Below are 410,254 nucleotides of genomic sequence, written 5' to 3'. Positions count from 1 at the left end.
GTTTATTGCACTCAAAGGTGGTTGGGAGCAACAGCAAGCAAAGTTTATTTTCTTTAGCCAACCCCAGTCCTCATCTGCACACATCCGACGCATGGAAAAAGGCTTAGATTGAACGAAGATTCTAAACAACACAACTCAGTGGCACTTTTTCCCATGCCATGTGGACATATCAACAGATCTTGACGAATTGGAATTTTTTTATCAGTGTCTCACGTATATTCCTTGAGCAGCTGTCACTGTTCTTCTTCTCCCCAATGTTAACTGAGACTCAGTCACAATGGACAAGGTGTTTTTGAAACCATGTTGGGTGGCTGTGTCTCGAGTCAAGGCCTTGTGGTGACCCTCTCCACATAAGTCTGGTGCCCCACAAATTATTGGTTCTCACGCTCTTGCTCTTCTTCACAAGAATGGGAAACGATTCTGTCCAATGTATAACTTTGTCCATGTGTATTCTGTCTTCCAACCTATCACCTACAGTCCTTCCCCATAGCTGTTCTTCAATGTGACTGTACTGTAACATTAAATATTGTTCCATGCCACCCCAGTCTGCACAGCAGTGTGAGATTCCAGTGGTCTAGGCATTTGCCAAGGTTCCTGTTTCCTTTGGAAATGAGGCACTTCAGAGACTGTGGTTTATTTCATAGACTCATAGAGTTGTAGAGTTGGAAGGGACCCCCTAGATTAATCTAGTCCAACGCCCTGCAATGCAGGAATCTCAGCTAAAGCATCCGTTTACATTTAACCACTTCCAGTGTCTTTCTTTATTAAGGCTTTGACTAGGTTTCCTGTTCATTAAATGTCTCCCAATACCCTTTCCCACCTGTCTTCAAAACCATTCAAGATTAATCCCAGTTGCCCTGTCTAGCCGATTCTCTTTTCAGGCATACGGTGACCACCATAGAGCCCATAACAATTTATTCTTTTCCGTGTTCTGGAAAGGACATTCACTACATACAGTCCCTAAAAGCAGCTAGTTCTGTACTGTAAAAGGCAGGTAGAGACCTTTTCAGTTTACCTAGGCCATAAACCAAAAAGTAAATGGAATAATCAAAATGAAATTATTTTCTCCATATATATATATATATATATATATATATATATATATATATATATGCTTTCGTAGATTTTCACGGGTACAGGAATGCAGGTTTTGGTGTCCTCGGGTGTCTTCCCGTGTAAAAGTTGGGGTGTCTAGGCGACGTTTCGACGAGGTCTCACTCGTCATCTTCAGGCTGGTGCTTTCGGCTTCTTGTTACTGGAACACCTCCGGATGCTGCACCCCCCTGCAATCCCTACACAGATCTGGCTGACACAGGCCACAAAACCACAGCTCGCCCCTATACACGAAGCCAAGCCAGAGCACAACTAAGTGCAGTACAGCCATCTTCTCAGAAAAACTCTTCACAAAGTTCAAGAGGTCAAGACACAAAGACTTTAGCAACTAATCCACACCTAATGACCCACCTAAGTGGTACTCAGGATATCACTCAAGAAATCACTCAAGATATCCCTCAAGTAATTAAGGAACAAAAGAAGAAAAGGCACACTAGCCTGGGAACTTCCTCTCTGCCCAGAACATTGGAGGCTATACACCACACCCCCTCAACAGTATTTATAGGAACTCAAACACTGAGATCCTGCTCTGTTCCAGTAACAAGAAGCCGAAAGCACCAGCCTGAAGATGACGAGTGAGACCTCGTCGAAACGTCGCCTAGACACCCCAACTTTTACACGGGAAGACACCCGAGGACACCAAAACCTGCATTCCTGTACCCGTGAAAATCTACGAAAGCATATATATATATATATACACACACACACCCACACACCCACGCACACCCCTGACCAGAAAACCCGAACCAATTGCAGTGTGGGATGTATTTACACTGATGAAAGGAAATCTCTCCCTTTCTGGGAAAGGCTCTGACTGGGGAGAAACCTTGACCAGCTGTGAACTTGCGGTGTACTAGGTTATAAAGTCCTCAAGCCCTCCTTGTCTCTCCCAAGGATCCTCTGAAGACCATGAAATCCCCAGAGACTCCTGACAAACCCTGCTCTGAGAGCGAGTTGGCGTTCTTGTCAGGATAGGATCACTTCTTCCCTGAAATTCCTCTCTGCCTCTTTACCTTCACTGTTCCCTTTTGGACTCCTGCTTAAAATATGCTTTTCAGGCAAGCATTTCTGGACGCATAGATGTTGATGTGTTTTAGTCTTGTACTGTTAATGTTTTTACTGTTTTTGATTTTTATTTAGCTGTTTAATTTAAATGATTTGTTTTTAACTGTTTGTAATAGATAATTTTAACATTTCCAGTAAACCGCTGAGATGTTTTTATTACCATCAAGTAGCATATACATTTTATTAAATAAAAATAAATTAATCTCACCCACCATGTTCTTACTATCATGGCTTTCTGCAAAGAAATGGGGCTCGTGACATATATACGGTAATCATGTTGGGCCAGAAAAACCCCCAATTCTCCATCACATTGTGGTTGCTGCCTAGACGCGGAGGTGCTTTCTATTTATTTCTTTAAAAAAAATGGAGGTAGGGGCACACTTCAGAATGGGATGGGGCTGCTACAACCTGGATCACATCAGGTGAGTCCACTTATGTAGGGGTACAACTATCCAGAGTGTGGGGGTCAGGTGGGATTGCTATAAGGAATTATGAAATCTGGAGCAAGCCATTGCGTCTGCGATGAAAGCATTGCATTGACTGGGTTTGATTCATTGACAATAATTTCTGATCGAATCCCACAAGCCTCTGCACCTCTGCCATTTGCTTTCTCTATGCCTGACAGGCACATATAAGCATTCTAAACACAGGCCAGTTGCTTCACCAGGCATCCTCAGTACATAAAGATAGTAAGTTACTTTGATGTAGTTTGTTAATCTTTAGATAGATCTTAAGGGCCAGGAAGAGAGTTCACAAGGAGATGGTATATACTGCCATCCTTCCTTTCCTGTTTATGACCTCTGGGGTTTTGCTGAATGCATTCCTCTGGTCCTGTTTTATTTACTCTCAGATATGTATGCATGCTCAAGTAGAAAATAGTTTCTTTGTAGTTTTACTTTGTCCCCACGTGGTTTTTTTTGAAATGCTCAAAGGAAATCTGATTGGTTCTTACGAACACTGTGTAAAAAGTTATTTTGTGAATAAAACGACCTGGGCCGAGGAGTGGAGAGGGATTATTATTGGCACCTCCTCCCAGAGTCTTGCTGGTCAAGCCTTGTGTGTATTTTATTAATCAGAGTCCAATCCTTCCTTGCTTTGGGAACTCTACACACTTCTGAAGGTGAGTTATGTGGATTCCTCCCCCAGCCCTATCCTGGAGTGCTGGAAGCCACAGGAGGAGAGAGGCCTCTTGTGCTCGAATCCTGCTTGCTGGTTTCCTGAAATGGACGTGCTTGGCCACTGTGAGAATGGTCCTGGCCTGATCCAGCAGGGTCGTCTCATGTTCTGATGCTGCTGGACAGTTTAGAGAATAGAGGGAAAGATGGAGCAAAGGTTTTGCTTTGTCCTAGGAAGTGTCATAAGTTCGTATGTCTCCGCCATACCCCCCGCCACCCAAAGACACCTCAGAGACCGCTTTTAAAGAACAGATTAACTTTTATTTGAAGGATGTTTCATTAGTGTAAACGGAGAAAGCAAAGCTGAGATATCCAGGGCTTCCTTTGAAGGTACTATGGGCACAAGCAGTAGCAGGATAGCATTTCTGCAAGTGCAGTTATATCAAGGGCTAAGATGATACTACAGTATTTGTTGCATTCTTATTTATTTAAATAAGTTTATATCTCTTTTTTTCAGCATGGCTATTGATAAGAAAATGATCAGAAAGAATAAAGCGAGTGAAAACAGCAGAATATAGCAATAAAACCCTGTCTCAGGATAGATCAAATATGGCAGATGAAATACACAGCTAGGGCACAATACGTCTTTGGGATTATGCACATTTTGACCTGCAATTTCTAGGCACAGGCCCATGCTTTTCCTGGGCGGCTGTTTGTTTCAATTCAGCAGCAAAGCGGGTTTTCATGGGGAAAGTAGCGGAGCAAAACAAAGAAAAAGAGTTTAGACACGGACCTGGAGAGCCCAGGCCTGTGCCTAGAAGTGAAGAGCAAAGGTGAGTATCATCTTGCAGGTGAGTAGCAGAGAATGGGCTGGAGCAGCCTTTCTGGGGGGTTGCAATCTTGCCTCTGATTCTGGCGGAACGCAGAGGGGAGCCTCCCCAGTTCATAAGCCCTTGAAGGTTATAACCTTCCAAGGTTATAACCTTCACTTATAATTAGACTTGGAAATGAATGTGGAGCCAATGCAGCAGTTGCAGCAAAGGGGTCGCATATATCCCAGCTAAGTAGCTCCAGTCAACAGTTAGGCTGGGATGTTCTGGATCAGCTGAAGTTTCAAAGGGGAAAAAAATATTAAAAAATTGAAGGCACATATAGAGAACAACTTCCAACCACCATCCTATGCTGGGGTGGGTACAAAGGACCCTCCTGCAGTATATGAGGCCCTGTTCACATTCCTTGTGTGATGTTCTCTTCTCCCTCCCCAGAATAGAACACCACACACCCCTATAACCCAGTCACCATTGCCAATTGGGACTGATGGGAATGGAAGTGTCAAAAGGAATACCTTTTAAGAGTTTTGTTCCAGGAAAATGTAAGACGGAGGGAGATGAGATGCTGGGTAGTCAAAAGTAAGGGTGTAGTTTGGGAGTAACTCCCCTTATTATTTTATTTTATTTTAATTTTGGATAATAGGGCGCTTGGGCATGATGGAAAGCACATCACCAGGGTGTTCCCCAGGCCAACCATCATCTCAATTTGCTCACAGACCCAGATTTTCACCTCTACATATAAATCACCATATGGCAATTGTATACAAGTTGTGTCAGTAGCCCAAGCGCAAAGCATTTTAAGTACCTACCTAAAAGCCCCTGGTCACCTGCCAGGTGACAGACCTCAAAGCCAGGTGAGGAAATAGTGCAAATTTAGCTAAAGCAGCAAACATTACTGCTGCAGTTTTCCTGGGGGAGAAGCAGCCGGACAAGAAGCAGCGTGAATAATCTGGCAGCACCCCCTCCACACACATATCCCAACTCTGGTCTAATTAACAGCCCTATAACTTGAAATCACTGCTGATAGCCAAAAGCAATCAGAGGGTGTGTGCACCAATTTAGAAAATACTCCCTTATTTAAAACACTTGATAACAGCTGTCAGATGCCCGGGTGCAGATGGGCATCAGAAACAAAAAAACTTCCTAAATCTGGCCCGCAGGGAGGACTTTTCTTGTTCACTTGGGTCGTACAGATCTTGATCCAATAGCAGAGGGCACTCATTGTTTACAACAGATTCCCTCACTTCCTTTAGCAGCTGGATTCTCTCCTGGTATCCAGGCTTTAGATCCTGCTCTTCTGAAATGATGAGCAGGTCAATGTATTCTTGAGTGGAGAGCGGGTTGGGCTTCAACCCAATTTGATGCAAGCGCTGGAGGCTTTGAGATGATTTGTGGATGAGGTCTTCTAAGGCTTGCTTAGCCTCTTTGTATTCCTGGCTGAGATTTCCAAGCACCTTCTCTGGGGTCATCGCCTCTCCAGAGGCGTCTTCATACTTTCGCTTCAACTCATCATAGGACTTAATCTCTTTTGTTACTTTATATTCAAACAGGTATTTCTGATTGAAGTGCATGTTCCACACGCAGCGGCCAGGACAGACATTGCATTTTCCCGTGTTTGCATTGATAGCTACACAACGGCGCTTGCCCTCATCTCTCCGGATCGGGCAAGGATAATGGCAGGTGTAGTGACAGTTCATGCAATTGGTTGTGAATCTTCCAGAGGCAGAGATGTCTTCCTTCCCTGGCACAGATTTTTCTACTTCAAACTCAAAGTTTATGTTGACTGCTATATCAAAAATGTGTTCCTCCAGAGCTTGTCTCGTCTTCCTCAACTCTTCCAGCTTTCCAAGGGCAGCTCTGATTTGGGGCTGCAACCCTTCTGTGATGGCTTCTAGCTCCTTCCGTTCCCTGAGCACTTCCTTCGTCAGAGTTAAGCTTTCACTGTCAAGTAAGCTTAACGTGTCAAAAAATGTCTTCATGCTTGCAGTGCTCGTTTTCCAGAACTTGTCATTAGGATTTAGGTTCCCTTCATTCTCTTCAGAATTGCTGGCAAACAGAGCTGAATTGTTGAATTTGAAGTGAACTGGGCTACCCCTGGAATCTTTAATGCATGGCACATCCTCCTTCTTCATGGCTTCCAAAACAGGAAGAGAATGTCCGTCTGCAAAGGTGATCAGGATCTGGATGTTGTTCCTTATATCTGTCCCAAAAATGGAGAGCACAGAGTCAAAGGCGTATTTCTGGGCACGAGTTAAGGCAGCACTGGAGGCCTGAAGTACAATACAGATGACATCGACATGATCCGTTCCTCCCGGGGTGGAGAAAAACTCCCGGATCTGCTTTGTTATCTGTTTGTACTGCTTCCTACCTCCCATGTCTCCAAATCCTGGAGTGTCAATGAAAGTGAGAGAATAAGGGACTTCAAAACCCTTCTGGTGGTGCACTACGTAGGCGGTCACTTCTGAGAACTGACTTTCAGCCTGAGTGAGTTTGAATCGGAAATCATCTTCCCATTGCACACCCAGGATATGATTGATCATGGCATTGATGAGAGTGGTTTTCCCTGACCCCGTTTCCCCCATCATCACAATAACTTTGTTGGGGACCTGCATGTTCTCTTTTCCTAGCTGGTATGTTTGGACGGGGGCCGATCGATCTGAGGTGGCCTCCAGGGGAAGTACATACACGGATGGTTGCCCATCTTCCACCAGGGTGCTTTCCTGAAGGTATTTTCGAGCTAGTATATTTGCCCCGTCTTCTTCTTCTTCCATTGCTGTGGAAATCTCAGTCTCTTCACTGGGCTCACTCTCAGCCCCATCAAAACATACAGCTGAGACTCTGAGTCTGTAGGTTCTGTGAGGCTTCAGCCCATCCAGCTGGCAGGACTCTGTTCTTGCCCCTGTTCTTTTTTCTTTCCATCTGTCCTTATCGCCCACCAGCCCCCTGTACTCCACTTTGTACTCCTTTATATCAGCTCCAATGACCTTTGGTCTCTCCCAGACAAGACTGATTTGGGAAGACTCTACAGTTCTCTCTCTCGGTTTCCCAGGAGGGCTGGTAGGAAGTGTCTTTAAAGATCTACTCAAATCACTAGTCTCACTAAGTCCTGGTTTGCTCCTAGCAGTGTATCGGAATTGGTATTCTGTGTTTGCGCCCAACCCTCTCACTTGGAATGTCTCCTGACTGTCCTCAGTATTCACAATCTTCCAATTTTCTTCTCCTGCAATCTTGTACTCTACTTGATAGCTAGAGATTGAAGCCCTCCCATACTCAGCTGGTTGAAATGTCAGCTGCACACTCTCATGTCCAATTCGGCCAATCAGTGGAGGGAGAGGTTTTGAGGGCAGCTCAAAGTTGCTGTTGACCATCTCACCATCTTCATAGAGATAAATGGTAGCTCCTGGGTTGTCCTGATCTGGGACAGAAGCCACAAGGAACCGGGTCTTCCCATTGGATTCATTGACTTGGGCAAAATCAACAATGGATTTGGCAGCTTTCCGAGCTTTTCTCTGTATGTCTTTTCGCTCAAACCAAGCATTCCACTCCTCAGGTGCATTCTGGACTCCTGTAGGATCTGCTGATCGTTTCTGAAGAAAGTGTTGTAAGCTGGTTAAAAATGGTTCCTTATCATGCAAAGAGGTGAATGTAAATGAGACAACAAATTCATTCTGGTGGTTAAGCACTACCTCTTCCAGTTTATTCTGGGAGGAGATGGTTTCTAACTCACTCAGGATATCAAGGTAAGACTTGACCATATTTATCTCTCGTTCCTTGGTGTCCAAAAATTCATTGAGTCTTTGGCCATTGAAGGGTGATTGATTTATGGATGTTAAGATGTCTACCAGAACTCTTTCCTCTTTCCCCCCTCCCCGGATCAAAGGCAAGATTCCTGCCAGATCTTGCTGGAAAGTCTGCCTGTGTTGCTTGCAGAAATCCTGGAATCTCTTGATTTTCAACTTTATTTCTGGGAAGATGCTAGCAATGGGATTAGCAGCCAGATCATTGCATCTCATATCGATTTCGCTCAGTTGCTCCATGACGCTTTGGGCATCATAGATGAGTGCTAAGCTGATCTCACGCACCATCTTAGCTGCTTTGGAATCCAGCTTGGTCAGTGGGTACAGCCAAACTCTGACAGGCACAGCCTTGTCCCCATTGGTACCCAGCATTTTGGGCAGAGCAGTGTAGACTTTCATGGCATCTTGAAAAGTCACTGGATTGCTCTCCAGAGAAAAATCTCCATAGAACTTGCAGTTGAACTGACTGGCATGGTTTCTTTCCTGGTCGTTCATGTGGAGGGCTGCCTCGCCTTCAATAGTGACCATCTTCTGTATCATAACTTTGAGGCTTCCTTGTATGTCTTGCACGGACTCGGAAGAAGAGACATTTCGGTCAAACACAAAGAAAGCCTGGGCTCCATACAAGATGGCAGTGACAACGTGGGTGGCTGTGCCATGGTCGAAAACTGCTGGGTAAGAGACATTTTGGATTCCCAAATGGCTCATGGTCAGCTGTGAATACTTGGTGGTAGCTTTGTACTGCAGAGTGACTCTGGCCTGTTGCTTGGACTGCTTGGTGTCTTGAAGGTACTTGGCTGACCCTTCCACTTTAACCAATCCCCCCAAAAAGCTGGCCTTGAGCGATGCTGAGACATTGAGGGCAGAGGCCTTATCATCGATGGAGTCGGAAGCAATGATCTCAGATTCCGTCTTGGGCTGGGGTTTGATATCCAGGTCCTTCTGAAGGGAGTCTTGGTCCCAAAGGGTGATTCCTGGAATCAAACAGAGAAACAACCACACAGGGTTTTAGTGATGTTCAGATAAATATCGATCCCCTCTATCCAAAATGCTTAAGCCTGCATAGGGAAATAATTGAGTTAACAGTGGCCCCATAGAGCCATCGTTGCCCAGGATGGGACACACATTTCTTTTCTCCCATTATCATCCCCGGTCGAGCAGTTTTGTGCAGCTTTGTAAAGGTTTCCAAAATGACTCCTACGCTGTTTGACCAGAGATGAGTCAGGGTCTCGCCCACACTTTCCCTTGACCTTTATTTTGATTGTATCGTGTGTCAATTAATTCCACCAGGATCCGAGAGCTTTTCTCGTTGCTCCATTGCTGTGATTGCAAAAACCCGATCTTAGCCACTGAATCAGATCTTATTAGATATATGGATAATCCTAAGAGAGATTGTGCTGAACTGAACTTCAGTTAGTGGCTGAGATGGGCTTTTGCAAGTCACAGCTGCCAAAGAACAAGGAAAGCTCTCGGACCCTGGGATCTGTGCACAAAATACAGGTCAAGTGAAAGTATGGATGAGCCCTGATTTGCCACCTTCAACGCTCTCAGAAGATGGTTTGTTTCTCTTCATAGCTGAGCATAGGGAACCTCTCTCCTGTTCCCCGTTCTGATCTTCTATTTCATTTTTTTTAATATAAATTTTTATTGGATTTTCACATTTTATAAAGACATCACACACACAAAAAAAGACAAAGATCTTCTATTTCAACCAAGAATACCTTTTTGATAAGCACCACTGCTGTCTGAGAACTTTAAAATCAGAGGTTTAACAAAGCCTGAGCAGAAAATTTTCCCAAGCCCTTGAAAATATCTAAAGCCCTTTTAGTGATGGTTCTCTTCTGTTTAGGAAGTGAGCAATATAAGATGAAAAATACTATACAAACCACACATGGAGGGCAGCGAGGAGCTGCTTTCTCTCTAGCATATGCTTCTGATGATGATGATGATGATAAATAATAATTTATTTATACCCCCGCCCATCTGCCTGGGTTTCCTCAGCCACTCTGGGTGGCTCCCAACAGAATATTAAAAACACGATAAAACATCAAACATTAAAAACTTCCCTAAATAGGGCTGAGGAGCTCATCTCAATAGGGCTGAGGGGCCCATAAAGAAGGCTGATCGCCAAAGAATTGATGCTTTTGAATTCTGGTGCTGGAGGAGACTCTTGAGAGTCCCATGGACTGCAAGAAGATCAAACCTCTCCATTCTGAAGGAAATCAGCCCTGAGTGCTCACTGGAAGGACAGATCCTGATGCTGAGACTCCAATACTTTGGTCACCTCATGAGAAGAGAAGACTTCCTGGAAAAGACCCTGATGCTGGGAAAGATTGAGGGCACAAGGAGAAGGGGACGCCAGAGGACGAGATGGTTAGACAGTGTTCTCGAAGCTACAAACATCAGTCTGACCAAACTGCGGAAGGCAGTGGAGGATAGAAGTGCCTGGCATGCTCTGGTCCATGGGGTCACGAAGAGTCGGACACGACTAAACAACAACAACAACAACAAATAGGGCTGCCTTCAGATGTCTTCTCCTTGACCTGATGGGAGGGTGTTCCACAGGACGGGTGTTACTATGGAGAAGGCCCTCTGCCTGGTTCCCTGTAAGGTTTTGTTCACACCTGAGCAAAAGGTGACCACCCTGTGAAGTTTTTGCAGGTAAAAGAGGATTCCTGAGGTTTGCATCCACAGGTGTAGTGGGACCCAGGAAGCTAGAAGAACCCTATGCTGCTCTTAGCCCCTTAGAAACCTAATGGAAGAGCAGGCTGTTCTGGGAGCCTTAATGCTGCTCAGCTTGCACAGAGCACATTCAAAGCACACGGCTTACCTCAAAGAATCCTGGGAACTGGTGAGGCCACCAATTGTTGGGAGGACTTTGCAGGGAAAGGCACCTCAGATGGAGGCCTGGACCAGCAGCAGGCCCAACCTCTTGCGCCCCTCGAGCGAGGCAAAGGCTGAGGCCCACTGAGGTGCTCCCTCTGCCACCAGAGGCAAGTTTAGGGGAGCATGGCCAGTTAGAATGGAGCACAAGAGAGGGGCCACCAAATTCTGGTGTCGCACAGGGTGCCGCTGAAATTTGAGACCCCAAGGCCTGCCATTGCTGCCACCTGCCTGCCTGCTGAGCTGGGTGCCCAAACAAGGGTGGGAAAGGCAGCGTCAACAGCAGGAAGCCACCAAACACAGCTAACCCACAAGGAAGCAAGTGGATCCCAGGATCTCAAGGCCGCCTCTTCCCAAATGAACCAACCCAGACCCTGAGATCATCATGTGAGACCCTTCTTTGTGCGTCCCCTCTGCAAGAGGTCCAGAGGGTGGCAACACCAGAACGGGGCCTTTTCTGCAGTAGCTCCATTTGTGGGATTCTCTCCCCAGGGATGCTCGCCTGGCACCACCATTACATATCTTTAGGTTCCAGGCAGAATCTTTATAACCAGGTCTTTGGCCTCAAACTATCTGTGGCCTTTTAAAAGGGGGTGTTTAAACTGTATCTTTCCCTATTGTTTTTCGTGTATCTTTGTGGAGTTTGGGCAGGGCTGTCTTGAGCTTTATCCGATGCCGTGGTGCAAAGCTCCCTCCGCCCCTCCTCCCCCATTTCCCAGAGTTTTTTAGGGAGGACAGCACTGCTGGTGGGGCTGGAGGAGGCGGGCAGCGGCTGGAGGGTGGCTCCTCCAGTGGGGAAGAAGCGGAGGCTGGACGCAGCAGCTGGCCGCTTTGTGCCGCGGTGGCCATGGCAGACGGAGGCTCCGGGCATGGCGCTGCTTCGGCGCGGCATGGTGAGGGCGGCGAGCTGATGCCGGGGGGCACCGCGTCCAGCCTCCGCCTCTTCACTGGCGCCCTCCAGAACTTGGCGCCCCGGCGCCCCGTGCCACTAGCCTCTATGGGTAAGACGCCCCTGGGTTTGGGCTTCTTTTGGTTGGTTGCAAATTGCTTGGAGTTGCCTTGGGCTACATAAAGTGACTAACAAATTTAATAAACGATCATCATCATAAGTGATGCATCTTGCCACTAACACTGGTTTGTTGGAATAATCTGTATCCCCTCCAACATTTTTCCAATGAAAATAGGGACATACTACCATACCCTCCCATATCGCTCTCATGAAAATAGAGGTTTTTGACCTTTTTGAGCCCACGACTCCCTCGACCATCTACATGTTTAGCTGGTGATATATCACGATGTTGAAAACCAGACATCGCTCAGCCCAAACTAGGCATGGTTAAGAGCTCCATTCATTTCAATGAGTCTAACTGTAGTTGCAGTTGTTATATTTCATTTATTCCTAAGATCGCTGAACAGGTCACAAAGCTGTTGACAGAACTATCAAAAAAACCATTCCATCAGTCCTATAACATGATATATAAAACAATAAAAACCACACATTAAAGGACTGTAAAAGCCAAAAACTCTTTTGGATCATAATTCAATTTTAATGAAGTTAGAGGGACAGACAATTCATTGTTTAGGTGGAGAGTGAACGAAGGACTGTTGGAAAATCAGAAAATTATCAAGAAAGCACAAAAGACCCTAAAATATTATTTTGAATTAAATCTGAAAAGAGAAAAGGAGATAGACATAGTATGCCCTCTTCCTAAATGGACAAATAATTGAGCAAGTGAGACATATATACAGTGGTATCTTGGTACTCAAATGCCTTGGTTCCCAAATGCCAAAAATCCAGAAGTAAGTGTTCCAGTTTGCAAACGTTTCTTGGAAGCCGAACGCCCGATGCGTCTCTCAGCTATTGTTTCTGGGGCACCTGCACTAATCAGAAGCTGCGTCTTGGTTTCCGAACATTTCAGAAGTCAAGTGGACTTCTGGAATGGATTAAGATTGGCACTTTTGTTTTTGCTATTTATTTTGCATTTTTGTTTTTAATAAAAGCCCCCCATTCAAACAATGACTATCATCAGTGCAGATAAGAAAAATGTATTATTATTATTGTTGTTGTTGTTGTTATCATCTACAATACTGTCTTATTTATTTTATAGTACAGCACATTGATTATTGCTTTCATTTTATGGACCAATAGTCTTGTTGGATACTAAAATTCATGCTAAACTGCTGTTTTAGGGGTTGTTTTTTAAAGTCTGGATCGGATTAATCCGTTCTGCATTACTTTCTATGGGAAAGTGCGCATTGGTTTTGGAACGCCTTGGTTTTGGAACGGACTTCCGGAACAGATGAAGTTTGAGAACCCAGGTACCACTGTGCAATACATTTAAATCAAGCCCCCTAGTCCTGGGAACTTCATTTTGTTACGGGTGCTGAAATTGTAGCTCTGTGAGGGTAGAAAACAGTTCCCAGGATCCTTTTTGGAGGGTGGGGGCGTTTATGCACCCGAAGTCTCTCCGTATTTCATATGCCACATGAAATATCATTTTCTGCCCCAGACGTCCCACCCAAAGTGATCTCCCCACCTCTCTGTCAGCTTTACCTGGGATCAGGGAGTCTTTGCGGCAGTCGTACAGCATTCCCAGCTGGAACGGGCGGCCCAGGGCCGGGATGTCAATGGTGTTGTCTGTTCCCGCCATGGCTCAGGTCACGCTGCTCTCCCGCTTTCACTTCCCTGCAAGGAACAGGAGCTGTGAAGGAGCCAGGGCAGACTTTGGAGCACAAGGAGGACTAGCGACACCATCAAAAGAGGGGCACTAGCAAGGCTGGAACAAAAAAAGAGGGGGGATTGTTGCATCGTGAAATGAGATGCTTATTTCAGCGGGTGGAGCTGTGGGTTAAACCACAGAGCCTAGGGCTTGCCGATCAGAAGGTCAGCAGTTCGAATCCCCACGATGGGGTGAGCTCCCGTTGTTCAGTCCCTGCTCCTGCCAACCTAGCAGTTCGAAAACACATCAAGTACAAGTAGATAAATAGGTACCGCTCCAGCGGGAAGGTAAACGGCGTTTCCATGCGCTGCTCTGGTTCGCCAGAAGCGGCTTAGTCATGCTGGCCACATGACCCGGAAGCTGTACACCGGCTCCCTCGGCCAGTAAAGCGAGATGAGCGCCGCAACCCCAGAGTCGGTCACAACTAGACCTAATGGTCAGGGGTCCCTTTACCTTTACCGAAGAAGATGCCAGGTGGAGCTAGCTTGTTTTCTGCTGCTCCAGAGGGCAGGACTGAACCAGAGGATTCAAATGGCTAAACATTATAAAGTAACTTTGTGAGGGCGAGAACGGTTTGACAGTTCCCTTGGAACCAATTCCCTTGGAAGACTAGATTTTCTTTCATCTGGGTCAAAGGCTCAGTTTGACACCCCCCTCCCCATGTTTGCACACACATGCACACCTCAACACCTTTGTGTTGTGTTTGATGAACCTAAAACATGGCCAGTTTTGAGAAAGGAGAAAAGAAAAAGTGTGCTAATGCCTGTGGTTTGAAAGAAGAGTTTTGGATTTGATATCCCGCTTTATCACTACCCGAAGGAGTCTCAAAGCGGCTCACAGTCTCCTTTCCCTTCCTCTGTGAGCTGAGTGGGCCTGAGAGACTTCAGAGAAGTGTGACTGGCCCAAGGTCACCCAGCAGATGCATGTGGAGGAGGAGCGGGGAAGCGAACCCAGTTCCCCAGATTACGAGACTACTACTCTTAACCGCTACACCACACTGGCTCTGGAGACGCTGGAGAAAAGATAGTCTATCTAAATAGTAAAACGTGTGTGTGTGTGTGTGTGTGTGTGTGTGTGTGTGTCTGGCTTTCATTCAGCCTTAAGTAGATCTCCTAACAGGGTCATGGGTTCAAGCCCCACATTGGGCAAAAGGGGGTTGGACTAGATGACCCTCGGGGTTTCTTCCAACTGTATGATTCTGTGATTCTCTTTTACTAAAGCCGGGGAGCAACCTGGATCAGGGCCCTGGCGTTGGCATGATGAAGCTGGCGTACGAAGCCCTTCCTATAAGGTTGAAGGAAAAGGTCACCGCTTTGCATTCTGCAATTGCAACGCTTCAGCAGCCAGGCATGTTCTTGGGAAACGCAGGGAGTGTTGGTTCCTTTATTGTAAATGGATCCTGACACTGTCTACTCAGTGGAGCTTACTCCCAGGTAACAGGGTCAAGAATGGGCAGCCTTACAACTGAATCCAAAGCATTTAGACTCCAAACTAAGTCCCACTGAGTTCAATAGGATTTACTCTCTGCTATGTTCTAGATCATGATCAGCGTTTCTATATCATCATCATCATCATCATCATCAGGGCTTTTCCCCCCAGCCAGAACTCACCTGCACTTCTCAGGTGGGCACCATTGCCATTATAAGAGAACAAGGAAGGTGTTCACCTCTTTTTTTCAGGAAAAGAGCAATTATTATTATTATTATTATTATTATTATTATTATTATTATTATTATTATTGGTGCTTTTTTCTTAAAAAAAAGTTTAGGGGTATTCTCATTTTGACTCAAGAAAATCACCATTTTATACTTCAAGTCAGGGGAAATAAAAACAGTAAATGGACAAAAGTACAAAGATTCACAAAATGTTTAGGGGTATATGTACCCCTGCATACCCCCAGAAAAAACCACTGATGATGATGATGTTTACTCACCTTTTCCCTGACAGGGACTCAAGGCATCTTACAGCTAACATCATATTTCATTCCATTTATCTGTTGAAAGTGTTGTACACAACCCTTTCCCCTGTACATTTTTTCCTTACAACAATCCTGTGAGGTAGGTTTGGCGGAGAGGTTGTAATTGTCTCAAGGTGTCTCTATTTTCACCTGAGAAACATGGAGGGTATGAAAGGAGGGCCTGCAATCTGATCTGATCTGAGTTCCCCAGCAGGCGCAGTCCAAAGAGGGTCAGGGAGATACTTGTTCCTCAGTCATTTAGGGCTTTGAAGGTCAAAGCCAACACCTTGAATGGAGCTGGAAGCAAAGTGGTGACCACTCATCGTAATTTGGGAAACCTGCAGACAGGATTGGAGCGCAAGAGCCCTCTCTCCTCCTGGTGGCCATCACAGCCCCTTGTGGCAGGGAGTTCCATAGTTCTAGCTACGCGCTGCCCTGAAAAAAGTGCCCAATAGAGCAATATTCTGCCCGGCTGGCTTCTCAGCAAGACCAGAGTTCCTGCAAACATACATTGCAGGAAAATGCTGCTGCTGCAGGGAGGGCTGGGGGATATATCAATATATCGTCCAAAATGGGTTTGAAGTCCCTATTGTGATATCAGTTTCATAATTTCTGACCTGGCAATCATGAGACGCATGTGTGTAATGCAAAAATCACAATGTGGGGAAAACCGTGAAGCCAGCCAATGCCTTTACATAGGTCGCTCCACCCTTATTTCAGACATTGTGATATATTGGTATATGGCAATATTTAGCTGGTGGTGTATGTGGGAAACCAGATATCTCTCAGCCCTAGCTGCAGCTGCAGTCATTAAAATGCAAGTTTATTTTTAAAAATTTTTTAATGAGTTTTTGAAAAAAATTATACATATAAAACAAAACGATTTCCAACATTGCAATACAGAGTTCTTTCAAACCCTTAGACATCCTTCCCTCCCTCCCTGGATTCCATCTTTAAGATTACATTCACTGCGTCTTTTACCCTTATCTATCTATTATATAACAATAATTACCCCCCAAAAATCCACACATGTCTTTACATCCCTGCCAAAGTATTTTAAATAAAATACAAATTTACTCCTGTCTTTAGAAAATAAAATGCTCCACCGTCGCTCCTCCAAGGAGCAGGAGGGGAAATGCCAGAGGGCAGCAGTGGGGTTAGGAAGGCACCCTGGACTGAGACGGACTCTTGGTCCACCTTAGCCCTCCCCAAAGCCTGGCACAGATGGGCACATTTGCTCCAAGTGGGGCCCAAATCAGGGTGATTTGTTGACTTAAAAAAAAAAATCCATGAAAAAAATTAGCTGGTCAGAGCAACAGCTATTTATTTACTTAGATATGTATTCTGTAGTTGACCTCCTTTGTAATGTTTTATTCTGAAATCCTTAAGATAATATTTTAGTTTTCTGTTAATTGTGTTGGTTTGACTGTATGCTATATTTGACTTTCTTCAGATTGTTTTATTGATGTTTTAATATTCTGTAAACCGCTTTGAGATTTTTCTCAAAAATATAAAGCGGTATAGAAATGAAATAAATAATAATAATTTAACCTTTTTTCCTCCAAGGAGCTCAAGGCGGTCTGCATGCTTCTCCTATCTCCCCTTTATCCTCACAACAACCCTGCGAGGAAAGTTAGGCTTCATGGCTCAGTGGGGATTCTAGTCCAGCACTCTAACCATTGCCCCACACTGTTGGTGTCCTCTTTCAGTATCCCAGATTGAATGGATAACAGCCATCACACAAGAGGAACTGCTGCAGACGCTGAGCATTTCTAAGCAATACTTTCCCTCCGCCTTTCAGCTACTTACCAAGGCTGTGGAAATCAGAGGAATCTCCTGTTAGCCTCAAGATTTTTTCGCGTCGTCTTGAGGAAACCTACAAAAGATGTGCGTCTCCTCTTTGGCCCAAGTCTGTTTCAAGGCACACAGACCACTTCTCCTTTTATCTGGTTGATAATGAAAGTTTACGTGTAGGCAAAAAACATGCCTTGCATGAGAGGGAAGCGGAGAGATTGTGGGAACTAGTTGCAGTGCTCAGCATTCTGGCCTCAAAAGCCTCTAGCAGTGATCTCCCCACAAGGCTGGGCCCTGCACTAGGGAGTACATGCATTCGTGGGGTGCTGTTTCCATGTGGCATCCATGCGCTTTGGGTTCCATTGACCCTAAGGAAAGGATGCAACCTCCCTTTCTCCATTGAAGGCATGTTTGTAGTACAGTGGTACCTCGGGTTACAGATGCTTCAGGTTACAGACTTCACTAACCCAGAAACAGTACCTCAGGTTAAGAACTTTGCTTCAGGATGAGAACAGAAATCACGCAGCGGCAGCGGGAGGCCCCATTAGCTAAAGTGGTACCTCAGGTACAGCTTTTATCTGGTTCTACGGGAGGCAGAGATGGCAGCCAACCTAGATGGCTGGAGTCCTGTGAGTGCTGGAGTCATGTTACATGGGATCAATTCCAATCCGTTACCCCCGAGGATGTGGACAGGCTGCTTGGACGCGTGAAACCAACCACCTGTCTCCTTGATCCTTGCCCATCCTGGCTGATAAAAGCGAGCCGGGAAGGGCTGGGCAACGGGCTCTGCGGGGTGGTGAATGCTTCCCTCTGTGAGGGAACATTCCCAGATCCGCTGAAAGAGGCGGTCATTAAACCACTTCTTAAAAAAACATCTTTAGACCCGGCCAGTATGGCCAACTATCGCCCAGTCTCAAATCTTCCATTCTTGGGCAAGGTGATTGAGCGGGTGGTAGCTGAACAACTCCAGGCACGCCTGGAGAATGCGGACCATTTGGATCCTTTCCAATCGGGATTCAGGCCTCATCATGGGACTGAAACTGCCTTGGTTGTGCTGGCCAATGATCTCCGGCGGACTAGGGACAAAGGTGAGAGCTGCTTCCTAGTTCTGCTGGATCTCTCAGCAGCCTTTGACACCATCAACCATAACATCCTTCTGGACCGTCTAGAGGGGCTGGGAGCTGGGGGCACTGTTATACAGTGGTTCCGCTCCTTTCTCCTGGGCCGTGTTCAGAAAGTGGTGTTGGGGGATGAGTGTTCAGACCCCTGGGCTCTCACTTGTGGGGGGCCTCCCCCATGCTTTTCAACATCTACATGCATCCACTAGGAGAGATCATCAGGGGGTTTGGGCTGGGTGTTCATCAATATGCAGATGATACCCAGCTCTACCTCTCTTTCAAATCAGAACCAGTGAAGGCAGTGAAGGTCCTGTGTGAGTGCCTGGAGGCGGTTGGAGGATGGATGGCAGCTAATGGATTGAGGTTGAATCCTGACAAGACTGAAGTGCTGTTCTTGGGGGACAGGGGGAGGGCGGGTGTGGGGGACCCCTGGTCCTGATGGGGTAACTGTGCCCCTGAAGGACCAGGTGCGCAGCCTGGGAGTCATTTTGGACTCACAGTTGTCCATGGAGGCACAGGTTAATTCTGCGTCAAGGCAGCTGTTTACCAGCTCCACCTGGTACACAGGCTGAGACCCTCCCTGCCTGCGGACTGTCTCATCAGAGTGGTGCATGCTCTAGTTATCTCCCGCTTGGACTACTGCAATGCGCTCTATGTGGGGCTACCTTTGAAGGTGACCCGGAAACTGCAATTAATCCAGAATGTGGCAGCTAGACTGGTGACTGGGAGTGGCTGCCGGGACCACATAACACTGGTTCTGAGAGATCTGCATTGGCTCTCAGTACGTTTCCAAGCACAATTCAAAGTGTTGGTGCTGACCTTTAAAGCCCTAAATAGCCTCAATCCTGTATACCTGAAGGAGCATCTCCAACCCCATTGTTCAGCCTGGAAACTGAGGTCCAGCTCTGTGGGCCTTCTGGCGGTTCCCTCCCTGCGAGAAGTGAGCTTACAGGGAACCAGACAGATGGCCTTCTTGGTAGTGGCACCTGCCCTGTGGAACGCCCTCCCACTAGATGTCAAGGAAATAAGCAGCTATCCTATTTTTAAGAGACATCTGGAGGCAGCCCTGTTTAGGGAAGCTTTTAATATTTAATGCTGTATTATTTTTAACACTTGATTGAGAGCCGTCCAGAGTGGCTGGGGAAACTCAGCCAGATGGGTGGGGTATAAATAATATATTATAATTATAATTATTATTATTATTATTAAAAAGAGGATTGTACAAGAGTTTCCTATGTTCTTTTCTGCGTTCTTATGAGACTTGGGGGGGGGGTGTCCCTTCCAACTCAGGAGGAAGAGACTGATTTCCGCGAAGTGCTGCTGACCTGGAGGAACCTCTCAACTTCCTTCCTCAGTTGAGCAGATTTTGCTGAGGTATTTATTTTCATTATTGTATGAGATTTTTGAAAGGACTTGAGGCCTCTGCGGCAGTGTTATTCTGAAACCAGTTCCAAAAGGGGCGATGATTGTTGCAGATGTTCAAAGGGTCCTCCATGACATTCCAGTCACCAGTCTGGTGCAGGACATAAGCAGCAGAGCATATTGTGGTTCAAAAAGATAATAATAATAATAATAATAATAATAATAATAATAATAATAATAATAATAATATATTATTTATACCCTGCCCATCTGGTTGGGCTTCCCCAGCCGCTCTGGGCGGTTTCCAACACAATATTAAAATACAGTAATGCATCAAACATTAAAAGCTTCCCTAAACAGGGAATTAGCTAACTCCTTCCTTTCTAACAGGGAGCAAGGGCCTGAAAGAGAGAGTTGTGCTTCGTGGAAATTGCTATGGGAACAATTTTTCATGGTTAGGATGACCTTCCCTAGTCTGGTGCTACTGAAACAGACTTGGTCACTCTGATAGCAGACTGCAACATTAATATTAACAGTACAAGACTAAAACACATCAACATTTATGCGTCCAGAAATGCTTGCCTGACAAGCATATTTTGAGCAGGAGCCCAAAAGGGAACAGTGAAGGTCAAGAGGCAGAGAGGAATTTCAGGGAAGAAGTGATCTTATCCTGACAAAGAAGTGATCTTATCCTGACAAGAACGCCAACTCACTCTGAGAGCAGGGTTTGCCAGCAGTCTTCGGGGATTTCATGGTCTTCGAAGGATCCTGGGAGAGACAAGGAGGGCTTGAGGACTTCAGAACCTAGTACGCTGCAACAGTAAATGCAGCGCTTTCTCTCTAGAAAAAAGGTGCCAGAACTGCCCCCTCAGTGCCCCCACGCCCTGCGAGTTCTTCCACGGCAGGCTGTTGCTGCGCTCGTAGCAATAGGGACAAATGTAAAGTTCTGTACTTAGGCAGGAAAAACCAGACGCACAAATATAGGATGGGGCTTACTAGCAGTACATGTGAAAAGGATCCAGGTGTCTTAGTGGACCACAAGTTTAACATGACTCCACAGTGAGATGCAGCAGTAAAAAACAAAAAAACAAAAACACCTTAATGCAGTTCTAGGCTGCATCAACAGAAGTCTAGCGTCCAGATGAAGGGAAGTCATAGTCCCACTCTCTTCTGCCTTGGTCAGACCTCACCTGGAATACTGTGTCCAGTTCTGGGCACCACAATTTAAGAAGGAGGTTAACAAGCTGGAAGGTGGTTAGGATGACCTTCCCTGGTGGAATTCACAGGCATCTCTGTGGTGAGATGAACAGCTGGGTGCTGGAGGCACCTAATGCCCCATCAGGTGTGGTCTCGGTCTCCTTGAATGTGGGGGTAAGGAGACTCCTCTGAAGGAAGACCTCCTTGGATGCAAAGACAGCTCCAACTCTCAGGCTCTTGTGAAGTCATCTCTGTGAGGGAAAACACATGAGTGGGTTGGGGCTGTTCAACTCCAGATATTCTTGGATGACACTGGGCTATCCATTTGTCTGGTGCTACTGAAACAGACTTGGTCACCCTGATAGAGGACTGCAACATTATCACAGTCCAAGTACATATTCCGGCAAGGCAAAAAGCCCTCGGGATGGGAGGCATGGAGCAGGGCCAGTGAGGGGGACAGCCTGAGGCCAGGCCAGACTGGGTCCTGCTGCTGCAGGGCTAGAGTTGCTGCCCTGTGCTGAGGTTCACCAGCCCTGGTGGACACTGGCATCATGTGTACGTTTTCTCACATTTAAAAAACACATTTATCTAAATTACTACAAAAAGGGAAAGGAATAGGAGCAAATGTTAGCAGCCTTGTCTTGTAAGTTGGGCCCTGCTCTTCTCCCTTTTGGCAGCTTCGAGATTTGGCTGCATCTAATGGGGAGAGAGCATGGAATTCAGACTGGGCTCTGCCAAGTGAAATGAAAGCGGAAGAGACGAAGGCACAGGAAGCTCAAGTTCACAGCCGGTCAAGGCCAGTTGTAAGGAAGGTTTCTCCGCAGTCAGAGCATTTCCCAGAAAGGGAGAGATTTCACCAGTGTAAATACATCCCAGCCTACATCTGGTTAGGGTTTTCTGGTCAGGGGTGTGTCTGTGTGTGTGTTGGAGAAAATAATAATTTCTCTTCCAGCAAAGCCATCTTGCTGGGGAGCAGGAAAAGGGGGCTAAAGAAATAGGGAGAGGAAAGGTTTTTATTGCAATTCACCTTCTGAAGTCTGAAGCTGAAACCCAAAGTCCTGCTCCATGCAGAAAAGCACGGGCAGAGAGCTACCTAAGGAGGACAGCTCCCAGCGTCACCAGTGTCCCCAGATCCCAAAAGCCCTCAGGGACCTAACTCTGACACCCACAGGATCTGGTGTGAGCATCCTTAGCCCCCCAGAGCTGGAGTGCAGAGTGGGCTTTGCCCAGCAAGCAAGGCAGGGAGCTTAAAAGCTCTTTCTGCGCCAGGTCCACCTGGGTTATTGGGTACAAAAGGAGCGTTTAAGCTCTCCTCTCCGCCTTGCTTGCTGGGCTGGGCCTGCTCAGCATGCGGTCTCTGGGAGTACTGAAGGTTCCCTCTCTCTTCCCCTCGGCTGTTAGCAACAGGAGGGATCCAAGGGTTTGGTAAAGGTGGGTAAACGATCCCTAGATGGTTAAGTCCAGTCAAAAGTGAATATGGGGTTGTGGCGCTCATCTCGCTTTCAGGCCAAGGGAGTCGGCGTTTGTCCACAGACAGCTTTCCAGATCATGTGGCCAGCATGACTAAATTGCTTCTGGTGCAACAGGACACAGTGACGGAAACAAGAGAGCACGGAAACACCGTTTACCTTCCCGCCACAGCAGTACCTATTTATCTACTTGCACTGTTGTGCTTTTGAACTGCTAGGTTGGCAGGAGCTGGGACCAAGCAACGGGAGGTCACCCCATGGCAGAGATTCGAACTATTGACCTTCTGATCGGCAAGGCCTAGGCTCTGGGGTTTAACCCACAGCGCCACCTGCCGCTTCTGCCTTTCCCTGGTATCTGAAGAAGTGTGCATGCGCACGAAAGCTTATACCCAGATCAAACTTAGTTGGTCTCTAAGGAGCTACTGAACAATTCCCACCCCACCCCCACGTCAGACCAACATGGCTACCTACCTGAATCTGCCTTTCCCTGTTATGAGATGGGAGGTCGGTGCCATTTAAATCCCAGGGACTCAAAGCCTCCCTTACATTTGCCACCCAATTTATGCCCCTGAAATCTGTTTGTCTCCTGTCAAAATGCACATCAGGAACGTGACCCATCTCCTTCATGGGCCAGAGCTAAAAACATCCCCCACATCCAGACTAAAATACCAGCCATTCATACATTCAATTATATCTCACCTATGCTATTCACTGAAAACATGCCTTTTGGCTTTCACAAAAGTCTGCATAAAAAATGTGTGAGGCACACTCAACATATAAAAGCAATTTGAAATTAAACGATAAGCGTTGACAGGATTCAATGGGAGAAGAAACCGACAACCCCAAGCAGCAAAACAGCAAACTGCAACTACAAAAAATGATTTACCCCTATATATAAAAAATCCAGTAAATTTTATTTTATTTTGTTTCACAAAAAGTCTCCAACGATCCATTATATTAAGCCGCCGCCGCGTTCGGGGAACGGTTGCACGTTAAGGGATTGAAAAGGCATCACGGATTTCTGCAAAGTCCGCGGCATTTTGGAGCGAGATGAGGCCACCAGCGAGGTCCCCCGGGGATTTCTGGAAGCCCCGGACGCGGAGAGACAGAGACGCGTCACTGAGACCGGCTGCAAATTCCTCGGCTGGGCACGAGGGGAAGACTGGGCAATGCTCCGCCCGGGCAACGGAGACGCGGCACTTTCACTTTCACTTTCACCTTCCGCAGCGAAGTTCATCTCGTGCTTCTTTGAAGTGCAGGAAACAATTCGAACGTGTTCAAGGCTGTCCGGGAACAGTAGCAGCCGTGGCTGAGTCCAGCAGACAATCTAGAAAAGAAAGGATTTGGCAGACTTCGTCGCCCTCTGCTCTTATAAGCAGGGATGAGAACCCAGAAGTGCCTTAAAATGAAAGTCACAGGCAGGGGTCAGCAACCTTTTTCAGCTGTCCGCCGCCCTTCAGACCATGGGGGGCGGCGGACTATATTTTTTTGGGGGGGGGAGGGGAATGAACGAGTTCCTCTGCCCCACCAATAACCCAGAGATGCATTTTAAATAAAAGGACACATTCTACTCATGTAAAAACACGCTGATTCCCGGACCGTCCGTGGGCCAGATTTAGAAGGCGACTGGGCCGCATCTGGCCCCCGGGGCCTTAGGTTGCCTACCCCTGGTCACAGGGATGTGTGGGGCTTCTTGGCTCTGAAAGGGGAAAGACCCCAATCTCCTTCCCCTGTGCCAGCTAAGAAAGCAGTGGGTGCTCTGAGGTTGGGGGGGGCAGCGGCGGATAGGGTGGGAGGGTCTTATGGCGTGTACCAACACCCCCCCCCCCCGCCACAAAGTTCACTGGGTGACTTGGGCTCCGTCACTCTTTTCTTAAAAAACATTTTTATTCAATTTTCTCTTATCATCACAAATAAATCATAATCATGTATACATAGGATTCTCTGAATCCCTGGACTCCCCCCCCCTCTGGTTTCCATCGTTATGCTGGGATTTTTTTGCCTACGTGCTGTTTGATGCAGCTTCCCACAAAAGCAATTAAGAAGTTGGCTGAAGGCCAAGAAGACGGAGCAGAGGGAGTTATTCTGCTTAGAGATATGGGGCCTCTGCTATTGGTCAAGGTCTCCACATAGGCATGATGGCTCACGACCTTCCTTGTTCGTTAGGTTGTTGGTCAGTGGTGTTCTGAGAGTCGTTTGGAGTTTGTTAAGAGAGAGAGTTAAAATCAGTATCTGTATCTTGTATAGAGTAACTTGTAAAAGGTAAAGGACCCCTGACAATTAAGCCCAGTTGCGGACGACTCTGGGGTTGCAGCGCTCACCTCGCTTTATTGGCCGAGGAAGCCGGCGTACAGCTTCTGGGTCATGTGGCCAGCAGGACTAAGCCGCTTCTGGCGAACCAGAGCAGCGCACAGAAACGCTGTTTACCTTCCCGCCGGAGCGGTACCTATTTATCTACTTGCACTTTGATGTGCTTTCGAACTGCTAGGTTGGCAGGAGCTGGGACCGAGCAACGGGAGCTCACCCCGTCGCGGGGATTTGAACCGTTGACCTTCTGATCGGCAAGTCTAGGCTCTGTGGTTTAACCCACAGCGCCACCCGCGTCCCCTATTAGTAACTTGTAGAGTCTGCTGCAAATAATAAACACCTCTAAGTAATCAAGTTACTGGTAGCAGCGTCTTGTTCCTGCTTCATCCTTGCTGCCAGCAACTGATTGCTTCTGGAAGTCTGCGTATGCTCTGCTATATTCCACTGGGTCTGGCTAAGATCCTGCAACAGGTTAAAGTTGCGAAACATCGATATGCTATTCTTTTCCAACTGCATCTTATAACATTCTCCATATTTTCTCAATACGCTCGAGGTACCACTGTACTCAGTTTTCACCACAGTTCTGGCTACATTGCAAGTGTTTGTTTGTTTTATAGAATCCTGCCAATGTTTTTAATTGTTGACAATATTTTTTTAAGTAATTTATAAATTACCCAAGTTCTTTATTAAATTTATTATCTTCTTGATCTCTGATCTTCCCAGTCATTTTCGCCATTTCAGCACAGTCCATCTTTATCAGCCATTCCCATCACTCTCTCTCAGCCTAATCTACCTCGCAGGGTTGCATATTCCCCAATATTCCTACAATGAAATTAGGGATCTCCTCCTCCTCTTCTTCCTGTCCATCCAGCCACAACATATATAAAAACATAATAAGACAATGGACATTTAAAGAATACTGGGCTGCCTTCAGATGTCTTCTAATGTTGTATAGTTCCTTATCTCCTTGGTTCCGGGGTCACATAACTCCAGACCCTCCAACGTTTCTCCAAAGAAAATAGGGACGTCCTAAGGAAAAGCAGGACATTCCAGGAATCAGAATCATAGAATCATAGAATCATAGAGTTGGAAGAGACCACAAGGGCCATCGAGTCCAACCCCCTGCCAAGCAGGAAACACCATCAGAGCACTCCTGACATATGGTTGTCAAGCCTCTGCTTAAAGACCTCCAAAGAAGGAGACTCCACCACACTCCTTGGCAGCAAATTCCACTGTCAAACAGCTCTTACTGTCAGGAAGTTCTTCCTAATGTTTAGGTGGAATCTTCTTTCTTGTAGTTTGGATCCATTGCTCCCTGTCTGCTTCTCTGGAGCAGCAGAAAACAACCTTTCTCCCTCCTCTATGTGACATCCTTTTATATATTTGAACATGGCTATCATATCACCCCTTAACCTCCTCTTCTCCAGGCTAAACATGCCCAGCTCCCTTAGCCGTTCCTCATAAGGCATCGTTTCCAGGCCTTTGACCATTTTGGTTGCCCTCCTCTGGACACGTTCCAGTTTGTCAGTGTCCTTCTTGAACTGTGGTGCCCAGAACTGGACACAGTACTCCAGGTGAGGTCTGACCAGAGCAGAATACAGTGGCACTATTACTTCCCTTGATCTAGATGCTATACTCCTATTGATGCAGCCCAGAATTGCATTGGCTTTTTTAGCTGCCGCTGGGATGGGTTCTGTAAATCCAGGACCGTCCCTGGAAAATAGGGTTGTCTGGGTCTGGGGTTGTTTATATTTTGATTATGTATTTTATGGTTTTATATTTTGATTTTATTCTGTGAGACCTCCAGGTTTAGGGCGGTATATAAATAATAAAATAATAATAACCATGCATGGTGTCTTGAGCTCTGTGGAGGAAAGGTGGATTATTAATAGTAGAAAAAGAATAATAAAATAAAGTCCTGCTACCCATTTCAGCTCTTCTGTTTCCCTGCCCCTCTCATTCTGGTAGTCTTCTAATATGCTTCTTAAGAAGCAGAGAATGGTAGAGTTGAAAGGGGCCATGAGGGTAATCTAGTCTAACCCCCTGACATCATGGGCATAGCCAATTTTTTTTGGGGGGGGCAGGATTTTGTTAGGGGGGCAGAACAGATGTGATAAGATTACTACTACTACTAATTTATTTATACCCTGCCCATCTGGGTGGGTTTCCCCAGCCACTCTGGTAGCTCCCAACAGAATTAAAAGCACAATAGAACTTCAAACACTAAAAACTTCCCTAAACAGGGCTGCCTTCAGGCGTCTTCTAAAGGTTATATAGTTACTCATCTCCTTGTCATCTGATGGGAGGGTGTTCCACAGGGCAGGCGCCACCACCGAGAAGGCCCTCTGCCTGGTTCCTTGTAACCTGGCTTCTCGCAGTGAGGGAACCGCTAGGAGGCCCTTGGAGCTGGACCTCAGTGTCTGGGCAGAATGATAGGGGTGGAGATGCTCCTTCAGGTCTACTGGGCCGAGGCTGTTTAGGGCTTTAAAGGTCAGCACCAACACTTTGAACTAAGAGGGGGTGCTCCAGCCCCAATATCAGTCTTTTACCTGTGGCTGTGCTCTCCCCCACCTCATTTAACTTCTGCTCTGTTTTCACTCTGTGGTCTCCCTGCTCCCATCTGAAATTCAGGTTTCAACCTGCTTTGTAGGAAAATGAGCCACGCTGCTCCAGTTAAACTCTCCACACTCAACCAGCTATATAAAAAACAAACAAACCCACACACTGCCATCCAACTTTTTATTTGAATAGCTTCTTGAAATAGGTGTGTTTCCAGGAAGGTGACCAAGGAAGCGGGTTCTGAAAGGGAGTGGTGACAAGTGGTTGGAGGTAAACACAGATAAGTGTTTGGGAGTGTGGACACGCACACACTTTTGGAAGAGCAAATGGTTGGAGGAAACACACCTCCCTCCATATTTGGCTGTTTGCCCCCCACCCCAGAGCCAATCAGGGTGCTTAGAAATACGGTAAGTTGTTTTAAAAAACTTGTGAATTTTTGTTGTCCCTTTCTCATCCCCGACACAGGGACTTTTCAGTGACTCATAGCCAGTGCACACACAGAAAATAATGCTTTTAGTTTCACCCAGGCCAGAAGGGCAGCCAGTATTTGTGCTGGGGGGGGGGCAGAAACCCACCTGTCATTATCCTCTGTCTGGCTCTGTCTAGCAGATTCAGAATGAAATGTCTCAACAGCAGTTGTTTTTAAATTGCTTTTTCTTTTCTTTTTACCCCAAGTGCTTAGAACAACCTGCCCAAATCTTTCTACAATTTATTGTTGTTGTTGTTGTTTAGTCGTTTAGTCGTGTCCGACTCTTTGTGACCCCCTGGACCAGAGCACGCCAGGCACCTCTGTCCTCCACTACCTCCCGCAGTTTGGTCAAACTCATGCTGGTAACCTCGAAAACACTATCCAACCATCTCGTCCTCTGTCGTCCCCTTCTCCTTGTGCCCTCCATCTTTCCCAGCATCAGTGTCTTCTCCAGGGAGTCTTCTCTTCTCATGAGGTGGCCAAAGTACTGGAGCCTCAGCTTCACGATCTGTCCTTCCAGTGAGCGCTCAGGGCTGATTTCCTTAAGAATGGATGCGTTTCCTTTTAGTTAAATATTTTCATTCTTTTACTTGATTTTTTTTGGGGGGGGCAGCTGCCTCACCCCAACCCCTGGCTACATTCATGGAGGAGAATGCATTTGGAAGATGAAAAGGAATGAGTGGGTATGTTTCACCTGAAAAAGAGAAGACTCAGAGGTGATGGGACAGTCATGTTTGACTAGCTGGTGCGCTGCCACTTAGACGACAGGAGGGAATAGAAGCTTGGCAGTTTTTTTGGTTTTTTGTTTATAATTTTTATTAAATCTTCTGTTTTACAATTTAGAATATTCATTTAAACAACCTTAAAATACTGATGACTTCCCTTCTTCTCTTCCCATGGTTTGCATAACATAAATCCCCACATATCTTATATAAATTAAACCATTCAGTATTCCATTATTACATCCATCAAAACTTATTTATATTGTTGAATTTATCTTAATGCTGCCAGCGTTTTCAAGTGTACACAATTCCCCCAAATACCTTCCAGTCTTCTTTAAATGTAGTCATACCTCGAGCTGCATTTGCTTCACGTTGCGTTTTTTCTGGTTATGAATGCGGCAAACCCGGAAGTGTTTACTTCCAGGTTCACCGCTTCGCACATGTGCAGGAGCGCTATATCGTGCCACGCGCATGTGCAGCGCTCTACTTACGGACTTTTTGGGGTGCGAACAGCACCCTGGAATGGATTGCGTCTGTAAGTAGAGGCACCACTATATGTTCTTCTTGTTCTCTTATTCTATATGTTAGGTCTGCAAGCTGCACATATTCCATCAGCTTAAGTTGACATTCTTCTTTGGTTGGGACCTTGCTCGTTTTCCATTTTGGGGCTAATGAAACATGGGCCGCAGTAGTGACATACAGAAATAACCTTTTTTGACATCTGGGAATTTCTGTCTGAATTATCCCCAACAAACAGGACTCTGGCTTTTTTGGAAAAGTGCTTTTAAACTTTTTTAAAATTCATTATAAATGATTTCCCAATACTCTTTTACCCTTGTACAGGTCCACCACATATGAAAGAACGTCCCCTCGACCTCATTGCATCTCCAGCACTGATCTGATTCAGTCTTATACATCTTAGCAAGCCTACTTGGAGTCAGATAACACCTGTAAATCATTTTAGATAATTCTCCCTCAGGGAATAACATGCTGTAAACTTCAGATCGCTCTTTCCGGAAAAAGTTCGTTTCTTGCTGCACCCAAGCCAATGGTTTCAAATTACCAGAAAGGTGATTCTTACTAGAAATGAGGGAGAACTTCCTGGTGATAAGAGCTGGTCTCACCTTCATTGGAGGTTATTAAACTGAGGCTGGATTGCTTAGCTGCGATTCCTGCATGACATTGCAGGAGTTGGGTACCTTTCAACTCTTCAGTTCTGTGATTCCATGACAGGGGAGGTGGGATCAGGGACGAAGGAAGGGGGGGGTGGCTCGCCCCAGGTGTCATCACTGAGGGGGGTGACATTTGGCGTGCCACCTGCCCACCTGAGACTCCCAAGCCCATCCAGAGCCATTGAGGGAAGAAGCAGAGCTGCGCTGCCTTACCGGCAGCCTTCCCCCCCTTCCCCCTTCATTTTGACAGCTCAGAGGAGGTTTGGGAGTCGCGGGTGGGTGGCGTGCCGTTGCCCCCCGCTCCCGGGCTGCTTCCTTGGGGAGGAAAGTCTCCTCCAAGCTGTCAAAAGGAAGAGGGAAGGGAGGAAGGCTGCTGGCCAAGCGGTGCAGCTCCCTCTCCACTGCCGCCCAGGAAGCAGCCTGCCATGGGCAGCTCGCTCCACCCCCCCCATGGGTGGCTTGCTCAGCCCCCAGGGGCATCTCGCCCCCTGGGGCGCTTGCCTTGCCCCCATGGCCCCGCCCCTGGGTGCCAGAGCAGCTAGCTCCGCCTCTGGGTGGGATGCATGATTCTGCAGACAGCCACCCATAATAACCAGGGCAATGAGGACTCTGGAGGAACTGGGTGGGGTGTGCAGTGGGAAGGGTATTTAAGTAGGCCAGGAGAAGCAAACAGCAGGAGCCAGGAACCACAAAGAGCAGAGGAGAGCGCGATTTCTCCTCTCAGATTTCACCAGGACCCTGGAAATCTGGAAAAGAGAGAAAAGGTGAGATTGGAGCTGCTGCAGGGTGGTTGCGTGGGAACGGGATGTTGGCATCTGTCTGTCTCAAGAGACAATGGAGGAGTGGGGAAGATGGTTGTGCTGCTTTTTTTATATATTGCTCTTTGTTAGAAAATCTGGTAACAATTTGCCAGGTTTGTTTCCTTTTCCAAAGAAACACTGTCTTACAAACCTCAGCTTTTTTCTGTTTGAGCACAGTTTATGAGATCATGTTGTTTTCTTAATACCTCTAATTTTCTATAATGTTTTTGTAGAGCAACCCCCACAGCTGCTCAGTTTGGACCATAAGTTGCCTTCTCCCTTTGCTTATTTTAATGATGCCTTTTGAATTATTTGACCTCTCATTATTGCTTTTGAAGCCTCCCATACAGTAGTTTTTACCAGCTTTACAGAAAGATTAACATGGAAATGTTAGTTAAATATAAATTAAAAGGAAAAACAAAATGCAACCACGAAAACTGCAATTTTTACTGCAATACCAGCACAGAGAGGGCTCTCTCTCTCTCTCTGTTAGTTGCCACTGAAGTCCCTCCAAAAACTTTGAAAATAAGCCCAAGAGTCCCAAATCCCAGCAGCAAGTGAAAATCCTTGTGGATTTGTGACTCAGTTAAGAAACAAGCAAAGACAGACAGGAGGATAAGAGACTGTAGCCCACATGGTCTATTCAGGGGCAGAGGAATGGGGTGCGGTGGGGGTGGATCGCCCCGGGTGTCTTCGCTAAATGTCTGCCATCGGTGGCTCATTCCACCCCTGTGGGCAGCTTGCTTCGCCCCCGGCTGCACGGCACATTTACTGCTCCGTGCACCTGAGCAGCTATCCCGCACCTGGGAGGGCACCAGTGTGGTGTAGTGCTTAAGAGCGGTGGACTCGTAATCTGGTGAACCGGGTTTGCGTCTCCACTCCTCCACATGCAGCTGCTGGGTGAGCTTGGGCCAGTCACACTTCTCTGAAGTCTCTCAGCCCCACTCACCTCACAGAGTGTTTGTTGTGGGGCAGGAAAGGAAAGGAGAATGTTAGCCGCTTTGAGACTCCCTCAGGTAGTGATAAATCAGGGTATCAAATCCAAACTCAGCACAAGATATTATGGGCTGTCCCGTAAATCCACTGGATGAAATAGCAGCAGAACGTTGCCTCAGTAAAGTGAGGAAAATTCTCAGTAAAGTGAGGAAAGTGCCTGGCCGGCACTTTCTTGATCTCCTGCCCTCGGGCAGAAGATATAGAAGCATGATTAGTCGCACCAACAGGGTAAAGAACAGCTCAGGCAGAAATAACTGGCAGAATCCAAGACCTGGGAGAAGAAGCGGTGGAAGAGGACTGGAAGAAGTTTAAAGATTATCCACAGAAACACTGTAAAGTTTATGAGTGCTACAACGATGTTGGATTTAAAAATAATACGGCATTAGTGATATAGGTTTAAAAGTTATGTAAAAATGTAATTGAAAAAAGGTGAAAGACTAAAGTTATATTATGTCAAAAGTAAATAATATGTTAAAGGTGTTTAAACATAAGGAGGAAGGATTGGAGACATAATAGAAAGATTTTAATAATCAGAAATGAGCTTTGAAAGTGGGTAAGGATTTGCTGTATCTGATTGAGTAAAGAGGAACACAAAAAAGGGAGTCAGGAGGAAGTCAGGAAAGAAAGTTTTGCAAATATCAATTTAAAAGCTGGAATTTCTATTTTTAATTTTTTCTTTTTGTTTTTTTTCTTGATGTTTTTTATCTTCTGTAAAAGCAAATAAATATATTAAAAAAAAAAAGAACAGCTTCTGTCCGTGGGCTGCTGGGCTGCTGAATGAAGAGAACAACAGGGCAACTGACTTTCGGGTTTGGTGGGTGTGGGTCAGTAAACAAGGGGAATTAAGACCAAGAGAGCTGAGTGGGGGGTGCTTGTGTAATCACACTGTATACAAGTTGTACAAGTGACAATAAAGTATTTCAATTTCAATTTCTTCTCCACCGCTGGGTCTATTCTGCTGCTGCCAACTTGCTGCATGAGCATGGGATTGCTTCTCTCTGCCTCTCACTCCCGGCATGTCTCCCTCTGTCTGAAAGTAAACTCTGAAACACACACCCCTCCCAAGACACACAGAAGAATGTTTTCAAGTTTCCGACATTCAATATTTCTACATGAGTTGGATAGCTGGGGAGAGGGACTCTGTAAACAGAGGAAGAGAGCAGGAAGCAAAGGGCAAATTGTCCATATCTTTAGACGACTGAGATTAGGAAGGCCAACTCCCATCACTGCCCTTGGAGAAGACAAGGAAATGATTTTTAAGAGGTGACCTGAGCACCTGGCAAAGTGTATTTGGAAACAGAAAGAAGAGGGTGATTGGTGTCAGGGTGTAGATGTCTTTTGATGCAAGAATAAATGTTTGGTTATTTGTTTTTTGCAAAGCAAGGGTGCACACCTACACACTCTGGCCAAAGAACAACAGCCCAGGATCCAAAAACCTCTTTGCTAATAGTTAACATTTTAAATTCCGGGTGTCAACCATAGCATCTCAGCTGGCTGCAAGCCAGAGGGCCTGGTTGAGAGCCCGGCTCTCACTGCGAATGAGCCCTGTGGTCATGTTGGGCCTAACCCTTGTCACCTCACAAGTAGACTAGTGGATGCTTGGTGAGACCAGAAGCCTTCTTGGGAAGGGTGGCTTCCATATGGATAGGGTTCAGAATGCAACATGGTGGCTAAGACATAACATGGCAGTGGGGGGTAGATTTCACCTCTGCCCTTGGTTACCCCCAAGTGATGGGAATCAAGTCTGTTTCGTTCTGAACAATTTGGTTCCTTCAGCACCACAGCAGAGACTTTGGGGCGGGGGATGTGTGAGTTATGTTACTTTGGGGTGAGTGGAATGATGGCATTTGGGTCTCCCATATGCTCCAAATCATAGTCATAGAATTGCAGAGTTGCAAGGGGCCCAATTCTCTGCATTACTGGAATCACACCTGAATGTTCCAACTTGGGACAGTCCTGATTTTGTTTGTTTGTTTCTTTGATAACTGAGAAATTCTTAACAAAAAAAATTCCTTCCAGTAGCACCTTAAAGACCAACTAAGTTAGTTCTTGGTATGAGCTTTCGTGTGCATGCACACTTCTTCAGATACACTGTATCTGAAGAAGTGTGCATGCACACGAAAGCTCATACCAAGAACTAACTTAGTTGGTCTTTAAGGTGCTACTGGAAGGAATTTTTTTTGTTTTGACTATGGCAGACCAACACGGCTACCTATCTGTAACTGAGAAATTCTTACCCAAGATATGCACCCAGGTTCTAACTGGTAACTCAGAGCAGGGCTTTTAGTGTGGCTGCCTCTGATCTGTGGAACAGCATTTCTGTCAAGATAGGACAGGCACCCAGAAAAAAATAGAAAACATTTTTCTGTTCCAACAAGTTTATGCCTTGATAGTCTGCTTGGCACTGGGTTTTTTTATTTTGTAAGTTGCCACTATTTGTTTTAGAATATTTTTGAACTGTTTTTATTACATTCTGTACTTTTTCCTGAGACGTGTGTCGAAAGCAATAAAATCATAATGATAGGAAGAATACATTTATTATTCTAATGCATGTGTTTATCTTTTAATTGTGACAGCAAGTTTGTTAAAAAGAAGATGGCGTCTTCCAGAACACAGGAAAGAAGTAAAATCAAACCACCTCAGAAATATCTCAAAGAAAGTATCCTTGTAGAAAGGGGTGAACCTTCTGTTTATGCATTAAAACTGAAAAAGGTGTCTGAAACGTCTCCAAAGTACCATCTAGGAAAAGAGAACTTGCAGATCGCCAACAAAGTGATCATGATGATGGGAGCGTCTGGATCCGGGAAAACCACTCTCATCAATGGGATGATCAACTACATCCTGGGCGTGCAATGGGGAGATGAATTCCGGTTCAAACTTATTGATGAAATGACAGGCAGAAACCAAGCAGAAAGCCAGACATCCGAAGTGATGGCTTATGTGGTGAACTATCAAGAGGGTCTCAAGATCCCTTGCTCCCTCACTTTTGTTGACACTCCAGGATTTGGAGACACAAGAGGAATAGAACAGGATAAAAAGTTAGTGGAGAAGATCCGGGAGTTTTTCTCCATCCCAGGAGGCATTGACCACATCGATTGTGTCTGCTTTGTGGTCAAGGCTTCCACAAACCGCTTAACAGCAGCCGAGAAATACGTCTTCGATTCCGTGCTCTCCATCTTTGGGAAAGATATCAAGGAGAACATCCAGTTCCTGATCACCTTTGCAGATTCACAGACTCCCCTGGTCCTTGAGGCCATTAAGACGGCCAACGTTCCATGCGCCAAAGATGGCAAGGGGAACCCCGTGCATTTCAAATTCAACAATTCCGCCCTGTTTGCCAACAATGTCGTGGGGGACGGGGAGAGCCCTAACTTTGACGAAATGTTTTGGAAAATGGGTATGATCAGCATGAAGACCTACTTTGACTCACTAAGCAAAATGAACGCGAAGAGTTTGTCTTTGACGAAGGAAGTTCTCAGGGAGCGGAAAGAGTTGGAGACGGTTGTGCAGGGCCTGCTGCCCCAGATCAAAACCGGGCTGGTCAAACTGGAAGAACTGAAGGAAACGGAACAAGTCCTTGACCAGCACAAAGCTGACATGGCGGCCAACAGAGATTTTGAGTATGAGTTCCCAGTCACCGTCAAAGTGAAGCAAGATCTCTCTGGAGCTCATCAATATGCAACCAACTGCAAGAACTGCGAGGTCACCTGCCACTATCCTTGCTGGCATACCTGGGACCAGCTGAACCGCTTTTGCTCCGCTATCAGTTTCTTCTCAGGAAAATGCAACGTTTGTCCTGGCAAGTGCTCAGCCAGTGACCACTGCAACCAGGATTACCAATTTAAGGACAAAATAAGGAAAGAGAAGAAGACATATGCGGAGCTGAAGAAAAAGTACGAGTACGCCTGCCATGGGGTTATGACAGCGGAGGAGCTGATTTGTCACCTCAGCCAGGAGTACATCGAGGTAAGAGAAAATTTGTTCGAAAACATTGAGAGAGCGTCTCAAAGCCTGCGGCGCCTGCAGGAAATTGCCCTGAAGCCCAACCCGCTCTCCACTCCAGAATACATCGACATGCTCATTGCGTCCGAAGAGGAGGAACGCAAGCTTGGATATCAGAAAAGGATTCAGTTGCTGAAGGAGGTGAAGAAAGAAGCAGAGATCATACAGAAGATTGCGAATAAGGAGGCTCTGCTGCCAGAGGAGGAGGAGATGATGAGCGAACGGGGGGACAAAAGCAAATTCCGCTTGATAGCCAGATATTGGAAGAGAAGGGCGATGAATATTCTCCCTAAATGAAGGGGCAACACAACAGCTCCTGTTCAGCCTTAGATCTCTGTATAAGCGCCCCCCCCCCCAATATCCTCTTCGCTAAGAGCAGGGACTCTGAGGCTGGATCTACACTGACCTGTTTAATGTTATTAGAACGATATCAGATATATTGTTCTAAAACGTCACAGGGCAGACTTGGAAAAATAAAGTGTTTCTTACCTCCATCAAAGCACTGTCTCCCTACTGCTACTCTTCCTCTCTGTAGGCGGAGAAGAGATGTAGAATCTCTTCCTCCCCCCTCCAGATTGCACATTTAATTAGGGGTTAGCTCTGCCCCTGAACTGATCTGGGGCTGGATCTGGGGTGCTTGACCCCTGGCCTGACTGATCCAGGGGAGATCAAGGTCACTCTGCACAGCCCTAATGGTTAAACAGCTCTAGGATAATTCACTATATATCTGGAAAAGCTTTTAACTAGTTGGAATCAGTGGAAGTTTTTTTGGGGGGGTGGGGACAATAAAAGTAGAATTACATAATAATTAAATAATATTAGTTTTGCATGTTGTGATTATGCTCTGCCCCCCCAGCTGGAGTCAGCAGTTCTTCTGAATAGCATGTGCTGGAAGCTGCAGGAGGGGAGAGCACTGGTCTTGCGTTCGAGTCCTGCCAGGGGGCCAAACCTTCAGGAGAATAGGATGCTGAGCTAGATGGGCGGTGCGCATGCATGCTCTCTCTCTCTCTGCAATGACAATATTTTATTGAAAGAATTTCAGCTATAAAAAAATTAAGTGATACAGAGAAAAATGGGGGAAGGGGGGATAACAAAGATGTGTAAGAAAAAAGAACAATATACAAAAATGCAATGCAATATACTCTCAAACATTATTATATAAATTGATACAGGGTCGTTATTATAATACACATGTAGATGTTAATAGCCATAAACTCATTCCAGATGTTGTCATGTTTATCCAAACAATGTCTAGCAGTGAAAAATGGATTGCAGAGATGGAATATAACATCAAATGGACGTGTGTGTAAAGTAAAAATAAAAAAGGGAGGAAAGGGAGAGAAGCTCTATTCTACAAAAGGTTTCTGATGAAAACTTAGAGCGGGCTCTTCCCTAGTCTTTCTCATCCTCAGACTAAACTGAATTTAATTTAATTGGAAGTGAAGCTGTGAGCCTGCCAAAGAAGGTTCATTACTGAGTTATTTTAAGTTCGACAGCTTGCTCTACTCCCTGGGCTGAGAGAAAAATGGCGAAAACAGGATATTTTTAGGGACACTATGATTTTTGCAGCTGCTGCTAATGTTGCAAAACACTGAAGCTCCGGACAGAGCAGTGGAGAACTTCTGAAACAGCAGCGGGACACTAGCTCTGCCCAAGGCATGATGGAGAACAGCAACTGACAAAGGATAGACATAATATATTACAAGGACAGGAAGAAACACCATGGACAGAATAAGAAAAAGAACAAAGAGAGAGTTTAAATGCTTCACCTGTAGGACTATAAATCACCGAATGTCTTAATGCGAATGGAAGGCGTTAAAATTGCATTTGGGGTATAAGGGTTTGTTTTTCTGACTGGAGTTTGGTGGAAATCTCTAAGATTTTGGAACGCAGAAATAAAGTAAATCAAACCATCAATTCCAGCACGTGGGGGGGCACCTAAATTGTACACTTTGGCTTTTGAATGATTCATATTATTAATGGTATTATAATTTGGCATGGTTATAATGAGGCTTTTATTGGAATATTGTATTTGAAAACTAATACAAATGATTTTCCAAACCATGTCTTCGTCTGTAAGCAGCCCGTTCCTAAGTGGCGAGTGCTGTCATAATGTCAAGGCATTTCTTACAGGGTCCCGGGTCTGGATTCTTCCCCTTGGTCCCTCTCTCTCTCCGGCCAGGCGTCTCTTTGCTCTGTGCGCCTCCTGGAGGGGGGGGGCTCTGCTCCCAGAGCATCTTCCTGGCCTCTCCCCCCCCCCGAAGAATAATTCTGGGGGTGCAGCAGCAACAGCCCCCGCCTCCCCCTGCTGAGTCTCTCGGGCAGACCTGGGGGGGGGGGGGAGCCTGAGGAGGACCAGAGCGGCTTGCAACTCGCATCCCGGGCCAAGCGCAGCCCAAGCAGCACCGCCAGCCTCTTCTGGGGTTTTAGAAAAACATGAACTTGGGTGGGAACCACTGAGAACGTAGATATGGCCGCTGACTCGCGCGAGGGCGGCGGGTGTACACGGGACTGGCTTAAGTTCCCACGTGCGCGTGTCTGCGCACGTGCAGGGGTTGAAGTGCAGCGAAATCTCCGCTTCCTGTCCTCTTTAGGAATCCAGCTCGGCTCCTTTTAACCCTTGGCAAACCGAGGGCACCGAGCCCACCTCTCCCTGCCCGCAGATTTCCTGCTTCCGCCCCTGCGCTCAAGGGGCTGCCCCCTTTCCTCCCTCTGTGCCAAGGCCTCTGCCCCAAGGAGCCCACATCGAAGCAGACTAACACCAAGGGAGACGGGGGTGGCCATGGGGGGGGGGGTTACCTTGGCTCTCCCCCCAAAGAGAGGCTCCAGGATCCCAAGGAAGGGCTGGGATGCAGAAGAGGCGGAAGTCTGCGCAGTGGCAGGAGGTGTCTTGGGCTCAGAAATGGCTCCATCAAGACACCCCCCGGGGAAAACCCTCCAGCTCAACGAGCGGGGGGGGGGGAGGATGGAGGAGGCGCCTCCCAGACAGTAGATCCCCCCTCCCGAAAATGATCTCTCCCCCCGCCAAGCGAATTTTCCTGCTTCTGCAGCCGCTTTTCATCCCAGGAAAATAGAGGAAAAAGTGTCCCATGCAAGGAATGAAACGCACATGCGATCCTTTGGGTGGGGGAGACTCAAGGGGGGGACATGTGGAAGCCCCCTCCCTAAGAGAAAAGAAATGACCATGCCTGCCTGCATGAGAGAGTAGGACTTACTTCTGAGTAAGCATGCATCGGATGGGGCTGCACAGCAGTGCTTCCAAAAGTGATGGGATCAGTGTGCGGATCTCACGAAATTAATGCCGTGCTCTTATAAACGCACAGGGATAATAAGTGCATTCACACATACAAGTGTGAGAAGTTACTTACGTGGACTTACAATGAGACAAGGAGACACCGAGATAAGGTCTATTACTTCCCTTTTATTATAACGCGTTTGCAAAGGCGGGCTCCCCGTCCCAGGGTGGTACGAAGAGCCCCGAACAATGGACGGGCAAGTGTATTTATCCCTATTGCTGCCGCCCTTCATTCGAAGCTTGGCTTACAATCTGTCTAATCATCAAAGACATGGTACTAATACATCATCCATTCTACACTCTCTAAACCTAACCTTATTTAGAGACTCTTTCTACTTCCTTATCTTGTTGACCTGGCTCCCCTGCAGCCGAACCCACGCTGGAATTTACAACAGCCCAACTCTGGAATTTACAACTGAGTTCGAGGCACACCTTTTTACTCCTTCTCACAATCCCCCCTCTTTTTGTATCTTGTCTCGAACTCACATAATAATTCTTGGGCTGTTATTTCTGCTTCCTCATCGGATGTGGGTACTGAGGCATATTGCATCTTCATGAAATAAGTGGATACCTTCCGTTCCGCTAGGAGGGACAAAGAATTATTGATGGTTCTAACAAAGATTGGCAGAACGCATGGAAGTAGTACGCATCCTGCCGCAATTAACCCAATTAGGGCCACTATGGCCTGCAGACCAGGTAATTTAGGGAACCATGAACCAAACATATCCTTAAGGTTGCCAATACACATGAGCCGACCCAATTTAAAGGTAACCTATTGTAAGCATAGCTCTCACAAGCCCAGTAAAACCCATCGGGGGTTGTCCATTCTAGCATTCTGTTCTCCGGGTCTAGGAGAAAGCTCATATTGGTAATATTTCCGAGGGGAGAGGGCCAAGTTTTATTATTATTCCCTTGACTCCACCACTGTTTGTCCTCCCATTGTCCTATACAAGGGAGTGTCCCCACATGCGTTCCATTTATTCGGCTGGTGTTCCTGGTGAAGCATTCTGTCCCAACTAGGTGATTAGAGATTTGCCATACCTCGTTACCCAAATGCTTATAAGTGTAATTGTTTTGTGTTTTATATACCTCCGTATAGTTTACTTCATGAGCCACCCATGGCCACTGATCCCCCATATTTGTTCCTCCACATACAAAACAATTTTTCACCGTTAATTCCTTGGCTATAGTCTCAGCTAAACTTAGGAACATATTATGGGCTTTAGGGGGTAGGGGAAGGGTATTTAAATGCTGTACTTCTTCCTCAAAATCTTCGAATACTGATATGGGTTGTCTCGTTACCTTAGTTGTGTGTATTTGTATGATGAGATATCCATAAGGATCTTTTCCAGTCCCATCAATGCCTATACCTATGTGCACAAATTTAGGCGAAGTAGAAGGTCTCTCGCTCGCCCATAGACATACTGGGTTGCATTTTCCTGTGGAGCAGTCGGTGGAGGCAGCTCCCCTAGTGAGATTTATTCCCTCAGGGCCTCTATAGGTGGGCTGTTTATTAACTCCCTCTGTGTACCAATAATTATATACCCCGGCCCCAGCCCCCACGTTACTTCCTTTTATTCTCTGGAAAAGGTACTTTCTTTCCTGTAAATATGATTGTTCCCAACCACGATTTCCACACCAGACCCCTGCCCCTCCATTTGGGCCCTGTCCTTTATCTATTGCGATACAAGCATCAAAACAGACCATAATCCTGCCCTCTCCCCTTGTTGTATTATGTGCTATATAACCCTGTCGGTTTTGGGCCAAGGAAAACATACTTCTCCCCTCACCAGCTTGATTAGCGGTTCCGCCCTTATATCCGTAAACATATATACTGGAAGTTATGGGTCCCACCGCCAGGGGTTCATAGCATTCCGTCTTGTTTCCTTTTACCCTACATCTATAATATTGAGTTTGGTTGTGAACACAAGGATCTAACTGTTGAACACATTCTGGCGCTATATTATAATACATTAGGGTCTGTGTGATTTTATTGCCTGTTCGGGTTGTCTGGATGCACTCGGTGCACTGGGGTTCCGATTGGGTTGCCCATGAAGTGGCCCATCCTATTAATACTATTCCTAATACTTGCCAGTTACCTTTCATGTGTGGGGTTCAAATAGATTAAAGCTTGCCTCACCGTTGGGGTTTCTGCTAATTGGCACGTTACCTCCCCTCCTAATTTCACTTCACAATATTGGAGTATAACGTCCTCTATAAAGATGATGCTGCACCTTTCAGTACAATGCACACACTGCACACACCCTTCACAATGTTGACAGCAACAGCACTCGAAAAAACACACACAGGTACAAAACAAACACATCACAGTCTAGGTGCGCCCTTCTGGATCCCGGTTCCTGATTTGGTAAGCGTAACTTTCAGCGGATTATTTGGACTAGTCACTGCTGTCCAATTTTCAGGTGGAGCTCTTTTCACCCGGTGGTAATGGGTCCATCCATGCTCTCTGGTCCGTACTGCTGATTCGGTTGTGAGCAGGACCTGGTATGGGCCTTCCCAACTCGGGCTGAGTTTCTCCGTCCGCCAAGCCTTTATCAGGACCAGGTCTCCGGGCTGAAAGGTGTGCTGTTGCTCCAGGAGCGGGGGCCGCTGTGCTAGTATGCCTTGTCTGTGGAAAGATAACAGAGACTGGGACAGTGACTGCAAATATTTCCTGATAAACTGATCCCTGAACTCGATTTGAGGGTTTCCTAATACTACCAAATATGGGTGACCCATCATCATCTCAAAAGGGGACAGACCAGTGTCTTTTCGGGGAGCTACCCTCATCCTTAATAGTGCCAAAGGGAGATTTTTCGTCCAAGGCAGCCCATTTTCAAGATATAACTTAGTCAAATGTTTTTTTATTTCCCCATTCGCCCGTTCCACCTTTCCGCTGCTCTCAGGGTGCCAGGACGTGTGGAAACTCCACATAATCCCCACAGTACCTCCTGCATTGCTTTTTTGGTGAAATGAGTTCCCCTATCAGAGTCTATGACTTCTATTATTCCATACCGAGGAAGAATGTGTTCCAGAATGGCTTTGCTAACCACCTGAGCTGTGGCCCTACGGCTAGGGAAGGCCTCAATCCAACCTGTCAAATGATCTTTAAATATCAACAAATACTTCTGCCCCCCCCCTTTCTGGCAGTTCGGTAAAATCTACTTGTACTCTCTGGAAGGGCCATACCGCTAGAGGCCGCCCACCCCTTTCAGTTTTCCTTGCCCGGGCTTTGTTAACCTTTTGACATATCAGACACTTCCATGCGATGGCGTGCGCCATCGGCCACATGTCTCTACTCCAATACACTGACTTCACCAAATTCACCATTCCCTCCGTGCCTAAATGACTTCCTTCATGTATTTTCTCCAATATATTTAACATAGTTGATTTTGGAAGGACCATTTGCTTTTCCGGAGTCTCCCAACTTTCTCCTTTTCTTTCCCATCCCTCCTTTTCCATCTATTCTTTCTCCTTTTGAGTGAACACTAAATCTTTTACATCCTGCGGGTCAATCACAGGTACTTGCAGGACACATTGTTTAAATATTTCCTTCCTTGGTTCCCCCTCCGCCGCTTCTCGCGCTCGGAGATCAGCCCATGCATTTCCCTGTTCCTCCGAACTGTATCCTTTGGTGTGGGCGAGGATGTGCACAATGCCTATCTTCCGAGGTCCCATCAGGGATTCTAGTAGCCGCTCGAGTAAAGCAACGTGTTCAATTTGTTTCCCATCCGCCTTTATGAAGCCCCTTTCTCTCCAGGTCCGACCGAAAGTATGCACCACTCCCCATGCATATCTTGAGTCAGTCCAGATTGTCACATCTAACCCGGTTGCCAATTCCAGGGCTCGGGTTAGCGCCATTACTTCACATTTCTGGGCTGACCACGTGCTAGGGAGGGCCCCACTCTCTATCGTCTCCCCGTCTTCCTTGACCACTGCGTATCCCGACCTTCTTTTTCCTTCCCTCACATAACTAGATCCATCTACGAACCATCTTTCCCCTTCCGTTAGAGGTACCTCGCTTAGATCTTCCCTAACTTTGGCCATTAATTCTATATCCTTAAGGCAATCATGCTCCTCGAGTTCCCATTCTTGCCGCTCCCCTCTTAGGAATTCCGCTGGATTCAAATTTCTATCTGTCCCTATGGTTATATCATTTCCAGTTCTGAGTATCCCTTCATATTGCACTAGGCGCCTGTCCGTCATCCAGGTGGGTGCAGCACCTGTCAGTACTGCGCCTATCTGATGAGGGCTGTGCACTATCAGTGCTCCCCCAAAGGTCAATTTCCTGCTTTCCAATACTAATTCGGCTGCTGCAGCCACCGCTTGAATGCACGCCGGCCATCCTCTAACCACTGGTTCTAAGGTTGCGCTTAGATAAGCTACTGGCTGATATCGCCCCCCTCTTTTCTGAGCCAGGACTCCTACTGCCGTCTGAGCAGCCGCTGTCACATACAAGTGGAACGGCTGCTGTAGATTTGGCAGGGCCAGAGCCGGACTAGTTATTAAAGTTTTCTTAATTTCTTCCCACCTGGCCTTATCTTCCTCGTCCCATTGCACCTCCTCTTGTTTTCCTGTCAGTTTCCTATTCAAAAACTGAGTCAACTTTGAATACTGATCTATCCACAATCTGCAATATCCCAATAATCCTAACATTCTTCTTACATCAGTTTTATCTTTAGGTGGTCGTAGTTCCATGATCCCTTTTACTCTATCTGGGTCTAATTGCCTTATCATCCCAAGCCAACAAAACCTGTCCCAAAGGACTATTTGGATCTATGGGGTCTTTGGTCCCATTACTGGGGCCCCTTTTACATGTACTCTGACTCTTTCCCATACTCTATTATGTCTCTTTTTCGTTCACTCACACAATCACGCGGAATCGCCTGGCCGTTTCCCTCGCGGGAGAACGGAACCGCAAGCTAATCCTCCCGCCGGGGTCCCAGGCCCCCCGGTCCACACTCACGCGTCCGTTTGGAACCTCTCTTTCATACAGAGACCACACACCAACAACACCCAATATTCCCCTTCCCAGGGATATATTACCAAGATACTCACCCCCTTCAGTCTAGTGCCTCCTTCTCGGTGGCTGGTAAACTGGCAGGCGTCCCTGCAGGGCGAGGCAGTCCCTGACTGCGGCGGTCCCAGACCACCAGTCTTTCAGAATATCTTAAGTCGGTTCTCCGTCCTTCCAGCTCCCGGAACCTGTCACCGCGGGCCCTGAGCAACAGATCTCTCCGAAAGTCGGAGTGCTGGCTGATCCGTTCCCCAGCCCCCGCCGAGCAGGTCGTCGAGAGCCCCACGTCGTTGGGCGCCAAAAATTGTGAGAAGTTACTTACGTGGACTTACAATGAGACAAGGAGACACCGAGATAAGGTCTATTACTTCCCTTTTATTATAACGCGTTTGCAAAGGCGGGCTCCCCGTCCCAGGGTGGTACGAAGAGCCCCGAACAATGGACGGGCAAGTGTATTTATCCCTATTGCTGCCGCCCTTCATTCGAAGCTTGGCTTACAATCTGTCTAATCATCAAAGACATGGTACTAATACATCATCCATTCTACACTCTCTAAACCTAACCTTATTTAGAGACTCTTTCTACTTCCTTATCTTGTTGACCTGGCTCCCCTGCAGCCGAACCCACGCTGGAATTTACAACAGCCCAACTCTGGAATTTACAACTGAGTTCGAGGCACACCTTTTTACTCCTTCTCACACAAGGGTTCACAAACCCCTGCGTGTAACTGCAGGGGATGCAATAGGAACCCTTTTGCTGGGAGTTTCCTGAAGGGATCTGCTTCACTTGGAAAGCCAAGAAAGAAAGAAAGGTGTGTGTGGATTCTGAAGGTAGCTGTCAACGTTTCCCTTTTTTAAGGGAAATTCCCTTGTTCCGAATAGGATTCCTCGCAAGAAAAGGGAAAAGTTGACAGTTATGATTCTGAAAGCGGAGGAATTCTGGAGGAAGAATTAGAAGGAGCTGGGAGATCCTGCACAGGTGGAATCTCATGAAGAAGAGCAAGTCAGAATTATTGGGGCTGGACTTGTGTTGTTTTCTTTGCGAAGGAATGAGATTTAATAAGCTTGCAGGAGACCCACGTAAAAAGGACCCATGGAAAATGGTTAATCAGTAAAGCTTGAGGCCAATAATTTATACCTTCAGATAAATCGAAAAAAGACATTGCGAAGAACGAATAAAAGTCCTGGTGTTAGGATTATGCGCAGCAAATGAAAAGAAATTGGACTTTTAAATGCTGTGAGGGATGCAGGCAGTGGTGAAGGGATTGTTTATACAGCCTTTCTAGAGAGAGAGAAGCTTGAAAAGCAAGAGATATGAAGAGAAATGAGGGCGAATTAGAAGAAATCCCCCGATAAACGAGGGAGCCCTGGGATACGGCAGCCTGGCCTGCCAGGAACCGGCCTCCTTGGCGCCTAAAACTGAGGCGAGGCTCAGATTTTGAAAGGCGGGCGGTTGGGAAAAGGCGAGAAAAGTCGTTTCCCTCAGAGCCGCTGAGGGGAGGAAGCAGCGGGGGGAGGGGCTCCTCCTCTCTTGCCCCTCAGAGACAGGCAGAGACACAACGGGGACCCTCTTGTGAGGGGAGCAGAAAGGAGGGCTCTCAGACAAAGGGGCGGCAGGGGGGTCTCTTGTCTCTCTCCCCCCCTCACAACCCCATTGCGTTCCTCTCATGGTGGAAGGCGGTGGAGAAAAGAAGCGACCATGCCTGCCTTCGAAGACTGAGGTTCTGTTTCAACCTCTGCTTGCAAAAGGTTTCAACCGACACCCAAGAGAAGGGGGTCCCTTCGGGGAATGGTTGATCTTGACAACCTGAGTTGCTGGAGACACTAGGGATGAGACAAAGCAGAAGTTGGACACGACAAGTGGGAATAGTCCCTCAGAGGCGCCTTTCCTTGCTGGTGTTACAACTAAGTGAAGAACGTGTCAGAAGTCGGTGGTTTGCCTTGAAAGAGGGACAGATTTACAGTTGAGAGGTGACTCGACATAACAAGGAGAAAAAGCAGGTGGTAGCTGAAGAATGAGTGCACATGCTCAAACGCTTCATGAATAGTATAGAACACACCTCTGTGGGAGAAATGGCTAATTTGAATGATCAAGTAATGTATGTAACAGGTGGGAGAACATATTAAGGAGCAGAAATGAAGAAGGCCTTTCGGGAAGCCTGTAAAGTGCATTTTCTTAACCAATAGGAACTGGAGGAGGGATATTCGGACGGTCTTAGGTTAAAAATTATCTATCATGTGAACTGGAATGCGCACTCCCTCTTTCCAGCATGAGCTGGGGGGGGGTCTTTGCCCGTGCAGTACTGTGACTCCTTCTTTCACAGAGACATCTGAATCCCTCTGGGAAAGATCCCCTGGACAGTTTTTGTCTAACAGCCCCCCCCCCAATAAATGTCCCACAGGCAGGAATGGGGAAGCCCAGGAAGGTGGGGAGAGGGAGGGGTGCATGTTGCTCAGGGGGCAGCCCCTCACCATGGGACTCTCCCAACGCCAGTTAAAAACAAGAGGGACACCTGCCATCCTTTCCCTGTGTTTCCAGCCAGAAAACCAGTTTATACTGGGCTCCCAGAACCATCTGACCCCATTTCCCACCCGAGAGCGGGGCTGGACCAATCAGAAGCCTCTGCACTGGACAGCTGGCCAATCTGCTTTCTTCACCCACTTTCCTGAGGGAGTTTTCCTGTTGAGTCTTGGCTGCTCCCCCTCCCAGCTTCTTCTCCATTTCTCCTTCATTCTCTTCCTGTTCCTCTTTCCCCCTTTGTTTGGGGGTCAGCTGGGTTCACCCCCCCCCATGGCCAGGAGGAGCCCACAGGGGCAGCAGTGCTAGGAGATGGCATATCCCGCCCTTTTCTGAAATAGGCAGGAACACCATGTTGTATCTTCTGGAGGCCCCAACCGCTCCCAGAGATGCCAGGGCTCCCCCGTGGGCCACATGGGTCCCACGCTCTTGGGGTTTCTCCTCCTGGCTGAAGGAGGGTGGCACCTTTGGGTGCCAGCACTCGCGGGGTCTCCTCAGCCGCCTTCCTGCCATGATGGCTTTGCCTCCGCAGGGCAGCCTCTTTCCTCGCCATGTTTGCCCAACAGAAGAGGCCTCTCCATTGGAAGAGCCAGGCAAGCGGCCTCAGAAGAGGAAGCCATTTTGGAGAAGAAACAAGCTTGGCTGTTGTCTGCTGAGGGTCTCCTGCATTTCTTCCAAGGCTTCCTGGGGGCTGCAATGGCCAGAGGAAGAGACAGCCCACCCCCCCAGCCTGAATCCCCTGCGGGGCCCTGGGCAGCAACCAGAGCCTGCATCAGTTTCCTTTCCCAAGGCCTTGGAGGAACCTTGGGGTGCGGAAGGAGGAACCCCAAATGGAGATCAGGCTCCTGACAAATGGGGAAAGGAACTTTATATGGCCTCTGTGAAAGAAAACTCTGGGTTGAGAGACTACTCAGCAGCCCAGCTCGTTGGGGTACAAGTCCCCCCCTGGTCCATGTGATCAGTAAAAGAAGGGAATTCCAGCCAAGTAATTTGGAGCAAAACAGCAGTCAGTAGACTTAGGTCCTTTATTGTTGCGCAACAGGTTCAAATAGCAGTATGAACTCTGAGCATGGGGCGACATTAACTTTTAAAACTTTCGCACCATATCCCAGAATATCCACCCTCCCTACCCCACAGGTGGGCGGAGTTTGCGGCACCGAGCGGGGCTCACCTGGGCGGGTGCCACCTACCTGCTTGATCCGGCCTTTGACCTGCCCTTGGCCAGGGAGGACAATGGACGGCTGGCCGGGGGTGGGCCTAAGGCCAAAAGAAAAGAGGATGACTCCGTTGCTCAAGCCTCTTTTGCTGTTCTTCCTTCCAGGATCAGGATCAATATCAGGAGTGTGTTCTACCCGGCCTTCTTTGCTTTGCCTGGATGGGGGGCGGGGGAGAGATTTGGCCCCTCCGCCAGGCTAGGCCGCATTTTTGGCGTGCTCGGTTGGGTATGTTGCGGCCTTTTCGGCTTTTTGTCTGCAGCGTGGGAGGGAGCTTGACTGCTCTGCCACTGGCTGCTGGCCTGAGCCCCAGCGGGGCTTCTAGTGCGGCCTGTTCGCCTTTTGCGGCGGCGGGGGAGGCATCGCTCACCGCCGGCCCGGGACCCCTGCTGACCCGGGAGGACATCGCGGGCCCGGCTAGGCCGCAAACACGGCCTGATTGCCTTTTGCGGCGGGAGGGGGGATCATCAATACATTGCACAGAATCATCAATACATCATTGCTACACCCAAGTATAAGATTATGTAAGATACTGTGTATCTGAAGAAGTGTGCATGCACACGAAAGCTCATACCAAGAACTAACTTAGTTGGTCTTTAAGGTGCTACTGGAAGGAATTTTTTTTGTTCTGATCCTAAGAGATATTCATAATTCTCCTTGGAAAACCACAATTAATCTCAAATTCCGCTCTCTTCTGAATTTGAACCGCAAAACTGTTTTTAACTTGGAGTGTTTTAACCCGGCGGCCCTACCCCTAATCAAAAAGAAGCTACAGCAACTTGACTTCTCTAACACAGCCTCTCATGCAAGAGGGCCGTGTTCAGGTTTAGCCCTAGCTATTCCACCCCCTGAAGGGATCCCTCTATACTGCTTCACAATTCCTTCGGAGGCTAAGCGAAGGGCTTTTACCTGTGCCCGTCTCAACTGTTTTCCTACAGCAGTTCCGTCGGGTCGTTATTCCAGAGTTCCCATAGGAAATAGAACATGCACCTGCAATGACACGGCTCTGGAGACTTTGGAACATGTAATGCTCTTCTGTACCAACTGGGCAGATGAAAGATCTCGGTTTCTAACTCCTCTCGTGAACAAGCTTCATCTCCCAATCCAGCCTTGGATAGTGCCCCTTCTTCTGCAGGATTCTGATAGCTGGATTACCGAGATGACAGCTAACTTCCTGCTTAGTGTGACGAAGACGAAAGCGGCACCAACTTCTTTTTTAATACCACAGCTGTAGTCGATATGCCGCACAATCGAACCTGTTTTGTTTTCGCTGTCACTCGATGTTCTAAATCCCCTGTTATTTTTGTTATCCCTATTTCTTTCAAAGTGCTCGTCCAGGACAACATCTACTTTTACCTCCCCACCCCCATTTTATGTTGTTATTTCTATGTATATTATGCTATGGCCACACGGCTAATGCAATAAAATTGATTGATTGATATATGTGAGCTGTAGAGATGGGATCACATGCAGACATCCCCAAATTTCATAAGGATCCTGTGAAAAAGATGGATTCTGCTTTGGAATATTGCCCCCCCCCAACCACCTGTAAAATGAACTTCACAGTATGAAAAAAATACGTTTTAAAAATTGACACTGATTTATTTTTTGAATGTTTTTTTTAAATGATATTTATTAAAGCTTCCATTTATACACATTTCAGTCCTTTTTTTCTTAAACCTTATTTCCTCGACCTCCTCACACCTCCCCCTTCTGTATTATAATTTCATTATTATCCGCTCAACAAGTTCTCATCTTATTTCTCAACCTTAATAGTTTGATTAGATCATGCTATTATTTTCCTTTTCTTCTTTTTTCCATTCCTCAATTTATTTTTAGAACCTTATATCTATTTAATTTAAAAGACCCAATTTTAACTTCATCTTAAACCTTTTTCCTAAAGTCGACCCAAATTTCCCTTCCACGATTTTCCCACATTCCATAAAAATTGCAAAAAATATACATATAAAAAAGAACTTAACAGATTATGTTTTAACACCCTTTGGATTCCCAAATCCCACCCTCCCTTTCCCGGTTTTGATCCCCAAACCAATGTCCATCAGTCCATCTATTCTCAACCTGGATCCCAAACTTCTGAGGCTTTTAAACCTCTCTCAATTTCTCTCTGCCTATTTTTTGAATGTTTTAAAGAGTTGTTCTTACCAAAAATTTTAGTTTTTATAATTATAAATCATTTTCATATTTATTCATATTTTGTATAAATCATTTTCATATTTATTTTTTTAATTGAGTCATGTGTATGTAGGAGAAATTCAAAAAGAGAATCCTAGACTGGAGGTTACCCGCAGAAAACCAAAAGAAAAGGAGGAAGTCTCCAAGTGGAAAGATAGGCCTTTATTGAATACAAATGTGCCTGCAAAGAACCACATCCCAAAAAGTGTTGCCACAGAAACTAGGGGGCTAAAGATGCTCTTCTGGCAGAGGGGTAAAATGTCATGGCTCAAGTCTTGAGGACAGAAACCGGAAAATACTGGGAAATACATTCAAAGCAGTGATACGGTTTCTGACCTGTATGAGTTCTTGGATGGGAAGTGAGACTATCCTTTCGATTGAACCTCATCCCACATTCCAAACACTGATAGGGTTTCTTCCCGGTATGAATTCTTTGATGGGAAGTGAGACTGGAACAGTGACAAAAGCTCTTTCCACACTCATGGCATTGAAAAGGTTTCTCCCCTGTATGAATTCTTTGATGGCTAGTGAGCTTAGCCCCCACCCGGAAGCTTCATTCAGTCTCCATCTTCTCTGTGTTAATTGTTCCCTTTGACATATAACTAATACTGAATAGTGGTCTTAGATTGTTCTCAGTTGTATTTCCACTTTCCAACCAAAGAGCCAGTTCTTTTGTTGCCCACACCGCATCTCTTCTGCTTGTTGAGTTTTAAGCATTATAATAAAATGTATATTCCCTGTCTAATGGATGTTTGTCTCCATAAGTCCACTAATTTGTTGTCATATACAAAAACGAATTAGGCATTTCCCCCTCCTTTTGTGTCCAATTTCTATATTATCCTGTCCTAACCTAATGAAATGGCCCCATTTAGATCTCCCATTAACATTATATTCCCTTTATGAAGTTTATATCCCCCCTTTATAAAGTTCAGGTGTCCTCTCATTGGGAGCATATATTCCCAAAATTATCCATCGCTGCCTTCTGACGAAGAAATGACCAGTCCATAATCTTAACGGTAGGTTTATTGTAGCTGTGAGAGACAAAATAACAACAGGAAATAACAACAGGAAAAAACCCAGAAGACAAAAGTCAGAGATTGATGTGCATTATAATGAATGAAATAAGTACTTGATCCCCTATCAACCAGCCAGATGTCAAATCTACCTGGTATCTTCACTGTATGTAATAAACTGAGATTAGAAGCACCTGGTGTAAGGCAGAAGTCTTACCTGTTATCCCAGGTCATTACAGTACCTGTGCAAAAGACACCTGTTGACAGAAGCAATCAATCTTTCCAGGGCATTGAAAATGGGTCGAGGATAGGTATTCCAGCATGAAAATGACCCAAAACACACGGCCAAGGCAACAAAGGAATGGCTCAAGAAGAAGCACATTCAGGTCCTGGAGTGGCCTAGCCAGTCTCCAGACCTTAATCCCATCAAAAATCTGTGAAGAGAGCTGAAGGTTCGAGTAGCTACACATCAGCCTTGAAATCTTACTGAGTTCAATAGGATCTGCAAAGAGGAGTGGGACGAAATACCTCCTGAGATGTGTGCAAACCTGGTGGCCACCTACAAGAAACGTCTGACCTCTGTAATTGCCAACAAGGGTTTTGCCACGAAGTACGAAGTCATCTTTTGCAAAGGGATCAAATACTTATTTCACTCATAATGCACAGCACATCAATCTCTGACTTTTGTCTTCTGGGTTTCTGGGGGTTTTCTTTTTGTTATTCTGTCTCTCACAGCTACAAATAAACATACCATTAAAATTAAAGATGGCTTATTTCTTTGTCAGAGGGCAAACAGGCAAATTTAGCAGGGGGTCAAATACTCACCCCCCTCCCTCACTGTAACTCCTGACCACTTTTGTCCTTTATTATGGTAATTTTTGCCCGAAATGTTCCTATCATATCTCCAATTTTCTTGAACAGATCTTTGGTCTTTCCCATTTTCTTGTTATATGATACAAATGTGATAAAGGGTATTTTTAGTTATTCTCCCCCGTCCCTTTCTCTTTCCCATTCAACTGTGTTTGGTACGGGTTGTTTAATAATTTTTGCTTTATTACTTTTCTTTTTTGGTCTTCCCTCTGCATGAATTCTTTGATGGGAAGTGAGACCATCCTTCCGATTGAAACTCTTTCCACATTCGAAGCACTGATAGGGTTTCTCCCCTGTATGAATTCTTTGATGGGAAGTGAGATGTGCACTTTGACTGAAGCTCTTTCCACATTCCAAGCACTGATATGGTTTCTCCCCTGTATGAATTATTTGGTGCAAAGTGAGATTGTTCGTGTGACTGAAGCTCTTCCCACATTCCAGTCATTGATATGGTTTCTCCCCTGTATGAATTCTTTGATGGGAAATGAGATTGTTCGTGTGACTGAAGCTCTTCCCACATTCCAGGCATGGATATGGTTTCTCCCCTGTATGAATTCTTTGATGTGAAGTGAGATTGTGACTGAGACTGAAGCTTTTCCCACATTCCAGGCATTGAAAGGGTTTCTCCCCTGTATGAATTCTTTGATGGGAAGTGAGATCACCTCTCTGACGAAAGCTCTTTCCACATTCCAAGCACTGATATGGTTTCTGCCCTGTATGAATTCTTTGATGGGAAGTGAGATTGGAACTCTGAGAAAAGCTCTTTTCACACTCGTGGCATTGAAAAGGTTTCTCCCCTGTATGAATTCTTTGATGGGAAGTGAGACTATCCTTCCGATTGAACCTCTTCCCACATTCCAAGCACTGATAGGGTTTCTTCCCAGTATGAATTCTAAGATGGGAAGTGAGACTGGAACTGTGACGAAAGCTCTTTTTACATTCATGGCATTGAAAAGGTTTCTCCCCTGTATGAATTCTTTGATGGGAAGAGAGCTCTGACCTATCCCTGAAGCTCTTTCCACATTCCAGGCACTGATAGGGTTTCTCACCTGTATGAATTCTTTGATGGGAAGTAAGACTATGGCTGAGACTGAAGCTCTTTCCACATTCGAAGCACTGGTAGGGTTTTTCCCCTGTATGAATTCTTTGATGGGAAGTGAGATGTGCACTTTGACTAAAGCTCTTTCCACATTCTAAGCACTGATAGGGTTTTTCCCCTGTATGAATTCTTTGGTGGAATGTGAGACTCAGCCGGATACGAAAGCTCTTTCCACACTCATGGCATTGAAAAGGTTTCTCCCCTCTATGAATTATTTGATGGCTTGTGAGCTTAATCTCCGTCCGGAAGCTCTTTCCACATTCCAAACACTGATATGTTTTCTCCCCTGTATGAATCCTTTGATGTGAAGTGAGACTACCCTTCTGGCTGAAGCTTTTTGCACATTCTGTGCACTTATAAGGTTTCTCCCCCGTATGAATTCTTTGATGGGAAGAGAGCGTTGCCCCCTCCTTGAAGCTCTTTCCACATTCGAAGCACTGATAGGGTTTCTCCCCTGTATGAATTCTTTGATGAGAACTGAGATGGGAACTTTTTCTGAAGCTCTTTCCACATTCGAAGCACTGATAGGGTTTCTCCCCCGTATGAATTATTTGATGGGAAGTGAGATGATCCTTCCGACTGAAGCTCTTTCCACACTGCAAGCAATGATAGGGTTTCTCCCCTGTATGAATTCTTTGATGGGAAGTGAGTTGGTGGCTGTAACTAAAGCTCTTTCCACATTCCATGCAGTTATAGGGTTTCTCTCCTGTATGAATTCTATGATGGGAAGTGAGACTGCCCTTCCGAGTGAAACTCTTTCCACATTCTCTGCACTGATACAATTTCTCCCTACTCTTTGTTCTTTCATGTGAAGTGAAGCTATCCATCCTAACGAAGCTCTTTCTTTGATGGGAGGTGGACTGGGAGCTCTGACGTATGTTCTCTCCACACTCTGAATATTTATATGACCTCTCTGCTATGTGGATTCTGTTCTGGTCCCCCTTGTTCTTCCCTTCCAGTTCTTCACCATCTGCAATGAAGAGAGAAGCTAATTAGAGGCTCGGAAAGAAATGGCGCTCCAGATTATTGAACAAAGTCCCCCCCACTGCGAGACTTGAGTGCGCTCTGTTTCAGCCTCAAGCACACATCCCTGGAGTCTAACTTAATGTCACTGTCGATGTGTGGCCTCTTTGCCGCCCCCCCCCCAGCATTTATGCATTCCGGCGGGGCACCTGACTCTCTTGAAACTGGTGGGACCACACTGCCAGCATACTGTGACAGGGGCGTATATGACACAGAAGTATCAAATCCTGACCCCCTCCCCCAGCAATGCACTGCCATGTTAGTGTAAGTCATGCAAACTCTGCATCGCTGTCCTGGACCCAAACCCCACTCAGAGCGAAGGCGACATGGTTCACATCCGTTATTGAACAAAGTTAATAAATGCTTGTGACAGAGGAAGAACTGGAGAGAGTTAGGTGTGAGGCCTTACTATAGTTTTCACTGCCTTTGTTTATTGGTATTAACTGACATATTGCTTGGCTTTAATCTGGGATATATTTTGTTTGGCTCAATCCTGGAATCCACTCCATCTCCAAGGTCAGTCAAATGCAGACAGAAGCCAAAACAACAGACCTCACAGAAGTTATTTCAACTTCCCTAAAAGCTCTGAAGCCAATATTGAAGAAGGCCTGGAGGTTCAGACAAGTCTGGTCCTTGTTTAAAAAGGCATGACTAGGTGGAGAACATTCACAGAGGAAAGAGTTGATATCCCTCCATTCAGGGTTCACAGTGGGGATGTTAGAATCCCAGACGCTGTTGGTCTCCCTCCAAACAGTGGAGGTTCAGGCAGGCAGGTGGAGGAGCCTGAAAAGGTGCTCCCCTTCTCCATCTGCATCCGCCTGCCTGCCTCCCCCCACCCCCAAGCTGAGCAAGCTCCAATACCTCTCGAGCTCCATCCGTCCACGTCACCAGATCTCTCAGAGGTCCCTGGGAGGGAACGCTCAGAGGTTGTGGGGAGGGATGCGGGAGACAACCTGACCAGGTCAACCGTCCATCTTCCCCCTTCCATCCTCGCTAGCTTTGCAGGATCCATGTCTTTCATCCTTCCTGATGAGTCGAGGAGCCTGGTAGAGGAAGAAGCAAAGGGAACCTCAGAGGCCCTCCAGGGATTCTCCTGCCCCTGGAGAAGCACAAATGGGGCAGCCCCTTCCCAACAGAAGCCCTTTTTCTAAACATCTGCAGTGGTTCCAATTTCACCTGTTTGCTCCTCCACTTCCTAAGGCTGGCATGGCCTGCACAGTAGTGACCAGAGAGTAGATCCCATTGAACTCAGTGGGGCTTATGGACAGAACTTGGTGCCAAAACCAGTCACCACCCTGTCCCCAATCCTGAAAACTGCAACCCCAGAGCATGGGCAGAAAGTAGACAAGTAGCTATTACATGTAGGTACCCCCATGCTAGGTGCTTTGTATGGAGAGCCCAGTTCACACTCTTTGAGCTCTCACTGCAAGCCAGGCAGATGTTGTGGCCCTATCTGCCTCTGTCAGGGGTTGCCTGGGGACCAAATCTGTATGTGGAAGCAGAGGAGCTGGTGATGCCACGTTTCTGAAATATCATGAGATGAATACACTCCTCCTCCTTAGGTATTGTCTGTGTTTATACACGATCTTCGCAAGTCTCCAGTCTCAAAATGTGGCCCCCACCCTGGCATGGAAGCCATCAAAGTATAGATCTTCCACATGTCCTAAATCTGTAGTGTTCTTAAGAATACCAGGCATGTGTACCCTTTATAAACTCCGGAGGTGAGCTTTACACTCCTCTTGTGACAAGATTCCCAAAGGCTGAGGGTAGCTTGAAAGAACTCACCTATTTTGAGACTGCACCAATTTCCATTTCTTTTTTATCAAAACCCACAGCCGGTGCGGAAAATTTCCTGTCCTCCCCCCCCCCACCATTGATTTTGTTTTGACTTTATTTCATATTTTCTTACAAAGGAACGTGGATTCTGGGCCTCTGATAACAAGTGGGCCACTGGGGACAGATACTTAAATCTACAGGATGGGTTGTGTTTTGGCTTCTGTTATTTTATTTATATTTATTGTTTATTTAATAAAGTTTATTTTTAGAAACCTGCAAAACTGTTTACCAAAACAAAACAACAACAACACAGCAGTAAAATCAAGAAAAATTAACAACCCTACTTTAAAACATACAAAAGCTAAACTATTAAAACAGATTCAAATTACTTCAGCTTCCCAATCATCTGAGTAAGCTTCCCTAAACAAGACTGCTTTTAGCAGGTGCCTGAAAAGAGTCTAGCAAAGGCACTATTTATTGGGATTTCACCATGCTCTGTACTATCTGAAAAGGAAAACATTTATTTAAAAAGCAGGACTGCACAGCCTGGGAGTCTCATCATGATCAGCGGGATTTATTCCTGAGCCAACGGTGCATAAGATGGGCTAGAATCCTATGCACCCCCTGCATCCAACTTGTACCTAAAAATCTTCAGAAACCTGCGCCAGAGAGTTGTAGAGTAGGGAGGGACCCCTGAGGGTCATCTAGCCAACCCCCTGGGGCAATGCAGCAGTCTCAACTAGACCAGTGTTTCCCAACCTTTTTTGGGCAAAGGCACACTTGTTTCATGAAAAAAATCTTGAGGCACACCACCATTAGAAAATGTTAAAAAAATTAACTCTGTGCCTATATTGACTATATATAAAGTAACTTTCTTTAATAGGCATCAAATAAACACAAAGAAAGTATTTTATAATTACTTTATTATGAAATAGTAAGTACCGTATTTTTAGGACGCTCGGTCCCATAGGACGCACCTACTTTTTTGGGGGGGGAATAACGGAAATTTTTTTTTCCTTTATTCCCCCCCCCAAAACCAGGTCGGGGAACAGTGGGGTGGCGGTGCTGCGCCTCCCCGCTGTCCCCTGAGCTTGTGGGGCTGGCCCATGTCTGCCTGGTGCGAGGGGCGCTCTGCTTCAGGGCGCCCCGCGCGTCGGGCGGCAGGCTACAGTCCGCAGCATGGGGAACCCTCTGTTTCAGGGCGCCCCACGCGCCCCCCGGGTGCGCAAGGCTTGCCAACACGAGCGCGGAGCACGGGGCGTCCTCCGAAGGGCGCCCCGTGCTCCACGCTGCCAGCTGCCGCCAGCAAGCCTTGCGCTCCCGGGGGGAGATCCCCCGGGTGCGCAAGGCTGGCCAACACCAGCGCGGAGCACGGGGCGTCCTCCGAAGGGCGCCCCGTGCTGCCAGCTGCCGCCCGCAAGCCTTGCGCTCCCGGGGGGAGATCCCCCGGTGCGCAAGACTTGCCAACACCAGCGCGGAGCACGGAATGGCCTCCGAAGGGCGCCCCGTGCTCCGCGCTGCCACTCGCAAGCATTGCGCTCTCGGGGGGGAGATCCCCCGGGTGCGCAAGGCTTGCCGTCACCAGCGCGGAGCACGGGGCGGCCTCCAAAGGGCGCCCTGTGCTCCCGGCTTCCGCCCGCCAGCCTTGCGCTCTCGGGGGGAGATCCCCCGGGTGCGCAAGGCTGGCCAACACCAGCACCGAGCACGGGGCGTCCTCTAAAGGGCGCGCAAGGCTTGCTGACACCAGCGCGGAGCACGGGGCGGCCGGCCGAAGCGAGCGGCGATGCGATGTGGGAGGGAGGGAGCTCGCCCCCCCGCGTGTGCTCGCTGCCGCCGCCCCGCCTCTCGCCGCCAGACTCGCCCGCCTCCCTCCCACGGCACACCAGGCAACGTCTCGCGGCACACTAGTGTGCCGCGGAACACCGGTTGGGAAACACTGAACTAGACCATCCCTGACTGATGGCCATCCAGCCTCTTCTTTGTGTGCCTTCTCCATGAGAGGTCTGGGTGGTGGCAACACACAAATGAACCTTTTCTGCAGTGGCTCCCCATTTGGGAGAAGGTCTCCCAAGGCTCGCCTGGCACCTTCCTGACATCTTGAGGTGCCAGGAGGCAAAAACCTTTTTCTATAACTGGGCCTTTGGCTGGTTAGCATTCTATGGCCTTTTCAATATGTTTGTGGGAGGAGAGATCATTGGTTTGCCTTTGTCTTTGTTTCATTATGCGTTTGGTGTTCTAATTTTGCATGTTTCTGTTGTGAATCGCCCTGTAAACTTTGGATGAAGGGCAGGATACAAATTTAACAACAACAACAACAATAATAATAGCAGCAGTGAACAGCTACAGTCAATCAGGGGTGCCAACTTGAATAAAATATTAGGAGGGAGCAGGCATCGGGCATAGCCAGGATTTATGTTAAGGGGCAGAATCTCAGTAAATTAAGGATTTAATTCTCCCCATTGGACGCCCATGGACCCAAGTAAGCCCCACCCTGCAAAACTGATCACAAGATGCAGCGTGCACACACCAGTTGAATGGCAATGCTCATTAACGAGAGGGGGGGGCTCAAATATTTCATGGGGGAACCAAAGGGACCTCGGTGCCCTGGGGTTATGCCAATCTATGAGGAAGAGAAGCAGGCTTTGTTGCTCGCTCTCCCTCCCACCCTTTTTTGCTGGGTTTCTACATCATTCTGGCAGGCAGAAATCCAGCAGGTAAGGAGGATTTCCTGTCAATATTGTTGCTGGAATGTTTGCAGTGACTGTGAGCTTCCATTGGATCATTGTAATGGGTTGCATTACATTGCATTTGAATTATGGTGCAGAGTCTCATGGACTACAACAGGGGTGTCAAACTAAAATTCATCGGGGGCCGCATCAGCAGTTTAGTCACCCTCAAAGGGCCGGTTGTATCTGTAGGACTATGTGTCCACTTTATTATCATAAATTATTGTCACTGCATTCAATTATTACTGTTTTTTGTAATAATGTAAGTAATAACTAGCTCTGGTTACTGGGAGCGGCCGCAGAGACCACATAACACCGGTCTTGAAGGACCTAAATTGGCTCCCAGTACGTTTCCGAGCACAATTCAAAGTGTTGGTGCTGACCTTTAAAGCCCTAAACGGCCCTGGTCCAGTATATCTGAAGGAGCGTCTCCACCCCCATCGTCCATCCCGGACACTGAGGTCCAGCACAGAGGGCCTTCTGGCGGTTCCCTCACTGCGAGAAGCAAAGCTACAGGGAACCAGGCAGAGGGCCTTCTCGGTAGTGGCACCCGCCCTGTGGAACGCCCTCCCACCAGATGTCAAAGAGAAGAACAACTACCAGGCTTTTAGAAGACATCTGAAGGCAGCCCTGTTTAGGGAAGCTTTTAATGTTTGATGTATTTTAATATTCTTTTGGAAGCTGCCCAGAGTGGCTGGGGAAGCCCAGCCAGATGGGCGGGGTATAAATAAATTATTATTATTATTATTATTATTATTATTATTATTATTATTATTATTATTATTAATCCCGTGAGTCCTGTATCTAGCAGTATTTTGCTTTTGTCTTCCCAGTACCCACATGCATCAGGCCAATTTTATTCCAGGCAATAAGTACTGGTACCTTACTCAAGACTGGTTAACGTGCTGTAACTACCAAAGCCTGATTCCCAATACGTGCTTTCGCGTGTGTGGGTGGCATTTTAATCCGCATTAGTGACTGACAAGGTGAAACTGGAGCAGGGTAGTGATTCCAAATCACCGCCACATTCAGAATAAAGGTTTGCCATCGACTGGTGTATTTGCCTCATCAGTATTGTAACAATTCGATTCGGACCATTGGTCCATGTAGCCCTGCACTGCCAGGCACTGACTAGCAGCGGCTCTGCAAGGGTTAAGGCAAGAGTCTTTCCTGCGCTAAACAGCCTCTCCCCAGTGAGGGGTTGCTCGCAGAGCACAAATGGTCAAGTTCAGACCAATCCACAAACTCCTTACTTGCCTGATGTGGATCGGTAGCCTGCAAATAGTTTAAACTGCCACTTCTTGAACAATAGACCCTGCGACAGGAGTAACCACTCTATTATGTCGACAAGCAAGGTCGAAGTTCCACTGGGATTTATTTAAGTGTTTGCTCCGGAGGAAGCGGTTTGCGGATCGTGGCCCTAATGCAATTCCCAGCTAGTTTCCCCATCCCAATTTAATTATCCTTATGGGATTTTTATGATTACCAGGAGCTTTCCTCGCCTTGCAACTGCCTCTCTGCAAAAAGTGAACACGTGCCTTGGGAGGAACGAGACTTCTTTAGAAACCAGCGCGCTTTTTCGCGTGGTTGCCGCTGGTGCCAACCGGGGAGGCGCGAACCGCGACAACTGCTTTTCGGAGAAAGCTCTGCAGAGCGAGCCGCTAAGCAGATGTGAATCCGGTGCTCTGATCCCCCGAGCTCGGCTGGCGCGCCAAAACGCCGCCGCCCGAAAAGGAAAAGTCCTCTGTCGCCTCGCCATTGGCTAGCAGGAATGGTCGTGGCTTGCTATTGGGCAGCGTGGAGGAGAGAGCCCTCCTTTAGGAACGTACTATGGCTTGTCTGGCATTTTTCTCTGGGGGGGGGGAGAGAAAGGGGGTGGGACGGCGCGTGCCTCCTTTCCCGCTTTGCTGCTCGGAGCCGGACTCCCGTGCGCTTCACCTTCTGCGCGCTAAAGCGAAGAGGCGGCACTGCGGCAGCCAGATTTCGTGCGGAGGGAAAGCCCAGCCTTGTTTGCACAACCTCGAGCCAGTCAGTCACGTAAAAGCATCAGCCCGCCCTCGGGGCCGGCCTCCTTTTCTCTGAATGTGCGGTGCTGCCAGCCCCTCCCCCCGCTCCGGTCTTTCCCTCAATACACACAAGCTTTCTCCTTAAAAAAAAAAAGCGAGAATTAAAAAAAGCGCTGGCGGCCGGCGGCGGCTACACGGGCCGCATGAGGAGGTCTGCCGGGCCGGATTTGGCCCGCGGGCCTTGAGTCTGACACCCGTGGACTGCAAGAAGATCCAACCTCTCCATTCTGAAGGAAATCAGCCCTGAGGGCTCACTGGAAGGACAGATCCTGAAGCTGAGGCGCCAAGACTTTGGCCCCCTCAGGAGAAGAGAAGACTCCCTGGAAAAGACCCTGATGTTGGGAAAGATGGAGGGCACAAGGAGAAGGGGACGCCAGAGGACGAGATGGTGGGACAGTGTTCTTGAAGCTACCAGCATGAGGGAGGCAGTGGAAGACAGGAGGGCCTGGCGTGCTCTGGTCCAGGGGGTCACGAAGAGGCGGACACCACTAAACAACAACGGATTGCTTTGAAGGGATTTCTGCACCAGGTCAAGGGATCTGTTGCCCCCCAATTACACCCCCCCACCTGTATTTTGCCCCCCCAAAGGTGCAACTCTACCTGAAGCCCAGGAAGGAAGCAGCAAAAGGTACTTGATGAGCTCCCGGCTAGGCCTCCACCCCGGGCGCCCCCCTTCCTTCCCCGGCTTCTTTTGGCCCTTCTCCCCCTTTTCTCCTCCTCTCCGCCCCCCTCGCCCCAACTCCTTTGCCTTCTGCCATGGCTCTCCGCTCTCTGAGAACTTGGGGGTCTCCCCCCACCGCGCATGAACTGAGCAGGGACCCCCATGCCCCCCGGGACCCCCTTCTCCCCACGGCCCCTCCGGGGGAAGAGAGAGGAGACTCACCCAGGAAGCTTCTGCAAAGGGAGAGAAGAAAGCGGCCTCCTCTCGGCTTGCAGGAAGAGAATTGGGCCAGGGAGGACCTTCACTTCCTGTCCTCTCTAGGAATCCAGCTCGGCCCCTTTTAACCCGTGCGAAGCCGAGGGCACCAAATCCTCCCCTCCCTCTCCCTGGATGCAGTTTTTCCTGCTTCTGCGCCTCAGCTCTAGGGGCTGCCCCTGCTTCCCTCCCTCTTTCTCCCTCTGTGCCAAGGACTCTGCCCCAAGGAGCCCACCTCGAAGGGATACGGGGGTGGCCATGGGGGGCTAGGCTGGGATGGAGAAGAGGCGGAAGTCTGCGCAGTGGCAGGAGGTGTCTTGGGCTCAGAAATGGCTCCATCGAGACACACACCCCGGGGGGAAACCCTCCAGCTCAGCGAGTGGGGGGGGGGAAGGATGGAGGGGGCGGCTTCCCAGACAGGAGATCCCCCCTCTTTTCATCCCAGGAAAAGAGAGGAGGAAGTGTCCCATGCAAGGAATGAAACGCCCACGCGACCAAGGGGTGGCAGATGTGGAAGCCCCCCCCCCCGCCAGTGTAAAATCCCCACAGGCAAGAAAGGGGAAGCCCAGGATGGGGGAGGGAGGGGGCTCATGTTGCTCAGTGCACTCCCTCTTGTGGCAAGGCCACCTGGAAGAGTGGCAGATGTGGAAGCCCCCCCCCAGTGTAAAATCCCCACACCCAGGAAAGGGAAGCCAAGGAGGGAGGGGGCACATGTTGCTCAGGGCGCAGCCCCTCACCATGGGACTCTCCCTCCAGACTCCCTAAGCCAGTTCAAAGCAAGAGGGACCCCTGTCATCCTCTCCCTGTCTTTCCGGCCAGAAAACCAGTTTATACTGGGCTCCCAGAAGCATCTGACCCCATTTCCCACCCCAGAGCGGGGCTGGACCAATCAGAAGCCTCTCCATTGGACAGCTGGCCAATCCCCTTTCAGATTCCCCTGGGCCTGGTCTTCTCATTCGCCTGGTTTCCTGAGGGAGTTTTCCCCCTGAGTTTCCCTCTTGGCTGCTCCCCCTCCCAGCTTCTCCTTCATTCTCTTCCTGTTCCTCTTTCCCACCATTGTTTTGGGAGTCAGCTGGGCTTCCCCCCCCCCCATGGCCAGGCAGGCCCAGGAGGAGCACACAGAGGCGGCAGGGCCAGGATATGGCGTTTCCCGCCCTTTTCCAAAAAAGGCCGGAATGCCATGTTGTTTCTTCTGGAAGCCCCAGCCATTCCCAGAGACGCCATGGCTTCCCTGTGGGCCTCACGAGTCCCACGCTCTCGGCTCTCTCCTCCCAGCTGAAGGAGGGCGGCGCCTTCGGGTGCCAGCGCTCACGGGGCATCCTCAGCCGCCTTCCTGCCATGATGGCTTTGCCTCCGCAGGGCAGCCTCTCTCCTCGCCATGTTGTCCCAATGGAGGAGGCCTCTCCATTGGGAGAGGCCAGGCAAGCTGACTTGGGGGATCTGCCAGGTTCTCAGCCAGAACAGGAGGAGGGAAATCCCCTCTCTGTCTCTGAGGCCAAAGAAGATGAAGGGCTTTATCCCCTCAGAGGTGCATGGTTCCCTCAGGGGAGTTTGACCCCTGGACCAGCTTCCTAGGGGAAAGCGGGGCTCTTCCCAGACAAGGCTGCAGAATCCCCTTCTGGCCCCTCGGGGTCCCAGGAGCCCTTTCTGGATGGCCCTCACTTGCCCCCCAGATGGGCCAAGACATCTGTGCCTCTCCCTCAGGCAGCAGTTCAACAGACGTTGCCCCCACTCCTGATCCCTACGGGTCTCAGGGGGCCACTGGAGCCCAGTGGGGGCACTCTGGGGAACTGGTTGAACTGGGCTCCTCGAAGAGGAAGCCATTGTGGAAAGAACCGAGCTTGGCTGTTCTCTGCTGAAGGTCTCCTGCCGTTCCTCCACAGCTTCCTGGGGGCTGCAATGGCCAGAGGAAGAGACAGGCCCCCCCAGCCTGAATCCCCTGCAAACCAAACTGCTTGCATACTTACAGTTCAGGGCCGTGTTCAGAAAGTGGTGGGGGAGATGAGTGTTCAGACCCCTGGGCTCTCATTTGTGGGGTGCCTCAGGGTTCTGTCCTCTCCCCCATGCTTTTCAACATCTACATGCAGCCACTGGGTGTTCATCAGTATGCGGGATGATACCCATCTCTACCTCTCTTTCAAATCGGAACCAGTGAAAGCGGTGAAGGTCCTGTGTGAGTGTCTGGAGGATGTTGGAGGATGGATGGCGGCTAACAGATTGAGGTTGAATCCTGACAAGACAGAAGTACTGTTTTGGGGGGACAGGAGGCGGGCAGGTGTAGGGGACACCCTGGTCCTGAATGGGGTAACTGTGCCCCTGAAGGACCAGCTGCGCAGCCTGGGAGTCATTCTGGATGCACAGCTGTCAATGGAGGAGCAGGTCAATTCTGTGTCCAGGGCAGCTGTTTATCAGTACGCAGTACTTTATCTAGTACGCAGGATGATACCCTCCCTGCCTGCAGACTGTCTCGCCAGAGTGGTGCATGCTCTGGTTATCTCTTGCTTGGACTACTGCAATGTGCTCTATGTGGGGCTACCTTTGAAGGTGACCCGGAAATTGCAACTAATCCAGAATGCGGCAGCTAGACTGGTGACTGGGAGTGGCTGCCAAGACCATATAACACCGGTCTTGAAAGACCTACACTGGCTCCCAGTACATTTCTGAGCACAATTCAAAGTGTTGGTGCTGACCTTTAAAGCCCTAAACGGCCTCGGCCCAGTATACCTGTAGGAGCATCTCCACCTCCATCGTTCTGCCCGGACACTGAGGTCCAGCGCCGAGGGTCTTCTGGCGGTTCCCTCACTGCGAGAAGCCAGGTTACAGGGAACCAGGCAGAGCGGCTTCTTGGTAGTGGCAAAATAACTACCAAACCTTTAGAAGACATCTAAAGGCAGCCCTGTTTAGGGAAGCTTTTAATGTTTAATAGGTTATTGTATTTTAGTGTTTTCTTGGAAGCCGCCCAGAGTGGCTGGGGAAACCCAGCCAGATGGGCGGGGTAAAAATAATTTATTATTATTATTATTAGCAGCAAGGATAACCAGATTAGTAAGCGGAAATACGATACAAGATGTTAATAAAGAATGGAAAGTAATCAAAGAATATCTTAAAGATTACTGTGATAACAAAAGCTTTATGGCAGATAATGATGATGATGATAATAATAATTATTATTTATTTATATCCTGCCCTCCCCAGCCAAAGCCGGGCTCAGAGCAGCTAACAACAGTATATCGAATTCTTGTAATGTAAGGAAATATTGGAGAGAACTAGAACCCAAAAGGAGAATGTGAGTGTGTGTGTGTGTGTGTGTGTGTGTGTGTGTGTGGAATTTAGGGAACTAAAAAAATTAAGTTCAAAATAGTACAAAGGGTATAGTTGGAAGGCTTTTCTTTATCGTAAATAACATCATTTGCTAATCACTTCTTTTCTCTTTTCTTTCATTTATACTTTTTGTGTATTCATAATCTGTAATGTTTGAATGTAATGTTTTATATTGTATGCATTTTTAAGATTTCAGTATAATAAAGGTTTAAAAATTATATAAAACAGGAAGAGGGGGGAGGGGCCTGCAAGGAATGCAGTGAAGGATCTCTCAGGGTGGGAGATGAGGAAAAGAGGGGGGCACCCAGGGGAGAGCTGGGGGAGCCTGCCTTTCTATGGGTTGATAAATGATATGATATATATGATACAAAGGTGATAAAGGGTATTTTTAGTTATTCTCCCGCCTTCTCTTTTTTATACACTTGTGCTTTGTAAGGGTTGTTCAATATTTTTGTTTGTTTGTTTTTTGGTTTTCCCTGTATGAATTCTTTGATGGCTCATGAGTTTGTGCCTGAGACTGAAGCTCTTCCCACATTCGAAGCACTGATAGGGTTTCTCCCCTGTATGAATTCGCTGATGGTAAGTGAGACTGGAGCTCTGACTGAAGCTCTTTCCACATTCAAAACACTGATAGGGTTTCTCCCCTGTATGAACTCTCTGATGGGAAGTGAGACTTTGCCTGAAACTGAAGCTCTTTCCACACTCCTGACATTGAAAAGGTTTCTCCCTGGTATGAATTCTTTGGTGGATACTGAGCTTAGTCCCCTCCCGGAAGCTCTTTCCACATTCAAAGCACTGATAGGGTTTCTCCCCTGTATGAATCCTTTGATGGGAAGTGAGACTGCACCTGAAACTGAAGCTTTTTCCACATTCCAGGCATGGATATGGTTTCTCCCCGGTATGAATTCTTTGGTGGATAGTGAGCTTAGACCCGTCCTGGAAGCCCTTTCCACATTCAAAGCACTGATAGGGTTTTTCCCCTGTATGAATTCTGTGATGGGAAGTGAGATTGCACCTGAAACTGAAGCTCTTTCCACATTCAAAGCACTGATAGGGTTTCTCCCCCGTATGAATTCTTTGATGGGAAGTGAGATGATCCTTCCGACTGAAGCTCTTTCCACACTGCAAGCAATGATAGGGTTTCTCCCCTGTATGAATTCTTTGATGGGAAGTGAGTTGGTGGCTGTAACTAAAGCTCTTTCCACATTCCATGCAGTTATAGGGTTTCTCTCCTGTATGGATTCTATGATGGGAAGCGAGACTGTTCTTCCGAGTGAAACTCTTTCCACATTCTCTGCACTGATACAATTTCTCCCTACTCTTTGTTCTTTCGTGTGAAGTGAAGCTATCCCTCCTAACGAAGCTCTTTCTTTGATGGGAGGTGGACTGGGAGCTCTGACGGATGTTCTCTCCACACTCTGAATATTTATATGATTTCTCTGCTATGTGGATTCTGTTTTGGTCCCCCTTGTTCTCTTCCAATTCTTCACCATCTGCAATGAAGAGAGAAGCTAATTAGAGGCTCGGAAAGAAATCGCGCTCCAGATTATTGAACAAAGTCCCCCCCCCACTGCGAGACTTGAGAGTGCTCTGTTTCAGCCTAAAGCAGACATCCCTGGAGTCTAACTTAATGTCATTGTCTATGTGTGTCATGTTTGACCCCCCCCCCAGCATTTCTGCATGCCTGCGGGGCACCTGACTCTCTTGAAACCGGTGGGACCACAGTGCCAGCATATTGTGACAGGGGCGCATATGACACAGAAGTATCAAATCCTGACCCCCTCCCCCAGCAATGCACTGCCATGTTAGTGTAAGTCATGCAAACTCTGCATCGCTGTCCTGGACCCAAACCCCACTCAGAGCGAAGGCGACATGGTTCACATCCGTTATTGAACAAAGTTAATAAATGCTTGTGACAGAGGAAGAACTAGAGAGAGTTAGGTGTCAGGCCTTACTATAGTTTTCACTGTCTTTGTTTATTGGTATTAACTGACATTGCTTGGCTTTAATCTGGGATAGATTTTGTTTGGCTCAATCCTGGAATCCACTCCATCTCCGAGGTCTGTCAAATGCAGACAGAAGCCAAAACAACAGACCTCACAGAAGTTATTTCAACTTCCCTAAAAGCTCTGAAGCCAATATTGAAGAAGGCCTGGAGGTTCAGCCAAGTCTGGTCCTTGTTTAAAAAGGCATGACTAGGTGGAGAACATTCACAGAAGAAAGAGTTGATATCCCTCCATTCAGGGTTCACAGTGGGGATGTTAGAATCCCAGACGCTGTTGGTCTCCCTCCAAACAGCGGAGGTTCAGGCAGGCAGGTGATGGAGCCTGAAAAGGTGCTCCCCTTCTCCATCTGCATCCGCCTGCCTGCCTCCCCTCACCCCCAAGCTGAGCAAGCTCCAATACCTCTCGAGCTCCATCCATCCACGTCACCAGATCTCTCAGAGGTCCCTGGGAGGGAACACTCAGAGGTTGTGGGGAGGGATGCGGGAGACAACCTGACCAGGTCAACCGTCCACCTTCCCCCTTCCATCCTCGCTAGCTTTGCAGGATCCATGTCTTTCATCCTTCCTGATCAGTCGAGGAGCCTGGGAGAGAGGAAGAAGCAAAGGGAACCTCAGAGGCCCTGCAGCGATTCTCCTGCCCTAGATATTCTCCTGCCCCTGCAGAAACACAAATGGGGCAGCCCCTTCCCACAGAAGCCCTTTTTCTAAAGATCTCCAGTGGTTCCAATTTCACCTGGTTGCTCCTCACCCCACTTCCTAAGGCTGGCATGGCCTGCAGAGTAGTGACCAGAGAGTAGATCCCATTCATCTCAGTGGGGCTTATGGACAGAACTTGGTGCCAAAACCAGTCACCATCCTGTCCCCAATCCTAAAAACTGCAACCCCAGAGCATGGGCAGAAATTGACGAGTAGCTATTACATGTGGGTGCCCCCATGCTAGGTGCTTCGTATGGAGAGCCCAGTTCACACTCTGAGCTCTCTCACTGCAAGCCAGGCAGATGTTGTGGCCCTATCTGCCTCTGTCAGGGGTTGCCTGGGGACCAAATCTGTATGTGGAAGCAGAGGAGCTGGTGATGCCACGTTTCTGAAATATCATGAGATGAATACACTCCTCCTCCTCCTTAGGTATTGTCTGTGTTTATACACGATCTTCGCAAGTCTCCAGTCTCAAAATGTGGCCCCCACCCTGGCATGGAAGCCATCAAAGTCTGATCTTCCACATGTCCTAAATCTGTGGTGTTCTTAAGAACAGCAGGCATGTGTACCCTTTATAAACTCCGGAGGTGAGCTTTACACTCCTCTTGTGACAAGATTTCCAAAGGCTTAGGGTAGCTTGAAAGAACTCACCTATTTTGAGACTGCACCAATTTCCATTTCTTGTTGATCAAAACCCACAGACGCTTTGCTAGATTTTTTTCTAGGTTTTACAAGTACCTATCAGGATGGTTAGAATTTTATTACAGTCAGCCAAAAAGGATTTTATGTCTTCCATGTCCTCTGTTAATAGTGCAAGCCACCCAATGACTGATAATCCCTCCTCATTTGTCCCATAAGGTTGGGAGAAGGAGTATTTTATCCTTGTTTAGCATTTCCTGAGGATAGAGGATTTGCTTTCACATTAGTTTGTCTACTTGTTTAGCCTGAATAGGGGAGAGACATGTGTTGTTGCATCTGGGACACAGGAAGTGGTCCGGTTGTGCTGCTGCAGATGCAGAAGGGCTTTTCTTCTCCCTGTGCTCCCCCCACGTGGGAATGTTCCCCTCTGGCTGCAGCCTCTGTTAACAAATGTGACATCCCCCAATCTGAGGGGGGTTTCTTTGCATGCCCAGTTTTCCTTGATTCAAAGCCCCTTCCCCAAAAGGAAGGCAGCGCCTGGATCCAAAGGAAGAAGAGAGCTGCAGGCCTCATGCAAACTCGCCCCCTTCCTGGCTTGGCAGAGAAGACAAGGGGGGACCCTCTGCTTCCTGACTTGGAGGTCTCCCCTCATCAGGCATGATGTGGACCTCCATGCACCCTCCCTGCACCCCTGGGACCCCCTTCTTCCCAGGACAGTCTAAGGGGGACAAGAGAGGAGATTCACCAGATTCCAGGAGGGACACCGAGGAAGCTTTTGGAAAGGAGAAGAAAGCAATCTCCTCTCTGCCTGTAAGAAGGGATATGGGAGGGAGGGAATTTAGCCATGGATGAGTTTGCCTTCTCCTGCCCTCCACTTCTGTCACCAAACTGTGGCAACTTTGTTGTTTTGAAATCGGGAGAGACAAGTGATATTCCGCATGCTATAGGACTTTCAGTGAGACAAAGTTACCACGGTTTGGTGACCTAAATGGCGTCATGAACAGGATGGAGACAGTAACTCAAATGTCAGCAGACGCTTATTACTCAGTCTTGGATTTGGCGAACTGTTTTTTTGCAATACCTTTGACCAAAGAGGGTAGAGCTAGATTTGCTTTTACTTTGGGAGGGGAACAATATACGTTCACCCGATTGCCCCAGGGATTTCACAATGCCCCAGCAATAGCACATTCTTATGTAACAAAGATGTTAGATGATCTGGGGCCTGAAGATAGGCCCCATGAGACTTCTTATGTAGATGACATCCTGGTGGTGGCTAAAACAATGGAAGAGATAGAAGAAAGAACCAAGAGAGTGCTGGAATTAATAAGAGACACTGGGTTTAAAGTAAACCTGGAAAAGGCTCAGATTGCAAAACAACAGGTAAAACATTTGGGAATTTGCCTAGAAAGTGGAGGCAGAGTAACTGAGGAAAATACAATAAAAAGCTTATGTAATATAGGTGATCCCAAAAATCTAAAGGAATTAAGGATGTTGCTTTGAGCTTTTGGATTTGTGTGATCCCATGTTTCCTGCTTGGCAGGGGGTTGGACTCAATGGCCCTTGTGGTCTCTTCCAACTCTATGATTCTATGATTCCAGCTTATGCAGAGTTAACTAAACCGATGTACCGGGTGCTGAAAAAGTGAGTGGAATGGAAATGGGATGGGCAATGTCAAATTTTTTTTGGAAGAATTAAAATTGTGGGTAAAAAGAAGCATAAAACTTTGGCAGCCTTTGGAGGCTCGTGGTATGAAGCAGGAATGAGACAAACAGCTTGGCATGGTTTAATCCCATATGGCACAAAGAGAAAATGGGATTAGTGGAAAATTCGTTTGGAGCACAAGAGGCTGAGGTTCAGGCTATCTTAGAAGTTTTGATTTTCTTAAAAAAAACATCAAGAAGGTGAGGGTGAGACATATATAGTAATGGGCAGTGAATATGTACATAGAGGAGTAACAGAATATTTGAATTTGGGGGCAAAAGGTGAATTTAAAAACACTGATAGAAATGAATCGAAAACCCAAAGTGCAGTGGAAACAGACATGGGAATTGTTAAAAGAAAATGAGAAGAAATTTTTTTTGCTTGGATAACAGCAAACCCCAAAGTAACAAATTGGTTACAGGAAGGGAACCAATATGCAGAGCAGCTAGTGAAGAAAACAAAACAAGAAGTAAAAACACGGACTTCCGGGTTAGCGCCATCGGCAATGGCGGAGTTCCTCTGACTGAGAGGAACCCGCTCCGTGAAATTCGGGTCTTGCCGCCGCGGTGAAGACGGAGACCCCTCAAAAATCCCAGGCGGAGGAAGCCTGGGAACGTGGGATTCGGCTGACACCAGGAGCGCGCCCCCTACTCGCAGGGAAACCCCTTTTTGGGGGATCCGAAGCGACGTGGGGCGAGCGGCGTGGTGTTTTGAATCGACCGCTATTTTGACGGAGTGAAGCCGCACAGCCGTTGCTGGAGAGCGCTGGCTTTTTCTTGTGGACAATTAGATTTCAAACAACAACCCGTGAGTAGAATGGGAAATTGGACTTTTAAAATAATTTAATTTGGCATTGAACGGGGAAGGTCTAAACAGGAAGTCCACCTCCCCTTTCTGTAAATAGACTGAAGCAAAGAACTTGTTAACTAAGGTCTTGGAAAGTCCTACGTAAAGGATTAAAACTCCACTGATTGAAACTATTATTAATACCTCCTTTGGAAGCAGGGGAAGCCTGCAGGAGAAGGTGAAAATTTAGGAATTGAAGCGCCACGTCTCTAAACCTGGGAGCGGTCTGCGAGGAGCCCATCAACGGTGAATAGACAAATTTGACAGCTAGCTGTCAAGATACAAAAGAAAGACTTTGTTTCCATTGTCCGCTTCTGCGTTTAAAAAGAAGGAAAGGTAATTGGAATTGTTACTAATTTACTTTTGGGACTTTTGGGACTGTGCTGGAAGGATTGATAAATGGAGACTGTTTCCCTTTAGAGGGAGTTTTGGGACATTGTTACAAGAATGCAGCTGGGAAATTGGTTCTAAAAATAAAGGCCCTGAGAAACCAGCTTTGACCTTGAACATTTCAAGGATGTCGGTTGAGAAGGAAGTAGTGTCTGTACTGAATAGGACATTTTATCTGTTGGAAAAGCTGCATGAACAGATAGATGCCATGGCTACCAGTGTTGATATTTTGGGAACAAAAGTGGGCATCAGCAAAGAAGTTGATAAGAATCCGGCACAGGAATCTTTTTCAATGGAACAAATTGAAGAACCAGAGAAGGAGAAAGTTGTTGTGAAAGTGATGCAAGGGGGAGCCTTAACCCTACAGAAGCAAATGGAGGATTTGACAAAAAGTTAGGGTTCCAGGTGGAGAAATCGAAGTTGGAAACAGAATTGTTAGAACCAAAGACTAAGGTACTTTCAAGAATGTATAACTTGCTGTTGAAATGGAATACACAAGACGAAATGGTTAAATCGGCTATGATAAAGTGGGCACAAGACATTGGGCATAATAATATGTTTGAGGACTGGGAAAGGTTGTGGACCACTGGGCTGAACTTCACTGCATGTAATGCTCTTAAGGAAAATGTAATGAAAATGATATATAGATGGTACATGACTCCAGTCAAACTTGCCAAAATATACCATTCGTCTGATAACAAATGTTGGAAATGTAAGGAAGATGAAGGAACATTCTTTCACCTCTGGTGGACTTGCCCTAGGGTGAAGGCCTTCTGGGAAATGATATATAATGAGCTGAAAAAGGTATTTAAGTATACCTTCACTAAGAAACCAGAGGCCTTCCTCCTGGGCATTGTCGGCCAGAAGGTGCTAAAGAAGGACCGAACTTTTTTTATGTATGCAACAACAGCAGCAAGGATACTTCTAGCCAAGAACTGGAAAACTCTAGATCTACCCACACTGGAAGAATGGCAGATGCAGCTGATGGACTATATGCAACTGGCCGAGATGACTGGCAGAATCCGAGACCTGGGAGAAGAGAGGGTTGAAGAAGACTGGAAGAAATTTAAGATTTATTTACAAAAACATTGTAATTTGGTTGAACTTTAAGAAGGAGGTTAGATTAAAAATAACAGCCTATCACTAAATTAGATTTGAATTTGACGATAAGTGAGACTAAAGGAAACATAAATTTTTTGAAGAATTGTGAGATTATAGATAAATGAGTGATTATAAAAGTGAAAATAAGATGATAATTTGTTTGGAAAATTTTTATAAAGATGCAAGTGGGAGCGGGGGATGTGAGGGAGTCCAAATAAGTGATGAAATTATGTTATGGATTATGCAATGTTATTCATTTATGCATTTGTATTTTAAAAACTTTAATAAATATTTTTTTTAAAAAAAAACAGAAGCATGGAGGATTATAAGTTGAGGCCTTATATGACTGTAATTAGGAGAAGCCAGTTTTTGGAGATGGGAGCCTGGCTTGATTTGGAAAATGAAAGGTGGAGAGATCACCTTATGTGGGGATCAAATGACTTTTGGGATATGAATTTGAGCCAGGAGATCGGAGTCTTTGGGGCCATTGGACTTGGAAGAAGTGTGAAACAAGATTTGGAATACTTTATGGGCCCTACCCTTAACTATGGAAATCTGGCAGACCTGTTAAGAAGGAATATGAACATCGTTGGAGCCCCCCCGAGAACTGCTTTTTAATACCAAAGATTATCAAGAAGATCGGCAGATGGCACATGAAGAAGAGTTAAGAGCCTCGGATTTAAGATCTCCAGGTTGATGGACTGTTGGAGGCTGATGGAACTGTTGGTAGGGGCCGAGACTGGGGAGGGGAGATGGTGGAAGAAAATTGGGAATTCAAAGTGTATATAACGAGATTTTTTAAAAAAATTAATGAAAGATGGGGAAATCGTGGAATGAATTTTTTATGAACCTAGGGGAAACGTCTTAAGAGAATAAGTTCAAATATATCAGTTTTAATGAGAAATAAGATTAAATAGAGTAAAAATGGATGGTTAATTGGTGAAAGAGTGAATGAAAAAACACAATATATAAAGATAAATTATTAGGATAAAAATAAATTAATAGGATAAAAAGATGAAGGATTTGCCGAAATATCTATCTGAACTAGAATACAAAGAGGGGAGGTGTGAGGAGGTCAAGGAAATAAGTCAAAGAAAGAAAATTATGTAAAGGTTGGATTTGTTCTTATTTCTTTTTGATTGTATGTATTTTTAATTACTTTCCCCCCCTTTTTATATGTTTTTGTTTTTTTACCTTTTCTTGGATGTGACTTGCTTTTATGTACTGATTTATTTTCTTTTTTGTTTCTTTTTGTAATTTTTAAAATTTGAATAAATATTATTTTTTAAAAAAACAAAACAAGAAGTAAAAACACAAAGAAAGGCAAGATCATACTGATCAGTACCAGCTTTTAAAAGATATACATGAGGTAGGACATGAAGGAATGGAAAAGGTGTTCCAACGGTCCCACGAATTTGTAGAATGGAAAGGGAAAAGGATAAGGATAAGTGACATAGGGACCCCTGACCATTAGGTCCAGTCGTGACCGACTCTGGGGTTGTGGTGCACATCTCGCTTTACTGGCCGAGGGAGCCAGCGTACAGCTTCCGGGTCATGTGGCCAGCATGACTAAGCCGCTTCTGGCGAACCAGAGCAGCGCACAGAAATGCCGTTTACCTTCCCGCCGGAGCGGTACCTATTTATCTACTTGCACCTTTGATGTGCTTTCGAACTGCTAGGTTGGCAGGAATAAGGGACATAGTGGATTCCTGTATACCATGCAATTTAGTGAAAAGGGAGTACGAAAAACAGGAAGAAATATTATTACCAGTGAAGGAAGAAAGGCCTTGAGGAATAATATATATTGATTATATTGATAAGTTGCCAAAAACAAAGGAAGGATATCAGTATTTATTAACCGCAACTGATCATTACAGTGGGTGGGCAGAGGCATTTCCTACGAAAAATAACGGAGCTAACGTAACAGTAAGAAAATTGTTTTCTGAAATGTTTGCAAGGGTAGGAGTACCTAGTGTGATCAGTTCAGACCGAGGTTCAGCTTTCATTAGTAAAGAGATGGAAGAGATGGCGAAGGCCTTAGGAATAAAAAGGAAATTACCGTAAGTATTTCTTACAGGCCACAGAGTTCAGGAAAAATTGAAAGGGTTAAATGAACGATTAAAAACATGCTAAGACAAATGGTTAAAGCAACAGGCAAAGATTGGGCAGAAAAATTGCCTCTGGTGTTAATGGCTATAAGAAGCAGTCCAGTGGGAAAATATGGGTACAGTCCATATGAGATTCTGCATGGAAACGAATGAATCTAGGATTTCCTCATGAATTTGAAGAAAGTAGTGAGGAACAGTGGATGGAAATCCTGAAACAAAGGAAAATGTATAGAGAACTTATAAAAGAAATGTTACAGGTGGAGGAACAGATTAAACCACAACTCAGTAATGAAATGATACCCATTGGAAGTGAAGTATTTACATTTGGGACCAAAAGAGCATGCCTTGAGACCAAAGTGGAAAGGTCCATTTGTGGTCATGGATTCTATTTACCCTGTAAGTTATTTGATCAACATGGGAGAAAAACAGAAATGGGTACACAGATAAAATTGTGGAAAGCCGCACAAGCGTAACGGTGCTTTATCTTTACAGGAATGGAGTGGCTGATATATGCATTTGGAATTCTGTTATTTTTATTGATCCTTGGACTACTATATCAGTGTGAAGGAGACAAGTATGGAATACTTATACCCTACGCTGGAGCCGCAACCCCAGAGTCAGCCACGACTGGGTCCCTTTACTTTTACCTTTACGCTGGACAAACAACAGGAAGAAATTGAGTTAAAACAAATTTTGAACAAGAAAATGTTATGGGCGGGCCCACACGCGTAGAACCTTTAGGGTTCCTCCCCCCCCCTTTTTCTAAGCAGCTAAGCTGTCAATGGGCTTGCTTTGCAAGATGAAAAAACCGCAAGACGAAGAGACTCGCGGAACGGATTCTTTTCGTCTTGCGAGGCACCACTGTACTGGTAAATGCATGGTTAAATTTAATTGTAGCATACATATACAAATGATCCTGATGCAAGGAATGTTGAAAAATAACATGGAAGGAAAATGTAAAGATCCCAATACTAACAAAGCACGAAAATTAGGGTATGCAGTGTTTCAGATAGCCAATGTAAGGGCATTCGGGGAAAAACCCCATCAATTATGAAACTATGGCATAAACCAGAGGAAGCCATAGTTAACCCAAAACTGCACAAGTGGAACGTTAAATTAAATTTAACATATTTCAATGTGTTCAACTATAAACCAAATTGTGTAAAATATACCAACCCCTTGTTAAAACTTATGAAAGGAAAAAGTGAAATTTGGAAAAGAAGTAAGAGAGATCCGATGGATACAATATTGGGGTGGGGACTGGAACTGGGGTGCGTGTGGCAAACTCTTGGGACATAGAGAAGAATGCCAACAAATTAGGAGGATTACAATGGAAAGTGTTAAAGATGACGGGGAATGATTTTGAATCTAGCTATTGGTTGCATATGTTGTCAGCAACTTTGGCAGAACAAGTCTCTGAACATTTGAATAAAACATTGTGGGCTATAACAGATTCCCAAAACCAAACTTTAGAAGAATGACACGGTGTCATCTTTAACAATACAGGTGCTGCTACAAAGATGGAAGACCAGACTGGCGTTTCTCCTTCGGGAAGGGATGGGCGGCCTGGTGACTCCCAAGGCTATGGGCTTGTTTTCTAGTAGCAGCAGCAGAGGGAGAGGGCTCTGGGTGGCAGGTCTGCAAACTTTTCCCTCTCGGATCCCCTCGCGGATTCCCCATCCTGAACATCCTTGAAAGCTCGCTCTGGGATCCGAGAGGGAAAAGTTTGCAGACCTGTGTGGCGTTCGCACGGAGCCCCCGGTCGTCTCACGGACTATTGACCCGTACACCACTAATCTGCTGCCACCAACGAGGTCCTCCCTGGTAAAATCACTTCAATCTCAGTCAGCTTTTCAATTAATAAAGAAGAGTGTATTTTATTTCAGACACAAACAATCTTTTACGGCTTTCCAAACATTGTTACTCTTTACTTTCTTAGTCTTATTTCCCCCTCCCTATCTCTTCTACCTCCCCACACTCAAGAACCCACTGCCCTAACTGTCTCTCTATTACGAAAACCCACCAACAACTCCCAACCAACTCCTCCTAGAACTGGTTTTATAAACCCACTGACTCCACCCCCTGGGTCCTGTCTGTGCAACTTATTTAACTATTTCCCCTCCAGCACTCTCTCATATAGGTTAAGGTCACAACCTGCCACCCAGAGCCCTCTCCCTCTCCCCCTTGCATTGCCTCAACCCCTTCGGGACAAGACCTTGGAGTCCTTCAAGCCGCTTGGCATCCTCTCCTCTTCTCCAGGAGATGCACCTGCCCAGAGAGACCTGAGCTGATCTGCCAGGAGCAAAGGAGGGCCTGGCAGGGGCTCCCCCATTGCAAGGGGGATTCTGGGCATGCCCTCCCCCCCCAGACCCCTCCCTCCCTCCCAAAGAGGAAGCAGCGCCTGGATGCAAAGGAAGAGCAGAGCTGCAGACCTCGCCCCCTCCCTGGGAGCAGGACCCTCTTCTCCCAGACTTGGGGGGGGGTCTCCCCCTGCAATTCAGAAGCAGAGCACACACCCCTGCAGCCCTGGGACTCCCCCAGGCACCCCAAGGGGGGGGGGAGAGAGGAGACTCACCGGATTATTCCCAGAAGGGAAACCGAGGCAGCTCCTGGAGGAGACCAGAGATGCCGGAAGGGACTGGGCATGGGGGCGGGGAATCTGCTTGGAGGACCTGCTGTCTCTACTTCCTGTCCTCTCTAGGACCCCAGCTCTCTGCTCTCCCTCCCTCCCCCGAATCGGATGGTCCAGGGCATGTGCAGAGTTCTCTGTGACTCTCGGCTCAGAGGCCATCGAGACAGCAGCCTCGCGCCTGCCCCCAAATGGGTGGGGTATAAATAATAAACTAAAATTCTTCTTCTTCTTCACCACCTGTTCACTAGCAGACTGAAAGTCTGTTGCAATATTAGGAGGGTACTTGAGAGAGACACCTGTCCCTTTGGAGCAAATGGCTCCGTTGGTAAAGCGGGAGACTCTGGATCCCAGGGTCGTGGGTTCGAGCCCCACGTGAGGCAGAAGATTCCTGCCTTGCAGGGGGTTGGACTGGATGACCCTTGGGGTCCCTTCCAACTCGACAATTGGAGGAGGCGGCGGGGAGATCGCCCCCTTTGTCGTATTTACTCCCCTTGCAACACTGGGGGGAAGGCAGAAACTCAGCCGGTGCAGCTCCTTTCCTTGCAGGCAGTGGCGTAGCGTGGGTTATCAGCACCCGGGGCAAGGCAAGTAATTTGCGCCCCCTAACCTGTGGATTTGCGCCCCCTAACCCGTGGATTTGCCCTAACCCCCAGATGTTGCGCCCGGTGCGGCCGGCCCCCCCCCTGCACCCCCCATGCTACGCCACTGCTTGCAGGGAGAGGAAGGGGCTGGTGGGGGAAACTTCTCCGGTGGGATTTTTGCCTGTCGCAAAGCCAGGGGGAGAGTTGCTGGGTAGCTAAGATTCCTGCATTGCAGGGGGTAGGACTAGATGTCCTTCAGGATCCAACCTACAGTTGTTTACTATTATTATTTTCAAACTATTTTTTCTTTTTTAAAAAGATCAGTGTAATTGAACAGCACTAAGTAGTAGTAGTAGTAGTAGTAGTAGTAGTAGTAGTAGTAGTAATAATAATAATAATAATAATAATAATAATAATAATAACAACTACTATATCATTATAAGAGTTAACAATTCCAATTCCATATATACTTATCTAATGTCTAGGTGATATTATTATCCCAAAACATAGATGTTGTTCCTTCACCCACTTTATTTGGTATAAATGCATTCCAACCCTACAACTCTTTCTGATCATTTTATAATGGCCCTCTAAGCAGATCCCACCGCAAGCCTTCGGTTAATAAAGTCGCATTATGTTCCTGCTAACGGCCCCCAATTAAATATAGTGGATCCACCTCATGGTTTGCCCATTAAATGAATTTCTGCCATTGACCACAGCCTCTCTTGTATGAGAGAAAACTTGGTGATTTAGAGTCTTGGGCCGAAGCTGAACGAGGAAGAAATGTTTCATTTCCCAAGAAAAGGCTGGTGTCAGGAGACGGGTTCTTTCAGGCAGAAGTCAACTTAATGCTTCAACTTTGAGGAAGTCACGGCATTAAACGCAGAAGTCCATGCGCAGCTTTTCTCATGAGACGGGGCCCTGCGGGATCTGATTTCTTTCCGCTGGGCCTGTTAAAACCGAGTTGTTCCACCTGGCCTTTGGCTTGGAGCCAATTTGATTCCCTCCCCATCTTTCCTTTTTTCCTTCTCCTCCTGTGAAAATCTTAATCTTTTAAATTGTATTTTAATCAACTTGTTTTTATTATTGGTTGTTAGCCGCCCTGGCTGGGGAGGGCGGGGTATAAATAAAAAAATATTATGATTAATAGTATTATTCTCCAGCTCCATTTGCCAAAAAGCCGTTGCTCCACTTCAGGCAGATGTTCTGCTTTCCAGACATGGTGGTCCAATGTTTTAACTCCATTTCTGCCCCTTCTTCCCTCTGGTTCCTTGACTGAGGTGTGACAGGTGTCACTCACCATTCAGGGCTCTGGACACAGCCCCCACTTCCCTGGCAGAATCCCACTTGGGGGGTTCCTGAGCGAGGGGCCCTTTCCCTCCGCTCCCCTCTCTCTCAGCCCCTCTGGAGGGATTCCCTGTCACAGACCCAGGGGGTCCCGTGATTCTGGGCTTGGGGGGGGTCTTCTCCTCAAATAGCTCTCCCCCCCCCAGACTGGAAGGAGACCCCACTTTCACCTGCCTCCCCACAACTTCTCCCCTTGACCTCCCGCCTGACTCCTCTCCCCAGGCCCTCCTCTTCCTCTGGCCAGAGAGATTCTTCTCCCCACCTTCCCCTCCAAGGTCCCCCCTCAGACCATCCCTCTCCCCCTTTCTCCCTCCCTCAGAAAAGACGCCTTTCATTTTCCCTCCAAAAGTGCTGGCTCCGCCCCCAGCTGGCTTGGGAGCCAATCAGAGCAAGGCTCCAGCAGCCTCCTGGTGGGATTTCTGAGGTACTAAATGTGCTGACTGGCCTGGCTCTGCTGTCCATCACAGGCCCCAACAAGGGGGGCATCTGGCAGCTTCCCGATACTGATATTTATATATCATCAGCGTCTGTCAATTACCTATCTATTTTAAGCTCTTAGGGTTTAGGATAATTTAAAATGACTGTGGAGGGTGCCAGAGCCCCTCAATAATAATAATAATAATTTATTATTTATACCCCGCCCATCTGGCTGGGCTTCCCCAGCCACTCTGGGCGGCTTCCAACAAAATATTAATTTGCAGTAATCTGTCAAACATTCAAAGCTTCCCTAAACAGGGCTGCCTTCAGATGTCTCCTAAAAGTCTGGTAGTTGTTTCCTAGCCACTACCCTCTGCCTGGTTCCCTGTAACTTGGCGTCTCGCACTGAGGGAGCCCCCAGCGGACTTTTACTTGGAGGAGAGGCCCACGGATATGAATAAAGCAAAGTTATAATGAGGGCCAACCACACACCCAAAATCTTAATGGTACAGTGGTACCTCGCAAGACGAATGCCTCGCAAGACGAAAAACGCGCAAGACGAAAGAGTTTTCCGTTTTTTGAGTCGTTCCACAAGACGAAACGTCTTGCTAGTTCTTGCGAGTTTGTTTCCTTTTTCTTAAAGCCGCTGAGCCGTTAATAACCGCTAAGCTGTTAATAGCCGCTAAGCTGTTAATAGCCGCTAAGCCGCTAATAGCTGCTAATAGCCACTAATAGCCGTGCTTCGCAAGATGAAAAAAACCGCAGGAGGAAGAGACTCGCGGAACGGATTAATTTCGTCTTGCGAGGCACCACTGTACAGTCATTTTGACTCGGTGGAGTGGTGCCATCAATGGGTAATTTAAAATGACTGTGCAGGGTGCCAGAGCCACTCAACAACAACAATAATAATTTATTATTTATACCCCGATCACTGGGGATCTCTCCCGCTCACCTCGCCCTCCTTGCGCAGCGGTGCTGTTGGTCTTCACGAGGACGCCATGCCTGGAGTCCTGCCTCGGGCGCCCGGCGGTCCTGCATTGTGGCTTCTCAGCGTCGGCCTCAGCCTTCTCGGTGGAATGGTCCCATCAGTTCCGGGGGGCCAGGAAGGTGGTGCTGACCTACGACGGAGCCTCGCGGGGGTCTCCGTGGCAGAGCTACTGCTGGACGCCAAGGGCACCAGCGCCTCCCTGCGCCTGCAGAGGGTATCATTTGCCACGAGGGCACCTACATCTGCACCATCTACCTGCCCCACCTGCATGCCCAGCAGGTGCTCAAGTTCAAGGTGGTGGGTGACTGAGTGACCGGGGGTCTCCCTCGCAGGGAGGATGGAGGGGAAGGGGAAAAGGGGGATCAGCTGCCCCCATTGAGCCAGCATCCTTTATTCTCACAGGGTCCAAATGCCGTCAAGGACCTAAGGATCCAGATAGACTGCTCCTGTGCCTGGAGGCTCCAAAACAACATAGGGAGAGTGCTTAAACCTTGCAGTGGCCAAATAGCCCTGAGATACCTGCCTTGCAGATGACCCTTAGGTGCCTTCCTATTCTATAGTTCTATGATTATTAGACTACCTCTGCTCCTGGAAGTTCCATGGGAACAGACAAAGAGCCTGAGGCATCCAGTCCGGCCTCCTTTCCTTGCAGCGGCCAAATGCCCGTAGGTAGTGCTTCCTGCCTCCTAAGGGGTTGGGCTGGATGACCCCTGGGGGTCCTTCCACCTCTACCATTCAAGCAATCCAGGGAGACTGCCCCTGGACTGGGAGGCTCCATAAGAAGAGCCAGCTGCTGGATCAAGCCCTGTCCTGTCCCTGCAGCGGCTGACCAGATGTCCTTCCCCCAGCCAGGATTTGAACCCAAGACCCACCCTCTCCCCTCCCAGCAGCTGGGAGTCTGAAGCCTTGGCTGCCTGCAGCTCTCCTGGTTGTCAGCGGCTGGCACTGCGCTCAATCCCTCTCCCCCCTCTCCACATGTAGAGCCCCCCCCAGTGAAGCTGTGCCTATGACGTTCTCAGTGCCCCCCCGGCGCCTGTCCCCAGCCGGCCTGCGAGGTCTCCAGCTTCTACCCTCTGGGTGCCTTGGTTAGCTGGAAGCGGAGGAGGTCCGGCACCCCCCAGGACACCTTCCTGGACATTGGGACTCGGGGCACCGCCATGCCCCCAACAGCACCTTCAACTTCACCATCTTCACCTGCCTGTTGCCCATCCTGACCGAGGACCACGGGATCTCCTATGTCTGCCACATGGGCCACCCCGGGGTGGGTGAGGCGTCAAGGCAATGGATGTGCTTCATGTGGCAGGTGGGTGGGCCTCCGTGTGCATGTCTGTGCTTGTGGGTCTATGTGGGGGTCCCCTGGAGGCTGGGCAGCAGGGCCCAGAAGACCAGCTGCGGGTGCGATTCCTGACTCTCCTGACTTTGATGTGGAAGTTGGGTGGCCAGCTGTCCTGCAGGGACCGGTGGCTTTTTTGCCAGGAATCATGACAATGGAAATCAAGAAGACAAACAGACCATTTATTTATGTACACCACAACTGCTGCCAGGATTCTAACTGCAAAAAAATCGGAAAAGAGAAACCATCGCCTCAAAACTCAAATGGCAAACCAAATTGCTAGAATACATACAGTTAGCAAGGATAACCGGAGTAGTAAGAGGAAATACGATACAATATGTTAATAAAGAATGGACAGTAATAAAAGAATACCTTAAAGTTTACGGTGATAACAAAAGCTTTGTGGCAGATATCAAATGAGTCTTGTAATATAAGGAAATATGGGAGAAAACTAGAACCAAAAAGGAGAATGTGAGGGGGGGGGGGAGAGAGATTTAGGAAACTGTAAAAAATTTAGTTCAAAATAGTACAATGAGTATAGTCAGAAGGCTTTTCTTTATTGTAAATAACATCATTTCCTATTCTTTTTCTACTTCTTTTTTCTTCTTTCTCTTTTCTTTTTTTCCGTTCATTTATACTTTTTGTATATTCATAATCTGTAATGTTTGAATGTAATGTTTTGTATGTCTTTTTAAGATTTCGGTATAATAAAGGTTTTAAAATAATAAAACAGGAAGAGGACAGTTGGAGGGGGGGCCTGCAAGGAATGCAGTGAAGGATCTCTCAGGGTGGGAGACGGGGAAAAGAGGGGGGCACCCAGGGGAGAGCTGGGGGAGCCTGCTTTCCTATGGGTTAATAAATGATATGATATATATGATACAAATGTGATAAAGGGTATTTTTAGTTATTCTGCCCCTTCTCTTTTTTATACACTTGTGTTTTGTAAGGGTTGTTTAATAATTTTTCCTTTTGTCTTTTTCCTTTTTGGTTTTCCCTCTGTATGAATTCTTTGATGGGTTGTGAGATTGTCGCTTCGACTGAACCTCTTTCCACACTCATGACATTGAAAAGCTTTCTCCCCTGTATGAATTGTGTGATGGGAAGAGAGCTTAGACCCGTCCCTGAAGCTCTTCCCACATTCGAAGCACTGATAGTGTTTCTCCCCTGTATGAACTTTTTGATGGGAAGTGAGACTGTGCCTGAGACTGAAGCTCTTTCCACATTCCAGGCATTGATATGGTTTCTCCTTTGTATGAATTCTTTGATGGGAAATGAGATGATCCTTCCGGCTGAAGCTCTTTCCACATTCCAAGCACTGATAGGGTTTCTCCCCTGTATGAATTCTTTGATGGGAAGTGAGATGTGCCCTTTTACTTAAGCTCTTTCCACATTCCAAGCACTGATATGGTTTCTGCCCTGTATGAATTCTTTGATGGGAAGTGAGACTGGAACTGTGACGAAAGCTCTTTCCACATTCATGGCATTGAAAAAGTTTCTCCCCTGTATGAATTCTTTGATGTGAAGTGAGGTTGTGACTGAGACTGAAGTTTTTCCCACATTCCAGGCACTGAAAGGGTTTCTCCCCTGTATGAATTCTTTGATGGGAAGTGAGATCACCTCTCTGACGAAAGCTCTTTCCACATTCCAAGCAATGATATGGTTTCTCCTTTGTATGAATTCTTTGATGGGAAATGAGATGATCCTTCCGGCTGAAGCTCTTTCCACATTCCAAGCACTGATAGGGTTTCTCCCCTGTATGAATTCTTTGATGGGAAGTGAGATGTGCCCTTTTACTTAAGCTCTTTCCACATTCCAAGCACTGATATGGTTTCTGCCCTGTATGAATTCTTTGATGGGAAGTGAGACTGGAAATCTGACGAAAGCTCTTTCCACACTCGTGGCATTGAAAAGGTTTCTCCCCTGTATGAATTATTTGATGTGAAGTGAGACTATCCTTCCGATTGAACCTCATCCCACATTCCAAGCACTGATAGGGTTTCTTCCCAGTATGAATTCTTTGATGGGAAGTGAGACTGGAACCCTGACGAAAGCTCTTTTCACACTCGTGGCATTGAAAAGGTTTCTCCCCTGTATGAATTCTTTGATGGGAAGTGAGACTATCCTTCCGATTGAACCTCATCCCACATTCCAAGCACTGATAGGGTTTCTTCCCAGTATGAATTCTAAGATGGGAAGTGAGACTGGAACTGTGCCGAAAGCTCTTTTCACACTCATGGCATTGAAAAGGTTTCTCCCCTGTATGAATTCTAAGATGGGAAGTGAGGTTGTGACTGAGACTGAAGCTCTTTCCACATTCGAAGCACTGATAGGGTTTCTCCCCTGTATGAATTCTTTGATGGGAAGTGAAATGGTGGCTGTAACTAAAGCTCTTTCCACATTCCATGCAGTTATAGGGTTTCTCTCCTGTATGAATTCTGTGATGGGAAGTGAGGTGATCCTTCCGAGTGAAACTCTTTCCACATTCTCTGCACTGATACAATTTCTCCCTACTCTTTGTTCTTTCAGGTGAAGTGAAGCTATCCCTCCTAACAAAGCTCTTTCTTTGATGGGAGGTGGACTGGGAGCTCTGACGGATGTTCTCTCCACACTCTGAATATTTATACGACTTCTCTGCTATGTGGATTCTGTTCTGGTCCCCCTTGTTCTTCCCTTCCAATTCTTCACCATCTGCAATGAAAAGAGAAGCTAATTAGACCGTCAGGAAGAAATGGAGCTCCAGATTATTGAACAATGTTAATGAATGCTTGTGATAGAGGAAGAACTGAAGAAAGTTAGATGTAAGGCTTTACTATAGTTTTCACTCCCTTTGTTGGCTGGTATTAACTGACATTCTTAAGGAAACCTCTCCATTCTTAAGGTAATTAGCTCTGAGTGCTCACTCGAAGGACAAATCCTGAAGCAGAGACTCAACAACAATTAACTGACTTATTGCTTGGTTTTTACAGTAGTACCTCAGGTTACATACGCTTCAGGTTACATATGGTTCAGGTTACAGACTCTGCTAACTCAGAAATAGTACGTCAGGTTAAGAACTTTGCTTCAGGATGAGAACAAAACTCGTGCTCTGGCGGCCCGGCAGCAGCAGGAGGCCCCATTAGCTGAAGTGGTACCTCAGGTTAAGAACAGTTTCAGGTTAAGAACGGACCTCCGGAATGAATCAAGTACTTAACCCGAGCTACCACTGTATCTGGGATAGATTTTGTTTGGCTCAATCGTGTAATCCACTCCATCTCCGAAGTCAGTCAGCTCTTTGGTCAACCAAATACAGGCAGAAGCAAAAGCAAAAATTAAAACAACAAACCTGACAGAAGTTACATCAACTTCCCTAAAAACTCTGAAGCCGACATTTAAGAAGGCCTTAGCAGTTCAGACAAGCCTGGTCATTGTTTAAAAAGGCATGAATAGACAAAGAACATTCACAGAGAAGACTATTGATATCCCTCCATTCAGGGATCATGGTGGGGATGTTAGAATCCCAGATGCTATTGGTCTCCATCCATATGTGGGATGAATGAATGAATGAATTTATTAATACGGTCACAGACCAGCGTCTGCTGGGACACAGATAGCAGTATCTGTGTCCTGATTGGGCTTTTTAATGAAATGATGAAAGAATGCCAAATGTACATAAATAAAGAATTAAGACCAATCAGGAACTCTTTTATGGAATGTGTGGGATTGCTAGTAAGCCTGACAGAGCTTATCAGGAGGGGAGCGATCTCACACACCCCTGCTCCAGCGGCCGAAATTCCAACAGAGCCCAGTATCTCAGAGAAGGTCCCAAAGAGAGCCACTCCCATGTCTACCAACAGTCGAGTCACACACTCCTCACCCAAAAAGAAGCATCGCCACCAAGGAATACACCTACTTCATAAGAAGAAGTCAAAAAACATAAAAGTGGGAAGGCGGACTAAGAGTTATACACGAACTAAGAAATTGAATTTTTCTAAGTTATTCAAGCTCCTGGAGAATCCTACAATAAAGGAATCAAATATAAAGAATACTAAACCTGTGACCCCAAAACAGAGCATTACCCAGCAACCTAAAGTGACAAGCGTATCACAACCCCCTAATCCTCAATTAACGAAAGATCGGAATGAAAAATTAGATAAAGACTGGCAAACCCCCTCTACGGTGGAGACTATCGCCCCCATTCGCAATAAGATAATTCGGAACAATCAAACGCTGATCCTTAACAGAAGCAGACTGGTTATTTGCCCTACGTACAACCGCGCAGAATTACATATGTGGGATGTAATCCACTGGGAGCAGTCAAGTACAGCATTCCTTGTTTTGCTAGAGTGGACTTGCAAGGGAATGTTTGGTTCAGCCAGTCGAAACTTCCTGTTCCTCCTGGCCTGGAGCATCCTTCCTTGCATGTGACTAGTGGGTGGCCGTGACCTTTCCAGACCTGGTAAAAGGACAAGTCACCCTGCTGCCTTCCCCCTTTTTGTCCTGCCTGCTTCCTGCCTCTATGAACTGGACTGCTGGCTGCCACAGCAGTTCCCCAGGTCATCTCCCATATGGGGTAAACCTGTTTGTATGTAACTTTAAGCCTTAAGCCTGCCTTCAGGATCACACTGCGCTCGGCCTGATCTTAAGTAAAACTGCTTTTCGTTACTTATGAATAAGACTGTGGTGTCTTTATTCTTTTAGGAGGGATTCAAAAGGGTCTTACCAGGAATATTAGAACATATCTCAATCTAGACAAGCCAGATTGAATTGCTAGTTGTCTTAAGAAACTCACACGAATTTGCAACTAGTTTTCTCCTGTGTAAAGGGGAATGCACTCTGCTAAGTGAAGAAACTTGCTAGCGCAAGTTAGGAAGGATATTAATTAACAATATATTCTCTCCTGCCTCCCTGAACATTCACACACCAAATAGTGGAGGTTCATCAGGTATGTATGGAATCTCAAAATTGATCTTATGATCCAACAGGGAGCTTTACCAAGAGGGTCCATGATCCCATGATTCTCCTCCATGACTTCCTTATGCAGAGCTCTCTGGTCAAGATCCTGCAACGCCCATGCCTCATCTATGAAACAAACAGCAACATCTTCACCTGCACATTCCCCATCAGCAATTACCTCAATCTGGTCGGTCTAAATTTAAATTTATATGTAGATCACTTTCTTCACTTTGAACCCCCCCTCCCATGTTCACGAGGAGACCAACTCTGTATTGTTTCATTGGTGATACAAGAGGAAAAATAACTATGACACACACTTAATCTAAGCACAACGGCCACAAGAGCTCCTGACTAGGCATTTGGCTATGTGATGTTGAATGTTCTCTGTTCTCTCCTGTTTGCCCCTTTTTTGTTTCAATTTAAACCAAATCATGAACTCAATAATGATGAGCCATATGTTATATACATCAGTGGTCAGCAAACTTTTTCAGAAGGGGGTCAGTCCACTGTCACTCAGACCTTGTGGGGCGCCGGACTATATTTTTTTTGGAGGGGGGAATGAATGAATTCCTATGCCCCACAAATAACCCAGAGATGCATTTTAAATAAAAGGACACATTCTACTCATGTAAAAACACACTAATTCCTGGACCGTCCGCGGGCCGAATTGAGAAGGCGATTGGGGTGGATCCAGCCCCTAGGCCTTAGGTTGCCTACCCATATTATCGATATTCCTGCAAATGTACTCTGCTATTTTGAGATGTACAAATGACATGAGAAGACTCAGTCGACATATTTGTATCATTTATTAGTCCTATGATCCTTGTTCTTAAAAGCAAATACAAGTTACACAAAAAGGCAACACACGGAGACCTCATCTGTGTTCAATCTGCAAAGCGGGATCAGGTTACTTTAAAGAGTCGTGGCTTCTAGTGCTGCGCGATGGATTGGTAAGTTGTCTGACATTGGTAGGGCATTCAGATCACAGCACTGGTTTTAGACATTGTGAGCTGCCAATATATCGCGGTGGCCAGGGAGCTGTGATGTATTCCTAGCTCAAATTGCCTGCAGATGACAAAGGCGCAGGCAGGCAGGCAGGCAGGCAGGCAGGCAGGCAGGCAGGCAGGCAAGTGGGTGGAGGAGCCCGGAAAGGTGCTCTCCTTCTCCATCTCTATCCGCCTGCCTGACTCCCACCCCCAAACTGAGCAAGTCCCAGTACCTCTCTGGCTCCATCCATCCATGTCCCCATCTCCCCTCCCCTGGGACTCACCAGATCTCTCGGAGGTCCCTGGGAGGGAACGCTCAGAGGTTGTGGGGAGGGATGCAGGAGACAACCTGACCAGGTCAACCGTCCATCTTCCCCCTTCCATCCTCGCTAGCTTTGCAGGATCCGTCTCTTTCATCCTTCCTGAGGAGTCGAGGAGCCAAAAGAAGCTTCAGGGTCCTGGAAGAGAGGAAAAAGTCCCTGCAAGGATTTTCATACAACTTAATTCCCCACTTAAAGGAAATTGGCAGGATAACAAAGCTGGGAAATGGCTGGCATGTAAACTGTGTAATAGATCAGTTCTTATGTACGTTAGGGACGCAGGTGGCGCTGTGGGTTAAAGCCTCAGTGCCTAGGACTTGCCGATCGAAAGGTCGGCGGTTCGAATCCCTGCTGCGGGGTGCGCTCCCGCTGCTCGGTCCCAGCGCCTGCCAACCTAGCAGTTCGAAAGCACCTCCGGGTGCAAGTAGATAAATAGGGACCGCTTACCATCGGGAAGGTAAACGGCGTTTCCGTGTGCGGCTCTGGCTCGCCAGATGCAGCTTTGTCACGCTGGCCACGTGACCCGGAAGTGTCTGCGGACAGCGCTGGCCCCTGGCCTCTTAAGTGAGATGGGCGCACAACCCCAGAGTCTGTCAAGACTGGCCCGTACGGGCAGGGGTACCTTTACCTTACCTTATGTACGTTATGTCTAAATAGAAGCCGTTTGTGTTCCACGCATGTACAAATAAATCTCATGTATCTCATGTAAATATGTACTGCAAGTAAAGGAGTTTTCTAACAAAGAAGGCTTTAAATTTGCTTTACAGTCGATTGCTACATGTGCAACTTCACGAGTAATCTATGTGATTAAGTGTCCTTGTGGGTTACTATGTGTAGGTCACACCATTAGTAGATCTAAGCCCATCAAAGTTAGAATATCAGAACACCATTCCAGAATCAGAAACAGTGTTGTTGACGTGTCTTTAGTGCAACATTTTATTCAAGCGTCACATTCAGATGAATATTTAACTTTCTTTGTGATCTGGGCATATCAAAGACCTGTAGAACAAGCCAAAAAGATTCTTATGCAGAAAGAAACAAGATTTATTTTCCTACTCTATTCTTTGCATCTCTCAGATTTAAATACAGAAATAGAATATAGTTGTTTTCTATGAGCTATTCTTAATATCTTGATACACCAGTGATAACCTTAAAAATCTACGTTGAATATGGTGGTTTCAAGGGGGTCACTTTAAGAGAAAAAAAAACTTTGCTGTAGATTGCTGCCACCTGTAACAGGAAACAGCAGCTGTATACAACAACTATACTTTGCAAAGGCAGATGTGGAACATTACAAAGAAAAGTTCATCTTTTGCAAGTGTTGCTCCTTAAAGTTGTTGCATTTGACATTTCTATTTGCAAAGACATACGTGGAACACAAAAAGGTTCTATTTGGACATTATGTTTTAAAAAACTAAATCATTTGTAAATACGTGGAACACAAAAACTTCTATTTGGATATTACGTATATAAGAACTGATCTATTTGTATTTCCTGTTCTAAATGTTGGTCTTTAATTGCTTCACCTCCAGGCTTGATTATTGAAACTCACTCTACCCGGGGCTGCCCTTGAAGCTGTCCCAGAAACTCCAGTGGGTGCAGAATGCTGCGGCAAGACTCCTTACGGGGTCCTCGCCCCGGGATCACATTCACCCAGTGCTTTTCCAGCTGCACTGGCTCCCAGTGGAGTACAGGGTCAGGTTTAAGGTGCTGGTTTGGACCTTTAAAGCCCTATGCGGCCTAGGACCCTCGTACCTATGGGACCGCCTCTCCTGGTATGCCCCACAGAGGACCTTAAGGTCCACAAATAACCACGCTTTGGAGGTCCCAAGTATGCAAGGTGGTTAGATTGGTCTCAACTAGGGCCAGGACCTTTTCAGTGCTGGCCCCGACTTGGTGGGATGCTCTGTCACAAGAGACTAGGGCCCTGTGGGACTTGACATCTTTCCGCGGGGCCTGCAAGTCAGAGCTGTTCTGCCTGGCCTTTGGTTTGGACCCAGTCTGACCCTTATGTTTCCATCCCCTTATGGTTTTGATCTATGGGCTACTTTTAAAATGAGGCTGCATTTTAAATTGCATTTTAACCTGTATTTCAAATTGGTCTGTCCCCCCCTATTATGTTTTTACTGTAATTTTACTGGTGTTAGCCACCCTGAGCCCGGCTCTGGCTGGGGAGGGCGGGGTATAAATAAAATTTATTATTTTTTTATTATTCTACTCAATTAGATAATGTGAAAAGAGTTATGTTTATATGATGTATAAAGAATTCATATAGTTAAACACAGCCACTTACATTGTGGTCATCTGTTGCCAGCCTGACAAGTTAAGATTTATATTCAATCATTTGCGTATGGCATATATATATTTATCACAAATAGCTATCAGGGGCAGGATCCTCTGTTTCCTGTCTTGGAGATCTCCTCCTCCCCCATTCATTTCATTTTCACTTTTAATTTGTATACTGCTTTTCTATGTTACTATGCACAAGGCAGTTTACAAGCTGAAGAAACAGCAAAATAGCCAGCAAAGATCACACCCCTAATAACAATCTGATCCAATACCAAAAAGTTAATAAAACCATAACTTTTAAAAAAGCAACTTATATAAAATAAAGCAATCTTCAATAATCCATTAGAATATAACAGCAAACTGTATAACTAAGTATCAGAAGATATTAAACAGTTTACACTTAACCATTACAATAAAGAATTACTAAACTATAATCATTAAAAATAAAAGCAAATACACTAGAGCCCTGCCTCCTATTCCTGTGAATGACATTTGTTGCAACTCTTTTTAATATGGCATTTTAAAATGGTTATAACCCACCCTGGGTAATAAATGTAAGAATAAGACAACCAGAACACCTATAACATTAAGCCTCAAGGGTGGAAAAACACAAAGCCTCAAGAAACACACAAAGCCTTGTTGTTGTTGTTGTTGTTGTTTTGGCACAACTAACAACACACACATCACAGCATCTTAAGGAAAAAACAGCCTTCAGAAAACTCACCCACTGCATCTCTATTTGGCTCAATCTGGTTGCTCTAAATTTAAATTGAAACAGAATTTATTACCTCGGCTTTGAACACCCCTTGAAAGTTAATCAAATAGACCAAGACTTAATAGGGCTTCATTGGTAACGGAAGAGGGAAAATGACTCACACCTACAGGAAGCAGAACCAGAAGGGCAGCGTTTGGCTCTGGGATGCTGACTGTTGTCTGTTAACAAATTCTACCGTGTTTCCCCCTTTTCTGTTTCAACCAATTAATTAACCAGGAATTGCTACACTGACGGCTAATAGGTTGTAAATATTCCTGGAAATTTATTCTGCTCTTTTTTGTGATATACAAATGACATGAGAAAAGACTGTCCATTTATTTGTCTCCATGATCCTTATCTATAAATCCCCATAAAAGTGATTCAAAAAAAGGAAAGGAATAAACCCAGGCTCCACCTGTGCTGCATCTGCCAAGCAGGTTCAGACACCTGGAGAGCTCTGGAAGAAAGCACACCAAGAACTCAGGCCAATATAAGTTTCAATAGTGGGAGTGGCCCCTACTCACAAATCAATAGTTAATTGTAACAAAAACTAATCTATTCAAAAGTATGTATTCTGACAAGGATTACAAACTCAAGCAGAGATTACAAACTCAAACTCATAAGGATGTTACAGAAATAAAAGGGGGGCCCCCACATCTTTAAAGTTGTTAAATGTTACAAGTATTATGCCTGAATGTATCCATTCAACTTGACAGCTCAGGGAAGTTACCTAGCTTTAAAAATCATATACTGTAAAATCAACTCCTTTGCCAGTTTCCTCCATTCCAACACTATTTTGCCCTTGTAAAATAGGGACTCCAGGAAGTGCCCAGAGGTGACAATTGCTGAGCTGATTGTTGGCCAAGGAAAGCCTAACCCCATCCCCAGACTTGCCAAGGATTCCAGACATGAAAAGGATTTTTATTGTACTTTGGGTGGTGAGACTTCAGGTATCCTTATTAGCCTATGCTCATCTTAGACCTGGGTCTTGCCCTGTCATGTCTGCTTATGCTAATTTGTACCAAGGACTTGTCTGGACATGTCTGCCAAGGTTAAACTAGTGTAACCCCTGTCTACCCCTCCCCTTTGGTGACATGTCAGGGATGTAAAGATGACGTATTGATGCTGCTGTGCGAACTGTATTCTGGAATATGGTGGGAAGATTTAAAAGTCAATATCACCCCTGCTCTGGGTTCACTTGCTGCTGTTGAACCTGTTGCGCAACAATAAAGGACCTAAGTCTACTGGCCGCTGTTTTGCTCCAAATTGCTTGGCTGGAATTTCCTTCTTTTACTGACCGCAGGGACCCTGGGGGACTGGTACCCCGGCGAGCTGGGCTGCTGAGTAGTCTCTCAACCCAGAATTTTCTTTAACGTACAACTTCCCTAGGGAGAGCATCCTGCAGACACAAACCAGCAGTCATCCAGATGGGCAGGGTATAAATATACAAGATAAATATACCATCTTGTATAAATATACAAGATGGGTGACACCTGGCTTGAGAGCAGTACATGTGAAAAGGATCTAGGAGTATTGGTTGACCACAAACTTGACATGAGCCAACAGTGTGACGCGGCAGCTAAAAAGGCCAATGCAATTCTGGGCTGCATCAATAGGAGTATAGCATCTAGATCAAGGGAAGTAATAGTGCCACTGTATTCTGCTCTGGTCAGACCTCACCTGGAGTACTGTGTCCAGTTCTGGGCACCACAGTTCAAGAAGGACACTGACAAACTGGAACGCGTCCAGAGGAGGGCAACCAAAATAGTCAAAGGCCTGGAAACGATGCCTTATGAGGAACGGCTAAGGGAACTGGGCATGTTTAGCCTGGAGAAGAGGAGGTTAAGGGGTGATATGATAGCCATGTTCAAATATATAAAAGGATGTCACATAGAGGAGGGAGAAAGGTTGTTTTCTGCTGCTCCAGAGAAGTGGACACGGAGCAATGGATCCAAACTACAAGAAATAAGATTCCACCTAAACATCAGGAAGAACTTCCTGACAGTAAGAGCTGTTCGACAGTGGAATTTGCTGCCAAGGAGTGTGGTGGAGTCTCCTTCTTTGGAGGTCTTTAAGCAGAGGCTTGAGAACCATATGTCAGGAGTGCTCTGATGGTGTTTCCTGCTTGGCAGGGGGTTGGACTCAATGGCCCTTGTGGTCTCTTCTAACTCTATGAGTCTATGATTCTATGATTCTAAAGCTAATCTCCCTTTGCGCTCTTCCTCAGGTGGAGGCACACTTTGTCTAATGGGGTTGATGGTGTGAAACCAGGGCCTGGATGTCCAAACTGGCTCAGTCTGGGTGTCTAGGGCAGGTCCTGGGGTTGCCTGTTGCCTATTTGCAGATTAGTTGCGTTGCAGAAGGCATGCTGGGGAGACCACACATTACAAGGAACGCAAAAATAACTTTTGCTAGGTTTTAATAACAAAAACTCCCTTTATACTAAATTACAATATATTAATAAGCGTGACCCATCCACCAGGGTACTGAGAGAGCTACATGGTCTCTTTAATATACCACACACAACAGCTTAATTACCACAACTTAACAGCACCTGCTATACTGCTTCACAGCTGTAAAACTAGGTCACGTTATTTGCTCTGGCCTTTAAAGAAATACACATCTTGTGGAGCAATAATGAACCTTCAGATTTAAAGAGACCATTTAACACTGCCCACTCACCCTTGCCCTTTCTGTGCTCCCTCTTCTGGGGCTCAGATGGGTGGCCTCATTGTGCAGGAGAGGAAAAGAGGGGGCGCTGGTGTGTGGAAGAGAGGGGAGAGGGCAGTAATTGCACACACACAGCTCAGTAAATAAGAACTGCTGTATTACAAATATAGGGGGTGAGTGGGGAGACCTGGCTTGCTAGTAGCAGGGGTCTTTGTAGACCATAAGCTGAACATGCGTCAAGCAGAGAAAGTGAATGCTGTGTCCAGTTCTGGGCACTGCAAGATGAATATTGACCAACTGGAAAATGTCCAGAGGAGGGCCACCAAGATGCTCAAGGGTCTGGTAACCAAGCATCTTGAGGAATGGTTGAGGGACCTGGGTATGGATAGCCTGGAGAAGAGGAGACCAAGAGCAGATATAAGAGCCATCTTTTGAAATATCTAAAGCAGGCATGGGCAAACTCGGCCCTCCAGATGTTTTGGGACTACAGCTCCCATGATCCCTAGCTAACAGGACCAGTGGTCAAGAATGATAGGAATTGTAGTCCCAAAACATCTGGAGGGCTGAGTTTGCCCATGCCTGATCTAAAGGGACCACCTGTAAAAGAATCAGTACATCTCCCAGTTGGAGAACTGGCCCCCAACTAAGAAAGTGAAATTCAATAGGGACCAATGTCAGGTTCTGCACTTAGGCAGGAAGAACCAGATGCATAAATATCAGATGGGGAACATCTGGATTGCCAGTGGCATATGGGGAAAGGCTCAAGGGGTCCTAGCAGACTATTAGCTTAACATGAGTCAACACTAAATACAACAGCATGAAGCAAGTCTGTGTGGGGCAAGAAGCACAAAGAGGCCGTTGGTCCCTCTTAGCGGAACCCCCTGGAGGGGCTGGTTCCAGAGCAGAACACACAAGCCCCGCCCACCAGATCCCAAACATTCTACGGATCCAATTAGGCCTCAGTGATTTTGATACATTCAAAACTTGGCCAATGACTTCCACCTTGCAGATCTGGATTCATAGTATGAAGAAATATTGGGCACCAGGCTTGCACCCCATGGCTCTGAGAGGCGAGACTGACTTCTCTGCTGGGGCTACGAAGCACAAGAACCACCGTTGCAATCCTCACCCAAATACTAATTAAAGTCTCTTAAAATTTAATTACTACATAGCAACTGGTTTTTTAAAAAAGCATTTTTTATTAAATTTCCAAAAGTATTTCACAACATTATATCATTTTTTTACGCCATGAATTTTCTTCTTGACGTCCCACCTCCCTTTCCTGATGTTTTGCTCCATTTTATTAGTTGTTTCACAGCACATAAGTTTTTACTTTCTAAACTCTAGGATTGTTAATTCTTTCACCTATCCATTAATATTTCAAATCCTGCTAACAGCTTCATGTCTGGGTGATACTTTAATAGATAATCCATCAATGGTCTCCAATCCTCCTTGAAACTTCATTATATCCTCTTAATTTGGCAGTTAATTTCATCATTTCAGCATAATCCCTCTGTTTCAGAAGCCATTCCTCCTTTGTTGGTAATCCCTCCTCTTTCCACCTCTGTGCACATAAAGTTCTAGCTGTTGTTGTTGCTACATAAATAAATGGGTGAGTTTTCTCACAACCTCCGTCCCCATTGCTCCTAGCAGAAACACCTCAGGTTTTTAAGGAACTGTCAGCTTAAACATCCTTTTCAGTTAATTATATATCATTCCCCCCAAACACTTTGCCTTTTCACAGGACCACCACATATTATAAAATGACCCTTCCTCCTGTTGACATTTCTGGCATGTACATTTTTATACATCTTTGCTAGTTTATATGGTGTTATACATGATTTTCACATAGTTTTCTCTCAAGGTATAATATGCAGTAAATTTCAAATCTATCCTCCAGTCTCTCCCAAGCAGTCATCACTACACAGCAATTGCTATGGCTTCTCCACACTGTGAGTTATTTGATGGGAAATTGGACGGGAGCTCTGACCGAAGCTCTTCCCAAAGCACTGATGGGGTTTCTTGCCTGTATGAATTCTTTGATGGCAAGTGAGGTTTTTCTTCACAGTGAAACTCTTTCCACATTCCAAGCACTGATAGGGATTTTCACCTGTATGAATTCTTTGATGGCAAGTGAAGCTGTCCTTCCACCTGAAACTTTTTCCACATTCCAAACATTGATAAGGATTCTCCCCTGTATGAATTCTTTGATGGGAAGCCAGACTACTCTTCCACTTGAACCCCTTTCCACATTCCGAGCACTGATGTGGTTTCTCCTCACGGTGAATACTTTTATGTCGATAGTAGTTTGGCCTTGTATTAAAGTTCTTTCCGCATTCCAAACACTGATACGGCTTCTCTCCTGTATGAATTCTTTGATGGGTTGTGAGATGGGCCCTCTGACTGAAGCTCTTTCCACACTCTAAGCACCGATATGGATTCTCCCCTGTGTGAATTATTTGATGGGAAGTCAGACTGACCTTCCATCTGAACCTTTTTCCACATTCCAAGCACTGATAGTCTTCATCCTCATAGTGAATTCTCTGATGTCGATGGAAGCTTGTGCTTGTAGTGAATCTCTTTCCACAGTCCAAGCACTGATAGGGTTTCTCCCCTGTATGAATTCTTTGATGGGCCGTGAGGCGGGAGTTCCGAGTGAAGCCCCTTCCACATTCCAGGCACTGATAGTGTTTCTTCCCAATGGGATTTATTTGATGGGAAGTGGAAAGGGAGCTCAGACTGAAGCTCTCGCCACACTCCATATATTGATATGGATTCTCCGCTGTGTAGATTTTGTCATGGTCCTCCTCCTCCTTCCTTTCCAATTCATCCCCTCCTACAATGAAGAGAGAAACTAATTAGAGCCTCAGGAAGAAATGGAGCCCCAAATGATCAAACAATGCTAATGAACGCTTGTGACAGGGGAAAAGACGGAGGGAATTCGATGTGAGGTTCTGCTACAGGGTTCACTGCCTTTATTGACTGGAATTAATTGACATATTTATGGGAACCTGAGATTTGAAAATCCTGACTCTTTTCTGGGATGTGTTTCATTTGGGCCAATCATGGAATCCACTCCATTTCCAACATCAGTCGTCCCTTTGGTCAACCAAAAACAGACAGAAGCAAAAACGAAAGCATAAATCCCGACAGAAATTACTTCTCTTACCATTGCAAAGCCTACATTTAAAAATGCTGGGGCAGTTCAGACCAGCTTCATCATTGTTTTTTAAAAGGAATGGAGGGAGGTGTGAGGAAGTCAGGGAAATAGGCAGATGAAAGAAAGGATATGGAAAGACTCATTTGTTTTTAACTATTTTTATTTTTTTGTATTTTGTATTTTTTTGTCTCCTTTTTCTCCCCCCTTTTTTTTACATTCTTGTATTTCCTTTGAAATTTGAATAAATATTATTATATATATATATATAAAGGAATGGAGGAAGAATATTTGCAGACAAACTAGGAGATGCGCCTCCATTCAAGGTGAGCTGTAGGGGTGTTGGAATCAGAGGTGCTGGAGGTGGCACTGCTGAGCACCACCATTTATTTATTTTAATGCATTTTTACAAGTCATATGTGCATCATATCGTATTCATCATTATCTCTTATCCTCGGACTTTCCAGTCCATCTCTCCATGGCATTCTAGGGCGTCTTGTCAGGAAAACCCAGGACACATTATCAAAAGCCATGATATGACCACTCCTCTGGTCTCTTTCTCTCAGACCACTGCTTCTATCCTCCCCTCCCTTTCAGTTTTCAAAAACAAAACAAAACAAAACAAAACATCACCCTTAAATATAATTCTGGACATCAAGAAATGGGAAGCAGGGAAAGAATAAACTAACCCCCGCCCAACAAAACTGATAAAAAGTTTCTTTCTTCCTTCTCCCTTCAGTCTTAAGCCATCTGCTTTTCTTATTCCCTCTGTCCTCCTCTCTCCTTGCCTGTAGCCTTGTCTCCTTTGCATTCTATAGTCTTCTTTTGGCTTATTCTTTCCTTGGGAGAGTTCTAATGTTACCTGCCCCCTTGAAGGTTTGAATCAAGCCAAAGTCCACTCAAGTTCCACAATCCACATTTGTCCAATAGTCCATTCAGGTCTTGCTGTATTCAACATCCACACTATTTTTTCAGTCTCTCTAAGAGGTTCCCCCCATGCATTCACTCTTGTCTGGAGTCTGTTTTATACTCTAATTTTAGCCTCAGATTTCTTTTTTTTATATATATAAATATTTATTAGGGTTTTTGAATAAAAGAATACAGTAATAAACATTATTGCTTTGTTTTGACAAAGTTTCATGATATCCCTGAACTTCCTCACGTTTCCCGCTCCCACTTACATCATTCATAAATTTTTGTCCAGCAAATTATCATCTTATTTCCAAATCTGTAACCACTTACTTAAGTACAATAAAATAATTCTCCTGCAGATTTGTTTCTCTTAATCTCTCTTATCACCAATTCCTGATCTATTTTAGTGATGGCCAATTATTTATAACCAAGCATCCTTCTTAACATTCCACTAAATCACAATATTTCTGTAAATAAATCTTGAATTTCTTCCAATCTTCTTCAATCCTTTCTTCTCCCAGGTCTCGGATTCTGCCAGTCATCTCCGCCAATTGCATATAGTCCATCAGTTGCATCTGCTATTCTAATTTTAGCCTCAGATTTCTTGAGTGGAAATCTTTGTTTTCTGGGGTGGTCTTTTTCAGAGAGAGAAAGGGGCTGCTTCACAGATGTTCCCCTTCTTTCCCCCTTAGCGCTATTTTCCACCAGCGAGACAGTCACTCAAACACACACCGTCTTTTTACCCCCCCCCTCCACTCACGCCTTTCCAATCCTCTCTTCCACCTCTTATCCTTTCCATTTTCTAGTTGTTTGGGCTTTAGTAGTTCACCTCTCTCTTTCTCATCCCTCTTCCTTCTTGCTCCCCCTTCCACTTCCCTCATACTCACAAACAGGCCTGTTCTTCTCAACAGTAACCACAGTCAGTTTCCCCCCAGTCACCGTAGTGCCCTTTCGAGATGGGCTTCCTTTTTCTTAAGTACTTTTGGGGGTCCTGTGGCTCTTTCTCCCAGACCCAACTCTTCCTTCTGGGGTGCTAGCACTCGGTTAGGTCCACATCAGGGGCTTTCTGTCCTGGAGGGAGCATAGCTCCCCTTTGCCATCTTAACCGGCTCCCCGATCCTTCCTGGAGCTTTCTCAGCCCCGTTCAAGATCCTCTGCACTGTGGGGTGTCCTTGGAGGCTCCAGATTCCCCTGGAGGTTTTTTTTGAGGGGGGGGGTCACAGAGCCCTCACTTTCTCCCCTTCTCCTCCAAGACAGCCAGCTCTCGCTCAGTGAGTGCAACCAGCTCCATCAAAATATTGCAGATTTCCCCTATAGATATATGTATGGAATTTCAAAACAAATACAGTGGTACCTCGGTTTACAAACTTAATCCGTTCCTGAAGTCCCTTCTTAAACCAAAACTGTTCTTAAACCGAGGCGCGCTTTCCCTAATGAGGCCTCCTGCCGCAGGTGCCCTTCCACCGTTCGGAATCCGTTCTTAGGCCAAGGTAAAGTTTGCAAACCGGGACACTATTTCCGGTTTTGCGGAGTTCTTAAACAGAATTGTTCGTAAACAGGACTGTTCTTAAACTGAGGTACCACCGTATTGTGATCCAACAGGGAGCCTTACTGAGAGAGGCCACGATCCCACGATTCTCCTCCATGACTTCCTTATGCAGAGCTCTCTGGTCAGGATCCAGCAACGCCCACTCCTCGTCTGCGAAATGAACAGCAACATCTTCAAATGACAAAGGGTCCTAAAAGGAAAAGGGAAATTTTCTCCTCTTAGACAGTGTAAATATTATCTATTACACATTGCTCTGGTATTTTATGGCTGTCTTGTTTGGGTGGGATTGTTTTGCTGCACATTTTAAGTACGGATGCTGATTTTGAGGTCTCTGTGGAAATTTCTTTTCGCGTATTTTAATGATGGGTATTAATCATTGTTTAAATGGGTGGAACTTCACATTGTGTTCTTCATGTCATTTTGTTAGCACAAACATTCCCATTTGCCACATGGAAAGATCCTCTCTCTCATCTCGCTGTTACGTGGAAGGGTACCTTCCCAATGTCCTATAACTAACTTTAAGGAGTGCATGGCAGCCGAGGCGTGGGAAGGAGAGCAGGGAGGCCCCATTGTGCAACTCATGGAGCCAGGTAGGTGAATCCTGACCACTCTTACTAGTCTGCCTACTGCTTAGAAACCTGTTTTAGCATTCATTGTTAAGCATATGAAGAAAATGGCAACAAATGGCAATCAATTATACTAACTTTACCAACTGCTTTACCAGCTGCAATGGCTCCCTGTGGAGTACAGGGTTAGGTTTAAGGTGCTGGTTTTGACCTTTAAAGCCCTATGCAGCCTAGGACCCTCGTACCTACGGGACCGCCTCTCCTGGTGTGCTCCACGGAGAACCTTAAGGTCCACAAATGACAACAGGTCCCAGGTCGCAAGGAGGTTAGATTGGTCTCAACTAGGGCCAGGGCCTTTTCAGTACTGGCCCCAACTTGGTGGAACGCTCCGTCACAAGAGACTAAGACCCTGCAGGACTTGACATCTTTCCGCAGGGCCTGCAAGACACAGCTGTTCCGCCTGGCCTTTGGTTTGGACTCAGTCTGACCCTTATGTTTCCCTCCCCTTATGGTTTTGATCTATGGGCTACTTTTAAAATGAGGATGCATTTTAAATTGCATTTTAACCTGTATTTTAAATTGTTTTCCCCCCCTATTATGATTTTACCATAATTTTACTGGTGTTACCCACCCTGAGCATGGCTCTGGCCAGGGTATAAATAAAATGTATTATTACTATTTATCATTAATGTCATTTCAGCCTTTGCTAAGGGCAGCTTTGACAGAACAAGAGGAGGAAAAAAATGTTTGGGTTCAGAGGCACCTGGCTGCCCCACCCCTTGGCCTCTCCCCACAAGGCTCCTTCCTCTGACCTGATCTGGTTCCACAGCTGCTGCTTCTGTTCCACCACCAAGAAAAGAAGGATGAGGAGGTCTTGTCGGCATCCTTCTGTCACCTGCAAGACACAAAGGTAAGTGGGAAGACATTCCTGCAGGCTTCTCTCGGAGGTTCAGATGTGCATCTCTAAGACAGGCATTAGAAAAAGTCTTACGTGATGAGTACATTTGGACATTTGGTCCCATTTCATATTTTATTTGTGTAAAAATACATCTCCCCTCCTCTTGGCCTCAACTGTCTCCACCCACCCCAAAGTTGAAAACCCAAAGACTGGTTTCCATATTAATAGAATGAGACCAAAAAGAGAAAACACTCCTTCCTCCTTACCCAGCAGCCTCATTCTGGTGTCCAACGGAGTCCTCTCTGTCTGAGGCATTTCTGCTAACAGAAACTTTCCCTGAAGGAGCAACAAGGATTCAAAAAAGGGAATGAAAATAAGGATTACAATAGGAATGGCAGAAGCAAACACTTCAGGGCTATCAGATCTCATTCCTAGCTTTCCAAAAAAAGAAAGGATGAGCCATTAGGAAAGAATTTCGGTATACAGTGGTACCTCTGGTTAAGAACATATTTCGTTCCAGAGGTCCGTTCTTAACCTGAAACGGTTCTTAACCTGAAGCACCACTTAAGCTAATGGGGCCTCCTGCTGCTGCCGTGCCGCCAGAGCACGATTTCTGTTCTCATTCTGAAGCAACTGTACTGTCCCTCCTGTTTGGAGCCCCTTAGGATTATCCAGAGGAAAGTCTCTCTCACCTGCTGCTCTGCCTGCTTCCTCTCCTCTGCCTGACTCAGGAGGAATCCTTCGGCCAGGGCCACCGCCTGGGAACTGGTCTCCGCTCCACATTCCCTCACCCAGCTCTCCATCTCCGGTGGAAGGACAGCCAGGAACTGCTCCAAGATCACCAGGTCCAGCATCTCGGCTTTCGTGTGCTTTTCTGGCTTCAGCCACTGATAGTAAAGGTGGTAGAGTCGGCTGCAAATCTCTCGGGGTCCTTTGGCCTCCTGGTAGCAGAACTGCCTGAGCTGCTGGCTCTGCACAACTGAGCGGAGAACGTCCTCCTCTCCCAGGATCTTCTGCACAGAGTTTTCCCAGAATCCCTCACTGCTCCCAGTTTGGATGTCATGGCCTCTTCCCACTTCAGGGCCAGCTGAGTCTTGCTCATCCATCTGGGCTGTCAGGAAGCTTCCAAGAGATCAGAACGAATCTCCCTGGTCTTCTGCCCTGTTCCGTCTGTTCTAAGTAGAGGTGCTAGGAAATCCTACAAAGCAAATGCATTGTCGTGATCAGCAGAAGAAAAAGGTTCATTGAGCAAGATTAGATGAGTCGTGCTAGAAACAAGGGCTGGTCTGCACCACAGCCCAGACACTGAATTTTCTTTTATTTAAAAAAGGGAAGTCAGCCTCTAGCCCATGTAGAAGGACACTTCCCATGCAAAATGTGAAGGCAACTGAAGGGATTTCTGTGATATGAATCAGCCTGGCTGCTCCTGCCTTTCAGTGCTTGCAGTAAGGAATGAAGTCAAACCGTGATGGACAAGTGAGGAACTTGTACCAGGGTCTAGACACCTCCAGCGTCAGGGACGCCAAGTGCCACCCAGTCCATTCCCTTGCAGTGCAGGGAGCCAAGGTTCTCGACAGGGCTTCCTGTTCAATCTCAAAAGATCCTCTGAGCATGTAGGGCCTGCAGGTCTGAATAGGTGCACATGTGCCAGTCAGGAGTCTGGATTAGACCCCTGTCCTATCTGAGGATGGGGGAGGGGGAGCTTTGATTGTAAGGGAAGTGCAAAGGAGGCTCCGCTTGCATCTGCAGGAACTCAGCATCAGAAGAGGAGAGGAGCCCTCCAGGATCAGGCCAGCCCCCCCCCCCCGATATTGAGACTGGGCTCATCCATCTGAATGGGGTTTCCTGGCATGCCGCTTCCCCCCCCCCCGACCCCTCCAAAGGGGCATGGATAGAGTTGCAGACCCCCTGCCCTCCTCGTCCTCTCTCTGTCTTTGGGGGCAGTAGGACTTTCTGCTCCCTGACTTGGGGGTCCCCCTCTTCCTGAGCTGAGCAGGACCCGCCCCCCATGCATCCTTCCCCTGCAGCCCTGCCCCCCCTTTCCCCATTGCACCCACAGGGGGGAGAGAGACGAGGCTCACTGGATCCCAGGAGGGGCACCGAGGAAGCTCTGGGAAAGGAGAAAGACAAAAGCGAGCCCCCTCTCCTCTCTCTGGAAGAGGCTGGGAGGGGGGGCTCTGGAGGACCTGCTCGCCCTTTCTTTCCCGGCCTCTCTAGGAATCCAGCCCAGTTTCTTTTAACCCTCAAAATGCCAGCGCAGGTTGCCCTGCAAGAGCCGAATGCGCGAGAAGCGCAGGTCGCCAAGCGCAGGTGCCCCGCCAGAGCACAGGGTCGGGGGCTTCGTCTGCCTCCAAGCCCCATAATCATAATGATAATAATTTATTATTCACACTTCTTCTCTGGCGATCCCTCGTAGCCGAGTAAGATTGTCTTCCCTAAACACTGGTTACAGATAGGTAGCCGTGTTGGTCTGCCATAGTCAAAACAAAACAAAATTCCTTCCAGTAGGACCTTAAAGACCAACTAAGTTAGTTCTTGGTATGAGCTTTCGTGTGCATCTGAAGAAGTGTGCATGCACACGAAAGCTCATACCAAGAACTAACTTAGTTGGTCTTTAAGGTGCTACTGGAAGGAATTTTTTTTGTTTTTCCCTAAGCACTGTTTTAACAGTGAGTCCATAAGTGACTGTGAAGGCCAATTATGGACCCACACCTCCTTCCACACTGGGGACATTGGATTCCGGGTTGGAGTTGATCCTGGTGAGGGTTTGCCAAGCATGCCTTCCTATTAGCACGTTTCTCCCTTGCATCCTGAGTTCGAGTGTCTTCAAAGCCCAGGACACCTTTGGTCAAGGCTGTTCTCCAACTGGAGCTCTCACAGACCACTGTTTCCCAATTGTTGGTGCTTATACTACATTTTAAAGATTTGCCTTAAGTCTTTAAACCATTTTTGTTGACCACCAGTATTACGCTTTCCATTTTTAAGTTCGCAACCCCAGAGTCGGACACGACTGGACCTAATGGTCAAGAGTCCCTTTACCTTTACACTGCTTTGAAGGACACAAGATTCGTATAAGTAAACCTTTTTATGCTCATTTGAAAGACTGCTCTGGCTATCGGTAAAAGGAGCAGAGGTAGCAAATCCCAAGTGCCCAGAATGGATACCTAATACAGGCTGTGCTGCCTTATACATCCTGTAAAAAAGTAAAGGGACCCCTGACCATTAGGTCCAGTCGCGGCCGACTCTGGGGTTGTGGCGCTCATCTCGCTTTATTGGCCGAGGGAGCCTCCAGGTCATGTGGCCAGCATGACTAAGCCACTTCTTGCAAAACCAGAGCAGCGCACGGAAACGCCGTTTACCTTCCCGCCGGAGCAGTACCTATTTATCTACTTGCACTTCGTGCTTTCGAACTGCTAGGTTGGCAGGAGCAGGGACCGAGCAATGGGAGCTCAGCCCATCGCAGGGATTCGAACCGTTTTTAGCCCTTCATTTCCAGAGGTTGCTGCTCAAGACACCAGTTGATTAAATAACTACAGCAGCAACCACTTTTTGCGCAAAACGAAGTCCAAGTTACGAAGATGCTGCAGTTCTGTATCTTTTCTCTCGTGCTCCATCTGCAGCTCTGTTCCATCAGGCGGGGCGGGAGGAAGGGGGGGGGAATAGCGCCCGAAGTAAACCCACAGATCAGACCGTCTATGCTAGTCTACCACTACAAATCTATGGGAGAAGCGCTTGTGGTTCTTCCCTTGTAGCTTTGGAACACCTGCCCACGCCTCCTCCTCCTCTCTCTGAACTGCTTTCTCTGTGGTTGCCCTCGCTCTCCTCTCAAGGCTCCTCAGCTATGCATAGGGCACGCCAGGCTGCCCATCTCATCCGGGTCCTTTGGCGGCGCAGCCACAGTACGGCCTAGCAGGAGTGGTGGCGGCAACGACAGGCAGAGACGCTGTTTGGCGGCTGCAAGGATGATAGCGGCAGAAGGGCCCGAGGCTCCTGCCAGTCCCGGCGGGGAGGGGCTCCCGGGGGCCGAGGCTGGTGAGAGGAGGCTGGAGGGGGGCAGGCTGGGCAGCCAAGCAACACAGTTGGAGCCTCCCTCCTCCCTGGCCGGCAGGGAGGGAGGGAGAGGAGCTGCTTCCTTTGAAACCTGGGAAATTTAAGGGACATCATCCATAAGGGACAGCAGCGGGACATGGCGCTGGGATAAGGGAGTTTCCCGCCAAATAAGGGACGATTGACAGCTATGCTGATAGATGGCAACCTCATCAGTGGGGCCAAATCGTGCTTGAACCTCCGCCGGGCATGGCATGAAGAAGGTCATTGGCTAATGTAGTAACAGTAGTGTGAAGAAGTGTTGGGCCCTGGGTGTGTACTCCATAGTCCTTTTTTATTTTTTTAAATAACTTTATTGATAACCATAACAAAGCATACAGACAAAAATAAACACACCAATCAGCAAACAAACCCATACTACTGTACATCCTATATTATTTTAATCTTTAATATTTCTTCTCCCTCCTCCTCCTCCCTCACCTATATGGAATCTTGTTCTTATATTATTCTGCTGTTCTATTTAAATTCCTTTAATAAACTAATTTTTCTTATTTTTATTCATTTACCTTGTGATATAGTTACTATTTTTTACTAATAATATTTATTTGCTAATAATTAGCTGACCTTTCCAACCCTTTCCATACATGTTTCAACACATTCCCATTCTTTATTGACCTTCTGAGTGAAGCCTCCTCTCCCTGACACTGTTAATTTTGCCATGCTCATGAATTCACAAATTTTGGATCTCCATTCTGATAACTCGGGTACTATTGTTTTCCAGTTTTTTGCAACCAATAATCTTGCTGCCGCTGTTCCATATAAGAATATATTCTTCTTGTTTTTAGGAATACCATCTGTTAGTAGTCCCAGTAAATATGCTTCTGATTTTTTATGAATTGTAATCTTAACCCCCAATTCTTCATGAATCCTTATCCAAAATTGTTTTATTAGCCTACACCCCCACATGTGAATTAGGGTTCCCACTTCTGCATTGCATCTCCAACATTTGTTTGAATAATTTTTATATATTTTGGCCAGTTTCACTGGTGTATCATACCATCGGTGGCACATTTTCATATTTTCTCTTATCAGGTAGCAAGCAGAAAAGGTTATATCTTGGGTCCATAATCTTTCCCAGTTTTCTAGGTATATTATTTTGCCCAGGTCATGCGCCCATTTTATTGTCGATTCCTTTATGATTTCATCTTTTAGATCCCACTCCCATAATAAATTGTACATTTTTGATATTATCTTTTGATCCAATTGTAATAATTCTTTTTGTTAACTTTGAGATTCCCTGTTCAAAACCCTGTTTTTTATCCTCTTTAAACAAATTTGCTATCTGATGATAATGGAGCCAACTACTGCAATGCTCTTTAATTTCTTCATATGCTCTTAATTTTAAAATACACTTTTCTTTTGTTACTTGGTAGGTTGGCCAGATCTTTCCCATGTTCAATTTTTAAATTCCTATCACCTCTGATGGTGAAACCCACCAGGGTGTTTTCGGTTCAAGTAACCAATGATGACTTTCCCAAACTTTATATACAGGCCTTCTTATTATATAATTTAAGAAATCTTTATTATTTAACACTTTACCATATGCCAAATATACTGTATTTTTTGCCCCATAGGATGCAATTTCCCCCCCCTTCTTTGGAATCTGTTAATATTTTATACTTTATCCTTGGCTTCTTTCCTTGCCAAACAAACTGTGTAATATCCTTCCTCCATCCTTCAAATATCTGGTAATTACTGGTTATTGGGAGCATTTGAAATAAAAATAACAATTTTGGTAATACAATCATTTTTATCGTAGAAATCCTGCCTCAAAGTGATAATTTCAATCTTTGCCAAATGTCCAATTGCTTTTTGACTCCATTCCAATTTTTCTTGTAATTCTCTTCAAATAATTCAATATTTTTCATTGTTATTTGAATTCCAAGATACTTTGCTTTTTTTACAATTTGAAGACCATTCCTCTCTTGTATTAATTTTCCCCTCTGTTCATCCAAATTTTTAACCATGACCTTAGTTTTTTATTTGTTTACTTTAAGCCCCGCCACTCTCCCAAAATTTTCCATCCTTGCCATTAATTCTTGTATACTATCTACTGGTTCCTCTTCCATTATCAGCATGTCATCAACGAAGGCTCTAAGTTTATATAAGTTTCTTCCTAATTTTATTCTATCCCTCCTTATTACCTCATTCAGAACCTCCAAGGTAAGTATAAAGAATGAAGGGGAGAAATGAAGGGGAGAGAGGGCATCCCTGCCTAGTCCCCCTTTGGATTGGAAAATATTCAGTCAACTCATTATTTATAATCAAATTTGCCGTCTGATTGTTATAAATTGCTTTTATTGCCCTTATTATTGGCATACCCATACTCCATGCTCCTTAAAGACACGGTCGACTTCTGTGCTGGGTCCCCAAAGGTCAAAAACACGGTTGCAATCCTCATCTACCTATGAAGTAAATTCCCCTAAAATTTAGTTCTGTACACAGCCATGGTTATGGCTTCTCCTGATTGTGAGTTCACTGGTGGGCAGTGAGATTGCGGAATTCTTTCTGTATTTGAAGATCTGATAAGGTTCCCCCCCGGTGTAAATTATTTCATGGGAAGTGAGAGAGGAGCTCTGACTGAAGCTCAGTACATATTCCAATCATTGTTAGTTTTTCCCACAATGACTTCTTTGATGGGTAATGAGAGTGGAGTTCTGACTGAAGCTCTTTCCACATTCCAAGCACTGATACGGTTTCTCCCCTGTATGAATTCTTTGATGGGCAGTGAGGCTGCCCTTCCGATTGAACCTCATCCCACATTCCAAGCACTGATAGGGTTTCTCCCCAGTATGAGTTCTTTGATGGGAAGTGAGACCGGACTTCTGACTGAAGCTCTTTCCACATTCCAAGCACTGATAGGATTTCTCTCCAGTATGAGTTTTTTGATGGCAAGTGAGAGTGAAGCTGTGACTGAAGCACTTTCCACATTCCAAGCACTGATAGGATTTCTCCCCAGTATGAGTTCTTCGGTGTACCACAAGACTGTTCCTCTGACTGAAACACTTCCCACAGTCCTGGCAGTGATAGGGTTTCTCCCCAGTATGAAGTCTTCGATGTGCCACGAGATTGGCCCTCTGATTGAAACCCTTTCCACAGTCCCAGCACCGATAAGGTTTCTGCCCTGTATGAATTCTTTGATGGGCAATGAGAGTGCTTCTGTGACTATAGGTATTTCCGCATTCCAAGCACTGATAGGGTTTGCGCCCAGTGTGGATTCTTTGATGGGACATGAGTTGGGATTCCTGACTGAATCTCCTTCCACATTCCAAACACCGATATAGTTTCTCCCCGGTTTCTCCCTTGTTTTTCATTTCTAATTGATCACCACCTGCAACAAAGAGAAAAACAGATCAGAGCCTCAGGAGGAAATTTAGCCCTCAATGCTTGAACAATGCTAATGAGTGTGGATTGATGCCAGGATTTGTCCACGTCTGGAACCCGCTATGCACCCCGACTAGGCTACGCAGGAAGACAGGAACACCTTCAGCATAATCCGGAAACGTGGACTCACAACTGTGTGTTATGAGCACCACCTTCAGAGGTTCAAGAAACAAAGATGGGGCTGCAAGAGTTTTGAAGCAGTTCTTGATTTCTACAAGCTACAGAATTATTTAAAGAAAATACAGACTGTGTGGTATAGCTTCTTACTCACACATCTTATCTACAGCAGAGATGAAATCACACTCCCTAAACACGAGGCTCAGAGTCAGGAAAAGGAAGATTAAAGACGCAGTTCCCTCCCCCTTCTCTCTGACCACCAGATCATACAATTCTCCCAGAAGGGAGGGGTGACATGCTAACAGCGAGGGCTTTTCATAAGGGAAGAACTGAAGGGAGTTATCTGTGAGGTCTTACTAAAGGGTTCATTAGCTTTGTTGACTGGCATTAAGGATGATATTTATGAGATCCTGAAATTAGAAAACCTGGCTTTTTTCTCATATAAGATTATACTTGGCCCTATCATCGAATCCGCTTCATCTCCAAGGTCAGTAGCCTCATTGGTCCACAAAAAATGGACAGATGCAAGATCAAAAGAGCCTAGGAGAAACTACTGGAGAAACTAACGAGTCTAAAGCCTACGTTTGGAAAGGCCTTGGCAGTTCAGACTAGGCTGACTTTCTGATGTACTGTTTTATTCTGGATTGTTTTATTTGACTTTTAACATAGTTTGTAAGCTGCTTTGAGGCCTTTTTAAATCTGAAATAAATAGAATAATAACAATAGTAATAATAATACCTGGAGGAAGAATAGTTACAGGTAGGTAGCCGTGTTGGTCTGCCGTAGGCGAAACAAAATAAAAAACTCCTTCCAGTGGCACCTTAGGAAGGATTTTTCTTTTACCTGGAGAAAGAATAGTCACAGATGAAACAGTAGATAGCTCCCTATTCAAAATGTTCTGTACGGGTGTTAAGAGTCACAGATGTTGTAGGTATCACTGTTGAGCTCCATAAAAATATTAGAGGTTTGTCACATACAGATATACATATTACATTTCAGAACAGATACAGTGGAACCCCATGTTATGTATGCGATCCGTTCCGGATCATGCTACGTAACACGGGTGTGCGTAACGCAAACACACGAAAACAAAAACAAAAAACCCAGAAGAAGCGTGATTTGGGCGCTTCTGCGCATGTGCAGAAGTGTTCCGCGCATCTGGGTCACGCACACTCTGGAAACACTTCTGGGCGGTGGGCGTGCTTATCCCAAACGTACGCAACACGAGGTATGACTGTATTATGATTCAACAGGGAGCTTTACCGAGAAAGTCCTGTTGGAAGATCGCCCGCCCGGGAGCATTGCCAGCATCCCAAAGCACTCCGGGGTGATTAGTCCGGTGGTCACTCTCTGGCTACCATTCAGGAATCCTCCTTTAGTCCAGAGAGACCAATAATTAGGCGACTTGTCTCTTATGAGAAAAGCACACCAATTTCTCCTGAGCAAACATCAGAAGAAAAGGCAGTTCGTAGACTTCATCTACTTTATTAAAACTGCATAAAAAATACACACACGACTGCACGTCCTGAGTAGTCCAGCCTAGAGTTCTCCGACTCAACACTGCTCCAGTCCAGGAGCGGAAGAAAGAAGTGTAACTCCGCCCCGGTTACACTGAGGACAGTCTGAGAACTGGCTCAGACTTCCTTTCCCCCGGTCAGCTACACCTGATGTAAACAACAACCTTTTAGCTTTTGCTGCTTCCTGGCAGCTCGTGCAGCTCGTAGGGACCGAAATCCCGACAAGTCCATCATCTCACGATTCTGCTCCATGACTTCCTTATGCAGTGCTTTCTGTTCAGGATCCAGCAACACCCACTCCTCGTCTGTGAAAGGAACAGTGATATCTTCAAAGCGCACTGAACCCTAAAAGAAAAAGGGAAATGTCCTCATATAGCGTAAAGATGATCGACTAGACATTGATCTGGTGTTTTCTGCCTGTTAATGGCTGTGTTGTTTTAAAGGAATTGATTTGCTGCACATTTTAGTTATGGATTATTATTTTTATATTTTAAATGACTTTTTCTATTGTGTCTTTCAATGGTGAGTATTAATTTTGTTGTAAATGGGTGGAACTGAACATGGTGTTCCTCAAATAATTCTCTTGACACAAGGTTTCCAATTTGCCAGGGGGGGGGTCCCCTCTGTACTCTCTCTGTGTGCTGTTCTTCAGGGGGCAAATGGGAAGCAAAAGGAGACCTAGGAAAGCCCTGAAGGTGAATCTTGGCTACTGTTTTTATGGTTTCTCAACTGCTTAGAAGCCTATTATAGTATTCAACAACAAATAAAGAAAATGGTGACCGAGAAATAATGCAAGCAACTGTAAGGCTAGTTGAGGCAAGGCGGCTGTTCCTTATTTTCAGCACCATGACCTTCTAGAAAGGCCTATCTGGTCTTTGTTCAGGGCAGCTTGGCCAGAAACAAAGTGGAGGAAGAGTGAGATTTGCTTGGGCCCAGAGGCACCCTGACTACCCCGCCCATCAGCCTCTTTTCACAATATGCTCATTCCTGCTACCTGATCTGGTTCCACAGTGGCCGCTTCCCCTCCTCCCCCATGAAGAGATGAATGAGGAGGTCTTGCCAACACCCTTCCATCACCTGCAAGAGACAAAGGTAAGTGTGAAGCCAGGTGTGCATGCTTCTCTCAGAGGTGAAGCAATGAAGCTCTAACGACAGATGGGCCTTAGAAAAAGCCTCACCCGCAGAGTGCATTTGGACGTTTGTACCCGTTTCGTATTTTAGCGTCTTCCCTTCCTTGGGGCTTTCCCCCAAAAAGGAACCCCTGGATGAGTTTCAGGATTCACAGAACGTGACCAAACAGAAAAACAACTCAGTCCTGCATACCCTGTGGCCTCTCTTTGATGTCCAACGGAGTTCTCTCTGCCTCAGAGGAATACCAGCCCATTTCTGCAAACAGATCCTTTCCCTGAAATAAAAGAATCATAGAATGTTAGAGTTGGAAGGGATTTCAAGGGTCATCTTGTCCAACCCCCTGCAAAGCAGGAACCTCAACAAGGATTCCAAACAGAGAATGAGGAGAAGGGTTAGAAAAGGAAAGGCAGAAGCAAACAATTTAGGGGTATCAGATATTCCTTGAACACTTTCCAAAAAAGAAGAGCCCTTAGCTGAGAATTTTGGAATACTCTCCCTCATATTCGGAGCTCTCTGGGAGTATCCAGAGGAAAGTCTCTCTCACCTGCTGCTCTGTCTGCTTCCTCTCCTCTGCCTGACTCAGGAGGAATCCTTCGGCGAGGGCCACCGCCTGGGAACTGGTCTCCGCTCCACATTCCCTCACCCAGCTCTCCATCTCTGGTGGAAGGACAGCCAGGAACTGCTCCAAGATCACCAGGTCCAGCATCTCGGCTTTCGTACGCTGTTCTGGCTTCAACCACTGACGGAAAAGGCAGTAGAGTCGGCTGCAAACCTCTCGGGGTCCTTCGGCCTCCTGGTAGCAGAACTGCTTGAGCTGCTGGCTCTGCACATCTGAGCGGAGAATGTCCTCCTCTCCCAGGATCTTCTTCACAGAGTTTTCCCAGAATCCCCCACTGCTCTCGGTTTTGATGGCATGGCCTCTTATTGCTTCAGGGCCAGCTGAGTATTGCTCATCCATCTGGGCTCTTAGGAAGCTTCCAAGAGATCAGAAGGAACCCTTGGTCTTCTGCCAAGTTCTGTCTGGCCTCATGAGAGGTGCTAGAAAATACTACAAAACAAATACATTGTTGTAAGATTGACACACTGTCAGGAGAAGAAAAATGTTCCTTGGGCAGACGTGGATGAGTCTTGGTTTAATTCTTATTAATACTGAATTTTAATCTGCCTTGCGTAATCAGTGTAGTAGTAGTTGGATTCTGCACCGAAAAGGTTGGACTAGACTAAGGCTACCAGATTTTTTTCGATGAATCCAGGGACACTTTTCAACTTCCTACTAAATAGATGGATTTTGTCAGGGGACTGATTTGTAAATCTGGGGACTGTCCCTGGGAAACGGGGATGTCTGGTAACCTTAGATTAGACAGCCCTTGGCATCCCTTCCAACTCTACAATTCTACGATTGGATAATTCTAATAATATTAATAATAACAACAGCAGCAGCAATAACATAAATAATCAAGTGTGGGGAAAATAAAGCCCTTGAGATTTTGGTGTAGGTAAGCACAAACACCCCATCAGCATTTTGCTTCACCTGGTTGATCTAAATTTAAATGTCAAATTGAAGAATTAACAATGGAGTGCACCTCTGGGGGGTGAAGTCAATTTGCTTTGTGAGCAGCACCAAAGTGACTGCAGAAGGTGCTGGAAGGAGGCGTACAAAGTGTCACCCAACCACCTTAGGGAATCCACTATGGGTTTGTGGAAGGTTTACTCCTCAGCCTTTTCTTCTCCTGAAGGGGGTTCAGGATCAGAGTTTTCCTTCTCCTAGCTGGGTTCCCTTTCTGGGTCGAGGAGCCCCATCTGCCCCCCACTTGACCTTTGGACCCCCTCTCGGTCTTGTCCACTCAGCATGCTGAACCCCATCTTTGCATCACTGTAGACTTGAGACCCATCAGCTCCCCCATCGTTCAGCCTGGACACTGAGGTCCAGCGCCAAGGGCCTTCTGATGGTTCCCTCACTGAGAGAAGCCAAGTTACAAGGAACCAGGCAGAGGGCCTTCTCGGTGGTGGTGCCCGCCCTGAGGAACGCTCTCCCTTCAGATGTGAAGGAAATAATAATAATAATAATAATAATAATAATAATAATAATAATTTATTATTTATACCCCGCCCTCCCCAGCCAAGGCCGGGCTCAGAGCAGCTTACAAGCAATAATAAAAACAAGATGAATGATTACAAACTTAAAAACAAAAATAAAATACAGCATTAAAATAATGGAACTTTAAAATATTAAAATGTAGCCTCATCGCAGGAGAAGGAAAAGAAGGGGGGAAAGAAAGAAAAAGGGGAAAAAAAGAGAGAGAAAAAAAAGAGAGAGGGAGGGAGGGAATCAAATTGGCTCCAAGCCAAAGGCCAGGCGGAACAACTCTGTCTTACAGGCCCTGCGGAAAGAAATCAGATCCTGCAGGGCCCTGGTCTCATGAGGCAGAGCGTTCCACCAGGCCGGAGCCAGAGTTGAAAAGGCCCTGGCTCTGGTCGAAGCCAATCTAACTTCTTTAGGGCCCGGGACCTCTAGGGTGTTGCTGTTTATGGACCTTGAGGCTCTCCGTGGGGCATACCAGGAGAGGCGGTCCCGTAGGTACGAGGGTCCTAGGCCGTGAAGGGCTTTAAAGGTCAAAAGCAGCACCTTAAATCTGACCCTGTACTCCACCGGGAGCCAGTGCAGCTTGAAAAGCACTGGGTGAATATGCTCCCATGGCAGAGACCCCGTGAGGAGCCTCGCTGCAGCATTCTGCACTCGCTGGAGTTTGTGGATCAGTTTCAAGGGCAGCCCCGCGTAGAGCGAATTACAGTAGTCAAGCCTGGAGATGACCGTCGCATGGATCACTGTGGCCAAGTCAGGGCGGGAAAGGTAAGGGACCAACTGCTTGATGCGTCGAAGGTGGAAAAATGTCGCCTTGGCTGTTGCTGTAACCTGCGCCTCCATGGAAAAGGAGGCGTCAAGGATTACACCCAAACTCTTAACGGAAGGCAATGGCACTAATTGGGCTCCCGCAAGAGAAGGGATTTGGTCCCTCATCCCCATGCCATCCCGACCTAGCCATAGGACCTCTGTCTTCGAAGGATTTAGTTTCAATCGGCTCCCACGAAACCATCCAGCCACAGCTTCCAAGCATCTGGTCAGTGTGTTCGGGGTCGAGTCGGTGTGGCCATCCATCAGCAGATAGAGCTGAGTGTCATAAGCATATTGGTGACAGCCCAGCCCAAAGCTCCGGATAATCTGGGCAAGGGGGCGCATAAAGATGTTAAAAAGCATCGGGGAGAGAATTGCGCCCTGCGGCACTCCACACACCAAGGAGTGGCGCGACGACATTTCCCTCCCTAGTGCCACCCTCTGTCCCCGACCAGAGATAAAAGAGCACAACCAGTTACGGGCTATGCCCTGTATCCCCACGTCTGCAAGGCGGTGGTCCAGAAGATCATGATCGACCATGTCAAAGGCTGCTGACAAATCTAAAAGGATCAGCAGTCCTGACCCACCTCGATCCAGTTGTCTACGGAGATCATCTGTTAGGGCAACCAGAGCCGTCTCCGTCCCAAAACCAGGACGGAAACCGGACTGAAATGGATCTAATGCCGATGTTTCCTCCAGAAACCTACCAAGCTGTTCAGCAACCGCTCTCTCAATTACCTTACCCAGGTATGGAAGATCTGAAACTGGGCGGTAATTGGATAGGTCTAAGGGATCTAATGAAGTTTTTTTTTAAGAGTGGACACACCACTGCTTCCTGGGAATGTTCCCCTGGGAATGTCCCCGTGTCAAGGGACAAATTGATAATTTCAACCAGGGGGGTCAGCGCAACATCTGGACACTCCCTAATCAGCCAAGATGGGCACGGATCAAGGAGGCAATCAAGGATCCTATCTTTAAAAGACATCTGAAGGCAGCCCTGTTTAAAGGTAAAGGGACCCCTGACCATTAGGTCCAGTCATGTCCGACTCTGAAGTTGCAGGGCTCATCTCACTTTATTGGCCGAGGGAGCCGGCGTCCAGCTTCTGGGTCATGTGGCCAGCAGGACTAACCTGCTTCTGGCGAACCAGAGCAGCGCACAGAAACGCCGTTTACCTTCCCGCTGGAGTGGTACCTATTGATCTACTTGCATTTGACGTGCTTTCGAACTGCTAGGTTGGCAGGAGCAGGGACCGAGCAATGGGAGCTCACTCCGTTGTGGGGATTCGAACCGCCGACAAATCCTAGGCTCTGTGGTTTAACCCACAGGGAAGTTTTTAATATTTATTGCTGTATTGTTTTTAACACTCGATTGGGAGCCGCCCAGAGTGGCTGGGGAAACTCAGCCAGATGGGCGGGGTATAAATAAGGAATTATTTATCATTATTAATATTATTATTATTAAGCCCCCCAGCCCAAGCCTTTCCTGCGATTGCAGCTGCTGCAGTCCGCTGACAGCTCCGAGGAGCCACAGAAAGGAGCAGAGGGCAGGGTGGGGACCCAGGGTGGCCCCCAGGACGCATCCCCACCCGAGAGGTGGGTCCCCCCCGCCCCCTGGGACCCTGAATTCTCCCCACTTTGCCCTATGGCAGAAGAGACTAACCAGGTCCCAGAAGGCGCCGTCGAGAGAGAGAAAGACAGATTCCCCGGCGCCTTCCCTCTCAGGGCAGGAAGTGACCGGCAGGAAGGACTTTTGCACGCCCCGCCCTTCCGTTGCGTTATTTCCGGTCCTCGAGGCGGTGGGGGATGCGGAGGTGCGCGCCAAAACACCAAAGGCGCCATTTTGGAACAGGGCGGAAGGGAGAGGGCAGGTATCAAAGGCGCCATCTTAGGAGAGGCACTGAGGATAGAACGTGACGCAAGAAGCGGGCGGAGGAGGAGCCACGCCATCTTGGACAAGGGCAAGTAGAGGACTGGGAGGAAATCTCCTCAGGAATCGAGGTCGAGTCCCCATTAAGCCTAGACTTCAGTTAGACTGCCTCTGCAGGGCCTAGTACAGACTTCCTCAACCTTGCCCCTCCTGATGTTTTTGGCCTACAACTCCCATGATCCCTAGCTAGCAGGACCAGTGGTCAGGGATGATGGGAATTGTAGTCTCAGAACATTGAGGAAGCCTAGCCTGGTAGGTGTTTACGAAGGCTGTGGTTCTTCAGGGAGAGGGCTGGGTTTGCTCGGCTTGCTAAGAGTTAAAAGGCACTGAGCTGCATTCCTAGAGAGGAGAGGAAACCGGAAGGGGAGGGAGAGTCCTCCAGAGCCGAAGCCCCCCCTGCTGGGCGGGGGAGGAGTCGCCATCCTCTCTTCACAATGCGGTCCTACCTTGGAAGTCGGAATCCCTTATGGAACTGCATCTGTTTTGAAATTCAGTACATATTTCTGTGTGACAAACCTCCAATATTTTACGTACAGGTGGGTAGCCGTGTTGGTCTGCCGTAGTCGAAACAAAACAGAATAAATAAATAAAAAATTCTTTCCAGTAGCACCTTAGAGACCAACTAAATTAGTTATTGGTATGAGCTTTATTCTATTTATTATTTTTATTTATTTTGATGCTGCCCAATATTTTGATGCTGCTCAATAGCACCACCTACAACATCAAACCTTGGCAAGGTTTGGCAAGACATCACCTTGCCGACAAAGGTCCGTATAGTAAAAGCTCTGGTTTTCCCAGTAGTGATGTATGGAAGTGAGAGCTGGACAATAAAGAAGGCTGATCGCAGAAGAATGGATGCTTTTGAATTCTGGTGCCGGAGGAGACTCTGGAGAGTCCCATGGACTGCAAGAAGATCCAACCTCTCCATTCTGAAGGAAATCAGCCCAGAGTGCTCACTGGAAGGACAGATCCTGAAGCTGAGGCTCCAAGACTTTGGCCACCTTATTAGAAGAGAAGACTCCCTGGAAAAGACCCTGATGTTGGGAAAGATGGAGGGCACAAGGAGAAGGGGGCGACAGAGGACGAGATGGTGGGACGGTGTTCTGGAAGCTACCAGCATGAGGGAGGCAGTGGAAGACAGGAGTGCCTGGCGTGCTCTGGTCCAGGGGGTCACGAAGGATCGGACACGACTAAACAACTCAACAACAACATCTGGGATCCTAACACCCCCACAGCCTTGTGAATGGGGCGGAAGGGAGGGGAGAGCGTTGCGCCCCCTCGCGTCTCCAAAGCAGGGGATGCATGAGGGTCCCAGCCTGACGGAGGGGAGGCAGTGACGGAGCCCAAGTCACCCGGTGAACTTCTTGGCTGAGTGGGGAGTGGGTGCACGCCCTTAGACATTCTCTACCCAACCCCCCCCGCCCCACCTCGGAGCCCCACTGATTTCTCAGCCAGCGCAGAGGAGGGGATTATTGGGTTCTTCCCCGCTTCAGAGCCAAGAATTTCCGCACATCCCTGTGACTTGAATTTTAAGGCACTTTTGCGTCCTCATTCCTGGTATAAGAGCAGGCGGGAATGAAGTCCGCCAAATCCACTGCTTTAGTGAGCCACTTCTGCTAACTAATGCTGCTGAACCTTCAACAGCCACCCAGTTGAAGGCCATTCCTAGATTCACTGTTGTTCTGAAAACCAAGCTGGAAGCTACTAGCCCTGTTCTTCCCAGCAGTTTGGGTGCCCGTTGGACCCAAAAGTGCAGGGTTCACTGGCTAGGAGATTTATTTATTTTTTAAAGTAATTGCTTTGGTGCTCCCCAGGTCCCTCTGCATCTGAGCTGAAAGCAGCAACCGCCGGACAATAAGACCCACGGGCAGCACTGCAGGGCTGTTGTGTTGCAGCTGGGCAAGGAAGGGGGTGGGAAATCCTCTCTCAGCCCACCCCCTCCATCACTCATGCAAAATCATGCTGCCAGTCCGCTACCTGATTTCCACCTCTAGAGGTGCAAACCTTTCCAGAAATCACGTTCAGCCTATTCACCATGCATGGGGAGCATTCAGTATTTTGGGCAGATAGGTAGCCGTGTTGGTCTGCCATAGTCAAAACAAAAAAATTCCTTCCAGTAGCACCTTAAAGACCAACTAAGTTAGTTCTTGGTGTGAGCTTTCGTGTGCATGCACACTTCTTCAGATACCACTTCTGAAGAAGTGTGCATGCACACGAAAGCTCATACCAAGAACTAACTTAGTTGGTCTTTAAGGTGCTACTGGAAGGAATTTTTTTGTTTTGAGTATTTTGGGCAGTGTGATTCAAAGACTATTAACTGAAATATTCTTTCGTGCATCCCCGTCTCTGAGAGGGAAGAGACTCCAGGAAGTGGGTAGAGGATGAGGGACTTCATCTCAGGGTTGTGGGTTCAAGACCCAGGTTGGGCAAGACGATTCCTGCATTGTAGGGGGTTGGACTAGATGGCCCTTGGGGTCCCTTCTCACTCTTTGATTCTATTCCTTTTTCCTCAGTGAGAGGATCCATAACAAATGACAGTGCACTTCAGTCTCCCAGAAAGGCAGCTTGACTCATGGATACAAATACAGTGGTGCCCCGCAAGATGAACGCCTTGCAAGATGGAAAACCGCTAGACGAAAGGGTTTTCCGTTTTGGAGGCGCTTCGCAAAACGAATTTCCCTATGGGGTTGCTTCGCAAGACGAAAAAATCTTGCGAGTCCCCACGGGTTTTTTTCCGCTCCCCCCCCCTTTTCCTAAGCCGCTAAGTCGCTTAACAGCTGAACCGCTGATAAGCCACTTAACAGCTGATCGCTAGAAGCCGCTAGACAGCTGTAGCGCTAATCCGCTAAGCTGTCAATGGGCTTGCTTCGCAAGACGAAAAAACTGCTAGACGAAGAGAATCGCGGAACAGATTCTTTTCGTCTTGCGAGGCACCACTGTATCAGCTTCCAGGAATTGGCTGTGCTTTGGAGGGCAATGGTCAGGCCCAGCAGAGGAGCTAATGGGAGGCAAGGAAAGGGTTAACCCCCTCCCTGTGCGCCACAGCCTCCTTCCTGATTCCACCCCCATCCACAGCTGTTAGATACAAGGATATAAGCAGCATGAAATCAAATGTCTGGCAGGAAATGAAGTCTGGTCCAAGCCTCCTGCTTCCACATAAGGCAGCAAGGGGTGAACCGGAGGACAGATCTGGGGCACTTGGAAGACAAAAACCGAGACAGCAAAGATGCCTTGCACATTTCCTTTTTTTAATTTGCACATAAATTGTTTGGCACGCACCCCTACCATGTAGGAAATGCATGTGGCACAGAGGTTCATTCTAATTTGGGCCGGCCTGAGACATTTTGTTGCCCGAGGCGAGCCAGAAAAGGGTGTGCGCCTGCCATGAATGGTACTTTGTGAATGGTGCTAGGCTAGAGCATTGAGAAAGACTATCAGGCTCAGGGACTAAATGCAGCCCTCCATGCCTCTGTGTCAGGGCTCAGGCCACCTCCCATCCTCCTTTGCACCTTCCTTGGTTTTGTTATTGTTTTAAAACTGACTGCAATGTGTCTTTGGATGGAGAGAAGCTACTGTGGTGGGAGGAGAGCACTTGTCTCATCCCCTTCCGATGACGAAGAAGAAGAAGAAGAAGAAGAAGAAGAAGAAGAAGAAGAAGAAGAAGAAGAAGAAGAAGAAGAGGAGTTTGGACACCTTTCACTCCCCAGGAGTGCCCAAACTTTTTTCAAAGAGGGCCAGATTTGATGAAGTGGACATGCGTGAGGGCTGACCAAAGTTATTGAGCTTTTTTAGGATTTCAGCCCAGGAAATAAACTGCCAATAAATAAGCGGCTAACCATCTCTGGGCGGTTTCCAACAAAAGATTAAAAATACATTAAAACACCAGTCATTTAAAACTTCCCTGAATTTCTTCCCATTTTTTATAGTAATTATCATTAAATAAGTTTATATATTTTGGTGTGATGATGAAGAAGAAGAGGAGGAGGAGTTTGGATTTGATATCCCGCTTTATCACTACCCTAAGGAGTCTCAAAGCGGCTAACAATCTCCTTTTCCCTTCCTCCCCCACAACAAACACTCTGTGAGGTGAGTAAGGCTGAGAGATTTCAGAGAAGTGTGACTAGCGCAAGGTCACCCAGCAGCTGCATGTGGAGGAGCGGGGAATCGAACCCGGTTCCCCAGATTACGAGTCCACTGCTCTTAACCACTACACCACGCTGGCTCTCCCCATTCCACCGACTGACCCCTCTTTCACCTTTGTACAATGGCTTACTGGCTAGAGACTGCAGCTGCTCTCCTGCAAAGCTGGGAGTGGATTTGATTATCTAATTTCCTATACCACTTAATATATTAAAATCAACCACAGACAACTTAAACAAAATATTACAAAAATGCAACATCCCATATTGCTGCACGCCACCCCTGTCTCCGAGCCGAGTGAGATCCCAGGGCTTCCAGGCGCTTCAGAACCCTGAATGCTATAAGTAGGCATGTCGTTATGTTTTTATGTATGGGAATGGTCCCATTTCTTGGGGTAGTTATAAACACAATTGTGCAGCTCTTTCTTCCACAGATTCCAAATGTGCAGTTGCTACAGAGGTGTGCATAGTGGTTGCCTGGCTTGACCAGATGACTGAGGGCTTTGATGCGAGAGAAGCCCATGCAACTGACCTCTTGGTGACTTTTCATACCATCAACCACTGTGCTTCTGGTTCTCCTTGGATGGTTGTCTTCCGTGGGTGAGGCTTGGGGAGTGTTTTTTGGCAACGTGGGCCCTCAATGTGGGCTTCCTCAGGACTCATGATATTAATATTGCACAGCCTGAAGCAATTGGATATATGAAAACTGGCTCCTTTTGGAATAAAAATAGTCCAGACTCATAATTTTTCTTCAAAGCTTTACTAACCAAAACATGTTCAAAAACAGGTAGAAAACAATCACAATCAATGATACATCCAGAAAGTTGTATAAACTTGCTGTTGAAATGGAATACGCAGGATGAAACGGTTAAGTCAGTTATGATTAAGTGGGCACAAGATATTGGTCATAACATTATGTTTGCTGACTGGGAAAGGTTGTGGACCACCGGTATGAAATTTACGGCATGTAATGCCTTGAGAGAGAATATTATGAAAATGATTTATAGGTGGTACATGACCCCAGTCAAGCTGGCAAAAATTTACCACTTACCAGATAATAAATGTTGGAAATGTAAAGAAAATGAAGGTACATTCTTTCACCTTTGGTGGACGTGCCCAAGGATTAAGGATTTCTGGGAGATGGTATATAATGAAATGAAAAAGGTATTTAGGTATACCTTCCTGAAGAAACCAGAGGCTTTTCTCCTGGGTATGGTCGGCCAAGTGGTGCCAAAGAAGGACAGAACATTCTTTATGTATGCTACAACAGCAGCAAGAATACTTATCGCAAAGTATTGGAAGACACAAGATCTACCCACCTTGGAAGAATGGCAGATGAAGATGATAGACTACATGGGACTGGCAGAGATGACTGGCAGAATCCGGGACCAGGGAAGAGAGACGGTGGAAGAAGATTGGAAGAAATTTAAGGACTATCTTAGGAAACATTGCAAAATTAATGAATGTTAGAATGACGTGGGTTTAGAAGTTAAGTGGTTTTCAGCGGTAGTGATTAAGTAAAAAGAAAAGAAAGGTCAAGAATCAAATGGAGAATAAGGGAGAGGATTTGCTGAACTGATAACTAGAAATTGGAATACAGAAAGGGGAGGTATGAGGAGGTCGAGGAAGTAAGGTATAAGAAAATAAGGGATTGAAATTATACTTGTTTTTGTTTGTTTTTGTTTATATGGTTGTTTGTTTCTGTGTAATATTTGAAAATTTAATAAATATCTTTAAAAAAAACAGAAAGTTGTATAAAGCACATGCATATTCAAGCATAGGTTTTTCTTAAAAATATAATTATGATCAGAGCAAGAAATTCAAGCTCTGTCTCTCCCATAGTTTGCATTAGCCTGCACCAAGAGAAGGCAGAGGGCCTTCTTGGTAGTGCCATCTGCCCTGTAGCACATCCTCCCGTCAGGTGTCAAGGAAATAAACAACTATCCTTTTAGAAGACATCTGAAGGCAGCCCTGTTTAGGGAAGTTTTTAATGTTTGGTGTTTTATTGTGCTTTTAATATTCTGCTGGGAGCTGCCCAGAGTGGCTGGGAAGGCCCAGCCAGATGGGCAGGGTATAAGTAAAAAAATATTTTTATTTATTATGGTATTTGTTGTGACGTGGGGTTTGTGATTTCAGCTCTCTTGACATAATATGCTGGAGACAGTTCTCTAGTAACACTTCTTTATTAAAGCAAACAAGACTAAGACTTGAGGAGGGGAGAGCTACATTTATAGGGACAGGGAACAAGCTAGAAAAGATACATTTTGGAGGGAACAATATCAGGCGATCACAGTCCTGCCTTTTGGAGGAAACCAATAAGACAGAGGATCCAAATACAGCAGCTTAAAATGAACCAATAGTAGCTGTACCCTCTGGAACCAAAAGGCAGTTACTTTACCCTAATGCAATACAGACAATAATAATACAGATATAAAATCCTTTGACTCAATACACAACAATAACCATCCAGGGGTCCTTTACCTTTTACTCAGGTGGCGCTGTGGGATCTCATGTGAGCATCCCAGTGTCTGGGCTCTGAGCAGGCCTTGCCTCCCCAGCAATGCAGAGAGCTCAAAAGCTCGTGATGTGCCGGCTGACCCCAAGAGGACCTGGCGCAAAAAGAGCTTTTAAATTCCCCAAGTTGCTTGGATTTAACGTGCGCACTTTCAGCCAGCCTGTTTCAGGGCTGCTTCAGCTACAGGTGAGCACAGAGACTCGGAGACAAGCAGTAAAGCTGATTCTTTATTCAAGGAAGCAGAGCACAAACAGAGGAAGATACAGGCAAAACTTGCCCTGGTCAAAAAGTTGCCAGAAGTGATGCTCTGTGACTCCCAATTCACCATGACCCAGTGAAGCATAGGGCTGATTCCTGAGACCCCTGATCCAAAAGGGGCGCCTTGTTGAGAGATACTCAAACAACTGAAAATCTGGGCTTTAAGTGCTATTCTGAGCCAACTTATCCTTATGGGGAAAGGGTGGTGAATCCCGGATGAGTGAATATTACAGTGCCTTTATTCACAGAATCACAGAATTATAGAGTTGGAAGGTCACTTTCTATATCTGTTTATCTGAAACAAAAGGGCTTAATTATCCCTTGTATTGTTTTCAAGGCACCCTCTGAAGCATCGTCAGGTGGCATTCAGAAATGAAACTGATCTGTAAAAAATGTTACTTGGAGAGAGAGAGAGAGAGAGAGAGAGAGAGAGAGAGAGAGAGAGAGATTGCACATACTTTTGTAAACCAAGAAAATATTTAATAAAAATACATCAAAAAGAAAGAGAGTATATGAGCCCAAAGAGGGTCTTTGCATGCACAAGTGTTCCAGGGAGTCTCTGCCCACCATCATATGGGGCTCACACCACGAGCCTGTTCCAATTTCCACCGTGAATGTGTGAATGGCCAGTTATGCAGTCATTTGGGCCAGGTTTCCCAATCATTCTCCGAAAGGGTAGCCATGCTAGTGATATTGAGGCACCGTCTGTTGCTGTTCTCTCCCTGCTCCCCCTTAGCCCAAACGCAGCAGGCTGGCTCCTGTATGATATAACATCACAGAAAGCAGTCAAATACAACATTTCCTGTTTGCCCAGAGTGGACACACAGGGGAGTGTTGCTCCAGTCAGGAGGACTTCCTGTCACACCTGGTCTGGAGCATTCTCCCCCTGCATGTGACCAGGTAGGTGGGCGTGACCCTGGCAGACCCTAGAATCATAGAATCATAGACTCATAGAGTTGGAAGAGACCACAAGGGCCATGGAGTCCAACCCCCTGCCAAGCAGGAAACACCATCAGAGCACTCCTGACATATGGTTGTCAAGCCTCTGCTTAAAGACCTCCAAAGAAGGAGACTCCACCACACTCCTTGGCAGCAAATTCCACTGTTGAACAGCTCTTACTGTCAGGAAGTTCTTCCTAATGTTTAGGTGGAATCTTCTTTCTTGTAGTTTGGAACCATTGCTCCGTGTCCGCTTCTCTGGAGCAGCAGAAAACAACCTTTCTCCCTCCTCTATGTGACATCCTTTTATATATTTGAACGTGGCTATCATATCACCCCTTAACCTCTTCTCCAGGCTAAACATGCCCAGCTCCCTTAGCCGTTCCTCATAAGGCATCGTTTCCAGGCCTTTGACCATTTTGGTTGCCCTCCTCTGGACACGTTCCAGTTTGTCAGTGTCCTTCTTGAACTGTGGTGCCCAGAACTGGACACAGTACTCCAGGTGAGGAATGTGCTCTGCTACTAGCTCACTAGTGTGAGTGAGGAAGGATAATATTTAATCAATATATCCTCTCCTACTGTTACGGAAGGGGGGGCATGTCTTCTTCACTACAAATCACTGTCAAATCACTCTGCCAAACCTTTCCAATGCCAGGTGGCAGACTACCATTGTCTTCTCATCACTAGTACTCAGGATGTGCTTATCTGCGCATATCTCCAGCTCTGCATATTCCCCCCTCCCTCCTCCTTATGTTAATCCGGTGTAGCTCTGCATATTCCCCCCTCCCTCCTCCTTATGTTAATCCGGTGTAACCCAACCTCTCCTTAATGTATTCATGATGTAATCTGTGTAACCCAACCTTTCCTTAATGTATTCATGATGTAACTGGGATGTATTTTGCACTGTATTCTGGGACATGGAGGGAGTTTCAAAAGTTCATGTCACCCCTTTCTCACTGTTCAATCTCGTCTTGAACCTGTTGCGCATTTTGCTCCTGTCGGGCTGAGCTCATTTTCTTCCGCAGGGACCCGCGGACACTTAGTCCGACGAGCTGGGTGGCAGTGTAGCCCCGCACCCAGATTTTAGCCGTAACACTACTATCCACATTCCCACAGCCCCTTCCTCCTTCTCCCCCTCCTTGCCCCCTCTCCGTCCCAGAGCCCTTGCAATGCAGCCTCCCTTAGGGCTCTCAAGTGGCCTGCAGATGGCAGTGTGTCCCTTCCAGTGTGGGAGAAGCGCCTCCTGCAACAGCCATGCCACCTTCGAGTGCCAGAGTGCCAGGCTGGTCCTGGAGGTCTTAGTTTGCTTGTGAGGTTAAGACAGGGGGGATGCTAGAACGGTTTCTTCAGGGGGTGAAGATGCTACACAGAAGTGGCTTGTGGGGAGATGGGGAGCGCATGGAAGCAGCTGGCGCCAACAAGGGCAAACATGCCTGAATGATGAACTGCTGGTGCTGGTGCAAAAAGGAGGCACTGGCTCAGGATCACACCCTATATTAAAAGCACGTATCCCCCCCCCCCCCCAGAATCCTGGGGACTGCAGTTCATTACAGACGCTAGGAATGGCAGCTCTGTGAGAGGCAAGCTGTAGTTACCAGGATTCTCTTACGGTAGACAAACACTTCAAAACTGTGTGGGGTGTTGCAGGTAGTTTGTTGCTTTCTCCCACAAGAGAGTGCCACATCCATTTTTATTGTGCAGCTTAAATTTGCTGGCCTACAATTAGACCACCCCTGCAAAATAGTCACATTCTGGGAGGGGCCCACAGCCAACCCATAAAGGCCTTGGGACTTGGGGTGTCTGCACACAGCAAAGCACCCCAAGGTGCCCTTCAGCTTCTCTTGCGATGCACCGTGTGGGATGGTTTTAAGGTATGCAGGATGCCCAGGGGAAGAGAGATCCAATTAATCTGTGTTCTGTTCTCCGCATTCACATTTCCAGCTGTTTTAGGTAAACAGTGATTTAAGGCTCGTTCTTAGGACGTCCTTTAATGTGCAATTCTCTTTCTGTTTAAGGGGGGCCTGCCCAGGATGTAAACAGAGGCTCCCTCCTTAGAGTCCTTCTTCCTTGCTTGTGGGACGGCGAGGGAGGGGGGGCTAAGCGCACAGCAGCTGTAGCCACATGGAAAATGTACTGTCATGGACGCAGAGGCGTGGTGGGGGCACCAGCTAGGAGCCCCCAAGGGAAGAAGGCTCAGAGCCTGGGGACAGTGAGCGAGGGAGAAGTCTGGGAGGAGGAGGTGCGTGGGGGGCAATTCAGGAAGTGAGGCTGAGCCCCCCCCCCAGATTCTGGCGTTTCTGCTGCACTGAGGACTATGTGTCATTTTTAGGGCTCTAGGCAGGTCCCAGCCACCCCCATCCTGCCCCTGCTCCCCCCAAAGTGGGGGCAGGACCCCCCTGCAGACCCCCCAAAGTGGGGGCAGACCCCCCTCTGGTTTTGCCACGCCTTGGCATTCCGAGGTCACTGTGCCCGCAGAAGGCGGTTTTCCCGTCTCTCTTTTTTAAGCTTAAGCGAATGCAAGCAGGAGGCCGTCCCCTTGAGAGTCCTCCAAAAAGGATTTCCATGCTGCTTGGATTATTCTTGAAATCCTTCAAGATTTCTAAAGTGCAGCAATTATTTCCAACGGCTGAACCGTTTCTTTCTTGGAAGTCAAAAGGAAAGCTCTTTACCTGCCCCCATGCTGAGGTTGGGTCCAGAGCATCACAGGAGTCAATTAAACCGCCCTGGCAGGGGTGGCTAAAGAGGGGCAGGGCAGTTGAGGGTGTGGGGCATGGTGGGGATCCTCAGCCCCATACTGCACAATCCACACAAGACAGGAAAGAGTGTGTCTGTTAGGATCTGCTCTTTGCTGTGATCAGTCCCTGTTTGTGAGCAGGTCACAGACTCATGGAATCAGAGGATTGTAAAGGGACGTGGGTGGCGCTGTGGGTTAAACCACAGAGCCTAGGGCTTGCCGATGAGAAGGTCAGTGGTTCGAATCCCCACGACGGGATGAGCTCCCGTTTCTTGGTCCCTGCTCCTGCCAACCTAGCAGTTCGAAAGCATGTCAAAGTGCAAGTAGATAAATAGGTACCACTCCGGCAGGAAGGTAAACGGCGTTTTTGTGCACTGCTCTGGTTTCGCCAGAAGCGGCTTAGTCATGCTGGCCACATGACCCGGAAGCTGTACGCTGGCTCCCTCGGCCAGTAAAGCGAGATGAGCGCCGCAACCCCAGAGTCAGCCACGACTGGACCTAATGATCAGGGGTCCTTTTACCTTTACCTTTAAAGGGAACCCCGAGGGTCATCCAGTCCAGTCCCCTGCAATGCAGGAATCTCAACTCAAGCATCCATGATGGATGGCCATCCAGCCTCTGCTTAAAAGCCTCCAAGGAAGGAGAGTCCACCAGTTCCCGAGGGAGTCTCTTCCACTTCTCAGCTTTCAAAACTATTTTACAATGCAGCTTAAAATATAAGAACAGAACACAACAGCTAACCGCAAGCAATAAAACAACAAAATGCAACAAGCCAGACCTTCGTCAGCAGCAGTTTCAGTAGCTACCCTGCTGCGTTGAGTTCTTACTGTTAATTAGTTTATTTTGCACTGAATATAGTTTGATATGCTATTATCCTGCCTTTTTTGTATGTGGATATGTAGGTATAGATATATACAAACATAAACATTCTACACTGGGGGATTTGCTCCTGTTCAATTTCCACCACCACCTTTCTCCCCTTGCTAAAATCCCACAGCTTCTCCCACCCCAGCTGCTTCCAGTTGCTGTGGTTGAGTTTAACCCACCCAGGGGGTTGCTAAGCCCCTGGGCAAAGGGTCTCCTCAGCCCTCCATTAAACTTCATGGAGGGTGCATTGAATGGAGGGGGCAGGTGCATCGCTCCTCTCCCTCTTTTGAGCAGCAGTGCATGGGCTGGGCTGGCATTCCTTGTGCTGCTGTTGGTGTGGCCTCACCACCTGCAGAGTGTGACAAAGTTTTACATTCTTAAGTACATAGGGAGATGCAAACCCCCAATCCTGGACAAAACTGAGTCATCTTCATCTCCTTCCGCAAGGCAGCAAGATGGGGGGGGGGACATTCTACATTGGTCATTGCCTGGATAGCTCAGCTGGTTAGAGCATGGTGCTGATAAATGTGGGATGTGAAACAAGTAGCAGTCAAGAACAACATTCCTAGAGTGGACATGCAAGGGGATGCTTGGTCCAGCCAGTAGAAAACTTCCTGTTTCCTCCTGGGCTGGGACAAACTTCCTCTGCATGTGACTAGAAATGGGCGTGACTTTACCTCTCCAGGTGAAAAAAGGACCAGGAACAAAGCCAAAGGGACCATCTCCTTGTGGGATAGTTCCACATATATACCTAAGTCTGTAACCTAAGTCTGCCTTCAGGGATCCATCTGTGAACTGAGTGTATGTGAGTAAACTTCTTTTATACTTTTTACACAAGATTGCGTTGTTTCTGTTCTTTTTAAGGGGGAGTAAAGGGGATTACCAGGAATCCTATATTGAGAGGCTAAAACTAGCCTGCAACAAGGTAACTGATGTGTATTTAAAAAGGGGAATGTTAAAACTCTGCTAAGTTGTAGAACTTGCAAGCGCAAGTTAGGAAGGATATTATTAAACAATATATCCTTTCCTGCCTCCCTGAACACTCCCCCAATAATGCCAAGGTTGCAGGTTCAATCCCTGTATGGGACATCTGCATTGCACAGGGTTGGCCATATGACCCTCAGGGTCCCTTCCAACTTTACAGTCCTATGATTCTGTGACCTCAACTGGATATTCCTTCCTTCCTTCCTTCCTTCCTTCCTTCCTTCCTTCCTTCCTTCCTTCCTTCCTTCCTTCCTTCCTTCCTTCCTTCCTTCCCTGCCCATCTGACTGGGTTTCCCCAGCCAATCTGGGCTGCTTCCAGCATGTATAAAAACAAAGCAAAACCTTAAACCCCAAAAAGCTTCCCTATACTGGGCTGCCCTCAGATGCTTCCTAAATGTTATATAATTACTCATCTCCTTAACATCTGGTGGGAGGGCGTTCCACAGGGTGGGTGCCACTACTGAGAAGGCCCTCTGCCTGGGGGCCTCCCCACCTACCTTCCCCTCTCTGGGTTACTTTAAATGGGGCTGTGGAGTGTCTTCCAGGTTAGCTGGGGAGAGTTTGTATTGGGGTGGCATTGTCCCAGTCATCCGATGAGCAAAGGCATCTTGCTGGAGCTCTCTCCCTCCCACCCCCCGTGATGCCTTCATTAGCCTGACCTCGATTCCACACAGCCTCTTCTCCTGGACATGCATTTTGTGCTGATTGCTTGAGCAGTCCTTAGACTGATAATAAACTGCGCTCCCATAATAAACATGCCTTGCACCTCCAGGGCTGGCGCAGGAGAGAGGAGAGGCCTCAGAGGACCCTCGGCTGCTCTTTCAAGGCTCCCACTGCGCCAGGCAGAAGTGTCCTTGGATTTTTTTATTTATTGTATGACTATGACTCTTTTCATTCAAATGAATCTCAAAGCGGCTTACAACCAATAAATAACCATAACATAAAAACAACAACAACAGAATAGGGCATCGCGAATACAGCATACATCATACAAAATAATTAACAAATTATCAATGAAACAGTTGCAATAGTAATAAAAAACTTAACAAAACAGCACCCAAAAATAAGCTAAACCTCACAATTACGGCAAGTCATGTGATTAACAAATCAATGCAGCCTTTAGAATCTATAAGGGTAAAGGGACCCCTGACCATGAGGTCCAGTCGTGGCCGACTCTGGGGTTGCGACACTCATCTCGCTTTAATGGACGAGGGAGCCAGCGTACAGCTTCCGGGTCATGTGGCCAGCATAACTAAGTCGCTTCTGGCGAACCAGAGCAGTGCACGGAAACGCCGTTTACCTTCCCGCCAGAGCAGTACCTATTTATCTACTTGCACTTTGACATGCTTTTGAACTGCTAGGTTGGCAGGAGCTGGGACCGAGCAACGGGAGCTCACCCCATCGCAAGGATTCAAACCACTGACCTTCTGATTGGCAAGTCCTAGGCTCTGTGGTTTAACCCACAGTGCCACCCGCGTCCCTTTCTTAGAATCTATAAAACAATATTAGAAATATTAACAAAATAGCAACTAAAAATATAAGCTAAGCATTAAGTTCATTCACACAATCTCTGCACCCCCACGACTCACACTCTCTCCCCTTTAAAACGAAATAAAACTGTCCTGCCTCCTTACCCACCCCCCCAGGAAAGGGAGGGGGCTTCTGGTGACCTGCCCAGCCAGATGGTGCTCAGTCTCCTTATTGCAGCCACACAGACCCCACTCCAAACCCCAACTGGGAGGCTGGGGAAGGGAGGTGCAGAGGCCCCACATCAGGAGCTTACCCTGGGGTTTTTTGGAAGATAATAATAATAATAACAATAATAATAAGAAGAAGATACCAGAAGCTTTTTTATTAGGAATTACAGGTACCGACATACCAAAGGAGAAGAAAAGACTCTTTATGTATGGAACGGCAGCCGCCCAAATGCTTCTAGCCCAGAGATGGAAAGAAGATAAAGTCCTGACCAGAGAAGAATGGCAAACCAAGCTGATGAACTATGCCGAGATGGCAAAGCTGACTGGGAAACTCAGGAACCAAGAGGATAAAAACTTTACAAAAGAATGGGGGTGGGATATAAGCTACACAGGAGCCCACTGTAAGCAGATGGAAACAAGAGCAGGATTTTTACTCACTTGTAGTGTAAAAAATACTATGGATATTGTGGTTTGATACAAAAACTGGAGTATGGATGAATAAGCAGTTGTAGATGATTAAAATGAGGTTCCATGGAGGGGGTAGGGGGAAATTTTCAGATTCAGAGAATCTCTTTACATAGATATGTTTTCTTATTTTTTGTTTATCTGTATTTTGTATTTGTAAAACCAATAAAAATGGATTTCAACAGAAAGAGAAAAAGATCTGTCCCGGGGTGACCAGGTCTGGTTGAGATCCTGCTCTGGAGTCCAGTCAATAGCTGTCAACCTTTCCTTTTTCTTGCTAGGAATCCTATTCTGAATAAGGGAATTTCCCTTTTAAAAAGGGAAACGTTGACAGCTGTGGTCCAGCCTTCCTGACACTACCTGAGAGTTTAGGAAACCACTTAAGCGCTGGCCCTCACCTTCCTGGTTGCATCTGAGTCACTACTGTGGATTTTTCATAGGAAGGAGGGAAGGAGACGGGGTTTCCTGGCTTCCTCTTGGGAACGACTCTGACGGCATGTCGGATTGTCGGAGCCATCCATCTCCCTAATAAACCGTCCTGGATGGCTGCTGGCAGCTGCAAGAAAGAGGCAATTAATAAGGATCTTTCTGACCTAGATCCAGGTGGGTTTGTGGCTCTCGGATGAGATGCCACATTCATTCCTCACGACATCCTCCCTGCTGAACGCTAACCTCTTTTCCAGCAGCGGTGGAAAAATGGCTTTGGCTGGGGGCGGGGAGATCGCAGAATGAAGTCGCCCCTTAAGCAAGGAGTGGGGAGATGAAAGGATCAAGATGGCATCCTTTTTGATAGTGTTATCGTCATTTCTGCCCGGGGCCCCAAGCAAATCATTAAAACAATATCATTCAAAACATTTCTTAAAAGCAGTTTGAAACATTTGCTACCACAGTGGTACCTTAGTTCTCAAACTTAATCCATTCCGGAGGTCTGTTCCCAAACCAAGGTGTTCTATAACCAAGGCACGCTCTCCCATAGAAAGTAATGCAAAATGGATTAATCCATTCTAGACTTTTAAAAACAACACCTAAAACAGCAATTTAACATGAATTTCACCAGTGCTTATTTCTGGGGTACGCAGGGGTACGCATACCTCTAAACATTTTGTGAATCTAAGTTTGGTCTCATTGAGGGGCAGTATTTCAATATGAGTAGGAAAATGAGAGTACCCCTAAACATTTTTTTTAGAAAAAAAGCACTGAATTTTACTATCTAATGAGACCATTGATCCATAAAAAATGAAAGCATTAATCAATGTACTGTACTATAAAATAAATAAGACAGTATTGTAGATGATAGGGACGCAGGTGGCGCTGTGGGTTAAAGCCTCAGCGCCTAGGACTTGCCGATCGAAAGGTCGGCGAATCCCTGCGGCGGGGTGCGCTCCCGCTGCTCGGTCCCAGCGCCTGCCAACCTAGCAGTTCGAAAGCACCTCTGGGTGCAAGTAGATAAATAGGGACCGCTTACCAGCGGGAAGGTAAACGGCGTTTCCGTGTGCGGCTCTGGCTCGCCAGAGCAACGATGTCACGCTGGCCACGTGACCCGGAAGTGTCTCCGGACAGCGCTGGCCCCTGGCCTCTTGAGTGAGATGGGCGCACAACCCTAGAGTCTCTCAAGACTGGCCCGTACGGGCAGGGGTACCTTTACCTTTACCTATTGTAGATGATAAAAATAAAAATTAACTTTCCCCCTTACCTGCCCTGATGATAGTCATTGTTCGGGTGGGGGGCTTTTGTCCATTTCCACAGTCACACAATCAATCAATCAATCAATCAATCACTAGTTGAACTGGGTTCCACACAGTCACAAAAACAAATGAAGCAAAAAAGCCTCAAGAACAAAAACTCGAAATAAATAGCAAAAACAAAAGCGCCAAACTTAATCCGTTCCAGAAGTCCGTTTCACTTCTGAAATGTTCGAAAACCAAGGCGCAGCTTCTGATTGGTGCAGGCTCCCCAGAAACAATCACTGACACCCACATTGGAAGTTTGCTTTCCAAAAAACGTTCGAAAACTGGAACACTCACTTTTGGGTTTTCGGTGTTTGGGAACCAAGGCACCACTGTATTGATCTCAGGGTTGCCAGGAACAGTATCCTTCAGCCAACAAGTGCCTGGCCAAGCAGGGATGCATTCAAAGCCCTATTAAAAGTCAGCAGTGAGGGAGACAGACACACCACCCTGGGGAGGGCATTCCACGAGTGGAGAACCACCACTGAAAGGTCGTGTCCACACCAACAAGGCCTCACCACAAGTATCTGAGGTAGATAAGGGCAGTGGCTGCCTCCAGGTCACCTCTGTCAGCATTGCGGCTGAGAGTGGGATTTGAACCCAGAACCACTACACTGCCATGGCTGTTCTTGCTCACAATCTCTCCTGCTTCTCCCACCTGCTTTCGCTGCCCTTTTCACCTTCATTCTGACTTCTCAGCCCTTCCTTCCTTCCTTCCTTCGTCCCTGCATGTCCTGTTCCCACGCATTGTTGACCAAGTATATAATTGCTCCTTCGTTGTATAAACTGCTGCTCTCCGGGTATTGTAGAACGGGGATTTGACATTGTAAATTGATAGATATTGTGCGCTCTGCTTCATCTAGGAGTTTTCTTTCATCGTGTGCTGAGGCAGTAATTCCCTAGAGACGCAGTTCAGTCGAGCTCCTTTGACACCCTGGGACTTTGATGCAAGGTTGAAGTTCTTCTGTCGCCGCCACTACAGGAGTATCCGAATCCAGAACGCACCATCTGCATATAGATTTGTTTTATCCTCTGTAGGGTGGTTTGCTTTCTCTTTGTTATTCTTTAAACCTTTTCTTAATCCCACAAATCTGCATATCCATTAATGTTCTTAAACATGGTATAAATACATTTCTTTTCCTTTTTGGAACTGGTCTAAATTAAGGAGAGTGGCTAGCTCACCCTGCTCATTCAAATTTTCTCATTGATCCCGCACACCCACACTGGTTTGGCAAGATTTGATCTTGATTGCATCCTTAGAGGCTCTTTGAGAATGAAAGTGGACCTTGCTCACTCAACAGGGATGCCCACCTCTTATCCAGGCCAAACCTCACGCAAAAGGCAGATCTCTTGGGCTGTTTTCCTCACCTGTGGGAGTACAAAGGGAAAGCAGGGTCCTGCCCCCTCTCTCAGGAAGTAAGGGATCAACCTGCTTCTGCCTTTCAGCGCTCTGCTCAGCAAGGGCAAAGGCCCCGGGCTGGCTGACACGCGCCAGGCATTGTTTGTTGCGCTTACCAAAAGGATTTAACAGCAAAACTTTAAGCAGCTTTTAGTTTCACGTTGAGAATGCATTTAGCCGTTTGCCCTATTTGCAAATGCACCTCCCCGTTCCAGGATGCCCTCAGCTGCCCCTTATACTTCTGGCCCCCTTCCCCTCACACGCAGAGACACCGCACCCCTCCGCCCTCCACTTTCCTGGCCCTGCAGCTTAAAGCCCGTGGGCAGGCTGGCAACCAGAAAGGGCGCTTCTGCCGCTGAATGTTCCCAAAGCAAGTTCCTCACTGGGGTGTAAGTAATGCCTAGGAAAGACAGGGAGGGAGGGAGAGAGAGAAAGAGAGAGAGAGAGAGCAGGAAGCACTCAAAGACACTTCTCACCTGGGAAGCGAATTTCCTTGTGAATTCCTCAAAGCGTGTTTGTTAATGCTACTAAGTGCATAAATTGCTTTAGCCAACTCCCTCCGGGCATTTGTGTCCCGTTCATTCATATTCTAGGATTTAAAGATCATGCAAATTGACGCCGCTCAGGCTGCCTTGGGTGGTCATTCGTCAGCCAGGGCAGAGGCTTCACTGCCCGGTTGGCACCCAAAGCAGGCTGCCGGGCACCAAGTGATTTACTTCCAGGGGAAAAAGGTGCCAGGACACACCGTGAAGTTTTTACACATTTTTAACCGGTGCTTTTCTTCAGAAAAAAGAAAGGTGCGTAGCCTTGAGAACCCCCAGGGGGGAAAAGCATGGCTTGGTGTTGATATCCGAGCTCTCTGCCAACGTCACCCCTCTTCCCGCTGGAATGCTGAGTCCCTGTCGTGTTGTACAAAGCTCACTGGCCACTACCAGGACTTGAGAATAGTAACCCAGGACAAAAGGCTAATCTTGGATAACTGTGTGTGTAATAAAAAATAATAAAAAATAATAATAAAATAAAATAAAATAAAATAAAATAAGGGAAATGACATCAAATCAGATGTAGAAAGAGCAGAAAAGTAGCACATGGAATATGCCAAACAAGGACAATACATTTCAGAGTTCTTTGTCATCCTGGAAAAAAAGTGAGAAGTTGGGTGCCACAGGGTTCTGTCCTGGGCCCACTGCTGTTCAGCATCTTTATAAATGACTTGGATGAAGGAATTGAGGGGATGCTCATCCAATTTGTAGGTGACACCAAACTGGGATGGGTAGCTAATGCCACAGAAGACAGAATGAGAATTCAAAATGACCTTAACAGATTGGAGAACTAGGCACAAGCTAACAAAATGAATTTCAATTCATTGAGGGAGAATCTGTTGAACTGGCCAAACCAGTCTCTTTGTAAGATACAGGTAGGTAGCCCACCTGTATCTAAGTTTGTTATGAGTATGAGCTTTTGTGCGCATGCACACGAAAGCTCATACCAATAACAAACTTAGTTGGTCTCTAAGGTGCTACTGGAAGGAATTTTTTAATCTTTGTAAGATAATGGCCTGAGCTGGGCGGTAAAGTGCTCTCATCAGCATCTTAGAGAGCGAGCCATGTTGCCATAGTGACAACTGAGTGATGCTGCTCTCCAGAGAAGAGGGGCACAGCCTTTTCCCACCTCACATGGATGTCACATGATCCATGAAGGAGATCAAGAGGCTAAATGGGCAAATTCTGGCATGGGAGTTTTGGGCCAGGCTGGGAGCTGGTCAGAAAGAATAGACTTTTCTGTGGAATGAATCCAGAGCTGTGAATTTGTGGGGTTTCTTCAGGAACCCTAGTGGGGATCAAATTTAGCTGGGGTGTTAATGCTGTGAGTCCCTCTACCCAGGTCCCTATGCTCAGATTGTATGTATATTTGTCAATGAAACCATGTAGCCTGCAGACACCACAGACTCCGCTGACCTTCAGTCTCAAGGAAACTGAACAGGTGCCCCAGAGTCTCTCACCACCTGGAGAATGAGGTGTACAAAACAACATTATTATTTCTGGTGCTTTCAGTTTAGAAGGTTTTACCTGCTGCTTTTGCAATGTTTCCTTAATTCATGTGACATTTTTGCTTTTTTTTTTTAGCATCCTCTGGTGTTTTGCAAGACATGGAAAAGTAGGATACAGACTTGGAAAAAATATATATCAAAAAATAAAATGAATAGTTGTGAACAACTCAGCAGACACGTTTCAGGGGGGGATGCCTCTGCAATGGAAGCTAGGCTGGACATTAGTCAAAATGCCCACACTTTGGCTAAGAGCGGTCAAGAGTATGCACAATCAAATATGTGACTTTAGATATCTGAAGATGGCTCTTGTCTCTCCTCTTGGTCTCCTCTTTTCCAGGCTAAACATACCCAGCTCCTCACAAGGCTTCGTTTCCAGATCCTTGATCATCTTAGTTCCCCTCCTCTGCACACCTTCCAGCTTGTAAATATCCCTTTCCCTCTCTGTAATTCCACATTCTGCTGAGTGAGTTCCCTGGCTGATGGCACCGCCAGGAGGAGCCCCTCTCGGACGCCTTGTGATTCTGAGACAGGGAGCCCCACGGGACAGCAGTTCCTTGCCTTGCATCACCTGCCATCTTTTAGTTAAAGGCAAAGGACCCCTGGATGGTTAAGTCCAATCAAAGGCGACTATGGGGTTGCGAGGCTCATCTTGCTTTTCAGGCCGAGGGAGCCGGCGTTTGTCCACAGACAGCTTTCTGGGTCATGTGGCCAGCAGAACGAAACCACTTCTGGTGCAACGGAACACCATGATGTGCATGGAAACACCAGAGTGCATGGAAACGCCATTTAGCTTCCCGCCACAGCGGTACCTATTTATCTACTCGCACTGGTGTGCTTTCGAACTGCTAGGTTGGTAGGAGCTGGTACAGAGCAACGGGAGCTCACCCCGTTGTGGGGATTTGAATCACTGCCCTTCCAGTCAGCAAGCCCAAGAGGCTCAGTGGTTTAGACCACAGCGCCACCTGCATCCCTGCGCCACCTATTAGCAGTCTTGTGCTCCCCTGGAAGAGGCCCTCTTTCCTCTGCATTTCGGAAATGAAGAGCGAAGCACAGGCCCAGCTGGGGAGAAAAAGCAAGTCTGCAGAATCAGCCCTGCAGAGGCGATGCTGTGGAGCTCGGTCGCTCTGCCGTTCCCGCCCACTGGGGCCATGCGCTTCTCCTTCCCTTCCACACAGCCATTAAGAGAGATCAAATCACTGAGTTAAGAAGGAGCATGGGGAGGATGCAGGAGCCCAATTAAGCCCAGGCACAATCCTCTGCGGCCGAGCCTCGCACTCCCCATCTTCCAGCCGCAGAACCAGCTCCCGGCTAATTGGGCCCGGCAGTCTGTCACACAGGTTCCTGTCAGCCTTCTCCTTGATCCTATGGGACAGGAAGCTATCACACAGGCTCCCCCCCCCGACTCCTGTGTAGTTCTGGGCCCCCTGCCCCCAGCAGCAGCAGCAGACAACAGAGAGAGATGCAAAGGGCTGCAGGTGAGTGTAGAATAACGTTGCCATATACCCCCCCAAAATGAAAATCCTGACGAAGGATTTTTGCTTCCACACTAGGGCTGCCATACGTTTGGGTCTTCCTGGACATTTTGCTGATTCAGCAGAAATCCGCCTGGATGCTGTTTTGCAGCCCAATTCCCGGATGTGTCCAGGACGTAGGAAAGCCCTAGTGTAGAAGTACGTGTTTCACATGCAGAAGATCCCAGGTTCAATCCTGGCATCTCCAGGTGGGGTTGGGAATGTCTTCTGCACTCAGACTCTAGAGAGTGACAGCTGCCAGTCACTGAACAGCACCTGGAGCTAGTTGGGTCCAACGGTTTGACTAAGTGTAAGGCAGTTTCCAATCTTCCCATGCGTCTAAAGTAAGATGACAACAATGAGGATATAAATGCTTGTTTGGTGTTAGGTGTGGGAATGTCCAGGGATGCAGGAGAGGATATATTGTTTGATTATAGCCTTTCCAACTTGTGTTAACAGGTTCACAATTTAGTAGAGTAACATTCCCCCTTTTAAACTCACAGCGGATGTGTTTGCTCAGGCTGCTAAACCCTCTATAGTAACTGTTCTGGTATTTTCCCATTATTTCCTCATAAAAGATAAGACACGGCACAGTCTTCTATAAAAGTATAAAAAGAGTTTACTCACTCACATTCTGTTCACAATCGGACCCCAGAAGGCAGACTTAGCTTAGAAAAGTAACATAAACCTGGAAACTATCCCATAAAGAGACAGTCCCTTTGTCCTCTCTTGGCTGGAAGCCAAGAGAGCATCTTTGGCTAATCAGATATTGCTTCTTCAACTAAAGTAGTCACAGAGAGAGAGATGGGGGCCAGTCCTATGCTTTTGTTACCTGCACAGGTGAGGCCACGCCCACCTCTAGTCACATGCAGAGGAAGTCTGTCCCAGCCCAGAAGGAAACAGGAAGTTTTCCTGCTGGCTGGACATTCCTCCCCATGTGTAAACATGTCCACTCTAGGAATGTTGTACTTGACTGCTCTTGTGTTTCACATGCCACATTAGGCACCAAAGGATGTACTCCACAGGGAGCTGGCTTCTGGCACCAGACCAATTGGCAGACCAACTCTGCCTCACAAAGATGTCTGCAAACATAAAATGAAGGTTGGCAACATCAACTCTGCCATACGGGAATCCCTTGCAGATGACCGCAGTGCCTGGAGACAGACAGTCAGGCTGTGCATCCATAGCAGTGGCCAGAGAAGGAATGACTGCTGGAAGGAGAAACCCTCTGGTGCAAATGCAGCAGCACAACTGGACACCTCCATCTGCCCCAGCTGCAACAAAACATGTCTCTCCCACATCAGTCCCTGCAGCCACAGCAGGTGCTGCTACCTCCCAACAGCTTGACCTCACCCCCAAAGGTGCTCTCCTCCATTGTCTCATGAGACAGAGGAGTTAGGCAGCCTGCCTCCATCATAAGTGCATAATGGAATCTTGGACCACATCCTAAGTCCTGCCATAGTTAGAGGCAGCAATGACTCTGAATATCAGTAGCTAAAAACCACAGGAGGGGAGAATGTTGTTGAGGTCAGGTCTTTCAGTTGCAGTAGTTGGGGATGTCTCAGTTCTGTTGGTTCAAGGAAAAAATAGGTATAAAAAGGAGAATTCCTGGGATGCCAAGACCCAAGTTAGAGGCTAGTACTCTTGGGCGAGAGAACCCCAGCAGAGCTTTAAAATCACAAAACGCACAGCAAAGTAAAGTGTGGCTGTTAGACCTTTAAAATATGCCCTTCCAAGTTCCTTCCAAAGTTCCCCTCTTCCTTTGACATAGAAAAAGACCACCATGTTTGGAAAGTTTAAAATGGTTTACTTACAAACTCTTCGAAGGTCAGATTCCTGTGCTTTCCCATACAAGTCAGAAAAGTTGCACAGGCAGAAAAACCTGGCTTAGTTGACCTGTAGTGAAAGTTCCCAAATTATTGGTTAGCAACTCAAAAGAGGCTTGTAAGAGCCATGCAGCCTGAGCTGCAGCAACCAGCTCAGAACCTCTTCGCTTGCTGAAGTTCACCTGTAGACTGGAAGCTGAACTAAGTAAGGGGAAGTGACCTCGCTAGGCCTAGCAGGGCAGCTTACTCTATGGTGTCAACCCCTTCATGCATTAATCAAAATTAAGCATCTTGGTTATAGGATGCTGGTTATTCTACAGATCCCACCATGTCAGAAAATGCCTCCTACTTTTAGGTAGTCTGGGCCCTATCTTTGCCATGTAAGCTGTCAGCTGCACTTGACCCGGCCAGCATCAGCTTCTCTTAAATCTGATCCGCTACACACAGCAACCAAGTCAGCTCAGAGCTCCCTCCACAAGCAACCCACTGTCAGCTCCTGTCTTCCCCGGGGGCTGCCCTTTAATATCTCGCTACTCAGAAACCGAGGGCGGATTCATATGGGGGATGTAACGTGAGAGCCAGGCCATAATATTGAAGAGACAGCCAAGAGAAAGCAGTTGCCAGAAGCCGTTATCCTCAGTGAGATCTGGCCAAGGGAGGCCTGCGGCAGGCTGGTGCAATCTCTGCTTCCTAAAAGTTTAATACGGCAAGAGTGGAGTGTGTTACGAAGGCCCAGGAGATGCCTTGTTCTAAGCCACAAATGTTTGCTCAGTCCTGCTCTGCGGGGGATAAAGAGGAGCAAAGAAGCTCTCTCTCTCTCTCTCTCTCTCTCTCTCTCTCTCTCTCTCTCTCTCTCTCTCTCTCTCTCTCTCTCTCTCTCTCTGTGTGTGTGTGTGTGTCTTGGGGAACAGCTCTCCTGGTCAGACTAATGGAGCCTCAACTTTTCCCTAAGCTGGGAATGTGGAGTTTGTTTTTCTGATCACGAAACCAGCACCATGTTCTGGGTCTGGGGAGAGAGGATGTTGCAGGTATTAAATATAGCGCAGTCTGAAGTAACTGGGCACATTTCCTTTGGAAATGAAGACCCATGAAAACATTATTTAAACTTTTACTGGCAGAACTTTCTTCCAGACAGAATTTAAACATCAAAAATACCTATACAATATCTTGTGCTGTCCAGCACAGGCTCAGCATCTTACAAAATACAATATAATCCAATCAGAACTAAAAGCAGAGGTCTCTCTTTGCGTTCAGAGAAAGACTCGTGGCCACCACCCTTCCTAGGTGACAAATTTGCAACTCAAGACCTTCATCACATGATCAAAGGTTCACTCTCAGTACATAGGAGAGAAACAATCAACAGGTAAGCATAAACTAGTGACAGCTCAGAGTCCTTTAGAAAAATTCTTGTGAAAAACCCCAGTGTTAGCAACCCTTCAGCAATACACATTTAACAGTTTTCCATTTTAAACCTCCATTAATACACGCACACTTTTCATTTCTGCGTGAATTAAACCATTATAATTAACAGAGGAGGAACAGATGTCCAGGTTGTGTTGCATCCTTTTTGGAAAAACCTGTTGATTAATACCATCAGATCCAGCTGGGACCTTGCTCTGTAGGGTACTTTTTAGTCAAACAAACAATGCAGGACTGCCCAGAGGACATTCCTTGTCCACCTGGCATGGTTCCTTCTGAGTATTATCATCATCATCATCATCATCATTGCTATTATATCAAGATGGGATGGCAGGTGTCTGTCCACATCTGCATAAGGACAGGAGAGCCACAATTTCCTAAAGAGCAGCTGAATGGCAAGGAGAGGGAAGATGGGTATTGGCTGTGCAGGAAGATCCACGTTGCTGTGAGAGGCTGGCTTGGCCTGACCCAGAAATGCCTCCCCAGAACTATTATCCGCGAGTCTTTGGACGCAGTGACTCAGGGAAGCTGCTCTGCTGGGGGCTCTGCTCTTCTCCTCCTCCATTCATTCCAGATCAAATGGTTTCCGCTTAATGAAAGCCACAGGGATGCTTCCCTCCTCTGCACTTTCAGTCCTGCAACCTGTTGTTCTTCGGTATTTTTTTTGTTAAAGTATAAAAGGAGAAACCTCTAGACGCCTAGTTGCAGGTTTGGGGCAACTGCTCTTTGGCAAGAGAGCCCCTGCAGAGATTTAACATCACAAAACATGCAGCAAAATTGTTGTCTGCCTCTGTCTGTCTCAGGAGACAACAAAAGAGTACACCTTAGAGGGCGAAGCAATACAGAAACCACATATCGCAGAGACAGCACAGTCTTTGCTCTTGCCCAAAGGCCCAAAGAGCCCAAAGGAAACATGGACCCTGGATCCCCTCAAAACTGCTCAGAGATTGGGGTGGTGTACAACAATGTATGAGGAGCACCTACCTCCAGCCATGGCCTGTTCACCAGCCTTTCCTGGACTGCGATAGCATTGCAGCAGTGGCACGTGCTCCAGGAAACTCCTGCGTAGGCTACTGCAATGTGCTGTATGTGAGACTGCCCTTGAAGATGGCCCAGCTGGTGCCAAGTGCAGCCACCCAGATCTCAGGTGGTGGAGTCAGGTGGGACCATATTGCGCCCCCTTTTCCAAGAACTGCATTGGCTGCCAAATTGCTATCTTGGGTCCAGGGACTTCACATGCAGCTTGAGGACCAGGCACTTGAAGGAGCAACTCTCCTGTTATTTGCCAAACTCCGCCTTAAGAGATGGTGTGTGTGTGGTTCTGCTGATGGAATCATAGAGTTGTAGAGTTGGAGGGGACCCCGAGGGTCATCTAGTCCAGCCCCCTGCAATGCAGGAATCTCAACTAAAGCAACCATGGCAGGTGGCCATCCAACCTCTGCTTCAAAATCTCCAAAGAAGCAGAGTCCATCACCTCCTGAGGGAATCCCTTCCACTGTGGAGCAATTCTTCGTGACAGAAAGTTATTCCTGATGTTTAGTGGGAATCTCCTTTCTTGTAGCTCGAAGCCATTGGTCTGGGTCCTACCCTCCAGAGCAGGAGAAGACAAACCTGCCTCTGTCAATAACTGCAGCCCATTGTGCAATGTCTCACAGCAGGGTCTTCCTGGGTCTGGCTGGCTTCCTGCTCTGCCATCTCCCACTGAATTAATTCTTTTAATATGGAAAGCCAAGGGAGGAGAGGACAGGGTGGAAAGCAAAGATGGAGGAGGCTAATCACCCTCTTCCTCCCCCTCTCCTCCTCTGCTTGCCTCCAGTGCTCCATAGCATCCCACCTCAGTGGACCACCTTCTTCCTTCCATGAGCTTCTATACTGCCTGTCTGTTGCCCACAACCAGCTGCTGGAAATGCTTTTTGGGGTTGGAGGTGATCAGGGATGGAGGGTGCAAAAAGCCTACTCAGCCACCCAGTAAATTTGCAGTACCACTAGTTCATGACCACACCACCTACCATGTCATGACATTCTTGACAATTTTATATTTTAGTTAGGTACCGTGTAGGTTGTATCCAACACAGGATAACTTGGATGGTTAAAGTGTGGTGCTGATAATGCCAGGGTCGCAGGTTCGATCCCCTTAAGGGACCACTGCATATTCTTGCATTGCAGGGGGTTGGACTAGATGCCCCTTGATGCCCCCTTCCTACTCTACAATTCTTCGATTCTATGATTCTATGCTCATGGGCAAAACCAACCACCAGAAGCATTTTCTCTTCCCAGCTCCTCTCCTTCTCCTCCTCCTCCTCCTCCTCCTCCTCCTCCTCCTCCTCCTCCTCCTCCTTCTCTCTCTCTCTCTCTCTCTCTCTCTCTCTCTCTCTGTAGAGGGGCTACTCATCACCATGGCAACCACTCCGCCTTTGGGCTCCCACAACTGCACGGTAACTTCACTGCTGCTCCTGCCTCTGCAGTTTGCAGAGCCGGATAAATTAACAGGAAGGGAGAGAGTTGGGGGGGGAAGGAGAGGATGGTCTGGGGCCTCAAAATGTGGAAAAGGTTCAGAGGAGTCGCCCCAGGAGGAAGCCAAAAGGAGGGCTCAGCCTCCAGGCCCATCCATCATGCAGCTCCTCCGCATTACGTAACTGGGCTCGCCTGCCCCAGGCACAGAAGATGATGAAAGTCCTTTGCATCCGTTCAGGCACTCTGAGAGTGGCTTGAGGTGCAGTGAGCCCAGGCAGAGCAGGACCCGAGGACTCTCTGCCACCCTGTGTGTTCTGGAAGGTTACTCTCATGCTGCACGGACAGAAGTCTAGTGTCCAGGTCAAGGGAAGTCATAGTCCCGCTCTATTCTGCCTTGCTCACACCACACCTGGAGTCCTGGGTCCAGTTCTGGGCTCACAATTGAAGAAGGATGTTGACAAGCTGGAAGGCGTGCAGAGGAGGGTGACCAAGATGATCAAGGGTCTGGAAACTAAGCCTTATGAAGAACGGTTGAAGGAGCTGGGGATGTTTAGACTGGAAAAGAGGAGACTGAGAGGAAATATCTGAAGGGCTTTCATATGGAAGAGGGAGCAAGCTTGTTTTCTCCTACTCTGGATGGTAGGACTCGAACCAGTGGCTTCAAGTTACGAGAAAGGAGACTCCAACTAAACACTGGGAAGAGCTTTCTGAGAGTAAGAGCTGTTAGACAGTGGAACAGACTCCCTTGGGAGGTTGTGGACTCTCCTTCCTTGGAGGTTTTTAAGCAGGGGTTGGATAGTCATACGTCAGGGATGCTTGGGGTGAGATTCCAGCATTGCAAGGGGGTTGGGCTAGATGACCCTTGGGGTGTCTCTTCCAACTCTGCAATTCTATGACTCCATGAAATGCCACTCCCAGTCGAGGGAGAGGCCCCCTGAACCCCCCCCGGGTGATTCTTCCAGCTCAGCTGCCTTGCTTGGAGGAGCAAATCCCTCCTTTCACTAGACACCCTCTTGGGCATGGGGCTGCCCAGCCCACATGGAGCCACAGGCTGTGGAGATTGAAGGGCAGAGCTGAAAAATCAGCCTGGGGTGCTGTCCAAGTCCTGAAAGTGCAGGGACTGTCAGGAGTTCAGCCTACACTCAAGTAGGACTCTGGCAGAGACACGTGCCTGACTGGCATGTTCTCTCCCTCCTGGTCGATCATTCGGGAGCTTCATAAGCTTTCTTCAGCCCAAACATCACAGCGACTGATGCCAAATGACACCGGCACACTTAGGGATCCACAGAGTCTGTGTAGTTCGCGTAACAGAGCTCAGCAACTCAGCATTTTGGCTAATCTACTTTATTTACATATAAACACACACCGAGCACTGCAACATGGTTCCCTCCCTCTCTAGCATCAGACAGCGAAGAGGAAAAGAACAAAGGACAATAGTTCCACTTCACGGAACACAGGAACACAAACATCCTGTCTCCATCACTTCCCGCTTTGTGGAGTCAAAACATACACCGTCATGTGTGAGACAACAGTCCCATGACTGGAGTCACGGAGCAGGAATTCTAACAGGGACACCCCCCTCAACTCACTTGGCTGCCATGGCCGGCCACCTGCCATGGCCTCTTTATTGAGATTCCTGCATTGCTAGGGGTTGGGCTAGATGGCCCTTGAGGTCCCTTCCAGCTTGACAGTTCCATGATTCCCCAGCCCAGCCTTCTTTGCCTCTGGCTCACTGGAGCCTGCAAGCCAGCACCCACCTAAGCAGTCTGAGCCTGGGTATTTTTAGCCTTGGAGAATAGCCAGTAGGTGGGGGCGGGGGGGGGGAGGCGAGGGATTACTGCCTGCTCTCACCTTCTCCTCTCCTCTCCTCTCTGGGGACCCTGGTGTCATCACGTTGCTCAGGAGCCGTGAAGCCATGTGGGGATGGGGGCATCCCAGGCCCAGGAGGAAGAGGGAAGAGGCGCATGGATTTAACTCCTCTCGTCCATGAGAATGGAGCAGGAGTCCCATGACAAGAGGGGGAGTGTGTGCCTGGTGGCTGCATGGCCGAGAGGCAGGTGCGCTGGGCAGTGCCACTGGCTTTGCCACCTTCCCCCCCAGGTGCTGCCAGGTGTTCGAGAGACGCCAGGCAGGTATTATGATTCCTCTGGGCACTGACTTATTTATTAGTGCTGTAGACGTGGATTATTTATGCTCGTCACACATTATCCTCAGCCCAGAGTTGCGCACCAGAGGAGCCAGAGACCGGCTCAGTCCCCGCAAGCTGGAGAGATGCGCGAGCGGCTGGAGGAACCCAGCGTCCCGGCGCGAAAGGGAGGGAGCTGAGAGCAAAACTGCTTCAAGTGCTGCTTTTTCTACAACATTAATTTCACACCCAGCAGACTTTCTGAAAATATCTCTGTGTACCAGGAAGGCTCTCTCCCCACTGCCTAGGGATTCCCTTGCAAGAGGTGAAAAAAGGGATGTCAGGACTCAGGAGCTGTGATTAGGGATCGGGGCCCTCCCACACCTGGCCTGCTCCCAGCCCCACAGCTACATTATCATGTCCCAGAGAAAACCCTGAGGGGTGTCAAAACATTAGCCAAGGGTCCCTTTCACTTTCATTTTTATTTTTGCAGTGTTTTCTTCCTGATGTGTGTGTGTGTGTGTGTGTGTGTGTGTGTGTGTGTGTGTGTCAGACTGCTGCTGTGTTGGTAAAACAGCTCTCAAATCCTGTTGGGATGTGAATAGATGCTAGGAGAGGCTATATTTAACAGATATTCTTCTTCTTTCCTCATATTTGTGAGTTCAGCAGAGTGTCATCCCTATTTAAGAGAAGCTTAAATAGGCTGGTTCTAGCCTTTTAAGGAAATCAGCCCTGAGTGCTCACTGGAAGGACAGATCCTGAAGCTGAGGTTCCAATACTTTGGCCACCTCATGAGAAGAGAAGACTCCCTGGAAAAGACCCTGATGTTGGGAAAGATGGAGGGCACAAGGAGAAGGGGACAACAGAGGACGAGATGGTGGGACAGTGTTCTCGAAGCTACTAGCATGAGTTTGACCAAACTGCGGGAGGCAGTGGAAGACAGGAGGGCCTGGCATGCTCTGGTCCAGGCAGTCACGAAGAGGCGGACATGACTAAACAACTAAACAGAGCCTTTTAGTTTAACTAACCCAGGATGCTTTAAGGCAGACCGGATTCTCCTGGTATTTCCCCTTTAAAACAACAATCACACACAATACAGTATAGTCTTGTAAAAGGTGAAAATAACATATACTCACTCAAAATACTTGATGAAGAGTAACTGATACAGCAACGTTGTTCAGGCAGGCTTAAAATGGTAATTCAGATACCAAGACATGCTTTTGTTGTTGTTGTTTGGTCGTTTAGTCGTGTCCGCCTCTTCGTGACCCCCTGGACCAGAGCACGCCAGGCACTCCTGTCTTCCACTGCCTCCTGCAGTTTGGTCAGAAAGACATGCTTAAGTCTAGCTTAAGACGGAGCCTGAGCGTTCGAGCTCAGATTTAGCAGATGTTCTCACATTTCTGGTTGGTGATGAAAAGGTTTATTTTGTGTGGCTTTAGTATTCAGTGTTTCTGCAGGCTGTTGCTGTTTAACTGTGGTGTTTTTTGTTTTGTTCGTATTGTATATTGCCTTGAGAGAATTGTATAGAAAGCGACTAATGACTCAATGACAATAACAATCACAAATCCCACCAGCTAATGCCCCCCCCCCTCAGTCCCAGTGAGTGGCATTTAATCCAGGTTAATTAATTTGGAGCAACAGAACCCGCTTGGCCTATACAAGGATTTGCAAACCGTTTAATAAATTTATAAGTGGTTTTTAAACACCAGGCTACACCTCCTGCTGCACTTGTAGGCTGACGCTGAAGAAATAGCTCCTCTTTCCTCTGGTGTAAACCGGGCTTCCTCCAGCCTGGGGGCTGAGCAGAATCCTGCCCTGGAGCTATAAGCAGATCACCGTATCCATGGCAGCGGGATCCTTAGCTGAAAGATCCTTGACACTCTTCACTTTTTCCGTCTTTCTTTCCTCTGTATTAAATGGCTATTCTGCAAACCCTCCAAGTCTCATTAGACTTCCACCTCCACTGCCTGATGTCCAGGGATGATGGGAATTGCAGTCCCTCCACATCTGGAGGAGCAAAGAATTGTCTCTCTTGTGTTGTCAAGCAGCCAGTGGCTGAAATTGCACAGCTTTTGGAAACTGGAGCTTGCTTTGCTCAGATATGTGATGTAATTTGGGATGTTTCCTAGAAATATATCCATGGGCAGAGGTGGAAAGAAAACTGTAGCATATTATCAAACTTTCATGCATCTGATGGAATTGGGCTGTGGCCCACACATGCTTTCCCCCCTGCCACAATAAATGTGCCAGGTGCTACAATGCCTGATGAGGAATGGTCGAAGGAGCTGGGTATGTTTAGCCTGGAAAAGAGGAGACTGAGATAGGAGAGCCATCTTCAAAGACCTCAAGGGCTGTCACAGGGAAGAGGGAGCAAGCTTGTTATCTCCTGCTCTGCAGGGTAGGAGGCGAACCAACGGCTTCAAGTTAAAAGAAAGGAGATTTTGACTAAACATCAGGAAGAACTTTCTGACAGTGAGAGCTGTTCGACAGTGGAAGGGACTCTCATGAGAGGTGGTGGACTCTCCTTCCTTGGAGGTTTTTAAGCAGCGGTTGGATGGTCATCTGCCATGGATGCTTTAGCAGAGATGACTCTTGGGGTCTCCTTTCAACTCCACAGTTCTATCATTCTGTGATGCTACTATGACTTTTTTCTTCCTAGGTTTTTGCTGTTCTTATTTTTACCTGTGAGCTGCCTTGATATTTGGTCTTTCTGGGGTGAGTGGGGGGGGGGACTATTGATGCATGGTACCATGGCTGCCCAAATGATATCTTCCCAAAACTGGAAAGAGGAACTGGCTCCAGAAAGAGACAACTGGCAATTAAAAGGCAATTGACAATTAAAACTGATGGAATACGCAGAGATGGCAAAACTTACTGGAAGATTAAGAGATCAAGATGATGATTTTTTTGTAACAGAATGGGGGAAATTTATTGAATACATGAAAAAGAAATTGTAAACTATTAAATACATTAGCAGCATTGATATAAACACAAGCAGTAAGAAATTTAAAGGAATTATAAATTTGTAAGAAGGGTAAATTTGGATTTGCAGTGATAAAATAATAGAAAAATAAGAAACCGCAGAAGGGGAGGGAAGTCACAGAAAACATTATTTGATTTGTGTAGATTTTTATTCATTGTTGAATGCTGTAAAATGGAAAAAATAAAATATTTAATGTAAGCAGCCTTTAGCCCCTGTCAGGGAAAAAGGCAGGGTATAAACAACAACAACAACAACAACAACAACAACAACAACAACACATTCAGAGTCCTTTCTCAGCAGTCATGGCTGCAAGGATTAAGGTGTCAGCAGCAGACCCTACCCAGGTGTCAGGGGTTCAGGAGCAGAGGCACAGGAAAGGGAGGAAACGGAGAGCGAGGGGGAGGAATCCGAAGGAAACGTAAGCGATGACAGTGGTCCGAGGTCTCTGAGTCTTTCCAGCGAATCGGAAGACTCACAGAAAGGGGCTCCCAGGGTCAGAGCAAGGGGGACACCCCAGGAAGAAGGGGCCAGAGGAGACTCAGAGAGCAGCAGCTGGAAATCGGGACCAGCTTCCCCACCAAAGAGCAGTAGGGGGGAGGAGTCCCAGGTATCGGGATCAGGCTGCTCACCGCCAGCGGGAGGAGATGAGTCAGGATTGGCCACGCCTCCATCGGAGAGCGAGGAAACGGTCAAGAGGAAGGTTGGAAGCTGGGCGCGCGCGCCAAGTTCAAATGTACAGGCGAGCGGCACAGTGGGTAGCCCGGATAGGGAGCCAGGTCCTAAAGCCCGCCGAAAGGAGGGGCAGGAGTCAGGGGGGTCAGCATCAGAAGAGTCCAGGAAGGAGGAGACACCGGGGGGCAGAAGGACCCGGAGGAGAAAGGAGCAACGGAAAAGGTGGAGTAAGGCTAGGGTCTTAAACTGGTGTACAGGGAGCGGAGACTCAGACAGGGCTTCGCCGATCTAGTGTCTAGACGTAGGGCTGCACGCTGTGGCTTGTAAATGGAAACTGAACCTCAATAAAGACTTTTGTACATTACTACCGGCTAGCGTTGGTCCTCTGTGAGCTGGGACCTGGAGGCAGCTCTGACACCAGGCAAAGCACTGTAAAATACTACTACTACTACTACTACTTTTTATTTATTTATTTATTTATTTATTTATTTATTTATTTATTTATTCATTCTCTGCCCATCTGGCTGGGTTTCCCCAGCCACTCTGGGCAGCTCCAAACAGAAAATTAAAAACATGATAAAAGGTCAAACATTAAAAACTTCTGTCAGGGGTTCAGGAGCAGAGGCACAGGGAAGAGAGGAGATGGAGAGCGAAGGGGAAGAATCTGAGGGCAGCGTAGGAGAAGATGGTAGTGGCCCGAGAGATTCCATGAGCCTCTCCAGCGAATCAGAAGATTCACAGAAGGGGGCGCCGATGGCCAGGGCAAGGGGGGCCCCAAGGGGGAGACTCCAGGAGCAAGGGGCCAGTGGGGACTCCCAGAGCAGCAGTTGGAGATCAGGACCAGCTTCCCCACCAGAGCGTAGTGGGGGGGGAAGAGTCCCAGGTATCGGGGCGAGCGTCTCCCCCAGCAGGGAGAGAAAATGAGTCAGGGCTGACCACGCCTCCATCGAAGAGTCAGGGAAAGGAGGGGAAATCAGGTCCAGATAGCCTCCCGGAAGAGGGAAGCAGTGACAGAAGCAGTGTAACGGTCAGGAGGAAGGTCACTGGCTGGGCGCGAGCGCCAAGTTCAAATGTAAAGTCGCGCGGGACAGCAGAGAACCCAGATTGGGAACCAGGTCCTAAAGCCCGCCGGAGGCAGGGGGAGGAGTCAGGGGACTCAGCGTCAGAAGAGTCCAGAAAGGGGAATGCACCAGCAGACAGGAGGACCCAGAGGAGGAGAGAACAGAGGAAGAGGTGGAGCAGGGCTAGAATCTTAAACTGGTGTCAGAGGGGAGGAGATTCAGACGGAGCTTCGATGGTCTAGGGTTGAGACGTAGAGCTGCGCGCCGCGGCTTGGAAATCGAAACTGAACCTTAATAAAGACTTTTGTATATAACAAGAACTGGCGTTGGTCCTCTGTGAGCTGGGACTCTGGGCAGCTCTGACAACTTCCCTAAACAGGGCTGCCTTTAGTATCTTCTAAAAGTCAGATAGTTGATTATTTCCTTGACATCTGATGCGAGGGTGTTGCACATGGTGGACACCACTACAGAGAAGGCCTTCTGCCTGGTTCCCTGTAACCTTACTTCTTGCAGGGAGGGAACCGCCAGAAGGCCCTTGGAACTGGACCTCAGTGTCTGGGCTGAACGATGGGGGTGGAGAAGCTGCTTCAGGTATATAGGACCAAGGCCATTCACTGCTTTAAAGGTCAGCACCAACCCTTGGAATTGTGCTCGGAAACGTACTAGGAGCCAATGCTGGTCTTTCAGGACCGGTGTTATATGGTCCTGGCAGCCACTCCCAGTCACCAGTCTAGCAGCCACCTTCTGGATTAGTTGTAGTTTCCAGGTCACCTTCAAAGGTAGCCCCACGTAGAGCGCATTGCAGTAGTCCAAGCGGGAGATAACCAGAGCATGCCCCACTCTGGCAAGACAGTTTGCGGGCAGGTAGGGTCTCATCCTGCATAGCAGATGGAGCTGGGAGACAGCTGCCCTGGACACAGAACTGACCTGCGCCTCCATGGACAGCTGGGAGTCCAGAATGACTCCCAGTTTGCGCATCTGGGGATTCAGGACCAGGGAGTCCTCCACATCTGCCACCCCCTGTCCCCCCCAAAACCCTGTCCAATCCAGATGCAATGTAAAGTTGAGGGCAGAGCCAGGATGCCCCTCCCCCCAGACAACAACGGGAGAGGAGGGACATTGCAGGGCATGCTACTCTGTGGAGAGTTGCTGCTCTTGCACTCAGCTGCTGTTTGTGGGCTTCCTATAATGGGCACCTGGTTGGCCCCTGTGAGAGCAGGATCCTGGACTGGATTGGGACCCCTTGGGCCTGATCCAGCAGCTTGTCTTGTCTTAGGCTCTTAAAGTTTTCCAGGAAGCCGTCGGTTCCCCAGGGGTTGGGGTTGGGGTTGGGGCAGTGGGATGGGAAAGATTCACCAAAAATGTTTGTAAATATATATATAGAAGGTGTCAGATGGTTGGTGGAAGAACCCTGAGTGAGAGGCTAGGAAGGGAAGATCTCCCAGGGTGGGAGACTAGGAGAGGAAAGGAAATGAGTGAATTTGAAGTATTTGGACCTGAAAGTATTGCTTAGCAGAAGGCAGAACAGCTGGATGTCATCTGAGAGTGAATATTTTTTTGGGGGAAATTGTATGTAACTGACAGATGGAAACTCAGAAGTGCTTTTGATCTCTTGTTCTCTCCTCTATTCCGGTTCTCTTCTTTATTATTTCTTTCTCTTTGGTTTCCCTTGGTGTCCTCTGCTCTGGGACTTTATTTGGATTAAGGTGGTGGGTGGTGGGTGGTGGGAAGGACCCTGAGTGAGAGGCAGAGAAAGGAAAATCTCCCAGGGTGGGAGACGGGGAGAAGAACACAGAGGCGAAAGCTGGGAGGGTCCGCTCCTTTCTGTGTGAGGCAAGAGTTAAGATTTACCTGCGAGAGAGGCCTTTGCATTCTTCCTCCTTTCTCTTTCTCTGTTTTTACTTTTGTCTAGATTAGTTTCTTTTATCTTATTGTGTGTGCATGTGTAAATAAACACACACACACAGCTCCCAAATAAGTAGCTTAGATAACTATTTGGTCCCTAAAGTTCTTGAAGTTCAGGAGCCGCCTTCAAGAAAATGGAGGTTTAAACATCTTTCCTCCCATTTTACAGTTTTTTATTAGCCACTTTTCCCCTGCTGGGATAAAAATGTTTAAATCCCAATATGCTAGGTGGTGTGGGGAGGGAGGGAGGCTCAAAACCTTTGTCTGCTTTTATTTTGCCTTTGATCTACCACTTGATAAATCCAAGACCGGCTGCTTTGTGTGTGTGTGTCAGATCTGGGGTGTGTGTGTGTGTTCCTGAATAACTCCTTGTGTCAACAAGGCTTTCAGAAGCCCTTCTCCCCTCAGCTGCTTGAAGTGACGTGGAAACATGCAGTGATTTTGAATCGCTATGAGCTTTCGCAGCGGATGTGCCATGTGTCTATATTTAAACCAGGCTGATAAATTTTGCATCAGACACAGTTTAAAGGCAATGAACAATTAAACTCCCCAAAAAGATGGGCTTTCTGAAAGGTGCCTAAAAGCGGGCGGTAGCTGCAATGCATTTGGACCTGTTAACAAATGTGTTTGTCTTTCTTAATTGAGGGGGGCATTTCTTTGTCCCACAAAGAGAGTGAGGCTAAAGGAGCGCCCATTCCAGGGGTCAAAAAGAACATCTGCTTCCTATGACAGGCCATTTGCACAGCTGTTGCTGCTGAGGAGGTCTCTAAATCTGCAGCACCTATGACCTTAGGTGGACTCTCCTTCCTAGGAGATTTTAAAGCAGAGGCTGGATGGTCAAATGTCTGGGATGCTGTAGCTGAGATTCCTGCACCCCTGGGGTCCCTTCCAACTCCATAATTTTGCGATTCCTTGGTGTGGAGCAGGCTTCCTCAAACTCAACCCTCCAGATGTTTTTGGCCTACAAAAATCCCATGATCCCTAGCTAGCAGGACCAGTGGTCAGGGATGATGGGAATTGTAGTCTCAAAACATATGGAGGGCCGAGTTTGCCTATGCCTGTTTCAGGCTATAACTCTTATCAGCCCCCGCTAGCATGGCTATTGAGTGTGGCTGAAGAGTGTTGTAGTACAGAACATCTGGAGGGCAAAAGGTTGGCCCAGGCTTCCTCAAACTTGGCCCTCCAGATGTTTTTGGCCTACAACTCCCATGATCCCTAGCTAGCAGGACCAGTGGTCAGGGATGATGGGAATTGTAGTCTCAAAAACATATGGAGGGCCGAGTTTGAGGAAGCCTGGTGTGGAGGAAACAAGACACATTCTGTCACCTGCCTGGAGTCCTCCAGACCTTTCCCTGCCATATCTCTAAAACAAGAAGCTCATATTTCTGCTCCTGTCGCCAATAAGTACCATCCCTTTTTAACCTAAGTCATTCACAACACCATGTAGGGCAGAGATCATGAGCCCCACTGGGCTGTGAGCATCAGGTGCCTCCATAGCCAGTGCTCAAGGAATGGGGTCTGTGCTGGAGCCTGGCCTTGTTGGTGTGGGGTGTGGGGTGCATGAGCACATCTTCACCACAGCTGGAAACCAACAATGGCTGCAGCAGGATTTGGTTGCAGTTCAAGTCCACCTCCCTTGTGAACAGACCCTTAGGCCGCTGTCATATTGTGGGCCTGGGGAGCACACTGAGGGTGGAGCTCAGCTGCTGTGGCTGCTTTTCAGCACTTGGACAGCGCACAGCTAGCAAGAGGGATTTCTTCATTTTATTCTACTCATTCATTACATTTCTAGACTGCCCTTCATCCAAAGATCGCAGGGCGGTTGACAATATAAAAACACGAAACAGTCAAGTCGTCTGCCCACAGCAGTGACCAGAGGAGGAGTGACCGCTGGGAGAAGAAGTGCCCTGGTGCATCTGCAGCAGCACAACGGGATGCCTTCATGTGCCTCGGCTGCAACAAAACATGTCTCTCCCACATCTGCAGCCAAAGAAGGTGCTGGGACCTTCCAACAGTTTGACTTCACCCCCAAAGGCACACTTCTCCATTGTCTCCTGAGAGAGTTGGATGTCTATGAGCACAGCATAATAACAAACAAAAACAATTCCCTCCAGTAAAGAGCTTTTTATTCAAAGTGTCTCTCATGAAACAGCTGCCAAACTTGCAGGCAGGTTTCAACAGCTGCACCCAGAAAGAGGCAGGTGAACATGTAAGAAGTGGCCTGCAATGGACAAGCCTGGCTTTGTGCTGACCTCACACAAGAGAGCCTGCGTATGCTGGGAAGTACTTCTTGGCCTAACCTTCTTCTCCCCCACTCCCAGGGCCAGGCTGCAGCTGAGGCAAGGACCCTAAAGGTAAAACTGTGTGCGCATGGGCACAGAGCACTGGGTCTTGCTCATCGGCACCCTCACCTTGAGCAGGAGTTGCCAAGCGGAGAAGCCTCTTCTGTGTCCAAGGCCCAGGTGACAGATGACTTTTCTGCTGCCATCGGCTAATTTTAGCCTTGCGCTGGGAACAAACAGCTCTTGCAATCTTTTTTGGGAGTTAAGGTGAAGGGGCTGCCATATGTTCGCCTGGGATAGTAGAGTTGGAAGCGATCTTGAGGGTCATCTCAACCCTTTGCGACACAGGACATGAACACAAGTGCCCTCTCTTTTCCTGTGGTTTTTGGCAACTGGTCCTTTTCTGAACAAGCCCTGCTGAGGCCCATCAGCACGAGGTTGCTGGGATCTCAGGGTGCGAGAGTTCCCCTAAACATTTGTGGGTCAGAACTGGAAGGACTCCTCCAGCAGCCAAACAGCCGCCAGGCAGAGGAGATCCCCTTTTTTCCAATGGGTCAGTGGACATCTCTTCCTGCTGTGCTGCTCCTCTGTCCTTGAGACCTCCCTCCCTCCTTCCCTTTCCCTTGGATGTGTCTTCTGCTCCTTAGCCTAGACTCCTCCTCTTCTAATCTTTCCTCTGCACCACAGCCACATATAACTGGGCCCCTGACAATATCACTTTACGAAACTGACAGCCTTCCTCAACAATTCTTCACCCTCCCAACTCTTCACAGCAATTTCCCAAGTTTGCTCAGCCAGTCATGGCTCAGGATGGGCTGAGGGGCATTTCTTCCCACCCATCATGTTATGGGCTGGTTGGATGCAGAGGAATGGTGGGATGAACCGGCTGGGGAACCCTCAAGGAAAGAAGGCTCAGAGCCTGGGGATTGGTGGTGGGATGACAATGAGCGGTCCAAGAGAGTAGACCGGGAGGCGGAGGTGGCAGAAGCTGGTGAGGCAACAGGGTTTAGTGAGCAGGGAGAGTCTGTGTCAGAGAGCAGTCCAGAATTAGAAGCAGAAGCTGAAGCAGGAGGGTGGGAAGAGAGAGGCCAAGAGGCAGAGATGAGTCAGGCTGGTGTAGAGTCACGGCTGTCTCCCCCTCCTGCTGCAACAAACTTCCCTTCCCCCCTGTCTCCCAGAACCAGATGAGGCATGAAAAGGGTGGAGGGGAGGTTTGCTGCACACAGATGTAGTCTCTGACTGCTTGGGGAAAGCCCTGGAGAGGAGGGGACGTAGACAGCCGTGGGGGACTTTCAATCTCAGCAACTGATCTTCATAGAGTAAGACCACTGGGAATGAACTTTTCTGTGAACTGCCCTGAGACCTCTGGGAGCAGGGAGAGTCTGTGTCAGAGAGCAGTCCAGAATTAGAAGCAGAAGCTGAAGCAGGAGGGTGGGAAGAGAGAGGCCAAGAGGCAGAGATGAGTCAGGCTGGTGTAGAGTCACGGCTGTCTCCCCCTCCTGCTGCAACAAACTTCCCTTCCCCCCTGTCTCCCAGAACCAGATGAGGCATGAAAAGGGTGGAGGGGAGGTTTGCTGCACACAGATGTAGTCTCTGACTGCTTGGGGAAAGCCCCGGAGAGGAGGGGACGTAGACAGCCGTGGGGGACTTTCAATCTCAGCAACTGATCTTCATAGAGTAAGACCACTGGGAATGAACTTTTCTGTGAACTGCCCTGAGACCTCTGGGTATGGGTGAGATATAAATTCAATAAACAACAACAACAGCAACTGCTCTGCTCATTAGGCCTGACACTCAACGAAGTCCATGGAGATTGTGTTTTTGCTAATAAAGAGTTAACTCCAATTTTAAACTGTGTGATTACTGACCAGCAGTCTCCTGTGACATCAGATCTCTCTCTCTCTCTGTGTGTGTGTGTGTGTGTGTGCAAGTGCGCTCATTGGAGCCCCCAACCTCTCTTTCCCCAACCTCCTCCCTCCACTCTCTTCACTTCCTCTCCAACCCGCTTCAAGGAATTAATAATTTGTGTGTGTGGTAAGATCATAGAAGAGCTTGCTGAATCAGGCCAGTGGGCCTTCGAGTCCAGCATCCTGTTCTCACACCCTGCTCTAAAAAATTGGCAAATGGATCTTCTCAATTTTGCACCTCCTTGGCTTGGTTCTCAGTGCAGGGAAACAGCCTGAACCAGCCTAAATGCAACCCTGGGGACACCTGGTTGGCCACTGTGAGATCAGAGTGTGGGACTGGGTGAGTCATTGGCCTCATCCAGCCACAGGACTCTTCTTACATTCTTAGGGCCAAACTGGAATTTGTCTTTTCTCTGTAGCTGAGAATTCTGTGTCGTTCCAGCCTTCCTGATGAAGAGTCGGGTGTAACATGGAAGTGTTCAGATTCCATCAGAGCTAATCTTTGGTGAACAAGTCTGAGGGCTCACCCACACTTCTTTGTTCGATGCTTTCGAGACTCAGTTTCAGGCTTTCCAGGTCTGTGCCAAAGGGTGGTGGCGGTTGTTTTATTGACCCGGCACTTTCCCCAGGAAAACCTGTGATTTATGAGATTCTGAAGGTCATGGGTTCAAGCCCCTCCTCGGGCGAAAGATTCCTAAATTGCAGGGGGTTGGACAAGATGAGCCTCGTGGTCCCTTCCTATGATTTAATCAAAGCAAACAGCAACCCACAGAAAACCCGATTTGCTCCAATTCAGCGCTAAAATGCAGAATCGATCACATAGCATGGCATGCACACACCATTTGAATGCAAAACACCACTAAACCTTAGGTTACGTAAATACAATCTTGGTAACAACACACACAACGTAACAGGATGTTTTTGACTATGTAACTTCTATTTCAAACACAATTCAACATATAATATATCACAAAAAGTAATTCCATAGACCAGCACATCATGCAAATGAAACATATCCTGAGAAATTAAAGTCCAGTGGATGGCCAATTTAGTAACTGAATGGACTTTATCTCCTGACCATCGATTGGACCTTAATTTCTCAGGATATGTTTCATTTGCATGATGTGCTGGTCTATGGAATTACACTTTGTGATATATTATATGTTGATTTGTGTTTGAAATAGAAGTTACATAGTCAAAAAACAGCCTGTTACAGTGTGTGTGTTGTTACCACACCACGACAACGCCCAACAATCTTTTTTGGGGGGGCAGCCCCCTCAAATATTTTATTGGGGTGGCCGAAAGGAGCTCAGCCCCGAGGAGTTGGCTCCTAGGAGCAAAAGATTCCTTCACTGAAGTGGGTTGGACTCGATGACCCTCGGGACCCCTCCCAACTCTACAATTCTGTGAAGTAAAAGCCCTCTGGTTTCTCGCAGGCTGCTGGGCTGCTGCAGGATGGCGTGTGTGTGGCAGGCGGTCTGTCCAGCCCAACTGGCAGAAGTGGACGGTCCTTAGTGAAGCCCTTAAGAGCATCGGAAGAGTCTGGCCACAGGTTGACCAGGCCAGATCTCGACTTAGCTGCCTCTTGGGGACGCAGGAGTCCGGCTGGAGTCGGCTCTCCATGGGGGTTCACTTCTGGGGAGAACTTCGCGAAGGCGGGGGGGCGGGTCGAGTGTCCGGTGAGCAAAGCCCTTGGGCGCCAGCAACCTCACAGAACAGAAAGGGAAGAGCTGAACTGGGGGCGAGGGAGAGAAGCAATCCGACGTCGCGGACAGGGGAAGGGTCGGGAAGCCCACCTTTGATCTCCCCTGCGAGGATTTGTGGCATCCAGAACCAGCCGCGCTGCGCTGCCACCACAGTTTCTGGCGAGCAGAGAGTAACCCTTCAGACAGGAGAAGCGCTCCGACGGCGCAGACCTTTCTCTCCGTAGGCGCGCACTCTGCACAAGCTCTGCGGCTCCTTTTTTGCGCGCCCGAGAAGGTTAAGCTTGGAGAGAAAAAGGCGGCGGCGGCGGCGGCGGCGGATCTGGTTTCGGGGAGCTGCAGCGGAGCGCCGCGCCGTCGGGGCTGTCCTTGCGTGGGTTGGACAGCGCCCTCCCCGCTGGAGGGCGGGCCGAAGCGAGCGGGAGCGTCTCTGCCAGGCTCAGGGCTACGGGCGGAGGAAGCCAGCGGCGGGCAGGACTGAGGCGCTGGCCGTCGCTCGGCCGTCGAGGCGCCTCCATGCGGCGCTGCTGCTGCCGCCGCTGCCACTGCCGCTGCCGGACGGAGCCGCGGAGCAGCGGCGGGACATGCGCGCGCGCCTCCTCGGGCTGGGGCGCCGCCGCCACCGCCAGCCTCGCCGCCCGCCCGCCTTCCCCGCCGCCGGCGGGGGACGCCGCGCGGCCGAGGGATGCGAGGGCCCGTCGTCTCCCACCTCCTGCTCGGCTTGCTGCTCAGGTGAGACGGGGCGGGGGCGGGGAGCATCTCCGGTCGGGGCCGCAGCTGCAGGGAAGGGGCACTTTGCACGTGCTCAGAGGCGCGCTGGTATTTTCCAGGTGGCGGCGCGTCCTCGGCGCCGGGGCTGAGAGCTGGCGCTCGAAACCGGTTCGGGGGCTCAAATCAAGTGCCAGGCAACCCCGCCCCCCCCGCCTCACTTTCCCTCTTCGCCTTCGTTCCCGCAGCTGCCTCCCACCCGCCTCCCTCTGCTCCTTCCCCTTCTTTGCCTAAGCCCTGCAAAGAAATCACGAGAGGGTCTCTCTCCCTCTCCTTCACCACCAGCTTAGCCGGCAGATCTCCACAGTCCCAGCCCCCACCTCTCTTCCAGATCTGCTTGGATCTTGTCGGGGGAGGGGGGGCTTCTTGCTTGCACTCGGACTGCGGGGGCGGCGGGTTGTGAAGCCCGGCAGGGAGGGAACGAGCGAGGCTGGTCCTATCCCGACCCAGCGAGGCCTCTTGGTCCTTCTCGGGGGAGAATTTTAGCACCAGCCGCTTTTCACTGCCAGGGGGAGAAAGAATGCCCTTTGCTGGGCAAGAAGGCTCTGGGGACCGGATCCCCCTGAGAGACTGGCGCTGGCAATCTGGGCGCAGATGCGGCGGGGGGAGGGGCGCTTAGCTCTCAGGCAAGGCTCGGGGAGGGGTCTGAAGGAGAAGGAAGTCCTTTCACCTGAGCTACTAGGCCTGGTTCTCTCCAGGGTCCGAGCAAGCAACACTTCTCCGGGCACAGGGCAGGAGGGGGACCAGAGAGGCCACTCCAGCAAGGAAGCGCCCCAGGGTGGCACGGGCATTGGGGAGGAGTACTGTATGTTCTGGCACGGTGAGCGCTCCTAAGAGGAACTGACAGGCTTCTTGGGTTTAGGGGAACGCAGGGGTGCCAGCAGCAGCAGCAGCAGCAGCAAGGTCCTTGGGGTGGGATGTGGGGCTTGCAAGAAGATCCATGTTCCTCATCCATTTTGCGCTGGGAGGTTCCAGCATCGCCCCACAGACATTCGAGCTGGGGGAGAGCAGCGCTGGGGGAAACTCCTAAGTGTTCTGTAGTATAAGAGCCTCGTAGATGTTTTCAGGACTCCAGCACCCCGTGAATATTTCAGATCCCCTCATGTCAGCCTCGGGTTTCCAGGTAAGCGCTTGGGAAGCTGAGCCTAAAAGCCTGCAGGGAGGTCAGGCGCAATTCCCCCACCCCCGCCCCACCCGCAGTCTGGGCTTGTTCCGCTCTGCAAATTCGCCAGCTGTCTCTAACATAGCAACCATTTCTACACACGCGCACGGACAGTGCAGTTGTGAAGTGTGGGAATAGCCGAGGAGGTTATTTTTGATCGGGAGCAACCTCTGTCCGTTGTCTGGACTTAAAGCTCGAGGTTTGGGGGAGAGGCCGGCCTGCCAGCGACACTGAGATCTGGGGGTTCAGACTTCAAGAGTGAAACACACAGAGAGAACCCAGCTAAGCCGCCCCACCACCTTCATGGAGGGGTGCACTGAAGATAACCCAAATCTTTCCCAAGCTATGGTGCTGTTCTTGCATTCCAATGAGCGTGGGGCTACCCTCAGGAAGGCCCCGCGGCTACTTCAGGGGTGAGAACAGCCAGCCAGATTTTCCGGCTCTGTGGGACTGCCTGATATGGGGCTTGGCTCTTGCCTCGGGATCCTCTTCCAGGTGGGTTTGGAGTGAAGGGCAGGGAACATCTTGCTTGTACAAAGGTACATCGATCTGGGTGGGCACAGGCAGCGGGAGTTCTCTAGCTCTTCCAGGAATCCCCACTTCCTCTGCCCCTCGGCTCCGCAGCGCAGCATCTCCTGCCTGCTGTGTCCACTGGGAGTGATATCAGGTTTTTCTGAAAGCACTGAAGCTAAATCAGGTGAAGGTAGCTGATGGGTCTCCATCCCTCAGTGAGTCAGGGACTTCCCCTGCATGCAAAGACAGACTCCGCCGATTGAGCGGACAAGACCAAGAGTGGGTCCAATGGTCAAGAAGGCGGTTTCTGCAGGTGGTCTAGGGGGAAATGAGGGGCAGGTGGGGCTCGGCCACCTGGAAAGGGAGCCTATCTGGGAGAAGGAAAACTCTGATCATAAACATCCGCTGCCTTGCGGGATATCTTTGGGAAAAGAAAAGGCCAAGGAGTAAACCCTACACAAAACAAGAGTGGAGTCCCTCAGGCGGTTGGGTGGTGCCTAGTACGCTTCCTTCCAGTCCCTCCCGCAGCCCAGCTGGTGCGCTCCTTTGGACCCCATCAGTGAGGCCCAGAGAGGGGTCTTGTTACAGGGGCAGCCCAGGACCTCCAAACACTGGTCAAGGCTTGCGTCCTGGGGAAGTCCCTTCGGTGCTGCTAACACACTAGTTCGACTTTACCCCTGGAGATGCACGGATGCCAAGAACTGAAGCTCTTAGCCCCTTGCGTGTTTCTCAACTGGACTGGCGGCAGACGCTCCTGTTTTCAGACTGGGTCAAAAGGGAAAGGCATGGACGGAAATGGGACCCCCACTTCTGGGGATCCTCGAGGGCTTGAGAGAGACCCCAGGCACTGCGCAGCCAGGCGGCAAATGGTCCACACTTCCTGTCGCTGTTTTCTGATCCCTCCTGCTCAGCCCAGAATGGTACAGCTCTCCCCCACCCAGGCATGCAGGGGTCCTGGCCTACAAGGGCTCACCCACCCAACTTCTGCCGGGGGGGGGGCACCAGCCTTTCCAGGCACCACTGGCCCAGTAACGGAGCAGGGTCACTGGAGACGCATCCAGCTCAGATAGTTTTGCTTGTTGCGTTTATTTAGATGTCATTTCTTGATGCAGAAAGAGAGAGGAGAATGTATATTCTACATGCTGCCGAAGCCTCAATTGCCTTGTAAGTTACTCCAGATCTTTCAGCCCCCCAGAGGGAGGGGAAGGGAGCTGTTCTCGCCACAGACCAAAACCTCCAGGGGGCCCTGTTCCACTCCGGATTCTGCAGGGGCCTTGGCCAGCGAATGATGAGTCGGATGCAAGCGCTGCTGACCTCCCGCAGCGTTTGCTTTGCTGACCTTGCAGAGGAGCTGCTGGGCTTGTTAAAATTATTTGGCCTCCCAGGATCTGCGGAGCCTCTTTTGCGTCTTTTAACAAGGTAGCGTCTTGCAATGTGCTTTTCCAGTCTAGCCAGCGACTCCTTTCCTGGGAGCTTCCTTCCTTTTAATGGACGAGCATTTTCACGCGGGGAATCGACAGCAAACCCTCGGGCAGCTCTCGGGGAAGGGGGCATTTGGGAGAAGTGTTGATGGCTCGATTGGTTGGAGCGCGGCGATGATAACGCCAAGGTTGCATCTCTGATCCTCGTTTGGGACGGCTGCATATTTATTCTTGCATTGCAGGGGGTTGGACTCGATGATCCTCAGGGTCCCTTCTAACTCTATGATTGGCAGGGCGGGGGGACTGAGAGGCTGGCCTTAGGGACAGAGGCCGAGCTAGCTGCTCCAGCGCCCGGAGCGGTGCACATGCCATAGGGATGGGGTGAGTGTCCCAGGGGGAGAGATGCCCATGGGGGGGTGGAGCGAGCTGTCCGTGGTGGGCTGCTTCCTGGGGGGGGGGGGGGAGCCATGCCGCTTTGCCAGCGCCCTTCCTCCCTTCCCTCTTCCTTTTAACAGCTATGGGGAGGCTCCCCCCCCCAGCAGGCCGGGAGCGAGGGGCAATGGCGCGCCACCAGCCCACAACTCCAAAGCCTTCCCCAACTGTCAAAACAGAGCGGGAAGGTGGGGAAGGCCGCTGGCAAGGCGGTGCATCTCCACCCCTTCCCCTGACGGCTCGGGGTAGGCCTGGGAGTCACGGGCAGGCGGTGCGCCGAATGTCACCCCCCCCAAGTGATGACACCTGGGGTGGACCGCCCCCACCGCCCCTTTCCTCTGCCCCTGCTTAGGGACAGGCAGAGCCTGGGCTCCTCGGAGTTGACAAATGGAGGGGTGTACATGGAGGGACCAGCAGCTGGCCAAAGAGGGGAAATATTATTGACTTATTCACAGAATCTATAGCCCTCTCTACAGCTGAATTCTCCCCACTCCCAAGAGTGGGGAGCAAAGTAATGAAAACAAATAATAATAATAATAATAATAATAATAATAATAATAATAATAACAACAATAATAATTTATTTATGCCCCGCCTATCTGGCTGGGTTTCCCCAGCCACTCTGGGCAGCTTCCAACAGAATGTTAAAGTACAATAGCCTATTAAACATTAAAAGCTTCCCTAAACAAGGCTGCCTTCAGATGTCTTCTAAAAGTCTGGTAGTTGTTCTTCTCTTTGACATCTGGTGGGAGGGTGTTCCACAGGGCGGGCGCCACCACCGAGAAGGCCCTCTGCCTGGTTCCCTGTAACTTGGCTTCTCGCAGGGAGGGAACCGCCAGAAGGCCCTCGGCGCTGGACCTCGGTGTTCGGGCATAACGATGGGGGTGGAGACGCTCCTTCAGGAAGAACAATTTACAAAATCTTTAGTTCATTGAAAAACTAAACAACGTCCTATTTGTCTGGGGGGGGTGGGGGGCAGTGCCTGCCTGCCCCTTTCAAGCACAGCTGGGAAGAGGCCTCTGCAGGCTGGGCACACTCAGAGGAAAGTGGGCGGGTGACAGAGAGAGAGTGCAGTGCCCCCAGTGCCCTCTTGCCTAGGGAGGGACAGGGAGCGGGCAGAGAGCAGCACCCCCCCAGGAGTGACAGCAAACTCCCTTGGGTGGTGGAAAGGTCTGCTCTTGCCCTGGCAGCTGCACAAAGACTGGAACTGCAGGAGGAGGAAGATGGCATCTCCCTGTAAAGGTTGCCAAGGCTTATGTCCAGTTTTTGCAGTGCTGGTTTCCTTAATTTGCTTAATGACCATCCTAATTCTGAGCAGAGCTCTGGGGAAGCACCCCTTGTTCCATGGGGAGAGCCTTGCAGGCAAGATGCATGCTGGGCCCAGACTGGCAGCAAAGGGGAATCCTTTGGCCCTCTGGATAACTCTCTCTGCCCTGCTGTTGGGATGTGAAGAGATGCTAGGATCTAATTATTAGGTATTATCCTTCCTTCCTCAGCAGAGTGCCATCCCTTTGCAGCTTAAAAAGGGAAGCTTAGATAGTTTAGTTTTAGCCTTTTAGTTTAAGCAATCCAGAATGCTTAAGACAAACTGGGTTCTCCTGGTATATTTCCCCCTTTTCTCCCCCTTAAAACAACAATCACACAGTCTTGTAAAAGGGGGGAAAATAACATTTCCTCCCTCGGAATACTTCTTGAAGAGTAACAGATGCAGGAGCTTTGTTCAGGCAGGCTTAAGATGGTAATTCAGATACCAAGACTTGCTTAAGTCTAGCTTAAGATGGAGTCTGAGTTTGGAGCTCAGATTTAGCAGATGTTCTCACATTTCTGGCTTGGGGGAAAGTGCTGAAAAAGAGAAGATTTGCCCAGGGAGGTAAGTTAATATATATGGCTCTGCCATCCCCCTGTCATGGCACCGCGGGGGTCCCGTCTCTCACAGAGGGGACAGAAGGAGTAGCTTGAGTGGCACCAAGAGGTTAGACTATTTATTTTATGCATCAGAATCATGTTCCACCTTTTCAAGGAGCTGAAGGTGGCATACAAAGCTCTCTTTGTCCTCATTGAGCCATCACAACAACCCTACAAGGTAGGATGAGAGGCAGTGACTGGCCATACCTTGTGAGCTTCATGGCTGAGTGGGGTTTCGAACTCTCTCTCAGGTCCTAATCTGATGCGCTACCCACTGTACTACACTGCTGCCTTCTACCTCTGCGTGTTGAGGCACCTAAACCCAGCAGGGCTCAATGGCGACAGGCAGCCCAGATGATGCCAGCTCCTATTTCCAGCAGTGGGGTGTGTGTGTGTGTGTGTGTGTGTGTAGAAAAGTGGGGTTCAGCCTGCTGACTGTGGAATGTAAAACACAGGAGCAGTCAATGACAACATTCCTAGAGTGTACATGTTAGAACATGGGAAGGGATGTCTGTCCAGCAAGCAGGTAAACTTCCTGGAACAGACTTCCTCCGCATGTGGCCAGAGGTGGGTGTGGCCTCACCTGTGCAGGTAATGATAAAAGCACAGGGCAGGCAGCCATCTCTCTCTCTCTGCCATCTTCCTTCGAGGAAGCAACATCTAAGAATGCCCTCTTGGCTCTCAGCCAAGAGAGGAGGAAAGGACTATTTTCCTATAAGATAGATTCTGAATGTATTTTACCTTTTTAAGCCTGTCTGCCTTCTGGGATCATATTGTGATACAGAACATGAGTAAACTCTTTTATATCTTTATGAAGACTGTGTCGTGTCTTGTATTTTAAGAGGGAACAAAGGGGAAATTACCAGTGTACCGTATTTTTCGCTCTATAAGACGCACCAGACCACAAGACGCACCTAGTTTTTGGAGGAGGAAAACAAGGAAAAAAATATTCTGAATCCCAGCAGCCAGAACAGCAAGAGGGATCGCTGCGCAGCGAAAGCATCTGGCTTTTGGCTTCTGGGATAGCTGCGCAGCCTGCATTCGCTCCATAAGACGCACACACATTTCCCCTTACTTTTTAGGAGGGAAAAAGTGAGTCTTATAGAGCAAAAAATACGGTAATTATTATAGAGGTTCTAGCGAACCTGTGCAGACGTTACCGTTGTGAACTTAAAGGGGAATGCCATAAACTCTGCTGATATTTTGGGAACTTGTTAGCACAAATTGGATTAGGATATAATCTCACAATATATCCTCTCCTGCACCCCAGAACATTCCCACACTGACATCCCCCTCTCTTCCTCCCAGGCTGGTGTCAGGAAAAGGAGAAGCAAAATCTGCCTCCCGGAGCCTCCCGCAACCAATGTCTCCCTCTGATTTCCTGGACAAGCTCATGGGCCGGACGTCGGGGTACGATGCCCGCATCAGACCCAATTTCAAAGGTAAAGGAGGACTTTGCTCACATGCTTCCCATCCTTTCGCAGCGTTTCCCCATCAGGACTGCCAAATCCAGGACATCATACACATCCCTCCAGTGCTGAAGGTCACTCTGTGTGCAAGAATATTGGAGGCTGGAAGTTTGAAAGATAGCCAGGGATGCAAAGCCCCTCCCCACACAAAAAGAGAGAGACTACAAAACAAGAGAGCCCTTTCCTGGATGGAAATGGGGGAGTGTCCTCCCTGGGAATTATATTGCAAGACTCCTGGTGTTGGATAGATTCAGATGAGTAGGAGAGGATATTTTATTTAGTCATTATCCTTTCTCTTTCTCACTTCTGTGAGAATGTAAATACCTATTTTTTTAGCAGAGTTAAAATCACCATCTGTGCACAGCTTATCTCTAGAAGCTGTTAGGATAAGGTTGCACGACCTTCTAGAGCAATTATGATATCCAAAGATGCTCTAGGCAGACTTGGATTATCTGCTCCTGTTCACTCTTAGGCTATTTAGTAAAAATCACTCTTAGGCTATTTAGTAAAACAAGAAAATATAAGGTTTACTCACATCAAAAGTCTTGCCAGGATTCAACAAGTATGGTGATGAAAATCAGACAGGCAGTGTAATGGGAATTGGGGTTGCTCGTGCGTAAGTTGCTGCTACTCTTGGCAAAGTTGCCTGGTTAAACCTTTCCCTGGCTGCACAGCCCTTACTCCGCAGCTGTGTCAGTCACTGGCAGAATCCGTCAGTGGGCATTTCCTGAACTTCTTCCAGCATAAAAGTTCTTTGACGCCAAGTCTCCGCCTAGCCTCCCTCCGCGGAAGTCTTCTGCGCAGGGTGGGCATGGCCAGCGGAGGACCTGTGCTCTCCCCGCTGGTCTCTGTAGAAGAGTCCTGGAGCCATCTCTCCGAAGCCCTCCCCTGATCCCCTTTCTTCCTGGTGTCACGCTGATTTCCTTCCTCAGTAGATGAGTTCCCTCTCTCCCTGCTGGGTCCTTCTCCGGCATCGCTGGGGAGCCTTCCCTCCACTCCTGGCTCCGATGGCAGTCCCCTGACAGGCAGTAATCCTTAAATATTACAAACACCCATAGTCTAGTTCAAAATGGAGTGTGCTTTCTGGAGGAGAGTTTACAGACAACCTTCCCCATTGCAGGCAGGAGAAAAGTGTGCAGAGACAGGAAGAAGTAAATATTAAGTTTCTATTATTCTCCTTCCTGCCACAAAAGTTTAGAGGCTATGACATCATCATGTCCCCAGTTTGTGACGATCTAGGAATCATGCATTTGTGATCTGGCTGCACATCCTCTCACACCTGTCCTGGGATCATTGGAAAACAAGTGACCTGTATAAGGCAGGTGTCTCCTCCAGGTGGACCAATGCTTTGACTTGGTCGAAGGCGGCTTTGAGTTGCCCCCTAGAACCTTGTCAACTCACCTATGCTTTCCCATTGGCTTACAGGCCCGCCCGTCAACGTGACATGCAACATCTTCATCAACAGTTTTGGTTCGGTCACCGAAACAACCATGGTGAGACTCTGACTGCTTGCCTCGCCCCAAGCGCAAGGGTCCTCCTCTGCCCTGGGGCTGGCTGGGCAGCGATCCCTGGGGGTTGTGCTTGCCTCTGAGTGGCTGCTGTTCCCTTGGAGGTTGAGGGGGGCAGGGAGAGGAAAGTGGTGGGAAAGGTGGAGGTTCAGGTGATGAGGACAATTGGGAAGAAGGCAGAGAAGAGCCTTGTGGCTTGTGCATAAGAACACACAAATAACCCTGTAGCTGGATCAAGCCCATGGCCCTCCTAGTCCGGCACCCTTATTTATATGGGTCTTAGTCTATCATAGAATTACAGAGTCGGAAGGGACCATGAGGGTCATCTAGTCCAACCTTCTGCAGTGCATGAATCTTTTGCCCAGTGCGGGTCTTGAACCCACAACCCCCAGGCCCCTCCCAACTCTACAGCATTGATTCTCCCCTCCTGTGGTTTCCAGCAACTGGTATCCAAAGTCATTAGCAGGATTGTGTCCAGTTAGCACTGTGAACAAGGAAGTGATGTTTCACTTGGTATTAATTATTATTATTATTATTATTATTATTATTATTATTATTATTATTATTATTATTATTTCTGCCCCCAACTATGCAGGGAGAGCGTAGTCAATAGCCATTGATGTGCAGGAGTTCCAGAGCCTTTCTCCAAATCTCTTCCCAGCTTGCTTGCTCGCTTGCTTCCTTATTCCCACCTCCCACCTGCCTTGCTCACTCCCGGGCCAGGATACCAGAGGACCTGAACCAACACTGCACATGGATACATGTGTGTGTGTGTGTGTGCAGGTGCATGCCTGCGTCTTGTGGCTTGCACCCGCGTGTGACGGCTCCTCTCTGCTCTCAAGGACTACCGCGTCAACGTCTTCCTGAGGCAGCAGTGGAACGACCCCCGCCTGGCCTACCGGGAATACCCTGACGACTCCCTGGACCTCGACCCATCCATGCTGGACTCCATCTGGAAGCCGGATTTGTTCTTTGCCAACGAGAAGGGCGCCAACTTCCATGAGGTCACCACCGACAACAAGCTCCTGCGCATCTTCAAGAATGGCAATGTGCTCTACAGCATCAGGTGGGCCCAGCGGCATCTGGCATGGGCTCTCCCTGCTGCCACTCGGAAGCAGGGCAGGGCCTGACACAGACCCCTTTCCCCCCTGACCCCCTCCTTTCTCTCCCCTTCCCTCCTAGGCTGACACTAATCCTGTCCTGCCCCATGGACCTCAAGAACTTCCCGATGGACATCCAGACCTGTACGATGCAACTGGAGAGTTGTGAGTACCAGGGCAAAACCTTTTTGTGGTGCCAGGTGCAGGACAGTTGCCGCACCTGCAATCTATGTTTGGAGGCAAGGAGGAAGAATGCTGCCCCAAATTGTTGCCAGTGAGCTGCACGGAGTGGCCAGCAGATGGGCAGTGGAAGGACTGCTAGCTGAGTCCAGGGTGGCTCCCCAAAGTCATTGCTGAGGTTCTGGAAGACCCAGCAGACTCTGGCAGTGGAAGAGTCCATTTCAAAGCAGCTCTGGTGCTTCTCAGAAAGCAATGATGCCCTGAGTGGCGGAGTTGGAGGAGCAGGTGAAGGGGAAAGGCAATAGCCCCTGGGGCAGGGAAGATGTCTCCCAACCAGCAAGGGAGGACAGTGGTGTGGGAATGTTCAGGGATGCAGGAGAGGATATATTGTCTGTTCACAATTTAGCAGAATAACATTCCCCCTTTTTAAAACTCGCAGCGGATGCGTTTGCTCAGGCTTGCTAAAGCCTCTATAATAACTGTTCTGGTATTTTCCCCTTATTCCCTCATAAAAGATAAGACATGTCACAGTCTTCTATAAAAGTATAAAAAGCTTTACTCACACATCATTCTGTTCACAATAGGATCCCAGAAGGCAGACTTTGCTTAGAAAAGTAACATACACCTGGAAACTATCTCATAAGGAGACAGTTCCTTTGTCCTCCAGCCAAGAGAGCATCTTTGGCTAAGCAGATATTGTTTCTTTGATGCATGTAGTCAAAAAGAGAAAGATGTCTGCCCTGCCCTGTGCTTTTTTCGTTACCTGCACAGGTGAGGCCACACCCACCTCTAGTCACATGCAGAGGAAGTCTGTCCCAACCCAGAAGGAAACAGGAAGTTTACCTGCTGGCTGGACAAACATTCCTCCCCATGTGTAAACATGTTCACTCTAGGAATGTTGTACTTGACTGCTCTTGTATTTCACATCCCACAAGTGGAACTTGTAGTTGAGCATGATCTGGTCTGCGTTCCCTTTGCTATGGGGTGGGAAGGTGACTGGTGCTGAGCAGAGGAAGAGGCAGTGAGCAAAGGCTGTCCCATGGAAGATGGAGCAAGCTTGTTTCCTCCTGCTCTGGAAGGTAGGACTTGAACCAGTGGCTTCAAGTTACAAGAAAGGAGATTCCAACTAAAGACACCAGGAAGAGCTTTCTGAGAGTGAGAGTTGTTTGACAGTGGAATGGACTCTCTCAGAAGGTGGTGGACTTTGGTTCATTGGAGATTTCTAAGCAGAGGTTGGGTACAGTGTTAGAAACGGAGACATGGAAGCTAGGAGCTCAAGGGCACCTTCAACCGAGGTTGTGGAAGCAACAACAGAATGTCTAGGTGCACTTTTTTAATAACAAGAATACAGTACAAAGCTGAAAACGAATGAACTGCAACTAAAATATTATCTTCATTTTTCACATGGTCTAGCCCTTCCCCTGCCCACCCCCCTAATATTCTTAAGAGGGTCTCTTCTTCAGAGAGTAGCTGGAAGTGGGGAGGCAGAAAAAGGTCCTCCTTTCCTTCCGCTCTGCAGTTTTAATCTGAAATCAGGACTTGCTGCACCCAGAGCTCAGAAACTGCTGGCGCCAATGAAATTCCATGGCTCAAAATGCTCCTAGAACGGGAGTTTTGAACAATGGTTAGGTAGTCACTTGTCATGGATGCTTTAGATGAGATTCCTGCATAGCAGGGGGTTGGACTAGATCAGAGGTTCCCAAGCTTATTTGGCTAGTGCCCTCTTTTCAGAAAAAAAAAATACTCAGTTGTCCCCTGGAAATCTCCCTTTGTGAAGTGCACACACAGAAGGATGCCATGACAAATTTGTATTCTTTTTATGTATCTATATTTCTAGCTACGTCCTAAGCAGATAATCACTCTGACTTAAACTCTATTTTACATTGATAAGCATCATTATACAACAAATGAAACATGTACAAATGGTTTTTCAAAATTTTATTCTCTTCTCGTCTTTCTTCATGCTTTATTCAACGCCCACCCCCTTGCACCCGAGGCTACTACCTGCTCCCTGGATTGTTCCAGCGCCTCCCAGGGGGTGGTATCACCCACTTTGGGAAACACTAAGCTAGATGACAAGGGACGCGGGTGGCGCTGTGGGTTAAACCACAGAGCCTAGGGCTTGCCGATCAGAAGATTGGCAGTTCGAATCCCCACGACGGGGTGAGTTCCCGTTCCTGGGTCCCTGCTCCTGCCAACCTAGCAGTTCGAAAGCATGTCAAAGTGCAAGTAGATAAATAGGTACCTCTCCGGCAGGAAGGTAAATCATGTTTCCGTGCGTTGCTCTGGTTTGCCAGAAGCGGCTTAGTCCTGCTGGCCACATGAACCGGAAGCTGTACACCGGCTCCCTCAGCCAGTAGAGCGAGATGAGCGCCGCAACCCCAGAGTCGTCCACGACTGGACCTAATGGTCAGGGGTCCCTTTTACCCCTTTACCATTGCACACGTTGCACCCAGGGAGCCAGGGGTCCCTCCCAACTCTACCATTCTATGATTCTATGAAGGCCTTGTGGTTTGGGGGAGGGGGGAGGATGCCCGACAGCACTTGTGGCTTTGTGCAGATGGCTGGAAGACTCTGGGATGCTCTCCCCTCTCACCCTTCCTTCCTCACCCGCTGCCTTTGCCTTCTAGTTGGCTACACCATGAACGACCTGATCTTTGAGTGGGTGAAGGAGCAGGAAGCTGTGCAGGTGGCCGAAGGCTTGACGCTCCCTCAGTTCATTTTGCGGGATGAGAAGGACCTGGGCTATTGCACAAAGTCTTACAACACAGGTAACCAGCTTCCCTCCGTCAGATGCTTCCATCGTCCCGGCACAGAATGAGCATCTTCCCACCCGCAATGCTGCCCACTCCTTTGCCACTTGTGCCAATGGGGGGCATCTCACCTCCCAGATGTTTCCTCCTCTTTCTTCTTGATCTCCTGACTCTGCTTTCGCCCCCTTCTTTTAATTTTAAGGATACCAATCTTGTACAGAGTCTTTTTAACTGATGGTATCACATCTGCATATTTGACTGGTTTTTGCAAACCATCCAGGGGAACTTGTCCATGGGCATTCTAGGAATGGCACAAATAAATGAAGTAAAGAGGGGAACAACCTCTTTATGAGGAGGAGACATGGAGGCCCCCCCCCAAACAACCTTTGTAACCTCAGCATTGTCTTATTGGTTCTCTATCTATCTATCTATCTATCTATCTATCTATCTATCTATCTCTATATATATTCAGTTTTTCATCATTAACATCATTCAAACTTAAATTCAGCAATATTTATACCTTTGTGGGATTCTCTAACCCCTGGGCTTCCCTCCTCCCCCTTCTGGTTTTCCTCAAATATATTTTTTAAATTTTGACTGCATCTAATTGCATATATCCAACTTTAATTAAATTTAATTAAGTGCTACATCAATCTTGCTAATGTCTTTAATTTTTTACATGGTTCCTTAATATACTCTATAAATTTATGCCATTCTTTTTTAAATTTACTGTCATCTTGGTGCCTGATCTTCCCATTTCTGCGTAGTCCATCATTTTCTCCATCTACTCTTTCTTGGTTGGCGTTTCCTCTTACTTCCATCTTTGGGCAAAAAGCATTCTTGCAGCTGTCTTTGCATACATAAACAGTCTTTTAAAGTCCTTTGGTATTTCTTCTCCTGTAATGCCGATTTAAACAAGCTTCCTTTTTTTATTAACAAAAGTTATCTTAAACATTATTTTCAATTCATTATATATCATTTCCCAGAATGCTCTAGCCTTTTTGCACATCGACTGCATATGTTAGAACGTGCCTTCATTCTCTTTACACTTCCAACATAGGTTGGTAGTATTTTTCTACATTTTTGCTAATCTTCTGGGAGTCAAATACCATCAGCACATCATTTTCACATAGTTTTCTTTCAACGTACAGCATGCTGTAAATTTCAAATACTCCTTCTGTAATCTTTCCCAATCAGCAGTGTCTCATGGGCACACTCAGGACCGGATTTAGGTTTGATGAGGCCCTAAGGTGCTCCAGAAGGTAAAGGGGCCCTTTCAATGTCCAGTTGTCCTTTGTCAACAACAAATTGTTGCTGTTTTTTGTGTTGACTGTATGCTATATTGTCATTTATGGACCTCATAGGCATCTCAAGCCATTTGTACATAACAAAATATGTATTTTATCAAAGTCATTGAACTGAAATGCAATTAAGAAGTATATTAATAGTGAAATAGTGAATAGTATATTAATAGTGAAATAATCATTAATCTCTAACTTAAAATGATTTTTTTATTCATAACAAACTTAATAATGCAAACACATTGGCATTTGGCAAGAACAAAAGTTCCTTTAGAAACCCAATGTACAAAGACTCATAATCTAGTCTCTAGAAACTTGCTATAACATGAAATAATAATTGTAGGTTTTATTTTATGTTTTTTATCTTATATTTTGGAAATGTACATCCCGTTTTTCCCCCTTTAATTTTTTTTGGGGCCCTTGGGGGCCCTAAGCTGTCGCTTGTTTAGCTTATACGTCAACCCGGCGCTGGGCCTGCTCTGCCTTTTCCCTTGCAGGGAAGTTCACCTGCATCGAGGTGAAGTTCCACCTGGAGAGGCAGATGGGCTACTACCTGATCCAGATGTACATTCCCAGCCTGCTCATCGTCATCCTTTCCTGGGTCTCCTTTTGGATCAACATGGACGCTGCCCCTGCCCGGGTGGGCCTTGGCATCACCACAGTGCTAACCATGACCACGCAGAGCGCGGGCTCCCGGGCGTCTCTGCCAAAGGTTGGTGCTACCAGGTGGTTTGAGGGGGAGGGGGAGAAATAGCGCTCTCCCACTGAGGGAGGCAAGTGAGCCTCTCCAGTCCCCAAGATGCCGTCTTGCAAATATTTGTTTCATTATTGCATTCCCACCGCACCTTTCCCTCCAAGGAGCTCAAAGCCTCATACGTGGATTTTGAGGAGTAGGAGAGGATGTTCTATTTAGCCAGGCTCCTTCCCCTTTCTCACTTCTCTGAGAATGCAAATCTCTATTTCAGCAGAGTTAAAATCACCATCCTGTGCAGCTTATCTCTGGAAGCTATTAAGACAAGATTGCATAACCAAAGATACTTTGTCAGGGACAGAAAAAAGGAGAGGTTTATTATTTATTCATCATATCCACCCCCCACCTTTTCTCAAGGTAGTGTACATAGTTCCTAGAATCATAGAATTTTTTATTTTTGCAGAAAAGACAATACCATTATTATAACCAGTTACATTTCCATACATTATTATATAGATATAAGTGGTATCATTATCTTAATACGTATATGCTTATTAAAAACCTACTATATTCTGTATAAACTCAAAGTCTATGTCTACCAGCAATCCGTTCATATGTTGAGAGTGTTGTCATGTTGTCAGTCGATTGACTGAAGAGGATCAGATCTTTAGTCTTCCAATGCATCAGTATAGAATTCATCATAGAACCATAGAAATATAGAGTTGGAAGAGATCCTGAGGGCAATCTAGTCTAACCCCTTGCAATTTAAGAAGGATGATGGAAGGTGTGCAGAGGAGGGCAACCAAGATGATCAAGGGTCTGGAAACCAAGCCTTATGAGGAACGGTTGAAGGAGCTGAGTATGTTTTGCCTGGAAAAGAGGAGAGTGAGAAGAGATTGGATAGCTGTCTTCAAATATCTCAAGGGCTGTCCCATGGAAGAGGGAACAAGCTTGTTTCCTCCTTCTCTGGAGGGTAGGACTCGAACCAATGGCTTCAAGTTATGAGAAAGGAGGTACTGACTAAACCTCAGAAAGAACTTTCTAGCAGTAAGAGCAGTTCAACAGTGGAAGGGTCTCCCTCGGATGGTGGTGGGCTCTCCTTCCCTGGAGGTTTCTAAGCAGAGGTTGGGTGGTCATTTGCCATGGATGCTTGAACTGAGATTCCTGCATTGCAGGGGGTTGGACTAGATTGCCCCATGGGATCCCTTCCAATTCTAGGATAATTTTATTCTAAGACACTGTGGGACATTAGGGTGCTCCTGCTGAGTAGGGAACCAGATCCCCAAGGGGGATGGAGTCTTTCAAGTCAGGCCCTGCCTAGCAACCCACTTCTGAGGGGCCACCCCGTTCTCCCTTCCTCCTTTGCAGGTCTCCTACGTCAAAGCCATTGACATCTGGATGGCTGTCTGCCTCCTCTTCGTCTTCGCCGCCTTGCTGGAGTATGCCGCCGTCAACTTCGTCTCCCGCCAGCACAAGGAGTTCATGCGCCTGCGCCGAAGGCAGCGGCGGCAGCAGATGGTGAGTAGGCGGATTGACACCCCCCACCTGCCCTGCCCCCCACCTTGGCTGTCTTCTTGATGGAAGGGGGCGATTCTCTGGCTGTATTCCCAGCTGCTCTTCTCAGCCCAGACACAATGGCCCTGATCCTGGGTTGGGGAAAGGGAGGGGTGGGCAGGATCAGGGCTTCCCTTCTCAAGCGGCAATAGCTAAGCCATCCCTGTCTGCTGGGTTGCCCAACCCCTTCCTAATGGAGCAGGATTGCCCCCACTTGCCCTCCCTCCCAGATTCCTGGCCCAGCTGACCCTGAATTTCTGTTGAAAGTCACCCAGGATGTGGTGGGGCGGCAGGGGCCTTGGAGGGGGCTGTAGCTCAGACTAGCATGTTGAGAAACAGATGGCTCCCAGAAGATATTTCAAGGCCCCCCACCTGTTTTGCAGGTGTTTTTCTTTCATCAGGTTCACCAAATCTGCCCCGAGTCTCTGTAGCAAAAGAAAAACAAAACAGGTTTTGAATCTGATTTGACAACATTATCATTGGCCGCTGCCACGAACTCCCAAAAGCTCTCAAGGTCTAGTTGGAGTCTTTCATTCTGAACCATGAGGACAAATCTGTAGCTCAGTGCCTGCAGAAGGGCCACAGGTACAACTCCCAATGGCTTCTCCAGGGAGGGCCAGGTGTCTCAATGCAATTTGTTCCTTTTGCGGGTTCCTTTTCAGTCAGCTGAATCACCCAGAAAATCCTCCAGAACCTTCTTTCTCAGTCCACTTCATCTGTTGGTGAATTCCCATGTGGGAACAAACACCTCACCCATTCTAGTCCTGCTTAAAGTATTTATTGAAAAATTAACATTACAACCACTGGTCTGAGGAAAATAAAGTAAAACTATGCACAGAGAATCCTTCCTCCTCTCTGCTCTTTAGCTGCCTGGCCAGAGTAACAGCCAAAATTCTCTCATTCAGAGCCTGTCTAATAGAGAAGTCTGTTGCTAAGGAAACCCTGTTGCTGGGGAAGACCTGTTGCTGGGATAAAACTTGTTGCTAGGGGCAAAACTATGCAAGGATCGTTTCAAGCCTGTTTTTAGACTACACTAACAGGAAGAAGATGCTTGATCTGAGAGCTGCTGCCATTCAATGGATGGAGCTGTGAGAACATAAGAATGGGGGACAACCTGGCTTGCCAGTAGTACATGTGAGAAGAATCTAAGGGGTCTTGGAGGACTCCAAGCTTAACGCGACTCAATAGTGAGATGCAGCAGCAAAAAGAGGTTGGGTGGCCATCGGTTATGGATGCTTTAGTTGAGATTCCTGCCTTGAATGGGGTTGGACCAGCTGACCCTCAGGGTCCCTTCTAACTTTGCGATTCGACAATTCTATGATTCTGTGAGCAGGATGAGATGTTGCCCAGCTGGAGGGAGCATCTCTGAGCAGGTGCAGAGTGCAAATGGCCTTCTCTAGCTGCAACAAACCCAGGCACAGACCTAGAATTCAGAGGAAGCACCTTCCTGGGCATGGCGGCAGGGTTCCCAGCTGGGTTTGTACCCCCAGAGATAAAGCTACTGGTCTTCGAGGGTGTCTGTGAGACTGTGTTGCTGCTGCTGCTTCCTCCTTCCACCCCTCTCCCCTTCTCCTCACCCCCCTTTTCCTGAGTCATGCACCCCAGTGCCCACCCCCACTGCAACCATCTCATTGGTAGAGGCCCACACTTTAATAAACGAAATCGTCAGGAAAAGCAAATGTTGAAAGCACATTTTTGGAAGCACATTTGCGTAGGCTGGCTTATTTGGCATCCATACATTTGTGGGAGTTGCAAGGAAGGGCCAGGAATGCTGAAGGACCCTGGGCAATCCTGCTCAGCCCCTTTCTCCTCACCCTCCTTAGCCCATGCCCATCTTTTGAGACGTCACCAAGCCTTGACTAAATCCTCCCAGTTCTATATCTGCAGCCTTAAAGGCTGGCCACTTGGCAAGCCGAGACGGAATCATAGAATTGTAGAGTTGGAAGAGACCCCCAGGAATCTCAGCTCAAGCATCCCTGACAGATGGCCATCCAACCTCTGCTTCAAAACCTCCCAGGAAGCAGAGTCCACCCCCTCCCTAAGGAGTCCATTCCATGGTTCAATGGCTCTTCTGGTGTTGAGATGGAATCTCCTTCCTTGTCATTTGAATCCATTGGTTCAGGTCCTATCAAGGTGTGTGTGTGTGTGTGTGCCTGTAATGATGCTGCCATCCCACAAGCTCCCACAAAACCTTGCCTTTCATCCTCCTCCATTCCCCTCCTCCTCCCTGCCTAAGCTGGGAGCTCCTGAATGGCTGGTTTGTTTGAATGTGCCCTCAAAGCCCACACGCCATTTTGAGCCCTTCGTTGGAGGCAGTGTGTGTGTGGGTGTGTGGGAATGAGGGTTGTCCTTGGGTGGAACGGACTCCCTTGGAAAGTGGTGACCTCTCTCTCCCGTTGGAGGTTTTGAAGCAGAGCTTGGATGGCCATCTGCTTGAGTTGAGATTCCTGCATTGCAGGAGGTTGGGCTAGATGACCCTCAGGGTCCCTTCCAACTCCACAACACTACGGTTCTGAGATTCCACCCCCCAGGGCCTCTAAGCCCCACTGCCTTTTTGCTGCCATCCTCCAAAGAGAAGGGGGCAGGCCTGCCAGGCACCTGGTGGGTCTCCCCTCTCTGTTCTCTTGTTGAATGATGGGGCACACCTGGGCGTTCTGTGCATGTGTGAGTCCACCCAGAGGACTGTAGTCAACCAAGCTCTCTAAGAGGAGACCTGTTGAGCCAGAGCGAGCCACGCCTATGGGCATCAATGGACAGGCCCATTGCACGGGCTCCCGCCCAGAGTCGCTGTGCGCCAGCCGAACCCTCGGTCATCCACTCTCCTGTTTCTGTTTGATCTGCACTCCCTGCTGGATTGTAAAAGGGTCTGAACAGCCAGACGCCCAGCTTGGAGTCCCTACGGCAGCTGGAGGTCACGCCCAGCAGCGAGTCCACCTGCGAGACCCTCTCTCAATTCGGCAGCACCGACTCCAGGGTAAAAAGCAAGCACACACCCCTTCCCCACCCCCGGACCCCACCCCGCAGGTCTCCTGCTCTCCGCCTGACACCCTTCGCCACGCCAACCCTCGTGTTTTCCCCCTCCCTCCCTTGCACCGCCTTCCCCATTGCCTGTGAGAAACCCACCCTGCAGTGTTGCCCACAAATGCACAGCACCCCCTGTATGTGTGGGAGCAAAGGGTTTTTGCTGGCAGTGGGGTCAGCACACAGCCCAGAGGGAGAGAGGGTTGGATGTGCTGGAAGGGCAGCTGTTATCAGGGCATGCATGCGTTCTGAATGGCACAGAGCTCTTCGACAGACACACACTATGGAAGCTGGAAACAGAGAAGGCTGCAGCCCCTCTTCACATGCTCTCATGCATGTGAAATAAGGAGATAATATATATGTTAGATATTATCCTTCCTTACTCACATTTGTGAGTTCAGCAGAGTACATCCCCTTTGCTGAAAATAATAATAATAATAAGAAAGCTGTTGATAAACTAGTGTTAGCCCTTTAATTTAAGCAATCCAGGATGGTTTATCACAGACTGGATTTCCTGGTATCCCCCTTCCCCCCCTTAAAACAATAAACACACAGTATTCTTATTAGTAAAGATAGATTTAGGTACTCACCCGGTTTCACAGCAGCAGTCCTGCACCAGGCTTAAAAGGTAGTTACAGACATATATGGTTGTTTAGATTAAAGTGGAGTTTGAGCTGTGTCTCATACTCAGCGCATGTCCTACATCCCTAGTCACTGAAGAGAAGAGATGAGAGAGATCGGAGATCAGGAATCAAGAGAGCGAGCAAGCCGGGGACGTGACCAGCTTATATAGGCTGCTCACCTTTACCTGGCTAGAGACAGTGGGAGTGGCTCTCCCAGGGAGGATTTCCTGTAGAGATCCAACATCCCCCGTGTTTGCCTTTCTAGCAAACACACCTTGTTGGTTTGACTGCCTTGTAGACATCCCACCTGCTCTGCTGTGACATGTCTCCGGCGTTACCTCGAAAGCAATCGGGTCCCATTAGTTTCAGCGCCCTGGTTCAAGCCACCATCCTTGGAGGAAGGATTTTGGGCTTGAGCCATGATGCAGCAGCATCGAGGCCCCCCCTGTAGACAAGACGGAGAACCTTTAAGCCGTGACTACCCCTCCAACGCAATGACCCCAGCTCCCTGGGCTGCTCCCTCCCTTTCTCTTTCCCCAGGAGGAAGAGGTTGTCCGCGAGAGCCGCTTCTACTTCCGGGGCTATGGCCTGGGCCACTGCCTGCAGCACATGAAGGACGGTGGGGCAATGGAAAGTCTTGACATCTACAGGCCACCCCCTCCCACCTCGCTCCTGAGGGAGGATGAGATGCTCCGGAGGCGCTACCTGGACAGGGCCAAGCGCATCGACACCATCTCTCGGGCGGTCTTCCCCTTCACCTTCCTGGTCTTCAACATCTTCTACTGGGTGGTCTACAAAGTGCTTCGCTCAGAGGAGGTCCACCAAGCCACGCCCTGAGCTCTTACCAGACTCGAAAGCCAATCCACAAGGACCTTGGGAGCTGCATTCTGTCTGGCGTTCACCTTGCAAAGCATTGGGATGTTGACCTCTCTCTCCCCCACGCCCTTCGTGTTTCCTGGACACAAGTTTCCCAGTGCTGGCCAAGAAAGTTGGTGAGCTGTGCATGGCATGAGAAGGCCCAAAGCAGAGCTTGCTCCCACTTCTTCCTCCAGTACCACCAGACCATGGCATTTAAGGATGGGGCGTGTTTCTCAAAGTGCTGGCTTTCCTGCCCCAGGGATTTTAAGGTGCCCCAGCCTACTGGAGGCACCAGAGTTTCTACCCTAGACTTGTGTTGCTGTTCCTTCGCCCCAGCAAGGAGGTGGGAGAGTCAGTGGGACTCAGTTTCCCAGCTCTGTAGCACAGTGTGCTGCCACCGTCCCCCTTGCCATCTAACCCACCTATACTTAGCCAGCATGGTCCAACAGAGGATCCTTGAGGAGGACATTTCCCAGTCACACAGCATGGTCCTTACATCAGCTGGGCTCCTGCCCTGCCTTAGTAGCATGGATATGTCTTGCAAGCAACATCACTTCCTGCCATCTCCCCAGCACCAACACCACCCATAGATCTGGAAGACCAACCAAACCAGCGGTGTTGCAGGGGGTGGGGGTGGGGGGACTGGGACATGGTGCAGAGATGAAGGTCCTTAAGGACAAGGCAGGTGTGGTCAGTCCTTGATGGTCCAGAACCTGCCCAGAAATGGAAACAAAAGGAAGGCACAAGTAATGCAACTCTATCTTGCTCTGTGTGTTTATACTTTTTAGAAATGTTTAACTGCTGCTTGGATGGACTATGGGAGAAATGTTTGGGTGTCCTCATTCAACGCAGCTCAGTTCTTTTTTTGGGGAGGGTAACATAGCTCTTATTCCTTTTCATCTTTAAGCTGTTTATCATGGTTGCATTGAGATATATCTTTGTTTACATTAGAGCATATGACATGCAACAATTACATAAAATTAAAACAACAATAAACACACAGACAAATGTTTCTGACAAGGTTGTGTCAAAGTGTATATAGCAAAAGTATGACAATTACTACAGATATGAAATGGTGCAAAGTAACAGTGACAATAGGTAAGAGGAATTTTGTATCAATAACAATTAGAATCTATAGGAATTTATAGGAAAGGGGTAGGGGAAAGTTAAAATATGTCCTTCATGCACGCTAGACTGTGCTGTAAACTTTGGGTACGGTTCTTCCATATGCCTCTTTATTTGTGTAATCAATAAACTCACATCAGATTCCATAAAAATCATCATGATTCTTTTGCCCTCTTGCTACTTTTAATTTTTGTGGCAGTTTTTCCAATCCTGTTGTTTGCCAGATTGCATTAGACTATTTGTCCATAACCAACCATTATTTGTAATTATTTCCATGTCTTGGCAATGGTTGTTCTTGCAGCAGTTAATGGATGTGTTATGAGTTATTTTTTTCTAACTTGCAACATATCGTGACTTACAAGTTAAGTGGAGCCAGTCCTGGGGTCCTGGGGTCTGTCTGCCTTGTAATCAAAGATATGCTGGAGACACAGGGCAAGGGAGGGCGTTGTCTCAGGGTGTGTTTCCTGAAGGTTTCGGCTCTCCGCAAAACAGGGCTAGAATGAGACCATCTTGAAGTAGAAGACAAAAGCATAGGGATTCAGAATCCCACTCCCTTGGCACCTAAACAGGGACAATGTTGGCATGGGATGAGTTTTCCAGAGGAGAGTTCTCCTTAACAGAATAAGGGAAAGCGAAGAAATGGAACACTCCTAGGCCTATACTGACATCTAGGGACCATTGAGGGAAGTTTGCCTCAATGCAGGACAATCTTCTTGAGAGCTCAGTACAGTGGTACCTTGGGTTACATACGCTTCAGGTTACATACGCTTCAGGTTACAGACTCCGCTAACCCAGAAATGGTGCTTCAGGTTAAGAACTTTGCTTCAGGATGAGAACAGAAATCGTGCTCTGGCGGCGCGGCAGCAGCAGGAGGCCCCATTAGCTAAAGTGGTCTTCAGGTTAAGAACAGTTTCAGGTTAAGTACAGACCTCCGGAACGAATTAAGTACTTAACCCGAGGTACCACTGTATACGTTTATTTTAGACCGTACAGATTCTCCCCAACCAGTGGCGTAGGAAGGGGGTGCGGTGGGTGCGGGCTGCCCCGGGTGTCACCACTGGGGGGTGTGTGTGTGACAAAATGGCAAAAATACGTGTTTTTAAAATAAATTTTAAAAAATTAAAAAATTGGGCTCACGACACTTTTTTTTGGAAAAAATAATATTATTTAAAACGACTTTGATAACTTTGCCTGACAATTAATTAACCTCAGCAAGTCAACACAATACATATTGAAACTTTTTAGTTCAGTCAACGAACGCAACAAAACGCGGCTGAACTTGACGCTGTGTAGTGGAGAGCAAATGGACAAGGAGGGCAGGGGGTGTTTCGTTCTGCCTAAGTCTGTCTCTGCAGTTTGTACTCGAGCGAGACGTAAACAGCCGGTGACTCATCATCACTCAACCCGCAGCCAATCCTATCTGCACCGGGTACCCCCTGACCTTGCTACGCCACTGTCCCCAATATCCCGCCTCCTCCACTGACATACCCTTCGCAGGACTCCCTGTGGAGAGTGAAGGACCACAAGCCAGCTTGCTCAGCAGTGTTGATAAAACACACTTTTAATAAAATGCCCCCCCCATTCCGTTAAGGATCAAGGGAGATTGTTCTGTCTGTTGTCTCCTCCAGTCAAATCAAGGGGTCTCTTCAAAATCAGCCTGTGCCCAGGCCCAAATCTGCTTTGGAAGTGGATTGTGCCCAAGCCTTGGAAAATCCTAGGCAGCCGTCTCTTGGACCAGAAGTTGTTTCATCACTGGCAACCCCGCAAACACTTTCCACCCCAAGTGAGCTTGTGCGTCACCTGGGCACATTTAATGGTGAACCAACCTAATTCACACTTTCTCAAACAGCGCGAAAACCAAAGGTAGCCATCTTTGGAATTCTCACTTCTTTGGATTTTGTAACCCAGTCCTCTAGCCAAATAATGTGCGTAAAAATGCACATGACAGGGCAAATAGTGCATATAAAAGTTTATACAGTGGGAACTTGATTTTCAAATGCCTTGGTTCCCAAACACCAAAAACCTGGAAGTGTTTTTTTGGAAGCCAAATGTCTGATGCAGCTGTTGGATATTGTTTCCGGGGCACCTGCACCAACCAGAAGCCACGTCTTGGTTTTTGAACATTTTAGAAGTGAAATGGATTTCCAGAACAGATTAAGTTCGAGAACCAAGGTACCACTGTATTTGGCACTTTTGTTTTGGCTATTTATTTTGCGTTTTTGTTTTTGAGGCTTTTTCAGTTAATTTGTTTTTGTGACTGTGTGGAACCCAGTTCAATTACTGATTGATTGATTCATTGTGTGACTGCGGAAATGGATAAAAGCCCCCCATCCAAACAATGACTATCATCAGTGCAGGTAAGAAATGTTTTATTTTATTTTATTATCATCTACAATACTGTCTTATACTTTTTAATAGTACAATACATTGATTATTGCTTTCATTTTATGGATCAATGGTCTTGTTAGAGAGTAAAATTAATGTTAAATTGCTGTTTTAGGGGTTGTTTTTAAAAGTCTGGAATGAATTAATCCTTTTTGCATTACTTCTTATGGGAAAGGGTGTCTTGGTTTTGGAACGCTTTGGTTTTGGAACGGATTTCCGGAACGGATTAAGTTTGAGAACCAAGGTACCACTGTATTGTCAAAAATGGAATAGAGAAATGCATTATTTTAGGAGAAATTGCTTTGCAAGCTTGTACGTGTTAGACAAACTTTCATATAAATCTATGTACATTAGGAATAAGTTGAACTAAGATGGGGTGAATTTTCAGCGGGACTTGAAACAAATATATACTCACAAATTGATGTGGAAATGTGGAGGACTGGACTTGAGAATCGAAAAATGAGAAATGAAGATAAACCAAAATTTGCCCACCCCTAACCCCAACCTAAGCTATGGAATACAGGACATCCCTAGAGGGGTGTCGTGTATTTATTTATTCTTATTTAGCAAGATACACACACACCTATATAATTTAAAATACTGATGAAAACAGACTTTAAAAACATTAAACATATCTGAATTATCAAGATATATCTACAAACCAATAGCTTTTTAAAAGCAATGTACCCAATGAAATTCCCTGTCTCTGTAGGCTTGCCTGTGGAAAGGAAGTTTAAGCAACGTTTAAAAGAAGCCTGCCCAATGAAGGAGGGAGATTATGTGGCCCTTGTGCAGGGCCGTTTTAAGCATATCTGGCACCGTGGTGCAAAGATCCCTCCCCCCCCTTCCCCAGAATTGTCACCCCTTCCCAATCCTCTGCAGGGATTGCTCTCCTCCCGAGGAGGCTTGGGAAGGAGGCTGCACAGCCCTATGGTTGAGGGGGCACAGCTGGCAGACGTGTAGGGAAAGGGGAGGCAAAGCCACGCAGCTCCCCCACTCACTGGGGCGCCCCTGAGAGGCCAGCGCCCTGGCGCAATGCGCCACTAAGCCCAATGGGAAAGGCGGCTCTGCACTTGTGAAAAGTCCCAGTTCCAGAGATGGGAGTCGGGCAGGCCACTCCTTCAAGTAAACTGATCCCAAGCTATGGAGGGCTTTGTATACTAATAGTCGCCCCTCTAATTTGGCTGAGTAACAAACCAGAGGTGCAGATTGAAATGCTCTTTGATGGTGTTGAGGGGAAGGATGTAGCGAAACAAGCCTCTCCCTCTTCCTGTTACTGGAGGAATCTCTGTGAAAACGAGACCTGTCATTGGGTATGTTTTTGCTAGAATGAACTTAGTTGAACATTGAGGAAAGGAGCTTCCTCTGCCTCCGAAACCTCAAATCGGCCTGTTTCCTGTTTTGGTGAGAAAAAACACATAAAGCTGCAAGTAAGTTTCAAATGGCAACAAGCGTGCAGATAGAGATATCCGCTCCGCCTGCACCTAACTTGCTTCACCTCAACAACGAGCGGGCGTGGACAATGAAGTCCCCTCTCCACAGAGTCCTGGTGTTGCATCTGATGGGAATCTTCACAGGAGACAATCAGGTATGAAAAGGCACCTTGGAGGGTGGAGGAGGGGGCAAAGGTGGGCTTCAGTCCAGAATTCAATCTTAAATCTGGAGTTTGGGTTTCACCAGCCTCCTGTTAACAGGACTGGAGGAACCAGTAGCTGTGGCCAGGAAGGCCAGACCTGGAAGATGAGAAGCCACCAGTGTTGCCTACAGGCTTTCAGGCAAGGGATTTCCCCAGCCCTTTCAGGAGATGCCCACCTGGCACCTTCTGCTCTAACACAGGGCTTTGGCCATTCCTCAGACTCAGTCCAGGCATTCTCCAAGGAGGTCAGTCACTGACCAGGGTCAAGGGTGCATTACATTGGCAAGGGCTGGCTTTTGCAAGTATCTGATTGGTCAGTGGATACTGTAGTTAACTGGATGCCAGACGAGATGGAGCCTGGAAAACATAAGAGCCTGCCTGTTGGATCAGGCCAGTGGTCCATCTGGTCCAGCATCTTGTCCTTACTGCAGCCAACCAGATGGGAAGCCCACAAGCGGGGCATGAGTGCGAGAGCAACTGGTATTCCACCAACTGGTATTCGGAAGCATTACTGCACGCAGCTGGGGAGGCAGAGCAGAGCCGTCATGGGGAGCCTTATCCACCCCCTAAAGATCCGTATCTTTACTGAAGAAGTTCTTCACAGTTCTGCCCCCCAACACCCAACAACTAGGGGCAGAGGGATCAATGCCTTTGCATGGAGCTGGAGAAGTCAGACGGAAGGCTTGCTGAGAGCCCTAGAAGATACCAAGTGAAACATCGCTTCCTTGTTCTCAGTGCTAACTGGACACAATTCTACTGCACTTTGGGCATAGATATATTTTCGTTTTTTGCACATGTGCAGTTGGAAACAGCCTCAGCACACACCCCAAACAAGGAAAGGGGGCAGTTTGTAAAGAGGTCTCATTTCCTTTTTATTCTTTTCTTAGAGCAGGTAGTGATTCGGGGAACACCTTACTGATTCATAAAAAATTATGCACTGCTTGATTTGTGAAAACTAAACAAACCTCAACGTGCTTTACAAAAAAAAATATAGAAAAACAACAATTTATTATTTATACCCCACCCATTTGGCTGGGTTTCCCCAGCAACTCTGGGCAGCTCCCAAGAGAATATTAAAAACACAACAAAACATCAAACATTAAAACTGTTCCCTAAACAGGGCTGCCTTCAGATGTCTTCTAAAAGTCAGATAGTTGTTTATTTTCTTGATGGGAGGGTGTTCCACAGGGCAGGCATTGCTACCAAGAAGGCCCTCTGCCTATTTTTCTTATCAATAAGAAAAATCAACAATGTAAAACTTTCAAAAAAATTAAAACAACAATAGAGTAGAAACAGATTGAAGGACACTCCTTTTTTGGAGGTTTTATAGCAGAGGTTTTTAATGTGTAGAAAAACATCGTAAATTAGCCCAGCGAAAGAGCAGGCATCGTTCCGCCTCTCAGTCAAAGCCGAAAGAGAACTCACACACAAAGAAAGATTCCCGTATGTGAACATTCGCCTCAGAATGTGAGACGTCACACAGAACTGTTTAACCCTGTAAGTTCTGATTCTCCTCATAGGTGCAGGGGGGGCCAGCCGCACCGGGCGCAACACCTGGGGGTTAGGGTTAGGGGGCGCAAATCCACGGGTTAGGGGGCACAAATCCATGGGTTAGGGGGCGCAAATTACTTGCCTTGCCCCGGGTGCTGACAACCCACGCTACGCCACTGCGGCTAAACCAAACCGAGCTCCTCAAAAACAAAATTTATGCCAACACCTGGAAATTAGCAGCCAACTTGAGGGATGATAGTAACTGACCCAGAAACCTCAAGCCAGAGTACGCTGCAGCAATCATGGCTTATACCTTTGAAGAACCCAAGTTGTATCCTGATTTCAACGCAGCTGTAAGAGAAGCTAGGAAATCCAAGGAACATTACCGGAATAATTTCGACTTCAAGACCTTCCACTTTCTCCTGACCAGAGCCCTTCAGGATCTGAGGACCTCAAACACCCCCAGCCCCCCTGCTACAAGGTGTTTCGCGGGGTCAGCAATATCCACTTCAGCGCTACTGTTAATGATACGGTCCGTTTTGGGCAATTCACATCCTCATCACGGCAAGAGGGGATTGCCCAATGTTTCGCTGCAGATCCTGAATTGAGAGTTGGACAGCCTGTGGCCAAAACCATCTTTGAGATTTACACTCCCCACGCCCGGTCTCCCCGGGTCTCACCTCTGGCCAAGGATCTGGAAGGAGATATGCACCAAGGCAGCGCGCTCAGCTGAGCTTCCAGGAACCCGCCGCTCTCCCCACCCTCCTGAAGGGCATCTTGGAACAAAAGGAGACGCGATCGTGGGACGCTGAGCTCCGCATCCGTCCACCTTCAACGCTGAGAGATTCTGGCACAGTGCCGGATTTAGGTATAAGCTAAACAAGCCATAGCTCAGGGCCCCACTCTCTTGGGGGCCCCAAAAAATTTAAAGGGGAGAAAACCTCTGGATGTACAATTCCAAAATATAAGATAAAAAACCAAATCAAATAAAACCTACATGCAGCAACAGTGTTTGTGTGTTGTGTCGGCTCCTATGATGTAAGTCCTGGGCCCCGCCTGCTCCCTACTCCCTCAAATATCCCTGGTTTGCTCCTTTCTATATATAGGGTGCTTACATTCTGCTATTTATAATTATTAGTAGTTTGCATCATACATTTATTTACACCTATTATTATTTCATGTTATAGCAAGTTTCTAGAGACTAGATTATGAGTCTTTGTAAATTGTTTTTCTCAATGAACTTTTGATATTCCCAAATACCAATGTGTTTGCATTATTAAGTTCATTATGAATAAATCATTTTAAGTTAGAGCTTAATAATTATTTCACTATTAATATACTTCTTAATTGTACTTCACCGTTAATATACTTCTTAATTGTATTTCAGTTCAACAATTACTTTGAAAAACCCCCACGTATTTTGTTATGTGCAAATGGCTTTAGATACCTATGAGGTCCATAAATGACCATATAGCATATATTCAACACAAAAACAGGGACAATTTGTTGTTGACAAAGGACAGCTGGACATAGAAAGGGCCCCATTACCTTCAGTAGCTGAGGGCCGCATCAAATCTAAATCCGGCCCTGTTCTGGCCCACGCAAAATGCATTGTGGGTGGGCAGCTCGTGCCTGGAAAGGGGCCATTTCTCCAGCCCCCCCCTCAAAGTGAGCATGGGCATCTTACTGAAAGATCCGACTTCTGGAGGTTGTCACGCAACTCACACTTTCCTGGAAGCAGGTCAGACAGAATGCTTGGACCTCGGTGAGCAGTTTCTGACCTTTGGGCGCAGTACTGATTTCAGATTAAAACTGCAGAGTGGAAGGAAAGGAGGACCTTTTTCTGCCCCCCCCCGACTTCCAGCTACTCTCTGAAGAAGGGACCCTCTTACGAATATTAGGGGGGTGGGCAGGGGAAGAACTAGACCATGTGAAAAATGAAGATAATATTTTAGCCGCAGTCTATTCCTTTTCAGCTTTGTATTCTTGTTATTAAAAAAGCGCACCTAGACATTCCGTTGTTGCTCCCATAACCTCGGTTTAAGGTGCCATTGAGATCCTAGCTTTCATTTCTCAGTTTCTAACATTGCTGGAAGCGACCTTGGAGTCATTATGGGATGGACAGTTCTTTGCCTCTCTGCCTCTTCCAGGGAGGAGTTTCTGGAACAGCTGAGATGCATGTGAAGGGAACCAAACTTAGAATCACATTCTAATATCTGAGCAACTAGAGAATTCATGCAGCTTGATGAACGGAAAATATTCAAATTTAGTACAAACAGTTTGTAGCAAAACCATCTTCTGTCACTGCTGTTACCACCAAATATGACATGAATATATGGCTCCCACCATATATTTCAAAATACCAGTAAACCCCAGTTCACCCATCAGCCCCTAGGGTAATTTCCAAGTGGTTGCAAAATAGCACAAACCTTCCTTTTTACAATAAATAAAACATTGCAAGAGTTTGTTTTGTTTCCAAAGGGCAAGTCTTAGAAGCGGATGGTTCTGCTGATTCAAAAGGAGGCTGCACAAGACACTCATCCCCCCCCCCATCTGCTGTGTGTTTGTTACCAATGAGAGGAAGCCGGAGAAAGGAGGAGTCATGTCAACTTATTGAGAGGGGAGGGGGAAAGGAAATCTGCCCAAATGGAAATGAGAAGCATCAGGTGCGCAGCGGATACCAGGTGTCCGTTGCTGAGGCAGAAAGAGCTAAGTGATCTCGGGAAGGGAAGGGAAGGATGTTCCAGCTGCCTTGGAGCCTGGCCTCATAGACCACAGCTGCCAATATGTTTTCCAGGGGCACAATTGTGCCCTCGACACCTTCCTCTGTTGCACACACAGCGCCACTGAACTCCCCATGCCCACTGCCAGGGCCTGAGAGGGTTCTAGAGGCTCCAAGCATTTAAAAGATGTTGGTGCCCCCATATATATCTAATTCAACATATGAAGAATAAGCTTATATTGATGGCCACCAACATGGATGACTTTAAAACAGGATTCTTGATTTATTTATCACACACTGGCTTGTCCACCCTTCCTCAATCCCGTCCCTAGAAAGCACCGGTCTGAGCAGTTTCGCCCCTTTTCACACTCCTCCCAATAGAACAAACATCAGAACATCTAAATCAGAGCAAACATCAATCCTTAGGAAAGATGATTGACATTTGCTCCAACTGATGATTGACATTTGCTCCAAGGAGAGGGTTTCCTGTGCAGAGGCAGCAAAACAAGGGGAAGTGTGGATAAGCCACAGAATTCCCTGGATCCAAAATGTTAAACCCACTTTAGGCTTAAGGAGATTGTGAAGGGAAGGGGGAATGAAGGTCGTGAAATAGTGCCACACGGAGGACGTGCAATAATGATGGGAGAACGCAAATTATCCTGCTGTGTTTATTGATGACACTGCTTCCGTTTACATTGGAGGATGAGATCTTCCTGCTCCACTTTTGCCTTCTTTGGAAGCTTCTACGGATTCTGGGACAAAGCACAGACAAAGGTTGCTCAGGGTAAAAGTAGATGCCTGTTGGAAACAAACCCGGGGTAAGTGATTGGTGTGGAGTCAAGAGAAAGGGGGAAAGATGTCAAGGGGGAGGGGGGGGAGTTCACAAATAAGCAAGAATTTAACCCCCCCTTAAGCCCATGGAAGGAACCTCAAATGTCATCTAGCCCAACCCTTCTGCAACTTCTCAATAGGGAGCCCCCCAGACTCTGCTTAAAAACCTCTAATAGAAATAGAAATAGCATTCTTGTGGAGATTAAATAAAGGGGGGGACTACGTGTGCCACCTTGAGCCCCACGGATATAAAGGTGGGATATAAATGCATTGAATTAATAAATTCTTCCCCAGGACCATAAGGTTCTTCCTAATGTTTGGTCTAAATCATTTTTCCTTTTACTTTTGAGCTGCTTGCTCAGCTCTTACCCTCTGGAGCAACTGAAAACAACCCGGTTCCATCCTCCTTTTCCAAGTCTGAATTTGGCTACCATTTAAGTCATCAGCAATTGGAAAAGACAGGGGCCCAATTCTTATTCTCTGCACCCTACCTCCACCACCTGATGTTTCAATTTCTTCTGCTGCTGCCCTTCGGGGATTCCTCCAGCATTCATTTCATCCTCCACTGGTTCCCCTGCTGCTGTTTGTTTTGACGTCTCCCCAGGATTCCTTCCTTCTGACCTCAGTGACAGCTCCATCGGACGCGGCTTGAGATACGGCTGGTCCCCGTTCTCCTGAACCACCTTCTCAATCAGAGACAGCAGCTCTTCCGCCTGGCTGGCCCTTTCCTCTCCCGTCCCTTTGTTGTTGAAAGCGCAGCAACGGCCCTGGCACTTCCCCACCAAATCCTGCAGGGCTTTGTTTCCAGATAGCTCTATGTACTCCTTTAGGCTTTCTGTCTCTAGGTCTTCTTTGCGGGTGAACAAGACGATCATGTACTTTGTGGCCTCTGGACCAAAGACCTCCTCCACCCTCTTGGCGGCCACAGTGTCTTCCTCAGTGAAACGGCCGGCCTGCGTCACAAATATCAGGGCATGGGGACCTGGCTTACAAAGAGAGAGGCACCTCTGGACTTCCAGAATATCATGCTGTGTCTGAAGACCAGCATCAAAAATGGCCGGAGTGTCAATGATGACGACTTGTTTCCCCTTCCACTTCTCTGCTCGGACCTCTCTGCTGCATGTCTGGGTCACTGGCTTTGGGGAGAGTTTGGACTCAAAGGTTTTCTTCTCCCCCAGAAGGGTGTTTCCTGTGGCACTTCTCCCTCCGCCAGACTTCCCAACAAGAACAACCCGCAGTTCGGAATCCTTGTGGGATCGACTCAGGTTCCCAGGCTCTGTTGGAAAGGAATAAGTAATGTTAACACTATTAAGAGTGTCACTGAAATTTTGTCCATGCAGTATTTTAAAATGCATCACAAGGAGGAATTTCTCCTTCTACACAAGTTCATATTATGCTCCATCCTGTCTTTTGGATGAAAAGTGTGAGAATGTCTTGCAAAAGAGGTTTGTTAATTTCATACACCACAGAGGGGGAGGGAGGGAAGGGAACACAGTATTTGTAGGGCAGGGCTGGGAGAGTCTCCTGCCTGGAACTCTGAAGAGCTGCTGCCAATCCGTGTAGACAGTACTGAGCTCAGTACAAGGCAGGTTCCTCTGTTCTCAGGATGCTGTGCTTGAGGGGCCTTTGGCAGGACTTAGCTCCAGGGTTATCCTAAATTCTTAATACGGTAGACATTGCCTTTCTCCCTCCGCCATCACCCAAATCCCTCCCCTCCAAATTCACCAAATTCATGCGGTGGATTGTACAAATCAAGCTAACTCTTGCACCCATCTCCATAATTTGAAAAATGTTTGAAAGTTACAGAGCCACCCCCTTATGGGTGCAGAATCCTTCTGTCCTTTGGGCTCTTCCTTGTACAAAGAAGAAGAGCAGGTATTTGGTGGGTCTCTTTAAGGAAGGTCTGCATTGGGAATCTCAACCCAGGGAGATCGATAACTGCTTCAGAATCATAATTTGACTCTACCTTCAGGGAATACTCTTGGTCCTCCCTTGTCGGTGTCCATTGCTTCTTCCTCTGGTTTCATTTTGTCTGCACTTCTTGTCGGTCCTCTTGGAAACAGCTCAAGGAAAGGCTTGTTCTGGTTGTCTATCATCATCTGCTCGATTTTCACCAGCAGCTCTTCCGCCTGGCTGGCCCTTTCCTCTCCCGTCCCTTTGTTTTTGAAAGCGCAGCAACGGCCCTGGCACTTCCCCACCAAATCCTGCAGGGCTTTGTTTCCAGATAGCTCTATGTACTCCTTTAGGCTTTCTGTCTCTAGGTCTTCTTTGCGGGTGAACAAGACGATCATGTACTTTGTGGCCTCTGGACCAAAGACCTCCTCCACCCTCTTGGCGGCCACAGTGTCTTCCTCGGTGAAACGGCCGGCCTGCGTCACAAACACCAGGGCGTGGGGACCTGGCTCACACAGAGAGAGGCACTTCTGGATCTCAGCATTATTCTGCTGCTCTGGAAGGCAGGTGTCAAAAATGGCCGGAGTGTCAACGACAACAACTTGTTTTCCTTCCCATTTCTCTGCCCGGACTTCTCTCCTGCATGTCTGCGTCACTGCCTTTGGTGAAGATTTGGACTCAAACTTCTTTTCGCCCAAAATGGTGTTTCCTGTGGCACTTCTTCCTCCTCCCGTCTTCCCAACAAGAACAATCCGTAGATCTTCATGGAGGTTTCTGGTTTTGCTCTCCTGTGCCTTGGCAGTCTCTGGAAAGAAATTAGGAAGATGTCTAGGAATCCAGGACTGAACTGTTTTAAAGGGATGTCAGTTTCATGGCATGTTGCAGTAGCCCAACTGAGAGATTGCCTTGTAGAAATACTACCCAGGTTCTTATTCTCAAGAAAGACCCTAAGCTGGCTTGTCAGCCAGGAGTGAAAACAATATGGACCTGGCCACACTCATACCTTGGAGACCCAAGTCAACAACTATTCCTGCAGTACCACTAAGTCTTGTTCCTTAAGGGAGAGTGGGCTGCTCATTTCCAGATTTGTGGACCTGCCTCTTGCCTGGGAATTTGCCCCCTGAATTGCCACCATGCAGGGTCCATACACTGCAACAATTCCCCAAAGCACCTGGGGTCACCTCACCCTTCCAACTGTGGCCCACGAATGGTCCAACCTTCACCATTCCCTTCACGTGGTTCTTTCAGAGGAGGGTCAGGAGAAGGGAGAGACTTACCTCTAACTTCCTCTCTCTGTTCATCCATTGTCTGGACAGAATGCTGAGCCGGAAGAGAACCAGAAAAAGAAGTTCATTAGCTCCTGCTTTGCCCAAACTCCTCTCCATCACCAGAGGAAGCTCATGATGTAAACACAACCCTGAAAGAACCTCAAAGCACCATATTCTGCCCCTGCAGATTTGGGATTCAATTACTAGGGAGGCAGTTGATGACTTTTTTTACATGCATTGGTCCTTAATTAGGTTTGCTAATTTTTCCTCTTGATAATTTCATTGTTCTATCTTTTTGGGAACGGCTTTGAAGGTGTGTGGTTTTTAACACCAACAGGTGTATAAGCATTAATAAACAAACATGCCTAACACTTTGTCCTTCCCACCCTCTGCATTTGGGGGGCAAGCACCCGGATATTCCCTCCCTCCAGCCAAAGCTGCATCTCCTCCCCCCTTACCTGCTTCTGTTTCTGCCTTGGGGGTCCCTGGCAGCCTGGCCTGATATCCTCCCTTCTGCAGCTCCCAGGCAGGTGGGCTGGTTTGGGGAGGGCCCTGAACAGCTGCAGCCACACAGGATGATGGTCTGTAGGCTCCTTGGGGCCTAGTCCTGATGAAAATACCCTCCAGAGATGACCACCTCTTAAAGGCAGCTGCTTTTCAGTGGGGAGGGGGCTGATGCCAACCAGTTCCAGCGCCTCCCCCTCCCCCCCGTGGACTCTCTCCCACTTGCTTCCTTCTGCTGCTGCTGAATGTCATCATTTCAGGCCCCCCCCCAAAAAAAACCCTCCCCACTCAGAAGCCCTGGAGAAGCCACTGTTTGTCAGTGTGGACAATATAATAATAATAAATACTAATCTAAATGCACCAGTCAGTCTGGTTCAGTACAAAACAGCTTCCTATTTTCTCCATGTGGTTTGGGGCAGGGGGCACAGCTCAGCAGCTGAGCCTCTGGTTTGCATAGAGATGGTCTTGGGTTCCACCACTAGCAACTCCAGGTGGGGCATGGCTGAGCCAGGTGACATCTCCTTGCAAAGGGAGTTTCGGATGTTCCTAAGACAAGAAAGCCAATGGTACCTTCTTTGTGACGCCTCTGGAGCTTGAAAAAGACTCTCGTGTTGGATGGTCCCTCTGCTCTGCAGTTTCTTCTCTCCCTCTGTCGATGGCCGACTCTGTTCTGAGCTGAATAAAATGAAGAAGGCAAGCATGAGCTCCACACACACCCCAAAAGCATTCATGGCTAGCAGCCAGATCATGTTCTGAGAAGCCAAAACAGGTTCCCGGAATTGCATTTCTGTTTCTATTGGCTACAGGAGAGGACAAAACTGCCCTCTGGGTGGAAAATTTCAGAGGAGCTGCATTTGGTCTTCTGCAGTTCTTGGAGAAGCACCCAAGAGCAGCAGCAGCAGCAGGAGGAGGAGACCCACACAGAGGGAGACCCACACAGAGGGAGACCCACACCTCAGACGGACCACAGGTTGGTATTTGGGAGCTGGGAGCAGCAGCCACAAGGTCTGACTTTAAGTCTTCTGTATCTCAACCTGCCTCAGAGATGCTCAAGGTCTGCTTTGTTTGACCTGTTGCTAGAGACTGAGTTAGAGTTCTTGGGTCATTCCACGCCAAATAACCTGATTTTAATACTCGATTGTGCTCTCACGACTCACATTTTCTTCCAAAAAAATTATGTGTAGATACCTATGAGATAACCTCAATTTATTTTCTAAAGTTTTTTTGGTCCAAAATTGGAAAAGGGAGAATTTTTTGAAAATTTCAATTTTCACGCGACTTAGGCTAATCTAATTTCTTGCAGAAGTGTTTTACACAATAAAATGAACAAGGGGTCTGAGACGCATTTTGTTTTTATTATATAATCAATAAAACTTATTTTTTAAAATATATCAGATGACACTGTAACATAAGAGATTACAATTTTAAGTATTCTCATGAATGTTTCAGATTCAAAGAGACATTAAACCTGTCCAAAGAAGTAATTTGTTTTGTAAAAAATTTACTTCAAAATCAATTTATTTTATAATTGATTTATAATGCAGAAACCACCCTCCTTATTTTTATAACATAACAAGTACATGGTTAGCCCATTGCACAACAAAAGTATGATACACATGTTAGTTGTGGTTTGCGCACTATTGCTTATTGAACCTACCGGGAATAAAATGACAAAAATTCACTTTGAATAGTCGGTGACCCTCTTCTGTGGCACTTAATACCATTTTTATACCTTATTTTGAAAGAGACCACAATTACCTTTATTTTGATACCAAAATAAGCCCAATTGGTTGAAAAATAAGCAAAACAGGAGGTTTTTCCTATACTGACGCAGAAATTGCATTAGCCTAAATCACCTGAAAATCGAAAATTTCAAAAAATCTCCTGCACCCAATTTTGGACCAAAAACCTTTAAAAATTAATTTGAGGTTATCTCAACATAAAATACATAAAAACTTTTTGAAGAAAATCTGAGTCTTGGAAGCAAAACTTTGGCTTGCCTGTATAATAATGAATCTTTTCCTTTTGATTAAATTTGCAGTTAAAGGAGCCTGACAATCTTCAGGAACATCTTTTGAGGGGTTTTAAAGTTTATTTTTAAAAGAACATTTCCCTTTCCCTTTATTCCCCTGCCAGAAATGCCAGAAATTTCCAGACGTAGAGACTGACAAATCCTAGAATTAGAACTGTCGTGTTTCCTTTGCCATGGGGGTGGTGTGGTACAAAAAGAAAAAGAAAAAAAATCAGTAGGGGGGAGGAATGGAAATGATTTCTTCTGCCCCACACCAGGGTTTTTTCAGAACACAGCTTCTCCCTGAGAGCAAGAAATCTCTCCATTGAATTGGATAGAGAAAGGAGAGGCAGAGGAAAGAGAAAGGTCCCTCTGAAAAATCAATCCTTCGTTGGCATCTCTTCCCAAATCACTTTGGACAGTGAACCAAAGCAGTGGCCATTCGGACTGGGCTGGTGGAAACCAGGGAGCCCAGGAGTAGGCAGAGGCAGAGCCAATTGCAGACGGACCAAACTCGCCCTTTCTCCTCCCTACTGATTTCTATAAAGGCAACTCTGTTCACAGCCACACCCTCCCTAGAGTAAGAAGTAGGGGAAGTTGGAGGCTGCCTGAAGGATGGCTGAGCTTGGTGGGGCAGTGCCCCACTTGCCCCACTTGCCCAGCACCCGCTGGACAGCCACAAGGGTCCAACTGGATTCTGCACTGAACGCAACACACTCATACTTTTTCTCTCTTTCATATTCAAGCATCATAAGATGCACCTGATCATAAAATGCACCTAGTTTTTAGAGGAGGAAAGGGGGAAAGCAGTGGCGTAGCGTGGGTTGTCAGTACCCGGGGCAAGGCAAGTAATTTGCGCCCCCTAACCCGTGGATTTGCGCCCCCTAACCCCCAGATGTTGCGCCCGGTGCGGCTGGCCCCCCTGCACCCCCCACGCTACGCCACTGGGGGAAAGCCCCGTTTTTTGGGGGGATCAGCTCATCGTTGTGCAGCTTCTTTTGCAAAGGGGAGAATCCAGCCAGCAACAGGACCGCCCTTCCTGACATTCCTGAACGCAGCATAGTTCCAAGGCATACTGAGAACATATCTCATACTAAGGCAGCAAACAGGGGCACCGACTTGCCCCCCACATTGAGGGGGCCCAGTGTCACGTGATGTTGCTGAGAGAGAAGGGTGAACATTGCCCTCCATGCCTCCCCCCCCCTCAGCGGGCCAGTGCTCACGTGGGGGGGCGGGGAATGGCGGCCCCCTCAGTTTTGGGGGAGCTCAACCTCCTGCCTAGAAATATGGAGGGAACTGAAGCCCCTTCCGCCCCCTATACTTGGCGCTCCTGGAAGCAAATTCTCCCGACTCCCTTCTCCATTCAGATGTCAGCTAGGAGTCTGAAGGGGCCATTAGTGGCTGCTGTCCAAGTCCATAACTCTCTTCCTCTGGGACCTCACCAAAGGTTGAGCTAAAGCATCTCTTGGAAGATTGCTACATAGATATGACATTTTAGTCAGTGAGAATCTGGGGGCCACAGGTTTTATTCTGGGCATGAGCCAGTGGGGTGGCATGGAATCACAAATCGTCTTAGGATGATCCCTCTCTAAATTGCAAAAAGAATTCTGTGAGGCAAGATTTTTTTTTTTTTTTGGAGGGGGGCACATTTCTACCTAATAAACAAAGCTTCTTATTAGCTGATTCTACTTTTCATTTTGCTTCCACTCTAGAAAGCCTGAATATTGACTTGTGACTCTTTCTGCTTGTCTGAATATGGCTGCGAAAAGCAAAGGTAAGTCCTTTAACCTTTAAACTGCCTTGATCTCATTCTCCCAGATTCCTGGACTGTGTTGGATGGAATCAATGTAGGCATGGGAGAGACATTAGCTTGATTCATGGTTTGTTTCCAGATGATATTCAAGGTGCTCACATTGGTGTTTAAAGCCCAAAATGACACAGTCCCTTATACCTGAAAGACCCCTGTCTTTCCCTGCAGACCCTCTTTGGTGCTACAGTTGGTGGAAGGGGTCCTCTTGGTTGTTCTACCACCCTCAACAGTTCAGGGACGGTGGAAGCCCAGGGCCTTCTCTGTGGTGGCACTGAAGGTGCATCTGGAGCCTTCATTGTGCAGCTTCTGGGGAATGCTGAAGGTGGACCTCTTTACTCTGGCTTTTAAAAACATATTATTATTATTTATTTATTATACAAAACTAACTAATTCACACTACCCAAACAAATCACAGCATTTGGATGCAATTTTCCAATGAAAGATGTACAAAGAAAGCACACCTGCGTCAGTGTGTGTGTATATATATATATATATATATATATAATAGCCAAAGGGGTCAGCAGGAGCATTTCTCCCTCACCTGCTGCCAAGCCAAGGAGCTCAGGGGATGGGGGCTTGAGGCTGTCCAGTGGGTATCAGTACCTTGCAAAAGAGTTGCTCACCTTCTCTTGCCTCTTTCTTGCAGAACTGAGGATCGCCCTGGTTGGCAAAACTGGAGCTGGGAAAAGCGCAACAGGAAACACTATCCTGGGGAAGAAAGAGTTTATGTCGGCCATCTCTCCTTCCTCAGTGACAGCAGAGTGTCAGAGAGAGGACACGGTCATTGGTGGTAGGAGAATTGTGGTGGTTGATACGCCTGGGTTTTTTGACACAAATGTTCCAGAAGATGTGACTACCAAGGAAATCAAGACCTGCGTGAAGTACATCTACCCAGGAGCCCATGCCATCATACAAGTCATGCAACTGACTCGTTTCAGCAAGGAGGAGAAAGCCGTTGCTCGGTTGATCCAGGAGATCTTCAGCTGCAAAGCCAAGGACTACATGATCATCTTGTTCACCCGGAAGGACGACCTGGAAGATAGGCCTTTGAAAGAGTTCTTGAAAGAGGGAGACCAGGATCTGCAGAACCAGATTGCTCAGTGTGGCGGGAGATGCCTGGCTTTCAACAACAAGGCGAAAGGGCAGGAAAGAGAGGAGCAGGTGGCCGAATTGCTTGGGATGATCGACCACCTGGTCGAAAGGAACAAGGCAGCCCCCTGCTACACGGAAGACATGCTAGAGGAGGACAAAAAAGAGGTTAAGAGGAATCCTGATTTTAGATTCCTGTGTAACATACTGTAATAGAGTATGCCATGGCATACGGGGTGCTTTAACCCTGTTCCCTCCGGCTCCATCTATTGTCCTCTGCAAATCTGTCTGTCTCAGAGCAGTTCTTAGTCTCAAAGGAAAAAAACAGGTGATATATCACCCCCCTGATATATTTCAAACACGTGGTTTGAAAGCAGTAGTAAGATGCTGGAATCCACCAATTTAACCTTGGACCCAAAGTGGGGACTGCCTCCTCTGGCCTTCTGGAGGAGAGAGGGACCTTTGTGTCAACACCCCAAGCAAACCGCCCAGCCCACTGAGAGAGGCAAGGGTAGGCACTGTACACTTCCTGAGGAAATATATTTATTCATCTCAGATCGCTTTACATCATTTGGTGTTTGCCCTCAGAATAATCTTGTTAGAGACACCATTTACCCATGATTCCCATTTTACAAAACGGAGACTGAGGCGGGAGTGTTACTTGCCCCAGTTGCCTCCCCCGATTGAGTTTGTTTTAATCCATAAGAAGACCAGCTTTTGTTGAGAGGAGTGGACTGCCTGACTCTGGGTTCCCATCTAAGTCTATTACTTCCCCATGCTCAGTTGTGCAGATTTATAAGAAAATGATATTACAGTGGTAACTCAGGTTAAGTACTTAATTCGTTCCGGAGGTCTGTACTTAACCTGAAACTGTTCTTAACCTGAAGCACCACTTTAGCTAATGGGGCCTCCTGCTGCCGCTGCGTCGCAGCTGCACGATTTCTGTTCTCATCCTGAAGCAAAGTTCTTAACCCGAGGTACTATTTCTGGGTTAGCAGAGTCTGTAACCTGAAGCGTGTGTAACCTGAAGCGTATGTAACCCGAGGTACCACTGTATTGTCTTGTTTGCTGTGGGTTTGTAATTTTTCTTGTTGTCCATTACTTTGACATGTCCTAATATTATTATTTTTTTGCAAATAAATATACTTGCCAATAAATAATCTTTAACTCTGCAAATAAACAATCAGTGACACTGTGTGTGTGCAAACCAGATGTGGGAAATCTTTGGCTCTCCAGATGTTGCTGAATACCATCATCCCTGGCCACTGCCCATGACAGCCTGGGCTGATGGAAGTTGTGGTTCCACAACTTCTGGGGGCCCAATGTTCCCCACCCCTTATTTCTCTGCCCCCCTGTGAAATGTAGACCCCTTTTCCAAAGATGGGGGGGCTTTCACCAGCAGCTCGTTTCTCCAGCCTATCGGTAAGGCAAGTGCTGGTGTTCTGTTCTGGCCACCTCACCTCAAAGAGGATCTTGTGGAGTTGGAGAAGGTTCAGAAAAGGGCAAGCCAAATGTTCAAGGAGGATGGAGCCACTCCCCTATGAAGAAAGGTTGCAGCATTTGGGACTTTTTCGTTTAGAGATAAGCCGAGCAAGAACACTCACTCTGCTTTGCCTATACTATGCAGAATTCTATAAGCATCTATTATGTTGCCTCTTGCTCGGCTTATCTCTTCAACACTTAAGCTCACGGACATCCAAGAAGCTGGATGTTGGAGGATTCAGATAAGAGAAAGCCGTTCTTAATGCAGCGCAGAATTAAACTATGGAACTCACTCCCCCAGGAGGCAGGGATGGCGGTAAACTTGGAGGGCTTGAAAAGAGGACTAGGCAAATTCATGGAGGAGAGGGCCATCGGTGGCACCTAGCTCTGCTCAGCCTCCACAGTCAAAGGCAGTGGTGCTTCTGAATGCCAGATTCTGGAAACCACAGAAGGGAAGAGGACTGTTCTTGTGCATGGATCCTTGCTTGCAGGTTTCCCACAGGCATCAGGCTGACCTGTGAGAACAGGATTAGAAGGGTCATTGGCCTTATTCAGCACACTGCCAGAGGCGCTCTCTCTCTTTCTCGTTCTCTCTCTTTCTCTCTCTCTCCTTCTCAGACCCTCTTTCATAATGTCCCAAGCGGAGTCAGTGAAAGCCAGGACATAGGCAGTTGGGCATCTGTGGTCTTCCTCCTGGCTACGGATGGGAGAATCTCTTAAGTTTTCCCAGTTATAAAGTGCAGCACTCCACATTTCAACATATACCTTAGGATATGATTTTCTGTACACCTTGCTTGGCTGGAAAACTGCACTGATAAATACGGAGAAATGTGAATTTCAATGGATGGTTGTTTGGGTTTGAGTATGGTTTCAGAAAGTGTGAATCGGATAGGGTCGTCTAGTCCCACCTCCTGCACTGCAGGAATCTCAGCTGAAGCATCCAGGACAGAGCCCCCCACCTCTCAAGGAAGACTGTTCTACTGTCAAACAACTCTTATTGTCAGAAAGTTCTTCCTGAGGTTTAGTCGGAATGTTCTTTCTTGTAACTTGAGGCCATTGGTTTGAGTCCTCTCCTCCAGAGTAGGAGAAAACACTGTCCATAGGACAGCCCTTGGGATATTGGAAGATATTTTGTTTTTAAACAGCAGGGGATATGAAATCTAGAAGTAATGCACTGAAAAGCCATCTCCCTTCCACACTCACTCTCAGAGTAGAAGCACCTTCCTGTTTCTCAACATGGAAGTAATAATTTCAGTTACTGTGTGGAGTATTCTTTCTAACTGCATGAATTCACAGAAACATCCCACAGCAAGAAGCCTTTGCCTTTCACTGCACTATGTCACCTGCAGTTGATTTCCCTTCTCACATGGGGGCAACTTTCAGAAATCCAAATTCCAAGCAGAACAATGAGGGATTGTCCCACCATGAGATAGGAGCCTAAAATGAGTTGTACAGCTGGAACAGGCGATGGTGCGTCTAGTTGTTCTCACAGTGGTCAACCAGATGTCCCTTAGGGATGACACCCACAAGCAGGACCCGAGTGCAACAGCAGCCCTCCCCCCCGGCCCCCAGTAATGGGTGCCCTGCACCCTGGTCCCTCACAGTGGAAGTGGAGGATATGGCTAGTAGCCATTGTCCTCCAGGAGTTCATCTCATCCTATCTTAAAGCCAACCTGGCTGCCGGTTATCCCCACCTCTTATGACATTTCTGCACTGAGAGGGAACAGGCTTTCCAAATGGACACCTTCCACCTGAAGCTAGGGAAAGATGGTGCCTGTGGCTTTGGCCCCATCCACCTTTCCTTTGCTGTGGTTTAGCCCCCATTATCCCCAGTCCCCACCAAAACTCATTGCACTTTGACGTCACCACATTTCAACATATACCTTAGTATATGCATTTTTGTACACCTTACTTACGGTTTCCCATTGGGGCATCTGCTTAGTCACTGTGAGAAGAAGATGCTAGGCCTGATGGGCCATTGGTCTCATCCAGCAGGCTCTTCTTAACGCTCTTCTGTTCGTTCAAGTTGGGTATTTTATTGCTTCTTCATTACAGTATTACTTATTGCATACAGTATTCTGGATTCTGTAGTGATGGACCTGCTCTGAGACCTTTGGGAAGACTACAAAAATATTACAAATAACTATTTATTATTTATTTATATCCCAATCCCCCCCTTTACTCCACTGAGCTCAATGCAGTGCACCTGGTCCTCCCCTTCCTCATTTGATCCCCACAACGACCCTGTCAGGTAGGTCAGGCAGAGAGGCAGTGACCGGCCCCTAAGGCCACACCCAGTGAGCTTCAGGGATTTGAACCCTGGTCTTAGACCAATGCTCTAACCATTACACCACACAAGCATTTGCAGGATTAAGAATGTGGGGAAGGAAGGAGACTTTCACCCACCTGCAAGCACCCCCCTCCACATCTAGTCTTGCACCCCCAATAGGCTCCAAGGCCGAAGCCAAGTCCAAAGGAAAGGAATCCCAGAATCTTAGAGTCAGAAGGGACCCCGAGAGTCATCTGGTCCAACCCCCTGCAATGCAGGAATCCCTGCTAAAGCATCCCTGGCAGCTGCCCACCCAACCTCTGCTTAGAAACCTCCAAGGAAGGAGAGAAGGAAATCATGTCTTTCTTTCTCACGGGTCGCACAAATTTACAACGAACCTCTCTCAAGTTTGCACTTTTGAGGACCCGTGTCCCAGGGGTGTTGGGTTTGCTGATCAAAGGCTGTTTGTATCTAATGTGTTATGTTGCAACAAACGTCCCAGGGGCAGAAGTGGTGGCTCAGATCCCGTTGGAAAGAAGACAACGCACCAGATTCTGGTAAGTGTTCCCCCACTGAGTTTGACACCCTGCTGCATTGGGTGGGAAATATCATATAGAGGGCTGCCATGTGTCCTCTTTTTTCCAGTAGAAGTCGGCAAATGTGTCCTCTTTTTTGCTCCTCAAAATGTGTGTGTGTGTGTGAAATATACTCAGAGTCGCAAAGTGATTTCATGCTCTTTATTCAGCTCATAGTGGTGAGGAGGAATGAATGAATGTCCCCTCAGAGTATCTGCTTTATATACATTATTTACACAATGGGCTGCACATGATTGGCTAATTCCGGAATTCTACTGTAAGCCAATCAGGTTGTGGATTCACTTCTATCTGGAGCATGATTGGGTGGTTCCTGCTAACCAATCATACTGCTGCATTGTTCTAGGACCAATCAGACTGCTGCCTTTTGGAGCCTATTGTTCTAGGACCAATCAGACTGCTGCCTTTTGGAGCCTATTGTTCTAGGACCAATCAGACTGCTGCAGTTTGGATCCTATTCGACTCAGTACATAACAGTGTGTGTGTGTGTGTGTGTGTGTGTGTGTGTGTGTGTGTGTGTTCCATATAGAAAGCTACATTTGTTACTCAACAATCATATTCCAATTTAGCAACACTAATGATTCTCCACTTACCCAACATCGATGTTTATAACCTAGATGATATACAATTGTGTTTTAAGGTCCCATCTTATCAAATTTCATCCTCTCAAACATGTTTATTAATATATTCTGCTATTTTCGGGCTTCCGGTTTTCTGCCGCTCAGAATATGTCAGTGCGGAACGAATCACTCTGATCAAAGCAAAGCTGGCAGGAGCAAGAGAGGAGAGTGCCAGGACTAGACACACCCGCAGAAAGCCTCACAAAGGTCTGTGAGGTGTCGAGAAGCCCGGCAGAAGAGCCATTCTCCTGCTTTCCCCCCAAAACCCAGAGCCGAAAGGTGGTGTGCTGGTCCCAGGGGTAACCCATGAAAGGCGGTCCAGAATCTGAAGGTTCCTCTAGGAGTCAGTCCAACAGGACCGGGGCAGGACACGAGGCAGGCAACCAGGCAAGGACAGGTACAGGATCTCAGGCAGGATCTGGGATACAGCAATGTTGCTCCCGCAACCTGGGGCGGGGTCCAACAGCCTTTTATCTTTGTCAGGGTAGGGGGCCGGTCCTGATCACTCAGCGACTCACCTCCCTGTTTCGACAGAAGGCGAGCACTTCTCCTGCGAGTACTCAGGTCTCTCCTTCTCTCAAATCTTTTTTTTTATTATTAAATTTTGACATAAATATATTTCACAAACGTACAAAAGACAAAATGAAAAAGAAAAAACAGAAAAAGAGAAAGAAGAAAGAAAAGAAAAGAAAAAGAAAAAGAGAAAAAAAGAAAAACATGAAATACATACAACTTTAAATGACATTGATCGACTTCCCTTTATCTCGATTTCAGAAAATATTACCTTGTTTATCTATCTGCTGTGTCTATTCCTTAATAAAACTTTTTACGTAGTAAGCGTTATCTCATGCCTACTGTGATTTCTGTAAGTACATATGTGTTTCTGATCAACATTTTGATTTTCCCCTTGTCTCTATATCCATATATATCCTAAATTTATCCCATTCATTGTTAAATTTTGCACTTCTTCGATTTCTTATTTTATGTGTCAATTTAGCCAACTCCAAATAATCAGATAATTTAAGTTGCCACTCCTTTAGTGTTGGGATTTTTGGTGTTTTCCAGTACTGTGCTATGAGGGTTCTGGCGGCCACCGTTGCATATTGAAAAAAGGTTCTATCTTCTTCTTTGATATCCTTACCAATTATCCCCAGCAGGAAAGCTTCGGGTTTTTTAACAAACGTATATTTAAGAATTTTTAAAAATTCATTATAGATGGATTCCCAAAATTTTTTGAGAATCTCGCACGTCCACCACATATGGATGAAATCGCCCTCCTTGCTCTTACATTTCCAACACAATTTATCGCCTGTTCTATACATTTTATGTAGTTTTACCGGCGTTATGTACCATCTGTACATCATCTTATACATGTTTTCCTTTAGTGTCGTGTATGCTGAGAAATTCATATCTTTACACCAAAATGCCTTCCATTTGTCAAACTCTATGTTGTACCCTAGGTCTACCGCCCACTTCACCGTCACATCCTTTACTTCCTCGTCCTTGGTTTCCCACTCAAGCAACTGGTTGTACATTTCTGATAATAATTTTGTTTTACTTTCTATTATTTCAATCTGAAATCTAGATTTCTTGTCATTTATTCCGATCTTATTATCTTCCCTCCACATTGAATTAATTTGATGGTATTGAATCCAGCCAGTCAGCTTGCTTTTTATTTCTTCGTAAAGTCTAATCCTCCACTCGGATTCTGTTTTGGTTAGTAAATCTTCATATGTCCATCTTTCCCCCTCAATGTTTAATTTTTTAATTGTTAAAATGTCTATTGGTGATAACCACCAGGGCGTTTTCTGCTCCAACAATTTTTTATTCCTTTCCCACACTTCCAGCAGTGGCTCTCTGAAAATGTGATTAGAAAAACCTTTATGAACCCTTCCTTTGTCTCGCCATAAATAGGCATGCCAACCGAATCTTAGATTAAACCCCTCTAGATCTAACAAGTTTTTGTTTTTGATGACAATCCAGTCTTTTACCCAACAAAGACATGCAGCTTCGTAATATAACCTTAAATTTGGAACCGCAAGACCACCCCTATCTCTTTGGTCTGTGAGCAATTTAAATCTAATTCTTGGTCTCTTTCCCTGCCAAATGAATTTAGAAAGTAATCTCTGCCATTCTTTGAATATTGAGGTTCCTCTAATTATTGGTATATTCTGGAATAGGAAGAGTAATTCAGGTAGTAAGCTCATTTTAATAGCCGCCATTCTCCCCAACCACGAGAGATGTATTCTATTCCATGTATCCAAGTCCTTCATTATTTCTTTCCATGTTTTCTTGTAGTTATTTTCAATCAGATTTATATTTTTCATAGTTAACCAGATTCCAAGGTATTTTACTTTTTTAGTTATTTTAATTCCAGTTTGACTTTCAAGATCGTTTTTGGTTTCTTCTTCCATATTTTTGGTCATTATTTTGGTTTTTGCTTTGTTCAATTTAAATCCGGATAATTTTCCAAATTCCTCTAGTAGCTTTAACACTTTGCCGATGCTCTCTTTTGGTTCTTCCAATGACAGCATAAGATAGTCTGCATATGTTTTCAGTTTATATTCTTTCGCTCCTATTTTTATGCCACGGATCTCTGGGGTTTTTCTTATCTTGTTTGTGATTATCTCTAAAACCATGATAAACAACAGCGGTGACAGAGGGCACCCCTGTCGAGTGCCTTTTGCTATTTCAAACTGTTCTGTCACGGTATTGTTAATAATTAATCTAGCTCTTTGTTGTGTGTAGATTGCTCTAACTCCTTCCAGGAATGTGCCATCTATCCCTGATCTTTCCAGGCACTTTATCAGAAAACCCCAGGAGACATTGTCGAAAGCCTTCTCGGCATTGACGAACATTAAAGCAGCGGGAATTTCATTATGACATTCTAAATATTCAATAATGTCTATTGTATGTCTAATGTCTAATTTATCTTGTCTGTTGGGAAGGAAACCGGCCTGGTCAATATGAATGAGATTAGTTAAACACTTTTTAAGTCTGTGTGCCATTACATCTGCGAAGATCTTGTAGTCGTTATTCAATAGTGAAATCGGTCTGTAATTCTTGATGTTAAGTTTGTCTGAATCTGGTTTCAGGATCAACGTAATATAGGCTTCTTTCCAGGATGCTGGCATTTTTCCTCCTCTTAGTATCTCGTTGATTACGTCACATAGTACTGGTGTTATGTATTCCTCTAGGACCTTGTAATACTTGGCAGATAACCCATCTGGGCCTGGGGCTTTCCCCATGTGATGGCCTGGGATTCCGATTCAGAGGCTGAACCAGAGGAATCCCAGCCTGCACAGGAGTCCCCGCCTCCAGGGCCGGCTGAACTGGGGCAAGGCCTAGATTCTGAGGAGCCTGCACCTGTGTCAGATCCTCAGGAGCAGGCACCAGGTGAAACCCTTCTGGCCCCAGAGGTGCTTGAGGACTCAGTGTCTACAGGTGAGCCTCCTCCGGGGCCCAGTAACCCTTCGGCCTCTCCTGAACTACAGAGGCTTAGGGCAGAGAGGCGAAGGGAACTGGTTGCTCCCAGGAGGAGTGCTCACCTTAAGGCCAGAGGAGGCGGGGCTCCTGGGGGCCAGGACCGCCCCTGGCCTTAGAAGAAGATAAAGGTCAGTCAGCCCGGTCCCAGGTTGCGGGAGCAACGTCGTTGTTGGCTTCAGACCTTCCAGTGTTCCTGTTCCCTGCTCGGCCTCCTGTTCCTGACCTTCCAGCGTTCCTGTTCCCTGCCTGGCCTCCTGCTTCTGATCTTCCAGCGCTCCTGTTCCCGCCCGGTTCCCAGCTTCTGACCTTCCAGCGTTCCTGTTCCCTGCCCAGCCTTCTGCTTCTGACCTCCCAGCATTCCTGTTCCCCACCCGGTTCCCTGTTTCGGACCTCGCCTCTCATCTCGTGAACTCTGACTACGATCACGGTACCTTTCCCCCGGGACCAGCACACCCCAGTTTCATCCTTTCTCAAATCTTAGTCTCTGCAGCTCGGGAGACGTCGGTGGGTGACTAGACCCAGAGGCCACCTCAGCCTCCCCTGACCCAACCGGTAGTGGAGCAGCTGGAAGTAATGGCCCAACTGAAGGCAACGAGGCCCTCCCCGCATCTGGAGCCAGGGCAGGCTCAGGCCCCTGACTCGGTCCAGCTGGTGTTTGTTGCAGGGGAACCTCTGTAGACTGGGACTCTTCAGGATCAGGCCCCAGACTTGGTTCAGATGATGCCTCAGGCAAAGGATCTGGTGCAGACTGAGACTCCTCTGGTTCCGAGTCCAAGCCTGAGTCCCAGGCCATCACAGGTGGAGGGGGAGCAGTTGAGAGTGCTGCTGGCTAAACCGCGGCTTCACCAGCCGAAGTCACAGGCTTGGATGGTTGGAAAAAGGCTTCTTCTGCCCATGGTGGTGCTTGTGACAGAGTCTGGAAATGGAGTTGGGACCTCTCCTTTCTCCTCTCTCCTGACCCTCCTCTGAAAGAATCATGTGGTGGGAATGGTGAAGGTTGGACCATTTGTGAGCCACAGTTGGCAGTGGCATGGCATGGAGCAGGGGGGCCATGGCCCCGGGTGCAAAATTCTGAGGGAGTGCAACCAGGTGCCCCCATGCAAGGACAGGCTTCCACGGGGATCCCTGCCCTGATCTGGCAAAGGTGGCCAAACAGCTCAGGACCACAATGAACAGGATTCACCTGCCTAGGCCTACATCAGCTGGTTGGGCTCCCCTCTGCATGGGCAGGTAGGCAGCGCAGGGCTGCCCCACTTGGCTCCAGTGAGTGGGGGGCGCTCTGGTGGTGTCAAAATGAGGGATCCTTCCAGAGCACCCTAGTAGGTGCATTTCAGGGACCAACCCTTCTTCTGATAGGAAATGCTTAGGGGGAGGATGAAATGGGGGGTTTGAGGAAGGTCAGTTGGCGGAGAGTGAGAAATGTCACTATTTTCAGCTGAGGGATGTTGGATGGTATGGTATGAGTCTGGCCAACCAAGGGTTTTCCATAATAAGGACTGGGTTTGCATTGTCATCTCTCGGTTGGGCTACTGCAAAGGGCTATAAACTGAGAGTCCCTTGAAAGCCGTTCATTCCTGGATTCCCAGACATCTTCCTAATTCCTATCCAGAGAATGGTAAGATTTACTCACATTCAGTTCACAGTATGATCCTGAGGGCAGGCTTTTGGTTTTAGTTACAGGGAAAGGTGAGGATTCGTCCTCTAGTGAGGGATGAGCCCATGTGCTGCTGACTGAGGGACAAAACACTGTTGCTGTATGTAGATTTTATTTATTTATTGTTTTATATCTTATATTTTGGAAATGTACATTGGAGCCTCAGCTTCAGGATCTGTCCTTCCAGTGAGCACTCAGGGCTGATTTCCTTCAGAATGGAGAGGTTGGATCTTCTTGCAGTCCATGGGACTCTCCAGAGTCTCCTCCAGCACCAGAATTCAAAAGCATCCATTCTTTGGCGATCAGCCTTCTTGATGGTCCAGCTCTCACTTCCATACATCACTACTGGGAAAACCAAAGCTTTTACTATTCGGACCTTTGTTGGCAAGGTGATTCTCTGCTTTTTTAAGATGCTGTCTATGTTTGACATTGCTTTTCTCCCAAGAAGCAGGCGACTTTTAATTTCATGGCTGCTGTCACCATCTGCAGTGATCACGGAGCCCAAGAAAGTAAAATCTCTCACTGCCTCCATTTCTTCCCCTTCTATTTGCCAGGAGGTGATGGGACCAGTGGCCATGATCTTCGTTTTTTTGATGTTGAGCTTCAGACCATATTTTGTGCTCTCCTCATTCACCCTCATCAAAATGTTCTTTAATTCCTCCTCACTTTCTGCCATCAAGGTTGTGTCATCTGCATATCTGACATTGCTGTTATTTCTTCCAGCAATCTTAATTTCCAGATAGGGATTCATCCAGCCCAGCCTTTCACATGATGAATTGCTGCAGCTAGAGAAGGCCATTTGCACTCTGCACCTGCTCAGAGATGCTCCCTCCAGCTGGGCAACATCTCATCCTGCTCACAGAATCATAGAATCGTCGAATCACAGAGTTAGAAGGGACCCTGAGGGTCAGCTGGTCCAACCCCATTCAAGGCAGGAATCTCAACTAAAGCATCCATAACCGATGGCCACCCGACCTCTTTTTGCTGCTGCATCTCACTATTGAGTTGCGTTAAGCTTGGAGTCCCCCAAGACCCCCTAGATTCTTCTCACATGTACTACTGGCAAGCCAGGTTGTCCCCCATTCTTATGTTCTCACAGCTCCATCCATTGAATGGCAGCAGCTCTCAGATCAAGCATCTTCTCCCTGTTAGTGTAGTCTAAAAACAGGCTTGAAACGATCCTTGCATAGTTTTGCCCCTAGCAACAAGTTTTATCCCAGCAACAGGTCTTCCCCAGCAACAGGGTTTCCTAGTCCAACCCCCTGCTATGCAGGACTCTCATCTAAAGCTTCCATGACTGGTGGCTACCTAACCAGTGTTTGAAACTCCCGTTGTTCTAGGCGCATTTTGTGACAGGGAATTTCATTGGCGCAAGCAGTTTCTGAGCTCTGGGCGCAGTACTGCACCTCAGATTTCAGGTTAAAACTGCAGAGTGGAAGGAAAGTAGGACATTTTTCTGCCTCCCCACTTCCAGCTATTCTCTGAAGAGTATATAGATAAATAGAGAATGGTCTCAGATGTAGAAGAAGATGTTTGTGGACTCCACAGAGGGGAGGAGGGAGGTCAGAGAATTCAGAGAATATTTCATTATTGTATTCTAAGTTTGAATGTCAAATCATAAAGGTAAAATTAATTTGAAAAAATATTTTAAAAAGAAAGAAAAGGGACAGGGAAGAAGGGAGGACTCCCCCCTCACGTGTAACGGATCCCCCGGGGATCCAATGAAAGAATGTGGTTGGTCAAGGAAGAATTGGAACTGTGTATCGTCCTTCTTGGCAAGGCTGGTGTGGGGAAAAGTGCCACAGGGAACACCCTCCTCGGACGGGAGAAATTTCACTTGGCTTTTTCATCTAAGCCAACAACTCAGAAAGTTGAGAAGGAGAGTGGGGAATTTAAGGGCCAGAGGTTTTCTGTGCTTGACACGCCCGCTGTCTCTAGTTCAGAATCTCTCAAACAGCACAAGCAAGAGATCAAAAACCTCTGCAAGTCCAGTCCTTATGTTCCGGTCTTTGTGATCACTGTGGGCTGTTTCACTCCGGAAGACAAGAAAACTGCTAAAATGGTCAGGAAGGTGTTTAGGAAGAAGTTTGGGAAGCGCATGCTTGTCTTGTTCACCCACAAAGAGGATTTGAAAGGTGAATCCTTGGAGGAATATGTGGAGAATTCCCAAAACAAGGCACTCCTGAAACTGGTTAAGAAATGTGGGAATTGCTACTTTGCTTTGAATAACAAGGCAGCTGGAGAAGAGAAGGAGGAGGCCTCCAAGCTGCTGATGGAAAAGCTCTGGCAGATCCTTCACGGGGACGGATCTAGGCCCTGCACAGAAAAAGGGAAAGAGGGGGGAAGGGGAAAGAATTGAAGGCTGCTCTTATATCCTCTAGTTCACAGTGTTTCATTTCTTTCTAAAATATGTGAGGCTTCCCTTGTGCCTAATCTGGAAGTTGCAATGAGTGCAGGATGCCACCATTGTTGACAGGAGAGGGTGCTTGTCAGCCTTGGACACCTGGGCCGATTTGCTGCCAGGCCAAGTTCAAGGTGTTGCTCTCAGGATATTAAGTCCTTAACAGTTTGGGAGCAGTTTAGTCCTGAGATCGCCTGACCCCACATGTGGTCTCTGGATGCTTCGATTGGCAGGATGGGCACAGTTACAGGTGCCACATAATATCTGTTCTGCATTGATAAGAAATGGTTCTTTCGGTGTGGCGGCACCAACACTCCCTCCATATCGACATCAGGCAGGCAACTTCGCTAACTTTTTTTTTGCCGCCTGCGAAAAACATTTTTTGTTTAGACAAGGCTACTCACATATTTAGAATACCGATAAGTTTGTAGTTTGTCGCTGGTTTTAATTTGTTGATGTTTTCATTTTTATTAATCATAATCCTGTTGTTTTATTCATTTTGCAAATTGCTTTGAGGTTTTCTACAATCAAGAGGTAAAGGAATTTTATGAAAATAATAACATAATTGTCTGCTGTTTCCTAAACCGCATGTAGGAATGGATACATCAATCCACTTCCGTTCTCTCAGTTTCTCATTTTTCCTGTCTTAAACTCTCTGGAAATACATTGTTTTTATTTTTGAACCATTATGAAAGTTTAGCCATATTTTTGTGTCACTTTCTCCTAACAAACACCTTTGTAAATTACGTACATACTTTTGCAAGACACTGTTCCTAATAAAATGCATATTTGCATGTCATTTTCACAGTTATATGCATTCTTGTGAACTCTGGCTGGAGAACTGCGTCGCAAGATTCCACAAAGTGAGGATTTCAGAGATTGGCTGTGTTTCATTTTGCTTTGGAAAGTGGAAATTTTCAATGGAAGCTGGATCAAACGGCCACCAACTGTTTTGGATCAGGGGTACATTTTGAATTTGGAGAGAGTGTGGTGGGAGGCGGGAGTCATAAAACTGCTGGCAGGGGTGTGGGGCAGAGCACTATGTGGCTGCCATGGGGAGGGCATGTCATAATGCAAAATTAGAGAGCGTCCAGTCATTGCTGCTTCAGTCTCTCTCCCTACCACCCAATCTTATTCCTGCTGTGTCCTGCTGGTCCTGATTGTGGACAGACAGCTTTCAAAGGCTTAAAAACCCTGTTTCCCCAAACACCAATCCTAAACCAAAGCATACAGTGCCATCCTGTATCCACTTCCTGGGAATAAGCCCCAGGAAACCAAAAGAGGCCTGTTCACATTTACTGCCCTACAGTCAAATAAATGTACAGTCAATTCTTATGAGTGCCTGGACACCAGGTCCTGCACAGCAAGAGACATGCTTGAACCTCTTCCCAAAGTTGTGATATTTTACCATTTGGGAAGGGAATTATTTAACACACATCTCCAGAAAACAATTCTTCTTCTTTTTTTCATATTCGAAAACAGGAGCAGAAAGCATATTTAACCCCCTTCCCCTGTCCCACTTACAACTTTGTACCAAATACTTTTCATTTTTCAATGGAAGCTGGATCAAATTTGTCCTGCATCCCTCATTCCACTTCTTTGTTCCTCAGACCTTTTAATCTGTCTGGTATTTGTAGGGCAGCCCCATGGGAAATCCTATTGAACTCGGTAGGACTTACTTCTGAGTAAACATGGTTAGGCTTGCAGTGTGAAGCTGCCTAGTCTTTACCCAGTTACCTGGGAGTAAGCACCATTGAATACCGTGGGATTTATATATGAGTAGTCAGAGTAAGGCTCCATTTACAATTAAGGAATAAACACTCCCAGTGTTTCCTGAGAAATGGCTGGCAGCTGAAGCATTGCAATTACGGAATGGAAAGGGGATTGGTGACCATTTCTTCAAAATTATAGGAGGGGCTTTGTGCGCCGCCATCACCATTTCCTCCATTTGGTGCAGGAATTTTATTTTCAGGATAAGCAGGAGTCCATTTTTGCGCCTACACACACCACTTTTAATTGTTCTCCGGTACTTCGAGGGGAGGAAAAGGGAAAACTGGGGCATTCCAGGATCAAATCAGAAACTGGGATGGCTTATGCAATTCCTGGGCTGTCCCTGGAAAACAGGGGCTCTTTGAGAACATGCATTCTCCCACCTGATGGTCAGACTATCCCTGATTGAGATTTCAGAAGGCTCTCCCTGCTCAGGAGGCCAAGGAAGGCAGAGAAAGCTGCAGGGAAACTATGGGAGTAAACAGCGAAAGCGAAAGCGAAATCTATGTGCTGTGGACCATTTCTGAGAATTTGCACTGTTAGAAATAACACCCTGCCTAGTGTGGGAAACCCCGATAGGCAGGAATTTTTCATATCAGTGGTTTCTATCTTCTGCGCCACCTTACATGCAAAACAAGATAGCAGTTTCTCTCCTCTTTGCATAACAGCGCAGCAGAGACCTCACACTTTCATCGCACATGTTATGTTTGCTTTATGCTGCACGCAAACCTTATTTCACATGCATATATCTGGAGTGTGTTACACGAATTTATGTTGTTACAGAAATTACAGGGGGGCACATCTTTAAAGTTATTAAATGCTACAAATATTATGCCTGAATGTATCCTTTCGACTTGACAGCTCAGGGAAGATACCTAGTTTTATAAATCATATAAAATCAACCCCTTTGCCAATTTCCTCCATTCCAATGCCATTTTGCCCTTGGAAAAAGGACTCTTTCCCCTCCCACCTCCCACCATAATCCCTCAGACACATACACTCCTCCCTTCCCAGGAAATGCCCAGAGCTTATTGTTACCAAGGAAAGCTGAATCCCATCATCGATTTGGGATCTAGATACCAAGGGAATTATACTTTGGGTGGTGGGCAATTAAGAGGTGTTGTTTAGTTGTTTAGTCGTGTCCGACTCTTTGTGACCCCATGGACCAGAGCACGCCAGAGGTGTTAGCCTATGTTAATCTTGTTCTTGGCGACTTGCCCCAACATGTCTGTTTATGTTAACTGGGTATAACCCTCCCCTTTCTGGTGTTTTAGTGATGTAGCAATGATGTATTGATGATGGTGTCTGAACTGTATTCTGGGATATGGTGGGAACTCCTAAAAGTCAATGTCGCCCTTTGTTCAGGCTTCACTTGCTGCTGCTGTTGAACCTGTTGTGCAACAATAAAGGATCTAAGTCTACTGACTGATGTTTTGCTCCAAATTGCTTGGCTGGAAATTATTTCTTTTACTGACCACAGGGACCCACGGGGGACTGGTACCCCGACGAGCTGGGCTGCTGAGTAGTCTCTCAACCCAGAATTTTCTTTAACAGATGGTGCCCCACGTGGGGCTAGCGGTTCTCCTGTGTGGTTTGGCAGGAATTCTTGAATTTTCCAGCATTCACAAGGCAAGCATAGCCTGGGGAAATTGTCCTCATCTCAGGCCATACTGCGCAGGCGTAACCACAGAGGTAAGCCCCAAGAAAGGGTGGGCAATTTGCTCTTCGATCATTTAACAGAAAGGAGAGTAGAAAGCTGAGTCATAGAATTGTGGAGTTGGAAGAGACACCCCAAAGGTCATCTAGCCCAACCGCCTGCAATGCAGGAAACTCAGCTCAAGCATCCATGATAGATGGCCCTCCGACCTCTGCTTAAAAACCTCCCGGGAAGGAGAGACCACCACCTCCAGAGGGAGACAGTTCCACGGTCAAACTGCTCTTACTGTCAGAAAGTTCTTCCTGATGTTTAGCCAGAACCTCCTTTCTCATAACCTGAAGCCATTGGTTTCAGTCCTCCCCTCCAGAGAAGAAGGAAACAAGCTTGTTCTCCCTCCCATGGGACAGCCCTTCCGATATTTGAAGATGGCTCTCCTATCTCCTCTCAGTCTCCTCTTTTCCAGGCTAAACATCCCCAACTTCATCAACTGTTACTCCCAAGGCTTCGTCTCCAGACCCTGGATCACCTTGGTCGCCCTCCTCTGCCCACCTTCCAGCTTCTCAACATCCTTCTTAAATTGTATTGCCCAGAACGGGATACAGGATTCCAGGTGTGGTCTGACCAGGTGTGGTCTGGCATCTGGAAAGGAATGGCATCCTGATAGCAACTGGATTTCATCTGTTGTGAGGAGACGGTCAATCAGTTCCTTCCTTAGCAGACCGCAAGCTTCACATGAGCCCTCAGCGTGATGCAGGAGCAAAAAAGGCTAAGGCTGTTCTAGGCTGCCTCCACTGAAGTCTAGTGTCCCAATCAAGGGCAGTAATGCGTCTAGGCATATGGTCTGACTCTGTATAAGGCTGCCTTATACATAGTTCCCGTGTTACTCTGGTCTGCTTGGCATTCTGAATACCCTAGCTGCTGAGAATCACAAGTGTGGATGAGGCCATTGTGCTTATGTCTTGCTTGTGAGCTCCCTGTCGGGGCACCTGGTTTCCAGGTCTGTATTTTTCCTGATCCATCAGCCGGGCTCTTTTGATGCTCTTTTGGTCCCCTTTTACAGATGGGTAACTGGATAAATCAAGTGAGAAGAAAACACTTTCAGTTTCCACTGCTGAAGATATGTCAAATTTTCAGCTATTAATGTGCCCCCCAAACCTGTGTCAGACTCAGAGCTCTGAGAGGGACGGGGAGAGTCAGAGGCTGCCTGAAGTTGCAGAGGGAAACAGCCAGACCAGGAACACCTCCAGGCTGAGAAAACTGCCCAGCAGAAGTCAAGGTAGTGAAAACACCCCTCTGTTCTGCTGGAATTAAGCAGAGGGGGGGATCCCTCCTGCAGGAGGAAATTGGGAGGGGGATTGGGGGGGGATATTTTGCAAATGCCACACTGCACCTTCCGCACTTGGTTTTGTAGGGGCGGTTGGTGGTTGGAGGCAAAGTCTGCCCTCCTGGGTGATGCTCTAAAAGGGAGGGGAAAGGGGGGGCACAATCCATGCCAAGGATTCTCCCCTTTCTGTTTTTATATAATTTTTATTAAATTTTCTGTTTTACAATTGAAAATACTCATTTTACATCCTTAAAATAGCAATGACTTCCCTTCTTCTCTTTCCATGGTTCATTTTACATATCATAAATCCCTGCATATTTTACAAAAACTAAACCATTCAGTATTCCATTATTGCATCCATCAAGACTTATTTACACTGCTGAATTTATCTTTATGCCGCCAGCATTTTCAGCTGTATACAATTATTTCTCATATATTCAATAAACATTTTCCTATCTTCTCTAAACGTATCTTCTTCTTGTTCTCTTACTCTGTACGTTAAGTCTGCAAGTTGTGCATATTCAGTCAACTTAAGCTGCCATTCTCCTTTGGTTGGGACCTTGCTCATTTTCCATTTTGGGGCTAACAAAACATGGGCCGCAGTAGTGGCACACATAAACAACCTTTTCTGACACCTGGGAATTTCAGTCTGAATTATCCCCAACAGAAAGGGCTCGTCTTTTGTTTCCCAGTCTAATAACATTTTAAACAAAAGTTTCTCTTTGTTTCATAGAAGTTGTTTTTTGAATTGTGAGCTTTGGTCCGAAAAACCATTCTTCCTATCTACTTTAAACATTTCATGTGACACATGGCATTGCAACCATTCCGTAATATGGCTCCTTACATTTTCCATTGATTTCAACATTCCTTGTTTTGCTAGAGTGGACTTGCAAGGGAATGTTTGGTCCAGCCAGTCGAAACTTCCTGTTCCTCCTGGCCTGGATCATCCTTCCTTGCATGTGACTAGTGGGTGGGCATGACCTTTCCAGACCTGGTCGAAGGCCAAGTCACCCTGCCGCCTTTCTCTTTCCTCCCCTTTTTGTCCTGCCTACTTCCTGCCTCCCCTGGACTAGACTGCTGGCTGCCACAGCAGTTCCCCAGGTCATCTCCCACGTGAGGTAAACCTGTTTGTACATGTTTGTAACTTTAAGTCTTAAGCCTGCCTTCAGGGATCACACTGTGCTTGGCCTGATCATAAGTAAAACTGCTTTTTGTTACTTATGAATAAGACTGTGGTGTCTTTATTCTTTTAGGAGGGATTCAAGGGGTCTTACCAGGAATATTAGAACATATCTCAATCTAGACAAGCCAGATTGAATTGCTAGTTGTTTTAAGAAACTCACACGAGTTTGCAACCAGCTTTCTGCTGCATCAGAAGCGGATTGCACTCTGCTAAGTGAAGAAACCTGCTAGCACAAGTTAGGAAGGATATTAATAAACAATATATTCTCTCCTGCCACCCTGAACATTCCCACAAGACCATCTAGTCCAACCGCCACAACGCAGGAGTCACATCTAAAGAATCCATGACAGATGGCCACCCAGCCTGTTTAAAAACCCACGAGGAAGGAGATCGAACCACCTTCTGAGGGAGTCTGTTTATCATCAAACAGTTCTTGCCTTCAGAAAGTTCCTCCTAAGGCTTAGTCAGAATCTCCTTTTTTGTAAATCAAATCCACTGGTTTGGGTCCTGCCCTCCGGAGAAATAGAAAACAAGCTTGCTCCCTCTTCGGTGTGGCTAGAATGTAGAAGGGGCGTTCTCAGGTGAAGTCATTCGGTTTAGAGTTTGATTTGTAGCCATGTTTACCCAGAACTGAGCTTATCTGCAAACGTTCTTGCCTTGTACAACAAGTGGGAATGGAAGGACCTCTAAGTTTTGGTTCTTCCAGTTTCTACAATTCCCTTTTGGACAACAACTGGTCCCATCACCTCCTGGCAAATAGAAGGAGAAGAAATGGAGGCAGTGAGAGATTTTACTTTCTTGGGCTCCATGATCACTGCAGATGGTGACAGCAGTCACAAAATTAAAAGACGCCTGCTCCTTGGGAGAAAGGCGATGGCAAACCTAGACAACATCTTAAAAAGCAGAGAATCACCTTGCCAACAAAGGTCCGTATAGTTAAAGCCATGGCTTTCCCAGTAGTGATGTATGGAAGTGAGAGCTGGACCATAAAGAAGGCTGATCGCCAAAGAATGGATGCTTTTGAATTCTGGTGCTGGAGGAGACTCTTGAGAGTCCCATGGACTGCAAGAAGATCAAACCTCTCCATTCTGAAGGAAATCAGTCCTGAGTGCTTACTGGAAGGACAGATCGTGAAGCTGAGGCTCCAATACTTTGGCCACCTCATGAGAAGAGAAGACTCTCTGGAAAAGACCCTGATGTTGGGAAAGATGGAGGGCACAAGGAGAAGGGAACGACAGAGGACGAGATGGTTGGACAGTGTTCCCAAAGCTACCAGCATGAGTCTGACCAAACTGCGGGAGGCAGTGGAAGACAGGAGTGCCTGGCAATCCTGCTCAGCCCCTTTCCCCTCACCCACCTCACCCCATGCCCATCTTTTGAGACGTCACCAAGCCTTGACTAAACCCTCCCAGTTCTATATCTGCAGCCTTAAAGGCTGGCCACTTGGCAAGCCGAGACGGAATCATAGAATTGTAGAGTTGGAAGAGACCCCCTGCGATGCAGGAATCTCAGCTCAAGCATCCCTGACAGATGGCCATCCAACCTCTGCTTCAAAACCTCCCAGGAAGCAGAGTCCACCACCTCCCAAATGAGTCCATTCCATGGTTCAATGGCTCTTCTGATGTTGAGATGGAATCTTCTTCCTTATCATTTGAATCCATTGGTTCAGGTCCTATCAAGGTGTGTGTGTGTGTGTGTGCCTGTAATGATGCTGCCATCCCACAATCTCCCACAAAACCTTGCCTTTCATCCTCCTCCATTCCCCTCCTCCTCCCTGCCTAAGCTGGGAGCTCCTGAATGGCTGGTTTGTGTGAATGTGCCCTCAAAGCCCACACGCCATTTTGAGCCCTTCGTTGGAGGCAGTGTGTGTGTGTGTGTGTGTGTGTTTGTGGGAATTAGGGTTGTCTTTGGGTGGAACGGACTCCCTTGGAAAGTGGTGAACTCTCTCTCTCGTTGGAGGTTTTGAAGCAGAGCTTGGATGGCCATCTGCTTGAGTTGAGATTCCTGCATTGCAGAAGGTTGGACAGGTCCCTTCCAACTCCACAACACTACGGTTCTGTGATTCCAGACCACCCACCAGGGCCTCTAAGCCCCACTGCCCCACTGCCTTTTTGCTGCCATCCTCCAAAGAGGAGAGGGCAGGCCTGCCAGGCACCTGGTGGGTCTCCCCTCTCTGTTCTGTGCATGTGTGAGTCCACCCAGAGGACTTTAGTCAACCAAGCTCTCTAAGAGGAGACCTGTTGAGCCAGAGCGAGCCCCGCCTATGGGCATCAATGGACAGACCCATTGCACGGGCTCCCGCCCAGAGTCGCTGTGCGCCAGCCGAACCCTCGGTCATCCACTCTCCTGTTTCTGTTTGATCTGCACTCCCTGCTGGATTGTAAAAGGGTCTGAACAGCCAGACGCCCAGCTTGGAGTCCCTACGGCAGCTGGAGGTCACGCCCAGCAGCGAGTCCACCTGCGAGACCCTCTCTCAATTCGGCAGCACCGACTCCAGGGTAAAAAGCAAGCACACACCCCTTCCCCACCCCCCTGACCCCACCCCGCAGGTCTCCTGCTCTCCGCCTGACACCCTTCTCCACACCAACCCTCGTGTTTTCCCCCTCCCTCCCTTGCACCGCCTTCCCCATTGCCTGTGAGAAACCCACCCTGCAGTGTTGCCCACAAATGCACAGCACCCCCTGTATGTGTGGGAGCAAAGGGTTTTTGCTGGCAGTGGGGTCAGCAAACAGCCCAGAGGGAGAGAGGGTTGGATGTGCTGGAAGTGAGCTTAGGAGGACCGAAGGGCAGCTGTTATCAGGGCATGCATGCGTTCTGAGTGGCACAGAGCTCTTTGACAGACACACACTATGGAAGCTGGAAATAGAGAAGGCTGCAGCCCCTCTTCACATGCTCTCATGGGAAGTGTATAGAAATAAGGAGGTAATATATTTGTTAGATATTATCCTTCCTTACTCACATTTGTGAGTTCAGCAGAGTACATCCCCTTTGCTGAAAATAATAATAATAATAAGAAAGCTGTTGATAAACTAGTGTTAGCCCTTTAATTTAAGCAATCCAGGATGGTTTATCACAGATTGGATTTCCTGGTATTCCCCTTTCCCGCCCCCCCCCCAAAACAATAAACACACAGTATTCTTATTAGTAAAGATAGATTTAGGTACTCACCCAGTTTCACAGCAGCAGTCCTGCACCAGGCTTAAAAGGTAGTTACAGACATATATGGTTGTTTATATTAAAGTGGAGTTTGAGCTGTTTCTCATACTCAGCGCATGTCCTACATCCCTAGTCATTGAAGAGAAGAGATGAGAGAGATTGGAGATCAGGAATCAAGAGAGCGAGCAAGCCGGGGACGTGACCAGCTTATATAGGCTGCTCACCTTTACCTGGCTAGAGACAGTGGGAGTGGGTCTCCCAGGGAGGATTTCCTGTAGAGATCCAACTTCCCCCGTGTTTGCCTTTCTAGCAAACACACCTTGTTGGTTTGACTGCCTTGTAGACATCCCACCTGCTCTGCTGTGACATGTCTCTGGTGTTACCTCGAAAGCAATTGGGTCCCATTAGTTTCAGTTCCCTGGTTCAAGCCACCATCCTTGGAGGAAGGATTTTGGGCTTGAGCCATGATGCAGCAGCATCGAGGGCCCCCCCTGTCCTGTGGACAAGACGGAGAACCTTTAAGCCGCGACTACCCCTCCAAAGCAATGACCCCAGCTCCCCGGGCTGCTCCCTCCCTTTCTCTTTCCCCAGGAGGAAGAGGTTGTCCGCGAGAGCCGCTTCTACTTCCGGGGCTACGGCCTGGGCCACTGCCTGCAGCACATGAAGGACGGTGGGGCAATGGAAAGTCTTGACCTCTACAGGCCACCCCCTCCCACCTCGCTCCTGAGGGAGGACGAGATGCTCCGGAGGCACTACCTGGACAGGGCCAAGCGCATCGACACCATCTCTCGGGCGGTCTTCCCCTTCACCTTCCTGGTCTTCAACATCTTCTACTGGGTGGTCTACAAAGTGCTTCGCTCAGAGGAGGTCCACCAAGCCACGCCCTGAGCTCTTACCAGGACTCGGAAGCCAAGCCACAAGGACCTTGGGAGCTGCATTCTGTCTGGCGTTCACCTTGCAAAGCATTGGGATGTTGACCTCTCTCTCCCCCATGCCCTTCGTGTTTCCTGGACACAAGTTTCCCAGTGCTGGCCAAGAAAGTTGTCGAGCTGTGCATGGCATGAGAAGGCCCAAAGCAGAGCTTGCTCCCACTTCTTCCTCCAGTACCATCAGACCATGACATTTAAGGGTGGGGCATGTTTCTCAAAGTCCTGGCGTTCCTGCTCCGGGGATTTTAAGGTGCCCCCAGCCTGCTGGAGGCACCAGAGTTTCTACCCTAGACCTGTGTTGCTGTTCCTTCGCCCCAGCAAGGAGGTGGGAGAGTCAGTGGGACCCAGTTTCCCAGTTCTGTAGCACAGTGTGCTGCCACCGCCGTCCTTGCCATCTAACCCACAATCCCACCAATACTTAGCCAGCATGGTCCAACAGAGGATCTTTGAGCAGGGCATTTCCCAGTCACACAGCATGGTCCTTACATCAGCTGGGCTCCTGCCCTGCCTTAGTAGCATGGATATGTCTTGCAAGCAACGTCACTTCCTGCCATCTCCCCAGCACCAACACCACCCATAGATCTGGAAGACCAACCAAACCAGCAGTGGTGCAGGGGGTGGGGGTGGGGGGACTGGGACATGGTGCAGAGATGAAGGTCCTTAAGGACAAGGCAGGTGTGGTCAGTCCTTGATGGTCCAGAACCTGCCCAGAAATGGAGACAAAAGGAAGTAATGCAACTCTATCTCGCTCTGTGTGTGTGTTTATACTTTTTAGAAATGTTTAACTGCTGCTTGGATGGACTATGGGAGAAATGTTTGGGTGTCCTCATTCAACGCAGTTCAGTTCTTTTTTTGGGGAGGGTAACATAGCTCTTATTCCTTTTCATCTTTAAGATGTTTATCATGGTTGCATTGAGATATATCTTTGTTTACATTAGAGCATATGACATGCAACAATTACATAAAATTAAAACAACAATAAACACACAGACAAATGTTTCTGACAAGGTTGTGTCAAAGTGTATATAGCAAAAGTATGACAATTACTACAGATATAAAATGGTGCAAAGTAACAGTGACAATAAGTAAGAGGAATTTAGTATCAATAACAATTAGAATCTATAGGAATTTATAGGAAAGGGGTAGGGGAAAGTTAAAATATGTCCTTCATGCACGCTAGACTGTGCTGTAAACTTTGGGTACGGTTCTTCCATATGCCTCTTTATTTGTGTAATCAATAAAGTCACATCAGATTCCATAAAAATCATCATGATTCTTTTGCCCTCTTGCTACTTTTAATTTTTGTGGCAGTTTTTCCAATCCCGTTTGCCAGATTGCATTCGACTATTGGTCCATAACCAACCATTATTTGTAATTATTTCCATGTCTTGGCAATGGTTGTTCTTGCAGTGGTTAATGGATGTGTTATGAGTTATTTGTTTCTAACTTGCAACGTATCGTGACTTACAAGTTTAGTGGAGCCAGTCCTGGGGCCCTGGGGTCCTGGGGTCTGTCTGCCTTGTAATCAAAGATATGCTGGAGACACAGGGCAAGGGAGGGCGTTGCCTCAGGGTGTGTTTCCTGAAGGTTTCGGCTCTCCGCAAAACAGGGTTAGAATGAGACCATAATGAAGGAGAACACAAAAACATAGGGATTCAGAATCCCACTCCCTTGGCACCTAAACAGGGACAATGTTGGCATGGGATGAGTTTTCCAGAGGAGAGTTCTCCTTAACAGAATAAGGGAATGCGAAGAAATGGAACGTTCCTAGGCCTATACTGACATCTAGGGACCATTGAGGGAAGTTTGCCTCAATGCAGGACAATCTTCTTGAGAGCTCAGTACAGTGGTACCTTGGGTTACATACGCTTCAGGTTACATACGCTTCAGGTTACAGACTCCGCTAACCCAGAAATGGTGCTTCAGGTTAAGAACTTTGCTTCAGGATGAGAACAGAAATCGTGCTCTGGCGGCGCGGCAGCAGCAGGAGGCCCCATTAGCTAAAGTGGTCTTCAGGTTAAGAACAGTTTCAGGTTAAGTACAGACCTCCGGAACGAATTAAGTACTTAACCCGAGGTACCACTGTATACGTTTATTTTAGACCGTACAGATTCTCCCCAACCAGTGGCGTAGGAAGGGGGTGCGGTGGGTGCGGGCTGCCCCGGGTGTCACCACTGGGGTGTGGGGGGGTGTGTGACAAAATGGCAAAAATACGTGTTTTTAAAATAAATTTTAAAAAATTAAAAAATTGGGCTCGCGACACATTTTTTGGGAAAAAATAATATTATTTAAAACGAGTTTGATAACTTGACAATTAATTAACCTCAGCAAGTCAACACAATACATATTGAAACTTTTTAGTTCAGTCAACGAACGCAACGAAACGCGGCTGAACTTGACGCTGTGTAGTGGAGAGCAAATGGACAAGGAGGGCAGGGGGTGTTTCGTTCTGCCTAAGTCTGTCTCTGCAGTTTGTACTCGAGCGAGACGTAAACAGCCGGTGACTCATCATCACTCAACCCGCAGCCAATCCTATCTGCACCGGGTACCCCCTGACCTTGCTACGCCACTGTCCCCAATATCCCGCCTCCTCCACTGACATACCCTTCGCAGGACTCCCTGTGGAGAGTGAAGGACCACAAGCCAGCTTGCTCAGCAGTGTTGATAAAACACACTTTTAATAAAATGCCCCCCCCATTCCGTTAAGGATCAAGGGAGATTGTTCTGTCTGTTGTCTCTTCCAGTCAAATCAAGGGGTCTCTTCAAAATCTGCCTGTGCCCAGGCCCAAATCTGCTTTGGAAGTGGATTGTGCCCAAGCCTTGGAAAATCCTAGGCAGCCGTCTCTTGGACCAGAAGTTGTTTCATCACTGGCAACCCCGCAAACACTTTCCACCCCAAGTGAGCTTGTGCGTCACCTGGGCACATTTAATGGTGAACCAACCTAATTCACACTTTCTCAAACAGCGCGAAAACCAAAGGTAGCCATCTTTGGAATTCTCACTTCTTTGGATTTTGTAACCCAGTCCTCTAGCCAAATAATGTGCGTAAAAATGCACATGACAGGGCAAATAGTGCATATAAAAGTTTATACAGTGGGAACTTGGTTTTCAAATGCCTTGGTTCCCAAACACCAAAAACCTGGAAGTGTTTTTTTGGAAGCCAAATGTCTGATGCAGCTGTTGGATATTGTTTCCGGGGCACCTGCACCAACCAGAAGCCACGTCTTGGTTTTTGAACATTTCAGAAGTCAAATGGACTTCCAGAACAGATTAAGTTCGAGAACCAAGGTACCACTGTATTTGGCACTTTTGTTTTGGCTATTTATTTTGCGTTTTTGTTTTTGAGGCTTTTTCGGTTAATTTGTTTTTGTGACTGTGTGGAACCCAGTTCAACTACTGATTGATTGATTGATTGTGTGACTGCGGAAATGGATAAAAGCCCCCCATTCAAACAATAACTATCATCAGTGCAGGTAAGAAATGTTTTACTTTTTTTTATCATCTACAATACCGTCTTATACATTTTAATAGTACAATACATTGATTATTGCTTTCATTTTATGGATCAATGGTCTTGTTAGAGAGTAAAATTCATGTTAAATTGCTGTTTTATGGGTTGTTTTTAAAAGTCTGGAATGGATTAATCCTTTTTGCATTACTTCCTATGGGAAAGAGTGTCTTGGTTTTGGAACGCTTTGGTTTTGGAACGGATTTCCGGAACGGATTAAGTTTGAGAACCAAGGTACCACTGTATTGTCAAAAATGGAATAGAGAAATGCATTATTTTAGGAGAAATTGCTTTGCAAGCTTGTACGTGTTAGACCAACTTTCATATAAATCTATGTATATTAGGAGTAAGTTGAACTAAGATGGGGTGAATTTTCAGCAGGACTTGAAACAAATATATACTCACAAATTGATGTGGAAATGTGGAGGACTGGACTTGAGAATCGAAAAATGAGAAATGAAGATAAACCAAAATTTGCCCACCCCTAACCCCAACCTAAGCTATGGAATACAGTACAGTGCAGTGGGGGGGGGGGTCATGTATTTATTTATTCTTACTTAGCAAGATGCGCGCACACACATATAATTAAAAATACTGATGAAAACAGACTTTGAAAACATTAAACATATCAGAATTATCAAGATGATATATCTACAAACCAATAGCTTTTTAAAAGCAATGTACCCAAAGAAATTCCATGTCTCTGTAGGCTTCCCTGTGGAAAGGAAGTTTAAGCAACGTTTAAAAGAAGCCTGCCCAATGAAGGACGGAGATTATGCGGCACTTGTGCAAGGCCGTCTTAAGCATATCCGGCGTCGTGGTGCAAAGATCCCTCCCCCCCCCCCCCGTTTCTCAGAGTTGTCGCCCTTTTCCCAATCCTCTGCAGGGATCGCTCTCCTCCCGAGGAGGCTTGGGAAGGAAGCTGCACGCCCACCAGCCCTATGGTTGAGGGGGCACAGCTGGCGGGCGTGTAGGGAAAGGGGAGGCAAAGCCACGCAGCTCCCCCACTCGCTGGGGCGCCCCTGAGAGGCCAGCGCCCTGGCGCAACGCGCCACTAAGACCAATGGGAAAGGCGGCTCTGCACTTGTGAAAGTCCCAGTTCCAGAGATGGGTGTCAGGCAGGCCACTCCGTCAAGTAAACTGATCCCAAGCTATGGAGGGCTTTGTATACTAATAGTCACCCCTCTAATGTGGCGGAGTAACAAACCAGAAGTGCAGATTGAAATGCTCTTTGATGGTGTTGAGGGGAAGGATGTAGAGAAACAAGCCTCTCCCTCTTCCTGTTACTGGAGGAATCTCTGTGAAAACGAGACCTGTCATTGGGTATGTTTTTGCTAGAATGAACTTAGTTGAACATTGAGGAAAGGAGCTTCCTCTGCCTCCGAAACCTCAAATCGGCCTGTTTCCTGTTTTGGTGAGAAAAAACACATAAAGCTGCAAGTAAGTTTCAAATGGCAACAAGCGTGCAGATAGAGATATCCGCTCCGCCTGCACCTAACTTGCTTCACCTCAACAACGAGCGGGCGTGGACAATGAAGTCCCCTCTCCACAGAGTCCTGGTGTTGCATCTGATGGGAATCTTCACAGGAGACAATCTGGTATGAAAAGGCACCTTGGAGGGTGGAGGAGGGGGCAAAGGTGGGCTTCAGTCCAGAATTCAATCTTAAATCCGGAGTCTGGGTTTTACCAGCCTCCTGTTAACAGGACTGGAGGAACCAGTAGCTGTGGCCAGGAAGGCCAGATCTGGAAGATGAGAAGCCACCAGTGTTGTCTGCAGGGTTTCAAGCAAGGGATTTTCCCAGTCCTTTCAGGAGATGCCCACCTGGGACCTTCTGCTCTAACACAGGGCTTTGGCCATTCCTCAGACTCGGTCCAGGCATTCTCCAAGGAGGTCAGTCACTGACTGCTAACCTCCAGGGTCGAGGGTGCTATACATTGGCAAGGGCTGGCTTTTGCAAGTATCTGATTGGTCAGTGGGCACTGTAGGTAACTGGATGCCAGACGAGATGGAGCCTGGAAAACATAAGAGCCTGCCTGTTGGATCAGGCCAGTGGTCCATCTAGTCCAGCATCTTGTCCTTACAGCCGCCAACCAGATGGGAAGCCCACAAGCAGGGCATGAGTGCGAGAGCAACTGGTATTCCACCAACTGGTATTCAGAAGCATTACTGCACACAGCTGGGGAGGCAGAGCAGAGCCGTCACGGAGAGCCTTCTCCGCCCCCTAAAGATCCGGATCTTTACTGAAGAAGTTGTTCACAGTTCTGCCCCCCCCCCAACGCCCAACAAATAGGGGCAGAGGAATCAATGCCTTTGTATGGAGCTGGAGAAGTCAGACGGAAGGCTTGCTGAGAGCCCTAGAAGATACCAAGGGAAACATCGCTCCCTTGTTCTCAGTGCTAACTGGACACAATCCTACTTCACTTTGGGCATAGATAGATTTTCATTTTTTGCACATGTGCAGTTGGAAACAGCCTCAGCACACACCCCAAACAAGGAAAGGGGGCAGTTTGTAAAGAGGTCTCATTTCCTTTTTATTGTTTTCTTAGAGCAGGTAGTGATTCGGGGAACACCTTACTGATTCATAAAAAATTATGCACTGCTTGATTTGTGAAAACTAAACAAACCTCAACGTGCTTTACAAAAAAAATAATAGAAAAACAACAATTTATTATTTATACCCCACCCATTTGGCTGGGTTTCCCCAGCAACTCTGGGCAGCTCCCAAGAGAATATTAAAAACACAACAAAGCATAAAACATTAAAACCGTTCCCTAAACAGGGCTGCCTTCAGATGTCTTCTAAAAGTCAGATAGTTGTTTATTTTCTTGATGGGAGGGTGTTCCACAGGGCGGCCATTGCTACCAAGAAGGCCCTCTGCCTGGTTTTCTTATCAATAAGAAAAATCAACAATGTAAAACTTTCAAAAAAATTAAAACAACAATAGAGTAGAAACAGATTGAAGGACACTACTTTTTTGGAGGTTTTATAGCAGAGGGTGGATGGCCACTTGTCAGCGATGCTGCATAACATGACCTGTGATAGGAGCCTCTATCGCAAAGTCTCATCTTCCCAGCCTCTTCATACACTAAGCTGCTTACCCATCTTGTTCTTTTCTGCTTGAGGTCTCCCATAGCTCCAGCCCAAGACAAGACCGTTTTTTAGGCAACGAGTTAAAGCTTGACATGGCCCTGAATTCCTTCGATGACCAATACGAGGGCTGTGAACAGACGATGGAGAAGGAGATTGCACGGCTAAACCAAACCGAGCTCCTCAAAAACAAAATTTATGCCAACGCCTGGAAATTAGCAGACAACTTGAGGGATGATAGTAAATGGCCCAGAAACCTCAAGCCAGAGTACGCTGCAGCAATCATGGCTTATACCTTTGAAGAACCCAAGTTGTATCCTGATTTCAACGCAGCTGTAAGAGAAGCTGGGAAATCCAAGGAACATTACCGGAATAATTTCAACTTCAAGACCTTCCACTTTCTCCTGACCAGAGCCCTTCAGGATCTGAGGATCTCCAACACCCCCAGCCCCCCCTGCTACAAGGTGTTTCGAGGGGTCAGAAATATCCACTTCAGCGCTACTGTTGATGATACGGTCCGTTTTGGGCAATTCACGTCCTCATCACGGCAAGAGGGGATTGCCCATGGTTTCACTGCAGATCCTGAATTGAGAGTTGGACAGCCTGTGGCCAAAACCATCTTTGAGATTTACACTTGTCATGGGGTTCTCATCAGAGGATTTTCTTCCTTCCCCAGTGAGGACGAGGTTCTGATCCCACCCTATGAGCAGTTCAGGGTTGTAAGTTCCAGAAAGGATGTGGATGGTACAACCCACATACAGCTCCGCTCTGCTGGGAAGTTCAGCAAATACAACTGTGCATATGCAAGTGGTAAGAACCCAAGCAATTACTCCTGGGATCAGAGAATAGCCAAGTTTCTTTCTTTCCTTCCTTCCTTCCTTCCTTCCTTCCTTCCTTCCTTCCTTCCTTCCTTCCTTCCTTCCTTCCTAGAATGGAAGAGGTATAACTGTCATTAGTCATAGAGTAGACCTATTGATATCAGTAGATTTAAGTCAATGTATTTCATTGCTCCCACTCTGGATATGTCTAATGTTGGATGTCAACCCCTAATATAAAGAAGTAAAAGCAGCACCAAATAGCAGAGTTAAAATTATAGTTACAAAGCAGAGGCAAAGAAAACAAACTTCTAACAGGAAAATTATAAACAGTACTGTAGTTGTTAAAACAAATGGATTCAAAGATGAACCCTGTCCGCCCAATACTGGAATGGTAAAATAGCAGGTCATTTGTCTCCTTATTTATCCACTACAAGTTAACTTCCTACCCAGACACACTTTTCTGAAATGGTTCATCCACTTTCTCCTTTATTGTATTTCAACTTCGAATTTTCTTTTGTATTTGGTAGTTACTCTCCTTTTTATTGCAAATCAATACTATATTAAAAATCAACAAAGGAGAGTGAAAAGGGCATTTGTTTGTCACCAACAGGAAAAGGGTTCCTGGATTTATTACTTCTCCCTAATATAGAATGAGATAGGCATTGCAGGGTTGCCATGTGTCCTCCTTTTCCAGGACACATCCTCTTTTTCATGGGTAGAGAGCGATCCAGAGTTAAAACTGGAAGTTGGCAAATGTGTCCTCTATTTTGCTCTAGAAAGGTTGTTTTTAGAGGGCTAACAGTGCCCTATATCTGGGATGGGGAACCTCAGGCCCAGGAGCTGAAGGAAGATGCCTCAGGACTCTCCCTTGGCCACAGCCCTTTGCCTCCTGGGCTCCACTCCTCACTGGCTCAGCTCTGCAGCCTCCTCACATACTTTTCTTTTCGCGGTGTGGAATGTGCTCGTGGGATGCAATAATGCAGAGAGAGAGACGGGGGTGGGGCTAATGACCAATGTTGTCGTTCTTGTTTCAGGTGGGAACTATGAGGCTGATGCTGTGGACCAGGGGTCACCCAACATTTTGGACCAGTGGGAACACTTCGAATTCTGAGAAAGTGCTGTGGGTGCTCACCAGAGACGCCAGCTTGTGAAAGCGACTGGAGGGGCCAACGTGTGACGGCACGACATCAGGAGGAGCTGGGGGCAGAGCTGAATGCAGCAGCTGTGTGGCATAGTGGTCAGTGGCTCTGCCTCTCCTTCTCCCAGGGCCACCACTGACAGGAGGCTGCTTTGAACCTCCTTCCCTTCCACAGCAGGAAGAGGAGGAGCCAGAGGCCAGAGCTGGGCCACCCTTGGCTCCACACTCCGCCTCCATGCTTTTTGAACGTTGGCAGGGCGTCCATACTGCCCAAAATATGGGGGAGGGGGACAAAAGGTCTCGGCCCCCAGGAGCTGGTGCCCCTGCCAGTCACAAAACGGCTGCCTTGGGGATGTGGAGCAGCACAAAATCCTAGCCTAGCCTATTCAAAGGTGGACACCAAATCTGGTTGGACACATACCACGTTGACATCCAACACACTCTCTGCTGTTAAAGGCAGAAAGAGGACAATGGGAGATAAGGTGATCCCCAAATGTTTTCCATAAGCCAGGAAGGTGATAATCTTGGGGACACATTGATCTCTGTCCTTGTTTGGATGATGATCATCTGGGCATTTTGTGCAACGTTCTGCATCTGAGGAAGAGGGAAAGAGTGGCTTCAGCATCACTTACATCCAGAACCACCTGAGCTCAATTACATTATGAGAATATATGCTGCTGTGGGGGAGGTGAGGAAATAAGAATTTGTCAATAGGTAGAGAGAGGCAAAAAAAATATTTAGTTCATTTTTTTTTTTAAGTTAACCCTTGTTACTGCCTTTCCCTCAAGGAGACAGAGGTGGCGCACAAGGTTTTTCTCATTTTGATCAGCAAAGTAACATTACGCTCTAGGATTGAGAGGCAATGACCTCTGCAAATCAGCTGCGTTGAATGATTCCTGCCTAATCCTGAAGACGTACCTCTTTACCTTTGCTCTGCTAATGCAAACAGTTTCCTATTGCTTCCATACAATGCTTCTAGTAGTTGTATTGCAAACATTTCCATATAATGTATAGTTAGCGCTGTGCTTTTACTATGTTAAAAATTTGCCACTTTTCATCATTTGCCAGTTATTCTTCATAATTTTCCAAATCATTGCCTTTTTCATGTGGCTTGGTATAAAATAGCAAAAAGGAAGGCGTTGTGAGCAGTGCATGCTGAGTCCTCTCTCTGCTGATTTTGAACTCCAGAGATGGCTTCCGTGTGGTCATTTCTTTGAACTCACTTCCTGGAATTGAGGTGAATAAAAATTGAGAAGCCAAGAAGGATCCAAATTCAACAATTTATTCTGAATTCTCACAAAAAAGTATGAGTGAATTTCCACCATGAATTTGGGACAATAAATTCCCCCAAGGAATGCCCTCTCCCTAGCAGTTTCCCACCTTCCTGTGCCTAGAAGGTCCCTTCCGCACACAGAGAACAAGCAGAGCAGCAAACAGGCTTTGATCTACAATGCTTAGTATTCATTTCATTGTCTTATTGCATTTATAAAGGTAAAGGGACCCCGACCATTAGGTCCAGTTGTGGCCGACTCTGGGGTTGCGGTGCTCATCTCGCTTTATTGGCCGAGGGAGCCGGCGTACAGCTTCCGAGTCATGTGGCCAGCATGACTAAGCCGCTTCTGGCGAACCAGAGCAGCGCACAGAAACACCGTTTATCTTCCTGCCGGAGCGGTACCTATTTATCTACTTGCACTTTGACGTGCTTTCGAACAGCTAGGTTGGCAGGAGCAGGGACCGAGCAACGGGAGCTCACCCCGTCGCGGGGATTTGAACTGCCGACCTTCTGATCGGGAAGCCCTAGGCTCAGTGGTTTAACTCACAGCGCCACCCGCGTCCCTTATTGCATTTATATCCAAACCCTATTCTATTCTATCCATTACACAACAAAGACTGGGAGATTCATGCTTCATTTCAGGAGCACACAGTCTTGACAGAATAAAACTGACTAAAAATGAATCACCCACCTCCCAAGTTTGTAAAATACTGTTAAGTTTTGCTGCAGTGGTTTTGACTGCTTCAAACGGGGGTTGTATAAAGCCCGCACTTGTTCTTCAGAAGGAAAAATGAGGGTCAAGGAGGGTTTTTTTGTTTTTGTTTTTAACCAAGGATGACCACTGGGTAGAAAACCGGTAGCTAAACAGGTAATTAAACAGCCATTTGAGTCCAGGTGGGGAAGCACCAAACACCAAACAAATATATCTTTACTTACAAATGAGGCCTGGTGGGTTGAAGGGTGTGTGTGTGTGTGTGTGTGTGTGTGTGAGAGAGAGAGAGAGAGAGAGAGAGAGAGAGAGAGAGAGATGAATTGTGCAAATAGAGTAATAATAAATGAAATCCCTGAACCTTGGAAATGGCCAGAGTTTCAGGAGCACACAGAAAACCGGTAGCTAAACAGGTAGTTAAACGGCCATTTGAGTCCAGGTGGGGAAGCACCAAACACCTCAATATATCTTTACTTACAAATGAGGCCTCGTGGGTTGAAGGGGTGTGTGGGTGTGGGTGTGAGAGGGGGGGGAATTGTGCAAATAGAGTAATCATAAATGAAATCCCTGAACCTTGGAAATGGCCAGAGTTTCATGCCATCCTCACTTCCCTCCTGCAAGTGGGATGTCAGAGCATCCTTTGGACCCCTGAACAGATTCCTTTGCATTACTGTGTCACCACCTTCAAAAAACAACACAGCAGCAGATATAAGAAAATATCTTACTAAGGGAGACCCAGGAAATGAGGAATCAGAAGAGGCATGTAGGGAATATTTTGTTGGGGGAGTGCTCTGGGGGGCTATCTGCAGCCCCCGGATCTCCAAGCGTCCTCCGGTGAGCATTGCTCTGGAAAAGGGACCCCCTTCTTCTCCAGGGCGCTCCAGCAACATAAACCAACTTGATTTATGCACACTAATCTTCTGGCATTGCACAGCAAGAAGAATGAACCATCCGTAGATCTCAACTCCCAAATATGGGAGCGGAGCAACCTCTATGGGTTTCCTCGGGAGCAGCGTCCCCGGAATCTTACCCACGAAGTTTAGGAGCCCAAAAAAAGAAATGAAGGAGAAAGTGAGCGACACGTAGTTCCTTTCGGGGCCGCGGGAGGCAGACGCAAACGCGCGGCGCAACAGCGAGGGCACTTTCGGTTTCGTTTCCATTCCCCCGGACGGAGCTTTGGCGCACGGGCTGGGCGGACGGGGAGGGGCGCAGGGGGGCTCGGCAGCGGCTCTCCAGGCCCCACAACCCCCGCTTTGTCTCCCGGTCCTCGCGCAAGAGGACAGCGCGGGCTGGGCGTGAGGACTCCTGCTGCCCTGGGCAGGCTTCGTGCTAGGAGGGAGGACCTCGGACGGATGGACTTGGCTACGCCCATGGGCCCCGATCCCCTTCCCTCTTGCAAGCTGGCTCTGGCGTTGAACCGGGAAAGGCGCTCCCCACGCCCGGTCTCCCCGGGTCTCACCTCTGGCCAAGGATCAGGAAGGAGATGCGCGCCACAGCAGCGCGCTCAGCTGAGCTTCCAGGAACCCGCCGCTCTCCCCGCCCTCCTGAAGGGCGTCTTGGAACAAAAGGAGGCGCGGTCGTGGGATGCTGAGCTCCGCATCCATTCACCTTCAAGGCTGAGAGATTCTGGCACAGTGCCGGATTTACGTATTTACGTATAAGCTAAACAAGCTATAGCTCAGGGACCCACTCTCTTGGGGGCCCCCCAAAATTTAAAGACATAAACAAATAACATACAATCTACATACAGCAACAGCGTTTTGTGTTGTGTCGCCTCCTATGATGTAAGTCATGGCCCTCGCCTGCTCCCTCAAATATCCCTGGTTTGCTCCTTTCTATATATAGGGTGCCTGCATCCTGCTATTTAATTATTAGTAGTTTGCATCATATATTTACACCTATTATTATTTCATGTTATAGCAAGCTTCTGGAGACTAGATGATGAGTCTTTGTAAATGGTGTTTCTAAAGGAACTTTTTTTATTGCCAAATGCCAATGTGTTTGCATTATTAAGTTCATTATGAATAAATCATTTTAAGTTAGAGCTTAATAATTATTTCACTATTAACATACTTCTTGTGTTTCACTGCTAATATACTTCTTAATTGTATTTCAGTTCAACAATTACTTTTAAAACACGTATTTTGTGATGTGCAAATGGCTTTAGATACCTATGAGGTCCATAAGTTACCATATAGCATATATTAAACACAAAACAGTGACAATTTGTTGTTGACAAAGGACAGCTGTACATAGAAAGGGCCCCATTACCTTCAGGAGCTGAGGGCCTCATCAAACCTCAATCCAGCCCTGTTCTGGCACACGCAAAATGCATTGTGGGTGGGCAGCTCATGCCTGGAAAGGGGCCGTTTCCCCAGCCCCCTCCCCCTCAAAGTGAGCATGGGCGTCTTACTGAAATATCCGACTTCTGGAGGAGAAATGCTCCTGCGAAGTGTGGAATATGGGCTTGTCTCACAACTCGCACTTTCCTGCAAGCAGGTCAGACAGAATGCTTAGATGGTGAGCGGTGTTTGAAACTCACATTTTTGCGACACTTCATTCAAACAGCGAGAAGTTTCTGACCTCTGGGCGCAGTACTGATTTCAGATTAAAACTGCAGAGCAGAAGGAAAGGAGAACCTTTTTCTGCCTCCCGACTTCCAGCTACTCTCTGAAGAAGAGACCCTCTTACGAATATTAGGGGGGTGGGCAGGGGAAGGACTAGACCCTGTGAAAAATGAAGATAATATTTTAGCCGCAGTCTATTCCTTTTCAGCTTTGTATTCTTGTTGTTAAAAAAGCACACCTAGACATTCCGTTGTTGCTCCCATAACCTCGGTTTAAGGTGACATTGAGTTCCTAGCTTTCATTTCTCAGTTTCTAACATTGCTGGAAGCGACCTTGGAGTCATTATGGGATGGACAGTTCTTTGCCTCGCTGCCTCTTCCAGGGAGGAGTTTCTGGTACGGCTGAAATGCATGTGAAGGGAACCAATCTTAGAATCACATTCTAATATCTGAGCAACTAGAGAATTCATGCAGCTTGATGAATGGAAAATATTCAAATTTAGTACAAACAGTTTGTAGCAAAACCATCTTCTGTCACTGCTGTTACCACCAAATATGACATGAATATATGGCTCCCACCATGTATTTCAAAATACCAGTACACCCCAGTTCACCCATCAGCCCCTAGGGTAATTTCCAAGGTAATTTTACCAACCACAATGCTTGGTAAAAAGGGGAAGTGGCCTACATATAGAGAAGGAAAATGGAAATTAAAAGATTATGAGGAAATTAAAGACCATTTTTAGAGTTGGCTGCATTACAGACAATTACATGAGGTGTATAAGGAAGATAATAAAAAAGGGTTTAGTTAAACAATCTCTAGATTTCAAAAGGTGGTTATAGAAAAAGATGTGAAGAAAGCATATAGTATTCTGCTAGAATGGGAAACAAAAGATGAGGAGGTCAAATCAGTTATGATCAAATGGGCACAAGATATAGGACACAATATACAGTTTGAGGATTGGGAAAAGGTGTGGAAAGTGGATTTGAAATTCACTCCACACCAGTACAAATAACAAAAATGTACAAAACCGGGTAAAATATATGTTGGAAATGTAAGGAAAAAGAAGCTACTATGTATCATATGTGGTGGGAATGTAGAGAAGTTTTAAAAAATTGGGAAATGATATATAATGAATTGAAAAAAACGTTTAAAATGACATTTGTAAAGAAATCAGAAGCATTTTTGTTAGGGATTTTAGGATAAGACCTGCCAAGAAAAACAAAGAATTTATTTATGTATGCCACAACAGCAGCAAGAGTCTTGATAGCACAAGGATGAAAGGAGGAGGAAATCCCAACGAAAGAACAATGGCAAGAAAAACTGATGAGTTATGCAGAGTTGGCAAAGTTAACACAAACTACGTGAGAAGGACAATCATGACTTCAAGGAAGATTGGGAACTTTTTATCAACTATTTTTTTAAAAAAACAAAACGACTTAGATGCCTTGGCAGGTATTGAATAAACATCCACAAATTTATTAATATAATATATGATAGATAAGGTAGTGGTATGTGAAAATTTTTAACATGCAGAGAATAATATGTGCAAACAAATCAGAGAGGGGAGCTGAGGGAAGTCTTTGGTGGGGGGGAGAGGGAGGGATGGGGAGGGGGGATAAAAAGGGGGGAAATAATGTAATTAATTATTTGGATTGATAATTTGTTTTGTTGAAATTGTCTAATGAAAATATATTTTTAAAAAGTAAATACATGTTGATTGATCATGTTTCTATTGTGTGCTATGACAAACTACGTAGAACTATATGCATTTCCACATTAGTAGACGACAAAGTGGAATGCTGATTAATGCAAAATTAAAGCAATTGCAGTGGAACAGAAAACACTGGCTGAAAGTACAAGTGGAAATCAGGACAGACTGAGGCATTTTAGCACATCCCTACCGAGAGTGAAAATGTTCTGGTATTTAAGTGGATCATTCTCACTAGATGCATTACAGTATGTTGCATATTGAGTCAGACTCTTCTTCTTTCTTTCTTCTGTTCTCTTCATTAATTTCCCTTTCCACTTCCCTTCGTATTTCCCTCTTCATCCTCTCAACCTCTTCTCATTGTACTTATTAGAGTATATTACATGCTGAGGGAAATGAATATAATAAATCATTTACTGCCCTGGCAGCTACTTCCTTTTCCACCTCCTCACGTATTTTCCTCTTCATCCTCTCAATCTCTTCTTTGTCCTCCTCTAGCATGTCTTCCGTGTAGCAGGGGGCTGCCTTGTTCTTTTGGACCAGGTGGTCAATCATCCCAAGCAATTCGGCCACCTGCTCCTCTCTTTCCTGCCCTTCCGCCCGGTTGTTGAAAGCCAGGCATCTCCCGCCACACTGAGCAATCTGGTTCTGCAGATCCTGGTCTCCCTCTTTCAAGAACGCTTTCAAAGGCCTATCTTCCAGGTCTTCCTTGCGGGTGAACAAGATGATCATGTAGTCCTTGGCTTTGCAGCTAAATATCTTCTGGATTAACTGAGCAACGGCTTTCTCCTCCTTGCTGAAACGAGTCAGTTGAATGACTTGTATGATGACATGGGCTCCTGGGTAGATGTGCTTCACGCAGGTCTTTATTTCCTTGGTAGTCACATCTTCTGGAACCTTTGTGTCGAAAAAGCCAGGCGTATCAACCACCACAATTCTCCTACCACCAATGACAGTGTCCTCTTTCTGACACTCTGCTGTCACAGAGGTAGGAGAGAGGAGTGATGAAAACCTTTTGTCCCCCAGGATGGTGTTTCCTGTTGCGCTTTTCCCAGCTCCAGTTTTGCCGACCAAGATGATCCTCAGTTCTGCAAGAAATTGGCAAGAGAAGGTGAGCAACTCTTCTGCATTGTCACAGAGGCCAGAGAGGAAACTGAGGAGAACATGGGCACCACCCTTCCCCTGCCCATCTCCATCACCCAGGAGCTGTGGGGAGGGAGAAACAAATCGGTCAAGTTCTCCTTCCCTCAGGTTCTCATTTCTCCAGAATTAAGTTCAGTTCCCCACTTTTTGGCATGACAATCTGTACACGTTTAAAGCGCATTTCACCCAATACATGTTTCTGGGTGCATTTATGTCCACTATAAACATTTCTGTATGCAGTTTCTCCTAATATAATTCATTTCCCAACAGATATAAATATATTTGTGTGAATTTCCCCCTGTTCTATGCTTTTTCATACATACAGTATTTTGATTGAACTGCATCTTTTCGCTCATGTGTTTGTTTGATTAGTGTGAATTAAGTAGGTCCGCATTAAAATAAAATACTAAAATAATAATTGGCTACCTTTCACCCTAAGGTCCCAGGGTAAGTTACAAATAAAACACAAACTTAAAAACAGGTTAAAATTACGGAAATAAGATGGGTGCCAAAGTTAGACACCTCAAGCTTCAAAATAGGTGCACCTTCAGCTTTTGCCAGAAGCTGCACAATGAAGGCTCCAGGTGCTCCTCTCTGGGGAGGAAGTTCCACATCTATGGGGCCACCCCAGAGAAGGTCCTGGGATGACCTTTTGTAGGTGGTAGAACAACCAAGAGGACTCTTTCCCCCAATCATAGCACCCAAGAGGTCTGCAGGGAAAGACCTTTCAGGTATTGGAGACACGAATCATTTCGGTCTTTAAACACCAATGTGAGCACCTTGAATATGGTCTGGAAACAAACCATGAATCAAGCCAATGTCTTTCCCATGGTTACATTGATTCCATCCAACGAAGTTTAGGAACCTGGAATGAGATCAAAACAGCTCGGTCTTACCTGTGCTTCTCCCAGCCATATTCAGACAAGCAGAAAAATTCACAAGCCAATATTCAGGATTTCTAGATCGGAAGCAAAAGAAAACAGAATCAGCCAATGGGGAGCTTTCTGTATTAGGCAGAAATGTGTGCTGCTCCCCCCAAAAACTTGCCTCACAAAATTCTTTTTACACTTTACAGAGGGATCTTCCTAAGTGTCTGCTGTCCCAAATATTTGGCCATCATGTGTGTGTTTCACTTTTTGTGTTCCATGCCCCCCCGGCTCATGTTCAGAATAAGACCCACGACTCCCAGATTCTGACTAAAACGTCACACCTATGTAGCAAATGAAAAGCTTCTCTGCTTCTTCCAAAAGACACTTTAGCTCAACCTTTGGTGAGGCTCCAGAGGATGAGAGTCATGGACTTGTGAAGCAGCCATGATGGCCCCCTCAGACTCACAGGTGGCATCTGAAGGGAGTTTGCTGCCTTCGTATTTGATCTGTTTCTCCATAGGATGCATTTCTCTGGGGAGCCGTGGGGCCACCATTTCCCTCCAGTATGTGCTGACAGGAAAGGATGTCTTGGGGAGAAATGGCAGGTCCCGCAAAACAGGAATGGACCTCACTGATGGCTGCCCCAGAATGGAGGCTGGTCAATTGGGGCAAGAGGGACACTTCCCCACCCAGCCCCGACTCCTTCCTTCCTTCCTTCCTTCCTTCCTTCCTTCCTTCCTTCCTTCCTTCCTTCCTTCCTTCCTTCCTTCCTTTCTTCTGCTCTAGGGTGCAGCTGTGAACATCTTCCTCCTCAGCCTCAGAGTTGCCTTGGTAGACATCAGTAGGGAGGAGGATAGGGACCACAACAGAGAGAGTTGACTCCGCCCATCAGTGGTTCTGGCTCCGCCCACTCTTGGGCTCCCTGCCTCCCACCCCTCACCCAGTCCAAATGGCACCCCTGGGACTGGGACTTTCTTTTTCTATTAATGCTTTTTATTAACTTTTTGTTACATAACATAAACCCAAACATTAAAATATAACAACAGCAACAAAAACTAAAAAGAAAAACAGAGAACATATAATAAACACATAACCATATAACAAATAACGAACATATAACCATAAATCCGTAAATTCTTGCCCACAAACTTATGTTACCCTACTTTATATTTCCCATTCTTCTTCTTTCATTTCTAATAGACTTCCTTCCTCCTCAAAGCAGGTCTATTTTCCTACTTGTTAAGCTGTTTCTTTCTCAACTCTTCATTCCTAACCTTCTCTGTCCACTATACTTCTAGAGCAAATTGTGATTTGTGAAAATTATTCAAAGCAAGTCCAGGTTTTTATTTGGGGACACTGTTTTTTTTAAAAAATAATCTCTATATATTCCCCACTCTTTTGGGAACTTTTGGTTAGACTATCCCCTAATTGTGTCCTTCATTTTTGCCATTTCAAAATATTCAAATAGTCTATCCTTTTTTTGTTGGTACTATTTCACCTTTTCAATTTTTTGCTACTAGTATCCTTGCTGCCGTTGTTGCATATAAAAATATTCTCTTATTTTCATTTGGGATGTCTGAGTCTAATATGTCCAATAAGAAAGCTTATGGTGTGTGTGTGTGTGTGTGCGCGTGTGTGTGTGTTTAAATATTTTTTTCAGTTCTTCATATACAGTATCCCAAAAATTCTTAATTTTTTTGCAGCTCCACCATATATGTAATAGTGTCCCTTCTACCTGATTACACCTCCAGCACATATTAGATTTCTTTTTGTACATTTAAGATATTTTGCAAGGGGTTATATACCACCTGTAAAACATCTTCCACAAATTTTCCCTTAACGAGTAACAGGCCATAAGTTTCAATTCTTTGTTCCACAACCTTTCCCATGCTGATAATTCAATAGTTTTACCCAAGTCCATAGCCCACTTAATCATTACTTCATTCACCTGCTCATCTTTTACCTCCCATTCTAAAAGAAATCCATACATTCTAGAGATTACATTTTTCTTATTTTGTATTAATTCTTTGTCTATTTTTTATTCTTCTCTCGCAAAACCTTTTCTGATATCTATCTTAAAGACCTCATTTATCTGATGATATTGGATCCATTCTGTTAGATTATGTTTAATTTACTCATATTTTTTCAGTTTCAATTTATTGTCTTCTTCCCCCAGTAGATCCTTATATGTAGTCCACTCCAATTCCATATTCTTCCTTTTAACTGCTATCACCTCCATAGGAGATAGCCACCAAGGAGTTCTGGGTTCCAGCAAGTCTTTGTATTTTTCCCATACCTTATATAATGGCTTCCTTATAATATGGTTCACAAAGCCTCTATGGACTTTCAATTTTCTTTTGTAATTGTTATATGTTGGAAATCAATAAAACTATACTTATTACGTAAAGAATAAACAGGACTTGCAGCTAGGTAAGTATTCATAATGCAAGTCCCACTGAACTCTAGACCAGTGCTTTTAAAATCAAGAAGATCTGTTCCATAGAACTGGATTGGGATCAACAGATCTGCATCCTCAACGGGATTCTCATTGGTCTTGACAATCTGAAAGTGGGATAAAGTGGGTGGATATGCTTGTAGGTTCAATTCAGGGGAAGGTTCTTATTTTATTTTATTACTGTATTTTCCTTTGCTGTCCCGTGTCCCCAGAGCTTAATTTTAAAAATACCACCTTGCGACTGTACATTTTTCTTGCCCTTCAAGTGTCCCTTGAAAAAATGAACCGTTTTGGTAAGACCCCAAATCCACACAGTACCTTATTTTAGGGCAACTCAAGGGGCGGGGAGGAAAGACTGATCTGCTTCCCAAACCTGCAGACTCGGACCTTCAACTCTTGCAGCTGCTGCTCACGCCTCCCCAGCACCAAGCTGTGGGTCTGAGGGAAGTGTGGGGTTCCTCTGCCTCTCGGGTGCTTCTGCAAGCCCCACAGAAGACTCAAAGGGGCGGGCAGAGTCGTCTCCGCTTGGCAAATCTCTTTTGGTGAATGAGAAACAAGTCGGAGAAACCTCCCTGACGTCTGAGAAAGGGCTCTGGGCTGCTAGCCAGAAATATTTGGTGGCACTGCAGGGTGAGAGGGGGGCTGGATTCGTCCCTCTCCGTTTTATTCCCCTCTGAACCGAGTCCCTGGTCCACACCAGAGAGAGAGAGAGAACAACGCCCATCAAGCGCAGCTGCTCTCTGACAACGCGGAGAAGAAGGTGCGCTTCTCTTTCTGCATTTGGGAACCCCAGACGTCGCCTTGCGCAGAGTGGGGCCCTCGCTCCGTCTGGCGCAATGTCTCCTGCACTGACTGGCAGGCGCTTCCCAGGCCCAAGTCTCTCCCCCAGCCCCACCTGGAGAGGCCGGGGATCAAACCTCGGACCTTCTGCATGCAGGGCAGCTGAGCTGATTCTTCCTCTTGGCGAAAGATTCCCTTGCTCGGAGTTCAAGTGCGGATGGGCTGGAGAGAGCAGAGGAGGGAAGGGGGAGATTCCGCTTTGACCGGCGAGCCGAGGTCTTGATCCCTGAATTCAGTGATTTGGGAAGAGATGCCAACGAAAGATTGATTTTTCAGAGGGACCCTTTCTCTTTCCTCTGCCTCTCCTTTCTCTATCCAGTTCAATGGAGAGATTTCTTTCTTGCAGGGAGAAGCTGTGTTCCGAAAAATCCCTGGTGTGGGGCAGAAGAAGTCATTTCCATTCCTCCCCCCCTACTGATTTTTTTCTTTTTCTTTTTTTACCACCCCCCCACCCCAAAAAAAATGGCAAAGGAAACACTACAGCTCTAATTTTGGGATTTGTCAGTCTCCATGTCTGCAAATTTCAGGCAATTCTGCAGGGGGGGGGGTAAGGACATGTTATTTTACAAATAAACTTTAAAACCCCTGGAAGGATGTTCCTGCAGATTGTCAGGCTCCTTTAACTGCCCATTTATTCAAAAGGGAAAGATTCATGATTATACACACAAGCCAAAGTTTTGCTTCCGAGAGCTCTGACTCAGTCTCTAGCAACAGGTCAAACAAAGCAGACCTTGAGCATCTCTGAGGCAGGTTGAGATACAGGAGACTTAAAGTCAAACCTTGTGGCTGCTGCTCCCAGCTCCCAAATACCAACCTGTGGTCCGTCTGAGGTGTGGGTCTCGCTCCGTGTAGGTCTCCTCCTCCTGCTGCTGCTCCTCTTGGGTGCTTCTCCAAGAACTGCAAAAGACCAAATGCAGCTCCTCTTAAATTTTCCACCCAGAGGGCAGTTTTCTCCTCTCCTGTAGCCAATAGAAACAGAAATGCAATTCCGGGAAGCTGTTTTGGCTTCTCAGAACATGATCTGGCTGCTAGCCAAGAAAGGCTTTTGGGGTGTGTGTGTGTGGAGCTCATGCTTGCCATCTCCATTTTTCAGCTCAGAACAGAGTCAGCCATCGACCGAGAGGGAGAGAAGAAACTGCAGAGCAGAGGGACCATTGAACACGAGAGTCTTCTTCAAGCTCCAGAGGCATCACAAAGAAGGTACCGTTGGCTCCTATTTGGGGACTTCCCTGGCTTTTTCCTGGCCCATATAGGACCAGTCTGGATAGTTAGACTTGGTGAAGACTTGACATTTTTATCCCCAAAAAAGTTTTTGATTGAGTTTCCACTGAAATGAGGCTGTATTTTAATGTTTTAATGTTGTGTTTTAATCTTGTTTTTTAAGCTGTATTTCAATCAATTGTTTTTATATTTGGTGTTAGCCACCCTGAGCCCGGTCTTGGCTGGGGAAGGCGGGGTATAATTCTTCTTCTTCTTCTTCTTCTTCTTCTTCTTCTTCTTCTTCTTCTTCTTCTTCTTCTTCTTCTTCTTCTTCTTCTTCTGAACATCCAAAGCTCCTTTTGCAAGGAGATGTCACCTGGCTCAGCCATGCCCCCCCCCTGGAGATGCCAGCGGTGGAACCCAAGACCATCTCTATGCAAACCAGATGCTCAGCTGCTGAGCTGTGCCCCCTGCCCCAAACCACATGGAGAAAATAGGAAGCTGTTTTGTACTGAACTAGACTGACTGGTCCATTTAGATTAGTATTGTCCACACTGACAGACAGTGGCTTCTCCAGGGCTTCTGAGTGGGGAGGTTCCGGGGGGGGGGCGGCTGAAATGGCGACATTCAGCAGCAGCAGAAGGAAGCAAGTGGGAGAGAGTCCACTGGGTGAAGGGGGAGAGGCGCTGGAACTGGTTGGCATCAGCCCCCTCCCCACTGAAAAGCAGCTGCCTTTAAGAGGTGGTCATATCTCTGGAGGGTATTTTCTGCAGAAGGGAGGATATCAGGCCAGACTGCCAGGGACCCCCAAGGCAGAAACAGAAGCAGGTAAGGGGGGAGGAGATGTAGCTCTGGCTGGAGGGAGGGAATATCCGGGTGCTTTTCTTAACTGTTTGAGGGGTGGTGAGGGCGAAGCAAGTATACCCGCAAATGTAGAGGGTGGGAAGATTTCTGCAAGAGATTGTGAAGGACAAAGTGTTAGGCATGTTTATTTATTAATGCTTATAGACCTGTTGGTGATAAAAACCACACACCTTCAAAGACAGAACAATGAAATTATCAACAGGAAAAATTAGCAAACCTAATTTAGGACCAATGCATGTAAAAAAAAGTCATCAATTGCCTCCCTAGTAATTGAATCCCAAATCTGCAGGGGCAGAATATGGTGCTTTGAGGTTCTTTCAGGGTTGTGTTTACATCATGAGTTTCCTCTGGTGATGGAGAGGAGTTTGGGCAAAGCAGGAGCTAATGAACTTCCTTTTCTGGTTCTCTTCCGGCTCAGCAATCTGCCTGGACAATGGATGAATGTAGAGAGGAAGTTAGAGGTAAGTTTCTCCCTTCCCCTGACCCTCCTCTGAAAGAACCACGTGAAGGGAATGGGGAAGGTTGGACCATTCGTGGGCCACAGTTGGAAGAGTGAGGTGGCCCCAGGTGCTTAGGGGAATTGTTGCAGTGTATGGACCCTGCATGGTGGCAGTTCGGGGGGCGAATTCCCAGGCAACAATTCTGTGGGAATGTTGTGGATACTAGGAGAGGATATAGTGATTAAATATTATCCTTCCTCACTCATGCAAGTGAGCTAGTAGCAGAGCACATTCCCTTGCACATTGCAGGAAGTGAGTTGATGGATTCGTCAGAACCATTTGAGTTATGCAATCCAGTCTGGCTTGTCCTGGTGAACACCCTTTGTTCCCTCTTAAGAACAATAATGACACAACAGTCTTCTTTTAGAATGTAATGATAAGATTTACTCACATTGAGTTCACAGTATGATCCTGAAGGCAGGCTTTTGCTTTTAGCTACAGGGAAAGGTGAGGATTCATCTCCTAGTGAGGGATGAGCCCGTGTGCTGCTGACTGAGGGCCAGCACACAGCAAAAGGGCATCAAGATGGAACAAGGTGAAAAAGCAAAAGGGAAAAAGGGAAGATGGCTGCATGACCAGCCCTTTTATGGGGTCTCCCAGGGTCACGCCCATCTACCTGGTCACATGCAAGGGGAGGATGCTCCAGACCAGGTGTGACAGGAAGTCCTCCTGCCTGGAGCAACATCCCCTGTGTGTCCACTCTAGGCAACCAGGAAATGTTGTGTTTGACTGCTTTTGTGATGTTACAACCCACAAATTCGGTCCTGGATGCCCAGACATCTTCCTAATTCCTTCCCAGAGTCTACCAAGGCACAGGAGAGCAGAACCAGAAACTTCAATCAAGATCTACGGATTGTTCTTGTTGGGAAGACGGGAGGAGGGAGAAGTGCCACAGGAAACACCATTTTGGGTGAAAAGAAGTTTGAGTCCAAACTCTCCCTGAAGCCAGTGACCGAGACTTACAGCATAGAGGTCCGAGCAGAGAGGTGGAAGGGGAAACAAGTAGTCGTCATTGACACTCCAGACATTTTTGATGCTCGTCCTCTAACACAGCATGATATTCTGGAATTCCAGAAGTGCCTCCCTCTTTGTAAGCCAGGCTCCCACGCTCTAGTGTTTGTGACGCAGGCCGGTCGTTTCACCGAGGAAGACGCTGTGGCTGTGAAGAGGGTGGAGGAGGTCTTTGGTCCAGAGGCCACAAAGTACATGATTGTCTTGTTCACCCGCAAAGAAGAGTTAGATGTGGAAACCTTGGAGGAGTACATAAGGCTGTCTGGAAACAGAGCCCTGCAGGATTTGGTGAGGAAGTGCCAGGGCCGTTGCTGCGCTTTCAACAACAAAGGGACGGGAGAGGAAAGGGCCAGCCAGGCAAAAGAGCTGCTGGTGAAAATAGAGCAGATGATGATAGACAACCAGAACAAGCCTTTCCTTGAGCTGTTTCCAAGAGGACCTACAAGAAGTGCAGACAAAATGAAACCAGAGGAAGAAGCAATGGACACCGACAAGGGAGGACCAAGAGTATTCCCTGAAGGTAGAGTCAAATTATGATTCTGAAGCAGTTAGAGACCTCCCTGAGTTGAGTTTCCCTTCCTTAAAGAGACCCACCAGATACCTGTGTTTCTTCTTTGTTCAAGTAAGAGCTCAAAGGGGAGCAGAATTCTGCACCTAGAAGGGGGTGGCTCTGTAACCCGCTAACATTTTAGAAACTATGTAGATGGGTGCAAGAGTTGGCTTGCTTTATGCAATTCATCGCATGAGACCTATGCAGGCATTTGATTCACACATGCATACCGTGTTCCCAGCATCCCAATGGTTGGAAATTCCGGGTCATTGGGGCTCCTGGTTGTGGGGTGGCTTCAAATTGTGTTCAGCTGAATGTGCTTAGAATCCCCTTCAGACCCTGTTTCATAATGTCCAGAGTGGAGTCAGTGCTAGCCAGGACAAAGGCAGGTGGACATTTGTGTTCTTCCTCCTGGCTACATGTGGGAGAATCTCTTAAATTTTGACTTCTCTCTGCTTCTCACTTTCCCCAATTATTAAGCACAGCTCTCCACATTTCAACATATACTCTAGTATATGCATTTTTGTACACCGTACTTGGCTGGAAAACTGCACTAATAACTTCAGAGAAATGTGGATTTCAATGGATGGTTGTTTTGCTTTGAATATTGTTTCAGAAAGTCCGTATTGGATAGCTTCTGATGCCGCCAGGGGAAGAGACTCTGCAATCGTATCCTCACCACTGGGAAGGCCTGGCCACACCACGTCACTGGGGCACCCTGAGCCTCCCCAACCAACAGGACAGGAAGAAAGGAACCCCCTGCCAATCCCAGGAGGATGTGGGATGGCCGATAGAGGGAGAAGTGCTCCAAGGAACCCCTTGGCCCCAGGTCAGTTTGGCCTTGAGAGCCATGGATAACACCTTAAATGGGGACCAGAAAGATTCAGACAGCCCTGAATGTTGCTTCAGTTGACACTGAGAGATTATCCACACTTACATTTTACCCACCACATTCCAGGCACACATCCATGATTTGAAACTCTGTGTTCGAGAATGTTTGTTTGTTTGGTTGGTTGGTTGGTTGGTTTTTGCTGTGAGGTTTCCCCACAACAACTGAGTGTCTAAAGCTGAATCAAAGCAAATGCCATAGAATCATAGAATTGGAAGGGAGCCCCAGTGCCATCTAGTCCAGCCCCCGGCAATGCAGGAATCTCAGCTCAAGCATCCATGACAGACGGCCATCCAATCTCTGCTTAAAAACCTCCAAGGAAGGAGAGCCCCTCACCTCCCAAGGGAGACCGTTCCACTGTCAAGCATCTCTTGCCCTCAGAAAGTTCTTCCTGCTGTTCAGTTGGAATCTCCTTCATTGCAACTTGTAATGTCAATTCAGGTTTCCCAAGAATTGACATTTGCTCTGATTCAGCTTTAAAGAGCAGGATTTCTTGGGGAAACCAAGACCAGGTCATTGGACACCGAGCTATAACCTGAGGACTGTGCCTGGGAAGCATGGAGGAAAGGGACGTGTGGTTAATATGAACATTCCTTATTCCTTCCCAACAGAGCCTGGGAACCTGAGTCTCTACCAGAAGCATTCCGAACTGCGGGTTGTTCTTGTCGGGAAGACGGGAGGAGGGAGAAGTGCCACAGGAAACACCCTTCTGGGGAAGAAGATCTTTGAGTCCAAACTCTCCCCAAAGCCAGTGACCGAGACTTACAGCAGAGAGGTCCGAGCAGAGAAGTGGAAGGGGAAACAAGTGGTCATCATTGACACTCCAGACATTTTTGATGCTCAAACACAGCATGATATTCTGGAAGTCCAGAAGTGCCTCTCTCTTTGTAAGCCAGGTCCCCACGCCCTGGTGTTTGTGACGCAGGCCGGTCGTTTCACCGAGGAAGACGCTGTGGCTGTGAAGAGGGTGGAGGAGGTCTTTGGCCCAGAGGCCACAAAGTACACGATCGTCTTGTTCACCCGCAAAGAAGACCTAGAGACAGAAAACCTAGAGGAGTACATAGGGCTGTCTGGAAACAAAGTCCTGCAGGATTTGGTGAGAAAATGCAAGGGCCGTTGCTGCGCTTTCAACAACAAAGGGACGGGAGAGGAAAGGGCTAGCCAGGCGGAAGAGCTGCTGTCTCTGATTGAGAAGGTGGTTCAGGAGAACGGGGACCAGCCGTATCTCAAGCCGTGTCTGATGGAGCTGTCACTGAGGTCAGATGGAAGGAATCCTGGGGAGACGTCAAAACAAACAGCAGCAGGGGAACCAGTGGAGGATGAAATGAATGCTGGAGGAATCCCCAAAGGGCAGCGGAAGAAGAAATCAAAGAAGGTAGGGTGCAAAGAATAAGAATGGGGCCCCTGTCTTTTCCAATTGCTGATGACTTACATTGTAGACAAATTCCAGCTTGGAAAAGGAGGCTGGAACAGGGTTGTTTTCAGTTGCTCCTGAGGGTAAGAGCTGAACAAGCAGCTCAAAAGTAAAATGAAAAATGATTTAGACCAAACATTAGGAAGAACTTTTTAACTGTCTTTTCTCTTTTGTTCTTTTTTTTCCCTCCCCCACCCCTTTTTCTTTTCTTTTTGGAAAGTTGTTTTTGGTTTCTGTGTATTATTTGAAACTACAATAAATATCATTTTTTAAAAAAAACAGGAAGAACTTTATGGTCCTGGGGAAGAATTTATTAATTTAATGCATTTATATCCCACCTTTATATCCATGGGACTCAAGGTGGCACAAGTGGTTCTCCCCCCCCTTTATTTAATCTCCACAAGAATGCTATTTCTATTAGAGGTTTTTAAGCAGAGTCTGGGGGGGGGCGGCTCCCTATTGAGAGGCTGCAGAAGGATTGGGCTAGATGATGTTTGAGGTCCTTCCCATGAGCTTAAGGAGGGGATAAATTCTTGCTTATTTGAGAACTCCCCCCTCCCCCTTGACATCTTTTCCCCTTTCTCTTGACTCCACACCAATCACTTACGCTGGGTTTGTTTCCAACAGGCATCTACTTCTCCCCTGAGCATCCTTTGTCCCCGCTTTGCCCTAAAATCCGGAGAAGCTTCCAAAGAAGGCAAAAGAGGAGCAGGAAGATCTCATCCTCCAATGTAAACGGAAGCAGTATCATCAATAAACACAGCAGGATAATTTGCGTTCTCCCATCATTATTGCACGTCCTCCGTGTGGCACTATTTCACGCCCTTCATCCCCCTTGCCCTTCACAACCTCCTTAAGCCTAAAGTGGGTTTAACATTTTGGATCCATGGAATTCTGTGGCTTATCCACACTTCCTCTTCTTTTGCTGCCTCTCCATAGGAAACCCTCTCCTTGGAGCTCAGTTGGAGCAAATGTCAATCGTCTTTCCCAGAAATTGATGTTTGCTCTGATTTAGAGCAGAAGAGGGGGTGTTCCATCGGAGAGCAGTGTGAAAAGGGGGGAAACTGCTCAGACAGGTGTTTTCTAGGGACGGGATTGAGGAAGGGTGGACAAGGCAGTGTGTGGTAAATAAATCAAGAATCCTGTTTTAAAGTCATCCATGTTGGTGGCCATCAATATAAGCTTATTTTTCATATGCTGAATTAGATATATATGGGGGCGCTAACATCTTTTAAATGCTTGGAGCCTCTAGAACCCTCTCAGGCCCTGGCAGTGGGCATGGGGAGTTCAGTGGCGCTGTGTGTGCAACAGAGGAAGGTGTCGAGGGCACAATTGTGCCCCTGGAAAACATATTGGCAGCTGCTGGACTATGAGGCCAGGCTCCAAGGCAGCTGGAACATCCTTCCCTTCCCGAGATCACTTAGCTCTTTCTGCCTCAGCAACGGACACCTGGTATCTGCTGCGCACCTGATGCTTCTCATTTCCATGTGGACAGATTTCCTTTCCCCCTCCCCTCTCAATAAGTTGACACGACTCCTCCTTTCTCCGGCTTCCTCTCATTGGTAACACAGATTGACAAATGCTCCTGAGTTACCTTTTCAAGGCCCCCAGAAGAACTGGGGGGGGGAGGGGAGTGTGTTTACACTGATCTCCTCACTCCTCTGACTGAGACCCGGTTTCGTCATGGCAGCTTATCAAAAGGTGTATTGAGGGTTGTGGCACAGCCCTGCTACGGTATATTTCTCCTGGTTTCCTTCCGTTCTCACTGTCACCCAATTCACTTTTCCTGCTATTCTGTATTCCATCTGATAGCCTTTCCATAGGCTGTTGGCTTAAACGTAAGCTGAACACTGTGGGGGTTGATTTTGTGGGAAGGTTTACTTTATTTTTTAAAAACAGTATTTTTATTAAACAATTTCAACATAACAAATCATCAATCCACATAGTCAATTACATTATTTCCCCGCTTTCCCCCCTCCTTCTCCCCCCCACCAATGACTTCCCTCAGCTCCCCTCTCTGATTTCTTTACACATATTGTTCTCTGCATGTTATAAAATTGTACATATCCTTGCCTTATCTATCATGTGTTCAACTAATAAATTTGTGGATGTTTATTCAAAACCTGCCAAGGAGTTAAGATCATTTTGTTGTCTTTTTAGGTAATTTGTAAAAAGTTCCCATTCTTCCTTGAAGTCACAATTGTCCTTTTCATGCAGTTTGTATCTCAGTTTGGCCAGTTCCGCATAGCTTATCAGTTTTTCTTGCCACTGTTCTTTCGTTGGGATTTCCACATTCTTCCATCCTTGTGCTATCAAGACTCTTGCCGCTGTTGTAGCATACATAAATAAGTTCTTTATTTTTCCTGGGAGGTCTTGCTCTACAATCCCTAACGGGAAGGTTTACTTTAGCAGTTAAACAATCCCCTTTATAAGTTTATGCAGTGATCAGCTTGTACTGACTCGTCTGAGTTCTGTTAATAAAGATGACTCCTAGTTAAAAATCCCTTTGAATCCCTCTTAAAGAATACACACACGGATCTGATTCATGTTAATATAAAACTATTTTACTCTCAGATTCATTCAGGTTTACAGAACTGTACCTTAGGTTACAGGCTTAGGTTACATAACAACCAAATGAACTAGACCAGAGAGAATCTGGTCCTGAGGTGAGTGCAACTGAGCAGTTATCTTTCAAAAATACCAGCAACCGACAAACTGGTTGTCAGAGCAACCGGTTAGAACATGGAGGCCGTTAGTCCTCTGTCGGAAGGTTGCACTTGGCTGCAGCTTTACATCCTACAGATTTCACCAATAAGCGGTTTGGAGGGCATCACCCTTGCCTTCTCTCCTGGCTGAGTAAGATTGTCTTCCATGAACACGGTCTCAACAGTGTGTCCATAAGTGACTGTGGAGGCCAATTCTGGATCCACACACAGGGGCGTGGAAAGGGGGGTGCAGGGGGTGTGACTCACCCTGGGTGTCACCCTGAAGGGGGGTGACAAAATGGCGGGCAGCACTAGTCACTGTGGGGCCGGCAGAGCGCACAAGCCATGTGTCTCAGTGCCTCCCCCCCCCCACAGCTGTAGGGCAGCTGAGGCCCCACTGTGCGCCCTGTCCCATCCCCATGGGTGCTGCACGCCCCGTGCCGTGCTGTCCCCATGGGTGATGTGCACCCCATCTCATCCCTATGGGACCCATAGCGACAGCATGGAACAGCACAGCACGGGGCATGTGGCGCCCATAGGGACAGGGGGTACGGTTTCCATAGGGATGGCATGGAAGGCCGAGCGCCCTGTGCCATCCCTATGGGCACCGAACGTCCCACCCCTTTGGGTACTGCGCCCCACCTCTATGGGGAGTTTGCCCCGCCCCTGGGCACACCACCCCAGGTGCCTGAGAGGCTTCCTCCGCTGCTGTCCACACATCCTTCCACAGTGGAGACATAGGTTTCTGGGTGGGAATTGATCACGATGAGCGTTTTCCAAACCTGCCTTCCTCTCAGCTTTTTTCTCCCTTTTATCCTGAGTTTGTGCTTCTTCAAAGTCCATGACGCCTTTGGTAAAGGCTGTTCTCCAATTGGAGCTCTCCTAGGTCAGTGTTGTGTGAATGTTCAGGGAGGCAGGAGAGGATATATTGTTTAATAATATCCTTCCTAACTTGCGCTGGCAAGTTCTATAACTTAGCAGAGTTTTAACATTCCCCTTTAAACACACAGCGGTTAGCTTGGTTGCAAGCTTGTTTAAGCTTCTCAATATAGATTTCTGGTAAGTCTCCTTTATTTTCCTCTTTAAAAAATAGACACAACACAATCTTTTGTAAGGAATATAAAATAAGTTTACTCACACATTCAGTTCACAGTTGGATCCCTGAAGGCAGACTTAGTTACATATATATATATATATATATATATATATATATATATATATATATAGTCAGGGGCTCAGGAGCAGAGACACAGGGGAGAGAGGAAACGGAGAGCGAGGGGGAGGAATCTGAGGGCAGCGTGGGAGAGTATGACAGTGGGCCGAGAGATTCCGTGAGTTTCTCCAGTGATTCAGAGGATTCCCAAAGGGGGGCTCCGATAGCCAGAGCAAGGGGGTCCCAGGAGGGACACACCAGGAACAAGGGGCCAGCGGGGACTCCCAAAGCAGCAGTTGGAGATCAGGGCCAGCTTCCCCACCAGAGCGTAGTGGGGGGGAAGAATCACAGGCGTCAGGGCCAGCGTCTCCTCCAGGAGGGGGAGAAGAGGAGTTAGGGCTGACCACGCCTCCATCGGAGAGCGAGGGAACGGTCAGGAGGAAGATTGCCGGCTGGGCGTGCGTGCCAAGTTCAAATGTACCGGCGAGCGGCACAGCAGGTAGCCCGGATAGGGAACCAGGTCCTAAAGCCCGCCGGAGGGTGGGGGATGAATCAGGGGATTCAGCGTCAGAGGAGTCCAGAAAGGGGGAGACCCCAGCGGACAGGAGGACCCAGAGGAGGAAGGAGCAAAGGAAGAGGTGGAGCAGGGCTAGAGTCTTAAACTGGTGTCGAGGGGGAGGAGACTCAGACGGAGCTTCGGCGGTCTAGAGTTTAAGACGTAGAGCTGCACGCCATGGCTTTGAAATAGAAACTGAACTTCAATAAAGACTTTTGTATATAACAAGAACCGGCGTCGGTCCTTTGTGAGCTGGGACCTCGGGCAGCCCTGACAGTAAGCTCCGTCCCAAATAAAACCCTCGCAGCGTGAGCTGGCGCAGCGGGGGACAAAACTTGGTGTTTTGCGAGCTCACGAAGATTGGCAAGGATGACTACAGAGGACAAAGTGAAAGAGCTGACAGCAGCAGTCACGGCACTGTACGCAGAAGTAGGAGCTTCCAAAAAGAGAGAGGAAGAAGCAACAGCGCTCTGCAGGGATCTACAAGCCAGGTTGGAAAGTTTGGGCAAAGAGGGGCTGCCGGGACCCAAGCCAGAGGGGGTTTGCCTCGGGAAAAGGGGGGGCAGCTTAGTAGCCCACTTCGATGGGAACCTGGAGCAGTATCCTAACTTCAGAGCAGACATAGTTTTCGCGCTCAATTTGCTTCGGAAAGACTTTAGAGATGAGGAGGAGAAAGTAGGCTTCATAATAACTCACCTCCATGGGGAAGCTAAATCGTGGCTGCGCAACTTATGGCGCGAAAATGGTCCCGCCCTCAATGATTCAAAAGTCTTTATTGCCGCTATGGACAGTTGTTTTAAATCAACAGTAGATGTGGACGTGGCCAGGAGGGAAGTGCATGGGCTGAGACAGGGCAAAGCCACCGTGAGGCAATATCACTCCCGCTTTTTTGCGTTGGTACATGCGCTGGGCTGGGAGAAGGATTCCACTGCCGTCTGAGATCTGTTCTGGGAGGGGCTAAATGCGGCTGTGAAAGATGAAATAGCTAGAGGGGAAAGACCCAACAGCACCACAGAAGTCGTCCAAAGAGCGCTGGCCATAGGGGTGCGTCTGGAAGAACGCCTTTGGGGCAGGGATGAGGGACGTATGGGACGCACACCGGCCAGATCAACTCCTTTCCTACCCAGAGAGACAGCGCGCGCACAGTCCACGCCTCCAGTGGGAGGGGGAGAAGAGCCAATGGAGATAGGTGGTGCCAGGGCTAAGACAGCAGCCAGAGCCCAAACACCAGGAGCAGTGAAGGCGAAGGCTCCTAGAGGGAGCAGGAAGTGTTACATTTGCGACAGTGCACAGCACATGGCCAAAGAGTGCCCCCAGAGGCTCCAGAAGCACACTGCAGCCTCAGCAACAGTAAAGGAAGCAGTTCAGCAGGGAGAAAAGCTGCAGGGAAACGACGAAGCCTGGCTGGAGGCAGAGGCACTGGGGCCCAGCCAGGCGAGTCAGTGAAGCAGTCCCCAGAGATTTTACAGCCCACAGACCCCCTCCCGCCCAAACCAGTGGTGCAACTCACCGCATCGCTCCAGCTGCCCAATGGACTCACCCTGGAAGTCCCTATTACCATTGACTGTGGTAGTAATGCAGACTTTGTAGGAGTGGACTTCATCAAGCAACATCGCATAGCGCTTTTACCAGCCACGATGCCCCTAAACGTCGTCACGGTCGATGGCAGAGAGCTACTGGGAGGACAGGTGGTACAGCAAACACCACCAATGGTGATGCAAATTGGAAATCACCGCGAAGTCATCAGCTTCAACGTCACCCACCTGTCGGACACGCCCATAGTGTTGGGCATGAGTTGGCTGGACAGGCACAGACCGGCTTTAGCATGGTACCAGCGTCAATTGACCTTCTGCTCCTCCTACTGCGTAGAACACTGCATCCTGCCCAGCCAGGAAGATGAAGGGCAAGAAGATGACCCACGGCTGCACTTAGGCATGGTGCAAGCGGTACCCAACAAGTACAAGGCGTTTTTGGAGGTCTTCTGCGAGAAGGAAGCGGACAAGTTGCCTCCCCACAGGCCCTACGATTGCAAGATTGACCTCCTGCCGGGGGCGACGTTGCCGACTGGGAAACTGTATTCCATGTCTGAAGATGAACTGCAAGAACTCAGGGAGTTCATAGATCACAACTTGAAGCGGGGATTCATCCAAGAGTCCAAAGCAGTGGGGGGCAGTCCCGTGTTTTTCGTGAAGAAAAAAAACACGTCCCAGCGGAGGTTGATAGTTGATTATCGCGTCATAAATTCCAGAACAAAGCCTACGGCATTCCCCATGCCCAAGATCGACGATCTGCTCGCAACGGTGAGGAAGGGACGCATCTTCACCAAGTTGGATCTACGAGGGGCGTACAACCTTATACGCATGCGGGAGGGCGACGAGTGGAAGATGGCCATGTTTACGCCTTTAGGCACCTATGAATATAAAGTTATGCCGTTTGGTTTGCAAAATGGCTCCCACTGTTTTCAAGCCTTCATGCACCACGTGTTAGCGGGACTCCTCTACAAGAAGTGCGTCTGCTTCCTGGACGACATCCTGATCTTCTCGGAATCGCAGGAGGCTCACGAGAGAGACGTCAAGGAGGTCCTGCAGAGACTACGGGAGCACAGACTTTACGCCAAACTGGAGAAGTGCCAGCTCGACATGACGGAGGTGGATTTCCTGGGCTACAAGCTGTCCGACAAGGGACTCGCCATGGACAGCGCCAAGGTCTGCTCGGTGTTGGACTGGAAGAGCCCGCGCAATCGGAAGGAGGTCCAGAAGTTTGTTGGCTTCGCCAACTTCTATCGCAAGTTCATCAAGGGCTTCGCGATGGAGACGGCGGCCATCACGGACACCCTCAGCTCCAAGAAGAAGAAGTTCATCTGGACGGACCAGGCGGAGCGGTCCTTTCAGAGGCTCAAGCATCTCTTCACGTCCGAAGAACAGCTGCTACACGTAAACCCCAGCAAACCAATGAGGGTTGAAACGGACGCCTCGGACAGAGCCGTGGGGGCGGTCCTGTTGCAGCAAGATCCACAAGGGGACTGGAGGCCGTGTGCTTTCTACTCCAGGAAACTCAGCAAGTCGGAGCAGAACTACACCATCTGGGACAGGGAGTTGCTGGCCATTCATGCAGCCTTCAAGGCGTGGCGGCACTTCCTCATCGGAGCCAAACAAACAGTGCAGGTCCGCACGGACCATAAGAACCTGGAGTACTGGCGCATGGCGAGGTTCCTGAACCAGAGACACATCCGCTGGGCGGAGTTCTTTGCGGATTTCGACTTCAGGATAGAATACATTCCGGGAGACAACAACGTCATGGTGGATGCACTATCCAGGAAGCCGCAGTATCTCGAGGAAGCGGCACCGGTGGCGGCCAAACACATTTTCGCACCGAAAGCGTGGGCATGCGCTTCAGCCACCGTGGACCTGGACGCGGTATGTCGCGCGCTGCAGACGGATTCCTTCGCCCAATCCAAGATGGAGGAGGTGCGAAGAGGCACAGCGAAGGACGACGAGTTCCAGATACGTGACGGACTGCTCATCCGCAAAGGGGCCCTCTACGTGCCGGGAGACGACCTCCGCGTGAAAGTATTGCAGCAGTTACACGACGCGCCCAGCGCCGGGCACTTCGGCAAGGACAAGACGGCGGAATTAGTAGCCAGAGACTTTTGGTGGCCCAAGATGAGGGGAGAAGTCGCGGATTACGTCACTAGGTGTGACACATGTCAAAGGGCCAATCCAGTACACAGGCTGCCGGCGGGACTGCTGGAACCGCTACAGACACCGCTCGAACCGTGGGAGAGGGTGGCCCTGGACTTTGTCACGGATTTGCCCAGCTCGCGGGGCAAAACAGCAGTACTCGTGGTCGTAGACCTGTTCACCAAGATGGCGCACTTCATTCCGTGCGCGAAGGTGGCCACAGCGGAACAGACCGCCAAGCTGTTCATAGACCACGTGTTCAGGGTTCACGGCCTACCACGGTCCATCCTGTCCGACCGGGGGCGGCAGTTCATCTCGAGCTTCTGGCAGAAGCTGCTGGGCATCCTGAACGTCAAGATCAACTTAGCGTTGGCACGACACCCGCAGACCAACGGACAAGCGGAGAGGGTCAGCACCATCATGCAGCAGTACCTGAGATGCTACGAGAATCAACAGCCCTCGACCTGGGTGGACTACCTACCGCTGGCCGAGTTTGCCTACAACAACACGAAGCACGTGTCCACAGGGGTGACACCGTTCTTTGCCAACAATGGGAGGCATCCCAGAACCTTCCCGGGATTAGAGAAAGTGGGGGAGGGGGAGCCACAGGGAGCAGAGGCCTTGGCAGTGGAGTTACAGGAGGTCCACGAGCAACTCCGAAGGCAGTTGGAGCTAGCAAAACATGCCTACAAAGTGCAGGCAGACAGACACAGGAGAGTTGGGGAAGACATCCAGGTGGGGGACTGGGTCTGGTTAGCAGCCCAGGCTGTGCCGGCCAGAACGTTAGCCAAGAAGAAGCTCGGACACAAGCAGCTAGGGCCTTACCAAGTCGAGGCACAGATCAATCCAGTGGCCTTCCGGTTGACACTCCCGGAGGGATCCAGAATGCACCCGGTCTTTCATAGATCAGTGCTCACACCCTACAAGGAACCCCACAGGTTTCAGGCGCCAGGGAACGCACCAGACCCACCCCGCAAATCGCCAACAAGGGGGGGTCGCCGGGGGCGGCGCCACTCAACGAGGTCACAGAGATTTTAGACTCGAGATGGGGGGAAGAGGGGGTTGAATATCTTCTCGCCAGGGAAGGTACCCCGGCCAGCGCCAACAGGTGGGTACCGTACTATGCCGTAGAGGAGCACTACCTCAAAGACGAGTTCCATGCACTCTTCCCACATAGACCTATGCCGGCAGATTTTTTCGACGACTACCTTTTCACACCCACACTTTCAGCCAGCACGTTCCAGGGTTTCTCATCAGCCGAGGAAACGGCGCCAGAAACGAGCTCCCCAGAAGGATCACTCTCGGGGTTTGCCACAGAACGCTCTTATTGGTGGGACGATCAACCGGAAGTGGGTTGGAGGGGGCCTTTACAGGCAGCATCCCCCGAGGCAATGGGGGGGGAGACGGACATGGACGTGTTGGGGGAGGATCCTGGGTTCGAGCACAGCTGCAGAGAGGTGGAAGCAGAGGAGATCGACGTCAACGAGCCCATTCCGGACTGGCCGGACCCAGCCGGCCAGCTGCACACCAGAGGGGAAGACCTGTATCCTGCGCTCACCCCCACAGCGCTGGAGCACCCGGAAGCCGCACCCGAAGAGGGGGAGGGGGGAAGGGGGGCTTCGAGGGGGGATGGATGTCAGGGGCTCAGGAGCAGAGACACAGGGGAGAGAGGAAACGGAGAGTGAGGGGGAGGAATCTGAGGGCAGCGTGGGAGAGTATGACAGTGGGCCGAGAGATTCCGTGAGTTTCTCCAGTGATTCAGAGGATTCCCAAAGGGGGGCGCCGATAGTCAGAGCAAGGGGGGTCCCAGGGGGGACACACCAGGAACAAGGGGCCAGCGGGGACTCCCAAAGCAGCAGTTGGAGATCAGGGCCAGCTTCCCCACCAGAGCGTAGTGGGGGGGAAGAATCACAGGCGTCAGGGCCAGCGTCTCCTCCAGGAGGGGGAGAAGAGGAGTTAGGGCTGACCACGCCTCCATCGGAGAGTGAGGGAACGGTCAGGAGGAAGATTGCCGGCTGGGCGCGCGCGCCAAGTTCAAATGTACCGGCGAGCGGCACAGCAGGTAGCCCGGATAGGGAACCAGGTCCTAAAGCCCGCCGGAGGGTGGGGGATGAATCAGGGGATTCAGCGTCAGAGGAGTCCAGAAAGGGGGAGACCCCAGCGGACAGGAGGACCCAGAGGAGGAAGGAGCAGGGGAAGAGGTGGAGCAGGGCTAGAGTCTTAAACTGGTGTCGAGGGGGAGGAGACTCAGACGGAGCTTCGGCGGTCTAGAGTTTAAGACGTAGAGCTGCACGCCATGGCTTTGAAATAGAAACTGAACTTCAATAAAGACTTTTGTATATAACAAGAACCGGCGTCGGTCCTTTGTGAGTTGGGACCTCGGGCAGCCCTGACATATATATATATATATATATATATATATATATATATATATATATATATGCAGGTTTTGGTGTCCTCGGGTGTCTTCCCGTGTAAAAGTTGGGGTGTCTAGGCGACGTTTCGACGAGGTCTCACTCGTCATCTTCAGGCTGGTGCTTTCGGCTTCTTGTTACTGGAACAGAGCAGGATCTCAGTGTTTGAGTTCCTATAAATACTGTTGAGGGGGTGTGGTGTATAGCCTCCAATGTTCTGGGCAGAGAGGAAGTTCCCAGGCTAGTGTGCCTTTTCTTCTTTTGTTCCTTAATTACTTGAGGGATATCTTGAGTCGCCTAGACACCCCAACTTTTACACGGGAAGACACCCGAGGACACCAAAACCTGCATTCCTGTACCCGTGAAAATCTACGAAAGCAAATATATATATATATATACACACACACACACGTGAGTCTATCCCATATGGAGATAGTCTCTTTGTTCTCTGTTGGCTGAAAGCCAACTGAGCATCTCTAGCTAAAAAGAGCTGTTGCTCCAATGAAGGAGGAAGTTGAAGAGAGAGCGGCCGGGCTGCATGCCTGGTCTTTTTGTCACCTGGACAGGTAAGGTCATGCCCACCTCCAGTCACACGCAAAAGGAAGGATGCTCCAACCCAGGAGGAAACAGGAACAAACATTCCCTTACATGTCCACTCTAGGAAAACAAGGCATGTTGTACTTGACTGCTACTTGTATATCACATCCCACAAATGTTTCTCAATTATCCATGCTTATGCTACATTTTTTAACATTTGCCTTGAAAGCGTCATTAAACCTCTTTTGTTGTTCACTGGCATTTCGCTTTCCATTGATGGGTTGGGATTAGAGTAGTTGCTTTGGAAGCCCATAATCAGGCATCCAAACAACCTTTGCCTTCACAACCTCCTTAAGCCCAAACTGTACTATGTTTCTGTGGAATTCTATGACTTATTCATACCATACTTTTCCGTCTATTAGACGCCGCCATATATAAGACTTCCCCCTATTTTGAGGGACTCAGTTTTAAGAAAATGAGGGGAGATGGCCCGAAGTTGTTGAGCCTCTCCTCCCATGCAGCTGCGGGCAGCCGGTCGGCCGTTGGGCACCTTCCCCCATGCCGCTGCGCATGGGAAACGATCCAGGGAGTGCTTCCCACGTGCAGCAGCATTGGGGAAGCTGCGCCGCCAGCAAGTGCCCCCAGATCGCTCCCCTCTCTCTGTGGCATCTCCCCCCCCCCCCATGCCACTATCCGTGTATTGGACGGCCCCAGTTTTTTGACATGATTTTTGTGTCAAAAAACCTCATCCAATACATTGAGAAATACGGTAATTCCTCTTGTCCTGCTGCTCCTTTTGGATTATTCCTAGAGGTTAATAAATGAATAATCTCACTGTTTCATGAGTATATCTGGTTCTCTTCCTGGACCAGAACTAACCTTCAGACAGGCTGCCTGCACAAGCACCACTTCCTATGAATACATGAAATTTCTTTTCTCCTGCATGAAGCCATTGTCCTCCAGGAGTTCACCTCATCCTCTATTAAAGCCAGCCTAGCTGGTGGCTATCCCCACCTCTTCCTAAGAGGCCAGCTCTTCCATGAGACAGATTGAGGCAGCTGCCTCAGGCAGAAAATCCCACGGGGGGGGGGAATTGTCTAGAAATGAGTGCCATGTGATGTGTGCTGCTAGCTTGCTGCTCCAGGTTGTGGCAGAACATTGCTGGTGTTGACTTGAGAGTCAACTCCCAATCGAGTCAGGTTTGATGCAGAGAATGGGAATTGCACCATCTTATCTCCTTTGCCTCAGGCAGCAAAATGTCTTGGGCCTCTCCTGCCTCTGAGGATGGGAGATGGTGGCTGCAGCTGAGGGCAGCAAGATGAGGAAGGGATCCATCTGGCCCAAGGGAGCACAGAGCCATGGACCGTCTCCCGGGCAAAGGAGGAGAGGACCTCCACCTTCAGCCGGTGGCTTTCCCAATGGGCACCTTTCTCCAGCAGGCCATTTGAACCTGGACAAAGGTGGACCTGTGGGCTTGGGCCCCACTGACCTTTCCTTTCCTCGGGTCCAGCCCCCATTGCCCCCAGTCCACCCCCGATTCTCTCTGCAGATTGACATCCTCATCATCTTTTAAAAAGTGATGGGGGAGAGGCGTCAGCATGACCTAGCTTATTTGGTTTAGGAAAAGCTCCAAAGCCATTTTCAAGAGTCAAATACAATCCTAAAAACACCTAAGCATAACAAAAACATAATCAGAGTTCTGGTTTCAGTTGAAAGTTAATCTTCAAAATTCTCTGTATCAGTGTATGTATTTGTAGCCAATATTTTTTGGCTTTTTTACATGTCCAAGAAGCATCTATTTTTCTGGGCTTTTCTGCAGATTATGCAGATCCAGACTCAAGTTTGCCACCAAGTGTGTCCTTGATAAGTGTGTCCTTGTGAAAAAGATTTGTGGCCACCCGAAGCTTTTCTTTTAGAAATTATAGGTGCAGAAATTCCAAGAGAGCAGAAAAGATTATTTATGTATGTGATGAGGGCTGCGCAGCTGTTATTTTATATATATGTCGGAAGCTGCCCAGAGTGGCCGGGCCAACCCAGTAAGATGTGTGGGGTGGAGATAGTAAAATTATCATTATGGAATGGGACGTCCCTATTTTCATGGGAGAAATGTTGGAGGGTACGGTATTGGGGTAACAGGCAAAACATATTAGGAGGAAACAGGCCTCTCAAACATAGTTGTCCTTTACTGCCACATAACAACATACCTCCATAAAGAAGGCTGATCGCCGAAGAATTGATGCTTTTGAATTCTGGTGCTGGAGGAGACTCTTGAGAGTCCCATTGACTGCAAGAAGTTCAAACCTATCCATTCTGAAGGAAATCAGCCTTGAGTGCTCACTGGAAGGACAGATCCTGAAGCTGAGGCTCCAAGACTTTGGCCACCTCAGGAGAAGAGAAGACTCCCTGGACTGCAAAAGACCCTGATGTTGGGAAAGATGGAGGGCACAAGGAGAAGGGGTCCATGGGGTCACAAAGAGTCAGACATGACTAAACGACTAAACAAGAACAGGAATTCGTTACCCCCCCCAATATAGTCCGGTCCCCCACACGGTCTGAGAGACAGTGGACCGGCCCTCTGCTGAAAAAGTTTGCTGACCCCTGATCTAGTCTAACCCCCCCCCCCCCCGCAATGCAGCTGTCCCACACGGGGATTGAACCTGCAATCTTGGCGTTATCAGCACAACGGTGCAATCCAGTCCAGCCTCTTGTTCTCACAGTGACCAGCCAGATGCCCCCAAGGGAAGCCTGCAGGCAGGAGCTGAGTTCAAGAACAACTCTCCCCTTCTGAATTTTCCAGCAGCTGCAATTCAGAAGCATCGCTGCCTCCAGCTGTGGCTAATTCCAGCTGTGCACAAACATCATTTCACATGCATCTTCAGTGAAGTATATGCGCTGTGAAGGCAACAAGTGTGTGTCTGTAAACGTATCTGGCATACTGGTATATTCATCAGAGTGGCATTTATTAGTAATAATAATAATAATAATTTGCATGCCACTCTATGCCCACAGATATACTGGAGGGGCTTGCCGGTTCCTTCTCCAGGTAGATCACATTTAGTCAAAACTCTCCACTATGACCTGTCTGTCTTGGGTGGTCCTGTACGGCATAGCTCATAGCTTCTCTGAGTTATTCAAGCCCCTTCGCCACGGCAAGGCAGTGATCCATGAACGAATTCCGATGCCCCACAAATAACCCAGAGGTGCATTTTAAATAAAAGGGCACATTCTACTCATGTAAAAATATGCTGATTCCCGGACCGTTCGCGGGCAGGATTTAGAAGGCGATTGGGCTGGATCCGGCCCCCGGGGCCTTTGTTTGCCTACCCATGGATTACCCTTGGGGTCTCTTCCAACTCTTCAGTTCTATGAGTCTGTGACTCGATGGGTGGCTGGTCAGATCTAGAAGGCCTTATGTTCTTACTGTTCTTATTTTCTTACTGTTTGCCAAGAGCAGAGAGATTAGTATCATGTTTTGCATTGAAAGGTCACTCAAACAAAAGAAGGAAATGGCCAACCAGAAAAGCAACACACCCTCCCTGCCTGTTGGTTTCTGGACCCAAACAGGGTGTTCTTTATAATCATGTGATTTCTCAGAAATGGCCCATGGCTGATCACTTTCGCATTCCCTTCTCCCAAAACAAACAAACCAACACACCACACACACACATTTTAAAAACCCAGTTAAAACCCAGTTAAAACCATTAGGGCAAGACCATCCCCGCAGAAGACGTTGAGGAGGTGCTCCTTGCCCTTGCTCTCCCCCAAAGCAGATCTTCCCAAAGGGAGCACCTCCTTTGGTTCTGTCCCTTCTGGGGGCTCTGTCACCCGTTTTGGCATATATTTGACATATATATAAAATATAATAAAACATTAAACATTAAAAAAAAACCTTCCCTTTACAGGATTGCCTTCAGACAACTCAGGGGTCGGCTAACTCCATACCCTCCAACATTTCTCCAATGAAGATAGGGAGATGCTAAGGAAAGTGGGACATTCTGCAATCAGTTCAGAAACTGGGACAGGTTCTGAAAATCAGGGACATCCCTGGAAAATAGGGATACTTGGACAGTCTTCAATACAACAATCATCTAGGCTGTTTCATCTTATCCTCAACCACATTCTATTGCCCTCCCATAGTCTAACACCCTGATAGGCCCCTCCTAAACTGGTTCTTATTAGTTTTGTGGTCAGGCCATACCCTTGCATAAGTCATGCTGGCACCAGTGATTTTTTAAAGAATTTCTTCCTCCCCGTTGCTCCTTCTCATGTTTTCTCTTCTGCCCTGAAGGGGAAACAGACATCCAAAGAAGGGGGAGAGAAGGGAAATTGATATCATGCCCTCTAACATTTCTCCAATGAAAATAGGGAAGTCCTATTCCATAATAATAATTTTATTATTTACACCCTGTCCCTCTGACTGGGTTGCCCCAGCCACTCTGGGTGGCTTCCAACATATGTACTGAGAGAACATAATAAAACTATATAGGGCTGCCTTCAGATGTCTTCTAAAGGTTGTCTAATTATTTATCTCCTTGGCTCAGGGGTTGCATAACTCCATACCCTCCAACATTTCACTGGTGAAAATAACGAAAAGTGGGACAATTTGGGATCAAATCAGTAACCAGGACGGCTTCTGTAAATCTGGGACTGTCCCTGGAAAATAGGACACTTGGAGGTTCAGGCCAAAGCGGGTTTCTTCTTGTTCAGTGTCCCAGATGCTTTTTCTGGGAAGCCCACCGCAGCTGCACTCCAGAGGCCTCTGATCCTGGAGGCAGAAAAGTGATAGACATTTTCTCTATTGATTTTAAAGCCATCCAAGTTGGGGGCCATCACTGCCTCATGTAGTTCCATAGTTTACGGTGTGAGGAACACCTTTGTGCTGCGGTTGAAGGTGACCATTCGTGAAGCTGCCAGCTGAAGGTGCCTAAGATGGTTGTGGTCTTGCAGCGCTCAAGCTCCACAGACCTTCCAGAGACCTGAGCTCTGTTGGGTCAGGTCTGCCCCTTCCAAAGCTTCCTGCCCTTAAATGAGAGCCCCATTTTCCTGCCTCCATGTAGGACTATGCCCAGTTTGGATTTCTGAAGGCCCGTCCTGCTCAGAGGCCGAGAAATGCAGAGAGTGTTTCAGAGAATGAAGCAGAATAAAGAGCAAAAGCGAAAGTGATGTGTCCCTGGCCATTTCTAGGAATTCACATGGTTAGAAAGAACACCCTGCCTAGGTCTGGAAACCAAGAGGCAGGAAGGGTGTGTTGCTTTTCCTCGCTGGCCATTTCCGTCTTTTGTTTCAGTGGCTTTTCAATGCAAAACAGGATCTAACCCAGGGGTCAGGAAATATACTCGGAGTCAAGTGTGGATTGGATTGATCTTTATTACGGCCATTGGCCCGTTACACGACAGTTTCCCATACCAACATATTATACATAAACCTCCAAATTTAAAATCGCCAAAACTTACAAAAGACAAACAAGAACCGAAGCAAAGCAAAGACAAAGACCACCATCATACATTACAATAAATTTGTAACCTATACATCGCCCTCTGCTCATAAATTAATCAAGGATATCAATGGTGATATCGCCTAAAACATAGATCATGGTTTAAAACAATGGTGATGTCACCTAAAACATAGATCATGGTTTAAAGGGGTTATCCGAGCCACACAGGAGACCGTTTCTCTTCTTTTGGGATAGGACGTTGATCAAGAATCTGGCAACCATGAGTGATCTTAGGGGGCTATCATCAATTAGTAGATATCTCAGTTTGGCTTCAATCGTATCATTGGCAATTCCCTTAAGATATTGAGCAAGAAACTTGCTCCTGGCCGGTAAGTGAAAAGCACAGTCAAAAATTATGTGATGCAACGATTCCGGTGCCCCACAATTACAATCACATAAGAGCGATATCTGTCCATTGGAGAATCTATTTCTCAGCACGTTCGATGGAAAGGTGTTGAATCTTGCCTTTACAAGGCATATCTATGAGCTGAGGAAGTTAAGGAATTCAGATAGTTTGGGAGCCTTAAGAGGGGTAATAAACCAAGATTTAGAGGTGAGCAGGTACCATTGCCCAAAACCATTTTCTGCTGCAAGTCCATTTCCTCTAACTTACAGATTACTGTTCTTTTAGCTGGGACTATGTCCTGCTCTAGTAATTTGGATGGGGAGATTCCCATTGCTGTAATTTTCAGCTGTAAATTTTTTACCCATGGGCTCTGGAAATCATCTCTCCACATACATTGTATCAAGTACAGGTTTGGGAGATTGTGCCATAGAGATAGCCAGTGGCAAAGTATGTGTCAAGTGTGAATTTCATGCTCTTTATTCAGCTCGTAGTAGCAATGAATGAATCTTTCCCTGTTGAATAGTGAGTAGACATAGCAGACGACGCAGTGATTTCTCCAAAGCAGCTCTTTATTTGTAAGCTGGAACAGAACTGAACAGCAAGCAGCTCAGCCGGCCTGCTTTTCTAGGCAGCCGGCTGTCAACATTGTAGCAACAACAACCCAGGGTTTCCTGCCTAAAGTAACTGATGTGAACCTGAGTGAAAACTATCTACATGATACTCCTGGTGGCCAGGGTGAGAACTGCAATACATAACATTCCCCAAAATGCCTAGCTATATATACAGGGGTACCTTGGGTTACATATGTTTCAGGTTACATACGCTTCAGGTTACAGACTCTGCTAACCCAGAAATAGTACCTCGGGATAAGAACTTTACTTCAGGATGAGAACAGAAATCGTGCTCTGGCGGCACGGCGGCAGCAGGAGGCCCCATTAGCTAAAGTGGTGCTTCAGGTTAAGAACAGTTTCAGGTTAAGAACGGACCTCCGGAACAAATTAAGTACTTAACTCGAGGTACCACTGTACATTATTTACACAATGGGCCCCATGTAATTGGCTAATTCCGGGCTGCTCCTATAGGCCAATCAGGTTGCAGATTCCCTTCCTCCAGAAGCCTGATTAGCTGCTCCTGCAGGCCAATCAGGTTGCTGATTCACTTCCACCTGAGCTGGATTGGGTGGCTCCTGCGGACCAATCATACTGCAGCATTCTGGATCCTATTGTTCTAGGATTCAGCTCAGTACATAAATAGGTCAGCAACCTAAGGCCCATGGGCCACAAATGGCCCATGTGGGTTGTTTAACCGGCCCCCAAGTCACCCCCGAACCGAGCCACCTGTTCAGTGAGTCCCTGCACGCTACACTAAACCTGCGCAGCACGCCAACGTAGACACCAGAAATCGTGGGCACGTGTGGTTCGGCCCGTGGAACGATCTCTACTGATTTAACCTCTCTGTTCCCTTACAAAAGAGCTCAGCAAAGACTTCAGTTTCACCTTTGATGCTTTGCTTATGTTGCACACAGGCATAGGTTTTTGTTTGTTACCATGTTGCAGGCATGGCACCTGGTATAAAGTATTGGGGGGAGCAGGTAAGCCCCATCCCACATAATTGATCACATGACATGGTGCACACACACTGTTTGAACAGCAATGCCCATCAATTTTGGGGGGCCCTGGCAAAGACCCCTCAGTCCCTAGGAGTTGGCTCCTATGCCATGTTGTGTATTTTTGTGCTTTTATACTGTAAACGGCCCCGTGACCCTTGGATGAAGGGCGGTATAGAAACTGAAGAAATAAATAGATAGATCTGGAGGGTAACATCCACACTGAAGAGCGTGTTTGCAAGCACACCTGGGGCAGACAGGTGGGGATGGCCACAAATCTTTTTCTTTTCTCCCCCCACCCCAGTATTTTATTTTATTTTTGTAAATCTATTTAATTTTCCAGATGAATACTTACAGTCGCATAATAACATAATACATAAAAACCAGATTCCAAAGAATCCCTTGGACTTCCCTCCTCCTTTTGGTGGGTCTCATTGTTAATCCTTCTGCATCCTTTATATTAATCCAATTTTTTGTATCTCTACTATGTCCATACTTCATCATTACATTACAAGCGTTATTCCAATCCCACTAACAATTTTAACTGTTTAAAATGATTCTTAAGATAAATTATAAATGTCTCAATTCCTTATTAAAGTCTTGGTCTTCCTGATTTCTGATTCTTCTGGTCAGTTTTGCCATTTCAGTGTAATCCATCACCTTAATCTGCCATTCTTCCCTGCTAGGGACTTTGTCTTCTTTCCATCTCTAGGCTAATAACACCCGCACAGCCCTCATCACACACATAAATAATCTTTTCTGCTCCCTTGGAATTTCTGCACCTATAATTTCTAAAAGAAAAGCTTCGGGTGGCCACAATTCTTTTTCAAGGACACACTTGGTGGCAAACTTGAGTCTGGATATGCGTAATCTGCAGAAAAGCCCAGAAAAAAAGATGTTTCTTGGACATGTAAAAAAGTAATTAAAAAATGGATACAAATACATACACTGATACAGAGAATTCTGAAGATTAACTTTCATCTGAAACCAGAACTCCGATTATGTTTTTGTTATGCTTAGGAGTTTTTAGGATTGTATTTGACTCTTGCAAATGGCTTCGGAGCTTTTCATGCTGATGTCTCTACCCCTCCATCGTTCTCATCCAACCATCTCATCCTCTGTCATCCCCTTCTCCTTGTGCCCTCCATCTTTCCCAACATCAGGGTCTTTTCCAGGGAGTCTTCTCTTCTCTGCTCATGAGGTGGCCAAGGTCTTGGAGCCTCAGCTTCAGGATCTGTCCTTCCATTGAGCACTCAGGGCTGATTTCCTTCAGAATGGAGAGGTTTGATCTTCTTGCAGTCCATGGGACTCTCAAGAGTCTCCTCCAGCACCAGAATTCAAAAGCCTAAGGCCGGAGCATAACTCTAGGGAGTCAGGGTAGTAAAAGAGGGGGATTGGAAAAGCCTGCCTTGTGTATCAACGAAGAGGGGCTTGTCTATGTGTATTGCCTGAAACACCAAAGCTTTTTCTCAATAAAAGTTAATGGGAAAAATTCAGCAAGTCTCAGCTCAGTTCCACAAACAAGTCTTCTCCTTGGAGGACTGGAAAGGGTTGTTTTCAGTTGCTCCAGAGGGTAAGAGCTTAACAAGCAGCTCAAAAGTACAAGGAAAAGGATTTAGACTAAACATTAGGAAGAACTTTATGTTCCTGGGGAAGAATTTATTAATTTAATGCATTTATATCCCACCTTTTCCTCCAAGGAGTTCAAGGTGGCACACGTGGTTCTCTCCCCCCCCCCATTTAACCCCCCCAATGCTATTTCATTAGAGGTTTTTAAGCAGAGACTGGGGAGGGGGCTCCCTATCAAGAGGTTGGGCTAGGTGATGTTTGAGGTTCCTTCCCATGAGCTTAAGGGGGGGTTAAATTCTTGCTTATTTGAGAACTCCCCCCCTCCCCCTTGACATCTTTCCCCCTTTTTCTTGACTCCACACCAATCACGTACCCCGGGTTTGTTTCCAACAGGCGTTTAGTTCTGCCATGGGCTCCCTCCGTTCGTACCTTGTCCCAGAATCCGGAGAAGCTTCCAAAGAAGGCAAAAGAGGAGCAGGAAGATCTCATCCTCCAATGTAAACGGAAGCAGTGTCATCAATAAACACAGCAGGATAATTTGCGTCCTCCCATCATTATTGCACGTCCTCCGTGTGGCACTATTCCTTCATCCCCCTTGCCCTTCACAACCTCCTTAAGCCTAAAGTGGGTTTAACATTTTGGATCCATGGAATTATGTGGCTTATCCACACTTCCTCTTGTTTTGCCTCTTTGGCAATCACTTGTAGCTGAATAAGATTGTCTTCCACAAATACAATTTTAACAGTGAGTCCATAAGTGGCTATGGAGGCCAATTCTGGATCCACATGTCCTTCCACAGTGGGGACAGAGGTTTTCGGGTGGGATTTTCAGTTGCTGGGTGCGATGTTCGTTATTTTCTTTTCTTTTCTTTTCTTTCTTCTTTTTTTTGGGGGGGAATTCTTTTTGTTTTTTACAAATACAAAATACAGATAAACAAAAAGTAAGAAAACAAAGGGAGGGTGGGGTTTGGGAATCCGAAGGGTGTACAAATATATTCTGATCCTTTCTATTGTTTCTTTCTTTGTATTGCTATTAGTATAAAAATGGGGAATTCGTGTAAGGGAAATTGGGTCGACCTTAGAAAAAGTCTTTAAGTATAATGATCAATGCATATAAGTTAAAATTTGATACATAAATTGAATTAAGTATAATAACAAATTAGGGTTAAAAACTAAGGATAAGAACTTGTTGAATAAATATTTGGACATGGAATACAAGAAGGGGAGGTGAGGGGAAGTCGTAGAAAAAAGTTATTGAAAATAAGGATTGTAAATGTTGAATGCTTATTTTTTCTTTTTTTTAACTCTGTTTTTTCTCTTTTGTTTTTTGTTTTTCTTTTTTGTATTATCTGAAACTCCAATAAATATCATTTAAAAAAACACAAAAACATATCTATGTAAAGAGATTCTCCAAATCTGAGAAGTTCCCCCCACTCCCTCCATGGAACCTCATTTTAATCATCTGCAACTGCATATTCATCCATACTCCAATTTTTGTATCAAATCACAACAGCCATAGTATTTTTCACACTACAAGTGAGTAAAAATCCTGCTCTTGTTTCCATCTGCTTACAGTGGGCTCCTGTGTAGTTTATATCCCCCCCCCTTTCTTTTGTAAAGTTTTTATCCTCTTGGATCCTGAGTTTCCCAGTCAGCTTTGCCATCTCGGCATAGTCCATCAGCTTGATTTGCCATTCTTCTCTGGTCGGGACCTTGGCCTCTTCTGGATATTCTTTCTAACCACATGACTTCCCAGGAATTTTGCCTTTCACTGCACTGCAATTGCCTGCAGTTGTTGAAGGGGACAATTTTCAGAAATCCAAATTCTGAGCAGAGCAATGAAGGATCATCCCACCATGAGATAAGAGCCTAAAAGGAACCCTACAACTGGAACAGGTCACTGGTGCATCTAGTTGAGCACCCTGTACTCACAGTGGTCAACCAGATGTCCCTTAGGGAAGTAGCCCACTAGCAGGACTTGGGTGCAACAGAAACACTCTCCCCCTTCTGGCCCCCAGCAATGGGCATCCTGCAACCACCTCTCTGGCAGTGGAAGTGGAAGAGAGGGCTAGAAGCCATTGTCCTCCAGGAGTTCACCTCATCCTCTGTTAAAGCCAGCCTGTTGTTGTTGTTTAGTCATTTAGTCGTGTCCGACTCTTTGTGACCCCCTGGACCAGAGCACACCAGGCACTCATCATAGAATCCTAGAGTTGGAAGAGACCACAAGGGCCATCGAGTCCAACCCCCTGCCAAGCAGGAAACACCATCAGAGCACTCCTGACATATGGTTGTCAAGCCTCTGCTTAAAGACCTCCAAAGAAGGAGACTCCACCACACTCCTTGGCAGCAAATTCCACTGTCAAACAGCTCTTACTGTCAGAAAGTTCTTCCTAATGTTTAGGTGGAATCTTCTTTCTTGTAGTTTGGAGCCATTGCTCCGTGTCCGCTTCTCTGGAGCAGCGGAAAACCACCTTTCTCCCTCCTCTATGTGACATCCTTTTATATATTTGAACATGGCTATCATATCACCCCTTAACCTCCTCTTCTCCAGGCTAAACATGCCCAGCTCCCTTAGCCGTTCCTCATAAGGCATCGTTTCCAGGCCTTTGACCATTTTGGTTGCCCTCCTCTGGACACGTCCCAGTTTGTCAGTGTCCTTCTTGAACTGTGGTGCCCAGAACTGGACACAGTACTCCAGGTGAGGTCTGACCAGAGCAGAATACAGTGGCACTATTACTTCCCTTGATCTAGATGCAATACTCCTATTGATGCAGCCCAGAATTGCATTGGCTTTTTTAGCTGCCGCGTCACACTGTTGGCTCATGTCAAGTTTGTGGTCAACCAAGATTCCTAGATCCTTTTCACATGTACTGCTCTCAAGCCAGGTGTAACCCATCTTGTATCTGTGCCTCTCATTTTTTATTTTTTTTGCCCAAGTGCAATACTTTACATTTCTCCCTGTTAAAATTCATCTTGTTTGTTTTGGCCCAGTTCTCTAATCTGTCAAGGTCATTTTGAAGTGTGATCCTGTCCTCTGGGGTGTTAGCAACCCCTCCCAGTTTGGTGTCATCTGCAAATTTGATCAGGATGCCCTTGAGTCCATCATCCAAGTCATTGACAAAGATGTTGAATAAGACCAGGCCCAAGACAGAACCCTGTGGCACCCCACTAGTCAGTCTTCTCCAGGATGAAGAGGAACCATTGATGAGCACCCTTTGGGTTCGGTCAGTCAGCCAGTTACAAATCCACTGAGTGGTAGCATAGTCAAGTCCGCATTTTACCAGCTTCTTTACAAGAATATCATGGGGCACCTTGTCAAATGCCTTGCTGAAATCAAGGTAGGCTACATCCACTGCGTTCCCTTCATCTACCAGGCTTGTAATTCTGTCAAAAAATGAGATCAGCTTAGTCTGACATGACTTATTTTTCAGAAATCCATGCTGACTATTGGTGATCACAGTATTCCTTTCTAGGTGCTCACAGACTGTTTGCTTAATGATCTGCTCCAGAATCTTCCCTGGTATTGATGTCAGACTGACTGGGTGGTAATTATTTGGGTCCTCTCTTTTCCCCTTTTTAAAAATAGGGACAACATTTGCCCTCCTCCAGTCTGCCGGGACTTCGCCTGTTCTCCAGGAATTCTCAAAGATGAGAAGCTGTCTTCCACAGCTTGGTCAAACTCATGCTGGTAGCTTCCAACCATCTCGTCCTCTGTCGTCCTCTTCTCCTTGGGCCCTCCATCTTTCCCAACATTATTCCCACCTCTTTTGTTGCATTCGCAAAGTAAAGGAAGGATTGAACTCTGATTAATAAGAATACACACAGAGACTTGAACCAACAAGACTCTGGGAAGGGTGCGTATAATCATGTCTCTCTGTGCCTGTCCGTCAGATCTCCGCAGCCCCTGGCCCAGGTCGTTTTATTCACAAAAGAACTTTTTACAGAGTGTTCGAAAGAACCAATCAGATATCTTCTGAGAATTTCAACAAACCCATGTGGGGACAAAGTTAAACTATAAACACTAGTTAGGCATGCATACTCTGGAGTAAATGAATGAAAAACTACAAAGGAGCAAATACAGTAACTCCGGTCATAAACAATCAGTACACATGATAAGAAGGGTGGCCAGGAGAACAGCGACCACTATCCCCTTAATGTGAGATCTGTTTCCTGGCCCTAAGATTAACATCCTAAGATTATTATCAGAAAACTACAAAGACGAAACTGCCCAGTCTTTGAGGACACAGGACGCCGGCCTGTCTAAGTGTGTACGTGATTTGTGGAGAGCAAGGAGAAATGGGTAGCAGGGGCAAAAGGGCATCAAAAGGGCATGAATGTAGAATCTTATGGGATTTAATCAGAAATTATCGTCAATATATCAAACCCAGTCAACACAATGCTTTCATAGTGGACACGATGGCTTGATGTATATTTTATAATTCCTCATGGTAATCCTATCTGATCCCTACATCTTCCTAAGAGGCCAGCTCTTCTATGAGACAGACTGAGGCAGCTGCCTCAGGCAGAAAATTCTGAGGGTTGGGAAAGTGGCTAGAAATGTTTCCTAAAACTCATTTCTCAGAATTTCTTTTGGGAATTGTAGGGACAGAGCTACCTAAATTGTATAGAAATTTATTTATGTATGCGACTACAGCAGCAAGAATGTTACTCGCCCCAAAATAGAAAGAAGCAGAAGTCCCAGAAAAAGAAGAATGGATGCAAAAACTTACAGAATATGCAGAAATGGTGAAATTTACCGGAAGAATAAGAAATCAAGATAACAAACTTTTTATAAAAGAATAGAAATGGTTTATTGAATATTTACGGATATTGTAAACAGATAAAAACGTTAGCAGGATTAATGTAATAACCTGCAGTTTTGTAGGAGTAGATAAATAAATGAGCAAGTTAAATGAATTTCTATATGCAGAAGATATTGGGGGGGGGAATAATTTAAGGAACCGCAGACAGAGCGGGAAGGAAGTCAAAATTTGGAAATGTCAAATTGTTTGTAAAACTAATGAAATGTATAAATTTGAAAAATACAAATAGAAAACTAAAAAAGAAAAAAGAAATGAGTGCCATGTGATGTGCCAGAACATCACCAGCGTTGGCTTAGGAGTCAACTCCCAATCTATAATAATAATAATAATAATAATAATAATAATAATAATTTATACCACACCCTCCCCAGCCAAGGCCGGGCTCAGGGTGGCTAACAAGCAATAATAAAAACAAGTTGAATGAATACAACTTAAAACAAGATTAAAATACATTAAAATATTGAAACGTTAAAATATTAAAATGCAGCCTCATCAGAGGAGGAGAAAGGAAAAAGAAAGAGGGGGAAGGAATCAAATTGGCTCCAAGCCAAAGGCCAGGTGGAACAATTCTGTCTTACAGGCCCTGCGGAAAGAAATCAGATCCTGCAGGGCCCTGGTCTCATGAGGCAGAGCGTTCCACCAGGCCAGAGCCATCACTGAAAAGGCCCTGGCTCTGGTTGAGGCTAATCTGACTTCCTTAGGGCCTGGGACCACTAGGGTGTTGCTATTTATGGACCTTGAGGCTCTCCGTGGGGCATACCGGGAGAGGCGGTCCCGTAGGTACGAGGGTCCCAGGCCGTGAAGGGCTTTAAAGGTCAAAAGCAGCACCTTAAATCTGACCCTGTACTCCACCGGGAGCCAGTGCAGCTGGAAAAACACTGGGTGAATATGCTCCCATGGCAGAGACCCCGTGAGGAGCTTCGCTGCAGCATTCTGCACCCACTGGAGTTTCTGGGACAGCTTCAAGGGCAGCCCCGCATAGAGCCAATTACAGTAGTCAAGCCTGGAGATGACCGTCGCATGGATCACTGTGGCCAGGTCAGGGTGGGAAAGGTAAGGGGTCAATCTAGTCAGGTTTGATGCAGAGAATGGGAATTGCACCATCTTATCTCCTTTGCCTCAGGCAGCAAAATGTCTTGGGCCTCTCCTGCCTCTGAGGATGGGAGATGGTGGCTGCAGCTGAGGGCAGCAAGATGAGGAAGGGATCCATCTGGCCCAAGGGAGCACAGAGCCATGGACCGTCTCCCGGGCAAAGGAGGAGAGGACCTCCACCTTCAGCCGGTGGCTTTCCCAATGGGCACCTTTCTCCAGCAGGCCATTTGAACCTGGACAAAGGTGGACCTGTGGGCTTGGGCCCCACTGACCTTTCCTTTCCTCGGGTCCAGCCCCCATTGCCCCCAGTCCACCCCCGATTCTCTCTGCAGATTGACATCCTCATCACCTTTTAAAAAGTGGGGAGGGGGAGAGGCGTCAGCATGACTTAGCTTATTTGGTTTAGGAAAAGCTCCAAAGCCATTTACAAGAGTCAAATACTTAAGGGGATCGAGGGGGCCCTGTGGGCGATGCCGAGCAACATCATGACGTCATGCGTGTGATGCTGTGTGATGCTGCATGACATCATGCATGCAACATTGCTCAACACCTTGAATCTTCTGTCTTCTTTGGCGATCCCTCGTAGCCGAGTAAGATTGTCTTCCATAAACACGGTTTTATCAGTGACTATGGATGCCAATTCTGGATGCACATGTCCTTCCACAGTGGGGACATTGGTTTCCGGGTGGGAGTTGATCACGGCATGGATTTGCCAAGCGTGCCTTCCTCTTAGCACGTTTCTCCCTTGCATCCTGAGTTTGAGCGTCTTCAAAGCCCAGGACACCTTTGGTCAAGGCTGTTCTCCAACTGGAGCTCTCGCAGGCCAGTGTTTCCCAGTTGTCGGTGTTTATACTACATTTTTAAAGATTTGCCTTGAGACTCTCTTTAAACCTCTTTTGTTGACCACCAGCATTACACTTTGTGAGAACACCCTGAATATTAGGAGACTCGTCCCCCTCAGCCCCTGCCAGGCATCATTCTGTGCACTTCTCAGTATAATATGGTGCTGATGATGTCAAGGTTGCAAGTTCAATGGGGCAGCTGCATATTCCTGCATTGCAGGGGGGCTGGACTAGATGACCCTCGGGCCCCTTCCAACTCTTTAGTTCTCTGACTCTGCGACCCTCTCGGGCGCTCGCCTTTTCTCTAAGCTGAAAAGTGCCAGAAGGTGCCACCCATCGCCCAAACCAGCTGCTGGTTCTCCAGGCAGCCACTGGGGGGAATTCTTGTCCTGCTCCTTCCAAGCAGAAGAGGACCTAATTCAGCTGCTACTTTCATTTTCCCTTCGGAGAAGCAGCTCGTCTCTCGCTCCCGTTCGCTGCAGGGAAACTCAAACCGGCGTGGAAGACGACGCGGGCCGAGGAAGGATCTGCAGAAGCAGCTGAGGAGGTGAGGTCTGCCATCTGGGAAGGGCCGAGTGGTGGAGAGAAGGGGGGAGAGAAGGATCTGCAAAGGGAGCCCCTGCTGCAAGAGGACCCGGGAGACGCCCCTTGTCCTGCTTCCAGCCCTGGGTAGCCTCTCCGCGCTCCTGGGCGCACCTTCCTCGCTCAGAAGCAGCTCCCTTCAATATGTCCAGACATACCAGGCTGGGCCCCTGCCCTCAAGCTTCCTAGGGAGGCAGCAGCTGTGTTTAGCCTGTTGCAACAGAAGGCAAGGAAGGATCCCTGTGGAGGATCCTTAAAGGCTGATCGACCGAGTGTGGCTTAAGAGTGCGCCCGAACTGGGGCTTCTCCTCCACAACAAACAGGAACAGGGCAGTTGCAGGGTTGTGTTTCTCAGGGACACTGTACTCCTTCTGGCGCTTGCTGAAATTATTCCTTACCCTCCCCAACGTTTTCCCGATGAAAATAGGGACCTCCTGTTCCATAATAATATTAATAGTTGTATTATTTGTACCCATCTAACTAGGTGGCCCCAGACACTCAGGGAGGCTTCCACCGTGTATATAAAAGCATAACCGAACATTAAACAGCTTCCCTATCCAGATGTCCTCCAAAGGTTGTCTGGTTACTTATCTCCTTGGCTCGTGGGCTCCGTAACTCCAGGCCCTCCAACATTTCTCTGACATCCTGAACCTGGATGTCTCTGTTGGTTAGAGCCAAGGTTGCAGGCTTGATCCCTGTTTGGGGCAGCTGGATATTCCTGCCTTGCAGGGGGTTGGACTAGATGACTCTCGGGGTCCCTTCCAACTCCCCAATTCTATGTTTCTATTATTCTAAGGAAAAGCGGGATGTTCTGGGATCAAATCTGAAACCAGAGGGGCTTGTGTAAATCTGGGACTGTCCCTGGAACATAGAGACACTTGGGAGGCCTGTTAATCTTGTTTAGACAAGCCTATTCAGATGCTTAGAAAGCTGGCGAGGCTTTTAATCTGTTCTTAGGTCTTGTCATTTTAACTTTTTAACTCAGCTTTTAAGTCATTGTTAATTCTTCTTAATGGTGATTTTATCTTTTGGCAAAATGCTTTGAGGTTCTTCTCTTTTTTTTACAATCAAGGGGTGCATATTTTTATGAAATGAATAAATTAAGCAAACACTCCACCAGAATATAAATTTTATTATTTGAACCCCACACTTCTGACTGGGTTGCCCCAGCTACTCTGGGCAGCTACCAACAGATCTAAACACATAATAAAACAGCAAATGTTAAGAACCTTCTGATACAGTCATATAAAGCCTTATATGTTTAAACTGGTGTTTGCCAGGCGCTCTCTTCAGGGTGAGGGGGGTGTTCTTCTGCTTGCAATACGTGAAAATAATAGTTGAAATTAATTATAATTATTACGTTTTTAATTGAATTCTGTTGAAGTGCCACCTGAGGAAAGAGCCACAGCGTTTGGGCACAGTTCAGTGGGCATTTCCTTTCTCATTGCTTGCAAAATATTCTGAACATTTTTATGTCTGAAATGTGCTGTTTCTCTTTTGAGATACCACATGTCTGAACTAGGGGTGGGGTGCTGGGTTTGCAGATGGAAGGCTGCCTGAGAATATCATCTTGATTTCTTGCCATTTTTTTCAGGGGAAGATGGACTGGACCAGAGGAGGTAAGGAAGTGACCCAGAGGCAGATTGACTGCTTGGGGTGGGGTGGGTTATTCCAGATCTATTTCACAGGAGCTTTTCATGGCACCCCCAATGACATTTATTTTATTTATTTGCAGAAAAAAAATATTGTTATACCAATGTATAATATTTTGGGATTTGGGGAGCTGGGAGGTGCCTGGCTGGGATGCCATCCTGACGCACATCTGCAGGAACCTAGAAAGATGCCCTCGGCTGCATCAGGCCACTGGTTCGCCTGGCTCATTCTTGCCTGCACTGACCACAGCTGGGAAAAGGAACTAGCGCTTGTTCAAATACAAGATGCATATCATAAATCCCTGCATATTTTACAAAAAACTAAACCATTCAGAATTCCATTATTGCATCCATCTAAACTTATTTACACTGTTGAATTTATCAGGTGTACATAAATGTTTCCTAATCTGTTCTTCTTCTGTTTTTATTTATACATGTGTGTGTTTTACATAAGGGACGCGGGTGGCGCTGTGAACTTGCCGATTAGAAGGTCGGCGGTTTCCGTGTGCTGCTCTGGTTTGCCAGAAGCAGCTTAGTCATGCTGGCCACATGACCCGGAAGCTGTCTGCGGACAAATGCTGGCTCTCTCGGCCAGTAAAGCGAGATGAGCGCCGCAACCCCAGAGTCGGTCATGACTGGACCTAATGGTCAGGGGTCCCTTTACCTTTACCTTACACTTTACATATGCATTCAGTTTCTCTGAGGATCAAAAAACAATATAATTCTCAACGATCACATATTAAGAGGGATCCCACCAGAAGTGGTTGCTCTGATATTTTTGCTGACCAGCTCTTTGCTGTCTTTCAAAACCCACAGGAAATAGGAGGGAACTGAGGATCGTCCTTGTGGGCAAGACTGGAGGCGGCAAAAGCGCCACAGGAAACACCATCCTTGGCCAGAAGCTCTTTGATTCGAAACTTCAGGCCAGAACAACCACCTTGTCCTGCCAAAAGGCGTCCTGCACTTGGAGGGGCCATCCTGTGTCGGTGATTGACACAGCGGATATTTTGGGCACCGGAGATTACGATGAAAGGCTGGACCAGGAGACCAAGCGCTGCCTTGACCTCTCTCATCCTGGCCCTCATGCGCTCGTGTTTGTGACCCAAGTGGGCCGTTTCACCGCGGAGGACGAGGAGGCAGCCCAGCGAGTCCAGGAGATGTTTGGGACGGAGGCCATGAAGCACACCATCATCTTGTTCACCCGCAAAGAAGCCTTAGAAGGCAATTCCTTGCGGGATTACGTGATGGAGTCAGATAACGAGGCTGTCCGGAAGCTGGTCCAAGAGTGCGGGGGGCGCTTCTGCGCTTTTAATAACAGGGCGGCATTAGGAGAACGGGAGGACCAGGTCTCCGAGCTGATGGAGATGGTCCTGGAGATGGTCCAGGGGAATGCAAGGCCATACCTGGAGACGTCCATCATGGAGGCAGCGCTTGGATCTTACATCTGCAGGAAAAGGGCCAAGGGAGAGGGGGAAGGGAAAGCTCGCAAGGGTGTCAGCTACATAAAAATATTTCTCGTCATATGTGTGTGTGGTGCAGGGCTTTACTTTTTTCTTTATAATCGTTTCTCTCGATATCTCCCCATTAGCAAAGCTGGGGATTTTTAAAGCCAGCCCACCAACTTCCTTTGAGCTGCCAGGAGAAAAACAAACGAATTTCCTAATAAACTAATAAGCAAACCAGATTGTCTGGGTGCAATGTCATAATAATCGCGTGCTTAGTATTTTATTTGCCACTGTATCAGTTGCAATGCCCCTGTGACTCTGGACAAACAGGAACAATAGAGCATGTGCTTCTCCAGTGCCTATACTATAGAGACATTTGGGTTAGCCTCCTCTCCCCATTACGCCATAAGTACCCCAAGGTGCACAGGACAATTTTATAGATCCCAACCCTGCTACAACATACGACATTGCCAGGTTCTGCACAGCAGCGCTCAAGATCTATCGGATGATTACCTTGCCACAAACACGATTTAATGAACATTCACATCATAGTGCTCTCTAAACTGATAGTTGTAGACTTTTATATACTAATATTTTATGTTCCTCCACATCTGTTTAGTTTCTTTTAGATTCTTAGAGTCTTTTAGATATACCTTCTGTTTTAATACTTTTTAGCTTTCCAAAACGTTTTACAAATTCTAAATGATTGCACCCCACCCTACTTATTCTCGTCTATGGCCGTAATCAAGATTTGATTGATTGATGATGGATTGCATCAGTTCATTCCATTTCTGAATCACACGTCAAACCAATTGAACAGGACAAACATAACAATAGAAGCACATATAAAACTGTTCCACACATGCAAACAAGGAAAACAACTTCACATGTATGAACCTTATCAAAGTCAGTACTATTGTGATAATGGTTTCATAATATTTGAGCAGGCAATATATTGCAAATCATGATGTGTGTGTGCTATGCAGAAATCACAATGTGGGGAAAACCCTGAAGCCAGTCAGTGCCTCTACACAGCTCCATCCATATTTCAGATGTTGTGCTATATCGGTATATTATGGTGTTTAGCTAGTGATATATGGCCATGTTGAAAACCAGGTATCTGTTCACCTCTATAGCTCCATCCTTATTTCAGACATTGTGGTATATAAATGTCATTGCAATGATGAAAACCAGATATTGCCGTACCCTCGCAAGTACAGATCAAAATCCCCACTTGTTAATTGGAAGGATTCTGATCTGGGTGGCAAACTATAATTATTCCCACTCAACAAATAGGTGATTGGGGCTGACTGCACACTCTACATTTAAGCTGCATGATTTCCCACAGAATTCTGGGAACTGGAGTTTGCGAAGGGTTTCTGGGATTGTTGCTCTCTAGGAGGTGAACTACAGTTCCCAGGATTCCTGGAAGGAAGTCATGTGCTTTTACTGTTCTTTCAACGTGTGACGCCGACCACTGACTGAGTCTCAAACAAGCATGAATGAGTGTCCATAAGGAAATTTTGAAAAGACGAAGAAAAATGGTTTGGGGAGGGGGGGTATTCAGAAGACAGAGAAGGCAGTGTTTAACCCCTTGCCTACACAAAATTTCCCCTCTCTAAATTCTCCTGATGACAAACCAACATGGTGCTCATAGCGCCAAAGTCATAAATTCAATACCCTTACGGCAACTTGCAGATTCCTGCATTGCAGAGGGTTAAACTAGATGATGCTTGGGATCATCTCAGGATCAATTCTATGATTCTAACCTTAAGCCATAAAATACAGAAATATTCCTTAAAAAAACAAAAAGCATTTCATTCTGCCTTGCTTTTAAAGTGACAGAGGAGAAAGAGCAGCTTTCTCCTGAGAAAAGCCTCTCCTGCAAGTCTGTTTGACAGACATGAGATAAGAAATGGCTTATCAGTTCTGAAGCAGCAAAGCAGTTACTCTCTGGAAAGTAGCTCAGCTCCTGCAGTTTGGAGAGCATTTTGCAAATGGGAATGTCCACAAGCAGTGCTGGATTTACGTAGAAGCTGAAGAAGCTATAGGTTAGGGCCCCATTCTCTTGGGGTCCCCTAAAAAATGTAAAGGGGGGAAAATTTCCTAAATAAAGGTAAAGGGACCCCTGACCATTAGGTCCAGTCGTGACTGATTCTGGGGTTGTGGCGCTCATCTCGCTTTACTGAAGAAGAAGAAGAAGAAGAAGAAGAAGAAGAGTTTGGATTTGATATCCCACTTTATCACTACCCTAAGGAGTCTCAAAGCGGCTAACATTCTCCTTTCCCTTCGTCCCCCACAACAAACACTCTGTGAAGTGAGTGGGGCTGAGAGACTTCAAAAAAGTGTGACTAGCCCAAGGTCACCCAGCAGCTGCATGTGGAGGAGTGGAGACGCGAACCCGGTTCCCCAGATTACGAGTCCACTGCTCTTAATCACTACACCACACTGGCTCTGTACTGGCCGAGGGAGCTGGCGTACAGCTTCCGGGTCATGTGGCCAGCATGATGAAGCCGCTTCTGGCAAACCAGAGCAGTGCATGGAAACACAGTTTACCTTCCCGCCAGAATGGTACCTATTTATCTACTTGCACTTTGACGTGCTTTCGAACTGCTAGGTGAGCAGGAACAGGGACCGGGCAACAGGAGCTCACCTCATCGCGGGGATTCAAACTGCCGACCTTCTGATTGGCAAGCCCTAAGCTCTGTGGTTTAGACCACAGCGCCACCCGTGTCACTTCTCATTTTCAACATAGAACATAAAAAACAATTACTTTGATATAATGCATATTTTGTGATGTGCGAATGGCTTGAGATACTTATGACGTCCATAAATGACCATATAGCATATATTCAACACACAAAAACCAGCGACAATTTGTTGTTGACAAAGGACAGTTGGACATAGAAAGGGCCCCATTACCTTCAAGAGCTGAGGGCCTCATCAAATCTCAATCCAGCCCTGGACACAAGTTCTAATGAGAGAGGGAAACTTTTCTGTCTCATTTCTCTGTCCACGTGCCATGACTGGAGCTCCATGGACTCCGTGGGGTTGGCTTTCGAGAATGCATGTGCAGGATTGGGCTCTCTGCCACTTGCAGTCTCCCTCTCCCCCCGGAGTTGCTTGCAACGTCTTTTCCCTTCCAACCTGCTGCTGTCTCGGACAGCCAGGGGGCGTCCCCTGCTCTGCTTCAGGAAACTGAATTTATTCCTCCCCGTGAACTTTCATTTTCAGCTCCGAGCGAACGTTCGTCTCACAAGCTGAACGATTTCAGGGAGAGCGGAGGAAGGAGCAGCATACAGAGCAGAAATAGGAAAAATCCACTGATGAAGAGAGAATTCTTGTGATCTCAAAAAGGTAGGAGGAAGTGAAGGAAGCTGCAGGTGAAGTGGCGGAGGGCAGGCAAAGGAGTCCAAACCAATTAGTTTTTTCATGGTGCAGAACTGAGCCCAGTGGTATGTTTAGGACTGAAACTCAAAGGCAAAGCATTTCTGCATGAAGAAATCAAAATATGCATTCGGAATCTGCTGGCTGTAGCCATCCCAGGGGGTGTTTGCATGACGACAGGATGAAACCTGGCTCACGAAATGTTTGCCCGGGAAAAGATGAGGGTTGATGATGCCTTGTTGAGGGGACTTTATGTGAGAATAGGGACAGGAGAGGAATTTAGTTCACAGTTAAAATTGAGCCTACATAATTTGCACTTTCTGAAATAAGATGGAAACTGAAACACAGCCAACCTTCGCGATTCACACTTTCCTGAATTTTGTGATGCACTTCTCCAGCCAAACAATGTATATGAAAATGCAAAAAGCAGGGGGAAGTGTGGAATAAAATACACATATTACTTTAAAAACAAAATAAAAAATCCATGCATTATGTTGGGGGAAATTGCTTGCAAGAATGTGTACATACAAAAATGTTTTTTAGGAGAGATTTGCACTAAATGCTGGTGAATTTGCATGAGGTTTGTTTTATTTTTTAATGCAGATTGCTGCACAAATTTAGAGAGCTGTATTTGTCAAAATGAGAAACTGGGAGAACTGATTTGAGGCAGGGCTTGGCCTCAGAACCTATTTTGAGGGCCACAACTCTGCCCAGAATATACATATATTTCATGGCAACCAACTGCACAATTGTAGAAATGTCTGGATTGGTATCCCTTTAATGGGTGTGTGGTCTTTTGAATTTGTAAAACATTTCCTCTTCATGTGTGTCATGCTGGTGGCTTTCCTTCTGTAAATCTGCACATCAGTGGAAATAAAGAAATAAGTGGGATTTTACTGGGATTTAAAATAAAAATAAAAATGTATGGACTGCAAAAATAAAAGTCTGCCACAGAAAGTAGCTTGCAATCGTTCGTACAGCCGTAACTCTGTCATTTGCAGGGAGAAGAGACCGGGGCGGGTGAGTCAGTGGCAGCGAGATATGGCAAAGCAGTCAGGATCCACCAAGGTAAGTGGGAACAAAGGAGCCATTTAGGAGATATCCGGATCCTGGCCGGCTAAAAGAGTCCAGCTCTCCTCCCAGCTTTCTCTCAGGACAGAGGAAGTAGCTTTTGCAGTCCCAGTTTGGTCCTTGTGATGCTAATAGAGGGGGTGTTTTTGTCCATTGTCACTTCAGCGATAAGGAAAAATCCTAGGGTGAGGACTTACTCCGCTGCCTGGCTCGTCGGGGTGCCACTCCCCGCGGATCCCTCTGGCCAGCAGGAGGAGGAGTCTCTAGCCAAGTTAAATAAGCAAAACAGTGACCAGTAAACTTGATCTTTATTTGTTGCAACAAGGTTCAAACACATGGAGAATAGGAACCCTGAGCTTGGGGCTACGTGAACTTTTAAGACCTTCTGCCCCTTCCCATAATACATTTCCAGATACATCACTAATAGGTCACAAAGTAGGAGTGTTTGGCATGTAGAAACATGAGCCCATCACCCACTCCTGTCAATAACCCCAGTTCCTGACACCTTTTAACTACCCTCTCCCCCAAGGAACACAGGCCCCACAAATTTACAATAATCCTCTCTCAAGTTTGCACTTTTGAGGACCCGTGTCCCGGGGCGTTGGGTTTGCTGACCGAAGGCTGTTTGTATCTAACCTGTTATGTTGCAACAAACATTCCAGCGGCAGAAGTGGTGGTCCAGATCCCGTCAGAAAGAAGACAACGTACAAGATTCTGGTAAGTGTTCCCCCATTGAGTTTAACATCCTGCTGCACAGGATAGGGAATATCATAGAGGGCTGCCATGTGTCCTCTTTTTCCAGTAAAGGGACCCCTGACCGTTAGGTCCAGTCATGGCCGACTCTGGGGTTGCGGCGCTCATCTCGTTTTATTGGCCGAGGGAGCCGGCGTACAGCTTCCGGGTAATGTGGCCAGCATGACTAAGCCACTTCTGGCGAACCAGAGCAGCACACGGAAACACCTTTTACCTTCCCGCCGGAGTGGTACCTATTTATCTACTTGCACTTTGACGTGCTTTCAAACTGCCAGGTTGGAAGGAGCAGGGGCTGAGCAACAGGAGCTCACCCCGTCACGGGGATTCAAACCGCCGACCTTCTGATCGGCAAGTCCTAGGCTCAGTGGTTTAACCCACAGCACCACCTTTCCCCCATCTTTTTCCAGTAGAAGTCAGCAAATGTGTCCTCTTTTTTGCTCCTCAAAATATGTTTGTGTGTGTGTTCATTCCATATACAGTGGTACCTCGGTTTAAGTACTGAATTCATTCTGGAGGTCCGTACTTAACCTGAAACTGTTCTTAACCTGAAGCACCACTTTAGCTAATGGGGCCTCCTGCCACTGCCGCGCCGCGGGAGAACAATTTCTGTTCTCATCCTGAGGTACCACAGTACCTGAAAGAACACTGTAAACAATTGAAAACATTAGCAGGACTACAATAACACTTGCAATGTGAAAAAGACTATGGTTAAAATTCGAGTTATATAGATAAATAGGGAACGGTATGAGATGCAGAAGAAAATGTTGTTTGTGGACTCCACGGAGGGGAGGAGGGAGGTCGGAGAATTCAGAGAATTCAATATTTCATTATTGTATTCTAAGTTTGAATGTCAAATCATAAATGTAAAATTAATTTAGATTTTTTTAAAAAAGAAAAAAGAAAAGGGACGGGTAGGAAGGGGGGACTCCCCTCCTTACAGTGGCGTAGCGTGGGTTGTCAGCACCCGGGGCAAGGCAAGTAATTTGCGCCCCCTAACCCGTGGATTTGCGCCCCCCAACCCGTGGATTTGCGCCCCCTAACCCTAACCCCCAGATGTTGCGCCCGGTGCGGCCGGCCCCCCCTGCACCCCCCACGCTACGCCACTGCCTCCTTATGTGTAACAGATCCCCAGGGGAACCAATGAAAGAATGTGGTTGGTCAAGGGAGCCGTGGGCTCGAAAAAGTTGAAGAGCACTGCTCTGACATGATCTTTCTAATTCACAGGGGACAAGGAAGAATCAAAACTGTGTATCGTCCTTCTTGGCAAGGCCGGTGTGGGGAAAAGTGCCACAGGGAACACCCTCCTCGGACGGGAGAAATTTCACTCGGCATTTTCAGCTAAGCCAACAACTCAGAACGTCCAGAAGGAGAGTGGAGAATTTAAGGGCCAGAAGTTTTCTGTGATTGACACGCCCGCTGTCTCTAGTTCAAAATCTCTCAAACAGCACAAGCGAGAGATCAAAAAACTCTGCAAGTCCAGTCCTTACGTTCTGGTCTTTGTGATCACCGTGGGCCGTTTCACTCCAGAAGACAAGAAAACTGCTGAAAAGGTAAAGAAGGTGTTTAGGAAGAAGTTTGGGAAGCGCATGCTTGTCTTGTTCACCCACAAAGAGGATTTGAAAGGTGAATCCTTGGAGGAATATGTGGAGAAGTCCGAAAACAAGGCGCTCCTGAAACTGGTTAAGAAATGTGGGAATCGCTACTTTGCTTTGAATAACAAGGCAGCTGGAGAAGAGGAGGAGGAGGCCTCCAAGCTGCTGATGGAAAAGCTCTGGCAGATCCTTCACGGGGACGGATCTAGGCCCTGCACAGAAAAAGGGAAAGAAGGGGGAAGGGGAAAGAATTGAAGGCTGCTCTTATATCCTCTAGTTCACAGTGTTTCATTTCTTTCTAAAATATGTGAGGCTTCCCTTGTGCCTTATCTGGAAGTTGCAATGAGTGCAGGATGCCACCATTGTTGACAGGAGAGGGTGCTTGTCAGCCTTGGACACCTGGGCCGATTTGCTGCCAGGCCAAGTTCAAGGGGTTGCTCTCAGGATATTAAGTCCTTAACAGTTTGGGAGCAGTTTAGCCCTGAGATCGCCTGACCCCACATGTGGTCTCTGGATGCTTCGATTGGCAGAATGGGCACAGTTACAGGTGCCACATAATATTTGTTCTGCATTGGTCAGAAATGGTTCTTTCGGTGTGGCGGCACCAACACTCCCTGCATATCGACATCAGGCAGGCAACTTTGCTTTTTTTGCTGCCTGCAAAAAACATTTTTGTTTAGACAAGGCTACTCACATATTTAGAATACTGATAAGTTTGTAGTTTGTCGCTGGTTTTAATTTGTGGATGTTTTCATTGTTATTAATCATAATCCTGTTGTTTTATTCATTTTGCAAATTGCTTTGAGGTTTTCTACAATCAAGAGGTAAAGGAATTTTATGAAAATAATAACATAATTGTCTGCTGTTTCCTAAACCGCACGTATGAGTGGATACATCAGTCCACTTCTGTTCTCTCAGTTTCTCATGTTTCCTGTCTTAAACTCTCTGGAAATGCATTATTTTTATTTTTGAACCATTATGAAAGTTTAGCCATATTTTTGTGTCAGTTTCTCCTAACAAACACCTTTGTAAATTACATACATACATACTTTTGCAAGACACTGTTCCTAATAAAATGCACCTTTGCATGTCATTTTCACGGTTATACAGTATGCATCCTTGTGAACTCCAGCTAGAGAACTGCGTCGCGAGATTCCACAAAGGGAGGATTTTAGATATTGGCTGTTTCATTTTGCTTTGGAAAGTGGAAATTTACTATTTCCACCTTTGAAAGGAAGCTGGATCAAATCTGTCCTGCATCCCTCATTCCACTTCTTTGTTCCTCAGACCCCTTAATTGCCCACCTGTCTGGTATTTGTAGGGCAGCCCCATGGCCAGTCCTATTGAACTCAGTGGGACTTACTTCTGAGTAAACATGGTTCGGCTTGCAGTGTAAAGCTGCTTAGTTTTTACCCAGTTACCTGGGAGTAAGCACCATTGAATACCGTGGGATTTACTTATGAGTAGACAGCTCAAGGCTCCATTTTCAATTAAGGAATAAACACCCCCTGTGTTTCCTGAGAAATGGCTGGCCACTGAAGCATTGCAATTACAGAATGGAAAGGGGATTGCTGATCTTTTCCTTCAAAATTATAGGAGGGGCTTTGTGCGCCACCATCACCATTTCCTCCGTTTGGTGCAGGAATTTTATTTTCAGGGTAAACAGGAGTCCATTTTTGCCCCTACACACACCACTTTTAATTGTTCTCCGATACTTCGAGGGGAGGAAAAGGGAAAACCGGGGCATTCCAGGATCAAATCAGAAACTGGGATGGCTTATGCAATTCCTGGGCTGTCCCTGGAAAACAGGGGCTCTTTGAGAACATGCATTCTCCCACCTGATGGTCAGACTATCCCTGATTGAGATTTCAGAAGGCTCTCCCGGCTCAGGAGGACAAGAAAGGCAGAGAAAGCTGCAGGGAAACTATGGGAGTAAACAGCAAAAGCAAAAGCGAAATCTGTTTGCTGTTGACCATTTCTGAGAATTTGCACTGTTAGAAATAACACCCTGCCTAGTATGGGAAACCCTGATAGGCAGGTAGAACATTCTGTTTTTCATATCAGTGGTTTATATCTTCTGCTCGACCTTGAATGCAAAACAAGATAGCAGTTTCTCTCCTCTTTGCACAACAGCACAGCAGAGATCTTGCAGTTTCATTTCACATGCTATGTTTTGTTTATGCCACACAAAAACCTTATTTCACATGCATATATCTGGAGTGTGTTACAGGAATTTATGTAAAGATTGGGGGCAGGCGGGGTGTTTGGCCTCCAGCAGACAACACACACACACACACACACCAACTACCAAACTCAACACAATCACTCCTGCAAACGTCCCCACAAAACACTTCATCACAGTTTTTTCCTTTCTCTATTCAAAGGGCCTCCACTGCACATTAACGAATGCAACAATTCACTGATAAATATATCTACATTCTGGCTCACTGGGAAAACCTTAGAAAGGCATATAAAATCCCTCCTGTCTGGATTTGTGCCATTCCAACTTTGTTCTGTTCAGGGAAGGAATAGCTATCAAGGGGGGAGTCTGGGATGTGGGCAACCATAATCCCTGAAACCTGGGATCATGTACTCAGCAGAGTCTTGCACAAGAGATACTCCCTGGCATCCTGGCAAATGGGTGCCAGGCAGGTAGTCATCTCATGGCCAATAGCTAACCATCCAAGAATGGATTGTGCTCCCGGGTCAGGACAAAGAGGTGTCATTACCTGACCTGGAAACCCAGGAACTTGTCAATACTTCCTTTGTATCACTTGATGGGGGTAAGGTGGAGGGCAAGAGAGGGTTGGGGGCAGAACCCGATGGACGGGTTTCTGCCAGAGACCCCTCCCCATTTGTGACATATGTGTGATGTATCTAAGATGTGTGCATGATGCTTCACCAAAGGCGTTTATGGGGGAAAGTGTGGGATGTGAAACACAACTACAACATTCCTAGAGTGGACATGTTTACACATGGGGAGGAATGTTTGTCCAGCCAGCAGGTAAACTTCCTGTTTCCTTCTGGGCTGGGAAGACTTCCTCTGCATGTGACTAGAGGTGGGCGTGGCCTCACCTGTGCAGGTAATGATAAAAGCACAGGGCAGGGCAGCCATCTCTCTCTCTTTGACTACATGCATCGAAGACACAACATCTGTGTAGCCAAAGATGCTCTCTTGGCCTCCAGCCAAACAGAGGACAAAGGGACTGTCTCCTTATGAGATAGTTTCCAGGTGTATGTTACTTTTCTAAGCTAAGTCTGCCTTCTGGGATCCTATTGTGAACAGAATGATGTGTGAGTAAACTCTTTTTATACTTTTATAGAAGACTGTGTCGTGTCTTATCTTTTATGAGGGAATAAGGGGGAAATACCAGAACAGTTATTATAGAGGCTTCAGCGAGCCTGAGCAAATGCATCCGCTGCAAGTTTAAAAAGGGGAATGTTACTCTGCTAAATTGTGAACTTGTTTACACTAGTTGGAAAGGCTATAATCAAACAATATATCCTCTCCTGCATCCCTGAACATTCCCACAAAAAGAAAACTTATGAAAGAGGAAGCATCCATTTGTTCAGGGCTTTTTCCTGCTTCTGCCATGTGGCGGGTGGAAGTCCTGTTGCAGCAGTCTTTTGAATAAAAGATCAAGCCGACTGGCTGCTGTTTTGCTCCTCATTTTTTGGCTGGTGCCTTTGTTTGGCAATCCAAGTGAGCCCTGGGATTTTCCTATAGCAAGTGTAGCATGCACACTGCGATTGCAGGAAAAGTGTGTCTGGAAGCATGCCTGACCTACAGGTATGATAGTGCCAAGTGCATCAGAGGTGCTTTAAATGTATGCTTTGGAAGTGGCAAATGGTTCTCTATTCTTCCTTCCATTGCCAAATAAGCTTGCTATCGTTTCTCAGTCACTTGATGGTTGTTCTAAACTTAGGGTGGATTAGAAGTAAAATCTGTAGAAGGACTTTAATTTCAATTGCCGTATTTTTCCGTCTATAAGACGCCCCCATGTATAAGACGACCCCTATTTTTTGAGCCCCAAATTAAGAAATAAATATTTTAAACATTCCATGTATAAGACGATCCCCAATTTTAAACTTTAAAAAAATTGGGGGAAATGTAGTCTTATACACAGAATAATACGGTAAGGTTATTCTCCCCAGTTGGGGGCAGTTTATTATATTCCACCATTCTAGCACAGGGGTCGGGAACTTGAGCTTGCAGCTACGCAATCTGCAAAATGCCAGGAAAAAGAAAGAGACTCTGAAGGCAAATCTTCTGATTCCATGATAATGGGGCCACAATGGTCTCTGAGCTTGTGCAGAGTGCCTTGCCTCTCTGATGGGCAGCTGCTGCCTGCACCCCTTTAAAACTTCAGGACAGGAATAAGGGACACAAAGACAGTGAGAGTCAAGGTCGTGGAGGGAAACACCGGGACCAAAATAGCTGCAAAGACACACAAACAAAAATGTTGAAATGTCTGTAACTTCCTTTGCAGCAGAACTTAGCAGCATTAACCCTCATGATTGCTTTTGTGCGGGCAAAAACTCTTTCTTAAAGCCAACGGCTTTTTCTGGCAGGCTGTGGGTGGAGTTTTGGCCATTTCTCACTGGAGGAGAACGTAGTTTATTGCAGCCTGTCTTTCCTTTCCAGCTTGGAGCCAACAGCAGCCGCCTCCTCTGCTCCTTCTGTCTGCACTTCTGGAAAAGAATGTCGTCCAAGAACGTCCAGAAGTAGGAAAGATCTGGAGGAGCCACACCTGTGATCTTCAAAGAGGTAGGTGGGAAGGGGTGAAGAGAACAGGGTCAAAACCAGAGACGTTTTTCAAGGAGGCTCTCTCCTAAGAAAGACCCAGGGTCTGTTGCAGCAAAAACAGGAAGGAATCTTCCAACACCTTCAAGACTCTCGGGTTTCTTCTTCTGCAACAACATCTGTGCAATTATAAAAATATTAAGAGCTTTTTCAAAAAAAGGTTTTATTTATCCTTTTGAAATTTATACATTTCATTAATTTCACAATCATTTTAGCATTTCAAAGTTTGGCTTCTTTCCCCCTCTTTCTGCGGTTCCTTAAATTTATTTTTTAATATCTTCTGCACATCCAAATTCATTTAATTTGCTCATTTAATTATCTACTTTAAATATAAATACTTATGGAACTGCAGTGTCTTACAATAATCTTGCCAATGGTCTTATCTGTTTGCAATTTATCTGTAAATATTCAATAAACCATTTCCGTTCTTTTATAAAAAAAAGTTTGTTATCTTGGTTTCGTATTCTTCCGGTAAGTTTCGCCATTTCTGCATATTCCATAAGTTTTTGTTTCCATTATTCTTTTTCTGGGACTTCTGCTTCTTTCCATTTTGGGGCAAGAAATATTCTTGCTGCTGTAGTAGCATACATGTATAAATTTCTGTACAATTTAAGTAGTTCTGTCCCGATAATTCCCAAAAGAAAAGCTTCTGGGTTTCCCCCCCCCAAAGGTTATTTTAAGCATCCTTTTCAATTCATTATATATCATTTCCCAGTAAGTTTACTACAGAAAATATTAAGAGTTTTAAGGCTGGCGGCAGTAAATGTCGTAAATAACACTCACAACCCAGATACGGGTTATCCCCAAAAGACTTAAATTTATACGGAATTTTCAAGGCTGACGGGGAAAATCCGACACCAGAGTGACCAAGTCTTCCAGAGAGAATTTGTTCAATATATAGACAGTAAATTTGTTCAATATATAGACAGTAACAGCAAACATATAAAGAGACTGGCAGGACTGAGAAAAACCATGCAGCGTTTATTGAAAAGAACTTTCTACTTGTGTATTAAGCTTAGAATAAGTTAGATTAAATGTAGAATCGAGAAGGTACAAATGTGTGGAATTAGGATGGGTTTTATGAAAACCAGACGACGGAACAATCAGCTCAATGGAGCTAAAAACATATAAATGGAGATATGATGTTATAAAAATGTTAAAAATGGAAAATCAATAAAAATATTCTATAAATACATAAGACTTAAATGTATATGACCTTGAACGCTGCAATCCAACCACACTTACCTGGGAAGAAGCCCCACTGGATTCAGTAGGACTTGCTCCTGAGCAGACTTGGTGAAGGTTGCACTTTGAATTGCTTCGGTGATTCTGTTGAGTTTAGCAAGCCTTCACTGGGTTGATGTATCATCATAGAGGTTGCACCCACACCCTGCCTTCGGCTCACGGGGCAGGCTGGCTTTCAAACAAATGACTAACTTGCATTGTTTGCAGGAACAAATCCTGGAAGACTGTCACCTTGAAGCAAGAAAATTGCCACGGGAGAAAACATGTCACGTGAACCATTGCTGAAAACCTCAGAGGTAAGCCCCAAGAAAGGGTGGGCAATTTGCTCTTGGATCATTTAACAGAAAGGAGAGTAGAAAGGTAATTCATAGAATCATAGAACTGTAGAGTTGGAAGGGAACCCAGGGGTCATCTAGTCCAACCCCCTGAAATTCAGGAAACACAGTTAAAAGAATCACTGACAGGTGGCCCCCAGCCTCTGCTTTAAAATCTCCAGGAAGGAGAGTCCACAACTGCTGAACTGCTCTTCCTGTCAGAAAGGTTTTCCTGATGTTTAGTCAGAATCTCCTTTCTCATAACTTGAAGCCATGGGTTCGAGTCCTACCCTCCAGAGCAGGAGAAAACTAGTGATTGGTGGTGGCAGCTGGCTGGAGACTGGCATTGGCGCTTGGGGGTGTGATTGGTGTCTGCGTCAAGGCCTGCTTACGATCGGCTGCGGCAATTGGGCGATTGATTAGCGGCAGTGGCAATGCTTGCGTGCAATTGTGTGTGGTTTTGTGTAGTGTGCAGGAGGGCTTATGGCAGGGAGCGTGCAGACAATTGGTGGCTGTGGCAATCCCCCCCCCATTTTTTGTCACAGTCCCCCCAAAAAGGGGTCATCTTATACAAGGGGGCGTGTTATACACGGAAAAATACGGCATCTCTGTTTCTCAGGGTCTGTGCACTTTGCAAAAAGTGCGGCCTCAGAGCTCTGAGAAGATTCAGGGGGGTTGTTCTTAAAGAAGAGCAGTGGGTGATTTAATAATAAATAAATAAATAAATAAATAAATAAATAAATAAATAAATAAATAAATGATTTAAAGCATTTCTCAACTAGCACCAAATTAGTGTTCAAGTTTGCAAACCGAAGGCTGCTTTGGACTAACCTTAAACTATCACAAATATTTCAGGCAGATGAAGATTCCGTCGGAGAAGGTAAGATAGAAGGCAAAACATCACATTTTGGGGGAGAAATCTACATTAGGTACTGTCTCACAAACATTATTCATCCCTTCCTCCATTTTTAATGGTTCCAGTTGAAACCACACCAGTATCCTCAGCTCTCCCCTTCCTGAAGGTTACAGGGAGCGGACGATTCCCTGGTTCCAACAGCTTTTCTGGCTACCCATCATTTTCCAGGCAAAATTCAAGGACCTTTAAAGCCCTTTACAGCTTAGGTCCAAGCTATCTGAAAGACTGTATTCCCTCATATGAACCGGCTTGGATTTTGAACGATACCAACTGTACGAATGTCATGATCTACAGGAATAAACCATCTGAAAAATTCAGATTGTCACCCCTGTTTGCAGCCCTGGCAAATTCGTATGGGAGAGGACAGTCCTTCAGATAACCTGTGTCTAAGCTGTACTTGGCACAATCAGCACAGTTTTCCTTCCACTGCAGTCCAGCTTCCAACAAAAACTACCTGATTTGTCTTGCTATCCACCATGGCCAAATTTAACATGCTAAATTTCCCCATATGAACTGGCCCAGTTCCTGCAATCATCCTTTGAGATCCTTCTTTGTGCGTCTCCTCTTCAAGAGGTCCGGAGGGTGGCAACACGAGAACAGGGCCTTTTCTACAGTGGCTCCCCATTTGTTGAATGCTCTCCCTGGGAGGCCTGCCTTGTGCCTTCATTGCAGATCATTTAGGTACCAAGAGAAAAAATTTCTCTTCAGCCAGGCCTTGGGCTGATGAACTTTCTATGGCCTTTTAAATGTGTTTGTGGGAACGGGGTTATTGGTTTGTTTTTGTCCTTGTTTTATTGTGTTTTTAGTTTTCTCGTTTCGTATTTTTATGATGTGAAAAGCCCTGTACTTTTTGGATGACCATAAATAATAATAACCAGGGCATTTTTTTCAGCTGGAGCTCAGCTGCGGTAACTCTCAGGTGTGTTAGTGTTACCGAACAAAGGAGAAGTTTTTGGTGAGCTCCAGCAAACTCTTTTTTTCTACAAAAGTAGCACGGATCATAATGGATGTTGTGATTAATTACACAATACCACACCATTCATTTCAACACAAAGGCCACTAATTTGAAGGGAATGGAAATACAGTGGAACCTCGGTTGTCGAACACCTCCGTAGTCAAAGATTTCGGGTTTTGAATGCCGAAAACCCGGAAGTAACTGCTCCAGTTTTTGAATGATTTTTGGAAGCTGAACATGCTACGCGGCTTCCTTTTTGAGTTTCCCTATTGTACTGAGGCTTCCGTATTGAGTTTTCGGTTTTCAAACGTTTTGGAAACGTTCTTCTGGAAGGGATTACGTTTGAAAACCAAGGTACCACTGTATCATCAGACAAGCAGCAGAAGCAAATCCCCATCCTATTCTCCTGTCTGATTTCCATCCCAAACAACAACAGGTGAGCTGCCGCCATTTTCACCCCTCTGCTTCGCTGGACGGCAGTGAGGTGTTGCCTTGAATATCAGAAAAGGGTTGACGTTCACCTGGAGAGAACTCGAACCCTATGGTTGCTGATCTCCTGTTCTCTAACATCTCCTCCATTGCTCACAGGAGAAGACAGAGAACTGAGGATAATCCTCGTCGGTAAAACAGGCTGCGGGAAAAGTGCCACGGGAAACACCATCCTTGGCCGGAAAGAATTCGTGTCGGCGCTTAGGCCAGGAACAACAACTGTGACCTGCCAAAGAGGCCAGGGGACCTGGAATGGCAGGACTGTCTTGGTGGTGGACACAGCAGATATTTTGAGCTCAGGTGCCTTCAGTGATGAAGAATTAGCAGCCCAGATCATCCGTTGCATTGAGCTGTCCAGGCCTGGTCCCCACGCTCTGGTTTTCGTGACTCAGGTGGGCCGTTTCACAGCAGAAGACGAGGCGGCAGTGAAGCAAGTCCAGGATGTCTTTGGCTTGGAGGCCATGAAGCACATGGTGGTCTTGTTCACTCGCAAAGAAGATTTAGGTGGAGGCTCCTTGCGGGATTATGTGGGGTGGTCCGAGAACAAGGCCGTCAAGGAGCTGATGGAGAAATGTGGCCGCCGCTTCTGCGCTTTCAATAACAGGGCAGAAGGGGAAGAGAGGGAGGAGCAGGTCTCCGAGCTGATGGACATGATCCACGACATGGTTCAGGAGAACGGAGGAGGCTATTACATCAACGAGCTGTACTTGGAGCCCGACATAACCAATGCAGATCTCAGGAGTTACATGACAGGAAACAGATGGGCCAGGCAAAGAACAGAGCAAGTTTCTGGCAGGAGGCAGAATGTACCGCGTCTCGTGGCAGATTGGTTGTTGGTCGCTACGGGGATTGCAATTGGGTGTGCTTTGCTGGGGTACATTATTTGGTGTGTGTTTTCTTACTTTCAAGTTGGGCAATCTGCCTCCTAAAAGAGCTCATATTGGTCTTTCATACCCTCTCCAGCTGTTTTTGGCCTACAGCTCCCATCATCCCTAGCTAGCAGGACCGGTGGTCAGGGATGGTGGGAATTGTAGTCCAAAAAACAGCTGGAGACCCGCATTTGGGAACCCTGGGACAGAGTGTCAGACCAGGAAATCCCTGACTGCTCAGGGTTCAGATCCCCACCACTCAGCCATGGATCTCACTGGGTGACCTCGGGCCAATCCCTCACTCTCAGCTTAGCCTACCTCACAGGGTTGTTGTGAGGATAAAATGGGGAGGGAGAGAATTATGAACTCCTTGGAGGAAAAGGTGGGATATAAATGTAATTAATAAAGAAATAAACTCTTGTGTGGCAAGATGAGCAACCTAACTTAACTTGGAAGGTTAGAGTTCAATGAGCGGCAGTAGTGGTTTGAATGTCAGGCTCAGAGCTGGGAGAGCTGGGTTCGAATCCCTGCCACTCAGCCATGAATCTCACTGGGTGCTCTGAGTGCCCACTCTGGCACAGTGCCATAGGTTCACCATCACTGCTCTAGAGCAATTGCCTTGAATGGCTTGAAATAAGAACCAAGAGTGCCCACTATTTAAAAACGTGACCAGGAAATGGGGGTGGGGGGTTGTGCAGAGAGGGGGCTGCTATCCCTGAAAGGCTCTGGCTGCCTTTCTTGAAAATGCTCTGGCCATTTTCAAGGCGGCTGGCTTTGCACCAAAAGCAATGTGTAATCACATCTGGCTTTCTTCCTGCCCCACCCAAAAGCAACTTCCTGTGTTCGTCTCAACCTACATGGCTTAAAAGCCGTGCTCAGTTTTCCTCCCTCTTGCAGTGATACGGATTCACATGACTCTGCAACAAAGCTATTTACCAAACCAAAGAAGCCTAGAAGAGTGTAGAATGTGGCCTTGGGGGAAGGAAGACCCCTCTGTGCTTGTGTGTGAGTCCGACACTGTGGAAAAAGGGGGGTCATATTTCCTAGAAGTGATGAACAGGAACAAGGAGCCACTATGTAAGATGAGCCCAATATTTGGATCTGGCCAGGGACCCGCCTAGTCCTGTCACAGCCACACGCTCCTCACCTGTGATTCCCAAACAGTGGCATTCAGAGGCGATTGGAGACTCTGCTGCTCTTAGGATATGTGGTTCCAGTGGCGTAGGAAGGGGGGGTGCAGACGGCCCCGGGTGTCATCACTGAGGGGGGTGATGGCACACCGCGGGGGGCGGCACTTACTGCGGGGCCTGGCTGGAAGCGCCCCTGAGTCACGCGTCTCTCCTGGGAGTGGCGTGAGCACCTGCAGGCTTCACGCTGCCCGAAACGGCAGCGTGGGGCTTGCGTCCGCCAGGCAGACTCCGCAGAGGCTCCAGGCAGTGTGCTCTGCTCCGGGCGCCCAAGCAGCTAGCTACGCCACTGTGTGGTTCCAGCCACAAATACAACCTGAGCATAGGGTGGAGAGGCTTGCAGTATGAACACCCAATAAATCTTGCTTCCAGTTCTTGCTATGCAGAACTGGCAAAACTGACATGTAAGCTACGGGACAAGGATAACTGTGACTTTAAAGATGAATGGGAACCCTTTACAAAGTATTTGAAGACGCAACAAAAGTGAACTGGACTCCTTGGCTGGCTTTGAACAAACATTCACAAACTTTATATTGATAACCATCAGCTAAATAGTTTGAGGATCTATACAACTGTGTAACATGCAGAAAACAGCATTCTTAGAGAAATCAAACACTGGAACTGAGGGAAGCCGGGTGGGGTGGGGTGGGGGTTGTGTGGGAGGGTAGGGGGAAGGAGGAAAAATGGGGGGGGGATAAGGATGATATGTTTCTGGATAATATGTTTTGTTTTAATTTTGAATAATTTTTTTAGAAATAAATAAATCTTGCTCCCCCAGTTTGGGTCCAGCACAGAGCAAGGCGAGGGCTTACTAGGATAGCTCAGTTGGTAGAGATCTCAGGGACGTGGGTTCAAGCCCCTCTTCCCCCCCCCCAAGGGGGGGAAGAGTCCTTCATTGCAGGGGGTTGGACTAGATGACCCTTGGGGTCCCTTCTAACTCTGCCATTCCGTGATTCTTTGTTTTTCTGGGCAAGTCTCTGCAGGCAGGCATCCCGTGGTCAATGGGCTTTGGTCAAGTCAGGCGGAGACAGACCCAGATTGCCACGGGTTTGGGGGCGAGGGGACCAGAGTGGGCAGGGGCTGTCAGGAAGATAGAAACAGGTCGATTGCAGTGGTTCTCAAACTGTTTACTCTGGGCTAGACTTTCAGAAGAAAAATTTGTTCACATTGTTGCAGGCACACATTCTGTACAGTGGTACCTTGGGTTACATACGCTTCAGGTTACAGACGCTTCAGGTTACAGACTCCATTGGCTAAAGTGGTGCTTCAGGTTAAGAACAGTTTCATGTTAAGAATGAACCTCTGGAACGAATTAAGTACTTAACCTGAGGTACCACTGTAGATCCTGGGTCTTGCCAATAAAACTCAAACACGTTGCAGGATTCCCCCCAAAATAGACCAGAGACAATGAATATTTCATCCAGCAGAGCTTTACTGCTACTGAAGGCAGATGAGCTTCATGTTCACAAATCCAACACATTGAGGATTGGCACAGTCAGTAAGAATTCCACTTGCAGACTTCAACTTACAATAACCTATAACAAGTCTAAACCTTCACACTAAGCGTACTATGTACAGAACACACACTAGAAGGAAAAGAGATAGAAAGAGAAACCCAGGCTCCTTCCGGCCTCAACTTTTATAGAAAGAAAAGAAAACAGAACCAGTTTAAGGCAGCTGGACTCAGCTTCTCTGAAGGAATAACCCAAACATCATGAACCTTCTGCTTGTTTCTTTCACACAGAGAAGCTTCCAGAACCTTCTTGAATTAAATAGAATACGAAAGATCTTTCTGCACTAAGAAAATGCAAACTGACAGTTATTAATATTGCAGTTGTTGTATGTTGTTGTTGCTGTTGTTGTTGTTGTTGTTTAGTCGTTTAGTCGTGTCCGACTCTTCGTGACCCCCTGCTCCAGAGCACGCCAGGCACTCCTGTCTGCCTCCCAGTTTGGTCAAACTCATGCTGGTAGCTTCGAGAACACTGTCCCACCATCTCGTCCTCCGTCCTCCCCTTCTCCTTGTGCCCTCCATCTTTCCCAACATCAGGGTCTTTTCCAGGCAGTCTTCTCATCTCATGAGGTGGCCAAAGTATTGGAGCCTCAGCTTCAGGATCTGTCCTTCCAGTGAGCACTCAGGGCTGATTTCCTTCAGAATGGAGAGGTTTGATCTTCTTGCAGTCCATGGGACTCTCAAGAGTCTCCTCCAGCACCAGAATTCAAAAGCATCCATTCTTCAGCGATCAGCCTTCTTTATGGTTCAGCTCTCACTTCCATACATCACGACTGGGAAAACCATGGCTTTAACTATACGGACCTTTGTTGGCAAGGTGATGTCTCTGCTTTTTAAGATGCTGTCTAGGTTTGCCATCGCCTTTCTCCCAAGGAGCAGGCGTCTTTTAATTTTGTGACTGCTGTCACCATCTGCAGTGATCATGGAGCCCAAGAAAGTAAAATCTCTCACTGCCTCCATTTCTTCTCCTTCTATTTGCCAGGAGGTGATTGGACCAGTTGTTGTATAAGGGATTATTATTATGACCGGAATGTAATGGAAATTAATAAGATTTTGGAATGCAGAAATAAAGAAAATAATCAAGCCATCAATTCTAGCATGCGGGGGGCCACTATCTAAACTGTATGACCCAGTATTTGAACGATTGGTATTAATAATTGTATTATAAATTGGTATTGTTATAACGAGGCTATTATTGGATTGTAATTGAAATCTAAAAAAAATATTATTAAGAAAAGAAAAGAAAGCGGTGGTGGGCAAACATATCTCCATCCTTGATTCCCGACTCCTCACTACCGATATTACAAAATGTTACAGCAAGAGCTGTCCTTTCTGAATTGTCCTTCAGTGTACATTGGTGTTCTGCCATTAAGTGCCACCAAGCCATCAATCATCTCAATGAGCTCCTTCACCTGACTCTCCTTTTCTTTTTTATCAGCCACATTGTTAAAAGCAATCAATCGTCCTTCGGACATCTCAATCAGATCCTTCAGGTGCCCCTCAGCGCCTCGTATGAACTCATTTATAGTTAAATGATTCTTATCTAACTCATCTTTATAGGTGAATAAAAGAATCAGATAGTTCTTTCCTTCATTCTTGAAGAGCTTTTTCACGAGCTGAATTGTTTCCTGGTCCTCCTTTGTGATCTTTCCCGCTTTTATCACGACAAGGATGGCGTGAGCTCCAGGAGAGACCAGACCAACGCACTTCTTCAGCTCCTCTCGTGTGAAGCGTTTCTTATATGCTGTATCAAAGAACCCAGGTGTGTCAACAACAACAATTGTCCTGTCACCTACAGTGGCTTCTCTTCTTTCGCAGGCCTTGGTTGTTGAATCAAGATTGGATGTGCTTTTAAATTTCTCAGCCCCCAGGATGGTGTTTCCTGTTGCGCTCTTCCCAGATCCAGTTTTGCCAATGAGCAGAATTCTCAATTCTTTGTCTGGTCTGGCTAAATAAGAGATAAAAAATACCATGTCAGCAAAGTTCCTGAGACTAACACACACACACAAAAAAAAAAGTCTTACAAATGTTTCATAGGTGTGCTATTTTGTTTTACAAGAAAGGCGATTCTGACTAAATGTCAAGAAGAACTTTCTGATGCCAAGAGCTGCTTGACAGTGAAATGGGCACCCTTGGGAGGTGGAATTTCCTTTCGTGGAGGTTTTTAAGCAGAGGTTGGCTAGCCATGTGCCATCCATACGGTAGTTGTGATTCCTGCAGACTAGATTAATAAACAACTACCTGACTTTTAGGGACGCCGGTGGTGCTGTGGTCTAAACCACTGAGCCTCTTGAGCTTGCCAATCAGAAAGTCGGCAGTTCGACTTCTTATTAGCTCAAAATTGGAAATCAGAGGGTCTACCGACAATCGAGGAATGGAGAGCAAAACTATTAGAATATGTGGAGATGGATAAAATGACAGGGAAAATCAGATATTCAAAAGATCAGAGGTTCATTAAGGACTGGGAAAGTTTTCGGAAACTATCTGGAAAATTTAAGTGATGGACAGATAACATTAGTGGGTTTCAAAGGAGCTCTGTAAAAAGTAAAGGGTATTGTCTAAAGAGAAATGGAAGAATTAGAACGATTAATGGCATTACAAATTAAGAAATGCGAAACTTTTAAAAAGATTAGTACGGATGATTTGTGGAAAGGTTGAAGGAAGTCATACTTAAAAATCTGTGAAAATGAGAATTGAACTTTCATACTTTGTTTTTGTATTTTGTATTATGCAAATTAATAAAAATTATGCATGGAAAAAAAAAGAAAGTCGGCGGTTCGAATCCTGCCAACCTAGCAGTTTGAAAGCACGTCAAAGTGCAAGTAGAAAAATAGGTACCGCTCCAGTGGGAAGGTAAAGGACGTTTCCGTGCGCTGCTCTGGTTCGCCAGAAGCGGCTTAGTCATGCTGGCCACATGACCCGGAAGTTGTCTGCGTGTCTGCGGACAAATGCTGGCTCCCTCAGTCTATATAGTGAGATGTACATGCAACTCCAGAGTCGTCCACGACTGGACCTAATGGTCAGGAGTACCTTTACCTTTACCTGACTTTTAGAAGGCGGCTGGGGGGCCCCGGCCAAATGGGCAGGGTATAAGTAATATTATTATTATTATTATTATTATTATTATTATTATACCCTTGGGGTCCCTTCCAACTTTGCAGTGCTGTGATTCTATTGAAGCTACAGTGGAACCTCTGTTTTTGAACATCTCCGTTCGGAACTCCGTTTCGGAACTCGGACGCCGTAAACCCAGAAGGAAATGCTTCGGTTTTCAAACACTTTTCGGAAGTCGAACATTCCATTTTGAGTTTCCATATTGTGTTGAGGCTTCTGTATTGAGTTTTCAGTTTTCAAACATTTCAAGACTCAAGCGGTCTTCTGGAACGGATTACGTTCGAAAACCGAGGTTCCACCGTACAAGGGAAATTTCCTACCCCTATTTCTCTTGCCAGTTGAGGGTGCACAGAAAATGTGTTGTGGTGTTTCTGTCCAGTGGGCACCCTGACCACAGTTTCTACCCTCAGCATGATCCAAGGAGAAGACCTGTTTGTGGCCACCTTGAAGCCATAAGCAAACCATGCAGCATTTGTTTTGCTACCTCAGGATGGTCAGTATCAGGAAAAGACTCACCTTTGGCCATGCTGCCTGTTGCAGAAAGACAAGCTGCCATCAAGGTTCACAGCGGTCCAGAAATCCTGCATTAAAAACACCAAAAAGTCATTTGCAGAACTCCTGGGGGACTCTCAGTGTTGGAAACTCAGTTTCTCTCCAGGGACTTTCCTGCTACTGGAGTCCTTAGTCAAAAACAAAGTTTGGGGAATACGTAAATCGGTCCTCTCTGATACTTAAGACTGGTAGCTAAGGAAGCAACATTCAATGAGCTAAAGGTTGCTGGCCCTCTACCTTGGCTCCAGTGAAAACAAATGAACTCCTTGTGAGGGATCTAAGTCCAAAAGGGAATTGTAGAAACTGGAAGAACCAAAACTTAGAGGTCCTTCCATTCCCACTTGTTGTACAAGGCAAGAATGTTTGCAGATAAGCTCAGTTCTGGGTAAACATGGCTACAAATCAAACTCTAAACCGAATGACTTCCCCTGAGAACGCCCCTTCTACATTCTAGCCACACCAAAGAGGGAGCAAGCTTGTTTTCTATTTCTCCGGAGGGCAGGACCCAAACCAGTGGATTTGATTTACAAAAAAGGAGATTCTGACTAAGCCTTAGGAGGAACTTTCTGAAGGCAAGAACTGTTTGATGCTAAACAGACTCCCTCAGAAGGTGGTGCCATCTCCTTCCTTGTACGTTTTTAAACAGGCTGGGTGGCCATCTGTCATGGATTCTTTAGATGTGATTCCTGTGTTGTGGCGGTTGGACTAGATGGTCTTGTGGGAATGTTCAGGGTGGCAGGAGAGAATATATTGTTTATTAATATCCTTCTTAACTTGTGCTAGCCGGTTTCTTCACTTAGCAGAGTACAGTCCGCTTCTGATGCAGCTGGTTGCAAGCTCGTGTGAGTTTCTTAAAACAATAAGCAATTCAATCCGGCTTGCCCAGATTGAAAGGTGTTCTAATATTTTCCTGGTAAGACCCCTTGAATCCCTCCTAAAAGAATAAACACCACAGTCTTATTCATAAGTAACGAAAAGTAGTTTTACTTATGATCAGGCCGAGCACAGTGTGATCCCTGAAGGCAGGCTTAAGGCTTAAAGTTACAAACATGTACAAACAGGTTTACCCCATATGGGAGATGACCTGGGGAACTGCTATGGCAGCCAGCAGTCCAGTCCAGGTGAGGCAGGAAGCAGGCAGGACAAAAAGGGAAGGAAAAAGAAAGGTGGCAGGGTGACTTGGCCTTTTACCAGGTCTGGAAAGGTCACGCCCACCCACTAGTCACATGCAAGGAAAGATGCTCCAGGCCAGGAGGAACAGGAAGTTTTGACTGGCTGGACCAAACATTCCCTTGCATGTCCACTCTAGCAAAACAAGGAATGTTGAAATCAATGGAAAATATAAGGAGCCATATTACGGATTGGTTGCAATACCATCTGTCACATGAAATGTTTAAAGTAGATAGGAAGAATGGTTTTTCGGACCAAAGCTCACAATTCAAAAAAGAACTATGAAACAAAGAGAAACTTTTGTTTAAAATGTATAATCTGTTATTAGACTGGGAAACAAAAGACGAGTCCTTTCTGTTGGGGATAATTCAGACGGAAATTCCCAGGTGTCTGAAAAGGTTATTTATGTGTGCCACTACTGCGGCCCATGTTTTGTTAGCGCCAAAAGGGAAAACGAGCGAGGTCCCAACCAAAGGAGAATGGCAGCTTAAGTTGACTGAATATGCACAACTTGCAGACTTAACTTACAGAGTAAGAGAACAAGAAGAACATACGTTTAGTGAAGATAGGAAAATGTTTATTGAATATTTGGGAAATAATTGTATACAGCTGAAAATGCTGGCGGCATAAAGATAAATTCAGCAGTGTAAATAAGTCTGGATGGATGCAATAATGGAATACCGAATGGTTTAGGTTTTGTAAAATATGCAGGGATTTATGATATGTAAAATGAACCATGGAAAGAGAAGAAGGGAAGTCATTGCTATTTTAAGGATGTAAGATGAGTATTTTCAATTGTAAAACAGAAAATGTAATAAAAAATATATAAAAACAGAAAGGGGAGAATCCTTGGCATGGATTGTGCCCCCTTTCCCCTCCCTTTTAGAGCATCACCCAGGAGGGCAGACTTTGCCTCCAACCACCAACCGCCTCTACAAAACCAAGTGCAGAAGGTGCATTGTGGCATCTGCAAAATATCCCCCCCCAATCCCCCTCCCAATTTCCTCCTGCAGGAGGGATCCCCCCCCCCTGCTTAATTCCACCAGAACAGAGGGGTGTTTTCACTACCTTGACTTCTGCTGGGCAGTTTTCTCAGCCTGGAGGTGTTCCTGGTCTGGCTGTTTCTCTCTGCAGCTTCTGGCAGCCTCTGACTCTCCCCGTCCCTCTCAGAGCTCTGAGTCTGACGCAGGCTTTGAGTGCACAGTAACAACAGAAGTTTTGACATGTCTTCAGCAGTGGAAAGTGAAAGTGTTTTCTTCTCACTTGATTTATCCAGTTACCCATCTGTAAAAGGGGACCAAAAGAGCCCGGCTGATAGATCAGGCAAAAGAAAGACCTGGAAACCAGGTGCCCCGACAGGGAGCTCACAAGCAAGACGTAAGCACAATGGCCTCATCCACACTTGTGATTCTCAGCAGCTAGGGTATTCAGAATGCCAAGCAGAGCAGAGTAACATGGGAACTATGTATAAGGCAGCCTTATACAGAGTCAGACCATGTGCCATAGACGCATTAATGCCCTTGATTGGGACACTAGACTTCAGTGGAGGCAGCCTCAAACAGCCTTAGCCTTTTTTGCTGCTGCATCACGCTGAGGGCTCATGTGAAGCTTGCGGTCTGCTAAGGAAGGAACTGATTGACCGTCTCCTCACAACAGATGAAATCCAGTTGCTATCAGGATGCCATTCCTTTCCAGATGCCAGACCACACCTGGTCAGACCACACCTGGAATCCTGTATCCTGTTCTGGGCAATACAATTTAAGAAGGATGTTGACCAGCTGGAAGGTGTGCAGAGGAGGGTGACCAAGGTGATCAAGAGTCTGGAGACGAAGCCTTGGGAGTAACAGTTGATGAAGTTGGGGATGTTTAGCCTGGAAAAGAGGAGACTGAGAGGAGATAGGAGAGCCATCTTCAAATATCGGAAGGGCTGTCCCATGGGAGGAGGAACAAGCTTGTTTCCTCCTTCTCTGGAGAGTAGGAGTCAAACCAATGGCTTCAGGTTATGAGAAAGGAGGTTCTGGCTAAGCATCAGGAAGAACTTTCTGACAGTAAGAGCAGTTTGACCGTGGAACAGTCTCCCTCTGGAGGTGGTGCTCCTTCCCTGGAGGTTTTTAAGCAGAGGTCGGAGGGCCATCTATCAAATCAAATCAAAACTTTATTAGCAAAGCCAACAGGCCACAGCTATACAAGAGTTAAAAGTGAGAATAGGGATAAAAGGAAGAAAAGAACAAGCAAAAGGAGGTCCGTCAGATGAACAAGTCTGTCACTCAGATGGTGGCCCTCAATTTCGCAGCTCTCTCGATGTACCTCGCGACCTTCTCTGTTATCTGACTATCCGTATCAGATAATAGAAAATACAGTGTAATGTCTGGTGAACGGCCGGGGTTGGAGAGAATGAGTGGAGTAATAATCTCATTCCTTAGGTCTTTGTAAAGGGGGCAAGATAGAAGGACGTGGGACACTGTTTCCGTGTTACCATCTCCACATGGGCAAAGTCGTTTTTCAAATGGAGTCTTTTGGTAACGACCTTCGAGTACAGCAGAGGGAAGAACATCCCATCTAGCCAATGTAAAGGCACGTCTGTATTTTGGGATGGTTAGTTTAAACAAATATGAAGCTGGAGAGTCAAAATGAGAAGGGGGAAAGTAGGTATACCATGGGCACAGTTTCTTTAAGATAGTCAGGTTGTTTTGTCGTTCAATGTCTTTCAGGCGCTGGCCTTTTAGACTCTTTGCTTTAATGAGGCCCATTGATAGTAGGGACTGTGAATGCAGACCGCATGTAAGGAGTTTTTGATGCACAGTTTTGAACCACTTGCTTTTGTGAGGGTCTTGCATTACTAGAGGCAGTAGACCAGGTGGATTCAGATTAAGACGAAGCCAATAGTTGAATGTTCTCTGCCAGGTCCGAGTTTCCACAGATGGAAGGCAGGCCTCGAGTCGTAATGCTGCGTTTGGAACACAGGAGGGGACGCCGAATATCTGCCTTAGAAATTTAGACTGAACAGTTTCAAGACTGGAGCAGTGGTTCCCCGTCCAGATTTGTGCCCCGTACAGTAACTGCGCCAGCGGTTTTGCTTGAAAAACTTCAAGGGCTGCTGGGATGTATCTGCCCCCCTTCGTGTAAAAGAAGCGGGACAGCATCTTGATACTTTGAGCTGCTTTTTCTTTGGCACATTTTTGATGGACGTCCCAGGACCCGGTCGACTGGAAAACGATACCCAGATATTTGAAGGCTTTAACCTGTTCAATTGTCTGGTTATCCATCCTCCAGCTGTACTGTCTGTGTTTCCTTGCAAAAACCATAATTTTAGTTTTCTGATAGTTTATTGCAAGTTGCTCTCTCCTACAGTATGCTGAAAATTCACCTGTGAGCCTATTTAAGCCTATTCTTGTTCGAGATAGGAGTATCGCATCATCAGCGTACAAAAGCACTGATATTGATTTGTCAGCCAGTTTGGGGGCGTGGAAGTCCGGAGATGACAAACAGTTAACCATATCATTGATGTAGATGTTGAATAGAACTGGGGCCAGGATGCAACCTTGCTTGACCCCCTTACTGACAGGAACTGGTCCTATAAGATGGCCATTTAACGAAGTTCTTACATGCAGCACCGTGTCTTTATATAAACAGCTGATCAGAAATAATAGTCTTTTGTCAATGCTTGATGTGCTCAATTTATCCCAGAGTCTTACACGTGGAATTGAATCGAAAGCAGCCTTTAGATCGATAAAGGCTGCATATAACACCCCACGGGATTTTTTGGCATATTTGTCAATTAAATAGGCTAGGGTGAAGCAATGGTCTATGGTGGATCTGCCTTGCCTGAAACCCGCTTGCTCTTCCGCTAGAATAGCTTCAGTTTCCAGCCAGCTAGTTAGCTTGATATAAAGATGTTTGGCATATAGTTTGCTGGGTATAGGCAGAAGGCTGATTGGTCTATAACTCGCCGGGTCTGTCATGGGTCCTTTTTTATAGATTGGGATAATTATTGCCTCAGTCCAACCATCTGGGAGTAAACCCGTTGAGTCGATGGAGGGCCATCTATCATGGATGCTTGAGCTGAGATTCCTGCATTGCAGGCGGTTGGGCTAGATGACCTTTGGGGTGTCTCTTCCAACTCCACGATTCTATGACTCAGCTTTCTACTCTCCTTTCTGTTAAATGATCCAAGAGCAAATTGCCCACCCTTTCTTGGGACTTACCTCTGTGGTTACGCCTGCGCAGTATGGCCTGAGATGAGGACAATTTCCCCAGGCTAAGCTTGCCTGGTGCACGCTGGAAAATTCAAGATTTCCTGCCAAACCACACAGGAGAGCCACTAGCCCCACGTGGGGCACCATCTGTTAAAGAAAATTCTGGGTTGAGAGACTACTCAGCAGCCCAGCTCGTCGGGGTACCAGTCCCCCGTGGGTCCCTGCGGTCAGTAAAAGAAGGAAATTTCAGGCAAGCAATTTGGAGCAAAACAGCAATCAGTAGACTTAGATCCTTTATTGTTGCACAACAGGTTCAACAGCAGCAGCAAGTGAAGCCTGAACAAAGGGCGACATTGACTTTTAGGAGTTCCCACCATATCCCAGAATACAGTTCAGACACCATCATCAATACATCATTGCTACATCACTAAAACACCAGAAAGGGGAGGGTTATACCCAGTTAACATAAACAGACATGTTGGGGCAAGTCCCTAAGAACAAGATTAACATAGGCTAACACCTCTTAATTGCCCACCACCCAAAGTACAATTCCCTTGGTATCTAGATCCTGGGGCAAATTGGTGATGGGATTCACCTTTCCTTGGCTAACAATAAGCTCTGGGCATTTCCTGGGAAAGGAGGAGTGTATGTGTCTGAGGGATTATGGTGGGAGGTGGGAGGGAAAAGAGTCCTTTTTCCAAGGGCAAAATGGCATTGGAATGGAGGAAATTGGCAAAGGGGTTGATTTTATATTATTTATAAAGCTAGGTACCTTCCCTAAGCTGTCAAGTCAAAAGGATACATTCAGGCATAATATTTGTAGCATTTAATAACTTTAAAGATGTGCCCCCCCTGTAATTTCTGTAACAACATAAATTCGTGTAACACACTCCAGATATATGCATGTGAAATAAGGTTTGCGTGCAGCATAAAGCAAACATAACATGTGGGGTGAAACTGTGAGGTCTCTGCTGCGCTGTTGTGCAAAGAGGAGAGAAACTGCTATGTTGTTTTGCATTTAAGGTCGAGCAGAAGATAGATACGACTGATATGAAAAATTCCTGCCTATCAGGGTTTCCCACACTAGGCAGGGTGTTATTTCTAACAGTGCAAATTCTCAGAAATGGTCCACAGCACACAGCCTTCGCTGTTTACTCCTGTCAGAGCTGCCCGAGGTCCCAGCTCACAAAGGACCAACGCCAGTTCGTTGTTATATACAAAAGTCTTTATTGAAGTTCAGTCTCGCTTTCAAAGCCGTGGCGCGCAGCTCTACGTCTCAACTCTAGACCGCTGAAGCTCCGTCTGAATCTCCTCCCCCCAGACACCAGTTTAAGACTCTAGCCTTGCTCCACCTCTTCCTTTGCTCCTTCCTCCTCTGGGTCCGCCTGTCCGCTGGGGTCTTGCCCTTTCTAGACTCTTCTGACGCTGAGTCCCCTGAGTCTTCCCCCTGCCTCCGGCGGGCTTTAGGACCTGGTTCCCAATCCGGGTTCCCTGCTGTCCCGCGCGCCTGTACATTTGAACTTGGCGCGCGCGCCCAGCCGGCAACCTTCCTCCTGACCGTTACACTGCTCCTGTCACTGCTTCCCCCTTCGGAGAGGCTAGCTGGACCCGACTTCCCCTCTGTTCCCTCACTCTGCGATAGAGGCGTGGTCAGCCCTGACTCATCTTCTCTCCCTGCTGGAGGAGACGCTGGCCCTGATACATGGGACTCTTCCCCCCCACTACGCTCTGGTGGGGGAGCTGGTCCTGATCTCCCACTGCTGCTTTGGGAGTCCCCGCTGGCCCCTTGCTTCTGGTGCGTCGCCCCTGGGACCCCCTTTGCCCTGGCCATCGGCGCCCCCCTCTGGGAATCTTCTGATTCGCTGGAGAAGCTCATGGAATCTCTCGGGCCACTGTCATACTCCCCTACGCTGCCCTCAGATTCTTCCCCTTCGCTCTCCATTTCCTCTCTCCCCTGTGCCTCTGCTCCTGAGCCCCTGACAACTCCAATAGTTTCCCTGCAGCTTTCTCTGCCTTTCTTGTCCTCCTGAGCAGGGAGAGCCTTCTGAAATCTCAATCAGGGATAGTCCGACCATGAGGTGGGAGAATGCATGTTCTGAAAGAGCCCCTGTTTTCCAGTTACAGCCCAGGAATTGCATAAGCCATCCCAATTTCTGATTTGATCCTGGAATGTCCATTCCTTTTTCCTCCCCTTGAAGTATTGGAGAACAGTTAAAAGTGGTGCAAAAATGGACTCCTGCTTATCCTGAAAATAAAATTCCTGCACCAAATGGAGGAAATGGTATGGTGGCTCACAAAGCCCCTCCTATAATTTTGAAGGAAAAGGTCACCAATCCCCTTTCCATTCTGTAATTGCAATGCTTCAGTGGCCAGCCATTTCTCAGGAAACACAGGGAGTGTTTATTCCTTAATTGTAAATGGAGCCTTGCGCTGTCTGTTGTTGTTGTTGAGTCGTTTAGTCGTGTCTGACTCTTTGTGACCCCCTGGACCAGAGCACGCCAGGCCCTCCTGTCTTCCGCTGCCTCCCGCAGTTTGGTCAAACTCATGCTGGCAGCTTCGAGAACACTGTCCCACCATCTCGTCCTCTGTCGTCCCCTTCTCCTTGTGCCCTCCATCTTTCCCAACATCAAGGTCTTTTCCAGGGAGTCTTCTCTTCTCATGAGGTGGCCAAAGTCTTGGAGCCTCAGCTTCACAGTAGTAGCAGTAGCAGTAGCATAATAATAATAATAATAATAATAATAATAATAATAATAATACGACCTGCCCATCTCGCCCAGGTCTTTAGCAGGTGCTAGTAGTGGTGTGCTCGCCTCAAGATGCATCATGTCTCTAGAAATGGCTGCAGAACAAAGGGAAGGCTCCCCCTCTCATACTCATGAAGCCATAGTGGAGGGCACCCCTAAAGCCGCTGCGAAGGGCACCCTGAGCAACGCTATAAAAGCAGCCAAAAGGATTTTTAAAGGGCCTTTTCTTCCGGCAGGAAGATCCCACCAATGAGGCTTGTAATAAGTAGAAAAAGGGTGAGGGGTGATCATATTGACGGCCCCTCCACCTCTGATGCCAGGCCCTACAGGGCCCACCCTAAAAAGAAAACATGTGTATTCCCAGAGGAGCTCGTGGCTGAGAGCGACACTTCTCTGTCCTGTGGGGATGATGTGCCGGAATTAATGTGCCAGAACCACAGCCTGCAGCGTCGCCTGGCCCAGCCTGAGGAGCATTTAGATAAGTCTAAGTCCCCTCGTCGACGCTCTCGCAAGGGTAGGCATAGGCGTAGGTCACCCGTTCGAGTTCACCTGACAGCTCCTCCAGCCCCAATTCGTGCAGAACACGACGCAGGAAGAAGAGGTGTTGCAGATCAAGGAAGCATGGGCGTAAGTGCAAGAGGGACTCTTCAGATTCTTCAGATCTCTCAGGTACGTGTGATTCCTCCTGTGGCAAGTTGGAAGAACGCTGTAAGGGGTACTGGGTTACTACCCACAAGGCCCCTGGCCTTCCTGGTTGGATTTGGGAACGTCACACCCGGCGCCATCGCCACGCTTTTGGGGCCAGGGAGCCACGCGGGGAAGATGGGCTGGACGCAAAAGGGAGGGTGCGGGCGTCAAGCTTCAAGCGGATGGGTCAGCCACCTGGCATCCAGCTAAAAAAGAATCTTCACAACCGCATCCTAAATGGGGAATCTGTAGATGTCTTTACTCTGCTCTCCCCGGCTTCCTCTTGTAGTTCCAAGTTTAAGCCAGAATCGCGTCGTAAAAAGGATAAGGCAGTGGATGTTGATAGAGCATTCGATAATTGGTTAATCGCTTACACATCCTACATGGGGTTGGTGGCCGCCGCTTACCCTGACAAGGCATGGCACCTAGCCAACTATCAAGGCATTATTTTAAAAGCCGGGAAAATGGCTGGCGACTCAGTGGCTTTAGCGTATGATGAGGATTCCATGAGAGGGCTGCTGAAGACCCCAAGGCGCGGTGGGACATTAAGGACAGTGATATTTGGTTCAAAGTAGTGGCGCCACACTTCCAAAAAAGGGCTTTTGGGGGAAAATCAGGCAAGCCCTCCTCCAAAGTACAGAGGGTGGCTACGTCAGCATGCTGGGAGTTTAATAATGGGTTGTGTAGCAGAGACAGATGCCATTTTGACCATGTGTGCGAGCGCTGCGGTGGTCTTCACCCACGGACTAAGTGTTTTCGGGCTAAGCCTCCTTTTTGCGGTTTTCAAAAGACAGGATCGGGGAGTGGATCCAGGGACGCCAAGGGAGACTCAGGAGCCTCTACCTCTGGAACCCAACAGTCCAAGGCTGCCTCTCAGCGATGTTACCTTTGTTACAAGCTTATCCCAACAGGGCTGCAGCCAACTATTTGGAGGCAGGGTTTCGTTTTGGCTTCCGCATCCCCATCTCCAATACACCGGTATCCAGAACCCCTCCCAATCAAAAGTCGGTAAGGGAAATGCCCCTTGTTGCATTTAACAAAATTGAAAAAGAGCGGCATTTAGGTGTTTAGTAGCCAGCCCTTTCCCTGCCCCCCTTTTCAAAAAAATTATAGTTTCCCCGCTTGGCATAGTGCCCAAAAAACGTCCTGGTGAGTTCTGTATGATACACAATCTGTCATATCCTAGGGGTGGGTCTATAAACGATGCCATACCACGTGAGCATTGTTCTGTAAAATATGTGTCCTTGGACGTGGCCATCAGAACAATTAGGGATTTAGGCCCAGGGGCCTTTTTGGCAAAATGTGACATCAAGTCAGCCTTTCGACTGCTCCCAGTTCATCCTGAGGACTTTTGACTCTTAAACTCAGGGACAGTTGGTATTTTGATAAGGCTATGCCTATGGGTTGCTCTGTGACCTGCGCGGCCTTCAAAACCTTTAGCATATTTATTGAATGGGCCATCAAAAAGACATCTGGTTCCCCTTACATGACCCATTATTTAGATGACTTTCTGATCATGGGGCCTGGGATTCCCCCTCGTGCGCCCTATCCTTAGCTACTTTCATGTGTCTTGCGGCGGACTTTGGCATACCTTTGGCTGCCGACAAGACTGAGGGCCCTTCTACGGTCCTTTCCTACTTGGGTATTGAACTGGACACACATCAGCAATCATCACACCTCCCACAGTCCAAACTCGAATCCTTAAAAGCCTTGCTGGAAACAATGCTGGGGGTTAAAAAGACTACACTTCACCAGGTTCAGTTCCTAATGAGCCATCTCAATTTTGCATGTAGGGTAGGTAATTGTGCCAGGTCATGCTTTCTGTGCCCCCCACCATAGCATTGGGGTGACAAAGCAGATAAAGAATGATTTGAAGACTTGGCTTGCTTTCTCTTTCTTTTCTTTTCTTTTCTTTTCTTTTCTTCTCTCTTTCTCTCTCGCTCTTTGGCTTGCATTCTTGCAGGATTATAACGGGGTCTCATTTTGGCAGAGAAACCTCAATCCTGGGGTGGAGTTCCAGGTCCATTCTGATGCTTCTGGCCGCTATGCTTTTGGCGTGTTCTTCAAGGGCCATTGGTGTGCCAAACCGTGGCCATCCTCTTGGCACGTAGCAGGCATCACTTGCGATTTACCTTTCCTTGGGTTTTTCCCTATTCTAGTTGCCATTCGCATCTGGGGAGCCCTCTTCTCGGATTCCAGGGTCTGTTTCTGGTCTGACAACCAAGCGGTGGTAAGAGTTATATCCAGGCAGTCGGCAAAGTCCGATAGGGTGCTAAGGGTGCTGCGCCTGTTGGTGCTGGAGTGCCTGCGGCACAATATTTCCTTCACAGCCCATTTCATACCTGGTCTTAACAAAAACATTGCTGATGCATTATCTCATTTCCAGATGGAGCATTTCCGCGAGCTGGCACCAGAGGCAGCCCAGACCCCAGATCCCTTCCCAGACGATCTGTGGGAGATTGGAAGTGAGAAGTAAACCAGGGAGTATTGTCAGCATTAGCACCCTCCACTAGACGTTCTTATTCCAGGGCCTGGAACACCTTTGGGCATTTTCGTGGCTCCATAACACGGCGCACTTCCGAGGAGGGGGTGCTTCAATTCCTGGTTCTCCTATAAAGCGCAAGGGCCTTGCCATTAAAACTTTAATGCTTTACAGGGCAGCTATCTCATTCTTTTGTAAATTCCTTTGTTAGCTGGACCCCTGTGACAGCTTCCACGTCAAGAAGCTGCTGTCGCATCATTCCCCCACGTCAGGATGGCAGGAAGCCCATCACTATCAACACACTCAAACTAATTTGGGGGGAAATTACCAGAGATCTGCTGGTCAAATTTTGAAACACATCTCTTCCGAGCAGCAGTCTTCCTAGCCTTCTTTGGTGCCATGCGCGTTGGGGAGTGTTTGGAGGCCGGGGCCCCTCAATCAGGGTTGGCAGATACAGACATTAAGTTCTTGGGGGATACTGTGAATGTCAGAATTTGGTCATCAAAAACGGATCAATTGAGAAAAGGAGTCACACTGGCGCCTGCTCCAACGGAACAGGAGGGGCCCTGCCCATATCAGGACACATGCCGCTTCTTCAGGGTCCGGCCTAAATGCAAGGGCCCTTTCTTCATACACGCAAACACGCGCCCTTTGTCGCGATCCCAATTCACGGCAGTCTTGAGCGAAATCATAGCGGCCTGTGGAGCTGACCCCCAAGTATATTCTGGGCACTACTTCTGTATCAGGGTTGCCACTTCAGTGGCAGTCCAGGGTTGGGACCCAGCCTGCATCAATACACTGGGGCGCTGGCGCTTGGCAGCATATAAAAGCTACCGTATTTTTCGCCCCATAGGGCACACCGGCCCATAGGGCGCACCCAGTTTTTTTGGGAGAAAATAAAGGGAAAAAAATTATTTCCCCCCCAGGCGCAGGGCTGGGGAAGCCTGAGCTTCCCCCGACCCCAGCCCCCAGAACAGGCTGCTATCCGCAAGCGGAGAGCTGCCCAAAGCCTGGAGAGCGAGAGGGGTCGGTGTGCACCGACCCCTCTCGCTCTCCAGGCTTCAGCGAAAGCCTGCATTCGCCCATAGGACGCACACACATTTCCCCTTCATTTTTGGAGGGGAGAAGTGCATCCTATAGGGTGAAAAATACGGTACATTCATCCCGGCTCCTCCTTAACACTTGCAATTTAACTTTCTTACAGGTTTACCCACCACGAAGATCTGGGTTGTGGGGCACAGCATTGTCCATTGGGCGGCGGAGCATGCCTGGTCGCACAATGGGGGTCGTAACCTTAACATTCACCCCAAGGTACGCATTTATTGGATGGGCCACCGGGGCATGCATTGGCCGGGCTTGATGCCCGTACTTAGTAAGGCCTCAGTGGCACATGGCCCCTCGAGAGTCTTGATTTTACACCTGGGGGAGTATGATCTAGTCGAACAAAAAAGCATTGCCCTGACCCTTGCTGCAACGGCAGATATAGAAAGCTTGCATGCCTTGTACCCAACAATGGCCATCGGCTTATCCATCTCCTCCCCCGCCTGCACTGGAGAGGGGTTCCCAATCCCTCTCACATTAATTACGCGGTGGAAAAATCAAGAGGGCCATGCGCAATACCATGCGGCTAATTGGCGGATTCTCTATCCCACACCCCACCATCAGGGCAGAGATGGGTAAATATTCAGGCAGACGGGGTGCATCTGACATCATTTGGGAATGACCTCTGGCTGCACAACTTGCAACAAGTCCTCAGGGAGGTTTGAAGGCAAAGTATAGGTGATGGTTCCTCAGTTGTGGGACTCTTGGTGGCGAGGCCCTTAGGGGGCCTAGGGTGGCAGTTTTAGGCCTTGGCAAAGTATCCTTTAGTCTAACATCAAGTCGGGGGGGATGCATTCATGCTCCCTCCCCATGCGCGGCGCTTGCAGGGCCCATTAAAGGGCAAAACCGGGAGTCCCTGGCCCTAGAGCGGCTGCATGTAGGTCAAACTCCCGGGACGAGGTCAGTGGAAGGGCTGGCTGTGTAAGTTTGTGCTTTGCAGTCCCCTCTCAGTGGACCTCATCTGCCTGCATATCCTCAGCCAGATGGGCTGAGAGGGTTACCTGCCAAGGCCTGTGCCACGTTTCCCACTTCTGAGGCTCAATAATGTTGTGGCCAATTTGAACCCCATACTCTGGTCTCTTGTCTCATCATTTGGGGAAAAGGGGTGGGCACCCACAATAGAACTTCCCTTGCATATCTAGATCCTGGGGCAAGTGGGTGATGGGATTTAGCTTTCCTTGGCCAACAATAAGCTCAGCAATTGTCACCTCTGGGCATTTCCTGGGAAGGGAGGAGTGTATGTGTCTGAGGGATTATGGTGGGAGGTGGGAGGGAAAAGAGTCCATTGGAATGGAGGGAATTGGCAAAGGGGTTGATATTATATGATTTATAAAGCTAGGTATATTCCCTGAGCTGTCAAGTCGAAAGGATACGTTCAGGCATAATATTTGTAACATTTAATAACTTTAAAGATGTGCCCCCCCCCCGTAATTTCAGTAACAACATAAATTCCTGTAACACACTCCAGATATATGCATGTGAAATAAGGTTTGCGTGCAGCATAAACAAAACATACCATGTGGGATGAAACTGCGAGATCTCTGCTGCTGTGTTGTGCAAAGAGGAGAGAAACTGCTATCTTGTTTTGCATTTAAGGTGGAGCAGGAAACAGAAACCACTGACATGAAAAACAGAATGCTCTTCCTGCCTATCGGGATTTCCCACACTAGGCAGGGTGTTATTTCTAACGGTGCAAATTCTCAGAAATTGTCCACAGCACATAGATTTCGCTTTCGCTTTTGCTGTTTACTCCCATAGTTTCCCAGCAGTTCTCTGCCTTCCTTGGCCTCCTGAGCAGGGAGAGCCTTCTGAAATCTCAATCAGACCACGAGGTGGGAGAATGCATGTTCTGAAAGAGCCCCTGTTTTCCAGTTACAGCCCAGGAATTGCATAAGCCATCCCAGTTTCTGATTTGATCCTGGAATGCCCCGGTTTTCCCTTTTCCTCCCCTCGAAGTATCGGAGAACAATTAAAAGTGGTGTGTGTAGGTGCTGTTACGGCAAAAATCTGGGTGCGAGGCTGCTCTGCCACCCAGCTCATCGGACTCAGTCCGTGGGTCCCTGCGGAGGAAAATGAGCTCAGCCGGAGACAGGAGCAAACTGCAGAAGATCCAAGTTTATTGGCCAACAGGTTCAAGACGAGATTGAACAGTGAGAAAGGGGTGACATGAGTTTTTGAAACTTCCCTCCATGTCCCAGAATACAGTGCAAAACACGTCATGAATACATTAAAGAGAGGTTTGGTTACACAGATTACATCATGAATATATTAAAGGGAGGTTGGGTTACACAGATTAACATATGGAGGAGGGAGGGGGGAATATGCAGAGCTACACCGGATTAACATAAGGAGGAGGGAGGGGGGAATATGCAGAGCTGGAGATATGCACAGATAAACACTTCCTGGGGATGAGAAAACAATGGTCTCAAATATGCATAGTCTGGCACCTGACATTGCCTGGAGGAAAGGCTGATCAGAGCAAACTGGCACGTTGATTTTCTATGAATTTTATAGATTTTAGTCCCTTTTGACATTGACAATTGGAAATAAATTGATATATTGTAGCGAAGAAGAAGGTGAAGAAGACATGCCCCCCCCCTTCCGTAACAGTGCAAAAATGGACTCCTGCTTATCCTGAAAATAAAATTCCTGCACCAAATGGAGGAAATGGTATGGTGGCTCACAAAGCCCCTCCTATAATTTTGAAGGAAAAGGTCACCAATCCCCTTTCCATTCTGTAATTGCAATGCTTCAGCTGCCAGCCATTTCTCAGGAAACACTGGAAGTGTTTATTCCTTAATTGTAAATGGAGCCTTGCTCTGTCTGTTGTTGTTTAGTCGTTTAGTTGTGTCCGCCTCTTCGTGACCCCCTGGACCAGAGCACGCCATGCACTCCCGTCTTCCACTGCCTCCCGCAGTTTGGTCAAACTCATACTGGTAGCTTCGAGAACACTGTCCCACCATCTCGTCCCCCTTCTCCTTGTGCCCTCCATCTTTCCCAACATGAGGGTCTTTTCCAGGGAGTCTTCTCGTCTCATGAGGTGGCCAAAGTCTTGGAGCCTCAGCTTCAGGATCTGTCCTTCCAGTGAGCCCTCAGGGCTGATTTCCTTCAGAATGGAGAGGTTGGATCTTCTTGCAGTCCATGGGACTCTCCAGAGTCTCCTCCAGCACCAGAATTCAAAAGCATCCATTGCTCTGACAGATCAATTGCTCTGTCTACTCATAAGTAAATCCCACGGTATTCAATGGTGCTTACTCCCATGTAACTGGGCGAAGACTAGGCAGCTTCACACTGCAAACCTAACCATGTTTACTGAGTTCAATAGGATTTCCCATGGGGCTGCCCCTACAAATACCAGACAGATGGGCGATGAAAGGGTCTGAGGAACAAAGAAGTGGAATGAGGGATGCAGGACAAATTTGATCCAGCTTCCATTGAAAAGTGAAAAGTATTTGGTACAAAGTTGTAAGTGGAACAGGGGGAGGGGGTTAAATATGCTTTCTGTTCCTGTTTTTGAATATGCAAATAAAAAAAGAGTTGTTTTCTGGAGATGGGTGTTAAATCAGGGGTCAGCAAACTTACTGCGCCTTGGGCCAGTGTCTCCAGCACTGATTGCATGGCGGGCCGGAGGACTGGGGAGTGCGTGCCCATATGCGTGCACACATGGAAATAGTTTGTGTGCATGTACACAGGGCTCCTCCGACCCGGATGTGCACCGGAAATAACACTTGCGCATGCGCAGAAGCTATTTCCGGTGCTCCTCTGACTCGGAAGTGGGCAGCCGTGCAGCACAGTGCCAGTAAGAGCAGGCGGCAGCAGTGGGGGTTGCTGCGGGCCTGATAAACGAGTCCCTCTGGCCTTATCAGGCCCGCGGGTCTTAGTTTGGGGACCCCGGTGTTAAATAATTCCCTTCCCAAATGGTAAAATTTCAGAACTTTGGGAAGAGGTTCAAGCATGTCTCTCGCTGTGCAGCACCTGATGTCCAGGCACTCATTAGGAATTCAATGCACATTTAATTGGCTGTAGGGCAGTAAATGTGTCTGGCTTAGAAACAGGCCTCTTTTGGTTTCCTGGGGCTTATTCCCAGGAAGTGGGCGCGGGATGGCAGTCTAGGTTTTGGTTTAGGATCGGTGTTTGGGGAAACGGGGTTATTAAGCCTTTGAAAGCTGTCTGTCCACAGTCAGGTGGGGGTTGGGGAGGGAGATAGACTGAAGCAGCAATGACTAGATGCTGCTCTCTAACTTTGTGTTATGACATGCCCTCCCCATGGCATGGGATGTGGGTGGCGCTGTGGTCTAAATTACTGAGCCTCTTGGGCTTGCCGATCGGAAGGTCTGCGGTTCAAATCCCAGTGACGGAGCGAGCTCCCATTGCTCTGTCCCAGCTCCTGCCAACCTAGCAGTTTGAAAGCACACCAGTGCAAGTAGATAAATAGGTACCACTGCGGCGGGAAGGTAAACAGAGTTTCCGTGCACTATGGTTTCTGTCATGGTTGAGCCAGTTGAGCCAGAAGTGGTTCAGTCCTGCTGGCCACATGTTCAGGAAAAGCTGACTGTGGAAAAATGCTGGCTCCCTTGGCCTGAAAGTCAGATGAGCGCTGCAACCCTGTTATGTACTGAGTCGAATAGGATCCAAACTGCAGCAGTCTGATTGGTCCTAGAACAATAGGCTCCAAAAGGCGGCAGTCTGATTGGTCCTAGAACAATGCAGCAGTATGATTGGTTAGCAGGAACCACCCAATCATGCTCCAGATAGAAGTGAATCCACAACCTGATTGGCCTACAGTAGAATCCCGGAATTAGCCAATCATGTGCAGCCCATTGTGTAAATAATGTATATAAAGCAGATACTCTGAGGGGACATTCATTCATTCCTCCTCACCACTATGAGCTGAATAAAGAGCATGAAATCACTTTGCGACTCTGAGTATATTTCACTGGCGACGAGGATGGGATCCCGCTGAGCTGACTGCCACACACAGCACCGCAGCACCGCCACCTGCCGCACCGCTGCCTCGCACCGTGTATCCAGGCTTCAGCTCCGGGACCCAAGGAACCCAGAATGGCAACCGACAGCAGCTTCTCACCATTCAACCCAGCATCTGGAGACTGGGAAGCGTACGCCTCCCGTTTCACCTTCCTCCTAGAAGCCAAAGGGATCACCGATGAAGAAGACGCCAAGAAGAGGGCAATATTCTTCAGCGTCTGCGGAGAGGAGACGTTTGAAATCGCCCGGGCTCTCCTTGCACCTGAAGACGTCGCCACTGTTCCATACAAAACCATAATGGAACAGCTGAAGGGGCACTTTTCGCCACAGCCCTCAGTGGTGGCTCGTCGAAATGCCTTCTACGCAAAGCGGCAAGCCCCTGGGGAAACCATAACTGGGTTTGTGACCTCTCTCCGCCAAGCTGCCCGGTTCTGCAACTTCTCAGAGCTGGAGAACATGCTTCGTGACCGCCTCGTCGGTGGCCTGAAGGATGAGAAGCTGCAACGACGCCTCTACGCTAAGAAGAACCTAACTTTCCAGATCGCTCTGGAGGAGGCCCTGGCAACGGAAGCTGCCGAGAGGTCGACGCAAGAGGCACGGCCCAGCCAGCCGTCCCAACCGAGGGTCCACCACGAAGACCTCACCAACAACTCAGGGTCCGACAGGGAGGAGGTGCACCGAGTACAGCAGCGCACTCAAGCAGCCCACATACCACAGCTGCCTCGACGAGAAGGAGGGAACTGTGCAAGCTGTGGAGAAAGTCACGAGAGGAGGACCTGTCGTTTCCGCAATGCAGAGTGCAGGCAGTGCAGAAAATTGGGACACATCGCCCGGGTGTGTCGGGCTCGGCCCACCCGGCACCAGGCATCAGATGACCAATCCAGGAGCCCCAGGTCCCGGGGCCCAACGCACCAAGGCAACTCAACGGAGCTCACGGACTTCCAGGTATACCAGTTGCCCCACCCCAACGTAGAGAAAATTTATGTAGAGGTACGGATAGAGGGGGCCCCATGCCGCATGGAGCTCGACACGGGTTCAACTCTATCCATAATCTCGGCAAGGACCTTAAGGAAACTGTGCCCTACTGGGGGTCCCAAACTCAGACCGGCCCCATTCACCCTCCGGGACTTCCAGAAACGTAAGGTCCCCACAATGGGGGTGGGGACCTTCAGGGTGCAATACCAAGGGCGGACGCGGCAACTGGACTTGCTTGTGGTCAAGGGCCCCTACATTAGCTTACTGGGATTGGCATGGTTTGGACCACTGGGGCTAGCCATCACCGGGGTGAACCACATGAGCTTACAAGTGGATGTGGACGCCATATGCAAGGAATTTCCGGGGGTTTTCGATGGGAAATTGGGACAGTATACGGGCCCCCCCATTGCTCTACAGCTTGACCCTGCAGTACGACCGGTCAGGCTCAAGGCCCGCCGGGTCCCGTTCGCCCTGAAACCCCGTATAGATGAGGAATTGGACCGACTCGTGGAGCAAGGAGTGCTGGAGCCAGTGCCTAATGCCCCCTGGGAAACCCCAATCGTCACACCCGTCAAGCCTAATGGTTCGGTCCGCATCTGCGCAGACTACAAATGTACCATAAACAAGGCCCTCACGGCCCATGCATACCCAGTGCCAGTGGTCAGCCATGTCCTTGCCACCCTGGCTGGGTCGAAAATTTTTGGCAAGCTGGACTTGGCCCAAGCATATCAACAGCTGCCAGTAGATGAGGCTACAGCAGAGGCACAGACGATTGTGACGCACAGAGGAGCGTTCAGGGTAAAGCGGCTGCAATTCGGGGTCAGCGTGGCACCAGGCATATTCCAGAATCTAATGGACTCTCTCCTTAAAGGGATTCCTGGTGTCACCCCCTTCTTCGATGATGTGTTGATTGCCGGGCCCACACCCGAGGAGTTTGAGGACCGCCTCCGCACCGTTCTGCACCGTTTCCAGACGGCGGGTCTCAAGGTGAAGCGGGAAAAATGTCTACTAGGAGTGCCTCAGGTGGACTTTCTGGGATTTATGGTGGATGCAGAAGGGGTCCACCCAACTGGGGACAAGGTACGGGCCATTTGTGATGCTCCAGCGCCCAAGAACAAGACTGAACTTCAGGCCTTCTTGGGACTATTGAACTTTTACCATTCCTTCCTTCCCCACAAGGCGGCGGTAGCGGAGCCCCTACACAGACTCCTGGACAAGCGGGCTCCTTGGGTGTGGGGCCAGCGCCAGGAGGCCGCATTCCAGGCAGTCAAGGACTTGCTTGTCTCAAACTCGGTCTTGGCACACTTCGACGAGAGGCTGCCAGTTGTGCTAGCATGCGACGCCTCACCCTATGGCATTGGCGCTGTCCTGGGACACCAACTCCCGGATGGAAGAGAGGTACCGGTAGCATACTTTTCCCAGACACTCAACGAAACCGAGCGGAACTACTCGCAAATCGACAAGGAGGGTCTGGCAATCGTGAAGGGAGTAAAAAAATTCCATGATTTCTTGTACGGGCGGCCCTTCACCGTGGTGACTGACCACAAGCCGTTGCTTGGCTTGTTTGCCCCCGAAAAGCAGACCCCCCAAGTGCTGTCTCCTCGCGTCCTCAGGTGGTCAATTTTCCTTGCCAGCTACCAGTATGCACTGATTCACCGCCCTGGAAAGGCGATGGGCCATGCAGACGCCCTCAGCAGGCTACCACTACCGGAAACAGGCCCCGACCCAGCACCTGCACAAGAGGTTATGAGCCTGGAGCTGCTTCCCGACCGCCCCATTCAGGCACAAGAAGTTGCACACCATTCGAAGAAAGATAGGGTCATCTCCCGGGTCCTGGACTGGGTGTGGAGGGGATGGCCCAGCAGCAGCCCCGGGCCAGAATTCGCCAGCTACACAACCCGCAAACATGAACTGTCAGCCCACAAGGGGTGCCTGTTATGGGGAAGCAGGGTCGTTGTTCCCCAGCCCCTCCACAAAAGGGTCCTCACAGCCCTACACGAGACGCACCCAGGGGTAGTAAGAATGAAGGCCCTTGCCAGGAGTTACGTGTGGTGGCCGGGGATCGACGGAGAGATAGAGGCCTGGGTCAAACACTGCCAGGCCTGCCAAGAATCCCGCCCAGATCCCCCAAGGGCCCCAGTCCAGTCATGGGAGTCTGCCCGAGCACCATGGTCACGCCTGCATGTGGACTTCGCTGGCCCCTTTCAGGGGAAAACATTCTTCATAGTGGTGGACTCCTACACCAAATGGCTGGAAGTCGCACTGGTACCGTCTACTTCTACGTCCGCAGCCATCCGGGTACTACGCCGGCTGTTTGCAACCCACGGGCTCCCTGACACTCTCGTCTCAGACAACGGGACTGCATTTACGTCAGGAGAATTTCAAACCTTCACAGTGCAGAATGCCATCCGCCACATCCGTTCGGCGCCATTCCACCCGGCCACCAATGGCCAAGCAGAACGCATGGTGCGGACCACCAAGGACACCCTTCGCCGCATGACGCAAGGGGATTGGGAGTACCGCCTTGCCACATTCCTTCTAGCACAGCACAGCACCCCCAGCTCAACGACTGGCCGGAGCCCCGCTGAACTACTAATGGGTCGGCGTCTTGCAATCAGATTGGACCGCCTTCACCCCGATAGAGCTCAGAATGAGGTAGTGGTGGGGGAAGGCAGGAACCCCCGGACCTTCATGGCCCAGGACCCAGTGTACGCAAAGAATTTTGGGGCAGGCCCTGCATGGGTACCCGCCACAGTCACCAGGGTCACTGGCCCCGTGTCATACGAGGTGCTAACAGATGGGGGGCAATGCTGGCGCCGCCACTGCGACCAGATACGGCGACGATTCCCGGGAGAAAACCAGGAGGAGGAGGACAGGTCAGAGGAGTCCCAAGGGAACAGTGGGGCAGTGAGGCCCATAGAGCAGCAGGGGCAAGCAGGAGAGGCAGAATCAGTAAATACAGAGAGGACCCGTGAGGCCGAAAGGACACCGGAACCAGAACCACGACTGAGCGAGCCGGTTGCGCCAGACCTAACAGCCCCATCACAGCCAGCATCCGTGGAACACGAGCCAGAACCTGAACCCCGGACCAGGGAACACCACAGGCCGCAACGCACACGTAGGCCGCCAGCGTACCTTGAGGACTATGAATGCGACCTCCCGGGCAGGACTGGAACTTAGAGGGGAGGGGTGTTATGTACTGAGTCGAATAGGATCCAAACTGCAGCAGTCTGATTGGTCCTAGAACAATAGGCTCCAAAAGGCGGCAGTCTGATTGGTCCTAGAACAATGCAGCAGTATGATTGGTTAGCAGGAACCACCCAATCATGCTCCAGATAGAAGTGAATCCACAACCTGATTGGCCTACAGTAGAATCCCGGAATTAGCCAATCATGTGCAGCCCATTGTGTAAATAATGTATATAAAGCAGATACTCTGAGGGGACATTCATTCATTCCTCCTCACCACTATGAGCTGAATAAAGAGCATGAAATCACTTTGCGACTCTGAGTATATTTCAAACCCCATAGTCGCCTTTGGACTTAACTGTCCAGGGGTCCTTTACCTCCCCATGGCAGCCACATTGTGCTCTGCCACACACTCCTGCCAGCAATTTTATGACTACTGCCTCCCACCACACTCTCTCTAAATTCAAAATGTACCCCTGATCCAGAAAGGTTGGTGGCCGTTTGATCCAGCTTCCATTGAAAGGTGGAAATAATAAATTTCCACTTTCCAAAGCAAAATGAAACTCAGCCAGTCTGTGGGCAGACATACTATGGTCAATAGGCTTTGGTCAAGTCAAGCTGAGACAGACCCAGATTGCTAAAGGTTTGGGTGAGGGTACCAGAGCAAGCAAGGACTGTCATCGTCATCATCATCATTTATTTATATCCTGCCCATATGGCTGGCTTTCCCCAGCCACTCTGGGCGACTTCCAACAAAAGATTAAAAATACATTAAAACATCAAATATTAAAACTTCCCTAAACAGGGCTGCCTTCAGATGTCTTCTAAAAGTCAGATAGTTGCTTATTTCCTTGACATCTGATGGGAAGGCGTTCCACAGGGTGGGTGCCACCACCGAGAAGGCCCTCTGCCTGGTCCCCTGTAACCTCACTTCTCACAGTTAGGGAACTGCCAGAAGGCCCTCGGAGCTGGACCTCAGTGTCCAGGCTGAACGATGGGCGTGGAGACGCTCCTTCAGGTATACAGGACTGAGGCCGTTTAGGGCTTTAAAAGACAGCACTAATACTTTGTATTTTGCTGGGACTCATTTGCCAACTTCTACTTTTAACTATGGATTGCTATGACTCTACCCATGAAAAAGAGGACGTGTCCTGGAAAAGGAGGACATATGGCAACTCTATAATGCTTATCTCATTCTATATTCGGGGGAACAATGGGGTGGAGACGCTCCTTCAGGTAAACTGGGCTGAGGCTGTTTAGGGCTTTCAAGGTCAGCACCAACACTTTGAATTGTGCTCGGAAACATACTGTCAGGAAGATAGAAGCAGGGCTATTGCAGTGGTTCTGAAACTGTTTACTCTGGGCTAGACTTTCAGAAGAAAAATTTGTTCACATTGTTGCAGGCAAACAGCCTGTAGTTCCTGAGTCTTGCCAATAAAACTCAGGAGCCAGGAGGAGTTCAGAGTCCAACGATTTTATTACTTTCCAAGCAGTAGGTTCAGCGGGATCACTTCCACAAAGACTGAACCCCACCCCCCAAACACCGGGGGGGGGGAGGTAGGGTGGTTACCTATAGGTTTCTTACACAAAGCATTAAAATTTCCTGCAATCATATGCATAGAAAGATTTCTCATTACCTCATTCAAGGAAGCAAACTAGCTGTTATTAACCAAGACTCATTTAGATATATTTCACTTTAGTGTGCCGGCGATTAGAGCATAATCATTCGCTGACATAGCTTTAATTTACCGTGTTTGTGTGGCCTTCGAAGAAGAAGAAGAAGAAGAAGAAGAAGAAGAAGAAGAAGAAGAAGAAGAAGAAGTTATTATTTATACAACGCCCATCTGGCTGGCTTCCAACTAAATATTAAAAACAATACGGCATGTGCATTTTAAGGCAAGATTGCAGCCCTGAAAAAAGCACTTTATTGGGGGAGGGGAATTGTGCTGTGAAATTGTGTGAGATCACAACAACCAAAATGGCCGCTGTTCCCTCACCAGAGAAAAACAGGATGTCCCAGTTTTCCCAGGACACTTGTGGAGTATGCCTTAAGTATGTATACAAACTCAAGGAAAGGGTGAGCTTTTGTGGTACGATAAAATCATACTTCTGAGAGAGAGAGAAAGGCTAACAAAATAAAATTGGCACAAGGTTTGAAGCACAAAGACTCTTTTGCAACCACTCTGTACAGCTTTATTATGTGCATGGCTAAAAATGAAACAAGACTTCCTTGACTTTAAAAAACAGCCAGGGTTAGCATAAATTGTGTCTTGCCTTCTGTGCAAACGATTGTCTGTGGTAGGAACTCAGCTGTGTTATTTGGGAGTTATTTTTTATGCATTTCCTAAACTCTGCCTTCTGGGCTAGATTGGGATGTTTGCTCAGTGTTTGCAAGACATTGTATTATGTTGTCAGAATTTTTAAAAAGAAAAAGAAATAAGATTAATATCACTTCTTTAAACTGAATAATCTATTAAACCCAAGAACCACAAGTGAAGTGGCTGGGGTAGTATTTTTTATGCCATTTTTATTTGACTATTTCCACAATTTGTTTTTGCTTTTGCTTCAGTGTATCAATACTGAAAAGCCTAATGAAAAGATTTATGGGAAAATTAAACGGAACAGGAGAAATGAAACATTTACATTCCAAATAAATGCACAATGGTGAAAACAGGTCATTTATTGGGACAGAGTGATTTTTCAGCTGTTCTTAAAAGTTGCAAAACAACGAAGCACGGGATGGAGAAATTTCAGAAACAACAATCTGATATGATGGATAACAGCAACAACCAGGGAAAGAAAGACATAACATCTTATGAGGACAGGAAGAAACACCAGGGACAGAATAATTGCCACACACAGCAAGAACAAGGATATAGTTTGAGTTCCTCACTTGTAGTTTTATAAATCATTTAATGTATCAACACAAATAGAAGTTATTGTCATGGAATTCTACTCAGTATTGCTCTACAGCAGAACTCCAGTGTATAGTTAGGAGAGTAAAAACATGTTGCAGGATTCTCCCCCCCCCCAAACAGACCAGAGACAATGAATATTTCATCCAGCAGAGCTTTTTGCTACTGAAGGCAAATGAGCATCATGGTCACAAATCCAATACATTCAGGATTGGCCCTGTCCTTCAGAAATCCAGTTGCAGCAGACTTAACTTAAACGTACAATAACTTAAGCCTTATCTCCAGCAAGACGTAAACCAACTCCACCAAGACATGTCCTTTTTGAATTGTTCTTCGGTGTACAGTGGTGTTCTGCCATTGAGTGCCACCAAGTCATCAATCATCTCAATGAGCTCCTTCACCTGACTCTCCTTTTCTTCTTCATCAGCCACATTGTTAAAAGCAATCAATCGTTCTTCGGACATCTCAATCAGATCCTTCAGGTGCCCCTCAGCGCCTGCTATGAAGTCATTTATAGTTAAATGATTCTTATCTAACTCATCTTTATAGGTGAATAAAAGAATCAGATACTTCTTTCCTTCATTCTTGAAGAGGCGTTTCACTTCCCAAAATATTTCCTGGTCCCCCTTTGTGACCTTCCCTGCTTTTATCACGATGAGGATGGCGTGAGGTCCAGGATAGACCATATCAATGCACTCCTTTAGCTCATTTTGTGTGAAGCGTTTCTTAATTTTTGTATCAAAGAACCCAGGTGTGTCAACAACAACAATTGTCCTGCCATCTACACGGGCTTTTTCAAATTCGCATTTCTGAGTTGTTGAAGCAAGTGCATATGCGCTTTTAAATTTCTCAGCCCCCAGGATGGTGTTTCCTGTTGCGCTCTTCCCGGATCCAGTTTTGCCAATGAGCAGAATTCTCAATTCTTTGACTGTTCTGGCTAAATAAGAGATAAAAAATGCCATGTCAGCAAAGTTCCTGAGACTAACACACACACACAAAAAGTCTTACAAATCTTTCATAGGCGTGCTACTTATTAGTTACCTAATTTGTTTTACAAGAAAGGCGATTCTGACTAAATGTCAAGAAGAACTTTCTGGTGCCAAGAGCATCAGACTTTCCTTTCGCGGAGGTTTTTAAGCAGAGGTTGGCTAGCTATGTGCCATGCGTGCGGTAGGTGTGATTCCTGCACTGCAGGGGATCAGACTAGATTAATAAACAACTACCTGACTTTTAGAAGACATCTGAAGGCAGCCCTCTTTAGGGAAGTTTTTAAAGTTTGATGTTTTATCATTTATTTATTTCTATGTATTTATTTATTTTCAATGCAAAATTACAACAAAAATTACAAACTCATCATGTTTTTAATGTTCTGTTGGAAGCCACCCAGAGTGGCTGGGGGGCCTCTGGCCAAATGGGGGGAGTATAAGTAATAAATTAATATTAAAGTATTATTATTATTATTAGATGACCCTTGGGGTCCCTTCCAACTTTGCAGTTCTGTGATTCTATTGAGGCTACAGTGGAACCTCTGTTTTGGAATGTCTCTGTTGACAAACATTTCAGAACTCGGATGCCGTAAACCCAGAAATTAATGCTTCGGTTTTCAAACACTTTTCAGAAGTCAAGCATGCTGCAAGGCTTCCGTTTTGAGTTTCCCTATTGTGTTGAGGCTTCTGTATTGAATTTTCAGTTTTCAAACATTTCGGAACTCGAACAGTCTTCTGGAACAGATTACGTTCGGAAACCGAGGTTCCAATGTACAAGGGAAATTTCCTACCCCTAGTTCTCTTGCCAGTTGAGGGTGCACAGAAAATGTGTTGTGGTGTTTCATTCCAGTGGGCACCCTGACCAGAGTTTCTACCCTCAGCATGACCCAAGGAGAAGACCTGTTTGTGGCCACCTTGAAGCCATAAGTGGCACTCCAGAGATTTGTGGTGGCAGTGCATGTCCTGCCCTCCTGGAACTGAGCCAAGACTTGCTGGAAGTTTCCCATTAACCTTTATTGAGAGACAGCTTTGGCATTTCAGACAATGCATATAGACAAGGCGCATTCTCTCGGGCGCTCACTGCTCCTTCCTAGGTGTTGACCCCTCTGCTGTCTGCGTTTCTCACTCCTTCTTGATCAAGGGGATGCGAGTGGCACCTCCAAGATTTAAGAAGGTTAAGAAATGTTTTTCCAGTGTTTAAATAGGCCTTAAAGGCAACATTGAGCAGCTGTTTATCATAAATGTGAAGTTGTTGTTTTTTCAAATGCAAGCTTGCTTAAATAATTTTTATGTAAGGGCCTGATCAACCCAAAAACATGGCAAATATTGAACAACTGAGCAACTTTCCTAGAGTGCAAGACTAACACCAATAATAATAAACCTATGCCAGGGACAAGCGACATGGTCAAGATGAAAGCCCTAAGGGGATTCACCAGGTAGTGTTGCTGTGGGTATGTTGGAGGTGTGAGACCAGAGAACTAACTTTGACACCTGGAAACACACAAAAAGCCAGAAACAAAACAAACTGAATTTTTCAGTTATTGGTGGACCTTCCTGCTAAATGTAAAGCATAGACCACTATTGAAAAAATGTTTCTCCCAAAGTGCTACAATGCCACAAGTAACTTAGTAACAAAATGCAAAATGTGTTATTTTTATGAGATATCCTATGTCCAGCTATGGGCACTGCTACACTTGCAAAGATCCTTAAGGGGCCTGGCACGCAAGACTTTTCAGATTTACACAAAGGCATCCATTTGCAACATACCAGATTAACATTCTGTGGGGCAAAGAATTTTTAAAGAAAAAATTATAGTCCCAAAGGGGGGATCAAAGTAAAAAAAATTAAGTTCTTATATATACAGTCATACCTCAGATTAAAGAAGCTTCAGGTTAAATTTTCAGGTTGCGTCCCGCGACGACCCGGAAGTACCGGAAAGGGTTACTTCTGGGTTTTGCCACTCGCACATGCGCAGACGCTCAAAATGACGTCATGCGCATGCTCAGAAGTGGTGAATCATAACCCACGCAGATAATAATAATAATAATAATAATAATAATAATAATAATAATAATTTATTTATACCCCGCCCATCCGGCTGGGCCTCCCCAGCCACTCTGGGCGGCTTCCATAAAAAAGACATGGGTTGCATTCTGCTCAGGTTGTGAACAGGGCTCCGGAATGGATCCCGTTCGCAACCAGAGGTACCACTGTATAATAAATGTTCATAAATGTACCAAGCAAACACATACATAAATATATAAACCACATGTCTGAAGCAGCGCAGGAAAACAGCCATGAAGCCATTTTGGTTCCCAAACTGACCAAATGTTTTTTCTGCAAAGTCAAAGGAAAAGGAAAATGGAAAAGCCTCCCCATTGTCTTTTCCTTCACAAATCCTGTCTGAAGGGTATGTCTGTGTATGAAGAGGGTGAGCTCAGGAACTAAATATCATTACAAAAGACTGGCCAGGCTTGCCAGGGTATCCAATCAAGTGAGCATTAACAGGTAACTTGCCAGACAGGAGGCAAACAACGCTCTCAGATTTCTGTTGTAGACCGCCTTTTATGTGATGTAGGTATGATGTTTGTGGGTGGTGGTCTTGGGTTACACCCCTTCTGTGATGTATGTATGATGTTTCTGGGGGTGGTCTTGGACTCCAAGGCAGGCAATTTAAAATGTCTATATAAGGGTGGGCACACCTTTGTTCTGGGCCCTCCTCCTTCTCCTGCGTGTGAAGGGGGCACCCTGTTGCAACACCTTTAATAAAGATCAGGCTTCCTAGCTGCTTTGCTTCTCAATATTCTCTGGTTGGCCTCTGTTCTTTTCTCCGACCGATGGAGAACCTACAAAGGACTCTTGCGTCCCCCATAAGGGAATAAGGGCAGATTTCCATTTATTACATGTGTTTCCCCTGGTCTCATCCTTCTCTGCCAGTCTTGAAGTCATAAGCAAACCATGCAGCACTCCAGAAATTTGTGGTGCTACCTCAGGATGGTCAGTATCAGGAAAAGACTCACCTTTGGCCATGCTGCCTGTTGCAGAAAGACAAGCTGCCATCAAGGTTCACAGCAGTCCAGAATCCTGCATTAAAAACACCAAAAAGTCATTTGCAGAACTCCTGGGGGACTCTCAGTGTTGGAAACTCAGTTTCTCTCCAGGGACTTTCCTGCTACTGGAGTCCTTAGTCAAAAACAAAGTTTGGGGAATACATAAATCGGTCCTCTCTGATACTTAAGACTGGTAGCTAAGGAAGCAACATTCAATGAGCTAAAGGTTGCTGGCCCTCTACCTTGGCTCCAGTGAAAAAAAATGAACTCCTTGTGAGGGATCTAAGTCCAAAAGGGAATTGTAGAAACTGGAAGAACCAAAACTTAGAGGTCCTTCCATTCCCACTTGTTGTACAAGGCAAGAATGTTTGCAGATAAGCTCAGTTCTGGGTAAACATGGCTACAAATCAAACTCTAAACCGAATGACTTCCCCTGAGAACGCCCCTTCTACATTCTAGCCACACCAAAGAGGGAGCAAGCTTGTTTTCTATTTCTCCGGAGGGCAGGACCCAAACCAGTGGATTTGATTTACAAAAAAGGAGATTCTGACTAAGCCTTAGGAGGAACTTTCTGAAGGCAAGAACTGTTTGATGGTGGAACAGACTCCCTCAGAAGGTGGTGCCATCTCCTTCCTTGTACGTTTTTAAACAGGCTGGGTGGCCATCTGTCATGGATTCTTTAGATGTGATTCCTGTGTTGTGGCGGTTGGACTAGATGGTCTTGTGGGAATGTTCAGGGTGGCAGGAGAGAATATATTGTTTATTAATATCCTTCTTAACTTGTGCTAGCCGGTTTCTTCACTTAGCAGAGTACAGTCCGCTTCTGATGCAGCTGGTTGCAAGCTCGTGTGAGTTTCTTAAAACAATAAGCAATTCAATCCGGCTTGCCCAGATTGAAAGGTGTTCTAATATTTTCCTGGTAAGACCCCTTGAATCCCTCCTAAAAGAATAAACACCACAGTCTTATTCATAAGTAACGAAAAGTAGTTTTACTTATGATCAGGCCGAGCACAGTGTGATCCCTGAAGGCAGGCTTAAGGCTTAAAGTTACAAACATGTACAAACAGGTTTACCCCATATGGGAGATGACCTGGGGAACTGCTATGGCAGCCAGCAGTCCAGTCCAGGTGAGGCAGGAAGCAGGCAGGACAAAAAGGGAAGGAAAAAGAAAGGTGGCAGGGTGACTTGGCCTTTTACCAGGTCTGGAAAGGTCACGCCCACCCACTAGTCACATGCAAGGAAAGATGCTCCAGGCCAGGAGGAACAGGAAGTTTTGACTGGCTGGACCAAACATTCCCTTGCATGTCCACTCTAGCAAAACAAGGAATGTTGAAATCAATGGAAAATATAAGGAGCCATATTACGGATTGGTTGCAATACCATCTGTCACATGAAATGTTTAAAGTAGATAGGAAGAATGGTTTTTCGGACCAAAGCTCACAATTCAAAAAAGAACTATGAAACAAAGAGAAACTTTTGTTTAAAATGTATAATCTGTTATTAGACTGGGAAACAAAAGACGAGTCCTTTCTGTTGGGGATAATTCAGACGGAAATTCCCAGGTGTCTGAAAAGGTTATTTATGTGTGCCACTACTGCGGCCCATGTTTTGTTAGCGCCAAAAGGGAAAACGAGCGAGGTCCCAACCAAAGGAGAATGGCAGCTTAAGTTGACTGAATATGCACAACTTGCAGACTTAACTTACAGAGTAAGAGAACAAGAAGAACATACGTTTAGAGAAGATAGGAAAATGTTTATTGAATATTTGGGAAATAATTGTATACAGCTGAAAATGCTGGCGGCATAAAGATAAATTCAGCAGTGTAAATAAGTCTGGATGGATGCAATAATGGAATACCGAATGGTTTAGTTTTTGTAAAATATGCAGGGATTTATGACATGTAACATGAACCATGGAAAGAGAAGAAGGGAAGTCATTGCTATTTTAAGGATGTAAGATGAGTATTTTCAATTGTAAAACAGAAAATTTAATAAAAATTATATAAAAACAGAAAGGGGTGAGTCCATGCCATGGATTGTGCCCCCTTTCCCCTCCCTTTTAGAGCATCACCCAGGAGGGCAAACTTTGCCTCCAACCACCAACCGCCTCTACAAAAGCAAGTGCAGATGGTGCATTGTGGCATTTGCAAAATATTTTCCCACCCCCCAATCCCCCTCCCAATTTCCTCCTGCAGGAGGGATCCCCACCTCTGCTTAATTCCACCAGAACAGAGGGGTGTTTTCACTACCTTGACTTCTGCTGGGCAGTTTTCTCAGCCTGGAGGTGTTCCTGGTCTGGCTGTTTCTCTGAAACTTCAGGCAGCCTCAGACTCTCCCCGTCCCTCTCAGAGTTCTGAATCTGACACAGGTTTTGAGTGCACAGTTACAACGGAAGTTTTGACATATCCTCAGCAGTGGAAACTGAAAGTGTTTTCTTCTCACTTGATTTATCCAGTTACCCATCCGTAAAAGGGGACCAAAAGACCATCAAAAGAGCCTGGCTGATGGATCAGGCAAAAGACCAGGTGCCCCAACAGAGAGCTCACTAGCAAGACATAAGCACTATGGCCTCCTCCACACTTGTGATTCTCAGCAACTGGGGAATTCAGAGGCACACTGAGCATCGCCAGAATGCCTAGCAGACCAGAGTAACATGGGAACTATGTATAAGACAGCCTTATACAGAGTCAGACCATGTGCCATAGACGCATTAATGCCCTTGATTGGGACACTAGACTTCAGTGGAGGCAGCCTCAAACAGCCTTAGCCTTTTTTGCTGCTGCATCACACTGCGGGCTCATGTGAAGCTTGCGGTCTGCTGAGGAAGGAACTGATTGACCGTCTCCTCACAAGAGAAGAAAGCCAGTTGCAACCAGAATGCTGTTACTTTCCAGATGCCAGACCACACCTGGTCAGACCACACCTGGAATCTTGTATCCTGTTCTGGGCAATACAATTTAAGAAGGATGTTGACAAGCTGGAAGGTGGGCAGAGGAGGGCGACCAAGGTGATCAAGGGTCTGGAGATGAAGCCTTGGGAGGAACAGTTGATGAGGTTGGGGATGTTTAGCCTGGAAAAGAGGAGACTGAGAGGAGATAGGAGAGCCATCTTCAAATATCGGAAGGGCTGTCCCATGGGAGGAGGAACAAGCTTGTTTCCTTCTTCTCTGGAGGGGAGGACTCAAACCAATGGCTTCAGGTTATGAGAAAGGAGGTTCTGGCTAAACATCAGGAAGAACCTTCTGACGGTAAGAGCAGTTTGACCGTGGAACTGTCTCCCTCTGGAGGTGGTGGTCTCTCCTTCCCGGGAGGTTTTTAAGCAGAGGTCGGAGGGCCATCTATCATGGATGCTTGAGCTGAGTTTCCTGCATTGCAGGTGGTTGGGCTATTTGACCTTTGGGGTGTCTCTTCCAAATTTACGATTCTATGAATAAGCTTTCTACTCTCCTTTCTGTTAAATGATCCAAGAGCAAATTGCCCACCCTTTTGGGGGCTTACCTCTGTGGCTTTCAGCTAGTTACGCCTGTGCAGCATGGCCTGAGATCAGGACAATTTCCCCAGGCTAAGCTTGCCTGGTGCACGCTGGAAAATTCAAGATTTCCTGCCAAACCACACAGGTGAAAAACTAGCCCCACATGGGGCACCATCTGTTAAAGAAAATTATGGGTTGAGAGACTACTCAGCAGCCCAGCTCGTCAGGGTACCAGTCCCCGGTGGGTCCCTGCGGTCAGTAAAAGAAATAAATTTCAGCCAAGCAATTTGGAGCAAAACAGCAATCAGTAGATTTACATCCTGGCTAGACCGCGGGGACTTTTTTTTTCTGGGCCACCCCTCACCATGGGGGGGGGGCGCTCCAGCTGCCAGAAGGGGCGGTGTGCGCCCCCAGCTGTAGGCTGCATGGCTTTAATTTTGCTGCTGCCGCTCTCAACCATAGACCACATGGCAGCCATTTCTTTTTGGCGGCTCTGAGGGGGGAGCACAGCTAGGCCGCACGACGGATGCTTCAAATGTGCATGGCGGTCATGTTGGTTTGCATCCCCCCCCCTTTCTGCTCTGGCTACGGGCCTCATGTGCTGTGCACATTCAATCCTAGGAGGGTCTACTCCACAGGATCCCATAGCATATGGATGTGAGTTAACTTGTTATTCCTTTTTCCACAGTTTTAGCGTGTGTGTGCAGATAGGTTGGCTGGTTCTGTCGCTACCCCCCCCCCCATGTTCTAATTGCAAAAAAACAACAACCCAACATTGTAGAAAAATAGCCAATATAGTAGTAGTAGTAGGAGTTGTTTTTTATTCGTTTAGTCGTGTCCGACTCTTCGTGACGCCCTGGACCAGAGCACATCAGGCACTCCTGTCTTCCGCTGCCTCCCGCAGTTTGGTCAGACTCATGTTTGTAGCTTCCAGAACACTGTCCAACCATCTCGTCCTCTGGCGTCCCCTTCTCCTTGTGCCCTCCATCTTTCCCAACATCAGGGTCTTTTCCAGGGAGTCTTCTCTTCTCAAAGTCTTGGAGCCTCAGCTTCACAGTAGTAGTAGTAGTAGTAGTAGCAGCAGCAGCAGTAGAATAATAATAATAATAATAATAATAATAATAATAATAATAATAATACGACCTGCCCATCTCGCCCAGGTCTTTAGCAGGTGCTAGTAGTGGTGTGCTCGCCTCAAGATGCATCATGTCTCTAGAAATGGCTGCAGAACAAAGGGAAGGCTCCCCCTCTCACACTCATGAAGCCATAGTGGAGGGCACCCCTAAAGCCGCTGTGAAGGGCACCCCGAGCAATGCTGTAAAAGCAGCCAATAGGATTTTTAAAGGGCCTTTTCTTCCGGCAGGAAGGTCCCGCCAATGAGGCTTGTAATAACTAGAAAAAAGGTGAGGGGTGATCATATTGACGGCCCCTCCACCTCTGATGCCAGGCCCTACAGGGCCCACCCTAAAAAGAAAAAGTGTGTATTCCCAGAGGAGCTCATGGCTGAGAGTGACACTTCTCTGTCCTGTGGGAATGATGTGCCAGAATTAATGTGCCAGAACCGCAGCCTGCAGCGTCGCCTGGCCCAGCCTGTGGAGCATTTAGATAAGTCTAAGTCCCCTCGTCGACGCTCTCGCAAGGGTAGGCATAGGCGTAGGTCACCCGTTCGAGTTCACCAGACAGCTCCTCCAGCCCCAATTCGTGCAGAACACGACGCAGGAAGAAGAGGTCTTGCAGATCAAGGAAGCATGGGCGTAAGTGCAAGAGGGACTCTTCAGATTCTTCAGATCTCTCAGGTACATGTGATTCCTCCTGTGGCAAGTTGGAAGAACGCTGTAAGGGGTACTGGGTTACTACCCACAAGGCCCCTGGCCTTCCTGGTTGGATTTGGGAACGTCACACCCGGCGCCATCGCCACGCTTTTGGGGCCAGGGAGCCACGCGGGGAAGATGGGCTGGACGCAAAAGGGAGGGTGCGGGCGTCAAGCTTCAAGCGGATGGATCAGCCACCTGGCATCCGGCTAAAAAAGAATCTTCACAACCGCATCCTAAATGGGGAATCTGTAGATATCTTTACTCTGCTGTCCCCGGCTTCTTCTTGTAGTTCCAAGTTTAAGCCAGAATCGCGTCGTAAAAAGGATAAGGCAGTGGATGTTGATAGAACATTCGATAATTGGTTAATCGCTTACACATCCTACATGGGGTTGGTGGCCGCCGCTTACCCCAACAAGGCATGGCACCTAGCCAACTATCAAGGCATTATTTTAAAAGCCGGGAAAATGGCTGGGAACTCGGTGGCTTTAGCGTATGATGAGGATTCCATGAGAGGGCTGCTGAAGACCCCAAGGCGTGGTGGGACATTAAGGACAGTGATATTTGGTTCGAAGTAGTGGCACCACACTTTCAAAAAAGGGCTTTTGGGGGGAAATCTGGCAAACCCTCCTCCAAAGTACAGAGGGTGGCTACGTCAGCATGCTGGGAGTTTAATAATGGGCTGTGTAGCAGAGACAGATGCCATTTTGACCATGTGTGCGAGCGCTGCGGTGGTCCTCACCCACGGACTAAGTGTTTTCAGGCTAAGCCTCCTTTTCGTGGTTTTCGAAAGACAAGATCGGGGAGTGGATCCAGGGACGCAAGACTCAGGAGCTTCTACCTCTGGAACCCAACAGGCCAAGGCTGCCTCTAGAAAATGAGGTTTTTTCAGCCCTAACCCCAATCCCTGTCTGCCTCTCAGCGATCTTACCTTTGTTACAAGCTTATCCCTACAGGACTGCAGCCAACTACTTGGAGGCAGTGTTCCGCTACAGCTTCCACATCCCCGTCTCCAGCTCACCAGTATCCAGAACCCCTCCCAATCAAAAGTTGGTAAGGGAAATGCCCCTTGATGCATTTAACAAAATCGAAAAAGAGCAGCGTTTAGGTGTTTAGTAGCCAGCACTTTCCCTGCCCCCCTTTTCAAAAAAAATATAGTTTCCCTGCTTGGCATAGTGCCCAAAAAACTTCCCGGTGAGTTCCATATGATACACAATCTGTCATATCCTAGGGGTGGGTCTGTGAATGATGCCATACCACGTGAGCATTGTTCTGTAAAATATGTGTCCTTGGACGTGGCCATCAGAACGACTAGGGATTTAGGCCCAGGGGCCTTTTTGGCAAAATGTGACATCAAGTCAGCCTTTCAACTGCTCCCAGTTCATCCTGAGGACTTTTGACTCTTAAACTCAGGGACAGTTGGTATTTTGATAAGGCTATGCCTATGGGTTGCTCTGTGGCCTGCGCGGCCTTCGAAACCTTTAGCATATTTATTGAGTGGGCCATCAAAAAGACATCTGGTTCCCCTTACATGACCCATTATTTAGATGACTTTTTGATCATGGGGGCCTGGGATTCCCCCTCCTGCGCCCTATCCTTAGCTACTTTCATGTGTCTTGCGGCGGACTTTGGCATACCTTTGGCTGCCGACAAGACCGAGGGCCCTTCGACGGTCCTTTCCTACTTGGGTATTGAACTGGACACACATCAGCAATCATCACACCTCCCGCAGTCCAAACTCGAATCCTTAAAAGCCTTGCTGGAAACAATGCTGGGGGTTAAAAAGACCACCCTTCGTCAGGTTCAGTCCCTAATGGGCCATCTCAATTTTGCATGTAGGGTAGTTGTGCCGGGTCATGCTTTCTGTGCCCCCACCATAGCATCGGGGTGACAAAGCAGATAAAGGATGATTTGAAGACTTGGCTTGCTTTCTCTTTCTTTTTTTCTCTTCTCTTCTCTTCTCTTTTCTTCTCTCTTTCTCTCTCGCTCTTTGGCTTGCATTCTTGCTGGATTATAACGGGGTCTCATTTTGGCAGAGAAACCTCAATCCTGGGGTGGAGTTCCAGGTCCATTCTGATGCTTCTGGCTGCTATGCTTTTGGCATGTTCTTCAAGGGCCATTGGTGTGCCCAACCGTGGCCATCCTCTTGGCACGTAGCAGGCATCACTTGTGATTTACCTTTCCTTGGGTTTTTCCCTATTCTAGTTGCCATTCGCATCTGGGAAGCCCTCTTCTCGGATTCCAGGGTCTGTTTCTGGTCTGACAACCAAGCGGTGGTAAGAGTTATATCCAGGCAGTCGGCAAAGTCCGATAGGGTGCTAAGGGTGCTGCGCCTGTTGGTGCTGGAGTGCCTGCGGCACAATATTTCCTTCACAGCCCATTTCATACCTGGTCTTAACAAAAACATTGCTGATGCATTATCTCATTTCCAGGTGGAGCGTTTCCGCGAGCTGGCACCAGAGGCAGCCCAGACCCCAGATCCCTTCCCAGACGATCTGTGGGAGATTGGAAGTGAGAAGTAAACCAGGGAGTATTGTCAGCATTAGCACCCTCCACTAGACGTTCTTATTCCAGGGCCTGGAACACCTTTGGGCATTTTCGTGGCTCCATAACACGGCGCGCTTCCGAGGAGGGGGTGCTTCAATTCCTGGTTCTCCTATAAAGCGCAAGGGCCTTGCCATTAAAACTTTAATGCTTTACAGGGCAGCTATCTCATTCTTTTGTAAATTCCTTCGTTGGCTGGACCCCTGTGACAGCTTCCACGTCAAGAAGCTGCTGGCTGGGTGGTGTCGCATCATTCCCCCACGTCAGGATGGCAGGAAGCCCATCACTATCAACACACTCAAACTAATTTGGGGGGAAATTACCAGAGATCTGCTGGTCAAATTTTGAAACACATCTCTTCCGAGCAGCAGTCTCCCTAGCCTTCTTTGGTGCCATGCGCGTTGGGGAGTGTTTGGCGGCCAGGGCCCCTCAATCAGGGTTGGCGGCTACGGACATTAAGTTATCAGGGGATACTGTGAACGTCAGAATTCGGTCATCAAAAATGGATCAATTGAGAAAAGGAGTCACATTGGCGCCTCCTCCGATGGAACAGGAGGGGTCCTGCCCATATTGGGACACACGCTGCTTCTTCAGGGTCTGGCCTAAGTAGATAGATAGATAGATAGATTCTTTATTGTCATTACACAAGTGCAACATTGCACAAGTGCAACGAAATTGGATGCCATCCCTTAAAAACAACAAAAGCAAAACAACAACAACAACCAAACAAACCACATTCCAGCCACACCCACACCCACACCCATCAAACTCCCAGGTCCCACTATCGAGTTACAGCATTCAAAAAGGCCACAGCTCTTGGATAGAAACTATTTTTCAGTCTATTTGTCCTTGACTTGATGTTTCTATATCTCCTGCCAGAAGGCAGTAGTGCAAACAGACTGTATCCCGGGTGAGATGAATCCTGCAGGATGTTGTTTGCTTTCCTAAGACAACGGGAACCGTACAGTTCTTCCAAAGATGGGAGAGGATGACCAATAATCCTTTGGGCTGTGGTTATGACCTTCTGGAGCACCTTCCTCTCCCTAGCTGTACAACTGGAGAACCAAGCACAAATACAGTATGTGAGAATGCTCTCTATGGAGCCTCGGTAGAAGGACACCAGCAGTCTCTCACTCAGATTGTTCTTCTTTAAAAGTCTGAGGAAATAAATTCTCTGCTGGGCCTTCTTCACCAGAGCAGTGGTATTTGCGCTCCAAGTCATGCCCTGATCGATAGTCACTCCCAAAAACCTGAATTCCGCCACCCTCTCCACCCGTTCCCCGTTGATATACAAGGGCTGAATGTCCGCCTTTTTTTTCCTGTAATCCAGGGCAAGGGCCCTTTCTTCATACACGCAAACATGCGCCCTTTTGTCATAGCGGCCTGTGGAGCTGACCCCCAAGTATATTCTGGGCACTACTTCCATATCGGGGTTGCCACTTCAGTGGCAGTCCAGGGTTGGGACTCAGCCTGCATCAATACACTGGGGCGCTGGCGCTTGGCAGCATATAAAAGCTACATTCATCCCGGCTCCTCCTCCTCAACACTTGCAATTTAACTTTCTTACAGGTTTACCCACCACGAAGATCTGGGTTGTGGGGCACAGCATTGTCCATTGGGCGGCGGAGCATGCCTGGTCGTAACCTTAACATTCACCCCAAGGTACGCATTTATTGGATGGGCCACTGGGGCATGCGTTAGTCGGGCTTGATGCCCATATTTAGTAAGGCCGCAGTGGCTCATGGCCCCTCAAGAGTCTTGATTTTACACCTGGGGGAGAATGATCTAGTAGAACAAAAAGGCATTGCCCTGACCCTTGCTGCAAGGGCATATATAGAAAGCTTGCATGCCTTGTACCCAACAATGGCCATAGGCTGGTCCAATCTCCTCCCCCGTCTCCGCTGGGGGGGGGCTTCCAATCCCTCGCACATTAATTATGAGGTGGAAAAAAATCAACAGGGCCATGCCCAATACCATGTGGCTAATTGGTGGATTCTCTATCCCATACCCCACTATCAGGGCAGAGATGGCCGGCTTATTCAGGGCGGACGGGGTGCATCTGACACATTTGGGAATGATCTCTGGCTTCACGACTTGCAACAAGTCCTCAGGGACTGGGTAGACAGCAAGGTTTGAAGGCAGAGTATGGGTGATGGTTCCTCGGTTGTGGGACTCTTGGTGGTGAGGCCCTTAGGGGGCCTAAGGTGGCAGTTTTAGGCCTTGGCAAAGTATCCTTTAGTCTATCACCAATTTGTGGGGGATGCATTCATGCTCCCTCACCATGCGGCGGCGCTTGCAGGGCCCGTTAAAGGGCAAAACTGGGAGTCCCTGGCCCTAGAGCGGCGGCATGTAGGTCAAACTCCCGGGACGAGGTCAGTGGAAGGGCTGGCTGTGTAAGTTTGCGCTTTGCAGTCCCCTCTCAGTGGACCTCATCTGCCTGCATATCCTCAGCCAGGCGGGTTGAGAAGGTTACCTGCCCAGGCCTGTGCCAAGTTTCCCACTTCTGAGGCTCAATAATGTTGTGGCCAATTTGAACCCCATACTCTTATTTCTTGTCTCATCATTTGGGGTAAAGGGGTGGGCACCACAGACAGGGTTTAGCACATGTGCCCACAATAGAACTTCCCTTGCATATCTAGATCCTGGGGCAAGTGGGTGATGGGATTTAGCTTTCCTTGGCCAACAATAAGCTCAGCAATTGTCACCTCTGGGCATTTCCTGGGAAGGGAGGAGTGTATGTGTCTGAGGGATTATGGTGGGAGGTGGGAGGGAAAAGAGTCCATTGGAATGGAGGGAATTGGCAAAGGGGTTGATATTATATGATTTATAAAGCTAGGTATATTCCCTGAGCTGTCAAGTCGAAAGGATACGTTCAGGCATAATATTTGTAACATTTAATAACTTTAAAGATGTGCCCCCCCCCCGTAATTTCAGTAACAACATAAATTCCTGTAACACACTCCAGATATATGCATGTGAAATAAGGTTTGCGTGCAGCATAAACAAAACATACCATGTGGGATGAAACTGCAAGATCTCTGCTGCGCTGTTGTGCAAAGAGGAGAGAAACTGCTATCTTGTTTTGCATTTAAGGTGGAGCAGGAAACAGAAACCACTGACATGAAAAACAGAATGCTCTTCCTGCCTATCGGGATTTCCCACACTAGGCAGGGTGTTATTTCTAATGGTGCAAATTCTCAGAAATTGTCCACAGCACATAGATTTCGCTTTCGCTTTTGCTGTTTACTCCCATAGTTTCCCTGCAGTTCTCTGCCTTCCTTGGCCTCCTGAGCAGGGAGAGCCTTCTGAAATCTCAATCAGACCACGAGGTGGGAGAATGCATGTTCTGAAAGAGCCCCTGTTTTCCAGGGACAGACCAGGAATTGCATAAGCCATCCCAGTTTCTGATTTGATCCTGGAATGCCCCGGTTTTCCCTTTTCCTCCCCTCGAAGTATCGGAGAACAATTAAAAGTGGTGTGTGTAGGTGCAAAAATGGACTCCTGTTTACCCTGAAAATAAAATTCCTGCACCAAATGGAGGAAATGGTGATGGCAGCGCACAAAGCCCCTCCTATAATTTTGAAGGAAAAGGTCACCAATCCCCTTTCCATTCTGTAATTGCAATGCTTCAGCTGCCAGCCATTTCTCAGGAAACACTGGAAGTGTTTATTCCTTAATTGTAAATGGAGCCTTGCTCTGTCTGTTGTTGTTTAGTCATTTAGTTGTGTCCGCCTCTTCGTGACCCCCTGGACCAGAGCACACCAGGCCCTCCTGTCTTCCACTGCCTCCTGCTGTTTCGTCAAACTCATACTGGTAGCTTCAAGAACACTGTCCCACCATCTTGTCCTCCTTCATCCCCTTCTCCTTGTGCCCTCCATCTTTCCCAACATCAGGGTCTTTTCCAGGGAGTCTTCTCTTCTCATGAGGTGGCCAAAGTCTTGGAGCCTCAGCTTCAGGATCTGTCCTTCCAGTGAGCACTCAGGGCTGATTGCCTTCCCATGGGGCTGCCCCTACAAATACCAGACAGATGGGCGATGAAAGGGTCTGAGGAACAAAGAAGTGGAATGAGGGATGCAGGACAAATTTGATCCAGCTTCCATTGAAAAGTGAAAAGTATTTGGTACAAAGTTGTAAGTGGAACAGGGGGAGGGGGTTAAATATGCTTTCTGTTCCTGTTTTTGAATATGCAAATAAAAAAAGAGTTGTTTTCTGGAGATGGGTGTTAAATCAGGGGTCAGCAAACTTACTGCGCCTTGGGCCAGTGTCTCCAGCACTGATTGCATGGCGGGCCGGAGGACTGGGGAGTGCGTGCCCATATGCGTGCACACATGGAAATAGTTTGTGTGCATGTACACAGGGCTCCTCCGACCCGGATGTGCACCGGAAATAACACTTGCGCATGCGCAGAAGCTATTTCCGGTGCTCCTCTGACTCGGAAGTGGGCAGCCGTGCAGCACAGTGCCAGTAAGAGCAGGCGGCAGCAGTGGGGGTTGCTGCGGGCCTGATAAACGAGTCCCTCTGGCCTTATCAGGCCCGCGGGTCTTAGTTTGGGGACCCCGGTGTTAAATAATTCCCTTCCCAAATGGTAAAATTTCAGAACTTTGGGAAGAGGTTCAAGCATGTCTCTCGCTGTGCAGCACCTGATGTCCAGGCACTCATTAGGAATTCAATGCACATTTAATTGGCTGTAGGGCAGTAAATGTGTCTGGCTTAGAAACAGGCCTCTTTTGGTTTCCTGGGGCTTATTCCCAGGAAGTGGGCGCGGGATGGCAGTCTAGGCTTTGGTTTAGGATCAGTGTTTGGGGAAACGGGGTTATTAAGCCTTTGAAAGCTGTCTGTCCACAGTCAGGTGGGGGTTGGGGAGGGAGAGAGACTGAAGCAGCAATGACTAGACACTGCTCTCTAACTTTGTGTTATGACATGCCCTCCTCATGGCATGGGATGTGGGTGGCGCTGTGGTCTACATCACTGAGCCTCTTGGGCTTGCCGATCGGAAGGTCGGTGGTTCAAATCCCCGCGATGGGGTGAGCTCCCATTGCTCTGTCCCAGCTCCCGCCAACCTAGCAGTTTGAAAGCACACCAGTGCAAGTAGATAAATAGGTACCACTGCTGCGGGAAGGTAAACAGCATTTCCGTGCACTCTGGTTTCTGTCATGGTGTCCCGTTGAGCCAGAAGTGGTTCAGTCCTGCTGGCCACATGTTCAGGAAAAGCTGTCTGTGGACAAACGCTGGCTCCCTTGGCCTGAAAGTCAGATGAGCGCCGCAACCCCATAGTCGCCTTTGGACTTAACTGTCCAGGGGTCCTTACACTTTACCTCCCCATGGCAGCCACATTGTGCTCTGCCACACACTCCTGCCAGCAATTTTATGACTACTGCCTCCCACCACACTCTCTCCAAATTCAAAATGTACCCCTGATCCAGAAAGGTTGGTGGCCGTTTGATCCAGCTTCCATTGAAAGGTGGAAATAATAAATTTCCACTTTCCAAAGCAAAATGAAACACAGCCAGTCTGAGGTCAATAGGCTTTGGTCAAGTCAAGCTGAGACAGACCCAGATTGCTAAAGGTTTGGGTGAGGGTACCAGAGCAAGCAAGGACTGTCGTCGTCATCAACATCATCATCATCATTTATTTATATCCTGCCCATATGGCTGGCTTTCCCCAGCCACTCTGGGCGACTTCCAACAAAAGATTAAAAATACATTAAAACATCAAATATTAAAACTTCCCTAAACAGGGCTGCCTTCAGATGTCTTCTAAAAGTCAGATAGTTTTTATTTCCTTGACATCTGATGGGAGGGCGTTCCACAGGGCGGGGGCCACCACCGAGAAGGCCCTCTGCCTGGTCCCCTGTAACCTCACTTCTCGCAGTGAGGGAACCGCCAGAAGGCCCTCGGAGCTGGACCTCAGTGTCCAGGCTGAACGATGGGCATGGAGACGCTCCTTCAGGTCTACTAGGCTGAGACATTATATTAAAAGACAGCACTAATACTTTGTATTTTGCTGGGACTCATTTGCCAACTTCTACTTTTAACTATGGATTGCTATGACTCTACCCATGAAAAAGAGGACATGTCCTGGAAAAGGAGGACATATGGCAACCCTATAATGCTTATCTCATTCTATATTCGGGGGAACGGTGGGGGTGGAGACGCTCCTTCAGGTCTACTGGACCAAGGCCGTTTAGGGCTTTCAAGGTCAGCACCAACACTTTGAATTGTGCTCGGAAACGTACTGTCAGGAAGATAGAAGCAGGTCTATTGCAGTGGTTCTGAAACTGTTTACTCTGGGCTAGACTTTCAGAAGAAAAATTTGTTCACATTGTTGCAGGCAAACAGCCTGTAGTTCCTGAGTCTTGCCAATAAAACTCAGGAGCCAGGAGGAGATCAGAGTCCAACGATTTTATTACTTTCCAAGCAGTAGGTTCAGTGGGATCACTTTCACAAAGACTGAACCCCACCCCCCAAACACCGGGCGGGGGGGGGTAGGGTGGTTACCTATAGGTTTCTTACACAAAGCATTAAAATTTCCTGCAATCATATGCATAGAAAGATTTCTCATTACCTCATTCAAGGAAGCAAACTAGCTGTTATTAACCAAAACTCATTTAGATACATTTCACTTTAGCATGCCTACGATTCAAGCATAAGCATTCACTGACATAGCTTTAATTTACCGTGCCTGCGTGGCCTTCACAGAGGAAGAAGAAGAAGAAGAAGAAGAAGAAGAAGAAGAAGAAGAAGAAGAAGAAGAAGAAGAAGAAGAAGAAGAAGAAGAAGAAGAAGAAGAAGAAGAAGAAGAAGAAGAAGAAGAAGAAATTATTTATACAACGCCCACCTGGCTGGCTTCCAACTGAATATTAAAAACAATACAGCATCAGACATTAAAAACGTCCCCAAACACTTATCTTTTAAAAGTATTGTCTGAAAAGCGCAGTATAAATGAGTAACACTTTTTTGTTGCAACAGCTATTGTGCTTTGTATTGCATGTGCTGTGAACCTGCGTGTATAGCGACTTGTGTTCTTGCGCTAAGAGTAAAGGCTTTCTCAGCAGTTTCATAAAGCGATAGAGCTGTCTTTTGAGGCCCTTGGGGTCATCAGAAAAGAAATACTTGAAAAAGGAAAAGGGGCAACGACTAGCTGTGCTTGATTTGTAATATGATCATGCAGCTACACAAGAATATGAATTATTCCCAAAATATAATTACAGACAACAAGCCTCTTACATATGTATCTTAAGGATACCCTCCAACACTTCAAAGCCAAAATCTGGGACGCCATCTTCCTGTTTTTTTATCGAGAGAGCATGTTGGCTATTTTGGTCACTGTGATCTCGCGTGATTTCACACTGTGCCCCCCATTAAAGCACTTTTGGGGGCATGGCACCCCAAAATGTGCATTTTAAGGCAAGATCACAGCCCTGAAAAAGCACTTTGTTGGGGGAGGGGAATTGTGCTGTGAAATTGTGTGAGATCACAACAACCAAAAAGGCCGCTGTTCCCTCACCAGAGAAAAACAGGGTGTACCAGTTTTCCCAGGACACTTGTGGAGTATGCCTTAAGTATGTATACAAACTCAAAGAAAGGTGTGAGCTTTTGTGGCACAATGAAGTATGACAAATCACACTTGTGGGGGGAGGGGCTAACAAAATAAAATTGGCAGAAGGTTTGAAGCATAAAGACTCTTTTGCAACCGATCTGTACAACTTTATTATGTGCACAGCTAAAAATGAAAGCAAGACTTCCTTCACTTTAAAAAAAACAGCCAGAAACCAGAGGCCTTCCTTCTGGGTATTGTCGGCCAGAAGGTGTTAAAGAAGGACCGAACTTTTTTTATGTATGCAACAACGGCAGCAAGGATACTCATAGCCAAGAACTGGAAAACTCAAGATCTACCCACACTGGAAGAGTGGCAGATGCAGCTGATGGACTATATGCAATTGGCCGAGATGACTGGCAGAATCCGAGACCTGGGAGAAGAGAGGGTCGAAGAAGATTGGAAGAAATTTAAGATTTATTTACAAAAACATTGTAATTTGGTTGAATATTAAGAAGGATGCTAGACTACAAATAATTGCCTACCATTAAATTAGACCTGAATTTGACGATAAGTGAGATTAAAGGAAATATAAATTTTTTGAAGAATTGCTAGATTCTAGATAAATGAGCGGTTATAAAAGTGAAAATAAGATGATAATTTGTTTGGAAATATTTAACAATGAAGTAAGTGGGAGCGGGGGATGTGAGGGAGTCCAAAGAAGTGATGAAACTAAGTTATGGAATAAGCAATGTTATTTATTTATGCATTTGTATTTTAAAAACTTTAATAAATATTTATTAAAAAAAAAAAAACAGCCAGGGTTAGCATAAATTGTGTCTTGCCTTCTGTGCAAACAATTGTCTGTGGTAGGAACTCAGCTGTGTTATTTGGGAGTTGTTTTTTATGCATTTCCTAAACTCTGCCTTCTGGGCTAGAGTGGGATGTTTGACTCAATGTTTACATGATATTGTATTATGTTGTAAGAATTTTTAAAAAGAAATAAGATTAATATCATTTCTTTAAATTGAATAATCTATTAAGCCCAAGAACCATAAGTAAAGTGGCTGGGTTGGTATTTATAATGTCATTTTTATTTGAATATTTCCACAATTTGTTTTTACTTTTGCTTCAGTGTATCAATACTGAAAAGCCTAATGAAGATTAAAGGGAAAATTAAACGGAACAGGAGAAATGAAACATTTGCACTCCAAATAAATGCGCAATGGTGAAAACAGGTCATTTATTGGGACAGAGTGATTTTTCAGCTGTTGTTAAAAGTTGCAAAACAATGAAGCACGGGTGGAGCGATGGAGAAATTTCAGAAACAACAATCTGATATGATGGATAACAGCAACAACCGGGGAAAGAAAGACATAACATCTTATGAGGACAGGAAGAAACACCAGGGACAGAATAATTGCCACACACAGCAAGAACAAGGATATAGTTTGAGTTCCTCACTTGTAGTTTTATAAATCATTTAATGTATCAACACAAACAGAAGTTAGTGTCATGGAATTCTACTCAGTATTGATCCACAGCAGAACTCCAGTGTATAGTTAGGAGAGTAAAAACTTAAACATGTTGCAGGATTCCCCCCCAAACAGACCAGAGACAATGAATATTTCATCCACCAGAGCTTTAGTGCTGCTGAAGGCAAATGAGCATCATGGTCACAGATCCAATACATTCAGGATTGGCCCTGTCCTTCAGAAATCCAGTTGCAGCAGACTTAACTTAAACTTACAATAACTTAAGCCTTATCTCCAGCAAGACGTAAGCCAACTCCACCAAGACATGTCCTTATTGAATTGTTCTTCGGTGTACAGTGGTGTTCTGCCATTGAGTACCACCAAGCCATCAATCATCTCAATGAGCTTCTTCACCTGAGTCTGCTTTTCTTCTTCATCAGCCACATTGTTAAAAGCAATCATTCGTCTTTCGGACATCTCAATCAGATTCTTCAGGTGCCCCTCAGCACCTTTTAAGAACTTCTGTAGAGTTGAACCATTCCTATCTAACTCATCTTTATAGGTGAATAAAAGAATCAGATACTTCTTTCCTTCATCTTTGAAGAGCTTTTTCACGAGCTGAAATGTTTCCTGCTCCTCCTTTGTGATCTTTCCTGCTTTTATCACGACAAGGATGGCGTGAGCTCCAGGAGAGACCATATCAATGCACTCCTTAAGCTCATTTTGCGTGAAGCGTTTCTTAATTTTTGTATCAAAGAACCCAGGTGTGTCAACAACAACAATTGTCCTGCCATCTACAGGGGCTTCTCCTCGTTCGCAGGCCTTGGTTGTTGAATCAAGACTGGATGTGCTTTTAAATTCCTCAGCCCCCAGGATGGTGTTTCCTGTTGCGCTCTTCCCAGATCCGGTTTTGCCAATGAGCAGAATTCTCAATTCTTCGTCTGCTCTGGCTAAATAAGAGATAAAAAAATACCATGTCAGCAAAGTTCCTGAGACTAGCAAAAAAGAAAAAAGAAAAAATGGGCTTACAAATGTTTCATGGGCATGCTACTTATTAGCTACCTAATTTTTTCTACAAGAAAGGAGATTCTGACAAAACGTCAAGAAGAACGTTCTGATGCCAAGAGCTGCTCCACAGTGATATGGACGCCCTTGGAATGTTAAGTCCTGGGCCATCAAAAGTCAAGAGGTTGCCAAGTTCCAAATCTAACATGCCAAACTCTTTCTGCAGGTAAATATCAGAGCACTCCCACTACTCTCTTAAGTAGTTACCCCCCCCAAAGGGATTTAAAAGAATTTTATACCAGGTTTTGTTTTGTGTGTATATGCCTATGCATTTAGGAACAGCATTTCGTGACAGAGTTTCACATGGGGGGGGGGGGAAATTGCCCTTTCAACAGGATATGTGAACCTCTAAGAAGACTCAGAGCGCCTCGTTAGCGCAGTAGGCAGCGCGTCAGTCTCATAATCTGAAGGTCGTGAGTTCGAGCCTCACACGGGGCAAAGGCGGCACTTTTTGAGGACGCAGGTGGCGCTGTGGGTTAAAGCCTCAGCGCCTAGGACTTGCCGATCGAAAGGTCGGCGGTTCGAATCCCTGCGGCGGGGTGCGCTCCCGCTGCTCGGTCCCAGCGCCTGCCAACCTAGCAGTTCGAAAGCACCTCCGGGTGCAAGTAGATAAATAGGGACCGCTTACCAGCGGGAAGGTAAACGGCGTTTCCGTGTGTGGCTCTGGCTCGCCAGAGCAGCGATGTCACGCTGGCCACGTGACCCGGAAGTGTCTCCGGACAGCGCTGGCCCCTGGCCTCTTAAGTGAGATGGGCGCACAACCCCAGAGTCTGGCAAGACTGGCCCATACGGGCAGGGGTACCTTTACCTTTACCTAAGAAGACTCAACCCCATTAACAAAGTGTTTGTCCCTTCTTTTCTCCCACAGCACAAATAATAATAATAATAATAATAATAATAATAATAATAATAATAATAATTTTTATTTATACCCCACCCTCCCCAGTCAAGGCTGGGCTCAGAGCGGCTTACAAGCAATAATAAAAACAAGTTGAATGATTACAACTTAAAAACAAAATTAAAATACAACATTAAAATATTGAAACATTAAAATATTAAAATGCAGCCTCATCGCAGGAGAAGGAAAAGAAAAAAGAAAGAGGAGGGAATCAAATTGGCTCCAAGCCAAAGGCCAGGTGGAACAACTCTGTCTTACAGGCCCTGCGGAAAGAAATCAGATCCTGCAGGGCCCTGGTCTCATGAGGCAAAACTTTCCACCAGGCCGGAGCCAGTGCTGAAAAGGCCCTGGCTCTGGTTGAGAGCCAGTGTGGTGTAGTGGTTAAGAGCGGTGGACTTGTAATCTGGTGAACTGGGTTCGCTTCCCCGCTCCTCCACATGCAGCTGCTGGGTGACCTTGGGCCAGTCACACTTCTCTGAAGTCTCTCAGCCCCACTCACCTCACAGAGTGTTTGTTGTGGGGGAGGAAGGGAAACGAGATTGTGAGCCGCTTTGAGACTCCTTAAAGGGAGTGAAAGGCGGGATATCAAATCCAAACTCTTCTTCTTCTTCTTCTAATCTGACTTCCTTAGGGCCTGGGACCACTAGGGTGTTGCTATTTATGGACCTTGAGGCTCTCCGTGGGGCATACCAGGAGAGGCGGTCCCATAGGTACGAGGGTCCTAGGCTGTGAAGGGCTTTAAAGGTCAAAAGCAGCACCTTAAATCTGACCCTGTACTCCACCGGGATCCAGTGCAGCTTGAAAAGCACTGGGTGAATATGCTCCCATGGCAGAGACCCCGTGAGGAGCCTCGCTGCAGCATTCTGTACCCGCAGGAGTTTCTGGGACAGCTTCAAGGGCAGCCCCGCGTAGAGCGAATTACAGTAGTCAAGCCTGGAGGTGACCATCGCATGGATCACTGTGGCCAGGTCGGGGCGGGAAAGGTAAGGGACCAACTGCTTGATGTGGCGAAGGTGGGAAAATGTCGCCTTGGCTGTTGCTATAACCTGCGCCTCCATGGAAAGGAAGGCGTCAAGGATTACACCCAAACGCTTAACGGAAGGCAATGGCACTAATTGGGCCCCCGCAAGAGAAGGGAGTTGGTCCCTCATCCCCATGCCATCCCTATCTCTGTCTTCGAAGGATTTAGTTTCAATCGGCTCCCACGAAACCATCCAGCCACAGCTTCCAAGCATCTGGTCAGTGTGTTCGGGGCCGAGTCGGTGTGGCCATCCATCAGCAGATAGAGCTGAGTGTCATCAGCATATTGGTGACAGCCCAGCCCAAAGCTCCGGATAATCTGGGCAAGGGGGCACATAAAGATGTTAAAAAGCATCGGGGAGAGAATTGCGCCCTGCGGCACTCCACACACCAAGGAGTGGCGCGACGACATTTCCCTCCCTAGTGCCACCCTCTGTCCCCGACCAGAGATAAAAGAGCACAACCAGTTACAGGCTATGCCCTGTATCCCCACGTCTGCAAGGCGGTGGTCCAGAAGATCATGATCGACCATGTCAAATGCAGCTGACAAATCTAAAAGGATCACCAGTCCTGACCCGCCTCGATCCAGCTGTCTACGGAGATCATCTGTTAGGGCAACCAGAGCCGTCTCGGTCCCAAAACCAGGATGGAAACCGGACTGAAATGGATCTAAAGCCAGTGTTTCCTCCAGAAACCTACCAAGCTGTTCAGCAATCGCTCTCTCAATTACCTTGAGATATGGAAGATTTGAAACTGGGCGGTAATTGGATAGGTCTAAGGGATCTAATGAAGTTTTCTTTAAGAGTGGACACACCACTGCTTCCTTCAGTTCCCTTGGGAATGTCCCCGTGTTAAGGGACAAAGACGCAATATGTGGACACTCCCTAATCAGCCAAGACGGGCACGGATCAAGGAGGCAGGTGGTGGGCCTACCAACTTGGAGGAATCTATCCACATCAGTAGGGAGTATCCGATCGAAATGGTCCAACACTGGACCTGAAGTCAGTCGAGGGGCCTCCAGTTCATTCACTGTATCTAAATTGGCAGGGAGGTCACGGCAGAGCAACAGGACTTTCTCCGCAAAAAAGCTCGTGAATGCCTCACAGCTGTGGGTCGAATTTGTGCTTAAATTTGGCTGTCTTCCTACGGACGTTATTGACCTAATTATTCTAAAAAGTTGTGCCAGGCGAGAGCTAGCGGATGCAATGGAAGCTGCAAAGTAAGATTTCTTAGCAGCTTTCATAGCCATCTCATAGGCTTTCATAAGCGTCCTATAAGATGTTCTTGAGGCTCCGTCACGAGTCTGTCGCTATACTCGTTCTAGCTGTCTGAGATCCCGCTTCATTTTCCGGAGCTCCTCAGTAAACCAAGGGGCCCGGTTTTGAGGGGGTCGCAGAGGGCGCTTAGGCACGATCTCATCAATGGCTGCCAAGAGCCGGTTATTCCATGTTGGGATATGACTACTACGCAGATGCGAACAAGCAGTTCGATGTTTACATTACATGATGGCCCTGACCGTGGGACAGGATGTTCCAGGGATTTCTCAGATATTTGTTCTCAGTGTAATATGAGACCTTCCTGTTGCTTGTGTGAAGGAAGTTTGATGCAGTTGCTCGGAGGAGACTGAGCGAGCAGACATGTTTTATGTACAGTTGTACAGTCAGAAATAAACTAGAGATGAAATAGACTTTCTGGCTATCTTCTTTCTCCTGCTGCTATGCAAGAGGGAAGGGGGTGTGCACCTTTCATCAGGGAGGTGTCGCCTATCAAGATCTCCCTGGACTGCCGGGATGCCAGCCAGGGAAGATCACCAGCAAACAGGCCCCTGGAGCCTGGGAGAGGGGCCAGCCTCTCCCGAGGGGGCTAGTTTTCCAACATTCCAGTCCTCAACAAGGTCATCTAATGAGTCGCCAGGAGGAGCAGGGCCCCGCAAGGCTAGTCGGAATCTATCAGGATCCATCAGTTTTCGCGGACGAGCCCAAATAGGTTCGCCACCTGTGCCGGGGAGGAGCGGGAAGTCATTCTTGGCTTTCAGAGTGTAGTGATAAGACCATGGCACTTCCACAGGGGAGAGCATGATCACATCTATGCCAGCCCCAAAGATCAGATCAAGCGTGTGGCTTGCTTGATGAGTGGGGCACAAAACAAACTGGGAGAGCCCTAGTGTTGCCATGGAAGTCACTAGGTCCAGAGCCTGTGAGGAGGGAGCGGCATCGGCATGGACGTTGAAGTCTCCCAACGGTTTGGGAACTCCAAGGCCCAGCCCGCCACCACCTCCAACAGGTCTGACAGGGTGGCTGCAGGTGTGCTGAGTGGTCTGTACACCAGCCAGACAGCCAAGCTCTCCTTGGTGCCCCACACGAGACCTACACATTCAATGCCAGAGATCGCCGGTGATGGCAAAGCTCTGAAAGAGCAATCCTCCCCGATTAACAACGCTACTCCTCCCCCCCGACCCATAGTCCACGATTGATGGAGGACAGAGAAACCTGGGGGTGTTATCTCATGTAGGGAGACTACTTCGCCTTCCCGTACCCAGGTCTCTGTCACGCAAGCCAGGTCAATCCCCTGCGAGACAAAAAAGTCACGTATGGTGGCGGTTTTGTTGCCTATGGACCTGGCATTGCACAGCACCAATGATGGAGGTGTGTAATCCTTGCTCTCCCTACCCTCATCCCTTCAGATGGGGCGTAGATTGGAAGGAGTTCGAGGATCACTGCATCTCAAAACCCTTCGCCGATAGAGATATCTAGCCCCACCGCCATTCCTCCCTAGCCCTTCAATAATGGAAATCCCAGACCCCATACTAGCCTCCTCAATAGAGGGGTAACATCCCCTCACTAACAAGTCATCCTTGGGCCAGGACTCCTGGGTCAAAATGGTATGGGGAAGAGGTGGAGGTTTGATAGGGTAAGTATCCCTAGAAGATAAAACCCAACCAACCGCACCCCAAGCAGGGAGGACAGTCCCGTGGTGTTTCATTAACGGTCAATTCCTCTCTCCCTCCTGGGTTGATTGGGGGATTGTTGGTTCTATCTGTGGCTGTGGGAGTATTAATGAGGTATGTGCTATAAAATGTGGATCACTGGCCAACAAAGAGCCAGCTTCGAATTCGGAAGATCTGTCCATCCTGTCATCATCATCAACATCATCATCAACATCAACATCATCATAATGGGATACAAACAGTAATTTAAATATTCTATATCTGAGGTTCTCAGAAAAGTAATTGCATTTATATTTGTGGCTTTAACACTTTTTAAGTTACAAATAATCTGTTTTCATTTATTAAATCAGTTCTTCCATTATGTCTATGAAATTAATCTAAGCACAACCAAGTATTGTTTTGGAACTGTATTTTGTCAGGTAGTTTTAAGCAAACCCATTCCCTTTTACCCTGTTTGCCTGAGTATTTCTTATTAGTTCTGTCATTATGGCTAGTTCGAGGTACTAGCACAACTTTAAATTGCCACTCATCTTTTGTTGGTATTAACTCATTTTCCAGTATTTTGCTATTAACATTCTAGCTGATGTTGTCACATCAAGAAACACTCTTTTATTTTCATTTGGGATGCTCATTGTTAGAATGCCAAAATAGATAAACGTAGGATTTCTTTTAAAATTGTGTGTTTTGTTGTTGTTTAGTCGTTTAGTCGTGTCCGACTCTTCGTGACCCCCTGGACCAGAGCACGCCAGGCACTCCTGTCTTCCACTGCCTCCCACAGTTTGGTCAAACTCATGTTAGTCGCTTCGAGAACACTGTCCAACCATCTCGTCCTCTGTGTGTTTTAGCATTTATTTATTTTGGGTTCCTCATAGGTCATGTCCTTTTTTATTATTATTACTTTGGGGACATGGCCATCACATGTGGAATAAGGTTCCTTCATTTTGTTGCAAGTCCAAAACCTATTGCTGATATTTATTTATTCTGACTGATTTGGATGGGATCAGGTACCATATGTAAGTTATTTTCATGAAGTTCTCATTTATCAGATAGCACATGGTGAATTTTAAGCCTTTTCCCATTGTTTTCCCATTTTTCAGTCCAGGAGTAATCTGTGTAGTTTTGATAATATCTTTGTATTATTTAATAATAATTCTTTTTCTAAATCTGATGTCTTTATGTCAAGTCCGTTTTCATCTGGAAAAAATTGTTTAACTGGTAATCTATTTTTTTTAAAAAAAATTGTTTTCTTTTTATATTTTCACCTTTCTTGTATTTCTACCCTTTTCTTCTTGTATATGTGGAGTAACCAAGTGAAGGAAAGCAAACAAACTTAGCAGATAACAATAATTATATGGAAATGTGATAATAATATTGAAATGAATCAAATGCTTAACACACTAAGGTTTTATTATTTGCAGCTTCCCAAGATAACTCAAGGAGGTGATTTTTATTTTATTTTTTATTTTTTTGCTTTTGCCCCTTCCTTTTCTAACTGTTTCTTTAAGTCCCTAAAAAACCCTGCCCCCTTACAGGATATCACTTTTACAGATGTTAATGCAGACCCAATGATGGAAAACCCTCAGCCCAACTCCTCCTGACTACAAGGCTATTTATTACCTGCAGCAACGACAACAAAAGACACCAGCGTGGCCACAGCTATGTCTTTCAAAGGATATAGACTGACGGGGAAGTGGGGCTGACAAAGGGGAGAAAGTTGAATTGCAAGGACATTCTCACTTTTTAACCTCAAGACTCTGTGCTCCAGGATTGAAAAGATATGTAAAAGACCATGATTGCCTCAAGATATTTAATTAGTTTGTTGTGTATTATGTGTTATTATGTAGGAATGTTGAAATGTGTTTGACAGAGTGTTATTTCCACAAAGGGTTGGGGCAATTTTTGTGTGTCATTGTTTTATGTTTAATGTATACTGTCTTATTTTTTACACCCCAATGAATTATTCTCATGCATTTTATGCTTTCTAATAGATCAGGCTATTGCATAGTCCAATGTTTAGATTAGATCAATTTTTGGCCACATTTCCTTGTCCCACCTGGCACTCTACCAACCTTCCCTACTCATTTTAAAACGTGTTTTAACTCGTTTACCAAGGAGAAGCTTCAGGATCCATGAAAACACCAGATACATGAAGGTATATATGCTTTGATTTAGCAGGACTGATCCCTTATAGAGTTAAATTGACTAATTTGGACAAGTGCCCCTTTTAAGAATGGTTTTGTTTTAGCATTGGTTTAGAATGCGTTAACCATGGGGCTAAATAGATTCTAATTGGGCTCAGTTCTAACTGGGCATGTATCCCAGGTGCACTGAACTTTCTCTGATCCCCTTAGAACAACTGAGCAACTTTCCTAGAATGGAAGACCAACACTAATAATAATAATAATAATAATAATAATAATAATAATAATAATAATAATGCAATCCCATAGAAAGGCAAAGGCAAAGGCAAAGACATCTCTCTCATGAAATGTCCAAACCTATGCCAGGGACAAGGCGACATGGTCAAGATGAAAGCCCTAAGACTTACCTTTGGCCATGCTGCCTGTTGCAGAAAGACAAGTCGCCACTCAGGGTTCACGGCAGTCCAGAAATCCTGCATTAAAAACACCAAAAATCATTTGCAGAACTCCTGGGGGACTCTCAGTGTTGGAAACTTAGTTTCTCTCCAGGGACTTTCCTGCTACTGGAGTCCTTAGCCAAAAACAAAGTTTGGGGAATATGTAAATCGGTCCTCTCTGATACCTAAGACTGGTAGCTAAGGAAGCAAAATTCAATGAGATAAAGGTTGCTGGCCCTCTACCTTGGCTCCAGTGAAAAAACATTGAACTCCCTGTGAGGGGTCTAAGTCCAAAAGGGAATCATAGAAACTGGAAGAACCAAAACTTAGAGGTCCTTCCATTGCTACTTGTTGTACAAGGCAAGAACGTTTGCAGTGTAGTAAAAAAATTCAAGGTTATATATATATATATATATATGTTTCTCTGCAAGGAGGGAGGGGGTGAGGGAACCTTCCTGTTGTCTCAGGAATTAAGTGATTACCATCTCAAAGGAATGGCCAGACTACCAGAAAAGGCAATCAGATAAGGCATTATCAGATAACCTGGCAAACAGGAAAAACAACAACATTCAAATTTCTCTTGTAGACCGCCTTTTCTGTGATGTAGGTATGATGTTTGTGGGGGGCGGTCTTAAGTAACAGGGCAGGGAATTTAAAATGTCTATATAAGGGCAGGCACAACTTGGTTCTGGATCCTCCTGTGTGTGAGGGGAGCACCCTGTTGCAACAGTTCAATAAAGATCAGGCTTACGAGCTGCTTTGCTTCTCAATGTTCTCTGGTTGGCCACTGTTATTTTCTCCGACCGATGGAGAACCTACAAAGGACTCTATAAGGGAATAAAGGCAGATAAGCTCAGTTCTGGGTAAACAGGGTTACATATCAAACTCTAAACCGAATGATTTCACCTGAGAACACCCCTTCTACATTCTAGTCAGTTCACAAGAAGATCAAATCAGTCAACCTAATCTAGTCACTTTTACTGTGGGGTCAGTAAACGTGGCAGGCTGATTTTCAGCATTTCTTAATTGTGCTATTTTACAACAACAAAACAATATACAGAGGAGGAGAATGAAGAGCCCACAAATCAGAGCCAGAGGACTTACAACCTCACAGGTTTGCAGCCTGAACCCCCAAACCTGTACATTAATGTCACACCGGAGAGGGAGCAAGCTTGTTTTCTGTTGCTCCAGAGGGCAGGACCCAAACCGGTGGATTTGATTTACAAAAAAGGAGATTCTGACTAAGCCTTAGGAGGAACTTTCTGAAGGCAAGAACTGTTTGATGGTGGAACAGACTCCCTCAGAAGGTGGTGCAATCTCCTTCCTTGTAGGTTTTTTTAATGGTCTGGGAATCGGGGGGGGGGCAGCATTGCATCTCGCAGGAAGAAGGAGAAAGGACTTAACCGGTGGCTGTGCCTTTTTGGAGGTAGGGCGTTTGTGGAAACTTCTACCACCTGACCTCTCCTTCACACGCCTCCAAAAAGGGGTGAATGCTTTTTGTACATCCTGGACTCAGAAAGTCATGACAAAATTTGGCTGGCATGCATGAATTTAGTAAAGAAGGTGAAAATTTATAAAAGTTTTATGGACCATATCCTTAGGAAGAATCTGTATAGAGTTTGGGAGAAATATAAAAATATGCTGGAAAGGAAAACACCTTTATGGCTATATCCTGTTGAGGCTATTACAATTAAGAGAGTTAATATGGATAGACAGTGGGTGACTTAAGGGGAATTGCTGTATTTTACAGGGGCAGAACCTAAACTTAAATCAATGGAAAGTGTAAGGAGCCATGTTATGGATTGGTTACAATACCATCTGTCACATGAAATGTTTAAGTAGATAGGAAGAATGGTTTTTTGGACCAAAGCTCACAATTCAAAAAAGAACTTCTACAAAACAAAGAGAAACTTTTGTTTAAAATGTATAATCTGTTATTAGACTGGGAAACAAAGGACGAGTCCTTTCTGTTGGGGATAATTCAGACTGAAATTCCCAGGTGTCAGAAAAGGTTATTTCTGTGTGCCACTACTGCGGCCCGTGTTTTGTTAGCCCCAAAATGGAAAACGAGCGAGATCCCAGCCAAAGGAGAATGGCAACTCATGTTGACAGAATATGCACAACTTGCAGACTTAACATATAGAATAAGAGAACAAGAAGAAAATGTGTTTAGAGAAGATATGAAAATGTTTATTGAATATATGGGAAATAATTATGTACAGCTGAAAATGCTGGCGGCATAAAGATAAATTCAGCAGTGTAAATAAGTCTTGATGGATGCAATAATGGAATCCCGAATGGTTTAGTTTTTGTAAAATATGCAGGGATTTATGATATGTAAAATGAACCATGGAAAGAGAAGAAGGGAAGTCATTGATATTTTAAGGATGTAAAATGAGTATTTTAAATTGTAACACAGAAAATTTAATAGAAATTATATAAAAAGAGAAAGGGGTGAATCCTTGGCATGTACTGTGCCCCCCCTTTCCCCTTCCTTTGAGGGCATCACCCAGGAGGGCAGACTTTGACTCCAACCACCAACCGCCCCTACAAAACCAGGTGTGGAAGGAGCATTGTGGCATTTGCAAAATATTTTCCCACCCCACCCTCCATTTCCTCCTGCAGGAGGGATCCCCACCTTTGCTTAATTCCACCAGAATAGTTTTCACTACCTTGACTTCTGCTGGGCAGTTTTCTCAGCCTGGAGGTGTTGCTGGTCTGGCTGTTTCTCTCTGCAGCTTCTGGCAGCCCCTGACTCTCCCCATCCCTCTCAGAGCTCTGAATCTGTCGCAGGTTTTGAGTGCACAGCAATAGCCAAATGTTGGACATATGGAAAGTGAAAGTGTTTTCTTCTCAGTTGATTCATCCAACTGCACATCCATAAAAGGAAAACACAATAGCATCAAAAGAGTCCGGCTGAGGGGTCAGGCAAAAGGGGTCTATCATAGTCCAGCAGCCTGATGGCTCTGCAAACCAGATGCCATGACAGGAAACTCACAAGCAAGACGTCAGCTCAATGGCTTTCCCCACACTTGGTGTATTCAGAGGCATAGGAGGCAGCCTTATACAGAGTCAGACCATGTGCCATAGACTCATTACTGCCCTTGATCGGGACACTAGACCAGTGGAGGCAGCCTGGAATAGCATTAGCCTTTTTTGCTGCTGCATCACACTGTGGGCTCATGTGAAGCTTGCGGTCTGCCAAGGAAGGAACTGATTGACCATCTTCTTACAACAGAAGAAAGCCGGTTGCAACCAGAATGCTGTTCCTTTCCAGGTGCCAGAGCACAGCTGGAATACTGAGTCCAGTCCTGGGCGCCACAGTTTAAGAAGGATGTTGGCAAGCTGGAAGGTGGGCAGAGGAGGGCGACCAAGGGGATCAAGAGTCTGGAGACCAAGCCTTGGGAGGAACAGTTGATGAGGTTGGGGATGTTTAGCCTGGAAAAGAGGAGGCTGAGAGGAGATAGGAGAGCCATCTTCACATATCTCAATAGCTGTCCGATGGAAGATGCACCAAGCTTATATTCTTCTTCTCCAGAAGGTATACTGGGCTGAGGCCATTTAGGGCTTTAAAGGTCAACACCAACACTTTGAATTGTGCTTGGAAACATACTGTGCAACAGAACTGATTCCCAGGCTGCAGATCCCAAAGAGCAAGCTATCTGCACTCTGGGAACATGGGCTGGTTGCTCCATGAGAAGAACTGGACAAAAATCTCCAGAAGGGCTCATCCACCCTTCCACTGCTTGTGGGGACACCCATGCTGTTTGTAAAGAAAACAAACACAGAGGAGTCTTGCACTGACTTGAAAAACCTCAATCGAGTCCTGCTACCCAACTGCTACCTGCTGTCAGTAAACTGGAGAAGCTTCTCCCCCACCTCTTTCTGGGTGTTTGTGCTGGTTGTGCAGACTCAAATTCGCCACTGAATGTGTCCTGGAAAAGGATCTGTGGTCAACCCCACCTGCACGCCAGATAGCCTTCTTCATGTGCCTCCTCCACAAGAGGGTGGCAACATGAGGACAGGGCCTATTCTGCAGTGGCTCCCCATTTGGGGAATGCTCTCCCCAAGGAGGCTCGTCTGGCACCTTCATTATGCATCTTTAGGTGCCAGGCGAAAATGTTCCTCTCCAACAAGGCCTTTGGCAGATTGACATCCAAAGCTCTTTTATATGTGTTGTGCCAGGGGGATTATTGGTTTTTGTTCCTATATTTATTACGTATTTCATCATCATCATCAATGCCACCCTGATGAATATACCTGTATGCCAGATACATTTACAAATACACACTTGTTGCCTTCACAGCGCATATGTTTCACTCTAGTTCTATGCATGTGAAATAATGTTTGTGCACAGCTGGAATTAGCCACAGCTGGAGGCAGTGATGCTTCTGAATTGCAGCTGCTGGAAACCACAGAAGGGGTGAGTTGTTCTTGAGCTCAGCTCCTGCTCACAGGCTTCCCTTGGGGGCATCTGGCTGGTCACTGTGAGAACAGGAGGCTGGACTGGAGAGCTCTGTCGGTTAGAGCATGGTGCTGATAAGGCCAAGGTTGCAGGTTCAATCCCCGTGTGGGACAGCTGCATTGCAGGGGGTTGGACTAGATGATCCTTGGGGTCCCTTCCAACTCTTCAGTTCTGTGAGTCTGTAACTTGACAGGCCCCTGGCCTGATCCCAGAGGGCTCTTCATACGTTCATATGCAGCATAAATGAAACATAAAACATGGAAATCTTTGCTGAGCTGTTTTGCTAAGAGCAGAGATCCTGTTAGCATCCTGTTTTTTCTCAAACGAAAGAAGGAAATGGCCAGCAAGAAAAACAACACACCTTCCCTATCTATTGGCTTCTGGACCTAGGCAGGGTGTTCTTTCTAACCATCTGAATTCTCAGAAATGGCCCATGACAGATCACTTTCGCTTTCCTTCCTCCCAAAACCAACAAACCAACAAACCACACACACACTTTTTTTTAAACAAACCCAGTTAAAAACCAGTTAAAGCCATTAGGGCAAGACCATCCCCCTAGAAGACGTTGAGGAGGTGCTCCTTGCCCTTGCTCTCCCCCAGAGCAGATCTTCCCAAAGGGAGCACCTCCTTTGGTTCTGTCCTTTCTGGGGGCTCTGTCACCCGTGTTGGCCCAGGATTTAATCTAGCCCCCCCTCCTCCTCTGGTGGATTGAGGCCAGGTGGGCTCTCAAGCTGCCAGTCCTCATGGGGTGGGCAGGGCAGGCTTCACTCTGCCAGCCAAAGAAAATAAAACAAAGAACAGGGTGGTGATACAATGACTCCTGCAATCGACACAAGATAATGTCACCTGCTTAGAGCTAGGTGCTGATAACACCAAGGTTGCAGGTTCAATCCCCGTGTGGGACAGCTGCATTGCAGGGGGTTGGACTAGATGATCCTTGGGGTCCCTTCCAACTCTTCAGTTCTATGAGTCTGTAACTTGACCGGCCCCTGGCCTGATCCCAGAGGGCTCTTCATACGTTCATATGTTCTTGCAGCATAAATGAAACATAAAACATGGAAATCTTTGCTGAGCTGTTTTGCAAAGGGCAGAGAGATTAGTATCCTGTTTTTTGTTGAAAAGTCCCTCAAACGAAAGAAGGAAATGGACTGCAAGAAAAACAACACACCCTCCCTATCTATTGGTTTCTGGACCAAGGCAGGGTGTTCTTTCTAACCATCTGAATTCTCAGAAATGGCCCATGGCAGATCACTTTCACTTTCCCTCCTCCCAAAACCAACAAACCACACACACATTTTTAAAAACCAGTTAAAAATCATTTAAAGCCATTAGGGCAAGACCACCCCCCTAGAAGACGTTGAGGAGGTGCTCCTTGCCCTTGCTCTCCCCCAGAGCAGATCTTCCCAAAGGGAGCAACTCCGTTGGTTCTGTCCTTTCTGGGGGCTCTGTCACCCGTGTTGGCCCAGGATTTAATCTAGCCCCCCTCCTCTGGTGGATTGAGGCCAGGTGGGCTCTCAAGCTGCCAGTCCTCATGGGGTGGGCAGGGCAGGCTTCTCTCTGATGACCAAAGGTGGGGAAAGACTAGCTTCCTCAGGAGCAGGAGGGCCAGCAGCTGGGGAGGAGGGCCAGGTAGGCAGATCACCTTCTCGGCTGCTCCGAGAGCAGAGAGCCAGGCCTCCCTGAATAGATCGTCCCCAGGAGAAGCCGTGGGGTTCCTCAGCTCTGCTCTTACAAACCCATAATGCCACCACGATACTTTTTTATTCTTTCACTTTTCAGTGGAGGGGAAGTCAAATGTGAAATGGATGTCTACCTGCAAATTATGTATCCTCTGGTAAACTTTTGAAATTCAGATTTATTTATTTTTTAAGATATAATGCAGTAGAAAAGGTTTGTGGGGAAACACAGTGGAAGGCGGGGTGGGAAGTCAATATATGAGACAATGTAACTGTTGGATATGCAGAATATTGTGAAAATGTTTAAAATTTTAATTAAAAATTATATTAACCCCCCCAAAAAAAATTTACTGCTCTTTTCACCTGAGAAGAGGTGGCCCTGTTGCCACAGAGACAAATGAATGGGCCTTTCACTCCCTTACCTGGCTGGACCCCACGTCATCCTAGGGTGGAGAACAACAGGTGAGGGGGTCTGTGTATGGGAGAGTCAGGTGTCGGAGCTCAGCTGGTGCTGGAAGCAGGAGACACAGAGATCTGTCTTGCTCTGTGCTGGACCCAAAACTGACTTAGGGCTTTCCTGGAAAGCTAATGGGGAGGCAGTATCTGTTAGGGGGGCAGGCTATTGCTGTGAGCCCCCCAAGGCACCATGGTCTCCATTGACCTTCATTCCTGGGTAAGTCCAGACATTCCTGGAGTCTCTTCCCTCTCAGAGACGGGGATGCACGAAAAAATATTTCAGTTAATAGTCTTTGAATCACACTGCCCAAAATACTGAATGCTCCCCATGCATGGTGAATAGGCTGAACGTGATTTCTGGAAAGGTTTGTAGCTCTAGAGGTGGAAATCAGGTAGCGGACTTGCAGCATGGTTTTGCATGAGTGATGGGGGGGGCGCCTGAGAGAGGATCTCCCACCCCCTTCCTTGCCCAGCTGCAACACAACAGCCCTGCAGTGCTGGCCGTGGGTCTTATTCTCCGGGGGTTGCTGCTTTCAGCTCAGAGGGACCTGGGCTTCACCAAAGCAATTGCTTAAAATAAATAAATCAATCTTCTAGCCAGTGAACCCTGCGCTTTTAGGTCCAGGGGCTCCCAAACTGCTGGGGAGAACAGAGCCAGCTTCCAGCTTGGTTTTCACAACAGCAGAGAATCTGGGATGGCCTTCAATTGGGTGACTGAATTACAGCAGCTTGCAAGGGCACAGAGACAGCTGCTTGCAGCTCTGACAGGAAGGGCGCTAGATTCAAGGATGCGCTTGAAAGTGAAACTAGAAAGCATTTATCTCCGCGGAGTTCGCAGCCCAGAGAGTGAGAGACGCTGGAGAAAGATTCCCTTAGCAGAGATGGACAAATGGTAAGAAGGTGTTTAATTCCTTTTCATACACTTTGCTATGGGAGGGTAGATTTGTACAGGGGATGCGGAAAATACCCGACTAAAATAACTAAAAATATACAGATGGAATTGCAATGAGCAGACTTGCACTTCTGGAGCCGGACTGAGTGGTTTGAAGCCATAGCAGCCTTTTGCTCCCTGCTGACCTCCTCCTCCAGATCCAAGGCCAGTTTAGTATTCTGCTCAAAACAGAAGCGGGGGCTGAACTCCAAATCTCTCTTCCGGGGGCTTTTTGTAGATCAGTAGTTCCCAAAATGGGTGGGGTTATTTAGGGGGCACTAAGAGGGAAAGGGGGGAAGCAGGGGGGAAGGTGCAATTGACTGACTTTGAAAAGCTGGTGTCACTGGATCAAGTTCATCCATTTTGCTGAATTAGTTAAACTAAACAGTTTTAACTGGGTTTCAGACAAAGGTGGAATTAATTCTTACTCTTTTGAATTTCATTGTGTTGTTTCCTTCCTTAGTGGGTCATGCAAGCCAATATTATGAATTATGCTTTGGGCAGAATAGGGCACAGAAGATGGGTTTACAGAACCAAGTGGAGGGTGGCCCAAAACCGTTATAGATGTAAAAGGACAGGGCAAGGGGGGGGGGCACCCTGTGTTGGGTTCTGCTAATGGGACCTGATCTGAGACCCCACACCTGCAGCCTTAGGAACATAAGAAGAGCCTTCAGATCAGGCCGGGGGCACAGCTAGTCCCACGTTCTGTTCTCACAATGCCAGCTGGGTGCCCCAAAGTGAAGCCCAGAAGCAGGATTCGAGCCCAAGAGCCCTCTCAAGCCTTCTCAGGCCTGAAGCCCTTCAGGAAAAAAACATAGAATGGTAGAGTTGGAAGGGACCCCAAGGGTCATCTAGTCCAGCCCCCTGCATGAAGGGATCTTTTGTCCAATATGGGGCTCAAACCCACAACCCAGAGATAAAGAAGCTCACACTCTACCGACTGAGCTACAACTGTCATCACAGGAAGAAACCATGTTGGGAATTGCTAAATATACCACAATCTCTCTGGATGAATATTGTAAGAGGATTATGAAACATAACATGACATGACATTTCCCTATAAGATACAGAAGGATATACTTGGCCCACAAACTGGTTCTGTACACAACTGCTTATTTCCCCGGTGAAACGTTAAATGGCCTAACATCTTGCTGGGTGAAAGGCAAGGCCCCCTCCTCATTCTTTCTTCTCTTTTCTAGTTCTGGGCTTACAGGACTCTGGTCTTACATTTGCAGCAAGCTTGGTAAGTTTTTCCTCAAAAGTTTCCTCAAGAGCCCCCGAAGGTCATATGCAAAGTGTGGGGTTCTCTAGGGAGGGGTCACTACGAGGCAGGGGGCAGCAGCCGGGGCGCTAGAAGAGCAAATGACTACCGGACTCTGAAAAGTTGGAATTGCTGGATCAAGTTCATCCGTTTCGTTGAATTAATTAAATAGTTTTAATTGGATTATGTGCAAATGTGCAATTGATTATTACCATTTTGAATTTCGTTGTGTTATTATCTTCCTGTGTGTGCCATGCAAACTGCTATTCTGAGTAATGCTTTTGATAGGGTAGAGTAGGGAGCACTGGGAATGAGTTTGTGGACCTAAAGAGGCGATGGCCAGAAAAAGTTTGGGAGCCACTGATCTGTTGCATTAGACAGAGAATTCTCATAATTAATAATAATAATAATAATAATTTATTTATATCCCACCCTCCCCAGCCAAAGCTGGGTTCAGAGCGGCTAACAACAGTAAAAATAGCACAGTGTACATAAAATCATAGTCAATTAATTGAAATACATTCTAATCTATTCAGAATCAAATTAATGACAGCCATTGGGCTAGAGTTCTATGAGGAGTAAAGGTGGTCAGACTGTGCCTTGGCCAAAGGCCTGGTGGAACAGCTCTATCTTGCAGGCCCTGCGGAAAGATGTCAAGTCCCGCAGGGCCCTAGTCTCTTGGGACAGAGCGTTCCACCAGACGGGGCCACGGTGGAAAAAGCCCTGGCTCGGGTTGAGGCCAGCCTAACCTCCCTGTGGCCCGGGACCTCCAAGATGTTTTTGTTTGAACACTGTCAGGTCCTCCGTGGGGCACACCAGGAGAGGCGGTCCCATAGGTCATCAGCAGGACGAGGCTAGTGATCTTCCTGGGGTCAGCTAAAACACTTTTTTCCGGCCACAGACAGGCTGCGAGGGAAGGAGCAGAGCAAAGGCTGGAATGATCTCTGTGCCAATCTCATCTAGCACGGATGAGACACTAAGGCAGAAATGAGACAGATCTCGAATACACACAGCCAGCAGCTTTTCCCTGAGTGTGACTCTGGTCAAGGGAAGCAACATAATGAAGTTTCTAAGCTTCGGATAAATCACTGCAGAGGGTTAGAGACATCCATCATTCCAGTTGTGCATCTTTTGTGGGAACAGATTTGGAGCGCATGAACTGCCTTACAGAATCACAGAACCATGGAAGGTTCCCCCAAAGATCCTCTAGTCCAGCCTTTCTCAACCTGGGGGTCCCCAGATGTTGTTGAACTACAACTCCCATCACCCCTAGCTAGCAAGGCCAGAGCTCAGGGATGATGGGAGTTGTAGTCCAACAACATCTGGGGACCCACAGGTTGAGAACCGCTGCTCTAGTCCAACCCCTGCAATGTTCCTATTAACACCGCCCACACATTTAGACTCCTGGTTGCAACAGGCCACCCCGAGATATACTCTTACGGTGCCATCACATCACCTCTCAGCTATGCATTTATTTATTTTTTGCAAAACAGATGGACTCCTTCCATCTCTGCTTACAAGATATAACTTAGGGCATCCCCAGCCTAGGGCCCCTCCTTCAAAACTACAGGCAAAACACCCCCATGCAAACCCCCAAAATCAATAAAATGCACTGGTTTCCTACACAACCTTTGTTGCACCTTCTAATACCTGAACTTTCCTCAACAGCACCAAATCCTGAGAACCAGATTCCGACAGAGAGCAATGAAGTGCGGATTGTCCTCGTGGGGAAACCAGGAGCAGGAAAAAGTGCCACAGGAAACACCCTTCTCGGGCGGGAGGCATTTGAGGTTGGCACCGTGACGAGATCCTGCCAGTTAGGAATCGGGGAATGGGAGGGAAAGCGGCTAGTCCTCATTGACACGCCTGCTGATTTTGACCTTGGGAGCGGCACAGCCAAGGATTCCCCTGCCTCTCAGCACTGCCTCCGTCTATCCAGACCGGGACCGCACGCTTTGTTGCTGGTCACCCGCCACTGTGACGATGCAGACTATAAGGCAGTAGAGTGGGTTCAGGAGATATTTGGCTGCGAAGCCCTGAAGTACATGATTGTCGTGCTCACTGGGGAAAAACTGGATGACGCAGCTTTGGAAGAACATCGATCTCGCCCAGTTTACCAACACTTTCAGAACATGGCCGGTGACTGCAATTTGCAGTGGTTCTCGGTCGACAACTGCAACCAAAACGAGAGGCAGAAGCAGGCTGAGAAACTGCTCTCCTTGGTGAAGGCCATGGTGAAGAATAACCAGGAGAAGCCCTTCTGCAGGCCTGAAAGTGTTGGGAGTCCAACCTCGATCCCAAACGAAAAGGACCTTTCTGGGCACCCACCAGAGGAAGAGAAGCCGCAGGAGGCCGTGGAGATTCCAGGAACTGAGGGGTCCGGAGTGGGAGGAGGAAAGAGCCCCCCTGTTCAAAGTAAGCACTCCTGGCAAGGTTTCCTTCCGGCTCCAGCCGATTCCCCCTGTTTTGCAATGAGCCCTGCTGTATGTGTGTAAAGTTTTTTTAAGAAAAATAAAATAAAATAGCATATTTACTCCCCATATAATAGATGCTTTCCAAATCTACCTCTTAAGCCAGCCCACTTCCTTGTTTCACTCCTTTTTGGCAATATGTAAGCGCACACTCAATGTGCAAAATACTTTTGAACCCTTGGAAACAGGACTACAAGGGAGTGGAAGGGAAGAGTCTGAGATAATCATATTCTGTCTCAGAGTGACATCTAGCAGCCCTGGAGGCAACTACAAGGAATGACATTGAGCACTGTTGGAAATTACCGTATTTTTTGCACCATAACACTCACTTTTTTCCTCCTAGAAAGTAAGGGGAAATGTCTGTGCGTGTTATGCAGGGAATGCCTACAGGTGGCATGCCTACAGATTTTCCTCCTCTAAAAACTACATGCGTGTTATGGTTGGGTGCATGTTATAGAGCGAAAAATACAGTAGTAGTAGTAGTAGTATTTCGTTATTTATATCCCGCCCATCTGGCAGGGTTTCCCCAGCCCCTCTCGGCGGCTTATAGCACATAAACAACTGTAAAACATTAGACATTAAAGGCAGAGGCTGGCCAGAGCAACTGACACCTGCTTCAGGTTTGTTTCCAGGCACAGTTTAAATTCCTGGGTTTAGGCGTTAAACCCAAAGCCAGTGGTTCCGAGGCTTTTTGGGCCACTGCTCTCTTGGTTCTGTAAACTCATTCCCAGTGCCACCTTCCCCAACCCACTAAAAACATAATTCAGAACAGCGGTTTGCACCACCTACTAAGGAAGAGAACAACACAATGAAATTCAAAACAGCAAAAATTAATTGCACGGTTCAGAATCCGATTCCTGTGTTCAGTCAATCAGTCAGTCTCTTTATTACTGTCCATGACCAATAGTCAAACAGAATCTTTGCCCAAATATATAAAATAGTACCAAACAGAACAAAAGAGAGAACTTTAACATTAAAATTACTAGCAACTGTATCATGCTATAATAAAGAGATAGGTTGAGCTTTCTGCATCCCATTCTGTAGTTAACTGCTTGGGCAGTTCAGGAAATTCAGGTTGCAAAAGTGACGCCTGACAAAGGCTCTAATCAGTGCAAAGTGTTGATCCCCATGAGAAGCTTTAGGATTCCTCAGCTCTGTTCTTCTCTTTTCAGCAACATTAACAGATGCAGCTGATCCCGTTTCAGCAGAGCAAAAGGAGCTTTGCATCGTCATTGTCGGAAAGTCCGGGGTTGGCAAAAGTGCGACTGGAAACACCATCCTTGGGGAAAAGAGGTTTGACTCCAGGCTTGAAATGACCCCAGTTACAAAGTCTTGCTGGTTAGGAATAAGAGAGTGGAAGGGGAAGCAGGTAGTTGTCATTGACACGCCTGCAATTTTTGACTCTGATGGAGCCCGAAATTCTACTGAGATTGAGCACTGCCGACGTCTCTCCCAGCCCCGCCTGCATGCTCTGGTTCTGGTCGTCCCAGTGGGCCGATTCACAGAGGAAGACCACCATGTGGTACAGCGGGTGAGGAAGACATTCAACAGTAGCGACCAGGAACGCATGGTGGTTGTCTTCAGCCACAAAGAAAGGTTGCAGAATGAAAGATTGGAAGATTACATATCTTCCAGGGACAACAAAAACTTTCAGGAACTGAGGGGTCAGTGTGGTAGATGGTTTTGCAGTTTCAACAACAATGAAACAGGAGACAAGCTTGCAGCCCAAGCCGAGAAATTGCTGTCCATGATTGAGGAGATGGCAGAGAAGAATCAAGGCGATCCTAAGATGACAAAGTTGGACAAAGTTGCTGAGGCAAATGCATGAAGAAGATACTCTGGTTTTCTCCCTCTTGGACTACTGCGCTCTGTGTGGAACTACCTTTGAAAGTGACTCAGAAACAACAACTAATCCAGAATGCGGCTGCCGGACTGGTGACATTTCAGATGCTCCAATAAATGAAGAATACAGCGGGCAGGGTTTTCACTTGCGTCGCTCACTTGGAAAGAGCATCACTGGGTACCTATCCAATACTGAACCCTTTTCAAAGCGGGGGTCAAAGGCATGGAGAAGGTCATCCAAGGTCATCCAAGGAGGTCCTTCTCCTCTTTATGCCTCCCCTGCTAAGGACCTTAAGAAGAGCTCTGCAGGATCAGGCCCAAGGGAGCAGTCCAGCAGACTCTCCCCACAATGATTGACCAGATGCGCCGGAATGAAGCCCACAAACAGCATGGACTTTGCCTCAATAACGGGGGCCAGCAATGCCTCTGAATCCTGAAGAAGTGTGCATGCACACGAAAGCTCATACCAATAACAAACTTAGTTGCTCTCTAAGGCAGTGTTTCCCAACCTTGGGCCTCCAGCTGTTTTTGGACTACAACTCCCATCATCCCTAGCTAGCAATACCAGTGGTCAGGGATGATGGGAATTGTAGTTAAAAAACAGCTGGAGGCCCAAGGTTGGGAAACACTGCTCTAAGGTGCTACTGGAAGGAATTTTTTTATTTTGTTTCGACTATGGCAGACCAACAAGTCTACCTACCTGTAATCTGAATCCTAGCTGCTGAAAGCCACGGGATAGAAATCAGATCCTGCTCAGATCCTCCTTGCTGGTTTCCTACAGGCCAGAAGGTTTCAACCTTTTTGAGTCCACGGCTCCCTTGACCAGCACCCCTGTGGGGCTCAGGAGCCCAGTCGTTCCACCCCTTGCCTGCAGAGCCGGCAGCCCCTCACCCATTTTCGAACACCCTCCCTTGTGGAGTGTTCCCTCAGCCTCCTCTCCCCTCTCCTTGGGAATCCTCTGGGCAGCTGCTGCCCCTGGTCTCTGAACTGCCCCTGTGCCCCATAGAGAGGTGCCTCCTCACCCTGCCCCACAGGGGCCTGGGACTTGTCTGTCCATTCCTTACAGCAAGGGCTGGTGGACTGGCTGGCTGGGCTCCCTCGCCCACTTGCTTGCTTACTCTGAAGCCGCCTCAGCTCCTGGCGCCCAGCACCCCCTGGCCAGCCCCAGAGGCCCCATTCAACTGGAGAACTTGTAGCCAGGGCTGCTGCAACAAACAGCCTTTGGGAGGCAGAGAAGCAAGAGGGCAATAGAAGAGGAAGGAAAGAGGGACAGAGGCCAGTGTTGCCAGTGGCACCCCTGGCCATCCTTCAAGGCACCCCAGGGTGCCACGGCACACTGGCTGAAAACCACTGGCTTAAGGCGACTGGTTGCCCATTGTGAGAATGGAATGCTGGGCTTACAGCCATATCCCATGATGGACTTGTAGCTTAACAGGATAGGCCCCTCTGTCCGTCCTGCTTGCCTTATCTTCCCTTTATTTACCTTCTCTCTGTTACCACCATCCTGTCAATCTGCCGAGTGAAAACTTAAAAAGCGATGCAGATCTTTTCTCTGTGTGTGAAGAGCCTGCCAGAGAGTTGATGTTTTGGTTAAACCTTCTGGGAAGCAGCTGGTTTCCTCTGCTTGTTATCTCTTCTGCAAGGTCATGCTGACTGCAATACTCAGGCCAGGAAGAGCCTGGGCTTCACTTCTGACTTTCTCTTTCTATCACTTTGTTCTGATGTGATGTGGTGTTCTGTTCTGTGTATAGTATTAAGAGTTTACGTTTATTATAAGTTCTTAGTTTAAGTCTGCTGCAACTGGATTTTTATGGACTCTGCCAATCCTGAATGTATTGGATTTGTGACCATTATGCCTTCAAAAACAGTAAAGCTCTTCTGGGTGAAATATTGCCTCTGGTCTTTATTTTGGGGGACTCTGCTACGTGTTTTTCTTCCTCTGGCAACATTTGACACATCCTCCTCCCGCATTCGCTGAGACACCCAGGCAGTTTTCTTTCTCAGGGTCTCCCAAGTGCCACCACGAAGGGGACCATGCAGGAGATATTCTGGCAATGACCATGTCCCTTACACCCATAAAACTGTTTTGATCCGCAGAAATATGAGCTTAAGATGCGGATACCAATGGGAGGAAGGATCAGGGTGTTGTTAGAGAAGACCCCTGCCCCCATTCCCTTCACAGGGACCGACTGTCGAGACCTCCTGCAAATTGTACCTCTGTGAGGGGAATGTGGGCCTCCGAACAACTCTTGGCACCCTCAACATGCTACAGTTCCCAATCCTGGCTTCCACCAAAGAACCCTGGGAGTTGTAGGGTGCAGAGTTGACCAGAGACCCCTTCACAGAGATACAGTTCCCATAGAGGTTTAACAGTAAATCACATTTCCCAGGAAAGTCTGAGAGCTATAACTCTGTGAGGGGCTCTAGGGCTTCCTAACTCCCAGCACCCTTAACAAACTAGAGCTCCCAGAATTGTTTGGGGAAAGCCGTGACAGTTTAAAGTGGTATCATAGCACTTTATGGTGTGAATAGGGCCTTGTCGCATGCATATTGTTTGACAAACTCACACAGACTTGCTGAGCTGGAATTCCCAGTCCCCCTGGAAGAGGAATTTGTTAAACCCACTCTGGGAGGACAATATAAAGGACTCTTAGTACCCATAACAAACAACACAGAATCTTTGGGGGAAGAAGCCATGATTGTTCAGTGGCACTGTAGCGCTTTAAATTTACACTGCTGGACTGAGGACTGGGAGCAGCTGTGACCATTTAACACCAGTCCTGAAAGACCTACATTGGCTCCCAGTACGTTTCTGGGCACAATTCATAGTGTTGGTGCTGACCTTTCAAGCCATAAATGGCCTCAGTCCAGTATAGCTGAAGGAGCATCTCCACCCCCATCGTTCAGCCCAGACACTGAGATCCAGCTCCGAGGGCCTTCTGGCGGTTCCCTCATTTTGAGAAGTGAGGTTACAGGGAACCAGGCAGAGGGCCCTCTTGGTGGTGGCACCCACCCTGTGGAACGCGCTCCCATCAGATGTCAAAGAAATAAACAACTATGATGGTGTTTCCTGCTTGGCAGGGGGTTGGACTCGATGGCCCTTGTGGTCTATTCCAACTCTATGATTCTATGATTCTATGACTTTTAAAGACATCTGAAGCCAGCCCTGTTTAGGGAATTTTTAAATGTTTGATGTTTTATTCTGTTTCTAATCTGTTGGGAGCCGCCCAGAGGGGCTGGGGATACCCAGTTAGATGGATGAGGTACAAGTAATATAATTAATAATAATAATAGTTATTTTTACTGCTACCAATATTATGGCATGGATGAGTTGAGAAAGATGACAGGGAACCATCAACCGGTGAAGAGTCAGGGATCCTTCTGCTCATTTAAGAGAAATCACCACAGCCAGGAGCCGAAGGAAAGGCAAACTTAATTTTATTCAACAAAGAGGATCAAGCAGTTGGGGGAATAAGGTGCGTCATCCAAGCACTAGAGTTCTGCATCAAGCGTCTTCTGGGGAGAGACAGCTCTTGGCTCCCACCGCAGGCCGGAACCACCCCTGGGGAGCTGATCCACATTGCCTTGAGGGACAGAGAGGTCTTGCTCTGGGCCAATCTCTGCTCTCCAGCCACAATTAATGCTGCGCGCATCCCGTCTAAGTGGTCGCCGTCTGGGTGTCTGGGGAGGGCGCAGAAGGAGGGGAAGGATATTCCCAGGGGACCCAGAAGGCCAAGCGACGTTCTTCTGCAGAGGATGCTGAGGGGTCAGGGAGAAGCGGGGAAGGGTCTCTCTCTCACTTTTACACACACACAGGATTCAACATTTCTCTCAAAGTTTCAACCTGAGTGACTATCTCCCAGGACTGTCTTCCCCCAGTGATTTTTAGGTTTGGGGAGAAAAACCAGAAGGCAAATTCCATCCCTGCCTTCTAAAATGGACCTGGGTTGGAAATTTCTCATTTTCACAGCACATTAAGATGATCCTTCTTTTCTGCAAAACCACATCGCCATGCCAGTTTTGAAAAGGCCACATCGACAAAAAACAAAACAAAAACCACTTTTCAATGTTGCCCTTTGTCTTTTAGAGTTAAGAAGAGGCACTCCACAGATAGTTGTACGTGAATAAGCGGTATAACTGCCAGGAGTTTCTTGTGATGGGACCATCTTGGGAGGCCAGTCATATGACGTTCCCAAAGGTGTCTCTGCAGAGGGAAGGCTGCTTCCTTGCCCCGTCCATCTTCTGAACCAGCAAAGGAAACCTTCAGCAATGTGGAAACACTCCTGAGCTTGTTTTGGACCACAACTGGCTGGGGGCTGATGGGAGTTGTAGTCCCAAAAAAACCTCAGAGGGCACCAGGTTGCTGAAGGCTGTGCTGAATGGAGACCCCTGACCACCCATATTGGATCACAAGATACCGTATTTTTTGCACCATAACACTCACTTTTTTCCTCCTAGAAAGTAAGGGGAAATGTCTGTGCGTGTTATGGAGGGAATGCCTACGGGTGGCATGCCTACGGATTTTCCTCCTCTAGAAACTACGTGCGTGTTATGGTCGGGTGCGTGTTATAGAGCGAAAAATACGGTATTTGACAACCACCACCTTTTATGCAGTTGCAGAAAAACAGCAAAAAAAAAAAAGTGGTTTACCAAGGACCTAGTGAGTTATATTTGGACACAAAATATTCCCTGGTGGATATGTGGACAAGCTCACCTGTTTACCAGGACCCACCCCTGAAATAGGCTCTCATCTCACACATCAGTTAGGAAAACTCTTTTAACCTGTTCTGGCCACCCGCCAAAGGACACTGAGCAATACCATATCCATTCTGCATCAGGCACACGGGGCAACCCCTGAGGTCCCATCAGGTCCCAACACCAGGAAGGCCCTGCCCATCCTCATACAACACTTCTCATTCAGCCAAACCATGAATGTGCCCAATAGCTTGGCACAGCTGCTGCCAATCTGGTGCCCTCCAGGTGTGTTGGGAGTACAAATCCCATCAGCTACCTGTCGGCAGAGCCCAGCACATTTGCAGGGGACCAGGTTGCAGAAGTCTGGTGCAGCGCTTTGGACTGAAACTTTGGATTTTAACTCTTTAAGTGATCGGTAACATGCCATGTGCAGATCTCCACAGAGGTAAATAACACTTGTTTTCTTTTCTTTCCGAATGCTGCTGCGGTGTGCAACTTCCACAAAGATCTCCGCCCGTCATGCACACTTTGAAACAGGAGTGCTTGAAAATGCTTGAAACGTACGTTAACATGTTGAACGCTCAAGTTAAGCCTTGTGTAACAGAGAAACTGAATGCAGGGGAACATCTGCACCGTAGAAGACAGAGTCCATTCCAGGGAGGGAAGGACAGAGCTCAGTGGCACAACCCTTTTGCAGCTGCTGGATACTAACCTGGTCAGGGGAGATCACCCGGGGAAGCCCCCTCAAAACAGGGCTTAAGGTTTAAGGATGAGAGACCGCCCCCCTCCCACAACTCAAAAGCAGGCGTATTTCTCAATCAGATCTTCAGAGCTCGCTTTTGCCAACCTCGCACAACCCAGATGTTTTCGACTCCCAGCAACCCTAGCTGTGTGATGCTGGGGCTTCTGGGATCCCATCTGGGCCTGCTGGGGCCGAGGAGGGGCTGGGAGCCCCAAAACATGTGGAGGACACCGCCTCAGTGAAGGCCACTCTAGTGCTTTATGGAAGTCTCTCTCCCGGCTCAAAACCATCCCCAAAATTCAGGGCATCTAAAGTGGTTTCAGAACATTCAACTTTTACATTCACTTCTTTTTCCCACATTAAGCTATCCAAAAAGAGTCTAAACTCCCACACGGTCTTTTCCTTCCGTGGATCTGGAAATCAGGCTCAGGAAACCAGAAGCTCAGAAGAGGATGTTGCTACAGCTCTTCAGAATTCCTCCAAAGACGTTTTCCAGCAACAACCGGAAAACACATCCGCCCTCTTCCATGGGTTCTCTGGCAAATGTGTGGGTTCTCTGGTACATAGTGCAATCGCTCCGCCTTCCTCAAATGTGTTTAGCAAGACGCAGCTGTCAACAGAAGGTTCTCCCCTGAGCTGCAGGTTCAAATCCACAGGAAGAAGACGCACGGTGGGGCGAAATCTTCCGCAATCAAATACAAACTCCGTGTACCCCCATTCTGTTCCCCCCGGCAACCCCCAAGTTTGTGTCGACTATCTTTGGCACCAATTTCGACCCACCCAGCCCCCCAAACCAGACGACTCTTTGTCACTCTGCTGCGGGACCAAAAGAATAGGGAAGGCTGTAGCTGGACGTGCTGCGTGGATCTTAGGGGAGGGCAGGAATTAACCACCAAACGGGGTTTGGGGAAAATAAACCTGGGCATCCGTACTTGTAAAACGGGAAGCAGAACGTAAACACTGGGAAACCCCAGAGCGGAGGCAACGCTGCGTGGCGCAATGGCTCAGAACGGGAACTTAAGAGGGGCACAACGTCACGGCCCAAAATGGAAACCAAACAATGGCAGGGCGTGAGAAAAATCCCACCTGTGAAGGTTTAGGGAACACCCAAGCTTGAAATGCGGCCGATATGTAGAAAATGGGCTTTTGCTTCAGGAAGGGAAGAGGGGTCCCCAAGCAACGCTTCAATGCCCCCAGCTGATGGGGTCCCAAGTTCTTGGAGCGGTTATGGTCCATATCCCAGGCAGGGCAAACGCTGCCCTGCTGAGAGGCCCTTGACCTCCCCTTCCCAGGCATTATCCCAAAGTCCCCATAGCCCCTCCGTGCTCCCACATCCCAAACAGGTCCGTGGCCGCCCCCTTCCCCCTCCGATCTCCCCGCCCTGGCGAGGCCCATCGGAGCAGCAGCCTCACCCTCAGCCGAGTGCCTCCTGCCCCAGATGGCTCTTCCGGTGCGCGGCCAGGTTGCCCTTCTGCGCAAAGTTCTTCCCGCAGGTCAGGCACTGGAAGGGGGCATCTCCCGCGTGGAGCCTCCGGCCGGGGCTCGCGGGGGCCTCCTTGGGGCGCCTCCGGCCCTCCTCGCCCTGCGGTGGCAGCGGCCTTTCGGCCTGGTGGTGGGTCCTGCGGTGGCCGGCCAGGCTGCTCCGGCGGCCGAAGGCCTCGCCGCACTCCGGGCAGGGGAAGGCCGCCCCGTTCTGGCGGGGCTTCTGCTGGTGCTTGACCCGCAGAGGCCTCTGCACATCGCCCTCCTCGCTTGGCGCGCGGGGCCTCCCCCGGGTGTGCATCCGTGGCGGGGAGGGTGCCCCCGGCTTCTCCTGGGCAGGGGGCCCGCAGCCGCCTTTCTGGCGGTGGGCGAGGAGCAGGCGCTGTTCCCGGAAGGTCTTCCCGCAGACAGGGCAGGAGGGGGCCCCCTCTGCGCCACCTCCGTGCACCCTCTGGTGGGTCAGGAGGTTCTGCTTGAGGCTGAAGCGCTTGCCACAAACGCCGCAGCCGAAGGGCTTCTCTCCGGTGTGGATCCTCTGGTGAATGATGAGGTTGTGCTTGAGGGTGAAGCCGCGCCCGCACTCGGGGCACACAAAGGCCCGCTCGCCCGCGTGCTGCTGCTTCTGGTGGCGCAAGAGGCTCAGCGGGTGCGGGAAGCTCTCGCCACACGCCGCGCATTTGTGCTCCTCCTCCTCCACCTGGCTGTGGATGACCAGGGCGTTCTCGTCCCCGGAGCCCTCCTCCCAGGCGGGGAACGGGAAGGGGTTGTCACCCCCCCGCGGGGAAGCCTGGTGGCCCCGGCCGGCCGGCTCCTTGTCTCCCTCCATGCGGCCCTCACTTCCTGGAGGGGGAGAGAAGAGGGAAAGCACAAGGAAGTTATTTCATTTTAATTTTTTCCCATATTTCATTTCACTTTTAATCTGCATGCCACCTTTCTCTAGGACAGTGGTACCTCGGGTTACAGACGCTTCAGGTTACATACGCTTCAGGCTACAGACTCCGCTAACCCAGAAATAGTACCTCGGGTTAAGAACTTTGCTTCAGGATGAGAACAGAAATTGTGCGGCGGCAGTGGGAGGCCCCATTAGCTAAAGTGGTGCTTCAGGTTAAGAACAGTTTCAGGTTAAGAACGGACCTCCAGAACAAATTAAGTTCTTAACCCGAGGTACCAATGTACAATGGTACCTCGGTTCCCAAGCGCCTCTGTTGTCGTATGTTTCTGTTCTCAAACGCTGAATATCCGAAAGTAAATGCTTCCATTTTCAAACGTTTTTTGTAACCCAAACATGCGACACGGCGTCCACTGAGTGCAAGAAGCTCGGGTTTTGAGCATTTCAGAAGCTGAATGGGCTTCCAGAACAGATTCTGTTCAAGAACCAAGGGACCACTATATTACACGCAAGGCGGTTCACAAGCTGCAGAAACAACAATGATCACACCCCTTATAGCAATCTGGCCCGATACAAAAAGTGTCATAATAAAAAACATAACTTTTTAAAAAACAGCTTATGTCAAATAAAATAATATTCAATAATAAATTAAGAGTAGAATAGTACACCATAAACTTAAACATCTGCAAATAATATTTAAACAGAAATTCACTCTTAGCGATTACAATAATTTCCAAGCTGTAATCAATAAAAACAACAGGAAGTCTCAGTGCATAAAATAACACAATACAAATTGAGAAGCAAAGACACACAAAATTGTGGTTTTTAAAAAATATATCCGTGAGCTCCTCTCTTCGCAGCTGCTTCTGCTGTTCCTAAAGTCATGGCCTGGAAAAGGCTTTCAGGGCTAGAGGAAGGGGGCAAAGAGGTGGAAAAAACCATTGCCTGGTGAAGAAGAGAAAGTCTCTCTCCCCTCACCATATGATTTTTATTGCTGTTTTAAAAGTATGAGAAAAGGCACCAGGAAAAGAATAACTATAATAATGCAGGCATCAAGGCAGTTACGAAACATGAGCGCAGCAGAATAGTTTCATGGAAGGGGCCCCCCAAGGACATCTAGCTCAACCCCCTGAAATGCAGGAATCGCAGGTGAAGATTCCCTGGCAACCTCCAATGAATCATAGAATGGTAGATTCAGGTAGGTAGCTGTGTTGGTCTAACACAGTCAAAATAAATTAAAAAATTAAGAAATTGTCCAGTAGCACTTCAGAGACCAACTAAGTTTGTTCTGGGTCTAAGCTTTCGTGTGCATGCACACTTCTTCAGTGTGTATCGGTGCTGCTGCAGAGCGCCAGTCCAAAATAGCCGAAAGGGACGGGCAGCTGACAAAATCTCTCCAGGCGTGGTCAGGGGTCGAGACACCCACAGGCCCACCCCAGCCGGCATTTTCCCAGCTCACCCAAAACCTGGATTTCGGGGGGCAAAGTAAACAGGATAACGTCGAACGCAAACAAGGCCTGTTGCAGGATTTCAGGAGAAAACAAGCTTGTTTCAACCCCCCCACACACACCGCATCTCCACATAGCGCCAGGAACACACACGTTCCAAAAGACTTAACCCGCGTGGTCTGACTTGGCACAAGGCGTCAGCTTCCTAAATCCCAGCAGCTGCACCTTCAAGGGACCCCCAGCCCCCACCCTCACCCCCCGGCCCCCCCGGCTTGGTCAACGCTCCTTTTCCCCGGGCGGAAGGCAGACCTCGCAGGGAGGGCGCTGCCTGCAGGGGAAATTGTGCCAAAAGCCGCAGGGCTTTTGCCGAACCAGCTCTGAGTCAGAGAGCGCCAAAGCTCCCTCCTTAAAATAATGATTTTATTTATATATATATATATGCACACACACACCTGCCCAGACAAGACTCCTCAAGCTTCCACACAACCTGCCCTTCTCCCTTGTTCCCAAGGGGGGGGGGGAAATAAGAGTGTGATGACGTCAGCCAAATCACAGCCTCACCTTAACTCCGGGGAGGGGGAGAAGAAACTGCAAGTCCCAGAATGCAGCCGGGCAGCTCTACCTGTGCGGCTGGATTTGCAGCCAGGCCTCTGGGGCCTGCAGCCTGGGGGGCTTTTTTGGGTTTTGCAAGGGGGGCTGTGGAAGATTCCTGCCGGCCTCGCGCCTTCTCCAATGCTTTGCAAAGCGGATCCTGCTTGCCAGTTGCAGATGCACCACCAAAAAAGCGGGGGTGCCCAAATGCACACCGTGCAAGAAACAAATCCGACCCCCGGGGTCTGATTGATTGATTGATTGATTGATTGATTTGCAAAATCGGGGGGGATTGGGGACCCCTGGCCGGCGCGCCGGAGCAGAAAGGGCCCCTTGCCAGGGCCAAGGTGGCGCGGGGAGCCGGTGGCAGAGGCGCCCGCTGCTGCTGCTGCCGTCCTCCGCGCGAGGCTGGAGACTGGGCGGAGGCCGGAGCGCCCGCGGGGCCGGATTGCAGCGAGGCGCGGGCCGCGGGGAAGGAGGAGGAGGAAGCGTCGCCGGCCGGCCACGTGCGCCCGGAGAGGAGGCAGCCCAGGCCCGAAAGGAAGAAAGGGAGGAGGAGGAGGAGGGGAGGCAGCCTGGGAAGAGGAAAACTGGGGGGGGGGGGTCCTCTGCTTCTATCCAACACCCCCCCCCCAAAAGAAACAGGCTCGCTCCAGATCGCCTCCCCCACGCTCCGTTCACACGGCAGCTGCGAGGAGGGGGGAGATTGGGTGCAAAGGGCTGAGAGGGGGAAGAGGGGGCGACCCCTCCGCCCCCCCCCCAGCGATGCCTCACCGTGCCCGGGCTGCTGCTGCTCCTCCTCCTCTCCGGCCGTCCCGATCCCCCGCATCGGCCGCCGCCGCTGCTGCTCCTCCGCTTTGCACGAGGCACTGCAGGCAGGATCCGGCCCGCAGGGGAGGGGAGGGCCGGCGCTGCCTCCCTTCCTCGCCCGCTCGCCTTTTATTTGCTGCAACAACGTACCTTTTGCAGCAGCGGCAGCTCCGCGCTCCTCCCCGGCTTCTCCCAGCAACGGTTGCTTGCAAGACATCCCAGGCAGGCAGGCGGGCGGCAGCAGCAGCAACTGCAACCGCAGCCTCGGGGAGGTGCCGCTTCCTGCAGCTGCAGGAGAAGCCGCGGCGGCTGCTGGCAAGAGCTCTGCCCTCCCCGCGCCGCTTTCCTCTGCTGCGCTGCGCCCCGAGGAGCGCGCCGAGATGCCTGAAGCCCAGCCGCGGTGCCAACAGAGCTCAGTGGTGCCACACGGACCGGCAGCAGCAGTGGCTCGCCAAGAGTTGTGCCGTCAGCTGTGCCCCAGTCCCCTAAATATTCTAGTCCTCATGGTCCCGAATAAAAGGTTGAGCTAGTAAGGCTTTGCGTCAAGTCAGACCACTGGCCTGTCCTACCAGGAGATGCTGAGGTTTGGATTTTCTGCTTGCAAGGCTCTACCAGTGAGTTACGGCCCAAGAGCCCCCCAAGAGCCATGGAACTGGGGGTGTCCTCAATGCCACACAAGGCTATAGGATTGTAGCCTTGGAAGGGCACCCCAAACATCTATCCCACCCACCCGCTGCAGTGCCATATTGAGGCTTTGTAGGATAAAGCGATCTGCAAGTCAGAGCCAGGCAGTCAAGAGCGAGGCAGTGTGGGGTAAGGGTTAGAGCAGGGGTCAGCAAACTTTTTCAGCCAGTCCACTGTCCCTCAGACCTTGTGGGGAGCCGGACTATATATTTGGGGGGGGGGGGAATGAACAAATTTCTACGCCCCACAAATAACCCAGAGATGCATTTTAAATATAAGGACACATTCCACTCATGTAAAAACACGCTGATTCCCAGACCATCCATGGGCCAGATTGAGAAGGTGATTGGGCCGCATCCAGCCCACGGGCCTTAGGTTGCCTACCCCTGGGTTGGAGTGTTGGGCTAGGAGGAATCCCCAGCTGGCCACGAAGCTGGGTGGCCTTGGGCTACAGCCGCTTCCTCCCCAAGGAAGCGTGTGTTTTGTTGAAGGCTTCAAATCCGAGCGGAAACCTTCCTGTGTGCGACTAGGCGAAGTGTTTTGTCCTTGTCCTTGAACAAGGGAGCCTGAGCAGATTCGGCACACCGCCCCCCCCCCCTGCCATCTGCAGGCTCTGGCAGGGTGCAGCGCCGTCACGTGAGGCCTTGGCTCTGGGGAGGGTGGCCTTGGCAAGCGGGAGAAGGACTGGGCCCCTCGCTCAGGGTGATGCAAGAAGCAGAGGAGAAACAGCATCTTCCCAGCAGCGTTTCGCCAACGACCTCGCTCCTTCTCCGGACAGACAAAATAAAGTCTTTGTCAGCCTGTTTGTTGCATTTATTTCTCACTGTTCCCCTCGCTGTGGCTTATCTGCTTCTCCCTGCTCCTCCTTTAATTCCCACAAGGACACCGTGAGGTTGTGGGGCCGAGAGAAGGGCAGAGACTGGCCCCCGAGGTCACCACTGAGTGGGTGGGGGGCCATCTGTCACGGGTGCTTTAGCTGAGATGCCTTCATTGTACGGGGGTTGGACTAGATGACTCAGGGGGTCCCTTCCAACTCTAGGATTCTAGAATCCTTCAATTTGTGGGAAGGGGGGATTAGGCTGAATGGGGTGTTAGGGGTTGTACCTCTGGGTCATGCTCCTTCTGGGATGATTTGGTCCCCAACCTTCACTCCCACCTGTGGCTCCCAGATGCTCTGTGCATGAGACAGTGGCCACGTCCCAGGAATGGCTTCGACTGGCCGGCTAGACCAGGCATAGGCCAACTCGGCCCTCCAGATGTTTTTTGGGACTACAACTCCCATCATCCCTAGCTAACAGGACCACTGGTGAGGGATGATGGGAGTTGTAGTCTCAAAACATCTGGAGGGCCGAGTTGGCCTATGCCAGGGCTAGACCAAGTGAGGGTAGCCAAGGGGTCTCAAAGCCTCAGTGAGTTAGGGGCTTTTCCTGTGTGCGAAGACAGACTCCGGCAGATGGAGTGGACAAGACTAAGCGTGGGTCCAAGAAGGTGGTTTCTGCACTTGTAGACGCAGGCATAGCCAGACTTGCCCCTCCAGATATTTTGGGACTACAACTCCCATAATCCCTGACCACTGGTCCCGTTAGCTAGGGATGATGGGAGTTGTAGCCCCAAAACATCTGGAGGGCCGAGTTTGGCCATGCCTGTGTAGAGGGAAAGGAGCCCAACTAGGATAAGGAGAAACCTCTGCTGCCTCGTGGGACATCTTTAGGAGAGAGAACAAATCTGGACTCCCAAGATGGTGGGATGGTGTCTTGTACGCTTCCTTCCAGTCCCTCCTGCAGCCAAGCTGGTGCCAAATGTCTTGCTCTGCTTTCCTTGGACCCCATCAGTGAGGCCGGGGGGGGGGGGTCTTATCATCTGGCCAGCCCAGGACCTCCAGAAGCAATGCCCAGGCTTAAGCCCCTGAGAGGTCACCTCCAGGCTGCTAATGCAGCAATCTGACTTCACCCCTCGAGGCACACTCCATTGTCTCAGAGGAATGTCAAATGCTTCCCCTTCTCATTCCTGGATCCAGTTGCTTGGATAGCCTGGCCAGGCTGCTAATGGCCTTCTAAGTTGTTGTTATTGTTGTTGTTGTTGTTTAGTTGTGTCCAACTCTTTGTGACCCCCTGGACCAGAGCACGTCAGGCACTCCTGTCTTCCACTGCCTCCCGCAGTTTGGTTAAACTCATGTCGAGAACACTGTCCCACCATCTTGTCCTCTGTCGTCCCCTTCTCCTTGTGCTCTCCATCTTTCCCAACACCAGGGTCTTTCCCAGGGAGTCTTCTCTTCTCCTGAGGTGGCCAAAGTATTGGAGCCTCAGCTTCAGGATCTGTCCTTCCAGTGAGCATTCAGGGCTGATTTCCTTCAGAATGGAGAGGTTGGATCTTTTTGCAGTCCATGGGACTCTCAAGAGTCTCCTCCAGCACCAGAATTCAAAAACATCCATTCTTCGGTGATCAGCCTTCTCATTCCTGGATCCAGTTGCTGGGATGGCCAGGCCAGGCTGCTAATGGCCTTCTAAGTACTTAAGTCCTTAAGGAAACAAAGGGTGTAGCTCTGTGCCAGAGGGCAAACAGGTGGGCTCCCTTTCTGGGTTAGTTAGAAAGACAAAAGGAAAGAGTTGAGAGTTGAACTGTGAGCTAGAAACTGCAGGCAAAAGCTGGAGGCCGGAAAGGCAGAGAAAAAAACATGCCGGATTCAAGAGCAAGAGCAACACTCTCCCCTTCCCGTGGTTTCCAGCAACTGGGATTCAAAAACATTGCTGCCTCTGACCGTGGAAGCAGGGTAGAGCCATCGTAGGGAGTAGCCATCGGCAGCCCTCTCCTCCTCCATGAATTTGCCTAATCCTGTGGGAGGAAGTTCCGCAGTTGAACTGTGCACCTGCCTCATTGTGCTTCATGCATTGGTCCAAGCCCTTTTCCGCGCTGCTCAGGTTGGCAGCCAACATTGCGTTGATGTGAGTTGTTCCCAAGAGACCGGCTGCCGATATTTCACAAGGTTTTCTTAATTCCCTACTAATTGGGATTCTCATGGAGGCAGCGTTGGCCAACCTGTTGCCCTTCAGCAGTTTTGGGATACAGCTCCCGAACGCCCCCCCCCCCCCAGCCGTGGAAAAGAGGAAGGCAAGGAAGCACTGGCTGAGCCTGCCTGGCCTTGTGGCAACAGGAGATCTGGGCTGGAAACACTCTTGCGGGCGAAAATAAACGGTGGAGATTAAAAATGTGCAGGAAAGGGCATGCCAGAGGAATAAGGAGCAACTCCCCAGTGAAGAAAGGCTGGAACATTTGGGGAGTTTAAAAAATGAGGCACGGGGTGAAGAAACGAGAAAAGGTTTCTCTCCCTTTCTCATTGCACTAGAGCTCATGCACATCCAATGGAGCTGAATGGAAGATTCTGGAGAGGATCATAGAATCCCAGTTGGAAGGGACCCCTTAGGATCATCTAGACCAACCCACTGCAAGGCAGAAATATATTATTATTATTATTATTATTATTATTATTATTATTATTATTATTATTATTTGCTTATACTCCGCCCATCTGGGCGGTTCCCAGCAGAATATTAAAAATAGAATCAAACATTAAAAGCTTCCCTAAACAGGGCTGCCTTCAGATGTCTTCCAAAGGTCAGATAGTTGTTTATTTGTTTGACATCTGATCGGAGGGCATTCCACAGGGTGGGAGCCATCACTGAGAAGGCCCTCTGCCTGGTTCCAGTCACCAGTCTGGCTGCCGCATTCTGGATTAGCTGTAATTTCCGGGTCACCTTCAAAGCCCCACAGAGAGCGTATTGCAGTAGTCCAAGCGAGAGATAACTAGAGCATGAACCACTCTGGCCAGACAGTCTGTGGGCAGGGAAGGTCTCATCCTGCGTACCAGATGGAGCTGGTAGACAGCTGCCCTGGACACAGAATTGACCTGTGTCTCCATGGACAGCCGTGAGTCCAGAATGACTCTCAGGCTGTGCACCTGGTCCTTCAGGGGCACAGTTACCCCATTCAGGACCAGGGAGTCCCCCACACCCGCCCGCCTCCTGTCCCCAAAAAACAGTACTTCTGTCTTGTCAGGATTCAACCTCAATCCATTGGCCGCCATGCATCCTCCAACTGCCTCCAGACACTCACACAGGACCTTCACCGCCTTCACTGCTTCCGATTTGAAAGAGAGGTAGAGCTGGGTATCATCTGCATACTGATGAACACCCAGCCCAAACCCCCTGATGATCTCTCCCAGCGGCTTCATATTTAAAAAGCATAAAAATAAAACAGCTTCTTCTGTTGCAGGAGACCAATAAAGATCAACAGCTTGGCCCTGCTTCCTGGGTAGCCAGCCAGCCTCCTTTTGTACCTCCGACCATGACTGGACTTCAAGGGAGATGCCACTGCGGATCGAAGGTTTTCAAAGAATATTTGAAACATAAATATAGTAGTTTAAGCTCTGTTGCAGCGTTCGAGGAACTTCAGTAATAGTTGCAAGGTAGATATAAGAATTAAGACATATTAAGATAAAGTTTAATTATGATAGAAGTGTGTATTGGCAATAAGTACAATATAAAATTGAAATATGGAATAGACGGGAGGTGGGGTCTTTAGTGTTAAGACCAATTTATGTTTCATCGTTTGTTAAGAAAATTACCGGTATGTGTCTATGGTTATCCCTGTGTGTAATTTGTTATTTGTGTTTTCTCTTTCTTCTTTTCTTGCTGTATCAATAAAAAATAAAAAATAAAAGAGATAGAGAGGAAGCCAGGAACTGCCTGTGCTCCTTCCCTGAGCCACAGCCCTTCTCCTAAAGCCAATATAGGTCAGGAAGGAGCCAGCACGGTCTTCCCTGGCGCCCATTGCCCCTCTCCCTGCAGTGAGGCCCACTCCCACCCAGAGAAGCAGTGTTCTCCTAGGATCTTACCCTTCAGCTCATAAGAACGTGAGACTTGAGCCTCATAGCTCCATTGGTTGGAGCGCTGTGCTGAGAAGGCCAAGGTTGCAGGTTCCATCCCCGTATGGGGCAGCTGCATATTCCTGCCTTGCAGGGGGTTGGACTAGATGACCCTGGGGGATCCCTTCCAACTCTACGATTCTATGAAGAACCTCTTGGATCAATGGCCCATTGAGTCCAGCATCCTCTTTTCACAGTGACTGACCAGGTGCCCATTGGGGGAAACCTGTAAATAGGATCCGAGCACCAGAGCATCTCTCCCCACCTGTGGCTTCCAAAACTGGTACCCAGAAGCGTTTGCTGCCTCTGAGGGGGGAGGGCCCAGCAGAGCCAATATTCTCGCCTGGTTACCTGCTGGAGGGTTATTTGTCCACCTCCAGGACTCTCTCCTATGCTGGGAATCCCACAGGGCAAAGGATCTGATACCCCACCAGGTGATTCCTCCTCCTCCTCCTCTTTCTGCTCACCTTCCTCCATTTCATGGGGTCTGGATCCCTCATCCGCCGGGATCCAGGGACTGCAGGGGCAGCTCTCAGGCGGAGCCGACTTGCTTGCCAACCGATTTACGCTCAGAATTTGTAACTTGCCTTCCAGGCCAGAGCAAACACCCAGGGCTCTCCACACAGATTTATAAACCACACTGATTTATTAAGTCCTTGCTGCAAACGAGGACTTATTAAAATATGCAAAGGATGCCATCCATTAGCATATGCAATGCAGGTTTTGAAAGACTGTGTTTGTCCTGCAGAAGTTATTATCCGCCCTCCCTTCCCCACAGGTGGGCGGGGTTTGCAGCACCGAGCGGGGCTCACCTGGGCGGGTGCCACCTACCTGCTTGATCCGGCATTTGACCTGCCCTTGGCCAGGGAGGACAATGGACGGCCAGTGGGGGGAGGGGTGGGCCTAAGGCCAAAAGAAAAGAGGCTGACTCCATTGTGCAAGCCTCTTTTGCTGTTCTTCCTTCCGGGATCACCCACCCACCTTCCCTCCAATTAATAATTTCTTGCCTCCATAATTTCATCTTAGGTCAGCAGCCTTCAAGTTAATGATTCTTTCCTTACAGGCTAATATTTTGCATTCCAGGTCAGGGGACGCTGCTGCGGTCGTTAGATAGTTGCTGTATTCGGAACCGGGAAGGAATTTTCCCTGCATTGGCAGGTTTTGCCTTCCTCATAGCATTTTGTCACAACTTTGGCGGTTTTTAGGCCTTGGCAAGGTAGCCTTTAGTCTATCATCAAGTCGGGGGGGGATGCATTCATGCTCCCTTCCCATGCGGAGGCGCTTGCAGGGCCCTTTAAAGGGCAAAAGCAGGGAGTCCCTGGCCCTAGAGCAGCGGCATGTAGGTCAAACTCCCGGGACGAGGTCGGAGGAAGGACATGCTATGCAAGTTTGCGCCTTGCAGTCCCCTCTCAGTGGACCTCATCTGCCTGCATATCCTCAGCCAGGCGGGCTGAGAGGGTTGCCTGCCAAGGCCTGTGCCAAGTTTCCCACTTCTGAAGCTCAATAAAGTTGTGGCCAATTTGAACCCCATACTCTGGTCTCGTCTCATCATTTGGGGTAAAGGGGTGGGCACCACAGACAGGGTTCAGAGCGTGTGCCTGCCAGCAGGGTTAACTACCTCTTGACATGTGTTTTTATAAAAAAAACCTCTTTGTCTTACACTGGCATAGGCAAACTTGGCCCTCCAGCTGTTTTGGGACTACAACTCTCACCATCCCTAGCTAGCAGGACCAGTGGGTCAGGGGCAATGGGAACTGTAGTCCCAAAACAGCCGGAGTCCCACGACCTAGTCTTATTAACGTGGATCCTAAATGTCAGTCCTGCCTGTGGCCTCCCCAGCCGCTCTCTGGCGTTGGGCAGCAAATGCCCCACCCTTGCGGATCTGGTCCAGGAACTGGTGGCCATGAATACAGAAGGCGGGAGAACGGGGTGTGCCCCAGTACCACGCCTGCGGGCTTGGCCTTTGGACATGCCAATCAGGGGGAGGAATCCAGACCATCGTCCTTGCATGCTGACCCAAGCCATGTCTCCACAATCAAGGAGACTTCAGAGGTTTTTTGAAAAGGAAAATGAAGGGGGTTTTTTTGTCTATGCAGCTTGAAGGGGCCCAAATGACAAGGGATCATAGATGAGATGGAAGACCTCTGGGAAGGTGTATTATTATTATTATTATTATTATTATTATTATTATTATTATTATTATCTTATATCCCGCCCATCTGGCTGGGTTTCCCCAGCCACTCTGGGCTGCTCCCAACAGAATAATAATAATAATAATAATAATAATAATAATAATAATAATAATAATAATAATGCAATAATCACCAAACATTAAAAACTTCCCTAAACAGGGCTGCCTTCAGATGTTTTTTAAAATGTGCTCTACTTTCCCTGCTCCCCAAAGCAAGAGTGGGGAGACTTGGGCCCTCCAGTCGCCACTGAACTACAACTCCCATCAGCCTCGGCAAGCATAGGGGCAGAAGCATAGAACTGCAGTTGGAAGGGACCCCCAAGGAGCATCTAGTCCAACCCTCTGCAAAATCTAACCTCGCTGCTAAATGATGATGGGAGGTGTAATCTGGCACAGCCGCGACTAACGGAGAAACAAGATCACCTCCATCCTATGCTCAGGTTGTACATATGTGTAAATAAAACCATATTCCCTGAAGATATCGCCGTCTTTGCTGACCTTCCAAGGAAACTGGACCTTGGGCCTGGAACCCCGGGGGTCTCTCAGCTCTCAGAGATCGGGGGGGGGGGGAGGTGTATGTAAAAGCAGGAAGAGAAATAGAGCCACATTTCACAGGTGTTTTAATGGAATCTCCACCCCACCAAGGAAAGGCCCTCCTCTCAAGTGGCTGACCGTCTCCCTGCGGAAAATGCACTTGAGGCAATGATTCACACATGACAGAATGAAGGGGTTGTGTCTGAATGAGCAGGAGTGGATCTGCCCTTTTGAAGAACGTCAGCCCTCTCCATGGGTCTGAAACGAGCAGGTTGATAAGATTTCTTTCCAATCATTAGAATTTTAACGCTCGATGGGCACCGAAAACTCTGCTCTAAGGTTCGGAAGAAACCTTGCTTCCTTCCGGAAGGGGGTCTCCGTGGGGTCAGCGATGAGAGGAGCTGTTAGAAACTAGGAGGGCCAGGTCATGAGCCAACTCCAAACTTTTGCTGGATGCGGAAAGGATGCAAGAGGCAAGTTTTAAAAAGGAACTTTTAACAGCCTTCCCGTCTTTTCCCGCTTGGTTCCCTACTAAATGCTTTGGACTACAACTCCCATCATGCTGTGTTAGCTGGGGGCTGATGGGAGCTGTAGTCCAAAATTACCTCGGAGGGCACCAGGTTGCTGAAGGCTGGGCTACACTGAATGTAGCCCAGCCATAATGGATCACAACACATTCGGCAACTACCTTATTTTCGCAGTTGGAGAAAAATGGCAAAGAGGAGGTTACCCAGCTCCTGGTGAGCTATATTTGACATGGTTGGTCACACGTGGTGCCCTGGTTGGTCACACGTGGTGCCCTGGTTGGTCACACGTGGTGCCCTGGTGCCTGGTCTGAGGTGGCTGTCCCCTCCATACTTCAGCTAAGTTCAGGGATATGCGGACAAGCTCACCAGGAAATAAGTTCACACCTCATACATCAGCCAGGAAACTTCTTTTGACCTGTTCTGACCACCCAGCAAAGGACACTGAGCAATACCATATCCATTCTGCATCTGGCACACGGGGCAACCCCTGAGGTCCCGTCAGGGGCCAACCCCAGGAAGGCCCTGCCCATCCTCATACAACGCTTCTCCTTTGCGCCAACCACGAATGGCCACCCTCCAGATGTGTGGGAGGACAACCCCCATTAACTGACACAGCTCAACACACCTGGAAGCTGATGGGAGTTGTAGTCCAAATCATTCGGACGACGCCCAGGCTGCTTAATGTTGTGACTACTATTTGGGAGCCCTTATGCAAAGGACACGCTCTTGACCCAAGTCTGGGGTGGGGAAACTTGCAAAAGAGCAGAAGCTGAGTCCATGTTGTTGCCCTTTACCCAGACTTGGTATCCCAACACAGCATGGGTAGGCAAATTAAGGCCTGGGGGCTTGATCTGGCCCAATTGCCTTCTCAATCCGGCTCGCGGACAGTCTAGGAATCACTGTGTTTTTACATGAGTAGAATGTGTCCTTATATTTAAAATGCATCTCTGGGTTATTTGTGGGGCCTGCCTGGTGTTTTCACAAGAGGAGAATGTGTCCTTTTATTTAAAATGTATCTCTGGGTTATTTGTGAGCATAGGAATTCGTTCATTATTTTTTCCCAAAATATAGTCCAGCCCCCTACAAGGTCTGAGAGGCGGTGGACCGGCCCCCTGCTGAAAAAAAATCCTTACCCCTGTGGTACAGCATTGGCACAGCAGATCCCACAGCAAGATCCCACTCTTGCAAACCACAAACACAAAGGACAAGACAAAAAAAATTCCTTCCAGTAGCACCTTAAAGACCAACTAAGTTAGTTCTTGGTATGAGCTTTCGTGTGCATGCACACTTCTTCAGATACCACGAAAGCTCATACCAAGAACTAACTTAGTTGGTCTTTAAGGTGCTACTGGAAGGAATTTTTTTTGTTTTGACTATGGCAGACCAACACGGCTACCTATCTGTAACAAAGGACAAGATTACAGTTGAGCAGAACGAACAGACGGACAGACGGACAAACACAAACACACACACACACGCACACTCTTTGTCCTGGCCTGCAAGAAAGGCAAGTCTTGGCAACGATCCCCCGATCCGGTGGTCCCTATTGCGCCTCCACCTTCAGAGCGAGGGCCGGCCCTTGTGGGGCGCCCTTCCTGTGCACCCGCTGATGCTTGGCGAGGTGGTGCTTTTGGACGAAGCGCTTCCCGCACTCGGCGCAGGGGTAGGGCTTCTCCCCCGTGTGGTAGCGCTGGTGCCGGACCAGGTTGGGCTTCTGGCTGAAGCGCTTCCCGCACTCGCCGCACTGGTAAGGCCTCTCGCCGGTGTGGATCCGGCAGTGGATGGTGAGAGCCGACCACGACACGAAGCCTTTCCCGCACTCGTTGCAGATGTACTGCTTCTGTTCCGGGGCGGGGGGCTTGGGGAGCTCAGGCTTCCAGAAGACCCCCTTCTTCGTCTGCGAGAGAGCCAACGGCCGAGTCCCCGGCTCCACGATCAGGACCGGCTGCCCGTCATCACCCTGCGGCCCAGAGACCTCAACGGGCCGGAAAAGATCCTGCCCGCCAGCCATCAGCGATTCCACCACCGCCTCCAAGCTCTCTGGGTGTCCCAGAGCGAAGCGCCCGGCGCCCTGCTCCACCAAAGCCTCGGATCCCGCGTGGCCGGCCCTCTGGTGCCCCGTGAGGCTCCCCTTGGTGGGGAAGGTCTGCCCGCAGGCGTGGCACTGGAAACCCTTCTCCGCCGCATGGGTCCGCTGGTGCTTGAGCAGGTGCTGCTTTTGGGTGAAGCCTTTTCCGCACTCGGCGCAGGCGTGAGGCCTCTCGCCGCTGTGGTACCGGAGGTGGCGCAGGAGGTTGGGCTTCTGGGTGAAGCTCTTCCCGCACTGGGAGCACGGAAAGGGCTTCTCGCCCGTGTGAATGCGCTGGTGGATGCTCAGCGAGGACCACCAGGTGAAGCCTTTGCCGCACTCGCTGCAGATGAACTTCTTCACCCCCCGGCGGCGCCCCGCGGGCCGCGCTGGCGCCCAGTTCAGGCCGGCCCGCGCCTCCTCCCGCTGCCTTGCCAGCGTCTCCCGGTAGGCCTCCTTCAGCTCCTGGAAAACCAGCCGGCGCTGGCGGGCGTGGACCTGGCGGTGGAGGCGCAGCACCGCCTTGTTGCTGAAGCTCCGCTGGCACTCGGGGCAGGCGCTTGGGCCCGGCCGCGCCCGGAAGTGGATCCGCTGGTGCTTGGCGAGGTGCTGCTTCTGGCGGAAGTGGCGCTCGCACCTGGCGCACTGGAAGGACCGCTCCCCGGTGTGGTGGCGCAGGTGGCACAACAGGTTGGGCCTCTGGCTGAAGCGCCTCCCGCACGCATGGCACCCGAAGGGCTTCTCCCCGGTGTGGGTGCGCTGGTGGGTGTTCAGCGACGACCGCCAGGCAAAGCCTTTCCCACACTCCCCGCAGGTGAAGTCTCCTTCCGCGGAGCCCGTTCTCTGGGCCACTTTGCCCTTCCCAACTCGGACGGCGCTGCACAGCTCTTCACGCGCCAAGTCCGCTCTTCCTGTGCCGTTGGGGTCGTCTTCTTCCTCCTCCTCCACTGGGGGCATCTTCTGGTTCCTCGCGGCCAGAATGTGCCATCGAGGGAAACTCCTTCTCCGGCTGGCGCACTGGAAAATGGCGCCTTTCGCTGCCCGCTTCCTGTCGCTGGTTCCGTTTGGTTTCTTGGCCTCTTCTTCTGGACAACTTCCCTCTTCCATATATCTGGTCGTGCAGAGGACTTCTGGAAGACAAAAGGGAAATAACAGAGCCAGAGGTTGGTGGTTGTCATTTCGAAGGAATAAAAATAAAATAAATAGGAATAATTAAAAAAAGGAATAATTAGAAAAGGGAGGGTCTCATTCCTGCGTACCAGATGGAGCTGGTAGACAGCTGCCCTGGACACATAACTGACCTGCACCTCCACGGACAGCTGTGAGTCCAGAATGACTCCCAGGCTGCGCAGCTGGTCCTTCAGGGGCACAGTTACCCCATTCAGGACCAGGGAGTCCCCCACACCAGCCCACCCCCTGTCCCTCAAAAACAGTACTTGGGTTTCTAGAGACAGAGGTGTGCCCAGGAGAACCTCCAAGCTATGTACTTGCTCCTTCAGAGGGAGCGTGACCCCAAATAAAATGGGTAACTTGCCTCCTCGCTGGGCATGGGGGCTCCCCACATCTTGGAGAACAACACAAACCTGAGCTGACGTTCCGGGACGCTTCATTTTCTCCAGAATCTCTCTTACGCAGGAGGCCACCATTCTCTCTCCTCTCCTCCATCCTCTGGGAAGCCTGGAAAATGCAGGAACAGCCATTAATTTGGGAGGAAGAGGCAGCCCAACGTCTCTTGCGCGGTCAGGAGAAGCAACCGCTGAGCATCATAAGCCAAGGAAGATTTCAAGGGAGAAACCAGCCAGCAACCGTCCTCCCCCAGGAGGCAGGAGGTCCAGGATGCTGGGCTCTCCCAGAACACCACAAAGAACCAGAATGGCAAAGTGCAATGAGGAAGAGGACGTTAAATATAGGCCTGTCCATTGGATGGACCACGTCAGCTCTCATAGCAAATTCTCCCCCATGATCTTGTCCAATCCTCTTTTAAAGCTATCCAGGCTGGTTGCCATCATTGTGTCCTGTGGCAAGGAGTTCCACAGTTTAACGATGCAGTGCATGAATAAGTCCTTCCTTTTCTATGCTCTGAATCTTCCAACATTCAGCTCCACTGTATGTCCACGACTTCTAGTGTAATGAGATAGGGAGAAAAACTTTTCTCTCTTTTTTAGTTTTTTATTTATACTGTTCAAATTTATACATTTCATTAGTTTTACAATCAATTTGACATTTCAAAAATCGACATCCTTCCCCCTCCCTTTTCTCTCTCTCCACTTTCTCCTTGCCAGGAGTAATTTTACAAACTTCTAGTATGTCGACTCTTCCTCACCTTTCCCCTAAACTCAAACCAAACGCCGCACCCTTTCCTCACCGGACAGTCACTCCATCCCCTCGATCTATTCCTTTGCCCTTTCCTGAACACTTTCCCAACTCTATAACATCATTTTTGAGGCGAAGCAACCAGAACCGTACCCAGTGCTCCCATTGCAGCCACACCACAGATATGTTTAACAGCATTACTATATTGGCAGTTTTAGTTTCAGTTCCTTTCCTTACGATCCTAATGTTAAAGGAACAGGAGTCCCTTGATTATCCAAAGATGGAAAACATTGCCTGATCTCAACAACTCACTAATGGTGGAATAAGATATGGAAAATTGCATTACATGAAAAACTTACCTGGTGGTACACCTATTTTTTTTGAAAGGCACAACAAAGGTAACCTCTTTTGTCTCCGTTTGGTGGGATTTTATGGAAGGAAGGTAAATGCATTTTCTCTTCCACAAATCTCTCAAGAAATTTGGAATAAGTAACATCAAATTGGTTGATTAGTTGGTCCTGGTGTAATATAGAGCCTTTTCTTCTTGGTGGTCCTTATGTCTCTAAAGATCACTTTTAAAGTTTCATGTTTTTATGTCAGGTGTACCCCAACTCTTGTTCTCTCTCATTTCCTATGACGGTTATTTTCCACTTACCTGTCTGCATCTCATGGCAAATATCCAGGTAACCAGCTTTATAACTTCTTCTTGTGAATGTAACATCCCATGACGGCCCTGGATTGGTTGTGGTTTGGTTTTCATGTGTTTATCCCATAAAGTTCTATTTTGTTATTTGGGTTATATCGATAAAATGGAATCATTATATATATATATATATATATATATATATATATATATATATATGGTCCAGCAACCACCTCTGGGCCAGGAATCGTAGTTGGAGAGACCCTTTGTGGACCTTAGTGCCCAATGCTGGCACGACAGCCATATCTGCACCTTCCACCTCTGCAAGTGACCAAGGCAGCAAGATAAACTAAAATAAAATCTGGCCAGCTGTCAAGCACGACAGGTGCACGTCCTCCCACCTCCACCTGTTCGAGTCCTCCTTGTCCTGCAGCTGTCCGAAGTCACAGCGCCTCCATCTAGGGAGGGGAAGTGGCAACCCCCGTGAGGTACCTCTATAACCACAGGCAAAATATGCATCATATATAATCATATATAATGTTTAACAGACCACTGTATTTTAATACTTTGTTGGAAGCCACCCAGAGTGGCTGGGAAAACCCAGCCAGAAGGGCGGGGTATAAATAAATTATTTTTATTTTTATTATTATTATTATTATTATTATTATTATTATTATTATTATTATTATTATAGATTTGGAAAGGACCCCAAGGGTCAATCTAGTCCAATGCCCTGCAAGGCAGAAATCTCAGCTAAAGCATCCCTGACAGATGGCCACCCAACCTCTGCTTAGAAACCTCCACAGGTTCGAGTCCTGCCCTCTGGAGCAGGAGAAAACAAGCTTGCTACATTTTCCAGATATTGGAAGGTGGCTCTCGTATCTCCTCTCCGTCTCCTCTTCCAAGATAAACATCCTCAGCTCCTTCAAACGTTCCTCTTAAGTCTTGATCATCTTGGTCTCCCTCCTCTGCAAACCTCCCAGCTTGTCCAAACCATCCTTAAACCCAGAACGAGACACAGGACTTGAAGGCAGAAGAGAGCGGGATGCGACTTCCCTTAATCTGGACACAAGACATCACTCCCATATAGACTCTTAGCAGCCTGGCTCAAAATCCCCCTGGGGCAGCCACAAGGAGCAAGATTTTTTTCTCCACCACTGCGGAGAAGAAACAGGGGGAAGGAATGGCTTGAGCGGCTGAATTGATGGCTGTCTGAGCAACTAAGGTCCTGGGCCAGAGAAGTTGACAGCGTGAGCAAGAGGACACCTCCACCGTTTCCCAGCTCTAAGGACAATCTGCTTTGGGCAGGGCCTTTTTAATTTGTGGCAGATACACAGCATCCTGCATGAAGCTCTGGCGCTGCTGCCAGTCAGTGCAGTGAACTCAGCAGAGGAATGATATGGCTCTGAATAAGGCTGCTATATTATATTATTAATTATATTATATTATATTATATTATATTATTATTATATTATATTATTATTCTTATTAGGGAAGGTTGGTGGTAGCAGTTGCTTAGCCTGCAGAAGGTTATGAGTTCGAATTCCTAATAGTATGTCCAGGTTTGGGGGGAGGTGCAGACTCCCCTGCCTGAAATGCTGCGGGTCAGAGGAGGCGGCCCTGAGCTAGGTGGACCCACACGCTCTGACTCTGTAGGCTGCCAGCTGGGCACGACCTCCTCCGCCTCCTGCACAGGCAGGCAGCCCACACTCATCGGTGCCAGCTGAGCCCGGAGAGGAGGATGCCCCTCCTGGATCTGGCAGCTGCTGCGAATCTGCAAATGCCCACACCAAAGGAAGTCGCCGGAGGACCCGGGAGCCAAAGGCCGAGAGCACCCGCTTGGCTCGGCTGCGCGCCTGGGCATGGCAGGCTCCCTCCCTGCAGCCAGCAAAAGGCTCCGGGGGCTTTCTGCTTGGATCCCCCCTAACAGATCCCGGGATCCTGCTGGGATCCAGTGGATCTGCAGCGCTGAGCATGCCAAGACCCCCCAAAAATGCTCCTACCTGGTGACTTGGGCTCTGCCAGGCAATCCCCGCCTTCTGCAACCAGCTGGCTCCTCTGTTTGCACTGGCCAAGGGAATGCAATGCCACCTTAAGCAGCTCCGGTGCAATGATTGGCCGCGGCGCCTGCCAATCTAATCCCCGAGAGAGAAAAGACGCCGGCGCGCAGGGAACACGAAGCGGCGCCTGCGATTGGCTGCGGCGCACAGCCGGGCCGGCGCCATTGGAGAAAGGGAGGGCCAATAGGAAGGTGGCTGGTGCAGCTCGCTCCGCCCCCTCCTCCGCAGGTGAAGGCTTAACCCCTGCGCGTCCAGCGGAAAGTGAAACTGAATAGAAGGAGCAGAATCGCGAAAAGGTGTAAGATAGATAGATAGATAGATAGATAGATAGATAGATAGATAGATAGATGTTATTATGTTTAATAACTTTTAAAAAATAACTTTAAATATTATATTTAATAACTTTTAAAAATAGAATTGTGAAGTTGGGACCCCCAAGGGTCATCTAGTCCAACCCGCTGCAATGCTGGAATCGCAACTAAAGAATCCTTGACAACCTCTGTTTAGAAACCCCCACAATGCTGTCTGCACGCCTGCGTCCTTGAACCTTGTTGCCCCAGGTGTTGTGGGACTGAAATCCCCATCGTCCCCAGCCAGCATGACCAATGGTCAGAGCAGTGGGAGTTTGACTCCAACCACATCTGGGGACTCGAGGCTGGAGAGCAATGGAGTCTGCACTGGCTGGCAGCAGCTCTCCGGGGTCCCGGCAGGACTCTCTCCCAGGGACCGGACCTGGGACCTTCTGCCTCGCAAACAGATGCTCTCTGCCACTGAGCTAGGGCCCTTCTGGGCCAACGGGGCTGGACTCCCTTCCGTCAGACCTCCAAGAGTGAGGGGTCTGCATCCCAGGAAGCCCCCCACTCAAATCTTGCCTCTGCCATGAACTCAGACTCACAGGGCCTTGGGAGAGATCACCTTTTCTCAGCTTGCAGCTCCCGTCTGCTCAGGTGGGGCTAAGAGGGCATTCTGCATTCTCATTTTGTATTTTCCTGATGTGGACCGTCCTGGGATCTTCAGATGGAGGGCAGTAGACTAATTAAATAATTAAATAAATAACGATGATGGTAATAATTATGTCTGGATGGAGAACCCGCAAGCCCCAAAGTAGTCCAAACATTTCTGTTGAAGATATGTGGACTGGCACTGACATACACAACATCGGTGCTAAGTATTCTCACAATCAACCTCTGCGCTACGCAGCATTCTTTAGCAGGAAGGCAACTGTGGGCTTCGTAAGAACACTGGCATTAATGCGAAGGATAGTTATCATACAGTGGCACCTTGGTTCTCAAATGCATTGGGACTCAAACAACTTGGAACTCAAACACTGCAAACCCGGAAGTAAGTGTTCCAGTTTGTGAACTTTTTTTCGGAAGCCGAACGTGCTCCTTTTTGAAAGTTACGCTGAGGTCTGTTTGATTTTGCTATTTATTTTGCGGTTTTGTTTTTGCGGCTTTCTTGTTTTGTTTTTGTGACTGTGTGACACCCAGTTCAGCTACTGATTGATTGTGTGACTGCAGTACCGTGTTTATTGCTTTCATTTTATGAATTAATGGCAAAAATCATGTTAAATTGCTGTTTTAGGGGTAGTTTTTAAAATCAGGTTACCAGACGTCCCCGTTTCCCGGGGACAGTCCCCGGATTTACCAATCTGTCCCCTAGCAAAATCCATTGAAGTTGAGAAGTGTCCCCGGATTCATTGAAAAAAATCTTATTTTAAAAGTCTGGAACGGATTAATCCATTTTGCATTACTTTCTATGGGAAAGCGCACATTGGTTTTGGAACGCTTTGTTTTTGGAACAGACTTCCGGAACGGACTAAGTTTGAGAACCAAGGTACTGCTGTATTGGAAAGAAGGTTGCCTGTGCACAGACTTTTAGCACCACCGTACAGATAAACTTGACCCACGGGAGTGATCCAGGTTATTGGAAATCTGTATGAAGAATGCTGTGTAACATGGAAGCTCACATCCCCTAACTGCTGTATTTCCTCCTATTAAAACGAGGTCCTTCTGCCATTTCCATGGTGGGTTGCAGTCATTCCCGTTAATTCAGAGATGGGCAACCTACAGCCCTCCAGATGTTGCTGGACTCTACAACTCCCATCAGCTCCACAACATTTGACCACGTTGGAAGGAGCTTTTGAGAATTGCAATCCATTGCATCTGCAAGGCCCCCCGAGGTAATAATAATAATAAATCATTATTTCTACTCCGCCCATCTGGCTGGGTCTCCCCAGCCACTCTGGGTGGCTTCCAGCAAAGATTAAAATACATTAAAATGTCAGACATTAAAAACTTTCCTGAACAGGGCTGCCTTCAGATGTCTTCTAAAAGTCAGATAGTTGTTGTTCTCTTTGACATCTGGTGGGAGGGCGTTCCACAGGGCGGGTGCCACTACCAAGAAGGCCCTCTGCCTGGTTCCCTGTAACTTGGCTTCTTGCAGGGAGGGAACCGCCAGAAGGCCCTTGGTGCTGGATCTCATTGTCCGGGCAGAACGATGGGGGTGGAGACACTCCTTCAGGTATACAGGGCCAAGGCCATTTAGGGCTTGAAAGGTCAGTTCCAAAACTTTGAACTGTGCTCGGAAACGTACTGGGAGCCAATATAGGTCTTGCAGGATCGGTGTTATGTGGTCTTGGCAGCCACTCAGTCACCAATCTAGATGCCACATTCTGGATTAGTTGTAGTTTCTGGGTCACCTTCAAAGGTAGCCCCACATAGAGCACATTGCAGTAGTCCAGATGTTTGCTGGACTCCCAGCAGCTCCACAACATTTGACCACACTGGAAGGAGCTGATGGGAATTGCAGTCCATTGCATCTGCAAGGCCCCCCGAGGTGGTTTTAATTCAACAGGTTTTGGGAAGAAAGCGCGAGGCCACGTGGCCACAGTCGACACACTGCAAGGAGCTGTGTTTTTAAAATTAACATCTACCGCTTTATTTGTTTTAAAAGAGTATACAATAGGAAACCGCTTGGAAATGAAATTGGCTTGTGTCTAAAACAGGACACCTAGAAAGGGCAGTGTTACTACCTTGCATTATTTTCTTAAAGTTAGCCTTAGGAGTTTAGGATGTGGTCTCCTTGTCCACAAGTCTTGCACACACGCACACACACACGACCCAATCCCATAGCCTGCCCTGGGTATAAATAATGCCGAATTAAGCAAATAGATGCAGAGAAGCTTTTCCCCCTTGCTCCGTTTGCATGCGGTGCTGCAGAAGCCAAAGGTAAAAAGTTGAAGGAGGCTTTGAGGACAGAGGTAGGAGAATAGGATTGGAAGGCAGGTGAGAGGAACAGGTCACCATGCAAGACCGGCCAGCAGCTCCTCCTCCGCGTGGATTTTGAACTTCGTGCAGAGACGACTCACACATCTTCGGGTCGTGTCTCGCCAGCCATGAGGACTAGCCGGCTGCTTATTTTCTAAAAAATTAAGCTGCAATCCTAAAAGGGGGAAAAACAAACCAAAAGAATCTTGCCTGCTTCTGCGCGGAATTTCCCCCAAAGTCACGACAAGACAGGTCTGCTTCTAATTATTTTTAAAATCTATCATGCTGTGTCAGTTGTGGATGAGAGTCCTTTTCTCGCTCTCTCGCTCTCTGTCCACAGGCACATCCCTGCCCCAAATTCTGCCGTTCACGAAAACCGTCCGTCTGCAAAGAAGCAGCAAAGGTCCGGATTTTTTATTTTATTTTTAGAGCTCAGGCTGGCTTTTGTTGACTGCAGGGCCTCTGCAGTCCCTTGACTCTCGTAGTTGATCTGCGGAACTCCCTCCCTCAGGAGACAGCAAAGGTCACCAATCTAGATGGCTTTAAAAGGGGAATAGACAAATTATTGGAGGAGGAGGAGAGAGCCAGGATGGTTCTGCTGTACCACCACTGCTGAAGCCTCTCTCCCCAAGCATTTAGTGGCCATTGCTGCCGGAAACAGCAGGAGGGCTTCTTATGGACAGCGGAACCTCCATGCCCAGGGGCAGTCTATCTCTTCATAACCAGATACAGTGGTACCTCGGGTTAAGTACTTAATTTGTTCCGGAGGTCTGTTCTTAACCTGAAACTGTTCTTAACCTGAGGTACCGCTTTAGCTAATGGGGCCTCCTGCTGCCACTGTCCCGCCGGAGGACAATTTCTGTTCTCATCCTGAAGCAAAGTTCTTAACCCGATGTACTATTTCTGGGTTAGTGGAGTCTGTAACCTGAAGCGTCTGTAACCCGAGGTACCACTGTAATGGGGGACAACAATTAGAGGAAGTTGCTGCCCTCTGTTCCGCTTGTTGGTTACCCTTTAGGGCATCTGGTCAGTGGCTGTGAGAATGGGATTCTGCGCTAGATGGGCCATTGGCCTGATCCAGTACGCTTCTCTTATCTTCTAACGTTCTCAAGTCTTCCGCTCTCGATCTCAGTCTGCTCGCTGCCCCTGCTGGACACACCGAGCAAAGGAAGCCCTCCAATTCGAACTCAGCCCACGGGACCACAGAGCCGAGCGCCATCCCCTCCCCAGAGTCAGATCCATTTCAGTGGAGATATCGGGGACTGAGGCTGCAAATCCTGCGCCCCACCTCTGAACCGGGGACCCCTGCTCCCTTTTAAGCCACACGCTCCGTTCTCCATCAGAAAGAAGAGTGTGTCACCGAACATGTGCAGAGTAAATTTCCTTGGCAGCCTCTCCAGGACAGCAGGAAAGGCCTTAAGCATGGCGACTCTTTTTCCGGAAACAAAAGTCTGGGGTCCCTCCTGCCTTGTTTGATTTCTCAGGACGGGCAAAGTTTGCCAAAGCAAAATTCTGAGGTTAAAGCAGGGCAGGGGCAGCGAGAGGAGAGGACCTCTTTCCGGTGAGAAATCTGCAGACTCCCCAAGGGATGGAAAGGCACAGAAGCCTTTGCCCAGTTCACGCGGCCGCAGGGAAACGTGGTTGCGCCGTAGATCTGGAGTGTTGGGACACCCCAGGGGTCACCCAGCCCAACCCCGCTGCAATGCAGGAACGATTCCCAGGCAGGCAGGCAGGGAGGGCGGAGGGCCAAGAGGCAGCGGCCAGCCCAACTATGGAGGAACAGGCCCAAGAGGCCTAGTTTGGCGGAGGCGGTGGGGGCGGCTGGATCTGCCTCACCACATACCCCTGTCGGAGGCTGACACCTGTCTCTCCGGGGGCGGCCACGTTCCTGTGGCTCCTCTGGTGGGCGCGCATGTTGGAGCCCTGGCTGAAGACCCTGGGGCAGAGCGGGCAGGCGTAGGGCTTCTCCCCCGTGTGCAGGCGCTCGTGAGACACCAGGTTGGACTTCTGCGAGAAGCGCTTGGGGCAGCGGCTGCAGGCGTAGGGCTTCTCGCCCGTGTGGATGCGGATGTGCGCCACCAGGTAGGGCTTGCAGCGGAACTGCTTGGCGCAGACCGGACACACAAAGGGGCGCTCGGCCATTGCTGCGGGAGGCGGTGGCAGCACGCTGGGCAGGGGCGGCAGAGGGGTGTCGCCCTGCGCACAGGCCAGGCGGGCATCGGTCGGCACCAGCGGCACTGGTGGCTGTGGCAGGGGCCGGCGGAAGGCGTCCAGCCCGAGGGCGTCCGCCGCGGTGCGCGGGTTCTGGAAGGCGTCTCCCTCGAAGGCATCCAGCGGGTGGCTGGGCGGCAGGGGCTCCCTGGTGTGGATCTTCTGGTGGGAGATGAGGTTGGGCTTGTGGCGGAAGCTCTTGCCGCACTGGGCGCACACGTAGGGCTTCTCGCCGGTGTGGATATGCTGGTGCGACGCCAGGTAGGCCTTGCTGCCGAAGGACTTGCCGCACTCCTGGCACTGGTAGCGGCGCTCGCCCGTGTGCACCTGCCGGTGCGCCAGCAGGTTGGGCTTGTGGCGGAAGCTCTTGCCGCACTGGGCGCAGGCGTAAGGGCGGTCGCCCGACAGCTGCGCCAGGGCTCCCGCTTTGGGCACAGAGCCGGCAATGCCCTCGGCCGCCATGTGCGCCATCTGATGCGTCACCAGCTCCTCCCAGCCATGGAAGCTCCAGCCGCACTGGTCACAGATGAACTCCCCATTGCTGGGCAGGCCGGGCGCCTGGTGGCCGGGCAAGGGCTGGGGGCCGTAGCCCAGCGACCAGGGGTTGAAGCCATGTGTCAGAGGAGACTGCTGGTGCAGAGCCATCTCTGGCCAGAAGGGCAGGGTGCCCTCGCCCTGGCTGCAAGGGAAAGGGCTGGGGCTGGCACCCGGCTGGCCTTCCTGGGGCACGGCGAGCTCCGGCGCCTGGGGGGCTCTTCCTGCACTCTGGGGGCCCGGCCGGGGCCACTTGCGGATGTGCAGGCGCCGGTGGGCGGTCAGCGCCAGGCGGCCCAGGAAACGGCGCTGGCACTTGGGGCACTTGAAAGGCTTCTCCCGCTTGGGGGTCTTCGACCGGTCTGCAGGGGCCCGGCCGGCCCCCGAGGGGCCCCGCGTGGCCTGCGACGCCCCTCTCTTGGGGCCCTTCTTGGCGGACCGAGGGCGGGGGGTCTTTGCCAAGTCTGGACCGGGTCCCTTGGAGGCCACTGGGGTGTCCGGCGCCTTTTGGGGCTGCGTCTCGATCACGTCAGCTACAGGAAGGAAACAGGAGAGAGGGGAAATATGGGCATTAATCTGGACACCTCCAAAGAGGACACTTACATCGTTCCATCGCCTGGTCTTCTCTAAAAGCAGAAGGCACACCCTCCAAGGGCCCCTATTTTCCAGGGACATTCCTGAGTTTCAAATTTGATGCCAGAATGTCCCGCTTTGTCTTAAAAGGTAAAGGGGTAAAGGGACCCCTGACCGTTAGGTACAGTTGTGGACGACTCTGGGGTTGCGGAGCTCATCTCACTTTATTGGCTGAGGGAGCCGGCGTACAGCTTCCGGGTCATGTGGCCAGCAGGACTAAGCCGCTTCTGGCGAACCAGAGCAGCGCACGGAAACGCCGTTTACCTTCCCGCCAGAGCGGTACCTATTTATCTACTTGCACTTCGTGCTTTCAAACTGCTAGGTTGGCAGGAGCAGGGACCAAGCAACGGGAGCTCACCCCGTCGCGGGGATTCGAACCGCCGACCTTCTGATCGGCAAGCCCAATAGGCTCTGTGGTTTATGCCTTATTAAATCCAAAACTATAATTCAGAAACAATGGGAATGCTTAAATGAATATTTATACAAGCAGGGCTCAAATACAAAAGTTTGGTTGTGCTTAGAATAACCTTGTGAAAAATATAGAGAACATAAAGATTTGACTAATTATGAAAGAACCCAAGGATGGGAAATGATTCAAGAACAGATGCAAAGGCAAGCAAGATAACTAAGAGATGTGCGGTGAATGCGGTGGAAGTCTTTTATAATATTTTAACTAGGATTTATATATTGTAATGTTTGAAGCATGAATTTGGTAATATTATTGATTATGAAAAGGTTTTTTTCTTTTCCTTTGTCTTTTTTTTTTTAGTTTGTATTTTGGAAAACATGTATATAAATGTGCTTACAGTGTTATGTATTATTCTTTGTTTCTCTTTCTTTTTCTTTTCTTGTAAAATTCAATTAATTTTTTTTAAAAAGAGGCTCTGCAGTTTAGACCACAGCGCCGGACGTCCCTATTTTCATTGGAGAAATGTTGGAGGGTATGGAGTTATCCGACCCCCGAGCCAAGGAGATAAGGAAGTATACAGCTTTTAGAAGACATTTAAGGCAGCCCCGTATAGGGAAGTTTTTAAATGTTTAATGCATTATTATTATTTTTTATATGTTGGAAGGCGCCCAGAGTGGCTGATGGGTGGGGTACAAATAATGAAATTGTTGTTGTTGTTGAGTAGGACATCCCTACGTTGAGTAGGAATGTTGGAGGGGATGAGAAGGGGAGCTCTTTACGTGGATCAGGCCCAAGGGGATCCATGCCCTGGAAGCCACAGGGGGTTTGGCATGGGTGTGGCTAGGATTTTTGTTATAATAATAATAATAATAATAATTAATAATAATTTATTATCCATACCCCGCCCATCTGGCTGAGTTTCCCCAGCCACTCTGGGCGGCTCCTGACAGAATGAAAAGCACATTAAAACCTAAAACATTAAAAACTTCCCTAAACAGGGCTGACTTCAGATGTCTTCCAAAAGTCAGATAGTTGTTTATTTCCTTGACATCTGATGGGAGGGCGGGCAGGCCCTCAGCCTGGTCAGGGGGACAGAACCTCAGTTTGCTATGTATTTTTATTGATTGGGGGTGGCAGCTGCCCCTCCCTGCCCCTGGGCTACGCCCATGGGGAGCGGTGCAGCAATAAAACTGCCAGCACATTTGCAAAGCTAAGCAGGCTCTGGCCTGGTTTCAAATTGGATGGGAACCCATGTGCTGAGTTTGCTGCTTTGCAGGACTAGAGAACCCTCAGTCTCTCTTCCAGATCGACAGTTCTATTATTCTATGAGGTGCTCAAGACAGATAAAATAAAGTCCTCCTTCACACAGCACAGCTTTAATCTGCGGAACTCACTGCTACAGGATGCAGGGATGGCCACCAAGCCTGGTGGCTTTAAAAGTGGGTGAGACAAATTCATGGAGGACAATAAAGCCATTGATGGCTCTTAGCCAGGACAGCTCTGCTCTGCCTCCGCATCTGGAGAGAGCGGCTCCTGGGTTCGAATCCTGCTGGTTCCCCACAGGCATCTGGTTGTCCACTCTGAGAACAGGGGGCTGGACTAGGTGGGCCATTGGCTCGATCCTGCAGGCGCCTCTTATGTCCTTAAACTCACAAACCGGACCTGAGCGGAACAGCAACGCCCTCCCCACTTGTGAATCGCAGCCACCATTATTCAGGAAGCAACATTTGGCCCCTGGGGCTACTAGGAGACATCGATCGCCCTCTCCCCCATGAATTAATCCCACCCTCTTTTTTAAAACCACCCAAGGGGGTGCCATCATTACATCTTGTGGGGAGTGAATTTTAAGTTTTAGCTACGCGCTGAGTGTAGAAAAAAAGTCCTTTCTTTTGATTTGCCCTGAATCTTGCAGCATTCCGCTTGCACTGCCTGTCCCAAGCGTTGCTACGACTGCAGAGTAACTCTCCTCTGTCCCCTTTATTCATGCTGTGCATAAGGTTATACACCTCTCTCAGGTTTAGGGCCGGTGCTTTCTTTAGGGCAGGCACCCCCAAACTCGGCCCTCCAGGTGTTTTGGGACTACAACTCCCATCACCCCTAGCTAACGGGACCAGTGGTCAGGGATGATGGGAGTTGTAGTCCCAAAACATCTGGACTGACTGGAAGAGTCCGCGACCAGAAGGAGGAGGAGTACCAGGAAGAATGGAAGAAATTTAAAGACTATATTTAGCCAAATATGTCAAGATAACTTAATTGGAAAAGCTTGCAAATACTAGATAGGCTTAGGATTTAAGTATGTAAGGATAGGATTTAAGATGTTTAAAGCTAAATTAGAAAGAATGAAAGAAAGAAGTTAAGTGATTAAGTTAATTTTTTGAGAAATTTGATTTTGGAAAACTGTTAAAATAATACATAATGAAATTCAACCAAGGAGATTTGAGGAAGTCACTTAATAAAGTTACCAAGATTCAAACAGGATGTGTGTTTGTGTGTTTTAAAATTTTTGGAAAATTAATAAAACATTTTGAGAAAAACAAAACAGCTGGAGGGCCGAGTTTTGCAATGCCTGCTTTAGGGCAACTGGGCAGCTGCAGATTAACTTTCGTTGTGCAGTTTTATGCAGATTAACTTTCATTATATCTTACAAATTCCCGATAATGCATATCAGGCTCGTGCTCTACTCCCTGAGCTGCAATGGGGCAGCCTGCCCTGATTCCTTGCTAGACCCCCCCCCCCGCCCCACTCTTAAAATCATCCTTCTTAGAATTCTTAGTGCTGCGGAGCTGGAAGGGACCCCGAGGGTCATCTAGTCCAACCCCCTGGAATGCAAAATTAATTTTGCCTGACATGGGGCTTGAACCCACGACCCTGAGATCAGGAGTCCCGTGCTCTTACCTGGGGAGTCGGCGTTTCCCGCAGAGGGTGGGGGGTCTGCAGCAGGGTGGGGCGCCTCTCCCCGCGCCAGCCGGGAGAGCAGTTCAGGGATAGAGAGCAGGCATTCTGCAAAGGACAGAAGCAGAGGCAGGGGGTTAGTTGGGGGGGTAGAAGAACCTAAAAGAGCCCCCCCTCCACAATGGCCCAGCAGGACCTGAGGGCAGCAATGTTCTCCAACTGCTGTTCCCCCATTATCTGGTTATTCAGGGGTAGACTGCTCCTGGGTATTGAGGTTCTGCTATCGTAATAAGACCTCCATTAGAAGACCCCTCCTGGATCAGGGCCTCCCACAAACCCTCCAGCCAGATGGGAGCACGAGAGCAATTCTCCCCTCCTGGGGTTTCCCACCAGCTAGAATTTGGAAGCATCTCTGTCTCCTGCTGTGAAGGAAGAGCGCAGCCATCCTGGCTGGTATAGAATAATAATTTATTATTTATACCCTGCCCATCTGGCTGAGTCTCCCCAGCCACTCTGGGCGGCTTCCAACTGAATATTAAAAACAATTCAGCATTAAATATTAAAAACTTCCCTAAACAGGGCTGCCTTCAGATGTCTTTTAAAGAGAAGATAGCTGCTTATTTCCTTCATATCTGGAGGGAGGGCGTTCCACAGGGCGGGCACCACTACCGAGAAGGCCCTCTGCCTGGTTCCCTATAGCTTTGCTTCTCGCAGTGAGGGAACTGCCAGAAGGCCCTCAGTGTCCCGGCAGAATGATGGGGGTGGAGACACTCCTTCAGGTATACTGGACCGAGGCCGTTTAGGGCTTGAAAGGTCAGCACCAACCCTTTGAATTGTGCTTGGAAACGTACTGGGAGCCAATGCAGATCTCTCAGAACCGGTGTTATGTGGTCCCGGCAGCCACTCCATCGCCCGCTCCTCCTCCATGAATTTGCCTAATCCCCTTTTCAAGCCATCTAGCTTGGTGGCCATCCCTGTGGCAGGGAGTTCCATAGTTTAACTCTGTGCTGTGTGAAGAAGGGCTTCGAAAACCTCTCCTGAATCTCCCAACCTTCAGCTCCCTTGGATGCCCCGGAGTTCTGGCTTTAGGAGAGAGGAGGAAAAACTTCACCCCTCTTCTATCGCGTCGGCTTTTCCTCACCTTTTCCCTAAACTAGAAAGTCAGGCCCCTTGGCCCATCTAGCACAGTATTGTCTGCACTGGCTTGCAGCTGCTCCTCTGGTCTTTCAGGCAAGGAGCCTTCTCAGCCCTAACTGGGGAGAGGATGGAAGCTGGGACCTTCTGAGCTGCAGCCCTTCCTCTTGAAATGAGCAAGGTTCTAGTCCTCATGTCTCTGAACCCCCAAGCTCTGCCTAAAAACCTCCAACGAAGGAGAGCCGGCTGCCCCTCCCTGGGAGTCTGTCCCCCCGTCGAACAGCTCTCTCTGTCCGGATGTCATAGAATTGGAAGGGACCTCAGGGGTCATCTAGTCCAACCCCCTTTCAAAGCAGGAACTGCCACGTCTAAGGTTGGTAGTTTGCGCCCGGCTGTGGGCAGGACTCCTGCACTGTATTGGGTTGGACTAGATGACACTGAGGGTCCCTTCCAACTCTGCAATTCTGTGATTCTATCTCTGGCATTTTCCCTTTTGGACCATTTGAACCCTCTCTCTCTCTCTCTCTCTGGCCAGCTCTCCCCCCCCCCCCCATAAAAAAACCCCAGTATATACGTCGACTTTACCCAGCGAGGAGACCAGCTCGTAATTCTCTGCCATTACGTCTTGGTATAGCTCCTTCTGCCATTCTGCCAGCTGTGCCCACTCCTCGCGCGAGAAATAGACCACCACGTCCTCAAAGGCCACGGGCACCTGCAACGAGGAGAAGCCCCCTCTCTCAGCACCGCAGAATCCAACCCCGTTTCGGGAAGACCGCCGCCGCCACCGAATCCTGTCCTGGAGGAAGGACTGCGTATTCGGGGGGCCGCAGAGGCCACCGGTTGCGGCCCTTTCTCGCCCCAGGACAGCCTGCCTGCGGACCGGGTTTCCTAGCCCTGCCTGGGGACGGGGTCTGGGGCGTTCTGCATGCAGGGCAACTGTCCTGCCACAGAGCCGCTTCTCCTGCACGGAGCCAGGCCCTGGGGGCATCGTCTAAGCTCAGCACTGCCTCTCTCCCCCTTTTTTGGGGGGGCGTTTTGGGCCAGGGGGTGGGCATTTCCAGTCCTACCTGGCGATGCCATCGGGGAGGGAGCCTTCTGCATAGAAAGCGTAGCTTTGCCACAAAGTCCGTCCCCGTCACCCCGGCAGCTGTGTGGCCCGCAAGTGGCCCGCCGGGACCTCCTTGACCTTGTGGACAAACAAAAGGTGTCTGTGGTGGCTGCAGGGCGGGGGGGGGGGGGCACACCTGTCACAGGGCCCAGCGAGGGGAGGGGGCTTCGAAAGCCTTTCCCAATATTTCTCTGCCTTTTTCCCCTCTGGTGGTGGCCCTTTCTCAGACCATCAACAACAATATTCGAGCAGAACCTGCACTGGGCCTTGGGGGATTAACTCTGACCTTGGGGGGGGTAGTTTCTGATATTTTGGGGGAGAAATATGCCAGGAAGACCCCTCTGCCTCTTCTCCCCAGCTCCCTCCTCTGCCCTGGCCTGCCTGCAGGTTACGCCACCGTCAAGCACCCGATTCCTTCGAAGATGGTGGCGTGGGTCGATGGGGGGGGGGGTTATCTTTACCCAGAAGGGAAATGAAATCCGTGGTTTCGGGGTGCAGCCCCCCAGCCTGGAACGGTGGGAGTGCGAAAGAAGGGGGTCTCCGCTTCTGAACGGCCCCCTTGGGTCTCATTTCACCCCAACGCAGATCCATCCCATCACCCGTGAAGTTTGACGGGAAGATCGGGGTCCCGGGGGGGCTGCATTTGCGCCCCTCTCCGGAGCACCCTAAATCGGGGACCGAGCAGCGCAGCTCGGGGGTCATTTTCAGCTCTGCTCCCGGTGCCAAAAGCGCATTGAGGCGGGGGGGTGTTTCCTCCGTAGGAAAAGCAGGAAGTCTGGGGGGTGGGGGTCCCCCCCTCGCGTGCCTTTTAGGAAACCCCAAAGCAGCCTTTAAGAGCTGCGGGTGGGGGGCTGGCAGCGGCTCAAGACGCACGGAGAGGGGGGCCCCTTTCCTTTCGCTGTAATTTGATATTCTCCCTGCAGGAGGAGACGCATTCGGATCCTGCCCCCCCCCGCCACCCCCGAGCCCCTTTTGCAGGAGGGTCCTTGTTGTGAGGTTGGGGGGGGGGGAGATCAGCCCCCCCCCCCAGATGCTGAGGTCTCTCCAGGGCCTACCTGCGCCAGGCTCTCTCCGGCCATCCTCCGGAGCTTCCTTTGCAGCCTCCGGGGCAGGAGGGGGGCGCCTTCTCCCCCTTCCTCCCCCTCCAAAGCCCCCCAGCTGTCAGGGAGGAGGGCGGGGCGGGGGGCGCGGAGAGGCCAGCTGCGGTGCGCGCCCCGGTCCGGCTCTGCCCTCCGCCTGTCAGCTTTGCCGGCTGCTCTTTTGTTAGCCTTTGAAGATTTACGCTCCGGCGCTGCACGCTGGGAAGTGTAGTTCCTCCGCCCGCAGGAGAGGGCAGCCTCGCCTGCAAGAGCGGGGGGGGGTGGCGGGGGGGGGATCCCAGGGATGGGGAGCCGGCGCGGACTCCCCAGAGGCGCGCCTGCGCCCGGGCGCAAGGAAAACCTTCTCCGCTTCGTGCGCAAAGGAAAGCCTTCTCCGCCTCCGCTTCTTCGAATTGCTCAGCGCAGCCAGATGCAGAGAGAGAAAACTTTATTCGCATTAGCCAATGGCCACAGCAACAGTAAAACATCACAGTATATGCAGAGAAGGAAATAAGAGCACAATTCAAAGTCCTGAATCAGCCGCCAGTTAGTGGCCCTTATTCTGCTTGCCCCTGCCAGGAACCTGGCAACCTTTGAGCGCCCTGGGATGGTTACTACGAGTGGGGTGATGATCTCGTTCCTCAGGTCTTTGTAGAGAGTACAGGGGAAATATTGTGATTTAGTGGAATGTTAAGAAGGATGCTTGGTTATAAATAATTGGCCATCACTAAAATAGATCAGAATTTGGTAATAAGAGAGATTAAGAGAAACAAAATTTGTAGGAGAATTTTTTTTTGTATTGTATTTTAATAAGCGGTTATAAATTTGGAAATAAGATGATAATTTGCTTGACAAAAATTTATTAATGATGCAAGTGGGAGCGGGAGACGTGAGGAAGTCTAAGGATGTTATGAAATTCTGTAAAAACAAAGCAACACTGTTTATTATTATTGTATTTCTTTTATAAAAATTCCAATAAATATCTATTAAAAAAAAGAGAGAGTACAGGGGTACCTCGGGTTACATATGCTTCAGGTTACAGATGCTTCATGTTACAGACTCCGCTAACCCAGAAATAGTACCTCAGGTTAAGACCTTTGCTTCAGGACGGGAACAGAAATCGTGCTCCTGCGGCACGGCAGCAGCAGGAGGCCCCATTAGCTAAAGTGGTGCTTCAGGTTAAGAATAGTTTCAGGTTAAGAACAGACCTCCGGAACGAATTAAGTACTTAACCCGAGGTACCACTGTATAGGGAAGGTGTTTTTTAAAATAATAATAATAATAATAATAATAATAATAATAATAATAATAATAATATATTTATACCCTGCCCTTCCTGGTTCAAAAACTGGGCTCACAACAAATTTAAAACACTTAATTGTAATACAACATAGAAGCAGCATAAAATACAGTATAAAAACACAAATAACAATAAAATCCAAAGTTCAGAAATCAGTTTAGGGGAAATCCATCTAATAAGCATTAGATGATCCCCAGGACTAGCTGGCTGAATTGGTCCTACTTGGTCCAGCAAGGAGGCCAGGGGAGAATTAGCTGTGGGGTCTCGGAGAGGGTGATCTTCATAAAAGGGGAGGGGGGGGAGGGAAGGGAAATAAAAGATCAGGCTGAATTCAAATTAAAGGCCAGGCAGAATAGCTCTGTCTTACAGGCCCTGCGGAAGGAGGCTAAATCCTGCAGGGCCCTAGTCTCATGGGACAGAGCATCCCACCAGGTCGGAGCCATCACTGAGAAGGCCCTGGCCCTGGTGGAGGATAGTCTGACTTCCTTAGGGCCCGGGACCTCTAAACTATGGTTATTCATGGACCTTAAGGTCCTCTGCGGGGCAGATCAGGAGAGGCGGTCCCATATACAGTATTACAGTATACGCAGAAAAGGAAATTTGATATAAAAGCACAATTAAAAGTCCTGAATCAGCTGTCAGTTAGTGGCCCTTATTCTGCTTGCCCCTGCTATGAACATAGCAACCTTTGCTGTTATCTGTTCATTTTGATCTGATAGAAGAACGGACATTGCAGCAGTGGCTGAGGCCCCTGGGATGGTTAGTACGAGTGGGGTGATGATCTCGTTCCTCAGGTCTTTGTAGAGAGCGCAAGACAGGAGGACGTGGGCCGCTGTTTCGGTGCTACCGTCTCCACAGGGGCAAAGACGTTTCTCAGGTGGCATCTTTTGGAATTGACCCTTGAGTACCACAAGAGTACCAGTCTTGCAAGTGTAAAAGCACGTCTGTATTTTGGGATAATAAGTGTGTGCAGATACGGGGCCAGAAAATCAAAACAGAGAGGTGGAAACTGAACATACCAAGGGTAGAATTTCCTTTTAGTGGCCAGGTTGTTCTGATGCTCGATATCTGTTAGATGTTGGCCAGTTAGACTTTAGCGGGGCCCATAGTGAGTAGGTGTTGTGGGGATAGGACACAAAAGTGAAGTTTTTGATAGACGGTTTTAAGCCAGGCACTTTTATGGGAGTCCTGAAGTACTAGGGATAGTAAACTGGGGGGATTTGAGTTCAGGCATAGCCAGAAGATGCAGAGAACTCTCACAGCATTTGCTGCTCTTGTCGACGGCTTAGCACCAAAAACTTAGGAGGAGCCTCTTGGATCAGGCCAGCAACGGCCCATATATCTGCCCATAGTTGGAAATCCACAATCAGGATTCGAACCCAAGAGCAGCTCTCTTGGGTTTCCTGCAGCTGGTCTTCAGAATCATCGCTGCCTCTGACTGGGGAGTCACAGCACAGCCACCCTGGCTTTAGAAGCCATCAACACCCCTCTCCTCCTCCAGGAATTTCAGACCCTCCAAGTGTCCCTATCTTCCAGGGACAATCCTGGAGTTGCAGCCGTCCCGGTTTCTGATTTGATCCTGGAATCTCCCGTTTTTTCCTTAGGACATCCCTATGTTGGAGGGTATGGAGTTATCCAACCCCCGAGCCGTCTGAAGGCAATCCTGTATAGGGAAGGTTTATAATAATAATAATAATAATAATAATAATAATAATAATAATAAAAATAAAAATAAAAATAAAAATAATAATAAAAAATTTATTTATACCCCACCCTTCCCGCTTCAAAAACCAGGCTGAGGGCCGCTAACAACAAATTTAAAACACTTAATTGTAAAAGCAGCATAAAATACAGTATAAAAACATGAATAACAATAAAATTCCAAGTTCAGTAATCAATTTGGGGGAAATCCATCTAACATGTGTTAGATAATCCCCAGGGCTAGCTGGCTGAATCAGTCCTACTTGGGCCAGCGAGGAGGCCAGGGGAGAATTAGCTGTGGGGTCTCAGAGCGGGGAATCTTCATAAAAGGGGAAGGAGAGGGAAGAGAAGGGAAATAAAAGATCAAATTAAAGGCCAGGCGGAATAGCTCTGTCTTACAGGCCCAACGGAAGGAGGTTAAATCCTGCAGGGCCCTGTTCTCCTGGGACAGAGCATTCCACCAGGTCGGAGCCATCACTGAGAAGGCCCTGGCCCTGGAGGAGGATAGTCTGACTTCCTTAGGGCCTGGGACCTCTAAACTATGGTTATGGTTATTTTAAAATGTTTAATGATTTATTGTGTTTTTATATATGTTGGAAGCTGCCCAGAATGGCTGGGGCAACCCAGTAAGATGTGTGGGGTATAAATAGTTGCTGCTCTGAGAAATAGGTGGAGGATGGGCAAGGAAGTGGCAACACAATTGAGGATTACATTATGCATGGCATAAAGTGGGTAGTTTTTCACCCTCCCTCATAATGTGGGAACTTGAGTCCAATGAAGCTGAGGGTTAGAAGAGTCAGGACAGGTAAAAGTTATTCATGCAGCACATAAACCATAAACAGCACAGTCATGTAGAAAGGTTGAAGCTTACTGGGAAACGATATACCATATAAGGAATTGAAAAGGATGTTTAAAATAACTTTTGTTTAACCCCCCCCCCCCAAAAAAAAACAGCAGCTTTTCTTTTGGAAATTGTAGGGAGAGAACTACCTAAATTTGTATATAAATTTATTTCTCTATGCTACTACAGCGGCAAGAATGTTGCTGGAAAGAAGCAAAACTCCCAGCAAAGGAAGAATGGATACAAAAACGTGTGGAATATGC

General features: G+C 47.6%; 22 protein-coding genes and 2 long non-coding RNA genes across 46 annotated transcripts; 11 read left to right on the top strand and 13 right to left on the bottom strand.

Moving 5' to 3' along the window:
• Positions 1–3,990: 3,990 nt before the first annotated feature.
• Positions 3,991–17,385, bottom strand: LOC309381079 (uncharacterized protein). 2 transcript variants are annotated; one of them, XM_081931512.1, is made up of 3 exons: positions 17,290–17,385; positions 13,358–13,489; positions 3,991–8,894 (listed from the first exon to the last, which is right to left on the bottom strand). In XM_081931512.1, the coding sequence occupies exons 2-3, from the start codon at positions 13,452–13,454 to the stop codon at positions 5,248–5,250; spliced, it is 3,744 nt and encodes a 1,247-aa protein (XP_081787638.1). In that variant the 5' UTR covers positions 13,455–13,489; positions 17,290–17,385; the 3' UTR covers positions 3,991–5,247. The 2 variants fall into 2 exon arrangements, with proteins under 2 accessions (XP_081787638.1, XP_081787639.1); XM_081931513.1 differs by lacking the exon at positions 17,290–17,385 and having other exon boundaries at positions 13,358–13,505.
• Positions 17,386–30,211: 12,826 nt separating this feature from the next.
• LOC309353190 (uncharacterized protein) lies at positions 30,212–36,049 on the top strand. Its single transcript, XM_081882452.1, has 2 exons — positions 30,212–30,413; positions 34,022–36,049. Exon 2 carries the CDS (start codon positions 34,041–34,043, stop codon positions 35,742–35,744), a length of 1,704 nt encoding a protein of 567 aa, XP_081738578.1. The 5' UTR covers positions 30,212–30,413; positions 34,022–34,040; the 3' UTR covers positions 35,745–36,049.
• Positions 36,050–49,824: 13,775 nt separating this feature from the next.
• Positions 49,825–76,635, bottom strand: LOC309353161 (uncharacterized protein; the record flags this gene model as incomplete). Of its 6 annotated transcripts, none has more annotated exons than XM_081882382.1 (5): positions 49,825–50,053; positions 50,140–53,635; positions 54,550–54,731; positions 68,579–68,641; positions 76,555–76,629. In XM_081882382.1, 4 exons carry the CDS (start codon positions 76,623–76,625, stop codon positions 52,008–52,010), a joined length of 1,944 nt encoding a protein of 647 aa, XP_081738508.1. In that variant the 3' UTR covers positions 49,825–50,053; positions 50,140–52,007. The 6 variants fall into 6 exon arrangements, with proteins under 6 accessions (XP_081738508.1, XP_081738509.1, XP_081738510.1 ...); XM_081882383.1 differs by having other exon boundaries at positions 54,577–54,731; XM_081882384.1 differs by lacking the exon at positions 68,579–68,641.
• Positions 76,636–82,029: 5,394 nt separating this feature from the next.
• On the bottom strand, positions 82,030–158,531 carry LOC309353157 (uncharacterized protein). Of its 2 annotated transcripts, XM_081882364.1 has the most exons (4): positions 158,521–158,531; positions 87,480–87,653; positions 86,249–86,335; positions 82,030–83,965 (listed from the first exon to the last, which is right to left on the bottom strand). In XM_081882364.1, the coding sequence occupies exons 2-4, from the start codon at positions 87,610–87,612 to the stop codon at positions 82,203–82,205; spliced, it is 1,983 nt and encodes a 660-aa protein (XP_081738490.1). In that variant the 5' UTR covers positions 87,613–87,653; positions 158,521–158,531; the 3' UTR covers positions 82,030–82,202. The 2 variants fall into 2 exon arrangements, with proteins under 2 accessions (XP_081738490.1, XP_081738491.1); XM_081882365.1 differs by lacking the exons at positions 86,249–86,335; positions 158,521–158,531.
• On the bottom strand, positions 94,517–102,410 carry LOC309353210 (uncharacterized protein). 2 transcript variants are annotated; one of them, XM_081882495.1, is made up of 6 exons: positions 102,392–102,410; positions 101,003–101,508; positions 100,577–100,646; positions 100,225–100,307; positions 98,910–99,036; positions 94,517–96,064 (listed from the first exon to the last, which is right to left on the bottom strand). In XM_081882495.1, exons 2-6 carry the CDS (start codon positions 101,414–101,416, stop codon positions 95,163–95,165), a joined length of 1,596 nt encoding a protein of 531 aa, XP_081738621.1. In that variant the 5' UTR covers positions 101,417–101,508; positions 102,392–102,410; the 3' UTR covers positions 94,517–95,162. The 2 variants fall into 2 exon arrangements, with proteins under 2 accessions (XP_081738621.1, XP_081738620.1); XM_081882494.1 differs by lacking the exon at positions 102,392–102,410 and adding an exon at positions 102,216–102,235.
• Positions 106,696–115,175, bottom strand: LOC309353212 (zinc finger protein 213-like). Its single transcript, XM_081882497.1, has 7 exons — positions 115,120–115,175; positions 111,111–111,614; positions 110,759–110,840; positions 110,430–110,512; positions 109,600–109,780; positions 108,657–108,761; positions 106,696–107,748 (listed from the first exon to the last, which is right to left on the bottom strand). Exons 2-7 carry the CDS (start codon positions 111,522–111,524, stop codon positions 107,027–107,029), a joined length of 1,587 nt encoding a protein of 528 aa, XP_081738623.1. The 5' UTR covers positions 111,525–111,614; positions 115,120–115,175; the 3' UTR covers positions 106,696–107,026.
• Positions 157,657–180,409, top strand: LOC309353246 (glycine receptor subunit alpha-4). Its single transcript, XM_081882570.1, has 9 exons — positions 157,657–157,740; positions 164,518–164,651; positions 166,104–166,171; positions 167,029–167,252; positions 167,369–167,451; positions 170,097–170,237; positions 172,018–172,232; positions 173,580–173,729; positions 177,950–180,409. Exons 1-9 carry the CDS (start codon positions 157,694–157,696, stop codon positions 178,244–178,246), a joined length of 1,359 nt encoding a protein of 452 aa, XP_081738696.1. The 5' UTR covers positions 157,657–157,693; the 3' UTR covers positions 178,247–180,409.
• A 2,353-nt stretch (positions 180,410–182,762) lies between these two features.
• LOC309353284 (erythroblast NAD(P)(+)--arginine ADP-ribosyltransferase-like) lies at positions 182,763–228,861 on the top strand. 3 transcript variants are annotated; one of them, XM_081882660.1, is made up of 3 exons: positions 182,766–183,365; positions 226,188–226,962; positions 228,005–228,861. In XM_081882660.1, exons 1-3 carry the CDS (start codon positions 183,219–183,221, stop codon positions 228,079–228,081), a joined length of 999 nt encoding a protein of 332 aa, XP_081738786.1. In that variant the 5' UTR covers positions 182,766–183,218; the 3' UTR covers positions 228,082–228,861. The 3 variants fall into 3 exon arrangements, with proteins under 3 accessions (XP_081738784.1, XP_081738786.1, XP_081738785.1); XM_081882658.1 differs by lacking the exon at positions 228,005–228,861 and having other exon boundaries at positions 182,763–183,365; positions 226,188–227,932; XM_081882659.1 differs by lacking the exons at positions 182,766–183,365; positions 228,005–228,861 and adding an exon at positions 224,208–224,662 and having other exon boundaries at positions 226,188–227,936.
• LOC309353176 (GTPase IMAP family member 8-like) lies at positions 188,846–192,907 on the bottom strand (the record flags this gene model as incomplete). Its single annotated transcript, XM_081882426.1, is given in 6 exon segments — positions 188,846–189,733; positions 190,424–191,155; positions 191,628–191,670; positions 192,693–192,774; positions 192,776–192,835; positions 192,837–192,907. Coding segments are annotated over 6 exon segments (1,791 nt in total). The 3' UTR covers positions 188,846–188,930.
• On the top strand, positions 193,011–198,230 carry LOC309353326 (GTPase IMAP family member 4-like). 2 transcript variants are annotated; one of them, XM_081882732.1, is made up of 3 exons: positions 193,011–193,092; positions 195,846–195,907; positions 196,590–198,199. In XM_081882732.1, the coding sequence occupies exons 2-3, from the start codon at positions 195,889–195,891 to the stop codon at positions 197,243–197,245; spliced, it is 675 nt and encodes a 224-aa protein (XP_081738858.1). In that variant the 5' UTR covers positions 193,011–193,092; positions 195,846–195,888; the 3' UTR covers positions 197,246–198,199. The 2 variants fall into 2 exon arrangements, with proteins under 2 accessions (XP_081738858.1, XP_081738859.1); XM_081882733.1 differs by lacking the exon at positions 193,011–193,092 and having other exon boundaries at positions 195,088–195,907; positions 196,590–198,230.
• LOC309380834 (GTPase IMAP family member 5-like) lies at positions 208,866–210,336 on the top strand (the record flags this gene model as incomplete). Its single annotated transcript, XM_081930931.1, has 1 exon — positions 208,866–210,336. The coding sequence occupies one exon, from the start codon at positions 208,866–208,868 to the stop codon at positions 209,493–209,495; it is 630 nt and encodes a 209-aa protein (XP_081787057.1). The 3' UTR covers positions 209,496–210,336.
• A 3,702-nt stretch (positions 228,862–232,563) lies between the features above and the next one.
• Positions 232,564–240,767, bottom strand: LOC309353278 (GTPase IMAP family member 4-like). 5 transcript variants are annotated; one of them, XM_081882644.1, is made up of 4 exons: positions 240,490–240,767; positions 239,760–239,837; positions 236,408–236,469; positions 232,564–235,456 (listed from the first exon to the last, which is right to left on the bottom strand). In XM_081882644.1, exons 1-4 carry the CDS (start codon positions 240,759–240,761, stop codon positions 234,738–234,740), a joined length of 1,131 nt encoding a protein of 376 aa, XP_081738770.1. In that variant the 5' UTR covers positions 240,762–240,767; the 3' UTR covers positions 232,564–234,737. The 5 variants fall into 5 exon arrangements, with proteins under 5 accessions (XP_081738770.1, XP_081738771.1, XP_081738773.1 ...); XM_081882645.1 differs by lacking the exon at positions 239,760–239,837 and having other exon boundaries at positions 240,490–240,703; XM_081882647.1 differs by lacking the exon at positions 240,490–240,767 and having other exon boundaries at positions 239,731–240,102.
• LOC309353171 (GTPase IMAP family member 8-like) lies at positions 240,761–246,874 on the top strand. 2 transcript variants are annotated; one of them, XM_081882411.1, is made up of 6 exons: positions 240,761–240,875; positions 242,158–242,200; positions 243,039–243,770; positions 244,417–244,629; positions 245,301–246,064; positions 246,731–246,874. In XM_081882411.1, exons 2-6 carry the CDS (start codon positions 242,173–242,175, stop codon positions 246,836–246,838), a joined length of 1,845 nt encoding a protein of 614 aa, XP_081738537.1. In that variant the 5' UTR covers positions 240,761–240,875; positions 242,158–242,172; the 3' UTR covers positions 246,839–246,874. The 2 variants fall into 2 exon arrangements, with proteins under 2 accessions (XP_081738537.1, XP_081738538.1); XM_081882412.1 differs by having other exon boundaries at positions 240,787–240,880.
• A 26,432-nt stretch (positions 246,875–273,306) lies between these two features.
• On the top strand, positions 273,307–284,494 carry LOC309353313 (GTPase IMAP family member 2-like). 2 transcript variants are annotated; one of them, XM_081882712.1, is made up of 6 exons: positions 273,310–273,466; positions 275,096–275,120; positions 279,833–279,965; positions 280,996–281,053; positions 281,719–281,773; positions 283,034–284,494. In XM_081882712.1, the coding sequence occupies exons 4-6, from the start codon at positions 281,027–281,029 to the stop codon at positions 283,654–283,656; spliced, it is 705 nt and encodes a 234-aa protein (XP_081738838.1). In that variant the 5' UTR covers positions 273,310–273,466; positions 275,096–275,120; positions 279,833–279,965; positions 280,996–281,026; the 3' UTR covers positions 283,657–284,494. The 2 variants fall into 2 exon arrangements, with proteins under 2 accessions (XP_081738837.1, XP_081738838.1); XM_081882711.1 differs by lacking the exons at positions 279,833–279,965; positions 280,996–281,053; positions 281,719–281,773; positions 283,034–284,494 and adding an exon at positions 275,970–276,837 and having other exon boundaries at positions 273,307–273,466.
• A 3,529-nt stretch (positions 284,495–288,023) lies between these two features.
• LOC309353302 (GTPase IMAP family member 2-like) lies at positions 288,024–293,422 on the top strand. The gene is made up of 4 exons (XM_081882693.1): positions 288,024–288,169; positions 289,658–289,746; positions 290,620–290,644; positions 292,224–293,422. Exons 2-4 carry the CDS (start codon positions 289,714–289,716, stop codon positions 293,051–293,053), a joined length of 888 nt encoding a protein of 295 aa, XP_081738819.1. The 5' UTR covers positions 288,024–288,169; positions 289,658–289,713; the 3' UTR covers positions 293,054–293,422.
• A 3,474-nt stretch (positions 293,423–296,896) lies between these two features.
• Positions 296,897–328,415, bottom strand: LOC309353323 (GTPase IMAP family member 9-like). Of its 2 annotated transcripts, XM_081882728.1 has the most exons (3): positions 327,807–328,415; positions 324,107–324,737; positions 296,897–297,013 (listed from the first exon to the last, which is right to left on the bottom strand). In XM_081882728.1, exons 1-3 carry the CDS (start codon positions 327,844–327,846, stop codon positions 296,992–296,994), a joined length of 693 nt encoding a protein of 230 aa, XP_081738854.1. In that variant the 5' UTR covers positions 327,847–328,415; the 3' UTR covers positions 296,897–296,991. The 2 variants fall into 2 exon arrangements, with proteins under 2 accessions (XP_081738854.1, XP_081738853.1); XM_081882727.1 differs by lacking the exon at positions 296,897–297,013 and having other exon boundaries at positions 323,551–324,737; positions 327,807–328,411.
• On the bottom strand, positions 296,992–301,729 carry LOC309353325 (GTPase IMAP family member 9-like; the record flags this gene model as incomplete). Its single annotated transcript, XM_081882731.1, has 3 exons — positions 301,595–301,729; positions 299,321–299,385; positions 296,992–297,638 (listed from the first exon to the last, which is right to left on the bottom strand). The coding sequence occupies exons 2-3, from the start codon at positions 299,358–299,360 to the stop codon at positions 296,992–296,994; spliced, it is 687 nt and encodes a 228-aa protein (XP_081738857.1). The 5' UTR covers positions 299,361–299,385; positions 301,595–301,729.
• On the top strand, positions 307,837–310,811 carry LOC309353470. The gene is made up of 2 exons (XR_014161885.1): positions 307,837–308,135; positions 310,540–310,811. It is a non-coding gene; the product is annotated as an uncharacterized lncRNA (long non-coding RNA).
• A 4,029-nt stretch (positions 328,416–332,444) lies between the features above and the next one.
• LOC309353457 lies at positions 332,445–335,816 on the top strand. The gene is made up of 2 exons (XR_014161871.1): positions 332,445–333,102; positions 335,550–335,816. It is a non-coding gene; the product is annotated as an uncharacterized lncRNA (long non-coding RNA).
• An 8,610-nt stretch (positions 335,817–344,426) lies between these two features.
• On the bottom strand, positions 344,427–356,370 carry LOC309353310 (GTPase IMAP family member 9-like). Of its 4 annotated transcripts, none has more exons than XM_081882708.1 (2): positions 355,853–356,370; positions 344,427–345,622 (listed from the first exon to the last, which is right to left on the bottom strand). In XM_081882708.1, exons 1-2 carry the CDS (start codon positions 356,007–356,009, stop codon positions 344,961–344,963), a joined length of 819 nt encoding a protein of 272 aa, XP_081738834.1. In that variant the 5' UTR covers positions 356,010–356,370; the 3' UTR covers positions 344,427–344,960. The 4 variants fall into 4 exon arrangements, 1 of the variants encoding a protein (XP_081738834.1); XR_014161742.1 differs by lacking the exon at positions 344,427–345,622 and adding an exon at positions 353,151–353,216 and having other exon boundaries at positions 355,853–355,943; XR_014161741.1 differs by lacking the exon at positions 344,427–345,622 and adding an exon at positions 353,618–354,005 and having other exon boundaries at positions 355,853–355,985.
• A 4,273-nt stretch (positions 356,371–360,643) lies between these two features.
• Positions 360,644–366,763, top strand: LOC309353233 (GTPase IMAP family member 8-like). Of its 2 annotated transcripts, XM_081882533.1 has the most exons (4): positions 360,644–360,669; positions 361,908–361,951; positions 363,638–364,384; positions 365,613–366,762. In XM_081882533.1, the coding sequence occupies exons 1-4, from the start codon at positions 360,659–360,661 to the stop codon at positions 366,266–366,268; spliced, it is 1,458 nt and encodes a 485-aa protein (XP_081738659.1). In that variant the 5' UTR covers positions 360,644–360,658; the 3' UTR covers positions 366,269–366,762. The 2 variants fall into 2 exon arrangements, with proteins under 2 accessions (XP_081738659.1, XP_081738658.1); XM_081882532.1 differs by lacking the exons at positions 360,644–360,669; positions 361,908–361,951 and having other exon boundaries at positions 363,562–364,384; positions 365,613–366,763.
• Positions 366,764–372,036: 5,273 nt separating this feature from the next.
• Positions 372,037–377,156, bottom strand: LOC309380860 (uncharacterized protein; the record flags this gene model as incomplete). Its single annotated transcript, XM_081930954.1, has 2 exons — positions 372,037–374,041; positions 376,904–377,156. The coding sequence occupies 2 exons, from the start codon at positions 377,154–377,156 to the stop codon at positions 373,134–373,136; spliced, it is 1,161 nt and encodes a 386-aa protein (XP_081787080.1). The 3' UTR covers positions 372,037–373,133.
• A 10,086-nt stretch (positions 377,157–387,242) lies between these two features.
• ZNF775 (zinc finger protein 775) lies at positions 387,243–392,920 on the bottom strand. The gene is made up of 3 exons (XM_081883510.1): positions 392,824–392,920; positions 389,448–389,541; positions 387,243–388,994 (listed from the first exon to the last, which is right to left on the bottom strand). Exons 2-3 carry the CDS (start codon positions 389,527–389,529, stop codon positions 387,340–387,342), a joined length of 1,737 nt encoding a protein of 578 aa, XP_081739636.1. The 5' UTR covers positions 389,530–389,541; positions 392,824–392,920; the 3' UTR covers positions 387,243–387,339.
• A 2,871-nt stretch (positions 392,921–395,791) lies between these two features.
• Positions 395,792–406,393, bottom strand: REPIN1 (replication initiator 1). The gene is made up of 4 exons (XM_081882801.1): positions 406,126–406,393; positions 404,548–404,674; positions 402,832–402,936; positions 395,792–399,427 (listed from the first exon to the last, which is right to left on the bottom strand). The coding sequence occupies exons 1-4, from the start codon at positions 406,147–406,149 to the stop codon at positions 397,944–397,946; spliced, it is 1,740 nt and encodes a 579-aa protein (XP_081738927.1). The 5' UTR covers positions 406,150–406,393; the 3' UTR covers positions 395,792–397,943.
• Positions 406,394–410,254: the final 3,861 nt, after the last annotated feature.

Source organism: Podarcis melisellensis (genome assembly GCF_964234715.1).
Source record: "Podarcis melisellensis genome assembly, chromosome: 12".
NCBI lineage: Eukaryota > Metazoa > Chordata > Lepidosauria > Squamata > Lacertidae > Podarcis > Podarcis melisellensis.
This window is presented reverse-complemented; position numbering and strand designations above follow the sequence as displayed.

Excerpts from the sequence above, each read along its gene's own strand:
- LOC309381079 (XM_081931512.1), bottom strand. The coding sequence starts at position 13,454 with ATGGCGGGAACAGACAACACCATTGACATCCCGGCCCTGGGCCGCCCG. Across the intron at positions 8,895-13,357 it reads CAAAGACTCCCTGATCCCAG|GAATCACCCTTTGGGACCAA; the intron begins GTAAAGCTGACA and ends GTTTGATTCCAG.
- LOC309353302 (XM_081882693.1), top strand. The coding sequence starts at position 289,714 with ATGTCACGTGAACCATTGCTGAAAACCTCAGAG. Across the intron at positions 289,747-290,619 it reads CATTGCTGAAAACCTCAGAG|GCAGATGAAGATTCCGTCGG; the intron begins GTAAGCCCCAAG and ends CAAATATTTCAG. Across the intron at positions 290,645-292,223 it reads TGAAGATTCCGTCGGAGAAG|GAGAAGACAGAGAACTGAGG; the intron begins GTAAGATAGAAG and ends CATTGCTCACAG.
- LOC309353157 (XM_081882364.1), bottom strand. The coding sequence starts at position 87,612 with ATGAAAGAGACGGATCCTGCAAAGCTAGCGAGGATGGAAGGGGGAAGA. Across the intron at positions 86,336-87,479 it reads AGGGACCTCCGAGAGATCTG|ATGAGGCATGGGCGTTGCAG; the intron begins GTGAGTCCCAGG and ends TTTGTTTCATAG. Across the intron at positions 83,966-86,248 it reads TGGGATCATGGACCCTCTTG|ATGGTGAAGAATTGGAAGGG; the intron begins GTAAAGCTCCCT and ends TTTTCATTGCAG.
- LOC309353278 (XM_081882644.1), bottom strand. The coding sequence starts at position 240,761 with ATGGAGATGGCAAGCATGAGCTCCACACACACACACCCCAAAAGCCTT. Across the intron at positions 239,838-240,489 it reads ACACCTCAGACGGACCACAG|CCCATCCGCACTTGAACTCC; the intron begins GTTGGTATTTGG and ends TGCTCTCTCCAG. Across the intron at positions 236,470-239,759 it reads AGCTGCCCTGCATGCAGAAG|AAATCCTGAATATTGGCTTG; the intron begins GTCCGAGGTTTG and ends CTTCCGATCTAG.
- LOC309353190 (XM_081882452.1), top strand. The coding sequence starts at position 34,041 with ATGGCGTCTTCCAGAACACAGGAAAGAAGTAAAATCAAACCACCTCAG.
- LOC309353171 (XM_081882411.1), top strand. The coding sequence starts at position 242,173 with ATGGATGAATGTAGAGAGGAAGTTAGAG. Across the intron at positions 243,771-244,416 it reads ACCAAGAGTATTCCCTGAAG|AAAGTCCGTATTGGATAGCT; the intron begins GTAGAGTCAAAT and ends ATATTGTTTCAG. Across the intron at positions 246,065-246,730 it reads GGAAGAAGAAATCAAAGAAG|GCATCTACTTCTCCCCTGAG; the intron begins GTAGGGTGCAAA and ends TGTTTCCAACAG.
- LOC309353233 (XM_081882532.1), top strand. The coding sequence starts at position 363,577 with ATGCACTGGTTTCCTACACAACCTTTGTTGCACCTTCTAATACCTGAA. Across the intron at positions 364,385-365,612 it reads AAAGAGCCCCCCTGTTCAAA|CAACATTAACAGATGCAGCT; the intron begins GTAAGCACTCCT and ends TTCTCTTTTCAG.
- LOC309353323 (XM_081882727.1), bottom strand. The coding sequence starts at position 327,846 with ATGGCAGCTTGTCTTTCTGCAACAGGCAGCATGGCCAAAG. Across the intron at positions 324,738-327,806 it reads AACAGGCAGCATGGCCAAAG|CCAGAACAGTCAAAGAATTG; the intron begins GTGAGTCTTTTC and ends TCTCTTATTTAG.
- LOC309353284 (XM_081882659.1), top strand. The coding sequence starts at position 224,516 with ATGGCAACAAGCGTGCAGATAGAGATATCCGCTCCGCCTGCACCTAAC. Across the intron at positions 224,663-226,187 it reads TCTTCACAGGAGACAATCTG|GTCTCCCATAGCTCCAGCCC; the intron begins GTATGAAAAGGC and ends TTTCTGCTTGAG.
- LOC309353212 (XM_081882497.1), bottom strand. The coding sequence starts at position 111,524 with ATGGATGAGCAATACTCAGCTGGCCCTGAAGCAATAAGAGGCCATGCC. Across the intron at positions 110,513-110,758 it reads CATCAAAGAGAGGCCACAGG|GTGATGGAAGGGTGTTGGCA; the intron begins GTATGCAGGACT and ends TGTCTCTTGCAG. Across the intron at positions 108,762-109,599 it reads GAAGCAGCAAAAGCTAAAAG|GTAAAAGAAAAATCCTTCCT; the intron begins GTTGTTGTTTAC and ends TTCTTTCTCCAG.
- LOC309353210 (XM_081882495.1), bottom strand. The coding sequence starts at position 101,416 with ATGGATGAGCAAGACTCAGCTGGCCCTGAAGTGGGAAGAGGCCATGAC. Across the intron at positions 100,647-101,002 it reads GGAAGCAGGCAGAGCAGCAG|GGAAAGTTTCTGTTAGCAGA; the intron begins GTGAGAGAGACT and ends TTGCTCCTTCAG. Across the intron at positions 96,065-98,909 it reads TGGGATCGTGGCCTCTCTCA|GAGGGGATGAATTGGAAAGG; the intron begins GTAAGGCTCCCT and ends TCTTCATTGTAG.
- REPIN1 (XM_081882801.1), bottom strand. The coding sequence starts at position 406,149 with ATGGCCGGAGAGAGCCTGGCGCAG. Across the intron at positions 404,675-406,125 it reads CCGGAGAGAGCCTGGCGCAG|GTGCCCGTGGCCTTTGAGGA; the intron begins GTAGGCCCTGGA and ends TCCTCGTTGCAG. Across the intron at positions 402,937-404,547 it reads CGAGCTGGTCTCCTCGCTGG|AATGCCTGCTCTCTATCCCT; the intron begins GTAAAGTCGACG and ends TGTCCTTTGCAG.
- ZNF775 (XM_081883510.1), bottom strand. The coding sequence starts at position 389,529 with ATGGAGGAGAGGAGAGAGAATGGTGGCCTCCTGCGTAAGAGAGATTCT. Across the intron at positions 388,995-389,447 it reads GTCCCGGAACGTCAGCTCAG|AAGTCCTCTGCACGACCAGA; the intron begins GTTTGTGTTGTT and ends TTTGTCTTCCAG.
- LOC309353246 (XM_081882570.1), top strand. The coding sequence starts at position 157,694 with ATGCGAGGGCCCGTCGTCTCCCACCTCCTGCTCGGCTTGCTGCTCAG. Across the intron at positions 166,172-167,028 it reads CGGTCACCGAAACAACCATG|GACTACCGCGTCAACGTCTT; the intron begins GTGAGACTCTGA and ends TCTGCTCTCAAG. Across the intron at positions 173,730-177,949 it reads GGCAGCGGCGGCAGCAGATG|GAGGAAGAGGTTGTCCGCGA; the intron begins GTGAGTAGGCGG and ends CTCTTTCCCCAG.
- LOC309353310 (XM_081882708.1), bottom strand. The coding sequence starts at position 356,009 with ATGTCCAACATTTGGCTATTGCTGTGCACTCAAAACCTGCGACAGATT. Across the intron at positions 345,623-355,852 it reads ACTGCCCAGCAGAAGTCAAG|CCAGAGCAGACGAAGAATTG; the intron begins GTAGTGAAAACT and ends TCTCTTATTTAG.